This window comes from Scyliorhinus torazame, chromosome 18 (assembly GCF_047496885.1).
Source record: "Scyliorhinus torazame isolate Kashiwa2021f chromosome 18, sScyTor2.1, whole genome shotgun sequence".
NCBI classification, from domain to species: Eukaryota; Metazoa; Chordata; class Chondrichthyes; order Carcharhiniformes; family Scyliorhinidae; genus Scyliorhinus; species Scyliorhinus torazame.
The window spans coordinates 6532483-7109198 of NC_092724.1; the positions used below are offsets into that span (position 1 = coordinate 6532483).

Below are 576716 nucleotides of genomic sequence, written 5' to 3' on the forward strand. Positions count from 1 at the left end.
CTCATAAACGAGAAGGCAACTGGAGACTCCTATTAACCATCCCCTGTCAGAAAATATAGGGGTTTTATGGTCAGGCTCGGAAGAACATTTTTTAGATCACAATGAAATGAAAGGTTTTACACGGCACAGCAACTGTGCCTCCTACTGTCAGAAACAGTCATCACAAACGGAGTACAGCATCAGGTGAACTGTTTGGGGGAATACAGATAAACTTAATAGCTTTTCAGTAAATGTAAGGACCGGGATTCTCCAGAATCGTCGATCGGTTGCCCCCGATCGCGGGCCTGGCCACCGTGGAGGCCTCCCCCCGGAGTCGGCTCCCCCGCCCCCCCCCCCCCCCCCCCGCCAGGACAGCCAGAACGGCGAGGTCCCGCCGGGTAGGACCATATGCAAACCATGCCGGCGGGACTCGGTGGAACTCGCCGGGCACTCGACCCATCGAGCGTGGTGAATCGCCGTGGCGGCCGTGGCGACCGTGCCGACGCGATTGCCGCCGATTCTCCGGTCGCTGGAGAATCGACGGCCCTGCATCGGAGCGGCGTGGCAGGATTTGCGCTCCTCCACCCCCCCCCCCCCCCAACAATTCTCCGATCCGGCGCAGGTTCGGAGAATCCCAGCCAAGGTAAATTCAAGTAAGTGGAAAATAAGCAAACATTTGGATTTTAGGATTTGATCATAACCCCCCAAGTTTGGTTTCCATGAGGAGAGGTAGGGGGACATAGAAACATAGGAACAAGGAGCAGAAGTAGGCAATTTAGCCTCTCGGGCCTTCTCCGCCATTCAATCAGATCATGGCTGATCTCTCCCTGGTCTAAAAGCCATCTGCCACCTGTTCCCAATATCCCTTTAACCTGTTTTTTTAAAAATCAGAAATATATCTATCTCCTTCTTGAAACCAATTAACGATTCAGACTCCCCCGCACTATGGGGCAGCGAGTTCCACAAATTCACCACCCTCTGTGGGAAGTAGTTCCTCCTCATCTCAGTTTTAAATCTACCGCCTCTCAAGGGGTATTGCCTAAAATATTAGAGCCGGGCCTCCCAGGACATGAAATTAGGAAACACTTCGACACTACGAGATGGTAGAAATTGGAATTCTCTTCCACATTAATGCTAGATCAATTGTTCAATTTAAAATGGAGATTAAGAGGTTTATGTTAACCAAAGCTATTGAACAATATGTGGCAGAGGTGAGGGTATATGGAGTAAGGCCATAATCAGCCATGATTTGGATGAATGGCAGAAGAGGCTTCAGCGGTTAAATGGACGACTCCCATTCTTCATTCCTACATTTCCACTAAGATGCCATGGATTTCATCATTTCTGATCCATTTTTCAGTGATATTATATCAATTTTCTTTTTACCAATCTAACTTTCATACTTGAGATATTTGACCACCAGTTTATTTTATTTTTTCCATTTGTCTGTATCCGCACATAACAATTCAGAAAGGTGGATTGCAACCGACATGCATATTAATCAACAAGGCACAAAAAGTTGACTTGTTGCTTCGGAATAAATGTGTTCCTCCACTTGAGTCCACTTGCTATTGTGATGATCCAACTGCAGGCAACACTGCCACCCAGTGTTCACGAGGTTAAAGACAGTACAAAACACTTTGTCACAAATTGATGTTCAGAAATTAATTTTTGGGTTGTTTCTACGGATGGCCGACGAACGCGGCTGCAATTTTCTGGCGTTAAAACAAAGGGCGGGATTCTCTGGCCTCCCCAGACCCGTGATCCCCTGCAGTGAGTTGAATAGGCAGGCTAAGTTCTGGTGCATTCATGAACTGGTAATCATAGTTTGATGCTTTCCAAAGGAAACTAGGACTGGAATTCTCCGGCCATTTGCTGGCGGTGGGCTTCCTCCCCATCAGACACCTCCAATCAGACCGCCAACAGTGACCTCCATCAGAAACCCCCACAGAGAATACCGTCATCCTCCTATTACGATCCCTCCCAAACCTAACAGTGGCTAGGATGCTGGACCAAAACCCCAATATTATAGTTTATTTTAAGACTGTTTAGAAAGAATGATTTGCTCCAGGAGTGATTGCATGAAGAAATAGGGCTTTGGTATTTCTAAAACTAAGCAATATTAATCTTTTAACTTCACACCCAAAAAGAACAGATAAAAATGACCCCTTAACACAACTATACAATTTCCCATTAAGCACAAGTAAAGAAACATACAGCTATTAATCCGGTAGCAAAATTAGCAGGACATAGAGTAATATTTACTTCATAAAACAGATTTGGCTCCAGTTGGAACCCCTTCAGACTCTGGCTGAATATCTTCAAATAGATGCTTCAACTGTGCTGTTTCAGCCTCTTCCTCGTCTTCAGACAAGACTGCTCTGCTTTGAAATACTATTACTCTTTTCTTTTAACTATCATACCTGGAAAATAAATTGTAGACTCAGAGTCAGGCAGATCAGAACTTAGCTCCTCTCTCTCTCTCAAAGCTTCTGCAACCTGCCTCTCTAATCCTTTGAAAACTTCCCTTTGCCTTCCTTGGCTCCACCCAACAATGATCTCATCTCTCCCAAGCTGAAAAACAACTTATCTCGGCAGTCTACAAAAGCACATTAACTCCCCAGGGACTTCCCCAGGTAAACCGCTATGCATTAGCCCAGACTGAAAAACATATTCCTTCTCAATTGCATCTGCTGGCCACTAAAACCACCCAGGCCCTGCAGAACAGAATTCTTTTTAAACAAACACATTCTAACCCCATAATTTTACCCCTTATATTATCCACTACATTAGTAATCCAATTTTCTTAACATCTTCAAATCATCACATACTCCATCAGACGTCCCAATAGAGACCCCAATAGAGACCCATTATATAGTCCCCCATCACAACCCCCATCAGAGACCCCAAACATAGACCACCTCAGTCGCCCCTGCCTGAAAGGTGAAGAGCAGCCCAGGCAGTAGGGTGAAAAATATCATTGCTCTTTTACTGACCCTTCCCTAACATCTGCTGCCTCAGACAAAAGTGTTTAAAGCAGCAGCTGTTACAGGTGTCAGAGGCTTCCTTGAAAGCCAAATACACTTCAAAGGGCTTCAAACCACTTTACAGCCTTCAAAATGCAAATCTTCCATTCAAGCCACACACTTTGGAAGGAAGAATAAAGGAACTGAATATTATTTAAATGGAGAAAGACTGCAGAAAGTTGCAGTGCAGAGGGATTTGGAGGTCCTTGTGTATAAATCACAAAAAGCTAGCAAGCAAGTTCAACAGTTAATAGGGAAGGCAAATGGAATGTTAGCCTTTTTTTCAGAGAGCTGTAGAGGCTGGGTCATTAAGTATGTAATATGACAGAGGTAATTTGGACATTCTGAATTCTCCCTCAGTGTATCCGAACAGGCGCCGGAATGTGGCGACTAGGGGCTTTTCACAGTAACTTCATTGCAGTGTTAATGTAAGCCTACTTGTGACAATAAAGATTATTATTATATGTTCAAGGCTGAGACAGACAGATTTTTAATCAGTAAGGGAATCAAGGGTCATGGGGATAGGCGGGAAAGTGACGTTGCAGATTATTTTCCTCCGGGTGCTCCGGTTTCCTCCAACAGTCCAAAGATGTGCAGGTTAGGTGGGTTGGCTGTGCCAAATTGCCCCTTAGTGTCCAAAAATGTTTGGGTGGGGTTACTGGGTTCAGGGGATAGGGTGGAGGTGTGGGCTTAACTGGGTGCTCTTTCCAGGCAACACAGTGGCGCGGTGGTTGGCGCTGCTGCCTCGCGGCACTGAGGTCCCGGGTTCAGTCCCAGCTCTGGGTCGCTGTCCGTGTGGCGATTGCACGTTCTCCCCTTGTTTGCGTGGGTTTCACCCCCACGGCCGGGGGTGTGCAGGATAGGTGCATTGGCCATGCTGAATTGCCCCTTAATTGGAAAAAATGAATTAAGTAGGGTGCTCTTTCCAAGGGCCGTGAGCCGAATGGCCTCCTTCTGCATTGTAAATTCTATGTTGTGCACACAAGCCCCCATAAACAGCAATGTGACAATGATTGTGGATCTGTTATTTTTAGTAATGTTGATCGAGGGATACATATTGGCCAAGGCACCAGGGTTAACAGACGGAAAGGGGAAAAGTGTTCCCACTCATAAAAGGATCAAGAACGGGAAGCAACAGATTTTAGGTGATTTGCAAAGGAAGCAAATGCGATGTGAGAAAAAACCTTTTCACACAGCGAGTGGCTGGGGTCTGAAATGCGCGGCCTGGAAGTGTGGTGGAGGTGGGTTCAATCGAGGCATTCGAGAGGGTTTTAGATGACAATTTGAATAGAGACACGATGTTAGCCACTATGCTACCGTGCTGCCCTACACACTCTGTGGATTGTATTGCAGGACTCCACGAGACCGGTCCAGGAATAGGGACCTCATCTTCAGCATCCCTATGGTTTGATCCATCAAAGTGCGAGTAGCAGAATGACCCTCATTGTCTTGTCTCAGATGCACTCCTGTGGCCTCTTCACAGGCCTCATCAGCCACCTTCTCAATGGGTAGCCCCAGTCCCGAGGAGCCAACCCTGTAGCCTCTGTGGTCTGTCTGCAGAACAACTGCTTCTAACATTTACCTGTGAACCTGCCTGCCTCCCCCAAGTCAGCCCGAGTCAACCCCCCATCTCCCTCCGACTCTCCCCCAAGTCAATCCCAGTACCCCTGAGACAACTCTTGTCTCCCTGAGTCAGCCCCTGTACTCTCCCCTCTCAAGTATTGTGCCCGCGAGTCAACCCCTTCCCCCCCCCGCACCCCCCCCCCTCCCCCCCGAGTAAACCCTTTTCTCTCCCGACTCAGTCCTTGTGTCCCTCAACTCAACCCCGTAGACCCCGGCTAAAGCCTCGTGTCCCCCGAATCATGAAATAGATTCTTGATAAGCAAGCCGTGGTGAAGGTAATCAGGGGTAGTCAGGAATGTGAAGTTGAGGTTACAATCCGATCAGCCATGAGCTTATTGAATGGCAGAGCAGACTCAAGGGGCTGAGTGGCCCACTCCTGCTCCTAATTCGATATCCATTTCTCCTGCTATTCACTTTGCTGGACTGTGTAAATCAGCTGTTGTGTTTCTTGCATTATGACAGTGACCTCAAAGACATTTTCTACTGTGGATATCAACAATGCCATGCCACTGTTCCTGGCCAACATTCAATTCTGAACTAACACCTAAAACAGATGCAAAAGGATAACACTACAATGATGGAAATATGAAATAAAATATGAAAATACTCAGCATGTCCGGCAACATCTGCGTGGTGAGTTGACATTTCAGATCGATAACCTTTCATTCAGAACTCATCAGAACCAATCAAGTTAAATACATGGAATCATGCACTAATTAAAATAATCAAATTCAGCAGGTAACAGGGACGTAATGGATGGGATATGAAAAGAAGGAACAGGTAATTTGAATATGATTTGAATTCAAAAACAGCTGGAAAAAACCAGCAGGTCTGACAGGTTTGGGTGGTACGGTAGCACAGTGGTTAGCACTGTTGTTTCACAGCGCCAGGAACCTGGGTTTGATTCCTGGCTTGGTCACTGTCTGTGCGAAGACTGCACGTTCTCCCCGTGTCTGCGTGGGTTTCATCCAGTTGCTCCGGTTTCCTCCAAGTCCCGAAAGACGTGCTGTTAGGTGAATTGGACATCCTGAATTCTCCCTTTGTGTGCCCGAAAAGGCGCTGTAGTGTGGCAACTAGGGGTTTTCACAGTAACTTCTAAACCTACTTGTGGTACTAATGAAGATTAATATTATTAAGAAGTCACATTGAGCTCGAAAGGTTAACCGTTTCTCTCTTTACAGATGCTACCAGACCTGTTGAACCTTTCCAGCACACACTGTTTTTATTTCAAATTTGCAGCACGTGCAATGTTTTGCTTTTATTCTACTGTCGCAATTCCTTAATTACAGACACTGAAACTCATAGATTTCATCTTTCAATATGTAGAATAGAATAGAATTCCAACAGTGCAGAATGAATTAAATGAAAATCGCTTATTGTCACGACTAGGCTTCAATGAAGTTACTGTGAAAAGCCCCTCGTCGCCACATTCCGGCACCTGTTCAGGGAGGCTGGTACGGGAATTGAACCGTGCTGCTGGCCAGCGATTTAGCCCAGTGTGCTAAACCAGCCCCTCGGCAAGAAGGAGGCCATTCGACCAATCAGGTCTGCACCAACCATCCGAAGGAGAACCCTATCTAGACACATGCCCCTACCCTATCCCCGTAACCACACTTGCAAAAAAAAAATTAGAGTACCCAATTATTACTTTTTTTTTTCCAATTAAAGGGCATTTTAGCCTGACCAATCCATCGACCCTGCACATCTTTGGGTTGTGGGGGTGAAACCCACGCAGACACGGGGAGAATGTGCAAACCCCACACGGACAGTGACCCAGAGTCGGGATTCGAACTCGAGTCCTCAGCGCCATAGGCAGCAATGCTAACCACTGTGCCACAGTGCTGCCCTCCCCGTAACCACACAGTGCTAACCACCATGCCTCCATCTGCCTTTACTATGAACAGACAGAATAAAGCCAACTGGTTGTGCTTCAGAGGATTGGGGATGTGGAGCCACCCTCCCCACTCTGGTCCCAGTGCCACACGTGGCTCAGACCTGATGTGATGGTGGGTGTCACGTGCTTGACTGCGCGCAGGTCCTGCTGGGAGTTGTAGTTCCCCGGGCGGCAGGCCCCGCCCCCTAACAACCAAGATGGCGCCCTAGAGGAGGATATGTCGTTGCTGCGGCTCTACTCTTCCCGGAGCTCCGGCCCGGCTACCCTGAGGGAACTGCTGCACCTCCCCGCGGCCTGCCACCGCTGCCTGGAGCTCAGGAGGCACCCCGCTTGGAGCCCAGGTAATAAAAACCCGGGGCTCCGCCCGCTGTCGCTGGGGTTGAACCGGGCCGCCCCTGGCTGGGCTGGGGCTCCATGTGCCCCCCTCAGTGATCCATTAGACCCGACCATTACCGCCCACTCACCCACACGGGGCTGCCACTGTTTTGGGGAGGGGTGAAAGCTAACCCGTTCTTTTAACCCTCAGCTGTTAACAATAACAATATCTGGCCAGAAGTGAGTGAGGCTCATGGTCTCTGCCCTTTGCATTTAAATGTTTGTAAACCGCCCGCCAGCCTGGCTGAATGAGCAGGTGTTTCCTCCCATTAAAAACCTTTTGGGTGGGATTCACCGGCTGTTCATCCGGCGGGAAATTCCTGTACCGCGCTGGCGCACACGTTTCCTGGTGGCGAGGGGCGCTGCCACCTGCTGACAGCGGTGGGGCCAGTAGATCCCCGCTGACCGCCTCCCCCCCGAGGAATTTCTTCAGCCAGAGGGTGGTGAATCTGTGGAACTCTTTGCCGCAGAAGGCTGTGGAGGCCAAATCACTGAGTGTCTTTAAGACAGAGATATAGATAGGTTCTTGATTAATAAGGGGATCGGGGGTTATGGGGAGAAGGCAGGAGAATGGGGATGAGAAAAATATCAGCCATGATTGAATGACAGAGCAGACTCGATGCGCCAAGTGGCCTAATTCTGCTCCTATGTCTTAGGTAAATTCCGCCCCTTGTCTCCATTCCCCATCACAATCCTCTCTTCCTTCATTATCCAGGCACATCACTCCCTGGCAACTGTCAGAGACTGAATTAGACTCTGTAGCCCTGTACTCCATATGCTTCACCCAAAGTCTATGTATTTACATTGTGTATTTATTGTATGTCCTATGTTTTTCATGTATGGAACAATGCGCCTGGACTGTATGCAGAACAATACTTTTCACTGTACCTCGGTACACGTGACAAATCAAAATTCATTTGCCACACTGCTGTCACAGACCCCAAGATCAGCATCTGACCTCCTATTTGCAATTATGCTAAAACAGCCTATTTCACATTCCCCATCACAGAGTAGATTAGTGTCTGATTGGCTGAAGCTGCCCCCACCTTAATTGCTGAGAGGCAGTTATCTGGCAGTCACCTGAGGCCTGTTAAGGGGCACAAAGGTACACATTGTATTCTTCTCTTTGAAGTTTTAGTGAGAGTCATCCTAAAATCTGTATAAAAGACAGACAGAAACCGCACTTGGTAAGCATTGTGCTGTATTTTCGGTGGCCTAGTCCCACAGCTGTGGAATTTCTTTCCTCAGCCTCTCTACCCTTCTCTCCACTTTTGTTGATCATCTGACTTAATATATCACCAGGTGGTTCAATGTTAAATTTTGTTTAATAATGTCTCTGTGAAGTGCCTTGGTGTGCTTTATTATAATACATAAGGACCTATATAAATACAATACAGGATCAAGTTTTACTCCAATTTAGATTATAGTGATGAAATGATGCTACTTTTGTAAATAAGTCTGTTTTATTCACTTCGACCTGTTTGAAATATTTATCATTATTTCTTTATATTTATTATTGTAGTGTTCTGTCTTGGTTGATTCTGCGGATTTTAGTACAAGATGCTGTGGCTCGTTTTACTGCGATAAATTTGACATGCTAGACTTTTAACAGGCCAGAAGATAACCATCCATCCTGTCTCACCTGCACCCTTCAAAGTTATAAACAATTCTGTTCCTTTTCCTATTTATTTTTCAAACTTCTATCAAAGTAAATTTTAAGAATTATGAAAGCTTCTGTTCAGAAAGACTACATAGGTTGGCAACGCATTGGCTTTTAGAAAAATGTTTGATTTTCCTATTGGTTTTTGGAAGCTATCAAATTTTTCCTCATTCTTTGACTACTCTGATCTCTACCACCCTAGATTATGTTCCATCTTACTCAATGGCATAAAAAGTGTGGCGCAGCTTTGGCCGAATCTTAACTATGCAAAGTTTGAGCTTTTGTAGCAGCTGTATGATAGTTTATTTATTTACAATTTCTTTAAAATACTTAGAACATAAAACATTACAGCGCAGTACAGGCCCTTCGGCCCTCGATGTTGCACCGACCTGTGAAACCACTCTAAAGCCCATCTACACTATTCCCTTATCGTCCATATGTCTTATCCAATGACCATTTGAATGCCCTTAGTGTTGGCGAGTCCACTACTGTTGCAGGCACGCCCTTACTACTCTCTGAGGAAAGAACCTACCTCTGACATCTGTCTTATATCTATCTCCCCTCAATTTAAAGCTATGTCCCCTCGTGATAGACATCACCATCCGAGGAAAAAGGCTCTCACTGTCCACCCTATCCAATCCTCTGATCATAGAATTTACAATGCAGAAGGAGGCCATTCGGCCCATCGAGTCTGCACTGGCTCTTTGAAAGAGCACCCTACCCAAGCCCACACCTCCACCCTATCCCCATAACCCAGTAACTCCACCCAACACTAAGGGCAATTTTGGACACTAAGGGCAATTTAGCATGGCCAATCCACCTAGCCTGCACATCTTTGGACTGTGGGAGGAAACCGGAGCACCCGGAGGAAACCCACGCACACACTGGGAGAACGTGCAAACTCCGCACAGTGACCCAAGCCGGGAATCGAACCTGGGACCCTGGAGCTGTGAAGCAATTGTGCTAACCACTAAGCTACCGTGCTGCCCAACACTGTCCACAACACTGTCCGCACTGTCCACAACTCCACCAGCTTTAGTGTCATCTGCAAATTTACTCACCCATCCTTCTACTCCCTCCTCCTCCAGGTCATTTATAAAAATGACAATCTTGCATGCCTCAATTAAGTCACCTCTTAACTTTCTTCTCTCTAACGAAAACAGCCTCAAGCCCCTCAGCCTTTCATCATAAGATCTTCCCTCCATACCAGGTAACATTCTGGTAAATCTCCTCTGCACCCTTTCCAATGCTTCCATATCCTTCCTATAATGCGGCGACCAGAATTGCACGCAATACTCCAAATGCGGCCGCACCAGAGTTTTGTACAGCTGCAACATGACCTCATGGCTCCGAAACCCAATTCCTCTACCAATACAAGCTAACACACCGTACGCCTTCTTAACAACCCTCTCAACCTGGGTGGCAACTTTTAGGGATCTATGTACATGGACACCGAGATTTCTCTGCTCATCCACACTGCCAAGAATCTTACCATTAGCCCAGTACTCTGTCTTCCTGTTATTCCTTCCAAAATGAATCACCTCACACTTTTCTGCATTAAACTCCATTTGTCACCTCTCAACCCAGCGCTGCAGCTTATCTATGTCCCTCTGTAACTTGTAACATCACCGGCTTTAGTGTCATCTGCAAATTTACTCACCCATCCTTCTACTCCCTCCTCCTCCAGGTCATTTATAAAAATGACAAACAGCAATGGCCCCAAAACAGATCCTAGTGGTACACCACTAGTAACTGGACTCCAGTCTGAACATTTCCCAGCAACCACCACCCTTTGTCTTCTTCCAGCTAGCCAATTTCTGATCCAAACTGCTAAATCACCCTGAATCGCATGCCTCCATATTTTCTGCAGTAGCCTACCGTGGGGAACCTTATCAAACGCTTTACTGAAATCAATGTACACCACATCAACTGCTTTACCCTCATCCACCTGTTTCATCACCTTCTCAAAGAACTCAATAAGGTTTGTGAGGCACAACCTACCCTTCACAAAACCGTGTTGACTATCTCTAATCAAATTATTCCTTTCCAGATGATTATACATCCTATCTCTTATAAACCTTTCGAAGATATTGCCTACAACAGAAGTAAGGCTCACTGGTCTATTGTTACCGGGGTTGTCTCTACTCCCCTTCTTGAACAAGGGGACAACATTTGCTATCCTCCAGTCTTCTGGCACTATTCCTGTAGACAAAGATGACTTAAAGATCAAAGCCAAAGGCTCAGCAATCTCCTCCCTTGCTTCCCAGAGAATCCTAGGATAAATCCCATCCGGCCCAGGGGACTTATCTATTTTCACACTTTCCAGAATTGCTAACACCTCCTCCTTATGAACCTCAAGCCCTTCTAGTCTAGGAGCCTTAATCTCCGTATTCTTCTCGACAACATTGTCTTTTTCCTGTGTGAATACTGACAAAAGTTTTTGGCCATATTGGATAAGGCTTCCTTTTTCTCTCCGTCTCCATTTATAAAAAATCACTGTTCATTAGCATTTTCTACTTTTAGAAAAGTAATAAGTATCATGCGAGTTGTTCTCTGAGCAGCAGTTTCAGTGCCCATTTATGGAACTTTGACACCAGGCTTCCCATGGTGGTGCGGTTATTCATCGGAACTCGTGAGATCACCTTGCATAAGTCAATAGTTTCTGCTCATATGTTATAAAAATGGCGCTGTTGTGATATCGACCAGTCGGGCCAAAAAAGACATAGTTTTATTTATTTGTTATTCATAGCCCCACCAACTTTTCTGCTAAGCTGCCTGGATATGTGGTTGTGCAGCAGCCTGCAAGATGCTGTACAGGACTTGTTCCAAAGGATGTGCAAAAGACAAATAAATTGAAAAAACTGGCTGTGCACAGCTGAATTTTAACGGGAATATTTATCACTGTTACATATAAAATATCTTGCTAGTTCCTTTGGGGATTAGTTATGTGGGCAAAATTATGATTGCATTTTATTCTTATATATTGATATTGCAATGCCAAATTGATCATAACTACATACTCCACTATGTGAATTGTTCAACCCATTGAAACAGTGGCATTCAGGAATTGTTTTCATAAAGTACTTTCAGGGCAGCACGGTGGCGCAGTGAGTTAGCCCTGCAGCCTCATGGCGCCGAGGTCCCAGGTTCAATCCCGGCTCTGGGTCACTGTCCGTGTGGAGTTTGCACATTCTCCCCGTGTTTGTTTGGGTTTCACCCCCATAACACAAAGATGTGCAAGCTAGGTGGATTGGCCATGCTAAATTGCCCCTTAATTGGAACTATTTAATTGGGTATTCTAAATTTATTTAAAAAAATAAAGTACTTTCATTGCTTATATGTGTGTCTCTGATGTACTTAATTTTTAAACTAGTCTGCTAGTTAAACCAGGTGTTATATAAATGCAGGCACTTGTGTAGACACGAGATGTTCCTTTATTTATCGAAGGGCCGCAGGCAAAAATTACTTAAATTAAATCAGGGCAAATTGAGTACGTGAATATCGAGGCATTTTCCTCACAGCACAGAGGCAGCATTAATTACACACACAAGAAAACTGAACTACTGCCACAAATGAGCACTTTGCGTTACTGTTTTATGCATTTTGTAAGGTTCTGAATTTTTTTAAAAATAGGATTGGTAACTATTGATAGATATTCCTGGCTTTTGTGGACAGCATAGCTAAAAATGCAATTGTTCTTTCAGAGCGGTCTTGGGGTTTCTTCAGAAGAAATTACTCTTCTGTTATCTCTAAGAAGGATGATGGAAAGACTCAAACCTGGGAGAGAGCACGTTTGTTACAAGGTAAGTGTAAATAGGGAAAATTGAAGGGAGGAAGCAATATGTATGTTTCAGGAGCATATTTGCTTTATCGATCACTAGGAAATATCTTTCATGGGACTCTTTTGGCTTTTATACCAAGTCAAGAAATTTACTACCAAAATGCTCTAAATGATTGAAATTACATTAAGGCAATAGCTAGATCTATTTTATTTAAACTTATGTTGTGAGCTGGAATTTTTAAAAACTCCTTACACATAGAGTCAATGACCTGAAATACAAACTGCGATCATTCAACTTCTGAAATATTTTGTTGTAACTAAACTTTGTATTGCAAACAGAATAAGCATTTTTAAATTCTCAGGCATTCCTGCTTCTGTCTGTAAGATAAACAGAGATACCTGCTTACTGGTTTTAAAGCAGGCACTTTGTATTTAAAATTACAAGTTTGAGGAGTAGCAGTTTGTGTGAGGGGGCCTTGTAGGTAGATAATTTGGTTATGTTGAACCGTGGCCCGCTCTGCAAGGACACTCATCTCCTCGTCTAGGCTTGCTCATCTGTCTCTTTTGGGCTCTCCTGCATCACATGATTCTATGACCACCAACCTCTTGTTCCTGCTCTGTGATTTCTTCTGCTCCTGCATAATGTCGCCTGCTCCCGTCTTGGGAACTAGGACTGCTATTCCCTTCTCTTAGGCTTCATTCTCATGTCCCCTCGCTCGTGTTTCTTGTTTCGTGTGCACTGTTTCAGTAACAGTGTCACAAATAGTTTGTGTTAAAATTAAATTTCTTCCTCTAGCTAGCCATGCTATTAATGTGGCACCATACATGTGGGTCAGAGCATTTTTGATTGGTAAGTGCAGGAGTTGTCATGTTTTAACTGTACTTTTGTAGTATGTATTCTCTTCAATCATAATTGAAGTTTTTTTAGTGATATGTTTAAATTTCCTTGTTTCTACTTCAAATGACAGTTCTCAAAGCTCGAATGCAGCAACTTCAGGCAGATAATGTGACTGAAGTGAAATGTACAGAGGTACAGTTTGTGAACCGAATGAATGTCATTCATCTAGAAAGTCACACCGGGACAGAGAATCATACTTTTCTACCAGATAGTAAATTAAATAAATCTATTAACCCGAACACTGTAGCTCTTGTAAAAGAAAAGTCAGCCAAAGAGCAGATGGACAAAAAGTGTCACATGGAAACAATAGTTCCAAAAACTACCTCAGCTCCGAGCAAATGGATAGAAAAATTAGACAAAGAAAAACGCAACAAAACCAGAAGACAACTTAATATTGTGAAAAAAATGAAAGAATCTCAGCCATTGTCCAGCACTCAAAATGTTACTGGTGCTAAGTCCACAGGAACTGGCAGGAAAAGTACATCAAAAGACAAGACTGCAAAGACTCCAGTGGCACACAGAGCCAGTTCTTCAGTAACGAGTAAATCACGTGCAGTTCAGCCAGATACCAAGTCCAGTGCATTACATGATTTTTCAGTGGAAGCTGTTCTTGCTGAAGTGGAACACCTCGACCAACAGCTTAATAATTGGGAGCCTTCTGCTAAACTGCTGGAAGATGAAGAAGGCAACAAATATGGTGACGCCCAGCGAAATATTTTATCTTATATTGAGGCTTGTGTATTCACCAATGATCTGGATAGAGCTCATCAATGTGTCATGTTCCATCACCGGATTCTTACTCGCCGGAAGCAGTTAAATATTACGATTTACAGTGCTTTAATGCATCTATGGGCTAAAAAGGTTAGTAGATTTATCGGTAATAAATTTATGCCACTGTTTACTCTGAAGCACTATTCCTGGGTTTCTCTGTTTTTATGAACTTCAAACTTAATGATATCACTGCCACTTGTATAAAAGCACTCTTGCTTCATAAGAAGGGTTTTTGAGACTGCTGCTGTTTTGTATATACAATTAAATTTGTTAACTACAATTGTTAAAGTCTTAGTGGTCAAGAATCCACAAAGTGCCTGTGGTGTAGTTTGACGTTAATTGATAATTTTACTAACAGCCACTGATGGTGCAGCAGGTTGTGCTCATCCAAAGAAGGATGTTAAGATGCCTTGTTGGGGCTGAGTAGAGCAGAGTAGTTGCCTTACCTGACCTTGGGGCTCATTGTACCGACATTGGATATTACAAGTGGAAAGAGTGCCATTTCCCAGCACTAATGTCCCTTGACTTTATGAGCACAGTATTTCAGGAAAGAAAGAGGGGGAGGATAACCGCGTAATTGTTGTCAGGATGATTAGTCATGCTTTTTAACCTAATTAATGCTGTTGTGTCAAGCATTCATAGCACACTGGGCTAAATCGCTGGCTTTTAAAGCAGACCAAGGCAGACCAGCAGCACGGTTCAATTCCCGTACCAGCCTCCCCGAACAGGCGCCGGAATGTGGCGACTAGGGGCTTTTCACAGTAACTTCATTGAAGCCTACTCGTGACAAGCGATTTTCATTTCATTTTTCATTTGGAAGAAGTGATGCAGAGGTTAGGGTCATTGCTCATTACTGCTCTGGACATGAACTGGAGAGCTCCAGCTTCACGGGGGGAAAAATTCGAAATTTGTCCCATCCAGTAATTAATTTTTAAAAAAATCTTTATCATCACAAGCAGGCTTTCATTAACACTGCAATGAAGTTACCGTGAAAAGCCCCTAGTCGCCATATTCCGGCGCCTGTTCGGGTACACGGAGGGAGAATTCAGAATGCCCAAATTACCTAACAGCACGTCTTTCCGGACTTGTGGGAGGAAACCGGAGCACCCGGAGGAAACCCACGCGGACACCGGGAGAACGTGCAGATTCCACACAGTGACCCAAGCCGGGAATTTAACCTGGGACCCTGGCGCAGCTCAGCAGCCCACTTCCCAAGGCTATTTCTAGTATTTGGTAGCTCAGTTAATATTCCTGTTCTGTTAATTTGAGGGAAAACATTGTTGTTTTTCAAATCGCAGCTGCAGTTTTGTTCTTGTTATTTCTCATTCACATTTTCTGTTCCATCATTCTCCTTTAGCTCCTCTTCGTTTTCTAACCATTTCACTGATTTTGCCCATGTTCCCCTCTTTTTGTTTGATTGAAGAATAGGTCAGGGTGGTCAGGAAAGTAACCTCATGGTTTGCTTGCAGGGTTCATTAAATCAGATCAGCAAGCTTTTCAGCCTGGTGGAAGAAGCAGAACTGAAGCCTAATTTGGACTGCTATATGGCAGCATTGGAGTGTATGGGACGCATGGAAAACTGCTCATCCCGTGTGATTGAGAGGTAAGCAGTGATAGTAAAAATCAGGAAAAATATGTCACAGGAACAATAATACTGTGAATTGTTCTAACTCTTGCACACCGGCAGCACGGTGGCTGAGTGGTTAGCACTGCTGTCTCACGACGCAGGGGACCCGGGTTCGATCCTGGCCCCGGGTCACATTCTCCCCGCGTCTGCTTGGTCTCACCCCCACAACCCAAGGATGTGCAGGGCAGGTGGATTGGCCACGCTAAGTTGCCCCTTAATTGGAAAAAAAAGAATTGGGTACTCTAAATTTAAATCTTAAAAAGAACTCTTGCACATTCTCATTGGCGTACAATCTACAAAATAGCCCAGTGAAAAATGCGCATTGACTGCAGCAGAATAGGTTTCACCTGCCTGGGCCGGAATTTTCCAGCCGTTGGGATTATCTTTTCCATCCGCAGGTTTCCCAGTGGCATGGGATGGTTTCAATGGGAAGTCCCATTGACGAGCGGTGGGAAGAGAAAATTCTGCCGCCAGTGAACGGCGTACCACCGAAAAACACGCGGCTCGGGGACCGGAGAATCCTGCTCCTGTTGTCGGGGGAAACACTTGATTGAGGCCAACAATACCTAGAAATTTATCTCACAAGAATTGAACACCGTAAAACAGCAGCCATTGATGACATTTCCTCAGCTTATGGTTATATTTACAAACTCATTTGAATTTGCTTTTAGTACCTTTTCCACTGTTAACAAAATAATCTTTCACACCTGTTGGAGGGTGGAGTGCATGGATATACAGTCTTCTTCAGGAAATTAATTATGTTAGAAATGCAGTGTGGCTTATGCTCAAGGAATTCAACTGGGGTGAAACACAACTGCAGTTAATTTGGTGTTTATCTCTCCCCAGGCTAAAATGTTTTTTGGCTTGGAGATTAACTATATTGAATATCACACTTGTGTACAGTACCAATACTTGAATGTACTTGTATCAAATTATTTGCTTGTTCAGCAAGACATCAGAGCTGCTACTTAAAATAGGAAATTTGGAAAATTAATATGAGCACATTAAGCATTGTATGATAACATTAATAAAGAATAAGTTCCAGCCTCATTACTTATTTATCGGCTTCGAGAGAACATTGAAAGTAAATGTGTTGAGGCAGTCAGTATATGTTGGAGTCTGGGTGTGATAACCTGAAACCAGCCTTAAATTTGTTGTATGTATTTTCTTTATATGAATTGTATTACTGAATACTGTAGAAACATTTTATGCATTTTGTGTGGCAATGTATTTCTCCTGCTTTTCCTTGAGTTGACTGACAATGTATTTCTCCTGCTTTTCCTTGAGTTGACTAGCCAGAATTTGCTAGACACGGTGATGCACTTTCACTTTTCCTTCTCTGTTCATAGAGTCACTTCTAGTGTACTCCAAAACTCTAAAATTGGACCCCTCATATGCGTCATGCACATGGTGCTTCTTGGCAACATCATTTGAAAACATAGGGTCAGCTTCCACAGTGCTGTTAGGAAGGTTGTTCCAATTTTTTGACCCAGCAACAGTGAAGGGATGGCAACATAGCTCCAAGTCAGGATGTGTGGCTTGGAGGAAACTTTGGAAGTGGTGTTCCCATGTGCCGGTAGCCCTGGTTCTAGGTGATAGAGGTCGCAGGTTTGGAAAGTACTGCCAGAGGAATTTTGATGATTTGTTGCAACATGTTTTGTACATAGTGTATGCTGCTATCACTGCATCAGTAGTGGAGGGAGTGAATGTTTAAGGCGATGGATGGAGTGCCGACCAAGGCTGACTGCTTTGGTCTGGATCCTATCGAGCTTCTTGGGTGTTGTTGGAGCTGCATTCACCTGGGTCAGTGGAGAATATTCCTTTGCACTCCTGATAAGTGCCGCAACTGGAAGTCATCAGTCTTCTACTGCATCCCTTTTTCTCCTTCAAACCTCTTTCTCTGCTCCTATTTCTTCTTAGCTGGAACTTCACCCTGTCCCTTGTCTGGGACTGTTCTTGATTTATGTTGCAGCCTTCCCAGTCACATGATCCTAGTTTTCACACCTTTTTGGGGGGGCAGGTGCACCGCTGTCAGCTTGGCCAAGCCCTTAACTGCCAGATTGAACATCTGCTGCCTGCACAATTTACATAGATGATTTGGAGTTGGAGACCAAGGGCAATGTGTCCAAGTTTGCAGACGACACTAAGATAAGTGGTAAAGCAAAAAGTGCAGAGGATACTGGAAGTCTTCAGAGGGATTTGGATAGGCTAAGTGAATGGGCTAGGGTCTGGCAGATGGAATACAATATTGACAAATGTGAGGTTATCCCTTTTGGTAGGAATAACAGCAAAAGGGATTATTATTTAAATGATAAAATTGTAAAACATGCTGCTGTGCAGAGAGACCTGGGTGTGCTAGTGCATGAGTCACAAAAAGTTGGTTTACAGGTGCAACAGGTGATTAAGAAGGCAAATGGAATTTTGTCCTTCATTGCTAGAGGGATGGAGTTTAAGACTAGGGAGGTTCTGCTGCAATTGTATAAGGTGTTAGTGAGGCCACACCTGGAGTATTGTGTTCAGTTTTGGTCTCCTTACTTGAGAAAGGACGTACTGACACTGGAGGGTATGCAGAGGAGATTCACTAGGTTAATCCCAGAGCTGAAGGGGTTGGACTACGAGGAGAGGTTGAGTAGACTGGGACTGTACTCGTTGGAATTTAGAAGGATGAGGGGGGATCTTATAGAAACATATAAGATTATGAAGGGAATAGACAGGATAGATGCGGGCAGGTTGTTTCCACTGGCTGGTGAAAGCAGAACTAGGGGGCATAGCCTCAAAATAAGGGGAAGTAGATTTAGGACTGAGTTTAGGAGGGACTTCTTCACCCAAAGGGTTGTGAATCTATGGAATTCCTTGCCCAGTGAAGCAGTAGAGGCTCCTTCATTAAATGTTTTTAAGATAAAGATAGATAGTTTTTTGAAGAATAAAGGGATTAAGGGTTATGGTGTTCAGGCCGGAAAGTGGAGCTGAGTCCACAAAAGATCAGCCATGATCTCATTGAATGGTGGAGCAGGCTCGAGGGGCCAGATGGCCTACTCCTGCTCCTAGTTCTTATGGATCGAGCATGTGCCAAACCCTGAGGCCTGGCATGTCAGGATTTGGCATTCCTCACCCTCACTCCAGGCGATGGCAAGTTGCATCTCATCAGATGATGGTTAGGTTCTTATTGGAGATTGGCTGGCACTTGTATGGTATGAATGTTACTGACCACTTAATCAACTCCAGTTTGAATGTTGTCCAGGCCTTTCTGAATGGGGTCACAAGAGTTGCAGATTGTAATGAGCATTGTGCTGATGGCTCTCAGGTTTATATGTTCTCCATCAATTAAAAGGAGTTGCCTGGAGCAGCTAAAATTTATTACAACTGAATGTTTGCAAAACTAAAGCTATCTTTTTGACTTCTGCAACATCTTGACTTTAGCAACTTCCCGAGCTGCCACCTTGGATAAATCGGAAGATATATATATCCCCTATTTTTTCCATTACTATCACATAAGCTTTAATCCATAGCTTCTCTAATTCTTTGCTCAATGCTATCGCCAGTTCACAAGTTACAGCTAATTTAGCATGATGCATTCATATCCTTGTCTGCACAAAGTATGGTTTGCTGATCACGCCTTCCTTCTCTCAAGCCTCACTGCCTCTTTGTACTGCAGTGAGCTAATGCCAGAATTGTTGCCTCATTTTCAAATTCCTGCACGGCTCCCATAATCTTTTGTGAGTGACCTGGTCCAGCCTTGTATGTCTACACATCCTAGCCCATGACCGATTGTCTTTCACCCCCTCAGTTTCTTCATCTGCTCATTTACCACTTTGTAAACTCGTTGGCGAATTCTTCTGGCCTCACCATTTCTTTCTCAACATTCAGAAACCATTTCAAATCTTTACTTTTCAAACTGCTTTTCACCAATGTAAATGTAGCAAACCACTGGATCTATGGTATCATCCTGCAGTCTATGCTGGTATCAAATATATCCTGAAAAAAAGCCGTAAAAGTGGCTCTTCCAACGACCACCACCCAAAACCTCAACACACACACCTAGGAAGAGTGCCAGATCTGATTAGAATCCTACCTGACGTGTTAACAGTTACTTTTGGAATTCTGATTACATTTCCAGCATGTTCTAATTATATTGTATAAAAAATGTATTCTTTCTTAGCAATAATCACATAGAAGGGACAAATAATTTCAAATAACTCTGATTTACTACTAAATGTCTACTTGGTGTTTTTATACACCTCACTCCACTCCCAATTTTGTGTGAATGGGGGAATCGTGAATGTGGCGAAGTTCTGGATCTGTCCTTCTGTTGGCGACTGTTTAGAAAGACAACTTTGTATAGGCATTTCACCTCAAAGGCTATAACAAAGTTTTAAAAGTTAATTAAGTAATTTAAAATGTAATTCGGAATATTATTTCCACAAACGCACACAAATTTGTGCACAGTAAATAACCATAAATGGAAATATTACAAATGGCCAGTTAATCAGATTTTTGCTGCCGTTAGTCGAGCAATAAATGTTGGCCAGTGCACTAGGGGATTTCTTCTGCTGTTTGAATAGCACCATAGAATTCCATAATCTTGGTCTAACATTTTTTAAAAATAGAACCTCAAGCAAGATAGCACTGCCTCAGTAGTGCACTGAAGTATCAGTCAGTCTTGGCAAAATTTTGAAACTCACAGTTAACAGGGCTACCCCTGAGTCCATTTAACTTGTTAGGATAGCAGATGAGAACCACAAACAATTTTTCCATTTGTAAAGCTGTGAAGAGGATACTCCACCCCAGGAGTGATGACTCTGACCAATAGGTATATTTTATGTTAAAGCAAACTTTAATTTAAACACAGAATTAACCACGTTGGCATCAAAGAAATGGCTTTACAGTTATCAGTTAAATAGTTCTTAAATAAAAGGAGCAACCTAAACTTGCTATCTACACCTCCCACTAATTCCAATACAGTTCAAATGCCAATTATAAATAAAGTTAACAAAACAGGTTATTTGCTTAACTATGTAGATATGTTTGGAAAGAGATCCTTTCAAGAGCAGATCCAGCACACTTCTGTCTTGTCAGAATCAAATCCTATGGCAAACTGCTGATCAATTTAAAATCTTATAACAAACTGCAAAACTACAGACTGACCTGCCAATAATTACATCATCTGTATACCACTAAGTTCCATGACCTGCTTAGCTAGGACTAAATACAATCTTCATAAATTATCTACACTCCAGGGAACCATCCAAAATATAGACAATATTCCAATATGTCCTTTATCTGTAGCCAAGTAAGTGGCTGGAATGAATGATGACCTCATCTTTTACGACTCTTTAATTATTGCTTTAGTAAACACACTGCCTGTATGTATTTTAAACAAGAGCTTTTCATAACATTATTGCCACAAATATGACATTTCTATCAATTTCTTATATTCATCACACCCTCCCCTTAAAACAAATGAACCAGTGATATGAGAAGATGGCTTCATGTTCCAAAGCCTTTTTAACTTTAAACAGCACTCATTATAAATACTGTTTAGAATGATACTGATACATATCTTGTCATATTTCTTCATGCAAATTTAAACATCCCTATAGTCCATTTCAATCTTCCTTTCCCAACTTTGAATGTTTAATTCATGTTACATCTCAAAGTCATGATAAAGCGGGGCAGCACGGTGGCTCAGTGGTTAGCCCTGCAGCCTCACGGCGCCGAGGTCCCAAGTTCGATCCCGGCTCTGGGTCACTGTCCGTGTGGAGTTTGCACATTCTCCCCGTGTTTGCGTGGGTTTCGCCCGCACAACCCAAAGATGTGCAGGGTAGGTGGATTGGCCACACTAAATTGCCCCTTAATTGGAAAAAATGAATTGGGTACTCTAAATTTATTTTTAAAAAGTCATGATAACGCTTTGCAATCATATGTTTTCTCTTCCTGCTACATATATAATTTTCAAGTTAAATGGTTGTAGCAATAAGCTTCATCTAAACAGTCTTGCATTTCTATCTTTAAATTACTCCAAAAACTTCAATGATTATCACTGTTTAAACAGTTGCCTCTGATGAATTGTTAGCAACATAAATGTCAAAATATTGCAACATCAATTTCAAACTCTATGTCACCTTCTCGTTTGTCAAATACTTCTTTTGATAATTATTTCCTTTCTGGATAAATAACCCAACAGGTCTTTTTATACCGTCCGCATCTTTTTGTTACGGCCACATCACTCGCATCAATTGCCACGTTAAATTGCTCGGCATAATTAGGTGTTGCCAAAACTGGTGCGGGGGTTAGTACAGTTTTCAGATTGTCAACTGTGTCCTGACATTCGGACATCCAGTAAAATTTCCAGTTCTTTTTTAAATGATCAGTCAATGGAGTAACCACACTGCTGAAATTTGGCACAAATGTCATGCCCAGAAATCTCAGAGCTTCTCGTTGATGGTATTGGAAACTCCCAATAGCTTTCATTTTCACGTTTTGTGGAGCCATCTGACCATATCCAATAGCATGACCTAAGAATGTGACTTGGGCTTTCGCAAACTCAATTTTAGTTTGGTTTACCACCAAGCCAGCCTCCTGTAGTCTTGGTAAAATAATTTTAATCGACCATGTTATGAAAAATTGCATGTTTATATGTGAAACAGTCTACAGCTGCATTTATGGAAGAATTATAATCTCAAAGTAAAGTGGTAGTACATACTGATGCTAAAATTGCATAAGAAATCTAGAATCAAAAAAATAACCACCTCTAAAGGGAAACTGAGCTGCATACCCTGTCTCTTTGCTTTACAGATGGGTCACACTCTGACTCCAGGTTTGCACTGCGATGCCCTTGGCATGAAATTAACTTGCAGCTGGTGACAAGAGTGGACTTGGTAATATGTACTTGTTTTACCCACTAGATGGCTGCTGTGATCTTTGTACCTAACTGGGGAATTAGTTGAGTATTTGATTACATGCTGTAATCAGTGCTCTCCTTTAATTAGTGTTCATTGAGGACTTCTTAAAGTGTTTCCTTGACTTAATTTCAGTAGTCACCATCAGCTTGTGTATCCTCCCAGTGTTCTGTTTCCTGCATTTTCAAACGACCTGACATAAGTGATATGAAGGACGACATAAAAATAATGGTAAAATTGCAGTAAATGAACATACTGTTTGTTCAAGCTAGAACTATGCTGAGTGGGAAACATTCACTCATGAATCTTTTGATGCAAAACACATGATGTATTCACATCTGGCGCATTGCGATTAGTGGATTTCAACTGCTTGTTGAATCAGCTACTCATTTTACCATAAATGATTATTTCAGTTGATACATTTATAGTTGTACTCACTGATTAGTTCAATACTGAGAACGGCTGCCATGGTCTCTGCCATGAAATATCGTGCTGGTGAGGTGTCACAGTAGGCAGAATCAAACCACGTATAGTGCTGTCAAACTATTGAAATCTTTTTAGCTGTCAACAGTTTAAAAGTATTTTAGAAGGCAGAGTATGTTGTCATATGTGTTAGAAATTTAGAGATGGGTTTTCTATTGGTTTTCTATTATGCAAAATTCACTGAGGTCTAAATGGTGATTGGCTAAGGAAAATAATGTACTTTGACTTTTGGGGAATTTTCAATATGGTGCTAAATTATATGTACAGAGATTACAGGCCATTCATATGGGATAGAATGGGTGGCAGATCGTTTTTTGGGACATCTGCTTCACATTTTTTTAAACTGCAGGTAGTCCATAAAGGGGCCAGTTTATTGTTGCTGGGTAGAAGTCTGGAAATGGTTGCAAAGTCGCAGCACATCCCTGTTTCAGATTACTTGAACTTGCATCTGTGATGAATTATGGAAAACAGGGATGACTTGATGGGATACCAGGGTACCCTGTTACCAGGTGAACAATATGTTATTTAGAAGGGAATTAGAATTTTGGTCTCAAAACATACACTTCTTCCAAGTGACAGCACTGGCTTAGAAAGCAACAGCCGCATCTATAGTTCACTTTTAGAATTTTTAATTTAGTTGTACTTTATTTCAACAGTGTACTGAAATACATTCATAATGAAAAATATATTAGATGATCTAAGTATTGGCATCCAGTAGATGTTCGTAGAGACTAGTCTTTCTGTGATGAGCTGTAGAATTACCTTGTGCATTCATGGATAATTGTGACTTTGGATTGCAGACATGGTTGTGTGTGTGAGGGCTGCCCAAGATTGGTACAAACAAAGCTATTTTGCATTTTTCTTTTCATCGTCCTTCTCTAAATAATACAAAAGAAGAATGTTATGATATGGCATGTGATAGTTGCCAGGCTGACAAAATCCCAAAGGGAAACGTGATCAAGCTATCCTAACAATGTAACATTTGTATTTTATTATGAAAAGATACGTGTACCGTAGTCGGGAGTAAACATTTTAATACCACTTTTGGAAATTTTAAATATTAATTGGAATATTTATTAAGAAAAGGAAACTTAAACACAGAAGATTACATTTACACAGTTAAAACCTAGTGTTACAAACATTTCCTAAAAGATTTCTACTCAGTTAGACTTGCATATAAACACCCCTTTTCAGGCAACATTCCCTATAGATTCCTAATCTGTTAAATATCCAGTAATATTACACAAGGCACCCACTGTTGCTATAGGGGAAGTATTTCATAGGGCTTCTATTCCCCATCACGTGACGATGGAAATCCAAGGCTTGTAACAAAACTTTGCTTTCTGGAGCAAACAGATACCCCTCTGGGGATGGTTAGGGCCTACTTAATTCACTGAAATGAAAATCGCTTATTGTCAGAAGTCAAATGAAGTTACTGTGAAAAACTCCTAGTCGCCACATTCCGGCGCCTGTTCTGGGAGGCTGGTACGGGTGTGCTGTCCACGCACAGCACACTCTTCAGAATGTCACCTGGCCTCTCCTCTCATAGAGCTTTCAATCTTTCCTTAAATGTATTTTTTCTCTTTCATCGTTTAAACCGTTATTCTTAACTTTCTTTGGAAATTACATTTCCCCAGAATATAAAAATCTTTCATTTGTCTTTAAGGCCACTACTTTCGGCTAAAAATAAACTTAGTAAGAAATGTTTATATAGAACATAGTGTGGTAGGAGGCCATTCGGCCCATTGAGTCTGCACTGACCCACTTAAGCCCTCACTTCCACCCAATCCCCATATCCCAGTAACCCCTCCTAACCTTTTTGGTCACTAAGGGCAATTTATCACAGCCAATCCACCTAACCTGCACGTCTTTGGACTGTGGGAGGAAACCGGAGCACTTGGAGGAATCCCACGCACACACTGGGAGAACGTGCAGACAGTGACCCAGCGGGGAATCGAACCTGGGACCCTGGCACTATGAAGCCACAGTGCCTTGTGCTACCGTGCTGTCCAATTTTGCTTTATTCATTTATGATCTTTTCCAGTTGTAAACCTACCTTTTATTTGTCTTTGAAATTCAACAAGTAAACACAAACAGACATTCTTTATCTCCTTGTAGGGATCTACCATGCGGTTCAAGTGCAGTCTTGCATACACTTTAAAAACTCGGTAGAAATTTGAATTACACTTCTCGGATGTGAAGTAAGAATCTTTTATTGCCTCTACTGATTACAATTGAGAGAAACTTAAATCTATTCTCAATAAAGCCTTGCCAGCAAAAGACTTAAAGAGAAGCAATTTATAAAACAATTTTAACTTTCAAAAATAATACAGAAATGGTTTCTTTCTTAAGGCAAAGACAGCTTGCACAGACCTCAAGAGATTCAGAAGGAAAAATATGAAAATTAGGATAGCGAATAGTCAAGTAAAAATATAGATTGATCCGGATGGGAAATGGCTTCCTGAGCGTCTGTGTTTAAGGAGAATGTTATCAGTCGAACTCCATCTGTCCCTACCCCTGCAATGTGTTGATTGGCTTGGATGGATTTCAAATACATTTGGTTGGATGGTTAGTTGCCAATCATCAATGTGCAACATATATTCGGATATGTTGCATTTGTAGTATTTGAGTGTGTTGGAATGTGATATATCCTCTTAATCAATTCTAGTTTTTGCTGGTTTATTGCTGACTGCTTCTATCTGAATTCTGAACAATGGTGTGTTCATGTAGTCATGGCGACCTTGGATATGCTGCATGGCTTTTGCTATTTAAAACAATGGTCAGTTTATGATATAAATGTTACATAAGCTCTAGCTAGTTTCTTTGAATGTTTCAGATCCTGTGTTTTGCCACTGCAAATTCTGCAAGCTGTGTATTTAATCTAAATTATGCTTGAAGTTATATGATGAAATCCATTTTAAAATGGATTTTAAACTGGGCTTTAGTTTTTACATTTAAATGGCTAAATCAATTACCCTTTTACTCCTCATGCAACTTCCACCCAGGTTGTTTACTTGTGTCTCATGTTTGCCTTGCTCATCTCCAGTTCAGGTACCTGATTTTACACCTAATCCTTTTGATGATTTAAACCTTACTGACTGTCTTCAGTTAATTGAATTAATTTCACACACGCACAAACATGCATGCAGCCCCCACTGGCCCGAATCACGGTATCCCACAGTGACACTAGGAAAAAAAAAATTTGGTTACAAGAGGAATGCCTATTGAAGTTCCGAAGTCCAGAATTCTAATTGGAGCAATGAAAGATCCTGCTAATAGGGCAACAAAGCGCAAAAAATAAAGCAGATATTTAGAAATTCAGCTCTTGCAATCTCAGAAGTAAAATCTGTGCTGTCCTCTAGGGCAGTACGGTAGTACAGTGGTTAGTACTGTTGCTTCACAGCGCCAGGGTCCCAGGTTCGACTCCCGGCTTGGGTCACTGTCTGTGCGGAGTCTGCACGTTCTCCCTGTGTCTACGTGGGCTTCCTCCGGATGCTCCGGTTTCCTCCCACAAGTCCCAAAAGACGTGTTGTTCGGTGAATTGGACATTCTGAATTCTCCCTCTGTATACCGAACAGGCGGCGGAATGTGGTGACTAGGGGTTTTTCACAGTAACTTCATTGCAGTGTTAATATAAGCCTACTTGTGACGATAAAGATTATTATTATTAAGCTTTGATTTCTCAACAGACTAGGAATTGGTTGTTCGTCATTGTTTGTTGTATATGACAAACTACTTTCCCAGCATGCAAAACAGGGAGTCACATTAGTACTCACTTCCTTTCACTACTGTACGTTATAATGTTTGTTATTCAGTACTATTTCTCTCCAGAGATCTGTCAGACTTGCTGAGTTTATCCAGCATTTTCTCTTTTTATTTATTAAGATATTTAATTGTCCATGTCCATTTTGGACAAAAAGCACTATCCACCTCACATATCAGATTAATAATAATAATCGGTTAATAATGAAGAAAATCAAGCACTTAATTTGACATTTTGTATTAAATGTTAATTTTGTTTCCCCAATGATGCACTTTTTCAGGTTGGGTTATGTTTCTACGTTTTTTGTTAACTATCTAATGTTAACAAGTGATTGCTTCTGGACAGTCTTCCTGCACTTTTCACAGTTGTCATTTGGCTGTGCAGCTGTCAGCATGGTTTATGTTTTAACCTCCCAAGAGCTGGAGTGTTCATTCATCATGGGGTACTTTATGCATTCCAGCTGGCAGCTGAACAGCTTAAAAAGTGCCAGTAGTGCTAGGTGCATGACAGGCATCCTCAAGGATTTAATGTTTGCCGTTATGGGTTTGAGACAGATTTATTTCGCCTGAATTCTAGGTCACAAATCGATTTTTGGTCAAAGTACACGTTTTGGAAAGGGACCTAGGAGCAGGAATAGGCAATTCAACCCCCCGAGCTTGTGCTATTCAGTAAGTTCATGGCAGACATGTATCATAGCTCCATTTACCCAGCTTGGCCCCATACCCCTTAGCTAACAAATATCTGTGGATCTCAGAATTAAAATTACTATTTGTGCTACCGCCAATGCTTTTTGTTGGAGGGAGTTTGACATTTCTATCATCTTTTGACTAAAGATGTGTTTCCTAACTTCTCTCCTGAATGGCCTGGTTCAGATTTTAAGGTTATGCCCTATTGTCCTAGACTTCACAACCAGTCTGTTTACATAATGGTGTATTTGATATTCAGCATTGAAGGAGCTGATGCTCGTTTTTATATACCGCTGTGCTTCATGATTCATCCACTGCATATTAATTTTCACCTCAGAAATCAAGTAGACGACACCAATATAGATACTGTATGTTTGATGAATTCTTAGTATTCTTATAAATCGATAAAGGATGGTTAGGTTAAAGCAAAACTCAAAGCCAATCAAGGGCGAAGTCATTTGTTATTGGAGCGGTGAGTAAATCACAAGGTGTCTTTTTTAATGTGTTCAAGGTCATACAACAGATAATATGCCTTATCGATTACAGACACATTCGGTGAACTGTAGCCTACATTTTGTTTTTGACATATGCAGAAAGTAATTTTGAAGATTCATGGTGGGGTTTATAATGATACGATAGTGCATCAGTGATCAATATTAGTTGACTTCCATTCATGATTGACACGAAAGATCATTGTGCAGTCCGTTTTCTGGTTGAATAAAAAGTGGTTGCTAATAAGAATGCCTGTGATTAAAGTATTGTCTTTCTAACGGAACTATTTTAAGAGCTGAAAGCATTTTTAATGACTCCCAAGTGTACCAGCAAATCTATCTTTCTATCTATCTATATGCTTTGACTATTGTATTCTACTTGCAGAGTGTTGCCGCGCTATCCTGAGGAGTCGTGACGGGGCGGATATGGAAAGCATGCTTTTTCTTGTGTGAGAATCCAGAACTAGGGGGTCACTGTTTTAAAAATAAGGGGTCACCAGTTTAAAATCACACGATGAAGAGAAATGATTTCTCTTGAGGATTGAGAGTCTTTGAAACTCTGTCAAAAGGCGGTGGAAGCAGAGTCTTTGAATATTTTGAAGGCAGGGATGGATAGATAGATGGACAGATCGGGATCAACCAAACAGAATCTAATTCGTTGTGTGCATCGCATGAAATGTTAAAGAAAAGGAAAGCATTTTATATTTTCAATATAATGCACGCCACTCCTAAATTTATTTAATTTTTAAGAAGGCAAATTCTCCTCACGCACTCCTCTGTTTGTGAAGTGGAATATCTTCCTGGTTTGGGGCTATTTTAAAATCACTCCTGAAAGTAAGGAAGTGTCCGGTCAGGTTAAGGTATTTTTTAACCAAATCTTCCCATTTTTCCTCAAACACATACGAGGAAACGGTTCCAATAAACTAGGTTGCCTTCCAGTAGTTAATCTAAACCACCAGTTTATGTGTGAGTGGTTAGTGGCAGGTCATTTGACTATAGATACAGATTGTAGCGTGGTGGTAATGTCACCAGACTAGTAATCCAGAGGTCCTAGCGAATTTTGTGGATAAACATGGGTTCAAATCCCACCACAGCAGCTGGTGGAATTTAAATTCAGTTAATAAATCTAGAATTGGAAAGCTAGTCTCAGTAATGGTGACCATGACAACTGTCTTCGATTGTTTGGGATGGCACAGTGGTTAGCACTGCTGCCTCAAAGCACCATCGACCCGGGTTCAATTCCAGCCTTGGGTGACTGTGTGGAGTTTGCAGTTTCTCCTCGTGTCTGCATGGGTTTCCTCCGGATGCTCTGGTTTCCTCCCACAATCCAAAGATGTGCGGGTTAGATGAATTGGCAATGCTAAAATTGCCCCTTTGTGTCCAAAGATGTGCAAGCTAGGTGCAGTAGCAGGGATAGAGTAGGGGACTGGGCCTAGGTGGGGTGCTCTTTCAGTGGGTCAGTGCAGACTTGATGGGCTGAATGGCCTCCTTCTGTAGGAATTCTATAATATTCCCTGCGATAAAGTAAACGGAAACTATTTCCCTTGGTTGGGGAGTCTTAAGACTGGGATAGAGTCTCAAGGTTTGAGTCAACTCTTTAAGTTGTGAAATTAGGAAACACTTCTGCATGCAAAGGGTAATTGAATTTTGGAACTCTACGCCACAAACGGCAGTTAATGCTAGATTAACTGGAAATTTTAAATTTATATTTTCGCTATCCAAAAGTAATTTGGGATGTTGAGCAAAGGCAGGCCTATAGAGTTAGTTGCAGATCAACCATAATTTCATTGAATAGTGGATCAAGCTCAAGAGGATAAATGGATTCCTCTGTTCCTATGTTCTATTGCAGTTAAGTACGCTACTTCTAATATGCGTGCTAGTATGGGTATTTTCATGCAATCTACAGCACCTTTCTTTGGTTGAATAGTTTTGACATACATTTCTATTCATTTATGATTAAACAAATGTTAAATGTTAGTTTCCAAAATGTAGAGTAGTAATTCTCCATTTATACCATGGGCGGGATTTTCCGTTGCCCGAGGCCGATATCGTAATCGGCGATCTGGTGGAGAATCGATTCCGACGGCGGAATCAGGGCCGGGGCCGGTCTGCGAGTCACCCCCCCCCCCCCCCCCCTCCAAACTGGCGCCTCATCAGCCGGCCAACTTGCAATACTCCGCCCCCGATGGGCCGAGTTCCCGATGGCGCGAGACACGTCCTCACAGAAAGCTTTGGTCGGCCCGCGTGCTAGCCCCTCACTGGTGCGAGAATCGATGAGGGGTTCGTGCTGATTTTCTTCGCGTAGACCTCCCGCGGATTCTCTGTTCGAGCCGGCACTTAGCCCAGGAGCAGAGAATCCTACCCATATCTTTCATGTGAAAAATGTCCTACAGCACTACACAGATGCCGCTGGAAAATTGGTCCGACTCAGCTTTGTAGAAGCATAACACATCTTAAATATGAATGTCAGTTCAAACGGATCAGGTAACATGATTTTGGTAAGTTGAAATGTCATTTACGCTGTTGTGCACACACAAGGTAAACTGAAGAGTGGATAAGAGATGATGGAAAACAGTCTTGATGCTCAGGTCATTTTGCGCATAATGTGGACCTCTAAATTGCAGTTCGGCACAACACTTTCCAAACCTATTATAATGTACTGTGTGCCTAGGATTTCAGCTTCTGTACCCACAATAGTTTTTTGGCACCATTACCTGCTAATAACATTACCTGCTGCACCCTCTAGAACTGTGATATCTTTGTGTTCTGACTCACTCGCACAGCATATTGGTACACCAGCTGGATCGGACACATTGTTCCATTTTCTCAAAAGGCTAATCTCAAAATTCTCCCAAAATACTTCTCAGGAGTGTTAGCAGTCAAACATTTGACAATGGAAATGATTGCAAATGAAATTGAATGGAGCTTAATGGAATGAATACTATGGTTTTTGTTCTGACGATCTTGTAGAATATGAATTAAATCTAGCGCTAGTGTTGGAAACAAAACATTGTTACACTAACAAATCATTGTGAAATGTTCAACCAAATTATTTTAGATTTAACCTTCAGTGGCTGTTGCTGCACAGCAAACAGAATGCTCACATAGCAGCACTGAATGTTAGTGTTACCATACTGGTCAGTGACTTGGCAAATTAAGTACGATGGTCTAAATTTCCTTGCTATTGGGTCATTTAAATTGCAAAATAAAGAAATGTTTTAATTTCCTAATAATTGCTCATGAATGGGCGGCACATTGGCCCAGTGGTTAGCACTGCTGCCTCACAGCGTCAATGACCCGGGTTCGATCCCGGCCCCTGGTCATTGTCCGTGTGGAGTTTGCACATTCTTCCCGTGCCTACGTGGGTCTCGCCCCACAATCGAAGGATATGCAGGGTAGATGGATTGGCCACCTTAAAATGCCCCTTAATTGGAAAAATTCAACGTTTTTCATCAATTATGGGTTGGTAATAAAGTTTGCCAAACAGTAAAATCTGCTGCAAGAATTAATTTCACCAAACTGTCTAATGCTTTGTGCATTAATACTAAAGAATGGGGGAAATGTGCAGTTCTCAGTCTGTGCTGAGTTAGCTGATTTGTGTCAGGGCAATAATAAGCACAGTACCACATTCCTTGACATACTTCTGTTAAGGTGGGGAAAATATCACTCCGGTTTTCCCTTGCTGGTTTGCACCGTTGATACCTGCTGGAAAGTATGTATGAGATAGGATAGTGCTTGGTTGTGATTATTACATGAAGACTTATGGCTTCAGGTCAAACACAGGAAAGGACTCCTGCTGGTTAGCATCTACTGTCTTCCTTCTGCTGTTGAACGTTATTTGTAGGAAGATAGAAAATATATTCTGGGCGCTGGATTTCAATACCCATCGTCAAGAATTTCTTTGTAGTGCCAGCACTGACTGACAGCTGCTGAGGCCTGAAGGACAGAGCAGCGAAACTAAGTTGTGGCAGGTGGTGAAAGTACCAGAAGGTTACCACAGAACCATACATTACCAAGTGCCAGCACCTTCAGCAAAAGGTTGCAAAGTGGAGGGAAGAAAAAATACATTGTGACAGTGTGGCAATCACTTAAGTCTGGGCGTTGAAATTTAAATGCTAGTGCACTTATTGTCTACTCTCATTGGCCACTGCAGTTCATTCTATATTTTGTCTACTGCTTTATATTAATTACCATTCAGTGTATGTTTTACATGTACATTGATAAGAATACTGTGGGTAGGTAGCAGTTTTTTATTGTTCACAGTACTGCATGCTGTCCAACTTCTATGACGCTATCAAAATAGGGAGATGTAGATTCAAGGCAGTATTTGTTAAAGTAAGAAGGTAATTCTGGCCGTACAGTCCAGATATCGCAATTAAAAATAATGGTGATCTAACAGCGTTCATGGTTAATAAAATGTAAATTCGACAGCAACATAAAGCGATTGCATGCACACAATTGAAAGCAAAATCAGGAGGTAGGTGTCTATATTGCCCTGCTCGTCCAGGAGCTGTGTTATATCCATAGCTCTCACAGTCCAAAGATGTGCAGGTTAGGTGGATTGGCCATGCTAAATTGCCCTTAGTGTCAAAAAAGGTTAGGTGGAGTTAATGGGTTACAGAGATGGTGTGGGCTTAAGTAGGGTGCTCTTTCCAAGGGCTGGTGCAGACTCGGTGGGCTGAATGGCCTCCTTCTGCACTGTTAAATTCTATGCTCAGTCTTAATTGCTGCCAAACGACCTCTCTAGCACTGAAAATTAACATTTAGAAGTGTGGAAACTCATTCTTTCTCAAGTGTTTAAGAAGCTTTTCTTTACGTTTTTTAATCTCTCATAATCCTACCTTTCTTCACTTTCTACGTGATATGGTACTAAATTAAGTAGTCTAAGTATCTGTGGTTCAGGCTCTGTGCTGTTCAATATTTCTTCAATCTGGTTAAGGGAATATACAGTGGCTTGCCCTGTTCACACTGGTACCAGAACGTCTGCAGAGGGTACCCTGTGAAATGGCTTTCGAATCACAGCCATTTCTGGTGCAAAAGCTAAAAGAGAGTCTGTGATCATGCTGATTGCAAAACCTGGACTAGTATCTTCAGTGAACGAAAGGTCAACATAATGGGCAGGTCATCCTCCTCAAAAACCATCACAACTGCTTATCAAGTGTTTGTAGTTTTCTAATCAATTGGAAATGTTCAATATGATGGATAAAATAATTTGTGTCTGATACCTTGCTTGCACTGTAACTTTGACTTAGGAAGGTTCTTGGGAGCAATTGCAGTCCATTTGTAATTGGCTAAAGAAACCAGGCATAAAGATAGAGTTTAAATAAATAAATAAAAATAAAATTCAAGTTAGGCTTTTTGTCTCAAGAAAATGCAGCATACCATAAAGGTTGTGTTTTATTTTAATGGATTATGTCAGCAATGAAGTCAGGGCGCACAAACGCAGTGCCCAATGAAGTGATGTTTCATTTGAGTGCTGTAATTCTCTGAAAATAAGCATGGGAATAGCATTGGTTGAACAAACCTACCTGATGGGAGCAAGAAAAATGATACTGTACTTCCATATATAGATGGTGCCTTTTCAATTTTAGTCCCTCAAGAAAGTTTAAATAAAATTGATGATCTGTGAAGTACAGTAGCTTGAATGGAGCTGAACTGAGGTAACTGTTTCGTGTACAGCAACTTTCCACAGATAGCTATGAAACCTCCTCCCCCTGATGTCTGGCTCCACCTCCTCCCCCAATGCCCGGCTCCACCTCCTTCCCCCTCAATGTCATCTTCCTTTTCACTATCTCTATCTTTCTCTCATCTTCTCTTCCTCCCCCGCCGATGTCCGACGACTCTTCCCTCCTGATGTGTTGCTCCCTCCCCTCCAGCTGATGTCTGAACCCCCACGCCTACATTCCATTTCTCCCTTTCAATGGGACCTTTAAAATTATGTGCTTTAAGGCAGCTAGAGCTGTACAAAGGGGACGTGTCCTCCTTCACTCCATCTCTTTTGCACTTCGCCACTGGAGCTGTGGACGCACTTTTCTTTTTCAGCCTCACCCGGTCTTAGTCAGGAAGGTTGGGCGACATAGTGTAGCCACCTAAATTGGCCAACTCCCGATTTAAAATGGCGAACGGCAAAGGCTGATGGGAAAATCAGCCAACAAGACAGAACCCAGCGGCTGCAGGTTTGCTGTGTATTTACCTCTGCAAAAACCAGACAACATCGATACCAGCGACCATCAGCATAACAAAGTAAACAGCCATCTGCATACTGATGAGCAATCCCCGGAACAATAAGTAACATTTTGACACACAAAGCAAAGCCAGACTCGGCGCCAGCAGGAGCCAAAACAAAGGAGGTGAACGAGCACCTCACGACCGCCCATCGATCAGGGAACCGCTCCAGTATTGGAGAAAATCGAACCAAGCGATTGGGACAAAGTCCAATCACTTGGGACCAGGTACAGGGTCCGCCCTGAAAGGCGGGAAGCTCCTGGGGACTATAAGAGTTGAGCCCTAAGTTCAAATCGCTCTCTCTTCACCGCTCTGTTCTTCCTGCCCGGGTCACCCAGCAAAAGGAACCAACATTGGCCGTGACCGGCGCAGTGACTCCAGTGATCATCAAAATCGTAAGTCTTAAATCAACGCTCGCTACGAGATAGGTGCTCCTAGCTACCAATCCGTACCAGCTTCGAATCCTGCAGACCCAGAACCCGAATGAAAGGCCATTTGTTTCCCTGACCTGGTGGGCCAGTTCAAAGTTAAGTATAGGCCTGTTAGTTGTAGAAGTAGCTTAGACGTAGAATTTGTGCATGAGTAGCGATTACTGTATATAATAAATGTGCTTTGATTTAAATCTTACTAATCGGTGTATTGGATTATTGATTATTACTCGGACTTGAACCTCGTGGCGGTATCATAAAGATACCTGGCGACTCGAGAGCAAAGGTGATAAAACAGAGCAATTGAACCAAGGAGAAAATTAGCAATAGTAGGCGCTGTACAATTTAGTTGCAGGTCAGTCGGCCCCTCTGAAGAACTTACGGGCCAACGTTTCACATATCTGACAAAGGTTCAGCAACCTGAAAACTCTTTGTCTCTTCACAGATGCTGCCTGGCTTGCTGAATCCTCTGTTTTTATTTCAAGTTTCCAACATCTACAGTGCTTTGCTTTTGTTTTCTTTAAAATTAGTATGTTAGAAACAAATAGAATTTTAATCATTTTTTTTTCCCTTTTAAATTTAGAGTACCCAATTCATCTAGCTTGCACATCTTTGGGTTTCATAGATTATCATAGAATTTACAGTGCAGAAGGAGGCCATTCGGCCCATCGAGTCTGCACCGGCTCTTGGAAAGAGCACCCTACCCAAGGTCCACACCTCCACCCTATCCCCATAACCCAGTAACCCCACCCTACACTAAGGGCAATTTTGGACACTATGGGCAATTTAGCATGGCCAATCCACCTAACCCGCACATCTTTCGACTGTGGGAGGAAACCGAAGCACCCGGAGGAAACCCACGCACACACGGGGAGGATGTGCAGACTCCGCACAGACAGTGACCCAAGCCGGAATCGAACCTGGGACCCTGGAGCTGTGAAGCATTTATGCTATCCACAATGCTACCGTGCTGCCCTGAAAGTGAAAATCGCTTATTGTCACAAGTAGGCTTCAAATGAAGTTACTGTGAAAAGCCCCTAGTCGCCACATTCCGCCGCCTGTTCAGGGAGGCTGTTATGGGAATCGAACCGTGCTGCTGGCCTGGCATGGCCTGCTTTCAAAGCCAGCGATTTAGCCCTGTGCTAAACAGCCCCTGGGGGCGAAACCCATGCAAACACGGGGAAAATAAAGAACAAACAAAAGTACAGCATAGGAACAGGCCCTTCGACCCTCCTGCGCCGACCATGCTGCCCGTCTAAACTAAAATTTTCTACACTTCCGGGGTCCGTATCCTATTCCCATCCTATTCATGTATTTGTCAAGATGCCCCTTAAACGTCACTGTCGTCCCTGCTTCCACTACCTCCTCCGGCAGCGAGTTCCAGGCACCCACTACCCTCTGTGTTAAAAAAAAAAAACTTGCCTCGTACATCCCCTATAAACATTTCCCCTCACACCTTAAACCTATGCCCCCTAGTAATTGACCCCTCTATCCTGGGAAAAAGTTTCTGACTATCCACCCAGTCTATGCCCCTCATAATTTTGTAGACCTCTATCAGGTCGCCCCTCAACCTCCGTCGTTCCAGTAAGAACAAACCGAGTTTATTAAACCCCTCCTCATAGCTAATGCCCTCCATACGAGGCAACATCCTGGTAAATCTCTTCTGCACCTTCTCTAAAGCCTCCACATCCTTGGAATTTTTATCATACTGGAGAAACTTGACATACAAATACAAAATTAGATATTCAGTACTGGAAAGGTTGTTCGACAGTAATTATGATTTACTATGCAATTAAAATGCAGTTATACCTCTTTCTACAAGGCATAACACTTTCAAGCGTTTTTACAATGAAATTGGAGCGTAATAAGTTGAAATTCATGTTAATTAAAGTTTTCCATTTGTGGAGACTTCAACAATGGACCTTGTGGATGAACAATGAATCACTGACAGCAGATTTTGGATTTTCATGTTTAACTGTGTATTTGTGAACAGTTGTAATAATGGTGAAGGCTGACGGTTTTTGCAAAATAACTGCAAAATCTGAGCCATAGTGTCATGACTTAGACTTAACGTCTTTTCCAAAGGACAACACTCCATAACAGTGCAGCATTCCTTCAGTATGGGATGTCAGTTTAGATTTTGAATGAAACCCTTTGCCTTGGCTCAAATTCACAATCTATCAACCTCTGTGTGAAATACAGCAAGCTAACAAGGCAAAATATATTAATTGTATTTCCATGTGGATTGCTTTCCCAGGGTTGGACGGCACCAGATTGGTGCTTTGGTCAGTGTACGACCACAGCCCTGAATTCTTTCACTTGGCTGTCTCGCACTCTGTAACCTCAGAGTGCCTTCACAGCAAGGTGACCTGACCTGACAGCTCTCTGTTGGAGTGTGAATTTGACCATTCCCAAAAAGAGGAGTCTGAATAAAAATGACTAATCTATTATCTTCTCTTGTAGATTTTTTTTTTTTACAGCAAATGAGTTTGTAAATTATAAAGACCGAGTGAATACTGTGCTGTCTCCAGGGTATAATGGGTTGAGCCACAAAGTACATTAACAGGAAATCTGTATTCTTTGGTGAAAATTTAACATTTTTGCAACTTTTCTCTTTTCCAAAGTTACTCGTAACATGTATAAAATTACTTTCCAGATGCCTTCAGCAGCTAGAGGAAGATGGCTTCACAAGGCAAGTCTTGTTTAAGAATTGTTCGTTCCAAAAAGATGAAAGAGAAATGGTAATGAAAGCCATTTGTGATGTAGAGCCTGACTTCCAGCTCCACCCTGAACCTGATGTGGAAGTTTGCCAGTCTCCATTAGTGAAGGACTTTTATTCAAAGGTATGAGAGATAGAATTGCATTTTAAATACTGTATCTCACGGATAATAATTTTCACCGAATTAAATTACACACCTATCCTTTTAATAGATTGATCATTTCGTGACCGTACATAGTTCCTTCATTGCACTTGAATGACTTGTTTACAATATATATCATACACTGAACTTAGAGTGGAGTGAAGCCATCAATTGGTGGCTCCTCTGCACTCTAATTGATGTCTGAAATTTGTTTTCTGAAATCCCTGTTCTGCCACACTTACTGCAGTTCCAGTCAGTTACAATGGTCTAAACTGTCAGTTTGTGATATACGTGATGGCGCTCGTGCTGCCAGAGTGAACTGCGTTACTGAAAAGGTACAGCTTATTTGTCAAAGCAAGCCTGACCTTTAGCTGATGGCGCGCAGGAGATGTTGGAAGTGTTCTTCCTGCCTGTGACAGACGGGCCAAGCTAGTTTTTGATCAGTGACCTCTGTGAACCACCGGGGATAATCCCAAGCTAAAGATTTGAGAAGACCAATTTGCAAACAGCTGATGTTCAAATGAGATCAGTGTTGTAGGGATCACCCGACAATTTTAAAGGGATTGGTTTCCATAATAGCAGAGGCTGTCGTCCGCCTACAGAGCAACTTTGAGAGGTTTTACAGTTTAATTGTGGCATTAACATCATCATCATGCTGTTCTGCTGACTGAAAGCCTTTTTGAGATGCCATCATTTATTTGAATGCAATAAATTATACGTCATGTATTTTAAAGGCATCCTTTGAGTTGAAAATACCCACATATTATTGAAGGACATTGTGCTAATTGTGACCTTGAAAGCTTTTAGTTTTATTTACTGCAGCAAGAAATTGAATAACTATTGTTTGCGGCATTAAAAAGTGTCAAAATTCCACTTGGGTACTAGGATTAAGCAGCTTCACCAAAAACTGTTTTAGGAATGTTCTCCCAAAGAAGGTGTACTGAAAGGTCAATGGATATTTTGTATTCCGCGCACCTGCATGGGTGAGATAATCGGTAACAATGCCTGATAAATTTTGAAGCTTGAAATGTTTTATTGCTAATGCAACAAATAATTCTCATGCCATTTAATCATCAATTTGTTGAGCAGTTTCATTTTTCCTTCCTTTAGTAAAGGAATACAGAGGATTTCAGGTAACGCATATTAGATATTTCTTATTTGGAGAGCAGTGAGGTACTCTGATTTGCAGAGCTTGATGTTAGCTTGTGCTGGGGAGGGAGGGGAAAAAAATCACTTTAAAATGTACATGTGAAAATGTTGAGGTTGTGCCTGTATTTCAGTTGCGAGAGATAGCTGTGACAGTGTTGTGCAGCTGGAAAGCATGCTATTTATTTCTTCCCAAAACTCTATTGATTCCTTAACACCCGATACCCATGATTACTTCCCTGTGAGACGCTTCTCATTTTGAGATTTCTATGTTGAATATTATCATTTTTAAACACAGGCTTAGCTAGAATAAACTTGCAGGTATTTCTTAAATGACCGCTTATTCCCACAGTGAAGTAGACTGTTAAAAACCAAGAAATCGGCTGCAGATTGGGGGCGCTTTTGCACCTGTGTTAGTCGTCAGTGAGAATGGTGACGTGAGCGCAAAGTGATGATTCTGATGATTCTGCAATGGGGGGGGGGGGGATGCTGCTGGGAGCAGTTTCAACTCCTAGCTGATCAGGGCACCCTAATCTCTGTGGATAGAAGCAAATTACTGTGGATGCTGGAATCTGAAACCAAAAGTGATAATTCTGGAAAATCTCAGCAGGTATGGCAGCATCTGTATGGAGAGAAAACAGCTAATGTTTCGAGTCCACATGACCCATTGTCAAGACAAAGGGTCACCTGGACTCGAAGCGTTAGCTCTTTTCTCTCCCATCTCTGTGGAGTGGCCGTGCTGGTTTTATCAGGCTCCATACCACCAGCTTAACCATGTAAGCCATGCTCCCTGATTTTTGTTTGGTCAGAGTGCCATAAAATCTGGCCTGAGAACTCAGCTGTGCATCTGGAGAGATGCATGCCCGTTTTCAGTCGGAGCCTGACACTCTGACAAATTATGGAAAAATTTCACCCAATGTGTGGGCAATTTGTACTTGGCTAAGAACTACACTTGGGGCTGAAAGCCTGGTAACTGATAGATTGCCTCAAACACCTTGCCAAGTTTCTTTATTTTTTCTTCATTCTATTTGATCTAAATGGTGGTGCACAGCCGTTCCTTCACTTTTGCTGGGTCAAAGTCCTGGAATTCCCTCTGTAGCAGCACAGTGGGTGTACCCACACTTCAGGGGCTGCAGCGGTTCAAGAAGGCAGCTCACCACCATCTTCTGAAAGACAAGTAGGGATGTGCAATAAATGCTGGCCTAGCCAGCGATGCCCACATCCTGTAAATGAATTATTTTAAAAATGGTGTATCAGTAACCAGGAGCATCTGCTGTGCGCGTCACTAGCAAGACATGAGCGCATTGAAAAGAACCACATGGTATGGAGCCACACGTAGGTCCCTTCCCTCCAGGGCATTACAAAAGCAGTTGGATTTTTACAACAATTCTGCTCTTTGTATGGTCATATTCTAATCCTAGCCCACAAATTGCCTGGTTGTTTGAATTTAGTTTCACAATTTCCGATAGCGGGATTTGAGCTTCCTATCTCTGGGTTGGCAACACTATAATCATTAGGTGACTGTATTCTGATGAATTAACAGTAGTTATATTAAGCACCATTTTTATTTCAGGTTGAGCCCATCAAATACCCCAAATTGCATCTCAATGTACAAGAAATGAAGGAGAGATTTGATCGACAACTAAGCAAGGAGCAAGCGGATACCATTACTATTGATTCTGTTGAAGTAACAAAACCTATTACAGAAAAGATGAAAAGAATGGTACTTGTCTTCCAAGCGTATGCATGGTATAATGAAGGAAAATTGGAAGCATCTTTTATGTTTTCTTTTAATTTGGATCATGGTCTCTTCCTCAAATTAAAGACAAAATGTCAAATATTGGCTGCAGGCCCTGTGTCTTTGCTGTTTGTTGTTAATGATAATCATGAGCATCTTGGTCTTTATGTAACTGGTGCTGTTAACCATTGTTGTCAGGAATGTCAGATCTGGTTTTCCAGCCCTCATTTCTGCCTGGTGACATGGATCCACAAAATATTGAAAGAAGAAATGTGTTGTTTCAAATATCCATTGATGTTCTCTATTTTGTGAATATTCCATGTGATATGTACAATCTAATATTCTGTATTAATTTATTCAGTCCATCATGTGTAATTGACTTCCAATTAATACTTGTATATTATTTGAACCTTATAGGTGAGATATATGTATTTTGAACCCCTTTTTAATTGTGCCCATTTTTATATTCAGGATAGATGAATGGTGCATTCCTGAAGGCTTTAACATTTGTGTGGTAGCTGGCACAGTTACATCAGCAGAATTGTATTTTTTATAAGGCAATATGCACATGGCCATTATTTATTGTAATTGATAATCACCAACCAAAATTATGTTTTGACTCAATCAGCGCAACCGTCTGGCAGATTTACGTGCCAAGTGGCAAAAGTCTCTACTGCAGGCATTTCGTGAGTACAAGTTTCATTTGGCTGGTGACAGAAGCTGTTCCTGGAAAATGAATCTCTATCCTTTTCTCTGCCTGCTGGATGATAAGGAGTACGTAGACATTATGATACAGGTATGGCAGATAAAAGTGTATTCCCATTCATAAACCATTATAACACTGGATGCATTTTAGAACTTTGAGGGAGTTGAAGGTTGCTTAGTGGCAGAGCTGGCTTTGACAGTAGGCCTGAGGACATATCTCTGTACCCCAAGTCAGAATTTAGACCAGAAATTGAGTGATCAGTGTCTCCTGACTTTTACCCTTTCTGTACTTAATTTGAAATGCATCAGCTGCAATTGAATCTAAACTTTGGTGTAGATCCTACAGCTCAGGATTCACGCCAGGCTAATGTGAACAAGCTAATTCAATGTTCTGAAGACGAGTCTTATTGAACTTGAAATGCTAACTTTTGTTTCTCTCATCCCACACAAGAACATTAACTCTATAGTCGCGAGGTCAGGGGTAGAGGGGTTGATAGGGAGGAGGGAAGGAATTAGGACAGTGGAAGTTTGGGGAACAATGGAGGAAAGCAATGGAGACAGGGCAAATGGACAGTACAATTATTATTTGATCTTATGTGGAATTTCTAGCTGTGTATCTCCCATTATTGCTGGTTCTGGGGCCTTGTAACTTAACAAAGTAGAGGGAGCTTCATTCTGACTGAATTTCAAATGCTGGCAGAAACATTGTTCAGGAGCACAATATTAGTCCTGTTAAAGTCCAAAACAGGATGGGCCCAACATTGAAAACTTTTCTATATTCAATAGAGTTCACATTATTTTATATATATATATAAAACCAGATGTCTTTTCTGCTCATTTCAACTTGATCATGTTGTACACAATGGTCTTTGTTTCGACTAACAACCCCACATAGTGCCTTCAATGTGGTGAGAAGGTTCAAGGCACTTCACAAAGGAAGGGAATAGACTATGGGTGGACTATAAGAGAAGCAGGTTAGGAGAGGTAAGTCAAATGGGGTAGGTTTTGAAATCTTAGGTCAGAAGTGATCAAATAACATGTAGGGCATGACAGTTACTTGCATTTATATAGCATCTTTAATGTAGAAACAAATATTGTGAGGCTATGGCTGACTGAACAGAGGGGAGGGGAATGACAGTTCAGAAATGTAGGCTCGGTAGAGTGAAAACTGGGAATAGGAAATAGTTCACCTGGGGTTTGATTAGAGTGACTGAGCAAAATGGCAAAATCATAACTTGAAAGTGTCAAAAAGAAAGACTTGCATTTATAAAGCACCTTTCACGACCACAAGAAGTCCGCCAAGCACTTTGCAGGCAACAAAGTACTTTTTGAAATATGGTCACTTTGAAGTAGCAGGCACGACAGTCTATAAGCATATGGCAAGCTCCCACAAACACCAATGTGATAATGACCAGATATTCTGTTCTTGTGATGTTGATTGAGGGACACCAGGAATATACTTGCTGCTGTTCTTCAAAATAATGCTGTGGGATTCTTTGCTTCCGCCGAAGAGGGCAGACTGGTCTGCTTTTCACCTCTGATCCATGGCTAATATTGATTCCATAATCGTGCAAGATTCGATAGGGATGGAAGTAGGCGATATCCTGTAAGGTGGAATAGGTGGCCTTGGCAACGGACTGAATGTGAACTTCAAAGCTAAGCTGAGGATTGAGCAGGATCCCAAAGTGTTGAAACAAAAACAGAAAATGCTGGAAAATCTAAGGAGGTCTGACCGCGTCTGTGGAGAGAAACGGAGCTCAAGTTTCGAGTCTGGGTGACTTAATCAAAACAAAGTCAAGATTTAATGTAATATTCATCCACATTGGATTATGGAGAGCTTCAGTGTCATGCAAAATGTTATTGATGACTTGGATCCATGTGGTTCTATTCCTGTGAGTAGTTCAAGTGGTTCAAAGTTGAGGGACAACAATATGTTTGAGAATGTAGGGCATGTCACAAGAAATGCTGCAGCCTGATGGAATCTCAACTGAGATTCTAAACTGCACTTTTTGTTAGTGTTTTCCTTAGATTTATATCCAATTCAATAATTGCCCTTCTTAACCAAACATTTCAAATGCACCAAGCTAATTTCAAACAAAAACTAAAATTAGTTTTTGTAGAGGTACACATAGCTCACAACCCTTGCTACTATTTGAATAATAAATGTTGAACTGTATGTTCATAATACAGAAGCTTAAGAGTTCATCCAGCAGATAGGATGTGCAGGCAATCATTATAAACTTGGCTTTAAACTATTTCTTTAATGTAAGCCCAAACAGTGGGAGACTGTCCCTAGGAAGTGGTTTTCAATTTTTGGTGCACTTAGAATTCAGCTGATTGATTGAATTTCTCTGTTATATAGCTGCTTCCTCATCCGTGTGCATCCAAAACGTCTTCATATCAAAGCAAAATAATGTAGTTTGTTATATTGTTATGCTTAAATTGCCAGAAGATACAAACATACAAAATTGGTGGGGGAGGAATATATCCGATGATCTCTCAAGTCTGTAACGCACCACGATGGCTGAACTATCATAGCCAAAATGTGGTGGAATTGCCACTAGAAAGATGATGAGCTATCATTCAATTGTTGCAGTTCTTTCTGCTATTTAAGAATGTTATGATTAAGGAAATGTTATGCAAAAAATATTTGTTTTGCGATTTAAAAAAAAAAAAAGTTATGACTTAAGCCATGCCTTCAGGGTATTGCAGGCACTAGTGGAAATCTGAGATAGATACTGAAAATGCTGGGTTCTAATGCAGGGTCAGGGCCTGAAATGTCTTTCCCTTATTATAGATGCTGCCAGACCTGCAGAGTATTTCCAGCATTTTCTGTTTTGGTTTTGAACTCTAACCTACTTGTACCTACCTTAGAGGCGGTGATTCTTTGATGAATGAGCACCGTTTGCTCATTTAATATTTTCCATTCTGCTTTTCAGAGCATTGCAAATATCCCTCCAAATGGAGAGGCATTGCTGATGATCGCTAAGGAATTGGGTAGTAGAGTCTACAACAAGTATTCAATACGAAAGAAGATCAAAAATGAGATGGTCGATAAGATTAAAGAAATTTACTATGCTTACATTGAACTGTTGGCAAAGGATGCTGAGGTAAAGCCTACTGGATATTTTGTTTCTAGTTAAATTGTTTTACAAATAGAGAAGCAAATAAGTGCTCAAATGGTTTTTTTTTCTCAAGTTGACATCCTGCTGATTTGGAGACAATTGTGTATCATCAGTAGCATGCATCAGGACATTTTTGCATTGGCCCGCTGATTCGGCGTAATTAATATTTTGAATTCCTGCCTGGATATTTTCCAGAATTCTAATCTTTAAAACGCAGCTTATTAAATCTGGATAAAAGACCCCCTGAATTTATAGCAAATGACATTAGTATGGCTTTGTCCATCAGTTTTGTCACAGATATTTCTCAATACACTTCAGTAAAAATGAATTTACTTTTTGTAATATTCTTTCAAGCATTTGCCAGCTTTGGAAATGTACGTTGATAATTTGAGTCTTGCTCTTGCATAAGGTAAAAATCAATATCTTAAATGATTTTGAAATAACTGCTAACTATGTAACAAGTAGTAAGAGACAAACAGCACTATCAACCAGACTCACAATACTAATGCCAAAATGTTTCACTGGAGGGGGGTTATAAGATAATTCAGATGAGAATGCTAGTTTTATTTACCTGAGATAGACCAAAACTATAATAATCCCATATCGCAAAAATCCAGGAAAAGAAAATGCATCAGCTTGAATCATAAGTCAGTTCACAGATGTGAAACAAATAGTCAACACTAATGAAGGTTGCTTGGATTAGAGAGGGTTGAACTGCACTTAGGGGGCAGTGTTAGGTCCATTTTGTCTTGAGATTTTCTACACCTTGGATGGACAGAATAGATCAATGTTTTCTGATGGTATAAGTTGCTATTTGGGAAACAGTGAGGAAGACTTAAGAGCACTTTGGAGGAATAAAGAGACGTATGCAAATATACAATTCCTTTAAGTCGCAAGGATGTTTAAAGCCAAAAAGAAAAACAGTCGCAGTTCAAGTTTTCTAAGCAATTTATTCATTCAAGACCTCGGGATGTCCCAAAGTTCTTAAATTGTCGTTAATTGTGAAGTTATTATAGGGTAAACAGTCCTGGCCTTAATTGAATATAAATTCAAGACAACGATTGGGCATTTAAAAACTATTGTAATTCTGTTGCAAGCTTCTGATTTATTTATGTGGTAAAAACATAATTTTTAAACTGTGTTTCAATTCTAGTTGAACAACTTCCTGCCTCGTGAGTATTTCATTAAACTGGAAAGAGAGATGAATTTGGGTCCATCACTACGAACTGAAGATTCTCCTTGGCCGCATTTTCTGATTGTACATATGGGAACTCATCTAGTGGATCTAATGGTTCGTCAAATACAAATTCCCATAAACACCCAAAACCCAAGTCATGAGAAGAAATTTATTCCCGTCTTGTATCACATGTACAGCTTTCGCAGTAACAAACAGGTGAGGCGCAAAGTCATAGGTTTTCTGTGTTATTTGCGTAGAAATTGTACGGTCATTTTGAACAGTCTGTATTAACTTGTACCTAACCAGGCAAGTGTTGGTTACAGCTAAATTATTTGTGTTTGAGGTGGGTAAGTGGAGACTTATGGTAAGAAAGAAAGACTTGTATTTATACGTCTAAGACCTCAGGATGTCCCAAAGTGCACGACAGCCAATGAAACCTTTTTGCACTTGTAATGTAGGAAATGTAATGTAGAAAAAATGCAGCCAAATTGTGTGCCGCAAGGTCTTCCATACAGCAATGATGATAAAATGATCCTGATCTTGATTGAGGGATAAATATTGGCCAGGATGCCAGGAACTACCGCTGCTGCTCTTCAGAATAGTGTCGCAGGATGTTATGGGTCCACCTGAGCGGGTAGATGGGGCTTCAATTCAACATCTCAACTGAAAAGTGGCACCTTTAGCTGTGCAGCACTCCCTTAGTATTGCACTGAGCATTAGCTCAGTTTTTTTGCTCATGTCTGTGTGATTTGAATGCACAACCCTCTGACAGAAGAGGCAAGAGTTCTGCCTCCTGAGCCATGTTTGATATTCTTGTTATTGTGTGATTCATTATCTCCAAATATTGTGTGTCAGAAATGTCACGTTCCAGTTGACGTTACGACTGGACGTGAAGGTCCCATAATGGAGCCCTGGCTCAAAAGTCCGTAACTTGTACATTTTTTTAGGAAAATGTGGATGAGCAAAGTCACAGAACTGCCAATTAGCTTTTAAGAAGAAGAAAACATTTATTAAGCATGAAAAGTTTGACTATAATACAATACCCCTTCATTACCACTTCACAAATATAAGGATTTTAAGGATAACATGTGTTACAACATATATCTTACACTACAATGTTCCCAATAAACACACACTTCCTGTAATCCAACAGGCTAACTGTGGTCAGACAACACCCCATTCTGAAGCCCAGTGACAGATTCCACTCGATCAATCTTCTGTGGATTTCTCCACAATTCCACCCCCCTCCACCCCGATGATTATCATACGAGTGTTTCCAAACTTCCCTCTCAAAAAGATTAGCTTTAAAATCTTCTTTGAAACAATGCTTTCCTTCAGCTGTTTTCATCAAGGATCCCCTCCAGGTTTTCAAACTATTATTTCAAACAAGATTTCCTCTTAGTTGTTTCAGCAAGGGTCCGCCTCCATGTTTTCCAACTCTCCTTTAAGTATTCCTTTGTCTTGAATTGCGTCATGCATCCAAACATTTATACAAAGCACAGGTACCCAGTCCTCAACAGAATACTATTGTTTCCAAAGGCTGGAAATAAGGACATCAAACTTATGTTTGTTTCCGATGTCTGGCTTTTCCCGAGCCAACTGCACCTAGATTTGCACTTTCACCTCTGTCTTTATCTTCAGTGACCAGTACCCTGTTCCAATGGCAGTTCCTCATTTCCTTTTTACTCCAGTCTTTGCTGATGACATTATAAGAACGAGGAGCAGGAGTAGGCCATCTGGCCCCTCGAGCCTGCTCCGCCATTTATTGAGATCATGGCTGATCTTTTGTGGATTCAGCTCCACTTTCTGGCCCGAACACCATAACCCTTAATCCCTTTATTCTTCAAAAAACTATCTATCTTTATCTTAAAAACATTTAATGAAGGAGCCTCAATTGTTTCACTGGGCAAGGAATTCCATAGATTCACAACCCTTTGGGTGAAGAAGTTCCTCCTAAGCTCAGTCCTAAATCTACTTCCCCTTACTTTGAGGCTATGCCCCCTAGTTCTGCTTTCACTCACCAGTGGAAACAACCTGTCCACATCTATCCTATCTATTCCCTTCATAATTTTATATGTCTCAATAAGATTCCCCCCGCATCCTTCTAAACTCCAATGAGTATAGTCCCAGTCTACTCAACCTCTCGTCATAATCTAATCCCCTCAACTCTGGGATCAACCCACATCCTTCTAAATTCCAACAAGTACAGTCCCAGTCTACTCAGCCTCTCTTCGTAATCCAACCCCTTCAGCTCTGGGATTAACCTAGTGAATCTCCTCTGCACACCCTCCAGCCCCAGTATGTCCTTTCTCAGGTAAGGAGACCAAAACTGAACACAATACTCCAGGTGTGGCCTCACTAACACCTTTATATAATTGCAGCATAACGTCCCTAGTCTTAAACTCCATCCCTCTAGCAATGAAGGACAAAACTCAATTTGCCTTAATCACCTGTTGCACCTGTAAACCAACTTTTTGCGACTCATGCGCTAGCACACCCAGATCTCTCTGCACAGCAGCATGTTTTAATATTTTATCATTTAAATAATCCCTTTTGCTGTTGTTCCTACCAAAATGGATTTTGTCAACATTGTATTCCATCTGCCAGACCCTAGCCCATTCATTTAACCTATCCAAATCCCTCTGCAGACTTCCGGTATCCTCTGCACTTTTTGCTTTACAACTCATCTTAGTGTCGTCTGCAAACTTGGGCACATTGCACTTGGTCCCCAACTCCAAATCATCTATGTAAATTGTGAACAATTATGGGCCCAACACTTATCCCTGAGGGACACCACTAGCTACTGATTGCCAACCAGAGAAACACCCATTAATCCCCACTCTTTGCCTTCTATTAATTAACCAATCCTCTATCCATGCTACTACTTTCCCCTTAATGCCATGCATCTTTATTTTATGCAGCAACCTTTTGTGTGGTACCTTGTCAAAAGCTTTCTGGAAATCCAGATATACCACATCCATTGGCTTCCCGTCATCTATTGCACTGGTAATGTCCTCAAAAAGTTGCACTAAATTAGTTAGGCACAAGCTGCCCTTTATGAACGCATGCTGCGTCTGCCCAATGGACAATTTCCATCCCGATGCCTCGCTGTTTCTTCCTTGATGATAGATTCCAGCATCTTCCCAACTACGAAAGTTAAGCCAACTGGCCTATAATTACCCGCTTTCGGCCTACCTCCTTTTTTAAACAGTGGTGTCATGTTTGCTCATTTTCAATCCGCCGGGACCACCCCAGAGTCTAGTGAATTTTGGTAAATTATCACTGGTGCATTTGCAATTTCCCTAGCCATCTCTTTTAGCACTCTGGGATGCATTCCATCAGGGCCAGGAGACTTGTCTACCTTTAGCCCCATTAGCTTGCCCATCACTACCTCCTTAGTGATAACAATCATCTCAAGGTCCTCACCTGTCATAGCCTAATTTCCATCAGTCACTGGCATGTTATTTGTGTCTTCCACTGTGAAGACCGACCCAAAAATCCTGTTCAGTTCCTCAGCCATTTCCTCATCTCCCATTATTAAATCTCCCTTCTCACCGTCTAAAGGACCAATATTTTATATATTTGTAGAAACTTTTACTATCTGTTTTTATATTCTGAGCAAGTTTACTCTCATAATCTATCTTACTCTTCTTTATAGCTTTTTTAGTAGCTTTCTGTTGCCCCCTAAAGATTTCCCAGTCCTCTGGTCTCCCACTAATCTTTGCCACTTTGTATGCTTTTTTTCTTCAATTTGATACTCTCCCTTAATTTCCTTAGATATCCACGGTCGATTTTCCCTCTTTCTACCGTCCTTCCTTTTTGTTGGTATAAACCTTTGCTGAGCACTGTGAAAAATCGCTTGGAAGGTTCTCCACTGTTTCACCATAAATTCTTTGCTCCCAGTCTACCTTTGCTAGCTCTTCTCTCATCTCATTGTAATCTCCTTTGTTTAAGCACAAAGCACCAGTGTTGGATTTTACCTTCTCACCCTCCATCTGTATTTTAAATTCCACCATATTGTGATCGCTCCTTCCGAGAGGATCCCTAACTATGAGATCCTGAATCAATCCTGTCTCATTACACAGGACCAGATCTAGGACCGCTTGTTCCCTCGTAGGTTCCATTACATACTGTTCTCAGAAACTATTGCGGATACATTCTATAAACTCCTCCTCAAGGCTGCTTTGACTGACCTGGTTAAACCAATCGACATGTAGATTAAAATTCCCCATGATAACTGCTGTACCATTTCTACATGCATCAGTTATTTCTTTGTTTATTGCCTGCCCCACCATAATGTTACTATTTGGTGGCCTATAGACTACTCCTATCGGTGACTTTTTCGTCTTACTATTCCTGATTTCCACCCAAATGGATTCAACCTTATCCTCCATAGCACCAATGTCATCCCTTATTATTGTCCGGATGTCATCCTTAAATAACAGAGCTACACCACCTCCCTTACCATCCACTCTGTCCTTCTGAATAGTTTAAATTAATGTGAGAAAATGCTTTTTCACACAGCAAATGATTTGGGTCTGGAATGCACTGCCTGGAAGTGTGGTGGAGGCAGGTTCCATTGAGGCATTCAAAAAGGCATTAGATGATTATTTGAATAGAAACAGTATTCAGGGCTACGGGGAAAAGGCAGGGAAGTGGCACTAAGTCATAATGCTCATTCGGAATGCTGCTGCAGATACGATGGGCCAAATGGCCTTCTGCACTCTAATTTTGTGATTCTGTGATAATATATCTTCACAACACTTGTGTCTCACAGGGAAAGACTTGTAGGCATGTTTCATTACAAGTTGCCAAAAAATGTAAAATTAAGAAACACACGCACTTCTATTCACCCTTTAAGTCTAACTGATGCAGCCTTAATACCGAAGTGATTCTGACCAGAGTTAAATTCTGGACAAAGCATCAGCTATTACATTTTGTTTCTCTGTGCAATCACCGAAATGGTCTAGCATCTGGGATTTGAATTTCCTAAAGGTTTGGGGACTGTGGCCAGTAAGGTTTCCCTGTATCCATGACGAAGATATATTTAAACGAGTTTAAGAGCCAGTAACTGCCCCCAGGTTTTCTTCTCCACGGTCAAATATTTATTTTGGTGTTGATTTAACTTTCTGAATAAGTACTCTGCTGACCTCCTATGCCTGACCTATTGGAGCAGGGCAGCACCTACCCTAGGTCACTAGCATCAGTAGCTATCTTGAAAGGCTTATTGAGGTTTGGGGCAGCCAGCACCAGTTCATTGATTAAGATGGATTTTAGCCTCTGAAAAGCTACTTAACACTCCCCTCACCACACTACTTTCATTTTCTTTCTGTAACAAATCCATCAGTGGAGGGGCTATAGGGCTAACATTTGGTAGAAGCCACACATCGCTAAATACACATGATTTCCTGTTTCATCTTGGAGGAAGGGAAGTACATTAATGCCTGCACTTTTGCTGTTCTTGCCAGCACGTGTCCCTGACCCACTATATGCCCCAGGCAGGCACCCATGCTTTTGTAAACTCACCCTTTGAAAGATTTACCACTAAATCAAATGGCTCTGATCTTCCAAAAAGGACTTCCAGCTATTCCAAGTAGTCCCTCTAGATGTCACTATAAGGTCATCACGGTACACAGCTGTGGATCCCAGCTACTTACAACCTGGTTTGTAATAATAATCTTTATTACTGTCACAGGTAGGCTTACATTAACACTGCAATGAAATTATTGTGGAAATCCCCACTAGACGCCACATTCCGGCGCATGTTCGGGTACACGGAGGGAAAATCCAGAATGTCCAATTCACCTAACAAACACGTCTTTCGGGACTTGTGGGAGGAAACCGGAGCACCCGGAGGAAGCACCCGGAGGAAACCCACGCAGACACGGGGAGAACTTGCAGACTCTGCACAGACAGTGACCCAAGTGGGAATCAAATCTGGGACCCTGGAGCTGTGAAGCAACAGTGCTAAACACTGTGCTGCCGTGCCGCCCTTATTTGCCTCTGGAAAGTGGCCAGAGCATTTCTTAGACTAAATGGCAAAACCCAACATTGGAAATGGCCATCTGAGGTGACAAAAGCTGAAATCTCCTGAGCGCAAGATATTACGGTGACTAGCCAGTATCCCTTTAGCAGATCTATTTTTGTTATAAATGTGGAGCTTTCCACCATGTCAGTACAGTCCTCCAGGCAGAGAGAGCAGCCTGGTCACTGCATTAACCTTTCCATAGTCAGTTTAATCCTGGTTGAGCTTTGGGTCTTGGGCACTAGCCCGACTGGAAAATTCCAGCTACGTTGACTGCATTCAATCAGGTTATTTTCCAACATGTTTTCACCTGGGCCGATTTTTCCAGGATTTGCTTGGTAAAGGTGTGTTTTATAGGAGAGGTTTCTCCATTTGGATATTCTGAATTCTCCCGCTGTGTACCCGAACAGGCGCCGGAGTGTGGCGACTAGAGTATTTTCACAGTAACTTCATTGCGGTGTTAATGTAAGCCTACTTGTGACACTAATAAACATTATTATGATTTCTGCTTCGGGTATAGTGAGGGTTGTACGTATATCTTGTCCTTGCAGGCTGCTTTAAACATTATGAGCAGCCATTTCAGATCCCCTCTCTGTTCTGTGTTTCAATAAGGGGGCACGGTTTCAAATCTCCCTAATATTTTGGTGTTAGGATTCAATTTGGAAGTTATCCAGACCTCCCTCCCGCTTCAACTTCACTATCTCTTTGTCCTACACTATTTTCACTGCCTGTGAGACCTGTGCTCGCTTATCCTCTTCCCAACTGTGGTCCTGTTTCAGCATGTTGGTGTGACATAAGCTGCTCCTTTTTTCTGTGGTTTGGGGTATCAATTAAATGATTCACCTCAGCTGTCTCCTTTGTTACTCTATATGGGCCACTGAACTGGGCTTTCAGCGATTTAACCTCTTAACGGTCGTAACACTAACATGATCTGCTGGCTGAACTGTTTGGATCTTGGTATGCTTGTCTGCCCGCCTTTTCATGACAGTGAAATTTTAAAGTGCCCCTGGGTCATATCATAGGCTTCAACCTGGTGTTCTTTGAACCTTTCCTTAATGAATTTCAGAGGGCCTCTTAAGTTGCGTCCATAAAATAATTCTAAGGGACTAAAGTTAGTGAACTTGTTGGGTGAATCCTGGATGGTAAACAGGAGAAATACCAGCCACTGGGGTACTCCTGGCAATTATGCCCATATCATATATTTGAGGATCTAATGGCACTGTTCTAAAGCCCCTTGTGACTGAGAGTAGTGGGCTGAGCACTTTAGTTGGTGATACCCAGACTACTCATGACTTTCTGGAAAATTCTGGATGTACAATTGGTGCCCTGATTGTCTGGTTCTCAGTGAGTAATTAATATTGGGTAAAGACTTCACCACCACCATCTTGGCAGAAATGATTCTCGAGATGGCTTCTGGCCTCCGGGCGCAGGTACCCCATATGTATAATAGTGTGGTTAGACTGGTAGCCTCCGTTTTGTTATCCGAAGGGTTCCCATGCAATCTGTCAACCCAGTGCGGACAGTTCCCCAAAAGCTGGTCTGGGATTCAAGGATTTTATGGCAGTGTGGAGCTTCTCCATGATCTGGCATTTGCAGAACAGCATTTACATTTTACAAAAACTGCACTGTGACCTTGTGGAGGTGTGGCCAATACAAATGCTAGTTTATGCGGACTTGGGTCTGGCATATACCCACATGGCCAGCCATGGGGGTTTCTGGGTTATCTTCCATATCTTCTTACAGTACCTGGGTAGCACCACTATCTGATGAACACTCTTTGTCCACAGGTCTCTGAGGGGGTCTCTACTTTCTCATCAGCACCTCATTTTTTAAGATAATAGCATTCCGGAACTCCCTCAGCTTTAGTTTGGGAAACGTTTGCTAATTTTCTAAACTCCAGATATAGGAGATTGAGGGATAATTTAGCTTTTTTTTTATAAAATGTAAATGATGGAAATCTGAAATAGAAAATGTTGGAGGTACGCCCCAAGCCATTGCGTTTGAAAAAACAAACAAACTAGGCTACTTTTTTCAGTAGAAATCATTTTTTCTGATTTTTTTTTTTTTCTTTTGCAGATCGGTTTCATCAAGCCACATCCTATTCTAACTCAGATCCTTTCAGAAGCTGCAGAGACGACTTTGATTTTTGACTCCTGTGTCATGCCAATGGTGTGTGCTCCCATTCCATGGACTTCGCCTCGGCTTGGAGCCTATGTCCTGACACCCACCAAGTTAATGCGGTGCCTGGAAGGAGCTCTACAGCATCAGTTACTTTTGGAGAAATGTAAGAGTAGTGACTTGCGTCCAGTGCTGGATTCCCTAAATCAGCTTGGTAACTGTGCTTGGAAAATTAACAAACCAATGCTTGATTTAATCATTTCTATTTTTAATGACAAAGGAAGCGAGAAGCTGGAGATACCACCGCCACTTTCGGAAGCTCCGGTGATGCCCAAGTATGATCCAAAATCTGAGATTAGTCCAGCAAACAAGTCTATATTGAAAAAGAAAATAGCTTGGGTCAGGAAAAGGGCAGCTGAAATGCACAGCCTTCGAATGGATGCGCTTTACAAGCTTTCCATTGCCAACCATATAAGAGATGATGTATTCTGGTTTCCTCACAACATGGACTTTCGAGGAAGAACGTACCCTTGCCCACCATACTTTAACCACCTGGGCAGTGATGTTACCCGTGCCGTTTTGTTATTTGCAGAAGGAAAGCCCTTGGGCGAGCACGGGTTAAATTGGTTGAAGATTCATCTGGTTAACTTAACTGGCTTTAAGAAAAAGTGCTCCCTCAAAGAGAGACTTGATTACGCTACTGAAGTAATGGACAACATCTTGGATTCAGCAGATAACCCTTTAACAGTATGTGAACATTAGCTCAAATATAGTGATTTACTTAACCGTATACACATTTCCTAGTTGTGCATTTGTTTGAAAATTGCAACAAAAATTGACAGTTAAATATATCTTGATATTATATGGATATGAAGTAGTTAAAAGGGATTGTGATTTCTATGTATGATATATTCCAAAGCAGAAGCCTCAATTTTTGGTGATTTTTCTTCAACCCCTGAGAAAAGCATTCATGGTAGTTAAATGTTTGCTCCCATTAATGATTTCATAACCCAAGTGACAGCCAAAAGGACGCACGTTGTGTATACATTTGAGGTGGGCAGTGACCACATTCACCGTAGCCACTGAGCCTCAAATAACGGCCCATGACACCTGTCTCACCGGTAGACGAATAGGGAATTGAAAGATGATGAAAGCAAGCAAGGACTTGTGACCAAAAGGTGGAAAAAAAAATTGAATACTAGTATAGGCATTACAGGGTAAAAATTAGAATGTTGGCTTATTTCTGTGAAATAATGGACAAGATTTTCTGGCCCCACCCATTCCTGGTCTGGTCACCTCATTATAGGAAGGATGTGGAAAGGGTGCAAAGGAGATTTCCCAGGATGCTGCCTGGATTGGTGGGTGGGTCTTGTGAGGAAAGGTTGAGGGAGCTAAGGCTTTTCTCATTGGAGCAAAGGAGGATGAGTGGTGACTTAATTGAGGTGTATAAGATAGAGTGGACGTTCAGCGACTTTTTCCTCGGGTGGGTGTAGCTGTTACAAGGGGGCATAACTATAAAGTTCATGGTGGAAGATATAGGAGGGATGTCAGAGGTAGGTTCTTTACTCAGAGAGTGGTTGGGGCGTGGAACGCACTCCCAGCTATGGTAGTAGAGTCAGACACTTTAGGAACTTTCAAGCGGTTATTGGATAGGCATATGGAGGGCACTAGAATGATTGGGAGTAGGTTGATTTGATCTTAGTTTCAGACTAGTTCGGCCCAACATCGTGGGCCGAAGGGCATGTGCTGTGCTGTACCGTTCTATGTTCTATTCCCACCAAAAGACAATGGATTTTTGGCAGGTCTGCCAAATCTCCCGCAGGTCCCACCACAACTAATTAAAAACTGCCATGTGATCTAAAATGTTGAACTGCATTTATATGGATATACTAAAATGTATGCTATTTTAAATGGTGAATAAAATCATGCTCTAAAATAACTTGGTGCAATGTAGAAATGGGTTTTGATTTGAATAATTGAAAGTATTGAGTGCCTCAAGAAACAACAAAGGACTATTAAGTGCATATCATTTGTCCTTGATTAACGGTGTTTACACAAAATGGTGTGTCTGTGTGCCTAAGATGTTTTTGCTTTTCACAGGGGAGGAAGTGGTGGATGAACGCAGATGAGCCTTGGCAGACATTGGCCTGCTGCACAGAGATAGCACATGCTACGAGATTGCCTGATCCAACCAAACACATCTCTTATTTCCCAGTACATCAGGTCAGTTCTGAGATATTTAGACAAACACATCGTTACGTTTCATAGAATCAATTAACCCCTGCAGCGCAGAAGGAGACCATTCGGCCCATCGAGTCTGCATCAACCCTCTGAAAGAGCACCCTACCTAGACCCAAGCCCCCACACTATCCCTGTATCCCAGTAACCCCACCTAACATTTTTAGACACTAAGGAGCAATTTAGCATGGCCAATCCCCCTAAACTGCACAACTTTGGACTGTGGGAGGAAATCGGAGCACCCGGAGGAAAGCCACGCAGATATGGGGAGAAAGTGCAAACTCCACACAGATGGTGACCCAAGGCCCGAATTGAACCACAGTCCCTGGCGCTGTGAGGCAACAGTGCTAACCACTGTGCCAACATCCCTCTATAATCCACTATACAGGCCGATAAAGTTATTAAAACAACAGGTTGGCTGCTTTGGAAGATAAGTTACATTTGTATAGTTCCCGTAATGTGATAAAATGTCCTAATACCCTTTACAGGAGTGTTCTGGAATAAAGCTTGTCACCAAATGGATAGGTATTACACCAGATGATCAAAAGCTAGGTTAACAAGGCAGGTTGTAAGGGATGCCTTAAAAAAGGGAATAGATAGACACAGGAAGGAAATTCCAGAGCTTACAGGCTGCCAAAGATAGTGATTAATATCAGAAATATTAGAAATACTCAATTGATGGCGCACCGAGATCTTTGTAGGGCTGAAGTGGTATTAAAAACATACAAAAGAAGCCGAGTAAATATTTTGTTGTTTACAATTCTTAATGTATTTTACTAAGCAGTTGCATTTAGTTGAAGGCCACTGTCAGTTTATTTCCTGGCAGCTTCCGAAATTGGCACCGCCGATTATGATGTACAAGTTGACCCATAAGACTACCCTATTTTATTGGCCTCAAAATCATGGACGGGATTCTCTGATCCGTCGCGTTTCCGACGACGTCAACAGGCCCCCAGGAGCAGCGATCCTGAGCCCTACAGGGGGCCAGCACGGCACTGGAGCGACTCACGCAGCTCCAGCTGCCGATACCGGCGTCAAACGGGTGCCGCGGGTCTGCGCATGCCGCTGCCACTCGCGCTTTCGCGCTGTGATCGGCGCGAACTCGCGCATGCGCGCTAGGTTCCTTCTACGCGTCGGCCCCGACGCAACATAGTGTAGAGCTACAGGGGATGGCACGGAGTAAAAGAGGCCCCCACCAGGAGAAGCCGGCCCGCCGATTGGTAGGTCCCGATCGCTTGCCAGGCCCCGGGGTCGAATCCCCCCTCACTCCCACCAGGCCGCCTCCCACAGGATGGACGGCGAGATCACGCCGGGTAAGACCACATGTGAACAGCACCGGCGGGACTTGGGCTATCTAGGCGGCCGCTCGGCCCATCCCGCGCGGAGAATTGCCGGGGGGGCCGTGTAGAGCGGGTCCCGGCCGGCAACAATGGCCCCGATTCTCCGGAGAATGGGCGGACCGGCGTCGGGGCGGCGTCGCGTGAATCGCGCCCGGCCAGGCGATTCTTCGACCCGGCCCCGGGGTCAGAATCCCACCCTATGTTTTTGCAATTACTCCGTTTGTAAGTCGACTCCATCTTTCAATGACACATAGTTGCATTAGTAGTCAACCTCAGTTTTTCACCCCACTAAGTCCTTTGGGTGAATAGCCCAGTAACAACCACTATGCTCCCATTGGTTCATCAGCAAAGTGATTACATACTGTTTTTTATGAATGATGGCATATTTAGATGATGCTTTCCCAGAATAAATATTTAAACGGGAATCTTTCAGTTGGTAATAAATGTTGATGTTTGGAACAATGGAGTCAATTCTCGCATCAAGTACCTGAAGTCAGGCCAGATGGCGCAGATTGAGCCTGCATGCTGACATTGAACAAATTCATGTTAGCATCGAATGTCATGATGAAGCCAGCTCTCCTGTTCTCGATACAAGGGAATAAAAAAGTAGTTACTCTTAGGTGATAATATGCATAATGTAAGATTATTAATTGGATTTGGGCCGACATTATTGCCATTCAGAATTGCCCTTTTCAGCGTGGATCTGGAGACTAGACCAGATAAGGACTGCAGACTTACTTTTCGAAATAATAATCTTTATTGTCACAAGTAGGCTTACATTGCAGTGTTAATGAAGTTACCGTGAAAAGCCCCTAGTGGCCACACTCCGGCGCCTGTCCGGATACACAGAGGGAAAATTCAGAATGTCCCAATTCATCTAACAAGCACGTTTTTCGGGACTTGTGGGAGGAAACCGGAGCACCCGGAGGAAACCCACGCAGTCATGGAGAGAACGTGCAGACTGCACAGTCCGTGACCCAAGCCGGGAATCGAACCTGGGACCCTGGCTCTGTGAAGTGACAATGCTAACCACTGTGCTACCGTGCTGCCCATGATCCAGATCGGCTTTAATGACAATGGTTTTATGGTGATCATTAGACATTTAATTTCAGATTTTTGTTGAATTCAAATTCCATCATCTGCCAAGGTCGGATTTGAACCCAGGTCCCCAGAGCAATACTCTGGGTCCCTGGATTACTGGTACAGTGGCAATACCATTACACCGTCACCTCCCCCTAGGAGATTTACTTGAGCTGGCTGGCATTTTGGAAGGCACTGGGAACTGATTGTTAAAGTTGGTGAATCGATCACGAATTTATAATCAAGCCAATTCCAATGTCCATTTGCAAGCTTTACCTTTTCCATATTGGCAGTATATTGGAGATTTACTGGAAAATGTTCACTTTCTGAAGTTCAATTCCAATTTGCTAGAATTTCCTTATTTGATTTTTATTTTATTTTCTTTTGGTTAATATGGAATGTGCTATTCTGTGAACAATTTTAGATGCATCACTTAATATCTTCAACTATGTAGAAATACTAATAATCATGATTAATAGACCTTGTATAGAAAACTGAGAAACATATTGCTTATAAAACAAAGTGTGTAATTGGAATCGACGACTGAACATTTAGCATCTGTAAAGAGAAGTGGATTACCCCCCCCCCACCCACCCACCCACTGGACTTCAGCTATGATTTGCTTTTATTATCAGGGTGTGTGTGGTAACCTCATCTATCTTGTTTTTTTTCCTTAACTTACTCCTCGTTGCTGGCCTCGATCAGGTTTCAGAACAGCCCGACAAACTGTCCCCAAATATCCAGTTATCCAGTTTCACTTTTCCATTCATTTACTGACAGTTGACCTGTAACGAGTTCAAATGGTTTTTTAAATCTAATTTGCTTTATCGAGAGTCAGTGGAAGGACAAAGATGATTTATTTAATTGATTAATAGCAGTATTTGTATTAGTATAGCAGTATTTAAATTGGTGAGTAGGCTATCTTCAGTTGCAAGTAGTCTGTTAGGAATATGAAATTCTATTTCGAAAAATAAACACTGGGAAGTGTACTGCTTGCATCTTTGAAAATGAAGATGGTGATTTTAAAAAGTTCTGTTGTAATTCCTTAGGAATGGTTGGAAATCATGACCTTATTAAATCTAAACTTGGCAACAGATAGAATGAGGCATATACTGTCTTCACAAATAAGATAGCATATATTGTTAATTATGTGTTGCAGACCAACCTAATCACCTTGCAATACCTACAACAGATATCTACAAAGGTCTAAGTTCTAATCTTTTTAAAGATAAATAGGCATGTGGCCTTTTTGCGTGTTGTGTTCTTTCAGTTTTCAAAATTAGTGCCATAATATTATAACTTGAACAAAAATTATATATAAGGTAGGGATAATTGGCTCAGATGTTTTTGTGTGAAAATGTAGGATATTCTTTGCAGGTTTAATGTTTTTCTGAAATCTTTATAACATGAATTAAGCAAAATGCTTAACCTGAAATGTACTGAATATTCACATTTTCTGATATGTAAGTTATATCATAGATTATCATAGAATCTACAGTGCAGAAGGAGGCCATTCGGCCCATCGGGTCTGCAACGGCTCTTGGAAAGAGCACCCTACCCAAGGTCAACACCTCCGCACTATCCCCATAACCCAGTAACCCCACCCAACATTAAGGGCAATTTTGGACACGAAGGACAATTTATCATGGCCAATCCACCTAATCTGCACATCTTTGGACTGTGGGAGGAAACCGGAGCACCCGGAGGAAACCCACGCACACACGGGGAGGATGTGCAGACTCCGCACAGACAGCGATCCAAGCCGGAATCGAATCTGGGACCCTGGAGCTGTGAAGCAATTGTGCTATCCACAAGGCTACCGTGCTGCCCTAAATTATATATTTACAATAGTGCCAGCCAGTTCTCAATTCTGGGGCGAAATTCTTCCGAAACGGCGCGATGTCCACCGACTGGCGCCCAAAGCGGCGCTAATCAGACGGGCATCGCGCCGCCCCAAAGGTGCGGAATGCTCCGCATCTTTGGGGGCCGAGCCCCAACATTGAGGGGCTAGGCCGACGCCGGAGGAATTTCCGCCCCGCCAGCTGGCGGAAACGGCCTTTGTTGCCCCGCCAGCTGGCGCGGAAATGACACCTCAGGGCGGCGCGGGAGCGTCAGCGGCCGCTGACAGTTTCTCACGCATGCGCAGTGGAGGGAGTCTCTTCTGCCTCCGCCATGGTGGAGACCGTGGCGGAGGCGGAAGGGAAAGAGTGCCCCCACGGCACAGGCCCTATCAGGGAGATACAAACAGCATTGATTTTAGAAATCTGAATAGAGATGAAGAGCAATGGGAACAGGACCAGTACAAGTGTAGTTGGGACTAGTTGCTCACATTGAGGGTGAATTCTGACATCAGCTCAGAAGAATGTTTCCATGTTGTAACGTTTATATGAGTGACTTCAAAGCACAGTCTCTTTATATGATGTTCTACCACCCAGATCTTGAACTCCAACTTTGCAACTTCCTTGATGTCCATGTTCTGGTTTTTAAAAGCCTCTCGACCCACACACTTTCAAACACCAAGGCATGGCATGCCTTTCTGAAAAGTCAGGCTTGGCTATTTGCTGAAATGCAAATAGGAAAGATTTAAAGTCAACATTTTAGACATTTCTTTCTATTAAAAGGGAGGAACTAATGTTCCATTTTATGTGTTCTAGTGCAATGAGGTAATAGGGGTGATAATTTGTTTAATTACCTGCAAGGGGTAAGGAAAGGTTTATTAAGTTTCCGCACACCAGTCCGATTTTTAATTTGATGTTTGTGAGTAATTTGCTTTTCCCTCCGCGTTTTGTGTCAAATATTCCTGTTATAATACCCTACATTCACATCTGTGATGGAAAAGCACAATCTAATTTAAAAACCTTGGCCTGTAGATGGTTCAACAGTTTCCTACAAATTGAAAGGTTTTCTGAGGGGGAAAAAAAATCAATTCACGTTTGTTTGTAACTGAATTTGCTAATCTCCTAAATATGGATATAACAAAATCAATTTTCAAAATGATATATTCCACGACAACATGTGTACTTTTATCCATTATGCTTTCTTTGATTTATTTCAATGCCTTTATTGGGATTTATCTTGACAGCTCTAACCTCTCCCAAAAGCCTGGATTAGGATACAATATTTTTTCAAGAGTGCGGCATTGATACCTGATTCCGGATTTTGCAGTCTTGCATTGTATACAACATTCCAGTTGCATCATTAGTAATAAATAGCTGAACTGCTAGAATATTTGCTTTAGTTTCTAGCAATTTGTCAAAATTATTTGAAGAAAAGTGAGAGGACAAGCTTCAAATATTTTATTCAGATTCATTTTTGAAATAATAACATGATAATTACCAGGAGTTTTCAGTGGAAATAACAGTGAAGGTGTTAGCGCTCACTGTTATTCAGAGACAAACAAGACAGCAGCAACCTTTTGTGTCTACGCATATACAGTTAAACACAGAAATCAGGAAGTTGCTGCCTAAGATGCCCAGCTCCTCCAGAAGCTTCACTCTTAACAGTATCTTGCTGAGAGATTCAGCATTCAAACACCAAGGGTACGAATTTGCTGCACTTAACCATTAGATGCCCACTAAACATAGAAAATGTTAGAGCTTATCTATCTAAGGGAGTGGAATTATTAGTGGTGCGGTATATCTTAACTGCCAAGCAATCCCTGTGGCACTGAATATTTACTTTTAAAATTTAATTCTTGTTGGAGATATAAAGAACAACCTTTTGTAGTATATATATTTTACCCCTATCTTAATCTCATCTTCCTTTCCCTCTTTCTCATTCTTTTTGAATATGTGACTTAGCTTTGGATTAAACATACTAACTTACATTTCCTGATTTTTAAAATAAATTTAGAGTACCAAATTCATTTTTTTTTCCAATTAAGGGGCAATTTAGTATGGCAAATCCACCTACCCTGCACATCTTTGGGTTGTGGTCAGTTATCCAGGACCGGGATCGAACCTGGGACCTCGGTGCCATGAGGCAGCAGTGCTAAACACTGCGCCACCATGCTGCCACTACATTTTTTGGTTTAAACTTTGTGCGCCTCCATGGCAATTCTAGCTGTCTGATTGATTGAGCAGATATACCATTGCTTGCCCTCTTTACACAGGTCTATGATTCCCCTGCAGAGGGTGCCCCACTGTTTTGACTCCCTAATTACTGCAAGTCACGGTGCAAACGCATGTATGTAATTGCCCCGTAAGGCGAGTGCAATTTGTTCACTGCTGACTATACAATCTTGGCCAGTGATTGTAAGAGGGAACAAAAAGGCACATTTGTTTATATTTGATCAAACACCTATTTAACTCTTCTTTTACATTCCATATATTATTTACAAAGTGTGGTAAGCTGAGAGGAAGATAGTCTTTCCTTGTAAATTATGTTCGTTTGAATTGAGGGTTGTAATCATCTTGGAATGTCACGTTGACAGAAAATGTAGGCATTCTGTTAACTGCTGGGAAACAGATGGAGAAACGATGACAAATACTTTTCCTCGTGCTAATTTGAAATTCCAGGCACCAGCACTCCATTTTTACCAATCTGGAGGACCCTTTCTGGTGCTGTCAAAGACACAGGCTATCCCCCAATACTCACAAGGCCCAGGATTTTCCTCCAACTGCAAAGCACTGGACTCCTCCCACTGCTGCTAAATACAGGTCTCTACCCCCCCCCCCCCCCCCCCCCCCCCCCCCAATTGATACCTCTTGTATACAACTTTGTTTTTTATTCTCAGCTTTAAAAATGGCAGGAGAAAAATTAAATGCAAAGTTAAAGGAATACATATACATATAAAACATATATGAACCCTCCATTAGATTGTAATAAACACCAAATTATCTGATTTACCCTGAGCATCATGATTGATTAATTCATAATTTAATTCAAATAGTATATCTAACGTGCATCTCCTGTGCAATCATTTTTTGGGCTGAATTAAATTTCTCTGTCACTCAAGTTAAGTGCAATGGGAAAATATTTAATCTTGCTTGTTGGATCTAGATTTTGAAATTTACCAGATAAGCTTCGAAGCAGCATTGTTATCGATGTGTTTGCACTTGTGTATGTACATAAAAGAAAACATAAAGAAATATAGGGAAAAACAGTTTCTTATGGGAAAGTGTGATAATGATGTGGTGTTGCAGTTAGCCCAACAATAAGCAGAATTATTTGGATAGACCTGCATTAGACAACTAGTCAGGCACCAATGGTGATTAAGGCGGGTAAAATGTTTGCATAATTTTTCCACAAAGATAATTCTAGATAGACAAAATTACTCTAAACCCTAATGTGTATTTATTCAGAGATATTCTATTTCTTAAAAAAAAGTGGCCTAAAATGTCATGTTAGTTCAGTAAGATAACCCTAAGCATTGGTGAAAGTTTCACTTCCTTTTATCTCCCACATTGGTTAAAAAATATGTCAACTGAATAGGCCAAAACAAAAATATTTTGAGCTATTGAGTGTAAATCTATATAATGCATCCTTGGTGCATTAGCAAGCAGTGATTTTTAACACTGTAAATCGTGTTGTGTAAATCCAACATTGATCAAATCACAAATACTTTATCATTTAACAGGATGGATCTTGTAATGGTTTGCAACACTATGCTGCTCTTGGACGTGATGTGATCGGTGCAACGTCTGTGAACCTAATGCCCTGTGAGGTGCCGCAGGATGTTTATAGTGGAGTAGCACAGCAGGTAAGTGAAGAGTTGGATGAACTAGAAGCATTCACAGTGCAGGTCTCCGAGTGGGTGAGATGGCAGTACCCTACCCAACCAGCAACGTTAATAGATTGTGATTAATGTTAATAATGTTAACTTTCAGGATCCTGCTCATGTTTTACAAAATCACATCTAATTGAGTTATTGTAAGTGTTAGATAGTTTGTTCAATGATTTATTCTAGTAGTACTCTAGATCTAGGTTTTTCAAAGTGCAGGTCATGACCCATGGGTTGGTGTCAGAGGGGTTGTGGTATTCCCATCAACCGCTAGTGCAACGTTTCCCAATGGCATCATTCTGAGCCTGCAGGGAAAACCCTGCCTACAATGTCAATGCAGTTCTTACCTGGCACTGGGAGTCCACTGCATTTAAATGGCATATTACTTTACCGCCACAAGACAAGCTGAGAGCTGCAGACCTGCCGGCTCTTCCATGTGCTGTTAAGGAGAGTCTGCAGCACCCTCCGAGGCGCTTTGTGTATGATCTCCTGCTGTCTGGAATCTGACAAGCTGCAGACCCACAGCTTGTTGGACAGCTATTGACCCGAGTTTCCATCGAAATGTTATTTAGGAGTAAATAAAAAGGAATTGGAAATCGGAAAGAAATGAGAGATGAGTAATATGCTGATTCCCAAAATATCGGCAAAGCAAAAGAACTGACTAACATTGAGGGCGCAGTTTTTTGTCCTTTTGTGTGTCTGTGGAGAAAGTAAATGTTGGGAAAGGCAGTGTCTGTTACTTTTTCACGTTGTCCACCCATCTCCAGCATATCTAAAGTCCCGGGTCAGTAATTCAATCGAGATTTTAAAGTGTAGTGTTAGTTATTTTTCTTGCTTTCAGACAAATAGAACTTCGAACAAACACGAGCTGATGTATAAATGCAAGTTGCTGATGTATTGTGGAACACGGAAAGCTCCTGCAAACAATGACCCGCTCTCCATGAAGTGATTGCAATGGCATATCTTCTGGTTGGGCAATCGTGAACACATCACGATGCTACAATGGAATGTTTGAGCAAATAATTCATACATGAGAACTTTGTCCAATGTCCATTCTGTCTGATTAATGATATCCGGAACAGTTACACAGAACACAAAGTTTGTCAGTTGTCTGTGGGAAGTTTTAGTGTTGTCAGCATTCATCAATTTTGATGAACTTGTTTCTAATAGTATACTTTGAAGTTGAATAAACTTGCATCAAGTAACTAAATTGCATTTAAGCCAACTATAAATCAAGATTTCTATGTCACTATGTTGAGATTTATGGCTATTCTATTTATAAGAACCACATATGGCTCTCTCCCAGTGATATCTGTCCATAGCATGGGCCCCAAAGGTCGGCCGGTGCGTGGGTCCCAAAGGTTGGCCGGCGTGTGAGCCCTGGAAGGTCAGCTGGCGTGTGGGCCCCAAAAATCAGCCGGTGTGTGGGGCCCGAAAATCGGCCAGCACGAGGGTCCATAAGGCCGGCATGGGGGTCCCGAAGGCCGGCCAGTTGGCAAATATGGGTCCCAGGGAAAAAAGTTTGAAAAGCACTGCTCTCGGTCCTTGTTTAACACTGGTTGTAGGAGCACAGGAAAGGTACACTGTAACCAATGTGTTTTGAAGTAGTTTTCTCCATCAGTAAGGAAGTATATGCAAAAGCGAGGAAATATATTGAAACCATTCCAATTGCAAGATATTTTTTATAAACAACAATTGGAGCATACGAATTTTAAAACTAATAAAGAATTGAATTCATTTTTTAATTATAGCTTTACTGTAATTCTCAAAATTGTAGTAAGAAATACCACAAAGAATATCAGGCTACATCAATAAATCAAGTTTAAGTATCTGTACATTACAGTGGAAGAGGCGGTAACATATATTGATTGTTTAGGCCATTACTTTTCTGTTGAATGATTTCTTTAGGCTCATTATGCAATTCCTTTGTGTTTTCCCCTCAGGTTGAGGAATTTAGAAAACGCGATGCTGAAAAAGGTGTAAAAATTGCTCAAATCTTGGAAGGCTTCATTAATCGTAAAGTTGTGAAACAGACGGTGATGACTGTGGTATATGGTGTGACACGATTTGGTGGGCGTCTCCAGATTGAAAAAAGATTGAAAGAAGTTGAAGAATTTCCGAAGGTACCAAAAAATGTAGTGGTTTTGCGCTCGTGAGCAAAGATTCAGCAAGAATTCCAATTTTCTTCCTGAGTTAGGGTGCCTTGGACAAGTCTAGTTTAGTCCAACTGAAACAGATGTTCCAGACAAACAGTTTTGCAATGGGAGAATCTGCTCGTCAAGCTTTTTGTTTTTCTGTTTTGATGCCAATTATACACTGTAATATGCAGCAACTTGGAAGTATTCCAATTCGCACTGAGAGCATCGCATAAACAGCTTTGTCTTCTCACTCTGATTTTAAGATGCTGCTAAGATTTGGCACAGGAATGAAAAGGAAAAACAAGAATGCTATATATTCAGATACTAAAACTTAAAATTCTGGAAATGTGAAGCAGGTTAGTTGGCATCTGAAAGGGAAATAAATGTTAAAGTTTCCACCCATGTCTCATATGACTCAGTGTTTGAACCAATAATTACCGAAGCACGAAGTATCTAATTTCAGACGTGTTACCTGCTTTTCGCCTTTGAGTAAGCATTTTGCTTTGGTATCAAAGTCGAACTTTTACAGAGCCTTAGTTTATTTTGTGAAAACAACTGAGAAAATAATCAGGCCAGTTGAATTGGTAACCGCAACAGGATGGTGAATGAACCAATAAGGATTAACTACAAGATCTAAACATAGAAGTAACCATTTAATTCATTAAACATTGTGGTTATGGACTTTAAAAAAAAATTCAGTTACTGTTTGTTTTGATATATTCCAAAATCTACTGACGTGCATTGAGCTGCAATAAAATGTAAATGATCTGAAAATAATTTAAACGTGTGCATCAGCAACCCTGCCTGTGCAATTTTTAATGAATTCAATATTTGTCAAGTGGCCAACTCAGGAATTTTTTATGTCCCCCCCCCCCCCCCCCCCCCCCCCCCCACTCGTCAGTTAGCCTTATTCACTTCCAATCGACTGAGTTGTGTCGACAGCACAGTTGAACAGCTTAACCTATTCTTCGAATTTGACAATTTGTAACATACCAAACATCTTGTCACAACATATAACCATAATCCTCAAGATAATAGGCTGGAGGGCAATGTTTGCATTTCTCCAGACACTTCAATCTGAACCAGCTATGAACTTATGTATAGGACTAAAAGTTTCCTAAATTACATTGCTCAAGGATGTCTTCATACTCAGTTGTAAAGGCCACACAAGTATTAATAATAATTATCTTCATTAGTGCCACAAGTAGACTTAAGTTAACACTGCAATGAAGTTACTGTGAAAATCCCCTCGTCGCCACACTCTGGCGCCTGTTCGGGTACACAGAGGGAGAATTCAGAATGTCCAATTCACCTAACAAGCACATTTTGTGGGAGGAAACCGGAGCACCCGGAGGAAATCCACGCACGAACTTACCTGTAACGAACAGCCAAACGAACAGCTATATTTGATACGATCCGCCAGCCTTTGGGACTATGCACCCGGCATCACAGTGAGGCTAACTTTATATTCAAGATTTTTAAATTAAATTTAAATTCCACTCGCTGCCGTAATGGGATTTGATCCCATGCCCCCGGAGCATTAGCTCAGGCCTTTAGATTAACTAGTCCAATAACATTACCAGTATGCCAGCCTACTTGAATCTGCAGCTATAGATAGGAATTTCCTTCCACACCGTAATGCGCTCCACATGTTCTGATTCACCTTTGAAGTGGAGCAGACTTCACCTCTTGTCCAAACTTTTAAGATGTTTTACACTTCTGGTGTAATTTGAGGTAAACTGGACACTTCGCGGGTCAAAATATAACTGCCTTAGGTTCATCCGTAAGTATGTGTGATACACAGCGAACAATGATCAGGGTAGCCATTATCCTACAGGATAGCTTTGATGTGCCCTATTTCAATATCAAGCTTGGTGAACAATTGGTTTGGGCCCTGTTTTGCTGATGAGACCAATCTTGCACTTCGAAATATAGGAATCCCAGCATGTATATTGACCAGTGGAGGTAGGCTTGCAGTAGAGAACCCGCTAGTGGATTTCGCAATGAGCACATCAAAGAAATGGAGCTTGTTAGACTGTTCCATTTCAGAAGTGGATTTGAGCTCAGGAAGGAACATGTTAAGGTGTGCAAGGAAATTCTTACATACAGCTGCAGGTTCAAATAAAAGCAAAATACTGCGGATGCTGGAAATCTGAAATAAAAACAGAAAATGCTAGAAAAATATCAGGTCTGACAGCATCTGTGGAGAGAAAAACAGAGTTAATGTTTCAAGTCTCTGTGCCTCTACTTCAGAGCTCTGAAGAATCCAGATCTGTTGAGTTTTGCCAGTATTTTCTGCAGATTCAAATAGGCTACCGTGGTAATTTTACTGGACTAGTTATCCAAAAGCCCAGGCTAATGCTCTGGGGGACATAGGTTTAAATCTCACTACTGGAGCTGATGGAATTTAATAAATCTGGAATATAAAATTAGTCTCACTCATGGTCATCGTCAATTGTTGTAAAAACCCATCTGGTTCACTATTGTTCTTTAGCGAAAGAAATCTGCCAACTTCACCTGGTCTGGACTACTTTTGACTCCAGACCCACTGGACTCTTGATTGCCCTCTGAAATGTAGCAAATTATTCAGTTCAAGGGCAATTAGGAATGCACAATGATTGCTGACCTGGCCAGCAACACCCACATCCCATTTAAGAACAAAGAAAAAGATATATAGCAAACCTACTATCTACATATCGGAAATAGAAAAGGAGTTGGAGTTTAAGGGTCACTTTATTGAAAGCTCTTTTGTGGAAACTGGCAAAAATATTAGCAAGAGCTGACCCTAGAGAGGAAACCATGACAACACCATCTATTTGGCCATACATAATGTCATTAAATTCTGAGATTGGGCAGCACTTGCTGAACAATCCTGAGTGTGCTCGGAATTATACTAACAACCAATTTAAGATTTACCAGTTGGGTTCACATGGTAGTTCACTTACCCTTGCTAGAACCTACATATCTTCATGTGCACGGACCTGACCTCTGCGGGCAAAAGCAATCAGCCCCCCCAGTTCTCGAGAGGTATAAATTATTGTTCCGATTGAAACATAGAAAATAGGTTCGGGATTAGATCATTTGGCCCTTTGAGCCTGCTCTGCCACTCAACATGATCATGGCTGTTTCCCTATCTCAATGCCATACTCCAGAATTCTTCCCATACCCTTTAATGCCTTTAGAGTCTAGAGTTTCCTTCTTAAATATATTCAGTGACTTGGCCTCTTCAGCCTTCTGTGGTAGAGAGATCCACAGGTTCCCCGATGAGTGAAGATGTTTCTCCTTATCTCAGTCCTAAATGGCCCACCCTGTATCCTGAGATGGTGACCCCGTGTTCTAAACCACCCCCAGCCAGAAGAAACAACATCCTGTAACCAGTCTGTCCAACCCTGTCAGAATTGTATACATTTCAATGAGATCGCCTCTCATTCTTCTAAACTCGTAACATAGTCCTCTTCAAATTTGCATTCTTGCATTGATCCTGATGAGTACAGAACAAAGAGCTGTGACAGGATGCTTTTTTCAGCAATACAAAATAGACATGAGTCAGGATAATATGCAAGTGAAACTTACAAAAGCTCTTGTGTTCTTTTTCAATGTACCATTTTTCCTTGTAAAGTCCTCTGGAGGAAACTGGTGATGTCGTTCATACCGTGGGCGGCACGGCAGCACAGTGGTTAGCACAGTTGCTTCACTGCTCCAGGGTCCCAGGTTCGATTCCCGGCTTGGTTCACTGTCTGTGCGGAGTCTGCACATTTTCCCCGTGTCTGTGTGGGTTTCCTCCGGGTGCTGATTTCCTCCCACAGTGCAAAGATATGCAGGCTAGGTGGTTTGGCCATGCTAAATTGCCCTTAATGACCCCAAAAAAGGTTAGATGGGGTTACGGGGAGAGGATGGGGGCATGAGGGTAGGGTGCTCTTTCCAAGGACCGGTGCAGACTAGATGGGCTGAATGGCCTCCTGCACTGTAAATTCTATTACCTCATGAAGCAATGTTTTGGTGAGGAATCCTATTAAAATAATAAACTGCTGCAGAAAAATAATTAGTAAACGTTTATAAATCTATGTAGCTCAAACTGTTCTCATTGTCTACACAAAATTGATTTTCCATTAAAAAGAGACAAAATTATGTTGAAGATAACGCTTGACAACACATGCTTTCATTCTACAATCAGCTTTTAATGTATAATGTCAGTAAAAAAAAATACCATTTTATGTTTGCCAAGAACAGCTACAATGAATAAATAAAATTATATTAGCTAACATTTAAATGATTTTATTGATATTTTATTTTCAAATGCAACGGGTGACACTGGCACAGTGGTTAGCACTGCTTTCTCAAAGCGCCAGGACCCAGGTTCAATTCCAGCCTTGTCTGTGTGGAGATTGCACGTTCTCCCCATGTCTGTGTGGGTTTCCTCCCAGTCCAAAGATGTGCAGGTTAGGTGGATTGGCCATGCTAAATTGCCCCTTGCTGTTTAAAATTTAAGGCGTGGTTACGATTGAGGGTCAGTGCAGACTCGATGGGCCAAATGGTCGCCTTCTGCACCGCAGGGATTCTCTGAAAACAGAGTGAGTTTCTGTTGATTCGTTACAGGAGCCCACTAAGTGCTGAACAGGTCATGCAGCTTTACATCCCCTCTGGACTGATGTGCTGTCGATGTGCACTTCACATGTCGAAAGGGAATATTTTGCTGTATGCACCGACCTTAATAAAAGTAGGAAATTAAATATAACTGTTTAACTTTATTTAATTTTCAGGACTATGTGTGGGATGCTTCTCATTACTTGGTGCAGCAGGTTTTCAGCAGCTTGAAAGAGATGTTTACAGGCACCAGAGGAATTCAGGTAATTTCACTAAATACTGGAGAATCGATGTCTACATGGAAGACATCATAATGAATGTGTTCTTTTTTTTGTTGCAATTCAAGAAGGGAAGGGGAGTTAAAGAAAGTATACAGCTTTTCATGAATTTACAATAGCCAACGGGCGTGTGATGAAATGTTGGATAGAATCTTTATTATTTTTAATAACCGATGAAAACGGTAGTGACAGTGTGTCGAACAATTACTACATCTATTTATTGTTTCAATACATTCAACTTAAGGCTGCATGTACTGCAAAATATGCAGTCCTACACCCAGAAACGTGCACACAAAAACATCTGGAAATTGTGATTGATCCCTATCCAGACCTATTCATGGTACTGTGGCTTAAAGTTAGCTAGGTTTCTGAGAAAGTTAAAGTTTGTATCTCCTTTTAAGCTATTTTGAAATAAGCCTGCACTGTCTAATTCTTGCTTTTGAGTGTTTTATGATCCTTGGGTCAATGAACAGATTGCTGGTGGTTAATATCCTCTTACAATTTCATTTGAACAACCTTTGCTTCCTTTGTTTGCTCTTCCTGATTTATAGTTTTTTGTCTTGAAGTATCATGGTGATCAAAAGAGAAGATTTGCCAGTCAGCCAATTTTTTTGATTTATTCATGTAGTTTAGCCATAATTGCAACATAAGCTGAACTGCATTAAAATAATGTAAATAAAAACATTTGTATATTTTCACAAACAACTCAACATTTAATGTATTGACAATATCATAGAACCATGCGTGTATACTTATCTCCAAATCTGCCACTGGAGTAAGGCCAGCTATACCTGCAGAGTAAGTGCGAGGAATGAGGCGCGTTTAGCCAATTATCATAACAGACACATGCCAAGAACATCATGGTCAGTTTCTTAGTGAAAAGACGGAAAATATTTTGATATCAATTTAAACCGTTAAACAAGAAAACGATAACATTTAAGTGTAGGAATAAAATGTCATCCAGAATGAAAGCTGCTGAGTATTTCCAGCATTTTCTGTTTATTTTTGTTCCTTATACTAACTCTTTAAAGAATTGCCGAGTCCCTTTTTGGTCCATTAATGAATATCTGACGATCATGCCCAATGTCTTCAACTCATTACGATCCTGTCATTTGAAGGTGTAATAAACATATTGAACTTAGCATATTTATGTAGCTCTTTTATCAAATCAAAATGATGAAATAAGCAAGGTCCTCACCAAACTCTGTCGCTACTGATATTGGACAGGCTGCAACTGCTATTCAGGTTGGAAGCCTGGCATTCCTTGGAGGTCAGTAGTAGCTAATTCACCTCAGTCCAGAGATCAGAACTGGCTCATCGCCACACTAACCAGTACACTTTCAACCTAATCCATTTGGAACAAAAACTTTTAAAAAAACAATTGTATTGTGTAACATAAACATTAACTGTCCCAGGGAAATCAGTTTATTTATTGTCACAAGTAGGCTCACATTTAAGTAGCCTGGTAGAGGTGTAAATTGACATGTAACATGTAACAGACTTTACTTAATTGTAATGAAAATGTTACAAAATTTTGGTGTCAAAATTATTTATGTTAAAGGGCAAGGTGAGTAATGTGAAACCTGGAAATAATGCTGAATTTTCAAATGATTAAGATCAAAATTGCAATTTTAATATGAAGTAGTTTAGCAATTCTCCGACCTGGATTTTTGTTCCAGAGTTGGGAATGCGGAGATGGGATATTTCCCCCTGCCCCCCTCCCGGTTGGCCCACTCGATCCGTTAAAAAGAAGCCCTGAAGGCTGTATTTTTGTTCCAGCAGATTGGACAGGCTGAATTAGAAGTCAAACCAACAGCCTTCGGGATAAGTACGGATTCTGCCAGGTGTGGGGGCAACCTTAGCAAAAGGTTGTGCTCTGGCACTTTGGTGAAATTATTACGAAAAATAATAGCCCTCCTCTCTCACCCACCTATGTACTCCCCATAGCTATTCATGCCAACCTACGCGCTCCATGACCCGTCAAACCTCCATGCTACCCTATACTCCTCTACCTAACCCGATGGCTCCTTAAATCCTCCTTGCAATTTTGCCCCTATGCCAATCCACACACCTCATACCATCTCGCACCCCCCCCCCCCCCTTCATGGCCTGTGAAAGGCTCCCTACAGTGCAGAAGGAGGACATTCGGCCCATCGAGTTTGCACCGACCCTCCGAAAGAGCAGTCTAACTAGGCCCACTCCCCCGCCCAACGTTACCTACACATCTTTGGACACTAAGGAGCAATTTTCATGACCAATCCACCTAATCTTGTACCTTCTATACCCTTCTACCCACACCTCTGCCCCATGAAAAATCATGCCTTCCACTTTATAGTTCCTGTACCTACTTAGTGCCAACCCATGCTTCCCACCCTTACTACTCCATGCCAACTCACCCACTATCCATCATGGGCAAACCACACTCACATAAAATAATGTCTATTGATGACATCAATATTGAAAAAATACTCTGATTAAAAACCATCCAATACTTTAAAATTTGTTCCATTAATCTCTTATGAAAACAAGCATTTCACATAAGTACATAATTTCCTATGAAAACGAAACATTTCTATTCTACAGTCACTTGAAACTGTCAATCAAACTGCTCACTTAACAGGCACTCCACTGTGATATTAGGTTGCAAAATCAGTCATTCAGCACAACTCCTATGGCCCACAGGCTTATGTCAACAGAGTGAAATAGCAGGCATTGATTTATTTTAAACTCCACGCATTTTTTTTAACTTTAAAGCCCAACAGAGTTAAATCCATTACCAGTTCTTTTACAGTTTCATTCAGTCTCTGCACTTTTTGTGCGCAGTCATGACTACTTTTAACAATCCCAAAGAACAGTAAACCTTTCCCAACGGGTGCCTTACGTCTCCTAAAGCTGTGCCGGGACCATGTCCAGAAGGCTACCATACTTCTCCAAAAGGGGAGCCAAGTTATTGAAACAAATCCAGGAAGTTCGCATCTGCTCCTATCCGGTCTAATCAACACACTTTGGGTTTCAGATGCTCACCAAAATCAGACCAGCGGAGGCAGCTGCTGATTTATATAGGCAGTTTTCTCTGTGAACCATGGATGTGCAATTTATAACTCATTCCTCTCCTGAGAAAATGGCAGAGGCCGGGTTGGGACTTTGACCTCTGCCTGCATTTTCGCGCACACTCTTCATCTGCAAAAATTCAGGCCTCTGTTTTGGTACCTCACTTTAAATACAAAATATTCCCTATTGTATGTCCAAAAAATCAGTCTTGCTTCTTCAACTGCACATACTTTAAATGCCTCTAATTGCTTTTGCATGTTTAAATCATACTAAAATTCAAATCACTAATGCTTTAGCAATTTAATTCCAGATTCTACCTGCAGAATCTTGACAAAAATGTATTTGCTTATAGTTTTAATTCAGGAAAACTGGTATGCCACCTTCCTGTCTTTGTGGAACCTGCCATTTTTGTATCACGAGTCTAGAAAACTAGCCTTTCCTACCATGTATCTGTGTAGCAAGTTACTTTTATGTTTGTGGTCTCTATAGCCTTGAGCTGTATTTATGACTCCACAGTCACACCGATGAGCAAAAGGGCATATTGTTTTCCACCATAATTACTCCACAATTGGTGGCCAGTTACGTTTTTGTTAAGTTGTATCAATGATCATGGTGAATTGTTGTTTCCGTCATATGTTTACCTGCAACAATTTTATCTCTAGGATTGGTTGACAGAAAGTGCACGACTAATTTCAAAATCAGGAAGCTCGGTCGAGTGGGTCACACCACTGGGGTTACCGATTGTCCAACCTTACCACAGGACCAGGAGTACATTAGTAAGTATTGTACAATGTGTTATACCTTGATGCAAAGCACTGTACAGTAATTTACTTATGTATCTGACTATCTAATCCGCCACTCTGTATCTCAACTCCATTTACCTGCCTTGGAACTGTGTTCCTTCATACCCATACTTAACAAAAAGCAATTCCATATTTGACGTTTTCAATTGGCCTAGCTTCAACAGCTTTTGAGAGAGAACGTTCTAGATTTCCACCACCTTTTGAGTGAAGAAGTACTTCCTGATATCACCCCTGAAGTTTTAGATATTGCCTTAACGTTAAAGTTATGTTTCTGGACACCTGCTCCTGTGGAAGTAACGTCTCTGAAAATCCAATCGAATACTTAATTATCTTTAGCACCTGAATTGTCACCCTTTTAGCCTCTTGGGTAAGGGTGCTGATAGAAAGCACATTTCAATTTTATTGAATGCAATTTTCACCTGTGTTTGGGAATCAAAATCTGGCCCTTTTGTCCATTTAAAAACTAAATCAACTTTCAAGTGCTCTGCTTTGCCACCAGTCTAGCTGTAGTGTGGGTCCAAATAATGGAACACTGTGTAATTCTGAGAAATTGGTGTTTGGCAGTGCAGTAGCACTCATCTTTCAAATTGGCCTGCTTATTCTCCAATCCTCAAAATAGCCTGATCTTACAATAGCGTCACAGGATCTGCTGCTGTTTCAACAGCCGTTTTGGAGTTTTCAAAAATGTTCGTCCATTTTCAAACCATAGTGGGCAACTCTATATTGCTACTTTAACACTGAACATATGAAATAAGAGCAGGAGTAGGCCATTTGAGCCTTCTGCGCCATTCAGTAAAATCATCCTGATCTTCTATCTCAAACTCCTCCTTCCCACGCTATCCCCAAAACCCTTAATTCTCCTAGTACACAAAAATCTATCGGCCTCTGTCTTAAAGAACTTGACGGTAGAGAATCCACAAGTCACTCAGTTTGGGAACCTATTGAATGAAGAAATTTTACCTCATCTTAGTCTTAAAATGGTCAACCCCTTTACCCTGAGATTGTAACCCCTAGATTCCCCCAGCTGGGGGAAACATTTTCTCAGCATCTACCCTGTCAAGCCCCTTAAGATCCTTGTATGCTTCAATTGCATTACCTTTCGTTCTTTTTTAAAAATAAATTTAGAGTACCCAATTTTTTTTTTCAATTAAGGGATTGCCCCTGACCAATTCACATAACCTGCACATCTTTGGATTGTGGGTGTGAAATCCACGCAGACACGGGGAGAATGTGCAAACTCCATAGGGACAGTGACCCAGGGTCGGGATTCGAACCTGGGACCTCAGCGCCGTAGTCCCAGTGCTAACCACTGCACCTTCATGCTACCCACTCATTACCTATCATTCTTAACTACAGATATAAGCCTAGTCTACTTAGTCTCTACTCCTAGGGCAATCCCTACACATATCTTGTATCATGACCAATTAAGGGCTGACATCATAGAATTTACAGTGCAGAGGGAGGCCTTTCGGCCCATCGAGTCTGCACCGGCCCTTTGAAAGAACGCCCCACTTCAGTGCACACCATCACCCTATCCCCGTAACCCAACCTAAACTTTTTGGACACCAAGGGCAATTTATCGTGGCCAATCCACCTAACCTGCACATCTTTGGACTGTGGGAGGAAACTGGAGCACCCGGAGGAATCCCACGCAGACACGGGGAGCACGTGCAGACGCCGCACAGACAGTGACCCAAGCCGGGAGTCGAACCTGCGACACTGGAGCTGTGAGGCACCTGGGCTAACCACTGTGCTACCGTGCCACCCAAACATTCAGCTAGATGGATGTTTATTTTTAAATTGATGAATCGGATGGACTCAAACATTGAAAATATTAAATACATTTGTAATTCAGTGGTTATTCGGCCAATCTCTGATGGTACTTTTGTTTCAAGGAACGTGATAGTTTCAATAAAAGAAGAATTTCTCTTGGGCAGCATTGTTATTCTGTGAACACAGTATGTAGCTGTTGGCAATGGGAAGAACATGTATTTTACACACAGATTACTTGTCTTCAATGGTTCAGGCATAATCTGAGGATTACGTTGCAGAAGTAATTTAACTAGAAAGGCGCAGCTGTTCTCGGACATGATTTTAATATTCCCAAGGTGTTTCATTTAGAGACTGATAATTTTCCAGTGTATCACAGCTGAACCATCAGCAATTCTCAAGAATTGCTAACAATTGTCTGGAATCACCACTTCTTTAAAAACCTGGGTCATTTTATTTAGTTAGAAATTTGCAAGCGTTAATTCTAGACAGAGAAGAAATAATAACTGAAATCTTTCTCCCCCGTGTGTGCTGCATGTTAGAGGGGGAGAAAAAAAGATTTAAAGCACTAGGTTTTAATTCCAGTGCAATGTTGTACGTAAATTAATCTACATTTTACTCAGCGTTCAACTATAATTGCAAGTTGGAACATAAAATGTGTGGTTTGACACTTGAAAATTTTGTAAAACCTTTGCACTGTCACTGGAAGAGCAGTAACTTATTTGGCTACTTTATCCATACCATCTTAGTGTCTTGAAATATCACAAATTAGAAATGAATCTTCTGGGATGGTGAGAAGCTGACACCTATCCTGTGGATGCACCTAAAACGCCATTCCGAATCTCAGAATAAGAGCCTTCAGTGTTCTGCGGGCAGGTATCCACCTAGATTTTGATCCAACCTAACTCATTGCTTGCCTTGGCGAGAAATAGGAGCCGCAAGATTTTGTCAAAGTGTGTAAGTGCTGATTGTGATAGCGTTCAGAGAATTGACTTTATACTGGATCCCACTTCTGCCAGGGTCAAGTCCTAACATACTTTAACCTCCACCTGAACAATCAGGCACAGATAAAGCCTCATTTTAATGCCAACAACCACATCTCTGCCAATATTGCACTCTCACAACAGTGACAAAGCAGCAGCCTAGATTATGGCCATTCCTCGTATTGGATTTAGACCTGCATCATTGAATTTCAATGTTAGATTTATTCAAACTAATTAACCTTTATTCTCCAAGAATATTATGTTCAGTTTGTATGGCTGGACCTTTTATTAAATTTAAATATTGGCACTTTCCCCTCGCCCTCTGATTTTCTTGAGAAGAAAGACTGTTTAGAATAGCTATGTGCATTGAACCATGTATATTTAAACATAGAGTACTTGAAATTATCACCTCAAAAAGATAGCCAATGTTAAATTTCCTTGCTTCAGATACTTTTTATAACATGACAATTATAATTTCTTCTTATTCATGTGCTGCATTTGTATTATCCAAAATCCTGCTCAAATCCTAGTGCTGACATGCAATAACTACTTGGAGGAGAGGGAAAATGTGAGGGTACTTCAAAAAGTGCTTTCTTAAATGAACTAAATGACTGATATTGGGCGATATTGTGGCTTTGCAGTGCACTTTACTTGTCAGTGACACACACCTGCTGTTCCTGCTCTGCAAGACCGTAATATGCGTCCCAAAATTTTTTCATTAATTTACATCCAAGCTCGAACTTCAGACTAGCCTTCAGACTTCAGAAGTCCATGTTAGGCACTGCTGCCTACTTAATCTCATCTTCAGTTATTTAGAATCATAGATTCCCTACAGTACAGAAGGAGGCCAATTGGCCCATCGAGTCTGCACCAACCCTTTGAAAGAGCACCCTACTTGGGCCCAATCCTCCGTCCTATCCCCGTAACCCCACCTAGGGGCAATTTAAAATACCCAATCCACGTAGCCTGCACATCTTTGGACTGTGTGGAGAAACCGAACCACCCGAAGGAAACCCACGCAAACAATGGGAGAATGTGCAAACTCCACACAGACAGTCACCCTGAAATTGGAATCGAACCCCCTGGGTCTCTGGCATTGGGAGGTAGCAATGCTTGCCACCGTGTCGCCCTTGTGCCGTGCTGGGCTGTCGGTGGGCATATACATTAAAACTATACTTTATTTCTAACGTTTACCAATGCAAATATAAATCCCTTTAAGCTACCTTTGGTTTCCTAACACTGCACATTTTATACCGATACATATCTATACTAGCACTATGCTGTTCATTGTAAGTCAAAGGATGTACTGTGTTGTGACCATGGAAACATAAAACTCAGTTCTCACTTCAAAAAAGAGAACAGTACGAAGTCTTACAACACCAGGTTAAAGTCCAACAGGTTTGTTTCGATGTCACTAGCTTTCGGAGCGCTGCTCCTTCCTCAGGTGAATGAAGAGAATACTTCTTCATTCACTTTCTGTGATTCGTGAACAAAGGCACCCAGATCCCTCTGCCCAGACGCATTCTGAATCTGCTTTCCATTTAGATAATTTGCCTGACAATTATTTTGGCCAAAATGGGTAAACTCGCACTTGTCCCATTAAACTCAATCTGCCAAATCTTGGCCCAATCTCCTAGCCTATTTCTCTCCATCTAGAAAATCTGTATCTCCTCTTCACTGACTGCTTTCCCACTTAATTCAGTATCGTCTCCAACTTTTGCTATGTTATACACTGTCCCTGCTTGCAGATCCTTTATATAGATTGTAAACAGTTGAGGTCCGAGGACTGAACCCTGCGGTACCCCACTAGTTACAGTTTGCCAATCAGAGAAGGGCCCATTTAACCCAACCCTCTGCTTTCTGTCAGTCAGCCAATTCTCAATACAATCTAGTATTCTACCTCCAACACCCTGCGATCCCACCTTCTGGATCAACCTGGGGGGATGGGAGGAGAGTGTGGTTCCACATCAACGAGAACGGAAAGTTTGGGGGGGGGCTGTCACTTGAGATCATGGCATCCTTTAAAATGGCACCCTGATCTATCTTGAGATCATGGCATCCTTTAAAATGGCACCCTGATCTATCTTGAGATCATGGTATCCTTTAAAATGGCACCCTGATCTATCTGAAGCTGGGCTTGCCTGCGTGTTTTGGCTCTGCCCCCCCCCCCCCCCCGCATCAGTGCCAGTGCAAAACCCGCCCTCCCCAGTGTGGATGTGATCTGAATCGCGTTGAACCACCCGGCGGGGATTTGCACCTCTTTCCAGCCGGAGACCGCACTTAGGAATATTTAGGGAGAATTCCACTCGGCATGTAGAAGCAGAAAATGCTGGAAATACTCAACTGGTCAGACAGCATCAGTAAAGAGAGAAACAAAATTAATGTTTCGGGTTGGTGACCTACAGGAATAACTATCTATCGTATGCTGTCTCCCCATATTAGTCCTCCCAATGTGCATCACTGCGCAATTCCCCACATTGAATTAATCTACCATGTAGCTATCCATTTCACCATCCTGTCTGTCAAGATGAACCTTGTAACTACTCTCATCATTATCTGTGAGTTTGCCTAGTTTGATATTATCTACCAACTTTATGGTGCTTCTCCCCACACTGCATTCTGGGCCAATTATAAAAGTAAAAAAGTGTAATGGCCCAAATCTGACCTTTGGGCCACATTACTACAAACCACATCCCATCTGAAAAACATTCATCCCTTTGCATCCTGTCACTGAACCAATTTCGTATCTACTTTCCTCTTAACTCCATGAACATCCATTATCTTATCCTTTGTGGCATTTTGTCAAAAGTTCTTGTATACAATATTTCATGCACCACAAATAATTAAATCAAATGTGTTAGATAGGATTTGCCTTGAACAATGCCATGCAGGCTGTCCTTGATTAACGCGTGGCTTTCCAAATGAAAGTTAATTTTGTCCTTTTATAATGGTTTTCAGTGACTTCCACACCACTGATGCTATGCTGCCTGGCCTGGCTTCCTTGTTTAATCCCTCTTCCCTTTCTTGAATAGTGGAATAATATTAGAAATATTCAATCCTTTTACACTACCCCGATGAGGATTGAAAAATTGTGACCAAAGCATTTGCTATTTCTATCTTTGCTTTATTCAGTAATCTAGACTGTAATATGCCTGGACCAAATATCTGATGAGTTGTAAATGAACTGAACACACTGCAATTATCAGCATTTATCCCCACTTAGACCTTGTGATGGAGGGAAGGTCATAGATGAAGCAACTGAAGATGGTTGGACCTATCCAAGGAACATGATGTCTTGGGGCTGCGATGATTAGCCTCCAATAACCTCAACCATTTAGTTTATAATGACAGTATATTCCTGATCTGACAAGCCCAGGCTCATTTCTTGGTTATGATGAGGAAAATTGGCCAATATTTCCACAAATACAAAGTATTTTTTTGTCTGAGGATATATTCTGATTTGGCAGTGATTTTCCCCCTTTGGTGATATAGCCTACCAACGCTCACTGCCTAAACTCTCACAAAATGAAAACATTAGTTTGCTTAGATAAAGTACTCCGTATCTGTGGAATAATATGATGAATGCAAGTAAGAGTGGACATTCAGCCCACCCTACCTCATCACTCAAAAAGAAAACCTACAATTTTTCTCCCAATCATATCCTCCAGGCTCTTGAACTGCTTAAGATTTTGAGCTCCACTATTCAGCCTGATGTTTTTCTCAGTGCAATTAGTCAATATATTGTCAGTTTGGTTGGAAACACTAAGATTGATCAAAAGGCCAAATTTTCATAACAGCAGCATCTGGAATTTTTTTTTTTTTTTTTTGATGCATCGATTTCCATGTTTATAAAAGCTAATATGATGGATATGTGGTTAGCTTTTCTTGCTCTTCCCTTGGTTAACTGTTTTAAGCAAACAAATATGGCGTGCAGTTTAGTTCTATCTAACTCGCATTCCCTTACTAGATAATTTAATGAATACTGACTAGATTTCAAAGACATACAAGGAAGGACATGTCGTGAATCCACAAGGGCAAGTGCCGCGAATAATTCGAATGGGAAAACAATCACCAATCTAGCTTTCACAATGCTGGCGATGACATGATCAATCAATTTTTGTGTGCACTATCTGAGAGCAGGTGTGTTTATTTTCATCTTGCTGCATCCATGAGTTAGCCATTTAATGCTTGTATAAAGAATCCATGTTCAGAAAAAACACAGTATTGTGTGGCAGAATCTAAACAGGAAAATTAAAATCATTAATTGAGACATACTGCTTTGCACTGAGCTCTCCCACCTCCTTTTCAAATTGCAAGTTGTCCTCCTGTACACAGAAGTCTTGTCTCTTGCAAATCCCTCTCTGACTCTATCATGGCTCTAGTCTATTGTCATATTAGCCCAGATTTATTTCTTCAACAGCGCAGGACCAACAGTCACTATTCACCTCACCGATGGCAGCCTGTGCAGCTTTTTCCCACTTCTCAGTGTAGATTTCATTCACCCGGCGTCTGATACAGCACAGCACCCTCTATGAGGCGATCTTTTATTACCTTTAGCAGAACAGGTTGAAGAAACCTACTGAGCCACGCAGAATCTAAACCAGGGAGTATCAGTTGGATTTAAACCGTGAACAGAAAGAAAAATAAAGATTGTAAAAGTTAGAATTATGACAGAGGCATAAAAGAGACAGAAAACATTTAAAGACGTTTTTTTAAAATTTCCAATTTTTGAAGCAATGAGACGCTGCAGATTTTAATTTGGCTACATAGATAGGTTGGCGAATGGTACTGATTACTCGATGGAGAGCCAGCATAGAGTAGTTTAGCCAAATGGCCACCCTCTGTTCTATAAATGCCTCTATGACTCTAATTATCACTTATCATACCATTACCAATTCACGTACTTCTGATAGACCAGGCCTGCCCTATCCTGACATCTTTAGCGGGGAACTAGTTGACAAGTATCCCAGGTTCACACTATTACAGTGATATAAAATCAAATCCCTACAGTGCAGAAGGAGGCTATTCGGCCCACTGGCCCTTGGAAAGAGCTCCCAACTTAAGCCTACACCTCCATCCTATCCCTGTAACCCAGTGACCCCCCCTAACCTTTTGGACACTAAGGGGCAATTTAACATGGGCAGTTCGCCTAACCTGCACATCTTTGGATCATGGGAGGAAACCGGAGCACCCGGAGAAAACTCACGCAGACACTGGGAGAAAGTGCAAACTCCACACAGACAGTCACCCGAGGCCAGAATCGAACCCGGGTCTATTACGATCCCAGACCAGACCTCAACCGTGGTTAGGATACTGGACTGAAACCCCAATATTTTAATTTATTTTGTAACACTGGAAAAAATACTTTGTTCCGGGAGTGATTGCACAAAGAAAAAGGGATTTGTTTTTTTAAAACAAAGCTTCTTTATTTACACAGTATTAAACTCTTCAACATCTCACACAAAAATCACAGAAAATACAGTACAGAAGAGACCTTCGGCCCATCGAGTGTGCACCGACACATGAAAAACACCTGACCTACCTACTTAATCCCATTTGCCAGCACTTGGCCCATAGCCTTGAATGTTGTGACAGCCAAGTGCTCATCCAGGTACTTTTTTTGTGAGGTTGTCACCACACGCTGAGTAAAACATTTTTCCGTCCCATCACCCCTAAACCTCCTGCCCCTCACCTTGAACTTGTGACCCCTCGTGAATGACTCTTCAACTAAGGGGAACAGCTGCTCTCCACCCATCCTGTCCATGCCCCCTATAACCTTGTACACCTCAATCAGGTCCCCCCTCAGCCTCTATGCTCCCAACGAAAACAACCCAAGTTTGTCCAACCTTCATAACTTAGATGTTCCATCCCAAGCAACATCCTGGTGAATCTCTTCTGCACCCCCTCCAGTGCAATCATATCCTTCCTAAAATTTGGTGACCAGAATTGCACACACTACTCCAGCTGTGGCCTAACCAAACTTCTTTACAACTCCAACATGACCTCCCTGCTTTTGTAACCTATGCCCGGATTGACAAAGGCAAATGTCCCGTTTGCTATTTCCATTATAGCTTACAATAACCTACACTTACCCCTTAAACAAACAACTAAATACAGTAAATGCAATACCCTTAATTACCATTTCTTTTCCCAATTGAACAACAAGAAAAAAAACATACAGCTCACAATCCATCCTACATCCCCAATGACACAAAGTAATACTTGCTTTCCAGAACAGATTTGCCTCCTGTTAGAGCCCCTGGAGACTCTGGCTGGATATCTTCAAAATGTTGTTTCAACTGGTTTGTTTCAGCTTCTCCCTTGTCCTCAGACACATCTTCACTGTTTTAATTACCATTACTCTTCATTTAGTTATCCTCCTGAAAGCAAAAGACCTTGGGCGTCATTCTCCGCCGGCGGGAGTCTCCGTTCTGCCAGTGCCCGGGGGTTTCCCGACGGTGTGGGGCTGCCCCACAATGGGAAACCCCATTGACCGGCCGGTGTTACGGAGACTCCCGCCGGCCGGTCGGTGCAGAAATGTGGCGGGGCGGGTAGGAGAATTTCGCCCCTTATTTGTGGTCTAAAGCGTGGCCAGATCAGAACTTCACTCCAAAGCTTTCTCAAATGTCTGCATTCCTTGGCTCCACCCAGCAATGACATCATCTACCCAGGTGGAAAACACATTAAATTCCAAGGGACTCCCCCTAGACAATCAACAGTGCATTAGCCCGGACTTTTACTCTGGTCAATTTCACCTCTGGCTCCTAAAAGCTTTCTGGTCTTGCAAAGCAAGATTATTTTAAAAACATGATTACTGCAGTCAAACACACTCTAACCCAGGCATTTAACCCTTAAATTGCCAAATGTTTATAATCCAATGTATCTAAAATCCTGCATTTGTCACCGATATCAGTGTTGAGTCTACCAACAAATACAGTTGTGGTGCGCCCTATGGAGGAACAGAGTGTTTGGCAGCAACTTTTGGATTTACACATTTAGCTGCATACGTATACTCCAGAAGTTGCTGTCAGATGTTCTCCCGTTATAACCTTGCGTTATTCCCGTCTCACAATCTGGGCCAATTTTGTAAGTTATTCTCTTTGTCAAAAAATAAGAGTGTCAGGGTTGTTCCAATGTGTTTTCCACCTTGTTGATTTTAAATACCATATATAAATGTGTGGATACTTATCAAATCAGAGAGGCCTGAAACTGGCCTTCATGTTGACTGGTGTCAAAACCCACATAGTTTATGTAGGTTGTAAGTCCAATCTGATTTTTTTTGAGTGGAATGGTTGTTGACATTTAACATTCCAATTGTACTGCTATTGTTTGGGGAACACTAAGTGACATGTATAATTTGCTGACATATGAAAAGATATAAACTCATTGATTTTAATAGATACAGTCCTAAGCAGTTCCTTGCTCGAGCCACATCTGGGCAAGTGGTCCTTGAACAGAGCACAGCATGTAATTACATGTCAACAGTTGGTTGGTTAGTTATCAGTAATGTAATCCTTTAAGCACTGGAAAGTGTGCACGTGTTATCTGTGCAGTGAAAGCTGTGAATTGTGGACACCTAAAGGACTGACATCAACTGGCCTTTTTGCTGGTGTCCTTATTTTCAGAATGGTCATTATATATCTATATCATAAAAAGGTTTTTGCCAGCAACCTTGAAGAGCCAGCAGATCAGGTCAGCACCCAATCAGCTGCAACATGTTATGAATCACCTCTCACACACCAGTGTTCCGGTCTGTTCAAGACCTTGCAGTTTAAATTCCTGTTTCATTCAAGACTCCTCTCTGTGGGATCAGACTCCAGCATAAGTAATGTACTGCATTTGCAGTTCTATTCAGCAGCATTAGGGAAAGACAGTGAGCAGGCAGATTATGATGGCAGATTGGGCCATTATATTGAAGCTTACAAACGCAATTCTTAGACTGGGCTAAGGACAGCTAGGAGGGAAAACACAGCTAGTTAAGTTTTGTAGAGCAGTGAAATTGCTGGTTTTCTGTATCTCCGCCCCTCAATCAGCAGAAAGGCCCACCTCAGAGAGCCAGCAGTCAATCTGATTAGCCAATAGTTATTTAGTCCCAGCAGCAGGAGGACTGGGATTGCAAGCAGCTCCCGGAGTGCAAGTCCCAGGAGTCCAGGACCAGGTAAATTTTGGGCGTCTCCGAGCAGAGGGGTGGTGTAATTAGCGTTGTTGGTGGAGAGGCCCTGGGGAGGAATGACCCGCAGTTGGGCAGATCTTTTAGGGGAGGTGCCCGGTGTTAAAAGGAGGCTGTTGATGGGATGTTACTTAAACAGCAACCAAAGCAGCATTCAATCTTAGAGATGGAGCAGTTTATTTTCCACCAAGCATTCTAGATAAAGAGCTTCCTCGGCAACAAAAACAATTTCTTCCACAAAATGCGCTAACCTGCAGACACTGACCTCTTGAAAGTGATGGTTCCCAGAAAATTTGGTGTCATAAAGAAATTAAGCTGCAATGAGATGCTCCAGTTATCCTGAATCCATGAACGTTCCAAATACCCCTGCTTTTCAACTGTCTGTGTCTCATGTTTTAGTCGTAAAAGCTCTGGGTATATTGAAGGCTCTCCATAGTAGTAATTTACGGATGTCCATGTCCATGCTTATGTGTATGTTTTACTGTGTAAGTTATTTGTGTGTTCCAACAAGTATTTTTTTTTGAGGATGTATGATTAGACAGGTTTCACATTTATGAAATTCTGTTTTATTATTTGTGGGATCCTTGGTGAATAAAATAACCTAAGACCTAATAACAATCAAAATTCATAGCTGGGGCATTTTGCAAGGTTTCAGCTTGTATGCTAGGTTTTTAGCATTACCCCATCACTGCATTGTATAATTATTCAATCTTCTGTTGACAGGAAGTTAGCATCTCAGTTCACTGCACAGGTTCAAGTCATTCACACTGACATTTTCTGGAGGTCCTAATCCTGCAAACTGTTTACATCCAGTATTTCACATGCTGTTGCGAAACATGTTCAAGAACATTCACGTGCGATCACCTTATTGTAGTGATGCATCCAGTCAAAAACACTTTGTTAAAACTTGCTATTCACAGGAAATCCCTGCCTGCAGAAAAGTACTTGGGCAAGAATTTCTGTTACGGAAATGCTAATTTGAGAAGGGCTGAACAATATAATTAACCAAGTTAACTGTTTGAAGCAGAGGATGACATGGGGCTGCATCGAGAGACAAGGGGTGAGATTCTCCGATAATGAGGCCAAGTGTTTGCGCCATCGTGAACGCCGTCGCGTTTCACAACGGCGCGAACAGGGCCCTGGCACGACCTATTGTGGCCCCCATAGGGGGCCAGCACTGCACTGGAGCGGTTCACACTGCTTCAGCCTCCTTACGCGGCGCCAAACGGGCACTGCGCCAACCTGTGCATGCGCAGTTGGGGCAGGTCAATCCTACGCATGCCGCGCCATCGTGCGCAGGGAACTTCATACGCGCGCCGACCCCGACCCAACATGGATCGGTGTTCAGTGGCCGGCCGCGCCAGCAAGTAGGCCTGGGGGTGGGGGGAGGCCGGCACGCCGATCGGTGGGCCCCGATCGCGGGCCAGACCCCATCGGAGGCCCCTCCCTGGTGAAGAAGCCCCCCCCCCACAGGCCGCCACCTCAGCGTTCCCACCGGCAGCGACCAGGGGTGAATGGCACCGGTGGGACTGTCATTCTTTCTGCCTGCCACTCGGCCCATCCGGGCCGGAGAATCGGCACTCGCCGTTTGCGGAGATTCTCCGAGCGGCCCGGCATGATTCTTGCGGCGCTGGTTTCGGGGGTGGGGGGAGAGATAATCGCGTGCAGGTTTTGGGGCGGCGTGGCGTGACTCGCACGGCGCCCCGGCGATTCTCCCACCTGGCGGGGGTGGGGGGGGGAAGAATACCGCCCACAAGCAATGGGATTAGTTTTGAAATGCTATAACACAGACATGGTGACTGAACAGCATCCTTCCTTCCGTGTTGCATGTTTCTGTGAAGTCCATTATTACAGAAAGCAAATTTTCCCATTCAGGAAAACCGAAATAGAGCTGTGATGCTGAACTTTTCAGCTCTATGCAAATTGTACAGCTTGGTTTCCTTTTTAAGGATTAGATGGAAAGAGAGTTATAAAAGAAATGGTTGCACAGCACTGTCTATGGTTGCCTTAATACACAGTGAGAAAGTATTTATTACTTTAGAATTGTAAAACAAAGCAATGGAATAACATAATTGCACTGAAAATCTCATCTTTCATGGCTGTCGACCACTTCCGGTCAAAAACGTGCTTTATCATGCATGAATTCCGACATAGAAACATGAAAGCCAATGCAATATTGCTGCGAAAAGGTGGCCTTTTATTGCTGCTTGAACATTATTCTTAGTCACTGAAGACAGCAACAAAACACTTCACGATTGCATTGTTTTGGCATTGCATCAGAATCTGATAGGAAATCAACTGATGACCTATTTTAAAAGAAAACCTTTATTTACATTTGAAATTTAAGAACATCTATTTTTAGAATATTGACTGATTATAATCTCTTGAAGGTGACTCTTTTTAAGAGGAATAGGCTAGAATAAATATAAAAAGTTGGCTAGACACGAATGACTACACCAATGTCGACTAACTTTTGTAGATTTTTGATAGTGTATTTCGGAAATAAATATTGTGAAGTGATGAGACACTTTGACACCTAAGCACAAGTCTGTCAAAGGAAATAAATGAGGGGATAATGTATGTTTGAAAATGTTTGAGAGTGAAGTCAGTAGAATAAACAAGTCTTGCCCACAGCAATTAAGATACAAACATTTGTCTCACGGGTTATTAGTAATTGTGCAACAACATAGAAAAATTCAAACATGCACAATTAATGGAAACCATTTAATTTTTCAACTACCCAGCCCCTCATCTCAATCTCCCAATTATGTTCTTTCTTCTAAATCATTGACCTACTTGACTATGGTTCTTCTCCAGTACTTCATCCGAATGGCCATTCTGAATTACCATCTCTGAAGGTGGTAGGTGATTTTCACAGTAACTTCATTGCAGTGTTAATGTAAGCCTACTTGTGGCAATAAAGATTATTATTAAGAAGGCCTATGGGATTCCTGCCTTTGAATATAAGAGGTTATGCTGGAGCTGTATAAAACGCTGGTTAGATCCCAGCTGGAATAGTGGAATATATAATTGAACACATTTGCGATGCAGACCGATTTTTCACATACTGGTTTAAATTCTGAGTTACTAATCTTTATTAGCGCCACAAGTAGGCTTACATTAACACTGCAATGAAGTTACTGTGAAAAGCCCCTAGTCACCACATTCCGGCACCTGTTCGGGTACACGGAGGGAGAATTCAAAATGTCCACTTCACCTAACAGCACGTCTTTCGGGCCTTGTGGGAGGAAACCGGAGCACCCAGAGGAAACCCACGCAGACACAGAGAACGTGCAGACTCCGCACAGGCAGTGACCCAAGCCAGGAATCGACTTGGGTCCCTGGTGCTGTGAAGCAACAGTGCTAACCACTGTGCTACTGTGCCGCCATGAGTTGCATGTGAAAATACAAAATTTCAAATTTGCTTCTATGATGCTTACCAATTTACATAATTTAATGTATGCATTAAACACTAGTCTTTGACAGTATTTTAAATACAAAAATAGGTTCATGACATATATAAAACATTGAAATTCCAGTTAATACAATGTAATTGTTATATAATCTGGAAATTACCAAGATTTTAAAAATAAAATAGTGAATCTTTGTTTATTCATTCTTTTACAGCTCAGAAGCAATCTTCAGAATTTGAATTTACAAATAAGCCATGATGCTAGTCAGTAAGTATTTCTTAAGTTGTGTTTGAAATTGTCAATGTAGTATAGCTATAGAAATTAGAGATCTTGGCCAGGATTCGCCGTTCCCTTACTGAAATCAGGAATCCCTATTGGGCGGAGAATCCCACATTGGCCCAAAACAGGGATCGGTGCCAGGCAGCTGACCCATAGCGGGTCTGCATCTGTCCCGTCGGCCAAAGTTGGCTTCCCGCCCAAAGGGGCAGGAAGCCGATGATTATTCAAAACCCCTAGTTTCCATATTATTAGGGTGCTTGAACTCCAATGCTAAGCTCTCCCGCTGTGCTCCTTCCCCCCCCCCTTTCCAGCTGGACAAGCTTTGGTGTAGGTCTTGATAAGCGCAGACCTGGCACAATGGATTCTGAGAGGGTCAAGGAGGTAAGTCCATTGCGCATGTGCCTCTCTACCACTGCCAGGCTACACAGGGAGGGTCCCCTAGGGTCCTGGGGATTGGGTGGACTCGGGCTGGGGGTCCCGTGGCTGGACAGCCCCTTCTAGCCCTGGGAAACCTGAAGATCACTTTTGGTATTGTGATTTCAGTCAGCTCTCTCTAATCAAAATCATCATCATCCTTGTCTGTGTCCTGTGAAAGCTTTGAGGTGCCTGCTCACTTTGAACTGCTCTGCTTGACAGCTGATGAGCAGATCAAAGAGCTCATTGCGAATATAAGCCAAGAAACATCGAATACTTTCCCTTTTCCACATCTGTTCACTCAGCCCCATGCTTTTAACTTTTTGAAGTCTCTGAGCCTTGTTAGAACGCTCAAAACCTTTGAAAAGCTTTGAAATCCCCTGAGAGCCTTTTGAAATGCTTTGTTTTCATTCAGTTTCGGTGTGGGTTTCCTCCGGGTGCTCCGGTTTCCTTCCACAAGTCCCGAAAGAAAATGAAATGAAATGAAAATCGACGTGCTTGTTAGGTGAATTGGACATTCTGAATTCTCCCTCTGTGTACCCGAACAGGTGCCGGAATGTGGCGACTAGGGGATTTTCACAGTAACATCATTGCAGTGTTAATGCAAGCCTACTTGTGACAATAATAGAGGTTATTATTAGTTTCATGGGCCAGTATCTTTAACTCACCTTTGATTGACAACTTAATGGTTTATGCACAGCAGGAAGGGTTTTGTTTATTTATCTTTCCCTTCTAGGTTGAATACATTTGAAGTACACCCCCACCCCCCATTGCTCCTGACAGCAACATTTATAAACATCCTTTGTTCTGATTGACAGCTACAGGCAACTTCAAAAATGCTGTGTGCTTTCAGTTCCTCTTTTGGGGGTTTAGAAACATTGCTACTAAGAGTTACTGAAGACGTCAAATGATACCAATAACGTATATAGTGCCTTTAATGTGCTAAAACACCCCAAGAAGCTTCACAGGAGCACTTTAAACAAAGTGTGGCACTGAATCACATAAGGTACTAGGCCAAAGTTCAGTAAAGAGGAAGGTGACTAACTATGACTTTTAAAGGAATTTAAGCTATGAGGAGCGATTGAATAAACTCGGTTTGTTCTCACTGGAACGAAGGAGGTTGAGGGGCGACCTGATAGAGGTATACAAAATTATGAGGGGCATAGACAGAGTGGATAGTCAGAGGCTTTTCCCCAGGGTAGAGGGGTCAATTACTAGGGGGCATAGGTTTAAGGTGAGAGGGGCAAAGTTTAGAGTAGATGTACGAGGCAAGTTTTTTACGCAGAGGGTAGTGGGTGCCTGGAACTCACTACCGGAGGAGGTAGTGGAGGCAGGGACGATAGGGACATTTAAGGGGCATCTTGACAAATATATGAATAGGATGGGAATAGAAGGATACGGACCCAGGAAGTGTAGAAGATTGTAGTTTAGTCGGGCAGTATGGTCGGCACGGGCTTGGAGGGCCGAAGGGCCTGTTCCTGTGCTGTACATTTCTTTGTTCTTTGTTTGTTCTAATACATTGAACAATATTAATATTTACATCTGCTGTGTTAAGGAGTAAAATGTTGATTTCTCTTGCACAAATTTGCTCTTTTCATGTGATCAGCAACAAAATCCTTAGCTGACCTTGTCTGAAAAGGGTTAATAAAGCCTAGATTTCTACATGCTTGCAGCTCCCACCACATTGTATGTATGATAGAACATTGCCATGTGGCAGTGAAATGAAGTTTCAAATCTTTGTTTCTTTTTCTTGGCATTTTGAATTGAAGTCTTCCTTGCTTCTGGTCACGTTTTAGATCATTTCGGCTGAAAGAGAATTATGTCAGAATAATAAGGTATACTCTGCCAAAATCATTCTGTCATTCTGATTCTGCAGGCATCTCCTCCTCGCACTAACCATGCTGTCCTGGAGCCGTAGCAGCAAAATTATATCATTTTAGCAATGTGACATCTCTGTTAGATTGCTGTAGCTTAATGTTCTCATACATTTAGAATTTTCAACAAAGTCATCTGTAAAAGTGACAATATGACAGCACAAGGTTAAACTTGAATAATTATTCTCACTTAGTGCTGTTATTATTTCTTTGTCGGAAGACAGAGGTGAGAATCAAGAAATTTACGGCATTTTCTGTATCTTTGTCTCATTCTGTGGTCAATGTCTTTGGTTTGGTTGCTCCTGACTCCCAGTTAAGCAAGTGAAACAATGATTTCACTACTTTTACCTCAAACTTGACTTTCAATCAAACTCAAATTGGTGGGGGAGTAAATTCTGTCTTCTGGCATTAAGGTACAAAACAGCCCTAATTGACTGCAAATTGGTAATAATCGTAGTGAGAGTTTATAAGATCTGCTCAGACGAGGAGGAATGCAACAGACATCTACAGATGCTGAAAGATGCTCTCGTACGAACGGGATACGGCGCTCGACTCATCGATCGACAGTTCCAACGTGCCACAGCAAAAAAGTGCACCAACCTCCTCAGAAGACACACGGGACACAACCGACAAGAGTACCTCTCGTCGTCCAGTACTCCCCTGAAGCGGAGAAACTACAACATCATCTTCGCAGCCTTCAACACTTCATCGATGAAGACGAGCATCTTGCCAAGGTCATCCCCACACCCCCACTACTTGCCTTCAAACAACCGCACAACCTCAAACAGACCATTGTTTGCAGCCAACTACCAAACTTTCAGGAGAACAGCGACACCACACAACCCTGCCGTGGCAATCTCTGCAAGATGTGCCAGATCATCGACATTGATACCACCATTACATGTGAGAACACCACCCACCAGGTACGCGGTACATACTCGTGCGACTCGGCCAACGTTGTCTACCTCATATGCTGCAGGAAAAGATGTCCCAAGGCATGGTACATTGGCGAGACCATGCAGACGCTGCGTCAATGGATGAACGGACATTGCACATATAGTGTGTGCGAAATGAAATATTACAAACTACAATGTGAATTTGATATGTTTTGTTTTTACACAATTTAGTAGGATTAAATCCTTGCTCATTTTCACCTGATTGTTGGTATCACACAGTTGTCCATCACTAATGCATTCATGAGAGTTTTATTAAGTTGTCCTCCTGAAAGAATGGCACTTTTATTGTGTTTGCATTAAACTATTTTGTGTTTTTTTTAAACTGCATGGAATTATAAATAATACTAACATTGAATGAACATTATTATTAGCAAAAACCATGTGGATGAACATAATTCCTTAATGATAATGTTTTGTTAATTCTTTCACCTTGTGTTCACTATACCATATAAAGATCGAGTGTTGTTGGTCCATATTGATGATTAAAGTTAACATAGAACATACAGTACAGAAGGAGGCCATTCGGCCCATCGAGTCTGCACCGACCCACTTAAGCCCTTACGTCCACCCTATCCCCGTAACCCAATAACCCCACCTAACCTTTTTGGACACTAAGGGCAATTTAGCATGGCCAATCCACCTAACCTGCACGTCTTTGGACTTGCTTCACCTGAAAGGAGAACCTGGGACCTTGAACATTGAGAAGTGAGGTAAAGGGGAAGGGAGGTAAAGGGGGCAGGTATTGCACCTTCTGTGATTTCAAGGGAATGTGCCGTGGGAAGGGGGATGAGGAGTTGTGGGTGATAGAGGTGGTGAGAGTATGAGGTGTTTCATGGTGGCATCATGCTGTTGGCAGAAATAGTGGAGGATGATCCTTTGAATGCAAAAACTGGTGGGATGGGAAAGTCAGGACCCTATAATGGTTCTGGGAGGGAAGGGAAGGCAGAGATGCGGGAAATGAGTTGAACCCGGTTGAGTGCTCTGCAACCACAGATTTAGGCAAACCTTGGTTAAAGAAAAAGGCAGCATCATTTTCGAAGGTAGCAAAACTGACAATAGATGTCAATTTTGCGAATGTGACCCACCCACACCCCAAGAATGAAGAAAAAGAGCTTATTCAACCGCCAGACAATAATAAAAGCAGAAAAATAATAAATTTAGTGTCAATCATTTGAACAAACAAATCAGAAACTGCTGGCTTTTCAATGATTGTCCAATGCTGTGTTTTTCACACATGCTGGGCAAACTTTAAAGCTAGGCAAAGAAAAGGAATGTTGACATACAAATATTCCAATTAGGAACAGGAGTAGGCCACTCGGCTCCTCAACCGTGCTCCGCCATTCAATACGTTCAAGGCTGCTCTGATTGTAACCTCAACCCAACATTCCTGTCTACCTCCGACAATCTTTCACCCCCTGGTAATCAAGAATTTATCTAGCTCAACCTTATTCAAAGATTCTGCTTCCAATACCTTTGAAGGAGGAGAGTTCCAGAGATCAGTGACCCTCCAAGAATTTCTCCTCATCTCCATCTTAAATGGCCCTTATTCTTAAACGGTGACCCCCAATTCTAGATTCTCCAACAAGAGAAAATATCCGCTCCCCATCCAACCTGTCAGTACCCCTCAGGATCTTAAAGGTTTCGATCAAGTCCCCTCTTGCTGTTCAAACCTCTAGTGGATACAAACCTAACCTCTCCGAATTTCCACATAAGATAACCCGCCCATTCCTGGTATTAGTCGAGTAAACCTTCTGTGAACTGCTCAGACATTTACATCTTCCCTTGAATAAGGAGACCAATACTGCACGCCAGTGTTTCTCCAATTTTCTTTTCCTGTGATTCATTTTTGCCGACCTTTGCGACCCATGCTATGTTCGCTTACCTTTAATGTGAAAGGGGAGCCTGCTTGGTCCTCACATCTCTCTTCAAGCAGGTAAAAAAGGAGAGGGCAATGCACATATCTGATGCAGAATACAGGCAGTTCCTTTGTGTCGTCTTCATCTTCATGAAAACGGAAAATTAAACCTCACACATGTTGGTCATCGTGAAAGGCAATACCAACAAAATGCCTGTTTTACTCTGCACTAGATACTCTTGGGAGCTGCTACTCCATAATGCTGACAGCCCACAGGCTTTTGCCGTGTTTCTAATGTGCTGTCAAAGGTCAGATACAGCAGGGTAGTCTTTACATTTGGAGTCAGCTCTCAGTTAATAACTGACTCTGGGTCTCAACCTCAAAAGGAATTTTTCACCAGCACTTCTCTTTCAAAATCTGAAACTTTTCTCATTTGCCAGTACTTCCCTGCATATAACACACATAGGCTTTGCATCTTTATTTGCATTAGCACAATTAGCAAAACCATACCTCAAGAAATCATCTATATACTGCTTTGTTCCCAAGTTAAATTTCTTCTTTGCAGACCATTAATCAAAAGCCATGGAGCTCTGTACAGAGCTAACACTAGTACTACTCTGTCTTGCCTTGGATCTTCCTGAGCAGCGAGTTCCTAGCCAAAAGGTACTCTGCCTATTTGTGTCTGGCCATCTCTTTCATGTAACAAAATGATCCATCTTCACAGCCCTCTTGCCTTGCTTGCCAGCAGGTAGCGGCTGTTGGGCGCTTCTCCTGCAATTGGGACCGCTGCAGGAAAGCCAAGACCAATCACCCCGTGACCCTCCTGACACCTGCCCACGACCCACACATACAGGTCGCGACCCACATTTTGAAAAACCCTCCAATACGCAATACTCCAGATGTGGTCTCACCAATGCACTGTACAACTGAAGCATAATCTCCCTACTTTTGTAATAATTTTCCTTGCAGTAGACAATTACATTCTATTGGCTTTTCTAATTACTTGCTGTCCCTGCATACTAGCCTTTTCTGATTCATGCACTAGGATGCCCGGATCCATCTGCACCTTGGAGCTCTTCAATCTCTTACCATTTAGATAATCAGGTTTTTTTTCTTCCTGGCAAAATGGACAATTTCACATTTGCCCATATTATACTGTATTTGCCAGATCTTTGCCCACCCACTTAACCTTAGCTTCTTTAACATGTCTTGTTAAGCGGCTGTGTTAATTTAAAAAATATATAAATTTAGAGTACCCAATTCATTTTTTCCAATTAAGGGGCAATTTAGCGTGGCCAATGCACCTACCCTGCACATCTTTGGGTTGGGGGGGCGAAACCGACGCACTAATGACTTGCACTAATATGGAAAAAGCTTTTATTTATAGTGTACTCATTTATTTTTTTACTTGCCGATCTTGTCCCATGCGTTCGCTATGATTTGCTACTCTTTCCTTCGCATCTACCTTGAGTTCATTCCAGTCCTTTGATCCCTTAAGCCCTTGGTCTGTTTTACAGTTTTTGATCCCTTGCAGCAGTGAATCAATCTAATATCACAGTACTCAACACTGTCACCTGTAAACTGCAACCTTTGCTGCCTTCCATTCTCTTTCATCTGAGTAATGAAAGCTAAAATGACCTGTTATACTCTATTTGTATGGACACCTTGTCCAGTTTATTTTTTTCAGGCATTTTTATTCTTTTGACATTTTTAAAAAAATATTATGTTGGTGTTCCCTCAGAGCACATGGTTATTGCAATAGTGTTAACATTTTATCTCTAAATTAATGTGCCGAGTTGAAAGCGACAATGCAAAAAAAGTATTGTTAAATGTTAAGATGACAAAATTTCAACAGTTATTTATAGAATGATATTGATCCGGGTGAGTCAGAGAATGTGCCATCTTACAACAATACCCCAGTTTTGGCATGTAATGCACAATATTTTATTGGCACTATTGATTAATATTGGATGTATAAATCATTCTGCTTTAATTAATCCTGGCCTCTTGAGCATCACTGGTTTGTGAGTTTTCTACCATTGGTGGTCACGCCTAGACTCTAAGCGTTGGAATTCCCTCACAACACTTTTTCTCCTTCACCCATCATCCCATGTGCTCCAATTTTGCTTACTAACCACCCCCTGTGTAGGACCTTATTGAAAGCCTTCTGAAAATCCAAAGACACCGGGCGCGATTCTCCACTCCCACGCCGGTTGGGAGAATCGCCAGGGCCGCCAAAATTTCCCGGGACGCCGGTCTGACGCCCTCCTGCGATTCTCCCAAGCGGCGGGAACGACCCGGTCGAGTTTCGCAGGCCGGAGAATCGCCGGATTCTGAGGCCCAGATGGGCCGAGCGGCCAGGCCAAAACAGCGGGTTCCCCCCCGGCGCCGTCCACACCTGGTCTCTGCAGTCGTGAGCAGTGCGTGAACGCTGGGGGGGGGGCGAGGGGGGATCCTGCACCGGAGGGTACCTCAGATGTGGGGTGGCCCGCGATCGGTGCCCACCGATCGTGGGGCCGTCTTCTCTGAAGGAGGACCTCCTTCCTTCCGCGGCCCTGCAAGATCCGTCCGCCATCTTCTTGCGGGGCGGACTTAGAGAGGACGGCAACCACGCATGCGCGGGTTGGCGCCGGCCAACCCGCGCATGCGCGGATGACGCCCGTTATGCGGCGCCGGCCGCGTCATCTATGCGGCGCCGCTTTTACGCGGGCGACGAGGCCCGGTGCGTGTAGATGACGCGGCCCCGATCCTGGCCCATTGTCAGTGCCTGAACCGTTCGGGACCGGGGCCGTTGCGCGCCATCGTGAACCTCGACGGCGCGGCCACTTCGGCGTGGGTGTGGAGAATCGCGCCCACCATTGTGACTGGTTTCCCCTTATCTATTCTGCTTGTTACATCCTCCGAAAACTCCCAACAGGTTTGTCAAACATGTTTCCCCAGTCATAAGTACATGTCGACTCTGCCCAATCCTGCTATTGCTTTCGAAGTGTCCAATAATCCCATCCTTTATAATAGATTCTAGCATTTACCCTCCTATTAATGTCAGGCTAACAGGTCCGTTTTCTTTCTCCCTCCTTCTTTAAATAGTCGGTTACATTTGCTACCTTACAATCTGCAAGAACCGTTCCCAGAATTGTTGGTATTGGAGAGAAACTGTATTTGGTTCGGATCAATCTTGGCTTTGGCAAGTAGGTGATGACTGCATCTTTCTGCAGTTCTAAGGCTTGACAGCATCTAGGTGACTTTATCTAGGTGACTTTATGGTCTCGCCTACCCTCCCAAACCACATAGGAAGGGTACCTGGGTTTTGTCAAGACTGAGGGTGAAATGGGCTGATTGGCTAAGTGGTGGAATGTGACAGTGAAATGTTGATATTGGTTTGCAATTAATTATGCTATTTAAAAATATTAATTTGTTTGACATGCGCCACTATAAATATTTTCATTTTTAAAAATGCACCCAGGAAGTAACCTTGTGGATAGGAATGTCATAAGATGACTTTTATTATATTATGGATCATTGGATTGGATTTGTTTATTGTCGTGTGTACCGAGGTACAGTGAAAAGTATTTTTCTGCGAGCAGCTCAACAGAACATTAAATACATGAAAAGGAAATAAAAGAAAATACATAATAGGGCAACACAACATATACAATGTAACTACATAAGCACCAGCATCAGATGAAGCATACAGGGTGTAGTGTTAATGAGGTCAGTCCATAAGAGGGTCAGTTAGGAGTCTGGTGACAATGGGGAAGAAGCTGTTTTTGAGTCTGTGTGATTCTCATTGAATTGTATTGGTAATGATGTTTGGTACTTTGTGTAATCTAAAACCACTATTATATGGAGTAGTGATTCACCTGCATGTTCCAAAACCCCCAGTGGATGGTGCTCCAGAAAACTCTGACCTTGCATTTTCTGTTTACTGCAGACGACCTGACACAGTCAAGCAGAAGAATGCTTTTGCACCAAATTTCATTCATTCTCTTGACTCAACTCACATGATGCTAACGGCACTCTATTGCTACAGGTAAGCTATTGACTGATAGCCATACTGCAATTTGAACCTCATCACAACTAAACGATTGTCCCCATGATTTTTATTTATTTTTTTGATAAATTTCGAGTACCCAGTTCTTTTTTTTTCTAATGAAGGGGCAATTTAATGTGGCCAATCCACCTACCCTGCACATCTTTGGGCTGTGGGGGTGAGACCCACGCAGACATGGGGAGAATGTGCAAACCCCACACATAGTGATTCAGAGCCCGGATCGAACCCGGGTCCTCAGCGCTGTGAGGCAGCAGTGCTAACCACTGCACCACCGTGCTGCCCGTTATTTTTATTTTTAAGGTTTTAAATAATCACTGACAAAATATATTCTTCCTTAGGATGTTGTGCTTTATTTATAGTGGCAGCATGGTAGCACAGTGGTTAGCACTGTTGCTTCACAGCTCCAGGCTCCCAGCTTCGATTCCTGGCTTGGGTCAGTGTCTGTGTGGAGTCTGCACGTTCTCCCCGTGCCTGCATGGGTTTCCTGCAGGTGCTCCAGTTTCCTCACACAACTCCCAAAAGATGTGCTGTTAGGTAATTTGGACATTCTGAATTTCCCTCAGTGTACCCACAGGCGGCGGAGTGTGGCGACGAGGGGCTTTTCACAGTAACTTCATTGCAGTGTTAATGTAAGCCTACTTGTGACAATAAAGATTATTATTATTACATACTTTCTCTATATGATACTTTCTTTAAAGTAGCCTTTAAATCATGCTTTTGGATTAGTAAGTTCCTACATTTTCAAAATCTTTGCATTTTTTTACTAAGTCTCCTTTAATTGTCTACTGCTGTGATAATTTATACTTCATTTTGTTCCTGTTCTTAGCCAAGTACAAGCAAAATGTTAAAACAGGTATAAGCGATCTAGTTACATAATTGTTTCACCAATTCTATCGTGTCTACCTAGATTTGTGTTTAAGGTGCTAAATTAGTAATGGTGGCCACAGTGGCAACATGGGGAAATAGTTTAAATATTTGAGACCCTTTCTTTGTTCTCCATTATAATAAACTTGGCCCATTTTGGTCCAGAGGTCAACACAAAATTGTTAGGAACTCTCAGTCATGTTCCCTCAGAAGAATTTTGTATACGCAGCGGATCTTAACTTGCATCAAATTATTTTTAAAACCCGCTGTAAAAGTCAAGTATATAAAACCTTATTGAGGGCGAATTCATCAGCAAGGAGTTGGAAATCAGATGGATGATAGTGGCTATGCTTCTCCCCAATGTAATGCTTTCCCCTCCCATTCCTGCTGGTAAAATAAGCATGCAATAAATTAGATTTGTTTCACAATCAACAGGATGGTTCTATACCTATGAATGTTCGATCTGATATTCTGGCACGCAGTAGTGAGATTAGATGAGCTCAGAGAGCAAACTGAAAATTATTTTCTGATGTAATTTTTCCAACCAACTTGTTCCCAGGGCATTTTTATAAAATAACCACTGACACCTACCTGTTCATGATATCATTTCTCAATAGGTGATTGCTTGGAAACAATTTTGTAATGTATTCAAATCTGTACTAATTTGTTTTTTCCTTCCACCAGACCATCTCAATTAGTACGCGCCGGCTGTTTATGTGCAGTCATGTTTAATACTTTAGAAAGTACTTTGCTCCTTTAATTTTCTTATCATTTTGAAACATGTATGCTATAAGTACTGTTTTCAAGCTCTCTGAATAATACTTCAGCACTTCTAGAAACAAAAAGGTATTACTGAGATTTTAAAAGGCTCGTGTTTAATTTTTCAACAAAGTAAAATTACTTTGTACGTGACTACACTTCTGAACAGATAAAGCTGAATTATATTTGCTTTTATGTTCCATGGCATTAGTCACTTATATTGTGGAACTCAAGGGTGGTTTTCAGGCATTTCGAATTTACTTCATTGCAGCGTTGAAATGAAGAGTGGCTCATAAGACTCTTTTATCAGGCTCATTGAGCGGCTCTATCTAGTTGATTGTAGATCTCGTAGACCAGCTAGCCCCCCCTAGAAATGCTGTTTCCTGCGGAAAAGAAAACAGCAAGAAACTTAGGACAATTCACAAAAGATCCATAAACAAACTCTTGGAGTTCCTGGTTGCCTATGACTCATTGCAGTCTCAACTGATTAGAAATTTAACCCATATAATTGGAACTGTCCACTTTCAGAATCCTTCTAAAGGACTATGCAGAGCACATAACTCAGCATGTTGTTCCAAAGGATGGTTACCATCAGCAAGCAAAAATGTTTTCTGATGTCAAACCTAATTATTTGCCCACATTTTATAGGTACGCCCCCTGCGGCTTCATTCCTTATCCATTTCAAATAACCTGTATCCCATTCCCTTAACTATTTAGAAGAAAAACTTTGTAATCCCTTCTAAACCTGCCCTTGTGCAAAGTAAATGGTCTTAACTCTTGCAGCTGTGCCTCATAAGTATGACCTGCAAGACTTGGTCTGATTCTAGTCAACCTCGTGTGCTTTTTAGGGCCTCATTATCCTTCAGCATGTTCAGAAACCAACAATGAGAATAAAAGGAGGCGGGCTCGCGTGATAGAACACAGCCCAGTCTATCACACAAACCCGCTTCCCATCCATTGACTCTCTCTACACCTCCAGCTGCCTTGGGAAAGTGGGCAGCATAATCAAAGAGCCGTCCCACCTGGGTTATTCTCTCTTCCAATCTCTTCATTCAGACTGAAGATACAAAAGTTTGAGAACATGCACCAATAGATTCCAAAAACAGCTTCTTCCTTGCTGTTACCAGACTCCTGAATGACCCTCTTTGGGTCTGACCTGATCTTATGGACTGAACTGATCTTCCTACGCATCTTCTCTACAGTTGTAGCACTGCATACCGTATACTTCATCCGCTGTCTGTGTTTATGTATTTTCATTATCTATCCTCACATATTTATCGTATGTTCTATGTTTTCATGTATGGAGTGATCTGCTTGGACTGTACGCAGAACGATACTTTTCACTGTACCTCAGTACACATGACAATAAATCTAAGAAGTCAGCTTCAGGTACATCAGAGCCTTGTATAGTTTTAGATCAGGTCAAATCCATTTGTTTGCACATCAAGTGCAGCACAGTGGTTAGCACTGTGCCTTCACAGCGCAAGGGACCCAGGTCCGATTCCCCGCTGGGTCACTGTCTGTGCGGAGTCTGCACGTTCTCCCCGTGTCTGCGTGGGTTTCCTCCGGGTGCTCTGGTTTCCTCCCACGGTCCAAAGACGTGCAGGTTACGTGAATTGGCCATGATAAATTGCCCTTAGTGACCAAAAAGGTTGGGAGGGGTTGTTGGGTTACGGGGATAGGGTGGAAGTGAGGGCTTAGGTGGGTCGGTGCAGACTCGATGGGCCGAGTGGCGGCCTCCTGCACGGTATGTTCGAAGTCATTTCATACTATCGCTCATATCTATTTATATAATGACAAGCTATTGTGAGATTTCAAATAAAGGAAATTGAGATTATATTTGTGCATGTAGTTGGGTAGTGTTGGTGGTGGTTTGGTCCATTCAGGACCAGCTATTTCTGATACATTATTTTGTAAGATTTTAATATTTTTAAGTCTAATGCAGTGTTTTTATGTTTTTTATTAAACTGAAACTTGACTGGAAAGTGATAGCGACAGTGTGCAACCTGGGCAGTTAGTACACCTAACACAGCTGTTGAAAAGGAAAGTCCACTTGATTAAAGTGTTAATGTAAGCCTACTTGTGACAATAAAGATTATTTTTTTTAAAAATTAAGTATTTTATATGGGCGACATGGTGGCGCAGTGGTTTGCACTGCTGCTTCACGGCGCTGAGGACCCGGGTTCGATCCAGGCCCCGGGTCACTGTCCGTGTGGAGTTTGCACATTCTCCCCGTGTCTGCGTGGGTCTCACCCCCACAACCCAAGAAGATGTGCAGGGTAGGTGGATTGGCCACGCTAAATTGCCCCTTAATTGTAAAAGAAAGAATTGGGTACTCTAAATTTATTTTTCCAAATAAAAAATGTTATTTAAAAATATTTTAGGAATTGCAGCTTCCTATTCACTGGCTCCAATGCCAAAGTTGTTAATGTTCATAATATGGCTGAAGTCAACGGCAGGTTGGTTTTACATAACCCTCCTTACACAAAAGAGTAAGTAAGGAGTGAGGATGTGAACATTTGGCAGTAAAAGAAAAAGGCAAGACTTAAGTTTTTATGAGGGAGGTAGCTAAACTCAGATGCTCGTCGGAGAGGATCACAGGGGCAGGAGCACGGTGACTGGCAATGGAGTGGTCATGAAGCACTAATCTAAAGTAGAATGGACAGTGCAGACAAGATCATCGTTTGAATACGGGGGAGCACAAGGGCCTAAAGACATTGATCTTGAAGCAAATTAAGTGGAACAGATAGTGGCTTTTGAGTTAGGATCATAGGGTGCAGAAGGAGTCCATTCAGCCCATCGTCTGCAACAACCCTTGGAAAGAGCATCCTATCTAGGCCCACACCTCCACCCTATCTCTGTAACGTAGACAATTTGTCACGGAAAATCCACCTCACCTGCACATCTTTGGACTGTGGGAGGAAACTGGGGCACCCGGGGGAAACCCCCACAAACGGGGAGAAACTGCAAACTCCACACAAACAGTCACCCGAGGCCGGAATCGAACCCGGGTCCCTGAAGCTGCGATGCAGCAGTGCTAACCACTGTGCCACTATGCCATTGGAGATAGTGGAGTTATTAGGAGAACTGAGGGGGAAGAAGTGGACTGTGGAATTTTACAATATCAAAGCTTTTGAAATGTGAGCAGAAGGCTGATGAGAGAATTCATGAGGTGCTGATTTAGGGTGAAGATGGGGTAGGAATGTAAAGTTTTAGATACTAAAGTATGCTTTAGTCATAAAGCATGGTAACAAACTAAATATATATAGAAAGGTGATGGAATTTAAACTGGATTTATCCTAAATCATTGCAGCAATTGGAAGATTTCATTGCTGTAACTTTGTCTTTTCAGTGCTGGGGTAACATTTGTCTCTGTCCATGACTGCTTCTGGACACACGCATATACAGTCGATATCATGAATCAGGTAGATATTCTCTTCTCCGTTATTTCTACTTGTTATTGAATAGCACGCAGTAGGATGTTGCAAAAGGAAAAACTTTTCACAGTAATTGTTTCCATAAATTTTATATAATGTATACTTTGTGAGAATGGGTGCCCTGGGTACTTAATTTTTCTATATTGGTTTTGCAACATCCTAAGTGTTCTCTCCAGGTTTGCCTGCAAATTTCTTAACTTTTATTTGCAACATAATCAGAATTTAAGAAAATACCATTTGCAGAATGAGTTGCTATCCCAATGAATGCATCAGCTTAAGAGTTTTGTGGTTTCTGGGCACAGAGGAAATAAGACCATAAGATGTAGCTGCAGAAGGAGGCCATATTTGGCCCATCGAGTCTGCTCCGCCATTCAGCGAGACCAAGACTGATTTTTATGATAATCCTCAACTCCACTTTCCCGCCTTCTCACCATACCCTTGATTACCTTACTAGTAAAAATCTGTGTTTCTAAACCTTGAACATACTTAACAACCCAGCCCTCTACGGTAAAGAATTCCACAGATTCATTCCCTCGGAGAGAAGAAATTTCTCCTCATCTTGGTCTTAAATGGGCGACCCCTTACTCTGAGATTATGTCCTCTGCTCATGGACGCTCCTACATCTGTCAGCATCTCCCTTGTCAAGCCCCCTGACTATCCTATATGTCTCAATATGGTCACCTCTCATTCTTCTAAACTCCAATGAATACAGGCTCAACCTACTCAACCTCTCTTCATAATATACCTGGGATCAATGTAGTGAACCTCCTCTGGGCTGCCTCCAATTCCATTGTATCTTTCCGTAGATAAGGGGACCAAAACAGTTCACAGCATTCCAGGTTTGGTCTAACTAGAACCATGTAAAGTTTTAGCAAAACTTCACTGTTTTGGAGGCAAAACATCCCAGGTGCAAAAACCCATAATGTGTCATCACCAACCTGAGAGCATGGATAATCTTTGGGAATAGTGTGTGGTAGTGGAGTGGGAGCAAAAATTGTATACTGAAATGTAAAGTCAAAATAATTGAAAACTTCTGAGTATGCCCACCTTTACTGATGAAAGTCAGGAGAACTGGATTTTTTTAATTTTCTCAGTAAGTGAAACAACAGATGGTCTTGTACTCAAATGTTCAATTGAAAATGTACAAGCCTGTATTCTGACCTTAACGATTTGTCTTTTGTTATCAGCTGAATGGAAATACTGACTAAAGTAGTGAGATAGAGCATTCAGTTAAATGCACTTGTTTAACACTAATTATAGGTGTTTTTTGAGTGGTGTAAAATATATTTTTTTAATGATTATTAGGATGCCGTGATAATGTATATATCCGAACCAGGTGGACATTTGTAACATATGATGCTGAGCTAGCAGACAGTAATAAGAAATGCTCACCTGTTAGTTACAGATGCCTAAGCTGCACTTGTTGGAACTCAAAGTCCCTGTCCACTTTCTACATTGCTGTTCACCTTTAAAACATGCCCAAGAGCCATTTAGTCCATCTCCTAATTCATGGATTGCAGCTCGTTGTTTGTTCTTTTATTCCTTTTAACTACCTATTCTTCCCCATTTCTGTAAAATGCCATGGCCTGTTTTCCACATAAAGCTGCTGTATAAATACAAATTGGTGTTGTGAGTTAGATCAATGCCCTGATAGCATTCTTACATAAGTGCTTCTATGTTGATAAGCTGCTGAAAATCAATGCAAAGCTGTCAGTATCGCAGCACTATTGTACAGTATGCATTAATAGTGCAATGCTTTTAATTAGCCCTTCATTTCAAGAATATGCATTATTTAATGTGAAATCAGTAAATTGAGTCTGACTTTTCTACCTAGCTGTGAGACTTGTGAAAGCACCTATCAAAGACATCATGTCTTATCCTAGGGAAATTTGCTGTTTAAGTGTCGTGATCAATGGAATGATTGCCCTGAATAGATGATTTACAGGTAACCTTGAAATGCAGTTCAGTTAAAACTAGCCTTTGTCTGTCTTACAATGGACCCATATGTTATTGTATTGATGCCTTTTGGTCCTCATAGATGCTTCCTAGCCCAATCTCATCTAACCCGTGAGGTGAAATTTGTGCATGCTTTCTTAACAAATATTGTACATGCGTGTTGCAGGTTTGCCGTGAACAGTTTGTAGCCTTGCACAGCCAACCCATTCTTCAAGATCTTTCCAAATTTCTCGTAAACAAATATCGCTATAACATTCCGTGAGTATCTACAATCTTCACAATCTATCAAAAATCATAATCTGTTAAAGATGCGCTTTACAGCAATCAGAAACATGAATTAAAAATGCTTGCTGTGTCTGCACTTTTCTATTTAACATTCAAATCGGTTTCAGCTAAATATTTCTGTCTTTGCAGTGCTGATCGAAAAAGCAAAAAGCTTCAGGACTACAAAAAAATGATGGAGCTGCTTTCTAAAGTACTGGAGACAGGTACTGAACAAAACTACTTTAAGATGAAGAAGAAAATTAAGTCAGGCATTAGATTAGAAGGGCATATGAAAACAGGCCCTTCGGCCTAACTTGTCCATGCCGTCCCAATTGCCTGCATTTGGCCCATAACCCTGAAACATAATCATAACCCATAACTATAATCCTGAAAAATGTAGCAGTTACTACTTCGTTGTTCTCAAACCCTTTCCTGTAGGCAGTGATTCCCCTCCTCCATCGTATATAAGTAGTTATTATTTATAGTAAGAAGTCTTACAACACCAGGTTAAAGTCCAACAGGTTTGTTTTGATGTCACTCGCTTTCGGAGCGCTGCTCCTTCCTCAGGTGAATGAAGAGGTATGTTCCAGAAACATATATATAGACAGATTCAAAGATGCCAGACAATGCTTGGAATGTGAGCATTAGCAGGTGATTAAATCTTTACAGATCCAGAGATGGGGTAACCCCAGGTTAAAGAGGTGTGAATTGTGTCAAGCCAGGACAGTTGGTAGGATTTCGCAGGCCAGATGGTGGGGGATGAATGTAATGCAACATGAATCCCAGGTCCCGGTTGAGGCCGCACTCGCGTGCGGAACTTAGCTATAAGCTTCTGCTCGGCGATTCTGCGTTGTTGCGCGTCCTGAAGGCTGCCTTGGAGAATGCTTACCCGGAGATCAGAGGCTGAATGCCCTTGAATGCTGAAGTGTTCCCCGACTGGAAGGGAACATTCCTGCCTGGTGATTGTCGCGCGATGTCCATTCATTCGTTGTCGCAGCGTCTGCATGGTCTCGCCAATGTACCACGCTTTGGGACATCCTTTCCTGCAGCGTATGAGGTAGACAACGTTGGCCGAGTCGCACAAGTATGTACCGCGTACCTGGTGGGTGGTGTTCTCGCGTGTAATGGTGGTATCCATGTCGATGATCTGGCAAGTCTTGCAGAGATTGCCATGGCAGGGTTGTGTGGTGTCGTGGTCACTGTTCTGAAGGCTGTGTAGTTTGCTGCAAACCATGGTTTGTTTGAGGTTGCGCGGTTGTTTGAAGGCAAGTAGTGGGGTTGTGGGGACGACCTTGGCAAGATGTTCATCTTCATCGATGACGTGTTGAAGGCTGTGAAGAAGATGTCGTTTATCCGCTCCGGGAAAGTACTGGACGACGAAGGGTATTCTGTCGGTTGTGTCCCATGTTTGTCTTCTGAAGAGGTCGGTGCGGTTTTTTGCTGTGGCGCGTTGGAACTGTCGATCGATGAGTCGAGCGCCATTTCCCTCGTACGATTTCAGATTTTAAAAAATAGCCTCTATGAAAAAACTGCAGTTTAAAAACCACCTGATCAAAAGAGGAAGCACTTCAGAGTTAATGGAATGTGAAGAAGTATAAAAATGAATAAAGCTACTCCCGCCTTTGTAATAGCCTGGACCCGTCAATCAAAAGGCTTGTAAAAAGTAAAGGACAATGACATTGAATGTAAACAATGCAATTCAAAGCTTTTAGGCTTCTCAGTAAGCTCGCGTTGAAAATGTTAACGGGGGATGAAATTTAACGCGAGAAAAGTGTTTCAAAGTTTTCCAACACATCAAAGGGAAGACCTTTATCTTCATTTGCATCTGACAGATCATTGATATTGACAATCTGGGAGAGACATCAACGGTTTGAAGGCTACAGAGGGAAGGCTTTTAACTTCATCTGAGAGTTCAAAGATTTTCAATGCTACAGAGGGAAGACTCGCCACACGACCCCCATCCCGGGAAAGAGCCCCTCCCTGAGGCACTCCAGCTCAAGCCCCCTGACCCCTATCGCCCCTGAAGGACCCTGCTCAACACCCTGTAGATAAATGTAGAGAGGGTACTCAGCCGCTGGGAGCAACGTAGCCAGAGAATCACCCCCTCTGTATCCTAGTTTTTGTATCTGTTTTTGGGAGGTTGGGTGGGATAGGAAGAGGGAGAAACCATTTGTGACGTTCACCTCCAGCTGAGATTCTGAAATTCAAGGTCAGGAACAGCACCTTGGCTTGGGGAACCATGCCTGTATCAATACTTGAAACATCATTCATAAAAGACCATCAGTGACTGACCATGGCTCATTTTCAACTTTGTTTTCCACTAAAACTGGATATTAAAATCGTTTGAAAATGTGAGATCGACTTCAGTGACACTTCTGAATCAATAGTACTTTCCTTGAGGAAGAAATGACTGCACTTATTGCCAAATTTCATAAATTGAGAAAAGGCTATTGTTTGGAGATGACCAGTTCAAGTAATGATCCATAGAATCGCTACGGTGCAGAAGGAGGCCTTTCAGCCCATCACACTCCGACAGAACACCCTACATAGGCCCACTCCTCCGCCCTATCCCCGTAACCCCATGCATTGCGGCCAATCCACCTAACCTGCACACCTTTGGACTGTGGGAGGAAACCAGAGCACCCGGAGGAAACCCCAATGCCGGAATCGAACTGAGGTAGTAGTGCTAACCAGTGAGCCACCGTGCCGGCCATTATCAGTTCATTAAAATTACTAAGTCTCGATATGCATCATTTAATCTTTAATACACATTTTAAAAACTTTATTCAAAGCTTTCGCATATTCTATTCATGAAACATTAACTATTAAAAAGTTTGGAATGTGTATTCATATTATTTGCATGTTTGAATCATTTTAGAAATGTTTCCTGATATGGATTAATGAAAGTTTAATAAACGATATGAAAAATGTGCATTTTCCGTTTCCAAATTGCATCAGTTCATCTTTCCTGACCCACTTGTTTGTGCAGCACTGATGGTTTGTGTTTCCTTTCAGGTGAATTTGATCTGGAGAAGGTAAAAGAATCTACCTATTTCTTCAGCTGAAGATGTCCGAATGCTGGGATGATCAAAGAGTGTCTGCCTCTTGAATCCAGCAGAATTCCCCAGCTGTTCACTGGACACACGGCGGACCTATGCTGGGGAAGGAAATGATTGTTTCCGTGAAATTTTGTACAACGGACCTGTATAAATCATTGCACACTTATGGCACGATCAGTGAAAATTTGAGATAAACTACCACCGGCAATATTCAACTCCATTTCTGCCTGAGGATCAAGTTGCTCTTGCGTGGTCAAAGTAACGCCATCATTCTAGAGGAATTAAATGAAAACTTGTTTCTAATTATGTATGCCTATGTAAACTGGAAAAGCAACCAAGAACATTCAGCTATTATTTCACAGTTTCTATTTCAGTTTTCAGTCATCCTTTCATCAAGGGTTTTCTTTTTACGGAGACTCCAGTTCTGCAAATGTTTGTTCTCAGGGCCGCGGGACATAAGAACTAGGAACAGGAGTAGGCCATCTGGCCCCTTGAGCCTGCTCCGCCATTCAATGAGATCATGGCTGATCTTTGTGGACACAGGATCTTGTGTGAAACGGAAGGTCGCAGCATCATGAATTCAATACCTGATCAGCCGTACTGTCCTTCCCACTTCAAAGTTGTTGCTTTGCACTAAATACAATCCCATCTCGATTTTTAATTTGAGAAATATCGATGCAAGCATTTTCCAAAAGTAAACTGTTTCTAATCAATCTACAATCTATTTTTAGCAGCCATTCGTGTCTTTTAAGGGCCAGGACCAGCTCATCGTGACAGTTACCACGACCTTAATAACATCGTTGTAAGTCAGCAACTCTGCTGAGTGAAAAGTGACAGTAAGTGGAAGAAAATCCCTATAACGGAATAATTGGGGCTTTGGACAGGACTTTGCCTCTGTCCAGCTTGCTGTTTTCCTTTTCATTTAAGGACAACGGTCCTTATTATTGAAACCTCATTCCGCTGGTATCCTACGATACGTTGGGATTTCCTTTGGTACCAAAATATGATGAATGCAGCTTTCACTTCTCTACAAATTTAGTGAAAATCTGTTGTGACCCCATGTCTGAAAGCTAAGTGGAATTGAGGAATTTCATTTTGCCTGTTACTTGAATGATTCACTTTGTTGAACTGCATTGGAATTTGTCTGATTACAGAAAATTTGACGTGATTATACTTTTTATAATAAATAATTGTAATCAGAAAAATTACGAATAACAATTCTGTATTGTTTAATTCAAATTTCTCCGTAGGTTTATGCTGGTCAGAGGGTTAATATCCTGAAATGTCGCTGCTGGTTCACAGAATCTCTACAGTGCAGAAGGAGTCAATTCAGCCCATCGGGTTTGCACCAACCCTCTGAAAGAGCACTCCATCCAAGGTCACTCCCCCGCCCTATCCCAATAATCCCTTAATCTAACCTAAGCATCTTTATTTTTGGACGCTAGGGGGCAATTTAGCATGGCCAATCCACCTAACCTGCACATCTTCGGACTGTGGAGAGAAACCAGAGCACCCGGAGGAAACTCACACAGACACGGGGAGAACGTGCAAACTCCACAGTCACCCAAGGCCAGAATTGAACCCGGCTCCCTGGCGCTGTGAGGCAGCAGCGCTTGCCGCCGTGCCGCCCTGTTAATAAAATTAAAATTGCAGAAATATTTTACCAATGCATCAGTTGGAGAAACTGTTTTGCTTTGAGCTTTCCTGAATACTTTGTCCTTGTTCGGCAACTGTTAGATCTCTATAAATGGAGGCCTTCTTCATTATTGTTGTATTTGAATTTGGATTGATCAGTTGCTGCTGAATTACTTTTCAGAAAGAAAATGTGTCAGATGCCCTTAGATGATGGAAAATATTACATTGTCAGACCTCTTTATACAGGTTAAAATATTATCCAAAATTTCACTATCAATAAATGATGCATGGAATTAGAAACAAGCAAAAGTCTAAATAGCTCAACATTTTATTTCGGGTAATTGGAGTCAGTGCAGAAGGGGGTTAATAAACTCTTTCCAGAAAGCTGCCCGTTTTGCAATTTCTTAACGTGTAATAATCCCTTTGAATGAATAAACTAAGCTTCCTCTAGTTCTTGGCACAAGGCCAACAAGTTTGAAATACACCTTTTGGGAGAAGATGTACTCTGTAGAATGTAAGAGCTTCTGCTGTGTTAGAATTGGAATCATGAACAATGTAATATATTTATTAGCATCACAAGTAGGCTTACATTAACACTGCAATGAAGTTACTGTGAAAAGCCCCCAGTCGCCACACTCCGGTGCCTGTTCGGGTTCACTGAGGGAGAATTCAGAATGTCCAATTCACCTAACAGCACGTCTTTCGGGACTTATTGGAGGAAATCCAGGCAGCCACGGAGAGAACGTGCAGACTCCGCACAGTCAGTGACCCAAGCCGGGAATCGAACCCAGGTCCCTGGAGCTGTGAAGCAAAAGTGCTAACCACTGTGCTACCGTGCTGTCCAATGTATCTACTTACAATGTATGTAAGTGTGTGGCAGAATGGCAAAGATTAGCCAGAGTTTGCTGAGAAAATAATAAGTTTAATATGCGTATCATTATTAATAGATTATAATTACAGCAAAGTGCGGCAAAAAGACAAACCGAGAGTTGCAAATCACTACAATTTATGCAGACGGCAGAAACGAGCTCGCCATCAACCTTCTCAAGAGTTTTAAGAAATTGCTTGCAAGTTCACTGAAAATAAATTAAACTTGCTTGAGAAAGTTGAGTTGGTACTTCATGAGTTAAGGATCTTTTAATGACTAGATGTATGTTCTTGCAATGTTACTGAACCTTCGCGGAACAGAAAGGGAACAATTGAAACAAAAGTCTCATTCCAGAAAGTAGTAACTTGTTCTTCAAGGTGATCAACGTTTTCATGCTTTAAATTTTTTCCCCTCAATTTAATTTTTTTTTTTTAAATGACTTCCTTACTCAATCATAATTTTACAAAACACAATTGCAACAAGAGACCAGCGGTATAATACGGAATTGCATGGGACGTAACCAACTTAAGACGAGTCCGATAACTTGTCTGCCGCTATGTTTCCAACTGACATTGGCATATCTCTCCGTTATTGCGGAGCCTTCTTTTGGTCATTTTCAGCTAAAAGCCTCACAATTGAGTAGTTTGGCAACTAATTGGAAATGTGTGCATTCAAGGTCTTTATTTTCACTAGCTATTGGCTAATTCATGAAATTTCCAATCGTCAATGTCATCCCTCTTAGCCTCACATGCCATATGCAATATGAAGCAGAGAGTTTGGGATCCAGAGCTACTGCCTAGTCACAAATCTGCCTTTTCTTTGAAGTTGAAGTATTGCAGAGTACTTACTTCATAAGAGCATGCCTTTTAAAAGCAAGTCCTTAACGTGTTTATCATAGATTATCATAGAATTTACAGTGCAGAAGGAGGCCATTCGGCCCATCGAGTCTGCACCGGCTCTTGGAAAGAACACCCTAGCCAAGTTCAGCACCTCCACCCTATCCCCATAACCCAACACTAAGGGCAATTTTGGACACGAAGGGCAATTTATCATGACCAATCCACCTAACCCGCACATCTTTGGACTGTGGGAGGAAACCGGAGCACCCGGAGGAAACCCACGCACACACGGGGAGGATGTGTAGACTCCGCACAGACAGTGACCCAAGCTGGAATCGAACCTGGGACCCTGGAGCTGTGAAGCAATTGTGCTATCCACAATGCTACCGTGCTGCCCAACAACCCCATCTAATCCGAGCAACATATCCTTGTATACTTTTCTCTGAATGTGCTTATCCAGCTTCCCATTCAATGCGTTTAGTGAACGGAAGAAGCAGCCAGAATGACGGAGGGGAATCTTAGTTGGGATAATGGAAATGAAATGAAAATTGAAATGAAATGAAAATCGCTTATTGTCACAAGTAGGCTTCAAATGAAGTTACTGTGAAAAGCCCCTAGTCGCTGTTATGGGAATTGAACCGTGCTGCTGGCCTGCCTTGGTCTGCTTTCAAAGCCAGCGATTTAGCCCTGTGCTTAAACTATTGCTCCTTCACTGCCTGAATTTTATTTTAATCTTCAACCCAGTCCCACCCCATTTCAGGTAGGATATCTGAGGGAAATTCTCTTGTCTGTGTCTCAGCTGGGACTAACCAAAGCCAATTTTGAATGCATTTTACTGTCGACTTGAAATTACGGAAAAATTATGCAAGAATTTTTTTCTCCAGGGCTCAGGACTAAGCTCTGCTTTCATCACAATCAGCTAACGTTGAAGGATATAAGGATTAGATTTAGAATGTGTCCGGCACATCAACTGGTCAGCTTTAAACCACCTAAACTTTATTAAAGAAACAACACGCCTGCCTATGAAACCAAAACAGCGTCAGATAACCTCACTTCTTCCCTAAATTTGAGTCCAGCCAAATTGCAGTGTGCAGTTTGTGCTGGCGCAAAGCTGAATCTACCTGCAATTGACAGTAGAATAATTAGCTAAAGGGGTTTCCTTTATGCTGAATCAGGGGACTCTGGGTATGCAGACTGATTGAACCAGATGCAATGTCCTTCAGTTCACCTCTCGCCTTTCCATATTATGATGCAGCACAGGCAGGGGACCTTTATTGCTGAAGAAAGGTCACATTAAATACATTGGATTTTGTAGCAGCCTCACCTGTCAGGAAGCTTATCCACCGTAAATCTATTTGATTTTCCATATTATTCTCAGGTTTGTTTTGTGAAGCAGGACCTCCAGCATTCAGACGTTATCCAGGAGAGGTGGTGGCTGTTTTTTGTTGGTTGATATCCCCAGGGTAGTTTCTGGTCTCTTGAATTCTGCGGTATGAGTGACAATGACTGAATTGCTTTTAAAGATATACCATTGGATAATTGTAGAAACCCACCGCTCTAGCATTTCTACCAGTGAATTGATCTGAAATTTTGTTTGAAACGGGGACAATGTTATAGCTATCAACAGGTCGACTATGTCGTTACGCATGTGATTTGCTCCAGAAATTCATTACTGTACAGGATGTAATGCTAGGGATCAATATCAAATGTCCAGATGTTTTGCCTGACAAATGTAACAAACTATTTTTATTCAAAACATGGTGTTTAGAAGGATAAGAAATTATCTGATCGAGGTATATAAAGCGATAAAAGGGAGAAATCTAGAACAAGAGATCACAGATATAGGTTGAGAGGCAATAGATTTAGAACTGAGATGAGGAGGAACTACTCGCAGAGGGTGGTGAATTTGTGGAACTTGTTGCTCCATAGTGCGGTGGAATCTAAGTCATTAAATGGTTTCAGGAAGGAGATAGATATATTTCTGATTTACAAAATGGGGTAAAGGGATATGGTGAACAGGTGGATAGATGTATTTGAGACCAGGAGGAGATCAGTCATGATCTGATTGCAGTAAGAAGTCTTACAACACCAGGTTAAAGTCCAACAGGTTTGTTTCAAACACTAGCTTTCGGAGCACTGCTCCTTCCTCAGGTGAATGAAGAGGTATGTTCCAGAAATACATATATACAAAGTCAAAGATGCAAGACGATGCTTAGAATGCGAGCATTTGCAGTTAATTAAGTGTTTTCAGATCCAGAGATGGGGTAACCCCAGGTTAAAGAGGTGTGAATTGTCTCAAGGCAGGACAGTTGGTAGGATTTTGCAAGCCCAGGCCAGATGGTGGGGTGGGTGAATGTAATTTGACATGAATCCCAGGTCGCGGTTGAGGCCGCACTCGTGTGTGGCTTCAACCGCGGTCACATTTCTGCAGTGTGTGCAACTTGCAAAGTTACATTAATGAGCCTTTTCCGTCCTCCCCATAATGAGCTGACAACAGAATCAACCCAATATTATTTTCACCCCTTATCTAATTCAAATCTCGATCACATATTCCCCACGTGCCTGAATTCTTGCTTGTTTTATTCTAGTGCCTGCATAAAATTACATAGAAATTGTGACACAGAAACTCTCTTACGTCAAATATTAAATCTTATCCAATGTACAGGACCTGTGATCTCCACTACCCCCACCACTCCACAAATGATCCAAAGGCACATAAGGCCTTCTATGACGTGTGTTGAAGTCAATGACGTGCTCTGTTAGTTGTTCTTATAAGGTACCATTTCCATCCCAATCTCCGTTGTAGTAAAGCAAATCAATACCCTAATGTGACAACAGACTGGTTTCAGTATGTGAATGTTACTGGATCAGCCCTTTGCCCAATAGTTTTCTCAACCTTTTGATGCAACAGAGTGAACAGTGCCATTTAGCAACATTTAAGAATAAATACCATAAACTGTGGTGATTAAGACTGCCCTACTTTTCTGACACCAGAAAGCAAGTTTCTGCATTTACTCGGTGTCGAAATTAACCCTCCTTTCAACCACGACATGCTGTACTCACATTTGTAGTCCGCCTCAATTTTCCACCCCTGAATGCATGGTTTTCTTACCGGTACCTTATAACTGGGCGCAAGGAATCTTGCAGGCTGTATTGTGAAGATGCATGGGAGTTTAAGACCTGTCCACACTTTGCGCGGATGCCAATGACATTTCGAAATGGCGACTACCCAAACGGCCGTTCACTGTTCGGCATAGAAGCAGATCCTCATTTTGGGTGGACTTTTTGACAGTTCAAGGGTCAACACATAGAACCCATACAGTGCAGAAGGAGGCCATTCAGCCCATCAAGTCTGCACCAACCCTCTGAAAGAGCACTCCACCTAACCACATTTCTGGACATTTAAGCAATTTTAACATAGCCAATCGACCTAACCACATCTTGAACAACGCATCATAGAATCCCTTCAGTGCAGGGAGAGGCTATTCGGCCCATCGAGTCTGCACGGACATGTCGAAAGAACACCCTATCTAGGCCCAATCCCCTGCCCTGTAACCCCACCCTAAGGGACAATTTAGCATAGCCAACCGACCTAACCTGCATATCCTTGGACTGTGGGAGGAAACCCACACAGACAAGGGGAGGAAGCAAACTACACAGTCACCCGAGGTTGGAATCGAACTCGGGTCCCTGGTGCTGTGAGGCAGCAGGGCTAACCACTGAGCTGCCTGTATGTGCTGACATTTACACAATGTGGCTGAAAGGAAAGGTATACAAGGACACTAGAACTGAAAGGGGTGAGGGCCACTGATCACGGAGTGGGGTACGCACCAATGAGGCTTGACTTTGCCCAAGAAACTGTTGCATTTCTATGTAATGTTCTGCAGACAAGTAGAAGCTCAAAGTACATGGGAAAGGAGCAAGAATACATAGAACAACATAGAAAATACAGCACAGAACAGGCCCTACGGCCCACTATGTTGTGCCGAACCTTTGTCCTAGATTAATCATAGATTATCATTGAATTTACAGTGCAGAAGGAGGCCATTCGGCCGCCTGAGTCTGCACCAGCTCTTGGAAAGAGCACCCCACCCAAACTCAACACCTCCACCCAACACCAAGGGCAATTTTGGACACTAAGGGCAATTTATCATGGCGTATCCACCTACCCTGCACATCTTTGGACTGTGGGAGGAAACCGGAGGAAACCCACGCACACACTGGGAGGATGTGCAGACTCCGCACAGACAGTGACCAAAGCCGGAATCGAACCTGGGACCCTGGAGCTGTGAAGCAATTGTGCTATCCACAATGCTACCGTGCTGCCCTTAAGAACAAATAAATCTACACTATATCATTTTACCGTAATCCATGTACCTATCCAATAGCTGCTTGAAGGTCCCTAATGTTTCCGACTCAACTACTTCCACAAGCAGTGCATTCCATGCCCCCACTACTCTCTGGGTAAAGAACCGACCTCTGATATCCCTCCTATATCTTCCACCTTTCACCTTAAATTTATGTCCCCTTGTAATGGTTTGTTCCACCCGGGGAAAAAGTCTCTGACTGTCTATCTATTCCCCTGATGATCTTATAAACCTCTATCAACATGCATGTGGAGAATCTGGAAAAGAGATTCAGATTATTTATGAGGATGAAAATAATATTGGGCTGAATCTGTTGTCAGCTAATTTTGGGAATGAGGAAATAAAATGCTCATTAATACAACATTCTAAGATGCACAGGCTGCAGTCACTCAAGGCATTGTAAACAACTTTGGTGTTTAACGGGAAAAGTTAGAAAGTAACAAAAATGGTATTCATTTGCTATGAAGAAACATTGCCGAAAGAGATTAGCTCAGACATGAAATGCATTCTCATCTCATCAGTGTCTTGAAGGGCATCTGTAATTAAAACAAAGCTAGCAGGGAGCCCTGATGAAATTGACCTCAAAAGTGTCACCCCTGCTGAAATTTGATTGAGTAAAAGTGGTTATTTAAAAACGTTCTGAATAAAAATGGCTTGTTACATTTGTCTGGCTCAGAATTTTTACGTTTGAGAACATGAAAGAGCCGAGCATTGTCATAATATACACCAGTATATCATGGTGCAGACACACACACACTGATGGACACACAGTGGGACCAATCAACACACACAACACCGCAGCCAATCGCCAGTTAGAGCACACGCACTATATAGACAGGGGGCATCAGAGTTCCCGCTCATTCGTGCTGCAGCTTCCTAGTAGGACAGAGCTCACAGCCTGCAGCACAGATCTTCACCATGTGCTGAGTGCATCGACTGGTTAGGACAAGGCATAGATCTTTAGTTCAATCTAATATCGTGTTAACCCACAGTGAAAGTATGTTAAACAGTTTCTGACTTAATAAAATAGTGTTGCACTATTTTAAGTGTTGGTGGCCTGTATGTGTTCCACAGATCCAGAGCGCCCAACACAACAAGCATGATTTAAGACATGTGGCCAACTCCATCCAGATTCCGTGTATGATCACTACGTTATGGGCATATCCCCCTCACCAGCTGCTGAATTCCCTTCTTTGGAGAACACTAATTTCCTTAACTGATCTCCCAGGAGTCAAAGAAAGACTTGTATCTATATAGCATCTTTCATGACCTCAGGCCATCTAATTCAGGGTCTTGTACATCCCAAATGTTAATTACTTCACCACTGCTGACTGCGTCTTCAAGCGCCTAGGCTGTGGAATTTCCTCCCTAAGTCATCCCTCCTCTACCCTCTTTCTTCCTTGAAGATGTAACTTAAAAACTACCTTGTTTCTGGCCGTCTGCCGAATATTGCCTTACATGGGGCTCGGTAATACTGAGTAATAACTTTAGGTACCATCCTAGTGCTTGATTAGCCTCATTAATAATGCACATGCAGAACGAGGCCAAATGCCTTTCATTAAATTGAAGTAAACTATGGCCGAAATCTTCTGTTCTGAAGAGTAGGTTTGGTGGCGGATGGCTGAACACACGCAATCGTGAGCTGTTCAGCTCATTACTGATGCACCTGTGCAGAGCACAATGAGTCTCCTGCAGGGAATGGGCAGACTATTACCCCATGGGCTCAAAGGTACAGGCACCATAGTTGAAGGGCACCTGACCAGGTTCCCTCCATCCCCCAAGCTTAGCCTGCCTCTGAGATCCATCCTCCACTCCACCCTTCCACCCGACCCTACCTCCAGCCTTTGCACAGCTTGTACACTTAAGAATTCCAACAGGTTTGTGCAGTGTGATCTGTAACTCCCAAAACCATCCTGACCATTCCCTCTAAAAACTCAGTTTAAGAGGCGACACAATTACCTTGTGGCATATGGTTCGAATTGTTAAATAAAAGATGCTATCGTTTGGGACCCATTAACATAAAAAGACACGAGAGAAACAGCACGCGTGAACCTATATTTTTAGAAAATCATTTTTCAAGGTTGCACCTCTCCAAGCTTCACAACCCAAAAATGAGTACCAAAGAACAATCTGTGTGAAGTTGTTTATGGAATAATGTTTATTGTTAGCACAGGGGCTTGTTGACAGCTTTGTAGAGATTGCGGTTCTGCAGAGTGTGATATTTCGAGAGGATGGAAAGCTTTTTGACAGTCAATTTCTGTCAACAAAACCTGTACTTTTCTAATTACTATTCTAATTGCTGGATTAGTTTGAGTGTGTTGTCTTGTTGCCCCCATTGTTGGCTGTTAAAATATACTATCCACCTGGAATAATTTTATTGCAGCCTTGAATACCACCATCACCGTGGGTGCGCCTTCACCACATGGACCGCAGTGGTTCGAGAAGGCAGCTCACCACCACCTTCTCAAGGGCAATTAGGAATGGGCAACAATTACTGGCCTAGTCAATGATGTCTAAACCCCACGTAAGAATACATTATTAAAGAAAAATCAGCATTTGAATATGCTACGTGTAGTGCCTCAGGAGTTAACCGTTCTCCTGTATCTCCAGGTACCAATTTAAAGACAGACAGCAGAGCCAATGCAGTCGATATATTTTCTTCCAATCAAGAAGCTACTTAATATTCCACACACCTCATGTCCAGAGCAATGTAACAGTTTATATGGCATTCTCGTGAAGGGAAAAGATGTTTTTAATATGAGCTCCTTTGTTTGATTTTTAACACGCCGCACCCTGCAGTTCAACTTTCTTAAAACATGACTAGGCATTAGACAACATAAACTGGGAAATACCCAGTAATCAATGGGAAGTTAAAGCTTTTCTATCTTAGAAGTGATTATTTTGGAGTTTCTTTGACTGGTGAAGTTTAATTTATGCTGCTTTCTTTTACCAATCATTGTGGTACTTCTACCAAGTGTTCTTGCAATGTTCCTTCCTTTAGATTTGGAGTATTTCAGAATTGAATTTGTTGTCTTGCCTCGGAGAAATAAATTCACAGGAAACTTAATCCACGCACAAGTTATTTGTCCATGCTTGGGAAAACTGTTTTCAGTTTCAGCAAAGGCATAATCTTGGTAGCTGCCTCTGCTGTGTCCCTTTCGCCAGTTATTGCACTATGAATATATCATTCGTTCTCACTGATGTTACCAACCTTGTGGACCCGACTTTTTAGCATAACCTTGTGGCCCACAGGGGGCCAGCACGGCGCTGGAGTGGTTCACACCGCTCCAGCGTCCTGCCAAATGGGCGCCGCGCATGCGCAGTTGGGGCAGCCCAATCCTGCGCATGCGCAGTTGGGCCGCGCGATCCTGCACATGTGTGGGGAACAGCTTATGCATGCCGGCCCCTCACCAACATGGCGCCGGTGTTCTGAGCCCGCGCGCGGAAGGAGGTAGGCCCAGGTGCGGAGAGGCCGGCCCGCCGATTGGTGGGCCCCGATCGCGGGCCAGACCCCATCGGAGGCTACCCCGGTGAAGGAGCCCCCCTCCCTCCCCCACAGGCCGCCCCCCCCCCCAGTGTTCCCCCAGAGTTCCCGCCGGCAGCGACCAGGGGTAGACGGCGCCGGCGGGAACCTGTCGTGTCGTAGCGGCCGCTCGGCCCATCCGGCCGGAGAACCACCGGTTCTCCGAGCAGCCCGGTGCGAATCGCGCGGCACTGGTTTCCGGGGGGTGGGTGAATCGCTTGCGGGGGTCGGGCGGTGTGACGCGATTGGCGCAGTGCCCCGGCGATTCTCCCACCTGGCGTGGGGGGGGGGGGGGGGGGAGAATCGCGCCCAGTGTGTTTAAACAGAAATAGAGGTTTTTTGAGAATTGCTGAGACCTGAGATTGTTAATCTTTCGTGCCATAAAGTGGCCCAGTCAAAAAAAAGGTAGGGGTGATGTGAGGTGAGAAGTGCACAGAGTTAAAGAGTTGTTGGAAATGCTCTGTAAAGCAATTCATGTTGTTTTGTAGTTGTTACACTTTTTTAAAATATAGAATTTGAAGTGCAGAAGGAGGCCATTCGGCCCATCGAGTCTGCACCGGCTCTTAGAAAGAGCACCCGACCCAAGGTCAACACCTCCACCCTATCCCCATAACCCAGTTACCCCACCGAACACGAAGGGCAATTTTGGACACTAAGGGCAATTTATCATGGTCAATCCACCTAACCTGCACATCTTTGGACTGTGGGAGGAAACCGGAGTACCCAGAGGAAACCCACGCAGACACGGGGAGAATGTGCAGACTCCGCTCAGACAGTGACCCAAGCCGGGAATCGAACCTGGGACCCTGGAGCTGTGAAACAATTGTGCTAACCACAATGCTACCGTGCTGCCCAACATGACCCTGAGTTTGAAAATGACTGGTCTATAGCAGGTGATGAGAGAACCAACAAGAGGGAAAAACATACCTGACCTCATCCTCACTAACCTGCCTGCCTCAGGTGGAACTGTCCATGACTGTATCAGCCAGGAGGGATCACTGCACAATTTCTGTGAAGACTAAGTCCCATCTTTTCAAACAGATCGAGCAACTCAAGACTGGGCATCCAGGAGGTGCTGTGGGCCATCAGCAGCAGCAGGATTGTACTCAACCACAATCTGTAACCTCAAGTCCTGACATATCCCACACCGTTGCCAACCAGCAAGAGGCTTAGCCCTGGTTCAATGGAGGGTACAGGAGGGCATACCAGGAGCAGCACCAGGTATACTGAAAAATGAGGTGTCAACCTGGTGAAGCTACAACACAAGGACTACTTCTTGCCAAACAGCATATACAGCAAACGATGGACAGAGCTAAGCGATCCCACAACCAACGGCTCAGATCTAAGCTCTGCAGCCCTGCCACATCCAGCGTGAATGACGATGGACAATTAAACAACTCACTGGACGAAGAGACTCTACAAATATCCCCATCCTCAATGATGGAGGAGCCCAGCACGCCTGTGCACTTGCAACAATTTTCAGCCAGAAGTTCCGAGTGGATGATCTATCCTGGCTTCCTTAGGAGTTTCCCAGCATAACAGATGTCAGTCTTCAGCCAATTCGATTTATTTCACATGATATCAAGAAACGGCTGAAGGCATTGGATACTGCAAAAGCTATGGGCCCTGACAATAGTACCAAAGACATGTGCTTCAGAACTTGCCACAGCTCAAGCCAAGCTGTTTCAGTACAGCGACAACATCTGTCCATCAAGATAGAAAATTGCCCTGTTAGATCCTGTGCACAAATCCAACCTGGCCAATTCCCCCCCTATCAGTCTACTCTTGATCATTAGTAAAGGGGTGGAAGGGATCACCAACTAGGGCGCCATGGTAGCACAGTGATTAGTACTGTTACTTCACAGTGCCAGGGACCCGGGTTCGATTCCTGGCTTGGGTCACTGTCTGTGCTGAGTCTGCACCTCTATTAACAAAGGCCACTAAAGTCCCAGCAATGACCATCTCCAATGAGAGAGAACCTAACCATTGCGCCATGACATTTAGTGACATTACCATCACTGAATTCCCACCATCAGCCTCCTGGGGGTTATCACTGACCATAAACTGAACTGGACTAGCTATTTAGACACTGTAGCTACAAAAACAGATCAAAGGCTAGGAATCCTACAGTGAGTAACTCGCCTCCTGACTCCCCAAAGTCTGTCCACTATCTACAAGGCACAAGTAGGGAGTTTATGGATTACTCCCCACTTGCCTGCATGAGTACAGCTCCAACAACATACAAGAAGCTTGACACCATCCAGGATGAAGCAGCTCGCTTGATTGGCACCTCTCCACCAACCTTCACTCCCTCCACCACCGACGCACAGAGAAACAGCCATGTGTACCATCTACAAGGTGCACTGCAGTAACTCACCAAGGTTCCTTAGACAACGCTTTTCAAACCCACGGCCACTACCATCTAGAAGGGCAAGGGCAGCAGATACCTGGGAACCCCACTACCTGGAGTTTCCTCCCCAAGTCATTCACCACCCTGACTGGGAAATATATCGCCGTTCCTTCACTGCCGCTGGACTGCAGCGGTACAAGAAAGCAGCTCATCACCACCTTCTCCAGGGCAATTCGGTGTGGGCAATAAATGCTGGCTGTGCCCAAAATGAGGAGACTGCTTTCATACAACATTGAGACAAAAAAGTTTGAGGCTAATTACATTAAATATTGTGTTTTACGAGGAAAGTAATCACTTATTTAGTTTATGTTATGTTTCCGTTTCTTCATTTTGATCACATTTACATTAATTGGAGAGATTAAAGAACTGAAAAAACCCCCAATAAAAACCCATGCTGCTGGCCTGCCTTGGTCTGCTTTAAAAGCCAGCGATTTAGCCCAGTGTGCTAAACCAGCCCCTATTTTGCAAACATTAAAATCATTCTGGTAAAATAGCAGGCAAGAGGATTTAATATGGACGTGTTCAGTGTTTGGAACGAGAGCAATATTTCAGAGCCGGAATGTTACCTGGCCATATCTCTTTCTGTGTATCTCAATCTGTTCTTCAGATTATCACTTTACCTACATTTCAAACACCTTAATTAATTCCTCTCAACACGCACCATCCCACTCTCTTAGCTTATACGTACTGTTTAATCGCAAACTAACTCGCGCCCATATCGAAGGGAATATTAACAATATAATTTCATGTCTGCTCTTCTTCTTGCATGCACTGCACTGCGCATGCTTCTTGTCCTTCAATTGACCTTGTAGTGCAGGAGAATGTTTGCTGCCTGTGACAGCTATCTCATCACAAATGCGACTCGAGTTGTGTCTGCAGAGGAACTGTTGAAGCTGGAAATGACTCGCACATTACAGACCTGCATATCACAAATGTCATATTAAATTGCTATTATCAAGAAGTAATGAGAAGCGAAAATCATTCTGCGGGGTGGTAATTCCAAGTGAAATAAAGAATTACTTCATTCCGCAAATCCCTTTTCCTTTTGAACTGCTTCCTTTCTGAGGGGTATCTTGCTTGTTAAGTACATGCAGGAGAAATGGCCCATTCATCCAATCAAAAAGGTTCAGATGATGTCACAAAGCAGAGAGTTGAACTTCAAGTAGCTTGATCATCTTCTGAAACCTGAAACTGGAATTAATCATTGTTCTGCACTGTCTTGCTCAGCATGGCTAGGAGACTGAGATGTTGAGACACAGGACAAAAGGGTACAGCTGTCATTGATGTTTAACTCAGAGGGTGCTGTCACGGAGCAGTTACTGTAGCACCACAAGGTTCCGGTATTTTAAACCGGTTAATCAGTTTAGTATAAAAAGTAATAGGAGTTCAAATGAAGTGAAACAATTAAATGTCATCAAGAATTCAGTTCATTTACTTTAACTGATATGTGTCATTGCCTTTGGCAGATGTGCCGATTCTGTGTCAACCTTGCAAACCACAGTTTGGGATTTAATTTCCTGACCATCTTATTTGGATATTCCAGGATGTCTAAATTGTGTAAACAATTAGAAGTTATATTAAACAATTGGAGTCTGAGGGAAGTGCAGTACTTGTTCCATATTGCTTCCCTAAGTCACTATTTACCAATGCAAATTAAGGATCGGGGTCTGTAGTCCATCAGGCACAGCATATTCGAAACAATTCAAATGTTATTTTTCGTCCATTTTTCCAATTAAGGGGCAATTTAGCGTGGCCACTCCATCTACCCTGCACATCTTTGGGTTGTGGGGGTGAGACCCTCGCAGACACGGGGAGAATGTGCAAACTCCACACAGACAGTGACCCAGAGCTGGGATCGAACCCAGGACCGTGAGGCAGCTGTGCTAACCACTGTGCCGCCCTAGACAATTCAAGCGCCTCAAAAGCTTAATAAATAGTGACGTAGGGCGGGATTCTCCCGAATCCACCCAATGGCCCGACGCCAGCGTACAAAAATGGCGCAAACCACTCTGGCGTCGGGCCAACCAGAAGTTGCGGAATCCTCCGCACTTCTGGGGGCTAGGCTGGTGCCGGAGGGGTTGGCGCGAGTTAGCGCATGCGCAAAACCGCCGGCATGGTTCTGCGCATGCGCAGACCGGCCAGCGTATTCTTGCGCATGCACAGGGAGATGTCTTCTCCGCGCCGGCCATGGCGGAGCCCTACGGAGGCCGGCGCAGAAGGAAGGAGTACCCCCACAGCACAGGCCGGCCCGCAGTTCGGTGGGCCCCGGTTGCAGGCCAGATCACTGTGGGGGACCCCCCCCCCCCCCCCCGGGACTGGATCCCTGTGGCCCCCCTGAGGACCGCACCATCTGGCCTACCAGCCAGGTCCCGGGGTCGGAGGATCCCGCTGTTATATTCTTGCTGAATCTGGTTTTTTTGGGTTGAAATCTGCACCCGCGGAAATCTTGTGTAAATTCAGGCAATTTGCAAGAGCTTCCCTTTTGCACGGGGGCAGGATAGGGGAGTGCCACGAGATTGGCCAATTCAGTCAACACATCAAAGGGTAAAGAATGGCGTAAGTCACTGGAAATCGACCTTACCTGGGCCGCTGTTTGGCCTTTAATTCCCAGAAAAGGCTGAATTAATATGGATTTTATCTGTGGAAATATGAAATGCATGACAGGGTCCTTTTTCTCTCACAACAACAGCCTCTGCACTCTACCCTAAAGGTAATTCATTGCATGAAGCTCCTTGAGATGCTTTTATGTGAAAAGGTGGGAAACAATTGCAGATTTTACTGTTACTCTCAGAACTGTCTGCATTCTGCCTTGAGAGGGGTCAATGAGCATGAAGTAAGCACCTTTGTCACAGGCAAATGTATGATGGATTTTCCGAGTAAGCTACTTGGCTAATAATTGCCTCATAGAGCATTTGAATCAATTGTTACATCCGAAGTATCATGAGAAACAACAGTGCAAGAAGTGAGGAAATTAGAAACACAGTAAGAGGAGCAGGCCATTTAACCCACCAACTCGTTCCACCATTGAATGAGATGATCTGTGACCTAACTCCATATATCCACCTTTGCCTGGTATTCCTTAATACCTCTGCTGGGTAAAATCCTATCAATCTCAGTTTTAAAACTAGCATCTGATCTAAAGCTAATTGCATGGAGTTCCAAACTTTTACCACCCTCTGTATATAGAAGTGAGTTATAATTTAGTTGAAAGGTCTGGCTCTATTTTGTAGGCTATGCATTTTAACAGATAAAATTGCCTCATCATCTGCAGTTTATTCTACATACGCCAGGAAGCAGATAAGGAAGAGGTAGATTCCAAAGTTCCTGGGCGCAATTGTCCCATCGGGAGACTAAGTGCCGACGCCGGAGTGAAAACCGGAGTGCTTCACACCTGCGTCGGAGACCGTTCCCAGCCCTCTATTCTCCCAGCCCTGGGGGGCTAGATGCGGCGCCGCGTCATTTACGCGTGCTGGGCCTTGGCGCCGCGTAAATGACACGGCCGGCACCGCGTAAATGACGTCATCCGCGCATGCGCAGGTTGACCGGCGCTAACCCGCGCATGCGCGGTTGCCATCCTCCCCGCGGCTGCCCCGCAAGAAGATGTCGGATGGACCTTGCGGGGCAGCGGAGGAAAGGAGGTCCTCCTTCAGAGAGGCCGGCCCGCCGATCGGTGGGCACCGATTGCGGGCCAGACCCCTTTTGAGTCCCCCCCTGGTGCAGGAACCCCCCCCCCGCCCACCCACAGGCCACCCCCCCCAGCATTCCCGCCCTGTTCCCACCGGCAGAGACCAGGTGTGGACGGTGCCGGTGGGAACCCGTCGTGTTGGGCAGGCCGCTTGGCCCATCCGGGCCGGAGAATCGCCGCTCGCCCGTTACAAACAGCGAGCGGCGATTCTCCGAGCGGCCAGCTGTGATTCTCGCCGCGCCGGTTTGGGGGGGGGGGTGGGAGAATCGCGTGCGGGTGCCGGGGCGGCGTGGCGGGACTCGCGCGGCGCCCCGGCGATTTTCTCACCCGGCCCACCTGCCTTTGCAAAGTGACGCTTTTATTTGCCAGACTACATTCATATAAGTTCCAAAGCCCCCACAGACCTCAACTTGTATTCCTCCAGATTTTCCAGATTAATGAGGTAGTATTATACCTGTGCTTCCCATGTGAATTTGCAATGTTAAAAATCAATTTTTTGGAATAACCCATTTTACAGAAGCCGATGTTTTTTAAAGTGCATAGTTGTTAATGAGGAATGTCCTTTTTCTTGCCTGTCAATTTCAACATGTAAACTGCTGCGGTTAGAAATTTATACTAGACGGTGTCACAAAATGAGTGGTATCTGATCGGCAGTCCCATATACACAGCACCTGATATTTATTTCCATTGAATGGGAGGCCGATGCAGGACTACCTTTGCTGCATAACCTGCTGGAAATTAATTTATACACCTGGTGTTCAGAAAAATAATTGATAGGATGAATATTGATGTAGAATTAACATCAGAACTGTTTTCAGATTAACTTGATCCTTCCTGGAATCTTCTCGTTTAATGTAGTTGTTTCAAATCGGCAGTGATCAAGTTAGATTCCTACTCACATATTTCTTGGTGTACTGGATCTACTGAGACGATAAAGAAGAAGAAACAATCCCAGTATTGTGCCCCTCCAAGGACTTTCACTTATACATTGGGTTAGATTTAATGCATGGGTTTAGATGTGGGAGAGGAGTTTGATCAGGTGGGTGTTGCCAGGGGTCCTGCCGCTTACCAGCTTCGACATTCATTAAGTGTAGGGCGGGAAGCTCATCCATGGCTTTCCCACCCAACTGCCAACTGAGGCCCTTGTGGCAGGTCCTCAACTAGTGCCGGGCGATACAATCACCTCTGATTGGCTGGTATCTCTCGGGGGGCAGGATTTCCAGCCCCAGGATCCTTGATCCGGGGAAGGCCAGATGTTGGCCACTAAAGGCACTTAATATGGACAGCTCTGTCCCAAAGGAAGCAATGCCGACCCTCATCTGATCTCCAGCCAGCGAACGAGGCACGCCTGTATTCCAAAAAAAGCCTGTCGGTTCCTAAAATGATGCCCATGACCCTTTTTATTAAGATGGTAAATGTTTTCGAATGGCAGGCGCAACGTAAGAAGAGAAGTGTCGAAGAATATTCTGAAACTCTGCGGAGCATACACATATTTTTTTTAAAAGCCCGCAGCAAATTCTGATCTTTCACTCTTCATTGTTAAGATTAGGAAATGTATGGTCTGAAAACTCTTCAAACTGATAAAGTGAGTCCACTCCTGCTACAAAAATCAACTCTACTTCCTTTATTAAAAAGGTTAGCTTCAATATGTTGCTAGGTTAAGCCTGTGCCACTGTCTTGGACGACTTTGCACATTGTCATTTAACAATTTTGTTTGCACTGAGTGCTGAATTTGGTGCATTTTGAGTGCTATAGTAAGAGTTTGGTGACCGAGGGAGTATAAGGCTTCATTTTTATCTAAAGTTTAGTCTTTCTTTTATTTAGTTAATTAACTTAAAAGTTGCTGTTTGGTTTAGAAGAAGGTGAATTTTCAATCAGCTTTAAACAAGCTTCTACTTGTAGGCACTTGCAGCTGGAGCTTGTTAATTAGTTAATTGGATTAGGCCAGTTTTCAGAGGCTATATTCACAGTAAAAAAGTGATCCCCTACAGTGCAGACTTTGTTTGCACTGAGTGCTGAATTTGGTGCATTTGAGTGCTATAGTAAGAGTTTGGTGACCGAGGGAGTGCTGAATTTGGTGCATTTGAGTGCTATAGTAAGAGTTTGGTGACCGAGGGAGTTAGGTGAGGAGGGAGTAAGGTGCTCCTTTCATTTTGTTTCCAACATTTCCGCAAAGAGTGAGAAGAGAGCCAGGAGTTTACAGAAAGTGTAGCTGACTGGGAGCAGAGTCGGAGGGTGGAGATCTAGTTAGTCCACAGGGCAGCTATATTCTGTCAGGTAAGAGGGGATGGAGGCTAGGCCAGTTGCATGCTCCTCCTGTAGGATGTGGGTAGTGAGGGATACCACCGATGTCCCCGCTGACTATACCTGCGGGAAGTGCACCCAACTTCAGCTCCTCAAAGACCGTGTTAGGGAACTGGAGCTGAAGATGGATGAACTTCGGATCATCCGGGAGGCAGAGGGGGTGATTGAGAAGAGTTACAGGGAGGTAACCACACCCAAGGTACAGGTCAAGAATAGCTGGGTTACCGTGCAGGGATCCCTTGTGGCCATTCCCCTTCAAAACAAGTATACCGTTTTGGATGCTGTTGGGGGGGATGACCTACCGGGGGAAGGCCCTAGCGGCCAGGTCTCTGGCACTGAGTCTGGCTCTGGGGCTCAGAAGGGAAGGGGGGAGAATAGAAAAGCAATAGTTGTAGGAGATTCAATGGTTAGGGGAATAGATAGGAGATTCTGTGGTCGCGAGCGAGACTCCCGGAAGGTATGTTGCCTCCCGGGTGCCAGGGTCAGGGATGTCTCGGATCGTGTCTTCAGGATCCTTAAGGGGGAGGGCGAGCAGCCAGAAGTCGTGGTGCACATTGGTACCAACGACATAGGTAGGAAAAGGGGTGTGGAGGTAATAAACAAGTTTAGGGAGTTAGGCTGGAAGTTAAAAGCCAGGACAGAGTTGTCATCTCTGGTTTGTTGCCAGTGCCACGTGATAGCGAGGCGAGGAATAGGGAGAGAGTGCAGTTGAACACGTGGCTGCAGGAATGGTGTAGGAGGGAGGGCTTCAGGTATTTGGTAATTGGAGCGCATTCTGGGGAAGGTGGGACCTGTACAAGCAGGACGGGTTGCATCTGAACCAGAGGGGCACCAATATCCTGGGAGGGAGGTTTTCTAGTACTCTTCGGGGGGGTTTAAACTAATTTGGCAGGGGAATGGGAACCGGATTTGTAGTCCAGCAACTAAGGTAGCCGATATTCAGGACGCCAAAGTGTGTAATGAGGCAGTGGGGAAGGGAACACTGACAAAGGAGAGTACTTGCAGGCACGGAGATGGGTTGAAGTGTGTATACTTCAACGCAAGAAGCATCAGGAATAAGGTGGGTGAACTTAAGGCATGGATCGGTACTTGGGACTACGATGTGGTGGCCATCACGGAAACTTGGATAGAAGAGGGGCAGAAATGGTTGTTGGAGGTCCCTGGTTATAGATGTTTCAATAAGATTAGGGAGGGGGGTAAAAGAGGTGGGGGAGTGGCTGTTAATTAGAGATAGTATAACAGCTGCAGAAAGGCAGTTCGAGGAGTATCACCCTAATGAGGTAGTATGGGTTGAAGTCAGAAATAGGAAAGGAGCAGTCACCTTGTTAGGAGTTTTCTATAGGCCCCCCAATAGTAGCAGAGATGTGGAGGAACAGATTGGGAACCAGATTTTGGAAAGGTGCAGAAGTCACAGGGTAGTAGTCATGGGTAACTTTAACTTCCCAAATATTGAGTGGAAACTCTTTAGATCAAATAGTTTGGATGGGGTGGTGTTTGTGCAGTGTGTCCAGGAAGCTTTTCTAACACAGTATGTAGATTGTCCGACCAGAGGAGGGGCAATATTGGATTTAGTACTTGGTAATGAACCAGGGCAAGTGATAGATTTGTTAGTGGGGGAGCATTTTGGAGATAGTGACCACAATTCTGTGACTTTCACTTTAGTAATGGAGAGGGATAGGTGCGTGCAACAGAGCAAGGTTTACAATTGGGGGAAGGGTAAATACAATGTTGTCAGACAAGAATTGAAGTGCATAAGTTGGGAACATAGGCTGTCAGGGAAGGACACAAGTGAAATGTGGAACTTGTTCAAGGAACAGGTACTACGTGTCCTTGATATGTATGTCCCTGTCAGGCAGCCAGAGGGAAGCTGGATTGAGCTGGGACTAACACAAGATGAGGGTCAGTAGCCCAAAAGCAGCAGCATGTCTTAAGCAGGCTGTTCCTACAGCAGCTCGATGCCGCAGGTGGAAACGCAAGGCCATGTTGGTGCTGACTGATGTATCAGGAGCCAAGCAGCTGAGCGTGCTTACACGCCGCTGTTGTTTGCTTGCGCCTTGTCGCCGGGGAGTGAAGAGATGGTTGAATGAGGGAACCATGGTTGACAAGAGAGGTTGAATGTCTTGTTAAGAGGAAAAAGGAGACTTATGTAAGGCTGAGGAAACAAGGTTCAGACAGGGCATTGGAGGGATACAAGATAGCCAGGAGGGAACTGAAGAAAGGGATTAGGAGAGCTAAGAGAGGGCATGAACAATCTTTGGCGGGTAGGATCAAGGAAAACCCCAAGGCCTTTTACACATATGTGAGAAATATGAGAATGACTAGAGCGAGGGTAGGTCCGATCAAGCACAGTAGCGGGAGATTGTGTATTGAGTCTGAAGAGATAGGAGAGGTCTTGAACGAGTACTTTTCTTCTGTATTTACAAATGAGAGGGGCGATATTGTTGGAGAGGACAGTGTGAAACAGACTGGTAAGCTCGAGGAAATACTTGTTAGGAAGGAAGATGTGTTGGGCATTTTGAAAAACTTGAGGATAGACAAGTCCCCCGGGCCTGACGGGATATATCCAAGGATTCTATGGGAAGCAAGAGATGAAATTGCAGAGCCGTTGGCAATGATCTTTTCGTCCTCACTGTCAACAGGGGTGGTACCAGGGGATTGGAGAGTGGCGAATGTCGTGCCCCTGTTCAAAAAAGGGACTAGGGATAACCCTGGGAATTACAGGCCAGTTAGTCTTACTTCAGTGGTAGACAAAGTAATGGAAAGGGTACTGAAGGATAGGATTTCTGAGCATCTGGAAAGACACTGCTTGATTAGGGATAGTCAGCACGGATTTGTGAGGGGTAGGTCTTGCCTGGAATGGAGAGTAGGTCTTACGAGGAAAAGTTGAGGGTGCCAGGCCTTTTCTCATTAGAACGGAGAAGGATGAGGGGCGACTTGATAGAGGTTTATAAGATGATCAGGGGAATAGATAGAGTAGACAGTCAGAGACTTTTTCCCCGGGTGGAACAAACCATTACAAGGGGACATAAATTTAAGGTGAAAGGTGGAAGATATAGGAGGGATATCAGAGGTAGGTTCTTTACCCAGAGAGTAGTGGGGGCATGGAATGCACTGCCTGTGGAAGTAGTTGAGTCGGAAACATTAGGGACCTTCAAGCAGCTATTGGATAGGTACATGGATTACGGTAAAATGATATAGAGTAGATTTATTTGTTCTTAAGGGCAGCACGGTAGCATTGTGGATAGCACAATTGCTTCACAGCTCCAGGGTCCCAGGTTCGATTCCGGCTTGGGTCACTGTCTGTGCGGAGTCTGCACGTCCTCCCCGTGTCTGCGTGGGTTTCCTCCGGGTGCTCCGGTTTCCTCCCACAATCCAAAGATGTGCGGGTTAGGTGAATTGGCCATGATAAATTGCCCTTAGTGTCCAAAATTGCCCTTGGTGTTGGGTGGAGGTGTTGAGTTTGGGTGGGGTGCTCTTTCCAAGTGCTGGTGCAGACTCAGGGGGCCGAATGGCCTCCTTCTGCACTGTAAATTCAATGATAATCTATGATTAATCTAGGACAAAGGTTCAGCACAACATCGTGGGCCGAAGGGCCTGTTCTGTGCTGTATTTTCTATGTTCTATGTGCCATGCAGCTGAAATATCTGTAAGTATTGCACTAATAAAGTTACTTCAGTGAAAGAGTTACTTTAATCCTGGAATATTAATGCATCTTCTGTGGCATTGCTCAGAGCTAGTCAGATATATGTTGCATGGTTGACTGCTAATCTGGCCTGACCTTTTAGGGCAGTATGCAAATGTTCCTGAGGCAAAAAGCAAATTTAAGCAATTGTAACTGCTGTAAACTCCTCATGCCAATCAGAAGAGAACTGTAACTGCATTTAAAGTTCTGGCTCCAGGTCAGACCACCTCATCTATTAAAATCTGTTGCAGCATTTTTTATTAACTACACTTGTTCAGTTTACATTGACCATTTTCCAATAGCTTGTAATACTCCTGTTTCTCAAGTGTATGTCATCAGGGCCAGCACGGTAGCACAAGTGGATAGCACTGTGGCTTCACAGCGCCAGGGTACCAGGTTCGATTCCCCGCTGGGTCACTGTCTGTGTGGGGTCTGCACTTTCTCCCCGTGTCTGCGTGGGTTTCCTCCCACAATCCAAAGACGTGCAGGTTAGGTGGATTGGCCATGCTAAATTGCCCCTTAGTGACCAAAAAGGTTAGGAGGGGTTATGGGGATAGGGTGGAAGTCGGGGCTTAAGTGAGTTGGTGCAGAATCGATGGGCCGAATGGCTTCCTTCTGCACTGTATGTTCTATGTTCGATTTTTCCATTGTGTGCCTCAGTTGAGCTTGTTTCAATGGCCTTCTGGTGTATACATTTGAAAGTCATTATGTGAAGATCAATAAAATCTGGATGCACATTTAATCATCTTATCTTGAATAGTAAGATTATGTCCACTTCTGTTGGATTCCCCTATAAAGGGATTATTTGTTTTCTGTCCATTTTTACAATTCCCTTCATTATTTTTGATACCTTAATGGTATGAAGTTTTAGCCTTGTTGCTTGGCAATATAGTTCAATTTTCTCATAACACAGTTCCTTCATGCTATGCTGATAAATTATTACTTGGGCTTTCTCCAAGGCTAGTATATCTTGCAACACTAACAACAATTTGCATTTATCCCTGTAATGTAGGTAAAATGACTGAAGATTCCTCACAAAGGTGCCATCAAGAGGAAATAGATGGTAAAGCCAAAGAAAGACATTTTGGCCAAGAAATTTAGGTTAGGGTTTTTTGCAGTGAATGGGGAAGGTGCAGAATGTCCCCTTTGCCCCAACAAAGGTCCATTTGGGTCCCAAGCTGGAGAATGACCACTTGTCATGACAGCAGGAATTTGTGACTGAGATCTACCCTTGGGGTCTATGTTCATACATCTTTGAAAGTTGCCACTCAAGTGGATAGAGCTGTGAAGAAGGCCTATGGTGTGCTCGCGTTCATTAACAGAGGGATTGAATTTAAGAGCCGTGAGGTGATGATGCAGCTGTACAAAACTTTGGTAAGGCCTCATTTGGAGTACTGTGTACAGTTCTGGTCGCCTCATTTTAGGAAGGATGTGGAAGCTTTGGAAAAGGTGCAAAGAAGATTTACCAGGATGTTGCCTGGAATGGAGAGTAGGTCTTACGAGGAAAGGTTGAGGGTGCTAGGCCTTTTCTCATTAGAACGGAGAAGGATGAGGGGCGACTTGATAGAGGTTTATAAGATGATCAGGGGAATAGATAGAGTAGACAGTCAGAGACTTTTTCCCCGGGTGGAACAAACCATTACAAGGGGACATGAATTTAAGGTGAAAGGTGGAAGATATAGGGGGGATGTCAGAGGTAGGTTCTTTACCCAGAGAGTAGTGGGGGCATGGAATGCACTGCCTGTGGAAGTAGTTGAGTCGGAAACATTAGGGACCTTCAAGCAGCTATTGGATAGGTACATGGATTACGGTTAAATGATATAGTGTAGATTTATTTGTTCTTAAGGGCAGCACGGTAGCATTGTGGATAGCACAATTGCTTCACAGCTCCAGGGTCCCGGGTTCGATTCCGGCTTGGGTCACTGTCTGTGCGGAGTCTGCACGTCCTCCCCGTGTCTGCGTGGGTTTCCTCCGGGTGCTCCGGTTTCCTCCCACAATCCAAAGATGTGCGGGTTAGGTGAATTGGCAAATGATAAATTGCCCTTAATGTCCAAATTGCCCTTGGTGTTGGGTGGAGGTGTTGAGTTTGGGTGGGGTGCTCTTTCCGGGGGCCGGTGCAGACTCGGGGGGCCGAATGGCCTCCTTCTGCACTGTAAATTCAATGATAATCTATGATTAATCTAGGACAAAGGTTCGGCACAACATCGTGGGCCGAAGGGCCTGTTCTGTGCTGTATTTTCTATGTTCTATGTTCTATGTTCTAACTTCACCAGATAACCCAAAAGCACACCAAATTATTTTTAAAAATATATAAAAAACAATGACCAAAGATTGGCCACCACAAGTCACCTGATATCTGGAGTTGTAAGTTATCCTTTTCTAGAAAGGTGCTATATGGATTACACTGCTGACATGTTGCTTGTAGAATTCCACGCCTGGGATGTCACGATCCACTTCAAAAGGGATTCTTGCAAAGACAGCATTAAAAATGCAAAGTACTGGACTTTAATCAACTGTAGTTCTGTGAAGACGATGAAAACATCTAACCAACTAGATACTCAACAGACATTCAAAACACCCTGTGTAGGACAAAATAATCCACCTCCTGTTGATTTCTACTATCTTGAAATGTGTCAAAGTTTTCTGAGAAATAAGATCAAAAATGCATTACTTGTTCAACAACACCGACTGCAAGACATGTTAATCATATTCGTTCTTGGAATACATAGGCAGGAGCTTTAAGAACTGGTTTTGCCAAGCTAGAAACACAGAGACCAATCAAAGTCATCTGGAAACACTGCTCAGGGGACCTCTCTCTCTCTCTCTGAAATTAAGATTGACTCCAGAAAGGTGCAGTTACCAGAACTTCAATTCAACTCCAGGATCGTAAAGGAAACCAGCCTTTAAAATGTGTCTGCAACTTTCTACAATCTACACCTCAGGGGCAAGCAAAGGGCTTCATCATATATCCTTCCAACTTTTATTTGGCCTCTAAATTTTCTTACTTCTGAGATCTGTGAGCAGGTTTCTTTGCGTCTTTATCATTTTTTCTCAGGTTTAGTAACTAATACATTTACTCTTTCTTTGACTCCAGGAAACCTGGTTTGATTGGCTCCTTATTACAAGGTAATTATATTTGGATTGGAAAAGGCATTTACAGAAAAGAAACCTTTGTTGTGACTAACCGAAGGGACAGAATAGAAGAGGAGCCAGTTCATTCCTCCTCACCTAGCCGTAACACTCTTTAAACCCTTTTGTCTTCCATTCACCTTACCCCCTTAAAACGCAGCTCTTTAACCAAGCTTTTGGACACCCCTATAACATCTCTCACTTTATGGCCTGATGCCTATTTAAATATTATATGCATCCAACTTCAGCTGCTTGTGTGAAACAGCATCCAAAGCTTCAGATGCAAAGACGTGCAGGTTAGGTGGATTGGCCACGCTAAATTGCCCTCAGTGTCCAAAAAGGGTAGGAGGGGTTATTGGGTTATGGGTATAGGGTGGAAGTGAGGCCTTAAGTGGGTCAGTGCAGACTCAATGGGCCGAATGGCCTCCTTCTGCACTGTATGTTCTATGTCTTATTTGGGATTTGACTGTCTTTGAAGAAGATATATATTATCACAAAAGATTCGTTACAAAATAATGTTAACATGCATTAATTTAGTTATGTAATACTAAGTTATTCTAATCACATTATGCTGTGACTTTAACACAGGTAAAAATATTTGTCACACCCACACTTTTAGCAATTAACACATTAGCACCTTGAAAAACAAACTCACGGGGTTCGTGGGATGTTTCTGAAAATAAACATCAACACTACAGTACCCAGTAAAAGGCAGAGATACTTTATCGAGTTCATCCTCTCTGGCAATTGTGCCATTGTACTTCGGAATTGAACTTTTCAATCTTCATGAAAACCTCCCTCCCACAGCTCATCTACCTCAAAGCTGCATTCTTCCCTCACACTCTGCTCTCATTCTGCTGTGCTTCAAAGCAATTTATTCAGCTCATGGAATGTTTTATTCATCTTCAGTCTATGAATGCAGCATTAGCCAAAGGTGCAAAAGAAATCACCCTCCGTAATGCCACTGTGCTCAGTATATCTTAAGGTGATGTGCTGGAGACAGGGCGGTAAAAAGAGGTTAAACAAGAAAACAAACATAAATCTGAAACGCGAGCAATAATGAAGGGCAGATATAAGAAAAATAAAATACAGGTTAACATTTAAGCAGCAGATTCTTCCTCCATTTTAGTTTTTACCAACATGCTCCAAAACACCTTGCATGACTTGTGAAACAAAGGGTGGGATTTATATTTAATTCATGCTGCTGTTTATGAGCTTTCCCAATTAAAAGATAAAAATTGCATCTCAAATATCCTTTATATAATTCACTGTACAATGTTATGACACTATACTACACATGTTTATTCAAAACCACAAAAATGGAACCAGGAGACAAAAAAAAAGTCAAACTGAGAGAAGAGGAAGGAAATCTCAGTGAATTAATTAGCCCTTTTAACAGGTTTTAGGTCAATTAAAACAACCTGGATATAATAACGGCCTATCTCTCTTCAACAATATACCTCTCCATTAAGGAGTGTACAGAGATGAGTTTTTGAGTTTGGATACAGAAGATTATATGAAACAAGATACTTTCTGAATTATATAAACATTTATTAAAGAACCGAATATGCAATTAACTTTCGATTGTAATCTCAACATTTGATAGTTCTAGGAAAAGTATCTATCATCTTGTTTCTAAAAGAGAATATCAGTCTTATTAATGTAACAGAGAGATATTTGAGATATCTATCAATATTTAAGGTAGTATTTACCTTAAATCCCTGAAAGGAAAGCTACCGAGTTCAGCACGATAGCTCCATGTTAATTAAGGGGAAAACAAGTATTGTTACACTACAGCAGCTCTGTCTTTGCTTTGAGAGATGCTGGAGTGAATCCAACAAATCTACAAACCTTACTGCGTGATTCCAATACTCATACCACAAAAGAACTGAGCCAGCTGGAAGCATGTTGAGCACTCATGCTGGACAACATCCTTTGTTTTAGTCAACATTCTTCATTTTAGTCAACTTTCTTCACACAAAAGCGATACTGAGAGGTACAGATACTGGCCACTTCTTTCAGTTTTCAGGATTCAGTTGACAAGTTATTTAGGGTCATCATTAAGATTATCCACTGTTAGATTGTGGTACCCCCTGATTGTGGTTCACCAGATTGATTCAGGGGATGAAGGGGTTGATGCATGAGCTTGGGCTTATACTGGCTGGTGTTTAGAAGGATGAGAGGGGGACTGATCGAGGTATATAAAATACTAAAAGGGATTGACAAAGTACATGTAGACCAAATGTTACCCCTTGTGGGACAATCCAAAACAAGAGGTCAGAGATATAGGTTGAGAGGTGGTAGATTTAAAACTGAGATGAGGAGGAACTACTTCCGTAGAGGGTGATGAACTTGTGGAACTCACTGCCCCATAGTGCGGCGGAGTCTGAATCATTAAATGGCTTCAAGAGGGAGGTAGATATATTCCTGATAAATAAAATGGGTCAAATGGATATGGGAAACAGGCAGGGAAATGGCTTTGAGACCAGGAAGAGATTAGCTATGATCTGATTTAATAGTGGAACAGGCGTGGGACCTGTAAGGGAGGGAGTTTCTGTAGAGATCTACCATGCGGATCTAGTGGCACTTGCAACACTAAAACTCAGTAGAACTTTGAGTTAAACTTCTCGGGTGCAAACAAGAATCGTTTATTGCCTCTCTTTAATTACAATTGAGAGTCACTTAAATCTTATTCTCTAATAAGTCCGGTTGCAAAAAGGACTTAAAGAGAAGCAACTTGTACACAATTTAACTTTCAAAATAATACAGAAATGGTGTCTTGCTTACGGCAAAACAACTTGCATTTACTTCAAGAGTTAGAGTGGAAAAGTGAAAATATAGAGGCAGCGAATAGCTTAGATCAAAGTATAGATGATTCCGGAATAAAGATGGCCATATGGGCCCGCACGGTTATATGAAATCATATCAGTCTTTAGCCATCTATCTACACCCCTATGTAATCCTAATTGGTTTGGGTTAGAATCAAATGAGTTTGATTTGACGGTTAGCTGTCAATCTTCAATGTGCAACATTAGTTTTAAATGTTTCATGTCTGAATACTTGTGCATGTTATGGAATGCGATTCTGTGCTGTTATCGCAACCGGCTTAAACTGGTCTTCTGCTGACTTAGCTGTTATCAATATTGTGAACAATGGTGCCTTCACATTACTATGTCGTTGCTATAGTGTTGCTATGTCCGTGATCTGATAAATGGCACAGCACAAGTATAGTGTCAAACTGTCTTGCAAATGTATTTGTTAGCTCAGTAAAAGTGCTGTTTTAATCTATAATGGAATTATGCTGTTTCATGCTGTTTTGTGTCTCTGTGTTTTGAGATGACCTGAGGTTATGAGTGAATGTAAAATGGGTATTTAAAGACTTAATATTTACACTAAATAGCTATCTTTTACCTATCAGGTGTATTAGAAAATAGTTGGTTTCTACAGTTTCATGTACATTGTTTATTGTGTTGTTGTTATAATACCAAAAAATACCTCAATAAAATGTTTATTAAAAAAGAAAAAGAATAGTGGAACAGGCTCAAAGGGCTGAATTGCCTACATCTGCTCCTAATTCCTATGCTCCTTTGTATCTTATGTTCCTATGTATCAATAACTTGCTCACATGATGTAGAGGCTGGTTCCTGATTTTTCAAAACTGTCTTGTGTTAGTGGGTATACCTAGACACATATGCTATGACATAGGATATTATTGACCCTGAGCAGACAGTTATGCCCAGGCATGTTTATAAACTGCTTGAAACTTTACCTAGCAGATGAGCTCTGCTTTTAATTTTTCATCTCTACTTCATAGGAGAATCACTGTTTTTAATTTTATAGCTCCTTAATTATGGCTGTATCTGTTATAACTCTGTATTTATAGCTGCATTCATTCACATTCTGCTTCTCATGTTTTATTTTTATTTCCCTTGTCTTATGCTAATATTACTTCTGTCACTAATCATTTCCTATTTTTCAATAAAGCTCTTTACAAGTGTGCTACTTTTTTCAGTAACTGTGTAAATAATCTAATTGAATTGTGTGGTATTCACTAATGCTTGTAATTTCGCAACATGGCAGCCTGCCCACACAGTCAATCAGTCCTTAATCCCCACATCCAATTTTTTAATAATTAGTAATTCAAAGCGCTGAAAGAAAATGAAAACATGCACCATCCTTCATTAGATGGCCCTGCAATCTTTCTAGTGCATTACTCGCAGCTCCGTGGAGGGATCAATCTTTAATTTCGGGAGATTCCTGGAAAATCCTGGAGAATTAGCAACCCTAATCAGCAAGGAAATGAAATGAAATGAAAATCGCTCATTGTCACAAGTAGGCTTCAAATGAAGTTACTGTGAAAAGCCCCTAGTCGCCACATTCCGGCACCTGTTCAGGGAGGCTGGTACGGGAATTGAACCGTGCTGCTGGCCTGCCTTGGTCTGCTTTCAAAGCCAGAAAAATGTTGGAAAAACTCAGCAGGTCTGGCAGCGTCTGTGGAGAGAGAAACTAGAGTTAATGTTTCATATCCCTACACTTCCTACATTGGAGAGCAGTGCTGAACCAGAATCATAATACCTCAATAGTCTTTGGTAAACCCAGTGTTTCCTCAATGTATTGAGATGCTTACAGTCATTCTCAAACATGACTCTGCATTATTCTAGTGTTATAGAACATAGAAAAATACAGCGCTGAACAGGCCCTTCGGCCCACGATGTTGTACCAAACTTTTGTCCTAGATTAAGAACAAATTAATTTACACCCCATCATTCTACCTTAATCTGTGTACCTATCCAATAGCCACTTGAAGGTCCCTAATGTTTCTGACTCAACTACTTCCACAGGCAGTGCATTCCATGCCCCCACTCCTCTCTGGGTAAAGAACCTACCTCTGACATCCCCCCTATATCTTCCACCATTCACCTTAAATTTTTGTCCCCTTGCAATGGTTAGTTCCACCCGGGGAAAAAGTCTCTGACTGTCTACTCTATCTATTCCCCTGATCATCTTATAAACCTCTATCAAGTCGCCCCTCATCCTTCTCCGTTCTAATGAGAAAAGGTCTAGCACCCTCAACCTTTCCTCGTAAGACCTACTCTCCATATTGTACAAAACTGTATTTGTTTTTTTCTTGAAAACAATTATTATTTTTTTGAAAACCAGTGGGAATATTGACACTTCTCGTTCTAATGCATGGGTTACAATTCATCGGAAGACTAATACCTCTCTGAATAATTTCTACTCACAATGCATTTTCAAATGTCATCTCAGTGTGTGTGAAGTACAGACATGAATCATCACTTAGACATGCACAGATCTCCTGCAAGTTGAAAGGTAAGTGATACCTATTACCTGCTTCGAGAATGAATGGGAGACAGGTACAGCTCAGAAGGAGGGCTGTTTTACCCAAGAACAAAGAATAAAGAAAAGTACAGCACAGGAACAGGCCCTTCGGCCCTCCAAGCCCGTGCCGACCATGCTGCCCGACTAAACTACAATCTTCCACACTTCCGGGGTCCGTATCCCTCTATTCCCACCCTATTCATGTATTTGTCAAGATGCCCCTTAAATGTCACTATTGTCCCTGCTTCCACCACCTCCTCCAGCAACGAGTTCCAGGCACCCACTACCCTCTGTGTAAACAACTTGCCTCGTACATCTACTCTAAACCTTGCCCCTCGCACCTTAAACATATGCCCCCTAGTAATTGATCCCTCAACCCTGGGGTAAAGCCTCTGACTATCCACTTTGTCTATGCCCCTCATAATTTTGTAGACCTCTATCACGTCGCCCCTCAACCTCCGTCGTTCCAGTGAGAACAAACCGAGTTTATTCAACCGCTCCTCGTAGCTAATGCCCTCCATACCAGGCAACATCCTGGTAAATCTCTTCTGCACCCTCTCCAAAGCCTCCACATCCTTCTGGTAGTGTAGCGACCAGAATTGAACACTACACTCCAAGTGTGGCCTAACTAAGGTTCTATACAGCTGCAACATGACTTGCCAATTCTTATACTCAATGCCCCGGCCAATGAAGGCAAGCATGCCGTATGCCTTCTTGACTACCTTCTCCACCTGTGTTGCCCCTTTCAGTGACATGTGGACCTGTACACCTAGGTCTCTCTGACTTTCAATACTCTTGAGGGTTCTACCATTCACTGTATATTCCCTACGTGCATTAGACCTTCCAAAATGCATTACTTCACATTTGTCCAGATTAAACTCCATCTGCCATCTCTCCGCCCAAGTCTCCAAACAATCTAAATCCTGCTGTATCCTCTGACAGTCCTCATCGCTATCCGCAATTCGACCAACCTTTGTGTCGTCTGCAAACTTACCAATCAGACCAGTTACATTTTCCTCCAAATCAATTATATATACAATGAACAGCAAAGGTCCCAGCACTGATCCCTGCGAAACACCACTAGTCACAGCCCTCCAATTAGAAAAGCACCCTTCCATTGCTACTCTCTACCTTCTATGACCTAGCCAGTTCCGTATCCACCTTGCCAGCTCACTCCTGATTTTGTGTGACTTCATCTTTTGTACCAGTTTACCACGAGGGACCTTGTCAAAGGCCTTACTGAAGTCCATATAGACAACATCCACTGCCCTACCTGCCCAACACCTCGTCTTTTTGGCTCTCAATGTGACCCAGGCTATCTGCACACCCTTCTCCAGACTCAGCATCCACCAATTCCTTCTCTTTGGTGAATACTGATGCAAAGTATTCATTTAGTACCTTGCCCATTTCCTCTGGCTCCACACATAGATTCCTTTGCCTATCCTTCAGTGGGCCAACCCTTTCCCTGGCTACCCTCTTGCTTTTTATGTACGTGTAAAAAGCCTTGGGATTTTCCTTAACACTATTTGCCAATGGCTTTTCGTGACCCCTTCAAGCCCTCCTGACTCCTTGCTTAAGTTCCTTCCTACTTTCCTGATATTCCACACAGGCTTTGTCTGTTCCCAACCTTCTAGCCCTGACAAATGCCTCCTTTTTCTTTTTGACAAGGCCTACAATATCTCTCATTATCCAAGGTCCCCGAAATTTGCCGTATTTATCCTTCTTCCTCACAGGAACATGCCGGTCCGGAACTCCTTTCAACTCACACTTGAAAGCCTCCCACATGTCAGCTGTTGATTTACCCTCAAACATCCGCCCCCAATCTAGGTTCTTCAGTTCCCGCCTAATATTGTTATAATCAGCCTTCCCCCAATTTAGCACATTCACCTGAGGACCACTCTTATCCTTGTCCATCAGCACTTTAAAACATACTGAATTGTGGTCACTGTTCCCAAAATGCTCCCCTACTGAAACTTCTACCACCTGGCCGGGTTCATTCCCCAATACCAGGTCCAGTACAGCCCCTTCCCTAGTTGGACTGTCTACATAGTGTTTTAAGAAGCCCTCCTGGATGCGCCTTACAAACTCTGCCCAGTCGAAGCCCCTGGCACTAAATGAGTCCCAGTCAACATTGGGGAAGTTGAAGTCTCCCATCACAACAACCCTGTTCTTTTTACTCTTTTCCAAAATCTGTCCACCTATCTGCTCCTCTATCTCCCGCTGGTTGTTGGGAGGCCTGTAGTAAACCCCCAACATTGTGACTGCACCCTTCTTATTCCTGATCTCTACCCATATAGCCTCACTGCCCTCTGAGGTGTCCTCCCGTAGTACAGCTGTGATATTCTCCCTAACCAGTAGCGCAACTCCGCCACCCCTTTTACATCCCCCTCTATCCCGCCTGAAACATCTAAATCCTGGAATGTTTAGCTGCCAATCCTGTCCTTCCCTCAATCAGGTCTCTGTAATGGCAATAACCATCATAGTTCCAAGTACTAATCCAAGCTGCCTTACCCGTAATACTTCTTGCATTAAAACATATGCACTTCAGGCCTCCAGACCCGTTGTGTTCAGCAACTTCTCCTTGTCTGCTCTGCCTCAGAGCCATACTGGCCCTATTTCCTAGTTCTCCCTCAATGCTGTCACCTTCTGACCTATTGCTCCAGTGCCCAACCCCTGCCATACTAGTTTAAACCCTCCCGTGTGACACTAGCAAACCTCGCGGCCAGGATATTTATGCCTCTCCAGTTTAGATGCAACCCGTCCTGCTTCTACGTCATACCTGCCCCAGAAGAGCTCCCAGTGGTCCAGATAACGGAAACCCTCCCTCCTACACCAGCTGTTTAGCCACGTGTTCAGCTATTCTATCCTCCTATTTCTAGCCTCACTGGCACGTGGCATAGGGAGTAATCCCGAGATTACAACCCTAGAGGTCCTGACTTTTAAATTTCTGCCTAGCTCCCTGAACTCCTGCTGCAGGACCTCATGCCCCTTCCTGCCTATGTCGTTAGTACCAATATGTACAACGACCTCTGCCTGTTTTCCCTCCCCCTTCAGGATGCCTGCTACCAGTTCGGAGACATCCTGGACCCTGGCACCAGGAGGAAACATACCATCCTGGAGTCTCTTTCACGTCCACAGAAGCACCTATCTGTGCCTCTGACTATAGAGTCCCCTATGACTATTGCTCTTCTGCACTTTGACCCTCCCTTCTGAACATCAGAGCCAGCCGTGGTGCCACTGCTCTGGCTGCTGCTGTTTTCCCCTGATAGGCTATCCCCCCCGACAGTATCCAAAGGGGTATACCTGTTCAAGAGGGGGACAACCACAGGGGATTCCTGCACTGACTGCCTGCCCTTTCTGGTGGTCACCCATTTCTCTGCCTGCACCTTGGGTGTGACCACATTTATATAACTGCTATCTATGACGCTTTCCGCCACCTGCATGCTCCTAAGTGCATCCAACTGCTGCTCCAACCGAACCATGCGGTCGGTGAGGAGCTCCAGTTGGGTGCACTTTCTGCAGATGAAGACATTCGGGACGCTGCAAGCCTCCCGGACCTGCCACATCTCACAGTCAGAGCACTGAACCCCTCTAATTGACATTGCGTTAATTAATTAGTTAATTAAATTTAAACGTTTTTTAAAAAGTTACTGTTAACTATATGTTTCCTAGCACTAGATTTCTACTATAAATGTGAAAGCTAAATACAGTACTCTCCGATCTCTGACTGCATCTAAGTAATCAGTAATTATGTTTAATTAGTTTAACAATGCTTAATTTTTTTAATTTTGTGTAGATTCCCAACCAGCCAATCAGGTCACAGCTTTACTGTGATGTCACTTCAGTCCCCCCCCCCCCCCCCCCCACACACACAATTTGAAAAGGTAATAAAAGTAAAAATGAATAAAAATCACTTACTTACCTTCTGAGGGTCTCAGATGCTCTCTGGTTCTCTCCCTGCAGATTAAAAGTTACAGGCCAGAAGAAAGAGAGAGAACAAAACAGTAGGGAAAAAGCACCTTCTCCCACTCTGCACCGAATTACTTCACTGCACCAAATTACCAAGTTCCAAATTCCCACTCTGGATGTGTCTCACTCAGGCTGTGTCTCCTTGACCTGCGCAAAGCTTACTGAGTGCGCTTTCCGTCTGACTTTTATACAGACCTCGGCTAACCAGGGTGACTCACACTACTTAAGCTTCAAAGAGAAGAATACAATGTGCACCTTTGTGCCCCTAAACAGGCCTCAGGTGACTGACAGATAACTGCCTCTCAGCAATTAGGGTGGAGGCAGCTTCAGCCTTCCAGACACTAATCTACACACTGCACTTTTAACTGAAAAACAGCAGAATTAGACTTACCACTTACCTTTCCCGATTACCTCACAGGCCAGAAGAAAGAGAGAGAACAAACCAGTAGGGAAAAAGCACCTTCTCCCACTCTGCACCGAATTACCTCACTGAACCAAATTATCAAGTTCCAAATTCCCAATCTGGATGTGTCTCACTTAGTCTGTGTCTCCTTGACTTGCGCAAAGCTTCTCTCCTTGACTTGCGCAAACCCGTACTAGTCTTTGAAACAGTAGCCGTGATTGGCCTCCCATCTCCATGTTTTGGCTGGCTGGGAAGTGCGTTTTTCTCTCCTTGTTCTAATATTGATCCTTTTGTCAATTTCTCAGGTGGCTCCCTCGCTGTCCAGTCGGAACATATATCTTCTTTTAGCAGGTAAAGGACTTCATTTGTTCCTGAAGCTGCCAATCTCTATCGCCTGCAGCCCCTCAGTGCAGGGATCTCTCCCCCGAATACCCTGCAGGATCTGTTCAGATCGGCAGACCTGCAATAGCCCCCTGAAGCTTTACTTCCCCTCTTACGCTCTTTTAGCATCTGAACTTGTTTAACTGCAGCAATCTCTGCCTTCTATTTCTTCTTTTTAAATCTGGGCCACAGCTCTCTTCCAGTTAGACGCATTTTCTTTGTACTTCAAACATTCCTGTCCTTTTCTTTGAAGTTTCTCTTTAGCTCCTGAAGGCTAATCTCTCTTCATTTTAATTTTCTGTATCTTGCCAAACATCTTGACTCACCAGCCACACCGGATTCATTACTTTGTCTACCCCTCAGGATCTGGCACTACCTCGCCAGCTCTCTTGAGTCTATTCGCCCAAAAACAGGCACTCGGGTGGGTATCCCTGTTTTCCAAACTTCAGTTCATTTGGGTCCTCACAGATAGGCTGTGCCACCCAATTGATCTCATCCTCGTCGCCAATTTGTTATGTACTGTGGCAAGAGACTTACGACTTTGTTAGGAACAAGTAGGTGTTTGTTAATAAAAAGTAACTTGGTACAGGAGGTTTGTAGCACTAGGCTGCCAAGTCCTTACATGCTTACTCCATAGCTGCTAAATGTATTCCTCCCAAGAAAGGGCTCCACCCTCTGGGATGATCACTCACTCCCAGTTCCCATTGGTCTCTCTTTTTTGGCTGTACTGTCTTAAAGAGGCAGACGCCGCAAACAGTAAAATAATATACTGCCTTTCCATATTAGTTTCCCCAAAGTGCATCACTTCACACTTCCCTACATTGAACTCCATCGACCATGCTCTGCCCATTTCACCATCCAGTCTACGTTATCCTGAAGCCGAAACTACCTTCATCATGATCTGCTACTTTGGCAAGTTTTGAATGAGCTTCAAACTTTGCAATGCTTCTCCCTATACCCAAGTATGGGACATTTATAAAAATTGCAAAGGGCAATGGATCCAACACTGACCTTTGGAGACTTTCCAGTCTGAAAAACATCCATCCACAATCATCATTTTCTTCCTGTCATGGAGCAAATTTTGTATCCATAATGCTATTTTCCCTTTAATTCCGTGGGTGGCATACTTGATAAGCCACCTGGGTGACACTTTGTCGAATGCCTTTCAAAAGTTCATATAGGCTACATCTACTACACTACCTTAATCAACCTTCCCTGTTGCCTCATCAAATAATTCAATTGTTAGTCAAGATGAATGGTCTACTTAATGGTTTTAGTGAATGTCTCTAATATATACCCTTGTTCCCTCAGCCCATGTTAAATCAACAAAGGGTGACCCTTAGTTGCCAATGATTGATCTGGATTCTAATCCGACTATTTTCCTGAACAAAGACTTCACTTGTGCCTGCTGCACATACATCTTTGATGAATTGTATATCAAACTTTACATCTATTACTGTTTGGAATCTTTTCCGCCTCTTTCATTGTAGGCCTGTAGTTTCTGGGATGAATTAATGCTTTAGCCACAATGGAGGTCTTGTAAAAGCAAAGGATTCTCAATAATTTATGAGCCATCTTTTAGTTGAATTGGCAGGAGGTCAACTCTCAGGTGAACTTGAAGATGGAAAAGATTGGGGAGAATCCTTTGTGCACTTTCATGGTATAGTTGTTCCGCTTGACTGACTGATGACTTCCAGCTGGTTTGATGACTTTCCAATGGTGTTCAGATGCCATCTGTCATGCTGTAATGGGCAGCACAGTAGCATTGTGGATAGCACAATTGCTTCACAGTTCCAGGGTCCCAGGTTCGATTCCGGCTTGGGTCACTGTCTGTGCGGAGTCTGCACAGCCTCCCCGTGTGTGCGTGGGTTTCCTCCGGGGGCTCCGGTTTCCTCCCACAGTCCAAAGATATGCAGGTTAGGTGGATTGGCCGTGATAAATTGACCTTAGTGTCCAAAATTGCCCTTAGTGTTGGGTGGGGTTACTGGGTTATGGGGATAGGGTTGAGGTGTTGACCTTGGGTAGTGTGCTCTTTCCAAGAGCTGGTGCAGACTCGATGGGCCGAATGGCCTCCTTCTGCACTGTAAATTCTATGATAATCTATGAACTGTTTCTCTTGAGCAGCTTGAGCTGTTATTTTTAAAAAGAAACAATAACAAACATGGTTGTCTTAACCATGTAACCTGGTGTATGGCCAAAGTCCTTTTCCACATAAGATGAGGTGTTCAGCCAGTAAGCGTCCAGTGTTGTGCTTTTTCACATACTGAGACTGGAATTTCCACTCCCCACCCCATGCCCCACGGCCGGTTTTCCCATGGAGGAGGCAGCAAGTTATTGGTTGTTGGTGGAAACTTCAGGTCGTGCTAAAGTCAGCGGCAATTTGCATGGCTCACTGGTCCTGCTGCCGGGGAACCCACTGCGGGAGGGTTGACTTTGGCGGACCTGGAAGATCCAACTGTTGTGAAGAGCAGGAAAATCTCACCCTGTAAGTTTCCAAGTGTGATGATTGTCCCTTTGAGGTCAACACAGCAGAGTAAGGATCACAAAGCCCGGGTGACCATGGTGAGACCTTTTGGGAGGAGGTACAGCCATAAGACTGCTGTACAATACTTATTAATAAATACCCTTTGTGTTCACTAATAAGTGAAAGTACATCTTTACATCTGGCAATGAGGATACATTATCCTGATACTGCCTCTGGCCTGACACCTGGGAGTATCATGTTTTATTCAAAGTCTGAGGAAAATAAAGTACTCACCAGCATGCCTTTCTTAGGGTGAATAGACACATTTGAGTCCTCCGTGGAGGACTGGACGCAATATATCGAGCACCTTGGGTATTATTTCCAAGCAAACAAAATAGGAGAGGAGGCGAAATGCAAAACAATTCTCCTAACTGCTCATGGAACTCAGACCCGATACTTTATTCACAGCCTTATAGCCCCAAACACGCCTGACTCCAAATAATTTAGTGAGCTCATGATTTTAGTGAAGGCTCAATTGCAATCTCAACCATCAGTCATGCTCCAAAGATTCAAATTTAATTTGAGGGTGAGAACCCCAGGTGAATTACATTGCTAAACTGAAACAATTGTCTGAGAATTGAGATTTTGGAGCCACCCTAAATGACAAGTTATGGGATAGGTTAGTCTGTGGCATGACCAACACACTATTCAACGCAGGTTGCTTGGAGACGTTGGCATAAATTTTAAATGAGCAATGGAGATGGTGCTGGCCATGGAAAGCACTGAAAAAGATGCAAAGAAATTACAGAGCACACTGGTGCCGTTCACCAGTTAGGGCAGGGACCTGCAGCCAGCTGTGGCACCAAAACCACCAAAGCAGCCGTGAAGCAGAAACCAATTTCAGCAAAACAAAAAGGTGCAGAATGGGCAATCAGTCAGTAATGCTTAAAGGGGAATGTTACCAATGTGGTGTTAACCAAACTCCCCAATCATGTCGATTTATGGAGGCTGAGTGTTTGTTTTGTCACAAAAGAGAACAATTGATAAAACAGTGCAGAGCTAAAGTCAAGATCACTGAGTAATCAATCAACCAAAATGTTTCAAGTCTACAATGTGTAAGAGTCCAGCTCCAGTGATTCTGGGATTCACTCTCTGTTTAATCTAAAAATAGGTAAGGCCGACCCTATTACTGTGAGGCGCCGGGTAAATGGGAAGGGTCTTTAAATGGACGTGGATACAGAGGCACCAGGCACTGTGATGAGACCTGGGTTCAATTCCAGCCTTGGGTGACCGTGCAGGTTAGGTGGATTGGCCATGCTAAATTGTCCCTTAGTGTGCAAGAACGTGTAGGTTAGGTGGGGTTATGGGGTTGCAGGGATACGGCAGGAGCCTTTCAGAGTGCAGACTCGATAGGCTGAATGGCCTTCTTCTGCACTGTAGGGATTCTATGATTCTATGAAATCAAGTTTAATTCGGCTGAGATTTTTCAAGAGCGGGAAGGGGAACTGCCCGAACTGATAAAAAAAATACAAGAGTGTCTTCTCTGATGAATTTGGTGAAATCAAAGGTCTACAAAGTAAGATTTATGTGGATTCTGAGGCAACTCCCTGATGCTTTAGGGCAAGACCGATACCATTTGCCTTGCAAGAGAAAGCGGGTACTGAGTTAAACAGGTTGGAAGAACTAGGCAATATCCAGCCAGTTCAATTCTCGGAATGGGCAGCACCTATAGTCCCTGTATTGAAACTGAACAGAACCATCTGCATTTGCAGCAATTATAAGTTAACAGTTCATCAGGCCACAAGGTGGATAAATACCCAATCCCAAGATTTGAAGAGATGTATGCAATTTGTAACCTGCAAATATATAAATAAATCCAGTTCCGTTTAAGACAGTTCCTTTTGTAGTTTATTACAGCAATTCTGTTATCTGTTCAAAATTCTATGAAACAGTGTTGCAATCTGACATAATTGAGGATCTCAGACCTTTGCTACAGTCCAATAAGATCCAATAATATTAAAACGTCCACAAAGCGGCTGTAACCTGGTGGCAACACTTGTCGAAGTTAATATTTAGGGCCATTCTACCTGGCCCCATTTTCACTGCATTGCCTAAACTGGCAATTTCGGGTAAATCTTCGACAGGACCTTTTCAGTCACGAGTCCTATTCCTGAGGATAACGGCCCTCCGAAAACACAAACACATGAGTTTCAAGAGAATGCCCATTTTTGTCCACTTTCCCTATTTTCTCTTTTCTTCTTTGTTAAAATTTTCCTTTATTTCCATTTCATCTTTCACTATCCATCCTGCTGTGAGATTTCCTCTTGCTGCAAGGATTTGCCAGTGTGGCACACTCATCTACAAGATTGCACTGCTGGAAGGGTAGCAGCTGATCCTACGTTAGTTGCAACATTCCCTTAAATTCTCAGTAATTATGCGTGTTAGCTGATGAGTATTGAATAGATCCCGACAGCCCCATGTTCGATCCTGTTGTGTATTGCAAGAGGAATGACCATTTGGACAAGGTTCAAGTGTCTGTGAAATTGTATCGTAGCCTATGCGTCAGGAGAGAGAAAATTGAAAAATGAAATTGCCACGAAGCAGAAGGAATGTGAATTATATTTAGGGGAAATGTTATGTTTTTTAAAGAGATTGGAGCTGTCAGATCAACTATTGACATGTGGGCATGTTGACATCTCCCTGAGCTGTCACAACCTTAACCTATAATTCCTCATTGATAATCTAAATTACGAGAGGTTATGCACAAAACAAGTATGCCTATTTGAAATGATATGGCTGCATTAATATAAGTATCAATTACTGTACATTTTACCTGACGTGGCACTAATGATGTGTTCACTGTTGAATACAAGTGGATAAAAATGTGAATCCCTAGATATAATGAAAAGTGATAATGAAATTTCTAACACGAGTAACTCTGGTAAAGAAATGCACTATTAGGAGTTACTAATCCAGTTAATTACTGTGTTGGTGGATTATTACATTGATCAGTAATGGATAGTGAAACATTTATAGAATGTGGATTCCTTTAATTAAGTTTCCCAAGGTGATTGATAAATCAATGAAAATAGAAAATAATTATAAAAGAGAAAAAGCAAGAAACAGAGGATCAAGAAAATGGTTCAATGGTCGCAACAGCAAATGTTTTAATAAAAATTTTACTGTATGTTTCCTGACAGTCTCCAAGCTATATGTATAAATGCTGGGCCTCCTCCACACCATTCTGAAGCAGTGGCTGAAAAATGGATGCTAATTCATCACCCTGGTTCTGTCCCTGATTGGAACTGCATCCGAATCTGCCATGCGACATCTCTGCCATCTGCACCCGACGAGGACACGGCAGTATAAATTAACTGCAAATGAATGCCAGGCTGCTGTGTGCACAGATTGCCTCTAATAATGTTGAGTAGAATCAGGGGCTGTGTGGCTCCAGGATAAACTAGCTGCAAGAAGCGCTCATTTGATACTGTCTGTCTTGGGACACACGTAGGTATTATCAAGATCGGCATTTTGGACTTTTGAAATGAATCAAAATCATGCTGCTTCACGAATTGTCAGAGAAAATTTTCAGTCGGGATATGTACGTCTCTAGTGGTACATTTGGCAAAGCTTGTCAGATTTACACTTTGCATTTAGAATGCATGAATGCTACAGTTTCTGCTACCAAAACACTCATGTGGTTTGCAAAAATGAAACTTCTCATGACTTCAGCTAACTTGTACAATATTTATCAGGTTAATGAACGTAGATAATAGAAATATGTTGATAATCTCTATGGAATCATCAATGAGCTGCCTTCATTATGTGAAAGATTATAAAATCTATTTTGAATGCTCAGGTTAAACATCATTAATAAAAATCTGGTTTTAATAATAATAATCTTTATTATTGTCACAAGTAGGCTTGCAGTAATAAGCCTAGATAGCAGCCTAACTGTCCTTTTGTGCTTGTATGGGTAAATTCAGCTATGGATCTATGTTTCCAGTAGAGAGTCTTGGAAGGAATATAGTCTGGAAATAGGTTTGCAATGCTGTCGTGCTGGTACGCTGACTCCATGCTATTGAATGAGGATCTTGCAGACAATGGGCATTCAACAGAAAATTGGGTTCAGATTCTCACACATTAAAAGATGAGGCCATGCTACTGATGCACAATTAAAGATTGCTAAAAGGAGCTTTACACTAAATAATATGACTACAATTGATATATTTCTTGACCATTAAAACTGGTCTCCTCAGATAAGCTGCCCAAAAGTAATTGGAGGCTTCTGTTGGAACTCCTTTTTTACTTCTCGTTATGCTTGTTAATTATCTTTTTACAAACATTGCTCCATGTAATTATAAGGGGAACCCTTCTACTTTGACAATTCTTTTCTGTTGCCAGTACTTAACATTGTCACTATTGGTTGTTGCTGACTTTGAAATCATATCCTCCAAAGATGTTGGGCATTTCATTTGGGGTTCTGAACACACTGTGCAGTTGGCATACACGAGAAGAATTCATAGGGATCAATGAATTCAAGTGCACCTGCCTCTAGGCTGTTGTGGACATAACCATCATGAATCCAGGACCTGCATTAATCTCCATGCCTCCTTGGAGAAGAGAACTGCCAAATAGGCAGACGCCAAGATGAGCAATTGGCTGCTCAATAACCTTCAGACAATGTAGAAGTGAAGGTAAACGCAGCCTGGAACTTTCATGCCACTGGATCTTTCTTAAGCCTGTACTGTACACATAAATGTTAAATGCTATTTGTGCCAGGGACAATGTCATTATCCCTTCTCCTGTGGAAAGAAGGCATCAAGTGAACAAGACGCTCAACTTTCAGTGGAACCAGAGTTCTCTCCAGATAGATTGTTGAAAATATATAGCAGTCTATGTACACCATGTGGAAGGAATTGATTTGTATCTTCAGATGGTATCTGAGAGCAGACACATCAGTGGTCATTATCTTGGGAGAAACAATGATGTTCCACTACAAACTTTGTGGTGAATTCTGGGCAGGATTCCCCGGTTCGCTAGCTGCGGGTTTCTTGGTGGCGCATCGTTCGCTGGTGGAGGGCTTCTATTTCCCCGACACTTGTCCCGGCACAATGGGTTTTCCCAATGAAACAACCCCATTCCGCTGGGAAAAGGTGGGCTTACGCTGACGGCGGGAAAACTGAATCGCAACGGTGGGAGAATTCGGCCAGTATTTCATGAAGAGACAAATGGATGGATCTTGGTTCTCTACAATATGGCTGGAAGCAGCACTGGAAAATACCCTCACTGTAGATAAGCACATTGACTACGACCCTTCATCAACTGTTTCTCATGAGCTGTTCCTGAGCAGCTGCCTTCACTTTTTCAGCAGCTTAGGCACAATGAATGAGTGTGTACATAAGGCTGTAAACAATACACCAAATCATAGTTCTCAAAGGATATGGCAATTCCCACCTTTGGTTCGTGTATTTCTATTTTATGATGAGGAATGGAGGTCTTGTGGCACAGTGGGTAGTGTCCCTACCTCTGGACCATGAACTCCGGGTTCAAGTCCAACGCCAGGACGCCTTGGCCACAGAAGAAGCATTCGTAACATGGTTCAATGTACTGATAATCAGCCCGGCAATACTTCCACCACTTCCCTATTATTCCCCAAAAGGAAAAACCAATGTGTGTGTGAAGATACACTAAAAACAGTGATGAGGCACGTGAGCAAATGTGAGGGACACATTTACTTCCACTTTGCTCCACAAAACCTCTTCCTTATTTGAAGTCAGGCAGAAGGAACTTGAGTGACTCCATTGTTGTTGAAAATCTCCACCCTTTGATCTGGCAACTTTACATTTATTAGACATTGGCCTTCTATTCCCAAATATGGACATCCTCCATTACTCCAACAGATGGGGCAGCACGGTAGCATTGTGAATAGCACAATTGCTTCACAGCTCCAGGGTCCCAGGTTCATTTCCCGGCTTGGGTCACTGTCTGTGCGGAGTCTGCACGTTCTCCCAGTGTCGGCGTGGGTTTCCTCCAGGTGCTCCGGTTTCCTCCCACAGTCCAAAGGTGTGCAGTTAGGTGGATTGGCCATGTTAAATTGCCCTTAGTGTCCAAAATTGCCCTTAGTGTTGGGTGGGGTTACTGGGTTATGGGGACAGGGTGGGGGTGTTGACCTTGGGTAGGGTGCTCTTTCCAAGAGCCGGTGCAGACTCGATGGGCCGAATGGCCTCCTTCTGCACTGTAAATTCTATGATTTGAGGTATTGATCCACTCCATATTTGATGCGAGCACAATTTGATTTTCACAGGTCAGAAGTGAATGAGTAAGTGGCCAACAGGATCTAATTAGTAGTTTCTGTTAGAGATTTCAGTTGCTTTCTGAAGTCAGTGTTATGAATTCATGACCTGACCATTATTCACCATTGTACCCAATATATATTTATACTCTCAGGTGCCATTCAATACATTACATTAACCAATTTAATTTTTAAATGCATTTCTCCATTCCTTTCTCTTTTTATTTGCTTCACTCAGTGCTTTTCACGGATCATAAAGCAGTCAGTCTCTGCTAATTTGATTGCATAACCAAATATCAAGAAGTGAATCAATGTTGTATACAGTTAGGGCAGCACGGTGGCGCAGTGGGTTAGACTTGCTGCCTCACGGCGCCGAGGTCCCAGGTTCGATCCCGGCTCTGGGTCACTGTCCGTGTGGAGTTTGCACATTCTCCCCGTGTTTGCATGGGTTTCGCCCCCACAACCCAAAGATGTGCAGGCTAGGTGGATTGGCCACGCTAAATTGCCCCTTAATTGGAAAAAATGAATTGGGTACTCTAAATTTAAAAATGAAATGTTGTATACAGTTGAATCTCTCTTCAAATGATTTGTCTCTCTATATCTGCCTGATATTTCCTTGTGTTTGGGCAGCAGAGACTGATTAAGCGAGGATTCTACAGGAACAGCAGAGGTCCCATCACCAAGACCCATAAGACCATAAGTCATAGGAGCAGAATTAGGCCACAAGGCCCATCGAGACTGCTCCACCATTCAATCATGGCTGATATTTTTCTCATCCTCATTCTCCTGCCTTCTCCCCGTAACCCCTGATCCCCTTATTAATCAAGAACCTATCTATCTCTGTCTTAAAGACACTCAGTGATTTGGCCTCCACAGCCTTCTGCGGCAAAGAGTTCCACAGATTCACCACCCTCTGGCTGGAGAAATTCCTCCTCATCTCTGTTTTAAAGGGTCGTCCCTTTAGTCTGAGATTGTGTCCTCTGCTTCTAGTTTTTCCTACACGTGGAAACATTCTCTCCACGTCCACTCTATCCAGGCCTCGCAGTATCCTGTAAGTTTCAACAAGATCCCCCCTCATCCTTCTGAACTCCAACGAGGACAGACCCAGAGTTCTCAACCGTTCCTCATGACAAGCTCTTCATTCCAGGGACCCACAATAAGAGGTGACCGTGCTTCAGTGGATAGTGGGAATTGGGGCCACATTTTACCAGTGGCAGCCAGTTAACTGGCTATCACCCAGTCTGCCATCCTATTAAGGACAGTGGCCTACCTTCCCAAGAGCCGATGCCCTTACCGGAGGAGTCACCCCCTACCGGAGCAGTCACCTCAGCAGCACCAGCATTAGTGGTGGCCATTGTTGGGCCGACACCTGGAGGGTGAGGGTGCATTGATGGCATGTATCCTCGAAGATAGGTGAATGGGGTCTGAAGGGTGCTGGGAACAGGGAAGAAGAGCTCAGCAAGAAGGAGGTGTTTGCTGAAGATATGTGGTGCCATTTTCAATGGGGTCCCTAGTGTCAACATTGGAGGCACCCCACACCCAAGAACCCCGTAGAGCAACAGAGTTTACCTGGCAGTCTCTCCACAGGGCGGAGGGCCCTCCCAGCTCTAGTCTAATGTCAGTGGAGGTGGAAAGAGGCCCTTATTGGTCACTTATGTGTGTAACCACAAACTGCATGATTGTAGGAAGACCCTTGAACATTTTACCCAATGCCTTCCTGGGCCATTTTGCCAACCTTCCTGCTTCCTAACACATCTCGAAAGGGCTGGTAAAATTCAGTCCCAAGTGTTAAGGAATGGGTTAAGAGGCATTCCAATTAGATGTCTCATTGATGTTAAGTATCCAATAATTGACACTGATATGTAAAGAGGCTGCAGGTGGACCTTGTGCATGTGGTGTGGTTGATAGAGTTTTGTACAGAGTGTGTTCAAGGAAAATGAAGGTGTTTGCGAAAAGGAGCAAAACTTTTGACTCTTTACTCTACAGCAGCCGGAAGCTAACACCAAGAACTTGGCACTTGTGAAGATGAAATATAATCTGTTTTCTAACACAGGGTACAGATTGGACAGGACATTGCAGGCATATTCAAACACACTTCATACTGTGTGTTTGGATTCTATGGAGAGATGTAAGTTGCTGTATTTACAATCACTCAAGAAAGAGAACATTTTCAGGTCATAATACAGCACCTACATACAAATTTTCTCATGTACTCTTACCTCTATTATTAATACAGCAATTGACATAAGTTCCTAAAATATATAAACCATGCCAATGCCTAAAAGGGCAGATCACTGGTTCAGAGGTCCTGCAGGTCTTGTGTCACGTGTGGAGAAATTAAACCTCCACCCACCTTTACAAAGGGGCAGAGACCCCATCATAGATTCTGCGGATGGGGTTATTTGTCTGGATGGGACAGGATATTTGGCCTTACAAGAACACATCAGCAGAACTAGGCACTGTTAACTCAAGCGTCTCCAAGGATCTACCCTAGTGCAAACCCCATCTCCCCTCAACCCACCACACTCCCCCAGCACTTCTTAACTACATAATGCCCTTCACGGACATTATCCAGAAATGTAATGTTGTATTCCATATGTATGCTCACGTCGCCCAGCTCTGCCTCACAAATTCTATTCACGGCCACTGATTCCATTCCTCTCCCTGACATCTGATCACAAATCCACTCCATTACCAAGATCACCATCCACCACCTCAATAATATGATCCAAAGCTGTTTTATAACATTACTTTGAAGCACAATGTAACATTTTACTAGCATGGGTGGCACTGCGATACAGTGGTTAGCACTGCTGCCTCGCCGCACCAGGGACCCGGGTTCAATTCCGGCATTGGGTGACTGTGCGGAGTCTGTACTTTCTCCCCGTGTCTGCGTGGGTTTCCTCCGGGTGCTCCGGTTTCCTCCCACAGTCCAAAGATGTGCAGGTTAGGTGGATTGGCCATGATAAATGGGTCACGGGGATAGGGTGGGGGCGAGGGCCTCAGTAGAGTGCTCTTGCAGAGGTCCAGTATAATCTTGATGGGTCGAATGGCCTTTTTCTGCACAAAAGGTTCTATGGATAAAGGTGGATTACAAATACAAGTTGTTTTGTTGTTTATGGGTCACACAACACTCCTCTTACATTACTCCAGTGAAAGCTCGGACCTTTACATAACCTCAAAGGTGCTGACTCCAGGCCTCATTGTAAATTCTGTTGAGGCTTTGCAAGTATGCAAATGGAAGCCTTGGAACTCCTCCAGTCATGCCTGCTTGACACTGGTGTGAGCAGGAGGAAGGTCTGCCAATGGCCCCTGACAGAAATGTTAAAGTCAGGCCCAGATCAGTGTGGAATCCGGCACAGCTCATATTCTGCCCTTGTGATCCTCGGGATAAAGGTGACTTACTGCTTCCCGGACCCAGGAAATTCAGATCACAGGTTTGGTCCATACTCAGTACCTCCTAAATGCATTGCAACCAATACCTTACTTCCGAAATGTAGTCACTACTTTGCAGGCAAGTAAGACAAACAATATGTGCGAGAAAGGTGTCATAATCAAAATAAATAATTGGCCAGGATAAGGGCGAGCATTGGCTCGACCAGTGTCCATGGGATCTTTCCGATCAACTTGAATTGGCAACCAGAGCCTTAATTTATTGCCTCACCTGAACGCCTGCTCCTCTGGCAATGCAGCACCCTTCAGCCAGGCACCGAAGTGTCAATCTAGAGTTCTCAACCTGATCCACGAGCTACTGGTTCAGAGACAAGGGTGTTATCAAATGAACCAAGCTCCAATATGAGGCTGATGATGTGTGGCTGTTTTACCTGCAGTCGGAGCTTTTGGATGTCAGGATTTTGGCAGTTACTTGATGAACTGAACATGGATATGTTTACTCAAGAATATCCAATTTGCTTGCCTTGCATTATATTTAAATTTAGAAAGGATAATTTGGTTGTCCAGTTCTATAGGCTGCCTCTTCAAGCTAATTGTTGAGAGATTGTTTGAGCAACATGTGGTCAAAGGACTGCAAGGATAGAAACAGACTGAAGCAATTATGCGAATCCTTGTGACAATTGCTCTCTGAAGAGAAGATAAATGGGAGAGAGGTTGGTTACATTCGTTGATCTTTCTGCATTGTCTTTCATTCTCAATTAAGATGGAACATTGAAGGCTTTTGGATTGTAGCAATTGTAACAAATATAAATATGTGCCAGTTCCAGATTGCACAGATTCCAGCTGTTGCCAGAGATACTGAACAAGAACCAAAATGATTAAAAACTAATTAAAATAAAATCTTTATTAGTGTCACAAGTAGGCTTACATTAACACTGCAATGAAGTTACTGTGAAAAGTCCCCAGTCGCCACATTCCGGCGCCTGTTCGGATTCACTGAGGGAGAATTCAGAATGTCCAATTCACCCAACGGGCACGTCTTTCAGGACTTGTGGGAGGAAACCGGAGCGCCCGGAGGAAACCCACGCAGACACGGGGGGAACGTGCAGGCTCCTCACAGGCAGTGACCCCAGCCGGGAATCAAACCCGGGACCCTGGCGCTGTGAAGCAACAGTGCTAACCACTGTGCTACCGAGTTGAGTAGCAATGTGTGCTAAAAGACCAGATGAACTGTTAATTTCCGTCATTTATCAGTTGCTGACATTCAGGGCTGCAGGGTTGTGATTTTAATATATGACAAAAAGAACATTTTTTGAGTTGAAATCACGCTGTGTGATTTTATTACACAGATTAATGGAGCCAAAATAACAAAGTAAGTTCATAAGAATGTGTTAACTTTTATTATTTACACATTGCACAATGTAATTTCCACGCTTCTGCCAAAAATTTGCGTGTGCCTGTATAAGAATGACTGGAATTCAGAAGTATATTCTACTCTGACTGAGGCACAAATTAAATATCTGTTAATTGCTTTTTTTTAGGACTAGGTTACTCCTACAATTGTCTACAAACTATGGTGACTGTGACTGTATTATGAAGAGTGGACGAGAAAGCCTGGGTCAAATAAACTGGAGTCAAAGGTTGGCAGGAGAAAGGGCCGCTGAACAGTGGGCTACCTTCAAAGAAGAGATAGTTCAGACACAGTCAAGGTATCTGTCCGCGAGAACGAAAGTTAGGGCAAACAATCCCAGAGCTCCCGGGATGATAAAGGAGATAGAAATTAAGATTTAGGAAGAAAAAGTATGTTGATAGCAGATGTCAGGTAAGAAAATAGAGCTGAGAACTAAGCTGAATATAGAAGGTTCAGAAAGGAGCTGATAGAACAAAGGAGAGAAGCAAAGAAGAAGTATGCAAAGACTGGCAGTCAACATGAAAAAGGAATCCCAAAGTCTTTTATAGGATTACAGGCAGTAAAGGGGTGGTAAAAGGCGAATTAGGGACTAAACAGGGATTTACGTTTGGAGACAGAGGACATATAGCTGAGGTATTAAATGAATAGTTTGCAAGTGTCTTTACCAGAAAAGAAGATGCTCCCAGGCCTTGGTGAAAGAGAAGGTAATTCAGGCACTATAATGGTTTAACATTGATAAGGAGGAGGTTTTGGATAGGATGTCCATTCTTAATGTGGATAAGGCACCAGGACCAGATTAAATGCATCCAAGGTTTCAGGGGCTGTTTAGCACAGGGCTAAATCGCTGGCTTTGAAAGCAGACCAAGGCAGGCCAGCAGCACGGTTCACTTCCCATAACAGCCTCCCCGAACAGGCGGCGGAATGTGGCGACTAGGGGCTTTTCACAGTAACTTCATTTGGAGCCTACTTGTGACAATAAGCGATTTTCATTTCATTTTATTTTCATTTCAGGTAGCACTTCCAATATGTTTTGACGTGGGCCATATCGCTATGCCAACCAGGTCACATGGCTTGTTTCTGGGCAGATTTTATAGGATTCCAAACTAAGAAAATCTTATTACATCCAGCGGTCATTACAAGAATGACATTCCACATTTTACAATCAATCAGTTTTACTACAAAGAGGCAGAAAGTTATTTGCATCGGTGATTGTTGAAGATTGGTGAGTTATTTCTGAAATTGGCTTTCTTGCAGTTCACAGATGCAGCAGCGCACTGTTCTCGGATTGGGAGCAAGTCTCTATAATATTGATTAGGGATAACAAACAAAGACTTGTGGACTTGCTGTTATTCATGCTGGAGGGATGTATTGAGTGGTGTTCCTAAAGTTCAATACCAGCACCATTGCTGTTGTGCCATTTATTTGTGACCTGGATTTGGCAGCACAAGGCATGATTTCAAAGTTTGCAGATGTCACGAAACTTGGAAGTATAGTAAATAGTAAGGAAGATAGATCAGATAGTGGAAGACGTATGACAGATTAAATCTGATGCAGGGTATACTAAGGCGATACATTTTGATAGGAAGAATAATGATGAACAATACATGCTCACTGTTACAATTTCAAACAGTATGTAAGAGGGAGACCTGGAGTGTTTGGGCAAAACATCTTTGAATTGCCAGAAGAGATTACCAATGCTGCGCACAATCTGGGTTTTAGAATTAAAGAGATAACATAAAATGTCTAGGAGGTTATGCTAAACCGATATGGAACATTGCTTCAGCGTCTGCTGGAGAAATGTGTCCAAATCTAGACATCAAGGGGATGGTACAGGAGAAGTATATCATTAAGCATGGTACGGGTGGCACACTAGCACAATGGCTAGCACTGTTGCTTCACAGCACCAGGGTCCCAGGTTCAATTCTCTGCTCGGGTCTCTGTCTGTACAGAGTCTGCACATTCTCCACGTATCTGCGTGGTTTTCCTCCGGGTGCTCCGGTTTCCTCCCACAAGTCCCAAAAGACGTGCTTGTTAGGTGAATTGGACGTTCTGAATTCTCCCTCCGTGTACCCGAACAGGTTTCGGAATATGGTGGCCAGGGGATTTTCACAGTAACTTCATTGCAGTGTTAATGTACTTCTGACACTAATAAAGATTATTATTATAACGTTTCCAGAGATGAGGGATTACAACCATGTGGATCGAGTTGAGAAACTGAGGTTGCTCTCTTTACAGTAGAGAGGTATGAGAAGATTTGAAAAAGATGTTTCGAATCATGGAGGATTTGTGATGTGTAGGATGAAGGGTTAATATGACTTTTGAGAGACTTATACTTTGAGAGGCTTTCTCTGGCTATATTGCCTCACTAGAACACTTGACCTACACATCTGTCTGTTTTTCTATTGACAGTTTGTTAGGGGTGAAGTTCCTGTACTTGATAAGATTAGGAAATTGTGCTAAAATTGGAAAATAAGAAATCCCAATAATCAGGAATGTGTCCTGGTGACCATATGGTTCTTTAAAATGGAAATGGGTGACAGTCAGGTTGATTGAGTTGATGGAACTAAGGTTTTTGATATGCCGATTAGACTAGCAACGCTGCAAGCAATTGTTCAGCTAAAGCACTTGGTTAGAATGGAGAATAGAGTGTCAAAGTTTAAGTAAAGATGGTCAATTTCAAAAGGGACGATGAGGGTGAATTTCACACTTACATTCTAAAAGGCAAATTCGTGTATTAAAGAGAATTAAGAGTAACTTTTAAGATGATTAGTTCAGATAATAGAAGATCAAGAGAATGACAGTATATCAGAGTCGACGCTACCACCAAGAAAGCACAACAGCGCCTATACTTCCTCAGGAAACTAAGGAAATTCGGCATGTCCACATTGACTCTTACCAACTTTTACAGATGCACCATAGAAAGCATCCTATCTGGCTGCATCACAGCCTGGTATGGCAACTGCTTGGCCCAGGACCGCAAGAAACTTCAGAGTCGTGAACACTGCCCAGTCCATCACACGAACCTGCCTCCCATCCATTGACTCCATCTACACCTCCCGCTGCCTGGGGAAAGCGGGCAGTATAATCAAAGATCCCTCCCACCCAGCTTACTCACTCTTCCAACTTCTTCCATCGGGCAGGAGATACAGAAGTCTGAAAACACGCACGAACAGACTCAAAAACAGCTTCTTCCCCACTGTCACCAAACTCCTAAATGACCCTCTTATGGACTGATTTCATTAACACTACACCCTGTATGCTTCATCCGATGCCAGTGCTTATGTAGTTACATTGTATATGTTGTGTTGCCCTATTATGTATTTTCTTTTATTCCCTTTTCTTCTCATGTACTTAATGATCTGTTGAGCTGCTCGCAGAAAAATACTTTTCACTGTACCTCGGTACACGTGACAATAAACAAATCCAATCCAATCCAATCCAATCCAGAGGCAAGTTCACCCTATGCAAGGGAGCTGTTTTGAGAATGCAGCCCACAGCAGCAGGCTGTGCCCACACCCAACAAACTGTACCTCACAAAGCCTGTTTGAGTAGTCAGTTGTCTCTATCGTAAGCCAGAAGCAACCCACAAGATATAGGTGCCTGGTGTGGTAGCCATTGCTGTACTTTGCTTATGGTTTTAAAACCTATGAAATGTTGTTTGGGGGGGTTTAGTTATAGGTTTAGGAAAATAGAGGGATTTGAACTGGGTAAATTTAAAGATACTGGGCAGGATTCACCATCCCACCAGCCCCATTATCCGGCGCGGTGTGCCCCCACCGACAGCGGGATCCTCCGATCTGCCAGCCGGCCAATGGGGTTTCCCAACCATCCCACGCCATTGGGAAACCCTCAGGCGTGGTGCGTTGCCAGTGAAGCGAAGGATTTCACCGATGGAGAATCCCGCAGACTGTACATAGCCATTAAAGCAGTTCAGCATATTTGTAATTGACTTTCATGTTGTGTATGGTTCAATAAACATCTATTTTGTTACAGGTAATCACAAAAACATCTGGGACATCCCTCACTGGTTTTTACATCTTTCCTCATATTGTATCAACTTGCAAAATACACTTGAGAGCAGACATTCCGGGTTTCCCTTCTGGGAATTGGAATACCCTAGCATTTAACATCTGTGCTCTTAACAATAAGCTCAAGATGTTTTCTGTTATGTCACATTTGTACCTTTCCACTAGCCTGCCTGTCTGTGAGAGTTCGATAAGACATGTTTACCAGGGACAGATGAAGGCCATAATCAAACAAAATAAAATTGGGCCTGTAGCCAGCTGAAGCTGAACTGTGTATAAATAAATGCAACGACAACTGCTTTTCGAGAGATTCTGCAGTTTGAATCTTTCCCCTCCATACTTGTAATGAAGAACTTCTGACTTTAACCACCTCTGGACCCCCAAGTCCCACAACAGCTTATATCGAGTAAATACGGAGAAACCTTCCAGTCCCTAAAGGGTTGAGAATCAGAGAAAAGATTTAAGGTGATTGGTAAAAGAATCAGAGGTGATGGAAACGCCTTTTTAAATAATGAGTGGTCAGGATTTTGAATGCACCTCCTGAGAATATGGTGTGTGGTATGATACTGAATAAAAAGAGGGTGAAGATGAGGGGAAAGAGGGGGAAGATAGCTTGCCTCCCTCCTCCCCCAGAAGCAAATTCAGCATGAAGGTGATATGCTCCAGGTCGACCTGCCCCACAGCCATAATGTGCTGCACGGCAGCTAAATGAGGGCTCAGTGGGACTAGCGCCCCTCACTGGTGAGGGAGTCCCACTCTCTGGAGCTTCCAGCCACTCGGAGCAGCAGGCACTTCCAACAGCCCTGGCAGTGCCAAGGGCTCGTCAGTGGTAGCTGCCAGGATGGCAAGAGCAGAAGGAAAAAGTCCATGGATTCCTGTAATGGATATATCTGGGGTCCTGAGCAGGGAGCTTTTGGGTAGGGCAAGGAGGGGGTCAGAGATACCAAGAGAGCTCAAATTGTTTCTACAAGTTGTGGTTAACTTTGGAATAGAGATGTTAATGCATGGCCCCTTTTAGCACACACATGTTAGATATAGTTCTCAAAGAATTCTACCCAATACAAGCCCACACCTATCCTTCACTGATTACAACGTTTAATTGTGTAAGTGCTTTTCTTTCAAAACTATTATTGCAGACTAAATTTCCAAGTCATTGTGAAATTTGAGTGCCATCTTGGCTCATTGACAGGACTCTCAAATGATTTTGGTTCAAGGCCCACTACAGACTTGAACAGACAATCTGTGTTAACAGTGGGGTGTTGCATTGTCGGATATGCCCCATTTCAGGTGAGATGTTACACCGAGACCCATTCGTAAACAGATGCAAAAGAACCGCTCAATACAATTGACAGTCGAACAGGGAGTGTGCTGCCTGCGCCTTCCCTCATCCGGCATGACCAGATACATAGCTGGTGGCCATTCCTTTCATTTACTAACAAAACCACAATGTGGACATTTAGAAAATAATTAATGAGCTGCGTGGAACCATTGGCCAACCTTATAATGGCAAGTTTGGTCTCTTTTTTTTCTGAACCGAATACGTGCAGAAGTGATAATGGATTGCATTCGAAAATTGTTTTCATGACTAGGGGTAAGGTTAAATTGCTTTATTACGACCCTCCGCCTTCCAACCGGAGTTGGAAGGAGTTGAATGAATACTCTGGGAGCAAATCCTAATGAAAAGCTTTGTTCAAGGAAACTGCAAATGATACCTGCTGTGTTCCTGGATGGTTTTAGCACTATTGGAGAAGGTTCATGAAGATAAATGTCATTGAGTATTCATTATAAGAGTGTATTAGCCTCTTATCAATTATTTGCATTTCATTTATGTATAGAAATAAATAATTTTTTCTACCTGCCAGCAATCTCCCAATCAAGGTCGCCAGTTCAAAACCCGAGCAAAATTATTAACCATTTCAGTACCATATCCCTCATTTCATAAAGAAAGCAATGCAGTACTTGTTTGGAATTGAGTCAGAAATACAGTTTGTACTGTTAAAATCAGCCAGAAATGTCCTAGTTTTCCTTTGATTTTGTAACGGATACATTCTAACAGCAATTACAAATTAGCGCGACATGTTGTATTCCACCAAGAAACCAATTTATCTTGCCCCTCTCCACCATATAATGCGTGTCAGTTCGTTCGAGTTGTATATTTGCAATACCTTTGAGTTGTCTGCCCTTGGAAACTCAGCAATGCACTCAGCAAATCACAGAAAACTGATGATTTTTTTTTTAGAATTTGTTATTTGACTGCTCACTAGTTACAAGGTAAGCTGACTGTTTATGAAATACTTGCCATATGGTCCTGTGATGAAAAATGTTAATGAGACGTGTCTTTAAATGAGCAAAGTCTGTAAAGTAGTTTGAAAAGCGATATTTTTAATCTTCTTGCACCTTGAGCCATGGGAAATCAGAAGGCTGCTGCAGTAGTCCAAATGGGAATGCAATGCATCACAGGACAAAACGTTTCTCCAGCTGTTCACTGTGCTCTATGACATGGCGCTAGGGCGACTCACTGCAACATCGGAAAACTGATTCCTATCCCTTGGACTACACCAAGAGGAGTACGCCATTCAGCCCAACGAGCACAGTAGGGTTTCTATAACATTCTATAACGAGCGTGTTTCACCCTTCAGTTAGATCATGGCTGATTTGCACCTCGTCTGCATTTAGCCAAATTTAATCTTTATCTCTTGACATCCTTCCGTAACAACAATCTATCGATTTCAAGCTGGGACATTTCAATTGACCCAGAATTCACCTTTTTTGGGTGGAAGAACTGTATCACTTCTGGATGGCGAAGGTTATATATGTCCCTTTATTCTGGACAGCCTACCAGAAGAAAGATTTTTTTTGTATCAACACAATCAAATTCTTTTGTCATTTTAATGACCTCAATTAGATGGACCTTCAACCTTAAATCTAAGGGAATATATAACATAACCTTTATTATTGTCACAAGTAGGCTTACGTTAACACTGCAATGAAGTTACTGTGAAAATCCCCTAGTCGCCACATTCTGGCGCCTGTTCAGGTACACGGAGGGAGAATTTAGAATGTCTAATTCACCTAACAAGTACATCTTTCGGGACTTGTGGGAGGAAACCGGAGCACCCGGAGGAAACCCACGCAGACACGGGGAGAACATGCAGACCCTGCATAGACAGTGACCCAAACTGGGAATCAAACCCGAGTCCCTGGCGCTGTGAAGCAACAGTGCTAACCGCTGTGCTACCATGCCGCCCACAAATGATGTTTATGCACTAGTGCAACATGTTGTCAGAAATTAATCTTTATACCCTGCCACCTCAGTGAAATGGTGATTAAAAATTACCTACCCATTGCAATTTTTAATTTATACAAAAACAGGTTCGGACAATGAATGTCTTGAATCCATAAATTTGGTGAATTTGAATCTCCAAGGGCAATATGAATTATGAATGGTACAGCAGTGAAGGAGATGTTTCAGACCATCATTTGTGTACTGACTCATGTAGTCCCACCTTTTCCCCATAGCCCTGCAATGTTTCCCTGTCAAACATTGATCTCATTCCTTTTGAAGGTTACGATTGAATCTTTATCTGCCACCCTTACGGGTAGTTAATTCAAAATCACGACAACTTTGCTGCGTTAAAAAAAATTCTCCTCACCTTCAGTCTGGTTCTTTCGCCAATTATTCTAATCTGTGTCCTCTGGTGTACCCATCCTCCTGCCAGTAAAAATAATCTTTGCATATTTGTGTTTGAAAAAGACAGAGAACACCCAGATCCTTGGATTTTTGGTCTTAACTGTTTTGATTCATATGAAAAGACTAAATTGTCACTGATTCTGCTGGTTAAATTGTCACATTCTGTGTAAGACACATTTGCTCACAATGCTTGCCCACTCATTTACAGGGTGAAATCACATTATTTGAGTTTACTTTATACTGCTTGCATGCTCGTAACACAGTCTCATTCCAGTCTAACTAAAGGAATGAAATCGCAAAGTTAGAGTTAGAAAAATTGAACAATACTAACAAAACGTACATAGTGCACATCGTTACACTTTATTTTTCTTTGGAATTCGCAACAGACTTTTAATGAGTGGTTTAATCCATTGCTATTATATCTGTAACACCATCGATATACTTCAGGCACAAACCTAACAGCAGCACCAACACACAAAAGCAAGCATTGTTTTATGGAGGGAGGTGATATATTATTTTATTCAAACAACATTTGTAAAATAAATAAACATAAGAAATATTCATATCTTTATAAATGCAAGTCTTTGTGAAGAGGCAATTGGTAAATTAAGGAGAAACCACTCATTATTTACAATGATAAAATAATTCAGGAGCTGAACTTTGACCCAAAGGTGTATGCATATTTTATATTAGGCAGCTATATTTTCATATTTATTTCCTGGGAAGGCAGGAAGGGAAGGAGAGTGGAGGGGAACTTGTGTCACATCTAAAGAGGTTCATCTGATTATTATCACATTGCTGTTTGTGGGACCTTACCGTGTGCAAATTGGCTGCTGAATTTCGTACATTACAACAGGGACTGCACTTGAAGTACTTCATTGGCTGCAAAGCACTTTAGGACGTCCTGAGATCAAGAAAGGTGCTATGTAAATGCAAATCTTTCATTCTTTATTGCATTCGTACAAAATTCCACCACACCCATCGTACTTCATGTACTGGAGATTCCCTCTCTTGCTCAAGTATGTGAGGGGGACACACAAGATGAATTGAGAGGACGACAAGATGGCAGATGGAGTACAACGCAGGGAAGTGTGAGGTTGTTCACTTTTATACCAGGAGAAAAGCAGATTGCTTTACTTAAATGTGCAAAGATTCCACATGTTGATGTTCAGGGACACCTGGGGTTGCTCAGACAAGGGACAGGGAAAGCTGGAACAGCAAGCAGAAACTAGCACGTTGGCCTTTTATTGCAAGGGTTTGGAGTACACGATTGAGGAAGTCTTGCTCCAAATTTATCGGGCTTTGGTGAGACCACATTTGGAGAACTGTGTGTAGTTTTGGCTTCCTATGTATAAGGAAGGATATATTTGTATTGGACGCTGTACAGCGAAGGCTCATTAGATTGCCCCCTGGGATGGGGAGGTGTCCTATTGTAGAGGTTGGGCACATTGGGCCCATACTCTTTGGTGTTTAGAGGAATGAAAAGTGAGCTTATTGAAACATACAAGGTTCTAAAGGTATTGACAGGGCAGATGCCAAGCTATTGTTTCCCCTGCTGGGGAATTTCGAATACTCAGGCACAACCTCAGGGGAGATGAGGAGAATTAGGACTGAGGTGAGGAATAATTTATTCACTCAGAGGGCTGTTGAATGGTAGTGTAGTCTTGAGGGGTCATTCATAGCCAATTTCTTATTCCTCTCATATTCCAGTCAAAAATTAGGGAATAGAAATTGAGATATTTTTGTCTGAACAAGATAGATGAGATTCAAATATATTCAAACATAAATTAAATTACCTGGTGTAATTGGTCTTCAGGGATATAGTCAGATAGTCAACTGCAGGCTGATTGCATCAAGTTTCTTTTCAAAATGGCTTATTTAGCATAATTATTTCCCCCCCCCCCCCCCCCCCCCCCCACTCCCCCCTATTGAGATATCCAAGTTACATGAGCTCCTTCAGTTAGGGAGGCAGGATTGATTGACTTACCAGGCTTGCTGTCAATTCCACCGCAGTTAGCACGTGGTAATGTGGGCTTATCACCTTCTTAGCTATCTGTTCATGGTGTCTGCTATCATAGTGTACTACACTACGGTGTAGTCAGAAATGGGTTAAATTATGCAATAAGTGGATGTACTATGTGTAAAATACGGGACGATTTTAGATAATAATAATATATTATTGTCACAAATAGGCTTACATTAACGCTGCAGTGAAGTTACTGGGAAAATCCCCTAGTCATCACACTTCGGCGCCTGTTCGGGGAAGAATTCAGAATGTCCAATTCACCTAACAAGCACGTGTTTCGGGACTTGTGGGAGGAAACCGGAGCACCCGGAGGAAACCCACGCAGACATGGGGGGAACGTGCAGACTCCCCACAGACAGTTACCCAGGCCGGGTCCCTGGCACTGTGAAGCAACAGTGCTAACCATTATGCTTCCGTGCCATTTCATAGAGACGCAAGAGACCAGAACAGAGAGCATCTTTGGCAGCCCCTTCGCAGCTCACCAAAATGGGGGGGGGGGGGGGGGGGGGGGGTGGAGTCGGGCGGATCATTCAGGAGTAAATGGCTGGGACATTTTTTTTTAAACCACCTTGGTTATGAAACAATGCCAAAGGGAAGGTGTGCAAGGTATGAACTAGCCCTCTATATTCTTTGGAATATACAACCGGCATGGAGAAAGGTCATGTAATGAAATCTTTTGCATGGAATTGGGACCCAAGCAGAGAATACATAGGCTGACACGGGGAGAAAGAGTCTTTCTCTCTGCAACATTTCATCTAAGCCGCACCCTGTTTTTCTGAGAGAAGTGTCTCTATCCCTGTAGAAAACAGAGATGCCACTAAGAAGCTATTGGATTTTCTACAACAGCGATTCCAGGCGAAAAGAGGGATCTACCAGTGATGACCAGAAAACATCAGCTTCAATGAAAAGCTAAACTCCGGACACAACCAGTGAATCTTGATTGACGTTACCTTTTTACCTGCATCTTACTTGACCACGTTAAACACCTGATACTCTGTAAAGTTGTATTTTATTCTGCATGTTTGAGGTTCGCAGTGCGTTAGTGGGAAGTAGGAACCACTTTGTACATTTAGCACAATAAAACTACTCCATTACATGTTTAACTCGAGAATACCTGACTGGCTTATTTTTTACAAGACAGCACAGTCAAGTACCTATTGAATTAACATTATCCCATCCTTTTTAACTTCTAACCTCTGTTAGAACCAATCGGAGGGTGGGAATAGAGAGGAGCCAGTTCAGCCCTCCTCACCTGGTCGGAGCATAGGACTGTTACTGAGGCAGCTTCAGAAGAGGTTTCTCTTCTATTTTAAACCACAGCTTCTACAAGTAGTGGCAGCTTTAGTTGCATCCTCCATAAACAACACACAATCTTAGTTCTCATGGGTCTGTAGAAAGTAAGGAAAAGCTCTGGCTGCCAGCTCCCTCTTACTTACAGAACTCTGACTCAATTGGCTTTAAAATATATTATGGGCGAGATTCTCTGGCCTCTCCACGGTGTGTTTCTCGGCGGCCGGAGGCGGCCTGGGTTGGCTGGCGCGGGATCGTCTGGTCCTGCCACTGTCAATGAGGTTTCCCATTGAATCCACCCACTGCCACTGGGAAGCCAATGGTGGGGGTGGGGGGGAGGAGGGGTGGGGTGCACCATCAGTGGGACCAGACGATCTCACCCTGTGTTTTTACTATTGTGAAGCGAGCAGCAGAAAAATCCATTTGGTCCATTATTTTGGATAACGTAGGGCATTAAAGGAGAGTGGCAGCCTGGAAATGTAAATTGACTGAGAGATAAAAGTCCCTAGTGATGAAAAGTTGTTCATCAGCTGGAGAGAAAGGTATCCCACAGGGATCACTGCTCCATAGGACATAAACAACCTGGATTTAGATATAAAGGACAACATTTCAAAGTTTACCAAAGTGCAACATTTGACAATGCAGTAAACAAGGACAAGGATAGCAGCATACTTCAGACAGGCTAGGGCTGGTCGAATTAAAATTATTTAAGATTACTAATGGATTATATAAGGCAGATGGTGATCTATTTGCTCTGATGAGGGAGTCTAGAACATGGGGTCATAATCTAAAACTTCCAGCTATTCTCTTCAGGGGTTATGTCAGAAAGCACTGCTTCACACGAAGAATTGGAAATCTGCAACCCACTCCACCAAAAGAGTGTCGGTCAATTTAAAAATTCAAAACTGAAATCAAGAGGTTTTTGTTGCGCAAGAATATTGAGGGTTGTAGAATAGACAGAGGGTGTGATCTAATGCGCAAAAAACAGAGTCCCGATTTGGGCGCGTGTAGCAGCGTTTTTCTTGCCTCTCCGGGTGCCCCGCTGAGGTCACACTTACCTAATTTCCTGCACACCTCGTCAGTGCAGGAAGATGTCTGGCGGATTGAAAAATGAAATGAAATGAAAATCGCTTATTGTCACAAGTAGGCTTCAAATGAAGTTACTGTGAAAAGCCCCTAGTCGCCACATTCCGGCGCCTGTTCGGGGAGGTTGGTACGGGAATTGAACTGTGCTGCTGGCCTGCCTTGGTCTGCTTTAAAAGCCAGCGATTTAGCCCAGTGTGCTAAACCAGCCCCAGGGCGCCATTGAGGTGCCATTTTTAAATGCCGTCTTATCTTTCGACCACCCCCCCCTTTTGCATTCCCACCGCAACCTCCGGACCCCACACTTCACCCAACTTGCCTCTTCCTTTGTCCTCGAGACCCCATTCACCCCACCCCTTATGGGCAAGGCCCAATCCCTGACAAGGGCAACCTAGCACCTGGGCAGCTAGGTGCTGCCAGCCTGACAGTTTCCCTGCCAGCCTGTCAGTGCCACTCTGTCATCACAGCAGTGCCAGAGCACCTGGATACCTGGGTGACAGTGCCAAGGTGACAGGCCTGCAGGGTCAAGGTGCCCAGGTGCCATAGAGAGTGCCAGGGTGCCACCCAGCCCTGTCGCTGACCACCTGGGGGGTCTCTCAGGAGACCCCTCCCAGGTGCCAACACGACTGGTCCACAGCACCCTGGCGAGGTCTCCCAGGCGCGGTCGGTAAATCCTGGGTGCTGGGTAAATCCAATTAACGTATGTTTAATTGAGCCTAAAGAATAATTTAAATATGCACGCACGGATCTCGCCCACTGAGAGCGAAATCCAGATCACGACCCGCCACGAGATACCGCTGAATCTGGCGAGCGTTTCGAGCATCGTGAATCTTGATCCAGGCCTCTCGCGAGATTCAACAGCTTGGCTTGACACCAAGTCTGGCACGAGGAGGCCACTGAATCGTCCCCTAAGGTTCTAATTTCTCGCTGGCCGAGAATTTAATTTGGAGGTGGAGCTTAATTCTGGCGAGGAGGGTTTTGAATGAGCATGCAGGGCCTGCTAATGCAGGCAAAAGGGCTCACCGACATTGTTTGTCAGGAAGCTCGGCTAGCATTTAACTAGCCATCAAATCCCGAGGACCGTACTGCTGAATTTCATCCTGTTGTCAGGAAACTGATTTTGGGCCTCCTGCCAGATTATGTTCCCCTGCCTGCCAAGCTTCCTGCTGTTGGCAGGACAGCAAGATTCCATCCTATTTTTCTTTGTTTCCTTAGCTCCTATGGGGAAAGAGCAGAGGACTAATAAGATGACACTTTCAAAGAGATGGCACAAGAAGGATTATACAACCCCAGCTAGTGCAAATAAATGCTTAATAATGTTGACAGAATTTTGCAATCACCCTCATTTGCTGAGTTCTAGAAAGGATCACGAGTGAAAATTTGTGGTTTATAAAAAGAGAAAACAGTGCAGTATACCCTTAATGCATGGATTATTTTTACCTTCACAATGCACCCCCACCCCACCCAAAGTTAATGGCAATGTCAATGAGGTTTAAATATCACTGTTGGTGAATGCCACATCATTGGATAGGATTGACAACCACACATCTGATTTTAGATTCTGGGGAGACGGCGAGCCGTAACATCGTTGGATTAATAACCCAGAGACCCTGGGGATAAAGGTCCAAATCCCACCATGGCAGCTGGTGGAATTTAAATTCAATCAATAAGACCTGGAATTGAAAGCATGTTGGTGACTGTGAAGAAATTAAATCTGCCACCCTTTACCCAGTCTGGCCTACATGATTTCAGGTCCTCGGAGATGGCCTATGAAGCCATTCAGTTCAAGGTCAATTAGGGATGGACAACCAATGCTGGTCTTGCCAGCTACACCCACATCCCATCAAAGAAGTTTAAAAAACCACTCTATTTTGTGAAACAGTAGTTACCAATGGAAGCCAATAAACTCCATGCGTTCTTAATTTTATTGCTCGGTTAGCTGTTATTGTAAAAGTGGATGCTATTGAACTGCAACTAAGGTTTGCTTTAAATTCAGTGTCATTAAAGCTTTATTGCTTGGGCTCTACTTATAGACCAATCAACAAGTTCCATTTTAAGATCTTAAAATTCATGGTGTTTAATGGTTGGTAAAATGTTGACACCAATTCCACCAGCAAGATTGTGTGCATTTTTGCCTTGAACCCTTGTTGCTGGGTCATTGTTTGCTAAACTTATAATTGTTTCCCTATGTGTGAATATTATATTATTATTCTAGTTACGGCTGCAAAAGTCTCAACAAACTTTTCGTGTTAATCTTAGCCCTGAATTTATACCCTGGTGTGAGCATATTCAAACACCAAACACGTTTGCCTACAGTTTGACTCTGCACTATTTTAAGAGTGTGTTAACCTGCTTAAAATAGATGGGACAACACCTTAAAATAACATTTTCGTATAGTATATTTTTAGAGCCCTACATTTTAATTATTAGTACCGTATCAAAGATATTTGATGAGGCTTGGAGGTCTAGCTTAGAGCTGGCTACCCTGATAATTCCCAAGTAACAAGTTTATTGGTTACTGCCCATTAATGTGGGCTAAATCTCACGATTTATTCTGCATTTGTATGATGCAAAAGCAACTGAAATTTGAATAGCAAAAGTCAGAAGTGAATATATTCAATTAAAATACAAAGATATAGCTGTCAAAAAGCAATAGTCTATGAAGCATATGTAATTGCTTTTGATACTTCCAAGTGCAAATCTTATTTTTTTAAATGAACTCTTATTGACAAATTCTGCATCAAATTTGATGATGCTACTCAGAACATCCTCTACAATCCTATCAAATTTCCACCTGATTGTTTATCCCCTTAAATTGCACATTCATGTCCATTATTTACTGCCTGTATCCTAACTCACACCAAATCTCACGCATCCATCATTAATATCACATGGCTGTGCAGCACCCGAGGTCAGCCCTTTAGTTTCCCATGCAAAAACATTTAAAGGGCCTGCACATTTAAACGACTAGGCAGTGCACAGTTAAAGGATATTTGAGGGAATGTTGACCATTGCCCGATGTTCCCACTGGCTCCCGGTCTGGACGTTTTCTCATTCTCATCCTCTTCATGGCTGTGCCCCTCCATATGTCTGGACCTTCTTGTATCCCAGGACATAGATCTCTGCATTCTTGCAGTTGATCCTTCTTGAGCATTCCTGATTTTAATTGCGCCATTATTGGCGGCCGTGCCTTTGGTTAGCTGGTGCTAAGCTCTGGAATTCTCTGCCTCCTCACCTCTCTCCTCCATCAAAATTTCCTCCTAGACCAACATGGCCTCACATGGCTCACTTTGATAGTGTTCCTGCAGAGTGCCTTGGGACATTTTATTAAGTTGAGCTATATAAATTATTGTTGTTGTTAGTCCTAACTCAAGGTTCACACATGAGAATCTTATGCCACTTACTAGGTAAGTGCAGCTGATCCATTGGCCTTTCTTATGATTTTTATCTTTGCAGTGTCTCCTCCTGCATTACAACACTCACAACGCTTCAAAAGTATTTCATCGCTGTCCATTGATTCTGGAGGTGTTGATGGAGAGGGTCACCTTAAACCAGGTGCAAGAACCTCTGCAGGGCATCAATTCACTATTTAGAGCAGATGTTCTAGCCTCATTTGCTGGGGCAGTCCGGAGTGAAGTACAAACTGACTCTGAGATGGGAATACTACTTTATATTTGCACAATCTTCTTTCCCCGAGGCATAATACAACAGAGCGGCTGCACCTATCTGGAAACACAAGCTTGCCACCCTCACATTGATTCTGTATACATCTCCCGCTGCCTCAGGAAGGCAGACAGCATTATTAGAGACCTTCTTCCAGACTATTTCCATCAGGCAGAAGGTACAGAAGTCTGAAGAGCTGCACATCCAGACATAGGACCAGCTTCTTCCCCACAGCTATAAGACTCCTCCATTACTCCCCCTCGGACTGATCTGTTCCCTGTAAGAACACTATTCACGAAGCCCTATGCTGCTCTTGCTCATGTATTTGATTTGTTTGGCCCCTTGTTCCGCACTGTAACCAATCACTGTTTGTTGATGCATCATTGTCAATGTACTCTGTTGATTATTCTTTTTGTCTACTATGTACGTACTGTGTACGTTCTCTTGGCCGCAGAAAAATACTTTTCACTGTACTTCGGTACATGTGACAATAAATCAAATTAAATTTAAATCAAATCAAACAATAGAAACTTTTCCACTTTAGCAAAATTAGGCCCTTCCTGGCACACTTTAGCAAAATAGAAAGGAACAGAACATGCATACAAGCATTGGACCAAAAGTTCCGATATGTTAAACAAATGTAATCTAATTAAAACAGCTGCCAATAAATGTAGTTAAGGTGGGCTTCTGTTAAATCAAGACCTACAACTGGTTCAACTTATATCTCTTTGGAAACAAAAATCACAACATACAAAAGAAAAAAATAACTTTGCTGCAAAATATATTGATAGGTCTGCCTCATCGATAACATTCCACAACAAATTCATTAAGTGAGCGTCCACACATTAATATGCGGCTTCAATACATTTTTCTCCCAATTCCAATTTTGCCAGGCACTAGCTCAAGTCTACTTAATAACTGACGTTCAAAGAAACACAAATTTTTGAGTTTTCTCAGTGCGATGAGAAATTACCTGCGTTTCGGAATGTAAACACTCCACATTGCTTATTTCTCTTCTCCTTCCATAGGCTGGATAACTATGCATAAAAGGTGTCATTTGTTGGAACCAAAGGCCATTACGCTTGGTTTATACATTATTTTACAGTGCAAACATACAACACTCAATAAATACTGTTGCATTATTACATTTTAGGCAAACTCTAACATGGATAACGTAACTCTATCAAACTTTCTTACATTTTATGTCACAGAACAGTTAGCTACTTGACATAGTTTACATAATATTGGACACCTGTATGGCCAGCATAATGAGTGCAAGAAAAGACATTCTATTCTTTACGAATGTTCAATAAAGTTCTGCAAGTTTCTTGGTGTCCAGACCTTCTCCATGAGACTGAATGTATTAACGTTTGTGGATGTCAGTGCAACTCCTGAGCAGGTATTAATATTGTATGATACACAATTACATATTGGTAAATCACAGGGCATACAGAGGAGTCATAGTGTCAGACACAATAATCCACAAAAACTGGAAAAAAAAGTTGCAAGAAACAGATTGCCAAGTTAAACATTTAATAAAATCTCCACCCTCTTATGTACCTGATGTGCATACATGGTGCTATACATGATCTACCAGTGTAAGGCTAAGGAGTTGCCATAGGTGTGAAATGTCTGTCATCGTGAAACAATGAATGTAAGATTAAAATGTACCTGCCATTTATTTAGGTGAGGAATTTGCTTTTGAATTATTTGCATACAAGTAGATTTCACTGCGACACAATATGAGATCAGAATTTCCATAGCGACATCAAAAAGTAAGTCCCCAATTTTGGGCGTTTGCACCTCAAAACATTTAGTCACTAAAAATAAAGTGAAGCTTGTGTTCTGAAAATAAATAGAAATGTTCAGCCACACCAAAGATGCTGATTCGCAAGGGCTGTGGTTTTGACAAAACCAAAGAAAATTGAGTCATTATTACTTGTCAGGTCTAACCATGCATTTGTGCAGTCAGGAATTAAGTGTTCTGGGTCCAAATAAAAAGTTGTTTGTTATCCTGGCATTCTAAGTTTGGATAGGAGTGATGACAGCATGTTTGCTTTCCTTTGTTTTTAAATTTGGAGTACCCAGTTCTTTATTTTTCAGTTACGGGGCAATTTAGTGTGGCCAATCCACCTAACCTACACATCTTTGGGTGGTGAGGGTGAGACCCACGCAGACTCAGCAAGAATGTGCCAACTCCACACGGACAGTGACCCGGGGCTGGGATCGAACCTGGGTCCTTGGCGTCGTGAGGCAGCCGTGCTAGCCACTGCGCCGCCGTGCCAATATGCTTTCCCATATGTGAAACTTTACTTATTTTAAGTAAGTCAAACTGGCCCACAAACAACTCCAATCATCTGACAAATTAGGCAAGCCATTTATTTTGGCTTGGAGATTATTCTTAAATTTTTATGACGTGGTTATTGGCTTAGTTAATGCATGATTAGCAAACCGCAGACAATAAGGATGCTATAAATAAAATGTATCAAAATGTCTGCTAGTTGCGTATGCCTATTAGCAGTACAAAGTGGTGACTAGCTAATTTACAAATGTTAGAAACTGTGAACTCAGTTGTAATGGAGAACTATTTCATTCTGAATTTTTTTGAGACAAGAATTTTTACATCATTAGTTTCACTGCAAACTGATTCCTCCATTAACTGAACTGTTTCACACACAGTATGAACAATTACAATAAAGTGAACAGCTTAAACCCTCTAATTGAGGAAGTCTTTCATCACCTACAGCCAATGCCATATATTCTTCCACGTCACACATAGCTGCCTATTGATATAACATTACATTTTTAAGTTTCATCAAATTTCTCCATGGCCACGCTCCTCTGTATGGCCCATTGTTGAGGAGGGGAATGAATGATGTTCTATTTTTAATATAGCATAGCTTATAACTAATAACAAGGTAGGTGGCAACACCTTCGAGATTACGGAGGATAGTACCATAAAGGCATTGCGTTACTGCACAATTTGTCAATTCCTAGTACTTTTTTGGAAGCACTAGAAAAAAGTTAAAACATTTATTGCATAAATGCTCCTGAAAATCAATTATAGATTGGAACATCTATGCTGCCAACATTTTGCCATTCTAAGGAAGCAATGATGGTTGAAGCTTATTTTTCATTTTCAAATATTGAGCAATCTTTGCCCATTTTCATTTATACATTCAAGAAAAGTACCTACCAGTTATTCTTTTCTACACTAAAGATATGGCTGCAATGATTATAGGCTCTTTAGTTGTGAGAGATAAACTAACATGATCATCCTTTTTGATAAAAAATACAACTACATTCTCAATAAAGACTATGATAGTTTGGCAAGATTATAAGCTACAATTTCCCAGTGTGTTAAATCTCATTGGAAACCAGAAATATCTAAATACTTCCCAGAAAGGATTAATTTCCTTTCTATTGGAAGAACTTGCTCTGTGTTCCTTTCAGAGAAAGCCTTTGGTCTTCAGAGACCCTTGAAGTATTGAAAGATTTTTGCAGGTTATATTTTTTTTAATACTTCAATTTCCTTTCTTAGGATCTGTAAGAATGCAATGGAGCACATCCCTAAACATCGAAATTTCTTACTACATATGTTCTTGATTAATAGACACACCCCAGAATTGTCATTTGGAGTAATTGCAGTCTTTGATAAGTTAACTATGTTGACGTTCACCTTGTCAAAAAAAAAGAACTGATCAAACATTACCAGAGGTTAAAGAACTACAGAGCACTTATTTATTTTCTAATGTTCCAAACGTTGGGCATTTGAAGTGAAAGAGCCTGCAGTTGTGCTGTGCATTTGACTATCTCTGTGTAGAATGACAATGTCACACAAACTTTGTGATGCCAGTCACAAGTTTCAAGGGAAGTATTTGTTGAATTTAGTCAAAATTCTTATTGCAGTGATGTGTGCAATTCAACCAATATATACAAAAGGGATGACTCAGCTAATTGATTCAGTTTTTACTATTGCGTGCAAAGTAAGAGAAGATATCAAGTTATCATTAATACGTGATGGTCGTATCTTCCTCAAATCACAGCTGACATGGTCGGCAATGTGAGTGCCCCATGAACATCATGTACCCATTCAATATGGAAAACCTTGTCGAGTACAGAATGCTATTTAAAATCCACCATTGCAACTTTCTGTGTAGTTTCATGTAGAGTTACGTTTGGTCCTGATGGTATATACATAATCTATGTTTCAGTGCCCAGTTCCAGGAACCATCATGTCCATTTACAGTAACACTAGACAATATTTTTAATTAAATAGGAATCTATTCACTATTAAGGTACTAAATATATTCAAAAATATTCAACAGAAAATGAATAGTTGATTCCTATAGCCTGGGTTAAACCAGTAGATTGCATTATCGTATAGTTCTGCTACATCACACAAGGAAAACCATAACGGAAACACTCCTCATTTTTTAGTATTAAAATAAAAACATTTTCTAGCATAAACACCCTAAAAAATGGAGGTTAAAAGCTGGTTGTTTTGCTGTTTTATGGTGTAGCAGCAATTTTTTAAGACATTAAAATTGTTTGCATTGGGTAATCATCGAAGTCTAACTATACAACAATACATAAGACAACAGCAGCATCACACCAAATGGACAATAAGATCTTTTTCTGAGGAAAATCACATATTGCGTTTAAATACTTCCAATACATCTATTACAGACAGATTGATAAAATAAATAAAAGCTGACGGGTTCAGCATCCTGTGATATAGTTAGGTATACCTCCATTTGTCAGACATTTGATATTTGAACTCTTGCACAGATTTGGAATTTCTGAAGATGATAATTAAGGGCAGAATGTGCAGGAACCAGCAGCAATTCTTTTTGGGATCACACGGCGAACTATTGATGACTCTTCTTCTTATCCACCACAAAAGAACATGGTGCTCTAAATATCACAAGTTGGAGGAAAGCCTGGATTTGCCCGTGTCCGTATCTGTAACACACACAACAGAATCTTTCTTGGGAACATTCGAGTCTTGCTGTGCACCGGCCATCGCAGGCACTTGGAACATCGCACCTGTGGACATTTGGTGCGTCAGGGCCATCCTTGGTGGCACAGGTCCTCGGATTGATCCTTGGAGACCACCCGTACTTGGTTGCACAGACATCTGACCTCCTATCGATGTTGTTGATTCTCTGGTTGATTGTGGTGGACTCGAGGTTACTGTCTGGGAAATATTATGAGGCAATGAGGGTTGAGAAGCAGACAGTGGCCTTGCCTCTTGGGATAGACTGCTAGTATGCAATGCCTGTGTACTCTTATGTGCCGCGGGACGCTGGGGAGGGCTGGGTGCCTTTTGCTGTGTCAGTGACAGCTGAGAGCCCGATTGAGCCTGTGATCCATACTGGAAAGTTCGGTTTGTTAATGGACTTTGGTTTGGAGGACTGGAGACAGCTGAAGGATATGGTGAAATAGAAGCCACTTGTTGCGTCTGCGATTGTTGTCCAGGGGACACTGAAAGTGGGCTTGCTGCACTCTGAACAGGCTGCAACCGCCTGACTGTCCTAGGTGATTGCACACCTACAGACCCAATAAAAAGGCCTGTAGATGGAGGACAGAAGCTCATAGCTACAGCCTGTTGGAGAGTAGCAATTGCCGAATTGTTAGTAAGTTGGCCTTGTGAATTGAACATGGCACCTCCATGAAATGGAGGCGTGTGAGACATGGCAAGAGGTCTTTGAAGTTCCACTTGCTGAACCATCTCTCTATCATACTTCACAATCTCCTGTATAATTTCATTCTCACGGTTGTTGAAGATACCAGAGTTTAAATCATGCTGGACTTTGTGCAGCAAAATAGAGTTTTTCTTCCCTGTAGAGAAACAATAAATTATGTTTTAGAATAGTTTAATGATTCTGGTTGTGGATAATCTAAAAAGTTTTCTCATAGATTAATTAAACCAAACAAGACATCTATGCCAGACAGACTTGTGTCAACTTCCGGGAAAATGTGGGGGGTGGGGGAAGCATGCAGGGAGGCTGAATTTCAACATCTGCCCAGACACGAGTGAGGTCAGCAGATAGGCCACATGCCTGCTTCATGCCAGGAAGCCATTCTCAAACTCGGGCATCATTGTCACGAGTTAGGCAAGCAACTTTCAATTGAAATTTGTGTTCCACACTGGGGGAGGAGCTGCTGTGAAGCAGGGCGTCTGGCAGCAGCTCTGTGGGTGAGCTGATCAATAGGTGCCTGATCAGTAAAATCAGAAAAAGGTGTCACAGGATTCATGGACTGTAGAATCTGCGGGGCCAGGAGGAACACTCTTACCCTGCCCAGCCCCACAAAGCCCATTCTCCCCCTCCCCCATCTTCCCTCCATTCCCCGCCCCCGCCACTTCAAAGGATTTCTGAGCATTGTCATTAGGAGCCTCCAATTTAAGATTAGAAGTCCACCATTACGCCACTCAACATTTAATACAAACACGCAGCGTAGCCTCATGAAAATTGTGAATGGATCCTGCAACTAGCACAGCACATGGACTATAAGTAGCTGTTTATCTGCTTCAGGTAACAATTCTCTATGTCCATTTCCAGGTCTCCCTGAAAATGCAACAGTTGGACTTTGAGTGCTTGAGTGGTTGCTAAATTGTCACATCCCTTCCTCTTCCCTCCATTGGGTGGCAAGGGGGGGGTGGGGGGGGCGGCAAGGGGGGGGAGGGGTAGAAGTTGAAAATCACCCAACCTGATTTTTCTCACGACATTACATTTGCAGTTGCTTTTGTCTTCTTACTGTGTTAGGGATTGGAATAAATTATGGAATTTTTAATGTAATTTTCATTTTCTTCACTTTAAAGTGAACTTTATACTTATGGAGGTGAGGGATGCTAATGTTAGGAAATTGAATGTCTTCACCACACACTCCCAGGTCACCTACAATGTAGTCAGCTATGAAACAATTACTTTCACCCAGACGACAGTTCTGGTGCATTGCGACATTTCTCAATTTCCCCCACACAGGGGCAGGAGGAGGCACTTGAGCCTGTTACAACAATCAATCGTGGTTGATCTGTACCTAAACCTACCACACCTCAGTTTTGCTGGATAAAATTACCAATCCGGTATAAATTGATACCAGATTATGGACACTTTTCAGCTGTGCCCACTATTAATAGGAGATGAGGCACGGTAGCATAGTGGGGGATCGGCAAGGTAGCACAATATGGGGGGGGGGCGGCACAATATGGGGGTGGTTAGCACTGTTGCTTCACAGTGTCAGGGTCCCGGGTTCGATTCCAGCTTGTTTCACTATCTGTGCGGAGTCTGCACGTTCCACCCGTGTCTGCGTGGGTTTCCTCCGGGTGCTCGGATTTCCTCCCACAAGTCCAGAAAGATGTGCTTGTTAGGTGAATTGAACATTCTGAATTCCCCCTCTGTGTACCCGAACAGGCGCTGGAATGTGGCGACTAGGGGATTTTCACAGTAACTTCATTGCAGTGTTAATGTCTGCCCAGTAGTGACACTAATACAGATTATTAGTAAGACTGCACAAACTTAATTCTCAAAAGACCCAGACGTATAAAGGAAACTTTCACCCCATTAGTCTGCCTTGATTCAAATTCAGTTTTCTGAGGTGGAAAATCATTGAGCTATCCAGTTTCACCTTTCACACAAACAAAACACTGCAGATTATAGAAATTGGAAATAAAAACAGAAAATGCTGGAAATATACAGCAGGTCAGGCAGGAGCTATAGAGAGAGAGAGAGAGACGTAAAAGGCAAGATTATCTGGCCTGCCCTTGGTGTGTATCTAAGCGGGGGGGAGGCGGCCCGTCATTAGCCGGATGCGGGACCTTCTGGTCCCACAGACATCAACGGGATTTCCCATTGAATCCATCCCACGCCGCTGGGAAATCTGACGTGGATCTGGCCGTGCCAGGTAAATAGCGAGAAAGGCCAAAATCAAAAGTTGCACAAACCAGTTTGCAATTCACCCGCCCCGCTCCCCATGGCGAGATCCGGGTCACGCCCCAAAATGACGAGCATAGCATTAACCCTCGGATTCATTTCAATCTGATTAGTGAGATTGAGGTTGAATGCAGAGGCCTCCCAGGAATTACTCGACTCGCCGCAAGAAATCAGGTGGGCGACATTTAGTGCTCCTTTTTACAAACATGAAGCTGGCTCAATGGTTGCTGATTGGCAGCTGATGCTCCAAGTGAGTATGCATCTCCGTTTGCCGGCATGCAGCTCAGGGGCACTGGAGCTGCTGTCCCAGTGTCTGGGGTGAGGGGGGGGGGACCCCTCAGGGGGTTTGGGCTTGGGTGGGGGGGGGTGCTGAAGCTTTCCAGGTCAGGGGTCGTCCCTAGACTGGAGGGGTGGGGCATGAGGGGCTTTGTGTCTGTGAGTCCTGCAAGCCATCTTCTTTGAAATAAATTTAGAGTACCCAATTATTTTATTTCCAATTTAGCGTGGCCAATCCATCTACCCGGCACATCTTTGGGTTGTGGGGGTGAAACCCACGCAGACATGGGGAGAATGTGCAAACTCCACATGGACAGTGACCCAGGGCCGGGATTCAAATCCTGGTCCTCAACGGCGCAGTCCCAGTGCTAACCACTGCGCCACATGCCGCCCCTAAAGCCATCTTTAACTATTGTGGAGACCCATAACAGGGGCAGGCTGCAGCCTGTCTGTGCAGCCTGACACTTCCATGACAGAGCCTTGCGGTGCCTTCTATGCTGAAATTCAATGTACTCCCTTTGGCTGTGAGCAGCCTCTCGCTGCACAGCTGAAAGCTATTGCAAATGAGGAATTAGCCATGTTAGTAGTGAGAGCACTTCACACTCTTCAACTCTCTAGTGCCTACTCCAGGGTACATGTGCCCATGTCTCAGAGGGTGATTAGTGCATGGCATCGCAACAAAACTTTGAAAGCTGCGCACTGTGCCGGAGCTCCAGGAGCATCAGCTGCCAACAATCAAACACTAAAGAGCTGGGCTTCAGCACTGGGGATCCTCTCATGACCCTAGGGGCTGGTTTAGCTCACTGGGCTAAATCGCTGGCTTTTAAGGCAGGCCAGCAGCACAGTTCAATTCCCGTACCAGCCTCCCCGAACAGGTGCCGGAATGTGGCGACTAGGGGCTTTTCACAGTAACTTCATTGAAGCCTACTCGTGACAATAAGTGATTTTCATTGTCATTTTTCATAATCATTTTTATTAGTGTCACAGGTAGGCTTACAATAACACTGCAATGAAGTTACTGTTAAAAATTACTCTGGATAAGAGTGTGGATCAGGGGAGGACAGCAGAGCACGGTCTCCCTAATGTTTGTGGCAGAGGGCTGGGGTCCAGGGCTCCTCATGTGGCCGGGGGTGAGTGAGCAGAGCAACGTCTACCAGCACAACTGGCTCACCGGATGGTACTCTGTGAGGTGGCAGGCGAGCCATGGTAAGGATGGGCGGTGGGGCTGGGGGGAGGGGGGGGGTGGTACTTGTGGGATTTGAGGTTCCGGGATGAACGTCCTTATGGATTGTTGATCTCTCTGCTCCAATTCCTTCCAGATTTAAACATGGCGTGGATCCCGCAGAGGCAGCCCTCACGATGCTGGAGGCTGGCAGACACCAGAGAAGGCAGCAGCAGCGGTGGCGCAGACTAGAGCCGGCACCCCATGTGCAGTGGGCCGCCGCACACCCTGAAGACCCAATACCCATCAGGCCATGGAGGAACCTAGGGGGGGGGGGCGTGGCCAGCAACGGCCCAAGGTGTACAGGTGACATTGGTCTTTCGAAGAGATGACAGACAGCATGTGTCGCAGGAGACTCCATCTCAACAAAGTGGCACTTCCTGTGCCACGTCCTCGCCGACATGGACACCCAGTGCAGGAGGAGGACGCCCACTCCTGGCAGCTGTGCAGGTCACCACAGCCCTGAACTTTATGCAGCCAGCTTGGGTTCAATCCAGGGCTCGAGCAAGGACCTGTGCAGCGTTTCTCAAGCTAAAGCCCACAGGTGCATCGGGGAGGTCAAGGATTGCCTGTCTGCCCAGACATCTAACTACATCACCTTCAACCTGGACCAAGCCCACTAGGATGTCCGGGCTGCAAGATTCTCTGCTATCATGGGATGCCCAAGGTCCAGGGGGCAATAGATGGCACGCATGTCGCCTTGCGCACACTGGGGAATCAGGGAGTGCTCTATGGTGGAATTTAAAGGTCATAGTGGTGGGCCCATCCACCAGTTGGAGAGCTGGTGGTAACCTCGTAGTGGCCATTCCAATAAGCCTCCCCAACCCAATTTAACATCAATCAGCCACTTGGTTGATTACTAGGAGAACCTCTGTTGACCTCCAGGTGTAAAAGCCATTCTCAACACTCCCCACCCTGCACCTAATAGGGGGGAGAGTCGGAGAAATGTTGGGATCTCCACCCCCAATTCCCGCCCAATGATACAGTCTTTCTGCCTCCCAACGTGCCCCCAGTTGGGAACATTTAATTCTGTGGAATGTGACAGAGGAACGTCGCTGATGAAACATAGTTTGGTATATTTATGATCTATGCAATTATATTAACGTGGCCGACCAATTCTGTCCCAGTATAAGATACATTTATTACACTGCAATATATTTGATAGCCATTCACCGAAACATTTGTTAATGTTATTAAGTACCCTTCAGGATTGCTTAACTTTATAGTTTGTTTCTGTTTTCGCACCAGGGAACCAAGGTCTAATAAAAATTCCTGTGGCATTTAAAAAAAATGTAGAATCTACATATTTGTGTCAAAATAATTCACTGTCTGGCTGGACAATAGAATCAGACAGGCTCATCGAGACAGGTTACAGATATTTTTAGAGATGCCATTATTACTTTTTGTTAAATCTGCCCTGAGTTTTTCCAATTGTAGATGATATTTTGTTGAACCTTATAATCATGTTTTTGCAATGAACCTACATATATTTAAAACTGAAAATTAAAATGAAACAGAAAATGCTGGCATTTGCAGGCCAGGCAGGACCTCACGGAGAGAGGACCAGAGCTCACAAACTGACAAAAGGAAAATCACTGGGCGTGATTCAACAGAAACATTTCAAAGTGTCATTTTGGGCGAGTTTGGAGGGGTGTTCCTCGCTGCCGTGTTGGCAAGATTGCAACCCGAAGTCAACGGCATTTAGTGCCGAAACTGAGGCTCGCCATCACTGGCTGTCTCGCCGTCTGATTCGCTAGACTCGCTCCTCAGCGCCTGGCCGCTAACGAGGGGGAGTTGCTGTTAAGCACTCCCTCATCACTCACTCACAGTCAACAAGCACGGCAGGGTGCAGACCTGCTCCCCGCTTTGGCGATGCCGACCTGGCTCGGCTTCTCGATGCTGTGGATGTGAGACGGGACATCATGTTCCCCCGAGGGGGTCGGAGACCCAGCAGCAATGGCTCCTGGGAGATGGTGGCATTGCGGGCAGCATGACCAGGAGGACCGCCATCCAATTCGGAAGAAGACCAATGACCCCCACCGAGCTGCAAGGGTAAGTTACTGTCTCTCTCCTGGCATCAGTTGGGCCTGCCACCCCTCAAATTTCCAAACCGCCCCGCCCGACAGATGACTGCCTAATGCCTCGCACCCGCCCCACATTCGATCTTCATGCTTGTTCCTCAGAACCTCCAAGCACCACCAACACAATCCCTTCAAGTCCAGATGCGGTGCATACACATGCCTCCTGCTATAGAAGCCCCTGACCCATCAAGCGTGCAGCTCACAATGGCCTCCCTTTGTCCCGGTGGGAGAAGATAGCCCATAATAAACAGGAAAGGGCTTAGCAGGGGGTGGATTCCCAGCAATCTGAGTCCTATAAGGAATGGGACCTGGAGATGGTGGGGTTGGACCGAGGAGAGGGCAGTCACCGGCAGCGAGGTAGGTCTGCACCACAAAGGTGAGGATCCACTGCCCCTTCACTCAGATGACCTGTCTCAAGTGAATAGTTCATGTCGGACAAAATTATGCTTCCCTCTCGCTGACCACATGTCCATTGTCTCGCAGGATGACCATTTGGTGAGGCCGGGCCATCCGGATCCGCTCCCCCCCTTCCATCACCTCAGAGGTCCGAGGATTCCACCATCGAGGCGTTAACAGCTTTCACTCCCACCTTCCACTAGTGCAGAGACACACACCTCAGTCAGCGAAATTAGTGGCCAGGTTTCTGGGGCACAATCTGGTGAACACCACACAGTTGCTGATGAACATCAGGTGGAGGCTGGAATATCCAAGGGAGACAGCACTCGGAGGTCTGCTGGATCCCAGGACTCAGCTGGGTCCCAGTCAGATACTGAGCCCCTGGACAAAGTCTTTCCAGAGATGATACAGATGAATGGACACAGCTGAGAGATTCAGGAGGGGATGACAGCTACATTCCAGTGACTGTATAGCTGATTGAAGGAGTCCCAAAGGCTTTGGTCATTGGAGATGTTGCTGAATATGCGTGGCACCGAGGGCAGCGCTGCTAGGGTGGTGACTGCAGTGGAGAACCTGAAACACAATGTCCACATCTTCAGTGGTGGTGTCCAAGGCAGCGCTCAGCCTATGACGACCATGACTGAGGGCCTCGACATCATGGCCCAGTCGCTGCGGGACTTGTCCCAGGCGCAGGTGGACATTGCCAAGGCACTCCATCTGCACGTGCAGTCACAAAGGAGCATCGTTGACATGATGGTGCAGACAATGGGGAACCAGCAGGGCTGGCAATGCCAGATGACTCAAAGGGCTCTGGAGATCACTCCAGCTGCCCCTCTGTCCCAAGGAGACCCCCAGGGCCCTACCAGTGCCGTCAGGGAGGAGAAAGGACTAGAGGTCAACCCCGGGCAATCCACCACGGAGATGATGGTGGTTTCCAGTTCTCCCAAATCCCCCCCTCCTGACACCAGTTCAAGGCCAGCGGGCAGAACAGGGTGGCATGGTGATGCCTGCTGTGCCGGTAAGTTGGCCAGGGCCCTCCGGCTCCAGGCCCTCCAGAGGACGTCCACCAAGGGTATTAAAGGCCATAGGGTGTGGAAAGCAGCAGGATGCCCCCACCTCTGATGTGCATCCTGGGGACACAGCAAGAGTCAGCAGTAGACCACGAAAGATCAAGGAGATTGAGGAGCACTGGGTGGGCACTGGGGTGAAGGAGGTCACTATCTGTACTAGGGGGAACAGAAATGTCAATAGTTCACTTTTAAAGCATGTTACAACTGATACATGTGAAACCTCTGCTATATTAATCTTCAGAGCGGGCCTGTCTGCACCCCCTGCCCTGTTGCATTTCAAAACCCAAACATTCCCCCTTTCATAAAGAACAAAAGACCGAATGAACATGTGTTATCCAAGTTACTCACACCATCACTATTTGCACACATTAACAAACTGTTATTCTCGTCTGTTGCTGCACATGCATTGCATACAGAGTTGTTAAATTGTGCAGGTCTCTTAATGGTACACGTGCACATTGTCAATGACTGTTCATCTGGATGATGTTGCTGTGGCACTTGTTGCCATGGCAATTGCTGTGGTTCCATTGCTGTTCTTGGGAATTTGTGGACCTCTGGGATTGATGGTAATTCTGTACTCAGTACAGCTGGTGAGATGCCGTCCTCCTGGCCATCTGCAGTGAAGAACTAGCTTTGTAAGTTGGTTGCATAAGCCTTTAGTTTGCATGTAGGGTGCTATTAGTCCTTGCGCTAGACTACTTACCATGCCTTCAGTCGATGTGTTTCTTCATCGGTGCTAGATTTGCTCAATTTCTTGATGATAACTTTGATGATTTTTCACTGCCACCTCAGCCTTTCCATTCAACTGAGATGATATATAGTGATGAATATCCTAATTGTTTGTGAATTGGCTGAATTCTTCACTCGTGAACTGAGGGCCATTGTCACTCATCACAATGTCTGAATTGCCGCACTGGCTAAAGTGTGCTTTCAGGCATTCTACTATTTCTCCTATATCCGTTGCAGCCAGCTGGTCTAATTGCCAGTAGTCAGAATAGTAGTCAGCAGTGGTAAGAAAATCATTTCCTCCTAGAGTGAAGGCATCTACCCTCTATTTTCATCGATGATATGCCTGGGATGTCTTGCATCATCAATGTCTCTCCAGCTTGTTTAGTTTGTATTCATTACAAGCATCACACTGGCTGATATGGTTTTTGATTTCATTGCTCATATTTTATCAGTAGAGCACTTGTCTTTCACATAGTTCATTCAATTCACTGATGGTTTGTGTGGATGCACATTAACTTCTCTACTCTCGGGCATGGTTCAGCTACCCTGTTGCACCCGGTGCAGATCCAGGTGCAATGTGTGAATTGCGCAAGAGCACTAAATTGGGTTCCGCATCGGGCTGATCACGAATTACCCGACTCACTCTGCCTGGCACGATCTGGACTTTGCCCTTGCTGACCGAGATACAGATCTGCATATTTAAGTGAGCCATACACAGATGCCAGATTTACCCAGTGCCCGGTACTCACTGGCTGAGCCTGGGAGATCTTGCCAGGGGGCCATTTACTACAGGTTATCATAAATGTGGACCAGGTGTAATGGCAGCTGGGGGTGTATCTCAGGCCTTTGGAGACTTCTGGATGATCGGGACAGGGCAAGATGGCACTGTGGCACTCCTGCTGGCACCTTGGCATCTTGGCACTGCCAGCCTGGCACCCTGACAGTGCCGCCTGGTCACCCCGGCATTGACAGGGTGGCACTGACAGGGTTATCAGGTGGCACCACCAGGGTGACCAGGTGGCACCACTAGGGTGCCAGGGGCACTGTCATGGTGCCAGGCTGGCAGTTCCAGGGTCTCCATGTGCCAGGTTGGCACTGCCAGGAGTCAGGCCTGGGGGGGGGGCAGGGTGCCAGGCTGGCAGTTCCAGGGTCTCCATGTGCCTGGTTGGCACTGCCAGGAGTCAGGCCTGGGGGGGGGGGGCTTGCCAAGTCGATGATGGTAAGGAGGTGTTCCTGCGGGCATACACAAGGTTGGCGGGATGAAGGGGGTATCAATGTAGCAGATGGGGGCTGAAATGGGGGGGAAGATTGGGGCTGCCAGACAAAATGGTGCACCCAGCTGTGAGGAACCTCTCTTGCCAGCAGGAAATCTAAGTGCGACCTCGGTGAGGAGAAACTCACCGAGGCCGAAGAACACCAAAGTGCCGTTGGATAGCGGGAGGTTTCTTGGCATTGCAGCCACCGAGGAAGACCTTGATAAACCCACCCGACAGCGGACTTTAACTTCAGTCCGCTGAATTACGCCCCTCATCTCCTTCGGGATGCCGACTCTATTTCCCTTGTACAAGATGCCAGCTTGGGCTTTCAGTTCATCTCGATCAGCCCAGTACGCCCCTGCAAACAGTGGAGTGGGTAGTAACGGGTTTGAGAAAGATGCTTTGAAATGGTTTGCAGTCAGACGCCACTGTCACTTTGTCTCTCCCAGCAGGTATTAATGAAAATGCTCACAAGCAAAAACATTAGCCAGGCACTCTTTCTCAATCTGAGCCTGGCATCACTCAGTTAGCATTAGTGCCCAGGATACAAATATGGCTGGTCATTCTTGCTGCATTAGGGTCTCTCCAAGACCTGTCTGTCACACTGCAAGGCGACTTCATCATTGACGTCATTGTACTTCAGCACTGGCTTGCCAACACTTGTTGTTTGATTTTAGTGAATGTTGTTCCCCAGTACCTCTGCATATCCTTGGCAGTGAGCCAATAGTTCACACTGACGACAAACGGGGTACAGATTTTGTGCAGAAACCATCGACCAAGACCAGCAAACGCCAAGACTGGCTCGACGAGAACAGCCACACCATCCAAGACCTCATCTGACAAAACAACATAGCCAGCAAAGCACACAGGAGAACTCATCAACAGAAAAGGTGGGGGTATAAAGTAGAACTAGGGAAACCGAGAGCCAATGGTTCATTGAGAAAGCTAAGGATTTGCAACTCCTCGCTGACAAGCATGACACCTGAGGCTTCTTTGGTGCCACCGAGGCAAATATTGTAACAACAAGTCCCTACACCTCAAACCAGTGCAGAGTAAGGACAGAGCCCTCTTGTGAGACCGAGAAAACATCAGCCTGGAGATGGAGAGAACACTTCAAAGAACTTCTAAACTGTGATAAAACCAGAGATGAGGAAATCTCCCAACACCCCACCAAAGATGATCTTGAACTCCCACCAAGTGTGGACCAAGTCGAAGCCACCATTAAACATGTGAAGAATGGGGCGGATGGCATCCCAGCGGAGATTTACAAACTTAGAGAAGAGACAACGTCATCTGCATCCACTGCTCCTGTAAATCTGGGACAGAGAAGAAATCCCTGCTGACAGAAAGGATGCTGTTATTGCCATCATCTTCAAGAAAGGAGACAAAGAGTACAGCACAGTACAGGCCCTTTGGCCCACAATGTTGTGCCGACCATTTATTCTAATCTAAGATCAACCTAATCTATACCCCTGCAAGTTACTGCTGTCCATGTGCCTATCCAAGAGTCGCTTAAATGTCCCGAATGACTCTGACTCCACCACCTCTGGTGGCAGTGCATTCCACACACCCCCACTCTCTGTGTAAAGAACACACCTCTGACATCTCCCCCATACCTTCCTCCAATCACCTTAAAATGATGTCCCCTCGTGACAGCCATTTCCACCCTGGGGAAAGTCTCTGGCTATCCACTCTTTCCATGCCTCTCATCACCTTGTACACCTCTATCAAGTCACCTCTCTGCCTTCTTCACTCCAGTGAGAAAAGCCCTAGCTCCCTCAATCTTTCTTCATAAGACATGCCCTCCAGTCCAGGCAGCATCCTGGTAAATCTCCTCTGTACCCTCTCCAACGCATCCACATCCTTCCTATAATGAAGCAACCAGAACTGGATACAATATTCCAAGTGTGGTCTAACTAGGGTTTTATAAAGCTGCAGCAAAACCTCGCGGCTCTTAAACTCAATCCCCCTGTTAGAATATAGAATAGAGAAAAATACAGCACAGAACAGGCCCTTCGGCTCGCGATGTTGTGCTGAACCTTTCTCCCAGATTAATCATAGATTATCATAGAATTTACAGTGCAGAAGGAGGCCATTCGGCCCATCGAGTGTGCACTGGCTCTTGGAAAGAGCACCCTACCCAAGGTCAACACCTCCACCCTATCACCACAACCCAGTAACCCGACCCAACACTAAGGGCAATTTATCATGGCCAATCCACCTAACCTGCACATCTTTGGACTGTGGGAGGAAACCGGAGCACCCGGAGGAAACCCACGCACACACGGGGAGGATGTGCAGAATCCGCACAGACAGTGACCCAAGCCGGAATCGAACCTGAGACCCTGGAGCTGTGAAGCAATTGTGCTATCCACAATGCTACCGTGCTGCCCTTAAGAACAAATTAATCTACACTATATCATTCTACCATGATCCATGTACCTATCCAATAGCTGTTTGAAGGTCCCTAATGTTTCCAACTCAACTACTTCCACAGGCAGTGCATTCCATGCCCCCACTACTCTCTGGGTAAAGAACCTACCTCTGACATCCCCCCTATATCTTCCACCATTCACCTTAAATTTATGTCCCCTTGTAATGGTTTGTTCCACCCGGGGAAAAAGTCTCTGACTGTCTACTCTATCTATTCCCCTGGTCATCTTATAAACCTCTATCAAGTTGCCCCTCATCCTTCTCCGTTCTAATGAGAAAAGGCCTGGCACCCTCAACCTTTCCTCGTAAGACCTACTCTCCATCCCAGGCAACATCCTGGTAAATCTCCTTTGCACCTTTTCCAAAGCTTCCACATCCTTCCTAAAATGAGGCGATCAGAACTGTACACAGTACTCCAAATGTGGCCTTACCAAGGTTTTGTACAGCTGCATCATCACCTCACGGCTCTTAAAATTCAATCCCTCTGTTAATGAACGCTAGCACACCATAGGCCTTCTTCACTGCTCTATCCACTTGAGTGGCAACATTCAAAGATGTATGAACATAGACCCCAAGATCTCTCTGCTCCTCCACATTGCCAAGAACTCTACCGTTAACCCTGTATTCCGCATTCATATTTCTCCTTCCAAAATGGACAACCTCACACTTTTCAGGGTTAAACTCCATCTGCCACTTCTCAGCCCAGCTCTGCATCCTATCTATGTCTCTTTGCAGCCGACAACAGCCCTCCTCACTATCCACAACTCCACCAATCTGCGTATCGTCTGCAAATTCACTGACCCACCCTTCAACTCCCTCAACCAAGTCATTAATGAAAATCACAAACAGCAGAGGACCCAGAACTGATCCCTGCGGTACGCCATTGGTAACTGAGATCCAGGCTGAATATTTGCCATCCACCACCACTCTCTGACTTCTATCAGTTAGCCAGTTCGTTATCCAACTGGCCAAATTTCCCACTATACGATGCCTCCTTACTTTCTGCATAAGCCTACCATGGGGAGCCTTATCAAATGCCTTACTAAAATCCATGTACACTACATCCACTGGTTTACCTTCATCCACATGCTTGGTCACCTCCTCAAAGAAATCAATAAGACTTGTAAGGCAAGACCTACCCCTCACAAATCCGTGCTGACTATCCCTAATCAAGCAGTGTCTTTCCAGATTCTCAGAAATCCTATCCCTCAGTACCCTTTCCATTACTTTGCCTACCACCGAAGTAAGACTAACTGGCCTGTAATTCCCAGGGTTATCCCTATTCTCTTTTTTGAACAGGGGCACGACATTCGCCACTCTCCAATCCCCTGGTACCACCCCTGTTGACAGTGAGGACGAAAAGATCATTGCCAACGGCTCTGCAATTTCATCTCTTGCTTCCATAGAATCTTGGATATATCCCGTCAGGCCCGGGGGACTTGTCTATCCTCAAGATTTTCAAAACGCCCAACACATCTTCCTTCCTAACAAGTATTTCCTCGAGCTTACCAATCTGTTTCACACTGTCCTCTCCAACAATATGGCCCCTCTCATTTGTAAATACAGAAGAAAAGTACTCGTTCAAGACCTCTCCTATCTCTTCCGACTCAATACACAATCTCCCGCTACTGTCCTTGATCGGACCTACCCTCGCTCTAGTCATTCTCATATTTCTCACATATGTGTAAAAGGCCTTGGGGTTTTCCTTGATCCTACCCGCCAAAGATTGTTCATGCCCTCTCTTAGCTCTCCTAATCCCTTTCTTCAGTTCCCTCCTGGCCAACTTGTATCCCGCCAGCATCCTGTTAATGAAAGCCAACACACCATACGCCTTCTTAACATCCCTATCAACCTGGGTGGCAACTTTGAGGGATCTATGTACGTGGACCCCAAAATCGCTCTGTTCCTTCACACTTCCAAGAATCCTGCCGTTACAGATCCTGCAGTTACATCACAGTAAATGGTCCCATGCCCACTGCAATTGCTCAGCATTGGCCTTGTCCTCACAGCAGTCTAACAGATACAGATATTTTTCAACCCACAGACCAGATAAAATCCTGCTGAATTTCGCCGAAGCACAAGATCTTGCACCCCAAACAGAGAATCAGGATTTTTTTTCTGAGGGGAGGGGAGTGGATCCATGCCCCCGATTTCCACGCCACTTCAAATTTAACTCTGAACGACCTGGACTTTTGCATCTCAGGAAATGCAGCACGCAGAGCTGAGAACTATTGGATCTAGGGGATAACTATCGTTCCAATTTACCAATTGGATCAAATATTGTTAATTTATCACCCTCCCCCGTGATCAGACACCTTCTGCCAAACCTTTTGATCTAGCCCGATTCCTTGCAGATTAACAACTCAGACGAAAGCTGGCACAATGCAGCACTTCCTCTGCACTTTTTAGCCTAGTTGTATCCAAATCCTGCAATGGGACTTCAGTACTTAACCAAGCTGACACTGCCTCATTAAAGCACTGGTATGTAAATATACGGTGTGGTTTCTGTCGTGTTGGGTGTTCTGATGCACAAATGATCCAACACGGCTGTAGATGGTACAACTCTGTTTTATTGTCTTAAACAACGACAACTACTAACTGCTGGCTTAGGTACGTGCTTCACCAGCTAACCTGTGGACCCAGCCCTATCAATATCTTAGTGAGGCACTCAGCAATTGGTGTATGTCTGAGTGGCACGCTGTGAGCTCTCTGCTCTGAGTTATCTCCTGGTAGAATGAGCGGGAACTGTGGTGTTCCCTGTTTTATAGTGCGTGTGCTCTCACTGGTGATTGGCTGCCATGTTATGTGTGTGCTGGTTGGTCCAACTACCTGCCCATCAGTGTGTGTGTGATTGCACCATGATATGCTGATGTGGATATCATGACAGCTTCATTCTCTGTGGTTTCTTAGTATAATACAGCAATAATGTTATATTTAAAAATACACGCTGATAATATTTTGTTTGCAAATGGATTTAAATGAGTGAAGTGCTTAAATGAATTAAATCCATGCCAAACAAAATCACCTTGCATTGTAAATTAATAATATTGCCCAGTTAATGACTCATTAGAAACAAATGCGGAGGTTTAGAGAGTCGATTAGTAATGAAATAAGCCAAAAACAAGTTAACCTTATGCAAGATACCATTGGCTATCATTGAATAGCACTATTTAGATTCTCTCACTCAATTTTGTTTCAATTAAAATAGTTAAATTAATAATTGCGCTTTCAGCTTATCAGCGGTTCATATTGTATAAACTGGCAAAATGTTCAGGACCAAAGTAATTACATAGTGCTCTTATCATGCAGAATAATACTCAATGTTATGCAATGCTTGATAATGTAGAGAAATTCTATAATATATTGAAAAATGATGTAGTATGAGAGGATTATTTCCCAGGAAAGAATTGTAATTTATCTATGACAAGACTGTCTGTTGCTAGGATACATAGAATTTTGAAGGACATGGTTAAGAACACATATCCAACTGCACCATGTCATTACTTATCTTCCACTCCAGTATGAAAGCATATTCTGTAGCTTCAGGGGGAATTATATTCATGAGATAAGAGAGGAGATGTTTAATGGTGTTATAAGGATACCATGCCATACCTATCCTATCCAGTCTGTCGATGGCCACAGTCTCAAAGGCTCTTCGCATCATGGGGTATTCTTCTATCACCTCATTAAAATGATCCACAGAGAGAGAATACAGGCGACAGTAGGTGTCGGCTCGCACACTGGCAGTTCGCCTGCCTCTTGTCAACAAACAGATTTCTGAAAATTAGAACAGTTGTAAGTTGAGCACAGTAGTAGCTTGCAGATCCGTCCATAACCCATTAATTGCCCAACTCTATGCTATGAAACAGTAAAACACTTTCGTAAATACGCTATTCCCTTTGAATGGTTGGCAGTGTGATCCTGGGTAACACGGGGCAGCATGGTAGCATTGTGGATAGCACAATTGCTTCACAGCTCCAGGGACCCGGGTTCGATTCCGGCTTGGGTTACTGTCTGTGCGGAGTCTGCACATCCTCCCCGTGTGTGCGTGGGTTTTCTCCAGGTGCTCCGGTTTCCTCCCACAGTCTAAAGATGTGCAGGTTAGGTGGATTGGCCATGATAAATTGCCCTTAGTGTCCAAAATTGCCCTTAGAGTTGGGTGGGGTTACTGGGTTATGGGGATCGGGTGGAGGTGTTGACCTCGGGTAGGGTGCTCTTTCCAAGAGCCGGTGCAGTCTCGATGGGCCGAATGGCCTCCTTCTGCACTGTAAATTCTATGTTAATCTATGTAACAATAGGTGATCTCAGTGGTCTATGGGCGGCACAGTAGCACATGGTTAGCACTGTTGCTTCACAGCGCCAAGGACACGGGTTTGATTCCCGGCTTGGGTCACTGTCTGTGGGGAGTCTGCATGTTCTCCCCGTGTCTGTGTGGGTTTCCTCCGGATGCTCCGGTTTCCTCCCACAAGTCCCGAAAGACGTGCTTGTTCGGTAAATTGGACATTCTGAATTCTCCCTCAGTGTATCCGAACAGGCGCCGGAGTGTGGCGACTAGGAGATTTTCATAGTAACTTCATTGCAGTGTTAATGTAAGCCTACTTGTGACACTAATAAAGATTATTATTATTATACTGACCAGCCAATACTCTGCGGACCTCAAATGGATAATTAATTACTACCTAAGAACCATTTCCCACCCAGCTCAATTTCAAAGCTGGCAGGAGTTCAGGACCAGGGTGGGAAGCACGGAAATTCACCCTACTCAGGCCTCAGGCGTCAAGTGCAGAGAGTCTCCTTCAATGGCCTCAATGGAAGCAAACAACATAGATACGTTTAAGATTAAACTAGTCGAGACACATGAAGGAGAAAGGAATGGAAGGATGTTTCATAGAATCCTTCGGAGGCCACTCGGCCCATTGAGTCTGAACTGGCCCTTGGAAAGAGCACCCTACTTAAGCCTACGCCTCCACCCTATTCCCGTGATGCCAACTAACCTTTTGGACACTAAAGGACAATTCAGCATGGCCAATCCACCTAACCTGCACATCTTTGGACTGTGGGAGGAAACCGGAGCACCCGGAGGAAACCCACGCAGACACGGGGAAAAAGTGTAAACTCCACACAGACAGTGACCCGAGGCCGGAATTGAACCCTGGTCCATGGAGCTGTGAGGTAGCAGTGCTAACCACTGTGCCACCGTGCCGCGGATATATTGATAGGGTTAGATAAAGAGAAGTGCTAATATGCTTTTGTGGAACGTAAACAGCAGCATGGGCCCAATGGGTGAAATGGCTGTTTCATTGTTGTAAATACTTTGAACTTTTGTAAAAAAGCAGATGAATTATTATTCGCCTGAATGCAGTAACAAATAATGTTCTTTAAATGGAGGGAATAAATGAATGGTGCCATACTTTGTACTCAAGCTATTAACTTGGCCTGGCAGTAAGATTGTTAAATCTTACTGATTTGTAAGGAAGTTTAAACCAGCAAGTCGCTGGTCCTTAATTCATCAGCAACCATCAGTAATTGAAAGTAAACGTGTGAGAGTCTCCTTGTAACTTTTGAATTTGACGATGTGATTCAGACAGCACTCTGGACGACTGAAGAAAAATGGAAGTAGGTCACTGGCAGACAGATGAGATAAATTACCCGCTTCACTGTGGACCTCAACACCTGGTCCAGGGCAGTGAGAGTGAACAGCACCAAGTTACACTGCCCCACTAACCTGTGTCTCTACTCAACGGAGAGCACAACTTTGCAGGTGTGATGAAATCCTGTGCAGAGATCTCCACACTGGCTGTATCATTTCCAAAACTTAGTCAAATAGACTACCAGGACTTCCTTCTATAAATATTTATTTTAAAGTTGGAAGAGTTGGCTTTTCACCAGTGGCAGATATACTGCAGTCATAGAACATACAGTGCAGAAGGAGGGCATTCGACCCATCGAGTCTGCACTGAACCACGTAAGCCCTCACTTCCACCCTATCTCTCAACCCAATAACCCCTTCTAACCTTTTTTTTGGACACTAAGGGCAATTTAGCATGGCCAATCCACCTAACCTGCATGTCTTTGGACTGTGGGAGGAAACCGGAGCACCTGGAGACACGGGGAGAACACGCAGACTTAGCACAGACAGTGGCCCAAGCCCGGAATCGAACCTGGGACCCTGGCACTGTGAAGCCACAGTGCTAACTACTGTGCTACCGTTCCTGCCCTAAAGTCAGTGGCAAGTCGAAGTAGGGAGAAATCATAAAGTAAAAGCTGACTGTACATGTGGACGTGGGGTGGGGGGGGAGGGGGGGGGCACTCTTGCATTGTTTAATGTTGTGCAGACGTCACTGTGCCGGTCATATCGTTCATTCGCTTGTCAGGGCTGGCTTGTGAGACACTCACTTGGAATTAATCAAGTTTTCTGACACCAACAAAAGCCAGATAGAATGTGCATGTTTCCAAGCAAGCATTGCAATTCTCAAAATTACACTGACTCATGTGTACGAGAAAGGATTAGTTGGCAATCTAGTTGTGAGAAAATCCTGAGGGATGAGTGACCATAATGTGGCAGAATTCTTTATCAAGGTGAATCGTGAGGTTGTTGATTCTGAGACCAAGGCCCCGAACCTCAGTGAAGGTAACTATGATGGTATGGAGCATGAGCTGACGAGGGTGGACTGGGATGCATTACTGAAAGGAAGGGCAGGGGACAGGCAATGGCAAACATTCAAGGAACGATTAGGTAAACTCCAAAGGTTGTTTATTGCTATTTGGCGCAAGAGTAGAAAGGGAACTGTGGCCAAACCATAGCTTACAGGGGAAATTAGAGATAGTATTATATTCAATGAAGAGGCATACAAATTAGCAAGAAAAAGCAATAGACCTGAGGATTGGGAACAGTTTAAAATCCAGCAAAGGCGGACCAAGGGATTGATTAAAAAGGAGAAAATGAAATTTGAAAGTAAACTATTGGGAACATAAAAACTGACTGTAAAAGTTTCTATAGGTATGTAAAGAGGAAAAGATTAAAAGAAACTTACAGTCAGAAACGGGGGAATTCATAACAGGGGACAAAGAAATGGCTGAGCAACTAAATTCATACATTGCTTCTGTCATCAGAAAGGAAGACATGAATAATGTACCAGAAGCACAAGTTTTAGTGAGAAGCTGAAGGAAATTAGTATGAGTAAAGAAATAGTTTGGGGGAAATTAATGGGTTTGAAGGCGGACAAATCTCCAGGGCCTGATAATCTGCTTCCCAGAGTACTTAAGGAAGTGGCCCTAGAAATAGTAGATCCATCAGTGGTCGTTTGCCAAAATTCTTTGAACTCTGGAATGATTCCTCCAGATTGGAGGGTAGCGAATGTAATTCCACTGTTCAAAAAGGGAGGTAGAGAGAAAACAGGGAACTATAGACCAGTGAGCCTAACGTCGATAGCAGGGAAGTTGCTGCAGTCAATTATCAAGGATTTCATAGCACAGCATTTGGAAAGCAGTGGTATAATCAGACAGTCAACATGGATTTGCAAAAGGGAAATTATGCTTGAGAAATCTACTAGAATTCTTTGAAGATGTAACTAGTGGAGTTGATCAGGGAGAACCGGTGTGTGTGATTGATTTAGACTATCAGAAGGCTTTCAGTAAGGTCTGGCACAGCAGATTAATATGTAGTTAAAGCGCATGGGATTATCGGTAGCGTCCTGAGATGGATAGATAGCTAGTTCACAGATGGGAAGCAAAACGTTGGAATAAATGGGTGTTTTTCTGATTAGCAAGCAGTGAATACTGGGGTACTGTAGGGATCTATGCTAGATCCCCAAATGTTCGCATTATTTTAAATGATTTGTACAAGGGAACTAAATGGGCGGGATTCTCCATACCCGGCGGGGCGGGGGGTCCCGGCGGCACAGCGTGAACCACTCCGGCGTTGGGCCGCCCCAGAGGTGCGGAATCCCCCGCACCTTCAGGGCTAGGCCCGCCCCGGAGTGGTTGGCGCCCCGCCGGCCGGCGGGATAGGGGCCTGGCGCCATGCCAACCGGCGCCAAAGGGCCTCCGCCGGCCGGCGCGAGTCGGCGCATGCGCGGGAGCGCCAGTGCGTGCTGCCGTCATCCCCGCGCATGCGCACAGGGATTCACTTCTGCATCGGCCATGGCGGAGGACCACAACGGCCGATGCTGAAGGAGTAGAGTGCCCCCACGGCACAGGCCCGCCCGCAGATCGGTGGGCCCCGACCGCGGGTCAGGCCACCGTGGGGCCACCGCGACCCCCCAGGAACCCCGAAGCCTGCCCGCCCGCCAGGTCCCGCCGGTAAGGGACCTACTCTGATTTACGCCGGCGGGACCAGCTACAGGCGGGCAGGACTTCGGCCCATCGCGGGCCGGAGAATTCGGGCGGCCCCGGCCCCGATTGAGTCGCGCCGTACCCTGCCATTCTCCGAGGCAGGCGGTGCGACTCACACTGGGCCGGTTTTTGGGGGGCGGGATTCACGCCGACACCCGGCGATTCTCCCACCGGCGGGGGGGACGGAGAATCCTGCCCATTGTATCATCTCCAAATTTGCAGATGATATAAAGTTGGGTTGGAGGGTGAGCTGTGAGGATGATGCAGAAATGCTTCAGCGGGATTTGAACAGGCTGAGTGAGTGGGCTTTTGCATGGCAGATGAAGTATAACGTGGGCTAAATTGCTGGCTTTTAAAGCAGACCAAGGCAGGCCAGCAGCACGGTTCAATTCCCGTACCAGCCTCCCCGAACAGGCGCCGGAATGTGGCGACTAGGGGCTTTTCACAGTAACTTCATTTGAAGCCTACTTGTGACAATAAGCGATTTTCATTTCATGTGGATAACTCTGAGATTATCCACTTTGGTAGCAAAAATAGGAAGGCAGATTATTATTTTAATGGGTGTAAATTGAGAGAGGCGGATACTCAGCGAGACCTTGCTGTCCTCGTGCATCAGTTGCTGAAAGTGAGCGCACAGGTATAGCAGGCGGTAAAGAAGGCAAATGGTATGTTGGCCTTCATAGCGAGAGGATTTGAGTCTAGGAATAGAGATGTTTTACTGCAATTGTATCGGGCATTGGTGAGGCCACATCTGGAGTATTGTGTCCGGTTTTGGTGTCCGTATCTGAGGAAGGATGTTCTTGCTATGGAGGGTGTGCAGTGAAAGTTTACCAGGCTGATTCCTGGGTTGGCGGGGCTGTCAAATGAGGAGAGGCTAAATCGGTTAGGATTATATTCATTGGAGTTTAGAAGAGTGAGAGGCCATCTCATAGCAACTTACAACATTCTAACAGGATTAGACAGGGTAGATTCAGAAAGAATGTTCACCATCTAGAACTAGGGAGTCACAGTTTGAGGGTAAGGGGTAAACCTTTTAGGACTGAGGTGAGGAGAAATTTGTTCACCCAGAGAGCAGTGAATCTGTGGAATTAGTTACCTCAGAAAGTATTTGACGTACAACGTTGTGTAATTTCAAGAAGGAATTAGATATAGCTCTTGGGGCTAAAGGGATCAAGGGATATGGGGGGAAGGCAGGATCAGGGTATTGAACTTGATGATCAGCCATGATCATAATGAATGGCGGAGCAGGCTCGAAGGGCCGAATGGCCTCCTCCTGCTTCTATTTTCTATGTTTCTATGTCCAACACCTCAACAACCAGTCAATGGCTTTCACAAATGATTTCCATTCTATGGCGGTGATATACAGAGAACCTGATGTGACACGCTAAATTAACTTTGAAAGCTTTTTGACCTGTTTTGCACTCACAAATTAGGTTTATTTTTAAGCAATATTTTCGTCACAACCGACACCCTAAGGTTGACAAGGTTAGAGAAACAATTATTTTCAAAGCACTTTAGACAGAATCTGCTTACAGTACCTGCTGCAGTCACCGGTGAGGACGTTGCAAAGACTTGAAGGGCACTGCATCTCCGTCCCAATTGAGAAAGGAATTTGGGGAACAAATTGAGATGGGTCTTCCCTCACACATTGGAGCAAAAAATCCCTTAAAATGAAATTAGTTAAGATTGCCCAGATCCATTTCCATACCCAAAAAAGCAAAATTAGTTTGGAACTGAAAAGTCAACGGTAAAGGATGGGACTAAATACACAGGAAATTCATTTCCTCAGTGCAAGGTAGGCACTGGCTTGCTCTGATCAGCATAGCCTTGTTTACATGTGATCCGTCATGAAAGGATATCATTAGAGATTTCTACCAAAAATATAAATATATTTAATATTCGTTTGATGTGGAGCTAGGAGATTTAAGACTTTTCTTCTCAACTTTACAGCATAATATCTATTAAAGTTGTGCTCAATGGGTTAAATTACCCATCAATTTCCTTGTGATACTTTGTGAATAATAAGTAATTATCCCAATTGTTCTCCTTTTCTATCATTACCAAGGACCCTGGATCCACTACATTATCATTTATTTTTGGTCCCTTATTTTATATTTATTGATATTAAATTCTATCCATACTTATTTAGACTATCTATTAAATGTCTTCAAATCCATTTCAAAGTGATCAATTTACTCTCATGGTTAACTAGGCACATAGTTTGATGTAAATCGCATTTGGTACACACAGGGATGGATTCTCCCAAAATGGGACTGTCCTTACTCCGGCGTAAAAACGCTGGAGTTTTACTCCAGAGATTCCTGGAAAAAAGACCAGTTAATTCACTGCCCTGCAGGGGTCTAGCAGGGACCCAGAGTGATTCACGCAGCTCTAACTGCGGATACGGGCCCCCGCACTTCCGGTTCGGAGTCCGCGCATGCGCATGGCGGTGGCCTCCAGCGGCTGCGCCGAGCCCCATGGCGGACGCGGACTGCAGAGCCACACACAAAAATTAGACCCCCCCCCACCCCCGAGCGCCGCTCCCCCGAGCAGGCTCCCACCCCCAGGTGTCCGGTCCCCCCGCCCCCCATCAGGGCGGCCGCGGACTGAGTCCACAGCCGCCATGCCCACATCCCGACCGGCAATAGGTGGTTAGTTCCACGCCGTTGGGATCTCGGCCGGTCTGGAGCGGAGGATCGCTGGGTTGGCCTCTGTCAATGAGCCCCCAGCCACGCGGCGTACTCCGCAATCACGCCGATTCTCGGGTCCTGGAGAATCGCCTGACCGGCACCGGGCCCTATTTCGGTGTGAAAGTGAATTCCCCGCCCCCGCGCTGAACGCGATTTTGGCGCGGGGCTGCGGAGAATCCAGCCCACAGTGTTTAATTTAGTTACATTCACAATTATCAATTGCCATTTGTTATGGGCCAGGGTTTAGAGATCCCCAAAGTATATCATGGAGTTCACCTGACCCACAACTTTTAATAGATTGTGGTATGAGGAGCACACGGCCCACTCTACAGGTGTGGTACAGCAGAAATGGAAAAGTATTTTTTAAAGCAAAACAATGTTTATTCTATTAACTCAAGTTAACCTTTTAAAACATACAGTGAACATCTTTGCAACCATTAATTCAAATACAACCCCCAAAGAATATAACACTAAGTAATCCTTAATAACTTCCCAAACAACATCCAGAAGAGAAAAGAATCACCTTTTAAGAGAAGCACATTAGGCTTACATTCACTACTGAGACCATTTATAATTCTGAATTTACCAAATGATAAAGAGATAGTCTTTTCATGGCAGAGAGATCAACAGTACACCTGCTTTGTCTGGCTTCAGCTCCAACACTGAAAACAAAACTAAAACACACCCTGCAGCAAATAGCCTAAAACGGAAGTAAAAAGCCGACAGACAGCCCAGCTCCACCCACACTCTGACATCACTGATTAACACCCATTTCTTAAAGGTACATTTCTTAAACACCCATTTCTTAAAGGTACTCTCACATGACACAATACTGGCATTGCTTTGTTTCAGTAAGTCGGAGGATCGTAGCTTCTATGGGTGATTCTTTTTTCCATCATTCAATCCAGATGCCCATCTGGATTGGGCATCGCCACTGGCCTATTCAAGGTCCATCAGAGATGGAAGTGTCCCTAATTGGTCTTTCACCATTAACCAAACAAAACCCAATGGGCTTTTAGTCCTCATCGCCTGAGCACAGATGGAAAAATCCAAGAGGTTTTTTTAGGTTTGTGTAATCTTCCATGCCATGTTTTCCTTCCTTAAATCTATCCAGTGCATCACACCTAGGTGGTTAAGACGAAAACCTAACTCACTGTAGATTAAAGAATTTCAAAAGCCATTTCTGTTGCTGTTGAGGAGTAGAATTTTGGGGCTACATCCTCAGAGGTTAAAAACACTCCAGGGAGGTTTCCAAGACGATCCTGTGCTTTCTTAATTAAGAAAATCCATGTCTTGCTGTGTCACATAATGAAAATTATGCTTCAGGAATAAATTATAGGCACTGTTTAATTGGCACAAATTTGCATCCTTTTTCTGAGAGATTGGAACAGGTGACGTGATGAATGAATTATTGATTCAGAATCAGTTACATGACTTAATCATTGAGCAACAGCGGAATACCGCCTGTGGGAACACAAATCTGCATGTGACCAGAGCTGCAACATTACATTGTCACATCAATAACATGTAATTCATTTGACTGCCCTAAATGAGAATGAATTAAATTTAGACACCAACCTCCAAAATATGAGCCATCCGACAGTTTCATTTCTTTGTTCCCTTTTGTGTGGACGCTAACCACCCCATGCTGGATAAAGTACATCTTTTTTCCTATTGTCCCCTCGCGGATTATGTAATCTCCAGGCTGGAACACTTCAAACTTGAGCTTGGTCAGCATGGCAGTCACAAAAATTGGGTCCGCATTGGCAAAAAGTGGCATTGAGGCTACCAGTTTGCGGCAGTTAAAATTCACAATTTCCTGGATTAAAAAATTAAATACAATAAGTCTTAATGGTCCCAGCGTAAGAATGGTGACAGAGATGAAGCGCTTGATGTTCCACAGAAATAACATGAATACATAGAGAATCATCCCACTGGCACTCGATCTACTCCTTGCTTGGTGCTCTATTTAATTTGTGCTGCTGTTCCCTGAGGAGGCCCTGGCCTACATGCCCAGCAGCCATCTTGATTAGCCCATGTTGCCTTGGAGATGGTCTATAGCAGCGAACAGGTTAGCAGATAAGGGTCTACACACACACACACACACACGTGACAACCAGTCTATTTCGTTGAGCTGCCTATGCCATTTTTATTCATAGCCATCACTTTTATTTAATTTAAACCTGGGAATGGAAGTTTTCTTTTGATCTTGAGTACATAACATTATTTTATTGAATCAGTCAGAATCTGCAACCTTTAAGCTCTCGGCGCTTTTTCTGAGTTTCGCGTTTGTGAAAGTCATGCATGTGGAGGGGTTTATTTCCATTAATGTTGGTCGATTCTCTCATGGAGATGCTTGGGCAGGTGGGGCGGGGGTGGGGTGGGGGGGGGGGGTAGTTCTGCAGCTCCCAAACCATCGGGAAGTGAAAAAACAATACTTTTGACTCCACCCTGGTGGTCAAATAGTAATCAGCAGCTTGCCATGTAGAAAACCGACGGTGTAACACCATTCTGGGCATGAAAATGCATGACACCATGAGAAACCAAATACTTGGTTCATATAGCTTAAGGGTTTTGGAGTTTAACGTGTAAAAATATCCCTGAGTATTTTCATACCAAACTCAAGTAGAACGATGAATAACAATAGCGACATATATTGTCGTGCAAATAGTCTGTCAACACATTCTTCTTTTCTCTCCATTGCAACTAAACCTACATACTAGGGTTTACTGATGTGCAGATCATGTGAATTCATTGAAGTTGGCTTTCCAAGTATGTTATTTTAAACAAGTTCATCCATTATTCAACTGAATGCATCTTTTTTTCTGTGGAACTTTGCTCACTCTAATACTGAAACATGAATAACTTCCAGTTAAACAGAGAACATTCAGGATATACACAGCAGGTCAACAAGTATATAGAGCAAAACATTAGGTTCACAGTTTGTGTTAATTTCTCTTCTTCCTTCCGATGGCGATCACCATTCTGTAGCTTGAACCAATTGCAAACTTTCACCTCTTGTTTGTTGTTATAACCTATTAAAAAAATAAACAATGCAGCATGGTGGCACAGTGGTCGGCACTGCTGCCTCACAGTGCCAGGGACCTAGGTTCAATTCCTGCCTTGGGTGACTGTGTGGCGTTTGTACATTGTGAGTTTCCTCCGGGTGCTCCGGTTTCTTCCCACAGTCCAAAGATGTGCAGGATAGGTGGATTGGCCATGCTAAAATTGCCCCTTAGTGTCCAAAAATGTTTGGTGCGGTTACGGGGTGACAGGGATAGAGCAGGGAAGTAGGTCTAGGTCGGGTGCCCTTTCAGAGGGTCGGTGCAGACTCAATGGTCTAAATGTCCTCCTTCTGCACTGTAGGGACTCTGCGATTCTATGATCTATGATCTGGAACTCTAGGGGTGGAATTCTCCAGCCTCCTAGCACGCTATTCTCTGCTCCTGCCGCTGTCAATGGGAATACCCATTGTAGGGATTGTAGGGATTCTGAGATCCCTTCCTTATCATAATTGTTATAATCTACCACAGTTCGTAATGTCCGATTATGAATCAAAGGGTCGTGCTCTGAATCTGATAGAAATGACTCAGTATTTCATGTTTCCATGGCGGATAAATATAGGAACAAGTTGTGGGAGGTTGCAGAGAACAGAGGACCCTAGAGATTTTATACATGTCTTGTTAAATTGTCACAACAGCTATCTTAGAACTGTCAGCAAGTGGAATGAACAGTGGCACTGCCTCATGGTAGCACCTGGTCCTGATAAGGCAACTTTCTATCTCAACTAATCCGCAGATTGATCTCATAAGTGACTTATACAAGATTCAACTGACATCTTAATAAATTACAGTAAGGACCTGACCCAAAGTTAAAATGCACAATTCATAGGTGTGTATGAGTTTCAACTTACTTCTCTAAGCGGTTCATTTAGCTCTCCCAGGATATTGTCCTCATCAAACATTTTCCCCTGGTATCGATGTTCGTAATAGTCATGAATCTTTTGCCGGAAATCAGCAGGTAACTTGTGAAAAGACATGTACTGTTCCACTTGCTTGTACTGTACAGAAAGAAAGCCTGTCATTGGATACAGCATAGTTTCAGTCAAGTAGAAAATAGTGTTAATTGGAAATGTAAAGTTAAGGAGCATCAAACACTCTTACTGGGGACAGGTATGAATCAAATCAGGAACAATGATGACCCTTATGGCAGAAATGATTTAAGTCAGCAGATGTGTAATAAACAACTCACTTGCTAATACCTTGGAGAATATAAATCAAGGTCATAATTCAATATCAATGCCAGACCACAGCACTCTAATGCATGTAATGGGTTATTATAGACAGAACAGAAAGTAGTGAACATATTCATATTTAAGCATTTAGAATAATTCATCATAATTCACCTCTGATGAATGAAGTATTTGTATCCTGGAGTTCATTTTCCACAGTCCTGTCATGAATCGCATTATTTCATACTTTATGTTGGAAATTATTTCTGGGCCGCAGGAGTCAACATTTAGTCCATTATTACATTTCTAATATGTATTGCACAACATTCAGTCCTCAGGCTGCAGCATAATTCCAATTAAACTTCGCACTGGTATTTTCTATTTCTGTTGTCGTATTTTTCAAAAGGTGATGGATTATTACCAACAGAATAATGTTATCATCTTCTGATAATCTCACAGAATGAAGGGCAAAACAATGTGCCAAGACCATAACACCAGTGAGGGATCTCGCCCACTAAGCATGTCTAAATAGTAATGGCTTTTGCAATAAGGATCTCGAATGGAAAAGGCACCCCCCACCCATAAATTGGCTCGAAAAGGAATTCCTAATGTAGATAAGAAAAATGTACAGACATTCTGAAAATGGGACTGAGCATCAGAATATCATAAATGTCAGTACTAGTGAAATGAAGAAGTTGTTTACTGAAATTTTGTATTGTGCATCAGGATTTCAGGGCGCGATCTACCCGAGGGGAATATAGTCCCACAGAGCGCACGATATCGAATGGCCATTCGGGCTATTCACCCGACCCCCATGCGACCCCCAAACCCCCCCAAGCCCCAACTCACCGATAAGTGGGTCCTCAGTCCCCTCCTGCACCCCCCGCACCAGCACAGTGCACCCCCAGACCCGATCCACGTCACGCAATGCCAGCCTGCCACCTTGGCAGTGCCAGCCTGGCAGTGCCACCTGGGCAATACCAGGCTAGCATTCAAGTGGCACTGCCAGGGTGCCAGGCTGACTGTGTTAAGGTGCTAGGGTGCCACCCTGCCCAGGAGGCATGCGCCTGGGGGTCTCTGATTCCCTGGGAGCCCCAAAAAGTGCCATTCCATCTGGCCTCTGTTTGTGGACCAGCATTGAACAGCGCGCGCCCAATGCCTCCACGGCGAATGCCTTGGGTAGATCACGGGAATGAATATTAGAGTCAGGCTGGCTGTCTCAGTGTAATATGCAAATTTGCCAGAAAGTGATCCCGCCCACAATGAGTAAGATTGACATCGCTGCATCTCGCAAGATCACGTTAGATTTCGCGAGGTGGGCGAGCTGGTAGATCCAGAAGAGGGATCTCCCGGCATCTACCGGCCATGCCGCGCTGCTTTTCAGGCACAATGCGAGCGGTAGAACTCGCCCTCGGTGTTGGTAAGAATTCTCTGTTGTGTACATTTGGGAGGAAAGAAACGTTCAATGTTGCAAATTACAATTTGGGGTTTGGAAACAGCGACATTGTGCGTACAAAATATCCAGTTGATCAGGATTTCCAGTTAGATTATTAACTTAATAGCAATGTACAAAATCAGCGCTTATCTGATCAAAATGGTCAAATTTGAACAACTCAGATAGAACTGACTGACTGACATTTGTTCAGTAATATTACAGGTATGGCGCTCAGCCAATCAGAAGGCAGATCTAACATTTAACAACTACAAGTCTCCTGACTTCCCTGTCTGATTTGTCAATCTGCCCTTCAATCTATCAATAAAAGGTCTTCACAAGCTGTGGTATCGCTCGGGCTATGCATGACATTCCTGGGAGGTAGACAGGAGAAATTATCTAATGTATCTTATTTGTTAATTACTTTATTTATTGCATTATTATTTATTTTATTTGTGAAAAAAAACACCCTTGAGGTCGGTCAGCTCAGTTTGCTGGGCAGCTGGTTTGTGATGCAGAGTGACATCAGCAGCATGGGTTCAATTCCTGTACTGGCTGAAATTATTCATGAAGGCCCCGCTTTCTCAACCTCCCCTCGCCTGAGGTGTGGTGATCCTCAGGTTAAATCACCATCAGCAGGTCTCAAAGGGGAGAGCAGCCTATGGCCCTCAGGTCCCCGGGCCTGTGGCAACATTATTTTATTTATTGCATTTTTAAAACAGGTTATGCAGGCAAAATTTTTAAAAAAAATATAGAGTACCAATTATTATAATATTTTTTTCCAATTAAGGGGCAATTTAGCATAGCCAATCCACTTAACCTGCACATCTTTGGGTTGTGGGGGTGAAACTCACGCACACACAGGGAGAATGTGCAAACTCCACACTGACAGTGACCCTGGGTCGGGATTCAAATCTAGGTCCACAACGCCGTAGTCCCAATGCTAGCACTGTGCCAAGTGCCGTCGCAGGCAAAGTTTTAAGACTCTATCGGTATTTGTTGTATAAAACAATTAATTTACTCAAAGATGTAGCAATGGGAACACAGACACGATGATGTACAGAATCCTTACCTCTAATCTCCACACTACAGCTTGATGATAGCTGTCCAGCAACCATTCAGAGTTCAGAATTAAGTCATGGTGATGGATTCTCCAATTTTGAGGCTACGTCCCTACGTCCTGTGGGAACGGAAGCGTTTTACGACAGAAAATATGGCGTAAAACAGCCACCAATCCTCCGTTTGGCAGGGGGCTAGCATGCCGGCAATGTAGAGCACCCAGCTCTAGCTGCCAATACGGCCCAGAGAATTGCCGGGTCCATGACCGCGGATGCGCATGGCGGTGGCTGCTCGCAGGCCTGGCCCCCGAAATACTCACCCCCTTTGGCCGGCTCACACCTGATAATGTCCCCATGCCCGCGGATCGGCCCTCCCCCGACTGTGACTGAGTCCGCAGCTGCCACACCGAGTTCCCGACGGATGAGACCACACGCGACCAACGCTGTCAGGAACTCGGCCGGTCAGGGGCGAAGCAACGGGGAGCGGGCCTCTGGCAATGTCCTGAGGCCGTCGATATGGCACGCAGCGTACTCCGAGAGTATGCTGCTTTGGAAGGGGCGGAGCATCGTGAAAGCAGCGCCGCCCCCGATTTGGTCGGGAACTGTGATTCTCCGGCCGATCGCAGAATGCAATTTTGGCGTCGGCGATCAGACAATCCAGCCATTGTTTTGACTGTTGTACAGGTGACGCTGCAGCTACATTTACCAATATGTAGCACATGTCACTCCAACCATCATCAACCTTTGCACAGACATTCTGCCTCGCAAGTCAGATCAATAGCAAATGTTAAGTAATTGTTAAAGATTTATTTGTGTATTATCATTTGCACATTTGGTGCATTGCTTGGCGAGAAAAGCACTTAATTGCTTTTGATGTGGTCAAGAGCTGTCAATCATAGGTAGATGTTTATAGACATTGCGGTTAAATTCACAGCAGGGTACTTGAGATCCATTCAAGTTTGAAGGGAAATAAAATTAAACAATTCAGACAGCTGTCTGTCTGGATGCTGTGAATCACAGCCTAGTAAAAGTAATTCCCCTTGCTGTGAATAAAATCCTTGCACATCAAAGGGTCTGAGGGGATTTAAACCCCAGTGATGTAGTTTTTGCTTTCAAAAAAATACAGCTGTTGCTTTCTCTGCCTGAGGCAGCACCTGTAGGTGTGTTTTAAAGCAATGCTTTTTTCACTGTTTCTGTCTGGGCCCCTCTGCAGCTTCCAGGTAGGGGCCTCTGATATAGGGCAATCTCTGTTATTGGGGTCTCTGGTGGAACTCTCTGTTATGGGGCTCTAGTGAGGGTGTCTTGTTGGGGCCTCTGTTTTGGGGCTCTAGTGGGGGTCTCTGGTGGCAGTCTCCATTATGGAGGCTCTGGTGGATGTCTCTGTTCTTGGGCTCTGGTGAGGGTTTCTATTGGGGGTCGCTGGTGGGGGGCTTGATGGGGGGGGGGGCTTGGTGGGGGGATCAAGTGGGGGCTCTGGTGCAGTTGGCATGGGCAGGATTTGAATTGTGTGGTGGTGGGGGGCTCACTGAAGGACTTTGGGACACCACCTTAAAGACTTTCGCCCTTGGCCCACCGCATGAGGGCCATGTTAACAAAAACCTGCACCGATCCACGGCCAAGTGAATCTCGGCCCAGAGAACCGGAGGTTCACTGAGGTGTGGACGTTCACTGAAGCCCTGCACATTAATAGGATGTAATTGGTCAATTTGACCGATTTGCATTTCCCGCTGGTGCTGGGCATAAACCTCAATGCCGTTGCCAGCGGTAGATCGGAGCATCGGAAATGAACGGCACCCTGGATTCTCTCCCCATTCTCAGATCTCACTGCCTGTGTCAGGCAGCGTAGAATGCAGTCCAATGCAGCGTTATTTTACTCATTAAAGCATCATCCTGCAAATTAGAAATGAGCTCTTGTCACATGAGAGTACCCTTTAAGAAATGGGTGTTTAAGAAGTGTACCTTTAAAAAATGGAGCTGCTCATGTTACTGGAGTGATGTCAGAGAGTGGATGGAGCTGAGCTCTACTTCAGCTTTTTTTTTAGTTTCAGTTTGAGAAGAGCTTGGGTGTGTCTGTGTGTTTCAGGGAGCTGCATCTGAAGTCTGCCATCCAAAGACTATCTTAATCATTTGGTGAATTCAGAATTATAAATAATTTCAGTATTGAATGTAAACCCTAATGTGCTCCTGTTTAGAGGTTTGTTAAGTTTTGGGATGTTAAAAGAACAGCATACAGATTATTTGGAGGGCGTATTTGATTTACTGGTTGCTAAGATGTTCACTGTTTGTTTTAAAAAGGTTAACTTGAGTTCATAAAATAAACATTGTTTTGTTTTAAAACCCTCTGGTCCATTTTCTGCTGTACCACACCTGTAGAGTGGGCCGTGTGCTCCCCATACCACAATCTATTAAAAGTTGTGGGTCAGGTGAACTCCATGATACACTTTGGGATTCTCTAAACCCTGACCCATAACACTCTATTCATTCACATTTATCCCATTTGGAATTAAGTTGAAATTCCAAGAGCAAGGTCTATTTATCATCCATTATTAATGGTTGCCGTTTAACCAAAGGAACATTCAGCTTTCAAAGAACAAAGAACAAAGAACAAAGAAATGTACAGCACAGGAACAGGCCCTTCGGCCCTCCAAGCCCGTGCCGACCATGCTGCCCGACTAAACTACAATCTTCTACACTTCCTGTGTCCGTATCCCTCTATTCCCATCCTATTCATGTATTTGTCAAGATGCCCCTTAAATGTCACTATCGTCCCTGCTTCCACCACCTCCTCCGGTAGCGAGTTCCAGGCACCCACTACCCTCTGTGTAAAAAACTTGCCTCGTACATCTACTCTAAACCTTGCCCCTCTCACCTTAAACCTATGCCCGTTAGTAATTGACCCCTCTACCCTGGGGAAAAGCCTCTGACTATCCACTCTGTCTATGCCCCTCATAATTTTGTAGACCTCTATCAGGTCGCCCCTCAACCTCCGTCGTTCGAGTGAGAACAAACCGAGTTTATTCAACCGCTCCTCATAGCTAATGCCCTCCATACCAGGCAACATTCTGGTAAATCTCTTCTGCACCCTCTCTAAAGCCTCCACATCCTTCTGGCAGTGTGGCGACCAGAATTGAACACTATACTCCAAGTGTGGCCTAACTAAGGTTCTCCAAAGCTGCAACATGACTTGCCAATTCTTATACTCAATGCCCCGGCCAATGAAGGCAAGCATGCCATATGCCTTCTTGACTACCTTCTCCACCTGTGTTGCCCCTTTCAGTGACCTGTGGACCTGTACTCCTAGATCTCTTTGACTTTCAATACTCTTGAGGGTTCTACCATTCACTGTATATTCCCTACCTGCATTAGACCTTCCAAAATGCATTATCTCACATTTGTCCGGATTAAACTCCATCTGCCATCTCTCCGCCCAAGCCTCCAAACAATCTAAATCCTGCTGTATCCTCTGACAGTCCTCATCGCTATCCGCAATTCCACTAACCTCTGTGTTGTCTGCAAACTTACTAATCAGACCAGTTACATTTTCTTCCAAATCATTTATATATACTACAAACAGCAAAGGTCCCAGCACTGAACCCTGCGGAACACCACTGGTCACAGCCCTCCAATTAGAAAAGCATCCTTCCATTGCTACTCTCTGCCTTCTATGACCTAGCTAGTTCTGTATCCACCTTGCCAGCTCACCCCTGATCCCATGTGACTTAACCTTTTGTACTAGTCTACCATGAGGGACCTTCTCAAAGGCCTTACTGAAGTCCATATAGACAACATCCACTGCCCTACCTGCATCAATCATCTTTGTGACCTCCTCGAAAAACTCTATCAAGTTAGTGAGACACGATCTCCCCTTCACAAAACCATGCTGTCTCTCACTAATATGCCCATTTGCTTCCAAATGGGAGTAGATCCTGTCTCGAAGAATTCTCTCCAGTAATTTCCCTACCACTGAAGTAAGGCTCACCGGCCTGTAGTTCCCTGGATTATCCTTGCTACCCTTCTTAAACAGAGGAACAACATTGACTATTCTCCAGTCCTCCGGGACATCACCTGAAGACAGTGAGGATCCAAAGATTTCTGTCAAGGCCTCAGCAATTTCCTCTCCAGCCTCCTTCAGTATTCTGGGGTAGATCCCATCAGGCCCTGGGGACTTATCTACCTTAATATTTTTTAAGCCGCCCAACACCTCGTCTTTTTGGATCTCAATGTGAACAAGGCTATCTACACACCCTTCTCCAGACTCAACATCTACCAATTCCTTCTCTTTGGTGAATACTGATGCAATGTATTCATTTAGTACCTCGCCCATTTCCTCTGGCTCCACACATAGATTCCCTTGCCTATCTTTCAGTGGGCCAACCCTTTCCCTGGCTACCCGCTTGCTTTTTATGTACGTGTAAAAAGTCTTGGGATTTTCCTTAACCCTGTTTGCCAATGACTTTTCATGACCCCTTCTAGCCCTCCTGACTCCTTGCTTAAGTTCCTTCCTACTTTCCTGAGATTCCACACAGGCTTTATCTGTTCCCAGCCTTTTAGCTCTGACAAATGCCTCCTTTTTCTTTTTGACGAGGCCTACAATATCTCTCGTTATCCAAGGTTCCCGAAAATTGCCGTATTTATCCTTCTTCCTCACAGGAACATGCCGGTCCTGAATTCCTTTCAACTGACACTTGAAAGCCTCCCACATGTCAGATGTTGATTTTCCCTCAAATATCCGGCCCCAATCTAGGTTCTTCAGTTCCCGCCTAATATTGTTATAATTAGGCTTCCCCCAATTTAACACATTCACCCTACGACCACTCTTATCCTTGTCCACCAGCACTTTAAAACTTACTGAATTGTCGTCACTTTTCCCGAAATGCTCCCCTACTGAAACTTCTACCACCTGGCCGGGTTCATTCCCCAATACCAGGTCCAGTACAGCCCTTTCCCTAGTTGGACTGTCTACATATTGTTTTAAGAAGCCCTCCTGGATGCTCCTTACAAACTCTGCCCCGTCTAAGCCCCTGGCACTAAGTGAGTCCCAGTCAATATTGGGGAAGTTGAAGTCTCCCATCACCACAACCCTGTTGTTTTTACTCTTTTCCAAAATCTGTCCACCTATCTGCTCCCCTATCTCCCGCTGGCTGTTGGGAGGCCTGTAGTAAACCCCCAACATTGTGACTGCACCCTTCTTATTCCTGATCTCTACCCATATAGCCTCACTGCCCTCTGAGGTGTCCTCCCGTAGTACAGCTGTGATACCCTCCCTAACCTTTTACACCCCCTCCATCCCGCCTGAAACATCTAAATCCTGGAACGTTTAGCTGCCAATCCTGCCCTTCCCTCAACCAGGTCTCTGTAATGGCAACAACATCATAGTTCCAAGTACTAATCCAAACTCTAAGTTCATCTGCCTTACCCGTAATACTTCTTACATTAAAACATATGCACTTCAGGCCACCAGACCCGCTGTGTTCAGCAACTTCTCCCTGTCTGCTCTGCCTCAGAGCCACACTGTCCCTATTCCCTAGTTCTCCCTCAATGCTCTCACCTTCTGACCTATTGCTCCCGTGCCCACCCCCCTGCCATACTAGTTTAAACATCCCGTGTGACACTAGCAAACCTCACGGCCAGGATATTTATGCCTCTCCAGTTTAGATGCAACCCGCCCTTCTTATATAGGTCACACCTGCCCCGGAAGAGCTCCCAGTGGTCCAGATAACGGAAACCCTCCCTTCAAAGCTGTGATTTTGTTAACCCGTTGTGCATGGTGAAGGGAAGGTAAATTTCTTTGTTCCTCCTGTGCAGTGGAAAACAATCTCAGGGGCTTGCTTTTTAGTGAACATTTATTTCAGGCAGTGTCTCCCAGGACTGTGAGTGGGGCTGAGTTGGCGAGTATTGGGTTTAAGGCCCACTCTAGGGCTTGAGCTACAGTGCAGCACTGAGGGAGTGCTGGACTGTTCGAGCTGCCATATCACATGAGGCATAAAAAGATAATTCCTATCTGGTCTCTTGAGTGGGTGTAAAATATCCCAATATTCAAAGACAGCAGGGGGATCCTCCTGGAGTCTTGGACAACTTTTACCTCTGAGCCAACAGCAATACATGACCTGGCAATTCATTTCATGTTTTATGCCACATTGCAACAGTGACGACACATCAAGAGTCCTTCATTGGTTGTAAAGCTCTCTGGGATGTCCTGAGATCATGTAAAGCATTATATAAATGCAGATTCTCTGGTAACGTCAGACATCGCAAACTTGCTGTCTGTACTTTAGTCCCAGGTAATGATCCATTTGAAACTCTCTCCATTTTGAAAGGAGCCTGGGTCCCAATTGTTGGTGCTGTAGACCTATAGATGGTGATACTGAAACCCTAAAAGCAGTGGAGGCTCAAAACGACTCACAAGGTTCAACAAAATCTCACAAAACTCGCAATCTGGATTTCGCCGTCGCTCGGCGTGATCGAGATCAGCATGTTTTAATGGGTGATTTAAATATGTCTGCTCAGTCTTCTCATGGGGCCTGGGATCTAACGGCCATGCCTGAGAGACCCCGCTATCGCACCGTCTAGCAATGGTCCACACAAAAGTGAACCAGGCGTAATAGTGCCTGGGGGAGTCTCCCAGGCCACTGGAGACCCCCCAGGCTGTTGAGCTCTGGACTGGGTGGTATCCTGGCACTCCTACTGGCACCCTGGTACCTAGACACTGCCATATGGGCACCCTGAGAGTGCCACCCTGGCACTTCCAGACTGGAAGGGGCACTTCCAGGGTGCCAAGGTGGCAGTGCCAAAGTGCCAGCATGCTAGGGTGGCAGTGACAGGGTGCCAAGGTGGCAGTGCCAACATGCCATGGTGCCAGGCTGGCAGTGCCAAGGTGCCAGGCTGCCAGGTTGCCATGTCAAGGGTTGGGCCTGGGGGTGCTTTGCCCTTAAGATGTGGTGTGAGGGGGAGCTTGAGAACCCCGTAAGAGGTAAGTTGGGTGCCGTGGTGAGGTGGGGGGGGGAGAGAGAGTCCAGAGGCTGCGGTGGGGTGGCTGAAGGTGGTCAAAAGATCAGGGCAGCATTTAATAATGGCGCCCTGATCCGTGACTCGTCTTCCTGCACCGGCGAGCTGAGCAGGAAATGATGTAAGTGCAGCCATGGCGGGGCATTCACTGAGGCCAAAAGACACGGCAAAGTGCCGGCAAGTAGCGGTGTAATCCCTCGAGTCCAAGTCCAGGACCAGGCAGGTTTTGGGGAGTCTCAGAGTGGGGAGGGGAGGTGAGGCCTGCTGGGTTGGGGTTGAAGAGTGGGGTGGAGATGCTGGAGAGAGACTGTGGGGTAGGGGGGGGGGGGGTTCTGGAAGCACCAGCAGTGGCCAGATCTTTTGGGAGTGCACCCGATGTTGACAGGAGGCAGGACGCTGCTGGTGGAGAGAAGCACGCCCCCAACACGCCTTCCCTCGGCTGGAGCAGTCATTTTTCAGGCTTCCCACCTGCTCCTGAACTCCTCCTACCAGCTTGAAAACTGAGGCTGGATGGGAAATGGCCTGTAAGTCAATAAAATTTGGCCGTTTAAGGGTCTCAACTATGGCAGGGGCAGTGGTGATGTGCGGGGGAGAGGGGTGAGATCTAGGCCTCACCCAGGCCTCTGTAAAGTTGCAGAGAGATCAAGGTGGATCAGAGCCCAGTGGGGAAGGCCATCCAAAGAACTTTACGGCTCTGCCGGCACGGAAATGTTAAACTCTGCTCCAGATCAGAATTTTCTGCTGCTGTTTTATGGAGGTCACTGAATGATGTTTTTGTCACTCATGCTCCTGTCTGTGTTTCAGCAGGTACTTGTACACCTAGAACTTTAGCAAATTACTCGCTTTTCCACAGCTCAGAGCATCATCGACACACAAACGGTTCTAATGATACATTCAATCAAAAATCCTTTTTGCGTGCCAAAGGAGAAATAATACAAATCACCAGATGGTTCTCTTGGTTTCTGCTTTATGTTTTGATTTTGAAAGGAGTGGTAGAAAGAATATACAGCTGGCTCCGTAGAGATATGGTGCAGCTATGACAACAGTACCTAGGTGGATAAATTCCTCGGTACAATTGGTTAGATGCTGATCTTTTCACCTTTGGGACCTGGCTCCTATGAAAATGTCTACTCTGCTGGCTGTAACGAATGATCTCCTGTCTGAATTCAATACCTTGTGGGTATGGGCTGACAAAACAACACTCCCTAATTTGGCAGTAAATAACAACCTCACTCAGACATAATAGGATGTCTGGTATGGGAATGAAAAAAAATGTCACACTTTGCACTGTCTCAGGTTGGGGCATATTGTTTTGGGAAGAGATAGAATCCCGTTCGGACCATCAAGTCTGCACCAACCCTCCGAAAGAGAACCCTACCAAGGCTCAATCCCCCACCCTATCCCCGTAACCTCATCTAACCTTTGGACACTAAGGGGCAATTTATCATGGTCAATCCACCTAACCTGCACATCTTTGGGCTGTGGGAGGAATCCGGAGCAGCCGGAGGGAACCCTCACAGACACGGGGAGAACATGCAGACTCCAGTCACCCAAGATTGGACTCGAACCCAGGTCCCTGCCGCTGTGAGGCAGCAGTGCTAACCACTGCACCACCGTACCACCCATGGACCAAGATGGAGTTTTACATCTGCTTGTTCTTACTTAACAAGCTTAATGATTTGGGAATGCCTAATACTGACACTAAAATGGGATGGCCTCTATTCCCCAATACGAACATCCCTCACTTCGGTGAGCACAATAACCCAGTGGAGATCACAGGATAGATATTCAACTTGCTGTCCATTGTAAAACTGATGTCATAGATCGGTCAAATGTCTAATATTCATTTCCTGGCACTGGTGGTCTAAAAATCTCAAACTGCTGGCTGACTCAAATTTCCCTATTTCCTTTTTCCCACTAATGTAAGCCATGGGCCGACCAATATCATCACCTTGCGATGGGCTAAGGAACGATTGCAAATACATGTCTGAACAATGACTGGTTTACTGGGCGAACATGACTATTTACAGATACACAAGATGGTGTTACTCAGTCCAAGCCACAAGCTTTCTCCTCCCCAACTCCTAGCTCTGTGTCTCTCTCTTTGCCTCTTGCATTATCTTGCGACTGGTACTGTCTCTCCAGTTCACATATTAACCCATTCAGCCCTGAGTCCCCTAATATTACGACAACCAGACTCATTTAATTCAGGCAGTACAACCTCACTTTTCATAATGATAACACAGGCTTCTCACATCGCTGAATAATCTTACTTGACAAATGTTTTTGCAGCATTCTCTCAAGCCGCACGGTAGCATTGTGGATAGCACAATTGCTTCACAGCTCCAGGGTCCCAGGTTCGATTCCCGGCTTGGGTCACTGTCTGTGCGGAGTCTGCACATCCTCCCCGTGTGTGCGTGGGTTTCCTCCGGGTGCTCCGGTTTCCTCCCACAGTCCAAAGATGTGCAGGTTAGGTGGATTGGCCATCATAAATTGCCCTTAGTGTCCAAACTTGCCCTTAGTATTGGGTGGGATTACTGGGTTATGGGGATAGGGTAGAAGTGTTGACCTTGGGTAGGGTGCTCTTTCCAACAGCAGGTGCAGACTTGATGGGCCGAATGGCCTCCTTCTGCACTGTAAATGCTATGCTATGATAAGCCCCAACCGTCCGCGCAGCATCCTTTATCAAAGGGCTTCAGTGCATGTTAATGTCCCTATCTCTGTCTTGTATCACTCAATTTTCACAGCCGCAATTAGAGATCAAAGCTTTTTTAATAAAGTGGATGTGAGGCGTTTATGAATTAATGCGCGAGCATTGATCAAGCTACCAAATTACTTACTGTCTATGAGCAAAGAAATGCCATCAACCTTTTATCTATTGTACCAGCTTTTAAAAGAAAACAATTATCCGAATTCCACACCCTTCGAAAAAAAATTCTCACTGTTGGAATTAAAGCAGAAAATACGGGGAAAACTCAACAGATCATTGACGGCAGCACCTGCAGGGAGGAAAAGAGAATTAGGAGGCTGAGCCTTTCCGGCCTCACGGTTGCAGGTTTGGTGAGGGGTTGAGGGATGGAAGGGGAAGGGGCGAAAGTAGTGGGGAGCTGCTAGCTCTCTGTGCAGCCAGAGAATTTCACGGGGCGGCCTGGCAAGTGGATCAATTCATGGAGGGGGGCAGCAATTAACATGATTAAGATGCCAATTCCGTGGCCTCACCTTGATTTTATCATTGGCAGTGTACCCCCCCTCCGTCCTCAATGGAAGTCGCCTCTGCATGATGCAGGCCAGTGGGTCATTGGGACTGGAGGCTCCATGCTCCAATGATTGGGCTGTGAGCAGGAAAGGCCACACCAATGGCCCAAATAATCGAGCTGGAGGGGAGCATTGCCAGCTCCATCCCTCCAAATTATTTATTGATCTCTAAGTTAAAGTTGCCATGGTCCCAGATCACCATAGGCTGCTTACCCCTTTGAAGATCACCACACCTCAGGCGAGGGGCAAGATTGAGAAGGCGGGGCCTTCATGAATAACCTCAGCCGGTTTGGGAATTGAACCAGTGCTTCTGGCCTCGCTCTACATTACGAACCAGCTGTCTAGTCAACTGAGCTAAACAGGCCCCTGCACCGCAGAAGGCACATCAAGGTCCTTGAACTGCCTCTCCAGGTGGGGCCGCTGACACTACAGTGCCACCTGCCCTCTGATGGGACTGGCAGTATTGGGAGAATGCCGCCATCCACGTTCGGATGGCGAGCTCAGACGGGGCCAATGTGAAGGCAGCCTCCAGAATGACTGTGAAGCCAGTCTTACTGCCAGCAAAGTGTGAATTTGGGACACCCATTTGGTCCCAACGTCGAGGTCTCAGCCCAATGTTTCGGAACAATGAACTTTGGGAGAACATGCGTTCGTAGGGGTGTATAGTTTTGTTTTTGGAGTGGAGTGAGGAGTCAAGTAAAACCCAGTGAGAATAAGTAGCCCAGTTGTTGTGTAACAATGATTTAAATTCAAGACAAATACACACAAACAGGAGTTTACCACACTAAGCCAATGAAGTGAAATGAAAAAAATGAAAATCACTTATTGCCACAAGTAGGCTTCAAATGAAGTTACTGTGAAAAGCCCCTAGTCATCACATTCCGGCGCCTGTTCAGGGAGGCTGGTACGGGAATTGAACCGTGCTGCTGGCCTGCCTTGGTCTGCTTTAAAAGCCAGTGATTTAGCCCTGCGCTAAACCAGGCAATGAAGTATACGAATTACCACACACACACATAGATCATGTAGAATGTACCCATTGTTCCACAAACATTAGCGATCCTTGAACTCCTTAAGACTTCGCCTTACCAGGGACTTCTACGAGGAATTGTACAGATCCGAGCCCCCACAGGAGGCGGGAGGGATGGGCTGTTTCCTGGACCAATTGAGGTTTCCAAAGGTGGAAGAGGGACTGGTGGCGGACTGGGGGCCCCGATTGGGCTGGAGGAGCTGATCAAAGGGATAGGAAGCATGCAGGCGGGGAAGGCACCGGGGCCGGACGGTTTCCCGGTCGAGTTCTATAAAAAATATGTGGACCTGTTGAACCCGCTGTTAGTTAGAACCTTTAATGAGGCAAGGGAGGGGGGGGGGGCTTTACCCCCGACGATGTCCCGGGCACTGATCTCCTTGATCCTGAAGCGGGACAAGGATCCCCTGCAATGTGGGTCTTACAGACCGATTTCCTTGCTAAATGTAGATGCCAAGGTGCTGGCGAAGGTCTTAGCCACAAGGATTGAGGATTGTGTGCCGCAGATCATCCATGAAGACCAGATGGGGTTTGTGAAGGGGAGACAGTTGAACGCGAATGTGCGGAGGCTTTTGAATGTTATCATGATGCCAGCGAGGGAGGGGGAGGCGGAGATAGTGGTGGCGATGGACGCTGAGAAAGCCTTCGATAGGGTAGAGTGGGGGTACCTGTGGGAGGTGCTGAAGAGGTTCGGGTTTGGGGAGGGGTTTGTCAGGTGGGTTAGGCTGTTGTATGAGGCCCCGATGGCGAGTGTGGCCACAAATAGGAGGAGGTCCGAGTACTTTCGGTTGCACCGAGGGACGAGACAGGGGTCCCCCCTGTCCCCCCTGCTCTTCGCACTGGCGATTGAACCCCTGGCAACTGCACTGAGAGAGTCGAGGAACAGGAGGGGGTTTGTGCGGGGTGGGGAGGAGCATAGGGTGTTGCTTTATGCGGATGACCTGCTGCTGTATGTGGCGGACCCGGTGGAAGGAATGCCAGAGGCAATGAGGATCCTTAGGGAATTCGGGGACTTTTCAGGGTACAAGCTCAATATGGGGACGAGCAAGCTGTTTGTAGTTCAGCTAGGGGACCAGGAGAGGGGGATTGGCGAGCTCCCACTAAAAAGGGCGGAGAGGAGCTTCAGATATTTGGGGGTCCAGGTGGCCAGGAGCTGGGGGGCCCTGCATAGGCTTAACTTTACAAGGCTGGTGGAGCAAATGGAGGAGGAGTTCAAGAGGTGGGACGCATTGCCGCTGTCCTTGGCGGGTAGGGTGCAGTCAATCAAAATGACGGTGCTCCCAAGGTTTTTGTTCCTGTTCCAGTGCCTCCCCGTGTTTATCCCAAAGGCTTTTTTCAGGCGGGTTAACAGGGGTATAATGGGGTTTGTGTGGGCGCGAGGGACTCCGAGGGTGAGAAGGGTGTTCCTGGAGCGGAGTAGAGATAGGGGGGGCTGGCACTGCCCAACCTCTGTGGGTACTACTGGGCCACCAATGCGACAATGGTGCGCAAGTGGGTGATGGAGGGGGAGGGGGCTGCATGGAAGAAGCTGGAGACGGCGTCCTGTGTGGGTACGAATCTGGGGGCGCTGGCAACGGCGCCACTGCCGCTCCCTCCAAGGAGGTATACCACGAGCCCGGTGGTGGTGGCGGCCCTCAAAATTTGGGGGCAGTGGAGGCGGCATAGGGGGGAAGTTGGGGCCTCGGCGTGGACCCCATTATGGGGGAACCACCGGTTCACCCCAGGAAGAACAGGTGGAGGGTTCTCGGGGTGGCACAGGGCAGGGATACGAAAGTTGGGGGACCTGTTTGTGGACGGGAGGTTCGCGAGCTTGGGTGAGCTGGAGGAGAAGTACGGGCTCCCCCCGGGGAACACCTTCAGGTACTTACAGGTAAGGGCGTTTGCCAGACGGCAGGTGGTGGAATTCCCGCGGCTACTGCCACACACAATACTGGACAGGGTGCTCTCAGGGGGGTGGGTGGGAGTGGGGAAGATCTCGGAAACTTACCAGGTGATGCAGGAGGAGGAGGAGGCCTCGATGGTGGAGTTGAAAGGTAAGTGGGAGGAGGAATTGGGAGAGGAGATCGAAGAGGGGAGGTGGGCAGATGCCCTAGGGAGGGTGAATTCTTCCTCTTCGTGTGCTCAGCCTCATACAGTTTAAGGTGCTGCACAGGGCACACATGACCGGGACAAGGATGAGCCGGTTCTTTGGGGGTGAGGACAGGTGTGTCAGGTGCTCAGGGAGCCCAGAAAATCACACCCATATGTTCTGGGCATGCCCAGCGCTGGAGGAATTTTGGAAGGGCGTAGCGAGGACGGTGTCGAGGGTGGTAGGATCCAGGGTCAGACCGGGCTGTGGGCTTGCAATATTTGGGGTGGCAGAGGAGCCGGGAGTGCAGGAGGCGAAAGAGGCCGGAATTCTGGCCTTTGCGTCCCTGGTAGCCTGGCGAAGGATTCTCCTTCAGTGGAAAGATACGAGGCCCCCAAGAGTGGAATCCTGGATCAGCGATATGGCAGGATTCATTAAATTGGAGAGGGTGAAATTTGCCTTGAGAGGGTTGGTACAAGGGTTCGTTAGGCGGTGGCAACCGTTCTTAGACTTTCTGGCAGAACGATAGACATTGGTCAATGGCAGCAGCAGCTCGGGGCAGGGGGGGGGGGGGGTGGGGGGGAGTTTACTTTATTTTTGTTTATGTTATTTACACTGGAGGGTCTGAGGGGGTGTATACATCTGTTGTGTTAAGTCGGGGTGTTAATGTTAATTTATTATTTATGTGCAGGGGGGGAGGGGTTTGGGGGGTTGCTTTTTTAGATTGTGTTTTGTACTTAACCCTGTTGGGTTCTTTTTTCTTTCTCATTTTGTTATTGATATTTTATGAAAACCTTTAATAAAAACATTTTTTTTTTTAAAAGACTTTGCCTTACCCCCAAACAACATCCAAATCAAACAGATCTATATGTCAAATCCAGCTTATAGTTACCACACATACAAGGAGAATAATCAACTCTGGGAAACATCTTGTCGTGGTCCAGGAAAGATTTTTCAGTCGCCTTTACAAAGGTTTCTGCAATACCTTGGCGCTAAGAGTTAGAGGCAGCTGGATGTAAAACTGGTCTCCTGGCTTTTGAGGGTGCCAGCAATTACCATTGCTCGGCTTTGATTCTGCATTCTGTGTATTTGGCTATCTGACCCTCTCACATTCCTTGACTCCAGAAATTAGCATGGGCGGCACGGTAGCACAGTGGTTTGCACTGTTGCTTCACAGCGCCAGGGACCCAGGCTTGCTTCCCGGCTTGGATCACTGTCTGTGCGGAGTCTGCACATATGTGGGTTTCCTCCGGGTGCTCCGGTTTCCTCCCACAAGTCCCGAAAGACGTGTTTGTTAGGTGAATTGGACATTCTAAATTCTCCTTCTGTGTACCCGAACAGGTGCCGGAGTGTGGCGACTAGGGGCTTTTCACAGTAACGTCATTGCAGTGTTAATGTAACACTAATAAAGATTATTATTACACCTCACTGATCTCTCCATTGTCTAGATGAGCTGTTTCTACTAATAAGTGATTCACACCTGATTCAATCTTGATGTCCACTGACCTCGTTACTGGGAAAGACACATCTCATTGTCTTTTAAATACTGGCTACTGCTGTCGCTAGGCAGCTTTCTACCTGTTACTGGCTGGGCAGACGGCATTTGTAATATCTTGTTAGATTCGTTTAACTGTTGTTACCAGGCAAATCCATGACAGCGTTGATGAAAGGATATAATCCAGAAACATCAACTCTATTTCACTCTCCACAGAGGCTGCCCAACCTGTTGGAGTATTTCCAGCATTTTCTGTTATTATTTCACAATTCCAACATTCAGACTATTTTGCTCTTGAATTAGCCTCTGTAGAAAACTGGGCTAAGAAACTATAGTGCCGAGCTCACTTCTACAGTCAAAATAATAACACCAAGGCACTAATTTGCTCTGGTTGTGATGCCCGGTCGGGACCTCAGGGTCTCTTGTCAGTTTCATGTAATACCAAGAGGCAACAGAATGACTCAAGGTTCGCGTTGCGTACTGGTATAGATCTAACTCCTGCGCAGCATAACATGTTGATGAATGAATATAACCTGCGTCTAGACAGGCTTACTCTTGTCCCATGCACTGGACTAGACACTTGTTTACTGTGAAATAACCGAAGAACCATAACCACATTGCCTAATGTGTCTGCACAGTATGTGTCTGAGATGGAACACGCTGCTGTGTATGTTCAGCATAAGCTTGCTTCTTTTTATTCTTTTCTGGGACGTGGGCGTTGCTGGCTAGGCCAGCATTTATTGCCCATCCCTAATTAACTTTGAGAATGTCATGGTGAGCTGCCTTCTTGAACTCCTGCCATCCATGGGGTTGACATTAATGAAGGTGACATTAATTACTGTTTCATTTGCACCAGACTATATAACAATAGCATTAAGAATGTAACAAAGCAGAGGTTGACTATACTGCCCCTCGATCTGGCTGATTTGTCTATCTCAGCCGTACTTACCCACCTGCTCCCCAAGTCCCTTAATTCCTCGAGAGACCAGAAACCGATATTAGCCTGAAACATATTCAACGATGAAGCATCCACAATTCTCTGAGGTGGGCAATTCTAAAGGTACACAACCGTCGGACTGAAGAAACCTTCCCTAGTCTCAGCCCCAAATAACTGACCCCAAATCCTGAGACTGTGCCCCTGCATTCCCAGTGCTCCGGCCATGGGAAACAACCTCCCACCGTCTACCCGGCCCCTTCAGAATCTTGTAGGTTTCAATGAGATCGCCTCCTATTCTTCTACACTCCAGGGAATATAGGTCAATTTACTCAGCTTCTCGTCACTGGAACCAACCCAAATGAAATAAAAAGAAGCAAAACGTAACCAACTGCACGATGCAATCCGACTTCATTATCTGGACAGTAAAGTCACTTGATCCTTGTAAGAGATCATTTCTGGCTAGTTTTATTGGCATTGAACTACGCAGTGTGCTATACCGTGCTCTATGCAGGCAGGCAGATTTTATCATTCTGTGTTCTTGGTACAGAGCTGCACCCACCAAAAGGACAGAAGGGATGTGCTCTCCCCAGAGGTTAGCTGGGCCATTGCAGGAATTTTCCACACATGAAAATGAACAGGCAGATTAATCGTGACGGATACACTGACCATAAAGTGCTCCCAGTAAATGAAGGTTCTTGCTGTATTCTGGAGGACAGAAAATCAACCTCCACAGATCAAATTTTTTAAGTGAATTGATCTGATCGCTTACGAGTTACTTGGCGCGATTCTCCCAAAAGGGAACAAAGTCCCGTCGCGAGTGCCTATAGCCGTGTGATCCCCGGCACTCGCGGTGCTGAGAAATACATGGCTATTCAATGCGACTCGCGTTGTACAAGGGGCCTGAACAGGGCGCGCGCGGCCGAGGCCACACATAGCCCCGTTTTGTACAATGGGGAACAACGCTCGCCGGACCTTCCAAGTGTAGCGAGAGACGGCGTCCTGATCTCTGAGGCCCCCAAAACGATCTCCGACCTCCCCCCCCCACCAGCCCGTACACACTATGGGAGGGGACCCGCCACTCCTCCCCCCCAACACTCAAGCACCCCCAGCTCAATTGCGAGTGTACAAAAAAATTCCACCTGGGCACACCTTGGCAGTGCCAATCTGGCACCCTGGCAATGCCTCTGTCAGCAACACCTGGGTACCTTGGCAGTGCCAATCTGGCACCCTGACAGTGCCTCTGTCAGCAACACCTGGGTACCTTGGCAGTGCAAGGCTGGCACCCTGGCAGTGCCTCTGTCAGCAACACCTGGGTACCTTGGCAGTGCCAGGCTGGCACCCAGGTGGCACCAGCAGTGCCAGTGCACCACCCTGCCCAAAGGGCATACAGCTGGGGGCTGCTATCCCCTGGGATATCCCCACGGGTGCCGTTCCTTCTGGTCCCCGTTTGTGGGGAACAGTGCTGAACGGTGCTCGCCAGAGGTCTCTGAGGCATGGGGGATATATCCCAAAGCCTCAGGTACCTCAGGCATCTTCACATTAATCATAGAATTTACAGTGCAGAAGGAGGCCATTCGGCCCATCGAGTCTGCACCGGCTCTTTGAAAGAACACCCTACCCAAGCCCACACCTCCACCCTATCCCCATAACCCAGTAACCCCACCCAACACTAAGGGCAATTTAGCATGGCCAATCCACCTAACCTGCACATCTTTGGACTGTGGGAGGAAACCGGAGCACCCGGAGGAAACCCACGCAGACACGGGGAGAACGTGCAGGCTCCGCACAGACAGTGACCCAAGCCAGGAATCGAACCTGGGACCCTGGAGCTGTGAAGCAATTGTGCTAACTACCATGCTACCGTGCTGCCCCCCCCATGCTACCGTGCTGCCCCACATTAGGGTGAAGCTTATGCAGATTTTCCAAAAAGTGATCCCGCCCAGTGTGGGCGAGATTCAAAGAACAAAGAACAAAGAACAAAGAAATGTACAGCACAGGAACAGGCCCTTCGGCCCTCCAAGCCCGTGCCGACCATGCTGCCCGACTAAATTACAATCTTCTACACTTCCTGGGTCCGTATCCCTCTATTCCCATCCTATTCATGTATTTGTCAAGATGCCCCTTAAATGTCACTATCGTCCCTGCTTCCACCATCTCCTCCGGCAGCGAGTTCCAGGCACCCACTACCCTCTGTGTAAAAAACTTGCCTCGTACATCTACTCGAAACCTTGCCCCTCTCACCTTAAACCTTTGCCCCCTAGTAATTGACCCCTCTACCCCGGGGAAAAGCCTCTGACTATCCACTCTGTCTCTGCCCCTCATAATTTCACATCGCAATGTCTTGCGAGATCGCGTTGGATCTTGTGCAGCATTGTGAGCCGATCAGATCCCGGGAGCGGGGTCTCCCGACTTTCAATGGGCACGCTACGCTGCGCCGCGTGAGCTGCTTTGGGGTTTGGATTTGTTTACTGTCACGTGTACCGACGTACAGTGAAAAGTATTGTTCTGTGTGCAGTTCAGATTGATCATTCTGTACATGAAAAAAACCATAGGGCATATAATAAATACACAATGTAAATACATAGACACAGAATCCGGGTGAAGCACGCAGGAGTGTAGTACTACTCAATAGAGAAGATGTGTGAAGAGATCTATTTAGTCCATAAGAGGGTCATTCATGAGTCTGGTAACAGGGGGGAAGAAGCTGTTTTTGAATCTGTTTGTGCGTGTTCTCAGACTTTTGTATCTCCTGCCCGATGGAAGAGTGAGTAAGCCGGGTGGGAGGGGTCTTTGATTATGCTGCCCACTTTCCCCAGGCAGCGGGAGGTGTAGACAGCCTCAATGGATGGGAGGCAGGTTTGTGTGATTGGCTGGGCTGTGTTCACGACTCTCTGAAGTTTCTTGCGGTCTTGGGCTGAGCAGTTGCCATACCAGGCTGTGATGCACCCAGATCGGATACTTTCTATGGTGCATCTGTAAAAGTTGGTAAGAGTCATACATATACATAGAAAATACAGCACAGAACAGGCCCTTCGGCCCACGATGTTGTGCCGAACCTTTGTCCTAGATTAATCATAGATTATCATTGAATTTACAGTGCAGAAGGAGGCCATTCGGCCCTTTGAGTCTGCACCGGCTCTTGGAAAGAGCACCCTACCCAAACTCAACACCTTCACCCAACACCAAGGTCAATTTGGACATTAAGGGCAATTTATCATTGGCCAATTCACCTAACCTGCACATCTTTGGATTGTGGGAGGAAACCGGAGCACCCGGAGGAAACCCACGCAGACACGGGGAGGACGTGCAGACTCCGCACAGTCAGTGACCCAAGCCGGAATCGAACCTGGGACCCTGGAGCTGTGAAGCAATTGTGCTATCCACAATGCTACCGTGCTGCCCTTGAGAACAAATAAATCTACACTATATCATTTAACCGTAATCCATGTACCTATCCAATAGCTGCTTGAAGGTCCCTAATGTTTCCGACTCAACTACTTCCACAGGCAGTGCATTCCATGCCCCCACTACTCTCTGGGTAAAGAACCTACCTCTGATATCCCTCCTATATCTTCCACCTTTCACCTTAAATTTATGTCCCCTTGTAATGGTTTGTTCCACCCGGGGAAAAAGTCTCTGACTGTCTACTCTATCTATTCCCCTGATCATCTTATAAACCTCTATCAAGTCGCCCCTCATCCTTCTCCGTTCTAATGAGAAAAGGCCTAGCACCCTCAACCTTTCCTCGTAAGACCTACTCTCCATTCCAGGCAACATCTTGGTAAATCTTCTTTGCACCTTTTCCAAAGCTTCCACATCCTTCCTAAAATGAGGCGACCAGAACTGTACACAGTACTCCAAATGTGGCCTTACCAAAGTTTTGTACAGCTGCATCATCACCTCACGGCTCTTAAATTCAATCCTTCTGTTAATGAACGCGAGCACACCATAGGCCTTCTTCACAGCTCTATCCACTTGAGTGGCAACTTTCAAAGATGTATGAACATAGACCCCAAGATCTCTCTGCTCCTCCACATTGCCAAGAACTCTACCGTTAACCCTGTATTCCGCATTCATATTTGTCCTTCCAAAATGGACAACCTCACACTTTTCAGGGTTAAACTCCATCTGCCACTTCTCAGCCCAGCTCTGCATCCTATCTATGTCTCTTTGCAGCCGACAACAGCCCTCCTTACTATCCACAACTCCACCAATCTTCGTATCATCTGCAAATTTACTGACCCACCCTTCAACTCCCTCATCCAAGTCATTAATGAAAATCACAAACAGCAGAGGACCCAGAACTGATCCCTGCGGTACGCCACTGGTAACTGGGATCCAGGCTGAATATTTGCCATCCACCACCACTCTCTGACTTCTATCGGTTAGCCAGTTCGTTATCCAACTGGCCAAATTTCCCACTATCCCATGCCTCCTTACTTTCTGCATAAGCCTACCATGGGGAACTTTATCAAATGCCTTACTAAAATCCATGTACACTACATCCACTGCTTTACCTTCATCCACATGCTTGGTCACCTCCTCAAAGAATTCAATAAGATTTGTAAGGCAAGACCTACCCCTCACAAATCCGTGCTGACTATCCCTAATCAAGCAGTGTCTTTCCAGATGCTCAGAAATCCTATCCTTCAGTACCCTTTCCATTACTTTGCCTACCACCGAAGTAAGACTAACTGGCCTGTAATTCCCAGGGTTATCCCTAGTCCCTTTTTTGAACAGGGGCACGACATTCGCCACTCTCCAATCCCCTGGTACCACCCCTGTTGACAGTGCGGACGAAAAGATCATTGCCAACGGCTCTGCAATTTCATCTCTTGCTTCCCATAGAATCCTTGGATATATCCCGTCAGGCCCGGGGGACTTGTCTATCCTCAAGTTTTTCAAAATGCCCAACACATCTTCCTTCCTAACAAGTATTTCCTCGAGCTTACCAATCTGTTTCACACTGTCCTCTCCAACAATATCGCCCCTCTCATTTGTAAATACAGAAGAAAAGTACTCGTTCAAGACCTCTCCTATCTCTTCAGACTCAATACACAATCTCCCGCTACTGTCCTTGATCGGACCTACCCTCGCTCTAGTCATTCTCATATTTCTCACATATGTGTAAAAGGCCTTGGGGTTTTCCTTGATCCTACCCGCCAAAGATTGTTCATGCCCTCTCTTAGCTCTCCTAATCCCTTTCTTCAGTTCCCTCCTGGCTATCTTGTATCCCTCCAATGCCCTGTCTGAACCTTGTTTCCTCAGCCTTACATAAGTCACCTTTTTTCTCTTAACAAGACATTCAACCTCTCTTGTCAACCATGGTTCCCTCACTCGACCATCTCTTCCCTGCCTGACAGGGACATACATATCAAGGACACGTAGCACCTGTTCCTTGAACAAGTTCCACATTTCATTTGTGTCCTTCCCTGCCAGCCTATGTTCCCAACTTATGCACTTCAATTCTTGTCTGACAACATCGTATTTACCCTTCCCCCAATTGTAAACCTTGCCCTGTTGCACGTACCTATCCCTCTCCATTACTAAAGTGAAAGTCACAGAATTGTGGTCACTATCTCCAAAATGCTCCCCCACTAACAAATCTATCACTTGCCCTGGCTCATTACCCAGTACTAAATCCAATATTGCCCCTCCTCTGGTCGGACAATCTACATACTGCGTTAGAAAAGCTTCCTGGACACACTGCACAAACACCACCCCATCCAAACTATTTGATCTAAAGAGTTTCCACTCAATATTTGGGAAGTTAAAGTCGCCCATGACTACTACCCTATGACTTCTGCACCTTTCCAAAATCTGTTTCCCAATCTGTTCCTCCACATCTCTGCTACTATTGGGGGGCCTATAGAAAACTCCTAACAAGGTGACTGCTCCTTTCCTATTTCTGACTTCAACCCATACTACCTCAGTAGGCTGATACTCCTCGAACTGCCTTTCTGCAGCTGTTATACTATCTCTAATTAATAATGCCATCCCCCCCACCTCTTTTACCACCATGTCAATGTGGACATGCTGAATTTCCTTAGTTCCCTGAGAAAGTATAGGCGCTGTTGTGCTTTCTTGGTCATAGCGTCAACGTGGGTGGACCAGGACAGATTGTTGGTGATGTGCACACCTAGAAATTTGAAGCTGTTAATCATCTCCACCTCGGCATCATGATGCAGACAGGGGTGTGTACGATACTTTGCTTCCTGAAGTCAGTGACCATTTCTTTAGTTTTGCTGACATTGAGGGAGAGATTGTTGTTGTTACACCACTCCACTAGGTTCTCTATCTCTCTCATGTACTCTGACCACTCATTGTTCGAGATCCGAACCACAATGGCCGTGTCGTCAGCAAACTTGTAGATGGAGTTGGAGCCAAATTTTGCCACACAGTCATGTGTGTATAGGGAGTACTGATTGTGGTCTATGGGTCAGGAAGTCGAGGATCCTGTTGCAGAGGGAAGAGCTAAGTCCTCTGTGCCCTCTAAAACTGCTTCTAAAAGGTGTCCCAATTAATTATGGTCTGCTGTGCTCTCCACAACTTGGCACTGCAGAGGGGAGATCAGCTGGACCAGGAGGAGATGCTGGAGCGCCACATCACCTCGGATGAGGAGCAGGTCGAGGAGTGCGGTGAGCTGCTACCCTCAGTGGAGGAGGAGGAAGGACGACGGGCCATAGCAATGGGCTTGTGAGTTAGGGACATCCTCAAAGCCTCTCGGTTTGGGGAAGACCAGGACTAGGGAGTGAGGAGCTCTCCCAAAATGGGAAGTAACATTTCAGCATAACTGTTGTGCCGGTGGTAGGTTTTCGTGAGTGTGCCTAAGTGCATGGGTAGTGCGCTAAAGCCATTGGTCGGATTCTGTGGGAGAATAATGATGACTTGAATCGAGGTCAGAGTGATGCCCCTGTCACCCTCAGCGATATGTCTGACTCCTGCCTGACAGAGAGATGAACGTGTCCTGCCACTGAACAGGCTTATCATTGAGTCGTGAGGCACAGTATGAGTTCACATCTACAACAGCCCCATTCAAGGATGGGGTCCCTCTGAGGTGGGTCAGCCTCATCATCCCATGGCATCCTCATCACTGGAGAAGAGTGGCAGAAATGAGAGGCCTGAGTGTTGATGCCAGTAGGGGAGGGGATGTCTACCTCCTGCAGCTTGTTGTTGCTGGGTTATCAGTATGGGAGGTGGAGAGACACAGTGCTGCCAATCTCACACTCCACACGGATGAACGGCAAGGGTGCGCGGTGGTTTGCGGAGCTTGGCGCCATGAAATGACAACGTGGAGGATCTGGTGGTGAGCAAAGTGATGGTTATTTACAAGTGCTATATTACAGCGGTGACCTATATTAACAGGTGCCTATGGATGTGCCCACCGGTATCTACTCTTCCTCACCCTCCCGCTACATCTAGGGGTATCACCAGGGGCCACACTGAGGTTGAGGCAGGCTGCTACCTTCCATGCCCTGAGGTGACCTTGGCAAACATCCCCATGTGGAGCCTGGACCTTGAGAGTCTGGGCCTACGTTCAGGCAGGACAATGCTAACCTCCTCAGTGTGCTGGGCTGGAGGTGTGTCACTCACCGGGGGGGGGGGGGGGGGGTGTCAGATGGGCTGGACATGCCCATGATCCCCTGGGTAGAGGATCCCCGGCTGCACTCCTGCCGATCCTTTTCCCTTCAGGTGCCTGGGGCCCCTATGCTCCTCGATGGGATAGAGGGGCAGCTGGAGTGATCCAGAAGCCCAGACGTCCTCCTGCGTAGACACTCATGGATCCCCATCAGTGCCTCCACCGTGCAGTTGAAGCCCTGCATCAAGGAGCTCATGCCCTCAGCCATGGAGATCAAGAGCTGAACCGTGGAGTGGACACCCCCCGCCATGGAGTGCACACCCTGCCCCAAGGTCTCCAGTGTTGAGGCCACTCTCACAACGGTAGCCTCACTGTGGTGCAGTGACTGCACCATCTCCTCGGATAGAAGGCGATGGCACTCCTCCAGTTGGCCATGCAGTCCGAGGAAGGATGTTGTCATCCCTTCCTGACTCTTGCGACTCTGCCTTTGGAGTTCAGCAGCGGTGGAATGACCGACCCAAGGGTACGTCATTGGCCAGGAACTCAGCAGTGTCCTGGGCTCCAGCATCGCTCCGAGTGCTGGATTACTGGGACGCCCCTGCCTCTGCCTGCTGTGGATCATCAGATGTGAGGTGCTCACCGTGAGTGACCTAGAAACCTGCCTACTACTCAATCCCACTGAGGTGTAAGTATCTACGTTGGTGGAGGGTGCGGGTGTCAGCTGTGATGCCTGTTTTCTGCTGATGTCCGAAAAATTCCCCTCTGAGCTGCTCGGATCTGTGATTTCTAGGCGGCATGAGGATGGTTCCGTTTAATCTCCGGATTACCTTGCAAGGATAGGAAGATGGCATTAGTATATCATGTGGGATAAATGACGAGAGACGTTTACTCATGTGAGGTTTGAGGAATGACTGTGTATCTTTAGGGTTCTCACTTCTGCTCATTGCGCCCACTTTGCCATCCGCACAGGCACGGTCTTGCTCCTCCCGGCCAACTCGTGGGAGTTGGGATGAGGGTACAAAGCTTCTGCATGACTCAGGTCTGCTGTGTTCGATTTTGTCCTGCGGAGAGTTAGATGGAGAGATTGCAGGTGGGAGTCGTGCCAGTTCAGATGGTTGAGGAGTGGCACGCGTGGGACTGGAGAGGGAGCGAGGATGTGAGGTGCAGAGTACAGACTGAGGAGCACCATGGGGATTGTTGGGGTGGGGGGAAGAGGGCCTCATGACAGGTGGGCAACCCACGAGGTAGCTGGGTGAGAGATCACCTTGGAGGTGCAAGGGGTGGGTGCGGGGGAGCAGCGAGAGACTGGAGTTTGCAACCTTAGCCCGGCCACGCAAAGAAGGTCATTCATATTCTTCAGGCCCTGCTGCCCCATCCTCTTCTGGAGGGTGCAGGAATTGAGTAAAGCAGCCACAGCCTCCCAGGCGGGAATAGTCACCTTGCTGGAGGGACGCCTACAGGAACGTGGGTATAGGAGGTCCCGCCTCTGCTGGATTCCACCAGTAGTGAGGTGAGAACTGCCTCCGAGAATCTTGGAGCTGACTTCCTGGCAGGCATACCCTTGGTCGGATCTGGAACAAGTGCTGTGGAAGTGTTTAAATGGAGCTCCTGAGTGTTCGTCATGATTAAGTTTCCCCGGGGTGAATGAATCAGTGGGAGGACGCCAAAAGCCCAGTGGGATTCACGTGAAGAAATAAACTTGAAACCTGAGAGGGCCAATCTTCCATGAGATTTACTTTTGGATTCACACTATTTTTCTCACCAGAACTGACAATTTTCCATTTTTGGTAAGATTCTGCCCAAACGTTACCTTCTCTTCAAGAGAATGAGACGCTCCCAGGACAAAGCTGACCAGTTTCACTGTTTACTATTTGATCAATGGAACCAGCCAAGTGTGACTAAAAAAATATAATTTGTGGGCAGCGCGGTGGCGCAGTGGGTTAGCCCTGCTGCCTCACAGCGCCGAGGTCCCAGGTTCGATTCTGGGTCACTGTCCGTGTGGAGTTTGCACATTCTCCCCGTGTTTGAGTGGGTTTCGCCCCCACAACCCAAAGATGTGCAGGGTAGGTGGGTTGGCAACACTAAATTGCCCCTTAATTGGATAAAATGAATTGGGTACTCTAAATTTAAAAAAATAATTAATTTGCTACTGTAATTTAAATGTAAAGACTCAAACACGCACCTCAAAGTTATTTTCATGATTCGACATGTTTTAGAGATACCAAAATATATGTTTTTCCTTATTCTTTCATGGGATGCAGGCGTCATTGGCGAGGTCCATATTTGTTGCCCATCCCCAGTTACCCTGGAACTGAAAGTCTCACTCGGCCATTTCAGAGGGGCAGTTAAGAGTCACCCACATTGTTGTGGGTCTGGATTCGCGCATCGGCCATTCCGGGTGAGGATGGCAGACTTCCTTCGCAAAAGGACATTAGTAAACCAGATAGGGTTTTACAAAAATCTAAGTTGTCATAGTCGCCATTACTGAGGCTAGCGTTATATTCCAAATTTATGAACTGAGTTTAGTATCTCTTGATTACTGACCCTGGGACATTGCCGCTACATCACAGTCTCCTCGGTTCAAAATTAATACAACTTATCAAACACTAAAGTAAACAAAATGGATCGCACCAATGAAAATCGAATTGAAAAAGCAATATATCGGGCTACAGTGCGAGTTTTCATACTAAAAGTCTATAGCCAAAGGACAGTTATTAAACCAAAAGATTTTCTTATCTTCCAACATTTTCTGCAACCAGCCACGTTGTTATAAAAGTCACCTGTTAGGACACCATTCCTAAATCATAACCAAACATACAGCCTTCCCTGGAATGTGGATAAAATCCTACTTGGATTTCTCTTATTTAAATAAACCTGTGTGTTTTCTCTCAAATAGACATTAACATGTATGATTGACCAACACTGTGCCCCCTTCCCCACAAATAACTGGAATGCATTATAGAATTCCCCCGTTAAAAAGCAAAGAAATGATTGCCCAGCATAGACTAATTCCACACACACTAAGAAATAATGAAAATTCATCAGAAGTATCCCTTCAAGAGTGGCTTTGAAACCCATTAATCACAATCCCTCGTGCAGCAATTCTGCCTCCACTGCTGAATTGTCACAAGCTGCAGTGTTCAATCAATGATTTTTTTTTCCTTACTGAAGATGTTTTCCACATTTAGAAAAGCATAAAAATTAATTATTTGTTCATTGTAGGTACTGAACGCCACACAAGAGACTCCAGCTGTGTGTGTTGAATGGATATATTCATTCCATCAGATACATCAGGTATCATCTATTCAGTCACACTTTGTTCTTAAATAACAGCTACTGTAGGATTTGAAGATTGTCTGATTTGTCTACATGATTAAGATGTTTAAATCATATTATTTTCTTAACAATTATACCCGCACTGATAATTTCAAATAACACCTCTGGAGTTGTTGCCATTCTTTGTGATAAACTGCGGTGTCTGAAGAAAGATTGTCTGAGGTGTAAGACATTTTTTTTACAGATAGCCGTTTGGTAGTAAGGAACTTGGGTATTGCTGAAAAAGGAGACTTGTTTTGTCAAAGCTTTTCCTCTTGCATTGTCCAGGCCAGTTCACAAGAACACCAATGTCAGGGGAAACAACTAATTTATACTGTGTGGAAAGAGAGTGCTGATTGGTTGGCAAATGGACTCTGATTATACACAGATACACAGAAGATAGGAGCAGGAGGAGGCCTTTTGGCCCTTCGAGCCTGCTCCACCATTCATCACCATCATGGCTGATCATCCAACTCAATAAGCTAATCCTGCTTTCTCCCCATAGCCTTTGATCCCATTCTCCCCAAGTGCTATATCCAGCCGCCTCTTGAATATATTCAAAGTTTTAGCATCAACTACTTCCTGTGGTAATGAATTCCACAGGCTCATCACTCTTTGTGTGAAGAAATGTCTCCTTATCTCTGTCCGAAATGGTTTACCCTGAATCCTCAGGCTGTGACCCCTGGTTCTGGACACACCCATTATTGGTAACATCTTCCCTGTCTAGTCCTGTTAGAATTTTATAAGTCTCTATGAGATCCCCCCTCATTCTTCTGAACTCTAGCGAGAACAGTCCCAACTTAGATTGGGAGATATGTTGCCCTGGAGAACGCATCAGTTAATGATAAATAAAAACAAAAAAAAAACAGAAACAAAGATAGAAAATGCTGGGAAAACTCAGCAGGTCTGGCAGCTGCCTGGTATGTTGATGATGACTGACAAGCCTTGCTTGAAATTTAAACCAGGCAGCTTGACTCTGATGCTCCGAGGAGTAAACCAGCGAATGGCTATCACTTATTTTGTTTAGCTGAAACAGGCAACAATGTGTGCACATGTTCTTTCTGTCTGAACAAAACAGGGACCTGCTTATCTATATATGTAGCTTCCTGTATACGCAAGTATGCCATACTGAGAGTCCGACTGACAATCTTAAATTGGTTGTCAGCATAATTCTTTTATTTTTAAAATTTAGAGTACACAATTATTTATTTATTCCAATTAAGGAGTAATTTAGCATGGCCAATCCTCCTAGCCTGCACATCTTTGGGCTGTGGTGGTGAAACCCTTGCAGACATGGGGAGAATGTGCAAACTCCACACAGGCAGTGACCCAGGGCCGGGATTCGAACCCGGGTCCTCAGCGCCACAGTCCCAGTGCTATCCACTGCGCCACATGCCACCCTGGTTGTCAGCATAATTCTTAACATACTGAGGACGATTTAGCAAATGTGTTCAATCGCAGAATCAGATCAAATGTTGGACACTGTGTATTGAGTTTTGGAAGCACGGGCTGGTTGGGTACGGTCTGTACTTTGCCCATTGAGAAAATCGGAGGGGCCATGTTGTTGATCGATTCACCAGTCTTTGGTACGTACGGCGTATGATGCACCAGTCTTTGGGACGTACGGCGCATGATGCACCAGTCTTTGGGACGTACGGCGTATGATGCACCAGTCTTTGGGACATACGGCGTATGATTCACCAGTCTTTGGGACATACGGCGTATGATTCACCAGTCTTTGGGACATACGGCGTATGATTCACCAGTCTTTGGGACGTACGGCGTATGATTCACCAGTCTTTGGGACGTACGGCGTATGATTCACCAGTCTTTGGGACGTACGGCGTATGATTCACCAGTCTTTGGGACGTACGGCGTATGATTCACCAGTCTTTGGGACGTACGGCGTATGATGCACCAGTCTTTGGTACGTACGGCGTATGATGCACCAGTCTTTGGGACGTACGGCATATGATGCACCAGTCTTTGGGACGTACGGCGTATGATGCACCAGTCTTTGGGACTTACGGCGTATGATGCACCAGTCTTTGGGATGTATGGTTTACATACCGAGCATCATACTGGCTTTGAAATTCATAGACCACAGTATTCATTATTGTGATGGGCAGAATGTCTTTTTAGCTTGATGGCAGCATCCTGTTAGTGGTGTTACGTGCTGTAGCTACTTGCAATAGCAACACAAGTGCCATCCCTTCCGCTGTTGGTAACGGGCAGGGTACAAACCATAACCATCCAGCCCAACAGGACACTATAAATAGGATGCCGCAACAGCACAGAGTAAATAGACAGGGTTATTTCCCAGAATAAATTACCGCCATTATGCAGCTGCTTGACAAATTAATTTCTTAGTGTCATTAAGCTCCACTTTATTGAAGAACGAATGTCAGTGGTTCTGTTCACACCTCGGTTCGATAGGTTTTGAAACACCCAAACAACCTTTGAGTTTATATTGGTTCTGTCATTCCCAATCAAGTTGTAACAAATTTGCTGAATAAAAGATGAGACCATTCTTCAGTTGCTAATGCTCATGTTGTGAGTTGGATGATCAGTCACTATGCATTGAATAATTTAACTCAGATTGCATCTTGTCCTCTTTTATTCTGCAAATAAATAATTAGATCTCGCGAGGCGTGGCGAGTCATGTAGATCCCGGGAGAGAGGTCTTGTGTCACTTACCAAGCACATTGCACATGGTGCGCTGCTTTTCAGGTGCCATTGACTCTGGCTGCAGGTATTCTTGTGAAATACAAATGCATTGCCAGGAACAGCAGAAAACAGCTGATTGCGAAGCACATGCAATATTACTCCTTTCATACTTCCCAAGAACTTGAATAGCCACTGAACAGAGATGGCTGATTGAATAATAAATTTTCCAATCTATGGACTGTAAAATTTCCATAAAACAAGACTTAGCCTTCGTGAAGGGTGAAATTCCAGGCTAAAGTACAACTAATTTACAACACTGGAACAGATCTCGTGGTCCAATTAGCCCATGTCAATGTTTAATTTCCATAGGAGAAAGCTGTTCTACTCACATCTACCTAGCCATATCCCTTTATCCTTCAACCACATGGACAACCTAGTTTTGAATGTTGGCATATGACACAGCCATTAACCCACGAGGTGCATTCCACAGCTTCACAACTTTAGATATTTTTACACTTTAATCATTCATGGTTGATGTAATTACTGTCTCTTCATAGAACATAGAATTTACAGTGCAGAAGGAGGCCATTCGGCCCATCGAGTCTGCACCGGCACTTGGAAAGAGCACCCAAGGTCAACACCTCCACCCTATCCCCATAACCCAGTAACCCCACCCAACCCTAAGGGCAATTTTGGACACTAAGGGCAATTTATCATGGCCAATCCACCACACATCTTTGGACTGTGGGAGGAAACCGGAGCACCCGGAGGAAACCCATGCACACACGGTGAGGATGTGCAGACTCCGCATAGACAGTGACCCAAGCCGGAATCGAATCTGGGATCCTGGAGCTGTGAAGCAATTGTGCTATCCACAATGCTACCGTGCTGCCCTTCATAGAATCATAGAATTTACAGCACAGAAGGAGGCCATTCGGCCAATCAAGTCTGCACCAGCTCTTGGAAAGAGCACCCATGCCCACGCCTCCACCCTATCCCCATAACCCAGCAAGCCCACCTAACCTTTTTGGTCACGAAGGGCAATTTAGCACGGCCAATCCACTAACCTGCACATCTTTGGACTGCGGGAGGAAACTGGAGCACCCGGAGGAAACCCACGCAGACATGGGGAGCACGTGCAGACTCCGCACAGACAATGACCCAAACCGGGAATCGAACCTGGGACTCTGGAGCTGTGAAGCAACTGTGCTAACCACTGTGCTACCATGCTGCCCCGCTGTCTCTTAAATCATCTCACAAGTCTTTTTCGTATGTGACACTCAGATGTTAACAGAAGACCATGATTTCCTCTCATGAGGGAAGATAGATGCTTCAGGATACAAAGAATTTTGATTTCTACTTCTATCTTTCAAGTCCCTTGAAGAACTATTGAAAGTCATGCTCCTTTATTGAGCAGATCTTGCCCATATCAAAGGTATGTGTCAGAGTTTTAAAAAATAAATTTAGGGTACCCAATTAATTTTTCCAATTAAGGTGCAATTTAACATGGCCAATCCACCTACCCTGCACATCTTTGGGTTGTGGGGGCGAAACCCACGCAAACACGGGGAGAATGTGCAAACTCCACACTGACAGTGACCCAGAGCCGGGATCGAACCTGGCACCTCGGCGCTGTGAGGCAGCAATGCTAACCTCTGCACCACCGTGCTGCCCAGGTATGTGTCAGAATCAAGATGTCATGACACAACTATTGCCAAATCTTTTGAAGACCGTACATTAACGTAAACAGCTGTGGTTGTTTACTTCAAAGTTACTTCCCTCAAACAATACTCAAATCCTTTAAGTAGTAGTTTTATGAACTATTATCATTCTGTACTTAGCTTAATGAATCCCTCTATGTATATTTATTACACGAACCACCAAGGTTACACTTTGATCATCCATTGTTGATGTAATTACTGTCTGTTAAATAATTGCACAAGCATTTCTTGTACATATCACTCAGATGCTAACAGAAGACTAGCCATGCTTTACTTGCATGAGGAAAGCTCCAGGGTACAAGGAACTTTGATTAATAATCCTCAACTACCCAAGATGTCCTTGCAGTAACAGTTGGCCCTCTTCTGACCTGGAGCTTGTGAAGACGGCTGTCCAATCACACCTACATGCGTCCCACCAACCCCTCCATGAAATCTTTCTCTGTGTGAGAACTTACTCTGAGCTAGTGTTACAATATTGCTACAGTGTCAACTAGGTTTCAGCTGACTGGCTGTCCGACCTCTCAGAATCTCTCCAAATGGAGAAACTCAAATGCTCCATCCGAGGGTCAGACGACGGCTTCCACAGAACGTGGGAGCCATTCACCCAATTGTTCCGGGACCTGTTTGTGGCCAACGAACAAGCAGAAGAATAGTCAGGTAGCCAAAAATCAAGGGAAAGTAGCCGAGGCGGGGGAGGGAGGGATAGACCGGGGGTGGGGGATAGCAGCTAAATCTAAGAGAAAAGGAAGGTGAACCACAGGAGAAGGGGGGGGGGGGGGCAGAAGGGGGGGAGGGGGTGGGAAGAGGGAGGAGACAGGGAGCAATAGAGGGGAACCAGAGAGGTGGGGGGGGGGAGGCAAGGGAATGACAGTCGGAAGGAGGGCACGGGAAACAACAACAAACTTGGCATCTACAGGAGCAGAGAACAAGGAAAATCTGGGCTAAAGACGGGAGGAACGGCTGAAGCGGAGGTGATCGCGAGACGACAACGGCAGCGAAAACCGTCCGGGTGAAGCAAGCGACAACACCAACACCAGATCCATTCGCGTAATGCCCTCTGTAATTGTTCTGTAATTGTTTCCCCGGCGCCCAAATGTATATGTACCTCTCCAGTTTCCCCCCCACCCCCCCACAAACAGATGCCTACTTATGTGCTAAAAACACCATTGCCAATTGTACAGAGCTGCTGTTGTTGAGCTAGCGCATAATACCCTACCAGTTATTTTCTTCTAACTTTTTTTTCTTTTTTTGTTTTTTGTGCGTGTTCCCTTCTCTTCTGTATATTCTATTTTGTGTACATAACGGTAAATATACTTTGTTCAAAAACCCAATAAAAAAATTTATAAATAAAAAACTAGGGGCGTGATTCTCCACTCCCACGCCGGTTGGGAGAATTGCCTGGGCCGCCAATATTTCCAGGGGCGCCGGTCTGACGCCCTTCCGCGATTCTCCCAAGCGGCGGGAACGACCCGGTCGAGTTTCGCGGGCCGTAGGCCGGAGAATCGCCAGAGACACCCAAAATGGCGATTCTCCGGCACCCCCGTTATCCTGAGGCCCGGATGCGCCGAGCGGCCAGGCCGAAACGGCGGGTTCCCCCCGGCGCGATCCACAACTGGTCGTTGCAGTCGTGGGCGGTGCGTGAACGCTGGGGGGGCGACCTGTGGGGGGGCGAGGGGTGATCCTGCACCGGGCTTCACCTGGAATGTGGGGTGGCCCACGATCGGTGCCCACCGATCATCGGGCCGTCCTCTCTGAAGGAGGATCTCCTTCCTTCCGCGGCCCCGCAAGATCCGTCCCCCATCTTCTTGCGGGCCGGATTTAGACAGGACGACAACCACGCATGCGTGGGTTGGCGCCGGCCAACCCGCGCATACGCAGATAACGTCCGTTATGCGGCACCAGCTGCGTCATCTATGCGGCGCCGCTTGTACGCGGGCGACAAGGCCTGGCGCGTGTAGATGACGCGGCCCCGATACTGGCCCATTGTCAGGGCCTGAATCGGTCGGGACTGGGGCCGTTCCGCGCCGTCGTGAACCTCGACGGCGTTCACGACGGCGCGACCACTTCGGCATGGGAGTGGAGAATCCCGCCCTAGGTTTCAGTTGGAAACACTTGTGCCTCTGGCTTAGAAGACCAGGATTAATTCCCGATACAAGAGCATGAAACCCCAGCTGACACTCGAGTGTGGTATTGAGGGAGTGCTGCACTGTCAGAGGTGCTGTATTTCAAATACTAGTTTGAGTGAGGCCGTGGCTGCTCTCTTGGCTGGACATAACAGGTTCCACCGCACTATTTTGAACAGTAGCGAAATTATCCCAATGTCCTGGCCAACACTCACCCTTTAATCAACATCACAAAGACATATTATCTGGTCATTATCATGTTGTTGTTTGTGGGAGCTTGCTGTGCACAAATGGCTGCCACGTTTGCATTACGACAGTGACCATACTTCAAAATGTATCTCATTGCGCGGAGAGAGCTCTGGGGCATCCTGAGCTTGCAAAAGGCTCGATCTTTCTTTCTCGCAATCCACTTGAACGGGAACTGCAGATTCTTTGACATTTTCTTGGCACAGCAACTTCAGTAATACTTTGAAACCTCATTTCCGACACATAAGGCGTCTGGCACAGTTTTACTGCTTCCTTGTGATGGCAACTGTGCCAAGAATTATAATAAATGTGATAACATCAATTTCCAGGATGTGATTCTCAAACGGTAATGTAATTGGAACTATTTGCCTTGAAAAAAACTAACACGGGCTTAACATTTAAAGGAACATCGTGCTTGCCCGACGATAGGATGTACAAAAGAATGTTAATGAAAGTTCCATTTTTACATTAGCAATAAGAAATACGTCAAATTAACTTGGCCAAGTTTGCACTATTTTCCTCATACTATATATGGCACATTTACTGAAATAAAGATGCCAGAGATTCAGAGTCTAAGTCGCATGTTCATACACAGCTGTTTTCCCAAACCGTCACGTTTAAATCTGATTGTGTTATCGGATTCTGGAACTGACAATATACAAGATTGCGATCTTGAGCCTGATTGTTTCAAATAGGGGCTGGTTTAGCACAGTGGGCTAAACAGCTGGCTTGCAATGCCAGAACAATGCCTGCAGCGCAAGTTCAATTCACGTACAGGCCTCCCCGAACAGGCACCAGAATGTGGCGACTAGGAGCTTTTCACAGTAACTTCATTGAAGCCTACTCGTGACAATAAGCGATTATTATTATTAGTAGTAAAACAGAATTGAAGGGTTTTTAAAAGTGTCACTCAGATGGTATTGGGCAGCAGAGTGAGTTAAGCCTGCCACTTGTCAATGGGATTTCCCATTGAAGCCGCCCCGCACCGCTAGGAAACCCCCGGGCAAGGGTGCAATGCCAACAGGAACAGGTAGGGTTTCTGGTGGGGGGTCTCTAGTGGGGGGGGGGGGTCTGTGTCTAGGGGTCTCTGGTGGGGGCCTCTGTCATGGCAGTCTCTGGTAGGGGCCCTCTGGTGGGGGGGGGGGGTCTGTTATGGGGGCTGTCATGGGGATTTCTGGTAGGGGGCTTTATTATGGGGTGTCTGGTGGGGGCTCTGTTGTCTCTGGTGTGGGGGTCTCTGTCATTGGGATCTCTGGTGGGGGGCTCTGTTGTCTCTGGTGGGGAGGCTCTGCTATGCGGGGGCCTCTGGTGGGGGGGCTCAGTTATGGGGGTCTCTATCAGGGCGTCTCTGGTTGAGACTCTGTTGTGGGGGGTCTCTGTCACAGGGGTCTCTGGTGGAGAGCTCTGTTATAAGGGTCTCTGGTGGGGTCTCTGTCACAGGGGGCTCTGTTATGGGGGTCACTGGTTGGGGACTCTGTTATGAGGGGGTCTCTGGTGGGTGTGTCTGTCATGGGGTCTCTGGTAGGGGCCCTCTGGTGTGGGGGCTCGGTTATGTGCGGTCTCTGTCATGGGCGTCTCTGGTAGGGGGCTCTGTTATCTCTGGTGGGGGGTCTCTGTCATTGGGGCCTCTTGTAGGGGGGTATGTTATGGGGGGGTCTCTGGTGGGGACTCTATTATAGGTGTTCCTGGGAGGGGGGGTCTGGTGGGGGTGGATCTGGTGGGGGTGGTGTGGTCAGGATTTGCATTGTGGGGGAAAGTTGGCCCTCCGATAGACTTTGGGGGCACCCACGCTGAAGACTTACTCTTATGGCCCATCACGAGGTCCACTGCACCAGGACCACGCTGGGAAATGCCTGCACCAATCCACGGCCATGTGAATCCCGGCCCAGAGGGCCAGAGAATCACAGAGGCGCAGAGAATTCGATGCCCATCCTGTTATTAGGATGCAAATGGTTCATTATGACCCAGGTCTCGTTGCACATTTGCATCTCTCAATCTATAACCATTCAGATAATAATCTGCCTTCCTGTTTTTGCTATCAAAGTGGATATCCTCACATTTATCCTCATTATACTGCGTCTACCATGCATTTGCCCACTCACGCGACGTGTCCAAATCACACTGAAGCATCTCTGCATCCTCCTCACAGCTCTCCCTCCCACCCAGTTTTGTGTTATCTGCATATTTGGAGATAGTACATTAAGTCTCCTCGTCTAAATCACTAATATATATTGTGAATAGCTGGGGTCCTAGCACTGATTCCTGTGGTACCCCACTAGTCACTGCCTGTCATTTGGAAAAAGACCTGTTTATTCCTACTCTTTGTTTCCTGTCGGCCAATCAGTTTCCTATCCATCTCAATACATTACCCCAAATTCCATGCTTTAATTTTACACGCTAATCTCTTACGTGGGACTTCGTCAAAAGCCCAAATGAGCCACATCACTGGCTCTCCTTGTTAGTTACATCCTCAAAGAATTCCAGTAGATTTGTCAAGCTTGATTTCCCTTTCATAAATCCTGCCACTATTTTCCAAGTGCTCTGCTATTATATCTTCTATTATGGACTCCAGCATTTTCCCCACTACAGACGTCTGGCGACTGGTCTAGAATTCCCTGTTTTCTCTCAACTCCCTTTTGAATAGTGGGGTTTTCACTAGGTACCCTTGATTCAGTAGGAACTGTTCCAGTATCTTGGAAGCTGACCACCAATGCAGCCACTATTTCTAAGGCCACTTCCTGAAGTACTCTGGGATGTGGTTGATCAGGTCCTGGGGATTTATCAGCCTTCAATTCCCCCAATTGATAATGATCTCCTTCAGATTCTCCCTCTCACTAAAAATTTTGCTCCCCAATATTTCTGGTACGTTATTTTTTCCCTCCTTTGTAAAGACAGAACCAAAGTATGTGAAATGAAATGAAATGAAAATCGCTTATTGTCACAAGTAGGCTACAAATGAAGTTACTGTGAAAAGCCCCCAGTCGCCACATTCCGGTGCCTGTTCGGGGAGGCTGGTACAGGAATTGAACCGTGCTGCTGGCCTGCCTTGGTCTGTTTTCAAAGCCAGCGATTTAGTCCTGTGCTAAACCAGCCCTCTGGTGGACTTTGAGAGCAGCTCCTTTAAGGAGACATGCCCTTAGCCCATGGCAAGGTCCACCGCGCAGAGCCTCGTTTGTCCAGATCTGTTGTAATCTGTGCACATCCTGCCGCCAACAGGGGATGGGGGGGCGGGAGGCGGGCAGAGCATAGCTGTTGTTTCGGCGCCCGACGCAAACCTTAATTTCGACCGGGCACCTGATTCTCCGCCCCCAATCACAATCCACGTTGCCGTCATCATGGAGAGGTGAATCCATCCCGCAACGTCACTCACGGAAGTTCCAATTTACTCTAACTTTCTTGATATAAAAGTGACAGATGAAATGAAAATCGCTTATTGTCACAAGTACGCTTCAAATGAAGTTACTGTGAAAAGCCCCCAGTCGCCACATTCCGGCGCCTGTTCGGGGAGGCTGGTACGGGAATTGAACCACGCTGCTGGCCTGACTTGGTCTGCTTTCAAAGCCAGCGATTTAGCCCTGTGCTAAACAGCCCCTGTTGATATCATATATGGATGTTTATATCTTTTGATAACTTATGTCATTAATGTGAAGTCAGCTTTTCTCACTGATAACCAACGCACTATAAGGGAGGTAGTGGTCACTGGACGAGTAATCTAGAGATCCAGGGTAATGCTCTGGGGAGCTGGGTTCAAATCCTGCCAGGGCTATGGTGGAATTTGAATTCAATAAAAATTTGGAATTAATAGTCTAGTGATGACCATGAAACTATTGTCAATTGTTGTAAAAACCTATCTGGTTCACTAATGTCCTTCAGGGAAGGAAATCTGCTGCCCTTACCTGGTCTGGCCTACATGTGATACCAGACCATCAGCAATATGGTTGACTCTTAAATGCCCTCAGGGATGGGCAATAAATGCTGGCCTGGCTAGCGACGCCCGCATCCCATGGACAAATAAAAAAACTTTTCTCCCAGTTCAACAAGTTTAGGTTGAAACCCCACTTTTTGCATTTGAGCGTAGAATACATGCGCATGCATTATATAATATAGTCTATTGTAGGGAGCATCATCATTTCTAACTGGGTGCGAAGCTATTGTGTTTTGTATTGCCATGGGGACGGGGGCAGTGGAGGCCACTTTTGAGATCAGGGTTGGAATTCTTTGGCTGTTCGTTGGCAGCTGGATTCTCTGGTCCCGCCGGCAGCGCACATCGGGTTTCCCAACGGCGTGGGGTAGCTTCAATGGGAATTTCCATCGACAGTAGCGGGAACAGGGAATCCTGCCACCAGTGAATGGCACGCCCCCTCCAGCTGCCGAGAAACATGTGGCTGGGAGGCCCGAGTATCCCGCCCCAGGTTACAAACTTTCCCACAAATCATTGAATATTACAGCCAGCGGTTTTGTGTGGTCAGCAGAGAGACGAGACTGCTGAACTTTGCAAACAACCACAGCTAGTCGCAGGAGGGAGATGGCCTCTATTCGAAGAGATACATACCACAGCCGTCTAAGGATTCCAGATGATTCTTCCTGGCAGAGAGGAAGAACCATCAGGCCAGGATTTACTGTTTAGTAAATCTGAAAACTATGGGAAGAGCCTGGAAGAGGTCACTCAAAGTTATTAATCAGCAAAATGGGGCAATGCAAAATTACTGGCAATTGGGAGCAACTGTGGACTGTTTGCTATAAGGACTGAAATTTTGTGGAGAATGCAATGTGCAATAAGTATTAAAGGAGAATGTTCCTTTCTTTAGTTTAAAGTATAAGCAGCCTACAAAAAGAAAATAGAACATACAGTACAGAAGGAGGCATTTCGGCCCATCGAGTCTGCACTCATCCACTTAAGCCCTCACTTCCACCCTATCCCCATAACCCCTCCTAACCTTTTTGGTCACTAAGGGCAATTTAGCATAGCCAAACCACTTAACCTGCACGTCTTTGGGAGGAAACCAGAGCACCCGGAGGAAACCCACGCAGACACGGGGAGAACGCGCAGACTCCGCACAGACAGTGACCCAAGCCGGGAATCGAACCTGGGACCCTGGCGCTGTGAAGCCACAGTGCTACCCACTTGTGCTACCATGCTACCATGAAAATAGGGTTCAGTCAATAGTTTGCATTAGTCATTTGTTACAGTAAAAGATTTAAAATGTGAAATTAAGTGTCACCTTTTCAGTTATTAACAGGAGGTTCAAATCTTTTTTGTATAGGTCTCTATGGAGAGTGTAACAATACCAATAGATAAAGATAACATATGTGCTTTGCAGAGAGTCGAAGAAATTCTGCAGTCACAAGAGAATACAATATTAAAAAGCTTCAACAGCTGCATTATCCGCTTTGTTTAAAATCCATTCTATGCAGAATTGGTTACAGGAAAATCATTAAATACAGTTGCCTCGACTTGTAATCAACACATTGCAAAGGATTAGGTAAAAGGGTTTGTACAGACATCAGCTGCTTTGCAAGTGTGTTATGCACATCACATGCAATGAGGCTGTAGCGGACAATGCTGGGTCATGTGGAAAATTAAGCGGTGTACTTGTGCTGTAGAGGCAGCAGGTTTTTATTTTCAGAACCTCGGTTGTAGGTGCTCTGATACAAAATGCACTTAACACATGATGCCATTTCTGGCAGCGTCACAACTACTTTGAAAGGCAAAGCACTTGGACAATGCAGCCCGGCAGCTTAACCAGGGTGAAGGTCACCGGTGCCAAAGTGCGAACAAACTCTCTTCAGGAGTACTGCCAATGAATGCATTTTACGTGCACACAGTATTAAACATCATTCACTACATGCAATGCATAAACATTAAGGTATCCTTACAGGATCAGTTTAGACAAGAATAATGAGCTTTTGAAGGGCTTAGCGGGTAAAGCTGTGATTTGGTGCTGAGGCAAATTGATTAACATGTGCCAGGTTCCATCCTCAATCTGTGGTGGGGAAGTAGATAGAATTGTGAGTTGAAATTTAACGTTGGAACGAGTGGAAAGTTGGGGAAGGGGCAGAGTGGTCTTGTACTGGGGATCCAAAGTAAGTGCAATGTGTCTGCCAATGGGGTTTCAACCCAGGTAATGCATCACTATATGATTTCCAGAATTTTCAACCCAACACTGTGATCTGCTGCAAAGCGCTCTCCAGCGTATCGTGGGCAGGGGAGTGTGGGTAGGCCACGATGGTGAAATGGAGCATGGAAGTGGGGCACAGCCCAAATCGCTTCCACCTCTCAGCCGATCCCTTCCCCACTCAGTCAATTCATAGAAAAGTACATCGAAAATAGAAGCAGGAGGAGGCCATTCAGCCCTTCGCGTTCAGTACCCTGATCCTGCCTTCCCCTATCCCTTTAGCCCCAAGAGCTATATCTAATTCCTTCTTGAAATACACAACGTTTTGCCTCAACTACTTTCTATGGTAGCGAATTCCACAGATTCACCACTTTCTGGGTGAAGAAATTTCTCCTCACCTCAGTCCTAAAAGGTTGACCGCTTATCCTCAAACTATGACCCCTAGTTCTGGACTCCCCCACCATCGGGAACGTTCTTTCTGAATCTACCCTGTCTAATCCTGTTAGAATGTTGTAAATTTCTATGAGATCCCCTCTCGCTCTTCTAAACTCCAGTGAATATAATCCTAACTGATTTAGCCTCTCCTCATATGACAGTCCCGCCATCCCAGGAATCAGCCTGGTAAACCTTCGCTGCACTCCCTCCATAGCAAGAACATCCTTCCTCAGATAAAGACATCAAAACTGCACACAATATTCCATGTGTGGCTTTACCAATGTCCTATACAATTGCAGTAAAACATCTCTATTCCTATAGTACTTCCCCAGATACTGTTTTGTGGCATAGTGGCGGAGTCTACCCTTGGACACGTGCAGTTGCCAGGAACATTATGGGCTTCAAAACCCAAAGGAAGTCAACCAAGAGCATCTCATAATCTAAGCAGTTGAGATCTATCTCTGCCCAAGTCACATGGTCGCACTACATGGAAGTGTTATGAAGAGGAAGAATACAGGTTTGTAGTTGCAGAGCAGTATGTACATCGATGTTTAACACAGTGTTAGACTGCGGAGTTTCTGTTGAATTTTCTTCCTCCAATTTCCAGCAGCGCCCAGTTTACATCAGTGCTTAGCAAGTGACTATTTCATGGGAGGACATGATCGACACAGAGAAATAAGAAATTGTAAAAGGGAAGTTTGGTTGTTTGCAGGACTGCTTAATGTTTGTCACGTTGCTGAGTAATTGTCTTTAGAATGTAAATTCCAGATGGGTGATTAGTGGAACCCAAGTAAACATTGCAATGACAAGGACATTATGGGAAGCATTGAGCATTGCAGCTGTTGCATTGATCACATCACATTCATCCCCTCCTTGGAATCTTGTGAAGGAACTATGCTGTGTGCCTTGTTGCTCGTGTAGGTCCAATTCTCACTGCTGTGCAATGTTGTACGGAGTGCAACAACAGCAGGGCCATCCTGGGACATCTCTGAACCGTTTCCCTGACATTGAGGGCTGTGAGAAAAGCTGTGGGCGCGATCTACCCAAATGGAACAGAGGCCCCTAGCGCCATTAGTCGGATGTTAACTGAGAAACGCCATGCTATCGAATAGCAATTCGGGTAGACCAGGGTGCGTAAATCACCCCACTGTGCCCCTATGACTTGCATACCCCCCCTTCGTCCTCCCCCCCTCTACACCTCAGTGCATTCCCAGGATACACATCAGGTGGAGGTGACCTGCTGCTTTTCATGCCCTGTTACCTGAGAGGCCCTCGCTGGGCTTCCTCTTCACGGCAGGGAGGGACCTGGCCTGCTTTCGGGTGGCACTAATATTGCCATGTTAGCTTGTCTGTCCGCTGCCCCCGAGATGTGCCTGTATCAGGAATGGGGGAGTCAGAAGGGCTGGTTACTCCCAGGACCTCCAGGGTGGAAGACCACGTGATGTACGCCAATGGTTCCTCCTCCCTCTGGGTGCTCAGGGGCCCCTGGGTTACTCCATGGGATGGAGGGCAGCTGGCATGAGCCTCAACGTCATCTAGCGCTGCCAATCCTGGAGGCTCAGCATTATCCGCACCATGGTGTTGAACTCCCCAGCCATGGTCCTCAGGCACTGAGCCATGCATCGGAGTTCTCCAGCCATGGTTCTGAGCTCTTGCCCCAGGCTTTTCGCTGCAGACACCACCTTTGCAGTGTTGGCCTGGGTTCCACGCAAGTCTGGCAACATCTCCTGCAACTGAAGGCTTTGGGACTTCTCTATTTGGTCTTACAGTCGCAGGAAAGTCGCTGACAAACATTACGCATATTCCCGGCTCTGCCTTTGCATCTCCAGCAGCTGAGGGACAAACGTGTCCATAGGCAGTGCCAGGGAGTGCCAGGGTGAGTCTGAGGGTGATGCTGGGCAGTCGGGTGTGAGGTGGTGACATGTGAGTTCAAGGTGACTCTCTGGGGGTTGACGAAGGGTAGAGTCCAAGAGGGAGGGGCCACTTACCCTTGTGGATTGTTGCTGATTTTCTCCTTGGTTCAATTGCTCTGTTTTATTACCTTTGCTCTCGAGTCGCCAGGTATCTTTATGATACCGCCACGAGGTTCAAGTCCGAGTAATGATCAATAACCCAATACACCGATTAGTAAGATTTAAATCAAAGCACATTTATTATACACAGTAATCGCTACTCATGCACAAATTCTACGTCTAAGCTACTTCTACAACTAACAGTCCTATACTTAACTTTGGACTGGCCCACCAGGTCAGGGGAGCAAATGGCCTTTCGTTCGGGTTCTGAGTCTGCGGGATTCAAAGTTGGTACGGATTGGTAGCTAGGGGCGCCTATCTCGTAGCGAGCGTTGAATTAAGACTTACAATTTTGATGATCACTGGAGTCACTGCAACGGTCACGGTCAATGTTGATTCGTGTTGCTGGGTGACCCGGGCAGGTAGAAGAGAGTGAAGAGAGAGCGATTTGAACTTGGGGCTCAACTCTTATAGTCCCCAGGGGCTTCCCGCCTTTCGGGGCGGACCCTGTACCTGGTCCCAAGTGATTGGACTTTGTCCCAATCGCTTGGTTCGATTTTCTCCAATACTGGAGCGGTTCCCTGATCGATGGGCGGTCATGAGGTGCTCGTTCACCTCCTTTGTTTTGGCTCCTGCTGGCGCCGAGGAGTCTGGCTTTGCTTTGTGTGTCAAAATGTTACTTATTGTTCCGGGGATTGCTCATCAGTATGCAGGTGGCTGTTTACTTTGTTATGCTGATGGTCGCTGGTATCGATGTTGTCTGGTTTTTGCAGAGGTAAATACACAGCAAACCTGCAGCCGTTGGGTTCTGTCTTGTTGGCTGATTTTCCCATCAGCCTTTGCCGTTCGCCATTTTGAATCGGGAGTTGGCCAATTTAGGTGGCTACAGGATAGAAGAAGGTAATTCATTTGTTTTCTTTACAGAACCCCCAACCTCTTGGTCAGGCTGCCATCACCTCCCAGGTGACCTTACTGGAGGGCCTCTTGCCAACCCACAGCCCACCTCCCCTCCACAGCATCCAGCAATCGAGGGAGGGCGCCCTCCGAAAATCTGGTCTGTTGGCTGCCATCCTCCTGGCTTGAATGAGATCAAATGTTGTGGAGCTGTTTAAATGCAGCGCCGTTTTGGTTGAAGAGTGCAGATGATCCCAGGTGCGGGTGAATCAGGTGCTTTGCATCTCAGGTGTGGCATTTTTCAGGTGGGGAAAACATTTTGTTTCAATGTGCCTAAAGATTGCGATCCGGATCGCGCCGCAGGGGCCGGCTGGATTCACATCAATGTTCGCACCAAAAATGACACATCTGAATTTTGGGGGAAAATTCCGTCCCATACTTCACTGATTCAGGCCTAACACTCACAGGCAGCTAAATTCGCCCAAGTATGTACGTGCCACAGTTCGGAGCTCCAACGGCTCTTGTAGAACTACAATAAAGTCCAATGTCTTGCCCAAGCTGTTTTCACAGTGTGTGCAATGTTGGACCATCTTCTTGCTGGCCGCAGCTCTCTATGCTGGTGTCTTTTGTTAGTACTCCATCATTGGCAGACAATGACATTCACACAAGGGTATTAGCAGCTGTGACATTGTTACTATAAATATACATACATTCAGAAATAACTGGCAGATAATTCAAAGGAATTTCTGTGTCTAAATTATGTCAAATGATGCACGTCCGAGAGAAGCTCTTGGATTGTGTGGCAATTCCAGAGCTTTGATATTTGAGTAACCTGCTCCCACTTACTGTTCCAGTCCATGTCTAAATGCTGTGAGCGTGGCACGTAATTGAACCAAATGCCAACCATTAATGTGCATGCAGTGCACTCAAACAAAAGAGAATGCTGATTCAATTATACCCAGCACGATGATGGCTGAAAGTCAGCAAGCTCAGCAGGACTATACAGCGTTCAGCCCTGGGCAAGGTTAACGTGCCGCATTCTGAATAGAATACCCAACCTTCCAGATAAGGAACCTTTAAGAATGACCCCCGAATGTCAGCTAACAAGGCTAAGTCAGAGCTCTGCACTGAGGGATCTACTTTCATTCTCATCTTCACTTTGCTTCACCCGATGCCGGTGCCTATGCATTTACATTGTGTACCTTATGCTGCCCTATTATGTGTTTTCTTTTCACGTACTAAATGATCCGTTTGAGCTGCTCACAGAAAAATACTTTTCACTGTACCTCGGTACACGTGACAATAAACAAATCCAATCCAATCCACTTGACCCAGTGTGAGACAGTCAACATCAAATACATGCTCTGAGAATTCAATAGCCAATTTATCACACGCCCTGTTACGTGATAAATCCAGAGTGCTATTGTACATATATTAATGGCGGGACTCTTGAGTTAAGCCAAACGGCGAAATTTGTGTGTGGGGGGTGTCCAAGTCATAGCTTTATTTGTTGTGTAGGTACTCTGGTTGTTTGTACAGCGCTGGCAGGAGCTATTGTGGAACGTCTGGATTTCAGGAGGGGGGTCCCTTCGTGGAATCCATTCCTGAATCAGCGATACACCAGCTCCAGGCGCCTCAGTGTGGCCTGGACCAATTGTGCTTCTTCTTTTGGCCTTAGCCCGTCCGGTTATCCTTCCACTTTCGCTTGGAATGTTAGGTACATTCATCGCAAGTCAATTTCTGCAGGGGAAATGCTTTAGATCCACATCGCCGACAAAATTGGGCGTCTTGTTCTGCCTCTTACCAAATGCCGATGTTCCCTTCGTCATTTCCACTGCGCGCTCGAGAGAAAATTCTAATTTGACAGTCTACCGTGCTGGGATTCGAGGCTGGAACGAACCCCAGAACATTGATTACGCCTCTTCCAATGAACTGCCTGTTACATCTCTTTTAGGATCATGCTGCAGGTGAATGTGACAAGCATATTCTGAAGCAAATACTATTTGAATTAGCCAAGCTTCACTTCTCACAAAAGTCGGATGATTTTTCTCCTCAAGTGGAATTGAAATGCCCCCTCCCTTGGAAAAAAAATACTCATATGTGGAAGGTCCATTTCCACATATTTTCGGCACTTGATGTAGATTTGAAAACCGAAGCAAAAGACTCCCTGTCTGTTACCTCTAAATGAGGAATAGAGTGACTCGCCATAAACAGCAGGTAATTGCTTTTCCCTTGTCCAGGGAACCATGCCTGTGCCAGGATCCCACTGACTTAATGGAATGCAGCAATTCCTTGGCAGCCGAGGGATACATCCATTTCCTACATAGCCTGATGCAGCTAGGTATCCAAACAATAGCTCACAGTACAGAGCTCAGTACAGGCTGTGTTTATATTTCTTACTTGCATGCTTGTCCTGTTTGAATTTTATGGCTATGAAGCTCGGTACTTCGGTTTTCAAATCTACATCAAGTGCCGAAAATGTGCGGAAATGGACCTTCCAGAAATGAATATTCTTTTCCAAGCCAAGGGGGCGTTTCAATTCCACTTGAGGAGAAAAATCATCCGACTTTTGTGAGAAGTGAAGCTCGGCTAATTCAAATAGTATTTGCTTCAGAATATGCTTGTCACATTCACCTGCCTCACAGGTACAGGAGTCCTTAATTAGAACACCAAATCTGTTGCAATCAGCAACTTGAGAGATATGGAAATTAATGGCAACGTAGATTTAAACTTTATATTCATTCCCCAAGGCTCCATAGTCAGTGACCCAGAATGAATAGATGACTAACCAAAATGACATGTGGTGTACTCCTAATGCCAATTGGGCGAATGCAACCTATACAATTGCCTGTAGCATTCTTCTCTTGCCTGATAAGCGAACACTGTGAAATTAAATTTCTAAGCCCCTCACCTTATTTGGCATTAGTGTAATCAATCATTTTAAATTTAGATTTGGAAATGACATCGGGATAGTATTTTTGCATACATTACAGCCAAGGATACAAATTTCACTGATAATTAGCTGGTCGTTGAAGTTGACAAGAATCACAGAATCGTTACAGTGCAAAAGGAGGCCATTCAGCCCATCGAGTCTGCACCGGCCCTCTGAAAGAGCATTCTACCTTGCCCCACTCCCCTGCCTTATCCCCGTAACCTTGAACATTCTCTCTTTTCAGATAACAATCCGATTCCCTCTTGAATAGTTCGGCCAAATCTGCCTCCGCCACCCTCTCAGGAATGTTGTCCCAGAATCCAATCACCCTCTGGCTGAAAAAATGTTTTCCTCACATCACTTCTGCTCCTTTTACCAATGATTTTGAATCTATGTCCTCTATCTGTCGATGCCTCCTTGAATGGGAACAGTTTCACATTCCGAATTCTCCCTCAGTGTACCCGAACAGGCGACTAAGGGGAATTTCACAGTAACTTCATTGCAGTGTTAATTGCAGTAAGCCGGCTTGTGACATTCATAAATACTAATATTATTATTTATTAAAAGTAAAATACTGCAGGTGCTGGGATCTGAAACAAGAGCAAAAATGCTGGAAAAATGTCAGCAGGTCTGGCAGCATCTGTGGCGAGAAACAGACTTATCGTTCTGAGTCTGTATAACTCTTCTTCAGAGTTAAAGGGAGAGAAATGTGATGGATTGTATATAGTTTAGAGGATGTGGGCCAACATATCTTTGCTGCAATCTCTCCTGGCTCCCACCTATCACTGACCTTTTACTCTGCTCCAATGGTTCTATCCCCTCTTATACAGTCTAAAATCCAGCACATTTATCCTCTCTTTAACTCCGAAGAATCGTACGGCCTTGAAACACAAACTCTATTTCCCTCTCCACAGATGCTGCCAGATTTGCTGAGCAAATGCAGCATTTCCCACTTCTGTTTCTCACTATTTACCCTGCCCATACTCCTCAGGATCCTGGATACCACCATCAAGTCTCCTCTCAGCCTTCTTCTCTCCAAGGAAAACAGTCCCAACCTCTCCAATCTATCCTCATAGCTGCAGTTCTTTATCCCTGGAATCATATGGGGAGGAAAGCAGGAGAATGGGGATGAGAAACATATCAGCCATGATTAAATGGCTAAGCAGTCTCGATGGGCTGAATGGTCTAATTTTGCTCCTATGTCTTACGGCCTTATGGTCTTATCATTCTTGCAAATCTTCTCTGCACAGAGAGTAGTGGGGGCTCTCCAATGTCTTCACATTCTTCCTCAAGTGTGGCACCCAGAACAGGACGCAATAATCCAGATGAGGCCTAACTAGTGTCTTATACAAGTTCAACATGACCGCCTCACTCTTATACATAATATCCAATGAAATGTAAATAATGCTGTATATCAATCACATTTTAAAAATACTTATTCCATAGAATCCATGAAAGGATGTAGAATCCCGAGAATCCCTACAGTGCAGAAGGAGGGTATTTGTCCCATCGACTCTGTACTGACCCTCCGACAGAGCACTATCTTCCCCTGCCCTGTCCCAATAACCCTACCTAACCTGCACATCTTTGGACTGTGGAAGGAAACTGGAGTGCCCGGCGGAAACCCACGCAGACACGGGGAGAACGTGGAAACTCCACACAGTCACCCAAGGTCGGAATTGAACCCGGGTCCCTGGTGCAGCGAGTGCTAACCACTGTGCCGCCTACATCATGGGATGTGGCTGGCTGGGCCAGCATTTATTTATCTTGAACTTTCTGGGCCATTTCAGAGGACTGTGGATCTGTCACATGTAGGACAAATCTCCTTCCCTGGAAAGTCATTAGTTTTTATGACAATCAACAATGGTTTCATCTCAATACCAGATTTTCTTTTTAAATTGAATTCAAATTTCACCATCTACCAGCGTGGGATTTGAACCCAGGTTTCCCAGAACTTCTCCCTTGACCTCTAGGATATTAATCTAGTGACACTCTGCCACTGCCTTCCTCCGCATTCAAATATTAAAAAGAGCCCATGATGTGTCACATGACTGATTCAATATTTACCGTACAGTCAATAAATAAAACGATGCAGAACGTTAACACTGTCAACAGTGCTATTTCTCTCCTTCTCTCCAACTACTGTCACAAGTATAAGTAATTCAGATGTTTTTTGGGACGGTAGCCCTATTTTAAAGGGAGCTTCTCATTGGTCGGCTGTCAGCATCTGTCCTATTATGTCCCTTCAGAATCTTATATGTTTCAGTAAGATCACCTCTCCTTCTTCTGAACTCTAGTGAGTACAGGCCCAACCTTTCCTCATGCGCCTTGATTGCTCTCGCAGAGTTTTCAGACACAACCGAGCAATTGATCCTCTTCCCGTTCCAAACCTGCTCCTAACTTGAAGCTGGTGCCTCCAGCCATGTATTTCCTGGATTGGTGTCAATGAGACTTGGAACCAAATCGATTGGGGAGATGAAAGGAACCCTCATTTGTTTGTTTTATTTTATGGATATTACTTGTTGCGAAGTTGAATGTACAATGTATAAAAATGGAAAACAGCTTGTTCCACATAAGAGATGTTGTATATCATGAAATGTTGGAGAATAATTTGCATGATCCTCTGCAAGCCAATTCCTTGCCTTTTGAGCAAATCTAATGAGGATAAAGAATATTGCAATTTTAGGTATAATTAATGCCTCACAAGATGTCACTCTTTGAAGAAAAGGATTATTAAGAGAGCATCACTCTCCAGCTGTTTTCTCAAGATTATACAGGGAATTATTCATATAATCTAGGCATTAAAGGATGGCTCTGGAAGATCTGATCAATCAGGATTGGAAATTCACACTTAATAGTTACATCTAAATTATCTTAAAATGAAGGGGCATAAGAAGTCCTTGGCGGGTAGGATCAAGGAAAACCCCAAGGCTTTTTACACTTATGTGAGGAATAAAAGAATGACCAAGGTGAAGTTAGGGCCGGTCAAGGACAGTAGTGGGAATGTGTGCATGGAGTCTGAAGATAGAGGAGAGGCCCTAAATGAATACTTTTCTTCAGTGCTCACAAAGGAGAAGGGTCTTGTTGTTGAGGAGGATAGTGCAATACAGGCTGGTAGGCTGGAGGAGATAGATATTCGGAAGGAAGATGTGTTAGAAATTTTGAGAAGCCTGAGGATAGATAAGTCCCCTGGGCCTGATGGGATATATCATAGGATTCTTTGGGAGGCGAGGGATGAGATTGCAGAATCTTTGGCTTTGATCTTTATGTCCTCACTGTCTACAGGAATAGTGCCAGAAGACTGGAGAGAGGCGAATGTTGTCCCCTTGTTCAAGAAAGGGAATAGGTATAACCCTGGGAATTATAGTCTCACTTTGGTCATAGGTAAATTATTGGAAAGGGTCCTGAGGGATAGGATTTATGATCATTTGGAAAGATACAGCTTAATCCAGGATAGTCAGCACAGAGTTGTGAGGGGTAAGTCTTGTCTCACAAGTTTGATTGTATTCTTTGAGGAGATAACTAAGTACATAGATGAAGGTAGAGCAGTTGATGCTGTACACATGGATTTTAGTAAGGCGTTTGATAAGGGCCCCATGGTCGGCTCATGCAGAAAGTAAGGAAACATGGCATAGAGGGAAACATGGCTGATTGGATCAGTAACTGGCTATCACATAGAAGTCAGAAGGTGGTGGTAGATGGTGAATTTTCATTCTGGAGCCCAGTCACCAGCGGTGTACCACAGGGATCAGTGCTGGGTCCTCTGCTATTTGTGATTTTTATCAATGACTTGGAGATGATGGAGTTGAAGGTTGGGTTAGTAAATTTGCTGATGACACCAAGATTGGTGGAGTAGTGGATGAGGTGGAGGGCTGTTGTAGGCTGCAAAGAGACATTGATAGGATGCAGAGCTGGGCTGAAAAGTGGCAGATGGAGTTTAACCCTGATAAGTGTGAGGTGATTAATTTTGGTGGGACAAATTGGAATGCAGATCACAGGGCTAACGGCAGGGTTCTGAAGAATGTGGAGGAGCAGAGAGATCTCGGAGTTTATGTCCATAGATCTCTGAAAGTTGCCACCCAAGTGGATAGAGTTGTGAAGAAAGCCTATAGTGTGTTAGCGTTTATTAACAGGGGGGTTGAGTTTAAGAACCGTGAGGTTATGCTGCAACTGTACAAGATCTTGGGTAGACCACATTTGGAGTATTGTGTGCAGTTCTGGTCACCGCATTATAGGAAGGATGTAGAAGCATTGGAAAGGGTGCAGAGGAGATTTACCAGAATGTTGCCTGGTATGGAGGGAAGATCTTATGTTGAAAGGCTGAGGGACTTGAGGCTGTTTTCGTTAGAGAGAAGAAGGTTAAGAGGTGACTTAATTGAAGCATACAAGATGATCAGAGGATTGGATAGGGTGGACAGTGAGAGCCTTTTTCCTCGGATGGTGATGTGTAGCACGAGGGGACATAGCTTTAAATTGAGGGGAGATAGATATAAGACAGATGTCAGAGGTAGGTTCTTTACTCAGAGAGTAGTAAGGGCGTGGAATGCCCTGCCTGCAACAGTAGTGGACTCGCCAACACTAAGGGCATTCAAATGGTCATTGGATAGACATATGGACGATAAGGGAATAGTGTAGATGGGCTTTAGAGTGGTTTCACAGGTCGGCGGCGCAACATCGAGGGCCGAAGGGCCTGTACTGCACTGTAATGTTCTATGTTCATTTTTGACAGGCTGTAATAACAGAATATACCTTTGATGTGGTTTCTAAAATAATGTTGGAAGCTGAGCTGCTGTGATGGAGAACCAAGACAGGCCTTCTAATCGGCCTACCCCCACAACCACCCTCCAGATGAACACCATCACAGCTTGCAAAATGCCCTGCTAACTCCAACCGCAGTGTGAAAAGACAAATATTCTGGGGAAATACATGTTTGGATCCGATGCGCATTTTGAAAAAAGTAAAAATCAACCGATTGGGCTTTTTTGAACCCTCTGGAAAATCTGGTCCTTGGCCTTGAATACATAATTTACCTACTAGACAATGGAATGTTGGCACTAAGCTTTGCTTGACATCTTACTCATTTAATGCTGAATTTAATATCCGTAAAATCTTCTATGCCAGGAACTACAGCTGCAAAACAAACACAAAACTGATTGAACTTGTTGGCATGTTTAGTAAATATGCTTTTAAATTTTTTTATTGGACAAACCAATGTCTAGCCTCTGCTGAGAAGAAAATCAATATTAAACACAACCAGATGTCATTGAGGGCTCTCAAACCTGCTTCTTTATTCTTAATTCGTTATATTTTCCATTTAAAAATACCTGGCACCAAAAATTAATTATTTTTTGAGTTCTGTTCTTGAACTAATTTTATTGAACTAATTGAAATGTGATCACGACTTGGGTTCAGCTATTTTCTGTACAACCTGGCAGCCACTCATGACATCACCATGCAATTAAACCACTGAGGCTGGTAGGGGATTGGAGTTTTCTTCTTGGCTTCAGTGAAGGGCAGTTGCAATGACACATGGCGAATCAATAGTCAAGTTCTAAAAGATATGTTGGATAATGGTTTCACTTTGTGATTCGGCAATTTCAAAATTGTAACAATTGCATTCAGCTTCTCTTCATTTTGTTTTGTTTTTCTCTTTTTCTTTTGCCTTCCGCTCTGGAGCACGTTGTACACCGGTGTCGGTCCAGAGCTGAATATTGCACCATTTCTGTTTACCGAAGCCCAGGGGGGACAATTCAAAAACAGTGCAGAGAAAAACTCTATGACTGGCCCTTCATGTCGGAGGACTTAGTCACGAGGAAAGATAGAGAAAGCAAAGCATTTCAGTCTTTCAAAGAGAAAACTTATCAAAGTATAAAACGACACATCAGTGTTACACCACATAGTTACCCAGTGGTTCATGTGACACACTGGCACTGAAGCGATAGTGAGAATCTGGAGCCTGATTGGACCCTTGGACGCCATCAGTGGGGATCCCTGAGGGATAACCTCACAGAAATTCAATTTGATAGCATACAGATGTAGATGAAACTAGGTTCAAAACAGGCTCAATGGTCTTGAGCGGCGCAGTGTCATGCGGTTAGCACTGCTGCCTCACTGCGCCAGGGACCTGGGTTAATAATTCCAGCCTTGGGTGACTGTGTGAAGTTTGTACGTTCTCCTCGTGACTGCCTGGGTTTCCTCCGGGTACTCCGGTTTCCTCCCACAGTCTAAAGATGTGCAGGTTACATCTACTCCACTTTTAACTTCACCTTTATCTATTTAGCTACAAGTCATGGATCACTTACTTTGCCTATTCATTTTCTGGATCTGTAAAAACTTAATTACTTGCAAATGCTCGCATTCAAAGCATTGTCCTTGCATCTTTGACTCTGTCTATATAAATGTTTCTGGAACATACCTCTTCATTCACCTAAGGAAGGAGCAGTGCTCCGAAAGTTAGTGATTTGAAACAAACTTGTAGGACTTTAACCTGGTGATGTAAGACTTCTTACTATTTTTTTTTCTGTGAAATATTTTACACTTCTCTGAATTTCATTTTGATTACTTATATAAATATTACCTAATTATTTTTTGTGGAACTGGGCCCCAATTGCCTCCTTACATAATTGTGCCCCTCCACCCCTTCAGTATTGTCTGTGTGAAATCATAAACTTTTTACACCTAGCTGAAGTTGACACTGATCCAATTTTTAAAAAGAGTAAGATCCAACACAACACCCACAAGTACCTACTGACTGACTCTTTCAGTCACTTTCTTATCCCAAGGTTTTCCAAGAAACTCAAATAGTCTAAACTCAATCAATCGGCTTTCGCACAGAAGCTTATCTTAGGAGCCTGTACGCACTTCACATTGTAGGGTGTTTACTTAGCACACCACGTCCTGAATATCAAGGCAGCATCTTCCCCACGTAGATCCATATTGGTTGCTGGTTTGACAAGTTAGCACGCAAATAATCTTCAACTTTATTCTGAATAATCAATTGCATAATTTCAAATGGATTTGAGACGTCTGGCTCTGTGGCTTTCGAAAGTGAGCAAGTGATATTTATTAGTATGGTAGGCATTGCCAATTCTTTCAGAGAAACTTGATAAAATGGCACGCTAAAACATAATAGAAACTAATAGCATGATCGTACTATAGTATTCACACGCATGTCATGATAAATGATGCTCATTGAAAATAGTACTGATCCCAAAACCCAATGGACAATATTAGATCACTACGATATTGTTACTCATTTATACAAGTGTCCTACCTTTTCTTGGTACTGGCGACGTGATGAATCCAAAGACTGGATTAGGGCAGTTGCGTGACCAATAAACATGGCATAACAGGTGGCACCCACTATCATGCTAAGCATTGTTAGCCAGATATCTGACATACTCTCTGGAGCTTGGCGACCATACCCAATGCAAAGCATGTGGCTCATTGCCTTAAACAGTGCAAATGAGTAGAGCTCACTCCAAGAGTCATTCTGTTGAATAAAAAAGAAAGTGGAAAATCAAGAAATTATTTTAAAACATCTCTTTAGCATTGCTCCCGTTTCCATCTTTATCGGCCACACCGCTCCGTCGATTTGAACTTTGAAAATTCAAAGCAGGACAACTTTTGTTTTTAAAAAGGAGATCACTGTTTGTACCTGGTAATGTAATCATTTCAATTATTGTTGGGGTGAAGGGCAGCAGATAGAGAAAGGACAAGAGGCAAGAGTAAAGAGTAAAAAAGAGACGAGGAAGGTGTTGAGCAGGAGAATTCTATGCGATGAAATATAAACAGATGAATGCATTTGTAAATCAGTGCCTTTTTAGATTTTGAAATAACCACGTATTAAAATCAATTTATATCACTAAAAGATTAAGCAGTTTTCATATAATGCCCTTCATGTGCTTACAGAATAGTTATGTCATATTATTGCCATCCTGCCTCGATTAAACACCTGGGAGATAACCTTAAACAGTTAAGGCATGTATACTTACAATTCCACTTAAACCTTTCAGTTGAAGCTCCATGCTACAGTGTACCCCAGCTCCACTTGCTTCAGCATTTTGAATTGTGCCCCTTCTGTTCCCTGATGTAGCCATCCATCCTGTGCCTTAGCCAAGTGTTCATGCTGTTGTCTCAAGCACACCTGAATGTCCTATGTTTTCCGGATCCATCACCGTTGATGCTTGTGGTGAAGTTTCAACCTGCCTGCACCTTGCCGCACCCTCCTTCAGCCTTAGGCTCCATCTTTTGGCCACCTCCTTCTACAGGCCATCCACCATCACCGTCACAGCTATTGCCGCTGCCATTCCACTGCGAGCCTTAGGTCTCCACCCAACTGCAAGGCCTTGAGCCACTGTCACCCCATTTAACATCACACTTTTCGAATCTTAACCTCACGTTCCTCCAACATCAATTCAGCCATCAGAACCCTTTCCCATATTGGAAAGTTGAGCCAGTCAAAGTATGCCTCGTGACAAGTAATTAAGATTTCTCTTTTATCGTTTCCTCGAACTTTGAATTTACCTCACAATAACCTGCCTTTATGTTGTATCTACAAATGCAAATGTCACCACATTCCCAGAGGCTGCTTTCCCTTTTGAAGGGGAGAACTGGCCTGTGGTGATTTAACCTGAGGGTCACCACAGCTCAGGCAAGGGGCAAGGTTGGGAAGGCAGCACTGTCATGAATAACCTTAGTCGGAATTGAACCCGTGCTGTTGCCATCACTCCGCATCACAAACCAGTCATCCAACCAACTGAGCCAACCGGCCCCATTGTATCTGTATTGTAGGTGAGACCCAAAGGCATTGTGACTTTGTGGTATTATGGAATCAATGAATGTAGAACACAGGGGGAGTCCCTTCAGTCCATTCTTCCTGTACCAGAAGTAACCAATTTCTTCATGAAATAATGTAATTTTAAGTAAGAGTTTGAGTTGTAGGTTTGAATAAACACTGCAAGTGATCATTTTCAAATTACTTTAATTACGGAGAGTTAAAACAGCTCTCAGCATTTTCATCAGGGGTGAAGGATATTTTTATTTCTTAATTGTCTCCTCAAGACATACGCAAAAGAAAATGCTAAAAATATTGGCAGCGTGACTGAAGTTATTTTTTAAGTTACAACATTCAAGCATAATGACTTGCATTTTAATTTTTACAATTCTTTTGACAGAGGGAGCACAATCTGAATGAAAGGTTAATGTTTTCCAACAGCATGCCTGCTGCAAGAAATATACCAAGAATAAATGTGTCTATAATTAAGTTTGACAGAACTATGTGACACATGATGACTAGGAAATGCATTATTATATTACAAATAGATACAGTGATATATGAACAATCACCTCCTCTCCACATACTTTCTATTCTTGAGAAAATGATGAAACATGAACAACTAATTAATAATTTACATTGGGAATGGGGAACTTATCTCAAGAGAAGAAACACATAATATATTTATGGGGTAGTGCAAAAAAAGTGAGACTAGATTAACTCAGTCAAAATATAGATAATTGATCATAGAATCACAGATTATTACAGAAGCAAGGCAAGGGCAGCACGGTAGCACAAGTGGATAGCACTGTGGCTTCACAGCGCCAGGTTCGATTCCCCGCTGGGTCACTGTCTGTGCGGAGCCTGCACGTTCTCCCCGTGTCTGCGTGGGTTTCCTCTGGGTGCTCCGGTTTCCTCGCACAGTCTAAAGACGTGCAGGTTAGGTGGATTGGCCATGATCAATTGCCCTTAGTGACCAAAAAGGTTAGGAGGGGTTAATGGGTTACGGGGATGGGGTGGAAGTGAGGGCTTAAGTGGGTCGGTGCAGACTCGATGGGCCGAATGGCCTCCTTCTGCACTGTATGTTCTATGTTAACTCAATGTTAAGTGATTTGACACCATTTTTGTGCCAATTTTTCTCTGCACAGAAATGACCTAGTTCAAATTTCAATCTCTCACCATGCCTTACAATACCGCTCTTCCTTCAAGCAACTACTTAATTCATGATCCAAATTATTTCCCCCACTTGGCTTCAATTGTACTTGCATTATCTTCTTAAATTGGTGTCCCTCATGAAAAGTACTTGCAATCTATCACAATTTATGGATCATAATAATCTTTATTGTCACAAGTAGGCTTACATTAACACTGCAATGAAGTTACTGTGAAAAGTCCCTAGTCGCCACATTCCGGCGCCTGTTTGGGTACACAGAGGGAGAATTCAGAATGTCCAATTTACCTAACAAGCACGTCTTTCGGGATTTATGGGAGGAAACTGGAGCACCCGGAGGAAACCCACACAGACACGGGGAGAACGTGCAGACTCCGCACAGACAGTGACCCAAGCCGTGAGTCGAACCTAGGACCCTGGTACTGTGATAACCTTCATAAACTTGAAGACTTTTATCAAGTGGGCCCTTGCCCATCTGTTCCTCTGAGAAAAACTCTTAGGTGGGGGTGGATTTTATGGCCCCGTCGCGTTTCAGACTTTTCAAATGTCCATTGACTTTGGCAGGACTGGAGAACCCCTCTGGTGGGAGGGGCTGTAAAATTCCCCCCGCGGTTTCTCAAGGCCTTCCTGTTGCCCTGCATTGGTGGTCAGGTTCTAGCAAAGTTAGTCTGTGCCTTTTTCATTGCTTTGAACCTTACCTGTAATGGAGCGATCAAAACTTTACACAGCGGCCAAAGCTTTTCATTAATTTTAACACTAATTTTGTTTTTGTATTTAATGCCTTTCGATAAATAACAAAATATTTTATCTGACTCACTGAATAGCCTTATCGCACAGCTAATTTTGTATTATGTTTCTACTCATCTACTTTATTTGAAAACTTAATATTTCATGTGTAATTTCTTACACATCTTTGCATTTCTTACTTCCTAACTTCGTATTAATGTTGGTGAAGGGTGCGAACTATGTTGCACTGTAAGTTACAAATTATATTTTGTTCCTTCCAACACAAAAGTTGTAGAGTTCAATTGTTTACTGTAGCTTGTGACTATGATAATGATTAACTGACTTCCTGTTGCGGCTATGCGGAGCTAAGCCGCACGATTCGGCAGCTCCCGCTACTACGGACTTTCGGGCTCACTGGAGGAGCCCCAACGGAATTTTTTTTGACGACAACCCGTGGGGAAGTGAAGAGAGAGGTCCCCCTCCAACTTGTATGGATTGGACCAGAAGTGCAACGACCTAAAAAGCGGCATTGGAGCAGCGGGAGAAGGTTGCAAGGAACGTGGGTGGTGTTGGTAAATGTATACGCCCCGAACTGGGATGATGCGGGATTCATGAATCACATGTTGGGGCGCATTCCGGATCTGGAGATAGGAGGCCTGATAATGGAAGGGGACTTCAATACAGTGCTGGACCCAGCACTGGACCGCTCCAGATCAAGGACTGGAAAGAGGCCTGCGGCGCCCAAGGTGCTTAGGGGGTTTATGGATCAGATGGGGGGAGTGGACCCATGGAGGTTTGCAAGACCGCAGGCCAGGGAATTTTCTTTCTTCTCCCACGTGCACAAAGCCTACTCCCGGATAGATTTCTTTGTTCTGGGCAGGGCGCTCATCCCGAGGGTGGAGGGGACGGAGTATTCGGCCATAGCCGTTTCGGACCACGCCCCGCACTGGGTGGAAATGGGGCTGGGAGAGGAGAGGGACCAACGCCCGCTGTGGCGGCTGGGTGTGGGACTGCTGGCAGATGAGGTGGTGTGTGGGAAGGTGAGGGGGTGCACCGAAAGATATTTGGAGGCCAATGACAACGGGGAGGTGCAAGTGGGGGTGGTATGGGAGGCGTTGAAGGCGGTGATCAGGGGAGAGCTAATCTCCATCAGGGCTCATAGGGAGAAGACAGAGGGCATGGAAAGGGAGAGGTTAGTGGGGGAGATTTTGAGAGTGGACAGGAGATACGCAGAGGCCCCGGAGGAAATTTTACTTCGGGAAAGACGACGGCTGCAGACGGAGTTTGACCTGTTGACCACAGGGAAGGTGGAGGCACAGTGGAGGAAGGCGCAGGGGGTGACCTACAAGTATGGGGAAAAGGCTAGTCGGATGCTGGCACACCAGCTCCGTAAGAGGATGGCAGCGAGGGAAATAGGGGGAATCAAAGATGGAAGGGGAGCCACGGTTTGGAGTGCGACGAAAAAAAAAGAGGTATTCAAGGCCTTCTATGAAGAGCTGTATAGATCCCAGCCCTCATCAGGGGAAGAGGGGATGAGACGATTCCTAGTTCAGCTGAGATTTCCGAGGGTGGAGGAGCAAGAGGTGGCTGGCTTGGGGGCACCAATTGGGTTGGAGGAGCTGAGCAAGGGTTTGGGGAGTATGCCAGCGGGGAAGGCCCTGGGGCCGGACGGGTTTCCGGTGGAGTTCTACGGAAAGTACGTAGACCTATTGGCCCCGCTACTAGTGAGGACCTTTAACGAGGCAAGAGAGGAGGGGATCCTGCCCCTGACAATGTCGGAAGCGACAATGTCTTTGATCCATAAGCGGGACAAGGACCCACTGCAATGTGGATCGTACAGGCCGATCTCGCTCCTCAATGTGGATGCTAAGTTGCTGGCAAAAGTGCTGGCCACGAGGATCGAGGACTGTGTCCCGGGGGTGATCCACGAGGACCAGACGGGATTCGTAAAGGGCAGGCAATTAAACACGAATGTGCGGCGGCTCTTAAACGTGATAATGATGCCATCGGAGGAGGGAGAGGCGGAGATAGTGGCAGCTATGGACACGGCAAAGGCCTTTGACCGAGTAGAGTGGGAGTGCCTCTGGGAGGTGCTGCGTAGGTTTGGGTTCGGGGGAGGGTTTATCAGTTGGGTTAAGCTCCGTTACAGCGCCCCGGTGGCGAGTGTAGTGACGAACCGGCGGAGGTCGGAGTACTTTCGGCTGTACCGAGGAACGAGGCAGGGGTGCCCCCTGGCCCCCCTGTTGTTTGCATTGGCGATCGACTCCTTGGCCATGTCATTGAGGGAGTCTAATAAATGAAGGGGGGTGGTCCAAGGGGGAGAAGAGCATCGGGTGTCGCTATACGTGGATGACCTGCTGCTGTACGTGGCGGATCCAATGGAGGGGATGGTGGAGGTCATGCAGACTCTGAGGGAGTTTGGGGAGTTTTCGGGCTATAAGCTCAATGTAGGGAAGAGTGAGCTCTTTGTATTACATTAGGGGACCAAGAAAGAGGGATAGGGGACCTACCGCTGAGGAGGACGGCGGGGAGTTTTCGGTATCTGGGGATCCAGATAGCCAGGAGTTGGGGGGCCCTACATAAACTGAACCTGACGAGGTTGGTGGATCAAATGGAGGAGGACTTCAAAAGATGGGACATGTTACCGCTCTCGCTGGCGGGTAGAGTGCAGTCGGTCAAAATGGTGGTCCTTCCGAGGTTTCTGTTTGTGTTTCAGTGTCTTCCCATTGTGACCACCAAGGGCTTTTTTCAGAGAGTAGGTAGGAGTATTATGGGGTTTGTGTGGGCGAATAAGACCCCGAGGGTAAGGAGAGGGTTCCTGGAACGCAGTAGGGACCGAGGAGGGTTGGCGCTGCCAAACCTAGGGAGCGACTACTGGGCAGCAAATGTGGCGATGATCCGCAAGTGGGTTATGGAGGGAGAGGGGGCGGCATGGAAGAGGATGGAGATGGCGTCATGTAAAGGAACGAGCCTGGTGATGTTGGTGATGGCACCGCTGCCGTTCTCGCTGTCAAAGTATGCCACGAGCCTGGTGGTGGCGGCAACGTTAAGGATCTGGGGCCAGTGGAGACGGCACAGGGGTGCAGTGGGAGCCTCGGTGTGGTCCCCGATCAGGGGCAACCACCGGTTTGTCCCGGTGAAGATGGACGGGGGTTTCCAGAGCTGGCATCGGGCGGGGATTAGAAGAATGGGGGACCTGTTCATTGATGGGACATTTGCGAGCCAAGGGGCGCTGGAGGAGAAGTTTGAGTTACCCCCGGGAAATGCCTTTAGATATATGCAGGTGAGGGCTTTTGTGAGGCGACAGGTCAGGGAATTCCCGTTGCTCCCGGCACAAGAAATTCAAGACAGGGTGATCTCGGATGTATGGGTCGGGGAGGGCAATGTATCGGCAATACACCAGGAGATGAAAGAAGAGGGGGAAGCGCTAGTAGAAGAGTTGAAGGGTAAATGGGAGGAGGAGCTGGGGGAGGAGATCGAGGAAGGTCTGTGGGCCGACGCCCTAGGTAAGGTTAATTCCTCCTCCTCGTGTGCCAGGCTCAGCCTGATACAATTTAAGGTGGTTCACAGAGCTCACTTGGCGGGGGCGAGGCTGAGTAGGTACTTTGGGGTAGAGGACAGATGTGGAAGGTGCTCAGGGAGCCCGGCGAACCATGTCCATATGTTTTGGTCGTGCCCGGCACTGGAGGGGTTCTGGAGAGGAGTGGCGGGAGCAATATCTCACGTGGTGAAAGTCTGGGTCAAGCCAAGCTGGGGGCTAGCAATATTTGGAGTAGTGGACGAGCCGGGAGTGCAGGAGGCGAAAGAGGCCGGCATTCTGGCCTTTGCGTCCCTAGTAGCCCGGCGAAGGATCTTGCTAATGTGGAAGGAGGCGAAGCCCCCTAGCGTGGAAGCCTGGATAAACAACATGGCTGTGTTCATAAAGTTGGAGAGGATTAAGTTTGCCTTGAGAGGGTCTGCACAGGGGTTCTACAGGCGGTGGCAACCGTTCCTGGACTATCTCGCGGAGCGTTATAGGAAGGTCGGTCAGCAGCAGCAGCAATCCGGGGGGGGGAAGGGGATGTCCTGGGAGGGGGGGGGGGGGGGTGAATAGGGGATGGCTTGGGGGGAGGGATGAGCAAGAGATAACATGAAGGGCGGGAGAAACTGGCACGTGCAGGAGAGAGCAAAGCTATGTAAATATATCATTTTGCCATGTATATATCTTGCTCAGCGCGACTTCTTGTTACTTTGTTACGGGGGGGGGGGGTTATTGTTTGTAAGGGAGAAAAATTGTGTTGTTAAAAAACTTTAATAAATATATATTTTTTAAAAAGATAATGATTAACCATTTCCAACCTAAAGAAATTGAATATTAATAAATAATCTTTTCATTGCATATTAATGCAACTAGCCGTTTATGTTTGCGGTACAGTTTAATATTGATTGATAAAACAACAGTGTCATGAAGTATTAGGATTAGAACAAGAATTCCAAACACTAGGGGCTGAATTCTCCCCAAAATGGACTAAGTGACATTTTGGGCGGGAAATTCGGTGTGAATTGTGCCAACTCTTCTACTGCGATTCCCATCGCGAACTTCCTATACTTACCCATTTTCTCGGAGCCAGGGTTGATTTGTGCCCGAAATGTGATGTGATGTGTGTAAAGGGTGCCCCGATCTCAGATTATTAATATAGCCCTCCCCTCGCAACCTCGCCAGCAAAGATGCCCACACCTCGCTGATGAAGGCTGCCCCCCTTCTCACCGGCAAAGAGCCCCCTCCCCATTGCTGTCATCAAGCCCCTTCCCCAAGTGAGCAACACCCTACTATGAGGTTGTCAAAGGCCCCCACCCCTCCGTTAGGCCCTCCCCCCTCTCAGGCCCTGCTCCTTGGCAGTGCCAACCTGTCACTGCCCCTTGTCACCCTTCCAGGTTGGCACTGCCAGGGTGACAGAGGGCAGTGCCAGGGCACTGTCCAGCCATGACCCCAACAACCAAGGGGCTTCATAGGCCTCTGAGATCCCTCCGGCATTGTCATCATGTCTATCCAGTGAATTCAACAGTGACTGCGAGATGGTCCTCATTGAAGAATCCTTGCATTTTAATGTCTGAGTGGTGCCAGCTGCTACTGAAGTACCTCCAGTGATGGCCCACACTGTTCAGGCATTAGAGGTTGAAAAAGATACAGCCTAAAAATATTGCTGTCAGACAGAGTACCTGCTCTTTCTAGGAAGCTCTTCAGAGTAGAAAAAAATTCACCATTATAAAAATGCGGTCAGACAGCACACCTCCTCAAAAGAGGAAGTACAGAGTTAATGGACAATGGCATGCTATAAAAACAAAGTTATTCCCTCCTTTGAGATAGCCTTCAGCTGTCCATCAAGAGACATGTAAAGGTCAATTGGGTGTGAAATTGAATCTAAACAACGAAGCACGAAAGAAGACACACTGAAACCGTAAAACCACAGAGACTGTTGAAAATTCATGGGGAGTGAAATGCTTCTCCAAGAAACAAGCTGCAGAATGGCTCTGTCCTGTGAGAGGATTTCAGGGCAGACAGGCTGCAGAATGGCTCTGCCCTGTGAGAGGATGTTAGGGCAGACAGGTTGCAGAATGGCTCTGTCCTGTGAGAGGATTTCAGGGCAGACAGGCTGCAGAATGGCTCTGTCCTGTGAGAGGATTTCAGGGCAGCCAAGCTTTGCCTTGTTATGGGGTGTTAAATGTGAAAGAAAGCAGAATTTAAAGCTTCTCAGACCCAGAGCAATCCCCATCCCAGGGGAGACCCCAAACTGGCCTCCTCCACCCCAGCCTGATCCTCCAACCCCCAGCTCTCTTGAAGGAACTCCCCACCGCATCTGGCCAGAAGCTGCTGTGCCCTTGAGCTCCCTGGACGTTACATGGAGAGGCGTACTCACCTCTTTGCTCCCCCTTGGAGTCCATGGCACCCGGCCCCGCTTTTAAGGACCAGTAGTGATTCGCGACAAGGTGACTTCCCACTGGCGGGGGTGGGGGAATATTAATTTAATCTAATGAGATTAAAATGATTGCAGTTAAGTTGTGATCAGTTCCTTACCCTTTCCGGGAGAGACCCTGATCACGGCAGCTGGGGTGGGCCAGGAAAATCAGAAACTATTTTGCACTCGGCTCAAATCCTGTTTCGGAATTCTCCTGCAACTCTCCCTGCATGGCGGGATTTGCGTCGGGTACAACCTGGCCTAGAAATTGCACCCTAGGAATTTGATAATATTTGTACATCATTCCTTTAATTCATTATTTGCTCTAAAGGGCGGCACGGTAGCACAGTGGTTAGCACTGTTGCTTCACAGCGCCAGGGACCCGGGTTCGATTCCCTGCTGGGTCACTGTCTGTGCGGAGTCTGCACGTTCTCCCCGTGTCTGCGTGGGTTTCCTCCGGGTGTTCCGGTTTCCTCCCACAAGTCCCGAAAAAATTGCTGTTGGGTGAATTGAACATTCTGAATTCTCCCTGAGTGTACCCGAACAGGCCCCGGAATGTGGCGACTAGGGGTTTTTCACAGTAACTTCATTGCAGTGTTAATGTAAGCCTACTTGTGATAATAAAGACTATTATTATTATTAATGAATGACAAAATTACCATGTCGAAACATTTTTCACGGTCAAGCAGTTAACTTTCATTCAAAATGTTGTCTTGTATGTAGACATTTCTCTGTAACTGTGATACGACCTTTGAAATGGACAAATCATTTTGGATTTAAGAAATTCTTTTACTAAATATGAATGAAACAATTTGTGTCTAATGTTACACTTTTAATTTTACTATCGAGTGCTATTTTTTAATGCACATTTGGATCATCCCACAATCACATCAAAATTAAAGCACTCCCAGGAAACTACTCCAACTTAGGTTTTCCTTTATCAGAGTGCAGCCTGTTTCATATTCCAATACAGAACAATTACACCCTTTGAGGCAAAGGTCAAATTGATTTTGCTAGATGAAATGGTGTGTACGGACTTGGAATTTTGATCTGGATCATAGATCAACAATGGAAATGCTTCAGCTATGATTTTATATTATATCACTTGGTGGAATTTGTTACAGATCACTGGGAGTCAGAGTTGCTATGGCAACATACACTTTTACATACATTTTGTGGTCTGGAGCTACGGATAGAGATGGCAGAGACTTCAACTTACTTTTGCTCACATGACTGATCAGGAATCTTTCCCACTCTTAGGCGTAGAATCCTTACAGTGCAGAAGGAGGCCATTCGACCCATCAAGTCTGCACTGACCCTCGCAAAGAGCACCCTATCCGAGGCCCACTCCCCCGCTCTATCCCCGTAACCCCACCTAAACTGCACAACCTAGGACATTAAAGGGCAATTTACAAAGAACAAAGAAAAATACAGCACAGGAACAGGTCCTTCGGCCCTCCAAGCCTGTACCAGTCATGATACTGTTATGGGCCAGGGTTTAGAGAACCCCAAAGTGTATCATGGCGTTCACCTGACCCACAACTTTTAATAGATTGTGGTATGAGGAGCACACGGCCCACTCTACAGGTGTGGTACAGCAGAAACGGAAAAGTATTTTTTAAAGCAAAACAATGTTTATTTTTTGAACTCAAGTTAACCTTTTTAAAACATACAGTGAAAACGTAGCAACCATTAATTCAAATACAACCCCCAAAGAATACAACACTAAGTAATCCTTTAAGCTTTCCTTTTCACATCCATAAGACTTAAAACATCTTTTACCAAAAGCACATCAGGTTAAAGTCACTACTGTTATTAGGTTTAAATCACCAGGATCAATTTATAGTCTTTAGATTACAGAGAGAGATTCTAATACACCTTCTGGTTGTGTCTGCAGCTATCCAGCTCTGAAAACGGAACAAAAACACACCATGCAGCAATCAGCCGAAAATGAAAGTAAAAAGCTGACAGACAGCTCAGCTACACCCACAGTCTGACATCACTGATAAACACCCATTTCTTAAAGGTACATTTCTGAAACATCCATTTCTTAAAGGTACTCTCACATGACAATACTAACCTTGACCAAAACCCTAAAGAGCAATACAGCAGAGGAACAGGTCCTTAATTTAGCATGGTCAATCCACATAACCTTCACATCTTTGGACTGTGGGAGGAAACCGGAGCACCCGGAGGATACCCACGCCGACACGGGGAGAACGTGCAAACTCCCCGCAGGCAAGGCCGGAATAGAACCCGGATCCCTGCCACTGTGGGACAGCAGTGCTAACCACTGTGCCACTGTGCCACCCTCATTGCCCTCCATCGGCGTGTGTTGGAAGAACCTGCAGGTTGATAATCAATCCATTCATTTGCTTAATAAGGCAACTACCTTGGCCATCAAGTCCTGGGGTGGAACTCAATTCCAGAACTTCAGGCTCGGAGGCAGAAGGATTGCTACCCACTGCATCACAAGTCCCCCATCAATTCACATACGCCAATGCAAATAAACCCTTACATGTTTTGTCATGTTGGAAATTGCATTATATGAAAGAAATAGAAGAAAACAAACTGTTTTGTGACATAATCGAGGAATAATGCCGTATACTATAGAATTCTATTTTGGTACTTACCACCATATTATTTAAAGAAACCCAACAATCATTTGGAAAGTCTTGAAGCAATGGCACAAGAAACTGCAGGCATCCATCCCAGTGACACAGGAGAAGCATCATTCCAATAAGATTAAATATTCTCATCACTGCACTGGCAAGGTCGTAGGTCATATGAAAGATCTTTTGGCAAGAGAACAAAGATGTGGTTATAATTCCAACTTGGCTTTTGTGTTTCAAACCATTTATAACACAGATAATCGGAAAGCAGAATGCAAATGTGAAAAAATATGCAACTTGCATCAATAGGATAACTAACCTTAATATCTGGCGGTTATCAACAGTCCCACAATTCGATAAGTACTTAAATTAACGGGTGCTCTAAACTCCTTTATTCTTTGAAATAACAATTAGCATTTAATGAGCTTAAAATCAGGTGTCCTTACGTTACACAAGATAGCAAGCTTGACAAATGCTGTGCACAGTTACTTGATCATATTAGAATCAATGGAGCAAAAAGGCATTATTCAATATGTACGTAACACATTTCTAATTGCAACTTAAGGATCATAATTTAGCACTTACTCAAAATTGACATTAATCTGTTATGCTTATTGCAATGGTAATTATAAGTTGCTATAAAGTTGTTTCTGGATGTCACTTGTTCTTTTAAAGCAATTTAAAATAACCATGGCGCTTTGAGAATAGACGAGATTGCAATCAAATGTTCTTAGCCCATTGCTGTCTAACTATACATCTTAGTATGAAATATTACCATCGAGTCTTTAACTTCATAAGACTCGTCAGGCCCATAGCATTGGCACCTGGTGTGGTCACAATTTCAGAATCACAGTCGCAGATTTCATGGAGTTCGAGAGAGTTCATGGAGGAGTGGAAATGGTGGCCTGGACCAAATTCCAGGATTGCTCACTACATTCTTGTGGCTTTTGATTTTTAGGAGTTCCTTTTAAGGGTGTGGGCTGGTCCAGGTCGTGACCCTGCACTCCATTGCGAGAATAGGTAAGTCCTCGTCTTCCGTAATTTCCATGGAGTCAGGTGAGCTTTTCAAATAGTCTGTAATGGTTAACAGCACCTCAAGAGGTGAAAGGCAAGTTCAAAAGGTCCCCCTCATTTGGTCTCAAGCCAAAGTATGCTCCTCACTTATCCCCTATGGACCCTTGGACGGCACGGCTGCACAGTGGTTAGCACTGTTGCTTAACAGTGTCACGGTCCGGGGTTCGATTCCCGGCTTGGGTCACTGTCTGTGCGGAGTCTGCACGTTCTCCCCGTGTCTGCGCGGGTTTCCTCCGGGTGTTCCGGTTTCCTCCCACCAGTCCCGAATGACGTGCTGTTAGGTGAATTGGACATTCTGAATTCTCCGTCAGTGCACCCGAACAGGCGCCGGAGTGTGGCGACTAGGGGATTTTCACAGTAACTTCATGGCAGTGTTAATGTAAACCTACTTGTGACACTAACAAAGGTTATTATTATTATAGTTCCCTTGCTAAAATATGGTACTTTAATGCCCATTCACCTAATATACACTGTATAGAACCGATGAACACTACAGTGACAATAGGATGTATTAAAAATGTAGTCTTTGAAATGCATTCATTCATAACATTGCACTTTCTTTAAAAACAACCACTTTTGACTACAGTGCAATAATAATGTCAATCATCCAGATCATTTTAAAGTATCAATAGCTGAAACTGCAATCACTTGAAACCTCTATCTTGTGTCTCTACACGTTGTGCAATTAATAGAAGAGAGCAGAGTCAGAGCTGTCAATCAAATTTTGTATTCCATGGGGTTCAGGTGTTTCAGTAATCAGACCCTGACATGGGGAGGCAGGGGGAAGGAGTCTTAGGGGGTGGGGGTGCTGGGGGTTGCAGGGCTGCAGGGATCACCATAAGATGATGCATATGGGGCATGTCAAGCATGAAAGCTGGAGGGCCTTTTCTTTTCATTATAACTGGGGCAGAGTCGCACATCCCATACGATGGCATCCTATGATTCTATAATCACTCACCATGAAAATCCTGCCTGTCCTGGCATTTTCTCCCAAGGTGGGTGGGCCGAGCCAGGAATTTTCCCGACTCGTATTTCCAGCCTTGAGGATGAAAATCCAGCCTGCTGGTTGATGTCTCAGGAACAGTTTGGAATGTTGCAAAGGCTGACGGGCGTAGAGTGAATGGAAACCTGCTTGTTGCCAATTAAGAAGCTTGTTGAGTGGCCTGTGCAGTTGGGAATGTAATTTTTAATCTTTTCCCAATGTACCTGAACAGTCTCGTGCATGTCCAGCTGTTAGCCTCGTAGCAGAAACATCGGAATATTTGAATTTGGAAAACTGAAGTTTGATATGACAACTAACTGTCAGGTCCAGCATCGTGCCATTTCCTTGTTTACATCACCACTTTCCTCCATGTTCCTGCTCCTGAACGTCTAAGGAGCTGCCTGCTCTATTCGACAAGGCAGCGACAGGCTCCTAAAAGGGCGCCATTTGCCTTTGTCACTGGCACTAGACTGGCAGCTCCCACTTTCTGGAGGTGCTGAGCGCCACTAATTGGGCACCAAGCTCACCTCCTGCCCAATTAGCAACATAGTTAAAGTCAGGACGTTGAATCCTGACAGACGTTAGATTCCCGATCCTGTTTATCTCTGGTTATATTTTGTAAAACTTAAATTCCTTTAGTACAACATAGCTAACTCTGTAAATTCCTGAATAAAAGCAAAATACTGCGGATACTAGAATCTGTAACAGAAACAGAAAATGGACATGTTGAGGAACCGGGTTCGATCCCGGCCCCGGGTCACTGTCCGTGTGGAGTTTGCACATTCTCCCCGTGTCTGCGTGGGTCTCACCCCCACAACCCAAAGATATGCTGGTTAGGTGGATTGGCCACGCTAAATTGCCCCTTAATTGGAAAAAAAGTAGTGAGTAATTTATATTTATTTAAAAAAAACAGAAAATGCTGGAAAGTCTGCATTGTGGTTTAATTACTACCCATTTGTCCATATCACCTTTGAGTATTCTGATCTAATTTCCACCAAACCTCTTAAGAACACAAGAAATAGGAATAGGCGCTCCCTCCCTAACAGCATTGTGGATGCACCTACACCACATAGACAGCAGCGATTCAAGAAGCTGCTTCACAAGAGCAATCAAGGATGGACAGTAAATCCTGGCCTGGCCACAAACACACGCACCCCAAGAATACATTTAAAAAATGTAACTAACTAGGAATAACCAGTTTAGGAATTAAATAAGTGATGTTGTATACCATCCAGAAAACATGTTCTAAACAATCCTAGTCATCATCAGGAGCAATTTCACATGGTCACGCGCAATTCTATGGCCTTATATTGTATGGAATTCGGTGATTCACGTACAGATGTTAGTCATTAATTGATATTTCATATATAGAATAAAGATCAAGCAGCAATTGGAAAAAATCATTACCTCGGTCGTTCGCAAGCTGTAGGCCTCAAAACGGCATCTCATTACAGTTTTGGGCTGGGCTACACAATATTAGGTGGTTGAGCTGGCCAGGAGGAAGACAGTGTGGTGCGGGGTGCAGGCGATAGCCACACCCTGCCCCGCAAATATGATCTGGGGTCCACGTGGGGTCATTTCCCATTAAAATTGGGCAAACGTCCATGGTGCTTGTTCTGCCCAATTTTCTGGCAAAATTGTAACTGGGTCCAGAGGACCAGTAGTTGCCCACTTAAAGGGCATTATCCCCAAAGTAAACAGGCTCCGACTGCATAACAGAACGGCACAGCTGGAGCACCGGTGTAAAGGGGTTGGGTAAACCATTTTCGGACACCTCCCACCCTGTCACACCAAGACAAGCCAGGTTGAAATCTAGCCCAGAACATTAAAGCTTTGCTGACCAGCCTTGGTCAGTAGTTTATTTTGTGATATTGTTGTTACATTTCTGTTTCTTCACAGAGAATCGTTAAAGCCTGGTTGGTTTTGCTACAGGGAATAGTTGAGGCATAGATGTTTTAAGGAAAAATCAATAAGTATTTGAAGCAGGAAAAGTTATACAGATTTAGAGACCAAGGTGACTGGGTATGGTTTGGAATTGTTAGAGCAAGGCGATAGCACTGACTTGAATTTCTGTGCATTTTAATGTGAAATAGCATTGGTGCTTTTTTGATGGGATGTTCCAGCATTCTTCTGACCTGTTCTGAGCTTCTACCCGGAAAATACAAAGTTAATATCCACTTCAGGATTCAGAAATGCCTTGAAATTCCTTCCATATCCATTGAGAGAGTTTACCAAGAGGCATCCCTCTCCCAAATTGTTTAGCAAAGCCTGCCCATTTCCATCGCACTACCCAGTAATATAGTTCCTTCACCTCAACAATTTGTTGAGAGAGATTCTCGGCTGCTCTAGGAAGAGATTTTGACACCTCTTCCCCCTACTGAGATTTTCCACCGGCCCTAGTTCCTGTTCCAAGAGATAATTCTCCATTCTTTGCTATTCCCCATGCTTCTTTCTATCTTCTACCGCTCTTCCCAAGCCTATTTGGCTTTTCATTCCACCTTCTCCGCCCTCCTCCATTCTCTCCCACTTCTTCTCCCTCTCTCCTCCTCCATTATCTCCCACTTCTTCTCCTCTCTCAGTCCCGAGTCCCATCTCTTATTCCTCTCCCTATCATCCCTTGCCTTCTGCATGCTTCTAAACTTCTCCCTCTTTTTACCTCTTCATCCTCCATCTATTCACTCACTGACTCCTCTCCCCTCTGCTCCCTTGTTCTAAGTCTCGTCTTGCTTGGTCTTAAATCCTCATATACAAGATTAACTCATGATTTAAAATACATCAACAAGGCACAAATCCTTTCATACTTAAACCCTTATTTCAAAATGCCAGAAGCACATACAAATTTAGAGAGACCAAGTTACAATTTTTGGAAGGCGAGCATGCAATAACATTCACATCCAGAAACCTAGGAGCTGCAGTATCTGTTGGGGTGTAATTTGTTTGGGAAAGCAGAGATACAGGAGATCTTGTTGACCTTTCTTGCATGGCTGGTGTTGCCTATTCACATTGAGCTCCATCCTCCACAATACTCAAGACAACTGTCAGGAATTTCTCCAATACTTCTCCAGTTCTTCAAAGGATTATTTCCCAGTTTGTCCACAAGTTTAGGAAATTCAAGGTGAATGATTGCTATCCAATGAAACTTTCAAAATATTGCATGTCAAGATTTAGCGAAGTTGAAGTTGACACGACAGTACATGAAGTGTGACAATGGATAATTGTCCTATTCTGCAAACAAAGTGTGTTCTCCCCATAGAACTCTCCAAAATGCCTGCCAGAAGATAGCTGATAAGGTGAAGGCTGTTTGCAACACCCATTAGATCAGAGTATAAATGGGAACAGAAGCTAGTGGGCCTCAGAAATGCTGCCAAATTTCCAATGCTAACTAGCTTTTTAATGTATCAATGACACAAAGGGTGAGATTCAGCAACCCTGTTGCGCCCAGCGTGAATTGGACGCAACAGGTGAATCTGGCAAGAACCCCAAATCGGGCTTCATGCTGGACACCGGGCCGATCACGAGTCACCCAACTCGCGCTGCACGAAAATGGTGTGCCCAAACCCTTTTATCGTTAGAATCCAATTAAAAGTTGAAAGAATATACGATTAAGACCCTTTGATTGTCTGAGTAGATTGTTGAAGTTTACGGCCATTTGACGTTGTATAATTTATGATAGAATCCTGGAGTTGACTTTGTTCAGGTCTGAAGATACCCTTTTAGTTTCCAGCGAAAGAGTGCGAGAGGTCTTTCCTCCTTTCCAGCAGTGCTTTAGATGAGTAATTTTTCTTTCCCCTCCTGCTTGTTCTTTCTTCTGCTTGGCAGAACTCTTTTTAAAACTCCTCATTGTACATTCCCGGAAAGGAAGTCAGTCAGCATGTCTTGTATTCATTGTCGTCGACCAAGTATTCCCATTTTTTTATTCATGGCTTCTCCAAAACCTTTCACAGATTTCAAGAGATTGGGGGTTTACTTCATCCACCAGAGGGCTTTAGAATGTCTGGTGAGTCACTTTAGAATGTTTGGTGATCAAAGTCGAACACTATAAATCTTTAATATCTTTCTTCCAGGAGTATCCCTGTTTGTTGTGGACATCAACACCACTGGGTGTAAAATTCTATGCAGCAGGTCTGCAGTGCAATTCATATAGGCTTTCTGGAGAAGTGGTCAACTTTACAGTACCAGCCGTCAGGTGACTCATGGCAGCCATCTTTTGCTCAGTGTCTGTTCTTGTATTTTTTTTTAACCCAGGTCTTCTTTAAACTGTTCAGTATGTCTATGGTGAGCTGCTGAATTTTTAGGTAACGCTAACTCAGTCACAGTTTCCTACCATCCTGACACTTTCTATCCCCAAATTCATTCACTTGTCATTTACGTGAATGCAAACTTAAGGAGCTCCCTTTATAAGAGGTGAATCTGAAGCCAAAGTCCATCTGAAATATTGCACGTAGGAATGGTTTAATACAGTATCTTGTGGCCAGCATTATTAAAAATCTTTCTCCTTTGTAATTTTGTAGGTCTGGATAAACATCTAGCCAGTGTCCCAGATTAAGCCAACACCTCATGATGTAAAATTAACAATGTAGCTGCAAAGGATATCTTCCTGACAGGTAATAACTTTAGTGCTCTTTAATGTTGAGACAGGAAAACAGGAATTGAGTGAACTCATTGGGCGGGATTCTCCCATCGGGCGGCTAAGTGCTGACGTCGGCCTAAAAACGGGAATGTTTTACTCCGGCATCGGCGCCCGTTCCGAGACCCGATTCTCCGCACCACAGTGGGGTAGCACGGCGCTGGAGCGGCCCATGCCACTCCAGCTGTCGATCCTGGCGTGAACCCAACTAGCGCATGCACAGTGGCCTTCTTTCCCCGCACTGGCCCCGACGCTACAGGAGCTGGCGCGTAGGAAAGGAGGCCTTCCGACACAGAGGCCGGCCCGCTGATCGGTGGGCCCCGATCGCGGGCTAGGCCACTACGGAGCCCCCCCCCCCCCCCCGGGTCGGACCCCCCTCCCCCCACACAGGCCGCCCCCGGACCCTTCAATGCCGAGGTCTCGCCGGCTCAGAGGATGTTAGAACGGCGTCGGCGGGACTCGGCATCTGCGGAGAATCACGTCCCGGCATCGGGGCGGCGGGGCGCAATTCGCGTGGCCCGCCAATTTCGGCCAATATTCCCTTAATTTAGCTTGATAATGAAACACTTGCACACTGAACTATCAGGTCACATCATGGGCTAATATCAGGAGCATAGTCAAATGGGAAGCTAATGAAGTTTGGAATTCACAAATGCCTGGACTGTCGGGCCCAGTACTCCTTCACTGACAGGAATTTCTCAGTGGCTGCTTTAAATCCAATCTACAGGCTAAGCGAGATGAAGGTCACCTCCTGCTGACAGGTATTACTGTTGCAAATGGATAGAGAACCCAAGCAGTCTGACTCCAGTAACCGGCAGACAGGCATGTTTTGCTGCTGCTGGGCTGGAAATAGCCCGAAGTATCCTGTTTTTGTGCTGCCACGGACCTTTTGGGGCATCCAGCTATCAAATACAGAGCTGGGGTCTTCTCGTCTCACATCACATGTTGCAGATGGAAGCCAAGTACCACTCTCACAACAAAGCTGCATTTATGCGCAGCCAATCTGAACGGTGCCACTATACGTGGTGTAATAGCATGTGGATGAATGAATGTTGTACCAGAATAAGAATCGTATGGCCATTTGACATACGCAACAAAAGTTGGAGTCTATGGGATTCTTCAAAGCCTAAATATTGCAGTATTAATAGCTCTGCATCCATGAATCAGCACCAACACAAAATCTACATTTTCATTCTCAGATCAAAATGGCACAAAGCAATGTTTCAGAGGCTGTGTCCGGTTCAGCCACCTTCCATTCATTACATCGTTGGACTCTCACTCACAGCATGACTGGTCAACTAGCCGATAAGTGTACGATGGTATTTTTATTACGGGTCAGTTACCTCTTCCCCAGTGGCAGCTACAGGCCCTGATCTGGAGGACTGTTCAATTAATAAGTATTTATTACAAACAAACAGTATAGGCAGATAAATGGAGTGGATTTGGGAGGTAACAGGACAGTTAAAACACTGTGAAATATTCTTGCAGGGATTAGATTGGTTGGTGATGCGGTAGCAGTGAGTTCCTGCTTTGCGATGATACTTTTTTGGGCCTGTCTAGTGACAGTCAGATATTTGAGAAAATCAACAGGTTAATTGCGTATGTCAAATGGCCATACGATTCTTATTCTGGTACAACATTCATTCATCCACATGCTATTACACCACGTATAGTGGCACCGTTCAGATTGGCTGTGCATAAATGCAGCTTTGTTGTGAGAGTGGTACTTGGCTTCCATCTGACAGTCAGATATTTGAGAAAATCAACAGGTTAATTGACATATATGTGACATTATATCGATATTACAATTTAGCCAGTAGTATTGTTAATGCTACCTTGTCTCAAGATATAATTTCAGCAAATGTTGAACAAATGCTGTACAGCATAAGAATCACCTTTATACATTAAATGCAATCATGGCTGGCAAGAAGGATGGGGTCGTCACTGTGTTGCTTGGTGCATTGCACATTATGAACACAAGTAATGGACCTCATGACCAACTTAATGCTATTTGATGGAGCCACTCATTGTATTTGTCTCTATAATGCCATAGTAAAAACTGGCTGCTGCACAGGGTGCATGCCGAGGTCACAGAGCATGATACCTGCTGAAGTCTGTTGAACGAAAGTAAAAGGTGACCTATAATATTTCCAGGTACCTGAGTATAGCAGTAGGGACAGGCAGAAGCAGAACTGTTCCATCTGGAGCTGCTACTCCAGGATGTGTTACAAAGGAAGGTGAGGTTCAACTTGACGGGATTTGAGGATCTGGAAGTCAATGCAGTCTTTCATATCATAGGTCACGGGGGAAAATATGCAAGAAGCGTCTGGACATTCATATTCTTACAAACAGGAATACACAGGAGTAAGGCAACACACGTGTAGATCACAATATGCATGAAAACGACCAGGTAGCTGCCTGTGTTTGGGGGAAAACATATATGACCTCTTGTGCTGTTGCCCCCTTTCAATAGGGTTACTCCTGGTAGACAAGACAACAGCCACCTGCTTGACGCATGAATGGTCAAGCTGCCCCTGTCATGGAGCGTGTCTGCAGAAGGGTAAAACCAGCTGTTTCCCAGATTGCCTTCCTAATGAAGCAGAAGCAGTGAAGCCAGGTTAATCGGACGAGTCGAGGTAGGAATTTGCAAATGAATGGGTGTGACAAAGGTGCAGCTGGGTGTAGATCTGCCGCGCTGTCGTGGCAACTCAGGTCTTCTGCCTCCTCCAAAACCAACGGGTGGGAATGCCCATCCATGCGAATTCCCACCTTCAGAATGGTGGTTATGCCCCCTTAAATTGTAGCTGCCTATTCCAGCCATAGGCAGTGAATAGAGAGTTAGCAAACACCAACTGGTGAAATAACTTGATTACAATCCAGACCAGGACTAAATAATGCGAAAGTACTGAATGAATTGAAAATAGATGTGAAATTCTACAGCAAATATTAGCTTCTCTTTCAATGGTTTATCTAAAATGGCTGAACTGCCTTCTATTCAGCACAAGACAGGGTAGCAACAGCTACTTTAACTGAGTGAGTTTTGTGTTAGGCCACTGCTGCTAACTTGTGCTCGGGCTGCAGAACAATGCGTTGGGTGAGCACAGGGCCAGATGATCTGCCCCTTCCTTGGCCAATCCCATGACAGGCCCTGATATTCTCATTAATCTCCAAAATGCCAATATTAGCACAAAATGAAATGACAAAATGTGTTAACATTAAATAGGTAGCTTATGAAATTCCTTTAATGCAGGTATTAATTCAGCTATTTTAGATTAGGTGAAATGCCTCTATTAGAACAGTCAAGAAAATTAATGTTTGTTCATTAATATTAACAGAGTGCAACTTGAAGGCCATGAGAAACACAGGCTATTTTTTGAGTCAGTACGCTGACAGTGTCTGAGCCAATACAAACAATGAGCAAATAACCAGTTACTGGGAATACTGGGATGGGTTTGACGGACGTTGTATAACCAACCATCTGTGCTTGATACAACCTACTTCCTCCCTGTCACCTTACCCACTCTCCAGCAACAAATATAGAAGCAGAAAAGAAACAAAACAAAAACAGAACAGAGGGCACATCACACTGATCATTTCAAGTAAAACAATGAAGGTGCCTACAATTTTACCTTACAAATACAAAACACACCAGACAATTCTGAGCATGAGGATACTAGCATAACGTATGTAAGTGCAAAAAATAAACTTAATCAGAGAAAGTATTGCACTCATTGTAACGCATTTCATTTATGTAGCCCCTTTCAATACCAAAGGGTGTCCCATAGTACTTCACAGCCAATGAAGTGTCTTTGCGGTTTAGTCACTGATTGAACATAGGAAATGTGGCAGCCAATTTCTGCACAGCAAGCTCCCACAGACAGCAATGTGATAATGATCAGCTAAGATTGTTTTAGTAATGTTGTTTAAGTACCAGGGTTGCCAAAGTACCAGGGTTAACCCCTCTCTCTCTCTTCTTCAAAATAGTGTCATGGAATATTTTTACTTGGAATCTGAAAAGGGAGACAGGGCCTTGATTTAATATTCTTCCCAAAGGCAACACCTCCGACTGTGCAACACTCACATAGCACGAGAGTGTTAAGCATTAATTTGTTCTGCTCAAGCCATGGATTTGGCCGTGAACCCACAACCTTCTGACTCAGAGAGAAGTGCGCTAGCAACTGAGCCACAACAACATGCAACATTTCACAATTGTTATGTGTCGGGGAATACATTCTTGCTGGTTCTGTGTCATGTGATGCGTAGTGACGCCAGCAGAGTGTTTGCGCGGGCTTTAAGCAGATCACCATCTTGATTGTATTGAGCAAAACCCTTAACAAACCTCTCACCGTGTTTTACATGAACCCAGAGTGTGGCAACTCCATACCTTTTCTCTTTGCCGCAACAAAGAAATATAACAGGAAAGAAAACTGGCGATGTGGTAGAAAAATCCCTGGAGAGAAGATTTTTGTCGACTGATTGTAGGACATCATCAGGAACAACGGAAGATTCCCGGGACTGGACCCGTCCAAACGCATAGATATTGGATGAACCGGTGCGAAGGTTTAACGAAAGTTCTCGACAGCAACCGTGAACAAGAAGACTTGCTTGTGTTGAAGTGAGTGGGGTCTGAGCTGCAGGGACTGCACACGTGGTGAAACTACACGGGCTACTGGGAATGGGGATTTCGGAGTCAGCTGATTCTGCACAGACCACCAATGGAGCGAAAAGCCTAAATATTCTTGGGTAAAAAGGGGAAATAATTCCTAGTTGTATGTTCAAGGGGTTGTTTGTGCTACACTTGCCAACACAGTTGGAAGAATGGAGATGTAGACCCTGGAAGCCAGGATCCAAAACATAATGTGCAAAGTTGGTGCCAGAGATGCATTTGTTGAGGATTATGAAACATAGAATTTATAAAAAGAAAGTTTCCAATTGTTTTTAACAGTTAATCAGACACTGGAGGACCTAAGGTCGCAACATATCTCGGCTCAGTTGGCAGTAACCATTTATGCTGCTACAGAATCTTGTTCACCCAGCAAAACCAGGAGACAAATCTTTAGTGAATTAATGAAAATTTTCGAAGGACATTTCTCTCCTAAAGCGTTATTGATTGCAGAAAGATTTTGGTTCCACACCATAGTCAGGCAGAAGGTGAAACCATTTTACAGCTTATAACGTCTTTATGGAGATTAACCAGATATTGTGAATTTAGTACAACTCTTGATGATACTCTTTGAGACAGGCTGGTGTGTGGGTTACGCAGTTGAGGTTTTCAGAGGAAGCTGCTGACTGTAAGTGATTTCACTTTGAAAGCTGCAGTGGAAGTTGCCATATTTATGGAGCTAGCAATGAGAGAAGCTTCACATACAGGGGCTGGGGCGAAGATCCACAAAATGGAAATCTCAAGGAACAAGGCTGCAAAGGTGCAAAGGTACACCTGAAGTTCCCATGATGGGGATGGTGATGGACTTGGTCTTAAAAGGAACGCTGTCAGACATTCATAGGGAAAATCTGGACCTTAAGCCCTACATCACACAAAGACGTGAGTTGACAGTACAGAATAGAGTTTTATTGTGGGGAATCTGTGGGCTTATTCCTCCGTGCTTGCATAATAGACTCCTGACCACTGCCTGAGGGATATCCTTGTGTGGTAAGGATGAAGGAATTGGCTTGCAGTTATTTTTGGTCAGGGTTAGATACTCAGATTGAAGAGAAAGTTGGTCAATGCCAACCATGCTCCATCATTACAACCATTACATCCATGGGAATGGCCGACTCAGCCATGACAGCGAATTCACATCGATTGTGATGGTCCACTGGAAGGTCACATGTTTCTAGTGATTGTGGACACACACTCAGAATGGCCAGAAGTCACGATAATGAAGTCAACAACGATTAGGAAGACCATTGAGAGACTAAACGAAATTGTCGGTGATAATGGTTCACAGTTTACTTCAAAGAAATTTGAGAATTATTTAAAGGGAATGGTATACACCACATAGTCAGAACAAAGAACAAAGAAAAGTACAGCACAAAAACAGGCCCTTCGGCCCTCCAAGCCTGTGCCGGCTATTCTGCCCGTCTAAACTAAAATCTTCTGGGGTCCGTATCCCTGTATTCCCATCCTATTCATGTATTTATCAAGTTGCCCCTTAAACGCTCAGCTCCATATCATCCAGCAACAAATGGATTGGCTGAATGTTTTGTGCAATCATTAATGAATTCTATTAAAGCATCGAAGGACCAGGGAACATTATCAAGAAAGGTAAACAAATTTCTAATATCTTATCGGAACACTACATATGCTACCTCAAAAAGTTCACCGGCAATGCTGTTGTTTAAGAGGAAACTATTTTGTTTTAGCAGCAAAGAGAAAGAATCAGAGGTGGCGCATGTCGAGTTCATATAACACGGTGCAAGTGGTTTATCAACAAGATGCTGCTCAGACAGAGTACAATGGTGAACTCCACAGAAGCCTGCGGAATGCTCCGATGATGTCATTGCGTAACAGGTGACATTACACCAGCCAATGGTGTTACTCTGATACATAACACCCCTCCCTCTTTACTCCTTTAGTATCCCCTGCGTTTTTACTTAATCAAACACTTTAACATAGATCCAACAAATTATGCCATAACTGACATTGTTATGTTACAGACACATATGTAAATTAGTATGACAGTCTCTTAGGTGGACGCCTGTCTCGTTTTGACAGAACACAAAGTTCAGGATCTTGGCTCTTAGGGGCACTTGAAGTATCTTCCTGTACACTGGCCAGTCTTATATCTGGCAAAACCAACTCAGGAGCTGTCTCTGGTCGTGTGGATTATTCTGTCACAACAAATTCTGTATTTTCAGCAGTTGTAGACCTCAAGTCGGGCATGTCATAGTCCATACTCTCTGTGGTGAAAACATCTGGCACAGATTCTGTACTTTCACTATGTACAGACAATAATTGGTCAGCGTGCTGATGGCAAATTCATTCATCGTCAGATTGTACAGTATATGGAGCGAAATTCTCCATCCCGCCTCGCCACATTTCTGCCCCGACCCGCCGGCGGGATGCTCCGTTACACCGGCCGGTCAATGGGGTTTCCCATTGTGGGGCAGCCCCACACCGTTGGGAAACCCCCGGGCGCCGGCAAAACGGAGACTCCCGCCGGCGGAGAATGATGCCCATGAAGTCGAACCAGTTTTGGCTAATGCAATTGCTGAAATCCATTTTTCACCTGAGGTGTAATTTCTCGCAAGAACCCATTCCCCATGGTCAAAATCTCTGCTTTTGGAATGTTGTTCCCTGCTGGCCACTTGTGTCTGATGTTGTTACCTGACTATCTTTGAAGTTGAAGGGGGAGTCAATAGGTCAAACTGTGTGCAGAGTTTCCTTTTGAACATCAGTATAGCCGGTGAGCTTTGTGTTGTTGAATGCGCACCATAGTTCTGTATGTCATGAGAAAGCTATTGATATATTTGGTTAGAGAGCCTTTATCCCTCAAAACTTTCACTGCGTGCTAAAGCGATTGTATGGACGTTCACCTAAGCCGTTGGTAGCTGGATGGGAGGGGGCTGATTTGATATGGCGTATGCCGCACCCCTTCAGGTAGTCCTCGAGTTGTTCAGGTCACCCAAATTTTACAAATACCTTGTCAAGCCTTTATATGGTCTGTTCCATAGTTATCTTTTCATGGTGGCAACCTCCAGACACTTTGAACGTGCATCAAGCATGACCAAGAACATGAGTCCTTTAACTGGTCCCGCATAATCGACATGGAATCTTTGCCATGGTCTGGTAGGCCATTCCCATGGATGCAAAGGTTGTAGGGTAGGTACATTTCTCAACGCAGGGTAGGATTGGCATTACCCTACCTTCTCCTCTACTTGGGCATCGAATCTGGGCCACCAGAAGTAGTTTCCCACCAACACCTTCATTCTAACTTCACCGGGATGGCCCTCGTGCAGCTGTTCCAGGATTCTACTTCCTAGACACAGTGGAATTATTACTTACATTCTCCACAATAATACTCCATTTTGTACTGACAACTCAAGATGTCTGGTAAATAGAGTTTAAGGACGGGATTATTTCTGTGCTCTTGTGTAGACTGCCTTTTTGAATCATGTCCACCTCCTTCCCCAGTACCGGGTTTGTTTGGGTAAATTTACGCACCTGAGAAGATGTTACTGGAACAGTTTCCATGCGAGACAGAGAGAATATACCATTGAAGTGTTCATCAAATTAGTGTTTATCTTGTTGGTCTTGCTGATCTTGCAGCGGCCGTCTGGACAAAGTGCCCGTGTTCACGCGCTGTTCAAACCTACGATATTCAATGACATACTTGTGTGCTGATAGGATTAATGCCCAATGTTGTAATCGACTAGCAGCTAGCGAAGGGATTGCCTTATGCAGCCCAAAAATTATGAAGGGACTATGGTCAGTCAATAGAGTAAATTGATGGCCAAATAAATAATAGTGAAACCTTTCAATACCAAAAATAATGCTGAGCGTTTCTTTCTCAAGTTGGGCATAGTTGGAGTCAGCGCTCGTCAACGTCCTGGAAGCAAATGTTATTGTTGCTCTTCGCCTGAAGGAATCATATGTGAGACAACTGCTCCAATCCCATAGGGTGATGAGTCACAAGCTGCAGCTTCAGTTTTGGGTTATATGGACCAATAAAGGGCGGCACAGTGGCACAGTGGTTAGCACTGCTGCCTTATGGCAGCGAGGACCCGGGTTCGATCCCATCCCCAGGTCACTGTCCGTGTAGGCTTTGTACATTCTCCCCATGTCTGCGTGGGTTTCGCCCCAACAATCCAAAGATGCGCAAGGTAGATGGATTGGTCACGCCCCTTAATTGGAAATATAAAAAAAATAATGGGCCAGTAACTCCCATCCCTGTTATACTTGTTTAACATTTTGGTAAGCACCCTCACAATCTTTCGTCCAGAGCCAAGCTTCCTTGTTACAAAGCAACGTGTGTAAAATGTTGCGAAATGCGGTATGAATTTTTCATAGTAATTCAATATTCCTAGAAACGACCTTAACTGGGTCACGTTCTGCGGTAATGGCGCTCCAGGGATCTCCGAAATCTTCTTAGGTTCTTTGTGAATGATGGTCAATGATGTATCAAAAGTAATGAATGCAGGATTTTAAAAATTCGCACTTCTCTTTCTTGACCCTGAGATTATGTAGTTGCAGCCTTGCAAGAGGTGCTTGTAGGTTCTTTACCTGCTCTACATCGTTCGAACCTGTAATCAAAATGTGGGTAGCATTGCACACCCAAAAGCCCACTCAAGATCTGATCCATAGATGGTTGAGAGAGAGCCGGTGCTTATGTTTTCCCAAACGGAAGCCTCCGAAACAGACCCCTGTGTGTTACTGTGGTCAGGAACGGTGGATACTCAATAGCTACATTCATTTGCAGATAGGCTTGGGAGGGATCAATTTTACTTAATTGTTGGCCGCCGAAGAAGCACGCAAAAAAATCTTCGATAAGTGGTGGAGGCTATTGATCAGCACATAATCCAAGACTGATAGCCGTGTTTAAATCCCCGCATATTAGTCCTGAACCATCCTTCTTTAATACCGGGACTATTGGGGTTACCCAATCACGGGTGACAACAGACTCAATTACTCCTGTCTTAGTAACATCTCGAGTTCTTCTTCCACTTTATGGCAAAAAGCAAATGGTACAATACGTGCTTTCAAACACTTCGGCTGTCTGCCTTTATCTGGAGTTCCACTTCAACTCCAGTCATGGATTCAAGTGGCTCCTCGAATACCTTTGCATACTTTCTCAGAGATGGTTGAAGATTGTTCGTCGGACAAGTTGGTTCATGATGGCTCAGTTTAACTTAATCTTCCTTAATCAAGATCTCCCAAACAATTCTGGAAAGTTTCTTTGAACAGTGTGAAGAGGCGACTCCACGTTCTGCTCGTTAAATTCCAGTCACCTTGATGAAACCCTTCAGCGGCACAACCTCCTCGGTTTACGTCCTCAGGACCACATCAGATGGATGTTGTGGCAGATACTTCAATTCCTGACAGCATATCAAATTACGTGCAAGTGATACTGCAGCGCCCGTATCCACTTCCATCTTAATAGTGTTCCCATTTAATTTTGGATAGACCTAAAATTGTTGCAGTTCTCCATGTACTGTTAGAACACCGAGCTTAAATTCCTTAAGCTGACTTGTCACATCCAAAGTCAGGCCAGATTCTCAGTACTTTTCTAGCTTTCGCAGTAATGCAACAAATTGTGAAATGTTTTCTCCTTCCTTCTGTGCACGACGGTGAAAGCGGAATCTTTCAGTTATTAATAGTGGACGGGCAGAGAAATGTTCTTGCTAGATAGTCATTAACACATCATATGACCTGTCTCCAGGTTTAGCTGAGTGTAATAAACTCTGAGCAACATGAATGTTTTCCTCCCAACTGATCTGAGAAAGGTTGCGGTGTGCAGGTCTGCTGGTGTCTTGGAAACTTTCCTCATAAGAATTCCATGTCTCATCCTCCTCCTGTTAGATGAGGCTGATTTTAGCGACGAGGAGAGGTTGAATAAACTCGGATTGTTCTCTTTGGAAATGCAGAGGCTGAGGAGAGACCTGATTGAGTCTACAAAATTATGGGAGGTATGGTCAGGGTGAATAGGCAGAAGCTTTTTCCCAAGGGTGGAAGACTCAATTAGAAGGGGGCACAGGTTCAAGGTGAGAGGGGGAAAGTTTAGGGGAGATGTGCGAGGGAGGTTTTTAACGCAGAGGGTGATGGACGCCTGGAATGCGTTGCCAGTGGAGGTGGTGGAGGCGGGCACAATAGTAAGGTTTAAGATGTATCTTGACAGACACATGAACAGGTGGGAATGGAGGGATACGGATCGTTTGGACAATATGTAGTAGGTCTAAATAAGGAATCTGGATCGGCGCAAGCTTGGTGGGCCGAAGGGCCTGTTCCTGTGCTATAATGTTCTCTGTTCTTTGTTCATCAAAGGCGTCCATGGCGTCTTTACTTCCCGCTACTTTCGGATTCTAGATTTGTAATCTGTGCTACTCATCCTTCAGCCAGTATTCCCTGCCGTTTATTTTCTCTATTTAAAGCAGACAAACTCACAGCGCACAAGCAGACCGGCTGTTTCTGAGCCTCGCTATCGATTCCCGGGCAGTGGCAGAGTTCCGTTTCAGTGCCTCGTACGCCGTCTCCGCAGCTCTACCCACCACAACAGTACGCGCACTGGAAACTCCGATCATCTGTTTGAAGTCAGCCCCCAGTTACTCACAGTTGTCCAATACCATTATGTTCTTTTTAAACGCTCTTTTAGTTGCACTAGTGGTTGTCCCGATCAGCTGGACGATTCGCCGATGCCCGGCTATCAACTATACGGTGTCCATGTATTTACTTAAGAGTTGTTTTTACTGCCACAACGATGATTTCACCATGGAAGTCATCCCGACCTAACTCCCAATGGTGTACGTTCCTGGATCTCCAATGATTCCCCCTACCACGGGCGGCATGGCAGCACAGTGGTTAGCACTGTTGCTTCACAGCGCCAGGGTCCAGGTTCGATTCCCGGCTTGGGTCACTGTCTGTGCGGAGTCTGCACCTTCTCCCCGTGTCTGCGTGGGTTTCCTCCGGGTGCTCCGGTTTCCTCCCACAGTCCTGAAAGACGTCCTGTTAGGTGAATTAGACATTCTGAATTCTCCCTCAGTGTACCCAAACAAGCACCAGAATGTGGTGACGAGGGGATTTTCAAAATAACTTCATTGCAGTGTTAATGTAAACCTACTTGTGACACTAATAAAGATTATAAAATTCCTTCTGGCTCACAAAATCATCATCGAAAGTTGTTTAATTTTACAGTCCATATCTCGTCGCCAGCTTCTCTTCTGTTATATTCTTTGTTGTAGCCACAAAGAGAGAAAATCAGAGGTGGCACACGTCGAGTTTGTATAACATGGTGCGAGGGGTTTATTTACAAGTTGCTGCTCAAACAGGTGAACTCTACAAAATCCCGAGAAATGCCCCAATGTCGTTATTGAGTAACACGTGACATTACACCAGCCAATGGTGTTTACTCTGAACATTAGAGTCTGATTTGTTAACTCCACCTGATACCTCAACAAACACATATTGCTAGGATGGAGAAAACCTCTAAAAAATGAGTACTCAAACAGGGAGAGAGAGTGCCAGCTAGGAAGTACACCACCAATGAGAAATGGGTACCAGCTGTGATGCTAGCAAAGGCAGGTTCAATATTGTACGCCGTACAGGCGGACGATGAAAGAGTTTGGCGACGCCATGCTGATCAGTTACTTGCTGCACAAAGTGAAATTGTAGAAACTTCTCAAGACCTTGTACCTTTAGAAGATCTGAAGAACGATACTTTGGAATGGACCGTAGACGGTGATAAGTTCAGATTCTGGACCGGAGTCTCTGGTTCCCGAGCCGCATGTTTCCTGGCAGCGCCATTCGCTGGCGGAAGGATACTGTCTTCCCATGGCTTGTCAGTGGGATTTCCCATTGTAACCACCTGATGCCGCTGGGAAACCTGACGGAGGGGCGTGAGTTGCCGGCAGGAAGAATCGCAAAGACCGGAGGATCCTGGCCTCTGTTTCTGAGGACTTTTCAATGTCTACTGTGACAGAAACAGAAATAACTACACAAGAAATAACTACAGAAAGGCATGAGGACAGGTCTGAGGTTTCAAGTAGCGGAGTTCAAGAACGCTGAATTCTACCAAAAAGAAGTAGATGTCCACCACTGTCGTGAGAATGTCACTTTAAGAAATGTTTGCCTGCTCAAGTGGATGCAGTGATGTCAGAGCGTGGGTGGAGCTCTGCTTTTTAGTTTCACTTTGAGAAAAGCTTGGGTGTGTCTGTGCTGTGTTTCTTTGATTTTGATTTGGTGTTGGAGCTGCAGCCAGCCAAAGAATGTGTAATGTTGTTCTCTCTTTCATGTAAAGACTATCTCTTGATCATTTGGTGAATTCAGAGTGATAACTGTTCTCAGTGGTGAATTTAAACCTGATGTGCTTCTGTTAAAAGGTTTTTTTAATGCCTTATGGATGTTAAAAGGAAAGCTTAAGGATTACTTAGTGTTTTATTCTTTGGGGGTTGTATTTGAATTGATGGTTGCTAAGATGTTCACTGTATGTTTTAAAAAGATTAACTTGAGTTCATAGAATAAACATTGTTTTGCTTTAAAAAATACTTTTCGATTTCTGCTGTACCACACCTGTAGATTGGGCCGTGTGCTCCCCATTCCACAATCTAGTAAAAGTTGTGGGTCAGGTGAACTCCATGATACACTTTAGGGTTCTCTAAACCCTGGCCCATAACAACCACAGACACAGTCTTACTGAATTGTATATATGTAAAGAAATATCATATCAAGGGATCTGTTGTATAAATGTTGATCGTTATCATTGCACCAGTGAAGTGAAGAGGGTGGGGTGATATGTTTCTGGGAATAATTTCTTACTTGTTCTGCATCACGCAATGTATTGTGACATCAGCCGTGTGTTTGCACGGACTTTGAGCAGATCACAATCTTTAATTGCATTGAGCCTTACTAAACCTCTCACCATGTTTTACAAGAATCCAGAGGGTGGGCACCTCCATAACATTCCTCTTTGCGGCAACAAAGAAATCTAAAACAATAAAAACGGAAAGTCACAGATCACCTGATCAAAGCGCTAACTCATCAAACTCGCCACCATGTTCAAAAATGACTGCTCCTTTGCTTCATTTGTATCAAGTAAAACATTGCTTTTTATTCATTGCACATTATTTGAGGCTTTTCTCAGTTGAACTGAGCCTTTATCAGTGCTTTTCTGGTTGCTGTGATTAGGAACCAAGAAAACATTAGTTTCTGAGACACTTAGGTGTCAATTGTTTGTTTAAGCTTCTCTTAAAAGTAATTTGCTGCCATACATTGTGGTTCTGACCTGTTGTTTACATAGGGCGATAATATGCTAGATCATGTTACACGTCACTAACCAAAGAAAGATTCTGATGATAACCTCTGATGGCGGGGAAACCAAGCAGTAGTTATTCACTCTGTTTATTTTTGAATTCAATGCTCCCTCAGCCTGAAAGTGACTTCCTCTGTCTTGCACAGGGTGGGTTCAATACTAACCGGTCGCCAAGCAGCGGGTAGTTCATGTATTGGGACAAGAGCTAAGGATGTAGCTCCAGCTTGCTCACGAGAATCTCTTGGAGCCCCACACCCCAAATGTCCTCAAGCTGTCCAGGACATTCCCTCAATAATTCAGGAATGAGTCCAGCGGAAGGCCCGGAGATAGTTTGGATCTGCATATACCATACCATAAGGGGCTGGTTTAGCACAGGCTAAATCGCTGGCTTTTAAAGCAGACCAAGGCAGGCCAGCAGCACGGTTCAATTCCCGTACCAGCCTTGCCGAACAGGCGCCGGAATGTGACGACTAGGGACTTTTCACAGTAACTTCATTTGAAGCCTACTTGTGACAATAAGCGATTTTCATTTCATTTCATTTCATCAGTCGCATGGGAGGAGGTCAAACTCCACCAAATAGATCTTTGGCTGATATTGCTGGATCCTCATGCTATTTGGCTTGATGAATTTGGTTTGATTAACGCAACACCATCTCACACATTTTATATCGGTTATTTCACAGAATAAAATGGCACAAGATGTAAAGTATAAAGGCAGTAGGAAGTGCTCAGAGGAGTTTTACCAGAATGTTACCAGGGATTAGGGACTTCAGTCATGAGGCGAGATTGGAAAAGTTAGGAAAGTCCTCCTTGGTTAAGAGGTGAACCAATAGAAGGTTTCACGTGAGAGGTTTTAATAGAGCAGAGAAAAACCATTCCATGTGTTTCATGCATCAATAACCAGAAGTCAAAGATTCAAAATCCCTCAAAGCAAGGAATATGCTTCCCACGGAATCAATGGCAAGAGCTTGCATGTGGAGACTTTTTAATGAGAGGAGATTGTTGCACAGCAGCTATGGCATAGAACATAGAACATAGAACATGCGACATAGAACATAGAACATAGAACATGCGACATAGAACATAGAACATAGAATACTACAGCACAGTATGTTGTGCCGACCACTTATCCTAATCTAAGATCAATTTAACCTACACCCCTTCAATTTACTGCTATCCATGTGCCTGTCCAATAGCGTTGCTTAAATTTCCCTAATGACTCTTGTGGTGATATACATCACTGTAAGTACACAAAGGGTTAATGTACATACACTACACCTAGCTAGACACTAGAGGGAGCACCAGAGATATGACACACAGACATTCAACCAATAGGTCAGTAAGATAGGACACGACCAATGGGCATTCACGATACACATAGAGGTGACACTACCACAGGAGGGCATTACACCAACCCATATAAAAGGACACATCACACATGCTCAGGCTCTTTCCAGTGGAGACACTCAGTGAGTACAGACACAGGGTTGATTGAACATCACTCCCACCGCGTGGATTGTAGCAGACTGGTTAGTCAGTCTGAGTAGCTACATCAGGATTAACAGCAGAGTCGAATCCAAGTAGGAGAATCGTTAACAGTAATAAACGTGTTAAAGTTATCTCCAAGTCTGAACCTTCCTTTGTCACAGTGCACACCACGGAAGCAGCTTATGCTACGTCAAGAACAAAACAAAACAACTCTGACTCCACCACCTCTGCTGGCAGTGCATTCCAGTCTCTGTGTAAAGAACCTACCTCTGACATCTCCCCTATACATTCCTCCAATCACCTTAAAATGATGTCCCCTCATGACAGCCATTTTCACCCTGGGGAAAAGTCTCTGGCCATCCACTCTATCCATGCCTCTCATCACACATTACACCTTGAACAAGTCACATCTCTTCTTTCTTCGCTCCAGTGAGAAAAGCCCTAGTTCCCTCAACCTTTCTTCATAAGACATGCCCTCCAGTCCAGGCAGCCTCCTGGTAAATCTCCTCTGCACCCTCTCCAAAGCATCCACAGCCTTCCTATAATGAGGCGACCAGAACTGGACACAATATTCTAAGTGTGGTCTAACCAGGGTTTTATAAAGCTGCAGCAAAACCTCACGGCTCTTAAACACAATCCTTCTGTTAATGAAAGCCAACAGACCATACACCTTCATAACAACCCTATCAACCGGGGTGGCAACTTTGAGGGATCTATGTACGTGGACCCCAAGATCCCTCTGTTCCTCCACACTTCCAAGAATCCTGCCTTTAACCCTGTATTCAGCATTCAAATTGACCTTCCAAAATGAATCACTTCACATTTATCAAGGTTGAATTCCATCTGCCACTTCTCAGCCCAAATCTGCATGGTTCTGGCTGACCAGAAAACTCACTCTCCTTACTGCCAGCGTATCAGAAGGGTTTTCAACTTAACAATCATCCACGAGTATCCATTACAAACCAACCGACTCCCACAGCTACCTTGGCTCCTGCAAGGACTCCATCCCATGCTCCCAGTTCCTTCGCTCTGTCGCATCTGTTCCGATGATGCCACTTTCCAAAACGGTGCTGCTGACATATCTTCATTCTTCCTTAGTCGTGGCTTCCCACCCACTGTGCTCAACAGGACTCTCAACTGTGTCTGACACATCTCCCGCACCTCTGCTCTCACCCTTTCCCCTGCCTCCCAGAACCAGCCTAGCATCCCCCTTGCTCTCACTCTTCACCCCAATAGCCTCTGCATTCAAAAAATCATCCTCTGCCAGTTCCGCCAACTCCATCACGATGCCACCACCAAACATATCTTCCTTTCACTTCCCCTGTCAGCATTCCGCAGGGACTGATCCCTCTGGGATACCCTGGTCCACTCCTCCATCACCCCCAACACCTATAATCAGAGATGTTTACAGCATGGAAACAGGCCCTTCGGCCCAGCTTGTCCATGCCGCCCAATTTCTATCAATAAGCTAGTCCCACTTGCCCGCATTTGGCCCATATCCCTCTATACTCACCCTGCCCGTGTAACTATCTAGCTGTTTTTTAAAGGGAAAAATTGTACCCGCCTCTACCACTGCCTCTGGCAGCTCGTTCCAGATGCTCACCACCCTCGGTGTGAAGAAATTTTCCCTCTGGTCTCTTTTGTACCTCTCCCCTCTCACCTTAAACCTATGCCCTCTAGTTCTTGACTCCTCTACCTTTGGGAAAAGATGTTGACTATCTACTTTATCGATGCTCCTCATTATTGTATAGACCTCACCCTCTTCCCACAGCACCTTCCCATGCAATCACAGAAGATGTAACACCTGCCCCTTCCCCTCCTGCCTGCCCACCGTCCCAGGTGCTAAACACTCTTTTCAAGTGAGGCACTGCTTCACGTGCACCTCCTTCTATCTGGTTTATTGCATTTGCTGCTCCCAGTCCAGTCTACTCCACATTGGAGAGACTAGACGCAGACTGGGTGACCGTTTTGCAGAACACCTCCGGTCCATCCGCAAGCAGGACCCAGACCTTCCTGTCGCTGCCATTTCAACTCACTGTCCGGCCCTCAGGTCCACAAGTCCGTCCTTGGCCTGCTGCAATGTTCCAGTGAAGCCCAGCGCAAACTGGAGGAACAGCAACTCATCTTCCAATTAGGCACGTTACAGCCTTCCGCACTTAACACTGAGTTCAACAACTTCAGACTGTTAACTCCCTCCTTCACCTCATTTTTATTTCCATCAATTTATTTTAATTTCTTTCCTAGATCTGTTTTCACCTCATCATTATCACCCCCCTCCCCCCACTCCACTTGGATCATCTGTTCTCTGTTCCTAGTTGCCCTTTGACACACAGCTCCCCTTTGTTCAGCCATCCACACATTCTAATCTCTTTATGTGCCACTATTAGCATCCTTCTTAGCCTTAATCACCCCCATTTACATTGCTTTTTTTCTGTCCACGACATCTTTGTCAATCTCCACCTATCGCTGGTCCCCTATCCAGCGGTGCCGCTCCGCGCCCCCCCCTCCAACTCCAATATAAATCTGACCCTATTTCCAGTTTTCTCCAGCTTTGAGAAAGAGTCACCCAGACTCGAAACGTTAGCTCCCTTCTCTCTCCACAGATGCTGTCAGACCAGCTGAGATGGTCCAGCTTTTTCTGTTTTTGTTTCAGATTCCAGCATCCGCAGTAATTTGCTTTTAGCTGTTGTCGTTGTTGACAATCAACCTGCTTGTCAACGCTATGCACACACCTTCCAAGGTCACCAAATCCGGGGCAGGGACTGAAATCCGGCTCAGAGGCAGGAACATACCCCACCGTGCGACAAGACCACCAGCAAAAGATCTAGAGGATACCGGAAATGCTTTTGGGATCCAAAATGCCCTATCTGAAAAGGTGGTGAAAGTTGATTCAATTAATAATCTTCAAAAAGTAGTTGGACAAATTCATGAGAGTGGGGAAATTTTAGGGCTATGGATAAAAAACGAGGATATGGGACTACTTTTACTAAACCAGTATAAACAAGATGGGTCAAAGAGTCTCCTCAAGTGCTGCAGGCTTTTTTGATTCTATGAAGATGCTAAACAAAGATGGGACGGAAGGCAAGTTCTTTCTCCTCAAAGGGGAAAGATAGTAAACTGGAAGAATAGGGATGGTGGAGCTGAAGAAGTTAGAGTTGGAACAGTGTAGATGTGGAGAAAAATTGGGTATGATGCAAAGGAAGCTAGAGTTAGAGGAACTGATTTTGTGCTGGACAAAGTTTCAGACCTAGTGAGAGCAAGACCATGGGAGGTTCATTTTGGGAAGCAAGCAGTTGTAATGGACAGGAGAGAGGAGTATGATAGGGCAGAATCTCAGTTAAGTTGGAGTTTGTGAAGAGTGGAATTTATAAGCTCAATGAGGTCAAAACGAGAGAAATCAAATCCAGGGTTAACAAAAGTGTGGAAAGAGTGGGGTCTGCCATGTTGCGTGGGGCCGCTGCTAGAGGCGGCCGCCGCGCGCACGCGTGGACCTGCGGCTGGAAGTGCAGGGTCCCGTATCGCCATGCCGGAGCTGCATGTACTACTCCGGGGCTCTGCTAGCCCCCCTCAAAACGAAGAATCACTTTGGACTTTCTAGAAAATAGTCCAGAGTGATTCGCGCCCATTTTCTTGCGGGCGTGGGGACATAGCCCCATTATCAGAGAAGTCCGTCCAGGATGTGAGATTTGAAAATCAGATCATTGCAATTCTCAGTTCAGTGCCATTTCTTGGAAAATGCTTGAAGAAAGCAAAATCTTTTGAGGGAATAGGTTAAGGAACATGAGGATTGTGGAAAATACAACCACTTCCATCACTACAAGTAATGGAATACGCTCCACTTGCCTGGATGAGTGCAGCTCCAATAACACTCAAGATGCTTAACACCATCAGCACAAAGAAGACCGTATGATTGGCACCCCCTTCCACAGACATTCAGACCCTCCACCACTGACGAACAGTGACGGCCGTGTGTACCATCTACAAGATGCACTGCAGTAACTCACCAAGGTTCCTTAGGCAACATCTTCCGAACCCACGACCAATACCATCTTTAAGGACAAGAGCAGCAGATACCCGGGAACCCCACCACCTGGAGGTTCCCCTCCAAGTCACTCACCACCCTGACTTGAAAATATATTACTGTCACTGGGGCAACATCCTGGAATCCCTCCCTAACAGCATTTTGGCGTGCCTACATCTGAAGGGCTACAGTGGTTCAAGAAGGCAACTCATCAACACCTTCTGAAGGGCAACTAGGGATGGGCCATAAATGGTGGTCTAACCAGCGACACCCGCATCCCGTAAATTAATAAAGAAAAGATTGTTCATGTCATTGTTGTGTGAGAGATTCTGCTGCGTGGAAATTAACTGCAGTGTTTTATCCACAAAACAACAGTGATTCCACATTAAAGTTAATTCGTTGGCTGCAAGGTCCTTTGGAATATATTGAGCATGTGAAATACATCCTGCAAGTTCTTTCTTTCTTTCTTCCAATTAAATGTTAACATAGAACATACAACATAGAACATTACAGCGCAGTACAGGCCTTTCGGCCCTCAATGTTGCGCCGACCTTTGAAACCACTCTAAAGCCCATCTACACTATTCCCTTATCATCCATATGTTTATCCAATGACCATTTAAATGCCCTTAATGTTGGTGAGTCCACTACTGTTACAGGCAGGGCATTCCACGCCCTTACTACACTCTGAGTAAAGAACCTACCTCTGACATCTGTCCTATATCTATCACCCCTCAATTTAAAGCTATGTCCCCTCATGCTAGACATCACAATCCGAGGAAAAAGGCTCCCTCTGTCCACACTATCCAATCCTCTGATCATCTTGTATGCCTCAATTAAGTCACCTCTTAACCTTCTTCTTTCTAAAGAAAATAACCTCAAGTCCCTCAGCCTTCCCTCATAAGATCTTCCCTCCAGACCAGGCAACATCCTGGTAAATCTCCTCTGCACCCTTTCCAATGCTTCCACATCCTTCCTATAATGCGGCGACCAGAACTGCACACAATACTCCAAATGCGTCCACACCAGAGTTTGTACAACTGCAACATGACCTCATGGCTCCAAAACTCAATCCCTCTACCAATAAAAGCTAACATACCATACGCCTTCTTAACAACCCTCTCAACCTGGGTGGCAACTTTCAGGGATCTATGTACATGGACACCAAGATCTCTCTGTTCATCCACACTACCAAGAGTCTTACCATTAGCCCAGTACTCTGTCTTCCTGTTATTCCTTCCAAAATGAATTACCTCACATTTTTCTGCATTAAACTCCATTTGTCACCTCTCAGCCCAGCTCTGCAGCTTATCTATGTCCCTCTGTAACATGTTACATCCTGCCGCACTGTCCACAACTCCACCGACTATAGTGTCATCGGCAAATTTACTCACCCATCCTTCTACGCCATCCTCCAGGTCATTTATAAAAATGACAAACAGCAGTGGCCCCAAAACAGATCCTTGTGGGACACCACTAGTAACTGGACTCCAGGCTGAACATTTCCCATCAACCACCACCCTTTGCCTTCTTCCAGCTAGCCAATTTCTGAACCTTGTCAAACGTTTTACTAAAATCCATATACACCACATCAACTGCTTTACCCTCATCCACCTGTTTGGTCACCTTCTCAAAGAACTCAATAAGGCTTGTGTGGCACGACCTACCCTTCACAAAACCGTGTTGACTATCTCTAATTAAATTATTCCTTTCCAGATGATTGTACATCCTATCTCTTATCAACCTTTCCAAGACTTTGCCCACAACAGAAGTAAGGCTCACTGGTCTATAGTTACCGGGGTTGTCTCTACTCCCCTTCTTGAACAAGGGGACAACATTTGCTATCCTCCAGTCTTCTGGCACTATTCCTGTAGACAATGATGACATAAAGATCAAAGCCAAAGGCTCAGCAATCTCCTCCCTAGCTTCCCATTGAATCCTAGGATAAATTCCATCCGGCCCAGGGGACTTCTCTATTTTCACACTTTCCAGAATTGCTAACACCTCCTCCTTAAGAACCTCAAGCCCTTCTAGTCTAGTAGCCTGTATCTCAGTATTCTCCTCGGACTCCACGCACAACTTCCCACTACTGTCCTTGACTGGCCCCACACTTACCCTAGTCATTCTTTTATTCCTGGCATATCTATAGAAAGCTTTAAGGTTATCCTTGATCCTACCTGCCAAAGACTTCTCATGTCCCCTCCTGGCCCTTCTTAGCTCTCTCTTTAGGTCCTTCCTAGCTAACTTGTAACTCTCGTGCGCCCTAACTGAACCTTCACGTCTCATCTTTACATAAGCCTCCTTCTTCCTCTTGACAAGTGATTCAACTACTTTAGTAAACCACGGTTCCCTCGCTCGACCACTTCCACCTTGCCTGACAGGGACATACTTATCAAGGACACGCAGTAGCTGTTCCTTGAACAAGCTCCACATTTCCATTGTGCCCATCCCCTGCAGTTTTCCTCTCCATCCGATATTTGGAAAGTTAAAGTCCCCCATAACAACTACCCTGTTACTTTCGCTCCTATCCAGAATCATCTTTGCAATCCTTTCCTCTACATCTCTGGAACTTTTCGGAGGCCTATAGAAAACCCCTAACAGGGTGACCTCTCCTTTCCTGTTTCTGACCTCAGCCCATACCACCTCAGTAGACGCGTCCTCATCGAACGTCCTTTCTGCCACCGTAATACTGTCCTTGACTAACAATGCCACTCCTCCCCCTCTTATACCACCTTCTCTGAGCTTACTTAAATATCTAAACCCTGGCACATGTAACAACCATTCCTGTCCCTGCTCTATCCATGTCTCCGAAATGGCCACAACATCGAAGTCCCAGGTACCAACCCATGCCGCAAGTTCACCCACCTTATTTTGGATGCTCCTGGCATTAAAGTAGACACACTTTAAACCACTTTCCTGCCTGCCGGTATACTCCTGCAACTTTGAAACCTTACTCCTGACCTCACTACTCTCAACCTCCTGTACATTGGAGCTACAATTCAGGTTCCCAGACCCCTGCTGAACTAGTTTATAAATAGAATCATAGAATTCAGAATCATAGAATTTACAGTGCAGAAGGAGGCCATTCGGCCCATTGGGTCTGCACCAGCCCTTGGTAAGTGCACCCTACTTAAGCGCACACCTCCACCCTATCCCCATAACCCGACCTAACTTTCTTGGACACTAAGGGGCAATTTATCATGGCCAATCCACCTAACCTGCACATCTTTGGGCTGTGGGAGGAAACCGGAGCACCCGGAGGAAACCCACGCAGACACAGGGAGAAAGTGCAAGCTCCACACAGACAGTAAGTTACCCAAGGCCGGAATTGAACCCAGATCCTGGAGCTATGGGGCAGCAGTGCTGACCACTGTGCCACTCGACAGTCTACCCAATTAAAAATAAATTAAGTTGATCATGCACAGATCAGACCTCGGTTTATGTAAATGCAGGTTGATAAGAAATTCCAGTTATTTAGCTTGTGGCAGCACGGTAGCACAAGTGGATAGCACTGTGGCTTCACAGCGCCAGGGTCGCAGGTTCGGTTCCCTGCTGGGTCACTGTCTGTGTGTGACCGTGCACGTTCTTGGTGTCCTCGTGCATCAGTTGCTGAAAGTAAGCATGCAGGTACAGGCAGTAAAGAGGGCAAATAGTATGTTGGCCTTCATAGTGAGAGGATTTGAGTTGAGGAATAGAGATGTTTTACTGCAATTGTATAGGGCATTGGTGAGGCCACACCTGGAGTATTGTGTGCAGTGTTGGTGTCCTTATCTGAGGAAGGATGTTCTTGCTATGGAGGGAGCACAGCGAAGGTTTACCAGACTGATTCCTGGGATGGCGGGGTTGTCATATGAGGAGAGACTAAATCGGTTAGGATTATAATCATTAGAGTTTCGAAGAGTAGAGGGGATCTCATAGAAACTTATAAAATTCTAACAGGATTCCAACTCGGTAGATTCAGAAAGAATGTTCCCGATGGTGGGGGAGTCTCAAACTTGAGTCACAGTTTGAGGATAAGGGGTAAACCTTTTAGGACTGAGGTGAGGAGAAATTTCTTCACCCAGAGAGCGGTGAATCTGAGGAATTCATTACTACAGAAAGTAGTTGAGGCCAAAACGTTGTGTAGTTTCGAGAAGGAATTAGATCTAGCTCTCGGGGCTAAAGGGATCAAGGGATATGGGGGGAAGGTGGGATCAGGACATTGAACTTGTTGATCAGCCATGATCATAATGAATGGTGCAGCAGGCCGAAGGGCCGAATGGCCTCCTCCTGTTTCTATTTTCTATGTGAAGAAAGGTGAAGTGAGGTGCGTGCTGATTGCCCACAACACTGACTGTGAGAGCCGTGCTCTCCCACTGCATCCAGTCAAAGCATAAATATTTATTTACATTTTACCACTTGAAGTTGATGGCAGTTCTATTAATATACACATGACTAATGCATTTCCTATAACTTGTTATGAAATATTCGGCGAGTATTAAATCAATATTAATCAAGGGTCATAGTTAGTGAACATGCCCAATTTCAATCTTGCAGCCCACTGAAATTTATCATAGAATCATAGAATCTCTACAGTGCAGAAGGAGGCCATTTGGCCCATTGAATCTGCCCCGCCCCTCCGAAAGTGCACCCCATCTGGGCCCAATCCCAAGCCCTAACCCTTAATCCCCTTAGTTTCACCTAACCATTGGACACTTAGGGGTAATTTAGCATAGCCAATAACCTGCACATAATTGTACTGTGGAAGAAACTGGAGCACCCGGAGGAAACCCAAGTAGACTCAGGGAGAACATGCAAACTCCATACAGTCACCCAGGGTCAGAATCGAACCCGGGTCCCTGGCGCTTTGAGACATCAGTGCTAACCACTGTGCCACCGTGCGATCCATTTGTGGAGCGAGACACAGAGTTAACATTTCGTGTCAAATAATACTCTGCCACTAAAGAAGGGCCGAAAAAAATTCCTATTGTGGTCTTTGAAACATTAACTCTGCGTCTCTCTCGACAGATAGTGCCAGAGCTGCTGAGATTTTCCAGCATTTTTCACTTTTGTTTCAGACCTGCAGTACTTTGCTTTTAGCCTATGGAAGAGGTTGGAGGACGAAATCACAATATCACTGCATGGGACCACGTTGGGGAAAGGAGAGGAAAGTATTGGGACAATGTGCTGATTGGCCTCCTTATGTGCTAAGTCAGGGTTTCCCAAACTTTTCCAGCCATGGAACTCTTTTGACCTCCCAAGAGTACTGACCTCCCCTGAGAAAAGTTCTTATCGCGTCGATGAGCTAATTCACAAAACAAAATGAATGTTTTAGTGCGATAGGTACAACCATAGAAAAGCCTAACATAAAGCTCTCTCATTAAGAAATGTGTGCAGGTCTTCCATGCTTGTCACCCACACACAGAGAGGTGCCCGCTGCCAGTAACGGGTTACCCAATCTGGCGGCGGGCACCTCTGTGTATGTGACGTGCTCAAAATGGTGGCCCAATACCGGGATTCCGATAGAATCTCACGAATCTCTACCTCCATGCGTAAATCTGCATGGGAAAGGAGAGGGACTCACTCCTCGGTGACGCTTTTAGCGCCAGCGGAGGCCAGGAGCAATTCTGCTGTGCTGGGAGCACTTAGTCTCCAGAATGGAGAATCTAGCCCACAGTCTCTCGCACACACAGTCTCTTCCACGCCTCTTTCTCTCTCGTGTGCTCACACACACACACACATACACACACAAACCCTCAGTCCTCTCTCTCACATGCTGGTGAGCCCCGTTCATCCGGCACCCCAACCTTTGCCCAATTTTCCCCCTTGCCACCCTTCCATTCCCACTCTAAGGCCCACTCATCGGCACACTCCATATCCAAGGCTGAATCAGTTCTTTGAGTTAAAATGTATTTGCTAAATTGTCATGCAAGGAATAAACTTTCCGGCCTTTGGTCATTCAATCCTCCGCCTCATTCCCACTCTCACCTCTCCATCCTCAACCCCCTACACTGTCCCAATGAAGCACAACATAAACTTATTCTCAGCTCATCCTTGAACTATGCACTTAACCACATTACAGAACCGACACTGAATTCAACAGTTTCAGATCACAATTTCTCCCATTTTTTTCGGGTGGCAGTCACTGGAGATAATTCTGCGAACTTCCATTCACGGGCTGGGTTCTCTGGTCAACTAGCCGCATGTTTCTCAGCAGCGCGCCATTCGCTGACAACGGGATTCTCTATTCCCGCCGCTTGTCAATGGGATTTCCCATTGAAGGCATCCCCATGCCGGGAAACCTGCCAAGGGGCAATGTGCTGCCGGCGGGGAAAAGAATGCCAATGGCTGGAGAATTCTGGCCCACATCTCTTGCCAGACTCGTATTTGTTTCTTTACTTGTCCCATTGCCGTCTGCCTTTTCCTTGCACCATCAACCCTTTCTTCATTTATTTTCTCCTGTTTCACCCCATCACAGACCTTCTCTTATGTTCTTCCCCACCTGCCTCCCTACTTCCCTCTCTTGTTAAAACATAAGAACTTAAGAACCAGGAGCAAGAGTAGGCCATCTGGCCCCTCGAGCCTGCCATTCAATGAGATCATGGCTGACCTTTTGTGGACTCAGCTCCACTTTCCTGCCCGAACACCATAACCCTTAATCCCTTTATTCTTCAAAAAACTATCTATCTTTATCTTCAAAACATTTAATGAAGGAGCCTCAACTGCTTCACTGGGCAAGGAATTCCATAGATTCACAACCCTTTGGGTGAAGAAGTTCCTCCTAAATTCAGTCCTAAATCTACTTCCCCTTATTTTGAGGCTATGCCCCCTAGTTCTGCTTTCACCCGCCAGTGGAAACAACCTGCCCGCATCTATCCTATCTATTCCCTTCATAATTTTACATGTTTCTATCAGATCTCCCCTCATCCTTCTAAATTCCAAAGAGTACAGTCCCAGTCTACTCAACCTCTCCTCGTAATCCAACCCCTTCAGCTCTGGGATTAACCTAGTGAATCTCCTCTGCACATCCTCTAGCGCCAGTACATCCTTTCTCAAGTAAGGAGACCAAAACTGAACACAATACTCCAGGTGTGGCCTCACTAACACCTTATACAATTGTTAGCTGCTTAAAACCTGTCACATCTCCAACTTTCAGTTCTGTGACAGCTCATTGACCTGGAATTTTCGTTCTCTCTCTCTCTCCAAAGATGCTGCCTGTCCTGCTGAATTTTTCCTGTGTTGGCTGTTTTTATTTCAGATTTACAGCATCTGCAGTATTTTGCTTTTATTTTACTGTCTTGTTTTAGCTTTATTGCTACACTATTGTTGCCAAGTGCATGATTTTAATATCAGAATGCAGGATCGCAGTATGAATCTGGTGAGAATCTGGAGCGAAGAATGCAAAGCAACAATCTAGATATTGCATGGTGCAACATTAGTGCGAAGTTTCAGAGGGAAGCGTGTTGAGTGAAATGGAAAAGAAAAGGGTATGAGATCATGATGGAGATTCTGATCAAAGGTCACAGTACTTTCAGAAAATGGAATGAGAGGCTAAAAAACTTCCTATAAAATTCTGAGATTCTAAAAATTGAATTTCACAAATCTTCATCATCCAATTATACAGCATTCAATCTTGATCTTCTGGTACAGTGTCAGCACCCTTCGTATGAGTAGATGATCGATACATGGAATGTACACTCCCTAATTTAACCCTGACATTTTAAGTTCTTCCTCCCTTTACCCATTCTGAGCCGTTACTGAAAGCATCCAACTTGTCTCCAGGGATTAATTCAAAGGTGGCATACAAAGAGGCTAACGCAATTCCTTCTCCAATTTTTCATCCTATTATTTTGAAAATCAGTTAACTTCTACTGAGGGACTGGTCGAAGTCTGGAGTTTGTGATGGGAAAGTCTAAGCAACATCCAACACTACGGGTGCGATTAAACTAAAAGGGAGCAAGCGTGTCCCGGCACTCACAGAGCTTATTGCTGTTATTGGCTATCTCGCCATCTGATTCGCCGGACCCCCGCCTCAGCTGTCTGCCGCTAACAAGACGGAGCTGCTTTTAAACGCTCCCTCACCACTCACCCCTGGTCAACCCACAAACACGGCACTGCGCAGAACTGCTCCTCACCTGGCCAGGCTTTCTCAATGCTGTGAATGAGAGACAAGGCATCCTGTTCCGCCTGAGGGGGGCAGGCGACCACCAGCAGGGTCAGCAATGCCCTCTGGGAGTCAGTGGTAGCGGCTGTCAGTTCAGATAGCATGACCAGGAGGACCCCCGTCCAAAGTCGGGAGAAGACCAACGATTTCCACTGAGCTGCAAGGGTAAGTTGCCACCTCTCACCTGGCATCCGTTCCGCCTGCCACACCTCAAATTCTCAACACACCCCTCCCCCCACAAATCACTGGGTGACACCATCCCCACATCCGATCTTCGTGCTTGTTCCTCAGAACCCCCTGGCACCCACCAGCACAACACCTTCATGTCTAGGTGCTGTGGCCACACATGCCACCTGCTATAGACCCCCCCTGACCCATCAAGCGTGTGGCTCACACTGCCTGCTCTTCATCCCCACAGGAAAAGGGAGCCCATAATAAGTGGGAAAGGGCCAAGACGGGGCTGCAGTCCCAGAGATCCGATTCCTCACATAGATTATCGTCGAACATACAGAACATACAGTGCAGAAGGAGGCCATTCTGCCCATCGAGTCTGCACCGACCACTTAAGCCCTCACTTCCACCCTATCCCCGTAACCCAATAACCCCTCCTAACCTTTTTGGACACTAAGGGCAATTTAGCATGACCAATCCACCTAACCTGCATGTCTTTGGACTTGTGGGAGGAAACCGGAGCACCCACGCAGACACGGGGAGAACGTGCAGACTCTGCACAGACAGTGTCCCAGCGGGGAATCGAACCTGGGACTCTGGTGCTGTGAAGCCACAGTGCTAGCCACTTGTGCTACCGTGCTCACCCCCTCGGAGGAGGCCTTGGAGATCACAGAGTTAACTGAGGAGAGAGCAGTCACTGACAGCGAGGTCGGCCCTCCACCACAGAGGTGAGGATCCACTGCCCCTTCGCCCAGATGACATGTCTCAAGTGAGTAGTTCATGTCAGACAAAATGATTCTTCCCTCTCACTGGCCACATGTCCATTCTCTCGCAGGATTTCCATCTGATGGGGCTGGGCCATCCTTAGTCGTTCCCCTCACTGCTACCCAAGAGATCACCTTAGAGGAGAGCTCCGAGGAGATCACCATCAAGGTGTCACAGCTATTATCCCCGCCTTCCACCAGCGCAGAGACACGCACCTCGGTGGGTGACTTTAGCAGTCAGGCTTCAGGGGCACAATCTGGTAAGCATCACATAGCTTCTGGTGCACATCAGATGGAGATAGGAACATCCAAAGGAGATAGCAGTCGGAGGTCTGCTGGATCCCAGAATTCAGCTGGGTCCCAATCAGATGTCGAGCCCCTGGATAAGGTTCTGCCAGAATTAATGCAGATGTTAGGACACAGCAGTGACATTCAGGAGGTGATGATACTGACATTCCAGCGACTGCATAGCCGATTGTAGGAATCCCAAAGGCTACGGGTGCAGGAGATGATGCCAACAATGTATGGCACCGAAGCCAACACTAGCGACCGCAGTGAAAAGCATGACATTCGTGTCTTGAGTGGTGGTGCCCAAGGCATGGCTCGATTTGTGATGATCATGGCTGAGGGCAGAGAGAGAGAATGAGAGAGAGAGAAACGAGAGAGTGCAAGACAAAACTATTGAGAGAGGAGTAAAAGCGAGTGAGAGAGACAGAGAAAAATGAGAGAAGCAGAGAGAGAAAACTAGCGAATGTGAGAGAGAAAAGATAGAGAGGGAAAATGAGTGCAAGCAACAGAGAGGAGAAAAAACGAGGGAGAAAGTGAGTGAGAAAAATAAAATGAGAGAGAGAGAACGAGAGGGAGAGAAAACGAGAAAGAGAGAAAATAAGAGAGAAAGTGAGAGAGAGACACAAAGAAAATGGGAGAGAGAATACAAGAGAGAGGAAACGAGGGAGATAGTAAATGAAATAGAGAAAACTAGAACGAGAGAACGAGAAGAGTCAATGAGAGAGAGAGAACGAGAGGATGAGAAAATGAGAGAAAAAGAGAGAGGTATAGAAAACGAGAGAGAGAAAATGAGAAAAAGAGAAAACAAACAAGAGCGAGAACGACAGAGAGAATGAGAGAGAGAGAATGAAAGAGAGAGAAAACGAGAGAGAGTGAAAGCAGGAAAGAGCAAGAAAGAGAGAAAGTGGAAGAGAGAGAAAACGAGAGAAAGAGAAAACAAGAGAGAAACTGAGACAGAGGAGAAAGAATGAGAGGGAAAATGAGAGGAGAGAACGAGAGAGAAAACAGAGAGAGAAAACCAGAGAACGAAAACAAGAGAGAGAGTAAATGAGAGAAAGAGAGAGAAATCGAGGAGAGATCAGTTCTTGTGGCCTTTTAGTGTATCCTTCCAACCTCTGCTTTCACTTGGAAAAACGAGTTTTTAAAAAGCTTTGTTGGCTGCATATTGCAAAGGGATTCAATTACCATGTCCGTTGTAGCCAGGCAATTACATTTTTTGATGCCTCATCTCAGAATCTCAGAATCATTTGAAGAGTGATAGTGTAAAAATCCTCAGGAGATGGGATCCTTCACGTTCCCTGGAGTATGGACGAGGGCAGTAACGCCGGTGATGGTATGAGAGTCGTTCCCTTTCGTCCCATTTAGGGGTAGAATGTATGTTGCATATCTGGCTGGCTGGCAGTCTTTTTATTGCCTTAATGGAATGATCATTGAAAATGGTTCATTGAAAATCCAGCCAGAAAAAAAAGCTTTTAAAATTGTATTTATTTCTCTTTTTCAAAAATCACACCCTTGTAACAACGCCCCCCCCCCCCCCTCCATGCTACCTCTATAGCCAATTATCAATGGGCAGATCTCAGGAGCTTTGTGGAGGTGAAAACAGTAAACTTCTAACAATCTAAGATAGCTCTTACTCCTTTGGATTTACAGTGATGAAATCCATTCAATGCTTTTAAATATCAAATGGTTAATTTGTTGTAAAAATAACACACTTGTATTCAGAAACCAAAGACAGCTCATCCTTTAATGACATTAATACAGTCCTTGGGAAATGTCAACAAAGATCTCCACTGGATGGAATTTTGTGGAAGTGATGGGGCCTTGGCCACAAGCTGGGAGCCAGTGAGACCTCTACATTGCTTCTTTTAAGGAAGGCCTGCTGCATCTTGTGCCATTCTAGCACTCAACGATGCGCCTTCCACAGGGATTGAGGAGCCTGGGGGTGGAAGATCCACCCACTGAGAGCTGCCTGCCAATCAGAGGCCTGGAACCATTTTACGCTCAGCAGCACCACCAAGGAAGTGGAGGTGGCTGCTGGTACTGCACCTGACCGAGGCCTTGGATAAAAAAGGGACCAAAGCACAGGTGAGGGATGATAGTGGGAATCACGGGCGAGGGGGTGGGTGTCTGCAAGAAAGGCAGAAGAGTTGGCTTTCAGCAGGTCCACTCCCTTTCCAATGCTGGCTTCCTTGATCAGGTATTAAGTTAAATTACCCCAAGATCAGGTTTCCCACTTGTGTGAATCATGCCCCACCCTCTTCCTCTGGCTGGAAAAAAATTAATCAGTCAGAAATAGAGGCAGAGCTTCTGCACCTGGGTCCTGTCTGCCATTTCTAAAGGTCAGCATATCCTTCCCAACTCAGCGAAACTCCATCCCTGTGTCACTATTCAAAAACAGCAGTTTTAATATTAGTGACCTGGCCAATATATATCTATCCACTAACATTGATGAATGTATTATTTGGTCAATATCATGTTCTTTGCAAATTGGCTGCTGTATCTCCCTACACATCAAAAATATTTTTTTTCAGCTGTAAACCACTGTAGGATATTGAGGTCAGAGAAATCACTATATTTATGCCAGCCCTTCTTTTACTGTCCATTTTGGCCTTTGCGTTATCCCCTGCATGTCATATGATAATGGTTTTATCATAATTTGATTAAATTGGCCGTCCAGAACTATGTGGAGATAAATGACACAGGGGAGGTTTCGGCAACAATCTTTTGGGAGGCGTTGAAGGCAGAGGTTAGGGGGGGGTTTAATCTCGATACGGGCGCATAGGGAGAAGACGGAGAGGGTGGAGATGGACAGATTGGTTAGGGAGATTCTTCAGGTAGACAGAAGATACTCGGAGCGGCAGACGTTACAGATGGAATTTGGTCTGCGATCTACAGGGAAGGCGGTGAGGCAGTTGAGAAAGTCGCGAGGGGCGGTGTATGAATATGGGGAGAGGGCCAGCAGGATGTTAGCACACCAGCTTAGGAAATGGGAGGCAGTGAGGGAGATAGGAAGAGTGGAGGATAGAGAGGGGAACACGATCTTGGACCCAGCGGGGGTGAACGGGATGTTCAGGGAATTTTATAGTAGGCTGTATGAGTCAGAGCCCCCAGCTGGGGTGGAGGGGATGAGGCGGTTTTTGGAAGGATTGGTGTTTCCGAGAGTGGAGGAAGAGTTGGTGGAGGGCCTTGGAGCCCCGATCGGGCTCTTTGAAGTAGTGGAGGGATTGGAGGCTATGCAGTCGGGCAAGGCCCCGGGGCCGGACAGTACCCAGTGGAATTCTACAAGAGGTTTTCTGGGGTGCTGGGGCCCTTGTTGGTAAGGGTGTTTAATGAGGCAAAGGAGCGAGGTGTTCTTCCCCCAACAATGTCACAGGCTTCGATTTCTCTGATTTTGAAGCGGGAGAAGGACCTGGAACAATGCGGGTCATACAGATCAATCTCCCTTTTGAATGTAGACGTCAGATTGCTGGCCAAGGTTTTGGCCTCGAGAATAGAGGATTGTGTCCCAGCGTGATAGGGGAGGACCAGACGGGATTTGTCAATGGTAGGCAGTTAACGGCTAACGTTAGAAGGCTCTTGAATGTTTTCATTATGCCCTCCAAGGGTAGGGAGGTGGAGGTAGTGGTCGCTATGGACGCGGAGAAGGCCTTCGATTGGGTTGAGTGGGATTATCTGTGGGACGTCCTGGGGCGTTCGGGTTCGGGCAGGGTTTTGCAGACTGGGTCCAGTTGCTGTACCAGGAACCGGTGGCAAGTGTGCAGACGAACCAAGTGAGCTTGGATTACTTCAGGCTGCACTGTGGGACGAGGCAGGGATGCCAACTCTACGCACTGTTGTTTGCCCTGGCTATAGAGCCACTGGCGATGGAGCTGAGAGCGTCAAAGGACTGGCAGGGGTGTGTCCAGGGTGGGCTGGAGCACAGTGGCTCGTTATATGCGGACGACCTACTCCTGTATATTTCCCACCCGCTGGGGGGATTGGAGAGATTATGCGGATCTTAGGGGAATTTGGCCGGTTTTCAGGGTAAAAATTGAATATGGGTAAGAGTGAGATCTTTGTGATCCAGGCGAGGGGGCAGAAGAGGAGATTGGGGGAGATGCCGTTCAAAGTGGTGGGAGGGAGTTTTTGTTATTTGGGAATTCAGGTGGCCCGGGGATGGGAGCAGCTACATAAATTAAATCTGGCCCGGTTGGTTGAACAGATGAAGGAAGACTTTCGGAGGTGGGACACGCTCCCGCTGTCACTGGCAGGGAGGGTACAGACAATAAAGATGACGGTTCTCCTGAGATTTTAAGAGGGTCAATGCGGTGATCTCTGGGTTTGCATGGTCAGGTAAAACCCCGCCAGTAAGGAAGGTGCGGTTGGAGCAGAGCCGAGGGGGTTGGGGGGGGGCGGGGTTGGCCCCACCAAAATTTAGGAACTATTATTGGGCGGCAAATATAGCTATGATTAGGAAGTGGGTGGTTGGGGAGGGGTTAATATGGAAGCGGGTGGAGGTGGCATCATGTCGGGGCACAAGGTTGGGGCACTGGTAACGGCACCTCTGCCATTCTCGCCGGCTTGGTACTCCACAAGCCCGGTGGTGGTGGCAGCGCTGAGGGTATGGGGGCAGTGGTGGAAGCATACAGGAGTGGAGGGAGCGTCGGTGTGGGCTCCAATTTGTGGGAACCACTGGTTTGTGCCGGGGAGGCTGGACGGAGGGTTTCGGAGATGGCAGAGACGGGGATTGAGCGGCTGGGGGACCTTATTGTTAATGGGAGCTTTCCATGTCTGGAGGAGGAGTTTGAACTGCCAGGTGGGAATTGCTTTTGTTATCTGCAGGTGAGGGACTTTACACGGAGGCATGTCTCAACCTTTCCGCTTCTAACACCTCAGGGATACAGGATAAGGTAATTTTGAAAATGGGAATGGGGGAGGGGAAGGTCTCGGAAATTTATAAAGAGCTCATAGAGTGGGAGGGAACCTAGATAGAGGAGTTAATGCGCAAGTGGGAAGATGAGTTGAGTAAGGAACTAGAGGCAGGTTTATGGGAGGATGCCCTGAGTAGAGTCAACACAACCTCATCATGTGCTCAACCTGATACAATTTAAGGTGGTCCACCGGGCACACAAGATGGTGGCTCGGATGAGCAGGTTTTTTGAAGGGATAGAGGACAGTGTGGGCGGTGCGCGGGAGGGCTGCAAATCATGCCCACATGTTTTGGGCATGTCTGAAGCTTAGGGGATTCTGGCAGTGGTTTGCGGATGTCATGTCCATGGTATTAAAAGCAAGATTGGCGCCGAGTCCAGAGATGGCGATTTTTGGAGTGTTGGAAGACCCGGGAGTCCAGCGGGCGAGAGAGGCCGACGTTTTGGCCTTTGCCTACCTGGTAGCCCGGTGACGGATCTTATTGGTGTGGAGGGACTCGGAGCACCCAAAATCGGAGGTTTGGGTTAGTGACATGGCTGGGATTCTCAGGCTTGAGAAAATCGAGTTCGCCCTGAGAGGATCAATATTAGGGTTCGTCCGGAGGTGGCAGCCGTTTATTGACTTCTTCGGGGAAAACTAAACTGTTAGCAGATACGATGGGGGGGGGGGGGGGATAGTTTAGGCGTGATCAGCGAGTGGAGGGGGAGGGACTGGGAAACTGTGTGTGTAAGCCATGTTGGCTGGGTATGGTTGTTGGTCGCGGGTGTGTTATTTACTGAGTTTTGTTTACATTTGAAATTGTTTTGTTATAAAATCACAAATGCCTTAATAAAGTATATATATTTTTAAATAATAATTTGATGAAATTCATTTCAAAGGAGCAATTTACTAAACATCTTAATTCATCAAAATTAATTCCAAGTAGCATGGTGTCACAGTGGTTAGCACTGCTGCCTCATAGTTTCAGGGACCTGGGTTCAATTCTGGCCTCGGGTGACTGTCTGTGCAGAGTTTGCACTTTCTCCCCGTGTCTGCGTGGGTTTCCTCTGGGTTCTCCGGTTTCCTCCCACAGTCCAAAGATGTGCGGGTTAGGTGGATTGGTCGTGCTAAATTGCCTCTTAGTGTCTAAAAGGTTAGGTGGGGTTACTTGGTTGCGGGGATAAGGTGGAGGTGTGGGCTTAAGTAGGGTGCTCTTTCCGGTGCAGACTCGATGGGCTGAATGACCTCCTTCTGCACTGTAGGGATTCTATTTTACAACTATCCCTCATCAAAAGCCAGTGTTCAACCTTGAGGAAGAACATCCATATATAACACCAAGGATTTATGCTTACTTAAAACCAATGTTGTGAATGGTTCAGAATGAGTCCTGCACTCACTTGCGGCAGTCAATGCAGTCAAATTTAGTCATAGCCATGGCACAGGTACAAATCGGGCAAGGCCTTCCCACTGCTCTATTTAACATTGTTATAATCATTCAACACCTGTGAAACTGGTGCAACAATGCTGAATTTGCATCTCATCATGTCTAATTTACTAGAAATGTAAATATGTGACAATATTATCAAAACAGGAATAAAAGGAAACTCATTTAAAAAATCTTACCTCTTCCCATTGGTGGATATACCTAATCAATCTGGAGAGTCGCAATAATCGTAAAAGACTGAGAATTTTTGTAAACCGCACAATTCGTAGTGCTCTGGCAGTTTTATAAACTTCAGAATCAATGCCTCTTTCTACTATCAAAAATATATAATCCACAGGGATTGAGGAGACAAAGTCTACAATAAACCAGCTTTTTAAATATGTCTTCTTAATTTTCTCTGGGTCCAGTATGATCTCTGTGTTATCTTCTATGACAATTCCAGTTCTGAAGTTTAAGACTAAATCCATAAGAAAGAAAGTGTCAGACACGACATTAAAGATAATCCACGGGGTGGTGGTTTCTTCCTTGAAGAAGGTGATTCCCACTGGGATAATTATGAGATTCCCAACCATAAACAACAACATTGTGAAATCCCAGTAAAACCTGCAAAGAAAGATAATAATTTCAGTAAAAGCCTCAAAAAGCCCGTTCTACCATCCTTTCAATATCTGAGTGCTATGAATGAAGAGTTTGTATACATTCCTTCAGAATCATTGAAACATAGGAAGCTTGATTTAAACAAAATTATTTATTCAACACTGCATAACTCGGAATGATGTTTCTCCTGTGTTTTGATTCTATTACAATATTAAAGTCCAGTATAAGAAAATACTATTTTGCTCTTCAGGCTAACACCTTCAATATTATAAATTTTCTAACTTGCATTTTGATCGCAACTTTAACTCCATTAACTTACCTGGCAGATAATTTAAAACCTTTATCATTCTTTGAATAAATATATTCCCCCTCCTCACTCCAAGGTAATTGCTAAATTTACTTTTCACTAACTTAACTCATATGCATGTTCGACTCGCCTGACTGGCCATAAGAACAATATTCAGTCTATCTTGTCTTTATCAATTAATGCTTGATGTATTTCAGTGGGATCACCTTTTTAACCTTTTTCCTTTAGAACTGTTATGGTTAGCATTCTCTAATCTTTCCTCCCAGCTCAACATACTTTACACTTGGGATCCCGGATGTCCTTTTCTAAATGACAGTAAATTGGAATTGTGCACAGTATTCCAGATGAGATCCCTATAGCATTACATTTTGAAATTGACATATGGCATTTCTTGCCATATTATAAGTCAGCATAATTTCTTTGGATTTGTACATATGATGCTTGTTCTTTCTTTCAATATGAAATGTTTTGCATTTGTTAGTATTAAATCTCATTTTCTATTTGTATACCCAATTGTATAACAAATTTAATTCCTTCTGCAAAACCTTGACTGCATCCTCCATGACTGCAAATTTAATAAGCTCACAACAGGCTTGTGCATCCCAGTCATTTATGTAGACGAGAAACCATGGGAGTAAGCTTAGTCTGTTAATTCAGACCAATATTCTAGATAAGAAGAGAATTTTGTATACTTAGTGGATCTCTCTCAGACACTCCATTATCTTCTGTTAAGTTTTAGAAGTGCAGGTTACAGATACCCTGGGAGTGGCCATTTTGCATATAAATCCTCTCTGTGATGGCAAGAAATGTTGCCTATGATATGAATAAGAAGGAAGGCTGCTAGCATTCCAGGTGATCTTTAACCAAGAATTCCAAATCATGGCAACAAAGGAGATTGAGGCACATCAGTAAGTAAAAAGGTTTATTAGGTTCAGAATTCTGGTCCTATTCAACTGTGTACCCATCTTTGTACATGAAACTGGCACAAAATAATTTCAACAGATTTACAGTAAGAAGTGTATGTATTAATTTTAACATATAATGCTGTTTTAGAAAGTTAATTCATTGCTCAAGTAAAAATAAACAGTCTGAGTAGTATATATGACATTTTCCATGGCACATACTTTACATGAACCTTGCGATCCACCAATTAAACTGCGACTAGGGGCTTTTCACAGTAACTTCATACTTGTGACAATAAAAAGATTATTATTATTAAAACTCTGCAACAGCAAGGCCAATAAATTATTATAAGCAACAATATGTTACTACATGAACATCAGCCCCGCAGATAAAAATCATGTATGTGTACCTTGGCTGTGAACTGATTTTCAACCAAGTTTTGAATAATATTTACTCTTTTGAGTTAATATCCTTCAATTGTTAATTGAAAACCAAAATTCACACATTTCTCTGGAACACTGTTTCTTTTAAGTAGGTCCAATGTGGGCAATTTTCTTGCAGTCACTGTCAACACTGCAGGGTCCAGCCTGTTAATTGTTCATTTCCTGAAGGATAGTTATTGTCCTGAAACCATCTACACTTATTACATTCGAAGCTCTTCAAGCAGTATACATCTATCATTTTTTTTCAACATAAAATATTTTCCAAGTAAAATAATTCATTCTCCATCAGACGCTCTTTTCAATGCTGTGCAAGGTTCTTCTCAAAGGAATGCAGTTTGAAAATGCTGAAAATAACTGTAAACACATTTTTGCACATTTTCCATCCACCTGGTGTGTTAGTGCTTGTTGAAGAACATAAAAGACTACAAGATATGAAAGATTTAGCAGCAGCTGTTGGATAGATTGTGTATCATTTAAGTTTTAAATAGTTTGTGTTTCCAAGACAGCATTAACATTTTATTTCAGTGGATAGTGTGTTAGAGTAGCAAGCTGGCAGCTACATTCATTTTTAAACTGCGTGATGAACTATAGAAAACAGTGAATGTAAAGTAATCGAATCGGAATGCAAGCACATCTAACACATATATAACATGCTTTCTGGAGTACTGGGCAGTCACGTATAAAGGTTTGACAACATAATCAGTGAAGGCAAATTTAACAAGCTAATTGCCATTTCAAACTTGAAAAGCATTCCTGGCTTTGAATACACTTCAAAATGTTATCTTGCATAAGGCATTACTTACAGTTTCATATTTTTAACTTATGGAATGCAATGACTGACAACAGTGGATGGTGGGCTTCCCTTCTCTTAATCACATGGATTCAACAGGAAAGTATTGTGGTGTTTGATTTGAACAGTAGTGATATGCAGAACCACCTTGACACATGGAAAAAGGAAAAACTATCACTGCATGAATGTGTTGTATTCCAGCAGTGGCACTAATATGCTGAGACTATGTTGGTGAATGAATACAGGACAAAACAGAACAAAAAAATAAACTGAATCCAAAGGTGCAGGGAGTATCTTACTCTTGGAGGAACAACAACAGAAATAGAGAAATACACAGTGAGGAGAGCGTGGAGCAGAATTGGGGGTTTGGAGAACAAGGCCAGAGCAAGTTATTATGAGTAGCCAACTCAGAAAAATAGACCGAAAATTCTTCAGATGAGCCTCGGGACTCCAGCATAGAGAAGACAGAAAAGCTGGTGCAGTATGGATACCAACTTTACGAATGTGAGGCAGAAAATCTAAAATTATACCGAAGATTCTATGTTAAATCTTTAGCAGCGGGAAATGATGTCCTTTCATAGAATTATCATAGAATTTACAGTGCAGAAGGAGGCCATTCGGCCCATCGAGTCCTAATCAGTGAAGGCAAATTTACACGGTTTCCAACACTTTGTGAATTAAATGCAGAAACCTGCTCATTTCAGGGTGTTGGGTTTTGATGTGACAAAGCTCAGCTGCCTGACAGAAACATGGGTAACATTAAAACTATTTTAAAAAAAACAACGCTAAGCCTGAACCACCTGAGATCTTTTCAGATTTCAATTTTTTCCCCCACCAGCTGAAGTCAGATAGTTTAAAGTTGAAGTTGTGTGAGATTCTTGCCTGAGGGTGACTTGGTGACTTCTAGACAGAGTTGGGCTGATTTCATATCCAGTGTGTGATTCACATCCGTGTGAATTATGCATTGATGTGAAATCAAAAATACTTCGCCATAAACCAACTGTGAAAAATAACTGCCCCAAAGATCACTACAAGCATGGGAGAAATAGCAAATGACAGAAGACTGATAAATTACCAATAGGATAGAAATGGAGGAAGACTGAAGGGGATCGGGGAGGTAGAAAATAGGTGGCACACTAGCACAGTGGTTAGCACTGTTGCTTCACAGCGCCAGGGTCCTAGGTTTGACTCCCGGCTTGGGTCACTGTCTGTGCGGAGTCTGCACATTCTCCCCGTGCCTGCGTGGGCTTCCTCCGGGTGCTCCGGTTTCCTCCCACAAGTCCCAAAAGACGTGCTGTTAGGTGAATTGGACATTCTGAATTCTCCCTCAGTGTACCCGAACAGGCACTCGGAATGTGGCGACGAGGGGATTTTCACAGTAACTTCATTGCAGTGTTAATGTAAGCCTACTTGTGACACTAATAAAGATTATTATTATTAGAAATAATAAACTGATGAGACAGATAATCTGTGCGAAAGTAGGAAATGTGAGATAGGGAGACTAAAATTAGATTTTAAAAATGAACTAAATATGTTGATATGCTCATCCAATTCAAAGTCCATCAATTCAAATTATTTGATAAAACGTTGGTGCTACATTCTGACTTTCCAATGTCATTTACGTCCTTTGTTCAATTTGTTGGATAATTCAACTTCATGGAATGTGTGTGTCAGCCAAGAAGGAACTGGATGAGAAAGTACAGCCCAGAGGAAAGGATGAGAAAATATATATTTTAAAAATGGCAATCAGGCGGACGGGTGAATTATTTGGAGAGCGACCTGTGTGGGTTCAGTGAGAGAAGAATTCTCAGCTCCTTCAATCGCTCCAATAATCAGAGAAGCGGCTCTGAGTTAGCGATGGAAATAACCTTAAATTATGATCAGCGGGGACTTGCAGAGCTGAAGCGGATGTTGTGGAGCAGAAGGACTGGCGTTTCCGACAGCAGGAAAACTGCAATTTATTCCCAACCAGAGGTGGCCGGAAACGTTGATTTAAGGTCAGTTCTCCACCCCCGAGCCACTCGAACCAGCTGGGATCAGGTGACGGTGTCTCCTTGTCCGCAAGGTCGCCGCAAGGAGAGAGAGAGACTGCGGGTAAAGCTCGCCTAGGAGCTGGGAGGACATCTGCAGGCTTCCTTCCGAAGAACAGAAAGTAGCAGCAACCACCGGCACAGGGGCAGTGTGCCGCCTGGGTGTTGTACTCTGCCCGTGTGGATTCGCTATAAAATATGTGTGCCTGTCAAACCCACAATACCCAATCCTGCTTGATAAATGTCCTTCTGCTAATTGCCAAGACAAAAGTAAATAGATGATTAAAATAGCCGAGGAGGATTGGGCAGTGATTGCAGGGGTGGACCACAGAAAATAAAGAGGTTCGATCATTTTCCACCTTCTTGGGATATCCATTAAAAAATATATACAGTCACTGTGTCGATGCTGCAGGTCTGAAATTAAAATTGACACTTGATTTTCTGCCATTATTACAAGCACTGTTACTGACATTTGCTGTTATGCTTCAAGAGTTAGACAAGTGCACAGCAGACAATGGAAATCCCCAGGAAGGAACAACAAAATGTTGGTTTATGTGGGATCCTTGGGCACTATCAGCCCCACCCACAGCTGTTAGCTGTAAATCAGTACAGAATCCGGATTGGTATTTACACCGCAGAGTGAGAAATAATGGCACTGATTTAAACAAAAAGTTCTGCAGTGGACAGCGCTTCAGATTTCAGCACCACGAACAGCTCCCGGCATCTGCAGACTCCCCAAACCTCCCAGGAGCCTGGAGCAGACGCCATCTGCCAGGTCGTGCACCAGAATAGAGCTCTAATGGAGCGCTTATTGGGAAGACACAAGTTCCCCAGCTCGATCAGACTATTCCCTGTGCAATTCCTCTGATGCACTGTGCAAAAGGAACAAATAAAACAAGCAACAAGGGCGAAATAAGCCATTCCCAGACGGCTCACTGCTACCTGCTGTAAAGGAAAACAAAAATGTGGACAGTCACCCACAAGACCAAAATCTCATTAACATGCATAATAGTCTCAAACTTGTGTCCATTTGCAACACTTTTAAAAATATATACACACACATTATGCCACCTCATGTTTGCTCAGTCTTCATATCACAGTGAGAGACTTTGTACCTGTCACAGAGAAGGGACAACTTTTACCCCACTCAGGAATAACATTATACAAAACACAGCAGAAAATAAATTCGGCTTAGAAGCGAGAATGGGAGGAGGGGAAAGTTAATTCCTATTTCTTTGTGAATTCCCAGCAGGGTGATGAAAGATAGTACTGAGCCTCAGCACCAAGCATTCTGGAGCCAAGAAAAAACATGGTTGGATGGAAAATGATTTTCCTTCCCTAACATAAAGCTAAACCTAGGTAAACAGGTCTCAGGAGTATTAATTGCATGTCTGTATCAGTTACACTTCAGCCTCTCAAAGCAAGATTGTCAGGATTAGTAAATGTGCTTTTGTTTTTGTTCTTTCATGGAAAATGTGGGTGTTGCCCATCCCTAATTGCCCTTGAACTGAGTGACTTGCTAGCCATGTCAGAGGGTATTTAAGAGTCAACCACATTTCTGTGGGTCTGGAGTGACATGTCGACCAGATCAGGTAATGATGGCAAATTTCCTTCCCTGGAGGACATTAGTAAACAAGGTGGGTTTTCATGACAATCAGCAATGGTTGCAGGTCAGGATCAGACTTTTAAATCCCAGATTTTTTTTTATTGAATTCAAATTTCACTAACTACCATGGTGGGATTAGAACCAATGTCCCCAGGAATTATACCTGGGTTACTAGGCCAATGATAATACCACTACACCAGTGCTTCCATATGGGTGCCTATCAACCAGAAACTGTATCAAGGAAACTCAAACCCATCTCACATAGGATCACCACAGAGGGGATAATTCATTCTCTCAATCAGAGCTGCAATTGAACACATACAAAGCGATCAAAGGTTAGTATTTAAGCCATATATGCCACCAGATCACATAACTTATCAAAGAATTTACAGTGCAGAAGGAGGTCATTCAACCCTTCAAGTGTGCAACAACCCTTGCAAAGAGCTCCCTACCTAAGCCCACCTTATCGCCGTAACCCAGTAAATAATGTTGCCAGTGGACCCAAAGAAAGGGAATTCATTGAATGTTTACAGGAGGGATTTTTGGAACAGCTTGTGATGGAGCCCACGAGGAAACAGGCCATTCTGGACTTTGTGTTATGTAATGAGCCAGACTTGATGAAAGATCTTAAAGTAAGGGAACACTTAGGAGGCAGTGACCATAATATGGTAGAATTCAGTCTGTAATTTGAAAGAAAGAAGGTAGAATCAGATGTAAAGGTGTTACAGTTAAATAAAGGTAACTACAGGGGCATGAGGGAGGAACAGACAAAAATTGACTGGGAGCAGAGCCTAGTGGAAAAGACAGTAGAACAGCAATGGCAGGAGTTTCTGGGAGTAATTGAGGACACAGTACAGAGGTTCATCCCAAAGAAAAGAAAGGTTATCAGAGGGGGGATTAGGCAGCCATGGCTGACAAAGGAAGTCAGGGAATGCATCAAAGCAAAAGAGAAAGCCTATAATGTGGCAAAGAGTAGTGGGAAGTCAGAAGATTGGGAAGGCTACAAAAACAAATAGAGGATAACAAAGAGAGAAATAAGGAAAGAGAGGATCAAACGTGAAGGTAGGCTAGCCAGTAACATTAGGAATGATAGTAAAAGTTTCTTTAAATACATTAAAAGGAAACAGGAGGCAAAAGTAGACATTGGGCTGCTCCAAAATGACGCTGGTAATCTAGTGATGGGAGACAAGGAAATAGCTGAGGAACTAAATAAATACTTTGCGTCAGTCTTCACAGTAGAAGACATGAGTAATATCCCAACAATTCAGGAGAGTCAGGGGGCAGAGTTGAATATGGTAGCCATCACAAAGGAGAAAGTGCTAGAGAAACTAAGAGGTCTAAAAATTGATAAATCTCTGGGCCCAGATGGGCTACCTCCTAGAGTTCTAAAGGAGATAGCTGAAAAAATAGTGGAGGCGTTAGTTATGATCTTTCAAAAGTCACTGGAGTCAGGGAAAGTCCCAGAGGATTGGAAAATCGCTGTTATAACCCCCCTGTTCAAGAAGGGAACAAGAAAACAGATGGAAAATTATAGGCCAATTAGCCTAACCTCGGTTGTTGGCAAGATTCTAGAATCCATCGTTAAGGATGAGATTTCTAAATTCTTGAAAGTGCAGGGTCGGATTAGGACAAGTCAGCATGGATTTAGTAAGGGGAAGTTGTGCCTGACAAACTTGTTAAGAGTTCTTTGAAGAGATAACAAATAGGTTAGACCAAGGAGAGCCAATGGATGTTATCTACCTTGACTTCTAAAAGGCCTTTGATAAGGTGCCTCACAGGAGACTGCTGAGTAAAATAAGGGCCCATGGTATTCTATGCAAGGTACTAACATGGATTGATGATTGGCTGTCAGGCAGAAGGCAGAGAGTTGTGATAAAAGGTTCTTTTTCGGAATGGCAACCAGTGACGAGTGGTGTCCCGCAGGGTTCAGTGTTGGGGCCACAGCTGTTCTCTTTATATATTAACGATCTAGATGACGGGACTGGGGGCATTCTGGCTAAGTTTGCCGATGATACAAAGATAGGTGGAGGGGCAGGTAGTACTGAGGAGGTGGGGAGGCTGCAGAAAGATTTAGACAGTTTAGGAGAGTGGTCCAAGAAATGGCTGATGAAATTCAACGTGGGCAAGTGCGAGGTCTTGCACTTTGGAAAAAAGAATAGAGGCATGGACTATTTTCTAAAGGGTGACAAAATTCATAATGCTGAAGTGCAAAGGGACTTGGGAGTCCTAGTCCAGGATTCTCCAAAGGTAACCTTGCAGGTTGAGTCCGTAATTAAGAAAGCAAATGCAATGTTATCATTTATCTCAAGAGGCTTGGAATATAAAAGCAGGGATGTACTTCTGAAGCTTTATAAAGCACTAGTTAGGCCCCATTTAGAATACTGTGCGCACTTTTGGGCCCCACACCTCAGGAAGGACATACTGGCACTGGAGCGGGTCCAGCGGAGATTCACACGGATGATCCCAGGAATGGTAGGCCTAACATACGATGAACGTCTGAGGATCCTGGGACTATATTCATTGGAGTTTAGGAGGTTGGGGGGAGATCTAATAGAAACTTACAAGATAATGAATGGCTTAGATAGGGTGGACGTAGGGAAGTTGTTTCCATTAGCAGGGGAGACTAGGACCCGGGGGCACAGCCTTAGAATAAAAGGGAGTCACTTTAGAACAGAGATGAGGAGAAATTTCTTCAGCCAGAGAGAGGTGGGTCTGTGGAATTCATTGCCACAGAGGGTGGTGGAGGCCGGGACGTTGAGTGTCTTTAAGACAGAAGTTGATAAATTCTTGATTTCTCGAGGAATTAAGGGCTATGGAGAGAGAGCGGGTTAATGGAGTTGAAATCAGCCATGATTGAATGGTGGAGTGGACTCGATGGGCCGAATGAACATAGAACATTACAGCGCAGTATGGCCTTACTTCCGCTCCTATGTCTTATGGTCTTATGGTCTTAACCCACCTAACCTTTTGGACACTAAAGGGCAATTTAATGTGGCCAATTCACTTAACCTGCACATCTTTGGACTGTGGGAGGAAACCGGAGCACCCGAAGGAAACCCACGCAGACACGGGGAGAAAGTGCAAACTCCACACAGACAGTCACCCAATGTTGGAATTGAACCCAGATCCCTGGAGCTGTGAGGCAGCCGAGTTAACCACTGTGCCACCGTGCCACCCACATGTCTTGAAGATATGTAGTATACCCATTGAATAATTTGTTCACTAGTTGTAATAGTTTACTGTAAGCCTGCAAAGGATAGACATTTCCAATAATGCTATTATTAACGCTTTTTTCAAATTACAGATCTGAGGCTGTATGACCCCCTACTCTGACCAAACGTGCCAATCGACCATGATGTTAAGCCATGGCAACTTTAAAAGATTAAAATATGCTCTTCTCATCACAAGCTTAACACTGGCAAAATAAAGTCTCTGTATAAATACACACCTACACACAAATACACAGGGGCTGGTTTAGCACAGTGAGTTAAATAGCTGGCTTGCAATGCAGAACAATGCCAGCAGCGCGGGGTCAATCCCCGTACCGGCATCCCCGAACAGGTGCCGGAATATGGCAACTAGGGGTTTTTCACAGTAACTTCATTGAAGCCCACGTGTGACAATAAGCGATTATTATTATTGCCCATGGTACCCAGAGTTAAATTCGGACCATTATACGTTACGCATAACGTTTAAATTCATACTGCAAAAGAGCATTGTCATACTGCTGAACAGTAATTGCGGCTTTAGAATGGTTATGATCTCTGTGAGATTGCAGATTAGTAGAAAGGTCTTGAAGTTTACTTTGAATACTGAGTTTATATACATTTACATACATGTACAAGCAAGTTATTAAGGTATCTTACCTTAGTCACCTCTAAATGCCCTGCCCAATGCACATTAATTCTGTAAGAGAACTGAGGTATATTTCCTACATGTGCTAAAATCACAATACTGCTCTTTCTAAGCATGCTAACAAGTTTTCTTATACTTAGCCACAGGAAATCCATCTTGACCTTTATTTACATTAAGAATCTCCTGAGTTGGTCACTGTTCTCCAGGCTATGTACAGGTAATTGCATATCATGCTGTAGGATGGCTCTATGTTGAAAATCACTAATCAAGTTGGCTGAGATTGCTTCAGGTTAACCATTCACTTTGCTGTAGTACCCTGCCTACACTTGTTTCCACAGACAAAAGGCCTTGTAATTGGGAATTTAGTTGTGTGTGGGACCACACCTGAAGCCAAGATCCTGCCACTGTATCAGAGTGAGTTCCTGCCTAACATTGCATGGCTCCCAATTTTTGTAATCAAATAAAGGTTGACATATTATATTTGAATTTCCTTATTCCAAAATTAGATACTAACATTCCAATTAGTTGAACACTGTTATAAGTAACATGTCTTTCTAAGTTAATGAAAGATGTTTAGCCTTTAGAAGAAACTAGAATTTATCTCATTCATTCGCGGTACAAATGAAACAATTTATCCAGTTGATTGAATTGGCAGAATTTAATAAATTACTAAATAGCCATTTAGATATTAATAATGATAACTAAAGTTGTTATGTGTTTTTTGTTCAAATAGGAGTTTGCATGCTGCACTTATTATCTTTAGTTATCTCTTATTGCCCTATTTCAACACAAAGTATAGAAACACTTATCAATGGTGTAATGGAAACTAATGTCACTAATAATAAAGCAGCTATTTTTTAAAAATTCATTTATGGGATGTGGGCGTCGCTGGCTAGGCCACACTGGCATTTATTGCCCATGCCTAGTTGCCCTTCAGAAGGTGGTGGCGAGCTGCCTTCTTGAACTGCTGCAGTCCGTGAGGTACAGGTACACCCACAGAGATGAATGCATTTGCCAAATCTCCCAAAGACACTTCCCCAAGTTAGAAATATTTTTGGATGGGCTGTAGATTTTTTTTAAATAATCAAAATTTGGAGGTCCTCATCATAAATTGAATTTTTTGTCTTCTTCAACTCCATCTGCCTCTGACTGAACTTAAATGTTGTACCTGATATGCTCCCTTTACAGCTGATATCATCATTTGGCTGTGACATATAACTTCATTACAAAAGGGTTCCACTATGATGTTGTTGAGAAATTGTTTTTTATTCTTTCTTGGGTTGTGCCATAGCCAGCATGTGTTGTTCATCCCTAATTGTCCTTGAACTGAGTGCTATAATAGGCCTTTTAGGAGTCAGCCACATTGCTGTGGGTCTGGAGTCAAGTGTAGGCCAGATCTGGCAAGGATGGTAGATTTCCTCCCCCAAAGGGCATTAGTGAACCAGATGGGTTTTTGTAACATGATAGTCATCATGGTACCGAGACTTGAATTTAAGTTCCGTCTGCTCCTATGGGAGGATTTCAACGTTTGTCCCCAGCGCATTTGTCAGGGCCTTTGGTTTACTAGTCCATGGCAGTACAACTATTCTACTGCACCCTCTCCAAATCAATATACAAGGAAGGAATGGAAATTTTAATGTCACTAAATATTTACTTATTCAACAATTTTGACCAATGGAACACTTAATTGTCCCATGGACTGATTCACTCTAGAACAAGTATATAATGGGTTAACTTTAAATTTTGATTCAGAGATACTTGACAGTCATATTTAATGTAAATGAAAGGTGACATCATGATAAGCAAGCCATAGCATACATGCCACCCATGCAGCTATTTATCACACGCCACATACATTGAACATTTAACAAATTATTACTTTTCAGTGGCTTCGGTCAAATATTCCCATTGCTTCAGCATGCCTGCTATGGCTCCAGGGAGATATCACAAGGGTCTAAACTTGCATTCAAGGTATATTAATACTCCCTCTCTTACACACTGCAAAACTCTCAATATTTTTGAATATTCCCTGCATCCATTATTATCAAAACAGGAATGACAGCACGCATATTTAGTTAGTGCTATTGTAAGACGAAAAATTAACATTTGGAATAAATATCTTAAACCTATAGTAAAAGTCAAACCTTTTGTTTTCATACAACTGTACAAATCTTGGTAGTCAACAGTTGTCCAAACCCACCTCTTCAATCTTTTGTAATCACCCTTGCTCCAAACAGCACTAAACCCTTCCATTCAGCACCTAAATCACAATTCTTCCTTCAACCATCTTCTAAGGTCCAAAAGCAGCAGGAACTCCAGGGCAGCACCAATACAGTTTAATTCTTAACCAGAGACAAATCTTTAAAAAGATGATCAACTAAAATCTACCCAAATCATTTATTAAAGTGTAATGCAAACAAAGTTTTGCTTCATTGAGAAGGCAAAAGTGTTTGGAATCTGTAAATGACTGAATAAAGTATTTGTTGAAAGCGTAATTCTTGCACAATCTCCTCTATATTCTCTATATGAAAGAAAGAGGATGGCAACCTGGGGAGCAGCTTATTTGTTGCGAACCGGATGCGTTAGAAATGATTAGAAAAGAGCCATGAGTTAAGGAGTTAAAACAAATGCCTGAAGAACTCCTATGACCATGCAAAACATGCGTGAGACGCTGGAGATGATTGAAATATTTCAGTAATGCTCACAACGGGGAACAAACATTGCAGTCATACTTAATGTGTATTACTTGACCCAAAGAAAGAAGTGATGCTTTACAGAAAATATCCAAAATTTTTCTTTGCTGGGAATATAATCTGAGGTTAACGGATCAAATTGCACAAATGCGTTGATTTAACAAACATCAACCATAAATTTACTGTTTACCAGGATGCTGCCTGGTTTGGAGGATATATCTTATGAGGAAAGGTTGAGGGAACTAGGGCTTTTCTCTTTGGAGCGGAGGAGGTTGAGAGGCGACTTAATAGAGGTTTATAAGATGATGAGGGGGATAGATAGAGTGGACGTTCAGAGACTATTTCCTCGGGTGGATGTAGCTGTTACAAGGGGGCATAACTATAAGGTTCAGGGTGGGAGATATAGGAGAGATGTCCGAGGTAGGTTCTTTACTCAGAGAGTGATTAGGGTGTGGAATGGACTGCCTGCTGTGATAGTGGAGTCGGACACTTTAGGAACTTTCAAGCGGTTATTGGATAGGCACATGGAACACACCAGAATGACAGGGAGAGGGATAGCTTGATCTTGGTTTCAAACAAGGCTCGGCACAACATCGAGGGCCGAAGGGCCTGTTCTGTGCTGTACTGTTCTATGTTGTATGTTTGACTTTTACAAGACCTGTGATGGTGTTTGGAGAGCAAGCCGCCAAAACGACCTCAATTAAATTAATTGAGGTGCTGCCGATTATGCATAGCCTGAAATGATTAATGTTTTGTTATCCACAAGAAACCCACTGTTCCACTTACAAGTATGAGGTAAATAGATTTACATATAGTGGCTATTGAACTGACTGTGCAAGAAAAGGTGAAGCAGAAATTGTTCTGCAGTTGGACATGAAATTAGGGGCGATACTTATGATTGAGAAATTGCAAAGCTATTTACACTTGTGGATACCTGTTCATTTTTTGAGTGGCATCTGTCAAAGGCACCTGTTATATATAGACCAGAACATTTGAAAATAGACACGTTTCTGTATTTTTAACGTTTGAAACAATGGAAAAGTGATGGTTTAATTTCAGAGACTGCTGAGGCTGATGTAGAGCTTTCTGGGGGATCATTTCACGCCGGGTTTGTGTTGCAATCCTGCCTTAGTCCAGAAACTAATGGAGATGTATGTCCCCACTAGACAGGTAAACGGTGCTGGGTTGCAGGGACCAGGACTGCAAAGATTTATATCGATATATATATATATTTCGATGGTGCTGTCAGAAAGCAGCTTAATCCATCATAATAGAGAAACACACCCATTCTCATTCCTCAGACGGTGGCGATGAAAATGCCTTTGTGTGGGTAATACAGTCACCACACCACCCAAGCGCACAGAATTAAACGCTCGGAAATGCATCTCTACCAAAATAATACCCTAGCTCGCCTTTACAGATTGTATCTACAGTGCTTAGCGCCAGGTAATGATGGAGATCTCCCTTCATACATACGGGTGAAGGGAAAGGCAGATAAACCACTGCCCTGCGTGGCTCAGTGTGATTTATTTCACCCATTATTGGCTGCCCACCGAGTTAAGTCAGCAGTCTACCTGTCGCGGTGGCCACACTGTCTGAGAACTCGACAGAGGCACAGACACTGCAGATTTGCGGCGCCTTTCTGAATCACAGCCCCACATCCACTCTCCGAGAGAATAAAACACACACATCCTGCAGCTGACAGAGAAGGGACCGTGTGTGTCCACGGGGCTGTGCAGATTCCTGGCTGCTGACAGGTTGCTCATTAACCCCTCTCTCTAATTCCAGGCATTGTGTAGCAAAGAATCATTGAACGTGTCAATTCACTCGACCTTCAGCGTTACAACTTACACCTGCCTGGGGGTGGGGTGGGTCGCAGGCACAGACAGAAAGGTGCCCCTGGGGGGTGTTTAATGGGAGTTAGTTGTATTGCGGCACTCACCGAAAGTCACTGTACGGGTGGATAATCCAGGCTCCGGCCGATTTAACCCTTTCCTGCTCCCTTTCCACGGCCTTCTGGCTGCCAAACATCCGCAGGGAGAACTTGTTGACCCCGGGCTGGAGCATGGCCCCGAACTGCCTCTGCATGAAGCTGGCCTGCCCCTCATCCTGCTCCCCATCCTCCGGCACGATCTGCTCGGCACCTTCCGGCTTCAGGATGCTCAGCGAGTTCCTCCCCTGCGGCAGGAACTGCGAGGACTTGCGGCTGGGCGCCGCCGAGAAAGCCACCTTGTTCTCTTTCTTGTCTTCGGGGCGGCCGGGGCCCCCTCCTCCTCCTCCACCCTCCATGGCAGCCTTCTTCTCCTCGCCCCTCTGCTGCTCTGCCCTATTGATGGAGGACTGGCTTCCCTGGGTCACCCTGCAGTCCCCGTTGGTGTTGCATTTCATGCTGATGACCGTCTCCCCCAGCGCCTGCCTCAGCTCCCCGGCTCTGACCTGCTCGCTGTGATACCCTCCCTCTGGCATCGCCCGCATCCTCATGCTCTTGCTGCCAGCATCCTCCTCGTTCTCCTCCTCCTCCTCCATGCTGCTGCCCCTGGCACCTGTCTGCTGGGGCAGGCTGCCCAGCCTTCTCCGCATCGTGCCACGCGATTTGTCCATGGAGCTGCTCGAATGGTTGCAGAGGTGAAGCTTTGACATTCGCTCAGCGCCGCGTACGTGACATCTTTGCTCAAAGAGCCGGGGACATTTCCTCTTTGGAGAAGGTTAACCCACCCTCAAGTGGCAATGACAGAGGGGCTCCCAGACCCCCCTCCCCTGAAGATGCCCATTTAACATAGATACACACCGATAGGAAACCCCATTCTCTTCCTGTGTCTTTGTTTTGCTGTTCTCCCTGTAAGTGATGGGTGTCCTTGTAAAATTCGTCTTAACCTTCCTGAAATACTTTAACAGCGAATATTGAAGTTTACCTGGGGTGGTCGGGGGTTATATTTATCTAACGCATTGTTGACCTTTTAAATGCTCCTGGGAAGGAAATTACAGATAATATTTGGACACTTTTCTTGTAATTGTATGAAATTTGCCCGCCAGGCCCCAGTAATTCATGTGCCAAAAAAAAACCCCGAAACGTGACCAGCCGCCACCCAGATACCAGAGAAGCGGCACAAACTCCGCACCCACGTGGAATATTAGCATTACTACATGCACATGTACAGGAGGGAACCTCAATTGCTTATTGCAATTTCTTTGCACTAAAAAAGTTAGCAGGAATGTTGTGATTTATTGTGTAGGTACACAGACTATGGACTTCAAAAAAATATGCCATTTGGGGTCTCTGCAGAGCACCTGTAGCAAAGGCTTCAAGCGCCAATTAATGCAACAGATCTTGTATCCCAGCCTATCTAAAAATAAACCAATTTCTGAAATAGACCAGCATTATACTTTCCTATTCCCTGATTCCATTATCACAACATTACTCACTGGTATCATTATTATCTGCCTTAATGAAACACTGGGGCTGGTTTAGCACAGCGGGCTAAACAGCTGGCTTGTAATGCAGAACAATACCAGCAGCGCGGTTCAATTCCCGTACCGGACTCCCCGAACAGGCGCCGGAATATGGCGACTAGGGGCTTTTCACAGTAACTTAATTGAAGCCTACTTGTGACAATAAGCTATTATTATTATTGGATTGAACAGTTTTTACATTGTATCGAGTCTACTTAGGTTGGACTGATTTCTGCATTAATTGCTCTTTTTATAATAAATACAAAGTTATAATTATCTGAATATTATATCATTTGTTTTAATAGTTTCCAAACCGAGTACTTGCCTCATGTTTCTGATTGAAGCAACTTCTAGTCAAAGAACAATACAGCCCAGGAACAGGCCCTTCGGCCCTCCAAGCCTGTACCGGTCATGATACCACCCTTGGCGAAAACGCTCAGCACTTCCTAGTGCCGTATCCCGCTATACCCATCCTATCCATGTGTTTGTCAAGATGCCTTTTGAATGCCGTTAATGTATCTGCTTCCATAACCTCCCCTGGCAACGCGTTCCAGGCACTCTCCACCCTCTGTGTAAAAAAACCTGCCTCGCACATCTCCTCTAAACTTTGCCCCATGAATCTTATGCCTATGCCTCCTGGTGACTGACCCCTCCCCCCTGGGAAAGAGTACCTGCCTGTCCACTCTATCCATGCCCCTCATAATCTTGTAGACCTCTATCACGTCACCCCTCAACCTCCGTCGTTCTAATGAAAACAGTCCGAGTCTATTCAGCCTCTCCGCATAGCTAACACCCTACAGACCAGGCAACATCCTGGTAAACCTCCTCTGCACCCTCTCCAAAGTCTCCACATCCTTCTGGTAATGTGGTGACCAGAATTGTGCGCAATATTCCAAGTGCGGCCTTACCTAGGTTCTCTACAACAGTAGCATGACTTGCCAGTTTTTATATTCGATGCCCCGTCCAATGAAGGCTAGCATTCCATATGCTTTGTTGACTACCTTGTCCACTTGTGTTGCCACTTTCAAAGATCTGTGGACCTGCACACCCAGATCTCTCTGACTTTCTATATTCCTAAGAATTTTGCCATTTACGGTATATGTTACACCTACCAAAATGCATTACCTCACTTTTGTCCAGATTAAACTCCATCTACCATTTCTCTGTCCAAGTTTCCAACCTTTCTGTGACCTACTGTATCCTCTGACAAACCTCAACACTCTCTGCCACTCCACCAACCTTGGTGTCATCCACAAACTTACTAATCAGACCTGCTACATTTTGCTCTGAAATAAAAAGGGAAAATGCTGGAAAAACTCAGCAGATATGCCAGTGTCTGTGGAGAGAGAGACAGAGTTAATTATTCACGCCTAAATGACCCTCCTACAGAACTGAAGAAAAGTAGAAATGTAATGAATTATATAGTTAGAAAGGGGAAGAGGAGGTGCGGCAGAATGGAAGAATAGCGATCAGTCAGGGCAAAGGAGAGATTCTTGAGGCCTTCTTGTTTTGCTGTGTTCAACTCTAGTTTCTAGCTTCAATTCATATTGGATAGTCACAGAATAAATTTTACATTCCCACATTGACTCAAGAAAATGAGACTGCATTTATAGGGTCAACATTGTGCTTTAAAGCTAGCAGATTGCCATCAATCAAAATTATCAAGCAATTTTAATCACCAAACAATACAGGGTCCTAGGTTTGATTCCCGGCTTGGGTCACTGTCTGTGCGGAGGCTGCACGTTCTCCCCGTGTCTGCGTGGGTTTCCTCCGGGTGCTCCAATTCCTTCCCACAAGTCCCGAAAGACATGCTTATTAGGTGAATTGGACATTCTGAATTCTTCCTCAGTGTACCCGAACAGGCGCCGGAATATGGCAACGAAGGGATTTTCACAATAACTTCATTGCCGTGTTAATGTAAGCCTACTTGTAACAATAAAGATTATTATTAAAGTAAATTGGATTTTATAGAATAATTATATTGTGATGTTTTTCAACAAAAGTCAAAGATGTATTATTTTGTGAAACATATTAAATTTCTGTAATCCTGTAAATTATGCATTATTATATCAAAGTTGTATTCGACCGGATAATGTTATACCTTAGAACATGGAACATACAGTGCAGAAGGACGCCATTCGGCCCATCATGTCTGCACTGACCCACTTAAGCCCTCACTTCCACCCTATCACCATAACCCAATAACCCCTCCTAACCTTTTTTGGGCATTGAGGACAATTTAGCATGGCCAATCCACCTAACCTGCACATCTTTGGATGTGGGAGGAAACCGGAGCAAGCCCATGAGACACAGGGAAAACGTGCAAACTCCGCACAGACAGTGACCCAGCAGGGAATCGAACCTAGGACCCTGGCGCTGTGAAGTCACAGTGCTAACCACTATGCTACCGTGCTGCCCACGATTAGAATACCTGTTCTAATACCCAACATACCTGTAGGCACATAAGAATTTTATTCTTGTATTCTCAATTTTTATTATTAAAAAGTAAAATCTAAATTCACATGGAAAATATATTTTTAAAAATAAATCTAAAAACAGAAAATGCTGGATAAGCTCAGCATTTGTGCAGAAGGAAAGACAGTTAACGGTTGGAGTCCGTATGACCCTTCTGCAGAACTGAACAGGGATAGAAATGTAATGCATTGTAAATTGCAGAGAAGGTGGGCAGAATTAAAGGTCAGGGATTGGTCACAGCTAAAGAGAGATTGAAAAACACATCATGGACACAAGACAAAGGGGTGTTAATGGTGGTTTAATGGTGGTAAAAGGGGGAAAATAGGGCAAACTGTGGACTGTGAAGCTGTGGAGTGTGTTGTTGTATATGTTTTTTTGTTACACATGTTTGGAATAAAATACATTTTTAAAAAAATAAGGCATAGTTTAAGCAGGTTTAATTTAATATTTCTGTGCCTAGCAGGGTAAAAACTAGTTATACTCATGCTGCAGAAAGCTGTTTTTTTGTCTCGGAGTTGGTTAGATTCCAACTGTGTTTCTATTGTTCTTAGGGAGGGATGCAGTATGAAGAATAAATAAACCAGCAGTGGTTGTTTAGCAACCGGAGCTCTGTAAGGTAGAGAAACCTTTCAATCTGAGTTTAGTTCATTTGTTAGTATTTGGAGATGGGTAGCGAGAGAAAGGGTAGCTCTCACAGATATGCTAGAAGCAGTTGGTTTAGAAGGCTAGAGAGAGAACATCTCAGCTTTTCTAAAAGAAAAGTCATACCACAGAATAACAGTTGAGAAAACAAGTGCAGAGATCTGAAGAGCGGCTGGTTATGGAAGCTAGACAAATGAAGAGAAGTTTTCAAGAAGTACGAGTTTAAAGGTACTAGAACAGAGCACTGTTCAGTAAAGACAGACAGAGCTGAGAAGAAGGCTGAGACACCAGAAAGATACCTGAAGTGATTTTCAGGTTTGTGAGATTTTACCACAGCCTATGGAAAGGGAGTTGAAATAACTATGGAAGTTGGTGGCTGGAACTTATGTGAAATCAGTTAAGACGAGGAAACCTAAAAGGGGGTGGTGCAAAATCCTGGACTGGATTCACTGTTAAAAGTGGAGTGGAAGCTTGGGTTAAAAGCAAAATTTGTAATGGCTTAACTCTAGAACTAGAGGGCATAGGTTTACGGGGAGAGGGGAGAGATACAAAAGAGACCAGAGGGAAATTTCTTCACGCAGAGGGTGGTGAGCATCTGGAACAGGCTGCCAGAAGCAGTGGTAGAGGCAGGTACAATTTTTTCCTTTAAAAAGCAGTTAGACAGTTACATGGGCAGAGTGGGTATAGACGGATATGGGCCAAATGCGGGCAAGTGGGACTAACTTAATGGTAGAAACTGGGCGGCATGGACAAGCTGAGCCAATGGGCCTATTTCCATGCTGTAAACATCTATGATTTTATGGATTTCGGAATGCAAACCATTAATGGAAAGCGTTATTATAAGGGGAGATTTTAAAGCATGTTTTTGGGAGTGGAGTTTTGAAATTCTCATGTGACAATCATCTGGGGGAGATTCTTTTCTTGAAAATATTTTTTATTCCCCTTTTTCACATTTTCTCCCAAATTTACACCCAACAATAAACAATAATCAATAAGAATGCAATGTCAATCCCCATATCAATAAGGGGCTTGTTTAGCACGGGGCTAAATCGCTGACTTTGAACGCAGACCAAGGCAAACCAGCAGCACGGTTCAATTCCCGTAACAGCCTCCCCGAACAGGCGCCGGAATGTGGCGACTAGGGGCTTTTCACAGTAACTTCATTTGAAGCCTACTTGTGACAGTAAGCAATTTTCATTTCATTTCCATAACAACAATCCCATCCTCCCATCAAACCCCAGGCATGTTAACATAAACAAATGATAAAAAGGAATCACCCATTGTCACCATTAACACAAACAGTCCCTCTCCCCCCAACCTCCCAGCCACCCCCCACCCCTAATGTTTGATGTAATCCAATTCATGAAAGTGCATAATGAATAATGCCCATGAATTGTAAAACCCCTCCATCCTTCCCCTTAGTTCAAATTTGACCTTTCCAGCATCAAGAATTCCAGCAGGTCCCCCCTCCATGCCAGGGCACAGTGTGGAGAGGTTGATCTCCACCGTAACAGGATCTGCCTTCAGGCGATCAATGAGGCAAAGGCTACAACAACTGCTTCCGCACCCGTTTCCAACCCCGGCTGGTCCAACACCCGAATATGGCCTCCAGAGGGCCTGGGTCCAGTTTCACGTGCACCACTTTAGAGATTAACCAAAAAACCTCCTTCCAGTAATCCTCCAACTTTGGAGAGGGCCAAAACATATGAACGTGGTTTGCGGGGCGCCCCACGCAACGTTCACACACATGTTCTACCCCCTCAAAGAGCTGGCTTGTATGGTGCGCTCTATACTCCACCTTCAGCTGTATCAGCCCCAACCTCGCACACAAAGTGGAGGCGTTCACCCTCTGGAGCAGCTCACACTAGAACCCCTCCTCCATACCCTCTCCCAACTCTTCCTCCCACTTTGCCTTGATCCCTTCCAGCGGCATCTGGGGGAGATTCTGAAGAGACATTCACAACATTCACTTGGGGTGTATTTGTTCACAGTCATCTTGTGTGCTTAAAAGGGACTTTGAGTTAATGAGACCATTGTAGATTAAGATGGACTTCGTAATCTGTATTCATCCGAAAACCTGTGTGTAATTGTTAAACGAAGGGGGAGTAGAGGGTTATTATATCACAATCCAATTTTTACATGTTTAGTAATGTTTTTTTTTGTTATTAAAACTAATTAGCGGTCCTGTCACTCTCTTCTTCCGTGCAATATTTTTAAAAAATATTTTGAGCCAGGGATCCATTCTGGCATCTCCCCATCCAGTTATATCATCAACTGGGTTTGTAACATCAGATTATTATTAAACTACCATGCACTAAAGGTATGTATGCTTGCACTACGTTACAACCTGTAGTTTATATTACTTTGTAAGTGACCTCAAGATTAACCACAGTCCACTGGGAGGACTCAAAACACATGAAATTATTTTGTTGAGCTCAATTAGTTTAATAAATGTACTTCCTTGTTCCTGCTTGGTTCAGTAGATTAATTTTTTGCCTCTGAATCAGAAGGTTCTGGGTTGAAATTTTGCTGCATACATCGAGTAAATAATCGGATTCAGTATCAAGGGAATGCTGCATTGTTCAAGGCACAGTCTGCTGAATGAGACATTATGCCCAAATTCTACAAAAGTTAACCCTCTATGTTATTGCTAAAAGGTCACAAACTCTCTTTCATGGTTACTGTTATTTTCGATACAGTTACAGCACTTCACTTATATTTTTACAAATTTAGGGTACCCAATTATTTTTTTCCCAATTAAGGGGCAATTTAGCGTGGCCAATCCACCTAACCTGCACATATTTGGATTGTGGGGGTGAAACCCACGCAGACACGGGGAGAATGTGCAAACTCCACATGGACAGTGACCCGGGGCCGGGATTTGAACCCGGGCCCTCAGCGCCATAGTCCCAGTGCTAACCACTGTGCCACGTTCCACCCTTAAGCACTTCACTTTTATGTGAAGCACGAGATGTGATTGGATGCTGGTCCTTTACTTACCTGTGCCTTTTGCAGAGTGATTGAAATTCACGTAGGCTGCAAGAACAATTTTACTGACATGGCTTACCAATGGTTCCGTGTTATCTATGAAATATTTAGCGTACGTTAACCTTTTTCTAAATACATTGATGAGTGTTGGTGGTGTCATGTTGGGTGCTCTGCTACACAGACGAACGAACACGGTTGCGGATGGTACAACCCAATTTTTATTACTAACAATATTTACAATCTTAAACTGGTTACTGTGGTTTGTTCATTACCCTTGAATCTGTGGACCTATCCCTAACACTATCTTGGAGTGGTACTCAGCACATGGTGGATGTCTGAGTGGCTTGCTGTGAGCTCTGTGCCCTGAGCTGTCTCCTGCTGGAATCCCCGGGAAGTGTTGTGTTCCCCGTTTTATAGTGTGTATGCTCTTGCCTGTGATTGGTTGTGTTGTGTGTGTATTGATTGGTCCGTTGATCTGTCCATCAGCATGTATGTATGTTTGCACCATGATGTTTACCTGAATATCATGACAGGTGGTACTGTTTATGACATTCATTTCAACTGTGATTAGTGTATCCGAACAAGGCTTTAAAATTAAGGTTACAGCAAGCTTTATATTTATTCCATAATAGTCCAACATTCAACATTATCAATCACTAGAGTAGTCATGGAATCGTCGCTGAAAGATTACTCAATATTTGGTGAGGGACAAGTATGAACTATATATATGGCTAGTTCATATGTCAATGTTAAGGTGGAAAATTCTCTATTTCGCTCTTTCTTATCTGTACAAACACTTTATTGTTTATGGTCTAAAATGGAAAAGGAGTCAGTTAACATGAAAAGTACATTTTGGAAGTAATAGGCTGCCTGATTTGAAAATACGCAGATTATTCATGGACCAAATGCTCTGTACAAACAAAATCAGGGTGAAACTGGAGAGTTTTCAGCGGTTGCAGATTGCAAAGGTTATTAAATAATCTATCTGGGAGTCCTCACTTCAGTACAGCACACAAGGACCAGAAGAAGACGAAAAAGAATAGCAAGAAAATAGACATTTTAAAAAGTAAAGCGAAACACAAAGCCAAATACTGCAAATGCTGGAAATCTGAAATAGAAACAGCAAATGCTGGGAATAATCAGCAGGCCAGGAAGCATCTGTGGTGAGAGAAACAACATTAACATTTTGGGTCGATGACCTTTCAGACCTTTTCTGCTCCTATTGCTACTTCTACGATAACATTTCCACCTCAAGGTTTAAAAGCAAAAACATTTGTTTTATTTTAAATTATTTCATGGGATGTGGGCATCATTGGTAATTTGTTGTCCATTCCTAATTGCCCACGAACTGAGTGACCTGTGATAGGATACCGGACCAGATCCCAACATTTGTTCGGATACCAGGCAAGAACACCAAACATTTTTTTTTCATTTGTAAAACTGTGAGGAAAGGAGACTTCACCCTACGTGTGATGACTCTGACCAATAGATATCTTTTATGTTAAAACAAACTTTAATGTAAATACAGAATTAACCAGATTAATATAAAAGATGCTTTACAATTATTACAGTTAAGCAGTTCTCAAAAACAAGGAAACACTTAACTTACTGTCTATCTCTGCTGCTAACTCCAATTAAGCAACCCAATACAGTTCAAATGCCACTTATAAATAAAGTTAACAAACAGATTTACCTTCTTAATTGTGTAGAGACTTCTGGGCAGAGATCCTTTCAGGCGCAGAACCAGTACTCTTCTGCTCAACCTAACAGCATTTGGCAAAACTGCTGTTCAGCTTAAAATCCTTCTGCCTTGTCAGACTCAAATCCTATGGCAAACTGCAAAACTACAGACAGGCCTTGCTCCTCTGATTAATTACATCATCTGTATCCCACTAAGATGCCTGCTTAGCTAGGACCAAATCTCACCACTCATAAATTATCTACTGTACAGCGAATCCCTAGCCATCATAATAATATCCTATTAGCCCTCTACATGTAAACAAGTAAATGGTTATAACCAACCATGACCTCACCCTTTAGGATTTATTAATTACAGCTTTAGCAGACACCTTAGCCTAGGTTCTTTATTAATATTACTGCAACAACTATATACCTTAACGCAGGCATTTAATAACATTATTGTCGCGAATATAAAATATCATATATAATATATAACAATTTCTTCATTCTTCACACTTGAGAGCAGTTAAAAGTTAGCCACATTGCTGGAATCACATGTGGACCAGACCAAGTAAGGAAGGCAGATTTCCTTCAGGATATTAGTGAGCCAGATGGGTTTTTACGACACAGCAACCATTAGGCTTTTTATGCAGATTTCTTTGTTGAATTCAAATTCTACCATCCACCGTGGATTCAAACCCAGGTCCCCAAATCCTTGGGTCATTGAATTCCTCATCCAGTGACAATAGTTGTACGCCACCACCCACCCTCAGTTTAAGATTATTTCAATATTTTGTGTCTTCCTGACATTAAACTGGAAAAGTTGAGACTTCTTCAGGACCTGCTGTTGGAAAAACATTCCGACACTGCGGCTGAAGCCGAGGGAAGTGATGGACAGATAGAGCTGTGTGCTGGCAACATAGATTTAAAAGTTGAGCTCTTGCTTGCTGATAAGTAATTCCAGAGGTGATGGAATGTGCAAGGAAGGAAGAGAAGGCATTGCTAGAGCTATTCTGGCTGGGACTTCCGGTGACGGCGGGCGGGAGGTGGCCGTACAATGGAGGGCTCCCATTCGGGAACGGCATTTTCGGGGCTTTAAGCCCGGTCCCAGGGTCCACGGAGGCAGCAAAAGCAGGGAAAAGGCACAGAGGTGGCAGAGTGAAGGCACAGTGAAGAAAAATGTCGAGGGTGAGCAAAAGAACGCCAGTAAGGAAAACAACTGAAGGTCTGTCGGGAATTGGAAAGGTCACCGCGGGGTCACCAAGGAAAATGGAGGCTGGAGCACCAGGGGAGGCCTCATTGCTTACGGCTGAAGAAATAACTGAGGTGATGGCTGCGGAATTCGAAAGGCAGGTTACAAAATACATGGAGACAATGAGGAAGGAACTGAGAGAGGTTTTGAGTGTGCTGGAGAAGGAGGTGATTTCCCCGGTGACGAAGGTGGTGGTGAGCGCAGTGGCGGAGGTGCGAGAGCAAGGGGAGGCGCTGAAGGAAGTGGAGGAGACGTTATTGCAGCACGGTGATCAACTTGCCTCGATGGGGAAGGAGATGCGGAAGGTGATGGACATTAACAATGATCTGCGAGGAAAATGGAAGACCTGGAAAACAGATCCAGGCGACAGAATTTGAGGATTGTGGGGCTGCCCGAGTTGAAGGACCGAGGCCGACTGAGTATTTTGCCGCGATGCTGGCAAAACTATTGGGGGAGGGGGAGGATCCCTCCCGATATGAACTGGATCAGGCTGGAAAGCAGGACAAATCCAATTAAGCCAATTAGCACCCCATCATCCTTCTCTAGATCATCAGCAAAGTGATGAAAGGTGTCATCAACAATGCTATCAAGCGGCACTTACACCAATTACCTGCTCACTGATTCTCAGTTTGGGTTCTGTCAGGGCCACTCAGTTCCTGAGCTGAATCCAGTCCAGCTATTTCCCCTTGACATCCAATGGCATTATCATTGCTGAATTTAAACCAGCCATATAAATATTGTGGCTACAAGAGCAGGTCAGAGGCTGGGAACTCTGAGGTGAGTAATTCACCTCCTAATTCCCTACAGCCTGTTCATCATCTACAAGGCACAAGCCAGGAGTGTGATTGAATATTCTCTGTGATAACCTGCACGGGACACACGGGGCAGGGTCGATTGTTTGCCCCACGTGGCTCAAGGAGTATGAGCTCCCCCACTAACTACGGGGTTGATAACTATGCTGTATAAGAGGTTGGCCTGTCAAGAATCAACCAACATAGAGAGAGGACCCGGTGATGTATAACCAGGCCCCATGTAAATAGTTGTTCTTACAAATTAACGTCTTCATTTGTTTTCTCGTTGGACTCCCCTTACCTGGATGAATGTGGTTACAACAACACTCAAGAAACTCAACACCATCCAGGAAAAAGTAATCTGCTTGATCAGCGACCCATCCACCAACTTAAAAATTCACCCCCTTTGCTACCCAAGCAGAGCAGCAGCTGTGAAAACAAGATGCACCAGAGCAACCCTCGAAGCCGCCTTCAACAGCACCAACAAACCTATGACCTCTACAATTGAGGACAAGGCAGCTGGTGCATGGGAACCTCACAACCTGCAAGTTCGCCTCCAAGCCAAATCCTGACTTGGATCTATATCTCCATTCCATCACCGTCGCTGGGTCAAAATCCTGGAACTCGCGTCCTAACAGCACAGTGGGTGCACCTACACCTACAGTGGGTGCACGTGCACTGCAGCAATTTAAGAAGGCAGATCACCACCGCCTTCTCAAGGGCAACCAGCAATTAAATGCGGGTCGTCCCGGTGACGTCCACATCTATAAAACAATTTGAAAAAACTGATGAGTAAACATTACTCATTTAGTTAAAGCAAAGAGGATCTGAGTTTCAACTGCACTATGTCCCTTTAATTTACTTTTATATCTGGAAATCTACACTTAAACTTTTATTGTGCGACCTACTGTTCATAACTGCCTGCCTGCCCCGTGTGTAATGATTCTTTCTTTTATTTTTAATGTTGATGTGGTCATCAAGGGGAAGGACCAAAATTTATTGTCATTTCCTAATTGCCCTAGAGAAGGTACAAACTTTTTAAAATGTTGATTCTGTCCTAACGGGGATGTTTAGAATTGCCATCATTTCCCTTTAGTCAGATCCCAGAATCCCTACAGTGTAGAAGGAGGCCATTCAACCCATAGCGTCTGCACCAACCCTCCAAAAGTGTACCCTACCTAGGCCCAAACCCCACCCTCGCTCCGTAACCCTACCTAACCTTTGGTCACTTAGGGGCAATTTAGTATAGCCAATCCACCTAACCTGCACATCTTTTGGACTATGGGAGGAAACTGGAGCACCCGGAGGAAACTCACGCAGACATGGGGTGAATGTGCAAACTCCACAGAGACAGTCACCTGAGGTCGGAATTGAACCTGGGACCCTGGTGCTGTGAGGCAGCAGTGCGAACCACTGTGCCACCATGCTGCGCAGATGTAAATATGCATTTGAGAATGTGCCTCTTTGCTCCTCACCACCCATCGCCGCACACTACCCCCAACCCCACAATATCACTGATTAAACTTCCAATAGTATTGAATTAGGTACCTTTCTTGTAAATCAGAAAGGCCACAGACACTCAAAACAGCCATCCTAATATCATGATTTAAGGTCATTATTATACACTATCCACTCAGCAGTGAGTTTAAAGAGAGCATGCATTGCTGGACTGCAATCTTCTTGAATGAACATTAATCTTTTCCCCCATTCACTTCACTGGCACTCATTTTCAGTTAAAAGTGAATTAAGCATCCCTGATTGATCAGATGGCTGTTTGGTATGGAACTGGGCCATGTGAAGCAGGTTTGAATTGAACAAAAGAGTAAGCTATTCCTTTTTGTTAAGAAGTTTGCTTGATTATGTTTAGTATACTTCAATGATCTAAGCCTTTTGGCCCTATGTGTCAGATATGTAACTCAGCTGTTAAATAATATTAATATTTGTTACACTCTGCTGGGTCTTTCAAGCTTCTTATCAAACTAACAAATGGATTGAAAGTAATTTGTTGCTATGTACAAAGCTTTCGATCATTATTAGTGCCTCAATTATATGTTCCTGACAAGATCAAACAGTACGTTGGTAAAAAAATTGCTTATCTTTATGTATACCATGTATAAAAGATATTCTATCTGCATAAATAGCACTATATAAGAAAGCAAGAATGAACAAGGATGAGGCCATTTAAGGGCACCTTACAGGTTCCAGGGTTCAAATAAATACAACCTTGCACGCAATCTCATCTCCTTTCACCCGCAAGATTCAAATCTGTCTGGGGTTTAATGATGTAACTCATCCCCAATGTCGCCTTGCTCCTCAGAATCTGTCCTTTTTAACAAACAAAATATAAAAATCAACTTTAATAGACTTTCACTTTCTTTTTTCCCATTTGAAGGTAGGTTTTAAGTTAGAAAGTGCCATTATTGTTGCCAAGAATTTTTATATATTTTTAAAATTTAGAATACCCAATTCATTTTTTTCCAATTAAGGAGCAATTTAGCGCAGCCAATCCAGCTACCCAGCACATCTTTTTGATTGTGGGAGCGAAACCCACGCAAACACGGGGAGAATGTGCCAACTCCACACGTTCAGTGACCCAGAGCCAGGATCGAACCTGGGACATCGGCGCCCTGAGGCCACAGTGCTAACCACTGTGCCACCGTGCTGCCCTGCCAAGAATTTTTAAATAGAATGATGCCGATCTCTTGACAGGGCAATGCTCGCCCAGATTCACTGCCTGACCCTAGTTGCCGAGGGAAGGCGACTGTAGATCTTCATCCTGAGTAGCTTTCCTGGTCACATCAGGCATGCAGCATCAACTTCTTTTCTTTTAATATAAATTTAGAGTACCTAATTCATTTTTCCAATTAAGGGGCAATTTAGCGTGGCCAATCCACCTAGCTTGCACATCTTTGGGTTGTGGGGGCGAAACCCAAGCAAACACGGGGAGAATGTGCAAACTCCACACAGACAGTGACCCAGAGCCGGGATCGAACCTGGGATCTCGGCACCGGAGCATCGGGGGGGCAGGCTTCAGGCAATGCCCTGAGGTCGTGGATACGTGGCACGGCGTAGTACGCTGCTTTGGAGGGGGTGAAGTGGCGCCACCCCCAATTCTGTCAGGAATTTGGATTCTCCGGCCGTCACCCAACGCAATTTCGGCGTCAGCGACCAGAGGATCCAGCCCATGGTCTTTCGAGGCAGGGTATCATTCTGGGATCTTCCTGTCCAGTTATAGCACCAACTGGGATCGTAACAGAGTAAATGGTGAAGGATTTAAGCAGGTCCTGAAGAGGTACGTGAATGGCAGGATCAGTTAAGTGGATTGAAAATAATGGTGGGTTATCATTATTATCATATCTGTTTGAAGAATGAATGTTGCATGCCCCACTACCCTTTCACAAGGGCCCCTCAGAAATGCCTGGACAAGATAACAGGGCAGAGACCTGGCACAAGAGGCGTCTGCCCCATTTTCTTCTGTTTCGTTTCCCTGTAGTCCTGGTTGCCGATGAAACACAAAATAGCTACAAAGGTTTTCAAACATGTTTTTCCTCATTCCAAATGAAAGGGTGATAGAGTTGTGGAACTCTTGGATAACAGAGCAGTATATGTTGGCTTGATTAACACTTTTAAATCTGAGATCACTAGGTTTTTCAGCCAAGGTTATTGAAGGATATAAAGCTCGGGTGGGTCAATGGAGTTTAGGATACAGGTGTCATTGAATGGTGGAACAGACTTAAGGGGCTGACTGGCCTACTTCTGTTCCCATGTTGCCAACAGGAAATTTTCACGGATGTTCACTCTGCCATCTAGTGGCAGAGCTGAGAAAAAGCAAGAATTGCCGAGGTCTGAGATACAAACTCCCAATTTTGCCTCATAGATCAGGAGAACATTGGTAGTTTTTCACTGTGGATTTTATTATCTAAAAGTGCAGTAGTTTACAATTCATTTGTCAACACACTGGCACAAAGTGAGCAATTTTACTTAATTTCTTCCAAATCTGAGCTGACAGTACAATAAAAAATGTCAAATAAGTCCATATATTTAATGTGGAACTTGGCACTCGCTCTGAAGGCTATCACTCTTTATATATTATATGCACATTTAAAATTTAAAAGTTTTTGGATTGATATCACAGCACAGATTATAAGACAGTTTAGTGCTGATGTTACACTTAATACATTGCACAAAAATGGTAAAATGATACACTTCTAGTGAGTGAAGGAGTTTATAGATCTCCCCAAAACAGCTTATTCCCCGCTGTTACCAGACTCCTAAATGATCCTCTTATGGACTGACCTCATTAACACTACACCCCTGTATGCTTTATCCGATGCCGGTGCTTATGTAGTTACATTGTATACCTTGTGTTGCCTTTTTATGTATTTTCTTTTATTCCCTTATCTTCCCATGTACTTAATGATCTGTTGAGTTGCTCGCAGAAAACTACTCTTCACTGTACCTCGGTACACGTGACAATAAACAAACAAATCCAAAATTTCCAGCTGAGCACTTCAAAATCACTCAAGCATGAAGTGGACGATTGGAATGCACTTAACTCTCTTTGAAGTGGTTTATGTTTGTAAACATTGTGGTCATGAACTTCAGAGTTACTCAATCATGAAGGAAGATCAATAAAGCAAGGCGCACAGCTGTGAGTGTATGAAAGCTGTTAATCACAGCCCAGTGATTGAAATGCATGACTGGCTTGCCTCTCAAGGACCTGAGGGGTTTAAACACAGGTCACTGCTTTCTCATTCCAGGAATGAGTGGTGCTTCCTCTGTCTGAGCCAGCAGATGTATGCCCAGGTGAGTGTTACAACAGTGATTTTTTTTTCACTGTCTCTCTCCAGACTGTTCTCCAGCTTCCAGACCGAGTCTCTTTTCTTGCGGGCATCCTGACAGGTTTCTCTTTTCTGGGAGTCTGTAAGGGACAGAAATAAAAGGCAGTAAGGGGGAAAGTGTAAGGCAGAGAAGCCATAGTCAAAAATCAAAAAGGGCGACATACAAGGTACAGTGACTGAGGGGAGCTCAGTGAATAGGACCAGGAATACTAAAAGAAATAAAACGGGAAGTGAAAACATTAATGGTAAGCGACGCAGCAGGTTGTTACAGAAAGATATGGGTTCGACGACAAGGAAAATTAGGAGAAAGGTTAAGAGGAAATATAACTTTGGAGAGGTTACTGATCGAGGAGTTAAGATTAAGAACAGAGGTAAAAAAGCCAACATAAGTGTACTTTACCTGAATGCTCATAGTATTCGGAATAAGGTAAATGAGTTGATGGCGCAAATCATCGTGAATGACTATGATTTAGTGGCCATGACTGAAACATGGTTAAAGGATGGTCACAACTGGGAGTTAAATATCCGAGGGTATCAAACTTTTCGGAAGGACAGAGTGGATGGTAAGGGAGGTGGTGTAGCTCTGTTATTTAAGGATGACATCCGGGCAACAGTAAGGGATGACATCGGTGCTATGGAGGATAAGGTTGAATCCATTTGGGTGGAAATCAGGAATAGTAAGGCGAAAAAGTCACTGATAGGAGTAATCTATAGGCCACCAAATAGTAACATTATGGTGGGGCAGGCAATAAACAAAGAAATAACAGATGCATGTAGAAATGGTACAGCAGTTATCATGGGGGATTTTAATCTACATGTTGATTGGTTTAACCAGGTCGGTCAAGGCAGCCTTGAGGAGGAGTTTATAGAATGTATCCGCGATAGTTTCCTCGAACAGTATGTAATGGAACCTACGAGGGAACAAGCGATCCTAGATCTGGTCCTGTGTAATGAGACAGGATTGATTCAGGATCTCATAGTTAGGGATCCTCTCGGAAGGAGCGATCACAATATGGTGGAATTTAAAATACAGATGGAGGGTGAGAAGGTAAAATCAAGCACGAGTGTTTTGTGCTTAAACAAAGGAGATTACAATGGGATGAGAGAAGAAATAGCTAAGGTAGACTGGGAGCAAAGACTTTATGGTGAAACAGTTGAGGAACAGTGGAGAACCTTCCAAGTGATTTTTCACAGTGCCCAGCAAAGGTTTATACCAACAAAAAGGAAGGACGGTAAAAAGAGGGAAAATCGACCGTGGATATCTAAGGAAATAAGGGAGAGTATCAAATTGAAGGAAAAAACATACAAAGTAGCAAAGATTAGTGGTAGACTAGAGGACTGGGAAATCTTTAGGGGGCAACAGAAAGCTACTAAAAAAGCTATAAAGAGTAAGGTAGATTATGAGAGTAAACTTGCTCAGAATATAAAAACAGATAGTAAAAGTTTCTAAAAATACATAAAACAAAAAAGAGTGGCTAAGGTAAATATTGGCCCTTTAGAGGATGAGAAGGGAGATTTAATAATGGGAGATGAGGAAATGGCTGAGGAACTGAACAGGTTTTTTGGGTCGGTCTTCACAGTGGAAGACACAAATAAAATGCCAGTGACTGATGGAAATGAGGCTATGACAGGTGAGGACCTTGAGAGGATTGATATCACCAAGGAGGTAGTGATGGGCAAGCTAATGGGGCTAAAGGTAGACAAGTCTCCTGGCCCTGATGGAATGCATCCCAGAGTGCTAAAAGAGATGGCTAGGAAAATTGCAAATGCACTCGTGATAATTTACCAAAATTCACTAGACTCTGGGGTGGTCCCAGCGGATTGGAAATTAGCAAACGTGACACCACTGTTTAAAAAAGGAGGTAGGCAGAAAGTGGGTAATTATAGGCCAGTGAGCTTAATTTCGGTACTAGGGAAGATGCTGGAATCTGTCATCAAGGATGAAATAGCGAGGCATCGGGATGGAAATTGTCCCATTGGACAGACGCAGCATGGGTTCATGAAGGGCAGGTCGTGACTAACTAATTTAGTGGAATTTTTTTAGGACATTAACAGTGCGGTAGATAACAGGGAGCCAATGGATGTGGTATATCTGGATTTCCAGAAAGCCTTTGACAAGGTGCCACACAAAAGGTTGTTGCATAAGATAAAGATGCATGGCATTAAGGGGAAAGTAGTAGCATGGATCGAGGATTGGTTAATTAATAGAAAGCAAAGAGTGGGGATTAATGGGTGTTTCTCTGGTTGGCAATCAGTAGCTAGTGGTGTCCCTCAGGGATCAGTGTTGGTCCCACAACTGTTCACAATTTACATAGATGATTTGGAGTTGGGGACCAAGGGCAATGTGTCCAAGTTTGCAGACGACACTAAGATAAGTGGTAAAGCAAAAAGTGCAGAGGATACTGGAAGTCTGCAGAGGGATTTGGATAGGCTAAGTGAATGGGCTAGGGTCTGGCAGATGGAATACAATGTTGACAAATGTGAGGTTATCCATTTTGGTAGGAATAACAGCAAAAGGGATTATTATTTAAATGATAAAATATTAAAACATGCTGCTGTGCAGAGAGACCTGGGTGTGCTAGTGCATGAGTCGCAGAAAGTTGGTTTTCAGGTGCAACAGGTGATTAAGAAGGCAAATGGAATTTTGTCCTTCATTGCTAGAGGGATGGAGTTTAAGACTAGGGAGGTTATGCTGCAATTGTATAAGGTGTTAGTGAGGCCACACCTGGAGTATTGTGTTCAGTTTTGGTCTCCTTACTTGAGAAAGGACGTACTGGCACTGGAGGGTGTGCAGAGGAGATTCACTAGGTTAATCCCAGAGCTGAAGGGGTTGGATTACGAGGAGAGGTTGAGTAGACTGGGGCTGTACTCATTGGAATTTAGAAGGATGAGGGGGGATCTTATAGAAACATATAAGATTATGAAGGGAATAGATAGGTTAGATGCGGGCAGGTTGTTTCCACTGGCGGGTAAAAGCAGAACTAGGGGGCATAGCCTCAAAATAAGGGGAAGTAGATTTAGGACTGAGTTTAGGAGGAACTTCTTCACCCAAAGGGTTGTGAATCTATGGAATTCCTTGCCCAGTGAAGCAGTAGAGGCTCCTTCATTACATGTTTTTAAGATAAAGATAGATAGTTTTTGAAGAATAAAGGGATTAAGGGTTATGGTGTTTGGGCCGGAAAGTGGAGCTGAGTCCACAAAAGATCAGCCATGATCTCATTGAATGGTGGAGCAGGCTCGAGGGGCCAGATGGCCTACTCCTGCTCCTAGTTCTTATGTAAGGGCCCCACTATTTAGTGGATTTCTGTGGGAGGTCCCCTTATGGTTAGGGTTAGGGTTAATCCTATCCCTCTATTTAGGGGGCCTCAATGGGAGGTCCCCCTATTTAGGGGTCTATGTGGGGTCCCCTATTCAGGTGGTCTATGTGGGGATCCCGCCTATTCGGAGGGTCTCTGGAGGGATCCCCTATTCAAGAGGTCTCTGTGGGTGTCCCCGTAATAAGGGGGCCTCTGTGGGGGGTCCCCCTATTCAGGGAGTCTCGGGGATCCCCCTTTTGAGGGGCTCACTGTGAGGGGGGGACTGGGGAGTCGGATCACCCCTATACCTGGGGGAAGGGGGGGGACACAGAAAATCTGGGGGCTGGGGGCAGAATTGTAATGTGGGAGGGTTGCTTTGCAGTGCAGTGCAGGTGGACTGATCCACGATGCGAGGAGCGGTGGTCAGCCGCCGGACTTCGCTACCGGGCCACCCACTCAAAATAGTGGTCTGATAGTGGGATTCCCTCGGGAGTCCCTCATATTTATGCATGGCAAGGTATACTGAATTCACAAATCAGTTCCTATTCACCTCCGAAGGGAGAACATAATCTCCCAAATCGAGAATCCTGGCCAATGACTCCGAAACTGCTAGAATTTCTCACAAACCTTAGCAGATATCTTTCTAGCTTCTCATGATCAAATGCCTTTCCAACTCTCTGGAACTTTACTGAACAGTTCTGGTGCCCCATTTCCTCTTGTCTGTTAACTCCAGACATCTTGGAAACTTCTCTTCTTTTGTCTAGTTTCCTTAACTAGCTGGACTTTAGGTTTCCGGCACCTGTTTTCTTAACCATTACTCCATAGTATGTCTTTTCTTCTGGCACAGCTTAGAGAGATGTTACCTCTTTCGCCTTCAAAAACCAATTGCTTCTAGCAGAGCTGTGGGCCCTGCTTTCTCTCTCACTACCTATTTCCAAATGCAATTCAAATTAGCTATACTAAAACTTGAAAGCTTGTCTACCTCACAATGGCCCAGTTGCTAAGCAACGCCCATATCCTAATGCTGTTTGTTTATTCTCCACGCCATAGCCCTCTCTAAACACAGTAGAAACACATTAGAATCCCCCACACATACAAACACCTTTGTCCAGCATGAATCTAACCATAGGTTTCACCATTCAGGCACAGAAACACTAAATTAAACTCACTTAAAAATACACCTCATTTCTAATGTTTACCAATACAAATTTCAATCACTTAAAACTACCTTTGTTTTCTTCACAAACACTATTCAAAGAGCAAGGAGCTTATTTCGCGGGTGACCAATATTTGGTTGTGATATCAGCAGTAAATTTACCACGTGTTCATCTTGGCGATGTAGAGCATTGCTACATTCAAAATGGCAACTCTATTTGCCGACATAACAACAATCAATAGAGTTTAAAGCAGTTCATTGTACATGAAAAGATTTGAGGCTTTTTTGAAATGTGGTAAGGGGCTTTGTAAATGCAACTTTTTATTTCTTTGTTCTGTTGATGTGCACACATTATAAGCCAGGACTGTGAGCAATTTCTGAGTCTTCAGTTGAGATTGTCCCCTTATTGATATCTCCCTTATGAATCTGTTTCGAGTCAGGATCCCTGTTCAATATAAATTCTAATTTGGGTTTCAAATTGTAGCCACGGATCTTCAAATTTTTGAACACTTCCACCATACAAAGTTTTTTAAAAATATAAATGTTAGAAATCAAATATAAAAATGTGATTCATATTAAATTTAAATTAATTTGAACAAAGTCATCAAGTCATCACAGTCAATTGTGTCACCACCAGACTGTGTTTCTACTTGCGGCACTGCCCCGGGGCAGTAGGGTGGCTCAGTGGTTAGCAATACTGTCTCACGGTGCCAAGGACCTGGGTTCGATCCCGGCCCCAGGTCACTGTCCGTGAGGAGTTTGCACATTCTCCTCGAGTCTGCGTGGGTCTCACCCCTACAACCCAAATATGTGCAGGGTAGGTGGATTGGCCATACTAAATTGTCCCTTAATTGGGGAAAAAAAACAGGAATTGGGTACTCTAAATTTAATAAAAGAAAAGAAAAATTTATGGCACTGCCCCAGTCTTCAAATCATTCTCCTCGGCCAACGTCACTGCCATTTCCATTTCTGGTCTTTCCCCTCGTAATGAACAAATGTAAACAACTTCCATTCACGTAATGGCTTTAACATAGCAAAGCAGCCAGGAACATTATCAAATGTAGGTCAGAGAGGTTAAGATGGGACCGTGTTTTCTTAACCTGTTTTCTCATCTTTTTTCACCTTGAAGGCTCTGAAGCCTATTTCTCTGGGTGCAATCATGTACCTTATGAGGATTCCGGATCATTGGGCTGGTCCCAAATCCCCATTGAGTAGGCAAGTCTCCAGACCATGCTACCCACTGCAGGATTTGCTAATGGGAGGCCCACCTGGAAGAATAGCAGGTAGCACAGCTCCAGCGCTCACACATATAAATCAGGAACCTTATAAGTTAGATCATAAACCTTCTAATACCCAGCCTGCCATCCTTTAAGTATGAATTTGGTTGGTGAATGTCAATGAGCTATTCAATCCGACAAGACAGCCTACACAAAGAACGTTTCTTCCTATACCTTTATTGGTAGGTTTGCACCAAACACTGATGTAATTGAGGTTTTATTTTAGCAGATCAATTATATCTTATGGTATAGAAATTATAATGACAAATATTTATTTAAATATATATTTGCATCATTTCAAGAGAAAACCATTGTAAAAACTATTAACATGTTCAGGAAAATTAATTTGGAGGCAATATGAGTTATTGCTAACCTTGGAGTAATGGATTAATACATTCAGGTCACATTAAATTACATCCATGATCTCATTAGAACAAAATGTAATCAAAATCAGGTGGCTTTGTGCTATCATTGTGTTAACTAACGGATTTCCTGTTTGTCACAAGCTTATATTGGAGGATGGATATTGAAGACAGGATTTGTGGTTCAATAATTGACTTACCTTTGAACCATGTACATATTGCGAATTGGAGGCTTGGTAAGGCTAGGGAATCAAATTGCAGAATGTACCAGTGAGACATCGAAAGCTGATTATATTTCTACAATATATGTTTGAAATAAATCTCTCCTGCTATTGATTTTGGTACATGTTTAGATTCAGCTTCACAGCCTACCAGCAACATCAAACTGTCCCAGCAATCTACCATTTCAGCCTAGTGCCCTTCCTGCTTTTAATAGAAATTTCAACAAACAACAGCAACTTGCAGTCTATTGGCACCTTTTAACATAGAAAGACATTCTGGGGCACTTCATGGAAGTGTAATCAAATTAAATTTGCATTGAGCCAAAGAAGAAGCTCCTGGGAGGTTCAACGAAAAACATCATCAAGAGAATGTAGTGATGACCCTGGAAACGGGTGCAATAATATCATAAACTTGCTCGATCTTTAATTATTTAACTAGTAAATAGCAAAAGCTAGCAACGTGAAAAAGAGGATCTTGCTGTTAATACTTTCCACTCTTCTTTCCTGAAGGTGCTGGGTGATCATTGCTTTAAATCTTTCAATCTCGTTTTTAAATACCTTTTTACGAGCACTCAGCATAATGTGTCGGTGCAGGCTCGATGGGCCGAAGGGCCCCTTCTGCGCTGTATTTTCTGTGATACTGTGATAATGTTAAATCACACAGGCCAAAGGTAGTGCCTGTGGTCTTCATTTCTCTGTGGTCTGTTGGCTGATCCCAGAGGAGTCCGCAGCTGGGGTGCGACAATTAGATTTCAGCCCCACAAATTCCAGTAGTCCTCTAATACCTTGTCAAGCGATCATTCTTCATAGCGAGGCTGGTTATGTGCGGCCACAGACTATTGAATTATAGGTGCCACAGCCATGCCTGGTCCTGTCCTCACCCACTGTTCCCACTTGATGCTTTTGAACAGACTGGGGTCAGTGAAAAGCAATTAAAAGCTTGGATTACTAGCTGAGTATTTCTTTCTGTGCCTGGGGTGCAACTCCAGGAAGTAGGTACCAGGGAGTTTGTTAGAAGGCTGTAATTCAATTGACAGATTTAGATTACAACATTAAGTGAAACAGCACCCATCTGTTAATAGCATTAGATTCTTAAAATTCAATTTAAGCCTTTTCATTTGTTTCTACGTGTTATGAAACACATTTGTGCACTAAGTAACCTTGATTTGAAGAAAATACTCTGACTAGCTGGGGCATGTTTAATGCATTTCCTGCAGCTGAAACCGCATGTTGTGGGCATGAGGGACTTACCGGTTATTGTCACCATTTGTGACAGCTGCTGTACATCAAAGACGATGCTTTCAGCAGCAGTTTATAAATTAGCAATAGTTTGTTGGCTTTTCAAGCAAGGCTGTGATATCTTAAAAAACTAGATATGAAAAATTGGTGGACCTTGAGGGCAGATGTGCAGTGTGCTTGGGACCACTCTTGGTAACAGTGTGACACTCGTTTGATAAAAAATTATTTTTAAAGGAACTAGCTGTTGGGGAGGTGCTGCACGAGATACCTGCGAGGAGGATTGCCCTTTGTGCCACCTCATGGTACCAACGCCGAAAGTGAGCATTGCGCTTTGTTGCTCAGGAGTGCCGGCCAATTTCCAGACCCGGTTGACCTGACATGTGCCGGCCCAATGCTGCACGATAGCTGCGAGGTCCTCGCTGCAGATGGCGTAGCCATGCAACTGCCTGTCCACCGACCCAGACCCTGAGAAGGCAGTCTTTGCCTGGACGATGTGCCCGAGATAGAAATGGTTGGTGCCCCCTTTCTGTCACACTGTCACAGAGACGGCAGGAACAGTCCTGGCTGCATGTCCTCGCCCCAGCTGAAGATACGGTGCTCACCGTCACTGGAGCAATCGCGACTGAGGTGGTGGCTGGATGGGGCTGGAGAATATGTTCACGCCTATTATTCCTTACAGCACCCTAAATATCCCTCATAAAGGCCCTATAACGTTTTTTGAAACACAAACTAAGCAGGCATCTTTTGGTTTTTCGCCCTCCCTCTCTGCAATCTGATGAACATGAAACGCTGTCGCTCACAACCTTCAGTTTAACCACTGTGCTGGTACGTGGATATTTTTATTCACTTGTGTACTTATGTTTATATTCTGTGCAGGTGAGGAAAGCTGTGTCTGTGTGTACAGGGTAATCAAAGGGGGCATTTTTGGAGTCAAATTGTCTGAGCAGAACTAAAGGTTGGAAGGTAAAGGTATTAACAATTTACATTTGTATTGAAGTCTTGGGGTGGGTTTTAATTTACAATTACGGAGAAGATTTGAAATTTACAGTGGGGTTTTAAGGGCGTGATTCACCGGAAACATTTCCAAGTGCGATGTGGTGCACGTTTGGCAGGGTTTTCCCGGCAGTGTCGAGATTCACGCCGCTATGGAAAGCACTTAGCCATTTTTATGGGCCTCAGGGGGTTTCTCCCCACCGAGGCCGCACTTAGGGTGTTTCCCAGCTCCTCACAGATTTGGGTACTATTTTGAAAGGCTACTCCAATCGCTAACCCCCCCCCCCCCCTTTTAGGATCCTTCACTCTCAAGACCCCATTTCACCCCCAACCATTCTTCGGCCCCCTCAAATGCCTCCTCACCCCCGCCCCCCTTTCATGGGCATGCCCCCCCCCCAGGCCCTGACCCTTGGCAGTGACAATCTGGCACCTTGGCACCTTGGAAGTGCCAATCTGGCACCATGGTTGGTACTGCCAGGGTGGCACAGCCAGGGTGGCAGTACCAAGGTGCCTGGGTGCCAGGAGAAGTGCCAGGGTGCTACCCTGCCCTGTCCCTGCCCATCTGGGGGGGGGGGGGGCTCTAGTGGCCTGCGAGAACCCCCCAATCATGCCTTCTCTACGATTATGGAAGCCAGTACTAAATGGCACCTGGTTTAGTTTAAAGAAATTGAGGAGAATGTAGATGAAAGGGGGAAAAAAATATTTATGAGAACAGGTTTTCAGCTGGAGTGAGTTGCTGTGGGGCTGTGTCACTGAAGGCCAACTCCTTTGTTTGGCTGTGTAAGGTTTTTAACTGAAGAAAGCAGCTCAGTCTGAGGCCCGGAGGACATTCGTCCTGTGAAGCAGCTTGTTTTAATCTGCCTTTGGGAAAACCACATTGACGTGGTTTGGTTCTGGGAAGTGAGTGATTGTACTTCTGTTTGCAGTGAATAGCAATTTTTTGATTTGGGTAATAGTTCCCGGATTTTTAACGAAGAATCTATAACGACTGTTGACAAAAAGATAGTTTCATTGTCTACCTTTGCTGAAACATTTTTCGGGGTAATCTTGTAAAATCTTTTCGAACTGTATCTTTTTATCTTGTGTGTTTAAGTTCTCTTCTGTTCACAAACATTTTAATTCTTCAAATTTTAAAAGTTTTCACTGGAGTCCTGTGCTTTTGTGTTCAGTAGCTATCCCTCTTCACTTCTACAACATAAAGAACTGGATTACGATCAGCCGAGATGGATTTCAATCTGGTTTAGCATTAACGTCAGCTGTGGTCACAACATTACTGACACTGCATATACATCAAAGGGTACCTTAGAGGTGGGATAGACATGTGGTGAGATATCAGACAGGGGAAATAGTAGCACCAGATGTTAGCTGGAATGCTGCGATTGAAAATGACACAACTAGAGTCAGATCAGCTGATGTTACTCTTTTCCTATTCTGCATGCTTACAAACCACGCTCTGCACTAAAGACCTACCCGATGGCATCCAGTGCAAACTGTACAAGAAGTGGGATAGAATGCTATTTTGGAGCTAAATTGGAATCATTTAAAAAATAAATTTAGAGTACCCAATTCATTTTTTCCAATTAAGGGGCAATTTAGTGTGTCCAATCCATCTACCCTGCCCATCTTTGGATTGTGGGGGCGAAACCCACGCAAACACGGGGAGAATGTGCAAACTCCACACGGACAGTGACCCAGAGCCAGGATCGAACCTGGGACCTCGGCGCCATGAGGCAGCAGGGCTAACCCACTGTGCCACTGTGCTGCCCTTAAAATAGCAATCCTAATGCCAATAAATGAAACGAAATTTCCCACCTTTAAAGTTCAACTTGCTTAAAGAAAGCAAAAACTAAGGCTGAGATTTTCTGCTCCCAATGTGGCAGGACCCACCATGGGGTATCCAGCAGGCCAGCCAAAAATCCATTCACATCCGGGGGGCCTGGATGATCCCAGCAGAAGATGGGACTGGAAAATCCCAGCCCAAATGTCAGTGAAATTCTGTACTGTTATAACCGAGTCAATCATGCCATTGATTTTTCTGTAATACACCACTTTCTAGCAGAGTGCTTAATGGAATGATTTGATTAGCCGAGCTTAATATACAAAGTTAATGTAGAAAATGAACCTCTATGTTGTCAGCTTTAGACATTTGCCAAATCATTTAACAATTACTTTTAGTTATGCTCCTTAATGTGGAAATACTGCACAGTCAGGGCTGCTATTTTCAGATGAGACATGACACTGAGGCCCAGTCTGCCTTCGCAGGAGGATGTACTGTTTGTAGGAGAGCAGAGGTGTTTATCTTGTATCCATGTTTCCCTCCATTGCAACAGTGACTACACTTCACACGTACATCATTGGCTGCAAAGTGGCTTTGAATGCATGTGAGGTGCTAGTTAAATGCAAATTCTTTCTTTCTCATAATGCATAGTGCCAGGCCCAATGAAGGAATCTCCTATTCAAAATTTTAAATGTAGACTGGTCTTAGTATGTAATTTTCTGGAACTGTCTTTTATTTGAAACTGTAGACAAACGGGACTGTTAATACAGCAGCTGAGGATCAGGTGACTTGTGCAATTTCTGCACAGACAAAGGATAATTCATGTTGGAAAACGCATCTGGAGAATTCTCAAATGCAAACGGGTTTTCCGGATGCAAAGTGACCCTCCTGATCAGCTCAATGAAAGAGATCTAACAAACAATGACTGCCAGACTTATCCGAGATGTAGCGGGTATACTGATAGGGTATCAATCATTTCCACGTTGTATATCAATCACAATATCAGTTGACCCATTATGTGGACAATGAGAGGTACTGAATCTGCCATCATGTGACCAAAACTAGCTTCTGATATGAAATGCTTTATTATTCCAAGAACCAGGGAGAAACCTGAGCCGACGACACAAAACACCAGCTGTAAGACATAAGCAACAGAAAAGGCAATAGATCCTTACCTTGTTTAACCTGGAAACTGATATATCTACAAGGTCTTCCAACCTGCTTCCTATTCCAAGAATCTTAATTGCCTGATCAGAAGAAACTATGAGTGACTAACCTTGCGACCTGTTGACCATCCATCTCCTTGAAGGAATCCTGCAATAGTCCTTCAGATATAACAAACATTATTGAAACCATCTAAAATACCCTTTAGAATTGAAAACATTACCTTGGCTGGGACAGCGATAGCTGTTTTTCCTATGACGTGCCAAACATGTGAACTTTGAACTATTCTTTTTTTTACAACTTGTCAAAATATACTATTCTCTTGATCTTTATACATCATGTGTGTGTGGGTTGAAGCATTGAAGCGTTGAGACTTTTGGGATGAATGTTTGAATAAACCAGCCTCTTTATTTAAATCCACAAAAACTTGCTGCTATAATTTAAATTGACTGCACACACACACCTGGTCCTAAGAAATACACACTTCCTCCTGTCCAAGACCACACTGATTAGGGACAGCAAGGGAAAGGCTTTCCCAGTTTTCCCCCATACTTAAGGGCTTGTCATTTCCCCAAGTAGGCCAATAGCCCCAAGTGAATGAATAAGAAAAATAGTACTATTTGAAGCCATTTTGACTTTGGATAGTATAAACAGGTAATTTTGAGTCAACTGACCAGTATACATCTCCCTAACTGACATTGCCATTTTTGTTTAAATGTATCTTCACACATGCTTTCTTTCCATTTAGGGAGGTAGTGGAAGGATATCTGGGCTGGTTATTGGTCAGTTGAACTGTGCATCATGTACGCTTCTTCCGTGGTCAACAGGTCCCGATGTGGGACTTGAACATGGAGCTTCTGGTGCAGAGGTAGGGATGACATCAGTGTGCCTCAGGACCACCATCATTTCCATTGAAGTCCGATGCAGGTATTGGGAGTATCATGTGACTTTCATATCAACTTGATGCAAATTCGACTTTATATCTCAAATATGCTTATCAATCAAGAGCTGGCATGGTGGGGAGTGGTTAGCACTGCTGCCTCACGATACTGAGGACCCGGGTTCGATCCTGGCTCTGGGTCACTGTCCGTGTGGAGTTTGCACATTCTCCCCATGTCTGTGTGGCTCTCACCTCCACAACCCAAAGATGTGTAGGGTAGATAGATTGGCCACGCTAAATTGCCCCTTAATTGGAAAAAATGAATAAATCAAGAGCAGCTGAAAGACTTTACCCTTAATAAGCAATCACACAGACTAAATAATATGAAATTCATAGTACCTCAGCTCCAGATTTTCAGCATGTATTAACTTGTAGCTATCAGCATGGATAATTCTGCTGAGACTCTTTATGTGTTCAATTAGTCTCAGTCTAGCTCCCAACAGAATCTGTCTGCAGCACAAAACTGAAACTCAATTTGCTAATATATCAATGACCAGCAGCAAATGGAATGACCTCTGGAAAGTTTTACTTTCAATAATTTCTCCTTTAAAAGAAAAGTGAACAGAATAAATTGCACACTTCAGTCAAATGCAAAATGTAACAATAGTTCTTATTGAGCAGAAAGAGCTGTGATACAGAATTTAGGATTAATGGGCCCGACTCACGCACAGATTTCTGAGTCCGGTTTCGGACACGGTTGGAGGGGTGTTTTTTGGCGGCTGCACTGCCAAAATTGACGCCGCTACTCAACGGTACTTCGTTAGTTTTTTGGGCCTTGGGGAGTTTCTCTCCATCGATGCCACACTTGGCAAGATTTCCGGCACTGGGGAGCTGAGCTCGCGAGCAAGACCGGCTCCTCACATAGAATCCCTACAGTGCAGAAGGAGGCCCTTCGGCCCATCGAGTCTGCACCGACGATCTGACAGAGCACCTTCCCGACCCCCACCCTATCCCCATAACCCAGTATCCCCAACTGACCTTTTCGACATTAAGGGGCAATTTAGCTTGGCTAATCCACCTAACCTGCACATCTTTGGACTTGATCGGGCACCATTTTGAAAGCCCGCTCTGATCTCTACACCACTCCCTTTCAGGACACCCTGCTTTCAGGACCACCCCCTTCACCCACCAACCTTTGATTGGCCCCCTCAAGCTCCCCTGACCCCCCCTTTCATGGGCATGTCCCCCCCGACCCCAGCATTGGCAATGCAAATCTGGCACTGGGCCCGTTGACAGTACCTAGGTGCCTGGACACTGGGGGGAGTATCAGGGTATGACCTGCCTTATCCCCAACCACCCGGGGGACTCTAATGGCCAATGAGACTCCCCGAGGTGCCATCAGACCTGGTACATGGTTGTAGAAACCAGTGCTAAACGGCGCCCCAGGGCGTCAGGTGAATACAGCATCCAGATATCTAAATGAGCAAACATCATTCTCTGGATCACGGCCAGTGAGGGCATTATCATAGATTATCATAGAATTTACAGTGCAGAAGGCGGCCATTTGGCCCGTCGAGTCTGCACCGGCTCTTGGAAAGAGCACCCTACCCAAGGTCAACACCTCCACCCTATCCCCATAACTCAGTAACCCTACCCAACACTAAGGGCAATTTTGGATACTAAGGGCAATTTATCATGGCCAATCCACCTAACCTGCACATCTTTGGACTGAGGGAGGAAACCGGAGCACCCGGAGGAAACCCACGCAGACACGGGGAGGATGTGCAGACTCCGCACAGACAGTGACCCAAGCCGGAATCAAACCTGGGACCCTGGAGCTGTGAAGCAATTGTGCTAACCACAATGCTGCCGTGCTGCCCTATGATCCAGGTCACTCCGGGCACTGAGTGTCGAGTGCCGATTTGGGGATCTCCCGCGATTCACCCGTGACGCAGTGGGAAAACCCAATAATTAGATGTCATTAAGTTTGGATTTGTAAATCTTGCGTGATGGATTGTGCTACATTCACGACCTTTTGTAGTTTCCTGCGGTCTTGGGCAGAGCAGGCTCCATACCAAGCTGTGATACAACCAGAAAGAATGCTTTCTACGGTGCATCTGTGGAAGTTGGTGAGGATCGTAGCTGACATGCCAAATTCCCTTAGTCTTCTGAGAAAGTAGAGTCGTTGGTGAGCTTTCTTAACTATAGTGTCGGCATGGGGGACCAGGACAGGCTGTTGGTGATCTGGACACCTAAAAACTTGAAGCTCTCGACCCTTTCTACTTCGTTCCCATTGATGTAGACAGGGGCATGTTCTCCACTACGCTTCCTGAAGTCGATGACAATCTCCTTAGTTTTGTTGACATTGAGGGAGAGATTATTGTCGTCGCACCAGTTCACCAGAATCTCTATCCCATTCCTGTACTCTGCCTCGTCATTGTTTGAGATCCGACCCACTACGGAGGTGTCATCAGCAAATTTGAAAATCGAGTTGGAGGGGAATTTGGCCACACAGTCATAGGTGTATAAGAAGTATAGTAGGGGCCTGAGGACACAGCCTTGTGGGGCACCGGTGTTGGGGATGATCATGGAGGAGGTGTTGTTGCCTATCTTTACTGATTGTGGCCTGTGGGTTAGAAAGTTCAGGATCCAGTCGCAGAGGGAGGAGCCGAGGCCAAGGCCATGGAGTTTGGAGATGAGTTTCGTAGGAATGATGGTGTTGAAGGCTGTGCTGTAGTCGATAAATAGTAGTCTGACATAGGTGTCTTTGTTATCTAGGTGTTCCAGGGTAGAGTGCAGGGCCATTGAGATGGCGTCTGCAGTGGACCTGTTGCAGCGGTAGGCGAACTGTAGTGGATAAAGGCAATCCGGGAGGCTAAGCATTATTGAACAGCTGGTTGCTGAGCAAGTGCTGCTTCATAGCACTGTCAATGGCACTGTCCATCACTATGCTGATGAATGTGACATGCTGCAGGATTGGATGTGTCCGGCCATTTGTTGACCAATTTTTGTCTTGGCAATTTTCCACATTGTTGGGTAAATGCCAGTGTTGTAGCTGCACTCGAACAGCTTGATTAAGGGTGTGGCTGATTCTGGAATACAAATCTTCAATTCCCCAGCTGGGAGGATGCCTGCGGCGCACAGGTTTAGTTACATCCAGTTTTTGATATGATGTTAAATTAATCAAATTGGCTGAAGATTGCCATCTGTGGTGGTGGGGACCACCGGTGAAGACTGAGATAGACCATTCACTCAAGACTTCTGGCCAAAGATGGTGGCAAATACTTCAATCTTGTCGTTTGCACAGACATACTGAGCTCCCCCATCATTGAGGATGGGATTGTTTTTGGAGCCTCCTCATCCGGTTAGATGTTTAACTGTCCACCACAATTCATGGCTGCAGAACTTGATCTAATCATTTAGTTGTGGGAACTCTTAGTTCTGTCTATTAATGTGCTACTTCTGATGTTTAGTATGCAAATTGTCTTATGTGGAAACTTTACCAGGTTGGCACCTAATTTTAGGTATGCATGGTGCTGTTCCTGTGGGTCTCTCTCATGCTCTTTATTGAACCAGTATTGGTTCCCTCGCTAGGTGGAATGGTAGAGCAAGGATTATGCTGGGTCGTGAGGCTACAAATTGTGGCTGAATTGTCTGCTGCTGCTGGTGGATTGCACATTTTTAGTTGCTGGATCTGTTCTGAATCTATAACATTTAACACGGTGGTCATGCCATAGATGCCATGGAGAGTATCTCAGTGCAAGGAGGACGCCCAGGGGCTCCGGTGTCTGTTTACTAATGGAACAGCACCTACTAAAGAATGATGATGGAGGAGTCATGTGCACTGGCTATATGGTAAATATTGATATACTATATCCTTGCAGGAGAAGCAGCCTTCAGATTTTCGGCGGGAGCAGTGTCCAGGGGCCTGTCGGGAAGATAAGGTTAACTTTAAAAACTTATCTTTACAGCGGCAGGAAGTCGGCTGTGGGGATTTCTGGGAAGATTTCTATAGATATGTCAGGAATAAAAGGATGACTAGGGTAAGAGTAGGGCCAGTCAAGGACAGTAGTGGGAAGTTGTGCTTGGAGTCCGAGGAGATAGGATAGGTGCTAAATGAATATTTTTCATCAGTATTCACACAGGAAAAAGACAATGTTGTCGAGGAGAATACTGAGAATACAGGCTACTAGACTAGAAGGGCTTGAGGTTCAGCACGGTAGCCTTGTGGATAGCACAATTGCTTCACAGCTCCAGGGTCCCAGGTTCAATTCCGGCTTGGGTCACTGTCTGTGCGGAGTCTACACATCCTCCCCGTGTGTGCGTGGGTTTCCTCCGGGTGCTCCGGTTTCCTCCCACAGTCCAAAGATGTGCAGGTTAGGTGGATTGGCCATGATAAATTGCCCTTAGTGTCCAAAATTGCCCTTAGTGTTGGGTGGGGTTACTGGGTTATGGGGATAGGGTGGCGGTGTTGACCTTGGGTAGGGTGCTCTTTCCATGATAAATTCTATGATAAGGAGGAGGTGTTAGCAATTCTGGAAAGTGTGAAAATAGATAAGTCCCCTGGGCCGGATGGGATTTATCCTAGGATTCTCTGGGAAGCTGGGGAGGAGATTGCTGAGCCTTTGGCTTTGATCTTTAAGTCATCTTTGTCTACAGGAATAGTGCCAGAAGACTGGAGGATAGCAAATGTTGTCCCCTTGTTCAAGAAGGGGAGTAGAGACAACCCCGGTAACTATAGACCAGTGAGCCTTACTTCTGTTGTGGGCAAAGTCTCGGAAAGGTTTATAAGAGATAGGATGTATAATCATCTGGAAAGGAATAATCTGATTAGAGATAGTCAACACGGTTTTGTGAAGGGTAGGTCGTGCCTCACAAACCTTATTGAGTTCTTTGAAAAGGTGACCAAGCAGGTGGATGAGGGTAAAGCAGTTGATGGATTTCAGTAAAGCGTTTGATAAGGTTCCCCATGGTAGGCTATAGCAGAAAATACAGAGGCATGGGATTCAGAGTGATTTAGCAGTTTGGATCAGAAATTGGCTAGCTGGAAGAAGACAAAGGGTGGTGGTTGATGGGAAATGTTCAGCCTGGAGCCCAGTTATTAGTGGTGTACCACAAGGATCTGTTTTGGGGCCACTGCTGTTTGTCATTTTTATAAATGACCTGGAGGAGGGCGTAGAAGGATGGGTGAGTAAATTTGCAGGTGACACTAAAGTCGGGGGCGTTGTGGACAGTGCAGAAGGATGTTACAAGTTACAGAGGGACATAGATAAGCTGCAGAGCTGGGCTGAGAGGTGGCAAATGGAGTTTAATGCAGAAAAGTGTGAGGTGATTCATTTTGGAAGGAATAACAGGAAGACAGAGTACTGGGCTAATGGTAAGATTCTTGGTAGGGTGGATGAGCAGAGAGATCTCGGTGTCCATGTACATAGATCCCTGAAAGTTGCCACGCGGGTTGAGAGGGTTGTTAAGAAGGCGTACGGTGTGTTAGCTTTTATTGGTAGAGGGATTGAGTTTCGGAGCCATGAGGTCATGTTGCAGCTGTACAAAACTCTGGTGTGGCCGCATTTGGAGTATTGCGTGCAATTCTGGTCGCCGCATTATAGGAAGGATGTGGAAGCATTGCAGAGGAGATTTACCAGAATGTTGCCTGGTATGGAGGGAAGATCTTATGAGGGAAGGCTGAGGGACTTGAGGCTGTTTTCGTTAGAGAAAAGAAGGTTAAGAGGTGACTTAATTGAGGCATACAAGATGATCAGAGGATTAGATAGGGTGGACAGTGAGAGCCTTTTTCCTCAGATGGTGATGTCTAGCATGAGGGGACATAGCTTTAAATTGAGGGCAGATAGTTATAGGACAGATGTCAGAGGTAGGTTCTTTACTCAGAGAGTAGTAAGGGCGTGGAATGCCTGCAACAGAAGTGGACTCGCCAACACCTAAGGGCATTCAAATGGTCATTGGATAGACATATGGACGATAAGGGAATAGTGCAGATGGGCTTTAGAGTGGTTTCACAGGTCGGCACAACATTGAGGGCCGAAGGGCCTGTACTGCGTTGTAATGTTCTATGTTCAGTGGGTGACATACAATAAATACACAATGTAAATACATAGACACAGACATCGGGAGAAGCATACGGAGTGTAGTGCTACTCAGTACAAGATATGTAGAGAGATCAACTCAGTCCATAAGAGGGTCATTCAAGAGTCAGGTACTAGCGGGGAAGATGCTGATTTTGAATCTATTGGTGAGTGTTCTCAGACTTTTGTTTCTTCTGCCCGATGGCAGAGGTTGGAAGAGTGCATAACCCAGGAGGGAGGGGTCTTTGATTATACTGCCCGCTTTCCCAAGGCAGCGGGAGGTGTAGACAGAGTCAATGGATGGGAGACCGGTTTGTGTGATGGACTGGGCTGTGTTCAGACTCTCTGTTGATTCTTGCGGTCCTGGCCGAGTAATTGTCATACCAGGCTGTGATGCAGCCAGATAGGATTCTTTCTATGGTACATCTGTATAAATTGGTAAGAATCAATGTGGAAATGCCGAATTTCCTTAGTTTCCTGAGAGAGTATAGGCGCTGTTGCGCTTTCTTGGTCATAGCTCCAGGCATGTCGCTCTCTACCCGGGGCTATACTTCCCTTTCCGCCCCTAGGGGAATATCCTCGACTGATTCCCATTTTCCAGAACCTGTTGCAAACCTCGCCAAAATGATGTCATGTCGGGGAGGTCTGAATATTCAGTGAGGGAGGATCATGTGGCTGGGAGGCTCAGTAACCACATTAAAATGCATCAAAATGAGATACCCATCCTTTCTGGGCATGAGCCTCGTCACCTCACCACCAAGGGGTGCGGAAAACCGTCTCGCCGGCGGGAATCCCGGGGCAGGATTCTCCATCAAAGGGATTCTCCGCTGCACCGGCGGCGCACTCACGCCAGCGGGTTTACCGGAAGTGTGGGGTAGCCACAATGGGAAATCACATTGGAAGGTGGTGAGAACGGAGGACCCTTCTGCCGGCGAGGGTGTGTCACCCAGGAAAACGCGACTGGCGGAACGGAGAATTCTCAGGAGATTTTGTGCCCATGTTACCATTCTCGCTAATGGCTAAAGCGGAGGCAAATTGCCCCTTTGATACGATTGGATAGCTTGTTGGGCCATTTCAGAGAGCAATTGAAAGTAACCATATTCCTGTTGGTGTGGAGTCACATATAAACTAGGCTGGGTAAGGAAGACAGATTTCCTTCCCTAAAGGTCATTAGTAGACCAAATGCTAATTTTCTTTACATCAATTAATAATTTCATCATCATTGGTAAAACAGGCAGCTCATTGACACAGTGGTGAACACTGCTGCCTCATGGCGTCGAGGTCCCAGGTTCGATCCCGGCCCCGCGTCACTGTCCGTGTGGAGTTTGCACATTCTCCCCGTGTCTGCGTGGGTTTCGCCCCCACAACCCAAAGATGTGCGGATTGGCTATGCTAAATTGCTCCTTAATTGGAAAAAATTATTTGGATACTCCAAATTTATTTTTTTTAATTATTGGGAAAACTAGCTTTACATTCCAGATTCATTAATTGCATTTAAATTTCCCAAGCTGCTGTGGTGGGATTTGAACCCCTGTCACTGGAGCATTATTCCAGGCATAGGAATTATCAACTAACATTACCATTATGCCATCCTTAATTTTGGAATATCTTTCAATCTGTCAAAATAACAATAAACCAGGATAAAAAATTTCTGGAAATGTGCAGAAATTCATTAAATTAATCTTAACCTTTCAGAAAAATTGAAAGAGGTACATTTTGTTAGATTGATTTTAAAATTAAAATAAATTGTTCAGTTCTAAAGTTTGTGTGCAATTCTAAAAGACAATTAAAGAACTAAGTTTTCTGGGACAGAGGGCTGCTTTTAAAACCTCTTAATTGCCCCCTGCAGAGAAGTTTCTAGAGTCTTGATTCAGAGATTTTATGACCCTGTTTAAAAAAAAACTTTAGGCTCTTAAAAGGAAAACTGCATCACGCACAGCGACACTTGACATGATTCACAAGTTTTCGTATTAAGCTGTGCAACCTATCGGTGACCAAGAGAAATAGATCAGGTATGGTTAACAGTTTCTCCAGACACTATCTGGCACTGGTCCATTTAATTTGTCTCAGATTGCTTTGAAATCCCTCAAATATGCCCAGGCAAGACATATGCATCAAACCGTGTCTTTCAAAATAGATAGCAGAGCAAACATCGCTCAACAGAGCAACAAATGTCAATTTTAGCAAATGGGTATATCACAAAGCAAGGAATATTTAGGGAATTTTAACCCTTGAAAATGGACTGGTTTATACCGGGTGGTGTTGGGTTTGGTCTTTTCTATCTCACAAAGGAAACCACCAAACACCTCGACTTGTCCAAACCAGAACCCTTATTGAGTCTCGTGTGGTAAGATAGCAATCTGTTACAGAGCACGTTATCACGGAGTCTGCCTATTACTCCTCTGGAACCTGCACCTCGCACCGACCATTCATTCGTATGTCTGATTACCCTCTGAATCTTCATCTCCTGATGGCCGTATGTGTCTCCCCTTAGATGGGAGTCACTGGTCACATGACCTTGTATTGCGACCACATGGTATGCCCGCACCGCCACCTGCTGGTTGGAGGTCGCACACCATCTAAACTACGACATAGCCCACAGGCATGTCACCACAGGCGGTACATTTAAATGTTAAAATTATGATTCGGGACCCGAAGCTGCCTACAATCCGCCCACACCCGGTTTTAACAGGTACAGGGGAAGGGAACCGACCTGCTCATGGGAGGTGTGTTGGCAACTGCAATATTATAATGAGGTTGCATGCTTCACCTTTAGGCACCATTTTAAATTTCCTCCTAGTTAGCCAAGTTTTCTCGCCATCAGGAAATGACCAATGGAGCCTGGGAGAGTGGTGGAGGCAGATTCCACGGGAAGTTTTAAAAGAGAGCTGTATACATGTTTGAAAGGGATAATTTGAGGGTTACGGAGTTGGGGCTGAAGAATGGGACTAGCTGGGAAGCTGTTTTGGGAGCCGGTGCAGACACGATTGGCCGAATGCCCTCCTTCTGTGCTATAAATAACAAAAACTATAACAAAAAACAAAAGCTGAGGACTGCTGGATGCAACTTACCGCATCAGTCATCCCCCATAATCGGACACCAAACATCCCAACTCTTCAAACTTCCCCCATGAGGCCTTGCATCTCCCCCTCATTCTTTTTGATCTCTCACGCCAAGCTCCAATCGGTCCCTGGCTCACAATTTCCCTGACCCCTATTTTTTGGGTTGATTCTGGCCTTCGATTTCCCCCTGCTCCAGGTTGTTAACGTCACCATAGTCCCAGATGACCACAGGCTGCTTTCCCCTTTGAGGGTGAGAGCTGACTGGTGATGGTTTAACCTGAGGGTCACCACACATCAGGCGAGGGACAAGGTTGAGAAGGTGGGGCCTTCATGGATGACCTCCAGCCTGTAGGCTGGTACCAAAGGCATTTCATCTGAACAGCAAGTCAGCTGTTCAACCTGGCTGACTATAGACAGGAAGCACAGTAGCACCGTGGTTAGCACTGTGACTTCACAGCTCCAGGGTCCCAGGTTCGATTCCCGGCTTGGGTCACTGTCTGTGCGGAGTCTGCACGTTCTCCCTGTGGCTCTGTGGGTTTCCTCCGGTTTCCTCCCAAAAGTCCCGAAACACGTGCTATTCGGTAATTTGTACATTCTGAATTCTCTCTCTCTGTACCCGAACAGGCGCCGGAGTGTGGCGACTAGGGGCTTTTCACAGTAACTTTGCAGTGTTAATGTAAGCCTACTTGTGACAATAATAAAGATTATTATTATTATTATTATTATTATTATTAAGCAAAGCCACAAAATGTTAGTCAGGCGCTGCCATGAAATTTGGTAGAATCTTGGGGAAAATCATTCCTCTGCAAACCAGCCCCCGTGCTAACTCCATGCCTCTGATTTAATAGCCAGCGCATTATTTTGCACGGTGCCATAAAGCACAAATATTTGGTGAAAAGGCAATTAATTCTCTTTGATAACAAGTTGACCCTAAATTTCCTCCTTAGTTTTAGCAAATACAGAGTTTAGTGGTGGCAATGGTCTTTGACATCCCCGGTTTTGAAGAGAGATGCTTTTATTGTCACAGGATTTCTGGTCCGTTCTGACCCCAACACAATGAACTCCTGGTGACAGAGCCAATGGTTCCTCTGTCCAAGCCGTGTGCCCCATTTTACTCATGTCAACACCAGCTGTTCCTAGTGGATCTGCAAACTGAAAAGGAACTCTGGCCTTGGAGAAGATTCGCTGAAATTGCACCATTACTTTAGCATCTATCCAGTAGACTGTACAGCAGTCCCTCAAAGTGTTAGCCTAGATGTTGAACAAAAGCCTCTGGTGTGGATCTTGAACCCACAACCTTCTAACTCTGAGGGCTAAAACGAAGCCAAGGCTGACACCTCTTTTGATATCTGCAATAAGGGAAATGATTCCTTGATGGTACCACATTTGAGGACAGTGACCTCCACCATGACCGTGACAATCTGCTGCGTCTCCTGGGAGATGGACCTTATTGTGTGCTCGTTTTGAGAACAGACGCCACAAGTGGGTCACTTAACCAGTTGTCAGAGTTTATTTAGAGAGTGTTGCTTGCACACAGTCTAAGATGGAAGAGGGGGACAATCTCCCAAGTGCCTCTGATGATGTCATCAGATAACCACACCGCTCAGCGATGCATTGGTTACAATACATAAAAGTTTTAAATGATTTTTTTCAGCTTTTTGAAGCCAGGCAATGTTGACAAATTATAGTTACTGATGCACCTTGTGAAACATACCATTAGCCCCTCCTGGGCAGCTAGGCAACAATTTTCAGCCGGCAAAATAGATCAACTGAAGACCATAGACAAGAAAAGGGGATCAGTACCATATTGTGCTGCACGATCTGAGCATTTTGTTGGGGAGGCGTAAATGAAGTTAGGCTCCCCCCTGTGGCTGAGTACGTGTTAATCTTACCCGGCGCAGCACACAACAGAAAGATGGTGACGAGGCTGGGATGGGATTTTGTTTTTGTTATATTCTCTCGGTGCCGCAAGGAGAAAAGGTACTGAGGTGCCACAAACCTGGATTACTTAACGCGAGGTTAATTAGAAGATGTCGCCGATACACAGTAAGATGAAATGAAAATCGCTTATTGTCACAAGTAGGCTTCAAATGAAGTTACTGCGAAAAGCCCCGAGTCGCCACATTCCGGCGCCTGTTCGGGGAGGCTGGTACGGGAATTGAACCGTGCTGCTGGCCTGCCTTGGTCTGCTTTCAAAGCCAGCGATTTAGCCCTGTGCTAAACAGCCCCTGAAGTGATGGAGAAGTGATGCCCGCTCAGACACTCTGCTGACGCCATTGCCGATCATGTGACGTTCCACCAGCAAGGATGTATTCCCTGATACACAACGATTTTACATTTCTTTGAGAAATTAAAGACAGAAGAATTTTATAATTCATAGATTTCATAGAATTTACAGTGCAGAAGGAGGCCATTCGGCCCATCGAGTCTGCACCGGCCCTTGGAAAGTGCACCCTACCCAAGGTCCACACCTCCACTCTATCCCCATAACCCAGTGACCCCACCCAACACGAAGGGCAATTTTGGACACTAAGGGCAATTTATCATGGCCAATCCACCTAACCTGCACGTCTTTAGACTGTGGGAGGAAACCGGAGCACCCGGAGGAAACTCACGCAGACACGGGGAGAATGTGCAGACTCCGCACAGACAGTGACCCAAGCCAGAATCGAACCTGGGACCTTGGAGCTGTGAAGCAATTGTGCTAACCACCATGCTACCATGCTGCCCATGGCATTCACTTTTGGAATGCCATGATTTTGAAGAGTTTGAGTAATGAGGGCTGGTGTAACTTGGAAAAAGGTTACACATTTGGTTAAAAGCAAACAAAATAGGAGATAAGAATGAAGTGGATGTTTATTCCTCACCATGATGGGGGTCACATGATTTTTTAGGGGTGGTGTCTAAGCAATATTGCTCGTGACATCAAAGTCGGTTATATCCAGGTGGCATTGAGGAGAGCAGGGAACAGTGATGCTTCAGCTTGTGGTAAAGCTCCGAGTCGTAGCCTTACAGCCAACTCTCTGCTAGATCTAAAGCTAGTTCGATTGGAAATCCTCAAATGCGCTTGATATAGAATGAAAACAGAAGTTGATGTTATTGAGCAGGGAGATCAAGGGTTGTACTCAAGAAATGCAACATCTGGAAAACGTGTGTAATAGGGGCCGAAAGTATATTTCCAGTGACACAGTGAAAATAGAAGTCAGTGATTCACAACTTTATTTAAGTGTTGATACAGCCGCAGCAACGTCTGACATTTCATAAAGGGGAGTACAAGAAGTCCTAAATCCCTCATGCAAAACTGGTGTGAAACAGATGCGTTATTCCAACAACGGTATTCCTGGGGAGGTGAAGTTAGTGTTAGGGTGGAATATGATTACCTGCCATTGGTCGTAGCTACAGAGAACAATGTCTCCCTGATGGGAAAGAATTGACTTCAGAAAATATAGGTAAACTGGGCTACATTATTTACAGTAGGAATCACTAATCATTTAGTTGACGTTGAAAAAGTGCTCAGAGAGCTATGCGAGCTTAGTGGAGGAGGAATATGCGGGGCTGGATTCGGCGCATCCCGACGGCAAAATCATGGCCGGAGCCGTGGCGGAGAATCCATTTCCCCGCACAGAATCGGGACCGGCGCCGGATCCCCAATTCTACGGGCCCCGAAAAGCAGCGTACACGGAGAGTACGCCGCGCCGCATAGCCACTGCTTGTGGCCATTGCTGGAGTCCCGCTCCGCCATTCCCCACCCCCGACCGGCTGAAGTCCCGACGGTGTGGATTAATTGTGGTCCTGCTGGTCGGGAAACTAGCTTGGCGGCTGCGGACTCAGTCCGCGGCCTCCCTGGTCGGGGGCGGGCCGATTGGAGGATGGGGGGGGGGGGGGGCCTTATACACAGCCGGGCAATGTTCGGGCGGGCGGTCAGGGTCGGTCGTGCGGCCGATTTTTAGTGTCCAGCTCCGTGGTCTGAGTCCGCCATAGAGCCCGGCGTTGCCGCAGGAGGCCGCCGCCGTGTGCATGCCGGCCTCCAATCCAGAAATGCGAGGGCCCATATCTGCAGCAAAAGCTGCTAGATTTATGCCGGATCCCTGCTAGCCCCCTGCTGGGCTAGAAATATGTGGCCCTTTCACACCAGGTTTTCTGCCGGAAAGTCCACAGTTTTGGCGCTGGCGTGGAGACACGCTCCCAATAACGGAGAATCCAGCCCGAGTTGCCCAGGGGGATGGGTTTAGATACTTACAGGTCCAGGACTTTGTGAGGGGGCAGGTGCCATCCTTTCCTGGGTTGCTGTCCTTGGGCTGCAGGATAAGGTGCTGTCGAGGGAGGGAGTAGGTGAGGGGAAAGTGCCCGGGATTTATAAGGAGCTGATGGACTGGGAGGGTGCTCCGATAGGAGAGGTTAAATGGAAATGGGAGGAGGAGGTGGGGGGGTGCGCGTGGAGGCCGGGATGTGGGAGGATGCCCTGAGGAGGGTGAATGCATTCTCATTGTGTACAAGGCTTAGCTTTATCCAGCTCAAAGTAGTCCACAGGACACGTATGACGGTGGCCAGGGTGAGTAGGTTCTTTGAGAGAGTAGAGAATAGTTGTGGGCTGTGCGCGAGGATGCTTGCAAACCATGTATGTCCACATGTTCTGGTCATGTCCTAAACTGAAGGGGTTCTGTCAGAGATTTACGGAAGTAATGTCTGTGGTGTTGAGAGTGAAGGTGGTCCTGAGACCAGGGTTAGAGATATTCGGGGTGTCCGAAGACCCGCGAATCCAAGGGGCGAGAGAGGCCAAAGTTTTGGCCTTTGCCTCCCTGATAGCCCGGAGATGGATTATGATTGGGTGCGGGACTCGGTGCCACCAAAATTGGGGGGGGGGGGGATCATGTGGAATTCCTTTTTTTAAATAAATTTAGAATACCCCATTAATTTTTTTCCACTTAAGGGGCAATTTAGCGTGGCCAATCCACCTAGCCTGCACATCTTTGGGTTGTGGGGGCGAAACCCACGCAAACAAGGGGAGAATGTGCAAACTCCACACAGACAGTGACCCAGGGCCGGGATCGAACCTGGGACCTTGGCGCCGTGATGCTGCAGTGCTAACCCACTGCGCCACCGTGCTGCCCCTTACCTGGTGGTATTCCTGAGGTTGGAAAAGATCAAGTTTGTTTCAAAGGGGATCGGTTGATGGGTCCGCCCGCAGGTGGAAGTTGTTGATCAGCTTCTTTAATGAGGATTGAGGTGTCAGCGGGGGGAGGGGGTAAGGGGGGTGAGGGGGTTAAAATGGGGAAAGCAGGAAGGGAGGAAGGGAAGGGCAGGAGGGTGCAGGTATTGGATTATTTATTATGTTGTATCAGTTTGTCCTTGCTCTTATTTGTGTTTGTTGTTTATATAAATGCCTTAATAAATTTTTTTTTTAAAAGTGCACAGAGAATATAAAGAACACTATTTACCAGCGAGTCCCACCGGAATCGGGACTTACACAGCCGATAGATCCCGTGAGAGGCCTCTTCCGGGATTCCTGGCGTTTGTTACGCATCGCGAGATCTAACGAGATCTCGGGAGATGTCGCAATCTGGATCCTGCCCCCAATGTGCGGAATCCAGGCTTCCACAGTAATGCGAGCTTAACTGTTCACTTAACTATGCCTACACAAGATCTAACCAACCTGATATCTACTGGCCTTCCCAAGGAGACCCTTGGCGGGTGCCGTTTGCACTGGTCCCCACAAACAGGGACGAGGCAGAATATCACTTGATCGGATCTTCGGGTGATTGGAGGGTGGTTGAAATCTGGGCAAGGTAACACCTTGGCACTGCTGATGCCACCGGACACTGTGGCACTGGAAGCCCGGCACCATGCTAGTGCCACCTGGGCAGCCTAAGGTTCCACCTGGGTGGCAATGCCAGGCTGGCAGGGGCACTGCCATGGTGCCAGGCTGGAAGTGGCAAGGTGGCCAGGTGGCATTTTCCCACACCAGGGCTGCCCTGCCCATATGAATTGGGGTGCAGGGGAGCTTGAGGGCCCCCCAACAGGTGAGTTGGGGCATTGGTGGGGGGCGGGCGTCCGGGGGCCACTTTAGATAGTCAAGAGTTTGGGATGCCATTTGAAAATGGTGCCCGATCTCTTCCTGCACTGGTGAACGGGGCTCCTCAATGCAGGAAATGCGACCGAGTGCGTCCTCGGTAGGGTGATCCCCGCTGAGGCTGCAAAAATAATAGAGTGCCGTTAGATAGCGGGGTCGCTCCCGCTGCTAAAACACTGGGAATGACTCTGCTAATCCCACCCGGAACAGGACTCTTTTTTTAGGGGGGATAGATCGCGGCCAAAGTGTTACTTGAGCAAGGAGGGCCAGATGATAAAATTAAGCATCGCGTGGCCGAAGTCGGCGTAAAGAATAATGTGCAGCTGACAATTTGCAAAGTTAGGCCAGTGCCTTAAGCACAGTTAGAAGCAGTAAGTAAACGGCTGAATGGATTAGAAAGAACTGGAACAATTAAGAAGTTTAAGAACGATGAATAGGCTGCACCCATTGCGGTTGTTCCAAAAGCTGACAGACCCGCTTGGATTTGTGGAGACCGTAAACAAATGGTGAATAAATTAATTGTAAATGATATTCACCCGCTGCCAACTAGAGATGATTTGTTTTCCAATTTAGCTGAAGAAAAGGTGTTCAGTCAGATAGATCTGTCAAATGCAGATTTGCAATTAGAATTAACTGAGACAAGCAAGGAATTGTTTACCATCCAGGTTTGTGCCCATTGCTTTCACAGTGTTCCAGAGACTCGAGGAGCAGATACTAAGTGGAACGAAAGGAATGTGTTGCTCGGTAGGTGGCATTCTAATCAGCAGTAAGACAGCGACATAGTACGGTTGAATGAAGACATAGATCAATTTCAAAAGGAGGCACCAAAGTTAAAAAGCAGAGGTATTGCTTCACGGCGTCAAGGAACATCAAATAGATAGTGTCGGTTGAGGCGATTTTGAAATCAAAGAGACCAGAGAATGAAGAAAAGCTTAGAATGTTCTTAGGAATTGTGGTGGATTATTCGAAGTTCATCCCCGTCTTAGCTAAGATAGTCACTCCAAAGATGGGAGAGATTGGCAGTGGTCTGTAAAGTGTCAGAGGTCACTTGAAGAAATGAAGAACTAGTAATGTAAGTTTCGACCCGCTATGGTCCAATGGTTGTAGTGTACGATGTTTCGCCATAGGGATCAGAGGTGTCTTAATACCTCACACCATGGGAGACAGTGTGGAAAAGGCTGTAGCATAGGCTTCACATACTTGAATGACGTCAGAGCAACGTTACTCAAGTTGAGGAAAAGGGCATTAATGATCATAGGTGGTGTTACCAGGTTCCAGAAATACTTGTTGATTGGCCACCAAGCTCTTTCAGTCATATTTGGTTCAAAGAGGGGAGTATCATCCCTAGCACCAGCATGGCTTCAAGGTGGGCAATACTTTTGATGACCCATCAGTACAATATTAAATATTGCTGTAAAAATACATTTTGTCAAAGCTTTTTGTCCTCCACTCATCAGGAGAGGCGTAAGAATACCAATGCCAGGGGAAACGTCAACTTTATACAGTATGCAAAGGGAATGCTGATTGGTTGGCAAGTGGACTCTGACTGGTAGAGGCCCTGCCATTGAGACTGGATCAGTTAATGGCAACTAACCGTTAACTGCCAAGCATTGTTTAAAAATGTAAACCAAGCAGCTTGACTCTGGAAATGGCATTGTCCTGAGGAATGAACCAGCAAATGGCCATCACAAAATTTTGTTTCATTAAAACAGGTGCAATGTGTGTACATGTTCTTTCTGACTGCAAAGAACAGGGCCCTTGTGTATTTAAAACACCTGCTGTTGAAGTTTTGACTGGAGGTTTAGATCTGGATTTAGGAAGGGGGAAATCAAGCTTGACAAATCTACTGGAATTCGTCGAGGAGGTAACTAGTAGAGTTGATGAGGGGGAGCTAGTGGATGTGGTTTATTTGAATTTTCAGAAGGCGTTTGACAAAACCCCACATAAGAGATTAGTGTGTAAAATTAACGTGTAAGAGATTTGGGGTAGTGTATTGAGATGGGTAGAAAACTGGCTGGCAAACAGGAAACAATGAATAGGAACAAACAGGTCTTTTTCCAAATGGCAGGCAGTTACTAGTGGGGTACCGCAGGGATTGGCTCTGAGGCCCTAGCTATTCACAATATATATTAATGATTTAGATTTAGATGAGATGATTTAAATGTAATGGGGGCGATTCTCCGAGCCTTTCGCCAGGCCGGAGAATCACTGCAGCCACACCACGACGCCCCAACACCTGTGCGCGATTCTCCGAGGTGCGGAGAATCGGCGCCAATTGCGCCGGCGTGTTTGGCGCGGCGCTAGCCGTGGGCCACTGGAATCGGCGGGGCCGCCGATTCTCCGGCCCAAATGGGCCGAGTGGCCGCGCGGATACGACAGAGTCCCGTCGGTGCCGTTCACCCCTGGTCGCTGCCGGTGGGAACTCTGCGTGAACGGTCGGGGGAGCGGCCTATGCGGGGGGGGGGGGGGGCTCCTTCACCATGGGGGCCTCTGATGGGGTCTGGCCCACGGTCGGGGCCCACCAATCGGTGGGCCAGCTTCTCCCCCCCCCCGACCTACTTCCCTGAATGGCCGGCCCCTGAACACGGACGCCATGTTGAGTCGGGGCCGGTGCGCTAAAGAAGTCCCCCGCGCATGCGCGGGTTGGTGCGGTGCCCATTTGGCGCCGGGAAAGGAGGCTGGAGCAGCGTGAACCATTCCAGCGCCATGCTGGCCCCCTGTGCGGGACAGAATAGGTCGTACCCAGGCCCGGTTCGCGCCATCGTGAAACACAACGGCGATCACGACGGCGCGAACACTTGGGCTCCATTTGGGAGAATCGCCCCCCTAATCTCCAAATTTGCAGATGACACAAAGCTGGGTGGGAGGGTGAGCTGTGGGGAGAATGCAGAGATCCTTCAATGTGATTTGGACAAGTTGAGTGAGTGTGAAAATGAATGGCAGATGCAGTATAATGTGGATAAATGTGAGGTTATCCACTTTGGGAGCAAAAACCGGAAGGCAGAGTATTGAATGGATGTATATTGAGAGAGGGGAATGGGGAATGAGACCTGGGTGTCCTTGTACACCAGTCACTGAAGGTAAGCATGCAGGTGCAGCAGGTGGTAAAGAAGGCAAATGGTATGTTGACCTTCATAGCGAGAGGATTCCCATAGAGGGATGTGTTGCTGCAATTATACAGGGCCCTGGCGAGGCCACACCTGGAATATTGAGCTCGACAGGGTGGATGCAGGAAGGATGTTCCTGATGATGGGAGAGTTCAAACCAGGGGTTACAGTCTAAGGATATGAGGTAAACTATTTAGGACTGAGATGAGGAGAAGTTTCTTCACCCAGAGAGTGGTGAGCCTGTGGAATTTGTTACCACAGAAAGCGGTTGAGGCCAAAACATTGAGGCCAGAATTCTCCGATCCGAGATCGTCGGAGAACCCAGCCCCCGCTTAAACAGATGGAGAATTCTGGCCTATGTTTTCAAGAAGGAGTTAGATACAGCTCTTGTGGATAAAGGCATCAAAGGATATAGAGGAAAACGGGAACAGGTTACTGAGTATTATGATCAACGGTGATCATAATATATGGCCGAGCAGGTTTGAATAGCCTATTTCTGCTCCGATTTTGTATATTTCTATGTCTCCCTCTTGGGTGCTGGCTCTGTTAACTGTACAGCTTTCAGTTTATCTCCCATAATCTCCTTTTCACCTTGCCACATTGAGCCCTGATCAGCCTTTAGTTTTTACCAGTCGTCAACTTTATTCTCTACTTCTAACTTTCCATCTTGGTGTGTTGTAAGTTTCTGAGAATCTTTTTCTTCAGCTGCCTGAGCTTCCGAATTAATTCTCCTTCCTTTTTCTCTTTCCATTCGGAGAGCTCTTGGAGCCTTTCAATATTGGCTTTGAGAATATCAATATCTGACTGCAGCTTTGCTTTGCATGTTACCTCTCCTGGCGATAGAATGTACCCAGTCTGTAGGCTCTGTGACCGGCGATAAATTTATTGCTTCTGATCCTTTCCTATGGCTTGACTGAAGGCCAGCTCTTTGGGTCGTCACCGTCTTCATCTGTCTACTCCTGGCTCCATGAGCTCTGGCAGTGTCTACAACACGCTCATCCTCTCCAATCAAATATTCTTGTACTTCACAATGTGCGGAACCCCAAATGAGCTGATTTATCCACCTTTCATTGGTTCTGCTGTGATAAAGGGGAATGTATTGTACTTAAATTTCCAGAAGGATGTACATTCTCAAAACAATCAGTTCCCTTTTCTCTACGAGCATTAAAACAATGCAACATCTATTTTATTAAGTTTTACATCGGGAGGAGATCCATCACATCACTCTTTTAAAGTGTTCACCTCAATACTGCACAGTCCCTGGCATTGTTCCTTAATTTATCGCAAATCCATGGGTGAACAATAAGTGATTGTTGATGCTGTATCTTCTACGGGTAGCACAGTGGTTAGCACAATGGCTTCACAGCACCAGGGTCCCAGGTTCGATTCCCGGCTTGGGTCACTGTCTGTGCGGAGTCTGCACGTTCTCCCCGTGGCTGTGTGGGTTTCCTCCGGGTGCTCCGGTTTCCTCCCACAGTCTAAAGATGTGCATGGGTAGGTGGATTGGCCATGATAAATTGCCCTTAGTGTCCAGAAAAGGTACGGTGGGGTTACGGGGATAGAGTGGAAGTGAGGGGATAGGGTGCTCTTTCCAAGGGCCAGTGCAGACGCGATGGGCCGAATAGCCTCCTTCTGCACTGTAAATTCTGTGATACATGTCCAGCAAACTCCCAAAAGACAGGCAACATTGAGGTGCCTCCCTGAAATATATCCACAAAACTCTTTGTGTTATCTCCAGATGCTTGGCGATTCCTGTGTGTTCTGAGCATTTTCAATATTTTGCTGCAGATTTTTACAAGTTGGCTTTCTCTTTCTTTACATCTTCATCAGTTCCTGTCTTATTGATTCTGGTGCATTTATGAAAACAATTTTAGCCAGTTGATTGTAGTCCCCTCTGAGCAAGTGTGAGATGCCAGTGAAAGGCTGACCCAGGGTGAGGATAGCGCACATAAGATTTCAACTGAAATAATGCACTTATGCTCATTACATCACGGCGATGGACCAGCTCACTGCAACAGTGGATGAAACGTATTCCTAATTCGTTTTGACTATAGATTTGTGCATTCAATACATTCACTTGATGTGCGGATGACTAATGTTTATCATTAATGAAACTGCTAAATAAATGGATATAATTTGCATAGCAAATGATTAAAGTTGCAATCAAATTGGATGCATGTTGAGTAATGTAATTCATCAAAATAAATGTGTTAGGCATGCAAACCAGCACTTTACACTTCTTATTCAAAATATTCCGATTTGTTTTAAAGTTATATGTTCAAAAGAAGAGGAGGTCAGAAGCATGGAAAGTGGGTGGTAGAATATTCCTTCCGAACCACTTATTGGGGAAAGGTGCAAAATTCTCAGGACAAAGGATCCAGGCTGTTACTGAGCAGCAGGCCCGAGGTGAAAACAGTGATGGACCAGTGCTGAAATGGCCAGGTTAAAAGGTCTAAATCCGTCCTCAGAAACATCAGCCCAGTTCTCCATTGTCATCTGTGACTTCTCCAAATAAAGTGGAATCTCCAGATTTCTGTAACACCCCCCTCGTGTTCACCCCTGTAGAGTAAAATGTTAACATCAGAACCATACATGGTGCTGATATAATAATGTCAGATCACACGGCTGAGAAATGAGAGAGAACTGGAAGGAGGAGGAACACCAAGGCTGTGGAGAGATCCAAGTGTGTAAGTACCTGCTGCAAATAAAGAGTAATGGTTTGGGGAAACTACAGACTTGAGCAGCAAACTTTGGGAGAATAAACAATTCCCCAAACCCCTGTCTCGACTCAGACCACACAATGCAACATGGTGACAGCGAGTAAAACACCCAGCAAACCTTAAAAAGAAGATACGGGGCTGGCAAAAAGATCCTCGAAGGAAGGACAAAAGAGAAAAACAATTAAGGCTCACCAAGATGTTGGAAGATCCTGGGAGCAGCAGATGCAAGAGACTTGACGACCAGATAGCAGTGATTACAAGCAACAGCAGAAGGAACCAGAAAACAATTGCAGGACTCAAGCAGAAGCACGGAATCCACATTGCCACCAGCAGAGAGCAAAAGACTCGCAATAGGCCCAGAGTCGGAAAAACTGGAGAATTATAGGCGGGGCCCGGGACAGAGCAATTGTTTGAAAAATCTCTTACAGATTAGAGAGGATTTAGCTCCAATGAAAGCAGTGCAGATTGCGATGCACACGGAAAACTTGGGAAACAGAATCAGGGCATTGATCACTGGGAAGGAGAGATCCCATAGAGAGGATTCAGTGAGACCATTCAGTTTGTAGGCTATGAAAGACAAAGAGTGCCAAAGCCTAAGCCCGCCAAAATGGGGAAAAGCGCATTGTGAAATGTCTTCAGTGTGGCAGAAACAAACTGCACAAGCAAGAAGAATGTCAAGCAGAAGATTCTAACTCTCTTGTGCTATAAACAGCCACAAACAAAACCACAAACCCAGTATCACCACAAAGGACCATGAGAGGGTAAAACAGCCTGAGGAAGAATAGGAGAGCAACCAGGCTCAGAACTTTAATCACAGGCACAGTGCATGTGTGTTACCAGTGCTGAAGCCCAAGGCGACGGTAAGGGTCCAAGACCAACAGAAGAAAGGCACAATCACAGATTATCATTGAATTTACAGTGCAGAAGGAGGGCATTCAGCCCATCGAGTCTGCACCGGTTCTTGGAAAGAGCACCCTACCCAAGGTCAACACCTCCACCCTATCCCCATAACCCAGTAACCCCACCCAACACTAAGGGCAATTTTGGACACTAAGGGCAATTCATCATGGCCAATCCACCTAACCTGCACATCTTTGGACTGTGGGAGGAAACCGGAGCACCCGGAGGAAACCCACGCACACACGGGGAGGATGTGCAGACTCCACACAGACAGCGACCCAAGCCGGAATCGAACCTGGGACCCTGAGCTGTGAAGCAATTGTGCTATCCACAATGCTACCGTGCTGCCCCAATCAAAGCTCCTCAACCAAGATTGTACAGGATTGAGACAGACCAGGGTGTCATAAAGAGCAACCGCAGTGCCTGAATATCCTTGGAAAGAAAGCCAGTAGAAACATGGGCATAAAAATCACATCCTGATGAAGAGGAAAGACCTGACGACAAGTTCTACAGCCACCCAGGAGAAGAACGGTCACATAGACAGAAGGGAGCGTACCGAATATCCTCAACCTGAAAAAGAAATCAGAACCAGACCAGGATTAGTCAAGACACCTCAGAGTCTACTTGCGAAGTCTGAGACTTTGGGAGAGATTTAGGAGGATGTAAATATGATTGGGATAAAGACTCGGGGCAGGTGTTATAGAATAATGGGTTAAAATTAGAAGCATACATGATGCTGATGTCATAATGATGTCAGATCACATGACTGAGAAGTGTGAGAGATTTGGAGGGAGAGGAAGCTCCAGCCTTGTGTAGAGGGCCAAATGTGTAAATACTTGCTGTAAATAAAGAGAAATGTTTTTTGAGAAATGTGGTGATACACCACTGTACCTCCCTACCATTGTACATAGTATATAATAGTTGTGCGTAACGTGGCCCTGTAATACTGTGTATTGTACTGTAACTCTGCAGAGGTTCGGTCACTGGTAGGTAACCCGACCTGGCCACGGAGAGCTCCGCCTTAGCCACTCCCCCGGGAGTCAGTATAAGAACCTCTTCTGGGACAGCCCCCCATTCTGTCTGGAGTCGTCTGTGTCGGGTAAGCCTCCCATGTAGTATATTAAAGCCTGAGTTAAAGTCTCACATGTCTTTGTGGTTCTTGACGCTTAGCGCATCAAGAAACTATTGAATCAAGTAGCAAACCTTAGGAGAATAGACACTCCCCAAAACCCCTATCCAGACCCCAACTACCCAACGCAACAATCCCCTTAACCCTCAACACGCTCACTGCTTCTTTCACCCACTGCTCACATTTTATACACTTTATAAACAAAACTCACTAGCCCTACAATAACATTGAAAGATGATGGGGCTGGATTCGCCGTTGGCTGACACCGGAATCGCGAAACGCGATTGGGCAGAGAATTGTTCCCGATGCCAAAATTGCGGCGTGCGCCGATTTGATGTTAAATTGCAATTGTCCGTCACCTTGACAGCGGCGTCGATATGTTCCGGAACGCACATACAGTGAACACCGTTTGCATATCATTAGCGGGCCTGACCCAGTATTCTCCGGGGCCTCCGCATTTCTCCTCCTCCGATGGGCCAAGTTCCCGGCGGCGAGGTTCACTTGTGCTTTTAAAAACAGTGAAACCAGTGTTGTTGCTGCTGAGGGAGAGGGGGAGGGTATGGAAACTGTCCAACATCGCCATAGTTTGCTGAAAGTTGTGCCGCTGGCTGGGGGCTTCTGCCAGGGGGTGTAGCGGGGGACAGCCAGGAGGTGGGCTGTGAGGTCGGGGTGGACAGGCCTGGAACACTATTGCTGCAGCCAGAAAGGCAGCCATGCGGCTGTGCACGCCAGTGACTGCCGACTGTGAACCTAGGGCCATGGGTCGTATAGGTGTCCCCCCAGGCCACCCCCTAGGTGCCTGTGGTGATGTGCATCAATGTAAATGCATGTAGGCTAGCTAGACACTAGAGGGAGCACCAAAGACATCACACACACTCAACCAATAGATCAAGTAGATAGGACATGACCAATAGACATTCACGATACACAAGGAGGTGACACGACCACAGGGGGGCATTACACCAACGCATATATAAAGGACACCACACACATGATCTGCCTCTTTCCAGTGGAGACAGTCAGTGAGTACAGACACAGGGTTGATTCAATATTACACCCATCACGTGGATTGCAGCAGCTGGTTAGTCAGTCTGGGCAGCTATAGTAGGATTAGCAGTAGTGTCGAACCCGAGTAATAGAAGTGTGAATAGTTTAATAAACGTGTTGAAGTTATCTCCACGTCTGAACCTTCCTTTGTCAAGTGCACCACAAGGAAGCCGCTTATGTTACACCTACAACATAACAAATCATGGTACCAGCAGTGAACTGTTTCAATCCAGATAGCCATACCTCAGCGTACAGTGACAACGAGCAACAATGCCCAGGCAAGATGTTTGAGATCCGGGTTCCGCAGCAGCTCCAGTGCCACGGCGATCTCCGTGAAAACTGGCGGGCATGCCGGCAAAAGTTTGAAATCTTCCTGGTGGCAGCCGAACTAGATGAAGTGGCCAATCCTGAAACAACAGAGCTTCTCCTCACCATCGCCCGTGCCAGAGAAGAAGAAATCTTTTAAAAATTCAAGTTCTCCAAGGGGCAAAACAGTAGCGACTTCCAGGCAGTCCTGGACAAGTTCGGCAAATACTGTGAGGAAAACACACTCCAACCAGTAAGAAAAGGTAAGAGAAGTGCCAGTACTCACCTCGAGGCCGAAATCCCGGAGCAGAGAACAGTTTTGGTCAGCGGCCATCTTTATACAGGGACTGTACTTGCGCAGTTGCATGAGAAGCGCACAGAACGGGAAGGTCCGTTTGCGCATGCGCGAGATGCCGCGCATGCGCAATCACGAAAATGGCCATTGGTAAAGGAACAGCGATCTGCGCATGCGTAATTGCTTCCTACGTATGACGTCACATGCGTCATGACGTCAGAGGTCCCGGACCACGCCCATTTAAAGGGGAAACATCCCAAATCAAAGAAAAAATCTTTTAAAGCTGTAAAACAACCTTCCTTCACCTGGAATGACAGCACAATGCCTCAAATTGAACCAGGGAATGAAATTAACCTCCAAAAAACCTTGCAACAAGCAGTTACCTATGCCCAAACCGATGATTCCGACCTTGAATACTTCGATACCGCCCGTTACATTTTCTCTGGACCTCGTGAGCCTAATGCCAGCTCCGACGCAAACAGTGATGATATGGTCCTAGAAGACGACGACTCAGATGAACCTTTCACCTTGGGATGCTACCCCAGAACCACATCCGAACCGCAACTACACATGTTGCATATTGGCGACCCCCGTATTGAATCTGACGCAGGCGCGGATTCGTTCTTCGGATTTGAGGATCTTCAGCCCAGCAGATATGACATCCCAACTCGTGAGTGCAGGATGATGCTGCAGCCTGAAACCAAGAGACAGAGAGTGGTACAAGTCCACAGAGAGTGGCCTGCTGCCACACAGAGCGAGGTCCACGCACCGCTCAGGGTTCCCGACTCTACGAAAGAAGACATGCAAGACTCCACACCGCAGTCCTTGCATGAACAAGAAGTGACTCGTGTCACAAGCTTCCACAGCGAGCTCGTGGACAGCCTCCACGATAGAAGCAACGCAAGACTCCAACACGCAGTCCTTGCAGGAACAAGGCCATGAGGGTCTAGTAACCTCCTCTGACCAACTAACGGCAGACGATCAAGTCTGCCATACTCCAGTAAACAGCAAGAAGACTATGAAAGTCTACCAGTGCACAGCAGGACGACCATGACGGTCTATCATGCTACAGTGAAGAACAAAGCAACAATGACAGTCCAAGCACAAATGAAGGACAACAGCAAGACAATGACAGTCCATCCACATTGCTTGCACCACCAGATGACGACTCTGACAATTTACCCAACCCAAGTGAACAACAAGCAGCTACTGAGGCCACGGTATGTGAGGTGAGTGACGACAGCATCCCACTTCCCATGCAAGATGTGCAAAGTGACAGACCTCAGCTAGTGTACAGAGGCACTCGACGATCACTGTGAGACCACTGGTGACTCCGGTGACACCATGATACTTCCACCCTCATTCGCTCGAACCTCTCCACAAGTCAATGCATTGCTGCATGTTCCGACTCCAGACGTGCAGCTTCAAGAAATCTCAGCTGACTCCAGTGAACCTCCTAAGACTCCGGACGGGGAGCATCAACAAACCAACACTGACTCAGTTAAAACAGACCAGACCCCAGATGGGGAGCAACCAAACGCCGACTCTGATTCACGTAAGCCGGATTTTACTCCAGACAGAGAGTGCCGCAACCTCAGTGATGGCACGCTCAGGGTGACAGCAGATGCCACAATGACAGGAGATGGATCACTTAACAATTACACTGGGTCAGTAATAACAAGCAGCGGCTACAGTCCAAGAGGAATACACCAATATTCACCACAGCTATATCCACACATTCTTTCCACACCAGCAGTGCAGCCAATGACAGCTCATGCTGGACAAACCCAGTATTCAGGCATACAGCAGCCAGCAGTCTATGCAGCATATTCTCAAACAGGCCAGCACTACGGATTGCCCACTAATGGAATCAAGACCAAAGGAGGACTACCGCAAGCGCAATCTGCACTACAGACTGGATGCCTTAGTTACAGCCCAGGATTTGCTGCACCACAGCCTGGCCAGACAGCATATTCCTATCAGATGCAAGGTTCTAGTTTTACACCATCCCCAGGTATTGATGCGAGCAGCAATTCTGTTTCCAATTCGACAAATTTCAACGGTTCTCAGCAGGATCACCGTTCCAGCACAGCACATGGCCAGAACCAGTATGTACAGTCTTATCCAACTTCAACATATGGCACATCCATGATCTCGAATTATACTGTTGATGGTACCTCTTCAACGTCAACACCTTATCAGCTACAAGATGCCATTCGACAGACCATCACAAACATCGAAAAAAGAAAGGGACTCCAAATCAGACAGCGAAGTGATTTGACCGCTTCTTGGTTCCTGTAGCACAGGGACGTTGATGGCGTTCATTACCAAGAGAGACATTTGACCATGATGATTGATGGCTGTTGGACTCACACGAATGATTTGGACTTATTGTTTAATCACTGTTCCCATGACTTGTATAGACCTTACCTTATCTACCTGTTCTTTGTTCAATTCCCTTAAAGTGTGCAGAAAATATGAACATATAAAATAGGGAGGATGTGGTGATTTGCATCAATGTAAATGCATGTAGGCTAGCTAGACACTAGAGGGAGCACCAAAGACATCACACACACACACACTCAACCAATAGATCAAGTAGATAGGACATGACCAATAGACATTCACGATACACAAGGAGGTGACACGACCACAGGGGGGCATTACACCAACCCATATATAAAGGACACCACACACATGATCTGCCTCTTTCCAGTGGAGACAGTCAGTGAGTACAGACACAGGGTTGATTCAATATTACACCCACCACGTGGATTGCAGCAGCTGGTTAGTCAGTCTGGGTAGCTATAGTAGGATTAGCAGTAGTGTCGAACCCGAGTAATAGAAGTGTAAATAGTTTAATAAACGTGTTGAAGTTATCTCCACGTCTGAACTTTCCTTTGTCAAGTGCACCACAAGGAAGCCGCTTATGTTACACCTACAACATAACAAATCAGTGCCCTCTGGCCCCAGCCAACCCATCAGCTGTATGGGCATTCTCCAGCACAACCAGCGTCATCATGTTGGCTGGGTTGCTGTGTGTGGGGAATGAAGTGCGTATATGTGGCTGTAGCTTGTCAGGCTCCTGAGTGTCAATTACAAAATCGGCGAATCCCGCACCGCTTTTCATTGGACTCGATTGTTTTCCATGTGTCGCCTGAACTAGCCCCTTAACAGTAGCCGAATCAGTCCACGAATCCTGTGCCGGCGTCAATAGTCTGTCTTAGAAACAGAGAATCAAGCCCATGAATCTATCAAAATAAACAAACATCACTTGAATAGGCACTTAACATATTCAGAATCTCATAAATCTATACAAATAAACAATCACCATATGAAGAGGTGCTTGAAATAACCTCTTCAGAACCTCAAAAATCTGTCAAGGTTATCAAACTCACATTTCCCAGGACAGCTGAATAAACTAACTCTGCACTTCAGAATCTGTTGTAGGTGACTCGAGGGTCAAATCCATTGAGCGAGGAAAGTGAGAGATCTGCCGTTCTGGAGACCGGAGTTTAAAAGAGTGAAATTGCAACGTGATGCTAATGTCTGTGGGGAGGAATGCATATGCTCATAGCATCGTGAAACAGTCTTTGTGTGTGTCTGCTGCTTGATTTGTAATTTATAGTTTGTACCAAATTGTAATTTGACAGTTGATTCATGTTTCATTTGCAATGCTGTTGATTCAGGTGAATGTAAAAGTTACTGAAGTGAAGTCTTTTAGGTACTTTATTCATTTGGGGGTTTGGTAAATTTGGTTATTTTGGTCTACGGTTAGACGGATTGTTCCAGTAGGTATGATTGACATAGAATGATTAATGGTGTTTACAACAACAGTTAAACCAGCGCAAAGGAGTTCAGCAATATTAGTTTGCCGATTGTATGCTCATAATCAAACTCTGACCACGTCATAAATAATTAGACTCTTGTATTGTTAACAAATTGAAAGTCTTGGCATGCTTATTGGTTATAATTATTGATATTTACCAATTTACTCTCGACTGTAGCAATGGTATCAGAAACCTGTGCAACTTTGTTCTTCAATTTTGAAGACTTGGAGTTGCCTGCCTCACTCTACTCTGTGAGGATGGTGTCAGATTCCCGGAGTGAGAGAGGGGCACTCTGTCTGGCGAAGTAATAACCATTCTCTCAGCTCCTCTGCTACTCAGCAGACCTGGCAGCGCTTTTCGAATCTCACTTCCCCTAGTCTTAGGGAACCTCTCAGACATTTAAGTAACACACTTATTGCTAGCCCATATCTGACCAGTCAATTCCTTTCAACTTCCTTAACCCTTTCTGTTTCTCGAGTCTTTTGACAGAATGAGTGCTAACTTTGCCACTATGTACACAGATATACAGGCCTAGGCCGAAATTCTCCAGCCATTTGCTGACGGTGGGATGCTCTGGTCCCTCAGGGTGATTTCAATAAGAGATCCCATTGGCAACGGTGGTAGCTGAGAATTCCGCCGCCAACGAATGACATGCCGCCACTGGGAAATGCGGGGGGCGCAGAATCCCGTCTTATATATCTAGACCAAGCCTATGTTCCCCAGAAGAATAAGAAGTCATCTCGTTGCAACATGTACATTCTTAAAGCAGTGTAGATGTTGGAAAGATGTTTCCCTTAGCTGAGGAATCCGGAACTTGGGGGCAGGGGAGGGAGAAGGTGGTCACAGCCTCAGATTAAAGGGGCTGGCCATCTAGGACTGAGATGAAGAGAAATTCCTTCCCTGAAAGTGTTGTGAATCTTTGCAATTCTGTCCCTGAGAAAGCTGGAGATGCTTTGTCATTGAGAATATTCAAGACATAAATCACTTAGGTTTTTGGACACTAAGGGAATCAAGTAATATGGAGATTGTGTGGCGAGGTGGTGCGTTGATGGAAGATCAACCTGGATCCTATTGCTTTGTGAAGCAAGCTTTAAAGAAGCTTGGGTGGCACGGTGGCACAGTGGTTAGCACTGCTGCCTCACATCTCCAGGGACCCGGGTTCAATTCTGGCCTTGGGTGACTCTGTGTGGAGTTTGCACTTTGTCCCCGTGTGTAGAAGCCAGGTATTTCTAACACAACTAGTATAGGTAAAAGATAGCTGTTTAAGCATAAATATTAAGCCCCAGTTTTAAATGCCCATTTAAAATGAGGATTTCAGCACCTATAACCTCAGGTCATGACAAAACACATAGCTTCAACAGAGGCACAAAAAGCCTGACACATGCATAAACTAATTGGAGATAAAAACAAAATTTTCACTAAGATATTTTCATAGACAGTTTGAAACAAGCAACATGAAGGCACCATTGTTCACAATGCAGGTAACAGCTAAGTCAGCAGAAGACCAGTTTTTGCTGGTAAAAGATAAAGCAGAATATCGCATTCCATAACATGCACAAGTATTCAGACATGAAACAATTAAAACTAATGTTGCACTTTGAAGATGGACGGCTTGCCATCAAATCAAGTGTGTTTGAGTCTAACCCAAATCACTTAGGATTATATTGGGGTGTGATTAGATGACTTAAGACAGATATGATATGGGGCTGTTTAGCACTGGGTTAAATCGCTGGTTTTGAAAGCAGACCAAGCCAGACCAGCAGCACGGTTCGATACCAGTACCAGCCTCCCCGAACAGGCACTGGAATGTGGCGACTAGGGGCTTTTCACAGTAACTTCATTTGAAGCCTACTTGTGACAATAAGTGATTTTCATTTCATATGAAAGGGTATAACTTAAGAAGTTTCTCCCACCATTTTAGTGTGTCTTTTCTGTGTGTTTTTGAGTGTGTTTTAGTTTTTGTTGTAGATTAGGTTTAGGTAGACTAGCTCTCTCTCTCTCTCTCTTTTTCATGTTTCATTTTCAGACTTTGACTTTTAAAAGTTATTGTTGGGCTGTCTGCCTAAGCAAGAAGATAATGTCTGTGATTCTCTGAAAGCTTCAAATTGTCTATGAATTGCCTTTTAAATGACTTTCAAATTGTAATCAATAGAAGACAAATAAAACAATTCCTATTGGCACCTGAGAAGATTTAACTGTAAATTTCTACTGAGTTCCAGTATTCGCAAAGTGCTGCTGGTAACCGAATGATAGGAATAATATAAATCCTTCAACTTGGCGTAGTCGAATACTATTAACTCCTTCAACTTGGCGTAGTCGTGCAGCAGGGGGGAGTACTGAAACGACCTTCGGAGGAGGCCCAGGCGACGACGGAAAGCTTCGAAGATAATTGGAGGAGGCCCAGAACCTTCGGGAAGCTTCGGAGATAATCGGAGGAGGCCCGGAAGACAGCCGGAACACACGGCTAGACTAGGGTAAGAAATATCTTTTTCACCCATTAAAAGTCTTAAAGCCGCATCAATCAGTGCTTCGACTCCTGAAAAGAACATTTTTATAGACTGTGTTAAATCAATCAGGTGCCAGTCGTTGAGACTAACATAGACGTGGGTGAAATATTAGTCACGGCAGTCAGCGATCAAGGAAAATTTATGGCTGATCCAAATCAAAGTGTAGATTCAGAGTCTTTAGCAGGCAGAAAATTACTCCCCACTACATCCAAGGGGGGTGCTGGAATACCAGATGTTTCTGTTGAAGATATGTTGGGGGATTGTAGATCTTTCATTCGGAGACAATTTGACCTATGTGAAACCTCAAAAAAAATTGAATCAAAGTATGATATCCCCAGAGGACAGTGGTCCTTTGATAATATCAAGAGAGCATGGGGAAAATGCACACGATTACACGGTGCAGAGCGTGTAAAATGGTCCCTGGTAATTATGGGACAGATACACAGTCAGCAAGAGATCATTATTAAAAATAAAAGTGATAATGAGTATAGGTCCACTAAAGAATAACTAATTGCAGTTGTTGAAGAATTGCAAGATGCAAAATCCAAACTTGAGCATTATGATGAAATTAAAACAGATTTGCAAAATAAAACCTCTGAACTCCAGCAGATATCTTTTCAAATAGCAGAATTCCAAAATCAAGTTTCTGAAGTGGAGTCAAAATACCAACAGTTGTAATTAAATACTGAGCGAAGTGATGATGAGTATAGGTCCACTAAAGACCAACTAATTGCAGTTGGTGAAGAATTGCAAGATGCAAAATCCAAACTTGAGCATTATGATGAAATTAAAACAGAATTGTGAGATGCAAAATCCAAACTTGAGCATTATGATTAAATTAGAACAGATTTGCAAAACCAAACCTCTGAACTCCAGCAGTTATCTTTTCAAATAGCAGAATTCCAAAATCAAGTTTCTGAAGTGGAGTCAAAATACCAACAGTTGCAATTAAAAACTGAGCAAATTGAATTTGAAAAATGCAAGTTAATCAAAGAAAGATGTGTTTTAGAAAGAGATATAAACAACGTCACTGAACACAGCAAAATTTTGACACACAGTCTTTCTGTGCAGAAATTTGAAAAACAGCACAAACTCAGAAATCAGCCCAAGCATCCCACCCAGTGGCACAATCAGCAATTGCACAGCCGAGATCAAGTGGCAAGAATAAATCAGTTCCTTTGGTAGATGAATCAGACGAAGATAGTGTTCCTACAATGCAAAATACTAAATTAATTCGACTAGCCCCTTTAAAACGCAAACGGGTTAGAGTTGGAAGCAAAAAAATAGAAGAAGGCGGTGAAACTATCACTAGAAACATTTTTGACCACCAATGGATTCATGAACCAACCGAGCCTTCAAAAATTGACGAATGGTCCAAAGATCTTCCACACCCTAAAAAGGGTGGTATGACCACATGGGATGGAATTCACAGATTACAAGCCATTTACTGTCTCCACCCATTTGATGGAGTACAAATTCTGACTATCATGCCAGGTATTCGTGTAATTTCAACCCTTAGAAATGAAGTAGAAGTTGGCCTTGGAGACGATTTGCAAAATTTAGAAGCTGGTTGGCTAGCAGTCAAGAATTGGCTATTAAAATTTCACCCCCCGAGGACCAATTGGTCTAAGATCACATCTTGCATTCAAAAAAATTATGAAGATATTCAGGATTTTGAGGAAAGATTTTTACATACTTGGATGGAATATTCAAGAATGACACTCGACCAGGAAAATGACACATGGGATGCAAGCACTTTAAGTCCATTAAAAACGGCTTTTATAGCCGATGTTAAACCTGAAGTTTTGCGGCCTTGAATTTGGTTTTACCAGCTTGGGCCACAGCTGGCACATACCGAGACATAGTTGACCGATGCATTCAGATAGATCGTGATTTGCACAATCAGGCAACTTTTAACACTGCAGCTGCTCAAATGCAGCCTATTGCTCAAATCCAGCCCATGTTACCTGCTGCTCCAGCAGCGGCTGTTGCAGCACCTGCAGGAATATCAGCAGTAACTACAATTTCACCACCAGCGCCAGGGCAAACATGTACCCTTGCTCCATTAAAATCACGTAAGGAAATACCACAATGTCTTTTCTGTGATAGAGTAGAACACTGGATGGCAAAATGCTATCATAAACAATGGATGGATTCGAAAGATGATAATGAAGTAGACAATATTCACTACAATACATTTCCACCTTGTGGTCAACCATGTAACACGTACCAACAAGACACACCCAGTATGGCTTCTGGTCAGTACCACTGGCTAAGTAACTACAACCATGGTTTGCTTTTACAGTTAATCAGCAACAGTATCACAATAGCCCAACTGTTTACCACATGGCTCTACAGAATCATCTCAGGCAACTGCCTGTTCGGCCTTCCACCATTATCCAATATGAAGATGATGTTCTGATAACCTCCATCAATAAAGATGATCATGACAAAGACTTGCGGGTGGTCTTGAACCACCTCAGTGCTAATAGTCACAAAGCTAGCTTTGCCAAAGCACAAATTGCCCAGAAAGAAGATGTTTACTTGGGACAGAAAATTTCCAAAGTAAAAAGGGAACTTACTCAGAACAGAACAGCTGCCATCAAAGCAGCTAAAGAAACCTCAATGTATCGCTAAAAAGTTGCCAAGAACTGTCAACTTAAGAAAACTGTCATTATTCTGGATGTTGCTTTATTAATTTAAAGAAATTAACATATCTTGTTAGCTGTGTTTCCTTTAACAGAATCGACAAATTCATCTACAGAAAACCAAGATACAGCACAAGATTGGTTCAGTCATATATTCAATAAGTTATTGTGTTTGATATTTTAAAATAAATGTTTAGAATTAGCTTGGAAATTAAAACTTCAGAAAAGTAACTCTGATTAAAAGCAAATCTATATGAAATGAAAATGAAATGAAAATCGCTTATTGTCATAAGTAGGCTTCAATGAAGTTACTGTGAAAAGCCCCTAGTCGCCACATTCCGCGCCTGTTCGGGGAGGCTGGTACGGGAATTGAACCATGATGCTGGCCTGCCTTGGTCTGCTTTAAAAGCCAGCTATTTAGCCCAGTGTGCTAAACCAGCCCCTGGCTGAATATTCCAAAAGAACAGATCGTTCAAAGACATTTGATAATGGGAATTTGGCAGCAATCCAACTTTTACTCCCAGTCCATTTGAGTGTCAAATATAAAAAATGTTTAGAGATGCGAATGGCATCATTCCAAGCTATACGCCCCTTTTTGTCTCTGCAAGAAAATTAACCCTTTCAACAAGCTTTTGTGTATAATCCAGAAGATGTCAAAAACCTGACAATTCACATCCAATACAAAGTGTCATTGTTATTCATTTATTAGTGAATTATTATTAATAATTTATTAATAAATTACATAATCAATTTTGATAATCATTTTACCATTTATTACTAGATCATATGTTCAACTTTTTATTTTATAATCATTTTATTTGTATACATGAAGTTATTATTAATTGTTTATTGCTGAATTATGTAATCATGATATCAATTTTCAATCAGTATATCAATGTTAAGGGCGGTGGTGTAGCTTTGTTGTTTAAGGATGGCATCCGGGCAATAGTAAGGGATGATATTGGTGCTATGGAGGACAAGGTTGAATCAATTTGGGTGGAAATCAGGAATAGTAAGGCGAAAAGGTCACTGATAGGAGTAGTCTATAGGCCACCAAATAGTAACAGGATGGTAGGGCAGGCAATAAGCAAAGAAATAATGGATACATGTAGAAATGGTACAGCGGTTATCATGGGGGATTTTAATCTACATGTCGATTGGTTTAACCAGGTTGGTAAAGGCAGCCTTGAGGAGGAGTTTATAGAATGTGTCCGGGATAATTCCCTGGAACAGTATGTAATGGAACCTACAAGGGAACAAGCGGTCCTAGATCTGGTCCTGTGAAATGAGGCAGGATTTATTAATGATCTCATAGATCGGGATCCTCTTGGAAGGAGCGACCACAATATGGGGGAATTTAAAATACAGTTGGAGGATGACAAGGTAAAATCAAACACTAGTGTTTTGTGCTTAAACAAAGGCGATTACAATGGGATGAGAGAAGAACTAGCTAAGGTAGACTGGGAGCAAAGACTTCATGGTGAAGCAGTTGAGGAACAGTGGAGAACCTTCCGAGCGATCTTTCACAGTGTTCAGAAAAGGTTCATACCGACAAAAAAGAAAGATGGTAGAAAGGGGAAAAATCGACCATGGATATCTAAGGAGGTGAGGGAGAGTATCAAATTGAAGGAAAAAACATACAAAGTGGCAAAAATTAGTGGGAGACTAGAGGACTAGGAAGTCTTTAGGGGACAACAGAAAGCTACTAAAAAAGCTATAAAGAAGAGTAAGGTAGACTATGAAAGTAAACTGGCTCAGAACATAAAAGCAGATAGTAAAAGCTTCTACAAATATATAAGACAAAAAAGAGTGGCTAAGGTAAATATTGGTCCTTTGGAAGATGAGAAGGGAGATTTAATAATAGGAGACGGGGAAATGGCTGAGGAGCTGAACAGGTTTTTTGGGTCAGTCTTCACAGTGGAAGACACAAATAACATGCCAGTGAATGATGGAAATAAAGATATGATAAATGAGGACCTTGAGATGATTGTAATCACTAAGGAGGCAGTATTGGGCAAGCTAATGGGGCTAAAGGTAGACAAGTCTCCTGGCCCTGATGGGATGCATCCCAGAGTGTTAAAAGAGATGGCTAGGGAAATTGTAAACGCACTAGTGATAATTTATCAAAATTCACTAGACTCTGGGGTGGTCCCAGAGGATTGGAAAATAGCAAACGTGACACCACTGTTTAAAAAAGGAGGTCGGCAGAAAGCGGGTAATTATAGGCCGGTAAGCTTAACTTCGGTTGTAGGGAAAATGCTGGAATCTATCATTAAGGAGGAAATAGCGGGGCACCTGGAGGGAAATTGTCCCATTGGGCAGACGCAGCATGGGTTCACAAAGGGTCGGTCGTGTCTGACTAATTTGGTAGAATTTTTTGAGGACGTTACCAGTGCAGTAGATAATGGGGAGCCAATGGATCTGGTATATCTGGATTTCCAGAAAGCTTTTGACAAGGTGCCACACAAAAGGTTGCTGCATAAACTAAAGATGCATGGCATTGAGTGTAAAGTGGTAGCATGGGTAGAGGATTGGTTAACTAACAGAAAGCAGAGAGTGGGGATAAATGGGTGTTTCTCTGGTTGGCAACCTGTAACTAGTGGGGTCCCTCAAGGATCAGTGTTGGGCCCGCAATTGTTCACAATTTACATAGATGATTTGGAGTTGGGGACCAAGTGCAATGTGTCAAAGCTTGCAGACGACACTAAGATGAGTGGTAAAGCAAAAGGTGCAGAGGATACCGGAAGTCTGCAGAAGGATTTGGATAGGTTAGGCGAATGGGCTAGGGTCTGGCAGATGGAATTCAATGTTGCCAAGTGTGAGGCTATCCATTTTGGGAGGAATAACAGCAGAATGGATTATTATTTAAACGGTAAGATGTTAAAACATGCTGCTGTGCAGAGGGACCTGGGTGTGCTGGTGCACGAGTCGCAAAAAGTTGGTGTGCAGGTGCAACAGGTGATTAAGAAGGCTAATCGAGTGTTTCTTTCATTGCTAGAGGGATGGAGTTCAAGACTAGGGAGGTTATGCTGCAATTGTATAAGGTGTTGGTGAGGCCACATCTGGAGTATTGTGTTCAGTTTTGGTCTCCTTACCTGAGAAAGGGCATATTGGCACTGGAGGGAGTGCAGAGGAGATTCACTAGGTTGATCCCAGAGTTGAGGGGATTAGATTATGACGAGAGGTTGAGTAGACTGGGACTGTACTCATTGGAGTTTAGAAGGATGCAGGGGGATCTTATTGAAACATATAAAATTATGAAGGGAATAGATAGGATAGATGCGGGCAGGTTGTTTCCACTGGCCGGGGAAAGCAGAACTAGGGGGCATAGCCTCAAAATAAGGGGAAGTAGATTTAAGACCGAGTTTAGGAGGAACTTCTTCTCCCAAGGGTTGTGAATCTCTGGAATTCCTTGCCCAGTGAAGCAGTTGAGTCTCCTTCTTCAAACGTTTTTAAGAAAAAGATAGATACCTTTCTAAAGAATAAAGGGATTCGGGGATATGGTGTACGGGCCGGAGAGTGGAGCTGAGTCCACAAAGATCAGCCATGATCTCATTAAATGGCGGAGCAGGCTCGAGGGGCCAGATGGCCTACTCCTGTTCCTAGTTCTTATGTTCTTATGTTAAGAACTGATTAACATATTGTATAATTTATTAATACTGAATCAGTAGAATCAAATTTGATTAATTTATTAATTATAATAATTATTTTGAAATGCCTGTTGCAATGCTAAGTGTCCATTCTATTGTTTAAAACTGCAATGACAATATGAATGAGTTATTCTTTGCGCTTTTACCTATCCTATCGCATTAATGATGTCTTTTATCTTATTCTGATATATCTCACTTAATCTTTCGATTTATCAAACGGCCGACTGTAGAAGCCAGGTATTTCTAATACAACTAGTATAGGTAAAAAAATAGCTGTTTAAGCATGAATATTAAGCCCCAGTTTTAAATAGCCATTTAGAATGAGGATTTCAACACCCATAACCTCAGGTCATGACAAAACACATAGCTTCAACAGAGGCACAAAAATCCTGACACATGCATAAACTAATTGGAGATAAAAACAAAATTTTCACTAAGATATTTTCAAAGACAGTTTGACATTAAGAAATTAGCTGTACCAGTAATCAGATCAAGGACGAAGCAGGCACCATAGCAACATGAAGGCACCATTGTTCACAATGCAGATAACAGCTAAGTCAGCAGAAGACCAGTTTTTGCTGGTAAAAGATAAAGCAGAATATCGCATTCCATAACATGCACAAGTATTCAGACATGAAACAATTCAAACTAATGTTACACATTGAAGATGGACAGCTTGCCGTCAAATCAAATGTGTTTGAGTCTAGCCCAAACCAATTAGGATTATATTGGGGTGTGATTAGATGATTTAAGACAGATATGAAAGGGTATAACTGAAGAAGTTTCCCCCACCATTTTAGTGTGTCTTTTCTGTGTGTTTTTGTGAGTGTTTTGTGTGTGTTTTTGAGTGTGTTTTAGTTTTTGTTGTAGATTAGGTTTAGGTAGACTAGCTCTCTCTCTCTCTCTCTTTTTCATGTTTCATTTTCAGACTTTGACTTTTAAAAGTTATTGTTGGGCTGTTTGCCTAAGCAAGAAGATAATGTCTGTGAGTCTCTGAAAGCTTCAAATTGTCTACAAATTGCCTTTTAAATGACTTTCAAATTGTCATCAATAGAAGACAAATAAAACAATTCCTATTGGCACCGGAGAAGTTTTAACTACTATAGAGGTTTTCTACTGCGTTCCAGTTTTCGCAAAGTGCTGCTGGTAACCGAATGGTAGGAATCTTTCAACTGTGTCTGTGTGGGTTTCCTCCGGGTGCTCCGGTTTCCTCCCACAGTCCGAAGATGTGCGCATTAGGTAATAATAATAATCACTTATTGTAGGCTTCAATGAAGTTACTGTGAAAAGCCCCTAGTCGCCACATTCCGGCGCCTGTTCGGGGAGGCTGGTACGGGAATTGAACCCGTGCTGCTGGCCTTGTTCTGCATTATAAGCCAGCTGTTTAGCCCACTGTGCTAAACCAGCCCCTATTGAACATTCTGAATTATACAAATGTTAGATGGAGTTATTGAGTTACTGGGATAGGGTGGAGGCCTGGCTTAAGTAGGGTGCTCTTTCCAAGGGCCGGTGCAGACTTGATAGAAGGAATGGCCTCCTTCTGCATTGTAGGGATTCTATGAATGAATGGCCTTCCCCTCTCCTATTCTGTTTGTTTTTCAATATATTCTTATTTATCAATTTTAATACTGAGTAAGAACCAGAACTTCATCGTACCGCCATGATTTGGAGTAATGTTGTGTACGTTTTGGGCTCTAAATGCTTCAAAAGGGATCTTCATAATGGGTAGCAATGGATGACTGCAGAGAGCTATCTTTAAATAGACTCCAGGAGAATGTCAGATCCATCTGCAATTACAATTGTCAATATGCCAGGTTTTAGGAATGATTGGATTAACACAAGCAACATAAAAGCAACTAGTGGAAGGGACAGTAGGAGGGAGAATTTATTCTCGAATTTGCCAGCATTTTTATGGGAGCCTGTTTCTTATATTAAAAAGCCACAAGAGGGCAGTGGTGTTCAAGACATGGTTTCACATGGTTCAGTTTTTATGTTAGGTGTGAGTATGGTGTAGATTGCTACCACCCAGATTCTTAGAATTACAGACATGCTCATTACAAATGGTGCAAAAGGTGTTTAAGCTGTCTACATGGATCAAGCTGCACTCTGAGGTGCTTCCATACAATTGTGATACATGTAACATTCACTGTGTATGTTTTGTGGTACCGCGCGCAGGAGCAGCCTGACAAGACACATAGGCCAGGAACAGAAACTTCTGCAGGAGGCCTCGGCTGAATTGATACTGGCGGTCTGCAAGAGCACTAAACTGAACACATAAACTCGTTATCGCTATATGAACTTTGTGATTACCCGCTCACATTTACGCAAAACAACAAGACCATCTCTGAATATGTAACGAATTCCCAGACACAGGTGGTCAACCTTGCAGCAGGACGAAGGACAGACAAAAGAAGCCATCAGACTCCAAATTGGGCTGTTGGCTGGTCAGAAGAAGGTGTAACAGAGGACAATGGGTCTTGATTGAATCGGCCTGGGTAAACAGCAGCATTCTGTCTTTCCCATTAACCAGTTGGGGTCTGGATGGGACAATAGCCAGTTATGGGCACCTCCCTGTGACTCAATGCTAGCAGAACCAGTATAAAGGTAGCAACATCGGAACACATCTTCAGCGATAATCTGGGAATCGCCCAGGCACAACTATTGCAAGAAGAAGGGGCATCTGCCGCCAAGGCGCAATGGGGAAAGACCACTGTAAGGTCTTACCAGCAAATGTACACCGAGGGGCGGGTAACAGTGTAAACCCCCCTCGGTCTGGGTCATTAACACTCCAATGTATAAAAGAAACATGACAATGTAAATATTTAAGAAAGAATTGTAACGTAACGAGCGATGTGTGTGTACGGTTATCAAAATTGAATGGAAGACAGTCAAGGGAATGTGTAACACTGATGGAAATGTACAGTCAAGACAATTCGAAATGTTCTGTAATGTTTATGATAGATTTTATGAATAAAGTATATTTTTGGAGAAAAAAAAGAAGGGACCCCGGGTTTCGAAGCCCAGAGAAGGTATCCACATTGAGTGATTGTAGCCTGACCAGCTTCCTTCGTTAAGTGCGGGTAATATCAGAGCTCAGCTGTGAGACCAAGTCATACTTTGTGTGATCGAGAGAATTGTGAATAAAATTGCGTTAAACCGTGTACCAGTCACTGACTGTATGGAGTTTACACATTCTCCCCATCTGTGTGAGTCTCACCGCCCCACAACCCAAAGATGTGCAGGGTAGGTGGATTGGCCACGCTAAATTGCCCCTTAATTGGGACAAAAAAATTGGGTACTCTAAATTTATTTTAAAATTAATAAACCGTGTACCTATTTTGTTCTTTGTTCATCCTGAAAATAAGGGCACCTGGGTAAAACATTGATTGATCTACTGGTCAAAGTATCTGAGGTTTACAGATACAACAATTCAGTGTGAGTCATGCGACACGAGGGGGCAGACCAAAGAGCTCCTCTCACCGAGATTACGATCCTCTGGCAATAGCTGATGTTTGTTGCCCCCCCCCCCCCCCCCCCCCCCGCCTTGGGAACAGCTCATAGAGCACAGAGCCATGGAGCTGCTCGGAACGAAGCTCGACAAAAACCATCTCATCTCTCTCTAGTCCTCCTCGGTTTGATCCTCTGTATCAAAGTCAAGATTCAGGCTGACCAGACCGGCCAAACTCTTTGGCCAACTGGTCTGTCCCATCTTCACACGTTTCTATGTGACGCACATTGCCGAAATGATGGGGGACACTGACCGTGCGCACATGGAAGCAATATCAATGAAAGAAAATCCCTGCGAGGTATAATAATAATAATCGCTTATTGTCACAAGTAGGCTTCAATTAAGTTTGACTAATGCATGGATTAGACTTTCAAAAACCTCAGTGGCATTTTTGCCTTTATTTAGGTCTCAGGCATCCCTTTAAAATTCATTTTTGGGATGTGGCAAGACTTGGAATGCCATTGATTGCCTATTGCTAGTTGCCCGGTGAAGGTGCTGGTGGCTATTCGACCTGAACTGCTTCACTTCTTGTGTCAATGGTGCTCCAGGTATTAGAAGTGCACTGTCGCCCAGTGTTCACTCCATATGGAATAGTTCCTCAAAGCCCAACTCTCTCTACTGGGAGGGCAGAATAGTAGCATAGTGGTTATCACTGTTGCTTCACAGCTCTGGAGTCCCAGATTCGATTGCAACTTGGGTCACTGTGTGTGACGAATGTGATATAAAATAGTTTGTTTAAATATTAGTTACAGTAATGTAGATGTAGGCCAGTTTAATTCTAGTGAGTTCACAAAAGACAAAGGACAAAGGATTTCAGCAAGCATGGCAAGGAAGGGGGGAGGGGTGTCTGGTAGAGGAGGGGACAAGGATGCTGAGTAACAAGAGGCCCAGGGTTACGAGTTTTATTGAGGCCAGACTGACGGGTAAAGAATTCAACATTTGTCATATGGAGTCTGCACGTTCCCCCCCATGTCTGCGTGGGTTTCCTCCGGGTGCTCCGGTTTCCTCCCACAGCCCAAAGATGGGCAAGTTAGGTGGATTGGCCATGATAAATTATTGTCCAAAAGAAAAGGTTAGCTGGGGTTACTGGGTTACGGGGGTGGGGTGGAGGCGTGGGCTGAAGTAGGGGGCTCTTTCCAAGGGCCGGTGCAGACTCGATGGGCTGAACGGCCTCCTTCTGCACTGTAAATTCTATGATTCTGTGATGATTCTAACCTGCACTGCCAGTGCTATGAAGTAGGTATGCATAGATAGTGGGGCAAGACTCCTTGCAAATCTGTCGCTACAAGCTGGCACACACTGAATTGGCACAGTGCGTTTACAATGCTGACACATCAGGGTGTGTATTAAAATCTGCCCATCAGATAAACTTACTTTTGGCAGTCCTCGGAGATGTGTTGTACACCTTATTAGACTTTGGCTGCATTTTAAACCTCCCGAGGGCTTTGCAGTTTCCTTGAAGTTGTCTAGTCCAATACGTTGTGCAGAAAGTCACCACGCGTAATCGGCCAGAACCAATCAGGAAATGCGTCCAAACTATATTTCTAAATTATTTCTCAGACTGGAATGCTTCACGAAAGCTCAGGTTCAGACTAACTCTGAAAGGACCTCAGGCTGCACAATGGAATCATTGAAATACAGATGGGACATCTTCAAAAAATCCAGCACTCCTGAACTTGCACACTTGTTGCTAAGAACAGTGTGTTCTGTCAACTGGGACTAATTAGATTGTATTAAATAATAGTTTATCCTCGTAGCACTGGTTCACATCTTCAGCGGTTCCGAGGGGGGGGGGGGGGGGGGTCATAGACCGATCCTGAGGGCAGCAAATAAATATGAGAAAAGCCAATAAAGAGTTTTTTTTAAAAAGAGAATGAAACTTCAAAATGTAGTTCAGCACAAGCTTACTTTAAAACTCTGCCCAACTCATCGACATGCTTGCTCCCTTGCCAAAACCGGGATATATTATTAATTGTTGATCCCACCATTTCCATAAACTGGAAATTATCTAATGCAACAAGTTATATTCATGTCGCATATAACACCCTCTAACGTAATAAAACACCCCACGGTGCTTCACAGGACCCGAAAAGAGAAAATAATCTCTCGGCATTGATCGAGAGTTCTTATTTAAGATCTTTATTCAAGCTGTAGCAGGAAAGCCTGTCACCCTCATGTGCCTCACAGACCCTCGGACAAAGGAATACAAGGGTTATTATACTGTTCAGCTTGGTTACAAGTCATTTACATATACTAATCATTCTGAAGTAATCGATACTCAATTATGACCAAGTGCACCCTTGACCAGTTATCAGTTAATTGCGGAGTCTGGGGGTCGATTGTTCCTTGTGTTTCTACAGATAACAGACACAAACAGGAAACAACTGTGAGCTCCTGACTTGTTATCAGCTAACTATGGTACATCAAAGTTCCTCTTTGTCCATTGTTCTTTGTGTTTCTGCAGATCCAGCAGTTTTGTGTCTATTCTGTGGCTGCAATTTCAACCCCTTCAGTCTCTCCTTTTGGACCATGGTTTTACCCAAACGCGCCAAGTTGGTTGCTGAGAATACCATCCCCAACTCTTTGGATGGCCTCTTCCGGATATCGGGAGGTATCCTAAACTATCCTGCTGTAAAGATCAGCTTCCAGCTTTCCTCCTGTTTGAGAAGTGCCATCAGTGTATATTGGAGCGCGGTTAGGGCAGGGGATTTGGCAGCTCTTCGTTGGTGGCAGCACGTGAAGGTTTCACACGAAAGCCTGTGCCTCTGGTCACTCTCCTTCTAAACCTTTTCCACCGACCGGGGTACGGATCCTGGCAGAAAGCCAGATTGCCTTGCCCTGGCGGCAGATTGGGCGGCTGGGTTCACTTGTAAAAGTCCTCTGTGGGTTTGTTCTCCAGAGATTCTGACATTTTCCAACGCTTTAGTAGCATTCTAGCTATTCTGCCAGGGTTCCATCGGTAAACAATGAGTCGTCCCGCCAGACGCCAACAAATATCCCGATGTTTTCCCGGCAGGTGGAACTTACCCACGGTTAGAGAGCCCGTCACTTGAAGACAAAGGCTAGGAGGTTCAGATCGGGCCCCCAATGATTATTTCCGTTTCAACCGTCATGAAACACCACTGAGGGGTTCCGGGTGCGGCGATGACCAGCTAAGTCGCACGTTTGGGCAGCTCCCGTTGGAACGGACTTTTGGGCTCTTGATAGGAGCCCAACGGCAATCTTTAACACTGTGCGGTGAAATAGAAGGGAATCCCCCCGGATATATATGGAAAAAGGAGAGGATAGCGGCCGGATTGCAGTGGATCCTTTGGAGCAGCGGCAAGGAAGGGAAGCTCGAAGCAAGATGGCGTCGGAAGGTGGCCGTTTGGTATGGGGCCCGGAGCAACAAGAGTTCCTGCGGCGCTGCGTGGAAGAGCTGAAGAAGGAGGTGTTGGCCCCGATGCTACAGGCGATTGAAGGGCTAAAGGAGGCGCAGAGGACCCAGGAGCTGGAGCTTCGGGTCGTGAAGGCAAAGGCCGCTGAAAATGAAGATGAAATACAGGGCCTGGTGGTGAAGACAGAGACGCACGAGGCACAGCATAAAAGGTGTGTGGAGAGGTTGGAAGCCCTGGAGAATAATTCGAGGAGGAAGAATTTAAGAGTCCTGGGTCTTCCCGAAGGCGCAGAGGGGGCGGAGGTCGGGGCATATGTGAGCACGATGCTTCACTCGCTAATGGGATCCGAGGCCCCGACGGGCCCGTTAGAGGTGGAGGGAGCTTATCGAGTTCTGGCGCGAAGACCAAAGGCTGGAGAAATACCTCGAGCCATCGTGGTGAGGTTTCACCGCTACAACGACAGGGAGATGGTCCTAAGATGGGCGAAGAAAACTCGGAGCTGCAGGTGGGAGAACGCGATGATCCGCGTATATCAGGATTGGAGTGCGGAGGTGGCGAGAAGGAGGGCAAGTTTCAATCGGGCTAAGGCGGTGCTTCACAAAAAGGTTAAATTTGGAATGTTGCAACTGGCGAGACTGTGGGTCACACACCAAGGGAAGCACCACTACTTTGAGACGGCAGAAGAGGCGTGGGCATTCATTGTGGACGAGAAGCTGGAATAGTCTGGCGAGAGAAAGAGCTTCTGGGATAAAGTGGTGGGGCGATTATGTGGGGCGAGGAAGGGGAAGGGGGGGGATGTTTTTTCAATTTGTTAATTTTTCAATTCTGTAACTTTTCTCTCTTCCCCTCGTTGGGGGGGGGGGGTGGAGGATGAGGAACTGTGGGCGCCGGTGGGAAGGAAAGGGGAAGGAGAAGGGAACTGCGCCATTAGGGGCGGGGCCGAGTGGGAAACGCGGGCTTTGCTCCCGCGCTATGGTAATTATGGCGGGAACAGGGGCGCAGGAAGGAGGGGGCCTCGCACAGTGAGGGGCCGAGGGCAAACGGGGAAGCCGAGGTCAGCCAGAGTTCGCTGACTTCTGGGAGCAACATGGGGGGTGTAACTACGCTAGAGGGGGATCTAGCGGATCGGGGGGGGGGGGAGTTAACTGGGTTGCTGCTGCTAAGGGGAAGGGGGAGCTGTTATGGGGCAGGGTGGTTGAGACGGGAGGCACCGTCGGTGGGATATACGGGTACGTGGGAACCGGGTGAGGAGCTGGGGTAAAAAAGGGGATGGCTAGTCGACAAGGGGGGGGGGGTAAAGAGCCCCCCAACCCGGTTGATCACGTGGAACATGAGAGGGCTGAATGGGCCGATTAAAAGGGCACGGGTACTCGCACACCTAAAGAAATTAAAGGCAGATGTGGTTATGTTGCAGGAGACGCACCTGAAACTGACAGACCAGGTCAGACTATGTAAAGGATGGGTGGGGCAGGTGTTTCATTCGGGTTTAGATGCGAAGCATAGGGGGGTGGCTATTTTAGTGGGGAAACGGGTACTGTTTGAGGCAAAGGCCATAGTGGCGGACAGTGGGGGTAGATACGTGATGGTGAGTGGCAGATTGCAAGGGGAGGCGGTGGTTCTGGTGAACGTATACACCCCGAACTGGGATGATGCAAACTTCATGAGGCGTATGTTGGGGCGTATTCCGGACCTGGAGGCGGGAAAGTTGGTAATGGGGGGAGACTTCAATACGGTGCTTGATCCAGGGCTGGACCGGTTGAGGTCCAGGACGGGGAGGAGGCCGGCAGCAGCCAAGGTGCTTAAGGACTTCATGGAGCAGATGGGAGGAGTCGTCCCCTGGAGATTTATTAGGCCTAGGAGTAAGGAGTTCTCATTTTTCTCCCATGTTCACAAGGTATATTCACGGATAGACTTTTTTGTCCTGGGAAGGGCACTGATTCCGAAGGTGACAGGGACGGAGTATACGGCCATAGCCATCTTGGACCACGCTCCACATTGGGTAGATCTGGAGGTAGGAGAGGAAAACGAACAGCACCCACTCTGGAGAATGGATATGGGCTTATTGGCGGATGAGGGGGTGTATCGAAAGGTACTTGGAGCTTAATGACAACGGAGAGGTTCAGGTGGGAGTGGTCTGGGAGGTGTTGAAGGCGGTGGTCAGAGGGGAACTGATATCCATAAGGGCACATAAAGGGAAGCAAGAGAGTAAAGAAAGGGAGCGATTGTTAAGAGAACTTCTGAGGGTGGACAGGCAATATGCAGAGGCACCAGAGGAGGGACTGTACAGGGAAAGACAAAGGTTACATGTGGAATTTGACCTGCTGACCACAGGTAAGGCAGAGGCGCAGTGGAGGAGGGCACAGGGTGTACAGTATGAGTATGGAGAGAAGGCGAGTCGGCTACTGGCCCAACAATTGAGGAAGAGGGGAGCGGCGAGGGAGATAGGTGGGGTGAGAGATGAGGAGGGAGAGATGGAACGGGGGGCGGAGAGTGAATGGGGTGTTCAAGGCATTCTATGAGAGGTTGTATAAGGCTCAGCCCCCGGAAGGGAAGGAGGGAATGATGCATTTCCTGGATCAGCTGGAATTCCCGAAGGTGGAGGAGCAGGAGAGGGCGGGACTGGGAGTACAGATTGAGGTGGAGGAGGTGGTAAAGGTGATTGGGAGCATGCAGGCGGGGAAGGCCCCGGGACCGGATGGGTTCCCGGTGGAATTTTATAGGAAATATATGGACCTACTGGCCCCGCTTTTGACGAGAACCTTTAATGAGGCCAGGGAAAGGGGGAAGTTGCCCCCGACTATGTCGGAGGCGACGACATCGTTACTTTTGAAGAAGGAAAAAGACCCGCTGCAGTGTGGGTCCTACAGGCCCATTTCCCTTTTGAACGTAGATGCTAAGCTCCTGGCCAAGGTGATGGCGACGAGGATAGAGGATTGTGTCCCGGGGGTTGTCCACGAGGATCAAACTGGATTTGTTAAGGGAAGACAGCTGAACACAAACATACGGAGGCTGCTAGGGGTGATGATGATGCCCCCACCAGAGGGGGAGGCAGAGATAGTGGTGGCGATGGACGCCGAGAAAGCATTCGACAGAGTGGAGTAGGACTACCTGTGGGAAGTGTTGAGGAGATTTGGTTTCGGTGAAGGGAGTCATTGGATGGGTACAGCTGCTATATAGGACCCCGGTGGCAAGTGTGACCACGAACAGGCAGAGGTTTGACTATTTCCGTCTTTATAGAGGGATGAGGCAGGGGTGTCCCCTGTCTCCGTTACTGTTTGCATTGGCAATTGAGCCCCTGGCCATAGCACTGAGGGGCTCCAGGAAGTGAAGGGGAGTACTCAGGGGAGGAGAAGAACACCGGGTATCATTGTATGCAGATGATTTATTGCTGTATGTTGCGGACCCAATGGAGGGGATGCCTGAGATAATGCAGACACTCGGGGAGTTTGGGGAATTCTCGGGGTACAAATTGAATATGGGGAAGAGTGAATTGTTTGTGGTGCATCCGGGGGAGCAGAGCAGGGGAATAGATGACTTACCGCTGAGGAAGGTAACAAGAGATTTCCGGTACTTAGGGATTCAGATAGCCAGGATTGGGGAACCTTACATAGGCTTAATCTAACACGATTGGTGGAACAGGTGGAGGAGGATTTTAAGAGATGGGACATGGTGCCCCTGTCACTGGTGGGTAGGGTGCAGGCGGTCAAAATGGTAGTCCTCCCGAGATTCCTTTTTGTGTTTCAGTGCCTCCCCGTGATGGTCACGAAGGCTTTTTTCAAGAAAATAGAGAAAAGTGTCATGAGTTTTGTGTGGGCTGGGAAGACGCCGAGAGTGAGGAGGGATAGGGGGGGACTGGCACTACCGAGCTTAAGTGAGTACTACTGGGCCACCAATATCTCAATGGTGTGTAAGTGAATGGGAGAAGGGGAGGGAGCGTCATGGAAGAGATTGGAGATGGCGTCCTGCAAAGGAACCAGCCTACAAGCACTGGCGATGGCGCCGTTGCCGTACTCCCCGAAGAAATACACAAGTCCAGTGGTGGTGGCAACACTGAAAATTTGGGGGCAGTGGAGACGACATAGGGGAATGACGGGAGCCTCGGTGCGGTCCCCGATAAGAAATAATCATAGGTTTGTCCCGGGGAGAATAGATGGGGGATTTAGAGCATGGCAGAGAGCTAGGATTGTGCAACTGAGGGATCTGTTGTTAGACGGGACGTTTGCGAGTCTGGGAGCGCTGACGGAAAAATATGGGTTGCCCCAAGGAAATGCATTTCGGTACATGCAATTGAGGGCTTTTGCGAGGCAACAGGTGAGGGAATTCCCGCAGCTCCCGACGCAGGAGATTCAGGATAGAGTGATCTCAGGGACATGGGTGGGGGATGGTAGGGTGTCGGATATATACAGGGAAATGAGACACGAGGGGGAGCTCATGGTGGATGAGCTGAAGGGAAAATGGGAAGAAGAGCTGGGGGAAGAGATTGAAGAGGGGCTGTGGCAGATGCCCTACGTAGGGTAAACTCTTCGTCCTCGTGCGCCAGGCTTAGCCTGATACAATTCAAGGTCTTGCACAGGGCGCATATGACCGGAGCAAGGCTCAGTAAATTTTTCGGGGTAGAGGATAGGTGTGGGAGATGCTAGAGAAGCCCAGCAAACCACACCCACATGTTTTGGTCATGCCCGGCACTGCAGGGGTTCTGGGTGGGGGTGGCGAATGTGCTTTCGAAGGTGGTGGGGGTCTGGGTCGAGCCAAGCTGGGGGTTGGCTATATTTGGGGTTGCAGAGGAGCCGGGAGTGCAGGAGGCGAGAGGGGCTGATGTTTTGGCCTTTGCGTCCCTAGTAGCCCGGCGAAGGATATTGCTTATGTGGAAGGAAGCCAAACCCCCGGGCGTGGAGACCTGGATAAACGACATGGCAGGGTTTATAAAACTAGAACGGATAAAGTTTAAAGTTTGCACTAAGGGGTTCGGCTCAAGGGTTCACCAGGCGGTGGCAACCGTTCATTAACTACCTCGCAGAACGATAAAGGAAATGGGAATGGGAAGGTAACAGCAGCAACCCAGTGGGGGGGGGGGGGAAAGAGGGGGTAGGGCTCGGGTGGGTCCTTAGGGGTGTTTTTGTATAGATATTTGTACTTGGTTATGTATATTGGATTGTTTGATTTTATTATTTGGGAGAGCTATTATTTTTGTTATGGCAGTTGCCATTTAGCTTATATATTATTTATTAAAAAGGGTCACTATTATTTATATTGTTTTATTGTTGTAAAAGGGGAAAAACCTTTGTATTGTTTTGTTTGGCCGAAAAAATTTGAATAAAATATATATATTTTTAAAATGAAACACCACTGAGGAGATCCCACCTGTACAGCTGTAACCCCTCCCCAAGCAATGGCAGGACATTAACCGTGATGGTGTTATCATTCTTTAGGGCTTCAGGACTCTGCATGTACACACAACATAATGTTCTGATTCTGTGGAGCGACCTGTGGTACATATGTCAGGCCACCTTGGTGGGTGAGGAATCCCCTTGACCTGTTTTGGTAGACCCAGCCTCCCAACTCTTCTCCGTCGGTCTTGATGTATATTGAGGTTTGATTGGTATGAGGTGGTGAACAGGTGCCTGGGGGAATGATTCCAAACTTTAGATCTCCTATGTCTGACTCAACTCCGTCCATTAGATCTCGGGCAAGGTTATCACATTCCCTTAGCTATCATGATCATTCCATCGGCAGTTAAGTGTCTGGAGAAGCCACTCACTCTGTAGATCGATAGTGGTTAGGCATTTTCAGCCCCATTCCAGCTGCTGTGGCTACCCAAGAGGAATAGCCATTCGACTCGGCTAGCTGCACTGAAGTGGTTGTCGAGTTAGCTCCCAATTAACCCCCAACATATTCCTCTTCCTCCTATTTGGCATTCGCGATTCTGGGGCGTCAGTGATTCCCTTCTGCTGGACTCCGGCCCATTCAATAGAAATAGGGTGGTCTAGAGTCTAGACAGGCAATAAGTAATATTTCAAATGGTCCCGAAACGTTGCGTTACTCCTTGGGAGATCATGGTGACGTTGTGCTATAAAAGTTCAGCTTTCCCAATCCTAGCCAATCCACCTGGGAGGGGGGGGTTCACCATTTTAGGACACTGAGGAGAACCTTGATATCCACATATGCTAAATTTATAACATCAAACACCAATACAGTCACACCTACCTATTGCATACATGTAAAACTCTTGGCAATATTGGCCGGTAAGACATGGCTCTCACACGAACAGGGGTGTGTGTGTCCATCCTGCAGACAGGTTCATCATCCAGATGGAGGCGTGGGGTACCCCCAAGTTGTTAAACCCATTCGTAATGTTGATTAAGCCCAAGTATCTCTATGTGCCCAATCAGGTGGTTGAATCATACATTCCCCTAATGCCCAGATTGCCCTCTCAATCCTTGGTTTTCTATCCAGGCTAGGTGGTGGTAAAAAAAACGACAGTTCCTACCGACGACACCTTTATCAAAACCACCATCCTATTGGCTTAATCTCAGTCCTGGGCTCTCACTTTGTGTAGTTAGCCCACTTCTCTGCCCAGCCACAAACCCAGATTGGCGGGCCAGGTAGGGGCACCCGGCCACTCCAAGGCCACAATGACTGCACAGCCTCTCTCAGGCGTGCTCCAGGAAGGCATGATGGTTTATGTTAAATGACTAGCAGATGTAACCCGGTCCGAAATACAGATGGGCGGCACGGCGGTTAGCACTGCTGCCTCACAGTTCCAGGGTCCTGGGTTCAATTCAGGCCTCTGGTTACTGTCTGTGCGGAGTTTACACTTTCTCCCAGTGTCTGCGTGGGTTTCCTCCCACTGTCAAAAGATGTGCAGGTTAGGTGGATTGGCCATGCTAAATTGCCCTTTAGTGTCCAAAAGGTTGGGTGGGGTAACTGGGTACAGGGATAGGGTGGAGGCATGAGCTTAAGTGGGGTGCACATCAAGGGTCGGTGCAGACTCGATGGGCCGAATGGCCTCCTTCTGCACTGTAAATTCTATGATAATTGCACATTGTTCATGTAGGTAGTGAAACAGACTATTATGTCATTAACAGGCGGCACGGTAGCAGTAGTTAGCACTGTTGCTTCACAGCTTCAGGATCCCAGTTCCGATTCCCAGCGTGGGTCACTGTCTGTGCGGAGTCTGCACGTTCTCCCAGTGTCTGCATGGGTTTCCTCCGGGTGCTCCGGTTTCCTCCCATAAGTCCCGAAAGACGTGCTTGTTAGGTGAATTGGACATTCTGAATTCTCCCTCTGTACCCGAACAGGTGCCGGAATGTGGCAACTAGGGGTTTTGCCATAGTAACTTCATTGCAGTGTTAATGTCAGCCTACTTGTGACAATAAAGATTATTATTGTAGAAGTATATTGATAATGCAGGTTCACACCCAGATCCCAGAAATGGCATGGCAATGTGGTCAGCCTGCTAAGTTAACCAGGCCCTATATTTATGCCTTATTAACAAGTTCTCAACTACATTGAAACATTGCTATTCCCTTCAACTGCATAGGGAAAAGGGCGTTAGAATCATAGAATTTACAGTGCAGAAGGAGGCCATTCGGCCCATCGAGTCTGCACCGGCTCTTGGAAAGAGCACCCTACCCAAGGTCTACACCTCCACCCTATCCCCATAACCCAGTAACCCCACCCAACACTAAGGGCAATTTTTGACACTATGGGCAATTTAGCATGGCCAATCCACCTAACCCGCACATCTTTGGACTGTGGGAGGAAACCGGAGCACCCGGAGGAAACCCACGCACACACGGGGAGGATGTGTAGACTCCGCACAGACAGTGACCCAAGCCGGAATCGAACCTGAGACCCTGGAGCTGTGAAGCATTTGTGCTATCCACAATGCTACCGTTCTTTGAATTTGGAAAATAAAAACAATTTTACAAGTTTAAGTTGATAAAATCAAAGGAATTTTTATTGATGTGAATTTTGACATTGGTATCACATACTGATGAGGCGGCGTGGCAACATGAAAAAGTTATCAAGTTTCATTTTTTAAAGAATTATCATACTTCAGCAGTACAGATTCAGCACATTAAAGTTAGTGCATTACACATAACACGACCGACCATTAGTACAGTGCGTGGTCAAATACTATAAACTATCCCCCATCTATACAAAATGGTACAATTCAAATCAGATAAATTTCTACGGCTTTCTCACTCTCAAGGATTTAAATAATAGTGTAACAGAATGATCATATTCTTTTTTAAAGAAAATTAATTTCTGAACACAAAATTAACAGTGTGGTTACAGCAAAATTATTTCAAACTGATCAAAATTGATCCTTCAGGAGCATGGCATGAAGGTTAAAAAGGTGGGAACCACACACAATAAAATGACCACCATATTAATTGGGCCTTTTCTTTCCTAGACAAAAGGACGACAAAAATACTGGCAAACCAAGCTCCATCAATATCACCACTAACAGGATGCGAGCAACGTACTCTGCTATAAATATACTTAGCTGCAGTCTATTGGGAATTGCAGTCTAGAAGACAATAAAAATAGCTTACTCGAAAGATAACAGACCATACACAATCTTACCAGTAATGCAAGGAGTGGGAGTTGACAGTCATTTTAAGCTCAATGATGAAGAGTATTCGCAAGTAACAACTCGAGTACGCTTCACACTTTAAAGCCACCATTACGGAGAGATTTCTCAACAGGAAATCAAAAATCTGCAAAGTGAGTGATATCCAGCACAATTTGCAGGCCTTGGATTGTTCCAATAAGATTGCAGGATTCAGGCAAGTCACAAGCGAGGGCTGTGGTTCAAGTCCCAAGGTAGCAGAAGTCCAGAGGAAATAGGCCCGGAAGAACAACATTGCACCTTCTGGTCCCACAAAAATATATTTTTCATCTATCTGTGAGAACCTACAATTCTTGGCGGAAAGATTTTGTTGAGCAACATCAAAGGCATTTGAGCCTCTTTACCTTGATGTATTGTTCTGAGCATATTTACATGGCTTCAGCCTGGCTCAGGAAATTCCTCAACAGGTATGAAACAAGTGGCAGAAACCAGCAGTGGGCTTAAAACCTGTGAAGCTTACTCGCTTTGATTTGAACTTTCAGTGCCCAGTCTGCAGGCAGAGAGAAATTAAATATCCCATCTTATTTCACCGTCAAATGTAAAGACAAAAGTTGTGGACTAGTGTTGCCCAGTCACTTAAAAAAAATCTCTATTCATGATAATTAACTCTGCTGTTGGAAGACTCCCACAAGCACTGAATTTAAATACCAAAGTAACATTTTCTTAGTAACGTATCAGTATAATGGTGGGAACAACTGGAATACATTAGAGCAATTCACCAGTATCGTACTTAGAGCAATTCACCAGTATCGTACTACGTACCGCAGAAGCCAATGCCATTCAAAGCATGCAGAACTGAAACAGCACACCTATTGGTCTATATTTGAGAAATTGGAGATTGAAGCATTTGCATTCACAAATTCCATCCACGTCAAAATAATTATGGTAATCTACAGTTTATATAACAGAATGACAAATATTAGCTATCATTTATTTGTAACAGAACACAAATCGATATCTCTAACCAAGAAAAAGCAAATCATTATCAGGAGCATTTTAGTCCAGTTTATACAGGTGAGATAGGCCTAGGATATAATATACTGTCTCTTCAACCAATTGACTGCTAGTGCCAATGGCATTATACAGTGAGTTGAAAGGCACCAGCAGTTAAATTAAGTTTTATATTTTTCTGTAGCGATCTGAATGCTTTAGGATCTGAATAGATGAAATACTTAATTGTGTCGAAGATGGCATTCTCTGTGCCAACTACAAAACCACTCCATTCGTGCTTGAAGTTGTCAGGCCTCCTACTGGGGGGAACAAAAGACATTTCAATTTTTTTTAATAGTTATTTTGACTAAATTGCTTTCACCATTAGCAAAACACTGAAGATGATAAAAATCTGAAGTTAAAATAATAGTAAAACAAAATGCTAGACATATCAGGTCAGGCAGCACCTGATCACTGTTGTTTTGATTTTGGGGCTGTTGAAAACCATTTTTTCATCTTTGGTTTCTGTATTAAGCTGCATTCATATGAGAAGTGGATGGTAACTTGTGATGGCATAATGTAGCGTAGGAACTGCAACCCTATACAAAATGTTCAAGGGATAGAATGTTGCCCTTAACCTCATTTAAAATTCTCATTCATTCTTTGAGCAATCATATGTGTTCCTATTACAACACATGAATAAAACTTGATCCTGATGCACAGAAGTGCAATATAAATAGTGTTATGGTCATTAGAAAACCCACATCTCATAACTTTATAATAAGCAGTAACTCACCAAAGAGCAGATTTTTAAAAATGTCTCTTTATATTTAGGTTTTAGGACTCTTCATCCTAATTACAACAAGAAAGGAGGAGTAAAAAGAAATCTTTGCCAGCATGCATGCTGGTCATGAAAAACCTGGATTCATATAGAATCTAAGATGACATCATGATGTCCCAAGCTCTTTGCAGTCAATGATTGGAAACAGTCATTAAAATGCAAAAATGGCATCAAGGTGTGTAAAGCAACAGATGGGGGCTGCTTTCACAATCTTCAATTCGTATTAATGATTTATTTAGTTGTCACTGCAAAGGGGTGATTTGTTAACTATGCATATGAAGGGGCTGACTTAATGGAGCAAGGAAGTAAAATAGTCAACAAGTTTAGTTGTCCTAGGCAATGTTATCCCTCATTCAACATCAAAGATCACCTGGTCATTATGACATTGCTGGCCAGGTGCAAATTAGCTGTCATATTTCCTAAACCCACTCTTTAAATAAAGCACTTTGGGACATCTCATGGTCATGTAGGGGGCCACTATATAAATGCCAAGTCTTCCCTTTTTCTATTTATATGCTGACGTTCCCCATATATTTCACTAAATACCAGTTTAGGCCATTAGACGCCAATCTGCATTTTTATGCCCGACATGCATTTGACAAAAATGTTTCAAACAAAAAAGTCATTGCTTTGATTCTGTCATTTTGATTGAGGAGTCATTTTAAGAGGTAAGAAAGACCATGCAAATTAAGGCAATGACAAAAATAATTTTACAGCTGGATCTTCGTGAAAGAGGAAATATTTCAAATGACTGAGCAAAGATTTAACTAATTAATTAAAATATCCACCAACGTTTCTTGAAGAATAAAATAGAATCAGTTGGAGTTTCGCTGTCTGACATTTTTGTCCTTATGATTCATGGATGCATTGCTTTTCCTACGGGAGAAGGAATAAAATAGTTAAAATTCAGTAACACAAACCGCTTGCAATGGCTAATGTACAAATAAATATTTAAATATGAAATTATTTGAGTAAACTTACAATGGTGCAGATCCTTGTTCATCGTCTGATTACCATGCAAACACAAAAAAGACAAGTTTTAGTAAAGATACATTAAAATATTTAATGAATTTACAGATGTTATTTTATTTTGCTATTCAATCTCTTAAAATAAAATGCTTTACTCCAGCTTTGTAACAATCGTCACTCTGTGAAAAGTTAGATTTTAGTGCCAAGATAGAAGTACCTCAACACAACAAAGTGGGAGATCATCACAAGTTTCCAGGTGTTAAAACTTCAGAATAAAGATCGAACACAGTCACAGAAAGAGCCCAAGGTCACTATACTGTGGCATATCACATGTCAAGATACGCCAATACATTGAAACTGGATATGTAAGCCACCATCAATCATCATTTGATTTTCCAGATTCCTTGGAAATTACTTTGCAGCATAGTTATTTTAAATTATTTCAAGTGGTCCACAGCAAAACTGCACCTTAACTTCATAATGCACTGTTCAAGAAACTCCCTTCAGGCGTCAAACATGTTTACTGTGGTAACGGATGTACTCCCTAAAAACAGATGATTTCCCATAGGAGTTTGTTTCGCTACTTCGACTATGAGCTGTGCTTCTCAAACCTATTATCGAAAACCTGTAAGCAAAAAAGCAGCACTTTCTTACTCCCAAGCAGAACTCTAAAACAAAAACAAGAGTAGACCTGCGGATTAGCAGCAGCTTTGTTCTATCAGCAAACTGTTTAGCATAGTCAGTCTTAAATATGAGACAAGTTTAGGCTCAAGGTTTTGGAATTCTCCAAAAAAAACCTCAATCATGATACCCCGTTTTTAAAAAAAAAAGTATTATTTTGTTTGAACTAGAATTACCAAATGCTATTTTGTTTGGAGGCATTTTGTGAATGCCAAGACCTATTAAACATGAACTCTCATTAGCTGAGTTCACCTTGTGCCTAATCCCATTTGCTTTCATTTTGGCAGTACTGTAAATCGAAAAACCACTGACCAGAATTGTTACAGATAGAAGCATAAATAAATGTGAATTGCGTTCACTCCAGAGCTAGAATTTCTTCCATAGCTAGCAAAATATTGATTTTAGCTCATAAGGGGATGTGATTTGTCAAAATAGTTATGAACCCTGGGAAGTAGCAATTAGGTAAAATAATTTTATCCATTGACAAGGCACACACAATAGTTGCCATTTGGGGTTGAGAATCAAAAACTGCTACAATTTAGAATAAACAAAATATTGTGGATGCTGGAAGCTAAAACAAGAACAGAGGATGGCCAGTAAAACTCAGCAAGTCTGCCAGAATCCATTAGGAAAGAAACAGAGTTAACGTTTCGAGTCCTTTGACTCTTCATCAGAACTGAAGGGAGGGCAAATGTGTTAAGAGCTGTAGAAGCTGCAACAAAAGCAGCAACTTTAAGAACAAAAGATAGATAGATGGTCTGTTATGAGGGGGGGAGGGGGCACTTTGAATTGAGGCGATACAAGTCTGGGATGTTTAAAACAAAGTGGGTTTGAGATGGATGAAAAAGGTCAAAATTTAAAGTTGCCAAACTCAATTCACAGGGGTTGCAACGTGCCCAGCCATGCCGAGCTTCACTGGAGCATTGCAGCAGGCCAAAGATGGACATGTGGGCATGAGAGAAAGGTGCTGAGTTAATGTGGCACACAGCAGGAAGGTTGGGGTCATGCTTGCAGATGATTGAAGGGCTACGGCAAAAGAGCAAGGGAGTGAGACTAATTGTATAGAGCAAGCACAAACATGATGTGTTAAATGGCTTGCTGTCCTGATCATTCTATGATTTCAGTATTACCTCGATCTTCAAAAATTCCTGTGGAAATGGAAGTAGTAACAATACATCAAACTCCCACCCATCCAAACAAATTTGCTTGACTGTTCAGCAACATTTTTATATTTATGTTGTGCTGCTGTTTTTTATGTTGTCAAGATTAGCAGTAATCACCTGGTTTAATATCATTGGTCGAACAACAAGACCGAAGCCTCAGGGGACCCCCTAACTGCATTTACCATGAAATTCAAAAGATGCTAAACATTTGTCATCTGCAGGTCTTGGTACAGTGACCTGCATGCTGAAAGATTAATCGGGTGTGTTGCAATCACAACATTCTATTCCATTTTGAATACAAGTTAAAAATAATGTTAAGATGAAAATAAATTTACAGGTATTCTTATGCTAGACATTGTAGCTTTGGATGCTAATTTTTTCCTGTATTGTCTATTCAGAAATTGTTCTTCAAATTTAAAATGCAGTGTGCCGAGAAAGAAAACATGGCTAAACATGCTAAATGGCTTAATAGCATTCTGCTGAAGTGATAGATGAAGGATCTGATGAAGCAGCAATTTATTCGATTTACAGTACCGTAGTTTAATGCTAGACACGTGAAAAACACAATTGTGCAGAGATTACAGAAACTAAGCGGCTGAATACTAAGCGGCTCAGGTAATGGGCGTATGTCGCTTCAGAACGACAAGCATTTTATTCCACTTACCGCATGATATGAACCAGCAGCAAATGAGAAAGAAAACATTTTTTCGTCAAGGAATAGCATTTTGCCTCAATCACGTAATGAGACACCTTGTACTGCACTGAACACAGGTGATTATAAGCCTTAAAATATCAACGCTCCAGAAAGTTTTCCATAGCCACATGGCATCATACCACACGCAATCCGCTACCAAATAGTTCGGGGGTGAAATTAGTCTTTGCCAGTAGTTTCATCGCCAACAACCAGCCCATTTTATATTGTCTAATTTTTTTCTATTGAAGTTTGATGGAATAAAACAGAGCTGTGGAAATAAAACGGGCTGTCGATACATTACGAGTCTTGGCCAAGGCAATTTCACTCCAGCCCCATATGTCCTAAATTGGCAGGGGCTAACTGATTTGACTAAAGCAATATTAGCAAATGAAACTGAACTACAATTGTATTCTCATAGCTACTAATCACATGCTGCAGAAAATGTAACTAAATGGAAAAATATTGCCCAATTAGTGTTACTAATGTTAGAAGGAGCACATCTGCACTCGCCAGCTCCCTCTGTCAGAGCACATGGAATTTGTCAAGACAGTCCATGCAGATAATGATGTGTAAAATCCCCTCCAGTGGAATCATAAAGATTAAAGGAATCATCCTTCAACTGACAATATTGTAACATTTGGTAACGCAGGCAAGATTATTGCTCCTTATGGGAAGTATTAATTTGTACTCATTCTGAATGAACACAAATAATAGGATGAGAGAGGGGGAATTTTAAATCCCAGGATGTAAGGGAGAGGTACAGGGTGTTTAGATTCTTAAGAATGGGAAGTCCGAACTGCATTCTGCTACAACCATACCCATTCCCAGTTCAACTGGGTTCGACGAGGGGCTCAGGTGAGTTGGTCACCTGTTGGCTCCAGAGGTTGGTCTGTAATGAGGCTCTCTACCTCAGGTTTTGACAGTTAATTGGTTTATGGCTGGGGGCAACATTTCCCAAGGCTCAAGAAATCCAACAACTAAATCTGAGGAATTGCTTTTCCAGCACATCCCCGTTGGCCAGGAGGAGCAGGAGCGTTTCTGCCATTCCCCTCAACCTAACCTGCCATAGCTGGCTGATCCCCACTCCTCATGACCTCTCGCCCCCAGCTGCAGTCTTTCCAATGTGGCAGGCATCCAACCTCTCAATGCAGTCAGTAGACAGGCAAGAAACGTGGCCAGGAGACGGGCAAGAAACGTGGCCAGGAGACGGGCAAGAAACGTGGCCAGGAGACGGGCAAGAAACGTGGCCTGGAGACGGGAAAGAAACGTGGCCAGGAGACGGGCATGATACAGAGTACAAAAGTACTAATGAGGTCCGGTTGTTAATTTCAGCATGCTGTTCCCGTATTCTGGACTTCCTGGAAGGTGGCAGGACTCCCAAATCCTGTATCCAGTTTCAGTCATCGAAGGCTTTGCAGATAGGCACCTACCGTAACAGTCCTGTTGCAATTGTTAATCTAGGTTTTCAGGCATTGAATAGAAATGACAAGATTTGGATCAGAATTTCACGCTCCTTGCTAGTGGGGTTTTATCTGGCTTTATTGGGGAGAGGGGGGGGGGGGGGGGGTGCAGTGGGAAATAGAAGGAATGGGCTTCCCTCTGGGTTTCCATTGCAGTGGGCAAGGCCTCCAGCAGGAGTATCTCACAGGCACAGGAAGCCTGAAAATGATTGGGTTTATGTCTCGGGGAGGAAGCTTCCATCAAAAGCCCCCTTCTAACTTTCGCTGTCTAACTCAACACCCCAATTGCCTACTTTCTATTCCACCCTCCCCGGGACCCTGAAAATTTACTTTTCTGTCCAGTCCTGGGACTTGTGTTACCTTCATGTACTTCTTCTATCAACTGCCACTCCTGTGACTGTATGGTGTTGCTGGCCAGCTGGGACTTCTTCCCTAGTGAAGGTAGACGTTCCGCCTGCAGCCAAATGACACTGAACTGGAGAAACCCCACCATCCAAAATATCCAGGCCCTGGTTACACCAGTTGAGTTTGAAATCAGGTTCCGAATTTAGAATGGCCTTCAATTGGAATAAATAGTTAGTGACTAAGTAGGTGAGAGTAATGACAACTACTTAGTCACTAACTATCCATTCCAATCGTTATTCTAATAATAATAATCTTTATTAGTGCACAAGTAGGCTTACATTAACGCTGCAATGAAGTTACTGTGAAAATCCCTCAGTCGCCACATTCCGGCGCCTGTTCGGGTACACGAAGGGAGAATTCAGATGCCAAATTCATCCAACAGCACATCTTTCGGGACTTAACATAGAACATTACAACGCAGTACAGGCCATTCGGCCCTCGATGTTGCGCCGACCTGTGAAACCACTCTAAAGCCCATCTACACTATTCCCTTATTGTCCATATGTCTATCCAATGACCATTTGAATGCCCTTAGTGTTGGCGAGTCCACTACTGTTGCAGGCAGGGCATTCCACACCCTTACTACTCTCCGAGTAAAGAACCTACCTCTGACATCTGTCCTATATCTATCTCTTCTCAATTTACAGCTATGTCCCCTCGTGCTAGACATCACCACCCGAGGAAAAAGGCTCTCACTGTCCACCCTATCCAATCCTCCGATCATCTTGTATGCCTCAATTAAGTCACCTCATAACCTTCTTCTCTCTAACGAAAACAGCCTCAAGTCCCTCAGCCTTTCCTCATAAGATCTTCCCTCCATACCAGGCAACATTCTGGTAAATCTCCTCTGCACCCTTTCCAATGCTTCCACATCCTTCCTATAATGCGGCGACCAGAATTGCACGCAATACTCCAAATGCGGCCGCACCAGAGTTTTGTACAGCTGTAACATGACCTCATAGCTCCAAAACTCAATCCCTCTACCAATAAAAGCTAACACACCGTACGCCTTCTTAACAACCCTCTCAAACTGGGTGGCAACTTTTAGGGATCTATGTACATGGACACCGAGATCTCTCTGCTCATCCACACTGCCAAGAATGTTACCATTAGCCCAGTACTCGGTCTTCCTGTTATTCCTTCCAAAATGAATCACCTCACACTTTTCTGCATTAAACTCCATTTGCCACCTCTGCAGCTTATCTATGTCCCTCTGTAACCTGTTTGGACAAAATAGAAATGAAAACTAAAGACTTCCTTGTGGGAGGAAACCCACGTAGACACTGGGAGAACGTGCAGACCCCGCACAGACAGTTACCCAAGCCAGGAATCGAACCCGGGTCCCTGGCGCTGTGAAGCAGCAATGCTAACCACTGTGCTCCCGTGCTGCCCTCTCGGTTTAATTGCGTGAACAATAAATACGATGGGAGGATGAGAACTGGTGACCCCTCTCACAAACAAACCGTACAATTGAAAAGGCAGAACTGCTAGAAATACACTATTAAACACTATCCATTAAGCAGATTCCAATGAACAAAATACAAATTAATGTTTTATGTATCCTAGTCTGACTCAAATCATTCAGATTCTCACCAACCACGTGTGCATTGCCAGCATGGTTTTTATTTTAGCAAGAGTTACCGTTAACAAACAGATCCCAAGAAAGGGAATTTAACATTATGGTTCACTTAGTTATGTAGCTCACGCACGTAATAAAAATGACAAATCCATTACTTAGTTCATTCAGGATAAAAATAGAACCAACGGTGACAACATTGAATTTGTGCATCACCGCTGAAGCTTATATATAGCTTACTTTCGTAGCTACAGAGTAATGCAAAGAATAACTATGATTTATAAACTAGGCTAAAAGAGGAGTTTTATCACAATTTCCTGACAAGACTCATAACTCTTTTGAGGATTTGAAAAAAAAACCTTCCTGGAATTTCCTTCTGAAACTCTTCTGTTATCCCCTCAACCTTTAGGACGAACAATGAAACCAATCTCTTTGGTCAGGTTTATGGTCACCTACCCTTACACAGAACCAAAGAAAGGATATGGTGTCAGAAAAGACGATTCAGCCCAACATGTCTGCATAGGGGCTGGTTTAGCACACTGGGCGAAATCGCTGGCTTTTAAAGCAGACCAAGGCAGGCCAGCAGCACGGTTCGATTCCCATACCAGCCTCCCCGAACAGGCGCCGGAATGTGGCGACTAGGGGCTTTTCACAGTAACTTCATTTGAAGCCTACTTGTGACAATAAGCGATTTTCATTTCATTTCATTTAATTCATTCATTTTCATCAGCCAAAAAAAAAGAGAAAAAATAAACTCGCCTCAGCTCTGACAAAGAGTCTTCGGACTCGAAACGTTAGCTCTTTTCTCTCCCTCCAGATGCTGCCAGACCTGCTGAGGTTTTCCAGCATTTTCTCTTTCGTTTCAGATTCCAGCATCCGCAGTAATTTGCTTTTAAAAATAAACTAGCGAATCATTTCAATCCTACTTTACAGGGCCAGGTCCATAGCCTTGCAGCCACAGCACTAGATCCTGGTCCAGGTACCTTGTTAATGGGGTTTTGGCATCAACCACCACCTTAGGGCAAATTAGAAACATCCACCACCCTCTGGGTAAAAAACATTTTCCTCATGTCCCCTCCAATCACCTTAAATTCATGTCCCTGGTAATTCACCCCTCCGCTAGCAGGAAAACATGTCATTCCCATCTGCCCAGTCTAGGCCACTCATAGTTTTGTACACCTCAATTAGGTCATCCCTTAACCTTGTCTGTTACAAGGAAAACCCCCAGTCTATCCAATCTCTCCTCCTCAAGTCCTGGCAACATTCCTGTATATCTCCTGTTCCATGTTATCCAGAGCAATTACGTCCTTCCTGTAATGTGGTGGCCAGAACTGTACACAAGATTCCAGCTGTGGCCTAACTAGCATTTTATACAGTTCCAGCATTACATCCCTGCTTTTGTATAAAGGCAAGGATTCCATAGGCTTTCTGGACCACCTTGCCCACCTGTCCTGCCACCTTCAAAGACATGTGGACATGCACTCCCAGGTCTCTCACTTCCTCAATCCCTCTCAATATTTTCCCATTTATTGAGTATTCCCTAGCTTTGTTTATCCTCCCCAAATGCTTTATCCTCCCCAAATGCATTATCTCTCACTTTTCCAGATTGAATTCCATTTTCCACTTCTCTGCCCACTTAACCAAACCATTGATATCATTCTGGAGTCGACAGCTATCTCTTCACTCACAGCCAATTTTTGTGTCATCTGCAAATTTCTCAAACATGCCTTGCACATTTGAGTCTAAGTCACTAATATAATTGTTAATACAACAAAGTGCAAGGGCCCCAAGACGAGCCCTGTGGAACGCCACTGGAGACCATTTTCCATTCACAACAACATTTATTGACCATTAAAATAAGCAAAATACTGTGGATGCTGGAATCTGAAACAAGAATAGAGAATTGGAAAAACTCAGCAGGTCTGCCAGCATCTGTAGGGAGACATACAAAATGAACATTTTAAGTCCATTTGACTCTTCATCAGAACAAAAGAGAGGGAAAATATGTTCGATAGTATACTGTAGCTGGGAGAGATTGCAACAAGATGCAGCAAACTTAAAAACAATGGTGAGGGAAAAACAGCAATGGATGAAAATAAAAATATATTGATAGAAATGAAAATGGGGTGAATGTGGAGGAGGTATTTATTCAATTGATATGTTTTTCCCTCCTCCATTCCCCCCCCCTCCCCCCACCACTTGGGCCAATTGTTCCTACTTGCCCTTTGACACACTGCTCAACGTTGTTCTGTTATTGACACATTCTAATCTCTTTATAATAATATATTAATAATAATTGCTTATTGTCACAAGTAGGCTTCAATGAAGTTACTGTTAAAAGCCCCTAGTAGCCACATTCCGGCACCTGTTCAGGGAGGCCGGTACGGGAATTGAACCCGTGCTGCTGCCTTGTTCTGCATTACAAGCCAGCTGTTCAGCCCACTGTGCTAAACCAGCCTCTTTATGTGTCACTATCAGCACCCTTTCTAGCTTTAAATCACCCCCATTTACATTCCTTTCATCTTCTGTCCTCGACATCTTTGTCTATCTCCACCTTTCGTTGCCCCCATCCAGCCACACCGCTCCACCCCCACCCCTCACTTACAGTATAAATCTGACCCAATTTCCAGTTCTCTCGAGCTTTGAGAAAGAGTCATCCAGATTGAAAACGTTAGCTCCCTTCTCTCTCCACAGATGCTGTCAAACCTGCTGAGGTTGTCCAGCATTTTCTGTTTTTGTTTCAGATTCTGTTTTTGTTTCAGATTCTCACATCCGCAGTAATTTGCTTTTATTTCTAAGTGAAGGTTGGACCGGGGAGAAATTCCTCAACGCGCCTCAAAATGACCAAGTCTGGTGAATCCCAGTCTGGATCTCAACCAAAGAGCCAGCAGAAGCACCCCGCCAAACCCATCCAAAATGATACTTTAAAGTTTTTGGTTGAATCTTTGAGGTTGTTTCTTTCTAGGACTCTGACAAAGAAATAGAGTACAGAGTTTTCCTGCACTTCAGAAAGCTCCTGGGAAACTTTACCACAAGGTCCTTTAATGTTCCCGTTTTACAGCTTTTTCATGCAATGTCAAGCTACTCTGGTTCTGACCCTGATATCCTACAATAGTACAGAATAGAATCCATAGAAGCACAGAATTCCAACAGTGAAGGAGGCCATTCATCGAATCTGCACCAACCCTCTGAAAGAGCACTCTACCCAGGTCCACTATCCCATAACCCTAGCTAACCCAAGGGTACAGTTTTTTCATGGTCAATCCACCTAACCTGCACATCTTTAGGACAAAGGGAAGAAATCGGAGCATCCGGAGGGAACCCACACAGACAGGGGGCAATGTGCAAACTCCACACAGTCACCCAAGGTCGGAATTGAACCTGGGCACCTGGCGCTATGATGCAGCAGTGCTAACCACTGTGCCACCCCTTAGGATCTTGCCAGGACCTTTATGACTGTGCCAGTTTCTGAGAAAAAAAATTGGGTCTGTAATTCAACTAATAGGGGATACATGAAATCAAATGAACAGCTTCCTGGATGGTGTGAAGTGTCGCTTGGACCACCAGAGTACAGGAAAAGAGCAACATGTGAAATGAATTAGCCTGGCCAATGCAGCACCCAGCCGAATTGTCCCGATAAGTTACTTTATTCCTTTATTAATAATTAAAATTGATGCATGGCAACTTATAAAAAAGACCGGGTTTTTTTGAATACTTCAGTTTTTGGATGGCTGGATTTGAGACACTACCTGTAGGATATTTAATATTTTTTTGCGACATTTTCTAGCTTCATCATAAGTCAACTCACTAAGGGCAACATGGTGGTGCAGTGGTTAGCACTGCTGCCTCATGCCGCTGAGGATCCGGGTCACTGTCCATGTGGAGTTTGCACAACCTCCCCGTGTTTGCGTGGGTCTCACCCCCATAACGCAAAGAGAGCTCCAGGATCCCAGGTTCGATTCCCGGCTTGGGTCACTGTCTGTGCGGAGTCTGCACGTTCTCCCTGTGGCTCCATGGGTTTCCTCCGGTTTCCTCCCAAAAGTCCCGAAACACATACTATTAGGTAATTTGTACATTCTGAATTCTCTCTGTGTGTACCCGAACAGGGGCTGGAGTGTGGCGGCAAGGGGCTTTTCACAGTAACTTCTTTGCAGTGTTAATGTAAGCCTACCTGTGACAATAATGTGTGGGTTTCCTCCTGTCCTCCGGTTTCCTCCCACAGCCCAAAGATGTGCAGGTTAGGTGGATTGGCCACACTAAATTGCTCCTTAGTGTCCAAAGATGTTGGGTTGGGTGGGGTTACTGGGATAGGGTAGAGATGTAGGCTCACGTGCTCTTTCCAAGGGCTGGTGCAGACTCGATGGGCCGAATGGCCCCCTGCACTCTAAATTCTATGATTCTATGAGCAGCCAGGAGCACCAAAAGGGTGCATTTAAATCCACAGACTACAATGGCGGTCTGAGCCAGGCTACCCCGATCCTGAGAGGACACCAGAGTCCACGGACCTGGCAGCTAGTCATTGCCCGCTACTTCCCCTGGCTGTTACCCCCCAGCAAGGTTGACGCTTTTTGAGAGGTTTTTAGCATCCCACCCCCCCTCAACAGCCATGGCACCTGGTCCCCACTTGTATACATTTGCACTAATTCGTGCCCATGAGACTTCCACCTAAGCATGAAGTGTCCAACCTACTAATGATATTTAAATCCATGCAAATTACAGTTTTCCATGGATCTGCCAGTGCGGGGTGCAAACTTCGATATCCCCACCAGCAGGGGACCGGAGGATGGGGTCTGAATCAGCACTGGGCGCAAATTGCGTTTTTTCCAATTGTGCACCATTCTCCACCCGATCACAATTCTCGCTGCCGGCGGCGGGAAGCAGAGAATTCAGGCCCACGTGTTTATACCCCACATGTTCCTTCCATTACAGATGTCTAACACCATTCAGTGCTATGTGACACTTGGAAAGAATGAGACCAGAGAAATTCACAGTCGATTGAGGGGCTGCTTCAAAATCTTAACCTAGTTGTTCCAAACAGATCCTCAATATCAGTTGTTCAGAAACTCAGCCCATGGAGATTGAGTATGCTGCTCTTGATCAATTTTGGTTAAGACAAAGTTATTTTACTATTCAATAACCTGCTAAAAGTAAGCACTTGATCGTACAAAGTGGTTAAAACGTCTGTTGGGAACTTACCATCTGAAATCTCATCAGGCTTTCTCCTTTTCTCATAAATGAAGATAATTGCAACAAGCACAATCACCTCTGCGACAATTCCCAAAAAGGGCCAGAGAGCAGCAAAACGGCCACGAACGCGAAGATGAAGAGTCTCCCCTCTTGTGCCAATCTCATTGGTTGCATTGCAAATGTAATTTCCTTGGTCGGCGTCAATAGTCAGTGGATGGATGCGTAACTCGGTCTTATTTCCAGAACTCTTGATTTGAAATTTGTTTGTTCCATTGGCAATCAACTAAATTGGAAAGACACATTGCTTTAAAATATCCATTTCAAATTCACACGCAGCAAAAAGTACTCAAATATTCACAAGCTAATGAAGTGTTTCCACGTGTTAAGACATCCTTGATCTTCAAAAATACCCTTCATAACTGACTTTAGTCTGCTATATTCTCAACTGCATGATACTCAGTGCTCCAGCTCTCCCTGGCTCCAGATTTTTGATGAGCAAACCAAAAATAATATTCATCAATTCAGGCTGATATGTTCAACGAAAAAGATACTAGATTTTTTAAAAAATACATTTACATATATATATGCTTAACATGATATTTTAATCCCAGCTTTCACCCAGTGGAGATCTCCATTATATGAGAAAAGTACAGCCATGCTCATTAATCAATTTCTAACATTAAAAACAATAAAGGGTGACTCAAAAAACAAGTTGAACGACAACAACAGCACACTTAAGCTGTTGCTGTGACTGTACTTCAATCCTGCTTGACCCAACAGATGGACACAAGAAGTATCTTAATAGTTGATAGAAAAGAAATCACGTCCGATTTACCTCTTGAACACCACCTGCAGACAGCCGCGACCACATCCAGTTCTCAACGAGCGGATAGCCACTGCTCTTGCATGTCAGCACTCCAACATCTCCCTCATTTCCGTATTCAGATTTCTTGTCGCTGCTCACGCCAGGTAGAGCTAGGTTAAAAAATCATTTACTTATTTTCCAATCAAGCCCAGATTTTCCTCATGGCACCCATGGTGACAGATTTTGTAAGAGATTCAATTCCTAGATTCTTAAATTATTATTTCATGATACTTTAGAATTATTTCAGTGCCAGAGAAATATTAATTACTTGCTCTCCTTTTCTTTTCTTTTTTAATTTTAGAATACCCAATTCATTTTTTCCAATTAAGTCGTAATTTAGCGTGGCCAATCCACCGACCCTGCACATCTTTTGGGTTGTGGGGAGCGAAACCCACGCAAACACGGGGAGAACGTGCAAACTCCACACAGACAGTGACCCAGAGCCGGGATCGAACCTGGAACCTCGGCCCATGAGGCCGCAGTGCTAACCACTCTTGCTCTCCTTTTCTGAAGGTATTTAGCATCTATATATAATCACAAGAAAACAAAGGATTCTTATTCATTCCACTATGCAGCTATTTGAATCATGTGGACCTCCTCACTCCACCATAAGATAACATTCTATATCCTTGGTATCGTGGCCATCTGTTGCTGAAGACTAGAGTTAGAACATAAGAATGGGGAAAGATGGGGAAGCCATCGACTTGGCAGAAAGTTCATGGTAGGGCAAGAACTTGCCAGATCATTCCACCATTGCCATTTTGCCTCCCAAAAAGCTGGCCAGGACAAAGCACAAAGTTATTTAGATATTGGGTCCTACATCAGTACAATCCCAATGCCATTTTGGGACTGATCTCAGCACACCCCAACCAGTGTCAGCTGGCAGTTCAGCCGAAGAGAAGCCCAAAAGTAAGCTTTTCATTTATTTTTGTGAAGCCACGAATGCTCAGACATCACAAAACTAACCTAAGTGCTACTACACTGCACGACATAACATTCCTGCAATCTATCATCTGCTGAGACAGAAAATGTCAGCCACTTCTGCTTGTTTTCTACTCAAAAATCTTAAGGACCCATTATTGAGATTGTTGTTCAATATATTCAGATTCCCGTCACTACAATTAGGGAGGCTAACCATGAGGAAGTGAAATCTGCTTCCATGTGTTGCAAACAGCAACTCCACCACTTCCTTTATAATTATTTGTGCATCTACTACAGAAATTGGGTAGAACACCAATCTGTACTTTCTTTTAGTCTGTTCATGCCTGCTAGCCTTACCTTTCACATGGATGGTATTGTTGACAGCAGGTGTAGTAAAATAGTGGCAGCTGTACGCCCCCGAGTGTTTTGCATCAACAGCACTCAGCCTGAAGAAAACCGTGCCACAGATGAAGGTATTGCAATTAAAGTACAAACAAATTTTGTATATATCAAGAACAATAATGAATTTTCTGGGCGAAATGTTTATGCAATTAAGGAGACAACTGTAGTGTCAGCATTTTCTAACATTAAAATCTAAAGCTGATTCACCTGGGTTAATTGTCAACTAAATTGTCATAACTAACGATGCCTATATGGAATGTGACCACTGCGTTGAGGCATCTTATACCAGAAACAAAGTTGAAGGCATCCTGCTGTGTCCAAATACATAGTTTATTCAACATCTCTTGAAATATGCAAAGATGTCAAGCATATCAGGGACCAACACCGTGTTCCCACAGCCCATGGCATCCGATAACAAGGCTTCAACCATCCACTTCCGAGTGATGACAGGCCCTGCTTTCCCATTTACTGGCAGGTCTCCTTGCTTTACCCGCTGTTCCACTCCTTTTAGTATTTGCCTGATTTTCAGTGCTAGCTATATTGCTGTAAAGACGTACAGTTTATTTCTTTTAATTATTTTTATCTACTGAAATTGCCTATTAATTCAATGTTTGAGTAACAAAACATTTTACTTGGAATGCAAATTAAAAAAATTAGATATGTACATTTTCTGCATTGCGAATGTTATTTGAGCACATCCATTAAAACAAAAATCACACCAGCTTATTCCTCAAATTCTGTTTTTTCTCCTTTTTAGTGTATATATAATGTTCGTAATCCATAATTGATAAAAATTAAACATTCATTCCATTCTATTATCACAACATTGATCACGTAGCCGATCAGTCTTCGGTTTCTCCACTTCTCTCTAAAAGATTCACGTTTAAAGTAACCCACTTCAGTCCTCAAAATAGCTAACATTTTAGGAATGTCTTTCAGACTTTATAAAATATATTGTTGGGAATTTTTTAAAAATTAGTTCTTGGGACTAAGGGCATCGCTAGAAAGGTCCTTGAGGGAGCGTTGTTGATCCTTCTGTAGCCCATATAAAGGCCCTCTTCCAGTGTTGTTATTCAGGGTATTCCAGGATTTGATCCATGTCAGTGATATATGTCTACACCAAGACTGTGTAATTTAGAGGTGGTATCTCCCAGTCCTTGTTCTTCTAGGCAGTAGGGATCTCAGATTTGGGAGATGATATAAAAATTGTTATCTATATTAATGATGCTCATCTGTTTGCATACATTCAATTGGTGATATTACACCACGTTGTCACTAAAAGCCAATTTAGAAATAAGCTACTGTTCCTCATCCCATAATATTCTATTTTGTGGCAATGCCCAGGCTTACTGAAAAAGTCAGAGTTTGAGCCCAAGTCTTCAGGCAACAATGAAACACAGGGTAGTTTAAACAGAAGGAAAGTGGGCATTAGATTTATAGAACGAATGGTTTATAGAATGGAATGTGGAAAAGAATTAAATAACAAGATAGAGGAGATACAGAAACATAAAAGTATGTGAGGGCAGGCAGAAAAAAATAGTGAAAATAGAATCATAGACTCTACAGTGCAGGAGGCCATTCGGCCCATCGAGTCTGCACCGGGCCTAGGAAAGTGCACCCTACTCAAGACCACGCTTCCACCCTATCCCCACACCTCCACCTTATCCCCGTGACCCCAACTAAATCTTTTTTTGGGCACTAAGGGCAATTTAGCATAGCCAATCCACCGTATCTGCACACCTTTGGACTGTGGGAGAAAACCGGAGCACCCGGCGGAAACTCACGCAGACACGGGGGAGAATGTGCCGACTCCGCACAGACAGTGACCCAAGCCGGGAATCGAACCTGGAGATGTGAAGAAAGTGTGCTAACCACTGTGCTGCCCACTAAATAATTAGAGAGCAAGACAAAAAGCAGGTTGCACACAAACAAATGATAAAGCTAGGGAAAAAAATATATACAGGATGGCATGTGAGAGTACCTTTAAGAAATGGGTGTTTAAGAAATGTACCTTTAAGAAATGGGTGTTTATCAGTGATGTCAGAGTGTGGGTGGAGCTGGGCTGTCAGTTTTTTTACTTTCGTTTTAGGCTGTTTGCTGCAGGGTGTTTTATAGTTTCGTTTTCAGAGCTGAATAGCTGCAGTCACAGCCAGAAGGGGTATTAGTCTCTCTCTCTGTAATCTAAAAACTGTAAATCGATTCTTTGGTGATTTAAAACAAATACCTGCTCTCAGTAGTAACTTTAACCTGATGTGCTTCTGTTAAAGGTTATGTTTTTAAGTTTCATGGATGTTAAAAGGAAAGTTTAAAGGATTACTTAGTGTAGTCTTTGGGGGTTGTATTTGAATTAATGGTTGCTAAGATGTTCACTATGTTTTAAAAAGGTTAACTTGAGTTCATAGAATAAACATTGTTTTGCTTTAAAAAATACTTTTCCATTTCTGCTGTACCACACCTGTAGAGTGGGCCGTGTGCCCCATATACCACAATCTATTCAAAGTTGTGGGTCAGGTGAACTCCATGGTACACTTTGGGGTTCTCTAAACCCTGGCCCATAACAAGGAATGTTAACTACACTGCACATCATTGCACCAACAGGCACTTTTAATAGATCATCAAGTAAAGCAAGAATCACTACAATGTTATTTATGAATATATTTTTGATTAACTGGGACAAAGGGATTGAAATGTGTGTGTGCGCGCGGTGGGGGGGGGGGGCGAAAGAAGAGAAGAGAAGCGATTCAGGAAACTCTTCTTTCCTGCCCCCAAAACTTAGGTACATTTTACATTTCTACAGTTCAATTTTGAAGCATTTGTGGCAGTGAATATTACAGCAATTATACTGAACTGTCCTGATACAAAGTACGCTGCTATATGTTAATTTTGATATTTGATAATATAGGACTAGTGGACAGAAAACATTGAGACTTCTTTGTCTAAACCCAAGCTACTCTCAGGCCAAAGTCTTACCTTTACTGAAGTAATTCTCCTAACTAAAAATTATTACATCAAGGAAAATAAATAGCAGTCACACATTGAAGGAACGTTTAAGTAGAAAAATCAAATGTTGAATAATATTGCCACATGTTCCACTGAAATCCTTATAAAACAGTTGTTTATGTAAATTCTGCAGATGTAAACATGGCAGATGTGAAAAATTAAATTTTAAATGCTGTTGTAGATCCTCAACGTTACGAATGCCATTACTCAATACATCATGGTACCACTTCTCAAAATCAAGTACAGGGCAGAAGTTTATAAACAAGACCTTTGAACAGAATTTACAGCACAGAATCAGGTAATTCAGTCCAACTGCTCTCTGCCTTTGTTTATGTTCCACATCAATCATCGCCTACCTTCCTTACTTCAACTAACCCCATCAACAAATCCTGTTATTCTTCAATCCCTCGTGTACTTATCTAGCTTTCCCTATTTGCTTCAACTACTCCACATGGTGGTAATATTCTCACTAGAGTAAAGCAATCCCTCTTGTATTCCTTATAGGGTTTGATAGTGACAATCTGCTAGTGGGCTCCAGTTTTACACTTTTCAAAATCTATTCTTCTATTGGTAATTCTAGTGGGTTGATAAACTGAGACAACACACAGCAACAACAGATTGGTTGGGTGGGGGGGGGGGGAAAGAGAGGGAGAGAGAATATTTGAGAATAATGGGAACAAAATACTGCAATAGTGAACTAGTTGAAGAAAATACCCTAATATTGGTAATTTCATATCAGACAGGTAAAAACCAGTGTTACTGATTTTTAATTATGGAATTATTCAACAGCTGGCGGAGCTGAGCTGCGTGAACGCAACTGATACATACTTGTATTCCATAATTGTTGAAGTGGCTTTATCACTGGTGTCTGGGATATCCAGGCCATCCTTTTGCCACACGTGCCCCTCAATGGAAGACGGTGGATTTGTCAGGTTGCAGCGAAGCGTTGTTTCCGTTAAAATATCCCCTGATTCCAAGATGGGAGGATTCGTAACAATTATAGGGTCTGGTTGCAAAGAAAGAACAAGTTTCAGGCTTGAATGAAAACCTCATGAATGCAGAGACTGGCTAACCACAAAATCATCAGAATGATCAAGCTTCCATACTTCACCTAACATACACTTCCACAACACTTGGTAGCAGGAATGTATTTCCAGAAAGCACAGATAACAATCAACCACAAAGTCATGTGAACTATGTTAACATTTTAAAAAGAGATAAAGAAACTTTCAATTCAATATTTGGCTCAAAACAGTAGTCAAGTGAAAGCTTGCTCTGTGAACTAAATAAAGAAAACATTATACAGTTTAGTTAGAATTACAAACATGATTGCTTTGTTGAGACATCTTTTCCACTGATCAGTTCAAGGGAGGAAAGTAAACTACTGAAGCTCATCACAGCAGCAAAATGCAAACCTCTTCCTTCTGCTTTCTTTTAAAAACATAACCTATTTCATGGATATTTAAATGTCCCAGTTTCAGATAACATTGTAGTCACTCCCACTCAATTTTCTTCATAATATGGCTTATAATTTTATCACTGACATGATTAGAAATAAGCAGCCTTCTTTATTTGTGAGTATGAGATCAGATCAGAATGTTAATCACATCATATATAAATAAATCTCATTAGGGTCTCAGCATTTTTGTGTAAAATCAATAGAATGTAAATACAGCATCATAGTAATCAAACTATTATAGCTGTATGTCAATGATACGCGAGGTTAAAAAAATTATTTTCCCCATTGCCATGAAGTCCAGATTGCACAAATCAAAGACGACATTGGGGTTATCTATTAGTCTGGTTATTATTTTCTTCATGCAAATAAAGTTTATTAAAAATGTTAACTAAGACTATTCTGTATACCTTAAAAGAAAGTAATGCAACTTCAGCACTGTCCAAGCACCCTTGCTATTATGACAGCAACATCACCACCTAAGGATTTATTTGCTGCTCTTATGTCTTAAAGAAAATGCGATAACGAAAATGTCAGATTAGAGGCTGAGGGTCCTGTTTAGTTTGTTTTCCCCCAATAAAAAGGTTTGCACTATAACATAACCAGAAAAATGCAAGGGCACTACAGCATAGGCTGAACAAGATGAGGACAAAGGAGTCTTTAACACTCAAAGTTGGAGCATGGAGGGTAAGGAGAACATGGCAGGCATTACATACATCAAAATGACACAATCACAAGATAGTGATTGAGAAAGTACATGGCTTTGTAGGATCCACAGGGTATGCAATATCTTCCTAAAGTACCAGAAAGCTGTTAAGTTGCCATCTTCTGGTTGTAAAGGTAAAATGCGAGACCAGTAACAAAGTGTGAGATTGTAACATTACAAAAATAGCAAGCCAGACATTTAACATTTCTCATTATAAAATTTGGTCCACGATTGTTTAAAGGTGCCTGAAGACGTCTTTAACACATGGCTGAAGTAAAACAAATATAAAACTAGCAATCAGTTCTCTAAAATAGTGTGTTTCTTCAGTTTGATTAGACGGCTGGCCACTGTCCATTCAGAGTTGTTATAGTGGGAGTCATCATATCTTAACTGAAATTATTTTACTGCCAACATCCAAAAGTTGGGAAAACAATCTCACAACCTTGCATCCAGTCGTAGGACAAAAACAGGTAACTGCCAGGGTAGAAAAGGGTTGGATATGGCTTTGATCACACGACAGCAGTGCAGGTGCCAGGAGATTTTCTTGGAAGGGTGACGAAAAGGGCACCAAATGCATACCAGGCACTTGGGACTAAGCTACAGGTAAACATCTCTGCCTCAACTTGGCAATCACCACTCGGCAACCACCACTCACGTTCGATGACTATTAATGTCGCTTGGGACCGTATCCACTTGATTTTTGGTCTCTTTTGTAAATCATTACGGTCTGGATCATTACTGGCTCTGCATTCGTAAGTGCCAGTGTCCTCGATACTTAGATTTGTGATCTTGATAGAGCTCTTGGCATCAATGTTATAGCTGGAGTTGATTTTGACTCGCTGTTGTCGCGCACCGTCGTAGAGCTGCGACATAACCTCTGAATCGTTGCCTTCTATGCCCCACCATTGTATTTCAGGGGTGGGTTTTCCAATTACCTCACAGTTCAATTCTACATTGTCTTCCATTAGCTTCACTTCAGACAGTGGTGACTTTATAAAGCCAGCTGCAATAAAAAGATCATTTGCAACAGAACAAAAAAAGTTTCAGTTGATGAACGTAAATTTATAAAAGGGATACTACAAAAGGAAGTCCTCACATAAATCACCACTCCACACCTCCAAACACATGCATTTAAGGAGTCTATTCTCTAAACCTCCTAATAAAAAAATAATTAATCAGCCTTTAATTTGTTTCCATTCAGTAGCATCATGTATTGAATTCTGTTAATCATCAACACTTTCAGCACTCACGTGTGCACTGTTGTCACTGGGCGTATCTGACATATTGGTGTCTATATAGTACAGGATTTAATAAAACATTTTCAGCAAACACACTTCTTGTATGACACACAACTTAATTAATATAAACTAAGTTTGAAAGGAAAAATTCAGTAGTTAAACTACTGCAAAGAGAATTTGTGCACATACCCATTGACTCCAGTTTTGCTAGGCTGCTTGATACCATACTCGATCAAATGCTCTTTTGATGTCAAGGGCAGTCACTCTCACCTCAGGAGCTGAATGCCCCTGGGTGAACTCATACTGCCCGTGCGTAGGTTATTGCTGAATAGTGTAGATGGGCTTTGGAGTGGTTTCACAGGTCGGCACAACATCGAGGGCCGAAGGGACTGTACTGCGCTGTAATGTTCTATGTTCTATCGATAAGGGAATAGTGTAGATGGGCTTTAGAGTGGTTTCACAGGTCGGCGCAACATCGAGGGCCGAAGGGCCTATACTGCGCTGTAATGTTCTATGTTAAAAGTGATATATAACTGTTAAACAGTGAACAACCACTACAGTACTGTGCACGAAAGATCTTACTGCATCAGAGTTCTGTGATAGAAAATTGGTAGTTTTAGGTTAAATACAATACAACATTGAGGAAACTTTGTGCGCGATCTTCCCAAAAGGGAACAAAGTGCCCTAGCGAGCACGGTTAGCCACGTGTTTCCCGCACTTGCAGTGCCGAGAAACATGGTTATTCAACGCAACTCGCTTTGAATAAGGGGCCTAAACGGAGAACGTGCGGCCGAGGCAACACATAGCCCCGTTTACAACAGAGAGTTCCGCTCACCAGAACTCCCCATTGTAGCGAAAGATCAGGTATCCCGATCTCGGAGGCCCACAAAAGAAATCCCGACCTCCCCACATCCCGAACACAACATGGGATGGTCCCCCAACACCCACAGCGGGCAGCCCTGGCCCAATCGTTTGCGTGCAGAAATTGGCACCTTGGCAGTGCTAACCTGGCACCCTGGCAGTGCCACCTGGGCACCACCAGGCTGGCACCTTGGCATCACCAGCCTGGCACCTTGGCACCACCAGCTTGCCCAAAGGCCATGCAGCTGCGGGCCTCCGATCCCCTTGGGATTCCATGGGGACCAAACGGCACTCACCTGAAGTGAAGAGATCAAATCCCAAAGCCTCAGGTACCTTGGGAATCTGCACATTTGAGCCAATGCTTACTGTCTCGCTCTAATATGCAGATTTCCCAAAAACCGATCGGACGGGATTCCCCTTGCAGCGTCTCGCAAGATTGCGTTGAGTCTCGCGAGGCGTTGCGAGCCAGGTAGATCCCGGGAGCAGCATCTCCCAGCTTTCGCTGGCCATGCTGCGTCAAGCTGCTTTTCCGGCGCAGCATGTCTGGATGATCGCGCCCTTTGTCTTCTCGCAGGGTCAAAAAGCTAACAATTTGTGGCTTCGACTGGGGGAATAAATAGCCAAGCAAAAGACAAAGTAAAATATGAAATGGATGTTAATACTCAAATATTAACAAGATCAAGAATTATTATAGTTCAAAATATCTTGTACAACCGTAATTAAAATGCTGCACAGAATAAATTAGTCCATAAATTTCCTGAATGCCTTCTACCTGTTAACAGAGGGGAAGAAATAAATTGCATTTGGGAAGTCTCAAAGCACAAGAAGACAAAATATACTCAGTCCTGCTTTCCATTGAATAAATGAAGCAGAAGGATGATTTTTTTTTTAAATCTCCAAGTAGTCATGTGGGAAAGTAAAGTACAGAAGGTGCTCCAAATTTGATCAACTTGTCTACAGATCATTTTAGGGGAGGTGGTGGCGTTGTGGTATTGTCGCTTGAGTAGTAATCCAGAGACATGCTCTGGGGACCCGACTTAGAATCTCGCGTGGCAGATGGTGAAATCTGAATTCAAGAAAAAACTGGAACTACAAGTCTAAAGGTGACCATGAAATCATTGTTGATTTGTCGTAAAAACCCATCTGGTTCACTAAAGTCCTTTAGGGAAGGAAATCTGTCGTCTCTACCTGGTCTGGCCTACATGTGATTCCAGGTCCACGGCAATGTGGTTGACTCTAGAATGCCCTCTGGGAAGGGCAAGAAATGCTGGCCCAGCCAGCGACGTAACACCCCATGAACAAATAAAATAAGTTACATTGAAAGATCTAAATTCACAAGTTTATGCTTTGGACTGCACTCATGTTAATTTTACAGTCACTAACAAAATTCTTCTTTGAATCAAAGGTATATCTTGGAAAAATATTTTATCTTAAGATTCAAACTATGCCCTTCTCCACTAAATAATCTCTATTCTTGCATGTGTATTAACTCTAACCCTCATTTAAACAGAATCTACAGCACCAAAACAAAACATCTATAGATCTATACACTGTTCACAGATAACACAAGATGTGCAGCAATGTTTAATCCTGATGTGGTGAATTGGTGGTTTTGATCTCAGATTGGAGGTGAAGTATTCTATGAACTGGTAAGTATGGACTGGAGAGATGGAGGGTGGGATTCACAAGATAAGAAATAGGAGTGGGCCATTCAGCCCCTCAGGCCTAGTCTGTCATTCAATAAGCTAAATTCAATTAACAATCATACAGACTGTAAAATATAAAGTACAGAGATATATTAACATAAATACATATATAACTTTAAAAAATGGATCATTTTAATGAATAACTTGTGTTATGAGATTCAAGAATTTGAAGTTTAGTTTTTTACCCACACCCATGTATAGATAATTAAAAAAGGGAAATGTGTTGGATGGTAACCTTTGAAAATTTTCCATGAAATTCAATGTAATTTGTCATGAGGAAGTGGAGGGCTAGAGTATTTCTGTATCATAAGGTCAAGGTGCTGAGTTGAGATCAGATAACAAGTTGTGTTGGAAAAGCACAGAAACAGGAGTGGGCACTGGTTGAAGCAGGATCTGCTGGTAGCGTGGGAAAGACATTTAATGAGAAAAAGCCCGAAATTAAAGCTGGAAGCATTCTAAATACTAGAGGAAGAAACGGCAGGTATTAGTGGATATAAAATGGATGATACAATGTGCAGCAGAGGGTGCATTCGGAGCAAAATATCCTCCTGGGAACCTTCAGGACAAGAGACTCCACAGAAAATCTATCCTTGTAAGGGTGAAGTGGAAAAATCAACTTCTCAAGCAAAGTTAGGAGTGGGTAATAAATGCCGGTCTTGCCGGTAATACCCGCATGCTATGAATGAGCGAGAAAAGCTTTTATAATGCATTCACAGGCAGTAAAAGTGGTTGTAAAGCCAGTAGAACGTTGATCAAATATATATGCAAGTCAGGAAAAACTGGTAAAAAATTTTGGTTTTAGTGCGTGATAAAAAGTTACAAGTGTTCCAAAAGGCATCAAAATTTGAACTATTTACTCTCCCAGCCAGTGTTGGCTGAAAGTCAAAACTTGCGATAATAACGTTCAAAATTCCTTCAAACCTTGACCAGTGGCCAGGTCAAGAGAAATCATCTAAAAATATTAGAAATAAATGATCTTTGTGCTCATACTCGAGCCTCTAGTCTCTGTTCACAAATTAGAGCTGGTTGTTGGCCAGCTCGTTCTGTTACTGTGAAAGTCACCTTGAGCCCTTTGCATGAACAAAACTCAAGGGTATCCAAGGAAACCAAAGTCATAATAACCTCCCATAACTCTGCTATTACCTTCCTAGACCATAACAATTAACATTGTTGGTAAAACCAGATATTAAGCAAGAATTTCCTCACAAGTCATATCAATATTATATATTGTAATTGATAGGGTTTGAAAAATTCCAGCAATCCAGCAGAATTTGCGAATGTTCCTAACAAAAGCTCATAGTCTTTGAATCACAAGTTTAACAATTATGACAATACCCACAACAATCTTTTCATGCAGCCATGTGCAAAGATAATGAACACAGCCACGAGAGACACGGAAACCTGAGCCACGAGAGACACTGAAACCTGAAGCTAATATGGCGTGAGCTAGATCACAATAATTTATTTACTTTTATGAAACAGTCTTTTAAATTTATTTTATGTAATTGAAACTATCCAGAATAAAATTATTGGAATTATACTTTCAGCTTCATGCCATGCTAAGATATGCACAACAGTCTAAATATCTGAGCTTTGTTAGGTAAAGGTTTTAGTGGTATGTTGATATTTATTTAATGAATCCAAACCAAGCTGAAGAGACTGAATGGCCTATTCTTATGTTTCATGGGCGATTTTATTTTGTCAGAAGCACAGGATTAAATTACCAAGTTTAAACCACAAAAAGCAGTTTCAATGTAATTAACGATTTGATTAATGTGATAATTCAGATTCCAGAACCAACTCATTAACATTTTTAAACATGTGCACATCTTTATAACCAGTTTGCACAGCATGCAACCATTAAGTTGAGGAAAAATATATTCTCAGGATTTGGCTTGTTTTGTTAAGATATGGTTTTCAGACATCTAACGAACATGGTATTATCAAAATGTATTAATTGACAAAGCAGTATGACATTTTTAAAATCCACTATGTTGTACCACAGAATCCATTGGAGGCAAAAAAGCCAAAGGCAAAGTTTTGTTCTGATTCTGGGCTATTGATCTATGTAACAATGCTCTGCACACTGTTATGAATCAAAAGTAGAGCATGAATAAAGTCCAACTGAATTATTGTGATGCAAAGATGGATCTTTCAAAAATACTAATTTTGGGATAAGTTTGAATGTGGCTAAAAGGCAACAGATAAGATTATTACTGTATTAACAAATCCCAAAGGAAGCTAACAACTTGACTGCCACCAGAGAGAGTTTAATAGGCTCCTAAAAGAATGAAGAGAAAGCAGATTAAGTGACTAATAAGCATATTTAGAAATCTGCAATATACTCATTTCTCACCAACAGACTCATTTCTCACCAACAGGTGGTAGCACCAGTCCTTCAGTCATCTCAGTGCCACTAATCTGTGACCTTCCTCATGGTCTCTGCCTTTGGCGTCATTGTGTGGAAAATTCAGTTTTGTCAATTTCCATTTTGTGTGTGTGTGCTAGTTCTAGTTCCAGTTCCTCTAATCATGGTGCCTGATTAGTAGCTCTACTGATCTCTGAATTCACACTTCACTTACACTGGTGTCTCAATTCTCCACTTTTCCCTATTCAGCAACATTTAGGGTCCAGGTGTACACTCTACTCCACAGGTCAGGAATACAGGAAACACCACTATCAAGGGGTTTCATTTTTTACCTTTAACAAGCATGAAACTACACCAACATAAAAATACTGTACTGTACGCATAAACTCTTGGTATAATTTTCAACTACTCATTACATTCTGATAATCAATGCCCGTACCAGCCTCCCCGAACAGGCGCCGGAACATGGCGACTAGGGGCTTTTCACAGTAACTTCATTTGAAGTCTACTTGTGACAATAAGCGATTTTCATTTTCATTTCAATGCTTAATAAGATTACTGGGTGCTTTAAATTTGCCTATTATATTTTGCTGACTGCTACCACACACCTCCACGCTTACAGCAGAAGAAAATTGCATTTCTACCACAAGATTTGCATTAACCGTAGCTTTTTCTTTAAATGCAACTTCACATTAGATCGAGCTGACACATTTAGTACCGTTACTATGGAATCCATTCGATGACACACTTACAGAAAGCAGCCAGAGGCAGGGAATGTAAGAGAGATGCAAATAGCAGTTTTTGTAACCAGGGCAAGGCATCCATCCAGTGGGGAAAAAGTAATTCAATTTGTTCACTTATTTGTTTTTGTTTTCAATAGTCCTAATAATCCTACTGTGCAGAGGTCAAGGCTGAATATTTCACTACCCAAAGTTCAGAAATTCCGAAGCAGTTGAGAGATGGTTTACTCAACCCATTCATTCTTATGATGAAATGTTGAACAGGTTGAATCTATACCCATTGGAGTTAAGAATGACAAGTTATCTTATTGAAATATACAAGATCCTGAGGGGACTTGATAAGGTGGATGTTTCCTCTTGTGGGTGAAGCAAAAACTAAGGGATACATTTCAAGAATAAGAGTTTTTAAGACTGAGATCATAGAATCCCTACAGTGCAGAAGGAGGCCATCAGAGGAGAAATTCTCTTTTAAAAAAGTCTTTCTTCTGTGGAATTATCTTCCCCAGAGATCGTTGAATTCATTCAAGGCTGGGTTGATCAGACTTTTGACAGAAAAGGGAGTCGAGGGTTATGGGAGCCAGATTGAAAAGTGGAATTGAGACCACAGCCAGATCAGCCATGGTCTTATTGAATGGAGGAACAGGCTCGAGGGGGCGAATGGCCCGCTCCTGTTAAATCCTAATGTTCCTCTGGTAGCTTCTTGAAGCACCAGGTTTCATAGTGGTTTAATATTTAAAATTATACAATGTCTCCTTCAAGACCCTTAAAAAAAATTAATCTTTCAGTTTTCTAACTTTATCACACTTCTCGAACCCATTTTGTGTCTCACTCCTAACAGAGGCTGTTCCAATTGGCAGTCATGGGAAAGAAATCAGGGTGATAATTTAAAAGAAGTTCCAAATTGGATACATCTTATGGAATCACACACCTGGTGCCTATTTTCTGTGACAGTTCCATTGTTGAGGACACCACACCATTAGCCAATATTTACTGTTGAGACTCAAAAAAACTAGTGACCAATGGTACACACAAAGGAGTGGTCAGTTAAGTGCAGTTCCTGGCAGAAAGCTGCCACCACATATGGGGCATGAGCCCAACATTTGAAAGAAATGTGACTGAAAAGGTGTACAAAGAAACAAAGGTAAAAATATGAATGACAGGATAGAATTTGATACAAAATGGAGTTCCTCAAAAATATGGTTTAAATTACACCAGGCACAAAAACAAAGCTCAGTCTATTGTGCAGACAAACGGCTTGGAATTCACCAAAAACACTGATGGCAGATACTATGACAAAATTACACTGCACGATTATTTTGCAACATTTTATCAAGAGTAGCTTGAGATACTAAGGTGGCTTCCCGCTAGCTACTGCTTCATGGTAGTAAAAATATATTGACATAATAAATGGAACTCCTGACCAATGACAATCAATATTTGCACCATAAAGGAGGCCAAACAGTCATGCTAGCTCTTTGCAAGAACTGGACAATTAGTCCCACTCTCATCTTTCCCCATAACCCTGCAATTCTCCAGCAAATGTAATCCTAACCAACTCAATGACTCCTCATACATCAGTTCTGCTATCCCAGGTTAACCTTCACTCTACCCTCTCTATAGCAAGAACATCCTTCCTCAGATGAGAACAAAACTGCGCACATATTCCAGGTGTGATCTCACCAAGCCCCTGTATAATTGCAGAAAGGCATCCCTGCTGCTCAATTGAAATCCTATTGCTATGAAGATCAACATACCATTTGCCTTCTTTACCACCTTCAAGATTACTTCTAGCGACTGGTGTACAAAGACGCTCAGTTCTCGTTGCAGATTCCCCTCGCTCAATGTATAGCCATTCAGATAATAATCTTCCTTGCTGTTTATGTACCAAAGTAAATAACCTCACATTTATCCACATTTTACTGCATTTGACCACTTGCTGAACTTCCCAAATTACACTGAAGCATCTCTGCATCCTCCTCACAACTCCCACTCAGCTTTGTGCCATCTACAAATTTGGCGATACTAAATTTAGTTCTGTCATCTAAATCATTAATATATATTATTAGCTGGGGTCCCAGTACTGGCCCCTGTGGTACCCCATTAGTCACTCCTTCCCATTTGCAAAAAGACCCGTTTATTCCTACTGTTCCGTGTCTGCCTAGCAATTTTCTATCCACTCAATATACTACCCTCAAACCCATGTGCTTTAATTTTACACGCTAATCTCTTATGTGGCCTTTGTTGGAAACCTTCGGAGAGTCCAAATAGATCACATCCACTGGCTCACCCTCATCAATTCGGTTAGTTACATACTCAATGAATTCCAGTAGATTTGTCAAGCATGATTTCCCTTTCATAAATCCATGGTGACTGCCCAATCCTGCTACTGTTTTCCATGATCTTCTCTCCCTCCCTTTTTAAATAGTGGGGGCTACATTAGGTACATAAAACATAGAGTGCAGAACAAGGCCATTCGGCCCATCGAGTCTGCACCGTCCCATTTAAGCCCTCACTTCCACCCTATCCCCGTAACCCAATAACCCCTCCTAACCTTTTTTTTTGGTCACTATGGGCAATTTATCATGGCCGATCCACCTAACCTGCACGTCATTGGGCTGTGGGAGGAAACCGGAGCACCCGGAGGAAACCCATGCAGTCACGGGGAGAACGTGCAAACTCAGCACAGACAGTGACCCAGCGGGGAATCGAACCTGGGACCCTGGCGCTGTGAAGCCACAGTGCTATCCACTTGTGCTACCATGCTGCCCTACATTAGCCACCCTCAATGTGTAGAAACTGTATCAGACTCTATAGGACCTTGGAAAATGACCACCAATACATCCACTATTTCAAGGGCCACTTCCTTAGGTGGCCCTGGGGATTATCAGCCTTCATTCCCACCAATTTCCCCAAAACCATTTCCCAACTGATACTTATTTCCTTCAGTTCCTCCCCACTGATCTATCTTCCCCACCATTTCTGGTATGTTACTTGTGCCCTCCTTTGTGAAGACAGAACCAAAATATGTATTTAGCTGGTCAGCCATTTCTTTGTTCTCCATTATAAATTCTCCCGTTTCTGATTGTAAGGGACCTCTGTGTTCACTGACCTTCCTTTCTCTTCACACACCTATTGTTATGTTCTCACAAGCTGACTCTCGAACTCTATTTTCACCGTCATCCCTTTAGGTAACATTCCCCAATCTATCATAGCCAACTTGCGCCTCACCACTGTAGTCTCCTTTATTAAGATTAAAGACCCTAGTCTCAGAATCAACTACATCACTCTCCAGTGAAGAATTCTATCATATTATGGTCTCTCATCCCCAACGGGCCTTGCACAACTAGATTGCCAATCATTCCTTTCTCATTACACAATAGCCAGTCTAGGATGGCCTGTCCCCTGGTTGGTCCCTAAACGTTTTGGTCCAGAATATCATCCCGTGTATACTCCAATGAATCCTCCTCTCTGGTATCGTTACTAATTATATTTTCCCCAGTATATATGCAGATTAAAGTCACCCATTATTACAGATGTTCCCTTGCTGCCTCTGTCTCTAACTTCCTGGTTACTGTCATTCCCAACATCACCACTTCAGCTTGGGGGGAGGGGGGTCTATATACAACCCACCACTAATATCTGTTAACCCGTTGTGTTTCTCAGCTCTATAAAGTGCAGTGCAGAAAATTAACCAAGGCTGTATGGATAGCACCTTCCAAATCTCTAGCACAGCGATGGGCAATCGACTAGTGAGTGGCCCTCATGAGTGGCCCTCAAGATTCAAATCAGGCTTGTTCACTAACCATAGCCCTCGAGTAAGATTGAATACATTTAGTACACGCCAAATTTTTCATAACGAGCGATGGAAAATGTTTAGTCGTTCACTTCAAATGGCAAAAACAAAACATTTACGTTTGGATGCAGAGGGAGTGCTAGTTCTCAGTCAATGCGGTGTGAAATCAGTATGCACCTCACTTCACATACCCTTGCTTTACGTTCAGTCATACCAATAGAAAAAAAATGTGCGGATGGAAATGAGCGGAATGTCGCAATCCTGTGCATGGGCAGTCAACAAAATGTCTCCTGGACCACATTCAGAACCCAGATGGGCCGCAGGAGGCTCACCACTGCTCTAGCACCTAGGACATGGTAACACCATCACCTGCAAGTTCCCCTCCAAGCCACACACCACCCTCTCTTGGAACAATACCGCTGTCTTTGAAGTTGTTGGACTGGTAAAGAGCAAAGCCTAATAATGATGAAGAATTTTCCTGATTGCTAAAATATCTACCATTTAGGAACAACTATAATCAGGCTAGATCAAAGGAGATTTTGATTTGCAAGTTGAATCTCAACAAACACCATTCAACAGCCAAACAGATGATAGTTGATATTCTCTCAGGCAATTATGAGAAATCATCCAGTGGGAGTGAATAGAGGAAGTCACAGAAAGAAATGTTGCATCATTTCACCATACAACACATTGCACTGCAGTTGTAATAAAGCTTGCAATTATCCTTGTGTTGCAACTTCAATGACTAAGTTGCCAGTGCATAAGAATCTGTTTAATTATTTGAGAAATAAATAGGTTTCAGTGAAGTGCCAAGAGAACCACAACCATCTTCACTCTAAACCGAAAATGAACTGCTGCCTCATAGCGCCGAGGACCCAGGTTTGATCCCGAGTCACTGTCAGTGTGAGGTTTGCACATTTCCCGCCACCCCCCCCCGGCCTCCATGGCTGAGTGGGTGTCACCTCCACAACCCAAAAAGATGTGCAGGGTAGGTGGATTGGCACGCTAAATTGCCACTTAATGGGGGAAAAAATTGGGTAGTCTAAATTTATTTTTAAAAATGAGAATGAGACCTCAATGTTCTTGGCAGGCCTTTCCTTATTCATAATAGACAAAGTTGCACTATTTCCATAGAAATCCATAGAATCCCAAGGCAGAAGGAGGTCATTTGGCCGTACAGTCTGCACCAACCCTCAAAGAATGCTTTACCTAGGCCCACTCCACTGCCCTATCCCAGTAACCGCCCTAACCTGCATATCGTCGTACTGTGCAGAAAATGAACCAAACCGGAACACCCAGAGGAAACATGCGCAGACACGGGGAGAATGTTCAAACTTGACACAGTCACCCAAGGTCGGAGTTTAACCCAGGTCCTTGGCATTGTGAGGCAGCAGTGCTAATCACCATGCCACCATACAGCTTTGTATTTTGCTGGTGAAAGGTTGGAGATTTTCATGTAGTAGATGCACCAAAAGTTGATTCTTGTGATATATTTTAAGCCTGAGGTGGCACGAAAAACTTATTTTGTTGTAACTCTTCTCTTCTATTGGAAAAGTATCTCTATGTGCTCATCTGCAATCGATCCTGCAGCAGACAATTAGAATCAGTGGCAGTTGTTACTATGAGATGTTTAGGTAGACCGGTTTCTCAAACATCATTAGACAGTTAACAAACTTGCAACGGTTCTAGAATTCCATAGTTCATATATGGATACGGTGCACACTATAGGTGAGTCAACATGTAATATCAGGAAAGTGAACGCCTGATGTCTTTTAAATCATTAAAGATTAGGCCCATAAACCATGGTAACATCTCCCCCATTCCAACCAAAAATCGCAAACTGGAAAATTGGGCACCAGAGACTGGGGACAAATTTTCGGACATAGACTCTCTGCTTGGAAGTCTCAAATAATTGGAGCCTAATACAAAGTTTTTCCCCATGTAATTTGTCTTTGGGCTACTGATTAAGGCATTCCCTCAGCTGACAAGTTTAACACCACAGCCAAGCACCATTACAATTTCCATTACTGTTTCATTGTTCAATATGTTTTTAGAGACAATATCAGCTTTTTTCCCCCTCAAACATGTCAGCTGGCAAAAAAGATAAGACACTCCATAAACTAGCTGATGTAGGGTGCAAAGTCAGCAGGATGCATCCCCACAAATATGAATTATAGAATTTGTTTACTCCTGGTTATTCATGAAAAGTTAATTTAAGTACAGTCAATCAAAGCAAATACCTTCCACACAGGATTCGTACAGCCCATCCAGTAATAGATTTATCTGGACTGACCTTCTCCCACACAACGCAACACAAAAATAGAACACTTATTTCTCTGGAGTCCATTAAATTGTGTACACATGTTTCCAGTGCCCCTTTCACCATCAATTTGCAACCCAATTCATATTATTTACCAGTTCTGGGAGTGTTCCAAATTGGTAATTAGAAAACCCAGGGTAAGTCGTTGCTTGTATAGACTGTACCAAAACCATTTGATGCTCTGGATACAGATATTCAGGTACTAGTTGTCATCTGTGGACCTTCGCACTAGAGGATTACTAAGTAAAGCTGGCTGTGTTCAATCTATTCTTGACCTAGTTTCAATTTAGAACTCAGATTAGTCGAAGCTAAACTTTCCCTGCACAGAACATAATTACGCCAAATTAAAAGAAAATCATGACACTGACAGACATCACCATGGAAAATCAAGTTGCATCAGCCCACTGAAACATCAGCTGAACATCCCTAAAGCAAGTAAACGAGAACACAGCGGTTACTCTGCAAATCCACATGACATGGAATCACAGATATTTTTTAGACTAGTGTTCCAGTCAAGTATCTCTCACACACACACACACACAGATTGAAAGATGATCTGGGTGGCACTGTGGTTAGCACTGCTTCCTCAGAGCACCAGGGACCCGGGTTCAATTCTGGCTGGGGTGACTGTGTGGAGTTTGTACCTTCTCCCAGTGTGAGAGAGAGTTTCTCCGGGTGTGCCGGTTTCCTCCCACAATCCAAAGATGTTAGGGGGATTGGTCGTGCTAAATTGCCCCCTGGTGTCCAAAGATGTGGTTAGATGGGAGTAGGGGGATCAGGTAGGGTGGTCTTTCAGAGGGTTGGCGCCGGCTCGATGGGCAGAACAGCCTCCTTCTGCGCTGTAGGGAATTCTATGGAACAATCCCATAGTGATGATTACATGATTGGAATATATCAACGTATCTGGGATTTGTCATTCACTCATTTCACACAATCACAAAATTAGCAAGAAAATATCCCTGCAAATTCTGATTATATATAAAATACTTTAACACAGTAACCTATAAATTCAGCTGAGGAACACAGGACCAGGAATCGGCCATTCAGCCCCTCGAGCCCGCTGATCCGTGGCCCAACTCCACATGCCCGCCCAGCAGCTCCAGTCAACGCAAACGCCACGTGTGTCACCGGGGTCACAAAAAACAGAGACCCGCAAAATAAAGGCCGGGCCGCCGGGGACTGGGGTCGGGAGCCGGAGCCCGGGGAGTGGAGCCGGGAAGTGGAGCCGGGAGCCGGGGCCCGGGGAGTGGAGCCGGGAAGTGGAGCCGGGAGCCGGGGCCCGGGGAGTGGAGCCGGGAGCCGGGGAGTGGAGCAGGGAGCCGGGGAGTGGGGCCGGGAGCCGGGGAGTGGGGCCGGGGCCCGGGGAGTGGGGCCGGGGCCCGGGGAGTGGGGCCGGGGCCCGGGGAGTGGGGCCGGGGCCCGGGGAGTGGGGCCGGGGCCCGGGGAGTGGGGCCGGGGCCCGGGGAGTGGGGCCGGGGCCCGGGGAGTGGGGCCGGGGCCCGGGGAGTGGGGCCGGGGCCCGGGGAGTGGGGCCGGGGCCCGGGGAGTGGGGCCGGGGCCCGGGGAGTGGGGCCGGGAGCCGGGGCCCGGGGAGTGGGGCCGGGAGCCGGGGCCCGGGGAGTGGGGCCGGGAGCCGGGGCCCGGGGAGTGGAGCCGGAGCCCGGAGAGTGGAGCCGGGAGCCGGGGAGTGGGGTCGGGAGCCGGGAGCCGGGAGCCGGGGAGTGGGGTCGGGAGCCGGGGCCCGGGGAGTGGGGTCGGGAGCCGGGGCCCGGGGAGTGGGGTCGGGAGCCGGGGCCCGGGGAGTCGGGTCGGGAGCCGGGGCCCGGGGAGTGGGGTCGGGAGCCGGGGCCCGGGGAGTGGGGTCGGGAGCCGGGGCCCGGGGAGTGGGGTCGGGAGCCGGGGCCCGGGGAGTGGGGTCGGGAGCCGGGGCCCGGGGAGTGGGGTCGGGAGCCGGGGCCCGGGGAGTGGGGTCGGGAGCCGGGGCCCGGGGTCGGGAGCCGGGGCCCGGGGCCCGGGGTCGGGAGCCGGGGCCCGGGGCCCGGGGTCGGGAGCCGGGGCCCGGGGAGTGGGGTCGGGAGCCGGGGCCCGGGGAGTGGGGTCGGGAGCCGGGGCCCGGGGAGTGGGGTCGGGAGCCGGGGCCCGGGGAGTGGGGTCGGGAGCCGGGGCCCGGGGAGTGGGGTCGGGAGCCGGGGCCCGGGGAGTGGGGTCGGGAGCCGGGGCCCGGGGAGTGGGGTCGGGAGCCGGGGCCCGGGGAGTGGGGTCGGGAGCCGGGGCCCGGGGAGTGGGGTCGGGAGCCGGGGCCCGGGGAGTGGGGTCGGGAGCCGGGGCCCGGGGAGTGGGGTCGGGAGCCGGGGCCCGGGGAGTGGGGTCGGGAGCCGGGGCCCGGGGAGTGGGGTCGGGAGCCGGGGCCCGGGGAGTGGGGTCGGGAGCCGGGGCCCGGGGAGTGGGGTCGGGAGCCGGGGCCCGGGGAGTGGGGTCGGGAGCCGGGGCCCGGGGAGTGGGGTCGGGAGCCGGGGCCCGGGGAGTGGGGTCGGGAGCCGGGGCCCGGGGAGTGGGGTCGGGAGCCGGGGCCCGGGGAGTGGGGTCGGGAGCCGGGGCCCGGGGAGTGGGGTCGGGAGCCGGGGCCCGGGGAGTGGGGTCGGGAGCCGGGGCCCGGGGAGTGGGGTCGGGAGCCGGGGCCCGGGGAGTGGGGTCGGGAGCCGGGGCCCGGGGAGTGGGGTCGGGAGCCGGGGCCCGGGGAGTGGGGTCGGGAGCCGGGGCCCGGGGAGTGGGGTCGGGAGCCGGGGCCCGGGGAGTGGGGTCGGGAGCCGGGGCCCGGGGAGTGGGGTCGGGAGCCGGGGCCCGGGGAGTGGGGTCGGGAGCCGGGGCCCGGGGAGTGGGGTCGGGAGCCGGGGCCCGGGGAGTGGGGTCGGGAGCCGGGGCCCGGGGAGTGGGGTCGGGAGCCGGGGCCCGGGGAGTGGGGTCGGGAGCCGGGGCCCGGGGAGTGGGGTCGGGAGCCGGGGAGTGGGGTCGGGAGCCGGGGCCCGGGGAGTGGGGTCGGGAGCCGGGGCCCGGGGAGTGGGGTCGGGAGCCGGGGAGTGGGGTCGGGAGCCGGGGCCCGGGGAGTGGGGTCGGGAGCCGGGGCCCGGGGAGTGGGGTCGGGAGTCGGGGCCCGGGGAGTGGGGTCGGGATTGGGAGCCGGGGCCCGGGGCTGGGTGCAGAGCCGGGGACTGGAGTTGGGAGCGGAGCCGGGGACTGGAGTTGGGAGCGGAGCCGGGGACTGGAGTTGGGAGCGGAGCCGGGGACTGGAGTTGGGAGACGGGGCCCGGGGCTGAGAGCCGAGCCGGGGAGCGGGGTTGGGAGCCGGGGCCGAGAGCGGAGCGGGGTTGGGAGCGGAGCCGGGGACTGAGTTGGAAGCCGGGGCCCGGGACTAGGTGCGGAGCCGGGGACTAGGTTGGGAGTTCGGGGCTGGGAGCGGAGCCGGGCCCGGGGTTGGGAGCCGGGGACTGAGTTGGGAGCCGGGGCCCGGGGCTAGGTGCGGAGCCGGGGACTGGGGTTGGGAGCCGGGGACTGGGGTTGGGAGCCGGGGACTGGAGTTGGGAGCCGGGGACTGGAGTTGGGAGCCGGGGACTGGAGTTGGGAGCGGAGCCGGGGTCTGGGTTGGGAGACGGGGCCCGGGGCTGAGAGCCGAGCCGGGGAGCGGGGTTGGGAGCCGGGGCCGAGAGCGGAGCCGGGGACTGAGTTGGGAGCCGGGGCCCGGGGCTAGGTGCGGAGCCGGGGACTGGGTTGGGAGTTCGGGGCTGGGAGCGGAGCCGGGCCCTGGGTTGGGCGCCGGGGACTGGGGTTGGGAGCCGGGGCCCGGGGTGGATGCGGAGCCGGGGACTGGGGTTGGGAGCCGGGGCCCGGGGTGGATGCGGAGCCGGGGACTGGGGTTGGGAGCCGGGGCCCGGGGTGGATGCGGAGCCGGGGACTGGGTTGGGAGCTCGGGCCGGGCCTGTTACCTGTGTAAGCGGCCGCGCTCTGCAGCAGCATCAGGACGCCCAGAGCGGCCGCCGTCCCCATTTTGCTCCGCCGGCGCTCTCTCTCTCCGGCAGTTAGTCAGAGCCGCTCCCTCTCCGTCAGTCAGAGTCTCTGCTCCGTGCCCTCTGCCCGCTCCGGCAGCCCCGCCCCGCGCCTCGCCCGCACAACGTGGGGGACGTGACAGGAGGGGGAGTGAGTGAGTGACAGGAGGGGGAGGGGAGTGAGTGACAGGAGGGGGAGGGGAGTGAGTGACAGGACGGGGAGGAGAGTGGGTGACAGGAGGGGGAGGGGAGTGAGTGACAGGAGGGGGAGGGGAGTGAGTGACAGGACGGGGAGGAGAGTGGGTGACAGGAGGGGGAGGGGAGTGAGTGACAGGAGGGGGAGGGGAGTGAGTGACAGGAGGGGGAGGAGAGTGGGTGACAGGAGGGGGAGGGGAGTGAGTGACAGGACGGGGAGGAGAGTGGGTGACAGGAGGGGGAGGGGAGTGAGTGACAGGAGGGGGAGGGGAGTGAGTGACAGGAGGGGGAGGGGTGTGGAGTTGACAGGAGGGGGAGGATAGGGGGTTTGACAGGAGGCGATAGGGAGATAGATAGGAGGATGTAGTTGCTGGGGGATTAAGGGGGCATGGGAGTGAGGTATAGAGGGATTGGTCGGAAGGGAGGAGGATTGACAGGAGGGGGCGTGGAGAGGGGAGAGAAGGGGATTGACGGCAGGGGGAGGGTGTTTGCCAGGTGAGGAGGGAGGGTTGACAGGCAGGGTGGGGATTTTGACTGGCGGGTTGAGGGATTGACAGGCAGGGTACGGGAAGCGAATTGGCAGACGGGGTGGTGGGAGATTGACAGGAGTGAAATCCATAAAATCCCTACATGCAGAAGGAGGCCATTCAGCCCATCGAGTCTGCACCAACCCTCCAAAAGAGAACCCTAACTAGGCCCACATCTCCACCATTTCCCTGTCACCCAACCTAACCTACACATCTTTGGACTTTGGGAGGAAACCGGAACACCAGGAGAAAACTCACACCAACACTGGGAGAACGTGTAAATTCCACAGACACCCGAGGTGGGAATCTAACCCGGGTCCCTGGTGCTGTGAGGCAGCAGCAGCAGTGCTAATCACCGTGCCACCAAGTCAATGTGGGAGAGGAACGGCAATTGATTGGTGAAGGTGACAAGGGATTGATTGGTGGGGGGGGGGATTCACAGGAGGAGGTGGGTTGGGGTATTGATTGGAGAGTAGATTGACAGGGAAGGGGAGCTGGGGCTGACGCAGAGGGGAGAGGTTTCACAGAGGGTGTACAGGGGATGGAACGGGATTGGAGGGACTGGGAGGGAGATTGACAGCAGGGCGAGTGGGAGTGGGTTTGACAGGAGAGGATGGGGAGGAAAGGGGAATTGATGGGGTGGGAGGATTAACAGGGGGGGGGGATTTGATGGGGAGGCAGGATTAATGGGAGGGAGGAGGAGGATTAAAAGGAGTGGGTGGGAGGAATTGACGGCGAAGGGAAGATTAACAGGACTGGGAGTGGAGGGGGATTGACAGAACTGGGAGTGGAGGGGGATTGACAGGAGGGAAATGGGTAAGGAGTCATTTCCCAGAGGGGGAGGGGAGGTAGGAATTGCCTGGAGAGGGATGGGAATTGACAGGAAGGAGAGGGGGACTGATTTCAATTCTGAATAATTAAATCAAAGCATATGTTTTCTGCTAAATTTATTTGCTCAGCCTAACTGTAACAATAACTTAACTGCAATTCCCAACTTTCTATTTTCTTGACGATGGTAGCTGAGGCTGGAGCAGTTTGACCAGGTGCCAGTGACCATGCCTCGTTGCCACTCTGGATAAGGAGTGTCATTGACTCTTCAGGGAGGCACCAACCCAAAGCTCAATTGTGTATTTGCAAACTATTCTTGCACATTTCTAGCAGATGTCAACAAATTTTATTTTCATTCTCTATATCTGCAAGTTATTCATTTTGAACCTTTGATTTTAAATTGGATTGGATTGGATTTGTTTATTGTCACGTGTACCGAGGTACAGTGAAAAGTATTTTTCTACGAGCAGCTCAACAGATCATTAAGTACATGAGAAGAAAAGGGAACAAAAGAAAATACATAATAGGGCAACACAACATATACAATGTAACTACATAAGCACTGGCATCGGATGAAGCATACAGGGTGTAGTGTTAATATACAGGGTGTAGTGTTAATCACTTTGAACTGGACACATATAGCTAAATTGTTTAGTTTAATGTCCCGTGGCACCCATCATTTCCAAACAGTGCATAACTCGAAATACCTTACATAAAAACATGGAAAATAACATGAAAGAAACATCTTAAAGGGATAAACATCAACCAGTGTGTTGTTTTTATAGCTTTGCATAGTTCAGCTTTTCTGCTGCAAATAATTAAGCAACTTGTATAACAGAGTTATTCAAGAGGCAGCATGTTGCCTTGTTATGCAATAGTCCTAAACATGTTTGTGCTGTTGACTAGAATCAAAAATAAAAGGAATTAAGCTTAACAAAGTGTACTATTATCCAATTATACTAAAAGCAATGCTGGGATTTTTAATTATTATATTACTGATTTGAACATTGAAAAATAAATCATAGTAATGACACAGACTGTGTAGGCAGCACTGGTTTAATTTGAAAATAAAATGAGTTTGTACTTCTGATAAGATCCCCACTCTGATCAACAAGGGTAGAGCTGTTAACATCTTGACACAGCTTTTCCAGGCATCCCAGTAATTTCACAGAATTGTTTGCTCTTTGGGTGACAATAGAAGGTGATGTGACTCCAGTGGTGCTTCTGAGTGGGTGAGTTGAAGATTCTGACAGCCCGGGTATTAAAATAGTCATTCTAGAATTGGGTTGCTGTCTAAGTTTTATAGGAGAGAAAGGTGGCCCTTGCAATGCAACTAAAAGCACCACTCAATAAGATATAGTTGGTTCATTTCTCTTCATGTATTGAAGAAATGTGCATGTTCTGGAGCCTGGAACCAACTTCAATTCTGGGGAGAAGGGAAGAATTATTGAAGACATTGTAGAATCAAAGAAGAGTACAGCACGGACGGGGATTTGGCCAATCAAATCTGCTCCTCTTTCAAAGAGCAACATCAAAGTACCTGTAAACTAATTTTACAGCAATGTTTTGCTCCTGGGATTGGAATGGTGCACTATGGGATTGTGTGATTCCCATGCCTACAATTCAAATATTTAAAGAAATATGTGGTGCACAAGTGATGAAATATGACAATCTGACCCTTTTCTCGACCTCCGGGTATCCATTTGACAATAATGTCTTTATGAAGTCGTGAGCTGGCAACACATGATGCAACAAACTGCACTTGAGAAAAGTGGAGCTGTGAATATGTGGTACTTAGTGACGATCAATTATACAAGGCTCCACTCATGAAATGGAAACTCAGTAACAGAGACAGGAGGTTGTGTCTAGATCCACAGGCCCATTTGCCCAGTAAGCAACATTTTGTAATACTGAAATTTTTACACTTTCTTGAGGTTACAATGCCAGCATTAGAGCTGGAAAACTGACCAAGGTTTAACATTTCCTTGCAACCTTGTGAGCACTGGGACTTGTCCAATCAATCGGGGGGACAACGTTTGCACAGTGGTTAGCACAGTTGCTTCACAGCTCCAGGATCCCAGGTTCGATTCGTGCTTAGGTCACTGCCTGTGTGGAGTTTGCAATTTCTCACCGTGTCTGCGTGGGTTTCCTCCGGGTGCTTCGGTTTCCTCCCACAGTCCAAAGATGCGCAAGTCAGGTGGATTGGCCATGCTAAATTGCCCTTTAGTGTCCAAAAGTTAGGTGGGGTTACTGGATTACAGGGATAGGGTGGAGGTGTGGACCTTGGGTAGGGTGCACTTTCCAAGGGCCGGTGCAGACTCGATGGGCCAAATGGCCTCCTTCTGCACTGTAAATTCTATGATCTATGAATCCTATATTGTTACAGTAATTACTACAGTTTCAAGGGTGTTTATTTTACTGTAACATTAATGGAACAAATATATAATCTTCAAATTTTTATTTTTTATTTTTAAGATTTCTTTCCTCCCTGCTATTTGTTTTGTTTCCTCTCTTATATCCTCTAACTTTTCTTGCATGTATACCAAACTAAATTATTCTGGCAGGCAGCAGTAGCTTTTCTACAATTGACTACAATGTAAATGCATGTGTGGATAGTGGGTCAGAACAGGATTAGGCTAAGCTATAATAACACCTTCCATTGTCTAATAGGCTTTTGCTGTCCTTTCGAGGTAGACACATGAAGAATAGCCACTTGAGTGATTCCAGGGATAAAACAATGCCTGTCAATTTCTATCCCAACAAAGAGTGAATCCGGCTGGTTTTCCTCCTCGCTTCGTGCCACAGCTTAAAAGTCTCTGCTTTACGTGAAATCACCTCCATTTCTGGGCTCAAGTCATTATGCCACAGCCACACTCAAAGCCGAGCTTTGTACCTTTAAACAGGTGGAAATACAGATGCTGCTAATTTTGGACCTTGAGGCTGCTATCTAAAAATACCAGCTCGGATGCCTCTCGGACATAAATCAGGCCTTTGCCTGACCATCAATGTCACACGAACATACAAACAAGGAGCAGGAATAGACTACCTGGCCCCTTGGGCCTGCTCTGCCATTCAATAAGATCATGGCTGATCTGATTGTAACCTCAACTCCGCATTCCCACCTCCCCAACAATTTTCATCCCCATGCTTATCAAGAATCTATCTACCTTTGCCTTAAAAATATTCAAAGACTCTGCTTCCACCGTCTTTTGAGGAAGAGAGTTCCAAAGACTCACTATCCTCTGAGAGAAAAACAATTCTCATCTGTCTTAAATATCTTATTTAAAAAAAAGATTTGATCAATTAAGGGGTAATTTAGTATGGCCAATCCACCTACCCTGCTCATCTTTGGGTTGTGGGCTTGAGACCCTCGCAGACACAGGGAAAATGCAGCAACTCCGCATGGACAGTGACCCGGGGCCGGGATCAAAGCCGTGTCCTTGGCGCCATGAGGCAGCAGTGCTAACCACTGCGCCACCCTGCCGCCCTTAAATGCCTTATATTTAAATAGTGAGCCCAGTTCAATGTTCTCCCACATGAGGAAATATCCCATTTGCACTCTGTAAAGACCCCTCAGGATCTCATGGGCGGGATTCTCTCAGCCCGGGGCCGGGCCGGAGAATCCCCGCAACTGGCGTGAATTGCGCCACGCCGCACTGTCGCCAGCACGTGATTCTCTGCAGATCGGCGCCAGCTTGGTTGGCGCGCCGCCGGTCCGGCCCGCCGATTCTCGGTGGCCGTCGTAAAATGGCCGAGTCCCGCCAGCGCCATCCACACCTGCTCTCAGCCGGCGGGAACTTGGCATGGAAGGGTCGGGACGGCCTGTGGGGGGGGGGGGGGTCTGACCCCGGGGGGGCCTCCGATGTGGCCTGGCCTGCAATCAGGGTCCACCGATCGGCGGGCCGGCCTCTCTGGCTGGCGGTCTCTTGTCCTCCACGCCGGCCCCTGTTGCGTCGGGGCCGGCGTATTGAAGGAAGCCACTGCGCATGCGCGCGTTGGCGCCACTGCACATGCGCGGATCCCGCGGCGCCCAGTTCACATTGGGATCAGCAGCTGGATCACCGCTCCAGTGCCGTGCTGGCCCTCTGTAGAGGCCAGAATTGCTGATCCTGAGGCCGTGTTGACGCCGCCGAGAAACGCGATGGCGTTTCCAATGGCATCAACATTTAGCCTCAGGATCACAGAATTCTGCCCCCCATGTTTCCATCAAGTCACTTCTTACTCTTCTATTCTCCAACAGACACAATCATATCCTGTTCAACATTTCCTCATAAGAAAACCCACCCATTCCAGGTATTAGTCGAATAAACCTTCCCTGAATTGCTTCCAATGTATCTTTCCTTGAATAAGGAGACCGATATTGTACACAGTGCTCCAGATGTGGCCTCACCAAAGCCCTTTATAACTGAAGCATAGCCTCATACTTTTGTATTCATTGCCCCACGCAATAAACAATAACATTACATTAACCTTTCTTTCACTTACAGACTAACCTTTTACAATTCATCTGCATCTCGGAGCTCTGCAACCTCTTACCATTTCGATAATGTTTTTTATTATTCCTGCCAAATGAACAATTTCACATTACCCCACTGTTATAACCTGCCTGCTTACCACTGGCTGGGGGCTAATAGCATCCCACAATCCTTGGGGAGTATGAGCTTCCCCAATGAGGGGGGGCGGAGAGATCATTAGCAGATTTCCTGCATAAATACAGCTGGCCAGTTTGGAACCAACTAGAGAGGAGTGAGCAGCAAGGGAGTTGCTGCTGCTGCCGCTGCCGCTGCCGCTGCCGCTGCCGCTGCCGCTGCCGCTGCCGCTGCCGCTGCCGCCGCCGCCGTATATATATATATATGCCTTGCTTGAGAAGTTAGAAGGGGAGCTCACTCATTTGGAGTCCTTAGGTATTATCAGTCCTGTCCCTTTCGCTGACTGGGCAGCACCAATTGTACCTGTAATGAAGCCAGATGCCACAGTTCGCTTGTGCGGCGACTATAAACCTACAGTGAATATGGCTTCCCGGCTCGACCGATATCCAATGCCTCGCATTGAGGATCTCTACGCGAAGCTTGCAGGCAGACCCTCGTTCACAAAATTAGATATGAGTCACGCCTACCTACAGTTGGAGCTGGACCCTGCTTCCTGGCCATATGTAACTATCAATACACACCGGGCCCTGTATGAATTTACACTGTTGCCCTTTGGGGTATCCTCTGCCTGCACTATTTTTTAACCCGTCATGGAGGGCATCTTGAGAGGTTTACCGCGTGTCGCTTTCTACTTGGACGACGTTTTGATTACAGGGACATCGGAGCAGGAACATTTGGAAAATTTGGGGGCTGTCCTTAGACGCTTCTCAGAGGCTGGAGTCCATTTACGTCGTACAAAGTGCGTCTTTCAGGCGAAGGAAGTAGTCTACCTGGGTTATCGGGTGGACCGCGAAGGTTTGCATCCCGTCGCAGAGAAGTTGCGTGCAATTCAACAGGCCCCCGCCCGACTGACACTTCACATCTTCGTTCTTTTCTCGGCCTCATGAACTATTACAGGAAGTTCCTCCCCAATTTGGCAACTACGCTGTCCCCTTTGCACCTTCTGCTAAGGGATAATCATGCCTGGGTTTGGGATCAGCCGCAAGAAATCGCTTTCCGGAAGGTAAAACAACAATTGTCGTCGTCTGGGTTACTAACCCACTATGATCCTGGAAAACCTTTGCTCATCACGTGTGATGCATCTCCGTATGGTATTGGGGCCGTCCTGTCCCACAAGATGGAGAACGGGGCCGAGCGGCCGATAGCTTTTGCCTCCCGCACATTGACTGCAGCGGAGAAAAAGTACGCGCAGATCGAGAAGGAGGGCGTGGCAGTGGTCTTTGCAGTGAAACACTTCCACCATTATGTGTATGGCCGCCACTTCACTATCGTGACTGATCATAAACCTCTGCTGGGACTTTTCCGAGAGGATAAGCCAATACCGCCCATTGCTTCTGCACGGATCCAGCGCTGGGCTTTGTTGCTCGCTGCTTACGAGTATTCTCTGGAGCACAAATCAGGAACGCAAATAGCGAATGCCGACGCACTGAGCCGAGTGCCTTTATCAACCGGCCCCATGTCGACCCCAACGGACTACTTGCCTGTCACGGCATCACAGATCCGTGGGTGGACCCAGACGGAGCCAGTCCTGTCAAAGGTTCGGCACATAGTCCTGTATGGTGGGCAGCATAGACAGCTCCCAGGCGAGTTGCGGGCAATTTCCTCCAAGCTGTCAGAATTTAGCGTGGATGACGGTATCCTCTTGTGGGGGACGCGTGTGATTGCACCGGAAAAAGGACAAGAGCTGATACTAAAGGACTTGCACAATGGGCATCCGGGTGTGACCAAAATGAAATGTTGGCCCGGAGTTATGTCTGGTGGCCAGGCCTCGACACCGACATTGAGAAGGTGGGCCAAAACTGCTCCATTTGCCAGGAGCATCAGAAGCTTCCGCCGGCCATGCCCCTACATCACTGGGAATGGCCAGGGCGGCCTTGGGCATGCTTGCATGTGGATTTCGCTGGCCCTTTTCAAGGATCCATGTTCCTTCTATTAATCGATGCCCAGTCTAAATGGTTAGAGGTGCATAAGATGGTAGGCACAACATCCTGCGCAACAATCGAGAAGAAGCGTTTGTCTTTCAGTACGCATGGCCTCCCCGAGGTGCTGGTCACGGACAACGGCACTCCATTCACAAGTGAGGAGTTTGCGAGGTTCATGAAGATGAACGGCATACGCCATATCCTCACCGCCCCATACCACCCTGCTTCCATTGGGTTGGCGGAGCGCGCAGTGCAGACATTCCTAAAGAAGCAGTCTTCTGGGTCTATGGACACGAGACTGGCTTGTTTTTTGTTTTCATACAGGACCACTCCACATGCGGTGACTGGGGTGGCTCCCGCCGAACTCCTAATGGGCCGGAGACTTCTCACCTGCCTCAGCATGGTTTTCCCAGACATTGGCGCAAATGTACGCCGCATTCAGAACGGCAGGGACAGGGTTTTTCTCGGCATCGGCCAATTCGGCAGTTTGCGCCCGGTGACCCAGTGTTCGTTCAGAATTTTGCTGGTGGTGTCCAGTGGGTCCCTGGCATTATCTTTCACCGAACGGGCCCTATCTCATACCAGGTGCAAGCCCAGGGTTGTCTCCAGCGCAAGCATGTCCAGAAGACTATCCCTTCCAAAGATTCCCCGCCCACGGAGCTCATTTCTACAGCCACAGAGACCAGACACAGTGGAGAGTATTCCTCACAATCTTCCTCTGGTGCTGCACTCAAAGCCCGCGCAGGTCGTTGCAGAACCGCGTGGAGCCGAGATGACGGAGGCAGCGGAGTCCGACTCCAAGATGGAGACACAGGACGCCTCAGAGGGGGAGTCCTCGGGCCCACGGGCCGTGGATGTACAACTGTTACGCCATTCATCACGGAAGCGCCGTTCTCCATTTCGTTACACGCCGCCCGATCCAACGCCTCGTGCAAATGGTGTTTGACCTGCGGCAAAACGAGTCCGACGCCCTCCTTTGTTGGGATCTTTGGTGGATTCCTTGGACTTTGTGGGGGAGGGATGTTATAACCTGCCTACTTACCATTGGCTGGGGACTAATGGCAATCCCAGGATCCTTGGGGAGTATGAGCTTCCCCAATAAGGGGGGCGTAGAAATCATTAGCAGATTTTCTGCATAAATAGAGCTGGCCAGTTTGGAACCAGCAGGAGACGAGTGAGCAGCAAGGGAGTTACTGCTGCTGCTGCTGCTGCTGTTGTTGTGTGTGTATATATGTTATTATAAATAAATGTTGTTTCTTTCTATTCTTCAACTCGTGCTGGATTCTTTGTGGCCCTCACAAAACCTACATTATACTCCATTTTTCAGATCTTTGCCCACTCACTTAACCTATCTATGTCACTTGTAGTCTCCTTATGTCCCCTTCTCAACTTGCTTTCCTCCCTATCTTTGTATCACCAACAAATTTAGCAACCATATCTTTGGTCCCAAGTCATTTATCCAAGTCATTTATACAAACTGTAAGAAGTTGATCTCCGTGGTACATCAATATTTTTCAATCCATTAGTGATGATTGCAAAAATATTTGTGCAAATTAAGAAATATCATTATCCTTGTTGATTTTATTGGGACCCGAGTTACATTAATTGCCGTAAAACACCAGTGAGGATATCAGCAGAGCAGTGCAAATGTCCCAAGAAACTTTTGTCACTACAAATTATTCCAGAATATTTTGCTGCATAAAACTGGTTCTGTGAAATGAATGTGTGAGTTTCAAGGCAATTTTACTTATATGATAGTTATATCCATTGCACCGGATACATTCAACCTTCAAAGGAGCAGATTGCGTAGGATAAATGCTTTTCTCATTCCATTTCTATCTTATTTTTGTATTGCTTAACTAATAAATCCTCCTTGCAACAAACTTACAGCCAATTTGTGAAAGGACAAAAGAAAAGCAAAATTACAAAAAAGGGGAAACGTATATGAAATAGAGGTACAAACCTAACAAAGTTACAGGGTACCCAGGAAGAGCATGTTAGACAATGTTATTGAGAAAGCAGCAATGATTTACTTAGATTGCTAGGAAATCCCATTGTGTTTCATAGAAAAAACTTGCCTGTCCTGTCAATATCTTGCACATTTCTGAAAGTCAATCATTTAATTTAATAGATGGATCATTCGTTTAGCTCTGTAATTTCATTGTCTCCTTTGTAACACCACCCCATCAAAAAGACGCCAACGTGGATCCGCTCACAGAATCACAGCATCCACCAAGCCTCCTGCCAAGCATAATTAAACTCCCACGGTTATACCCAGCTTAACAGTGAACAGTGGTTTTACCAAGGATTACAGGAAATATAAAGGTTGTACCCAGCTTACAACTTGCAACTTGTAACAAAATTAAAAACATGCTAAGGTCCTTCACGCAAGCGTCATTGGACAAAATTTGACATAGAGCCACCTAAGGAGAAATTAAGTCAAGTGACCAAAAGCTTTGTCAAATAGTTCTAAGCAGCCAATAGAGGAGGGATGAAAATTGGGTATGCACAAGAGGTCAGAGTTTAAAGAGATATTGGTGGGTTGGTGGAGGTTACAGAGTTAAGGGTGAGGCCATGAGGAAATTAAGATAATGGCAATTTTAAAATTAATTGCTGGACCAGGAACCAGTGTAGGTTAGTGAGCACAGGGGTAATGGATAAATAGGACTTAGTGCCAGTTACAATATAGCCTTCAGTTTATAGAAGATGGAAAATTGGAGTCATGGCCAAGAAATAGTCAAGTCTGGATGCAACTAAGACATGAATGAGGGGTTCAGCAGCAGATTAGGGCGGCACAGTAGCACAAGTGCCTAGAACAGTGGCTTCACAGCGCCAGGGTCCCAGGTTCGATTCCCCATTGGGTCACTGTCTGTGCGGAATCTGCACGTTCTCCCCGTGCCTGTGTGGGTTTCCGCCGGGTGCTCCGGTTTCCTCCCACAGTCCAAAGACGTGCAGGTTAGGTGGATTGGCCATGCTAAATTTCCCCTAGTGTCCAAAAAGGTTAGGAGGGGTTATTGGGTTACGGGGATAGGGTGGGAGAGAGGGCTTAAGTGGGTCGGTGAAGACTCGATGGGCTATTAGCAAAGGCAAGGGTGATAATGAGCATATTACAGAGGAATTAAGTCTCCTTGGTTATGGAGAGGAAATGTGACCGAAAGCTTAACTCGGGGACAAATAGGATGGCGAATGCGAAGGACTGAATTTTAATTCCAGGGTCTCGATCCTGAAGCTGAGCTAATTTCCTGGTCTGGAATCTATGTGGCCTCCCCCTTATCTCTATAACCTCCACCAGCCCTGCAACCCTCGAATATTTTTCCATTCTGACCTCTTGCACACACCCAATTTCCATCTCTCCACTATTGGCAGCTGTGCCTTTGGCTGCTTGGAACTTTTTGACAAAGCTTTCGGCTACTTGTCGCGGCTTTGGCCGGACATTGGAGGAGATTTTTGAGGAGGTGCTGTCTCTTCAGGATGGTTAGGGAATTCTGCAGCTGAAAGGTCCAATGGAGGATCTCGAGGCTTTGGATGGCTGGAAGCCCCACGGGGAGAATGGGTGCTGCCACTGTAGGTAGGCAACCGCGAGGGTGCTTGTACATGGAGCAACATATACAATGGCCACAGCAGCCACACCATCATTGTTTCTTTGTATAAATTATTTTTATTGATTTTCCAAAAGAGATAAGGAGCAGGAGTATCATAATGCAACTCCCCCCAGTAAACAAACAAAGAAACAAAAACTGTGGAAGAAAGTAAAGATAAAATGAACAGTCAACCGAAATTAACTCTTGAAAGAAAGAGACAAGAAGCTGCCGTCCGCAAAAGCATTTTGCAGAGACTCCATATGCCATACTTAATCGTTTCCAAATAGAGAAAAGCAAAGCCCTCCAACCAGGATGAAGCAATGGGTGGTTTGGGGGACCTCCACGTTAATAGAATCCGCCTCGTCCCATCAGTCGTCCGCAAGGTCAAGCCTGAGACCCACTTTCCAATCATTTCCTATCTTATGGAGAGGGGAGGGCCCAGAGGATCCTACAGCCTTGAATTAAAACCGCCGCTGGTTTGAGGCAATGACAAAATCCCTTCCAACAATGTACTGGGGGGTAGTTGAGGAAGGGATGGACAGTGCGAGTGAACAAAACTATAGGTTTGAAAATAGCAGTAAAGACTAGATTCGGATAAATTACATTTTACTGAAAGCTTGCTGAAGCTGGCAAAGTTCCCATCTACAAAACAGGTCAAGTCCCCTCTTCTTCCACAAGGTAATCACTGAGTCAAGCTTGGGGGGCAAGAATAAGTTGTTGTTACAAATAGGACGTAATGACAAAGGAGTGGAAAGTTTTAATATGAAATTGTTTCCATATTTATAAAGCAGAAATCACAATCGGGTTTGACGTGTATTTAGAGGGGTGGGGGGCAGAGGATAGCAGGGCACAAATTTTGTTTTCGTCCATGGGATGTGGGCGTCGCAGGCGGGGCCAGCATTTATTGCCCATCCCTAATTGCTCTTGAGGGGACAGTTAAGAGTCACCACATTGCTGTGGGACTGGAGTCACATGTAGACCAGACCGGGTAAGGATGGGAGATTTCCTTCCCTAAAGGACTTTAGTGAACCGGGCGGGTTTTTACGACAACCGGCAATGGTTTCATGACCATAATTAGATTTTTAATTCAGGCTTTTTAAAATTCAAATTTCACCATCAGCCGTGGCGGGATTCGAACCTGTGTCCCCAGAGCGTTACCCTGGGTCTCTGATTTATTAGTCCAGTGACAATGCCACTATGCTAACGCCCCCCCCCCCCCAAAAAAAAAAGATTAAGGCAGGAAACGAGAATGAGCAGCAGGAATGCTTTTCCATAAGACTCGGATCATGGCACCATGCGCTGGATTCTCCGTTCAGGAGACAATGTTTTCTGACTGAACCTGTCTCACTTCTGTTTCACGCTGGTGTTGGTGTTGGGGGGGTTCCTCTTATGGGGGCGTCTCTGGTAGAGGGGTCTGTGGGGGGTCCCTGGATGGGGTCTCTGGTGGAGGGTGTGGTGGGGGTCTTTGGTTGTGAGATCTGGTGGGGGTCTCTGGTTGGAGAGTCTGGGGTGCGCAGGATTTGCATTAATGGACGGCCCTCCGATGGTCTTTGGGGCCACTTACCTTAAATACTTACTCCTTGGCCCGCCGCGAGGCCCACCACATCAGGGCCTATTTGGCAAATATTTGTAACAATCCACGCCCATGTGAATCTTGGCCCAAAGGGTCGGAGAATCACAGAGACGTGGAGAATCTGGGGCGAAATTCTCCCCCAACGGCGGGATGCCCGCCGACTGGCGCCAAAGCCGGCGCCAATCAGACGGGCATCGCGCCGGCCCAAAGGTGCGGAAGGGATTTCCGCCCCGCCAGCTGGCGGAAATGGCGTTTGTTGCCCCGCCAGCTGGCGCGGAAATGCGGCGCATGCGCGGGAGCGTCAGCAGCCGCTGTCAGTTTCCCGCGCATGCTCAGTGGGGAGAGTCTCTTCCGCCTCCGCCATGGTGGAGGCCGTAGCGGAGGCGGAAGGGAAAGAGTGCCCCCATGGCACAGGCCCGCCCGCGGATCGGTGGGCCCCGATCGCGGGCCAGGCCACTGTGGGGGCACCCCCCGGGGTCAGATCGCCCCGCGCCCCCCCCCCAGGACCCCGGAGCCCGCCCACGCCGCCTGGTCCCGCCGGTAAATACCAGGTTTGATTTACGTCGGCGGGACAGGCAATTCCTGGGCGGGACTTCGGCCCATCCGGGCCGGAGAATCCAGCGGGGGGTCCCGCCAACCGGCGCGGCCGGATTCCCGCCCCCACCCAATCTCCGGGAGCGGAGACTTCGGCGGGGGCGGGGGCGGGATTCACGGCGGCCAACGGCCATTCTCCGACCCGGCGGGGGGTCGGAGAATGACGGCCCAGGTATCCAGCCTGTTACTGGGATGCAAATGGGTCCTGAGCATCAGAAGTGGATCAGTGCTGTTTTCCCCCAACGCTGAATTCTCCGCCGCATTGGGAACTCAGCTACTGGTAACCGCGGTGAAGAAGCCAGCTCCATATTAAAATCTTTCGAATATTCATTACCCAATAATAGTACAGTCAGTTAGGAAGAGCTAGTCCATCAACTCGTCTCCCTTTTTGAAGTATCGCTCTACGGGCTGTAGTTCTGCCTGCCCAGATAAATGTTGATATCAGCTTGTTAACCATAACTAAGACTGATTTGGGGGGGGGGGGGGAAGGGAGACATTGAAAAAGAAACAAGAATCTGATGAGAATGTTCATTTTAATAGATTGAATTCTGCCTGCTAAAGGAAAAGAAAAATTATCCCAGTGCTGTAAATCCACTTTAATTATGGTGACCAGGCCTGTGAGGTTTGTTCTTTGAAGAGTCGCAAGAGAGTGTGTTACGTTCACACCTCAGCCGGGAAAACAAGCAGCAGATATACAAAACGGCAAAACTCCTCGGGCGATTTGAATGGCAATGAAGTTTATTGGGAAGCTCTCACTTTTGTTGATTTCAATATATGGCCAAAGAGCGAACCAGAGGCTCTGAGAATACTTATTGTGCCAACAACACAGGCAACAGGGTTAATATATATAATAAGAGGTCATTGGCATATAAGGATACACGGTGCTCCAAACCAGTTTGATGGATACCTTTTAACAGTGTGGCCGACTTTAAGGCTATTGAGAGGGGTTTCCATTGCCAAGGCAAAGAGCAGCAGAGACAGAGGACACCCTTGATGGGTTCTCTTGGATAAGGGGAAGTAGATCATAAATCGTGAAAAAGCAGAAGGGCAGCTGCAAGCAGAAACACAGCCCCAGGCATTGCAGTGACAGACTGCCTCCCTCCTCTCTCTCCCCCTCTGGCAACTTTCAGTAGCAGAATCTCAAACCAGGATCAGTCAGTACCTGAGCCACAGTAACTCAAAGCATAGCAGAGGAGTGGGAAAGCACCTCGTCCCGTTCTCCAGACTGGTAGTAGGCTTTTTCACAGCCTTCCCTTGCCTCAGAAGCAGAACAGGCAGCAGCAAACAAAACACTAGGTCTTCAAGACGTTCTGCAGCCAAAAACAAGGAGATCAGAGCACACACAACTGTGGAGTGGTCACATAACTAACATTGCCAAGTCCCTCTTAGCAATAACCTTCAGCTGTGCAGCCAGAGGCCGCCATGGCCAGCAGAGTTAAAATAACCTGCACCAAATCACCATGGAGAGGAGTCTGTCCTGTGGTGTTCGGGGGACAAACGGGCAGGAACTGAAGTTGCCTCTGGTCTGGGGGTACACGACCTGGTAGTGGGGGGAGGGGGTGGCATGTTGGACCACTAGAACAAACTCCAAACAGTGTGATATTAAACCTTTAACTCAATAAAACCATGAATCATATTGTAAGCTCGCCATTATAAACGAGATGAGCAGCAGGTATTCCTTGTTGTGTAGCATCCATTGACTAACCAATCTTGTTAATGGGGCGTACCTCTGACATATGAACCACATTATATCATATGCCATTGAAAAGCGTCTTGTTCTAACTGCAGAGTAAGAGCTCTAGTGCATTCAAACAGTTGAACGTGCTCTTGATTTTGAGCATATTAAATGGCCAGTACAGACGTTTCAGCACGTGATACTCAAAACAATACCACAAACATAGTAAGCCTGTCAAGAATTAAGAATGCGCCGCTGAAGAAAACAATCCGCCTCGTCTGGTGCGTCAAATAAAAGATCTTCTTCATTTAATGTGATGTGGAGATGGCCAGGTGAATCAACCTGAAGCTAATTCCTTTCTTGTCCAGCTTGAATTTAATGTTGCTAAATGCTTCCTTGCCAGGTTTTACTCGGGTCCCAGTAGATCCTGATTGAGTCGCCTTGATAAGTAACATTGCGGTGTTCCTTTGCCCACTGAAAAACAAGCTCCTTATCTTTGAAGCGATGTAACCGGGCTACAATGGCTCCTTGAGGGGGGGGGGGGGGGTGCCATGGTGAGGTGGGCTTGGTCTAGCTTCAGGGTTTAGGGAATGTATGTTCGCCCACCACATTTTTGAATAATTCTGACCTAAACTATGTTGGGGCTTGCCCTCAGTCCCCTCTGGGAGACCAATAATGCGTACGTTTTGTTGTCTTGACTGTTTTTCAGGTCATCTACTTTGCCTTCCAAAGACATATTCTCCCTAATCGCCGCAGCCAGCCTGAACTCCAGTGTACTGACCCTGTCACTGTCGTCCAAAAGGGTCGTCTTGATCTCAGTAGGAATCCCGTGAGAACCGACAGCTAAGCCAGTGGTGTTGTGGGAGGACGAGATAGGACCCAGGACTCTTCCAATGCATTTTTCAGCTCCAGAGTCAAACTTTGTCAGGGTTTGTCGAGCATAGTGACCAGAATTTCACTCAGAGGTTTGGTTGTTAGATGTGAGGGGGCCGGTCGCCATCTTAACTGTAGCTGCCTCGGCAGTGTATCTTTATCACTCAATATTTTACGCCTGCATGTTTTAAATTCTTGGACATAGTAAAAAGTTGTTGCCTGCGTGCTTAAATTAGTTTCCAAGGCAGCAAATAACAAAACACCGGCGCATTGAGAAGGAACTTGTAAAAAAGAATCGTCCGGGGAAACACTACATGTGCTTCCCCTACATCCCCAACCAAACATCCACACCAGCATTGTTGATGTGGCTCAATGGATTTATGCTGGGCTGCTTCTCAGGATGCTGCTCTGGCCACCCCGGGCCTGCTACCAGTGGCTTGCCATTCTTCAATCTACAGGCTCCAGCTGCATTGGAGGGTTCAACAATCCGTGTGTGAAGTGCCCTCAATTGGTACTTTAATTGGCCTAATAGGCGACCCGCCACTGCCCATCAAGCCAACCTTCATATCCCCGGACCACGAGTGAAAACCGGAGCACCCGGAGGAAACCCACGCAAACACGGGGAGAACGCGCAAACCCCACACAGGCAATCCCCCAAGACCGGAATCGAACCCAGGTCCTCGGTGCTGCGAGGTAGCAGCGCCGACCATTATGCCACCGCGCGACTACACTGTGCACTTCTGAGTCACGCTCTCTTATATGACCTCTTGCTATCCTGGCATCAATGTCTGGAATTCTTGTCCTAAATCCTCTATCTCATTACATCTTTCTTCACCTTCAAGATATTCTTTTAAAAACCCACCTCATCTTTCACCGCATAGATCATCTCATCAAATTATTCTCTTCATTCCTGAGGGGCATCGGAAATCTGCCTTCCAGCTCCAGATTGTGAAGTATTTTGGGAAATTTTGCTATGCTGAAGGCAAGATATCAGAATAATTTATTCCAGCCATAAATCTGACTGGCATTATTATTCTGTAACATATTTGAGTACAATGCTTAATATGCATATCCAAAGTTCATTTATCTCTTATTTTAGCAGACATTAATCTGCTTAAAATAAATGTGCTAACCCCTCATACACTGGATCCCACAGTGTAATTTCAGGGCTGTTGTTTGTTTTTGTCCTACTTTATAGAGTCTTTGTGATTTTGTTTAAAACCTTTTAACCTGAATTATAATAAGCAACAAAATCTTGAAGGTGACAATTATACTTTTGGTTTGGCACTTTGAACACAGTTTACTTTGTAACAATTTAGAACAGCTCCCTATGTTACATTATTACAGCTGACAGATCTCTTGGGAAACAACTCCCAACATCCAAGCCTATGTTTCCTTAAGAACTATTTATATAAATTAAGGAGATTCTCTGATGTGCACAGTAGGGATGATGCCAAGCACTCTATATGCAATATAAAGCACTCCTTCAGTTGCATATGCTATTTTTGTTTGGGTATTTTCAATTACAATCTCAATGGATTTTTCCCATCCAAAGTAATTAAATCTGATCCAGAGAAGTTTTCTTTAGTGTTGCCTGATTTATGTTTACCTTTTAAACATTCCTGAAATTGTTTTAATCTTGCTTCCCTTTCCATTCTAGTTAGTTCAATCTAAATGCTTTATTGGTGACAGTTTGTGCTTGAATAAGAACTGTTATCTCAATCCTAATATAGAGTATGCAGGTCGATGCACGGAGAATGAGCCCTGGGATGATAAACACATTACAAAGTCCCTCATGCAACAGATGATTGATCGTGCTCTCAGACTTGATAAGATGAAGTAGCGAGCCCTCTACAAATTCCAGCTTCAATGTGACCAATGACGACATTCCTGAGCCTCTGAAAGAGTGTTCAACACTTGGATCAAATAGAGTAGTGCACACTATAATTGAAAAGACAAATGTTTCTCTCCACCTTTCTGGATGTTTGGGGGTTAATTGGAAATGTAGATGTAGCAATAACTACCAAATAAAAGTGTTTTAATTCCCTCAACAGCTTTGCTGTATCCTATCCTCTAGAATTGTATCTCAGGCCCTACCCTCCAAGTTTTGTTTAGCCTCCTGCACACCCTGCCTTTGGAGTTTTGTGATAATAATCATGTAACAGGGAAATGCAAAAAAAAAAGCCAAATATCTGCACCTCTAATTTCTTGAGAGAAGCATTAAACTTGGGCACTGTACCGTCTCCACACTACTGTACATCTAGTAGTATTGGCACATGTTGATTCTTAGACCTGAATTTCTGTTTCCGAGTCAGGTGCACAGAGGTTGGAGATTTTCTGCCTCCGCAAACCTGACTTGGGAGCACAACCACGTCTCTTCACGATGGAATAAGGTTTGCACCATTTTGAAAATGCAGCTCTTTGGCTGACTTGATGCATTCAATGCTGGTGTGGAGAACTGCACTCTGTCCGTGTGTATGCGCTATTTTTTTCAGGCTATTGTTGAGGATGATCTCCAGACAGTAATTCTTTTGAATGCCTGTGAGGCCCCCAATTTCAGCGCCATAAAGAACCTAACATACCCCGCAGCCTCAGACTCCAAGACATTCGAAGAACTAATGGTGCTCGTATCAAACCACTGTGACCCCAAGCCATCAGTTATCGCATAGAGGTCCTGATTTAATATTGCCGAGAGGACCCCAGGAGAGTCCGTTACTAAGTCTTTGGCATGATTGCACAAACTGGCAGAGTTTGTGACTATGGGCCATCCCGACTCGAGTTACTACGGGACCTCCTTGTATGTGGAGTAAATAATATGGCAAACCAGTGGAAATTGCTGGCCGAGCTGTTACTGGACCTACAAAAGACCATCAAGGTCTCCCTCTCATGGGAGAGTGCAGATAAGGGAGTCCAGGAACTCCAGGGGATGTCAGGGATGGAAGTAAACAATGTAGCATGCTCCCCATTCTGGTGAACAGCCCGTCCCTGAGACTCCCAGAGCCCCATCCTGGCCCGAACACCATTGGGACCAGGCCCGTTGGTCAAGGGCCGCTAGAACCAGTGAACTCACCGCCCTGCTCAAGGAAGACGCAGCCCAAAGCTAGGACCCTCCACTTAGAACAACCTGATAATGAGGAGTGTATGCAATTGCACTGCATTGCCACGCCACAAGTCGCCCCCATCAGTATTACTGTCCAGGTGATTGCCCACTTGTTAGTTCAGCTCTTATGCAAGGATTTATAGGAGGAAATATCAGAACAGGAATAGGTTATTCAGCCAGTTGACCCTGTTCCTCATTCAGCCCATTATGGCTAATCTGTACTTAACTCTTCCCACCTACCATGGCTCCACATTCTTTTATATCCTTGATGGAGAACACATCTATCTATTCTTATGGTACAGAAACCATTAATTTCAGCCTTCTATGTGCAATGTAGCCAGTGTACTCGCCCTGTCCACAGCTAGACCCTTTACCACGTACAAACCAAAAGCACCTCCGGTTTTAAGCATGATCAGTGACCCAATGAAAAAGTCTTTTTTAATAGCACTAGAAAGTTTAGATGGGTCTGTCAATTCATTACTGAACTAAAAGTAGGACAAACATTCCGAAGAGTTTACTAAAGAAGTTGGAAATATAGAACTCCCAAATTGGGCTTGGCCATGGTTTTCTCTGCTATTCCACATCTTCAGTTGCAACCTTTGTTTGAAGCTCTTCAGAACTAATGACAGTGAGGAAAGACATGCCAAATCAAAACCCAATTAGAGAGAAACAAGTCTCCACATCTACCCTTCATCTACTGTTTCCCCGTTGAACCTTTTCTATCACCCCCCTCTCCTTTATCTCATTCAATTTTCTCTTATCTCCTCTGTCCTATTTTCTCTCCTTCATGATGCTCTTCTGCCTCAGTAACTTTCATTCCTCACTCTTACATTTTTCTTTTTGTTAAATAAATTTAGAGTAGTCAATTATTTTTCTTTTTTCCAATTGAGGTGCAATTTAGCGTGGCCAATCCACCTAACCAGCACATCTTTGGGTTGTGGGGGTGAAACCCACGCAGACATGGGGAGAATGTGCAAACTCCACACGGACAATGACCCAGGGCCAGACTTCGAACACGTGTCCTCAGTGCCGCAGTCCCAGTGCTAACCACTGCACCGTATGCCGCCTTCACTCTTTCAGATTTCCACTCCATCTCACTACCCACTCCTCCCCACCCCATCTTTGCCCTCACTACCTATATCTTACCCTCTTCCATTTCCTCCCCTCTCCTAATCTCTCCTATTTCATCTTCCCTCCACCTCACTATCTCCTTCTCTGCCCTCCCCTTTGTTTCTTTCTCTCCTCCTGATAGACCTACCATGCGGTTTTAGCAGCACTTTGCGATTATTAGAACTCAGTAGAAATTTAAGTTAAAACTTCTCAGGTGCAAAGAAGAATTGTTGACAATTTGAAGCTTTCAAAGAATCACAGAAATTATCTTCTTGCTTAGGCAAACAGCTCGCAATAACTTCAGAAGTCAAAGTCTGAAAATGAAATATGAAGCCAGGAAGACAGTGAATAGTTCAGATCAAAGTATGGATGATTCATGAAGGAGAGAGAAATCCAGCACCAGCCCCAGCTAAAAATAGCCGACCGAAACTTCACAGTTATATTGTATCATATCTGTCTTTAGCCACCTAATTACACCCCTATATAATCCTAATTGGTTTAGGTTAGACTCAAACACATCTTACTTGGCGGAAAGCTGTCCATCTTTAATATGCAACATTAGTTTTAATTGTTGCGTGTCTACATACTTGTGTATATTAAGGAATGCGATATTGTGCTGTTATCAAGAGCAAAGAACAACAAAGAACAAAGAAATGTACAGCACAGGAACAGGCCCTTCGGCCCTCCAAGCCCGTGCCGACCATGCTGCCCGACTAGACTACAATCTTCTACACTTCCTGGGTCTGTATCCCTCTATTCCCATCCTATTCATGTATTTGTCAAGATGCCCCTTAAATGTCACTACCGTCCCTGCTTCCACCACCTCCTCCGGTAGCGAGTTCCAGCACCCACTACCCTCTGTGTAAAAAACTTGCCTTGTACATCTACTCTAAACCTTGCCCCTCTCACCTTAAACCTATGCCCCCTAGTAATTGACCCCTCTACCCTGGGGAAAAGCCTCTGACCATCCACTCTGTCTATGCCCCTCATAATTTTGTAGACCTCTATCAGGTCGCCCCTCAACCTCTGTCGTTCCAGTGAGAACAAACCGAGTTTATTCAACCGCTCCTCATAGCTAATGCCCTCCATACCAGGCAACATTCTGGTAAATCTCTTCTGCACCCGCTCTAAAGCCTCCACATCCTTCTGGTAGTGTGACGACCAGAATTGAACACTATACTCTCAAGTGTGGCCTAACTAAGGTTCTATTCAGCTGCAACATGACTTGCCAATTCTTTTTTTTTTTTTTTTATAAATGTTTTATTGAAAATTTTTTCCCAAACAACAATTTTTCCCCTCTTACAAAGCAAACGCAACAATAACAATACAGAAATTTTAAACAATACACAAGTAACAAAACCCCTTTATCTTTGACCTAAACTAAACCCCCCCTCCCCCCCCCCCCCTCCCCCTGGGTTGCTGCTGCTGGTCATCTGTCTTCCCTCTAACGTTCCCCTAGGTAGTCGAGAAATGGCTGCCACCGCCTGGTGAACCCTTGAGCCGATCCTCTCAGGGCAAACTTTATCTGCTCCAGTTTAATGAACCCCGCCATATCATTTACCCAGGCCTCCAGTCCGGGGGGTTTCGCCTCCTTCCACATGAGTAGGATCCTGCGCCGGGCTACTAGGGACGCAAAGGCCACAACGTCGGCCTCTTTCGCCTCCTGCACTCCCGACTCTTCCGCAACTCCAAATAGAGCTAACCCCCAGCCTGGTTTGACCCGGGCCCTCACCACCTGCGAAATCACTCCCGTCACTCCCTTCCAATACCCTTCCAGTGCCGGGCATGCCCAAAACATATGTGCGTGGTTTGCCGGGCTCCCGCCACACCTCCCACATTTGTCCTCCACTCCAAAGAACCTGCTCAATCTTGCTCCCGTTATGTGTGCTCTATGTAGCACCTTAAATTGAATCAGGCTAAGCCTGGCGCATGAGGAAGAGGAATTTACCCTGCTTAGGGCATCAGCCCACATACCCTCCTCTATCTCCTCCCCTAGTTCTTCTTCCCACTTTCCTTTTAGTTCGCCCACCGACTCCTCCCCCTCTTCCCTCATCTCTCGGTAAATCTCTGACACCTTGCCCTCTCCGACCCACACCCCTGAAAGCACCCTGTCCTGTATCCCCTGTGTCGGGAGCAATGGAAATTCCCTCACCTGTTGTCTAGTAAATGCCCTCACCTGCATATATCTCAAGAAATTTCCCCGGGGCAACTTATACTTTTCCTCCAATGCTCCCAAGCTCGCAAAAGTCCCATCTATAAATAAATCTCCCACCCTCCTAATTCCCAACTGGAACCAGCTCTGAAATCCTCCATCCATTCTTCCTGGGGCGAACCTATGGTTGTTCCTGATTGGGGACCCCACCAGGGCTCCCCGCACCCCTCTCTGTCGCCTCCACTGTCCCCAGATATTCAATGTTGCCGCCACCACCGGGTTCGTGGTAAACTTTTTAGGTGAGATCGGTAGCGGCGCCGTCACCAGCGCCTCTAAACTCGTCCCTTTACAGGACTTTCTCTCCAGTCTTTCCCACGCCGCTCCCTCACCCTCCATCATCCATTTACGTATCATTGCCACATTGGCGGCCCAATAGTAATCGCCCAAGTTCGGTAGTGCCAATCCTCCTCTGTCCCTACTACGCTGAAGGAACCCCCTCCTTACTCTCGGAACTTTCCCTGCCCACACGAAGCTCGTGATGCTCCTGTCTATTTTATTAAAAAAGGTCTTAGTGATTAGTATAGGGAGACATTGAAATACAAATAAGAACCTCGGGAGGACCATCATCTTAATTGCTTGCACCCTGCCCGCCAGCGATAGAGGCTGCATGTCCCACCTCTTGAAGTCCTCCTCCATTTGTTCTACCAACCGTGTCAGATTAAGTCTGTGCAAGGTTCCCCAGCTCCTAGCGATCTGAATCCCCAGGTATCGGAAGTTTCTTTCCACTTTCCTTAGAGGCAAGCCTTCTATCTCTCTACTCTGGTCCCCTGGATGTATCACAAATAATTCACTCTTCCCCATGTTTAGCCTATACCCCGAGAAATCCCCGAACCCCCTCAAAATTCGCATAACCTCTATCATTCCCCCCGCTGGGTCCGACACGTATAACAATAGGTCATCCGCATATAACGAGACTCGGTGTTCTTCTCCCCCTCTAATCACCCCTCTCCATTTCCTGGAGTCTCTCAACGCCATGACCAGAGGTTCAATTGCCAACGCGAACAACAATGGAGACAGCGGGCATCCCTGTCTTGTTCCCCTATATAGTCGGAAATACTCCGATCTATGTCGACCTGTAACTACGCTTGCCGTTGGAGCCCCATAAAGAAGTCTAACCCAGCTAATAAACCCGTTCCCAAACCCAAACCTCCTTAACACTTCCCATAAATACTCCCACTCCACCCTATCAAATGCCTTCTCTGCGTCCATTGCCGCCACTATCTCTGCCTCCCCCTCCACTGGGGGCATCATTATCACCCCTAATAGTCGTCGCACGTTAACATTCAGTTGTCTCCCTTTTACGAACCCTGTCTGGTCTTCGTGCACCACCCCCGGGACACAGTCCTCTATCCTCGATGCCAGTAGCTTTGCCAACAATTTGGCGTCCACGTTCAACAATGAAATGGGTCTATAGGACCCGCACTGTAACGGATCTTTATCCCTCTTCAAAATTAACGATATCATCGCCTCCGACATCGTCGGGGGTAGAGTCCCCCCTTTCCTGGCCTCATTGAACGTCCTCACCATCAACGGGGCCAACAAGTCCACATATTTTCTGTAATACTCCACCGGGAACCCGTCTGGTCCTGGGGCCTTCCCTGCTTGCATGCTTCCCAGTCCCTTAATAACCTCGTCCACCCCAATCGGTGCCCCCAGGCCTACCACCCCCCGCTCCTCCACTTTCGGGAACCTCAATTGGTCCAGGAACTGCCGCATCCCCTCCTCTCCCTCTGGGGGTTGAGACCTATACAGTTCCTCATAGAAGGTCTTGAACACCTCATTTATCTTTCCTGCCCTTCGCACCGTGTCTCCCCTTTCGTCTCTAATTCCTCCTATTTCCCTCGCTGCTGCCCTCTTTCGCAATTGATGAGCCAACAGGCGACTCGCCTTTTCCCCATATTCATACCTCCTCCCCTGTGCCTTCCTCCACAGTACCTCCGCCTTTCTGGTGGTCAGAAGGTCAAATTCCGTCTGGAGTCGTCTCCTCTCCCTGTACAATTCCTCCTCCGGGGTCTCTGCAAATTCCCTATCCACCCTTAAAATCTCCCCCAGTAATCTTTCCCTTTCCTTGGCCTCTGTTTTCCTTTTGTGGGCCCCAATGGAGATCAGCTCTCCTCTGACCACCGCTTTTAGTGCTTCCCATACCACTCCCACAGGGACCTCGCCGTCGTCATTGACCTCCAGGTATCTCTCAATACACCCCCGCACTCTTGCACACACTCCCTCATCCGCCATCAGTCCCACATCTAATCGCCAGAGTGTTCTCTGCTCCCTTTCCTCTCCTAATTCCAGGTCCACCCAATGTGGGGCATGATCCGAAACCGCTATGGCTGAGTACTCAGCTTCTTCCACCCTAGAGATCAACGACCTTCCCAAAACAAAAAAATCTATCCGGGAGTACACTTTATGGACATGGGAGAAGAAGGAATACTCCCTCGCCCTAGGTCTAAGAAATCGCCATGGATCCACTCCCCCCATTTGGTCCATAAACCCCTTAAGTACCTTGGCCGCTGCCGGCCTTCTTCCGGTCCTTGAGCTGGATCTATCTAGCCCCGGGTCCAGCACCGTATTAAAGTCCCCTCCTAAAATCAAGTTTCCTACCTCCAGGTCCGGTATACGCCCCAGCATCCGTCTCATAAATCCCGCATCGTCCCAGTTTGGGGCATACACGTTAACCAACACGACCTCCATTCCCTCCAGCCTGCCACTCACCATTACATATCTACCTCCGCTATCTGCTACGATGTTCTTTGCTTCAAATGCGACCTGTTTCCCCACCAAAATGGCCACCCCTCTATTCTTTGCGTCCAGTCCTGAGTGGAACACCTGTCCCACCCATCCTTTCCTTAGCCTAACTTGGTCCGCCACCTTTAGGTGCGTCTCTTGGAGCATAACCACGTCTGCCCTTAGTCCTTTCAAATGCGCGAGCACTCGGGCCCTTTTTATCGGTCCGTTCAGGCCTCTCACGTTCCACGTGATCAGCCTCACTAGGGGGCTACCTGCCCCCCTCCCGTGTCGACTAGCCATTACCTTCTCTAGGCCAGTCCCATATCCCGCCTCCACGCTCCCGCTCGCTCCCCCAGCGTCGCACACCATCCCCGCCCACCCACTCTTTAGCCATTTCCTTTTGGATTTCCGCAGCAGCAACCCAGTTGTCCCCCCCCCCTTCTCCCTCCCTCCTCCCCTCCCCGCTAGATCTCTTTCTAGCTTGATTGCTCCCCCCATATTACTTCCGTAAGTCAGCTGACTTCAACTGACCCCGGCTACTCCTGCTCACTCCTCGACCCCCCCCATGTGGGGAACTCCCATCCGCCTTGCGCCTGTCTTCCCGCCTTATTCTTTCTGGTGCGGGAACATCCCTTTACCTGACCCGCCTCTTATGGCGCAGCTCCCTTTCCCCTCCCCCTCCCCTTCCCCATTCTCCAACTATGTCCCGTCTTTCCCCCCTCACCGGCGCCCACATTTCCCCAATGTCTCCCCCCTTCCCTGTTTACTTCTCAATTAACTTCCACCGTAACATTAACAATAACATTTCCTGCAGCATCAGTCCCTCAGTTCCGATCCAATTTCTCTTCTTTGATGAAGGTCCATGCTTCCTCCGCCGTCTCGAAATAATGGTGTCTCTCCTGATACGTGACCCATAGTCTTGCCGGCTGCAGCATCCCGAACTTCACCTTCCTTTTATGCAACACCTCTTTGGCTCGGTTGAAGCTCGCCCTCCTTCTCGCCACCTCCGCACTCCAATCCTGGTATACCCGTACCACTGCATTCTCCCATTTGCTACTCCGCACCTTTTTAGCCCATCTCAGGACCTCTTCTCTATCCTTAAGGCGGTAAAATCGCACGATTATCGCCCTGGGTGGTTCTCCCGCTTTTGGTCTTCTCGCCGGAATCCGATTTGCCCACTCCACCTCCAAGGGGCCCGTAGGGGCCTCAGCACCCATCAGTGAGCTCAGCATCGTACTTGCGTACGCTCCACAGTCCACTCCTTCCACACCCTCAGGGAGACCCAGTATCCGAAGGTTCTTCCTTCGCGCTCCATTTTCTAGGGCTTCGATCCTTTCAGTACACTTTTTATGAAGTGCCTCGTGCGTCTGTGTCTTAACCGCCAGGCCCAGGATCTCGTCCTCAATATCTGTCACCTTCTGCTCCACCACACGGAGCTCTGTCTCCTGGGTCTTTAATGTCTCCTTGAGCCCCTCAATTGCCTGTAGCAACGGGGTCAGCACCTCCCTCTTCAGCAGCTCCACGCACCGTCTCACAATTTCATGCTCAGGCCCCCATGTCGCCTGCGCTTTCTCCGCCGCCATCTTGTACTTCTCTCTTTCTGACCCTTTGGTCGACGATTCCTCGCGCTGCAGCCGCCGCCGCCGGTTTTTTCCTCCTTCGTTTGGGGGGGACTCCCTTCTCACACGCCCCACACCGGGTTGCGTCGTCGAAAAATTCCCCGTTGAGGCTCTTAAAAGAGCCCGAAGGTCCGTCGGAGCTGGAGCCGCCGAAGCGTGCGGCTTGACTTGCCAATTCTTATACTCAATGCCCCGGCCAATGAAGGCACGCATGCCGTATGCCCTCTTGACTACCTTCTCCACCTGTATTGCCCCTTTCAGTGCAGTGACCTGTGGACCTGTACACCTAGATCTCTCTGACTTTCAATACTCTTGACATTCACTGTATATTCCCTACCTGCATTAGACCTTCCAAAATGCATTACCTCACATTTGTCCGGATTAAACTCCATCTGCCATCTCTCCGCCCAAGTCTCCAAACAATCTAAATCCTGCTGTATCCTCTGACATTCCTCATCGCTATCCGCAATTCCACCAACCTTTGTGTCGTCTGCAAACTTACTAATCAGACCAGTTACATTTTCCTCCAAATCCTACAAAGAGCAAAGGTCCCAGCACTGATCCCTGCGGAACACCACTGGTCACAGCCCTCCAATTAGAAAAGCATCTTTCCATTGCTACTCTCTGCCTTCTATGACCTAGCCAGTTCTGTATCCACCTTGCCAGCTCACCCCTGATCCCGTGTGACTTCACCTTTTGTACTAGTCTACCATGAGGGACCTTGTCAAAAGCCTTACTGAAGTCCATATAGACAACATCCACTACCCTACCTGCATCAATCATCTTTGTGACTTCCTCGAAAAACTCTATCAAGTTAGTGAGACACGACGTCCCCTTCACAAAACCATGCTGCCTCTCACTAATACGTCCATTTGCTTCCAAATGGGAGTAGATCCTGTCTCGAAGAAAAAGACCAGTTTGAAGTGGTCTTTTGCTGACTTAGCTGTTATAACAATAGAGCCTTCATGTTACTGTGTCGTTGCTGTGCTGTTGCTATGGAGCCTGCCCTGTCCTTGGACACTGTCTTGAAAAATGTATTCATTAGTTCAGTTAAAGTGTTTGTTTTAATCTCTCCTGCTTTTGCATGTATCAGGTTATTTTGTGTATCTGTTGTTTTTATGTTGTACAGTCTTGCTCTCTTGTTATCTGCCGCCTCTCTTCTGAAACGTGTCTTTGCCCACAACTCCACTGAGTGCAGCAAAGATCAACTAGTATTTAATAAAAGCCCAAAAGAGGCAGTGGTTCTATTTCTATTGAAAGAGGCTAGTGCCCAGGGGCACAATAGTCACTTCTGATTATTATGCCCTGCAAATACAGTGACTGAACTATTTATCAAAGCCCTGCTATTGAGAGCATTTTACAATCATATATAACACAGGCCTGCCAAGCTCTGTGGAGTATGTAGGTCAACCCAGTATTTTCATAGTAGCACAAGCAGAATTCTAGCAAATAGCTTTTCAGAACAATAAAAAGGACCATTGTACATAAGGAGCTGCAACTCTCAGAGGCTCCATTTCCAAGAACATTCTTCTTTTCCTGACAGAATTTGTCAAGTACAGTTACAAAGTATAATGTTGTTTGAATTAAACTTTTGAGTTTGATTGAGAACACTTACAAAATCTCTGAAATGTCATTAGTTTAAAAGGGCCTGAAAATGACTATGACCTTTTAGTCTTGAGTTCATATAATATTCATGAAAACAGTTTCAAAGAAAATAATGTATAATTTCACACTTAGTATTTTATTTAATATATACATAATTTACCTCCTTCATACAGATTAAACCCACGGATGTAAAATGACTAAAAGGCACGATTCTCCAGAAACATTTCTAAGTGCGGTAGCGAGCGGTTACTGCCTTGAGTTTCCCGACACTTGGCCTGGCTAGTCCGGCCACGCTATTCAACATTAATTGGTTCACTTAACGAGGGCTTCTCGTCACTTAACGGGCTTCCCGTCGCAAATGAAGGTTCGCCAGCCGATTCGCCGGCACCGCGCTCGCCAATCCCCCGCTAACAAGGTCGCGCAGCACTTAAACAGCACTTGTTCAGCCAATCCCAGCCAGCTCGCAACAATGGCGCCGAGAAAACTGAGCCCAAAATTCGGCGATGGGGACCTGGCTCCCGTTAATTGTATGGAAATAGAGCTTAAGTGGTGATAATTGGTTTCTCGCCTCGCTCCGGTGAGATCCCGATTTCTCCTACAGGAGTGGACCGGTTGCATCGTAAACTGTTTGGCACCTGGTGCGGTTTTCGTTTTCGGCCTCTCCCGCTAGCCACCGGCCTCGTTTCGCTTGAGCGAGAGCGCACCGAGGCCGGAGAATTGTGCCCAAAGTCGACAGGGAGTGGTGTGGCATGTGCTGAAGGACTTTGTCCTGACTTCAAGGATTGTGCACAAACCACTTGCTTCCAAACACGGGTGCAGCAATATGCATTTGTCTTGAACTACAGCATTACAGGAGAATGAGCAGTAGTGACACAGAGCAGGGCAAGCTGCTGGAAGAGGGAAGAGGAGAGTGCCTTTCAGCAGGAGGGCGTAATCTGGCTAGGGTGTGCATGGAACAATTCACTTTGTTGTTCACTCTCACATGTCCACACTCACATATGGGAGATCACTGAGGTTCTGTGTTCGAATACAGTGAACATACAGATTGTGTTGTGATCCGAGCTAATGTTACTACTTGACAAGTCCCAACCCAGGGTGAAAGCCGGTTTAATAGATCCTAACTATTTTTTGTTTAGAATCATGGAGGGTGGCTACTGAACAGAGTCACAGGAGTCTACTGATGAACTTTTACCAAAAGAATAAACATTTATCAAACAAGAATAGATCAACTATGATACACTATCCCTTCACACCAATTATACCTTTACAGATATATACAGATTTGTTAGGATAACCATAGAGCATGAGAACCATATAACACGAGTTCTAAAGTCTATCTAATACTCCAACTGTGAGCCAGTGTCCAGTATTTTAACAGCCCTCCTGCTACCGTCTTTCTGCAATGATCCAGTATGTCATATGCATTTCAGTCAACATGACAAGAAAGAGAGTGGCTACAGGATGACATTCTTTGATGATATGGCCACGATTCTGGGTGCATAATTTATGCACAGGTAGACAGCATGCATTCAGTGAAAGTTATGTTGCCACAGGATGGTGAAATGGCAAGCTGAAACAATGCTTCCACTGACGGGACCACTCTGAAAATACCTGCTGTACTCAGCAGAAAGCATGCCAAGATTTATGGTCATTTGCTGCATGTTGCACAACCTCACCACCACAAGGGTGCAGTCATTGCTACCAACTATATGGCAACCAGTTGAAGAGCAGGAAGTGGAAGAGAAGAGGCAACCTTGATGGTCCAACGCCTTTCTTTCCTGCTGTCACTGACCATCACAGTGTCTGCTTGGCCATAAAGCCAACATGAAATAAACATTCCAAACCAAATTTATAAATCAAATCATGCCATACCAAAAACAAACATCAATTAATCATCTTTGTGTATTCCCTTAGTGCCAGTTTTCCATGTACCTTTGCCTGTTTTAGCATTCCTTTTGGCTTACGACTGCAGTGACTGGAGCTTGGCTGGTGGCCTGAGATGTGACCTGGTCCCAGAAGGCCTTGCTTTGGACTGAACCATCTTGGCATGGATGGTAGCAACCTGAGCTGGCTGATTGACAGGTAACGGCAAGGGCACTGGCAGAGTGAAGGATGAACGCTGCAACCATGAGAGAGTACAGCAGGTTCATGCTCCACGCAGCTTCTGTCACTCCCCAGGATGTTGTCCCAAAAACCCTCGCAATCTATTTGAGGATATGGATTCCTGGACTGCTGTGCCAACCTTCAAAACACATTCAACAACTGATATTTGCTGCCATGTTGGCTGAAAACCTGGGTTTATAAGAGCAACATGAGCTGTCATTACAGCACCCAGTTGTTGAATGGCTTCTGCGGCAGTAGAAACTGAGGCATCAACCACAGTCACTGCTAATAGAGTTAGCTACTATTTCCACACAAAAAAGATTGGGTTCCAAACTCTGCACACATTTCTGTGCCAAATTGGTGCCGAACTCCTCCATGCTCCCCAAACTTGCATGCATGCTTTTGGTTGGCCTCCCAGTACACCAATCATTTCATTATGCCTACTGTTACAACCTGGTGAGGGCGAGTGAACGGGCTCCCCTCTGTGGTGATAGGCCTGTAGATAATATTACATGTACTCAGCAGTTGATCTCCCACCAGCAGGTGGCGTCACAGATCAGTCAGGTGACATCCAGCTAACAGCAGAAGGTTGTAAGGCGTGCACGAGGACAGTCGCACATGAGGGTAGTTCCAGGAGCGCCTAATGTAACTCTGTAACAAATCGGTGTGTATAAAATTTTGATCATTACCTTATGTTATGGGTCCGGGTTTACAGAACCCCAAAGTGTTTCATGGAGTTCAACCGACCCACAACTTGTAATAGATTGTGGCGTGGGAAGCACACGGCGTACTCTCCAGGTGTGATACAGCAATTATGGACAAATGGTTTTTAAAACAAAACAATGTTTATTCTATGAACTCAAGTTAACCTTTTAAAAACAAACATTGAATATCTTAACACCCATTACTTCAAAGATAACCCCAAACGACTACAACACTAAATAATCCTTCAAACTGTTCCTTTAAACATCCAAAAGACTTCAAACCTTCAAAAACAGTCATGAGGTTACATTCAATATATTTATAGTCTTTGGATTTGCAGACATCAACAGACCAGCTCTGTGTTTCTTCCTGCAGCTCTCAGCAAAACCCATAGACACTCCCAGCTGCCTTTTCAAACTGAAACTCAAAAGCAGAAGTGAGCTCAGCTCCCCCCACCCGTTGACATCACTTCAGTAATATGATCAGCTCCATTTCTTAAAGGTACATTGCTTAAACATCCATTTCTTAAAGGTACTCTCACATGACACTTACCACGTGCACATTAATAAATCATCGTTCTGGCTAAATCGCCAGTAGTTCTGTAGATTCATTGCAAGACAAGAACACAGAACACGACATGGTACCAGAAGTGCTGAAGATTTGAGGGTAACGCCGGAAAAGGCGAAGCTAAATCGAGTGAAGAACCCATCTGGTGAACGACGACCATTGGCGACTCAACGCAGTAAATGAGGATGAAGTTAGAGATGGAAGGTTTAAAGGGACCCCACCATCTTCAATTCTCGGGTAATGTAGAAAAGAATTGGCCTGCTTTTAAGCCTGGGGAAAGCGGGTAGCATAACCAAAGACCCCTCCCACCCGATTTATTCACTCTTCCAACTTCTTCCATCAGGCAGGAGATACAAAAGCCTGAGATTACACACAGACTCAAAATTAGTTTCTTCCCCACTGTTACCAGACTCCTAAGCGACCCCTCTTATGGACTGACCTCATTAACACTACTCCCCTGTATGCTTCACCCGATGCAGGTGTTATGTAGTTACATTGTATACCTTGTGTTGTCCTATTATGTATTTTCTTTTTTCTTTACATGTACTTAATGATCTGTTGAGCTGCTCACAGAAAAATACTTTTCACTGTATCTCGGTACATGTGACAATAAACAAAATCCAAATCCAGTCTCTGGTGGGGGGGGGGGGGGGGACAGAAAATCCCAGCCTGTGGGTGGGACACACATGCATGTTTGTTTGATGCACTTTGATTTACATTTCATGCAGCTCAACACCCATTCTCAAATACGCATAGATGCCTCTGACAAATGCCTGTAACACCTTCAACATTAGTTTAGTTTGACAGCAGACCGGCAGACCCCTATCCATTATGTTATTAGCAAGTTAAGAGTTAATATATAATGCAGTGCATGTGACAGACAGAAGAGGACATCAACTGGCATTCCAAGTTACTGATCTCCCTTGTCATTACTGGCATGCTATTTTCTCTAGGTGACCTCCAGCAGAGGGCTTTGTTGCAATAGTATTTCTTTATCTTTTTTGCACATTTATAAAGTATTTACTTTGTAAGTATTTACTTTTGCATGCTGTGCCAATCATTCCATGGACAATAGAACTCCAATCAAGCAACCGGTACAGCCACAGACTGATCGGCACCACTCCCCTTACTCAGAAAGCACAACTGCCAAGGACAATGACCGCTAAGAACCCGCCCAGCTACCAAGGCATCCGCCCCTTTATTGGCCGAAATCGAAGAGAGTGATCAGAGCCCTGTCTAACTATTGGGTCCAAGGTTAAGGATCACCCCAAAGAGCGCAAAATCCCAGAGGGATAAAAGAGAGCACAGCCACGTGTTCTGTCTCTTTTGGATCCGGCCTGTGTCAAACAAATTGTAGCAGGGATAGCCAGCCAAGTTCAAGTCCAACGATTGCTACCTGACGGTTGAGCCCAGCAGAAACAGAGCCGCTTTCTTCGAACCAGCCAAGTGAAATCCAGATAAAGGCCTTATCCATTTGCACAGTGCCGGTTGCCCTGAAGTTAAGTATAGGTTATAGTAGTTGATAGGTGTAGTTTAACTCATAGTAGATATTGTGTTTGCATGTTGAGGTAACTCTTGTGTATGTAAATAAACCACCTTTTGAACTAATTAACTGGTTGTGTGGTCATTTGATCGATATAAGGGAAGGCTTGTGGTTCACCAACATTATCATATTAGCAACAGTATTGGCGATGCAGTTGGGATTGAAAATGGGCAACAATGTGTACTTGGTTTGTGGAATATTTTCTTAGGAAATTAAAGGAAAGAAAGTAAGTCTCAGGATTTGGACGGCACGGTAGCACAGTGGTTAGCACTGTTGCTTCACAGCGCCAGGGTCCCGTGTTCGATTCCCGGCTTGGGTCACTGGCTGTGCAGAGTCTGTACATTCACTCTGTATCTATGTGGGTTTCCTCCCACAAGTCCCTAAAGACGTGCTGTTAGGTGAATTGGACATTCTGAATTTTCTCTCCTTGTAGCCGAACAGGCGCCGGGATCTGGCGACTTGGGGATTTTCACAATAACTTCATTGCAGCGTTAATGTAAGCCTGCTTATGACAATAAACATCATTATTATTATTATTATTTCTGTGCTCATGCTTTGATACAGAATCGATCTGGATCAACCAAGGGAATGTTGAGGAATTGTACAACACATTCACCACGGAGGTCCCCTATCTATCCCGAGTGATGTTCGTTAATGTTGTGTTTCTCGGTGCTGCGAGCTTCGGGAAACACTTGGCTAATCACACTCGCTGCGGGACTTTGATCCCATCGTATCTTAAGTGTGATTTAATAGCGGTGTGGATCTCACTCAAAACACTGATGAGAATCACCCCAATAAACCCGCCTAATATGGCCCTTAAAGGGCTGGATTCTTCCACCCCACCTGCCGCAAGAACGGGACGGGCGAGACGCAGACAATGGAGAAGTGCATTGACCTTGGGCTGGATTCTCCGGTCGCCGGGTGGATACAGCCGGAGAATCCTGCCCCAAGCATATTTTGGTTGAATTCTGCCTTCTGTTTCTCGTCACACATGCTGCCTGACTGACTGAATTTCCCCAGCATTTAATAAATGGCATCCAGATCTCCAAGTTCCCGAAGCGATCCTCACCCCCCAAGCCCCAATGCACTATGGGAGCCCTGACGCACTATTGGAGGGGCCCAGGAAAGCGAGGGGCCTGCACCCCCAACATCCACGCAGATCGTTAGCACTGTTGCTTCACAGCGCCATGGTTCCAGGTTCGATTCCCGGCTTGGGTCACTGTATGTGTGGAGTCTGCACATTCTTCCCGTGTCAGCGTGGGTTTCCCCCGGGTGCTCTGGTTTCCTCCCTAAGTCCTGAAAGACGTGCTGGTAGGTAATTTGGGCATTCTGAATTCTCCCTCAGTGAATCCGAACAGGCGCCAGAATGTGGCGACTGGGGGCTTTTCAAGTAACCTCATTGCAGTGTTAATGTAAGCCTACTTCTGACACTAAAGATTATGAAAAAAGAAAGAGCACCCCTGGCCCGATCGCCCCCGTGCAAAAAATGCCAGCTTGGCAGTGCCAGCCTGGCATCATGGCAGTATCACCTGGGCACCTTGTCTGTGCCAGGCAGGCACCCAGGTGCCACCCCACCCTACCCAAAGGACATGCACCTGGGGGTCTCAATACACTAGGAGACCCCCATGAGAGCCGTTCTGTCTGGTCCCCGTTTCTGGAGACAAGTACTGAACGGCACTCACCTGAGGTCTCTGAGGTGAGGGAGATTGATCGGGTAACTCAGGAACCTGCACATTACAATGACTAGCTGTCTCACTTTAATATGCAGCCTTGCTAAAAAGTGATCCCACCCATCGCAACATTTCGCAAGATCGCGTTAGATCTCGCGAGGCGTTGAGAGCTGTGTAGATCCTGGGAGCGGGGTCTCCCGGCTTTTATTGGTCATGTTGCGCCATGTGGGGCTAAAGAGATCAAGGGGGGAGAAGGCTGCATTATGATTATGGTATTGAACTTGATGATCAGCCATGATCTTAATGAATGGCGGAGCAGGCTCGAAGGGCCGAATGGCCTCCACCTCCCAATATTTTCTATGTTTCTATATTTCCTTCGGGTCCATTAAATCGCGTCCTATGATCTACATGGGATCTACATGGCTTGCAACGCCTCGCAGGATCTAACGCAAACTTGCGTGACGTTGCGATGTCAGTCCCACCCATTGTTTAATTGAAAATTGTGTGGTTCTTAATGCACAATTGCTCCACAAAATCAGTCCATTGTCTGTGTGGCAAGTTGAAAAATGAGCTCACAGTTTAAAGGCAAGGCTGAAATACTGCAGCTCCAATTCTCTAGATCACACTGCTGTGAGTACAGCTCCTTACCTGAAGCATGGAGTACCATGAGCCATCATAGCATGGGGCCATTAAATTCTCCATACTATGGCCCAGGCTTTTTGCCATAACAGGGTCCTGGTCATAATGGCAGAAGTGACCGAAAATCATAAGTCCTGCACTCTAACATGGCAGTTCCCATTTCCATGGGGGCAGGGCTTGCATCGTGAATGAGCATTTTACAGAGGTGATGGGCATTTGAATCATCAACTTCCAGCCCTCAAGTGGGATTTTGATTCTGTTTGGATAGCCAGATTACCCCCTTTCAATCCCAGGACACCTTTGGGGAAAACGTGGGTGCCCTTTGGAATTTTTTTAAGTAGCCACGAACATGCATAACAAATGCATAAATTAATTGGCTGTCAAACTAATTGGAACTGTCAACAAATCCATCAAAATCACCCGTCAAAGTATCAAGACTACTCATCAAGAGGACTTTCCATAGGGAGTTGTCAAAGGTATCAAGGCATTTAAACGTCCTGTCCTTTAAATGTTTGAAAATATATCAAGGTTGCTTTTTCACTCGATCTGTTGGCATTAACCTGATTTCACAACTAGCATCCCAGATCAAAAATCCGATGTCTAAGCAGACGATTTTTAGAAGTCGGGTTCGCAGAACCAGGCATTCTCCCAGCTCTATGCAGCCGACTGACAGACGAAAATCCAAGTCTACTTCTACACCAACCATTATCAGATCAGGTTTACTACAGGAAAATGTAAAGTGTCCTCTGTTTATTTCCAACTGCATTTTAACCTTATTCTGTGCCAATGGATATTGTCAGTTGGAGCCAACCCATTTTGAAGAATTAACAATTTTGTGCCGTCAACTTATGCTCGCTAACAATGAGTTTGGAACTACTTTAAACTTGGATTCTCCGTCAGCAGGATCCTCCGTCCCGCCGGCAGCGCATCCATGCCCGCCCATTTCCCGACCCCATTGGCCGTCTACGAGAACGGAGAATCCCGCTGGTGGCGGAGGCGCGCCGTGTCAGAAAACGGGGCTGGTGGGATGGAGAATCCCACCTCTTACTTACATTCCAGATCCCAGAGAACGAAAAGAATTTCTCACACCGTCACAAAACAAGAATCCTGAAGGTTTTTGGTGGTGCTTGTGCTGCAATTTTATTGGCATATGGAGGATTGAATTCACGTTGCACTCAAACTACAAGTTTAGTGTTGGCATCTTTACACCTGCAGTAAACTAGGGAATCATAATTTCTCTCATTAACAAAACAAACATGCTGTGATCCCATCCTGCTTTGCAAGCCTTCAGTTAACCATCTATTAGGATGGATGACTACCACAACCTTTATTCTCCAGGGGAGATCTACCGCATTGTGGAAGTTTGGTGTTTGTGGGAAGGGTGGGGGGGGGGGGGATATGAGAGATAGCTGGGTGGGGACCCCACCACCTTCCTGGCTCTGCCCCAATTAAGTTTGTGGCAGGAAGGCCCATGGACAGACTTCCTGCTGACACCAATTGAGGTCCTCACCATGTGGGAAGCCCAAAACGTAAACTCTATACCAGTGCTGATCAAGTGACCCGGCTTTGGAGACGGTGCCCACAGAAAGCCATTTCCTTACTCTTTCTTCCAACCCTTCCCGCATCCCTCACAGCACCAGGGACCCGAATTCCAAAGTTGTGCATTTTAAGTGGATTGGCCGTGATCAATGCACGGGGCTACGGGGATAGGGCGGAGAGTGGGTTTAGTCGAGTGCTCTTTCAGAGGGTCGGTGCATACTCTCGATGGCTAAATGGCCTCCTCTGCACCGCAGGGATTCTATAGATGAACTGTAGCAAGGTTGCACAACACATATTGTAACTACAATTTTTTGAAAATTCTGTAACACAGCACTCCATCTGTTGCACAAGTGAATGGCTAAGATTGGCAGCACTCATTTTCCAGATGAAGGGCGGGACTCTCCGCCCTCCCAGCTGAGTGTTTCTCAGCGGCATGCCATTCACTGGCAGTGGAATTCTTTGCTCCCGCCGCTGACAATGGAATTTCCCATTGAAACCATCCCACGTCTCCGTGAAACCCGTGGCTGTGGATGCACTGCCAGCGGAATCAATGAATCCCACTGCCAGCGAACGGCCGGAGAATTCCGGCCCAAATATTTCAAGCATGACTACCCATTTTCAAAAGTGGAAGACACAATTTGAATTGATGCATCTCCTTTTTTTAGGTGTGGGCCAGCAAAGCAAGGTAACCCCAAGTTTGAAAAGCAACAAGTTCAATCATAAAGTAGTATAAGGTGACAGATAATAAAGCATAGGTATTAGGAATAATGGCAGACGGCGAAAATAATGAGTCCCACGTTGTTGAGATTACGAGAAGCAATTGAATTTGAAGATGGTGCAATGAATCCTGATCTCAGCACTATGAGAACGCAGTGAAGTGGGAAGGAATGTGTTGTAACTTTTTTGAGTTTATAAAGAAAAAGAGAGAAAAGTTCAAGCAAGGCATCAAGAAAGTGGTAATATTGCTGGCTGCGACTTACTGTATGAATTAGAAATTGCAAATGCAATATTTCCCGAAGGTGTAAAATCCCCAGTACAAGCAGTCAGAATTATCAACACTAACAAAATGCAGAATGTTGTGCCAAGTCTGTGGGAGGCATTAAGGATAACGCTTACAATTCCAATAACTGGCCGTGGGAGAAAGAAGCTTTAGTAAGCTGAAACTGATAAAGACACACTCAAGATCTTCAATGGCACAAGAGAAAATTCTCCAGCAATTTTGGCAATGGGAAATTACCTTGTCAGAAATATAAATATAATAATAATCTTTATTGTCACAAGTAGGCTTACATTAACACTGCAATGAAGTTACTGTGAAAAGCTCCCAGTCACCACATTCCGGCGCCTGTTCGGGTACACTGAGAGAGAATTCAGAATGTCCAATTCACCTAACAGCACGTCTTTACGGACTTGTGGGAGGAAACCGGAGCACCCAGAGGAAACTCACGCAGACACGGGGGGAACGTGCAGACTCCTCACAGACAGTGACCCAGCCGGGAATCAAACCTGGGACCCTGACGCTGTGAAGCGACAGTGCTAACCACTGTGCTGCTGGAAAGTGCTTCAAGAAATTTTTAGATCTTAAAGTCGAAGGAAAAACATTAGTTAGGTTAATGTAAGCATTTGCGTGTCTATTGTCGTGCTTGATTTAGCTTTGGTTTTTGTTAACTTTTTCTCCTTTTTTAGTACTTACTTGTTCAGGGTAATAATTTAAAATTTCATTTTCCTTCCATTTTATTATCATAAAAAAGTTCATAAAATTGAAAAAGTCTTAAAGTTTTAGTTAGGATAAAGTACTATTCAAAGTATTTGAATTTTAATCTCATTTTTTTTTAAACGTTTATCTGTAATAAGTTCTTTATTACTATATTTGTAGATATTTTTGTCATTATGAAGTTATTACGAAAATGCCGAAAAATCTTCAATTTGCACAGGGTGCTAACACACCTTGAGCTGGTCCTGGGTACTAGCCACAGAATTCGCAACCTCTGACCTCTTTTTTGTAACCACAGTATTTATATGGCTGGTTCAGTTAAACTTCTGCTGAATGTTGACTCTCGGCAGGTTGATAGTCAGGGATTCAGGGATTCAGTGATGGTGATGTCGTTGAACATAGAGCATACAATGCAGAAGGAGGCCATTCGGGCGATCGGGTCTGCATCGACGCACTTAGGCCCTCACTTCCACCCTAACCCCGTAACCCAATAATCCCTCCCAATCTTTTTGAACACTAAGGGCAATTTATCATGGCCAATCCACCTAACCTGCACATCTTTGGACTGTGGGAGGAAACCGGAGCACCCGGAGGAAAGCCACGCAGACACGGGGAGAGCGTGCAGACTCCGCACAGACTGTGACCCAGCGGGGAATCAAACCTGGGACACTGGCGCTGTGAAGCCACCGTGCTGCCAATGGGAGATGGTTCGATTCTCCCTTAAGTGAAATGGGCATTGCCTGGCATTTGTGTGGTAGGAATGCTACTTGCCACTTAATTGAGCGATAAATAGTGGCCAGGATACCCCCAATTTTTGGAATAATTCCATGGAAGCTTTTATAACCTCCTGAGAGGGCAAAGAGGGCCTCATCCAAAAGTTGGCAACTCCAACAGTGCAGCACTCCTTCATACTGCTCTGGAGTGGCAGCCTTGTTTCTGCACTTAATCCCTGAATGAGGCCTTGAGCCTCCAACCTGGTGACTCAGAAGTGAAGAGGGCTGCCAATTTTGAGTATGTACAATGCAGTCTAGCAGTAGAAGTGATCAGCTGCTCATGTGACTGTTTGACAGAGGGATTCATATTGGAGAAATCATGCTGAGGCTGCACAGGTTATTAACAACTGAAATATTAAACTACAGTGACTGAAATAAATCAATATATATTTGTTAACTGTTAAGAAGTGAAAATATTAATGTAATGCCCTATTTTCTTTTTGTTATAATCTATACAGAACTTTCTGTTGTTACTTTACATATCATTGGCACCAAAGTTTTACCGACTATGTAAAAAATTGCCTTGCAGAGTAGTGTAAGTGGGTGGTATTATTTGTGTTGCCCTTTTATACATTGTGCCCCATATTCAGTTAGATGGACATCAGTAGGACTAAATATTGGGTGACCACCATTTTACATCACTGCCCAATGTGGAATTTTAGCCCACTGTTTTATTTGCAGATAAACCTCTTGTTGCCCATGGCTTGCAAATCAAAATCTTGGCACTTCCTCCCTAACAGCACGGTGAGTGTTCCGACAACCCCGCCTTCAACGGTTCCAGAAGATAACTCATCATCGCCTTCTCAAGGGACATTATGGACAGACGATAAATGGTGACCATTCCACCAATCCCAGATGCCAGGAATGAATAAATAAAGTGTGTCCTTGTATGTACAAATTCAAACACAGAGTTAATCGGGAGATAGTCCGTGTTCTGCTTGCAACTACAGCTTTCCTTCTCTCTGTACTCATCAGGGTCACGAGACATTTGACGTAATTGTACTTTACTTCATCATTCTAGACCTTGTTCTAGTCATGTTTCATTTCACGATCAGTTGAGTGATGCGACCCTCTCTGTTCCCAGACACAAAACCCTGACAAAGTATAACCTGGTAACAGTTTCTTCAACATCATTTTAGAAAAATAACTTTTTGTGTTCATTTATTTCCTTTGCGCTGGAGAATTCCAAAACAACTCACATTTAAGAATTAACTTTGATGTCCTGAAATGAACTGAGGCACTCTATAGGAATGAGGAACGACTAAGCTCGGTGGGCATATGCAGTCAGCAGGAGCATGGTGGCTGAATGATTTGAAGACGGAGGGGAAGGAGCGTGTCCGTGCATAGCCCAGAAGAGTGGTTGGAATGGATTTTGATACAGAGCCAGAGGAGGTTGGATGCAGAGTGGGATCAAGGAGGCCTTTGCAGACAAACAGAGAACATACACTGCAGAAGGAGGTTGTTCGGCCCATCGAGTCTGCACCGACCCATTTCAGCCCTCACTTCCACACTATCCCCGTAACCCAATAACCCCTCCTAACCTTTTTGGACACTAAGGGGCAATTTAGCATGGCCAATCCACCTAACCTGCAGGTCTTTGGACTGTGGGAGGAAACCGGAGCACCCGGAGGAAACCCACACAGACACAGGGAGAACATGCAGACTCCACACAGACAGTGACAGCGAGGAATCGAACCTGGGACCCTAGCACTGTGAAGCCACAGTGCTATCCACTGTGCTACTGTGCTGCCCTAGATTAGAATTCAGAAGGATGAGACTTTGGGAAAGAGGAAGCCCTGGAAGGGTCGACAGGAAACTGGCTTCTAGCCTATGGCTATTGTTGCGCTTGAGATGACACACCCATCAGTTAGCCTTCCTTTAATGTTTGTGTCGGAAAGATCAGCTCCGTACACCACATTTCAATGGAGCACCTACGATTGGGACATTGCATGTAGCCCAATTTGTAACCAAACGTTACAAATATTAATGTATATTTCTGTCAATATGCCATCATTTAAAAACAAAATTTTACATATTTTAAATTCTACAAAGGCATTTTTTATAATAGTCATTTTAAGAACAAGAAAATAAACATTTGGGATTCATAGAGCTTTAAAGAAGTACAAGTAACTGTTGTTTTGATGACCATATGAGCCTGGAGCCCAGCAAGTAGGTGTGAATCAATTCAGGAAATGGCACAGTTAATTTGAGAGTGCTATTATGCAAATAAAAGTGGATTAATGCTCCAACATTGTAAGACTCAATAAAACTGCTGAGGGCAAACTTTTGAATTTGGAACATAATCAAAAAGTATAGATAGAGCACTGTGCAATTTGATTAAGACTTTATAATTGAGCCTTTAAACTACAAATACTGGGTTGCTTTTACGTAACTAAGATTATTGCCAAAAGAGGCATTAGGTTACCATGGTAACATTCGCCTGATCCTGTCAACCTTCATTCATGTTTTAAGATGATTGTGTGAAAATGTTGATGAGCAAACCCAGTGGGTTTTGCCGACCTTGTTGCCTTGGAACCCACTAAACAAAAGTAAGGTAATTTATGTTACTTAAAGTTGGTAACTGGCAGCTTGGTGCATTCACAGTCAACACAATCTTTTCCATGGCGTACACTGACCTGGATTTGGCTTCCACTCACAGTGAGAACAAGAGCTTTCACATATTCACTTGATGCATGCGTGGAGACTGCTCCCCTGACAATTTCTTTAAATGTTAGGAAATGGTGGGTTGAATCACTCACTTTCTCTTGGAATGAAAGAAACTGCATTAAAAGTAATAAAATTAAGGGCAGCACGGTAGCGCAGTGGGTTAGCCCTGCTGCCTTCACGGTGCCGAGGTCCCAGGTTCAATCCCGCCTCTGGGTCACTTTCTGTGTGGAGTTTGCACATTCCCCCCCCCCACATTCTTGTGGGTTTCGCCCCCACAACCCAAAAATATGCAGGGTAGGTGGATTGGCCATGCTAAATTGACCCTTAATTGGGAAAAAATAATTGGGTACTCTAAATTTATTTTTAAAAAGTAATAAAATTAAACTAGGTGGTGCAGTGTGTTAGGCGCTGGCTTTTCACTTCTGCGAGTTAGGTTCAAATTATGCTTCTGACTGTGCTATCTGTCATGTTAATCACCCTGGGGTAACACGGACTGCAACTGGATGCAGTTGTACTTGAAAGTAGACTCCAAACTTTGATGTTAGTTCAATAAGCTTTATTGAACTTGTTAAGCAGTGCACAGTTCGCTGTGGGTTTGACACTCGATTGATCTAAACGTGCTTACTGTAACTAACTAGATCAGACTAGCTCTGAGCCACGTGTAGAAGATGCTAACTTATATACACACCCTGACTGTCACTACAGTTGTCACCAGTGAAAAGAGGCAGAGCGTTGTTGCCTCTGTCATGATATCCACATTAACATATCATGGTGCAATCACACACATACACTGATGGACAGGTAGTTGGACCAACTAACTCACACACAACATCACAGCCAATCACCAGTGAGAGCACACGTACTATAAAACAGGGAACACCACAGTTCCCGTTCATTCTACCAGGAGATAGCTCAGAGCACAGAGCTCACTGCGTGCCACTCAGACATACACCATGTGCTGAGTGCCTCACTAGGGCTGGGTCCACACGTTAGCTGGTGAAGTACGAACCACAGCCAGAAGTTAATAGTTATTATTGTACAGAATAATAAAACAGAGTTGTACCATCTACAACCGTGTTGGTTCGTTTGTGTATCGGAACACCCAACACGACATGATACCAGGACTGGAAACTCGCCAGCGACTGTGAGACCTACCTGCACCTCTTCAGAAACCCGCCATCCTGCACCATGGAAACCATCAGCCCGTCGCAACCACTCCGGATCGCTGGAAATCTTGGCGTCAACTGGAAGCTGTTTAAACAGCGCTTCCAACTCTTCCTAGAAGCCACAGACAGGGAGACTGCATCGGACACCAGGAAGATCGACAGCCTCATGTGTTTTATAGTGGGAAACCACCTTCTAGTGTTCTGCCTGGTGATTGGTTGTGTTCTGCCCTGTGTGTTGATTGGCTGTATTGGGTGTCTGTCACTGTCTGTCTGTATCTCATTATGTGCATGAGTGCATATCATGACACTACCTATATATAGAGTCCCATAGAATGCCTAAAGTGCATTAGGAGGCCAATTGGCCCATTGAGTCTGCATCCACCCTCTGAAAGAGCACCCCACCCAGATTCATTCCTCCACCCACCCTGCCCTATCCCTGTAACCCCACAACCTAACCTGGACACTAAGGGACAATTTAATGTGGCCAACCCACCTAACCTGCATATTTATTGGAGGAAATTGTGGGAGGAAACCGGAGCATAGGCATGGGGAGAATGTGTAAACTCCACACAGACAGCCACCCAAGGCTGGAATTGAACCTGGTCCCTGGTGCTGTGAGACCTCAGTGCTAACCACTGTGCCACTGTGTCATGACCTTGGAGTGCTTGATTCTGACATTAGGGACAGGATCACACCCCACAGGAGCGTGTATTGCGACAGTGGAGGCAGCCCACCATTGGCCAGCGGCAGAATACTCCAGTCTTGTTGCCGTCAACGGGGTTCCCGATGTTTGTGTCGTCCGCCGCCAGGGATCCCGCAGCGGAGGGCCGCGTTGGTGGGACAGCTCCAATTAAGGGCAGAGGCAGCGTCCCGAAGTAGGAGAATCTGAAGAGTCAATCAGAAGACTTTTGGCTGAAGAGAAGCAGTAATCAGCTGTAAAGGGTCAGAAAATAAGAGGGTAATTCTCGCCATGCTACTTAAAAATTAAAAGAAAATAGAAGAAGCAGCCATGCCCCCTGGGACTACTTCAGGGATTATGCAGGAGTGGCCATAAACCCCTCTACACAGAGGCCATTGGTTGCACCTGCAGCCTGGAAGAATGGGTCTTTCGGCCTACCTGTAGTGTTGGCCTTCTGGCCTGCAGCAGGGTGCACACACCTGGGTGGTTAAACTGTCCCTGTCATACCCATATTGCCTCCTTTCACTGCCATAAAAAGTCTCATGATGAACCTAATTGATGTGGGCAGCTCTGAGGGGTGAGAAACCCTCCCTTAAAATGGACGGGCCAGGAATGGGGTTGGCAATCGAGCATGATGACTAGCGCTGGTATTTTCTGGCATTGTCTGCCTTCGTTCCTAACTTGGGGCTTGACAGTTATGTCCATTGTTTTGATAAGTTCTTGCACTGCTTACCTCAGGACACATAATTTAGTTTGGGGCGGCATGGTGGCATAGTGGTTAGCACTGCTGCCTTACAGTTCCAGGGTCCCGGGTACAATTCTGACCTCAGGTGACTGTCTGTGTGGAGTTTGCACTTTCTCCCCGTGTCTGCGTGGGTTTCCTCCGGGTGCTCCGGTTTCCTCCCACAGTCCAAAGATGTGCAGGTTAGGTGGATTGGCCATGATAAATTGCCCCTTAGTGGGTTGCGGGGATAGGGTAGACGTATGTAGGGTGCTCTTTCCAAGGGCCGGTGCAGACACAATGGGCCGAATGACCTCCTTCTGCACTGTAAATTCTATGATTCTATGATGTAATGTAACTCCTTTTTTAAAAAGGGAGTGAGACATAAAGTAGGGAGAGTAAGCTTAACAATTGTCATTGGGAATGCTTGAAGCTATTATTCAAGATGTTACAGATGGGCACTTGGAAAAATTCAGGATAATCAGGCAGCGAGAACATCGTTTTGTGAAATGAAAATCATCTAAACCAATTTATTGGTATTCCTTTAAGAATTAAATATGCAGTGGACAAAGGGGAACCAGTGAATGGTATTTAAATATCCAGAAGGCATTTGATAAGGTGCCTCATCAAAGGTTATTGCGAAAAATGAAAGCTCATATTGGAGGGTGTAACATATTGGTATGTTTAGAAGATTGGCTGGCTAACAGGAGACAGAGTGTGGGCATAAATGGGTAATTTTCTGGTTGGCAAAATGTAACAAGTAGTGCGCCACAGGAATCAGTGCTGGGAGCTTTTTACAATTTATATAAATGATTTGGATGAAGGGACCTAAGGTATGGTTGCTAAATGTGCTGATGAAACATGGACAGGGGGAATAGGAAGATGTGAAGAGGACATAAGGAGGCTACAAAGGATATAGATAGGTTAAATGAGTGGGCAAAGACCTCGCAAATGGAGTATTATAAGGGAAATGTGAAGTTGTCCATTTTGGCACGAAGAATAAAAAAGAAGCATGTTATCTCAATGGTGAGAGATTGCAGAGCTCTGAGATGCAGAGGGACCTCAGCTAGTATGCAGGCTAATAGAATGCTATCATCTATTGTGAGGGGAATTGAATTCCAAAGTAGGGAGGTTATGCTTCAGGTATACATGACATTAATAATAATAATAATAATACTCTTTATTGTCACAAGTAGCCTTACATAAACACTGCAATGAAGTTACTGTGAAAAGCCCCCGGTTGCCACATTCCGGCGCTGTTTGAGTACACAGAGGATGAGTTCAGAATGTCCAAATTACCTAACGGCACGTCTTTCGGGACTTGTGAGAGGAAACCGGAGCACCCGGAGGAAACCCCACACAGACACGGGAGAACGTTCAGACTCCGCACAGACAGGACCCTGGCGCTGTGAAGCAACAGTGCTAACCACTGTGCTACTGTGCCACCCAAATGAGACTACATTTGGAGTACCGCGTACAGTATTAGTCTGCTTATTTAAGGAAGAAATGTAAATGCTTCGGAAACAGTTCAGAGAAGAATCACTGGATTGGTGTGTTGTCTTATGTGGAAAGTTGGATAAACTTGGCTTGTATCCGCTGGAGTTTAGAAGATTAAGAGACAACTTGATTGAAATGTATCCCCTCAGGAATCTTGACAGGGTTGATGTGGAGAGGATGTTTCCTCTTTTGGAAGAAACTAGTAGTAAGGGTCGCTGTTTAAAAATAGGGGTCGCCTATTTAGGATAGAGATGAGGAGAAATCTTTCTCCCAGAAGGTTGTGACTCTTTGGAAATGTCTTCCTTAGAAGGCGGCAGAAGCAGAGTCAAGTTCACGGAAGTAAGATAGTTACAGCCCAAATTGTCATACTTATTTTGGTACGGAATAAGCAAAACCAATTCAGCCTCAGTGAAATTGTCAGTCTTTCCCAAATCCTTGCAAACTGTGGTCAAAGATATTCCCTCTCTGTCATAAATCACTGCTGTTGGTACGATATAAGGTTCATCCATTCATAATTGCCTCTTGTCTGAGATCCTGGCAAAATTCCTCAGTACACATAATGGTTGTACTATTAACAAATTATGCATTCTAACCATGTAATAGCATGTGATGCTCCAACCTTGCCAACATTTTTCAGCATTAACCTGAACCTCTCAGGCACGCAGTATTGTAGGAACAGTCTCAGAATGGAAATTGCTGCTTTTTAATCACCCTAATTATAACAGGGCGCGCCGTGGGTGAGGTAAGTACTGCTTAACCACTTCCTTACCTTGCAGGTCAGCTGTTCGGGAGAGAGAGGGAGCCAGGACCTTGGAAACAGCGCGGGAGTTTCAAAAAGCGCGGGAGCTGCGAGGCAGAGGGGACAGTTTAAAAGGGCGCGCCGTGGGTGAGGTAAGTACTGCTTAACCACTTCCTTACCTTGCAGGTCAGCTGTTCGGGAGAGAGAGGGAGCCAGGACCTTGGAAACAGCGCGGGAGTTTCAAAAAGCGCGGGAGCTGCGAGGCAGAGGGGACAGTTTAAAAGGGCGCGCCGTGGGTGAGGTAAGTACTGATTAACCACTTCCTTACCTTGCAGGTCAGCTGTTCGGGAGAGAGATCAGTTTTGGGAGCAGGCCTATTGGCTGACTGTAAATCAGGAAGGATACAAAGGGTGTGGCTGAAGTGCCTATAGAAACCGAGTGCTGAAGGCAAACAGAGTGTATCTGAGTTTGGGTAAGGCTGAGTTCGGGTAAGAGGGGAGTGACAAAAAAAAAAAAAATCAAATTAATTAAGTAAATTAATTAACTAGTTAAGGGAATTTGGTGCTCACCTGAAGGAGGTGCAGAGAAGCAGACCTGTGAGGGAGTCTCTGGAGCAATTGCATCACAGCCAGCAGGTAAGTGATTGGCTTGTAACTGGTAAGTGATTTCTCTCTCTTTGACTTTCTCTTAGCTGTGTAGTGTAGTTCAAATTTAACTTCAGGTTTAAGTCATGGCAGGAGAGCTCAGACCCGTGTCATGCTCCTCTTGTGAGATGTGGCAAGTCAGGGACCCTTCTGGTGTCCCTGACTCCTTCATCTGCAAGAAGTGTGTCCAACTGCAGCTCCTGTTAGACCGCTTGACGGCTCTGGAGCTGCGGATGGACTCACTTTGGAGCATCCGCGATGCTGAGGAAGTTGTGGATAGCACATTCAGTGAGTTGGTCACACCGCAGATTAAAATTACTGAGGCAGATAGGGAAAGGGTGACCAACAGACAGAGGAAGAGTAGGAAGGCAGTGCAGGGATCCCCTGCGGTCATCTCCCTCCAAAACAGATTTACCGTTTTGGAAACTGTTGGGGGAGATGGCTCACCAGGGGAAGGTGGCAGCAGCCAGGTTCATGGCACCGTGGCTGGCTCTGCTGCACAGAAGGGCGGGAAAAAGAGTGGCAGAGCTATAGTGATAGGGGATTCAATTGTAAGGGGAATAGACAGGCGTTTCTGCGGACGCAAACGAGAATCCAGGTTGGCATGTTGCCTCCCTGGTGCAAGGGTCAAGGATGTCTCGGAGCGGCTGCAGGGCATTCTGGAGGGGGAGGGTGAACAGCCAGCTGTCGTGGTGCATATAGGCACCAACGATATAGGTAAAAAACGGGATGAGGTCCTACAAGCTGAATTTAGGGAGTTAGGAGTTAAACTAAAAAGTAGGACCTCAAAGGTAGTAATCTCAGGATTGCTACCAGTGCCACGTGATAGTCAGAGTAGGAATGACAGGACAGCTAGGATGAATACGTGGCTTGAGAGATGGTGCAAGAGGGAGGGTTTCAAATTCCTGGGACATTGGGACCGATTCTGGGGGAGGTGGGACCTGTACAAATCGGACGGTCTGCATCTGGGTGGGACCGGAACCAATGTTCTCGGGGGGGTGTTTGCTAGTGCAGTTGGGGAGGGTTTAAACTAATGTGCCAGGGGGATGGGAACCGATGTAGGAAGTCAGTGGGGACAGAAACAAAAGGCAGGAAGGGAGAGTGTGTAAAGCATGACCAGAGAAAGCAGGGCAGAGAGCAAGGAAGGTCTACATTAAACTGCATTTATTTCAATGCAAGGGGCCTGACGGGCAAAGCGGATGAACTCAGGGCATGGGCGGGCACATGGGACTGGGATATTATAGCTATGACTGAAACATGGCTAAGGGAGGGGCAGGACTGGCAGCTCAATGTTCCGGGGTACAGATGCTATAGAAAGGATAGAACAGGAGGTAAGAGAGGAGGGGGAGTGGCGTTTTTGATTAGGGAGAACATCACAGCAGTACTTAGAGGGGATATATCCGAGGGTTCGCCCACTGAGTCTATATGGGTGGAACTGAAAAATAAGAAGGGAGAGATCACCTTGGTAGGACTGTACTACAGGCCCCCAAATAGTCAGCGGGAAATTGAGGAGCAAATATGTAAGGAGATTACAGATAGCTGCAAGAATAATAGGGTGGTAGTAGTAGGGGACTTTAACTTTCCCAACATTGACTGGGACAGCCATAGCATTAGGGGTTTGGATGGAGGGAAATTTGTTGAGTGTATTCAGGAGGAATTTCTCATTCAGTATGTGGATGGACCGACTAGAGAGGGGGCAAAACTTGACCTCGTCTTGGGAAATAAGGAAGGGCAAGTGATAGAAGTGCTAGTGAGGGATCACTTTGGGACAAGTGACCATAATTCCATTAGTTTTAAGATAGCTATGGAGAATGATAGGTCTGGCCCAAGAGTTAAAATTCTTAATTGGGGCAAGGCCAATTTTGATGGTATCAGACAGGAACTTGCAGAGGTAGATTGGGGGAGACTATTGGCAGACAAAGGGACGGCTGGTAAATGGGAGGCTTTTAAAAATGTGTTAACCAGGGTGCAGGGTAAGCACATTCCCTTTAGAGTGAAGGGCAAGGCTGGTAGAAGTAGGGAACCCTGGATGACTCGAGATATTGAGACTCTGGTCAAAAAGAAGAAGGAGGCATATGACGTACATAAGCAACTGGGATCAAGTAGATCCCTTGAAGAGTATAGAGATTGTCGAAATAGAGTTAAGAGGGAAATCAGGAGGGCAAAAAGGGGACATGAAATTGCTTTGGCAAATAATGCAAGGGAGAATCCAAAGAGATTCTACAGATACATAAAGGGGAAAAGAGTAACTAGGGACAGAGTAGGGCCTCTTAAGGATCAACAAGGGCATCTATGTGCAGAGCCACAAGAGTTGGGTGAGATCCTGAATGAATATTTCTCATCGGTATTCACGGTGGAGAAAGGCATGGATGTTAGGAAACTAAGGGAAATAAATAGTGATGTCTTGAGAAGTGTGCATATTACAGAGGAGGAGGTGCTGGAAGTCTTAAAGCGCATCAAGGTAGATAAATCCCCGGGACCTGATGAAATGTATCCCAGGATGTTGTGGGAGGCTAGGGAGGAAATTGCGGGTCCCCTAACCGAGATATTTGAATCATCGGCAGCCACAGGTGAGGTGCCTGAAGATTGGAGAGTGGCGAATGTTGTGCCCTTGTTTAAGAAGGGCAGCAGGGAAAAGCCTGGGAACTACAGACCGGTGAGCCTAACGTCTGTAGTAGGTAAGTTGCTAGAAGGTATTCTGAGAGACAGGATCTACAAGCATTTAGAGAGGCAAGGACTGATTCGGGGCAGTCAGCAGGGCTTTGTGCGTGGAAAATCATGTCTCACAAATTTGATTGAGTTTTTTGAGGGAGTGACCAAGAAGGTAGATGAGGGCAGTGCAGTAGACGTTGTCTACATGGACTTTAGCAAAGCCTTTGACAAGGTACCGCATGGTAGGTTGTTGCAGAAGGTTAAAGCTCACGGGATCCAGGGTGAGGTTGCCAATTGGATTCAAAATTGGCTGGACGACAGAAGGCAGAGGGTGGTTGTAGAGGGTTGTTTTTCAAACTGGAGGCCTGTGACCAGTGGTGTGCCTCAGGGATCGCTGCTGGGTCCACTGTTATTTGTGATTTATATTAATGATTTGGATGAGAATTTAGGAGGCATGGTTAGTAAGTTTGCAGATGACACCAAGATTGGTGGCACAGTGGATAGTGAAGAAGGTTATCTAGGATTGCAACGGGATCTTGATCAATTAGGCCAGTGGGCCGACGAATGGCAGATGGAGTTTAATTTAGATAAATGTGAGGTGATGCATTTTGGCAGATCGAATCAGGCCAGGACCTACTCAGTTAATGGTATGGCGTTGGGGAGAGTTATAGAACAAAGAGATCTAGGAGTACAGGTTCATAGCTCCTTGAAGGTGGAGTCACAGGTGGACAGGGTGGTGAAGAAGGCATTCGGCATGCTTGGTTTCATTGGTCAGAACATTGAATATAGGAGTTGGGACGTCTTGTTGAAGTTGTACAAGACATTGGTACGGCCACACTTGGAATACTGTGTGCAGTTCTGGTCACCCTATTATAGAAAGGATATTATTAAACTAGAAAGAGTGCAGAAAAGATTTACTAGGATGTTGCCGGGACTTGATGGTTTGAGTTATACGGAGAGGCTGGATAGACTGGGACTTTTTTCCCTGGAGCGTAGGAGGCTTAGGGGTGATCTTATAGAGGTCTATAAAATAATGAGGGGCATAGATAAGGTAGATAGTCAACATCTTTTCCCAAAGGTAGGGGAGTCTAAAACTAGAGGGCATAGGTTTAAGGTGAGAGGGGAGAGATTCAGAAGGGCCCAGAGGGGCAATTTCTTCACTCAGAGGGTAGTGAGTGTCTGGAATGGGCTGCCAGAGGTAGTAGTAGAGGCGGGTACAATTGTGTCTTTCAAAAAGCATTTAGATGGTTACATGGGTAAGATGGGTATAGAGGGTTATGGGCCAAGTGCGGGCAACTGGGACTAGCTTAATGGTAAAAACTGGGCGGCATGGACTGGTTGGGCCGAAGGGCCTGTTTCCATGCTGTAAACTTCTATGATTCTATGAACAGACACAGACGGGTCCAAGTTATGCACTACCATATTTATAAAGAGGAAACACAAGTTGTATGTTAACTTCTTTCTTTAAGCATCTCACAGAACTGAAATATAGTTACAAATCAACTGGAATTTATGCATTTTTTAAATCTGAGAGGATGTATTGTCTGTGGGCAGCACGGTAGCACAGTGGTTAGCACAGTTGCTTCACAGCTCCAGGGTCCCAAGTTCGATTCTCGGCTTGGGTCACTCTCTGTGCGGAGTCTGCACGTTCTCCCCGTGTCTGCGTGGGTTTTGTCCGGCTGCTCCGGTCTCCTCCCACAGTCCAAAGATGTGCAGGTTAGGTGGATTGGCCGGGCTAAATCGCCCCTTAGCGTCCAAGAAATGTTAGCTGGGGTTACGGGGATAGGGTGGAGGTGTGAGCTTAAGTAGGGTGCTCTTTCCAAGAGCCGGTGCAGACTCAATGGGCTGAATGGCCTCCTTCTGCACTATAAATTCTATGATTCTATGATTCTTCAAATGTGTAAAATAACTGCACCACAAAGTTCAATAATTAAGAAGAAATTAGAAAATCGAAGTTAGCGAGAACATTGAAATACAGCTGTGAATGTTATTTATGCATTTTCTTTCATTTTCAGATTTTTTTTTGTAGCTCTTAGTATCACCCGTAAGACATAGAAGCAAGAGTAGGCCATTCAGCTCTTTGAGCCTGCTCCTCTGTTCAGGAATTTAACAGAGTTCAGTCCTTAACCCAGCGAATTAAACACTTGAATCTTTGCCAAGTGCGGAGAGAGGCAACATTGTGCAAAAACACAAAGGGCCTTGAGGAAGCTTTACCAGTAAAAAACCTTGAAACTGTTTACAACAAACTAAGAATACCTGCATACCAAGAGTACAGAAAGAACACATTAATGAATCCTCCCAGAATTCGAAAACAAAGAACCCTGAGCGTATGTTTGTAATGATGATCACAGACTTAATTAGAAACTCAAAAGGATTTATTAATAAGAAAAACTGTACATCAGCCATACAACACCTATTCTCCTGCCTAAGAGAGGGCTCCACCCCCTGGGGTGATTCCTACTCTGAGACCCTGGGCGCGATTCTCCACTCCCACGCCGGTTGGGAAAATCGCCTGGACCGCCAAAGTTTCCGGGGACGCCGGTCCGACGCCTTCCCGTGATTCTCCCAAGCGGTGGGAACGGCCCGGTCGAGTTTCGCGGGCCGCAGGCCGGAGAATCGCCGGAGACACCCAAAATGGTGATTCTCCGGCACCCACGTTATTCTGAGGCCCGGATGGGCCGAGCGGCCAGGCCAAAACGGCGGGTTCCCCCCGGCGCCGTCCACACCTGGTCGCTGCAGTCATGGGCGGTGCGTGAACGCTGGGGGGATGGCCTGTGGGGGGGGCGAGGGAGGATCCTGCACCGGGCTTCACCTGGAATGTGGGGTGGTCCGCGATCGGTGCCCACCGATCGTCGGGCCGTCCTCTCTGAAAGAGGACCTCCTTCCTTCCGCGGCCTCACAAGATCCGTCCCCCATCTTCTTGCGGGGCGGATTTAGAGAGGACGACAACCACGCATGCGCGGGTTGGCGCCGGCCAACCCACGCATGCGCAGATGACGCCCGTTATGCGGCGCCGGCAGCATCATCTATGCACCGCCGCTTTTACGCGGGCAACAAGGCCTGGCGCATGTAGATGACGCGGCCCCCGATCCTGGCCCATTGTCAGGTCCTGAATCGGTCGGGACCGGAGCCGTTCCACGCCGTCATGAACCTCGATGTCGTTCATGACAGCGCGGCCAGTTCGGCGTGGGAGTGGAGAATCCTGCCCCCTATTCCCCAAATCAGGTGATCCCCTACCCTTAAAGGGACAATCACCAAAATGGACAAAAACTTGGCAGATAGAATATGATGTAGGAAAATGCGAAGTTATGCACTTTGGTAGGAAGAATAAAGGAGCTGAATATTATTTAAATGGAGAGAGACTGCAGAAAGCTGATGCAAAGAGAAATTTGGGGGTCCTTTTCCAGAAATCACAGAAAGGTAGCACGCAAGTTCAACAGAAATTAGGGAAGGCCTTTATTTAAAAGGGAATGGAATATTAACATATGAGAGTCTTGCTAAACCTACACAAGGTACTAGTTAGACCACACCTGGAATACTGTGAACTGTTTTGGTCCCCTTATCTAAGGAAAGATATTCTGGCAAATACTAAAAGGGATTGATAAAGTAAAATAGACCAAATGTTCCCCCTTGTGGGACAGTCTAAAACAAGAGGTCCCACAGATACAGGTTGAGAGGCGGTAGATTGAAAACTGAGATGAGGAGGAACTACTTCTTGCAGAGGGTGTTGAATTTGAGGAACTCTCTTCCCCATAGTGCATTGATTCTGTTTCCCCACCCACCTGCCAGACTTGCTGCATTTATCCAGCATTTTGTGTTTTTATATTGTATAATAAACGTTTGATCAACTCTGTCTTGAATAAATTCAATAACCCAACAATATTAAGCAGGAACTGAAGAATCTAGATTGGGGGCAGATGTTTGAGGGTAAATCAACATCTGACATGTGGGAGGCTTTCAAACATCAGATGATACGTTCCTGTAAGGAAGAATGATAAATATGGCAAGTTTCGGGAACCTTGGATAACGAGGGATATTGTGAGCCTAGTCAAAAAGAAAAAGGAAGCATTTGTAAGAGCTAGAAGGCTGGGAACAGATCAAGCCTGTGAGGAATATAAGTAAAGTAGGAAGGAACTTAAGCAAGGAATCAGAAGGGCTGAAAGGAGTCACGAAAAGTCATTGGCAAATAGGATTAAGGCAAATCCCAAGGCTTTTTATGCATATATAAAGAGCAAGAAGGTAGCCAGGGAAAGGGTTGGCCCACTCAAGGACATGAGGGGGAATCTACGCGTGGAGCCAGAGGAAATGGGCAAGGTACTGAATGAGTACCTTGCATCGGTATTCACTGAAGAGAAGGACTTGGTGGATGATGAGTCTGGGAAAGGATGTGTAGATAGTCTGGGTCACATTGAGACCAAAAAGGAGGAGGTGTTGGGTGTCTTGAAAAACATTAACGTACCCTCAAAGCCTGATGGGATCTACCCCAGAATACTGAGGGAGGCAAGGAAGGAAATTGCTGGGGCCTTAAAAGGAATATTTGTATCCTCACTGGTTACAGGTGAGGTCCCAGAGGACTGGAGAATAGCTAATGTTGTTCCTTTGTTTAAGTAGGATAGTAAGGATAATCCAGGAAATTACAGGCCGGTGGGCCTTACATCAGTAGTAGGGAAATTATTGGAGATGATTCTTCGAGACAGGATCTACTCCCATTTAGAAGCAAGTGGATGTATTAGCGAGAGGCAGTATGGTTTTGTGAAGGGGAGGTCGTGTCTCACTAACTTGATCGAGTTTTTCGAGGAAGTGATGAAGGTGATTGATGCAGGTAGGGCAGTGGATGTTGTCTACATGGACTTCAGTAAGGCCTTTGGCAAGGTCCGTCATGGCAGACTGGTACAGAAGGTGACATCAAATGGGATCAGAGGTGAGATGGCAAGATGGATACAGAATTGGCTTGGCCATAGAAGACAAGGGGCGCGATCTTCCCAAAAGGGAACAACGTCCCCGAGCGAGTGCGTTTAGCCACTTGTTTCCCAGAACTTGGAGTGCCGAGAAACAGGTGGCTATTCAACACTACTCGCGTTGAGTAAGGGGCCTAAACGGGGAATGCGTGGTTTTTAGAGCAGGGAGCTCTGCTTGCTGGAACTCCCCTTTGTAGCGAGCGATCGGGCTGCCATGTTTAAATGGCATGCCAATCTCCGAGGCAACATGGAAGGGCTGTCACAACCCCCTCCCTGCACCCCCCAACATCCACGATGGGCAACACCGGCCCAATCACACACACACAAAAAATGGCAGCCTGGCACTGTGGCAACACCCCTGCCAGGGTCATCAAGGAAGTGCCAGGCTGGCACCCAGGTGGCACACTGGCACTGCCAGGGTACCCAGGTGACACTAGTACTGCCAGCATGCAGCTGAGGGCCACTGATCCCCCTGGAGACCCCGAGTGCCGTTCCGTCTGGTCCCAATTTGTGGGGACCAGCACCAAACAGCGCCCCCCCCCCCCCCCCCCCCCCCCGCGAGGCAAAGGGGTTGAATCCCAAAGCCTCAGGTACCTTGGGAGTCTGCACTTTACAGTGAGGCTTACTGCCTCGCTCTAATATGCAGATTTTCCCAAAAATTGATCCCACGCATTGTGGGCGAGATTCTCCTTGCAACGTCTCGCGGGATTGCATTGAATATCGCGAGGCATTGCGAGCCGGGTGGATCCTGGGAGCGGGGTCTCCCAGATTTTACCAGCCACGCAATGCGTGGCGAACTGCTTTTCCGGCGCAGTGTGGCCAGAAGATCGCGCCCAGGGTAGCGGTTGAAGGGTGCGTTTCTGAAAGGAGGGCTGTGACTAGTGGTGTTCCCCACGATCAGTGCTGGGACCTTTGCTGTTCGTAGTATATATTAATGATTTGGTGGAAAATGTAACTGGTCTGGTTAGTAAATTTGCAGATGACACAAAGGTTGGTGGAACAGCGGATAGCGATGAGGGCTGTCAGAGGACAGCAGGATATAGATCGGTTAGAGATTTGGGCGGGGAGATGGCAGAGGGAGATTAATCCGGACAAATTGAGGTAATGGAGAGTTCCGACGGCGGAGAATTCAGCCCACTATTTTTAAATATTGTTGTCAGCTGCAGTTATCTACTCAGCAATTGATCTTGAAGCTGGCTGAGGAAAACAGATAGAGGTTTTCAACAATATTGTCCCTCTATTTGTAGTTTTTGTCAAAAAGCTGACAGGAGTAAATCATCAATACTTTAGGTGAAGAGAATTGATCATTTTATTAAGTTTTGCTACACTAAAAAGAAAAATGCTATTTTAAACTTGCTCTGTGAATATCTGTATTCATATTTATACATGTTACATTATACGACAAGATATAAATGTGTTCAAAATGGCTGCATTTATTTTCTGATTTGGATTATTCAGAAAGTCTGGATTATATTTATTTTCCAATTGACAATGGTTTGTGATGAGTTGGCAGATCTTGGCCAGGGTTCTAATCGAAGCGTTCCCATTGTAAAAACACTTGCCAACTTTCACTCAATAGGGTCACAGGCGATGGAAAACTTCTTGGTCATGGGACAGCTGCGGAACTGGACTCTTTCCAATTAAGGGGTAATTTAGCGTGGCCAAACCACCTACCCTGGACATCTTTAGATTGTGGGGGTGAGACCCATGCAGTCATGGGGAGAATGTGCAAACTCCACATGGACAGTGACCCGGGCCCAGGATCGAACCCAGGTGCAAGGTGCCGTGAGGCAGCAGTGCTAACCACTGCTCCCCATGCCGCCTGCAAGCCTGTACTATAAAAATACCACAGAGACTTCATCCTTTTTCCAACTGGAAACGGAGTTGGAACCCCCAAATCTGTGACTGTAGGCTGGAATTTACAGGGCACTGCAGTCAGTGAACACCCCCACACACTCCTCCTCTCGCTAAAATTACATTGGGGAACTCGCCCATGATCCCGATGTCTGCCCCACAGCAATTTAACATTGGGAGTAGTGCTAATTGCTTCACAGGTTGTCCCACCATGCCGAGCAGACCAGTTAGGTCGAAGGTCAGGCGTCGCGGTGAGTGTGGGTAGGGTGGGAGAAGGTGGTGGTGGGGTGGGGGAGGTCAGGGAGAGAAAGGTGAGGGTTGGGGCTGCTCTAATTAGCCAGGGGAGGGTTGAAATAGGGGATGATCTGCAGAAGGTGCCTCTGATGGGGCCTGCAAAAGCACCTTTCTCTTTTCCCACACCAGCGTGCACAGGTACAGTTGTCAGGCTTCTGGCATAGTGTGGGCCTCCTCTGCTGCGAGTTAAATAGTGGGATCAAAGGCAGACTTACAATGAAGCACATCATACCTAGGCACAGGGCCCCGACCAATGGTGAGGTCTGTGCTTTGGGATCAGCAGCTGATTTGTACAGACTTCTGCGTGCTGGTTTGCAGGCAACCTTTGCAAATGTGGCAAGCATTCTGAAAATATTTTTTAACAGTACCTGTCACAAATGCTTCCAGTGGACGTTCTTTCTCTGTATTGAAAAGAGTGAAAAATGATTTGCGAGGGGTGCTGAGTCAGGAACATTTGACAAGTTCAGCAATATTGAAGATTGAAAGTGCATCTTTACAAGATTTGACCTTCAATGATGTAATTGATGAACTTGTGAAGAGAAAGTGTGGAAGAAAAGCTGTCTAAATTGCCATGCCAACGAGGGATAAAGCAAGATAATCTCAAAAATATGTCCTTCTTCCATATTCTGGTATTTAAATTCTGCTTTTAAAAGGGATCACCATTTGCTGATCTGATATAATGGTGCTGATCACATGCAGACAGTTCGAACCGCCATCGCTCTCAAGATTGGCCTTCAGAAAGTCTCTGCTAGGACAAAGAACGGAATCGTGCCAGACAAAGTCACGCCACTGATATTGGACATGGACGTTGGACTCCACTTGATTGGAGTATTTGCTCCTGCACTGGGCTTTTCCTGCAGTCATCTCATCCTGATTATTCCATCTCGTTGCTCATCAGCCAGTTCCATGTTTGCTCGCCTCAAGTCACACAGATTGGAATTTTTTCTTTCTTTCTTTTTTAATTAAGGGGCAATTTAGCGTGGCCAATCCACCTACCCGGCACATCTTTGGGTTGTGGGGGTGAGACCCAAGCAGACACGGGGGAATGTACAAACTCCACAATGGACAGTGACCCGGGGCCGGGATCGAACCTGCATCGTCGGCGACGTGAGGCAGCAGTGCTAACCATTGTGCCACCGTGCCGCCCCCATAGATTGCAACATTGACCATCCATACCGTCATTCTGAGAACAGGTAGGTTTAGATTTCAATCCAGTAATTACAGGCCTATTTTTAGAAGTTAAACAACACTAAAGCGGCAAAGCAGTGATCAATTATTTTTGTGGCTTGCGCGTTTGCATTCTGTGGAGTGAGGGCGGGCGGGGTCAGTTGGGCTGTGATGTCATTGAGGGTGGCTCGTGACATCACTGGGAGTGGGGAATTACATCATTGTGGACAGGGTGTTGTCTCATTGGGGGAACGGGCTGACAGGGGGCATGATGTCATGGGGCGGGCCCAGAAATGGAGGTGAGCGCAGGGTCCCCCAAAGTGTACGGCCTTCCTCTGGGTGGGATTAGGCCCTTGACTTACCAATTAGCCACTTAATTGCCTCTATAAGGGCAAGGATGGCAGAACACCTGATGCCTCTCCTGGTCCCTGTAAAGTTTCATACAAGTCGGGGGTGGGTAGATTGGCTGGACTTTACATGCCTCCCCCCCCCCAACCCTATGCTAACCCACCAGCAAGGGGAGCGTAAAAAACAACCATATATCTCTTCCTGGAGGAACCTGAAAATATCCTCAGCAGTTATGGCATTGACGTGCTGGGATGTTACGTTCAGTGAGTCAATTATTTCTTCCATTGAAGTCCAGTGTGAACTTTCACAAATTAATGTAATACTGACCTCTAGAGGAGAATTTGGGCATAATTAATCTCCTCGCAGATGATGTTTTAGTTGAAGTATGCAAACCAGAATTGTATATCACAGTTTGCATGAGTGGTGAGTTCTTTACTGTATACATTATATTCGTAATGGGATTTAAGATCCAGTAATTCTGTGGCTGCGCCCATTGGCATCTAAGAATACAAATAGTAACACATGTATTTGATGTATTGTTGATACACTTCAGCTGGGCCGCTTCTAAACTGTCTTTGAAGTCCTGCCCAATGAAAGATGGACTGAAGATTTCATCAGGAATGAACTGACAAAAATGAACTGAATATATCATCTGTAAAGATGTTCAAGGTTTCTTACGCATTTTCAAGATTGTTATAATAATTTATATCTCTAATTCTTGTGAATAAGCTGTCATTTTTGTCATGGTTCATGTGTCAGGAGTAAATAATCTGATTTATGATAATATGACATAGAATTTACATAGAATTTACAGTGCAGAAGGACGCCATTTGGCCCATCGAGTCTGCACCGGCCCTTAGGAAAGAGCACCCCACTTAAGGCCACACATCCACTCTATCCCCGTAACCCAGCAACCCCACCTAACTGTTTTGGACACTAAAGGCAATTTATCATCGTCAATCAACCTAACCTGCACATCTTTGGACTGTGGGAGGAAACCGGAGCACCCGGAGGAAACCTACGCACAAACGGGGAGAACGTGCAGACTCCGCACAGACAGTGACCCAAGCCGGGAATCAAACCTGGGACCCTGGAGCTGTGAAGCAATTGTGCTAACCATTATGCTACCGTGCTGCCCAACACAGAGGGTAGAGTGCCACCGATTGAGCCATGGCAGAATATCACATGTAGACGGAGAATTTCCTGGGTTTGATCCTCGGGCTGTGCTGAGTTAACTGGTCTCAAACAGGACAGTAGAATGAGTGCTAAATAAGCCTTATTAAAACTCAACTGAATCGGTGAGAAAGAATGGAAGAACATACATTTATAGTCACAACCTTACGGCATCCAAAGTGCTTCAATGAAGTATTTTTAAAATGTTCGCACCATTGTAAGGTAAGGAGTAAGGCAGCCAAATTTAACAAAAGCAAGATTTTTGCAAACGGCAATAGGTTGATGACCAAATAATCTAATTTGGTGATCTAGATTGGGGTATAAATATTGACCAGGATACCAGGGAGGACTCCTCTGTTTTTATCTTTTACATCCACCTGAGAGTATTGATGGGACCACTAGGGTGATGTGCCTGCCTCGGAGATCAGGAATATGACATGGTTGTCCTTGCTGACTGCTAGCCAGTAATTCTTGTTGAAAAATACAAATGTATGCATATTGGGTGAGGTCAGGATTGGTCAATACTGTGGACCTTAGTGCCTTAACTTACACATGAAGGACGGGCACTTGAGCAAATAATATGGAAGGGCTGCAATCACACCCCAGGGTGTCAGAATCTTTGAGGAAAGAACTTATTTGCAGGATACAATTTGATACAGCCAGATTCAATAATGCTGTTTGTAAATGTTAAAGAATAAATAATTTTTAATAGCTCCACCATTCATCCTCTATTGAATTCTATTTTCCATGGACCCACAAAAGCACTCTGATCCGCCCATTGCAGATGACCTCAATGTCTAGTCTTGACCTAGTGGCTAGTTCACCAAAGGAGTTGGACAATCCTTGGTGGTCCAATAACTGGCAAGACGGAGAGATATACCTATTTATCCCACAGCTTGCTGGCAGCATTTTAAATGAATGAATCTGCTTTTGATTCAGGCCTCACTCTGGCAAAAATGGGTGAGCAGATTGGTTGCGATTTCAACATGACATCCATACCAGACATCCAGCCTGGCAGTGCCAAGGTGCCCAGGTGGCACTGGCAGGGGCAGTGGCAGGCGGAAAGTGTCAAGGTGCCAGGTTGGCATTTTTCCCATGGTGGGGATCAGGCCTGGGGGGTTGCCCTGCATGCGTGAGGTGGGGTGCAGGGGGGGGGGGGGGGGCTGAGGACCCCCTTATAGGTGAGTTGAGGCTTTGGGATCACGTGGGAGGGGGGGGGTCGAGAGATCGGGATGCGTTCCCCACTGACCCCCGAATTGAAACAGAGTCCTGATAGATAGTGCAGTGTTTCTCGGTGGCTGCTAGCATGGCAAACACCCGGCTAAATGATGTTGTGAGGGGACTCTGTTCCAATTTGGTTAGGTCGCGCCCATTATTTGGACTCCCAGATGGTGAGTCAGACACAGGTCCTGGAAAAGTTTTTGAGTAGTTCTGTTAGGTTGATACAGTAAGGGCTGTCGATTTCCACATCGATTAATAGAGAGACATCTTTTTAATTTAGAAACAGTAGACATTGAGGAGATTTGATTGAAGACTTTTAAATAAAGGAAGAATCAGATTTGGATCTAGTGGCGAGGCTATTTAAGTTAGATAGGTTACGGAGGACAAGGTAACATAAGTATACACTACATAAGCACAGAACTCAGTTAGATATAAGAGGTATTTCTTTACAAAGACAGTTATCAACCTCTGGAATAGGTTGTGGGAGCTGGATGAGTTCCTGATAATAACTAACGTATCTGGTATTACATGTGTTCCTATCACCTTGAAGCCCCCCTTCTCTAAAAAGAGTAGTCCTGGAAAACTGTTCAATTTTAGATTTTTATTTTATCTTTCGAGAAAGTGTTATGGGCGAGGTGTTTTCAGAACCCCAAAATGTATCATGGAGTTCAACCAACCTCCCCCTTTAATGGATTGTTGCTTTTGAAGCACACGGCTTGTTCCCCAAGTGTGATATTACAATTATGGACACGTGGTTTTTAACACAAAACAATGTTTATTCCATGAACTCAGCCTAACCTGTGAAACAAACATTGGATCCCTTCACACCCCTTTCTTCAAAGATAACCCCGAAAATAATACAACACTAAATAATGCCTCAAAATGTTCCTTCAAACATCCAAAAGGCTTCAAACCTTCAAAACAGTAACACACCAGGTCACAGGTAATATATATTTTCTGTTGGATGGCAGAGATATATCAGCTTGGTTGACTTCAGCTGCAGCACCTTGCTTTTCTTCCTGCAGCTCTCTGGAAACACACAGACACACACAAGCTGCTTTTTCAAACTGAAACCAAAACCAGAAGTGAGCTCAGCTCCCTCCCTGTGACATCACTTCAGTAATATGATCAGCTTCATCTGTTAAAGGTACATTGCTTAAACATTAATTTCTTAAAGGTACTCTCACATGACAAAAGGTACCATTTTGTACTCAGCTGGCTGGGTAAATTCTCCTCCCCTGCAGTTCTTCCCACCCACCACCACCACTGTAATGATATGTAGAATCTAAGACAAGTAAAGGGTTAACAAGATGATGTTCATGTATATCAACACTAGATGGCATCACTGAGTAGATTTATAAACGGCTGTGGCTCTAAGCATTCTGGGAGAAGCTGTTGGAAAAGTTGATGAAGAAGGATAGTGTGTGGTTGAGTGCAGGAAGGGGCGGCACGTGGCACAGTGGTTAGCACTGTTGCCTACGGCACTGAGGCCCCGGCTTCGAATCCCGGCCCTGGGTCACTGTCCGTGTGCACATTCTCCCCGTATCTGCGTGGGTGGATGTGCAGGGCAGGTAGATTGGCCACGCTAAATTGCCCCTTAATTGGAAAACAATAATTGGGTGCTCAAAATTTATAAAAGATTTTTTAAAAAGTTAGTATTAGAGTTGTATTAGAGAGAGATAATTAATTACTGTAACATAGATTCAATACTATCATTTTGTTAGTAGAGAGTGCGAACCATTTCAAGTCATGTAAAAATAAACTAGTTTTGGTTTAAACTTTTAGCTTTATGTTCTTTGCAAACACTACAACTTTTACTGTCTTGGAGAGCGATACAAGGAACATAACAACCACCAATTAATTTTTTGAGGTGAACTTCTTAAAGGCGCCCTGCCCTTCATCTCACAAGTGAGGTTTCTTGAAGGACTAGACTTTTACTTGAGGATCAGGGCTTTAGTCAGCCTGTGATTGTCACATTGGCACTCAATCACCCTGCTGCAGCATATATGGAAGATAGGTCTGTGGCAGCCAGCCATTGTTAGCTGCTTGAACGCCTTTGTGAAATTTCCCAGAGCTTCTTTTTTTAATTGTCAGCCTTGGCTCGCGTTCTTTCATCCCTCAGGCAGAAGGTGATGAGTTCAAGTACCATTCCAGAGATTTAAACATGCAGTCTTGCCTGGCTTTTCAGTACAGTGCTGGGGGAATACTTCGCTAGCGGAGGTGTCATGTCTAGATGAGACATTATTGAATTTACTCAAAGCAGAGTTAGACTGATGTTTGGCAGACAAGGGGGCGATGCTTATGGGGGGTTTGGGGGGGCGGGGGGGGGGGGGGCGCAGATGTCAACGTAAAGTTGAGACCACGACCAGGTCAGCCATGGTCTTGTTGAATAGAGGAGCAGACTCGAAGAGCAAATAGCCTACACCTGTTCCTAAGTCGTATGTTCCTGAATTATCTGCCGTATCAGGTGTAAAAGATACCATGGCATTATTCAAAAAAGAGAAGGAAAACATTTTGGCCGCCATGTCCCCCAACCATACACTTCAAGAAGTTCATACTTTCTAAAAATCTGTTATGTGGACAGTCTGCTTAAGAGGCAACTGAACTTTGTAGCCCAAGGGAATGAGCCCGCGCTCTCCGACTGGGAAATTCAACGCAGGCTCAAAATCTGAGAGAATCGAAAAATGTGATACTCTCCATCATGTTTGATTTTGAAATTTTCCCCTCACCTCTCCGATGGAGTAGTGCGAATCAGGCTGCGCGAGCCTCCTTTTTATACATCAGCATGTCATTAGCGAGAAATCTCTCCATAACTTCCCCCTCATGGAATATTCACCGGGCACCTGCGTGATGTCACACTGATACCATTTACAACAGCTCTCCAAAAGCGTGAACCTGGCAGCCTCACCTCCGAGGGGGATATCGGAGGTGAACTCTCAGGCAGCCATGAATCGCCAGGCTCTTCACAGTTCAGGGTGCACCGCAGAGGACGTGGGGACACAGAGCAGTTCAATTCGGGTCCGGGGCTGGGGTTTACTCACTTAATCTCGGGGGGGGAGGGACTGGAGTTTACTCTCTCAATCTCGGGGGGGGGAGGCGTCACGAACACCTTCCAATCACTTTTGGGCGTCTTGATTTAAGGGGGTCTGGAGGTTGGCATGCAGGCAGTGTTTCCTGTGTCCTCCTTGCTGGGCTTGTGGCCAAATCACCGCTGAGGGAATGCCCGTCCTTAGTGGGATCTGGAAGGTGGGTGGGTGGAGGTGGATACTGAGGGTCAGCATTGGGGGCGACTGTGAGGTTACGTGGTGTGGTTCCATTAGAGGCCAGACTACAAGGGAAGAGTGGGGCTCTCAGGAATGGGTTGCATCTCTGCCTCAGGAGGAATGAAGACCGGGGAATGACCGTGCGAAATGTGCCAGTGAGACTCTCACATGTACAGGTGTGTAATCCTGGTGGAGTTGAGAGGGACAGGTGAGGGGGGAGGTTGTGAAGCTTAGTGGAGATGCACTCACTAAAGGGGAACTGCATGGGTGGAGGTCCCAGAGGAGTAGGGGCTGAAAGGAAGAGATTACTCAGGGATCTTCTCTGCTCACTTTGGTTTTCTTCTCTTTTCATTGCATAATTCTGGAGAATCATGGAGACTGTTCAGTTGCCATTTTTACTCATAGCGGTAGAGCAGCAGCAGAGACAGAGATATGCTGCTGCACGCAGCCAGGACCAGCTCCCTGCAGAGGAGGGGGAGGGGGAGAGTGGGCCCCTAGCTGTGCAGGGAGCAGCACCACAGCGGGAATAGCCCCATTTGAGACTGTACCAGCCAAGGATCTTCTGACGTCAGACTTCCTATCTACAGATTGTGGTGATATGCATCACTGTAAATACACAAGGGGTTAATGTATTTCATTGGACGTGGCGACCTCAGTACCAAATCCGAACTGCTACGAGATGTGTTGTACATTGAAGCATCCGACACAGGCATGGATGAGTTATTCGGATTTGAGGATCCTCAGCCCAGCATAGACGACATCCCGACCCATGAGTACAAGATTCTGCTGCGGCCTGATGCCAAGAGACAGCGAGCGATACAAGCCTCCACAGCGAGCTCGTTGACAGACTCCACGATGGAAGCAACGCAAGACTCCAGAGCGCAGTCCTTGCATGAAGAAGACCATGAAGGTCTAACAACCTTATCTGAGCAACCAGCAGCAGACGATGCAAGTCTGCCACGCTCAAGTGCACAGCAAGACGACTATGACAGTCTACCACGTTCACGTGCACAACAAAAAGACTATGACAGTCTACCCAGATTATTTGAGCCACCAGAAGAAGACTCTGACAGTCTACCCAGCTCATCTAACCGACAAGAAGACACTGAAGGCCTACCCACTGTATGTGCGACAAGTGACAAAGGCTTCACAATTCCCATACAAGATGTACGACATCTCAGCGAGACTGACAGATCTCAGCTAGTATGTACAGAGGCACTCGACAATCAAAGTGAGGCTACTAGTGACTCCAGTGACACCACGTTAATTCAAACCTCATCTACTCAAGCCTCTCCACAATAACCTGAAATTACTCCAGACGGGGAGCATCAAGAAACCAAAGGTGATTCAGGTGAACCAGAAAGGGCTCCAGACGGGAAGCATCGACAAGCCAAAGATGATTCAAGTGAATCGGACATGACCCCAGACGGGGAGCGCCGAGGAATCAATGATGAAACACTCAATGCAACAGCAGATGCCACAAGTAACTTTGTGAAGGACTCAAATTCTCCACTTGGTGTGGTCATTGAGCGCAACAAACACAACTACAAGCACGTCAATAACAACAATGACAACAACAATAGAACAACAACTTGTACGACATGATACAACTCTGCCCATGAAGGACAATGTTACTGCTCAGCTCAGAACAATGGCGAGAGTGCTAACATACCATGGCATGTCAACGCATCTTACCAATTCACGTTTGCTACATTACGGACAAGCAAACCAGCTTTCAGGAAAGATGTCATCAAGAATTGCTACCACAAGCATAAAAAAAGAGTCCACCTCAGACAATGAAGAATTTGACCATTTGAACACCTCCTGATGACTACTTGGTTATGTAAACACTAGGACACTGACGGCATTCACAAGGGAATGACAACATCAAAATCGGCACTTCCATAACAGCACAAGAAAGCCACTCGACCGTGTAAATTCATGAATTTTGGACTCATAACTATTATTTGGTATTGTATAATCCTCAATGTCATCATAACTATTATTTGGTATTGTATAATCCTCAATGTCATCATAACTATTCTTCGATCTTGTATCATCATCACAGTCATCATAACTGGTACATGTCATCACTTATTTACCTGTTTTTGTTCAATGGTTCTTTAACACTGTACAGAAAATATGTAACACGAAAAAAGGGGGGATGTGGTGATATGCGTCACTGTAAATACACAAGGGGTTAATGTAAATACACTACAACTAAGTAAACACTAGAGGGAGCACCAGAGACATCATGACATGCAGACATACTGCTAATGAACACTTAGAATAGGACACAACCAATGAGCAGTCAAGACACTCAGAGGTGACACTGCCACAAGGGGGCATTACACAATCCATATATAAGGACAGGGCACACATGCTCTGTCTCTTTCCACAGGTGACACTTAGAGAGTAGGACAGGGGAAGATCAGAAGCATCACACCCACCACGTGGTTCAGAGCAGACTGAGTTACTATAGCAAGATTAGCAGGAGAGTCAAACTCATAGAGAACTGTGCTAATGGTTCAATAAATCACATTGAACTTACTTCAACGTCTGGAGTATCTTTTGGTCAAAGCTGCATCGAGTTGCAGCCTGTGTTATCCCAGAGTACATAACACAACACAGATGTGGGCGAAGACTGTGCCTGTCCCTGGAATCTTTGCCATATCCTTCAAGAGCTGGCCCCACATGGAATGGGAGGACACCTACTGCTTGTGGCCCTTAAAGATTTAGATTTAGATTTATTATCACGTGTTCCGAGGTACAGTGAAACGTTTGTTCTGTGTACAGTCTAGGCAGATTGTTCCATACATGTAAAGCATAGGATTTACGATAAGACAAACCCCTAAAAGCAAGACGCCCCAAAGTGATTGGAAGGTATTAGCACTGTGGGTGTACCTACATCACAACAGTAGAGAAGATGCATGGAGAGGTCAGTTCAGTCTATAAGAGAGTCATTCAGGAGTCTGGTAACAGCCGGGAAATAGCTGGTGCGTGGTCTCAGACTTTTATCACTGCTCTGAACTTCTATGCGAGCGCATCTTTTCAGGACAGCACGAGTGATTTGTGTGGCATTTCCCAGTCAGCCACACACAAATGCATTAGAGAAGTTACAGATGCCCCTTATGTGAGCGCCAACATGTATATCAATTTGGATCGGGACCAGGAGAGCCATGACGCCAGGGCCATGGGATTCACCCACTTGGCTGGCAAGCTCCAGGTGCAGGGTATGATAGACTGCATCCATGTGGCCCTGCGGTCTCCATGGCATCATCCAGCGCCATTTATCAACGGCAAGGGATTCCACTCCCTCAATGTCCAGATCGTCTGTGACCACATGATGAGAATCATGTACATGTATTCCCGTTACCCGCGGAGCGTTCATGGTAGTCACCTCTTGGGGTGCTCGCCCATCCCAGATGTGTTTGAGAGAAAGCAGCGCCTTGAGGGATGGCTAATCGGGGACAAGGTGTACCCAACAGGGAGGTGGCTGATGACGCCAGTGTGGAGGCTACAAACTGAGACGGAGACTTGCTTCGAGACTCAAGCTTCAACGCACGTGCTGGTCGAACACCTTTCAAACCCACGAGCTCTGCCAGCTAGAGGGTCAGGAGCAGCAGATACATTGGAATTCCACCACTTGCAATTTCCCCTTCAACTCACACACCATCCTGACTTGGAACTATATCGCTGTTCCTTCACTGTTGCTGGGCCAAAATCCTGGAACTCTCTTCCTAACAGCACTGTGGGTGTACCTACACCACATGGTCTGCAGCAGTTCAAGAAGGCAGCTCACCACCACCTTGAGGGAAATTAGGATGGTCAATAAATGCTGGCATAGCGGCATCACAAATAGTAATATAAAAAAAACACAAGTTGGTAGTCTTCCAGAGGTTCCTGGTGGGAAATTAAATGTTCATATCGGAGGAGTAGGTCAAAGAACAAAGAACAAAGAAAAATTACAGCACAGGAACAGGCTCTTCGGCCCTCCAAGCCCGCGCCGATCCAGATCCTCTATCTAAAACTGTCGCCTATTTTCTAAGGATCTGTAGCCCTCTGCTCCCTGCCCATTCATGTATCTGTCTAGATACATCTTAAATTACGCTATCGTGCCCACCTCTACCACCTCCACCAGAAATGCGTTCCAGGCACCCACCACCCTCTGCGTAAAGAACTTTCCACGCATATCTCCCTTAAACTTTTCCCCTCTCACCTTGAACTCGTGACCCCTAGTAATTGAGTCCCCCACTCTGGGAAAAAGCTTCTTGCTATCCACCCTGTCTATACCTCTCATGATTTTGTAGACCTCAATGAGGTCCCCCCTCAACCTCCATCTTTCTAATGAAAATAATCCTAATCTACTCAACCTCTCTTCATAGCTAGCGCCCTCCATACCAGGCAACATCCTGGTGAACCTCCTCTGCACCTTCTCCAAAGCATTCCACATCCTTTTGGTAATGTGGTGAACAGAACTGTATGCAGTATTCCAAATGTGGCCGAACCAAAGTCTTATACAACTGTAACATGACCTGCCAACTCTTGTACTCAATATCCCTGCCGATGAAGGAAAGCATGCCAAATGCCTTCTTGACCACTCTATCGACCTGCGCAGCCATCTTCAGGGTACAATGGACCTGAATACCCAGATCTCTCTGTACATCAATTTTCCCCAGGGCTTTTTCATTTTCCGTATAGTTCGCTCTTGAATTGGATCTTCCAAAATGCATCACCTCGCATTTGCCCGGATTGAACTCCATCTGCCATTTCTCCGGCCAACTCTCCAATCTATCTATATTTTGCTGTATTCTCTGACAGTCCCCTTCACTATCTGCTACTCCACCAATCTTAGTGTTATCTGCAAACTTGCTAATCAGACCACCTATACCTTCCTCCAGATCATTTATGTATAATACAAACAACAGTGGTCCCAGCACAGATCCCTGTGGAACACCACTGGTCAAAGTTCTCCATTTTGAGAAACTCCCTTCCATTACTGCTCTCTTTCTCCTGTTGGCCAGCCAGTTCTTTATCTATCTAGCTAGTACACCCTGGACCCCATGAGACTTCACTTTCTCCATCAGCCTACCATGGGGAACCTTATCAAACGCCTTACTGAAGCCCTTCCCTCATCAATTAACTTTGTCACTTCCTCAAAGAATTCAATTAAGTTGGTAAGACATGACCTTCCCTGCACAAAACCATGTTGCCTGCCACTGATAAGCCCATTTTCTTCCAAATGGGAATAGATCCTATCCCTCAGTATCTTCTCCAGCAGCTTCCCTACCACTGACGTCAGATTCACCGGTCTATAATTATCTGAATTATACCTGCTACCCTTCTTAAACAAGGGGATAACATTATCAATTCTCCAGTCCTCTGGTACCTCACCCGTGTTCAAGGATGCTGCAAAGATATCTGTTAAGGCCCCAGCTATTTCCTCTCTCACTTCCCTCAGTAACCTGGGATAGATCCCATCTGGATCTGGGGACTTGTCCACCTTAATGCCTTTTAGAACACCCAACACATCCTCCCTCCTTATGCTGACTTGACCTAGAGTAATGAAACATCAATCGCTAATCTCAACATCCGTCATGTCCAGTGCGGAATACCGATGCAAAGTACTCGTTAAGAATCTCACCCATTTTCCCTGACTCCACGCATAGCTTTCCTCCTTTGTCCTTGAGTGGGCCAACCCTTTCTCTAGTTACCCTCTTGTTCCTTATATATGAATAAAAGGCTTTAAGATTTTCCTTAACCCTGTTTGCCGTGTTTGGAGTCAAAACAGCCTGGTTAGAGGTTTATTGTACCGGTAACTGCTCTGTTCAACTTGGAGTGCTTTGATTCCTGGACTGTTACATCCTTCACCTTTTCAAAGTATGAAGCTTCGCCTTTCCATTCCGACTGAGGATCTATTTCTTTAATTCATGAAGTAGAAGATTGAGAGGACATGTGGTGGTTCGGATTTGATCTATTGATGCAGAAAACAATTTGCTTACTTTTAGTTTGTGGATAGATTTAGAAAAATAACTTTCTAGATAAAAGTTGGCCAATTGATTTCAAGCATTAATCAAATCCCATTTTCATTTTACTTCCTGATCAATTTCCCATAATTAAATTGCAAAGATTAAATTAATACTTATTTATAATTTATCTCAACTAATTTTAAAATGAGAGGTAACGATCCTGTCATGAAACATTAAAGCAAAACAACCAAACTGAAGCTAGATTTTTTCCGTATACATTCTCCTCCCACCCGCAATACTTACATCACCAAAAAACTGCAAATGCATCTGACTAAACTTTCCGGAGCCTCATGTTTATAAAAACAATTGTTTTGTTAGTATTTTCAGGAAATGTATTAACATCACTGTAGGTGATTGGAGTTCGAGAAGGCAGCTCACCACCACCTTCTCAAGGGCAATTAGGGATGGGCAGCAAATGCTGGCCTGGCCCGTGACACTCACATCCTGTGGAAGAATAATTAGAAAGAAACCGAACAAAAGCTTCAAGGGTTTCCTGTCAGTTCTTTGTATGCCGGTTACCTGACACTGGTCAACAGACAACTTCTTGACTTCAGTTTGTCTCCTTATCGGCTGAGATATGTCTTATCTAGTTCCTCTGTGGCTTGACCGTCAACCCATTATTCTACCGAAAGCCACAAGCCTCTTGAATGTGAAGGTATGTGCTTCAAAAAAGAAGTCTGTGATGGAGGATAAAATCAGAGCAAATAATGAGAAAAGCACCATCAGACACTTCAAACAACATTTTGTCTGAGGTCGGCTGCTTCAATTGGTACTGTAATTGCTGAATCATTACAAGATGGTGCTTTCCAAGACCTGGATTAGAATTTCTGGGGGCGTATTACACTGCACATCTGATTATTTGAGACAAATACTCCATGACAGTCATCACATTTATCAAACTTGATCAACATACAGGTGGACAGCAACACACTTACCTCCTTTTTAATGGCTTTGACCTTGATTGTTTAAAAGATTTGTTCTTCTCGCTCTCTCAATAACTTATGATCACCTTGTGCTTTATTCACATCAGGTCAGGTCCCATTTATTTAAGTGAAATGTTTGAGAAGAACATGCACCAGACATTTCAGACTTTGCTGTCTAAAAGACTTATTCTACCTGATTCGGATTTCAATGCAAAATTAATAACTATTCATAGGTAATGAAGTATTTGGCAACATGGAATTGACGGCCAATATTAGTTTGATTTTTCCAACTTACTTGATGTAAATATGCCTTTGGTACTTGTAAAGATGCACTTTAACAGACTTCATTAATGAACATAAAAGGGAATGATAAATAACAGTTGTTTAACAACCACACAGCTGCAGCCAGCTTCCGACATGACTCATGCCCCAGAGGGCTCCCTAAATGTCCCCCAGACCAGGTGACCCTTACTCAGCTGTGTTGCCCTTAAAGGACAATCACCACCTCTCCCTTTAACTCGGTTATATAATCTTCAATAACTAAGTTACCCAACCCTAAATTCTAACTGAACATTATATACATGAGTTGGACAATTATAAATGGAGCCTTTGACGGATCTCTCTGTTTCTTGTAGAGCAGCATAATTCTGTAATCTGAGACATTTCCACAGGATCGATATTAACAGGAACTGCAATAATGGGTACCCCTTCTGGTACAGGAAGTTCATTACTTCTTGTTTCCATGGAGACATGGGGCCCGATCTACCCGCCTCATTGTGCCTGACTCGGGACGTGACAAGAACATTACAACTCGCACGAGGCCTCTCGTGGGACTTAGAATCGTAGAATCAAAGAATTTACAATGCAGAAGAAGGCCATTCAGCCCATCGAGTCTGCACCGGTCCCTGGAAAGAACACCCTATTAACAGGCTCCACGTCTCGCAAGAATTAATGAGATCTCACCTGGTGTCACAATTTGGATCCCCCTGGGTGGGTGTGCAGTCAGGTTCACTTAAATATGCTCCTGCTGGAGTTACCCAAGGCACAGAATCTAACACCTGTGCCTCAGAGACCTCGAGCAACTGCTGTTTAGCACCGGTCTCCACCAGCGTGGGCCGGCACTTGGGGGCCTCTGGGTTGTTGGGCTCTGGGCAGAGAATTGACAGCACTTAACTCTCTTTGAAGTGGTTGATGTTGTAAAGATTGTGATTACAGCACAATCCATGAGGGAAGATGAACGAAGCAAGGCTGATACCTATGTTTATTGAAGCTGTCAATCACAGCCCACTAAGAGAAATTAATGAATGGCTTGGAGCTAAAGGATCTGAGGGGTTTAAACACAGGCCATTGTTTTTCTCTTTCCAGGAATTGGCATGTGGTGCTTCCTCTGTCTGAACCAGCAGGTGTATGCCCAGGTGAGTGTTACAACAGTGATTTATTTGCACTGTCCCTGTCTGGACTGTTTTCTCTTTAGGGTTCGCTGGGGGGTCTCCCTATTTAAGGGGTCCCTGGGGAGGATGTCCCTATTAAGGGGTGGATGTGGTGTGATTCCCTACTTAGAGGATCCCTGAGGGAGTCTCACTAATTAGGGGGTCCCTGGGTGGGCATGTTATGTCAGCTCCATACTTGCAGGAAGGGCGGGATGTAGAAATCAGGAGGTGTGGGGCTGATTCGAGATGTGAGGGGGATGGGGGTGGGGGGTGCTGCTTTGCGATGCGGCGTGGGGTTGGCCGGCTGTGGGGCCTCGATATTGCTCAAAATGGTGGCAGGATAGCGGGATTCCCTCGGAATCCCTCGTATTCCTCACTATGCATAAATTTGCATGGCAAAGGATACTGTATTGCATTCTGATTTGAGTTCCAATTCACCTCCTGCGGGAGAACAGTCTCCCAAATGGAAAATCTTGCCCAATGTTACAATGCGGTTTGGTTAATATAAAGACACAAAAGGCCACATCATAATGTCCTCATTTGAAGAAACAACCTTATGTTATACATCCATTAACTGTTGTGACTGCTTATCAGTAATTTCAGTTCAGATATGTGAGCAGTTGGAACTCTTGATTGTTGCTTAAAACAGTGATTGTTCTACTTCTTTGATCTTTAAATAGAACACACTGGACATTGCCGTCCAGTCAAGAGGTTATCTGACAATAACATGGTGGAACAACACACAGATTGTTTTATCAGTAAGTATAATCTTGTTAAGCCTTCAGAGTGTTTAAAACTTTATTATTATTGAGTCTGACAAAGACGTTTGACACTTGTGGAATATTGTCTTTCATCCTCGTGACTGGTTTAGCACGGTGGGCTAAGACAGCTGGCTTGTGATGCAGAACAAGAGCAGCAGGGGTTCAATTCCTGTTCCAGCCTCCCTGAACAGGCACCGGAATGTGGCAACTAGGAGCTTTTCACAGTAATTTCATTGAAGCCTACTTGTGACAATAAGTTATTATTATTACACCTGAAGTGAGTATTATCTTGTATTTCTTTCTATCAGTGACGACATTCATAATTCATGCTTAAATTGTCTGCTATTTGCCATAAAGATTTTCGTTGTAAAAAGCAGGAAAATGTTCCATATCTGGGCACTAATATCCTGCATGTCAATAACGTGCAATTTTCAAACTACAATACATCGCGGAGTACATCACAAACACTGATGCATGTTCTACGTTTTGTGAAATAATAATTTTTATACTGGCAGGTTGTTTTTTAAGGATTTATAGGAAATATTTTATGCTCGTGTGTATATCAAAAGATTATTCAAATTAGAAACAGTTGGGAATAAATATGTAAATGAATATCTAAGAGGAATCAATGCTATTGTGGAAACATTTTACAAATTGGAATTGATTTTAACGTAGTCATTAACTTGTTCGTTTTAACAGTGCAGTAAAGACGCTTACGGATATCATTTCTTCTGGTGTCTTCGGTCAAATTATTTTTTCATTAACTCATTTATTTTATTTTAATTATAAACAGATTCACAGCTGTGAGATAAAAGTTCTGCTTCGGCATTCTGGTACATGCCAGAAATGCAAACTACAACATTTGCAGATTTCCAGCCGTTTCTGACCATTCAGTGCATGGATGAAAGATTGTGGGCGGGATTCTCCGTTGCCCGACGCTGAAATCGGGAATGGTGACCGGGCGGAGAATGACTCCCGACGTCAAAGTCTCGGTAGGCGCCAGTTTGACGGCAGGTCGCGATGCTCCGTCCCCTCCAAATCGGCATCATTGCGACATGTGCCGCGCGGAGTTGCAACACCATTCGCATCTAATTACTGGGCCCACCCACGATGCTCCGCATCCAATGGGCCGAGTTCCCGACGGCGGGGCCACGTGTGGTCTCAACAGTCGTGAACCTGGTGTGGTGGCTGCGGAGAGAGAGAGGGAACGTATGGACAGTGTCCAAAACCGCCACACTTCGCCGACTGTCATGCTGCTAGCCGGGGAGTTTCTGCCAGGGCTGGGGAAAGGAGGGGGGAGGTGGCCAGGAGGTGGGCTGTGGGGTCGGGGTGGACAGGTACACGGTCCAGGACAACCAGCGGCATCTTTTCGGGCACGATCGGTGCGTGTGTGGGGCTGTTTAGTGCGCGCGTGGCTGCAGCTTGTCAGCCCTGCGCGTGTCCAGCACGGACTCGGCTATTCTCCCACCGTTTATCACGTGTTCTGCGGGTGTTCCAGGCGGCACCGGTGCTAGCCCCTCACCGGGAGCGGAATCGGTGCGGGTGTGGCACTGTTTTTTCCATCGCGGAACACAACGGTTCCTCCGTTGGAGTCAGCATTTAGACGCAAAAACAGAGAATCCAGCCTTAATGCTGGTGCGGCGGGGGGGAGCACAATTTGTGTTTCTGATAGGTGCGAGGAGCACGGAATTGTTACCCCTGTGTTGAAAGGAATTTTATGTAAGCATATAAATCAGTCTAATAATGTCCCTGCTGCACAATATGACTGAAACCTAAAGCCGAACTGAATATTATAGACAACAATGGGAAAATAACAAGGGAGTTGAAACTAATGCAGTCATAATTGAAAATAATACTATGATACAAATACATTTTTTCGACTTTTTTTCTGAGTGACATGGAAACAGCTTCTTTGAAATCAGTAGTGACTTATTAATTGCATAGACTCTTCAACGCAAACAGCTTGAGGTCTGGTGCAAAGCTTTCAAACTTCAGTGCTTGTTGTAACAAGTGGTTTACAGAAAGAGACTACAGGTAAGGACAAAAGCAAATTTCTGTGGATGCTGGAATCTGAAACATTGAACGCAGTGCGGGAAAATCTCAGCAGGTCTGGCAGCAACTGTGGGGAGAGAAGAGAGCTAACGTTTCGAGCCCAGATGATCCTTTGTCAAAGGACAAATGCATACAGTCTAAGAAAGTAGTCTGTTTTATTAAACTGGTTTGTTTTGCATAGTTTGTGTTGTATAACCTATCGAGTTTGTGATCTGATGGCTGTAAAGCCATGGCAGAGTAGCGAGGGTCACAACACCATCACCAAACAGTAGAGATAGTGAAGGGCACATTTAAAACCTGGCAGCCAGAGGGGGAAAGCAGAATGATAACCTGATGTATTGTTTCAGCACCACACTCTTCAGATATGTTTATTGCTGCAACTCAAATGTTTTAATTGCTTTCCTGCCATTGTGTGATGAATGGGTTGATTTTATGGCTTTAGAATAATTGCTTTAGAAGCAGAATGAAAATTCTTCCAGTATTTGATGGATAAATTCATTTTTATACAATTGCCTGAACAATTTATGGTGAATAAACAAATGCAGGCTGGCATAAGATCATAAAACCATAAGAGACAGAAGCAGGAGTAAGATATTACATCCATCCAGTCTGCTCCATCATTCAATAAAGTCAAGGTTGCTCTAATTGTGGCCTTAACGCCACTTTTCTGCCTATCCCCCATAACCCTTGACTCCTTTGTTGTTTAAAATCCTGTCTAACTGAGCCTTAGATATTATATATTCAAGGTCCCAGCCTCCATCTTCTCTGTGGAAGAGAATGCCAAAAGCTAACAACGCTCTTAGAGAAGAAATTCTTCCTCCTCTCTGTCTTAAACGAGAGGCCCCTCATTTTTAAGCTGTGCCCCTAGTTAAAGATTCCCCCACAAGAGGAAACATACTCTCAGTGTCTACCCCGTCAAGCCCCCGAGGAATCTTATATATTTCAATACGATCACCTCTCATTCTTCAAATCTTCAATGTCTCTAATACTGTCTACTCGCTTGTACTTGGAAGATTCGTATTCTTATCACATTTATCCTGCAGCAAAATAATAATTACATTTTAATTTCTTGGTCACATGGCTTGTTTCTTTAATGTCATTTTGCCAAACTATTTGTTCCATCCTTTTGATCTATACTTCATTCATTGATTTCTGCCCATTTTAATGACTGTAATTAGACAAGAAGGATGAAAATAATGTAAAGCTATAGACAAAAGAGTCTAATGTGCACAAAAACTGGAGACTTGGGGAGCAGGCAGGTTTGGAATAATATATGATATTACTCCAGCTATTTCCCTGCATGAGGTAAGTTAGCTTTGGGTGTCACGCTGACCGCATTTTAACTTTTTTCAAATGAATTGGGGTTTATTTGTGCATTTTATAGTGGTATCAGTCAAAGATTTCACATTTTTCACCAGTTTTAATTAAACTTCTTAATCTGCCAAGAACAATACAAACATCCATTCATCATCCAACAAAGTTCAGATTTCAAATCCATTTAGTTGAATTTCCAGTGATGGGTTGACATATAGCTGTAAACTGACAAAGTCAGAGGCCTGGTCCTTGAGATTCTTCACAGTTTTGCATGTCAGAGAGTTGAGAACTAAGAGATGAGACCTCACTACTACTGCAAATGGAATGGGATCTTCCTTCAGAAAAACCTGTCTGGGGGAAAAAACATTATTTGTAAAATTATAGGACAAATCTCTTCAAAATAAAACAAAACCCTGACAAGTGCAGAAAAGGGATGCACTGCCTCCTTCCTGATGAAAACCAAGGGCGGCATGGTAGCACAGTGGTTAGCACTGTTGTTTCACAGCACCAGGGTCCCAGGTTCGGTTCCTGCTTGGGTCACTGCCTGTGCGGAGTCTGCATGTTCTCCCCGTGTCTGCGTGGGTTTCCTCCGGGTGCTCTGGTTTCCTCCCACAAGTTCCGAAAGACGTGCTTGTTAGGTGAATTGGACATTCTGAATTCTCCTTCAGTGTACCCGAAGAGGCGCCGGAGTGTGGCGACTAGGGGATTTTCACAGTAACGTCAGTGCAGTGTTAACATAAGTCTACTTGTGGCAATAATAAAGATTATTATTAAAACATCAGAGAATGTAGGGGTAATTATCTAGAAAGAAATGGGAGAAGGGTAAAATAAAGTATCTATATGAACTTGATCTCAAAAATCCTTGCAGCTCTGCCAGGTCTCCGCACTTTTGAGGGTTTTCCAAAATTCCCAGCGAGGGCCAAAACCTCCAACCCTCCCTTTCAAGACAAGTGTCATTAGGGGTGGTGGGCATCAGGGCCCGGATTGGGAATTCCCCACGATGGCATTTCCAGCTGTCTCGCTCATCCAGGACATAATTTATCCCTGTAATCTGATATGTTCAGCAAGAAGAGGGGGACTTGTCTGGGCTTGCATAGGCTCAGTCATCCTGAACCGTTCAGCCAATGGTGGTCAAAGAGCCCGATTTTCCACCGGATGGGAGCAGGCAGGTATTGGAAATGTACCCGGAATGTGATTGTGCCTACCTGCAGTGTGAAGTCACGAAGGTCTTCCCAAGGTGGTTGGTATCTCTGTACCTCAACAGGGCTGCAGTGGATATCAACTTTCTGATGCAGTGGACTTGTAGCTATCATCAGAGTCCCAACCAACCCCTGAATATCCTGTTGAAGAATCAAAAACAACAGCATAGCTTTCTGGGGGAACCAATGTCAGTGTTGCCTCATTCGAAGAGGATAAAAACATTTAAACTTTGCCTATGTCGCAGGTACTTAGAAGCACTAATCGGCGTGGTAATCATTCTAAGGTCCCCCTGACCATTCCGTCAAAGAATAAAGAAGGAAATCAAGAGAAGTGTCATTTCTACAATGTGCTAACTTACATTAAAATGTAATGAATTTTATAATTAGAAAATAGAGCAATGTTAAGGAAGATTTTCAATATGCCGCTCATTGAAAATATATAGGATACACATATGATATGTGGCACAGAAAATGGCCTTTTGGCCCAACCAGTCCAAGCTAGTATTTAGGCTCCAATAAAGCTTCTTCCCATCTTTTTCACCGAAACCTACCATTGTAACTATCTTTTCCCTTCTCCCTCATATTCTTGTCTAGTTTCCCCATCAATTTCACTTCAACCGCTACCCGTGGAAGTACGTCCCACATTCTCACCTTTCTTTAGGTAAGGAAGTTTATTCCAAATTCCTATTGGGTTTCTTGTTTTGGTGATCCCTACTTATGTTCTTCCTCACACGAGGAAACATTTTTCCTGTGCCTATTCGATCAAAATCTTTCATAATTTTAAAGACTTTTATGGGGTCCCCTTCAGCTTTCTTTTTTCAAGAGAGGAGACCTGACCCGTCAATCCTGTCCTTATTTGTACACCCACGTATTTCCGGCATCACCCTTGTACATTTTCTATGCACCCACCCCAGTGCTTCATTGTTCTTTTTGAATTATGGCGACCAGAACTGCATGCATCACAATTAAGACCAGCTCATTGTTTCTTGGTAACCACACACACTCAGTACTAATCCCTCATAGCAGTCAGGGGTGGAAACCCTGAGGCAATTTCCCTCTCATTAATCGGAGCACCCCTACCATTGCTGTTTTAATTTAGCCGAACAGGGATCCAACTAGGCGGCTCTAATTACAAAATAAATGTTGCTTCCCATGTGAACTGAGTGAGTCAAAGGGTGTTAGGGAGGGTGTGGTGCTGTGCACGTGTGTGTGGTGGTGTGTCTCTGGAGAAATAAAGCCTCAAGCTTGATTTGCTTGTTTTATGGCCTTGCTAACCTGTAGTGCAATGTTTACTGATTCTGTTAGTACTCCCAAGATCCCTTTGTTCCTCTAACCCACCTAGACTTACACCTTCCAGTAAAAAGCGACCTCCCTACTCTTCTATCGAAATGTACTACCTCACATTTATCTGTATTGAACTCCATGTGCCAATTATTTACAACCAAATTAGTTACATAAACTGTCTTTCCTGCACACCAACACGCCCTCCCTACCACTCTTTGGCTCACTCAGTTTATATCGTAAGAGGGCAGCACGGTGGCGCAGTGGTTAGCACTGCAGCCTCACGGCGCCGAGGTCCCAGGCTCGATCCTGGCTATGGGTCACTGTCCGTGTGGAGTTTGCACATTCTCCCCGTGTTTGGGTGGGTTTCGCCCCCACAACCCAAAGATGTGAAGGGTAGGTGGATTGGCCACGTTAAATTGCCCTGTAATTGGAAAAAATGAATTGGGTACTCTAAATTTATAACAAAATAAATTTTGTTTAAAAAAGTTCATATAGTAAGCAAGGTGAAAAATGCCCATTTTGATGAGCCAGTGGGGGATGACTTCCATTGGTGGAAATAGGTCTGAGTACAGAGGGGATGTAGAAAAGTGGGGTAGATTAAAATAAGATAAATGTTAATTCTATTGTCACACACGGATTAAGGTATGCGCTTACTGCTTTGTTCTTGTCGTACTGGTCTGTGTGTTTCTGCAGTATGCTCTTCTTTTTGTCCTTGCACCGCTTATTCTGAAACCAGACCCTGATGACCCTTGAGCTGAGTCCTGTCATCTCTATGAGCTGTTGTTTCATGAGTGCATCCGGTCGGGGGTTTGCAGCATAACAGGTCCGTAACGTGAGCAACTGTTGCTCATTCAGTACAGTCCGCACACGGGTTATCTTATCAGGGTGGTTTGGAGCTCGCAGTGCTGGCTGACACGTCTTGACTCTCTCTAAATGTTCAACAAAACAAAACTGAGACAGAGGGAGATTTTCACTGTGTCAAACATCAGCATATCTCTAGGATTGGATCAATGTAAGATAATACTTTTTACTCTGATAATAACATCAAGGTTTTGAAGAAGCACCTCCTGTCACACTGATATCACATTTCCATTTCCCATACATCCAGTCAACTTTGCCGATATCCCCTTGACACTTTGACAGTACAGTACGAAGTCTTACAACACCAGGTTAAAGTCCAACAGGTTTGTTTCGATGTCACTAGCTTTCGGAGCGCTGCTCCTTCCTCAGGTGAATGAAGAGGTCTGTTCCAGAAACACATATATAGACAAATTCAAAGATGCCAAACAATGCTAGGAATGCGAGCATTAGCAGGTGATTAAATCTTTACAGATCCAGAGATGGGGTAACCCCAGGTTAAAGAGGTGTGAATTGTATCAAGCCAGGACAGTTGGTAGGATTTCGCAGGCCAGATGGTGGGGGTTGAATGTAATGTGACATGAATCCCAGGTCCCGGTTGAGGCCGCACTCATGTGTGCGGAACTTGGCTATATGTTTCTGCTCGGCGATTCTGCGTTGTCGCGGGTCCTGAAGGCCGCCTTGGAGAACGCTTACCCGGAGATCAGAGGCTGAATGCCCTTGACTGCTGAAGTGTTCCCCGACTGGAAGGGAACATTCCTGCCTGGTGATTGTTGCGCGATGTCCGTTCATTCGTTGTCGCAGCGTCTGCATGGTCTCGCCAATGTACCACGCTTCGGGACATCCTTTCCTGCAGCGTATGAGGTAGACAACGTTGGCCGAGTCGCACGAGTATGTACCGCGTACCTGGTGGGTGGTGTTCTCACGTGTAATAGTGGTATCCATGTCGATGATCTGGCACGTCTTGCAGAGATTGCCATGACAGGGTTGTGTGGTGTCGTGGTCACTGTTCTGAAGACTGGGTAGTTTGCTGCAAACAATGGTTCGTTTGAGGTTGCGCGGTTGTTTGAAGGCAAGTAGTGGGGGTGTGGGGATGACCTTGGCAAGATGTTCATCGTCATCAATGACGCGTTGAAGGCTGTGAAGAAGATGACGTAGTTTCTCCGCTCCGGGGAAGTACTGGACGACGAAGGGTATTCTGTCGGTTGTGTCCCATGTTTGTCTTCTGAGGAGGTTGGTCCGGTTTTTCGCTGTGGCGCGTTGGAACTGTCGATCGATGAGTCGAGTGCCATATCCCGTTCGTACGAGGGCATCTTTCAACGTCTGTAGATGTCTGTTACGCTCCTCCTCGTCTGAGCAGATCCTGTGTATACGGAGCGCTTGTCCATAGGGGATGGCTTCTTTAATGTGTTTAGGGTGGAAGCTGGAGAAGTGGAGCATCATGAGGTTATCCGTGGGTTTGCGGTAAAGCGAAGTGCTGAGGTGACCGTCCTTGATGGAGACGAGTGTGTCCAAGAATGCAACTGATTTTGGAGAGTAGTCCATGGTGAGTCTGATGGTTGGATGGAACTTATTAATGTCATCGTGTAGTCGTTTCAGTGATTCTTCGCCGTGGGTCCAAAGGAAAAAAATGTCATCGATGTATCTGGTGTATAACGTCGGTTGAAGGTCCTGTGCGGTGAGTAGGTCCTGTTCAAACTTGTGCATGAAGATGTTGGCGTATTGGGGTGCGAATGTGGTCCCCATGGCTGTTCCGTGCGTCTGGATGAAGAACTTGTTGTCGAAGGTGAAGACGTTGTGATCCAGAATGAAGCGGTTGAGTTGCAGAATTGCGTCTGGAGATTGGCAGTTGTCGGTGTTGAGTACTGAGGCTGTTGCAGCAATGCCGTCGTCATGGGGGATGCTGGTGTAGAGTGCCGAGACGTCCATTGTGACGAGGAATGTTCCTGGTTCAACTGGTCCATGGGTGCTGAGTTTCTGCAGGAAGTCCTTCGTGTCGTGACAGAAGCTGGGTGTACCTTGTACGATGGGTTTCAAGATGCCCTCGATGTAGCCAGAGAGGTTCTCACACAGGGTCCCATTGCCTGAAACGATAGGGCGGCCTGGTGTGTTGGCCTTATGTATTTTCGGGAGGCAGTAGAGATCTCCAATGCGGGGAGTACGTGGGATGAGAGCACGTAGGGTGCTCTGAAGATCTGCATCAAAGGTCTTGATCAGTCTGTTAAGTTGGCGGATGTGTTCCTTGGTCGGATCTGTGGGTAACTGTCTGTAGTGTTCTTGGTTGTTCAGTTGTCGGTATACTTCTTTGCAGTAGTCCGTTCTGTTCAGTACGACAGTGGCCCCCCCCCTTTGTCTGCTGGTTTGATGACGATGCTGCGGTTGGTCTTGAGAGCGCGGATGGCATTGCGTTGTGCTTGGGTGACGTTCGGGGCTGTCTTGTGAATGCGACTGATGAATCTGGCATTGACGCGACTCCTGACGGCTTGAGCATACATGTCGAGTCTAGGGCAGCGGCCTTCCGGAGGGGTCCAATTCGACTCTTTCCTCTTCGGTTGCCGCACCGCAGATCTCTCGGTCTGCTGTTCCGGTTCATTGGTAGTCTGCTTGGGTTCGCTGTTGGCCTCTTGGGGTCTGTGGAAGAATTCCCGGAGCCTCATTCGCCTGATGAATTCCTCCGTGTCTGCCGCGAGACTGATGGGGTCCATTTTGGTGGTGGTGCAGAAATTGAGCCCTCTGCTGAGGACTTCGATTTCGTCTGGTTGAAGGGTGTAGTCTGACAAGTTGACAATAGATTTCCCTGTATTGTTTTCTACTGTGACACCAGGGGTGGCTTGGTTGCTGCCGGTGGTGATGCCAAGTTTCTCAAGCTTTCTGTCCTTGGTATACATATAGGTGGCATAGTATTGTTGTCTCATCTGTTTGGCGGTGTTCCGCAGCTGGTCTGCTGCATCCTGAGCGCAAGTTGAGAATACGGCCTCTATCTTGGTTTCCAGGTTGCGTCTTCTGCGGACGAGGTGGTTGAGGAGTGTGAGAGAGGTGCGACGGCAGAGTCTCTCAGCGAAGTCTGTGTTGTAGGTCGACTTGAGTGGGTTTGTGATCTGTAGCCCTTTCGGGATCTTGTCTGCTTTCTTGCATCTTTGTAGAAACTTACTGTCAGTGTCTATATGCGCGATCTTCCTGGAGATCCTCTCCACTTTGAGCCGGCAGTTTGCGGTGTCGATGGAAGCCATGATGTGGAGATGCCGGCGTTGGACTGGGGTGAGCACAGTACGAAGTCTTACAACACCAGGTTAAAGTCCAACAGTTCGCACCCCAATACGCCAACATCTTCATGCACAAGTTTGAACAGGACCTACTCACCGCACAGGACCTTCAACCGACGTTATACACCAGATACATCGATGACATTTTTTTCCTTTGGACCCACGGCGAAGAATCACTGAAACGACTACACGATGACATTAATAAGTTCCATCCAACCATCAGACTCACCATGGACTACTCTCCAAAATCAGTTGCATTCTTGGACACACTCGTCTCCATCAAGGACGGTCACCTCAGCACTTCGCTTTACCGCAAACCCACGGATAACCTCATGATGCTCCACTTCTCCAGCTTCCACTCTAAACACGTTAAAGAAGCCATCCCCTATGGACAAGCACTCCGTATACACAGGATCTGCTCAGACGAGGAGGAGCGTAACAAACATCTACAGACGTTGAAAGATGCCCTCGTACGAACGGGATATGGCACTCGACTCATCGATCCACAGTTCCAACGCGCCACAGCGAAAAACCGGACCGACCTCCTCAGAAGACAAACATGGGACACAACCGACAGAATACCCTTCGTCGTCCAGTACTTCCCCGGAGCGGAGAAACTACGTCATCTTCTTCACAGCCTTCAACACGTCATTGATGATGATGAACATCTTGCCAAGGTCATCCCCACACCCCCACTACTTGCCTTCAAACAACCGCGCAACCTCAAACGAACCATTGTTTGCAGCAAACTACCCAGTCTTCAGAACAGTGACCACGACACCACACAACCCTGTCATGGCAATCTCTGCAAGACGTGCCAGATCATCGACATGGATACCACTATTACACGTGAGAACACCACCCACCAGGTACGCGGTACATACTCGTGCGACTCGGCCAACGTTGTCTACCTCATACGCTGCAGGAAAGGATGTCCCGAAGCGTGGTACATTGGCGAGACCATGCAGACGCTGCGACAACGAATGAACGGACATCGCGCAACAATCACCAGGCAGGAATGTTCCCTTCCAGTCGGGGAACACTTCAGCAGTCAAGGGCATTCAGCCCCTGATCTCCGGGTAAGCGTTCTCCAAGGCGGCCTTCAGGACCCGCGACAACGCAGAATTGCCGAGCAGAAACTTATAGCCAAGTTCCGCACACATGAGTGCGGCCTCAACCGGGACCTGGGATTCAAGTCACATTACATTCATCCCCCACCATCTGGCCTGCGAAATCCTACCAACTGTCCTGGCTTGATACAATTCACACCTCTTTAACCTGGGGTTACCCCATCTTTGGATCTGTAAAGATTTAATCACCTGCTAATGCTCGCATTCCTAGCATTGTTTGGCATCTTTGAATTTGTCAAATTAGACCAAATTAGACAAATGTGTTTCTGGAACAGACCTCTTCATTCACCTGAGGAAGGAGCAGCGCTCCGAAAGCTAGTGACATCGAAACAAACCTGTTGGACTTTAACCTGGTGTTGTAAGACTTCTTACTGTGCTCACCCCAGTCCAACGCCGGCATCTCCACATCACTTTGACAGTAGATACTGCTGCCATCACATTTTGGCTTTAACGTAATACAAGAGATGCCACAATGCTATTGCTGAAGCAGCAAAGCATCATCTCAAGAGATGGCATCGAGCACTCCCCTAGAGAGAAGTACACAAACATTGCCCAATGCCTTTTTACAATCTGGAGTGCAACCAGTTATGCTGTTGAAAGATGCCGTGGACTTGGGCCAACATGGTAAAAGAGGCAGGCCCCGTATTTCACTGAAGAGTTTCTACTTGAAACAGTTCTGTTATATAGACATGGCACAAATGAGGTTGCCAACATTGTGCTGTGGACTTGACAAGGTACCAGATACGTCAGCATATTATTTAGCATTGTATTCTTTCTACCCGAGGGATTGTGTAATTGAATCTAAGGCACAACCATCAACTGACCTGATATGTACAAGCTGCCATTGTCTGATACAGAGCTCAAAGTATCCTCTTGAATTGAGCTGGAATCCAGAAGCCAGCCATCCTCAATACAGTAGGGTCCATCAAATCGCAATCTGCATTCATCCCCAGGTAAGAGTTGTCGATTGCAGGCCACACAGCGGAAGCAGTGTTGGTGATAGATGAGGCCTCTAGCTCTGAGAACCATGTCTGAAGACAACAGTCCAGCTTCACATTGAGCACATCTCACAGAAAAATGTCTAAGAAACAGCAGAAAAATAAGAGGAGTGGAATGCTGTCCTATACTTTCAGTCTCAAAGGGCACTTTAAAGCTATGCTATTTCAGACCGAAGAAAAGTATGGAACCACCTTGACCCCAATTTTGCAGTAATGGTGACAGCAAAACCGTTAGCATTTGCCATGATTAGTCTTCTGAAACTGACTGCAACTTCTGCGGCTGGATTATATGCAGTCCATCCTGGAAGGAACCATAGCAACTAGGCCCATTTAATCATGGAAGTGGTCTTGTCAGTCTTCCGGCCACCAGACTACCCAATTAAGTCAGAGGGCGGAAGGAAGAGGCATGGGATTCACAGGCGCGGGGAGCAGGATGTCAATTAGGCTCAATAATGAGCCAATTAATATACATTATCCCTGAGTCCTCTGCAATTTATTGGTGATTCGGGGATTAGATGGAGGTCACACCAATCATCTGAGCCCTCAGAAAGTCAGGCAGCAAAGCATGTTAGGTTTCTCAGTGGGGTGGGGAAAGGGGCAGGGGGGGTGGTCTCTCGCTACAACTAGTTTGTCAGAGACAGAGTCAACCGTGAGTCCACAACAAACTGTGCCAAGTGAAGGCCTGGACCTTGCTGAAAACCTGTCAATACCAGAAACAACTGTGGAAGGCAGTACCTCAGTTGAGGACACGTCAACACCGAGTCAACCTGCAAACACGATGTCGACGCCGGCTGAGGCAACAACGGACGATGTGCAAACGCAAAGAAAAACACCAGAGGTTACAGTCAACATGAAAAAGCAGACACCCAAGGTTTGCCAACAACCACACAGGAATCAACGTCCTCCAAAACATCTAAGTTATCGACTGTTGTGTTTGTTAATTGTTTATATTTTAAATTATTGTGTGTTAATGTTTCATTGCAGGAACCTCAGATGCAAAAGGGGAGGAAAGTGTTGCTCATAGTTGGAACAAGGCCACTTTAAGAGTTTGATCATGTGATATATTGATGACGCCATCGTCAGTTTGGGCACTTCTAGCAGTCTGTGAGTAAACACATTTCCAATAAAGTCCTTGTTTGTTTTGTATCTTCATGGTCTGTGGAGCTTCTCTTTCCAAATAGCACAGAGGGATACTAATATTGTAGGGCTATCAAAATCCATGGTTACGCAGCATTCAAGCTAATAGTGCATGTTTGAAGCAATTTAGGCAGCCCTGAGTTCTGTGCCCTGCCCGGAATTCCTTCCCTCTTGCCAGGTTAACCACCCTGCCCCATGCCCTACACCAAGAGTATGCTAACAGTGTGGCCCAACCACATCCGCAACGTCAATAAGTTGTGGAAAAGAGTTGACCTCAGATGTCTTCGTGAAGTAGGCCTGTGTATGCACTCCTACATATCACCTGTATAACACTGTGTAGAACTTGGGCTCATTATCAGTTCTATTATTTATAGACTTTAATAGTTTTTAAAGTTTATTTATGGGATGTGGGTATCGCTGACTAGGCCACCATTCATTGCCCATCTGTAGTTGCACTTGAGAAGGTGGTGCTGCCCTCTTAAACCACAGCAGTTCCTAAGGTGTAGGTACACCCACAGTGCTGTTAGGGAGGGAGTTCCAGGATTTTGCCCCAGCGACAGCGAAGGAACAGCGATATATTTCCAACTCAGGGTGGTGAGTGACCTGGAGGGGAATCTCCAGGTGGTGGGGTTCCCAGGTATCTGCAGCTCTTGTCCTTCCAAATGGTAGCGGTCGTGGGTTTGGAAGGTGCTGCCGAAGGAACTTGAAATGAAAATGAAAATTGCTTATTGTCACAAGTAGGCTTCAAATGAAGTTACTGTGAAAAGCCCCTAGTCGCCACATTCCGGCGCCTGTTCGGGGAGGCTGTTACGGGAATCGAACCGTGCTGCTGGCCTGCCTTGGTCTGCTTTCAAAGCCAGCGATTTAGCCCTGTGCTAAACATTGGGTGAGTATGTATAGATCTTTGTTATTTCTTATGTTCCACTGTGAAGTTTACTTTCCTGTAACATCTCTGATTGTTGTGTGTTGCACCGATAGAATCAGACAGTCTTTGTTTCTCATTTGCCACCTCTACCATTATCTTAGCCTGAAATCCTGGTGGTTTCACATAAACAGATTAGAATGTACAAACTAACAAATAGTTGGTGTGAGCTGTGGACAAGCATGGGGGTTGCTTATAGAATTTGGGTATCAAGCTGATTAAATAGCTGACCAAAAACTAACTGATGCTGCATGCATCTGTAATTCACTCAGGAAAATATCTTATTCTGCATCAATATATGTCTGAGCAGCAATTTACAAAGCCCAATTGTTGGTTGTTCAAAGATCCAAATCTAAGGAGTAATAGAATATCACCGTCTGGAGAAGCCTGATTATTTAGTAGCTGCCTATGCAGACACATCAGGAAGAACGCGTCAGTGTGATCTCAGACCAGAAGATTCTTTCTGCATTGCCTTATGACAGAGAAACGTTGCAGCCTAAATGTCAACTATTTAAATGCAAAAAGTCTGCAAATGCTTTCTTGAAAAACATTCGGATGCTGTTTTTGTGCAATGGAGATGGTAATGAGATTATGACAGCAACAGATCCTTGGGGCAGGACTTTCCGCTCCTGATCTCATCGGGCAGGATCAGTGACAAGAACGGAAAATCTTGCGAGATATCCAAATCACATTTCACACCATCGTAAGACATGATGCGATAGTCCCTACCTCCCAGTGACATGACGGAAATCCCAATGTTGAACGTTGAGAGCATCATTATAATAAATGTATACATCATTATCAGGTCTCAGCGCCTTAAACATATCCACCCGTTAGAAAACCCATTCACGCCAGCGTGAGGGGAGACCGGGGTGCATTACAACTGCTTTCCCACATTCTGTACCTGCAGGGCAGACCTTCCAGAGGAGCTCAGATGGGTGCATCACTCAGGGAGGAGAGGGTCATGCCTGGGGCACTGCCCTGGCAGTTCTTGGGCCCAGTTCCCGGGGAAAGTTGTCGGGGCAGTGCTGGAGGAGTTGCATGAGTGTGTAGAGGGAAGGTGTTCCATATGAACTTTTGTGCACTCTAGTGACCTTTAGAAAAGATGCCCCAGGGGTGAATTCTCTGGCTCCCCAGCTGCGTGTTCCTCGGCAGCACGCCGTCGCCGGCAGCGCGATTCTCCGTTCCCACCGCCAACCAGCGGGATTTCCCATTGTGGCCACCCATGCACCGGGAAACCTGCAGGTGGGAGTGTGCTGCAAACGGAACGGAGAATCCCGTTGGCAGAGAATTCACCTCCCAACCTTTAAAACCTAAGTTGCTGGGCGGGGGGGGGGGGGGGGGGGGGGGGCGGGGGGGGGGGGGGGGGGGGGGGGGTGGCAGGCTCAATAAGAGCACACCTTGCCAGTGTGACATTGTAGGATCTTCCCCTTGCCATTTTGTTCCCTATGTTCCTGATGAGATGGCAGAAAAGCCGCCAATGCCGGGAGCTCCAACACCGCTTTTCCCGTACCAGCCTCCCTGAACAGGCGCCGGAATGTGGCGACTAGGGGCTTTTCACAGTAACTTCATTGAAGCCTACTCGTGACAATAAGCGATTTTCATTCATTTCATTCATTTTGCCGCCTTCTGCCACAATCTGCCAAATACAGATAAAATTCCGTCTCCTGCCTGTACATTTTAGTGATTTCCTAGTGCGAGTGGTAACCACCAGATTGCAGTATGCGTCTTCCTGAAGGTGTGATGGGCATTTATTGAAGCTTTCAGGAATAGTGTAAAGATTGAACCAAACTTCTACCAGTCACGGGTTGGAGTCAAATTGCACGGAATACCTTTGATCTCCCATTCCCATAAGTTTTCAGTCTTAACTATGTCACTGTAGAAGATGCCATGTGAATGTCAGGTGATCTGTGATAGAAAATCAGAGGGTCAATGATCTGGATCCACCGCTGCTCATTGGACAACATATATGATAGAATTAAACAAGGCCTAGAATTCAGCCTTCAGCCTCTCCTCTTCGTCAGGAATCTTTGAGGATACTTATTAAAAAGAAAGGGGGAGAAAAAAACAAGTTGAGAAAATGAAAAGGAGAAAGTAATTAGACAGATTAATGCTAAGCACTATAAAACTAGCATAAATAACCCAAGGTAATAATCTGTCTTCCAGCAGCATTTCATCTCAAGACTACCCTTGACCGTGACTGCTCTTGTGCAGCACCATGGGACGTTGACTAGAACTTAATTAATATTTGAACAATTACGAGGAAATGACAGATGCTCACTTGAAATAGTCAGCCTTGCAATATGTCTTTCCCTCCCTCAGGAAGCAGGTGCGGCTCTCATTGAGATACTGGTTGCACTTTACACACTTGAGGCAGGTTGCATGCCACTCCAAATCAGGATAGACCCTCAGAATGTAGCGATCTGTAATTTGTTCACTGCAGCCAAAACATACAGATGTTGAGTCTTCCCCTGCAATACAACATTTCAGAAATTATCACAAGGAGATCAATCTTTCCAGTCACCTTAATTAAACCAGACTTCATAGTATCTGAAGCATGTGTGGTGGTATGGCGATACAGTGTGGGCAGTCAAAATGGGCGTATTGAGAAGCACTTACTGAATGGTGGGAAGAAAGAAAAGACAAAATGTGGGAATCACATCACAACAAATTCATTACTTCTGAGGTATAACCACAAATATCGGAACAGATTTACTTCAAAGAATCTATGAACAGTCCTAGAATCATAGAAGAATCATAGAATCACAACAGTACAGAAGGAGACCATTCTGCCCTTCGAGTCTGCACCGACCCTCTCAAAGGGTACCCTATCTAGGTCAGGCCCCCACCCTATCCCCTTGACCCAGTAACCCCACCTAACTTAACCTTTTCCGACAACAAGGGGCAATTGATCATGGCCAATCCACCTAACCTGCACATCTTTGGACTGTGGGAGGAAACCGGAGCACCCGGAGGCAACCCACGCACACACGGGGAGAAAGTGCAAACTCCACGCAGACAGTCACCCAGGTGAACCCGGGTCCCTGGAGCTCTGAGGCAGCAGTGCGAATCACTGTGCCACCGTACCGCCCATGAACAGCAATGAGATAATTTAAAAAAAATGTATTTATGGGAATGGGCGTCGTTGGCTTAGCCAACATTTATTGCCCATCCCTAGTTGCCCTTCAGAAGGTGGTGGTGAACTGCCTTCTTGAACCGCTGCAGTCCTTGAGGTGTAGGTACACCCACTGTGCTGCAAGGGATGGAGTTCCAAGATGTTGCCCCAGTGACAATGAAGGAACGGCGATATATTTCTAAGTCAGGGTGGTGAGTGACTTGGAGTGGAACCTCCAGGTGGTGGGGTTCCCAGGTATCTGCTGCTCTTGTCCTTCTAGACGGTAGTGGCCGTGGGTTTAGAAGGTGCTGTCTAAGGAACCTTGGTGAGTTACTACAGTGCATCATGTAGATGGTACACATGGCTGCTACTGTCCATCAGTGGTGGACGGTTTGGATGTTTGTGGAAGGGATGCCAATCAAGCGGGCTGCTTTATCCTGGATACTGTTGAGCTTCTTGAGTGTTGTTGGAGCTGCGCTCATCCAGGCAAGTGGAGAGTATTCCATTACACTCCTGACTTGTGCCTTGTAGATGATGGACAGGCTTTGGGGAAGTCAGGAGGTGAGTTACTCTCCATAGGATTCCTAGCCTTTGACCTGCCTTGGTAGCCACAGTATTAATATGGCTAGTCCAGTTCAGTCTCTGATCAATGGTAACTCCCAGGATGTTGCCTGTGGGAGATTCAGTAATGGCAATGCCATTGAATGTCAAGTGGCAGTGGTTAGATTCTCTCTTGTTGGAGATGGTCATTGTCTGGTGATGTGTTGGGAGCTCTGGATCCGTGGAACACATACAGGACACCAACACTTAAAATAGTGCAACACTATTTTATTAAGTTAGAAACTGTTGAACATACTTTCACTGTGGGTTAACACGATGTTCGATTAAACTAAAGACCTATGCCTGTCCTAACCAGTCTATGCACTCAGCACATGGTGAAGATCTGTGCTGTAAGCTGTAAGCTCTGTCCTTCTAGGAGGCTGCATCCCGAATGAGCAGGAACTCTGATGCCCCCTGTCTATATAGTGAGTGTGCTCTAACTGGTGATTGGCTGTGGTGTTGTGTGTGTTGATTGGTCTTGCTGTGTGTCCATCAGTGTGTGTGTGTCTGCACCATAATATACTGGTGTATATTATGACATCCCCCCTTTTATAAAAGAATGTATGTGTGTGGCAATAAATAATGTATGGTGAGAATGTTCCTAACTACGTGTGGGGTGCGAAGACATATTTACATACACGAGAACTAAGCTATTTACATAGGAAGGTGCCTGGTGCGGAGAAGCAGTATGCAACAAGAATAACGAGATCAACACTATATACAAACCAGGGAAACGATCAAACAAAGCAACGAAACAATTCAGAGAGTCTATAAGTCCGCAAAGTTCGTAAATTAAGTCTCTGAGGTGGGCGACAAATTCTGGTTGACCGCCTCAAGGGTGGGTCGAGAGCCGCCGGTTCAGGAACGGGCTGGACTGTGTCAGAGCCAGGGGGGATGCAGAGTGACAGGAAGCTCTGCATAGTCCGTGGCAGGGTCAGCAGGAGGGCAAGGCGACAGTGGAGGATCATGTGGCGAGCGTGGAACGAGACGAAGGGTGCGTCATTTGCGGCGCAGAATAGAGCCATCCGGTAGACGAACCAGGAACGAGCGGGGGGCCACCTGCTGAAGGAGAACAACGGTTGCAGACCAGCCCCCATCCGGAACTTGGACGCGGATGTTGTCATCTGGAGCCAGAGCAGGGAGATCAGCTGCACGGGAGTCATGAGCCGCCTTGCGCTGTGCACGAGACAGCTGGATCCGGCAAAGGACCGGAACGTGGTCGAGGTCTGGGACATGGATGGACGGCACCGGCGTCCTCAGGGTACGACCCATGAGTAACTGGGCTGGTGACAGGCCAGTGGACAGCGGGGCGGAGCAATAGGCCAGCAAGGCAAGGTAGAAATCGGACCCAGCATCGGCAGCCTTGCATAGGAGCCGTTTGACTATATGTACTCCCTTCTCCGCTTTGCCATTGGATTGGGGGTAAGGGGACTGGATGTCACATGGGCAAAATTGTATCGCCTGGCAAAGTTGGACCATTCCTGGCTGACGAAGCAGGGGCCATTGTCCGACATAACTGTGAGCGGGATGCTGTGTTGAGCAAATGTTTCTTTACACGCACGAATGACTGCAGACGAGGTGATGTCGTGCAACCGTATCACCTCCGGGTAATTCGAAAGTAGTCCATGATCAGGACATAGTCTCTATCCAGCGCGTGGAACAGGTCGATGCCCACCTTGGTCCATGGTGACATGACCAACCCATGGGGCTGCAGGGTCTCACGTGGTTGGGCCGGCTGGAAACGCTGACAAGTGGGGCAGTTGAGCACTGTGTTGGCTATATCCTCATTAATGCCGGGCCAGTACACTGCCTCTCGGGCCCATCGACGTCACTATTCCACGCCAAGGTGGCCCTCGTGTAGTTGTTCCAGGACAAGCTGGCGCATGCTATGCGGGATGACAATGCGGTCCAGTTTCAGAAGAACCCCTTCTACTACCGCCAGATCATCTCTGACATTATAGAACTGAGGGCATTGGCCCTTGAGCCACCTGACCGTTAGGTGGCGCATGACACGCTGTAGCAAGGGGTCAGCCGCCGTCTCGCGCCGAATTTGGACGAGGCGTTCATCCGTGGCAGGTAGATTGGAGGCCGCGAATGCCACATGGGCGTCAACCTGGCAGACAAATCCCGCTGGGTCACATGGAGTGTTGACTGCCCTGGAGAGAGCGTCAGCAATGATGAGGTCTTTGTCTGGGGTGTATACCAGCTGGAAGTCATATCGCCGGAGCTTGAGAAGAATACGCTGGAGGCGAGGCGTCATGTCGTTCAAGTCTTTCTGTATTATATTGACCAGCGGACGATGGTTGGTCTCGATGGTGAATTGAGGAAGTCCGTAGACATAATCATGAAACTTAACCACACCAGCCAGAAAGCCCAGGCACTCCTTTCTATCTGCACGTAGCGCTGCTCCATGGGGGTCATCGCACGTGACGCATATGCAACGGGGGCCCATGATGAGGCCTCATCACGTTGAAGGAGCACTGCCCCAATGCCGGATTGACTGGCATCGGTCGAAATTTTGGTCTCCTTTGCTGGATCAAAGAAAGCTAAGACCGGGGCCGTGGTCAGTTTTGTTTTGAGTTCTCTCCATTTGCGCTCGTGGGCAGGGAGCCATTGGAAGTCTGTCGTCTTCCTGACCAGGTTCCTGAGAGCCGTGGTATGAGAGGCGAGGTTAGGGATAAATTTCTCTAAAAAATTGACCATGCCCCGAAATCGGAGGACCGCCTTCTTGTCCTCTGGTGTTTTCATAGCTGTGATGGCAGCTACCTTGTCCGCATCCGGCTGCACACCCAATTGGGAGATGTGGTCCCTGAGGAACTTGAGTTCTGTCTGACCAAAAGAGCATTTGGCCCTGTTGAGGCGGAGGCCATGTATACGTCTGAATACGCGCTGGAGGCGACTAACATGCTCCTGCGGGGTGGTGGACCAAATTATTATGTCATCGACATAGACGCGAACACCTTCAATGCCTTCCATCATTTGTTCCATAATCCTATGGAACACTTCTGATGCAGATATGATCCAAAACGGCATCCTGTTGTAACAATATCTGCCAAAGGGGGTATTAAATGTGCAAAGTCTCCTGCTGGATTTATCGAGCTGGATTTGCCAGAATCCTTTTGATGCATCGAGTTTGGTGAAGAGCTAGGCGCGAGCCATCTCACATGTGAGCTCTTCGCGCTTGGGAATTGGATAATGCTCCCTCATGATATTGCGATTTAGATCCTTGGGATCAATGCAAATTCTCAATTCGGCGGAAGGCTTTTTTACACATACCATGGAACTGACCCAGTCGGTCGGTTCCGTGACTTTGGAAATCACTCCTTTGTTCTGGAGGTCCTGCAGCTGCTGCTTGAGGCAGTCCTTAAGGTGTACGGGAGCGTGCCCATGCCCTCGAAGACGTTGTGGTACTGGTTGATAATGGCGTCGAGCTGCGTCCTGAAGTCGGCGTCCTGAAAGGTAGACACGTCAGCAGGAGAGAGTGAACTCTCTGAACTAGGTTCAACAGCTTGCATGCCTGCACGCCAAGCAGGGAGGCTTTCGAGGAGCCCACGATTTCAAAGGGAAGGATGGCTTTGCGTGACCTGTGCGTCACTTCAAGTTGGCATGAGCCGCTGGCAGCAATGGCATTGCCATTATAATCCAATAGCTGGCAGGCTGATGGAAGGATGGCTGGTTTGACACAAAGGCTTTGGAGGTCAGACCGCGCAATGAGATTGGCGGAGACACCAGTGTCCAGGCGGAATCGTATTTGGGACCGGTTGACCCTCAGGGTGGCACATCACTCATCGTCTGGATCGATGCTGTATACCGATAGAAGCTGGATTCTTTGCTTTGGGGACACCCTGTTTTTTGTAACGATACCTATTCGAAAAGGCTCCTTCGGGTCCTCGGTGTCAATATCGAGTAGTAGGTCCGCATCGGACTCGGTGACCGTGGGTTGAATGGCCTGGACATTCCTGTGAGGCTGGCTGGAGCGACGAGAGTTGGCAGGCTGAGCTGATCTGCATAAAGCAGGATAGTGGCCAAGTTTGCCACATTGCAGGCATCGTCGGGATTTGGCAGGGCATTGCCGCTTTAAGTGGGTGGAGCCACAGTTGCTGCACGTTGTAGCGTCAGTACGTTCGCTGCGCCATCGTGCATGCGCGGTGCGGTCGTACGTGGTGCGCGCCTGCGCAGTACGTTCGTCGACGTCCCCTCGTTCGGTGCGCACAAGCGCGGGAGTCCGCGAAAATCGCGCGAAATGGCCGCCCTCATCCAGGCTGAGGCCCTGGAGTTGCTCGATTGCTTGGACCCGTTCTGCCTCGTGGGGACCTTGCCGCGCCATTTCAGCCGCTTGGATGTGGGAATACCGACTAGTGGCGTGTTTTTGTAGCACGCAGGTCGCGATGGCGGTCGTTAGGGTGTGCTGCTTTACCTTGAGGAGCTGCTGGCGTAGGGGGTCCGACTGAACACCGAAAACGATCTGGTCGCGTATCATGGAGTCGGAGGTGGGCCCGTAATTACAGGACTGCGCAAGGATGCGGAGGTGGGTGAGAAAGGACTGGAAAGGTTCATCCTTACCCTGCAAACGCTGTTGGAATACATAGCGCTCAAAACTTTCATGCACATCCATGCAGCAGTGAGTGTCAAACTTGAGGAGGACCGTCTTGAATTTTGATTTATCTTCACCATCAGCAAAGGTGAGAGAATTGAAAATGTGGATGGCATGTTCCCCGGCCGTGGATAGGAAGAGACCGATCTTCCTGGTGTCTGAGGCAGCTTCCCGGTCTGTGGCTTCCAGGTAGAGCTGGAAGCGTTGTTTGAATATCTTCCAGTTGGCCCCCAGGTTACCGGTGATGCGGAGCGGCGGCGGCGGGCGGACGCTGTCCATTTTGCAGGATGACGGTATGCTGGTGGAAGGCAGATCACTTGCAGATAGGTCTAAGAAGTTCTAATATCCCTCAAATCTTGGTATCATTATTTGTTGGGTGCTTTGGATCCGTGGAACATATACAGGCCATCAACACTTAAAATAGTGCAACACTATTTTATTAAGTTAGAAACTGTTGAACATACTTTCACTGTGGGTTAACACGATGTTAGATTAAACTAAAGACCTATGCCTGTCTTAACCAGTCTATGCACTCAGCACATGGTGAGGATCTGTGCTGTAAGCTGTAAGCTCTGTCCTTGTAGGAGGCTGCATCCCGAATGAGCGGGAACTCTGATGCCCCCTGTCTTTATAGTGAGTGTGCTCTAACTGGTGATTGGCTGTGGTGTTGTTTGGTCCCGCTGTGTGTCCATCAGTGTTTGTATATCTGCACCATGCTATCCTGGTGTATATTATGACACCTGGAACTTGTGTGGCGCGAATGTAACTTGCCACTTGTCAGCCCAAGTCTGTATATTGTCCAGGTCTTCCTGCATTTGGACAGGGACTGTTTCATTATCTGAGGAGTTGCGAATGGCGCTGAACATTGTGCAGTCATCAGCGAACATCCCCACATCTGACCTTATGATGGAAGGAAGGTCATTGATGAAGCAGCTGAAGATGATTGGGCCGAGGACACTATCCTGAGGAACTCCTGCAGTGATGTCCTGGAGCTGAGAAGATTGACATCCAACCACCAGAACCATCTTCCTTTGTACCGGGTATGATTCCAACTAATCCCCCTGATTCCCATTCACTCCAGTTTTGCTGAGGATCCTTGATGCCACACTCGGTCAAATGCTGCCTTAATGTCAAGGGCAGTCACTCTCACCTCACCTAGACATTCAGCTCTTTTGTCCATGTTTGAGCCAAGGCTGTAATGAGGTCAGGAGCTGAGTGACCCTCGCAGAAACCAAACTGTGCGTCCGTGAGCAGGTTATTGCTGAGTAAGTGCCGCTTGATAGCACTGTTGATGACTCCTTCCATCATTTTGCTAATGATGGGGAGTAGATTGGTAGGGCAGTAATTGGCTGGGTTGGATTTGTCCTATTTCTGGTGTACAGGACTCACCTGGGCAATTTCCCACATTTCCGGGTAAATGCCAGTGTTGTAGCTGTATTGGAATAGCTTGGCTAGGGTATGGAAAGTTCTGGAGTACTATTGCCAGGATATTGTCAGGGCCCATAGCCTTTGCAGTATCCAGGGCCTTCAGCCGTTTCTTGGTATCGAGTGGAGTGAATCGTACTGGCTGAAGACTGACATCTGTGATGCTGGGGACCTCCGGAGGAGACCGAGATGGATCATCCATCGGCACTTCTGGCTGGATTCTGAGTGTTGCGAATGCCTCAGTCTTGTCTTTTACACATATATGCTGGGCTCCACCATCATTGAGGATGGGGATATTTGTGGAGCCTCCTCCTCCAGTGAGTTGTTTAATTGTCCACCACTCACGGCTGGATGTGGCAGGACTACAGAGCTTAGATCTGATGCGTTTGTTGTGCAATCGCTTAGTTCTGTCTATTACTTACTGCTTATGCTGTTTGGCTCACAAGTAGTCCTGTGTTGTAGCTTCACCAGGTTGACACCTCATTTTTCGGTCTGCCTGATGTTGCTCCTGGCACGCTCTCCTACACTCTTCATTGAACCAGGGTTGATCCCCTGACTTAGTGGTAATGGTGGAGTGGGGGATATGCCAGGCCATGAGGTTACAGGTTGTGGTTGAATTTAATTCTGCTGCTGCTGATGGCCCACAGAGCCTCATGGATGCCCAGTCTTGAGTTGCGAGATCTGTTCGAAGACTATCCCCTTTAGCACGGTGGTAGTGCCACACAACACAATGGAGGGTATCCTCAGTGTGAAGATGGGACTTTGTCTCCACAAGGACTGTGTGGTGGTCACTCCTGCCGATACTGTCATGGGCAGATGTATCTGCAGCAGGCAGGTTGGTGAGGATGAGGTCAAGTATGTTTTTCCCTCCTGTTGGTTCCCTGACCACCTGCTGCAGTCCCAGCCTAGCAGCTATGCCCTTTAGGACCCAGCCAGTTCGGTCTGTGGTGGTACTACCGAGCCACTCTCGATGATGAATTAAATCCTCCACCCAGAGCATATTCTGCGCTCTTGCCACCCTCAAGTGGTATTCAACCTGGGGGAGCACTGATTCATCTGCTGATGGTGGACCGTACGTGGTATTCAGCAGGAGGTTTTCTAGCCCGTGTTCAACCTGAAGCCATGAGACTTCATGTGGTCCAGAATCCCAGGGCAATTTGCTCCCGACTGTATACCACTGTGCCTCCCCACCAGCTCTGCTGGATCTGTCCTGCTATTGGGACAAGGCGTACACAGGAATGGTGTTAGTGGTGTCTGGGACATTGTCTGTAAGATATGATTATGTCAGGCTGCTGCTTAACTAGTATGTGAGACAGCTCTCCCAACACAAGCCCCCAGCTATTAGTAAGGGGGACTTTGCAAGGTCAACAGGTCTAGGTTTGCCATTGTCGTTTCCGGTACCTGGTTCGATGCCAGATCTGTTTCGTCCGGTTTCATTCCTTTTTTTGTGTGTTTTGGTAGCGGTTGAATACATCAGAGCCATTTCAGAGTCAACCACATTGCTGTGGCTCTGGAGTCACATGTAGGCCAGACCAGGTAAGGACGGCAGATTTCCTTCCCCAAAGGACATTAGTGAACCAAATGGGTTTTTACGACAATCGACAATGGTTTCATGGTAATCATTAGACTTTCAATTTCAGATATTTTATTGAGTTTAAATTCCACCACCTGCCCTGGTGGGATTGGAACCCGGGTCTCGAAATGGGCGAGGTACTAAATGAATACTTTGCATCAGTATTCACCAAAGAGAAGGAATTGGTGGATGTTGAGTCTAGAGAAGGGTGTGTAGAACAAACAAAGAACAAAGAAAAGTACAGCACAGGAACAGGCCCTTCGGCCCTCCAAGCCTGCGCCGACCATGCGTCTAAACTAAAATCTTCTGCACTTCCGGGGTCCGTATCCCTCTATTCCCATCCTATTCATGTATTTGTCAAGATGCCCCTGAAACGTCACTATCGCCCCTGCTTCCACCACCTCCTCCGGCAGCAAGTTCCAGGCACCCGCTACCCTCTGTGTAAAAAACTTGCCTTGTACACCTCCTCTAAACCTTGCCCCTCACACCTTAAACCTATGTCCCCTAGTAATTGACCCCTCTACCCTGGGAAAAAGTCTCTGACTATCCACTCTGTTTATGCCCCTCATAATTTTGTAGACCTCTATCAGGTCGCCCCTCAACCTCCGTCGTTCCAGTGAGAACAAACCGAGTTTATTCAACCTCGCCTCATAGCTAATGCCCTCTTTACCAGGCAACATCCTGGTAAATCTCTTCTGCACTCTCTAAAGCCTCCACATCCTTCTGGTAGTGTGGCGACCAGAATTGAACACTATACTCCAAGTGTGGCCTAACTAAGGTTCTATACAGCTGCAACATGACTTGCTAATTCTTATACTCAATGCCACAGCCAATGAAGGCAAGCATGCCGTATGCCTTCTTGACTACCTTCTCCACCTGTGTTGCCCCTTTCAGTGACCTGTGGACGTGTACACCTAGATCTCTCTGACTGTCAATTCTCTTGAGGGTTCTACCATTCACTGTATATTCTCTACCTGCATTAGACCTTCCAAAATGCATTATCTCACATTTGTCCGGATTAAACTCCATCTGCCATCTCTCCGCCCAAGTCTCCAAACGATCTAAATCCTGCTGTATCCTCTGACAGTCTTCATCGCTATCCGCAATTCCACCAACCTTTGTCGTCTGCAAACTTACTAATCAGACCAGTTCATTTTCCTCCAAATCATTTATATATACTACGCACAGCAAAGGTCCCAGCACTGATCCCTGCTGAACACTACTAGTCACAGCCCTCCAATCAGAAAAGCACCATTCCATTGCTTCTCTCTGCCTTCTATGACCTAGCCAGCTCTGTATCCATCTTGCCAGCTCACCCCTGATCCATTGTGACTGCACCTTTTGCACCAGTCTGCCAAGAGGGACCTTGTCAAAGGCCTTACTGAAGTCCATATAGACAACATCCATTGCCCTACCTGCATCAATCATCTTTGTGACCTCCTCGAAAAACTCTATCAAGTTAGTGAGACATGACCTCCCCTTCACAAAACCGTGCTGCCTCTCGCTAATACGTCCATTTGCTTCCAAATGGGAGTAGATCCTGTCTCGAAGAATTCTCTCCAGTAATTTCCCGACCACTGAAGTAAGGCTCACCGGCCTGTAGTTCCCGGGATTATCCTTGCTACCCTTCTTAAACAAAGGAACAACATTGGCTATTCTCCAGTCCTCCGGGACATCACCTGAAGACAGTGAGGATCCAAAGATTTCTGTCAAGGCCTCAGCAATTTCCTCTCTAGCCTCCTTCAGTATTCTGGGGTAGATCCCATCTTCAAGAAGCTGGTAACTGCCCTGCCGTCATTTGAGATGGTGCTGGAGGCCTTGATTGGGGGCTGTCAACCCTTTTTCAATGGATGAGCTAAGGTGCAGTTGTCATCCAGAAAACTGTTTTGTGATTCTGATGTTTTACTCGTGGAAGCATAATTTCTCTCCCATCACAGTTTGTCTGTTACAATAATCCAATATGTCAAGCACAACATCCTGATATGACAAATCTCTCCACTTACAAGGCTGGACGCAATACTCTGAGGATTCTTTACTTCTAAGCTATCCAGTCAGTTTCACTTGTGGAGACGTTTATTATTTCACACTGCTGCCCATGACCCATTCTTCAAATCTCTATCTTAAATTAGACAGACAGATATATGGCAGGGAGTTATAAGACAATATTTCAATCAAATCTTTACAAAAGTTAGAAGAACCTTGAAACTGAATCACTGCATCAACCTCTTTTGCGGCCACCTCTAACTCTCGGTTCTATTCTCCACGCTTTACATGTTGAAGTGTTATATTCTATACGCATTGAGCATTCTAGAGAAGAAAGGGAAATGCAGATCAAGAAAAAGAACTATTTTGATCGCTGTAGATTAGCCATATTAGGGTGAATTGTTGTCTTTACTGCTCTAAGTATGGAGCTTCAAGGGCACATTATGAATTGTGGTTGGCACGGTGGCACAGTGGTTAGCACTGCTGCCTAACAGCGTCAGGGATGATTAGCACTGCTGCCTAGCAGTGCCAGGGACCCAGCTTCAATTCCAGCATTGGGTGACCGTCTGTTTGCGAGGGTTTCCTCTGGGTGCTCTGGTTTCCTCCCACAGTCCAAAGATGTGCAGGTTAGGTCGTGATAGGACGGTGCTGTGAGCCGAGGTAGGACGCTCTTTCAGAGCATCGGTGCAGGCTCGAAGGGTCGATCGGCCTCCTTCTGCTCTGCTAATTATAATATTTTGTAATCTCTTCTAAATAATTACAGCTGCTCCTTTTTATTTTGTTGATATGTTTCTGTTGCTGTGAGAGAATTAAAAAACAGCCAGCAAAAAAATTAATGAGAATATCAATATTGGTAAAATTGTACCACCGCTTAAATTTGGAAAGGAATTCTGAATAAAAGCCACTCATTTAAATACATGTAGTTAAATATAACCTTTCAGTAACATCAGGTACTGTTACAGAGGCGCCTGGTAAAAGACAAGACTGAAAATCCCACTCTCAAATGGGCATGACCGAATCACTGCTCCTCAGTGACTGGGACATGCTCTGCAGTGTCTCGGCAATGCCCACCTGCGACTGCGACAAGCTCCGCAGCTCCTCGGCCATCTGAGAACGGGACATGTCCTCAGAATCTCATCGCAGTCAGGCCTCCACGGTGTCGAGCAGCCTCCCAGATCTGTGTCCCCAAATCTTGGTCCCGCTCAGTGGCATTATTGCGAGCTGGCTGGGGTTGGCTGAACAAGTGCAGCTTAAGTGCTGCTCGACCTTGTTAGCGGAGAGGCTGGCGAACGCGGTGCCGGTGAATCAGCTGGTGAGCCATCATTTACACAGAATTTACAGCGCAGAAGGAGGCCATTCGGCCCATCGAGTCTGCACCGGCCCTTGGAAAGAGCACCCTACCCAAGGTCCACACCTCCACCCTATACCCATAACCCAGCAATCCCACCTAAGCTTTTTGGAGACTAAGGGCAATTTAGCGTGGCCATGCCACCTAACCTGCACATCTTTGGACTGTGGGAGGAAACCGGAGCACCCGGAGGAAACCCACGCAGACACAGGGAGAACGTGCAGACTCCGCACAGGCAGCGACCCAGCGGGGAATCGAACCTGGGACCCTGGAGCTGTGAAGCAACTGTGCTAACCGCTGTGCTACCATGCTGGCGAGAAGCCTGTGAGGCCTTGTTAAGTGGACCAATTAAAGTTGAATAGAGTTGCCGGCCTACCGCACTTCTAAATTTTTCTGGAAAATCGCGCCCAAAGACCCCCTAACAGAAAATCCCGGCCATTATATAAACTGGGTCCGGAAAAAAAAAAAATTTCATCACTCTGGACTTTGAAGGTTTAAGGTATGTTCAGCTTTTCATTTTTTCCACAAGATTACCAATTCTTTGACTATAAACCTTGGGACATGGATTGAGACTATAATATTGGAAGCTAGCCACGATATCCAATTTACTAACCAAACATTAAAGAGAAAAAAAGTTAAAACATTTTGCATTAGTGACCCAAGGATGTCACAGCGGTTGACTACCAATTAAGTACTAATTTGAAGCGACTTGCAAGATAGGGAAAAAGAGACAATGGGTGCGATTCAACAAAAAAAAACAGTTAAAGTGCTGTTTTTGGCCCGTTTGGCGTGGGGCGGGGGTGGTGAGCGGGGGGGGGGGGGGGTTTCTTGCCAGCTGCAGTGCCGAGAATGATACTTTGTCATTTTTTTGGCCTCTGGAAGTTTCTCTCCATTGAGACCACACTTAGGCAGCCGCCAGGCACCATTTTGGAAGGTTACCCCGATCTCCAGCCCCACCCGGCTTTCAGAACCACCCCCCGTTCACCCCTGCTCTTATGGGCAAGGCCCCCCCCCACCCCCCACTGCCTGACCCCTGGCACTGCCAAGCTGGCACCCTGTTACTGCCCCTGCCAGCCTGGTACTGCCAGATTGACACTGCCAGGGTGCCACGCTAGCAGTGCCAGGTGCCCGGGTGCTGCGGAGTACCAGGTACCACCCTGCCCTGACCCGACCACCCGGGGGCCCCTAATCGCCTGCGTGACCCCCCGAGGTGCCATCACGCCTGGTTCACATATGTGTGAATCAGTATTGCACGGTGCCCGGTTGAGGCCTCGCACGCATGGCTGTCGAATCCAGAGTGCCAGGTGAATCCGACAAACGCATATTTAGATGAACCAAACGATTCATTTAAATATGAATTTCTGGCTCTCGCCCTGCAAGAGCATGTTCCAGATCGGGCGGGCCTCGTCAGTCCAGTAATCCTCGTGAGGTTTCCCGCCCTGCCTAAAGGCCAAATTTGCCTCCTGACCCCAAGTCGGCGCAATGACGCCATTGAATTGCACTCGGTGTATTTTACATGGCAGGGTCCAACAAACAGCAACAGATAATAAACAGTAATCTGGCTGAGGTATAAAAATTGGCCAGAACACAAGGTAAACTCTTTTTTGGAATAGTGCCATTGAGTCTGTTGCATCACCTGAGGAGACAAAGGGGTTTTGGTTTAACGTCTCGTCCACTTATTGATGTGTTATCCTAGATTATGCATTCAAGTCTTTTAAGTGGGACTTGAGACCATTGGGCACGATTTAACCGGACAAAAATAGAGCCCCATTTTGGATGCATTTAGCGGGGTGGTTCTCGGTGCCGACATTGCATTATTTAACGGCACTTTGGCATTTTTATGGCGTCAGTGAGGCCGTGGCCGCACTTTCATCATTTCCTGCACTGACAAGCTCGTGGAGGTTGACACGTGGATCAGGGCACCATTTTTAAATGTCGCCCCAATCTTTTGACCCCCCCACAGCCACACAACTGCAGCCTCTGGATCCCTCCGCTGCACCCAACCTTCCTCTTTGGGAGTCCTAAAGCACGTCCCATTACTGCACCTCTTAAGGGCAAAGCAGCACCCGGGTCTGATCCCTGGCATGGGCAACCTGGCACCCGGGCACCACACTGCCAGCCTGGCACTCTGGCAGTGCCCTTGTCAACATGGCAGTGTCACCCAGGCAGCATGGTAGTGCGAGGGTGGCACTTCCAGTGTGCCTGAGTGGCAGTGCTAAGGTGCCAGGCTGGCAGTGCCATGGTGCCCTGGTGACAACCAGGGGTCTCTAATGATCTGGGAGACCCCCTCAGGTGCCGTTATGCCTGTTCCATGTTTGTGTGGACCAGTGCTAAATGACACCCTGGTGAGGTCTCCCAGGCGGGGTCAGTAGTTCCTGGGCCCCCGGAGAATACGGCGCAGAAATATTTAAATGGATCATTTAAATATGTTAATCTGGATCTCGACCTCTCACGAGATCTCGTTAAATCTTGTGAGGCGTTTTGAACGTCCCCAAGTCAGGGGCGGCGAGGCCATTAAATCACACCCAAAGATTACCAAGATGACGAAGGTTTGGCATACTGGTTAAAGCTGCATTGTTCTCATCAAACACAATCTATTCACAACATAGAATAATTCAGGACTATTTGACTTCAGGCATGAATCTCTTTTCACATTTTCCTTTAAATGGCATTATTGGCATCCATGAGCTTGAGGCCATGCAGATTCTTTAAACCATGCTCGTGGTTCTTTTTGTATAAAAATAGTCACCATATGTGTAAAACCGCTGCTTCGTGCAACTTTCATAATTGACACCTGCATAATTTCTGAAATGACCATGCCATGATCATTCTTCAATGAAGGTGAGCTAAAAACTAAAACACAGTGGGCCATAAATAAATCACGGTGCATTAAATTCATCTGTCTTATTTCATGATTGTGCTGCCACTCCTGAAGAGATTGTGGTGCGGTCTTTATCGACTGAGTCCAAAAATAAATGAAATAAAAGATTCAGCACCTCCCACTCAATCAGCCCCTAACTAGAATGCAAATAGGATTGTGCGTGCGAGGAAGATCATTCAGTTGTCAGTAACTATGAGAAATGCACGGGAAAATTAAGACTGCTACTAAACATGAATGACAATTATGTATTGTACTGTTTAAGATGCGCCATTTGTACTTAAATTCTTTCATCATTACAGACATATCCTCAGATTTTTTTGAAACTGTGCTCAAAATCAGTCTGAACCTAAAGTTTGGGCTCAATATTTTTGTTCAGAAATCAAAAATAAAATGTGCCCATTGATTGTGCTTGTTGGCTTAATTTACTAACTTGCTACCTGTGTTCACCCCCTTCCCACCAGGTTCCATTCAGTCTTTGTCACTCTTTAAAATGTTGTGGGACAGTTTTCTGCACGCAAGGAATGTAAATGATTGTTTATGGTCTGTGATTGAAGTATTTGAACTCCTAAACCATGCAACAGGAATCTTAACAAACTTGTGAAATGATCAGTAATTCAGTAAGGAATCAAGAGAATTTAGTGAATGGAAAAATAGCATCATAATAATAATCTTTCTTATTGTCACAAGCAGGCTTACATTAACACTCAACGAAGTTACTGTGAAAATCCCCTAGTCGCCACACTCCGGTGCCTGTTCGGGTACACAGAGGGAGAATTCAGAATGTCCAATTCACCTAACAAGCACGTCTTTTGGGACTTGTGGGAGGAAACCGGAGCACCTGGAGGAAACCCATGCAGCCACAGGGAGAACGTGCAGACTTCGCGCAGACAGTGACCCAAGTGGGAATCGAACCCGGGACCCTTGAGCTGTGAAGCAACAGTGCTAACCTCTGTGCTACCGTGGCTTCAAATGGCATCTCAGGTTAATATACATTTGACTAAAATGTGAAGTCTCTTTCTTACTTGTTACCAAAATTGAAATTAAATTTGAATTTTTATATTGTGGTGTAGCTGCAGTCCCGCTTTTAGACAGACAATGACTGACATCCCAAGCTTTCTTTGGTCAATTTCTCACTGGTATAATTTGAACAAATTTAGGAATGGGCTTTCCAGAAATTAAGTTAGGATTTTTCCTGCTCATCAAGCATTGGAAGGACAACCATAAGTGCGTACATTATTCAATGCTCTAAAATCCCAACATTCTAACATTTCATTCTTTACAAAAAAATCTTGACTTAGATTTGTGCAAAGCCAGTATAACCTAAATTCCTGCTTCAATATTTCTACCTTCAAAATGAAATTAACATTTTCCCACTGACTGTACCTTTGGCTTTTAAATGCAAAACAAACCTGTTAGAATGTCAATCCTATACATGCCGTCTTTCAACACAATTTAACTTTATACATTTTTTGGCGAGTGTTCTTCAAAAAAATCAGTGCTATCAAAAATATATAATTGAAACAATCGCAATGTTTATGAATGTAGTGTAGTTTTCAAACCAAATGCCGAAAGTTTGACTCTAAAAACGTATTCATGAGATAATTCAGTGACAGAATAAACACTGATTTAACCATTATCAGGATTATGAAATGTGAGTATTAATATTCAAGTAAAAGCTTCTTAAAACAAATTCATGTTAATATTTCACTAATGTCAAGAAAAGTTTCAAATAAGTTGCGCACATCTCACAATGAGAACTTAATTGAAGACTACAGCTGAAATATTAAATATTCCCATGTCACTCAAACTATGTGAAGTACAATATTTGTTTCGCTATGTTAAAGTGCCATTCTCATCTACATTGTTGAGTTCATTTATTAAGATCACTTTCTAGCACAATAAGTTTTGACAACAAAACAAGGCAATCTTACTTTTAGAGGGGTTTCCCAGGTCCCCCATGATGAAGTCCTTTTTCTTTCCCAGTCTGGAACCAGGTCTGGTGGTGACTGAAGTTGTTTCTCAGCTTTCAGGAGCGGATGATCTTTGCTTTGCTGGTTGGTGTTGACTGGGAAATAACAGTGTCTTTAGGACAACTCCTGCACTTCCTTCTGTGTCTGCATTCCTGACTCATGTCTATTCAATGGCTTTGAAAAGTCGATGTTTGAGACCCGCCTCCTCATTAATGAAACTGGGGAGGGAAATTCCTTGCCATCTTGGAGATATGATTGCATTTTTTCAGTAGATGCTCTTGTTAAATATAGAGCACAATTCAAAAATAAATGTAACAGTATTGGCAATGTACATTGAACAGCAAAATTACTCTGGTATGTAGTTTAAGAGTGACATAGTGTGGTCAACTAAAATCATACAGCAACCTGCCTTGCTACTAAAACAATTAACTGGAACTATTTCAATAACAAGTCACATATAATTTTGTTACAGAAACTCTGCGTTTTGTTTGCGAATACATGGGAAAATGGCAACATTTGTATTGATTTTATTAAGTTAATTCTGGCAGATAATACATAAAATTACTCAATGGTTTATGATTCCAAATATTTTGCATAGCCTTTAATTATTCATCATCAATCTAATGATTAACAGTCTGTGGTACTTGAAAATGAAAATCGCTTATTGTCACAAGTAGGCTTCAATGAAGTTACTGTGAAAAGACCCTAGTAGCCACATTCCGGCACCTGTTCGGGGAGGCTGGTACGGGAATTCAACTGTGCTGCTGGCCTGCCTTGGTCTGCTTTAAAAGCCAGCGATTTAGCCCAGTGTGCTAAACCAGCCTATACCTAAAAGAAGGCAGTTTGCGTTGCATCCAGACTTTAACTGTAGTATGTTTTCTTCCAGTAGATACGTAGCTTGATTTAAGAGTCAGAGACAATTTCTGGGTTTATCTTGTGAGCAGTAACTGGTCTGAGACAGACAGCTGCAGTTCAGATTTTAGACAGACAGTAAGTGTGCTGTTTGCACACTTGCTGGTTGAAGCTTCAATTTTGCTAACATACATGCACAGATCTCTTCTTCCAGCATTAATGTTTTAAACATCTAGACAGGACATTTCTGTGCTCAATGCATGTAAGTTGTAGATCTGAATAACGTCACATTAAAGCACTGGGACATCATGTCCTTCAAACATACCCTCTACAATTTGGAAGTAGTCCCCTTGTTAGCAATTTCCTGTTAATACAGAAGAAGTAAAATAATATTCCATTTGCTAGTTCTTTATCAGGTGTAGAAATGTCTCAAATACTTCATATGCAATGATGCCTTGAAGTGTGGTGATCCCCCCCCCTTTATTGAAGGGATATGGGCTTCACTGCCCAGGCCAGCATTTATTGCCCATCCCTAATTGCCGTTGAGAAGTTGGGGTTCTTGAACTACTGTAGTCCATGTGGTGTAGGTACATCCACAGTGCTGTCAGGGAAGGAGTTCCAGGATTTTAAATCAGCGACAGTGAAGGAATGGTGATACATTTGCAAGTCAGGATGGTGAGTGGCTTGGAGGGGAACTTTCAGATGGTGGTGTTTTCATGTGTCTACTGCCCTTCTTCTTCTAGATGGTAGTGGTCGGAGGTTTGGAAAGAGCTGCCTAAGGAGTCTTGGTGAGTTCCTACAGTGCATCTTGCAGATGGTACACACGGCTGCTACATTGTGTATTTTATGTACATTGTGTATTTTAGGAACGTTGTGCATTTTATGTTTGCCCTATGTATTTTCTTTACATGTGTGGAATGATCTGTCTGAGATGCACGCAGAACAATACTTTTCACTGTACCTCAGTACACGTGACAATAAACAAATTCAATCCAATCCAATTTGGCTGTTGCCGATGGCCTACAGAGCCTCATAGTTTACCAGTCTTGAGCTGCTAGATCTGTTCAAAATATATCCCATTTAACAGTGCCACAGAACATGTTGGAGGATATCATAGACACATGCACCAGCACCAGGCAGGTTGGTGAGGATGAGGTCTAGTATGTTTTTCCCTCTTGATGGTTTCTTCACCACCTGCTGCAGTCCCAGTCTAGGAGCTATGCCCTTTAGGACCCGGCCAGCTTGGCCAGTAATGGTGCTACTGGGCCATTCATGATGATGGAGATCAAAGTCCCGCATCCAGAGTAGATTCTGCACCCTTGCCACCCTCAACATGGAGTTCAACATGGAGGAGTACTGATTCAGCAACTGAAGGGGCGGGGGGAGGCACGGTGTGTGATAATTAGCAGGAGGTTTCCTTGACCATGTTTGACCTGATGGCATGACACTTCATGGTGTCTGACGTTAATATTGGGACTCCCGGGGAAACTCTCTCAACTGTATAGCATTGTGCCGCCGTCATCTCTACTGGGTCTATCCTGCCAGTGGGACTGGACATACTCAAGGATGGTGATGGTGATGTCTGATACTTGACTATGTCAAGCTGTTAAATAACTTGCCCCCAGATGTTAGTAAGGAGGACTTTGTGGGATCGATGGGGCTAAGTTTGCCATTGGTGCTTCGGTTGATGCCGGGTAGTCCGTCCGGTTTCATCCTCTGAAATGTTTTAGGAGTTTAATACAATTGAATGGCTTGCTAGGACATTTATGAGTTTGAGGTTAGCTGTAGGCCAGACCAGGTAACTAACTCATTTCCTTGCCTGAAGGGCATTAGTGAACCAGATGGGTTTATACGGCAATGGTTTCATGGTGATCATTAGAATTTCAGCCTTTTTTAATTTGAATTCAATTCCTGCATGTCATGGTGGGATTTGAACCTGTGTTTTCGTCAGATCACTGGTCCAGCACCAACACCACTACATCACCACCTCCCCAGATTGTTGTTCTGTGTGCCGACATGGCAGTCATATGTGAACAACACAACCCAATGAACTAATTAAATGAGTCACCCATTGATTTGTTCATTTTTGCTATATTGGTTGAGCAAGGAATATAGGGAAGAACACGAGAATTCTTACTCTTCTTTGAACAGTGGTCTGGGATCTTTAACCATAACTTGAACATTTGGTTTAATATCTTATCGGAGGGACAGCACCACTGCCAGCACATGTGTACATTAGCATCCCGGTTGCTTGGTTTAGTAACCATGCATTGATGTGAGAGCTGAATTGTTATTGCTCTGAAGTGCTTGTGCATCCTGCCGAAGTGAAGTCTAGGCTACGTGCTGAAGAATTGGGATGGGACGTACCCACAACATCCTGACTAAGCTGAGAATGGCACCAATTGAGCCAAGTTGACCCGATGACCTCAGGGTAAGTTTTCCGGTGCCCCCCCCCCCCCCGCCCACAGGAACTGTCACAGGCAGGGAGGGAAATTCGGCAGACCATTTAAAGATCTGTTGACTTCTGGTGGGAATTTCCAGTCTTGGGGCGTGTGTGACCGGAAAATCCTGCAATTCTGGAAAAAGTAATCTTCGGAAAGCTCTAAGTTTTATTGTTTCATTTTTTTATTTTTACGTGTCGATTTTACCATTGCTATCCTTTTCTATTAAAACGAACCCATTGACTGAAATTTGCCTGATACATTAATCTTGAACCAGAATATTTTCACTCCGAAATACTCAGAGTCAATAGTGTAACTTTGGTCAGCATAGCCATTCTCTCCACGCAGCTCAGCAGCAAATACTTTTACCACTTGTTTCCTTCCATTAGAAACAAATTTTACGCCATGGCCAAAGACCAGTAATTTGTGGGCTGGATGAGGTATTACAGTTATTGACTTCCGTCAAATCCATCAACCAAATTGTGCAGAATTATGATTTAAAAATGGACAATAATGGACAATAATGAAAATCAGGCAATCTGGTCCATTCAGTACGAACCAGTTTGACCAGGGGCAACCACTTGGCCCCTGAAAATGGGGCCATGTATCTTTATTGTCACAAGTAGGCATACATTAACACTGCAATGAAGTTACTGTGAAAAGCCCCTATTCCGGCATCTGTTCGGGTCCACTGAGGGAGAATTCAGACCGTCCAAATTACCTAACTTTTGAGACATGTGGGAAGAAACCGGAGCACCCGGAGGAAACCCAGACAGACATGGGGAGAACGTGCAGACTCCACACAGACAGTGACCCAAGCCAGTGTTGCCTTTTTTTACATGCTATAAACATGGCAGTCAATAAGGTTGCCCTTCTTTCTTTAGATATCGATATTATTTTGCTCAGAGTCACCAGGTATCAAATGATACCACCACAAGGTTCAACCGGATATCGATCAAAAAGCCAAACACCAGTTAGTTAGTTCAAGATCAATGGTACTTTATTTACATGCAAGATTAACATACAACATAAACACTACTAGTTAAACTACACCTAACAACTGTGACAACCTGTACTTAACTTCAAGCACCCGGCTTAGGTCAGAGGAACAATGGCTTTTGTTTGAATCTGGATCTGCTGGGTGTGGAGAAGTAACTGCTGCTCAGCTGGGCTCATCCGTCTGGTAGCGAGCGTTGAACTTGAACTTGCTTCTGGTGGCGCTGCAATTGGAGATGGACGTTGCCGGAGCGCCAGGTCCAAGAGAGGTCGAACACATGGCAGTGTCTCTCTTTATCCTCGGGAATTTTCGCGCTCTTTTGGGCGGTCCTTAGGTTTGGACCCCATTAATTGGGCAGTTCTTGATCACTTCGATCTGAGCCAATCAAGGGGCGGGTGCCTTGATGGCTGGGCGTATCCTAAACGGTCATTGACCTTGCTGTTTATGCTTCCTGAGTAAAGGAAGTGGCGCCGAAATGTCTGGACTTGTACCGGTTACCTGAGTATCAATCCTTTGTCTTACAGAGATGGGCCATCAAAATGCTATTCGGTTGGGGTTTCGATGCTGTCTGGAGTCTCTGCTCACAAATATACTTTCAGGCTCTGTGCCTGCCTGAATCTTACATTGCCCACATTTCCCTTTAGGCTTTGCGAATGTCCATGTTTCTTGTTGTAAGTGGCCATCCCAGATGGCTACACCGGGAATCGAACCCGGATTCCTGCCGCTGTGAACCAACAGTGCTACCCACTATGCTACTGTGCCACCCAGGGTGTTTTGCCTCAAAAGTCTCTAAATAGCACAATGTTTCTGCTGAGAAAGGAATTTTAGGGAAACACATTAAGTATTGTGCAGTGTAATTTATGGCTCATAGTTTTTCATGTGCCGTTCTGATTAAACTCAATACTTCCAGGAAGACCAAAGAACTAAAATTAAATTGGGTGAAATATTGCCTGACATAATAAAGGTAAATGCTAAACTGGCACTCTGCATCAGGATCCATTTTATCTTATTATTTTGTATTACTAATTTTATGATTGTCAGTCAGTAATATAAACACTTCAATCTCAGCTGTTTACTGAGCAAATGCCATGTCATAATTATGCATACAGTGATGAGGAGGTGGTGGACATGCCACGATCCATCATGTCTTTCTCCTTTGCTCCCCGTTGTAATTTGAATCTTAATTAAGGAAAGTATAAATGTTTCTGTAACGAATTGTTGTAATTAGGTTTTTAAAGAGGTACAGTGTATGGCGACTGAGAGAAAATAATCAATTATTTTGGTACTCATGACCCCTTGACAAGGGAACAGACTATTTAATCTCCTTCAGTTTAACACAAGGAAATGTGTTGTGAATTCTCTACAGCTTCATAGCACACTGGTAGCTTATTGTTGCCAGCCCAAAATACTTATTTTCTAAGGCAGCATCTGAGCATTTCATCTTGTCATTGTATATTTCCCTTAATATAATTGGCTATATAATACTATTTAATGCCTGATATGAACAGAATCTATTTGGGACTGACTAAAATGTCACTACTAAGTTTCACTACTAAATAGTCAGATTGGCTGAGTGCATCACAACTACTTAGATGTGGGATAAGAAGAAAACTATTTTGGACATTTGAAGCAGTAAATGGGGACAGCTCGGTCATGATCCAAAATCAAAGACAAGGTAATATTTTGGCCAGGGACCCTTTCTTAGGACACAAAGAAAAAAATCTTGGGCGGGATTTTGTCTCGGGAATCTGCACATTAGAGTAAGACTTACTGCCTCGCTCCAATATTCAGATTTGTTAAAAAGTGATCCCGCCCATTGTGGGCAGGATTCCCCTTGCAACATCTCACGAGATTGCATTGAATCTCACGACGCATTGCGAGTTGGGTAGATCCTGAGAGAGGGCTTTCCCTGCTTTCACCTGCCATTCTGTGCCGCGGCGCGCTGCTTTTTCGGTGCAGCGTGGTCTGAAGATCTCACCCTCTAAGTGTGGGCTAAACGAGTGAGAAACTGACTAAGTGTCATTTAATAGCGGTGGCAAACTCAGCGGCAGGAAACTCTCTGAAAAATCCCCCACAAACAAACTGAGAAACATTTTCGGGAGAATCACGCCCTTAGTCTCAGGAACGGAGAATCAAGGGTCTTATTTTTTCCAGCGTCTTCCACATTGTTTGCAAACAATAATGTAATTGGCACAGAATGACAACCACAAATCGCCTGTAAGTGTCATGGTTTAATTTTTAATTTTAACAACGCACTTAAAATAATGGTAAATCTATGACCGTTTACTGGAGGAAGTATGTTGCCAGACATTCCTCAGCATTAATCACAGTCATTCCAGGAATTAAACAAATCTGTAAAGTACTGGCATAAAGCCCTCAAAGTTGCAATTGTCAAACCAAGTTTAAGAAAACGTTCTCTTAATGCCCAAGACAAACACCCTGCCCCCTGATTTCTTCCAGAGCTATTTTGAATGGGGAGAAATGTACCCATGCTGCCGGTGCTGAGATGACAGGACTTGCATTCAGAAAGCAATTATCACAGTCTCAACATGTTCCAAATAAACAATTTAATACTTTTCAATACGGACACTATCGTGGAATGCAGCAGTTAATTCGCAAAGTCCCATAAACAGTATGTGATAAGTTATCAGGTTGTCTATTTAATGAAATTGATTGAGGGACACAAATTCCCAGGACCAAAATTTAAAAACGACTTATATTCAGACCTTTCATGATTATTGGATGTCTCAAAGCACTTTCCAGTTAATGAAATACTTTTTGAAGTGTAATCTAGCGGAAATGGCAGCCAGTTTATGCACAGCAAACTCCAACAATCCAGTGACCTGTTAATCTGCCCTTCTTCAAAATAGTGCCCTGGCATCTTTTACGTCCACCTAAGAGAGCAAACAGGGCAGTGATTGATAGTCTCATCCAAAAGGTGGCATATACTCCCTCAATGGGAGCCGGTTTAGCTCAGTTGGCTAGACAGCTGGTTCGTGATGCACAGCGAGGCCAGAAGCGTGGGTTCAATTCCCATCCCGGCTGAGGTTGTTCATGAAGGCCCCGCCTTCACAACCTTGCCCCTCGCCTGAGGTGTGGTGATCCTCCCCTCAAAGGGGAAAGCAGCCTATGGCCATCTGGGGCAATGGCCTTACAGCGCTAAGGTGTCAGCCCAGATTATACGGTCAAGTCTGCAGAGAGAAGCTTGAAGTGTAGCCATCTGGGATGGCCACGTCCCGATTACAAAATGGACACCCGCAAAGAATGCAGGGAAAATTGGACAATGCTAAGAAACAAGCAGGTGAAAGCTCTGTCTGTTGAGTAGAACCTTAAACTCTCAGACAGGACAGAAACTACCAAGCAATCTACATACTAATGAGCCATCTCTGGGGGACAAAAGGGAAACATTAGATACACAATGTTAAGGCAGACTCCCCGGCGTCAGAAGAGGCTAAGACAAAGCAGACTGACAGTCACCAGGACACGCCCAGTGATCAGGGAACCACCCCTCTATTGGAGGAAAATCGATATGACTGATTGAGAAAGACCCAATTAGTTGAGGCCAAGCTCAAGGCCCGCCCAAAAGCGCGCAAAGCCCTTTTCAGTATAAAAGGTATTTCCCAAGGGAGAATCCTCCTCCTTTGGCTTTGGCTCTCACCGAAGAGAGAGACCAGCCTGGCAGCTGCACCAGACCAAGTAAGTCTCAAGTCAACGCACGCTACGAGACAGATGCTCCTAGTTGCTACCCTGTAAACAGCTCAACCCAGCAGCCTCAGAACAGAGCAAAGGCCATTGTTCCTCTGACTGAGTGGGCACCCAAAGCTAAGTATAGGCTTTAGTAATAGGGGTAGTTTAGTTTGTAGAGTTTATGCATGAGTAGATTTGACTGTGTGTAAATAAATGAGCATTGCTTTTGAACTTACTAACTGGTGTATCGAGTCATTGATCAGTATTCGGTTCTAAACCTTGTGGCGGTGTCGAAAGATACCTGCCGACTCTTGAGCAAACGTAATTAAACAGAGCCAAATTAAGAGACCGGGCAGCACGGTAGCATAGTGGTTAGCACAATTGCTTCACAGCTCCAGGGTCCTAGGTTCGATTCCCGGCTTGGGTCACTGTCTGTGCGGAGTCTGCACATTCTCCCCGTGTGTGCGTGGGTTTCCTCCGGGTGCTCCGGTTTCCTCCCACAGTCCAAAGATGTGCAGGTTAGGTGGATTGGCCATGCTAAATTGCCCTTAGTGTCCAAAATTGCCCTTAGTGTTGGGTGGGGTTACTGGGTTATGGGGTTAGGGTGGAGGTGTGGTCTTGGGTAGGGTGCTCTGTCCAAGAGCCGGTGCAGACTTGATGGGCTGAATGGCCTCCTTCTGCACTGTAAATTCTATTAGCAACAGAAGCTATGATTTTGCCTCAGAGCCAAAAATACTACCAGGGTCGATACTTGAATAGCTAATAGAGCATAGAATCCCTACAGTGCAGGAAGAGGCCCTTCGAGTCTGCACTGACCCTCTGAAAGAGCACCCTAACCAGGCTCCTAATTTATGGAATGTTTGCCTGGGTAGGATAACAAAGACTTTGGAATTATTACAGATGCAGTTAGGTATGGTGATGGCCAATAGAAAATTGCAGGTTTCTGGAATGGGAAAAGGGGTAAATGGATTCCCTCACCAGTGTTGATCTGTAATCTGGCTGAAATTGAAAGTTACAGGTCTTTTTAAATACTCGGCTTTGAACGTCACCACATGGGCGAGATTCTCTGTCCTCGCCGCGCGCGGTGTGTTTCTCAGTGGCGGGAGGGCGTTGGCCAGCGGCGGGATCATCTGGTTCTACCGCTTTCAATGGGAATTTCCATTGAATCCACCCCATGCCACCAGGTACCCCAAGGCCATCGGCTCCAGTATCTTGCTGTTCCAGATTTTAACTTGCTTGTGATATCATTGCCATCCTTGAGTCATAACGTTTATAGCTGTTTCATCTCCCATCTATGTTTTGCTTAGTCCTATGTGAGGCCTTTCTGATTTGGCGATTCTGAACGCAGTTAAGCATATGCACCAGCAGTGGGCTCCCAAAAAAAAGCTGATTGTAGTTATTTTCCTGCCATCTATGGTGGTCTGAGGCCACAATCATTTTTTTTCTTTATTATTTGATGGGATGTGGGCGTCGTTGGCAATGCCAGCATTTGTTACCCATTCCTAATTGACTATTTCAGAGGGCAGTTACCTGAAGTTACCAAGACTCAATGAAATCCTGGGACTCTAATTAGCATATGGGAATTAAAACTCTGCCGACTTTGATCAGGGAGCCCAGTTCCCCATCCAGACATGTTCCGTAAAATTGGAAAGGGTCAGGTCCTGCCAGTTTTCCAATGGGTAAGTTGCCCAGATATTTAACTTACCACCGCCTGATTTCTGTCAGTTAAAATATCCCTTTTACCTTTTCCTTTCTGGACACTAATACATCTGCTTTGTCATTCGATTTTGATTTTATTTCAACTTTACAGCATTGATCTCTGTACTTAACCTTCTGACAAGTTTTATTTGCCGAGTGAACAAGATCCCCTTCTGTGCAAACAAAACTCAGAAAATTCGCTCCTCTGCTAAATAATGCTTTCGGAGAATAACAGAAGACATGGCCAATGACCAATCTGTGGGGCGGGATTCTCCAGTCGGTGATGTCGGAATCGCGTTCGCCGATCGGCCGGAGAATCCTCGTTTCACATGAAATCGGGGGCGGTGCCGTTTTTGCGATGCGTCGCCCCCTCCAAAGCGCCGGAGTACCCCGCGCGCCATATCGACAGCCTCAGGACGTTGCCTGATGCCCACACCCGATGCTCCGCCCCCGACCGGCCAAGTTCCCGACGGCGTGGGTCCCTCATGGTCTTACCCGTCGGGAACTCGGCGTGGCGGCTGCGGACTCAGTTCAGCGCCGCCACAGATGGGGGAGGGCCGACCCATGGGCAGGGGGGACTTTGGCAGGGGCTGGGGGCACTGTCATGGGGTGGCCTGGGGCTCGCGAGCCGGCCAAAGGGGGCCACTATTTTGTGGGCCAGGTCTGCGCGTGCCCGGCACGATGTTGCACGGCGCGGCCGCTGCGGGCCGCCGCTGTGTGCATGCGCAGCCACGGACCCAGCAATTCTCCGGGGTGTATTGGCAGCTGGAGCTGGGAGCTCTACGCTGCCTTGCTGCCAGCCCCCAGCCAAACGGAAGATCGGTGGCCGCTTTACGCTGAATTTTCGGTCGTAAAACGCCACTGTTCCCACATCGGCGTCAGGACATATCCTAAGAATCGGAGGATCCAGCCCCTGATCTTTGTCATTCCGTGGCTACACAGCACCACTTAATTTTGGCTTGATGCCAGAAAGCTTATCACACTCATCTGCCAGGTGAACTTGGGACATCAGCACTTCTAAAAGGAAAGTTATATAAAATAGTGGTAGATTTACCTTTTATATCTGGGATCCGTACATAGTGATGCATGTCAATTTGTTCCCAGAACTTAAGACCTCTCGTGCTTTTTTGTTCTCTCACCTCTGTCTCAGTCATCCTTTGGAGGGCTTCGACTGCACAATTGTGCAGTATTTGATGAAGGATTCGGTGTAACATTTCTGTATTCATTTCCAATTTCCTGGCAGTAATTTCTTTGTGATTTGCAACTCTGTGACAGGTGTACAAAGATGCAAATAGAGTTAGATGGAGCAAGGTGGAAGATAAACATCAGCATTGACCAGTTGTGCCGAATGACCTGCTTCTACCCTGTACATTCTACGGAATTTGATATTCGGTAGTTTTAAGTTGTGGGAGAGTTAATTTATTTTCATTAGCTTTACAATGTAATTCAAGCTACGTGAACATATATTCCCTTCTTAATTACTCACTGGGTTTTAGCTTGGACTGTGCTTTAAGAGCATCTATTGTATTGTTTTACTTTAGGCTGCTGTGGGCTGAAATCCTCAGAAAAGTTCCATTTTTTGTCAGTTCACGAAAAGGTTGCTATTCGACCAGCCTCCAAACCAATTTGTCTGTTTATGAAGCTGGCAAAGTCACGTCAGCACACATCATAAATTAGACTGTCAGCCACTCCTGTCCACTGAATTCAGCACAGATTGTGAATGAATGAACTTCAGTAGACCGTGGACAATTGGCTGGTCAGTAGATTGCAGCGATTTACAGACTTGCAGTACTTAATAAGTAGTAGCACTTTGCCCTCTGCAGTTTGTCACTTGGAGAGAGACACAGATTAGATTGTATGGCTTAAAATTATGTCAGACCTCTGACAAGGCAAGATACAATGAAAGCCTACCACAGTATGAGCTCTCTGTGCAGTTACCAAGTTCAGGCATTGTGTTTAAGATAGCTATAATGTACATTGGCTATCAGCACTGTAAAGTAACCATGCACAACTCCATCTCTGATATTGTTGTGTGTCTATAATGTGCAATTGTATTAAACCATTTCATGGGATGTGAGCATTGCTGGCAGGGTTTAATTGTTCACCATCATTCAAGACAGAATGTGATGGGAGTGCAGATCATTGATTTGCACTGTTGGTTGTGGACTCACTTTGATCTGTCTAATAGAATACCGTTTCTGCTGTTTTACATACGTGTAGTAATGGGCACAATCTACCGGCCGCGTTGCAGCCGAAAGGCTTCGCGGCGCAGCCAGTAGATGCCGGGAGATCCCTCTTCCGGGAACGACCTGGCTCGTCACCCTCCCGGGATCTAACGCAATCTCGCGAGATGTTGCGATCTGAATCCCGCCCCTGGTGGATGGGATCTCTCTTTTAAAAATCTGCATATTAGAGTGAGACAGCTAATCTCACTCTAATACGCATCCCACAAAATATCTGGGGTGGTATTCTCCGACCCCGCGCCAGGTCGGAGAATTGCCGGTGGGCCGCGTAAATCGTGCCACGCCGCCCTGACGCCGGTACGCGATATCGGCGCCATTCGCGCCTGCGTGGTTGGCGCGACGCTGGTCGCGGGCCGCTCTACGCGGCCAGCCCACCGATTCTTCGGCCAAGGGGGCCGAGCGGCCATAAGAAAAGAGACGAGTCCGGCCGGCACCATTCTAACCTGCTCTGGGCCGGCGGGACCTCGACGTTGAAGGGTCGGGCGTTGGCCTTTGGGGGAGGGAGGGGGTCCGACCCTGGGGGGGCCTCCGATGTGGCCTGACCCACGATCGGGGCCCACCGATTGGCGGGCCGCCCTCTGTGGCTGGGGGCCTCCTTTCCTACGTGCCGGTCCCTGTAGTCCTGCGCCATGTTGCGTCGGGGTCAGCGCGTTGCAGGAGGCCACTGCGCAGGCGCGCGTTGGCGCCGGTGCCACTGCACATGTCCTCGTTGGCGCCAGCGCAACTGCGCATGCGTGGCTCCCGCGGCGAACAGTTTGCGCCGGGATCGGCAGCTGGAGCGGCGCAAACCGCTCCAGTGCTCTGCTGGCCCCCTGGAGGGGCCAGAATTAGTCGTGGGAGCGGCCCGTTCACGCCGTCGTAAAATGCGACGGCGTTTACGACGGTGTGGACACTCTGCCACGGGATTGGAGAATCCTGCCCCTGAAGTGTTGGGATCACTACCCCTTGCCTCAGAGACCTTGGGCCAGCGCCATTCAGCACTGGTCTCCACAAACAGGGACCAGGTGGAACAGCACTTGTGGGGGTCTCCCAGGGATTGAAGGCCCCCAGGTGCTTGCCCTCTGGGCAGGGTGGCAGCCTGGCACTGCCACCTTGGCATTGGCACCCTGGCACTGGCACACTGTACCTTTCCAGGTACCAAGAGAGTGCTCCCAAGGAGTGATGAGCCTGTGGAATTCATTACCACAGGAAGTAGTTGATGCTAAAACATTGAATATATTCAAGAGGCGGCTGGATACAGCACTTGGGGAGAATGGGATCAGAGCTATGAGGAGAAAGCAGGATTAGGCTATTGAGTTGGATGATCAGCCATGATCGTAATTAATGACGGAGCAGGCTCGAAGAGCTAAAAGGCCTCCTCCTGCTCATATGTTCGATGTATGAGGGCAGTATGGTGGCGCAGTGGTTAGCACTCCTGCCTCACGGCGCCGAGGTCCCAGGTTCGATCCCGGCTCTGGGTCACTGTCCGTGTGGAGTTTGCACATTCTCCCCGTGTTTGCGTGGGTTTCGCCCCCACAACCCAAAGATGTGCAGGGTAGGTGGATTGGCCACGCTAAATTGCCCCTTAATTGGAAAAAAATGAATTGGGTACTCTAAATTTATTTTTAAAAAATAAAAAAATATTTTCTATGAAGGTGGCACTAGCAGGGGCACTGCCAGGCTGGCATTTTTCCTGTGCCTGGGATCATGCACGGGCATGCCCTGCATGGGTGTGGGAGGAAGGGGAGGGTGTGTGCCTGAGGACCCCCTTATAGGTGAGTTGGGGGTTTGGGGGTCACGTCGGCGGGGTTGAGAGAGTTCCGGCAAGTGGAGCTCCTCAGTACAGGAATTGGGACTAAGTACAGCCTGGTCGGGATGTTCCCCGCTGTGACCCCGAATATAACCAGATAGATAGCATGGTGTTTCTTGCTGTTGTGAGGACCGGGAAACACCCGGTTTAAAGTGCCCATTATGGCACTCTGTTCCCATTTGGTTCGATCGCAACCATAGTGTTTCGGTGTCATTGACTGGAACCTCACATTTAGATATGCCTGGTGCTGTTCTGGACAATCACTGCTGTACTCTTCATCGAACCAATACCAATTCCTTAGCTTGATGGTCATGGTCAAGTGAGGGATCTGCCAGGCCATAAGATTACAGATTGTGGTGGAATACAATACTGCTGCCGCTGATGGCCGAAAGCACCTCATAGATGCCCAGTTTTGAGTTGCTAGATCTGTTCTGAATCTGTTCCATTTCACATGATGGAAGGTAACCTTGTGTGAAGACATGACGTTGTCTCCAAAAGACTGAGCTATGGTTACTCCTGCCAATTCTGCCATGGACAGATTCATCAGAGACAGAAAGGTCAAGTGGGTTTCTCCCTCTCTTTCTCTCACCACCTATCACAGGCCTAGTCTAACAGCTACGTCCTTCAGGACTCTGCCAGCTCAGTTGGTAGTGGTGCTACCAAGTCACTTTGGTGACAGATATTGTGGTTCCCCACCCAAAGCACATTCAGTGCCCTTGCTACCCTTCAATGCTTCTTCCAACTGGTATTCTATTTGGAGGAGTACTGATTCATCAGCTGAGGGAGAGTAGTGTGTATCAGCAGAAGGTTCCCTTCACCTGATGCCATGAAATTTCATTAGGTTTAGAATTAATGCCTTCCACTGTGTGTCACCATGGCCAGTGGGACAGGACAGGAATGGTGACAGAGGAATTTGAAACATTTGCAACCAATTCACTGAATATGATCATGTCAGGCTGTTGCTTGACTAGTCTGTGAGACAGCTCTGTTTTTGACACAAGTCTCAGATGTCGATGAAGAGTTCTTTGCAGGTTCGAATGGGCTGGGTGTGTCTTTGTCATTTCCATTGCCATGGCTGGGTGGTCAGTCTGGTTAAATTCTTTTTTTGACTTTTCTGTATTACTGATATCGCTAAATGGCGTGTTAGGCTGTTTCAGCAGTTAAATGTCAACCACAACATATTTCCTTCCTTGAATGACTTTAGTGAACCAGATGGATTTACGGTCTGGTAGTTTCATTACTGTTACAGTGAGAGGCGTTTTAATACCAGATTGTGAATTTAAATTCTACCAACTTCCTTGCTATGTTTTGAACTTGTGTCTCTGCAGCACTAGTTCAGGCCTTTGGATTACTACAGGTTGCACTCCAAAAGCCACATTTTTTGTTGAACCTCATCTACCTTTAGCTCAAGAAGTCTCTGACCCGAGCCAACATGACCTCACTGCTCTTGATCTTTATTGATGTGGAGATGCCGGCGTTGGACTGGGGTGAGCACAGTACGAAGTCTTACAACACCAGGTTAAAGTCCAACAGGTTTGTTTCGATGTCACTAGCTTTCGGAGCGCTGCTCCTTCCTCAGGTGAATGAAGAGGTCTGTTCCAGAAACACATATATAGACAAATTCAAAGATGCCAAACAATGCTAGGAATGCGAGCATTAGCAGGTGATTAAATCTTTACAGATCCAGAGATGGAGCTGCAGGAAAGGATGTCCCGAAGCGTGGTACATTGGCGAGACCATACAGACGCTGCGACAACGAATGAACGGACATCGCGCAACAATCACCAGGCAGGAATGTTCCCTTCCAGTCGGGGAACACTTCAGCAGTCAAGGGCATTCAGCCTCTGATCTCCGGGTAAGCGTTCTCCAAGGCGGCCTTCAGGACCCGCGACAACGCAGAATCGCCGAGCAGAAACTTATAGCCAAGTTCCGCACACATGAGTGCGGCCTCAACCGGGACCTGGGATTCATGTCGCATTACATTCATCCCCCACCATCTGGCCTGCGAAATCCTACCAACTGTCCTGGCTTGAGACAATTCACACCTCTTTAACCTGGGGTTACCCCATCTCTGGATCTGTAAAGATTTAATCACCTGCTAATGCTCGCATTCCAAGCATTGTCTGGCATCTTTGAATTTGTCTATATATGTGTTTCTGGAACAGACCTCTTCATTCACCTGAGGAAGGAGCAGCGCTCCGAAAGCTAGTGACATCGAAACAAACCTGTTGGACTTTAACCTGGTGTTGTAAGACTTGATGTTTATTGTAAGAAGTCTGGTTGTTTGTCTGCCCTGTTTACCTCGTGAACCCTCTTCTACAAGCAAAATCACAATGGTGCCATGGGCGGGAACCTTATTAAAGGTACCCTGTATTTATTATTCAGTGGCACACCTCGGGCGGGATTCTCCGCCCCGCCCCGTCACATTTCTGCCCCGACCGGCCAGCGGGATTCTCCGTTGCGCCGGCTGGTCAATGGGGTTTCTCATTGTGGGGCAGCCCCACACCGTCGGGAAACCCCCGGGCGCCGGTATAACGGAGAATCACGCCGGCGGAGAATCCCGGCTTACTTTTCTCACCATTGATGCACGATCAATAACACAAAGACGAGAGTTGGATGCAATCGAGGCTTTATTACACTAAGATGTGTGGCCTCCTACAGCAGCTGGCGAAATGGCTGCTGTACGAGGAGCACACATGTTTATACTCCGTCTACTGGGCAGAGCCAGCAGGCAGGGAACTACCCCTGTACCTGTAGTACAGGGCCTTACCACAAAGCACCTAATATATACATCAGTGGTGACTACCACAACCATTTTATTTACTTGAGTCTATAACTAGCCTAGGCTTCAATCATTGTAATGTAAGTCGATCTAGACCTGTCTGCAGTATCCAAAATTATCTGAAACTCGAAATGAAAAAAAAGGAATGAAAATCGCTTATTGTCACAAGTAGGCTTCAAATGATGTTACTGCGAAAAGCCCCTAGTCGCCACATTCCGGCGCCTGTTCGGGGAGGCTGGTACGGGAATTGAACCATGCTGCTGGCCTGCCTTGGTCTGCTTTAAAAGCCAGCGATTTAGCCCTGTGCTAAACCAGCTATTTAGCCCTGTGCTAAACCAGCCCCAACTAGTCCTGAAATGCAATTAGTCCTGAGGGTTTTGGACAAAGATACTTTACCAGATAACGTCACCACTACGCTACCATTCCCTTCAGCTTCATGTGCTTTTAGGAAGTTTAGATGCACACCAATACATAGGTCACTAAAGCTCTGAGTGTGAGAATCCCTGCAGAAGACTGCCTGACACCAGTCTGAGGTGAAGTATAAGCCCAGTCTTAAATTGAAAAAGTACTGCAAGTAGTTTTAACTATCTCACAGTGTAAAATGAGCAAAGATGACTTTTTCCACACATTGTGTACCCCATTCAACATTCTCTTCCATTGACTCCTTGGAAAGGTGAGGGATGGTGAACGCCCC

General features: G+C 45.0%; 4 protein-coding genes, 3 long non-coding RNA genes and 1 pseudogene across 9 annotated transcripts; 3 read left to right on the forward strand and 5 right to left on the reverse strand.

The window, feature by feature from the left end:
- Positions 1-6709: 6709 nt before the first annotated feature.
- On the forward strand, positions 6710-111582 carry polrmt (polymerase (RNA) mitochondrial (DNA directed)). Its single transcript, XM_072482096.1, has 21 exons — positions 6710-6863; positions 12262-12360; positions 13307-14097; positions 15477-15610; positions 37266-37452; positions 40190-40339; positions 40983-41150; positions 43999-44169; positions 45338-45577; positions 53463-54251; positions 55605-55727; positions 63741-63863; positions 65828-66007; positions 70783-70869; positions 74598-74711; positions 89289-89341; positions 98384-98482; positions 103479-103551; positions 105686-105777; positions 105934-106007; positions 108799-111582. Exons 1-21 carry the CDS (start codon positions 6740-6742, stop codon positions 108846-108848), a joined length of 3921 nt encoding a protein of 1306 aa, XP_072338197.1. The 5' UTR covers positions 6710-6739; the 3' UTR covers positions 108849-111582.
- Positions 111583-168573: 56991 nt separating this feature from the next.
- On the reverse strand, positions 168574-332641 carry LOC140394914 (potassium/sodium hyperpolarization-activated cyclic nucleotide-gated channel 2-like). Its single transcript, XM_072482097.1, has 8 exons — positions 331924-332641; positions 316937-317360; positions 274930-275091; positions 262961-263179; positions 207056-207202; positions 204721-204961; positions 195731-195895; positions 168574-180562 (listed from the first exon to the last, which is right to left on the reverse strand). The coding sequence occupies exons 1-8, from the start codon at positions 332619-332621 to the stop codon at positions 179643-179645; spliced, it is 2976 nt and encodes a 991-aa protein (XP_072338198.1). The 5' UTR covers positions 332622-332641; the 3' UTR covers positions 168574-179642.
- Positions 254251-254584, reverse strand: LOC140394879 (large ribosomal subunit protein eL37-like; annotated as a pseudogene).
- A 14517-nt stretch (positions 332642-347158) lies between the features above and the next one.
- Positions 347159-355283, reverse strand: LOC140394768 (uncharacterized). Its single transcript, XR_011935992.1, has 3 exons — positions 354971-355283; positions 354392-354433; positions 347159-348180 (listed from the first exon to the last, which is right to left on the reverse strand). It is a non-coding gene; the product is annotated as an uncharacterized lncRNA (long non-coding RNA).
- A 1095-nt stretch (positions 355284-356378) lies between these two features.
- LOC140394769 (uncharacterized) lies at positions 356379-400799 on the forward strand. Its single transcript, XR_011935993.1, has 3 exons — positions 356379-356476; positions 360334-360453; positions 399992-400799. It is a non-coding gene; the product is annotated as an uncharacterized lncRNA (long non-coding RNA).
- Positions 400800-412639: 11840 nt separating this feature from the next.
- Positions 412640-451780, reverse strand: bsg (basigin). Of its 3 annotated transcripts, none has more exons than XM_072482099.1 (9): positions 451602-451753; positions 435251-435598; positions 433262-433439; positions 429389-429477; positions 428081-428220; positions 427255-427528; positions 416092-416116; positions 415903-415986; positions 412640-414586 (listed from the first exon to the last, which is right to left on the reverse strand). In XM_072482099.1, the coding sequence occupies exons 1-8, from the start codon at positions 451660-451662 to the stop codon at positions 415926-415928; spliced, it is 1176 nt and encodes a 391-aa protein (XP_072338200.1). In that variant the 5' UTR covers positions 451663-451753; the 3' UTR covers positions 412640-414586; positions 415903-415925. The 3 variants fall into 3 exon arrangements, with proteins under 3 accessions (XP_072338200.1, XP_072338199.1, XP_072338201.1); XM_072482098.1 differs by having other exon boundaries at positions 412640-414589; positions 451602-451752; XM_072482100.1 differs by lacking the exon at positions 435251-435598 and having other exon boundaries at positions 412640-414589; positions 451602-451780.
- A 73295-nt stretch (positions 451781-525075) lies between these two features.
- On the forward strand, positions 525076-526158 carry LOC140394770 (uncharacterized). Its single transcript, XR_011935994.1, has 3 exons — positions 525076-525111; positions 525807-525884; positions 525998-526158. It is a non-coding gene; the product is annotated as an uncharacterized lncRNA (long non-coding RNA).
- A 3181-nt stretch (positions 526159-529339) lies between these two features.
- Positions 529340-559642, reverse strand: LOC140394771 (insulin gene enhancer protein ISL-1-like). Its single transcript, XM_072481976.1, has 6 exons — positions 559495-559642; positions 542326-542515; positions 537812-538068; positions 532391-532665; positions 530459-530593; positions 529340-529604 (listed from the first exon to the last, which is right to left on the reverse strand). Exons 1-6 carry the CDS (start codon positions 559520-559522, stop codon positions 529488-529490), a joined length of 1002 nt encoding a protein of 333 aa, XP_072338077.1. The 5' UTR covers positions 559523-559642; the 3' UTR covers positions 529340-529487.
- Positions 559643-576716: the final 17074 nt, after the last annotated feature.

Bases quoted from the DNA above. Each gene is read 5' to 3' on its own strand.
- polrmt (XM_072482096.1), top strand. From the start codon at position 6,740: ATGTCGTTGCTGCGGCTCTACTCTTCCCGGAGCTCCGGCCCGGCTACC. The intron at 15,611-37,265 runs GTAAGCAGTGAT...ATTACTTTCCAG, and splicing joins TCATCCCGTGTGATTGAGAG to ATGCCTTCAGCAGCTAGAGG. The intron at 106,008-108,798 runs GTACTGAACAAA...GTTTCCTTTCAG, and splicing joins TTCTAAAGTACTGGAGACAG to GTGAATTTGATCTGGAGAAG.
- LOC140394914 (XM_072482097.1), bottom strand. From the start codon at position 332,621: ATGTCAAAGCTTCACCTCTGCAACCATTCGAGCAGCTCCATGGACAAA. The intron at 317,361-331,923 runs GTGAGTGCCGCA...CTTTCTTTGCAG, and splicing joins CACCCGTACAGTGACTTTCG to GTTTTACTGGGATTTCACAA. The intron at 275,092-316,936 runs GTAAGATTTTTT...TCTTGCCAAAAG, and splicing joins ATATCCACCAATGGGAAGAG to ATCTTTCATATGACCTACGA.
- LOC140394771 (XM_072481976.1), bottom strand. From the start codon at position 559,522: ATGGGGGACCTGGGAAACCCCTCTAAAA. The intron at 532,666-537,811 runs GTCAGTTGATGG...TTGAACATTTAG, and splicing joins TGGCAGCTTGTACATATCAG to AGAGAGTCAAGACGTGTCAG. The intron at 530,594-532,390 runs GTAAGCGCATAC...ATTCTTCAACAG, and splicing joins AGTACGACAAGAACAAAGCA to GATATTCAGGGGTTGGTTGG.
- bsg (XM_072482099.1), bottom strand. From the start codon at position 451,662: ATGGGGACGGCGGCCGCTCTGGGCGTCCTGATGCTGCTGCAGAGCGCG. The intron at 427,529-428,080 runs GTAAATCGGACG...TTTCCAATTTAG, and splicing joins CTGCAGGTGGTGTTCAAGAG to TTGATTGCCAATGGAACAAA. The intron at 416,117-427,254 runs GTAAGTTCCCAA...CATGGTAATCAG, and splicing joins GCCTGATGAGATTTCAGATG to ACGATGAACAAGGATCTGCA.